This window comes from Strix aluco, chromosome Z (genome assembly GCF_031877795.1).
Source record: "Strix aluco isolate bStrAlu1 chromosome Z, bStrAlu1.hap1, whole genome shotgun sequence".
Classification (NCBI taxonomy): Eukaryota; Metazoa; Chordata; class Aves; order Strigiformes; family Strigidae; genus Strix; species Strix aluco.
In genome coordinates, this window is record NC_133971.1 from 1,075,333 (window position 1) to 1,652,048 (window position 576,716).

The 576,716-nt window shown below is 39.9% G+C and overlaps 6 protein-coding genes across 33 annotated transcripts in view; 3 read left to right on the top strand and 3 right to left on the bottom strand.

The window, feature by feature from the left end:
* Window positions 1-989: 989 nt before the first annotated feature.
* On the bottom strand, window positions 990-30,224 carry ARSK (arylsulfatase family member K). 8 transcript variants are annotated; one of them, XM_074811521.1, is made up of 11 exons: window positions 29,947-30,012; window positions 28,155-29,020; window positions 23,937-24,066; window positions 21,788-21,947; window positions 14,987-15,269; window positions 11,349-11,520; window positions 9,615-9,839; window positions 6,444-6,668; window positions 6,093-6,359; window positions 3,338-3,429; window positions 990-2,572 (listed from the first exon to the last, which is right to left on the bottom strand). In XM_074811521.1, the coding sequence occupies exons 3-11, from the start codon at window positions 24,004-24,006 to the stop codon at window positions 2,534-2,536; spliced, it is 1,533 nt and encodes a 510-aa protein (XP_074667622.1). In that variant the 5' UTR covers window positions 24,007-24,066; window positions 28,155-29,020; window positions 29,947-30,012; the 3' UTR covers window positions 990-2,533. The 8 variants fall into 8 exon arrangements, 7 of the variants coding, with proteins under 7 accessions (XP_074667622.1, XP_074667621.1, XP_074667617.1 ...); XM_074811520.1 differs by having other exon boundaries at window positions 28,155-29,043; window positions 29,947-30,008; XM_074811516.1 differs by lacking the exon at window positions 28,155-29,020 and having other exon boundaries at window positions 29,947-30,224.
* Window positions 30,225-30,280: 56 nt separating this feature from the next.
* SKIC3 (SKI3 subunit of superkiller complex) lies at window positions 30,281-76,406 on the top strand. 10 transcript variants are annotated; one of them, XM_074811500.1, is made up of 42 exons: window positions 30,316-30,356; window positions 30,576-30,686; window positions 31,614-31,711; window positions 32,203-32,346; window positions 33,400-33,491; window positions 34,159-34,234; window positions 35,376-35,516; window positions 38,311-38,409; window positions 38,501-38,609; window positions 40,444-40,584; window positions 42,254-42,355; window positions 45,206-45,339; window positions 45,992-46,078; window positions 46,168-46,271; window positions 46,384-46,510; window positions 47,683-47,862; window positions 48,665-48,789; window positions 49,237-49,490; window positions 49,753-49,855; window positions 50,657-50,833; window positions 51,753-51,897; window positions 52,064-52,142; window positions 52,261-52,322; window positions 52,446-52,502; window positions 53,570-53,638; window positions 54,028-54,102; window positions 54,726-54,867; window positions 56,010-56,103; window positions 56,662-56,739; window positions 58,039-58,163; window positions 59,021-59,144; window positions 61,428-61,646; window positions 62,439-62,511; window positions 63,241-63,294; window positions 63,407-63,518; window positions 64,643-64,771; window positions 65,391-65,512; window positions 67,309-67,467; window positions 70,190-70,342; window positions 72,091-72,221; window positions 73,912-74,035; window positions 75,562-76,406. In XM_074811500.1, exons 3-42 carry the CDS (start codon window positions 31,622-31,624, stop codon window positions 75,637-75,639), a joined length of 4,689 nt encoding a protein of 1,562 aa, XP_074667601.1. In that variant the 5' UTR covers window positions 30,316-30,356; window positions 30,576-30,686; window positions 31,614-31,621; the 3' UTR covers window positions 75,640-76,406. The 10 variants fall into 10 exon arrangements, with proteins under 10 accessions (XP_074667603.1, XP_074667605.1, XP_074667601.1 ...); XM_074811502.1 differs by lacking the exon at window positions 30,576-30,686 and having other exon boundaries at window positions 30,281-30,356; XM_074811504.1 differs by lacking the exon at window positions 30,576-30,686 and having other exon boundaries at window positions 30,312-30,356; window positions 31,617-31,711.
* Window positions 76,407-79,499: 3,093 nt separating this feature from the next.
* On the bottom strand, window positions 79,500-103,487 carry FAM81B (family with sequence similarity 81 member B). The gene is made up of 9 exons (XM_074813146.1): window positions 103,471-103,487; window positions 103,095-103,148; window positions 102,643-102,886; window positions 99,428-99,546; window positions 93,859-93,988; window positions 90,275-90,381; window positions 86,147-86,282; window positions 82,976-83,171; window positions 79,500-80,016 (listed from the first exon to the last, which is right to left on the bottom strand). Exons 1-9 carry the CDS (start codon window positions 103,485-103,487, stop codon window positions 79,910-79,912), a joined length of 1,110 nt encoding a protein of 369 aa, XP_074669247.1. The 3' UTR covers window positions 79,500-79,909.
* A 37,191-nt stretch (window positions 103,488-140,678) lies between these two features.
* MCTP1 (multiple C2 and transmembrane domain containing 1) lies at window positions 140,679-419,413 on the top strand. Of its 8 annotated transcripts, XR_012621495.1 has the most exons (23): window positions 140,679-141,352; window positions 141,695-141,739; window positions 245,848-245,962; window positions 265,957-266,099; window positions 267,350-267,429; window positions 267,986-268,094; window positions 274,812-274,850; window positions 288,334-288,504; window positions 290,107-290,237; window positions 301,832-302,018; window positions 307,013-307,106; window positions 319,011-319,113; window positions 321,215-321,317; window positions 321,707-321,808; window positions 322,154-322,228; window positions 324,073-324,192; window positions 364,992-365,111; window positions 380,607-380,660; window positions 409,530-409,639; window positions 412,555-412,664; window positions 416,152-416,249; window positions 417,365-418,111; window positions 418,936-419,413. XR_012621495.1 is itself a non-coding variant. In XM_074811508.1 (22 exons), the coding sequence occupies exons 1-22, from the start codon at window positions 140,786-140,788 to the stop codon at window positions 417,434-417,436; spliced, it is 2,748 nt and encodes a 915-aa protein (XP_074667609.1). In that variant the 5' UTR covers window positions 140,679-140,785; the 3' UTR covers window positions 417,437-419,413. The 8 variants fall into 8 exon arrangements, 7 of the variants coding, with proteins under 7 accessions (XP_074667609.1, XP_074667611.1, XP_074667612.1 ...); XM_074811508.1 differs by having other exon boundaries at window positions 417,365-419,413; XM_074811514.1 differs by lacking the exon at window positions 141,695-141,739 and adding an exon at window positions 159,457-159,549 and having other exon boundaries at window positions 141,329-141,352; window positions 417,365-419,413.
* Window positions 419,414-437,844: 18,431 nt separating this feature from the next.
* SLF1 (SMC5/6 complex localization factor 1) lies at window positions 437,845-475,629 on the bottom strand. 2 transcript variants are annotated; one of them, XM_074813016.1, is made up of 18 exons: window positions 475,440-475,629; window positions 474,972-475,085; window positions 474,756-474,834; window positions 472,130-472,373; window positions 469,768-469,930; window positions 465,729-465,860; window positions 464,254-464,307; window positions 460,315-460,473; window positions 459,564-459,730; window positions 458,059-458,196; window positions 456,221-456,386; window positions 449,173-449,320; window positions 446,793-446,938; window positions 444,647-444,816; window positions 444,018-444,148; window positions 441,904-441,996; window positions 441,332-441,514; window positions 437,845-438,837 (listed from the first exon to the last, which is right to left on the bottom strand). In XM_074813016.1, exons 1-18 carry the CDS (start codon window positions 475,548-475,550, stop codon window positions 438,356-438,358), a joined length of 2,880 nt encoding a protein of 959 aa, XP_074669117.1. In that variant the 5' UTR covers window positions 475,551-475,629; the 3' UTR covers window positions 437,845-438,355. The 2 variants fall into 2 exon arrangements, with proteins under 2 accessions (XP_074669117.1, XP_074669118.1); XM_074813017.1 differs by lacking the exons at window positions 474,756-474,834; window positions 475,440-475,629 and having other exon boundaries at window positions 474,972-475,039.
* A 32-nt stretch (window positions 475,630-475,661) lies between these two features.
* KIAA0825 (KIAA0825 ortholog) overlaps window positions 475,662-576,716 on the top strand; it is a 249,099-nt gene continuing 148,044 nt past the window's right edge. The window contains exons 1-13 of one of the 4 annotated variants that reach the window (XM_074812970.1): window positions 475,664-475,744; window positions 476,165-476,255; window positions 486,074-486,167; window positions 510,029-510,167; window positions 521,335-521,503; window positions 527,023-527,692; window positions 549,108-549,278; window positions 559,674-559,768; window positions 561,543-561,770; window positions 562,774-563,039; window positions 564,284-564,434; window positions 569,556-569,746; window positions 572,548-572,730. In XM_074812970.1, coding sequence (XP_074669071.1) covers window positions 510,037-510,167; window positions 521,335-521,503; window positions 527,023-527,692; window positions 549,108-549,278; window positions 559,674-559,768; window positions 561,543-561,770; window positions 562,774-563,039; window positions 564,284-564,434; window positions 569,556-569,746; window positions 572,548-572,730 — 2,255 coding nt within the window. In that variant the 5' untranslated portion in view covers window positions 475,664-475,744; window positions 476,165-476,255; window positions 486,074-486,167; window positions 510,029-510,036. Of the gene's footprint in view, window positions 475,745-476,161; window positions 476,256-486,073; window positions 486,168-510,028; window positions 510,168-521,334; window positions 521,504-527,022; window positions 527,693-549,107; window positions 549,279-559,673; window positions 559,769-561,542; window positions 561,771-562,773; window positions 563,040-564,283; window positions 564,435-569,555; window positions 569,747-572,547; window positions 572,731-576,716 lie in introns of all 4 variants that reach the window. The other 3 variants (XM_074812969.1, XM_074812971.1, XM_074812972.1) reach the window with 3 other exon arrangements.

The following is a 576,716-nucleotide window of genomic DNA, read 5'->3' on the forward strand; positions in this document are numbered from 1 at the left end:
CCCACGACAGAATCCTGAGCTACCAACAGGCCACCAGAGCGGCACCTACCAATGCAGGTACAAACATTTCAATCAAAAAAGAGAAAAGGCTGTTTCCCCCGAAACACACACTCTTTAAGCTGATTTTCTACTAGATTTTTTCCAAATGTTTTCTTCAGAGTTTGGCTGCTTTGATGTTTTCTGAGTCACTCCACACCGCGCTGGATGGAGGCATCTGTGCAGCCAGGTGCTATCTGGTGAGAGCGACGAGGGATTTGGGAGCTGCAAAAGGATTTGTTTTCCAGCTGGAAATACAGCTGGGTTTATATGTTGCAGTATCACGGCAGTTTCCTGCTCTAACTCCTTTTCCTCCCTTTGGGGACAGGGAAAAATATCACAAAACACCAGGCATGGGCCCAACGTGCCCCAGAGACAGGGGTGTCGGGGTGGGGAGCTGTCGGGGGGGCTGCCCCGGGTGCCACCAGCTCCTGTGGGGAGACCAGAGTAAGCAGCAACATGATTCCCCCCCCAGCCCCTCGCCCCCCAGATTCCCCCACTCCTCCCCTGTTTGCCCTGGCTGTCCTGCAGAGGATGCTCTGCTGCAGGGATTGGTCCTGGGGGTGCAGGGGATGAGGACCACTGCGGGGAAATGCCGCCAGTGGCAGGGGGCACAGCCCAAGCCCGTAGCAGGTGACAGCGAGCCCCTATATTGTGGCTCTGGGGAGAGCCACGCCGCCACCATGGGGGGAGCTCGGGGTCCCAAGCGTCGGTGGCGATGGAGGAGGATCCCCCTTCCCCGGTGGCTTCAACCTCTCCGCCTCCGTCCCTCAACCCTTATGCCTGCCTCCTCCTCCTCTGCCACGCTGGCACCCCTGGCACCCCCAGAATCCCAGGCACCCCCGTCCCACCTGTCCTGAGGCTGGCCACGCATCCTGAGGAGGGGAAACGGGAGGGGACTGAGCTGCCCATGGTCTTTTACCTTCTATCAACTTGGAGTATATCTTTTTAAAAAAAAAAAAAAAGAAAAATTTTTTTGGGGTGTGTTTCTGTGTCAAACACATGGCCAGGAGGGCAAAAGCTGCAAGGTGGCTGTTGCAATGCAGAGTGCCTGAACATCGTTTCCCTTCAGAGCCCAACTATGTCCTTACAAAGATGAGTATTTTGGTCGTATTTTATGGATTTCGTGATACCTCATTCAGAAATAAAATCAGTCAGTCCAAGAAATTACTCTTCCTTTTTTTTTTTTTTTTTTGTCATTGCTGTTATTGTTTGAATTCACTAGGAAAGTATGGATGCCACTGTTTAATTTCAGGTGGGCTAGCGTACTTCTTGCGTTAATGAATTATTAGTTAATTAATTAGCTGTGCAGACGGAGCAGGGGGCTGTAACAGCATGCTGCAATGGGATGTATGTGTATAAGATGCACCCCTGCTTGTGGCAAAAGCCTTCTAAAAATTGTTCTATTTATTCCTGCCTGGCACGTTCCAAGCAGGGAAGGACACCGCTGCGAGGCTGCACCCCTTCCAGTTAGCTCTGGTTGTAGTCACAAGATTTCCATTACACCCACACCGCCAGCTATTTTTTGTCACGTCAACATCCCAAATTAAGCCGATCCCACGTTTTTCTGCGACGTGAGCGCTCTATTTCTGTAGGGCTGGGCAGGAACCACGTGCAGTTCACAGCAGGTAGCAGAGGCGTGTCGGTACCCTGCGAAAGGGATTGAAGCAGAGCAGGTAGCGGCAAGGGCTCTGTGCCGGCGGACGGGAGCGGGGTTTGATGCGTTCACAGGACGTGATGGATTCCCTGTCCAAAAGTCTGAAAGAGTCTGAAAGGCTGAACACAAACCAAAAAGCATCTTTTCTCGGCGTCTGCTCTGGTCCGTGGGCATCACATCTCATATCAAAGCTCTCTTGGTGTGCCCGGTGAAGGCACCAGATGCTGACAGGCAGCCGTAGCCTCTCCGCCTCAACAATCTTCCCCCCAAAAAATTGACTTTTCTCAGAAGGGGACGCTACTCCGAAACCAGTGACCTCGTGCGATGTTTTTACAGAACCCCATTCCAAGAATTCGCAGCTACTCGTAATTACTGCTGCTAAGGGTCGTTGTAAAGGTGGGTAAAGCTGAAACTGCTGTGTAAATGGGACTGAACTCTGTTCAGTATGAAATAAACAGTGGTGGAGCCTAAATCCCCACCCAGCACGCAGAAAGGGGCTGTAAAGAGCATCCAGGGGGCATTTGTTCCTGCCCCCTCATCTACTGCAGGTTCACACATACCTTGGCAATTCTTGACAAGTATTTTTGACTTTTAATAAATTCCAGTGACAGAGTTTAGACCACTCGACAGGCTGTTTTAAAGTGTAACCACTTAAGAGTTCTTCTCTTTTTATCTTCCAAGCAGCTCAGAAAAACAGCCCTGTCTGAAAAACAGACAGTTTTTTTTTTCCACTCTCAGCGGCCGCATTTGCTGTGCTCTCACATTCACAGCTGAGGACTTGTCAACATTTCTCTGATGGCTGAAACATATCTAGTATGATTCACAAGTCCCTTCTTTATATTAATTTCCTCCAGATTCTCTCATCTCTTTACGCCATTCCTAAAAGACAAAGCCACAGAGCAGAGACAATCACCTGAGGATTCGCTAGTGTTAAGAATAAAATAATTGCCTCTTGTGGCTTACACACAACACTCCTTTAAATCACCCTCGAATGTCACTCACTTCCTTCGCCACCACATCATGCTGTTGATTCATACTCTGCTTCTGGTTCTGTAAAACCTCCAGCTGTGCAGGGCTTTTTTCTTTTCCCCCCCAGCAAAAGTGCAGCCCACACAGCTGGCTGTTCACCGTTTTAGTATCCTCCCCTTTCCCTTTTGTTTTGACCTTTAACTAATCCATGATGAATTTTGCCTGATTGATTTAAAATAATTTCTCCAGCTAATCAAGAAAACTTGGAGTTTTAGCCTATCCACAGAAGAGCCAATAGCTCTCCCAGGGTGCATTTTCTCATGTTTAATAAGAGTGCCTACTCTTGCATTCAAAGTACTTACCAAAAAAGTACCAAACAGTACTACATCCAATTCTTGCAGAATTTATTTGATCAGCCTTCCTGCTTTTCAATTTTCGGTATCTATTAGAGTATGATTTTAGCCAGCTGTAAACCTAACTAACAGGAATTTTAGCTAGATTCAATTTCCATAGCTTGCTTAAAATAAGATCAAATAGGCCATTTCCCAGGTGTATTCAAAGTCTGGATTTCCCCACTGGTTTTTTCCTTACTGACTAGGCTAGTTATCCTGACAAAGGCAGCAGATGATTATTTCAATGTGATTTGTCGGCAAATTCACAGTGGCAGTCTCTTACCTCTCCAGTGACCCCTAGGACCTTGTATTTACAAAAATAGCTCCCATTTTTGTTCATCAGGACAGTGGTACCTCTCCTGCCTTTGCAGGCACCTGAAGATAGGAAGAAAGGTTCAGAAGCTGATCAAGCCAATGCCCTTGGTAGTCCCAGATAAATCCCAAGAGGGTGGGTTGACCTGGCTGCATCTAATCAATACGCTCGAACCTGCTGACATTCCGGCCCACCCCCCCTTTTCCCTTTTGCTCCCCAACGTCTCTTCAGAGTTAATGCTGCCTAACTTGTGCAGCATGTCTGAACAACAGATTTGTTTTCCCCTGTTAGCCGGCCAACCTTGGACGTTGCAAACCTCATTTGATTCATGTTACAATAATGCAGATGCATTAGCATAACGAACACAGAGTAACTGAATATCACCACATCCTTAATGCATGGTTTGGACTTAAATTAGCTCAGTTCTGTACCAACACAGGTAGATTGTTCACTGCAAATGGAGGCAGGAAGGGGGCATGAGGGAGCTTTTGCCTTCTAACTCTTCAGAACAAAGGTTCACACGCAAATAATAAATAACTTGCAAAAGTCCAAGTTCTGCTTTTAACAAAGAAGTCACTGCTTTCTTTTTAAATAAGCATTTTAAGATGATCAGACACAAAAAGAAGCACTAGACTAGACATACTGACTTAGGATCTGATCACAGCCTGCTACTGGGTGGCTCACACGCCACAAAACCCCCTTGCAAGGGAGCATCCCTGCCTCCTGACACTGCTGCTCCACCTTGTGAGCTGGCACATTCCTGGGCTCTCCTGCATCATCTGGAAACCTGCCCCGGACAGCCTGTCATACAAGAACTTGTTGCAAGGAATTACGGTGAGAAGTTTGTTTCTCCAATTTGTTTTTCCATTTCACGGAGTGGCACAAACTGCACTTTTGTAAGCCCAACACTTCAGAAGTACATCCTAAAAGCTCCCCCCTTTAAAGAAAGAACTGTCCACAGAACTGACAAAATACAATTTTCCTTAGTGATTTCTTTAAATATTTTCCAGTAATTTCTTTAAACATTTGGTCCTTAAAAAAAAAAAAAGCACACACACAAAACACATACAGTTCACAGTAATTTTATTTCATTGTTTTTACTGTATTTTACTGTATTTTAATGGACTGCATTCTGTCCAGACCTCTGGAAAGTGATCAATTTGTTTATTCTTTTCCCTCCTGAACACGCCTTCATATGGATATATTTATTTTTTCTACTTATGTAGCCAGTTTACATTACACTTCTAAGACATGTTTTTTGTTTAAATAATTTAATCAGTGTCTGAACTCATTTTAGGAAGAATGATAATGGCATGCGCTACAGTGCTTGAAGGTTTTTTTAACTATTAATTTGTTCCTTGCCTAGCAGTAAGTAGTACAAGGTTAGCCTTAATGTTCTGTGAACAAAAAGATATAAACCAGCTAAAGCATTCATAAATATAAACCTAATTCTAGAGTGGCAAATTGGTTACGAAATGCATGAGTGCTTAGCCATCAGAAAATACACGTATTTTCCATGTTTAGTTTTACTAGCTTACTGCTGAGTATTTCATTACAGATTCCAGAAAGCATTTAGGTACAAAGTATAATATCATCCTGATTTGTTATATAGCAGCAACAATTGTGATCAAGAATAAGCAAACATTAGTGCTGCTACAATTATGTTTTTTCTTAAGCAGAAGAATCACTAGCTAAATCTTACCTTCTTCCAAACCTGCTTTGTTTTTTTGTCACATCCCTGGAAAAATGTGAAATAGTACTTTTACATTAACCTCTTCTGCAAGCTTCAATTGCATCTCCTCTGTGTACCCCACAGGTTTCAGTTCTCCACTTGCTGATGCACGTTAAAACATTTACCTGCAGAATCTAACTGCACAATGAAGATTTATTCAAGCAGTTTTCATCTTATGCTATGCAAATCACACTACCACTTTTCAGAAAACTGCTCTACTCACAGTTGGGTCAGAGGGGTTTATTTAGGTTTTGTTTGTTTGGTTTTTTTTTTTCATTTCCAATAGTGACCAGAGACCAGATTCCTCTTCACTTGCACACATGTTCAATTAGTAGCCTATCCAGATTATTAAATTTTAAAGAGCACAGAGTGGTAAGTACCAGTTCCAAAAGCAAAATTAGAAGGCAGATCTTGAAAAGATGGTGAGTCAATCATGTATAAAACAGGAATGCTGAATAAACTACATCTACGTTCGGGCCAATACTAGTTGTTAACTTATTGATTATATTTTAACCACTATAGCTTCTCCAAGGTGAATGTTTATTTATTGTGGACTTACAATCCATCTTGATGGAAAGTTGGCTGCAGCACATTCCCCTGTAATTGGTATCCCACTACAGTAAATTTTGTAATCCTTGCTTTATTCTGTCCTTGGAAATGGAAATTCCTGTTGAGCGCTAACGCTAATACTCTGCATTTTTGCCACCAGCTAAATATTCTGTACATGCAATTAGTACTTACGTACTATCCTTCCTATGTGTAATTAAGTGTTACAGAATTGTAACATGTAAAAATCTAGATTTGTTGTGCTGGGTAGTTATATAAAATGCTTCTGGCTTTCTAACACAAAGCGGTCATTGTTTGGGCATCTTTGGTTTCAGTAGCTTATATAAGACAATAATTCTAACACTTGAAATACAGCATAATATTACAAATGCAGAAAGTTTTCATATTCTCAGTCATATTACATCTAGGTTGTTTTTATTTACTTACTTTGACTAAGCCACTTGTCAATTGCATCCTCGTATTTTTTTGGTTCCTTTAACCAGTCTTGATGCCACCTAAGGTTGGCAATTACATTTGAGTAATTCTGACCCAAACTTTGTTTCCAGCTGATAAACTGTCTCTTGTTATACTCCTGAACAGATGAAGAAACCTTTGGGTAGTTTACTACAGAGTGGAGTGTTTTGTCCAAGGAATGCACAACTACTGGGAATTTCATGGCAACATTTATTAGCTCATCTGGATCGGCAGAAAGGTCTGGAACAAACAAAAAGTCAGTTAAGGGCCAGTTTGCATTTAAGCAACTTATTGAGCAGTTAGGCCATAAACGTTGTAGCATACCGAACAGCTGTGGAAGCACTGAACGGCCATCGGAGTACGTGATGTATTTCCATTTGCCCATTCGCAGCATGTAGGTGGAAGAATTCACATTGCAGCCGTGGAACTCGCTCAGCACCCACGAGGGACGAGGCCCTCTGGGTGACGCTTCGTTTTCAGCCTTCCCACGCAGCAGCGGTATAAGAGAATATCCACTGAGGTTCTGTGGGACAGGAATCCTTGCTATATCTAAGCAAAGATAGACAAAGTCAAAATGCTACTGCAGTCACTGTGATTAAAAAAGCTGAATGTAGTGCTACAGGTGTCTGAACGTAAATTCTATTTCAGTAATAAAACACGCATTCCTAAATATTCTCCTTGTAGAACACAGGAACCTCCAAAAAAACCTTAAGGAACCAAGGTCAGCTGGCCACCATCTTGATTAAAAAGAGTATCATCTATGATAACATTTTAACAGATGTTAAAACTGATCACAAGAGCCTCCAGTGATGGGTGGTGGGTTTTTATCTTTTTTAATCATGTTCTTATGCCCTTCCCTTCTGCTCTGACTATGTCAGGCAAGAGAAAGAGACTGTCATAGCATGAAAGGACCCTAAAAGCTTTATGTCCAACGAGGTCTAACCATTCATTTCTTTGATAATAGTGGTGCTAAGATCCTGTCCAGCATTACTGATCGGCAAATAACAAAACACTTTATGAAAGGTGGCCATTACAGTTATTAACTGTAACTGATGGGGAAACTGAGGAACAGAGCCTCTTGCTTCTCTGGTAGGGCTGGAGATAAAAGATGGTGTCAGAGGTGGTATCAACACACACGTGGAAAACACCAGGTGACTCTATAGCCTAGTAGACGGCCCCTAGAAGATGCTGTAACTAGAATAAGCTCCACAGTATCAACCTACACCACAAGTGTCTCTAGCTCGCCAAAATCAGGTCAATATTAAGAGGCTGCAAAGACCTCTCAGAGACATTCTGAGAAACAGAGCTGAGAATCCCAAGGATGTTACCTAAGCGTGTCCTAAAAACAGGGTATGACAGCACTGCTGGTTTTAATCACCCTACTGAACACAGAATATATTCATGCAAAATTCAACATTTCAGAGTATCCTGGTAGTATTTTATCTTCTGTTCTATGCCAAGTGGTGATACTCAGTGCATAGAAATCGTCCATATGTGACTTTTTCCTTCATCAGCACGTATCTTCCTTTTTCTCCTCTGTTTCTACAGCATATATACCTGTCATTAATCTGCAGTTCTTCCTCTGGTAAATAAAAAGGCCATCATTTGACTGAGCACTAGGAAGACCTGCAACATGTAAAACCAGCAGCTTCCAGCGTGTGGGCTAAAAACTGGAACAAATACATACTACGTTTAAACAAATGAAAAAGGGGATGTAGACCTTCCTCTTCTGTCATCCTAAACCAGTAATGCTATTAGTTGCAGTAACGGCAGTCTCCACACGCAAAGAAAGTTCCAGGCTGGTACCTTCAGCAGCCCCTGCTTTTCCAACAGAGATCCGAAGGTACTTCCACACAGACCAACAAAGCCAGCGCTGTCTGGAGGAAAGGTTATGCTACACCCTGTTAAAAAATGACTTCTGGCTGAGTTATCCTTATCCCACAGATTCTGCTGGAATCAAAACATCTGTACCACACTTGCTATAGCGTGCACCTAATCTCAAAGTCAGTAAAGAAGGAAGTATTGAGCAAAGGACTTGAGTGGTGCCGTCAGAGAGATTATTGCACTGAGAGAACGCAAAGCAAAGGGGTTACATTTATCATGAAAAAAGGCTTGAAATCTGTATCCTCACTAGTCAGCAGTATCATGCAGCCTGAAGAGATAATAGATGACAGAGATGATCCTTCGTGTTCTCACATTCATCCTGACATACGTGCCTCTTTTGACATTCAGATTGCAGGAAAGGGGAACTGCCAGAACAGAAGAAAAGGACTTATAAAGACAAAGGTTCTGGGAATTAAAAAAAAAAGGAGGAAAAGAACAAGGAAGGATGTTAAATCCCCTGACCATTTATGTGATCTGGGGAAAAGGCACAAAGAAGAAAAAAAAGAGATTTTTCAACTCTTTACATGCGATACCACAACTTACATAAGAACCGTATCTAATACAGAGTACTTATTATATATAAAAGATTTGATATTAGAATTTGGAAGAGAAAGCTACTCAGATTATATCCTACTTTCAGCTGGATAATTGGTTCAGAAGTTTTGAGAAGAGACAGGCAGATAAATACTGTCTGTTCTGTTTTTAGAAAGTCAACTTAAAACAACAGAGAAAAGGATGTTTCCCTGGCTTTTACTGCTAAAAGTACAATTTTATCTACTGCCCTGCATTCTCTCAGGCAATTGCTGTGTATGAAAGGCACTTCTTAAAGACCAAGCCTTGCATACTGCCTTGAAAAGAACATTTTTCTCAGCAGTAGCCTAAAAAATCCCAGATAAAGCCTCGAATGGTGACTTCACCTTACGCTTAGTTCCACTGAGATTCATCTCTTGCATGTTTTATCACAGATAACTGTTCAAAATTCACTCTTAAAAGTAATTTCCATCTGTGTGTCAGCAATTTGATGTCAGTACTTTTTGTCTGATTCTCTGCCCCATAATGAGTGTTTCCATACCCCAGAAGGTAGGAATGGCTATCCATTACCGTATCTCATTATGCCCAGATCAATTGTACATTTCCTATACAAAGTCTTTATCACATTTCTTCCACGTGACACTTCATTCCTTTGATAAGCTACTGCACCTGCCATCCTTTCAGGTTTAATCTCATCTCTGGATGCATTTACACTGTAATTTCTGTAGTGAACTGTTAGGTATGAAGGCTAGCAAGGATTAGTCACATCTAAAATGCATCTGATTGGTTTTTAGCACCTTTTTTCTTTATAACAAATAATCCTACATATAATCATTCACTGTAATTGTGTTGATGACAGTAACAGTAATAAGGAACATCATCAGCTCCTTTATTTCATATTTATGTCCATTTTCTGCATTTTATGTTAGGTCCATACGCATGCTCCACAGATAAACTGCTATCTCCTGCTGCTCACTACATTGTCTCACAATGTGGACACCTAATTCTCACTGTAATAGAAATGCATAATAATAATAGTAACTGGGAAAAAAGATTTTCATTTGAAATGACTTAACTCACCAAGCATAGTAGGGTATATATCCACAAGAGATACCACGTTTGGTATTTGCTGCTGTTCTTTTACACCTGGGCCCATAACCAAAAGAGGAACATGGGAACTTCCTTCATACATGCTCATTTTATAGAACTGCCGGTGTTCCATAGCAAGTTCTCCATGATCTGCTGTGAATACAACGACTGTTCTTTTAAGAAGCCCAGTATCTCTCAGAGCTGAAATAATCTCACCTGCAACAAGAAAATGATACTGAAAAGGATACCTTCAAAATATTCCTTCCAACTTCCATACCTGCAAAGCAGCATGCAAACCCCGAGGAATCCTAGTCGGAAGATTGGAAACTCCTCTCTCTGCCCCAGAAGGCAGAGCCCAAAGCACTCAGCCCAGAAGAACGTACAGTCGTCAACGAGTTGCAGGGGTCTGGCTCCCAGTGAAGAGTGGAGGGCATTGGCCAACAACCGTAAAAATTTCAAAAGGCAAGGAGGCACGACAGGACAAGTGGCATTTCTGCTATCATCACTTTAATTAATTTCCAGCATAACTAATAAAAGTTATTTCAACAGCAGTAAAACAGATCAGCAGAAGCCCTGACACTAGATTTAGGGTGAAGGACTCTTGACGATATCCACCTTACACACAATCAGTGGAAGTTCCTCCTTCCTGTGCCCGCATCCCCACAGGAGTCCCCTGCACATACATTTGCGCAGCGAAGACAGGGCCAAGATCAGTGAAGTTGGTGATTAAACAAAGCACGTACACATCTTTAATGTTAAAACATTAAAACGATTCTTGCTTAGATAGTTAAAAACTGAAACTGTTACCAAATTAAACCGCAGTGCGGTTACTCTAGTAGAAGATGTCCCTGGCTGAGGCAGGGGGGTTGGAACTAGATGATCCTCAAGGCTCCCTCCCACCCAAACCGTTCTGTGATTCGATGGTAATTTCACACTTTGCAATACCTTCGTTCCCTAAAACTGTCAGGCTCCTGTTGATCTCTTTTCTTCCATAAAATGTGGAAGAGTAATTCTGTGTCTTTTAAAATACTTTTATCATTCTAATATTGCTAAAAAGATTAGCTTATTAATGAATTTCATATTAGAATGCAAGGAAATTCTTGTCCTTTCATGGTCACTTCTCAAATTAAGAAATAAAATAAACAGACCAACTTGCATTATCATTTTTATCTATGTAGATCTTACAGCAAACTAGGAAGAATTCTGAATGCCTAATTAATTCTTTTTTTTCTTCTTAACTTTCAATAATATGCTGCTAAGGAAGACTTCAAAGGTGACCTTATTGTTTAGTCTACGCATAACAGCTGCCATCCACTCTATGCATTTGAAATCAATTTCTAAGGAAATTGCTTATGCCCTAAAATTTATCTTTCCTTCCAGCTCTGCTTTGCTGGTCTGTCCCCTTCACAATTGTTTCCATTGTTTCAGTTAGCACTTAATCAGAGTATTTAGTTCCTCTTGTACAACGTTTTGCTGCAGTTAATGGGCTTTTACAGGGTCTCTGACTGGTGGTTGTGACTAATTTTCAGAGCACTCTGAATTCACCTTGCAGTAGCCTTAAAAGCTACCCAGTTATTTATCATATAGACAGATTAAGCAACATCTATGGGACTTACTCCCAGATCTGAATTGTGGGGTTTTTCTTCCCCAGAAGACCAGCCCTATCAGCATTTACTTAAAAAAATCCAAACAAGAAAACCCACTGTAAAATGAAACATCACCTACCCAGCATGGCATCTGTCTCTGCACACATAGCATAATAAAATGCTCTAATATTTCTCACTTCTTGCTCTGTAAATTCTCCTGTGCAATTCTTGGTGTAAGAGGAGTAATAGTCTACTGGATGCATCTCTGAAAGAGAAGACCACTTGGGTATTTTAATAGCTTCGTAAGTTACCTAAAAATAAGAGGAAATTAACATTACTTTAGCAACTGAATTAAACAATTCATTTAAAAAAACAGATTCAATTTAAAACTTTTGAGCATTAATTCACAGTTCTCAATTTGTGGTCCAGGAAACACCGGCTGCTTATCTGTTACATGGTGCTGCTACCTCCTCCATACTTCCCCTCAGCTTCCACAGGTACCAAGTCATTTTAAGAGAGAGCTGTAAAAACCAGCTAGAAACTAGGGCTAGGAATACGTGCTTTACCAGCTGATGTCTTTTTTAAAGAGCAGTACTGCAGAAAAACCTTCTAGAATTGCACTCTAGAGTTAAGTACAGCAGTATTGGTATAGTGTCTCATTAACTACAGGATAACTATAAACTGTATGTATCAAAAAGATCGGGTGTTATGTGAGCCTACAGAACATGGAAATTCACTTAGTCTGAGGAGGTCTCCAGGATAGCAGATGACAAGTCTTGACATCTTGTTAAAGAGAATTCACTACATTAGTCCAATTTTCTAATATTTTTCTATTTGTTTCTGCAGATTTCAATCCGTTTAGTTATAAAGAAGTGTAAGATCAGTCTGAAACTAAAAAGCAGGAGCCAATCAGTTACAAATAATACTGGATTTTATATTGAAACTGGAATGCCCAGAGACATTGTGTGCTACAGGACCAGCTTTAGAGCCTCTCAGTTTGCCATACACATTTAGCCTAGCAGACAGACTTGTAAGCGCTCACTTAAGTGCTGCATTTAACAGAGTTAATTACTTCTATATTGTAGACTTAAAGCACAAATTACCACAAAGTAGGGAAGATGTAATCTCAGTATGGAAAAGTTAAGTTTATTAAATAGTAAAACCACACCTGCTGCTCTCATTTACCTCTGAAAATCTTTGCTAACAAACAGAGCTGAGGCCTAGATTATGGCACAGTAACTCCGTTACCTGTGTAGCACCTTCCCAGGGCTGCAGCCGCAGCTCCACTCCTGGGCTGGCCCCAAACACGGGCAGCACTGGTTCCTGATAAAATAACGGAGACACTTAACTGTCCAAGGGGCTCCAAGCAGCACAAGACTGAAGTCGTCCCCAGAAGCATTACATCCCTCTTTGCTGCTGTAGCAATTTAAGTATCAATCCCTGCTGAACACAACTGGGTTTTGCCCCAAGGTGCAGCATGGATAACTGAGAGCTGTCTGGGGAGCTACTAACATAGTGTCTGTCCCTCCAGCATACAGTGTATCTCTGACCACCAGTGCTGCTACAGCCACGTGTTCCAATACCCACAAAGTTCCACCTCCCACAAGAGTCAATATTCCCTCTTGAGTTATCTACTGGATGTATTAATTCACAGAATCACAGAATTGTTTGGGTTGGAAAAGACCTTTAAGATCATTGAGTCCAACCATTAACCCCACTGCCAAGCCCACCACTAAACCCTGTCCCTAAGCACCAAGTCTACACATTTTTTAAACACCCCCAGGGCTGGTGACTCCACCACTTCCCTGGGCAGCCTGTTCCAATGCTTGACAACCCTTTTGGGGAAGAAATTGTTTCTAATATCCAGTCTAAACCTCCCCTGGTGCAACTTTAGGCCATTTCCTCTCATCCTATCACTTGTTTCTTGGTAAAAGAGACCAACGCCTAAACAGTTGGTAAGACAGCAAGAGTTACAGTACCCACAGGGATAAAACCCAGCTTTGTAATAGCCAAACAGACATACCAAAATCTAAGTTTCCTCAGGCCCTATAGAAAATAGGCTGTGAGAAGAAATCATGGAAGACAAAATAATAGCAGACAACTGCTTCAGTCATTTTCCTATTGCTGAAGGTCCTTGGCTACATAAAGTCACATTCTGGACTCCTCAATGGTATTTATGAGTTGCTTAATGGGAGCAAAAAGTGTCCTTCTCCATCCACAACTTGTCAGAAGACTGAACCCTTTTCTTCAGGACTACAACGTAGATATAAGGATTCACAAAGTCATAATCCCTCCATCAGTCTGTTGTAATTCACAGCTAGGAAAGAAGCCACATGCCCTGAAAAAGCCCCAGCTTGTGCAAAATACAGGGAACCATCTGCTTAGCCACACAGGGTTTCATAAACATACCGTGTTGATACTCCGTTTTGTGTTAGCTCCCCAGTGAACAGATCACTGAACTCAAGTTCTTCATCTATGCACTCAAACCTCCTCATGAGATTGATCCCTGACATTTTCAAAGACTGCTTCTTCCATGGCCAAAACACAGATACATTCCAGAATAATCAAGCAATGGTCACGGAATGGTAATGTGTGGGTCACATAACTGAGTATGTATCTGTAGTGTGGAAAGGACCTCAGCAAACTATGGAGTTTAAGAACTCTAACTGGATTAAGGATGACAAAAATTTGTCACGAGATGTTAATAACTCTGTCTGTGACTTGAAAAAAGGTAGCCCCACTTCCCAAGACATGTCTAACCTAGCAATCAGCACCTAGAAAGTCTTCCTTAATATCCAAACTAGATCTTGCTTTTTGCAAATGAAGGTTTTTTTCCCCATGCTCTTCCTCTCCCCACAAACTTCTCACTATTCCCAGAACAACACACAATCCTCACTATTACAAAGAAATTCACATCTCTCAACCTCTATTTGTATATCCTTTATTCTGTGTCTTTGTATTTTTGTTGCACCCAGGCAAAGAGATTTTACAGTGCGCCACTAGAAAAGGCCAAATGAGTTATATAAATTGTGTATGGGTTTTTCTGAAGTAAGCATGAAGTGTTTTCAAACCTAATTCTCAGTTCTTCAGCTGCAAAGAATCTTCATGCCTTTATGCAGTGAAAGCTGTTGTAACCCATTTATATTTTTATGACACCTGGAGACCACACAAGACAGAGAAAAAGACAGAGAAAACAGATTTACTCCTTCTTTGGAATGGAGTGCTACCTGTTAGCTTTCCACATACAGACATAATGGGACTTTTCTGCACTCTAAAAACATTGAAAAGCTACAATAGCACAGAAAGTAGGTAACAGAAAAGAGAGATTTCTGCTGTGTCTTGCTACTTCACATTCTAGGTTCATATTGTAAGAAAAGTCAATCTCTCACTATAAACCTCGGACAGAATGATTACATATAGCATCATTTATAACATACAGAATGTCATAAACAGTGAGCTTCAGACCATTGCTGAAAAAAATTATAGCTAAGTATAGCAAGGATTTCATTCTCCATTTAATGCTTCTAGCCACTACACACCAAATTTCTTTACTGATTCGGTGACTACTGCTAACAAACCCTTTCCTACAATAGAGAAAAATTCTTCACTTCTATTTGCTTAGCCTTGAACCAGAAATCTAACATCTCATCCAAGTGCTTACTGTGTACTGAAATATCAAAACTAGGTCTGAGTTGAAAAATCACGTGAGGAATAAAATGCTGTTCATAGTAAGTACAGTTATAAATAAATTTATATTTACATTTCATCTTCACATACCTTTTCAAGCCAATAGGGAGATGTTAAAAATGTAGAGGATCCAAAATTTTCTCCCGCATAGGGTGATGGATATGGGTGTGGTAAATTTAGTCCCAAGTAAAGAACAAACGGTTCAGTAAAGTTAATGGCTTCTTCCTTTATCCAATTCACAGCTTTATCAGTATTCCGCCAATCTGCTTCCATCACTCGCACATGCTTCCTATCACCAGTAAGATTTACCATGGGTCTCCCTTCTTGCCGGAGCAGGAAGTCAACATCCCTAGTCCAGGCTTCCACACGGTTACTGAAAATATATACACAAGACACTTACTCAGTGGAAAATGTGTTCTTTGGTTTTCCTCCAAGTCAAAAGAGTTAAGAATTCCTGAAGAACTTACCCTATACTTGTAGCTGCAATCTATTTGTAATTTCTACATAAAGGAGAATTGTTATTCCATTGATCTATTCTGCATCTATTTTACACTCAAAGCTTTAGCCATTTTTTTCTGCTTCTGAGTCTTCTTTCTTATTTATTATAACTTCATATCAGAACGGTTCTTCTCACATCTACAAAATAATATTCAGCAACAGCATCTCTATCTTGTTGACCCTGCTCCCCATTCTGCCATGGATTCACATACTATTTATCTGGTAAACAGGGCCTTAAGATTTTTGTTATTTGAAAAAGCCATGTGGGAAATTACTTTCCTGGAGAGGCTGCCTTTAGAAGCAACGTTCTAGTTTTGGATTGTACTATTACAGCATTTTTAAATACTATCACTTACAACAAAAATCTGTAAGAGTGATTTATCCTGTACAATTCCTTTTGATACAGTTGAGAAATGCGACCAAGAAAAAGGAATAACAGAGGAGAAAGGTGTAGGGAAAGCAAGAACAGGAAAAAAAAAAAAAGGACAACACTTTAATGATAAAATATTTTGGGAACAGATCTTCTAATATCATGACAATTGTTGCCTCTCTAAAGCCCTTAGAAATCTGAGCCGCAGATGTCCTTGTTTCTTTCCCAGACTGAATGGCACCACAAGTGCCATAAACAAGGGTTAAGAGTAAACAGCCCATTTAAGAGCTTGTCTAATCTTCATTTTGTTCATGGCAATTTCAATATAATGAAAGAAATGATAAAAGAAAATACTTAACTGCTCAAGGTTTGATCACATACTTTCATCAAAACACAGCACTATTGTTGTTTAAAGAGCATCTAACCAGTTGAGTCCCCACAGGAATTTTACCACAGCACTTTTAACCTCCAGAAAAACTATTCAGAATTATCTGTAACAACTTGGTTTATTGTTTTAACTCCTTGTTTAGGCTAACACTTTTAAGGTAGACAGTCTTAAACAAATGACTTGGAACAAACAAAGGCAGCTAGATGGCCTATAGATAAAGCACATTTCACAAACATAAAAATGAAAATTGTGACTATTGTCTTAATACTGACTTGTATAGAAAAAAAATATTATGTAGGCCATAGGCCAGTCTGACTAATCAATCAGATTGAGGTTAGGATCAACCCCCCAAAACTCAACAACCTCCAACCCAATCCCACTTCAGACCCTTTCCACATTCTGGAGCAACAAAGGAGATGTTTAGACACATCCAGGAGGAAAGCTAATCCCCAGGCAGAAAAAGAGAAACGTGCCAAAATAAGAATCTTCAAAAAGCCAGGTGGAGAGTTGAAAAAGGGGGCAATACTAGATTCAAATCTTCAATTTAAAAGGAAAGAGCAAAGGCTCAAGAGACAATTATTTAAAAGCTTCAGAAATGAATTCCACTTTTCAAATGAAGGGTGATCGTATCTCCTTTGCTAGCAGACAGTACTCCAGTGACTCTAATGAACATACAGCCGAAAAAAAGCCGATAAATAAAGGATGGGAATACGACAACACAACATCAAAGATAAAGCTTAGGGAACTACCATTATTATTAACCCAGGTGAAAGTAATGACATGATAGACAGTGACTACATCTATTTTAAATTTTAAGTGAAGATGGCCACCAACATTCAAAAGGACACATGCAGTCTTTTTGACAGGAAGCAGAGGCTTCACATGTTCAACATACCAGAGGCTGAAGATACAGCTCTTCCTCTGTCAGTATTTCTTTGTATGCACTTCCTAGAAGCCCTCTTCCTCAAGTTTCATTAATTCACAGCCATGAATAATTATCTGATGAGTAAGTCACATTCAAATGGATACTTAGTATACTTTACTGTGCACTTGTATTTTTAAGATACCTAAAACTATGTAGTCAGGGAGATGATTTGTGTTAGCAGTGCACTATTTGCAATAGGTTAGGACACAGCAGGGTCAATTTATGTCACATAACTTAAACATTGCAGCAGAAAAGTTAACAATTCTTTTTTTATTAGGTGAATGTGGTATTGGGGGCAGTGATGGTTCTGTGGTTTAAAGAAACAACATGTGCTTAAGAAAAGTTCCTGAAGACAAAACTGCCCGCTGAATCCTGTGCTAGCTGAGATGCTCTAGCTCCCTTTGCTAGTCTCCTTTATAACAAGAAATTAAAAGCAGACCGTTTTAATTCTCTCCACGATGAACAGAAACTTTTGTTATAACTCTTTTACACTATTTATAGATTACTTAATTGGCTACTGAGGGTTTTTTAACATCTACACAGATGCCATGCTAGGAATGAGATCTACGTTTTTCTCTGACTGAGGAACTGTATGTGCAGTTTTCATTTTTTGAATTAAAAACTGTGTAAACTGCCATTTTCAAATTTTTCTTGTGTAGGCATAGAAAGGCTGACTAACCATGTGTTTATTTTCGTTTATTCTCAACCCCTACCCATGATTATTCAAATCTCAATAAGGGCTTGATCCAGTTAAGCACAGATCTCAAACTCTCACTAAAGAGAAAGTTAGGAAAAAACGTATCAAAAATTTGCACCAGGTGAAAATATAGAATAAAGGCCTAGGACAAAAGAAAATTAAAAACTGCAACACCACAGACTTTGCAGTATTTTTCTGCTACCTTTGAAGTGCCTAAGACTTCAGCTTCATAGGACCAAGAACTGTGCAAACATGATGTAATTACATGGTTACATCGTAATTTCTGTTCATGTGACTTCAACCCTGTCACTAAAGTAGATGAAACTATACATGGCAGAATGAGAAAAAACAGAGTACACGATTGTAACTGCACTGATATTGGTGTCGCCACAGTTTTGCAAAACCCTGCGTTATCTTAATTTATTTCTCATCTGTGGAGACCTGTAACAAAAATATTTAGAATGGTATCAGCAGAACCATTCGAACGGGAGGGTACCAGACACAGTAAGTATAAGAGCAAGGTTAAAGCCACGGCATGCGTCGATAGCCAAGAGCATGAGAGACATCAGTAAAATGGGTCAGCATGAAGAAGGGGCTCTCAGTGCTAAGATCACCGCAGAGACGACTTGTCAGCAGCATCTTGATAGCAGGATGGTAACCAGGTCATTGTGCACTCTGTGCACCATTCCAACAGAAAAACAGAACACAGTAAGATAGCCACAATAAGTAAACAAAAAGGCTATTTGCCTAATATTCCCGAAGACTGAAGTAAGCAAGATTTCAAGGCAAAGCATCACATATTAGCAACTTTTCACTCCTAAAGAGTGTAAAATACCTGTGCAAAATGCCATTTCATCGTTGCCAATCAACAGAAAAATAGGAAAGACCTCATCAGAGACATCCCTTGCCTTATCACCTGCCAGCAATCCTGTTCAGACTACCTGAACATGAAACTTAGTATTTGTGAGTATGCTTGTGGGTACGAGGTTGTGAGTCAGCAGAGTTTATCAACAAAAGTTAAGCAACATAAAAATTATGTACCTCTTCCATATAGTCTGGCATGAAGGTTTTCTTTGCATTAACTCCTACACAATAAAATTCATTTGAGAAGTAAGCACTATCTGTTCAGCTTTGCACTCCCCATGTGAAGGCCTTTCTACTGAAGCCAGAATTCACCTATGGTCTTCAGCTCCGGCAAGACTTCTGGAATCCAGACATTTATACGCAACCAACCTTTTTTTCAGTGCCACCTTTGTGTTCCAGTTACCATGTGAACAGCCAGTAACATGGGGAACTACTTAGAGCTGCTCTTCTTTAAACCCAGAGTGACTTTAGATTAGAAATAAACAGATTTCAACGTTATAAAACATTTCTTCTATCTCAGTGAAGGGCAGAGTGAGTGCATACTTCATACTATCTAGACAACACAGAATTTTCTCTGCACAAAAGCGATTCAGAAGAAAATTGTAAGGTCTGCATAATAATGCAGAGAGTAATTTTAATTTACTGAAAATCTCTTCAAGAAATGCTTAAGAATGATGCACCCACAGAATTGTTCCTGTCTTGCTTAATTACACAGAACAAAATCTGACCCTTTGCTTTCTCAAAGAATGGTCTGTTACTGGCATTTTACAGTACGCTGTTAAGACTAGGCTCTTTTGAAAAAATATGAGCACCTGAGGCAGTCACAACAAATCATCTCTGCACTACAATAATATAAACATCTGTAAACATTCATTTAATATTCAGTTGCTTCTTGCCAGAGAGGAAATTTTCCAAGCATTCATATAAACAAGCATAAAGAAGGAGAATAATGCTATAGCTGATGACTTTTTAGTACACCATACATTTGTCTCTTACTGGAAAAAAAAATAGTTTTAAGAATGATACAGAATAACGTAGACTTCAGAGAAAAAGAAAATCCAAAGCAAAAGACCATAGGTTGAACACCCACCTGTCAGATGCAAAGTTACTAAGAGCTGCAGAGACAAGAGAGAAGCATCAGTAGTGCACAAATATGTACACTGCCTGGTAAAGTAAGTAAACATGACGTTCTTGCTCTAAGTCTGTATCTGAATCACCTTTTATATACAGTGTAGAACTGGTACATTGAAAAAGGGAAAAAAAAGCTTTATTTTCTTTCTTGACAGCCTTAAACTGGAGAGGAAATCATTACTTTGGCCAGATTCTGAAGTGGATACCATTTATAAAGTATTTTGTAGATGAAAAGCAGTGTGTACATGCAAGATACTATTAACTACTAGTGTGACCTTTCAACTTGTGACTGCTCCTTTTAGTGAGGGAAGTGAGGACATTTTAAGTAACTCTAACACCTTTAATATCAAGTAAAAAGCTACTCTTTATTATTATTTCAACAACAGACATCATTACTAATCGGGAAGAGAGTGCATCGTCATAAAAACTATGCAGAAGGAAGACATGATATATTGTCCCAACTGTCCAGACATACCATGTTCATTATTTTTTGAACACAATGCAGTAAGTTTCTAAAGGTTTAACTGTTTTTCATAAATAGCAGTAATTCTAGTAACTTTTTTTTTTAAAGAAAGCTTTACAGCATAGGAAGTTAGGAAGTTCATTGGGTTTGCATGGCAAGGGTTTGGTAGCGGCGGGGCTACAGGGGTGGCTTCTGTGAGAAGCTCCTGGAAGCTTCCCCATGTCCCGCAGAGCCAACGCCAGCCCGCGCCAAGACGGACCCACCGCTGGCCAAGGCCCAGCCCATCAGCCACGGTGGCAGCGCCTCTGGGTAACGGGTCTGAGAAGGGGGAAAACTGAGCAGCAGCAGCAGGCGCAGAGAGGAGTGAGAAGAGGCGAGAGAAACCCCTGTGCAGACACCAGGGGCACGGAGGAAGGAGGGGGAGGAGGTGCGGCAGGCGCCCCAGCAGAGACTCCCCTGCAGCCCGTGGGGAAGACCACGGTGAGGCAGCTGTGCCCTGCACCCAGGGAGGCCCACGCCGGAGCAGGGGATGTGCCCAAGGAGGCTGTGACCCCGTGGGAAGCCCGCGCTGGAGCAGGGTCCTGGCAGGAGCTGTGGCCCCACAGAGGACCCACACTGGAGTTCATGGAGCTGCAGCCCGTGGGAAGGACTCACGGGGGAGAAGTTGGTGCAGAACTGTCTGCTGTGGGAGGGAGCCCACGCTGGAGCAGGGGAGGAGTGTGAGGAGTCCTCCCCTGAGGAGGAAGGAGCGGCAGAGGCAACGGGTGAGGAACTGACCACAACCCCCATCCCCATCCCCCTGCGCCGCTGGGGCAGAGCAGGGAGAGGAATCGGGAGCAAAGCTGAGCCCGGGAAGAAGGGAGGGGTGGGGGGAGGCATTTTAAAACTTGGGTTTATTTCTCATTACCCTACTCTGATTTGATTGGTGGTAAATTAAACTCATTTCCCCAAGTCGAGTCTGGTTCGCCTGTGATGGTAATTGGTGAGTGATCCCTCCCTGTCCTTATCTCGACCCACGAGCCTTTCGTTGTCTTTTCTCTCCCCTGTCCAGCGGAGGAGGGGACTGATAGAGCAGCTTTGGTGGGACCTGCTGTCCAGCCAGGGTCAACCCACCACAATAGCACAAGCCTGTCAAAACATACAGCCTTCAAAAAAACCCAAACACCTCATGTTTTGTGATGGTAGATTTAATATTCAAGTACTATCAAATATGTTCTTTGTTCCACTTTTCCTATGCCACTAGTATAACGAAGCCAGGAAACCTCAAGGCAAGGCAAAAAACAGTTTATGAATATCAGTCAGGGAACAGTACGAATGATAAAAATAACCTTCACTCATCTTGGGCAAAACCACAGTCTTGATATTCACCTTTCAGCTACAGGTAAAAGCCAATGTGCGTCTGCACAGCATATGTTTGCTTCTACATAAAGTTGCAGGACAGACCCCTGCTAGGCTCCTAACCCCATTTCTTTTAGATTAAAGCTACTACCATTTCAGATACAGAAGCCACTTGCCAGACCATCACATTTCATAGCAGGAGAATCTATCCGATTACCTTACTGAATGATGTCCAGAAGTATAGTCCAACTTCCCATACTTCTGTGTGTGGTAGCCATGCCTCTCCATGAGATCCATCCATGTTACATAATCTGGATCTAGACCTTTGAAGTTATTCCAAGATTCTGTTAAATGAGTGAAAAGACCACTCCACATAGCTGGGAAAAAAAAATAAAAAAAATGTTTTTTGACAAGTGGTACTTCCTATCTAAATACACTTGAGAAAGGATCAATCTTCTCATTATTTTAGAGGTAAAAAGTCCAGACTGTGATCCAGTAGAGCAGGGAATATAAAGTATTACTCTTCCAAATCCTATTTTCATCATCAATATGAATAACAACATTTACTAAAATAATCCCCAGAATGGCAGAAGAAGGTCCCATCTTTCCAGGTGCTACATAATCATTAAATCAAGGTTTTCTGTAGATCAGGAAATACTTTTATTGATCACAGAAAGAAAATGCCATGGTAGTACAGATCCTTATGAAACAGTCACATATTTACATGTGTTCCAGAGTTATTACCTCCCATTATTTCAGTTAGGTTTTAATGTGAATTTAAATTTAAGTATGTTTGTAGATGGAATTAGAGTATACTATTTTTATAAAAACCTATGTCCTCAATTTTATCCTTTTTAGGTAATGTCCTTCACTACCAGCTGTAGAAACAAAGCAAAAGTATTAAAGAGGCCAAGAACAAATGCAACCAAGAGTTGCCGAAGAACCATAAGGAAAGTTTTGATTAGCAAATTCCTGTGTTTCTTTGCAGCTTGTCGAGAATCATTCACTCTTCCCACACTAACTTAGAGTCAAAAGGAGTCCTAACAGTAAACTAAGCTGTCCTATAAGCAATGGAAATACCCTGTAAGCACAGTGTGTCAACCCCAACCCAATACCATGGTAATACTCCTCCTCTCCCTACCCCGAAGTCCCCCTTCCTACCATCTCTTCTAGTCCCACCCCTGACACCCCCACCACAGGTGCAGCCTCAGTTCCTTGCAGGTCTCCAAGCCACTGGCTAAACAAGAGGTGTCTTGCCGGTTCAGAGCTACACTTGTGACGACTGACCAGCCGCCACGATGACGTTAATGGAACACCTAAAATGCTAAACAGAATTTGACAAATTGTTGAATCATCATGCAGCTCTTCCTCACTGGGAGGACTAGCTGCTACTTTCACAAAGCTTCTTAAAATTAAGTAACCTAACACAACGTTATTGTTCTCAGCAACAAAGCCTGGCTGAAAGACTCAAAAAATCAAGAAAAAGGAAACAAGTTCATGTAATCTCATTCACTGAAAATGTGACCTTGAGAAATAGAAAAGGGGACCAAGTTATCAATAAATGGAATACTAAACACTAACACTAAATTTGGCAGCCTGTGCCTGCTGCAGTCAGGACAGGTTGCTTCTTCCAACATATGCTTGAAAGAAAGGGGGATCTCCCTTTCAGTTCTAGATGAATTTCATTTATGTCACCTCTGGGAGGTCTTTGCAACAGTTGAAAGGGCTAGAAATGTTTTAAGATGTAACCTTTGATTCAAGAACATAGCTTTCTTATAACTTCCCAGCAAATTCTGCAAGTGTGATGATTGCCAAAAGTAAAGAAAAATACTGAAGTATTGAATTACAGCTACTGAAGGGCACACTATGTATTTAACAGTGTTTGGAATAAATGTCATTGGAAGGCAATGCTAACAGCCACTGATTTATTCATCTGTTATTATTTAATACTTTTTCCTGAGAACAGGAAAGATTTATTAACTTTGTATTGGGAAAGCAGAGTAGTTCAGAATGCAGCTTCAGCACTGCAGCAGACAATCTGATGATTTCTCTAGAAATCCTGAAGATTTTTTAAAAACACTGAAGCTTCAGTGGAGTTTGCAAAAGATTTGGGAGGTCATACATGGCTGGAAAAAGGAGAACCAAAAAAAACAAAAAAGAAGGAAGAAGCATGAGAAACAGAAAAGAGAAACAAGAGAAACAGCTCAAACATGAGAATAGTGTATAAATTCATAAACTAAAAAAATTGGGTCTGGTTGAAAAACAAAACAAATCCCTCAGAATTAGATCCTTTGAAATGTCCTACCATTACTACATATTTAAATTGACACATGCAGATATTTATCTGATGTTTTTCTTGGGCCTACCTGCACGGGAAGGACAACAAATTGGAGAATTGGTGTAGGCATTGAGAAAGACAGTGCCATGTCTTTTCATAAAATTTATGAAAGGCAAATCCACAGTCTGATTTCCTGGATAAAATGTCAAGCGCCCATCCTGCAATGAGAGAAAAAAACAGTATACAGACAACACTAACCTAAACTATTGGTGGCATTAGTTCATAGATCTGTTACCTTGAACTTGTATTACTCAAATGTTGCCAATTTTACTCAGGTATGGAAAATAAAGTGTTGAGCAGCTTTAATTAGATCAATATAAAATGGATTACTTATGAAAAAGTGTAATGTAAAAGATAACTGGATTTCTTCGTAGTAAAATTACTTCCTTTCTATCTCTATACATATTCTAAGCTCCAATTCTTGCAGGAGCAGGGTCCTACCGTGATGCACCCATGGGTATAGTGAAAGATGACAAGGAGTCAGTCTGAATTCTGATGCAGATGTGTGCGTTGTACATATTTCTGTGAAGACAGAACTGATCCCTCATCCTTCTCCTCTTTTTAAGGGTTTATCCACACCACATCTCTGTGAACTTATTTTAAACTATGGACTGGAAAAGTCATCAGCAAGCTGATGGAAGGCTGAAACACCATCTGTAATGGTTTCCTTTTGATACTTAATTGATCCTTCATTTTACCTGTTTCCTGAGCTAGAGTTTTTAACCAGTAACTTTAAAAAGACCCCAAATTTTGAATCGGTACTTTTACTGTACAAAATTTCGATGGCGTGAAACCAGGTTTCATGTTGACTGCCCTGTTTCAGGTCACTGTCTTTTCCTGTCACTCATATGTCTTTCCCTGCTTCAGAAAGATGTTCTCAGCTCAGCCCCAGTCTTACGGGTCAGCTTTTTGGGTGAAGAAACTGTTGACACTTTTAATAGATCTCCCAATCAGAGACATTACTCAGATGCTACTCTGAGTAGCTGTCCTCTAGGTCTGTGACAGAAGCACAAACACCTGAAAGCATGGGTATGCTTACAAGCTCTGTTTTGCACAGCATGTAGTTTGCAAGAGCATTTAAGCAGGCAGACCAGAAGGCCAGGAGAGTACACCAAACTCCAGTTACAAATTTCACCAGCTGATGGCTCATTTGTTCCAAAGACAATGTACAAATTACCACATCAGCCTCTGCACAATAAATGCTAGCATGTAAATTCTTACCTCCAATCCATATAGGGGCAGCAGACCATCCCACCAAGTCAATTTAAATTATTTTTATTAAGTGAGAATAGATCCCTTATGAGAAACCACAGCAAAACAGCTGGTATGTGATTGCTTGTAGCCCTGCAGTAACTTCCTTGTATCCACACGCAGCCTACCAGCACCAGCAGCCTACAAAAAATGCTCTCCACGCCATACACTGAACAAGCCTAATTTGGCACAAGGGGTTCTTGGTGTCTGCTGAAGCTAACAGTCATCATTAGACATTAAGTACAAAATCGCACTGTGGCTTTCACTGTAATCTTTTTGTTAGGTGAAAAATTTTGAAAACCATTATTTAGTGAGATATTACTTCTTCAACAGAAAAAACTCAACTGAGTGACCACTTTGCTCCCGCTGAATCAAACCCAAAAATCAGCAGATATGACCAACAGGGAATCATGGAGTTCCTTTCTCTTAATACTGAATAGGTAGTTTTATTCAACTAATAAAAACTCCATGATTTCTTCAAATAGAGGCCTTTGATCATCTACTTCAAAACGTAAAGAACATGTACAGTCTCAGGGGATGCAGGACCAAGGCCTCACCTTCTGTGAAATTTCACCTTTAAATAATGGTACATTTGAAACAGGTACAAACACGTCTCAGGCATCTGAGTCACGGTGAAAACTCCAAAGGATAACAGAAGATGATATTAGCTTAGAAAAAAGCAGGAAGGTGGATGCATGAGCTCTGAGAGGAGGTAGCCTCCACAGGTTTTTATTAAGAAAATGACTTTTTGTTATTCTAAAGACTGTATTAGTTTTGAAAGGAGCTGTTTGAAACAAACATTGTACCTAACATAATATTCTCCTATATGAAACACTAGGCAAGCTTACAGGGAAAGAACAGTTTCTTTCTGTCTTCAGCTTTTCAAGAACACAGATCAGACAAAGACTTCCTATCAATTTCATACTGTGCTGTTTCCGCACATTAACAGATATGTTTCTTTTTTCACTTTAGTTGAATTTTCTGGAATAATTTGAGAGAGGACAAAAAAAACCCAACTCCAGACATAAGTGAGAGCAAACCTGAAGAATACAGTCTGTGTTACTACTGCTTCCATTACACATGATTCCCTGGGGGCAGGCACTAATTGTCCAAGTGAGAATTTACAAAGAATACTGCACATAATCAGATTGCACAGGGTTTCAGAAAGAACCCAGAAAACAGAGTTAAGCACAGCATAATTGTGCTCCACAGCAGGAAATAATTCTTACAAATTACTGAAATATTTTAAGATCACAATTATTTGGTCACTGTTTAAAATATTTTAACCTTACAGCATGAGCACTTCATTACCTCACTAGCCACCCAGCCACTGTTAGTATACTAAGTCCACAACCAGAGACTAATGTAATTTTCTTTACTCTTGAGTTCAACCCAGCAACTGCACGCAGAAGAAAACAATTTCATTTGTTTTCTGGCAGAAAATGTTATTGGATAACATGGCATCGTAGAGAGAATCACTCCCTTTGGCACCTGTAGAGCTAAGTGTGGCATCTCAGTACCAGAATGCAGTGAACGACTGCACAGTAAACGGGGCCACTGGAGATCAGAATGGGATAAAAGACTGATCACCTAATTTTGTACACTGCTACAAATGTCAACTACAATAACCATTCAATAGGACAAACTGGAAATAAAGCTGCAATCTGCAAAATGAACTTCAACTTCGGGCTGAAAGTGCTCTTTAGAAAGTACAGACTGATGTGTCATTCTGTCAACAACATATTCACAAGTTTCGCCAACAAAGGTATTGTTTGTCTGAACAGCTGGAGACAAGAGTTCGTTCTTTCGATACCGGACAGACAGGTGACACGTCTATCCCGGGAAAGAGTAAGCTGCTTTAACAGGCTGGGAAGGTGAAAGCTCTACAGCTATTTCTGGAAATCCACTCTCCAAGAACTGTGCAGGACTTGCAGGTTTTGAAGCACCCGAGGCAATACAATTATTCTGAGTTACAAAAGCAAGCAACTTGCCGCACTGCAAGCAAAGCCTGTCATCACTCAATTAACCTCAAGTAGCAGTGTAGGAGCTGAACTGCCTACCAGCACGTTCCACCACCAAGCCCTGTGCGGAACACAGCGCTTGGTGTGACACCGCAGCAGAAAGCTGGGCAAGAGGTCACTGCTCTGGAGACCACACACAGTCCAGCATCACTGAGAATAACATTTCTGTCAGGCTTGACAAAAGAGGTGTGAGTCTTTCACAGACAGCGTCACCCATAACAAAGGCAGGCACATTTTCTAATGAAAGCCCACACCTTTTAAGAGCCTGCAGGACTTAAGCTTTGTTTTCTTCCAGAAAAACTGTGGTTTCAACAGTACCCAACTCTTCCTGTTCTTTACCAGCTATGTAATCAAAAGGGTTCACCTATTTCTGCCTTCAAATCCATCTCATAAAAAACTTATGCAACAGCACAATTCTTTTAACATACTCTTCTTCACAGTCAGTACAGAAATACGGTACTTTTCAGAAACAGCACCTTGTTCTTAACTGGTTTTGTAAGAACATCACAAACACGTGGGGTTTTGTCTTTATTTTTGTAAGGGTTACCTCACTAATCCCTGTAAGACAGTCATGAGAAACCTCCTGTTTACAGGACGTACAGAAGCCTTACTAAGATTTGTCTGCAGCTTCTGCTAGCATCTGGAGACAAACCGGCCATTGACAAAGTCCCAGAACCTAAACTATTACAAATTGGGCATTTTAACTGGTAAATAATAGTTTTAGTAAAAGCTGAAAATTTGGAGAAAAATTCTCATCTCCAAAAACCACACATTACATTGGAATGTTGAGATAATATTCTCAAAATAAAATTAACAAAGAATAGAGTCAGAGGAGCTATTGCTTTATTTTTGAAATCACAGCAAACACAGGTTTTATGAAAGGGTTTGAAGAGGGTAATACGTGTTTACCAAACACTTAAGAAGAATTCATCCCAAGACTGACAGGCAGCTCACAAGAAGTCAAGCACTCTTACCTGTGCAGTCAAGGATGGAATTCTGAGATGACTGGGAGCCAAGTGTTGATTTCTCAACAGAAAATGAGAAGTGGTGAGATGTGAAAGTCCTTGGAAGTAACACCATGGAGCTTAAGCTTGATTTAACAGGAAGGAGAGCTCAGATGAGGCAGACAAACCAAGGTCTTCCCTTTCTTCTGAGCAAAACCTTCACAAAAGAGGGACCTGGGGGTGTTGATTGACAGCCGGCTGAACATGAGCCAGCAGTGTGCCCAGGTGGCCAAGAAGGCCAATGGCATCCTGGCTTGTATCAGCACTAGCGTGGCCAGCAGGGACAGGGAAGTGATCTTACCCCTGTACTCAGCACTGGTGAGGCCGACCCTCGATGAGTGGGTTCAGTTTTGGGCCCCTCACTCCAAAAAGGCCATTGAATGACTCAAGCGTGTCCAGAGAAGGGCAACGGAGCTGGTGCAGGGTCTGGAGCACAGGTGTGATGGGGAGCGGCTGAGGGAACTGGGGGGGTTTAGTCTGGAGAAGAGGAGGCTGAGGGGAGACCTCATCGCCCTCTACAACTACCTGAAAGGAGGGTGCAGAGAGCTGAGGGTACTTTAATCAAGTAATGAGCAATAAGACAAGAGGTAATGGCCTCAAGTTGCACCAGGGAAGGTTTAGTCTAGATATTAGGAACCATTTCTTTCCAGAAGGGGTTGTTAGGCATTGGAATGGGCTGCCCAGGGAGGTGGTGGAGTCCCCATCCCTGGAGGTGTTCAAGAGTCGGGTCGACATACCGCTGAGGGATCTGGTGTAGTTGGAAACTGTCAGTGCTGGGTTAACGGTTGGACTAGATGATCTTCAAGGTCCTTTCCAACCTAGGTGATTCTGTGATTCTGTGAAAAGCATTTCCATTATGCTGGGTGGGTAGATAAAAGCATGGCGAGAAAAGGGTGAAAAATGTGCTGTCTTTAGTTGTAAGCAAGGAAATATACTTTGTGAATGAAAAAAAAATAATCTTTTCTACATGTCTGGACATTAAATTTATCAATAAACCACTGCAATAAAGCTACTAGAAATTTATAAAAACATACCTACTGGTTCTTTTATCCTTTTAGATATTCATCTGATGAGTTTATTGTAGTATTTGTTATACCTAATAAAAGTCTGAGTAAGTCAATATATGATGCCAAACAGCTTAACTCAAGTCATTTCATCTGTGATTACAGAAATTCTCCATCCCATCTGCTGTGGAGACCTAACATTTTTAGAATTTACAACGGCAAGAATAACTGGGCTTAGTGACCTCTCTTTCCTTTTCGCTTTTCAAGCCAACATAAAAGCGTTCATTTTACACATCAGGTCTGTTCCACTAATTGCTGCCTCGCTGCCCTCCACCGCCAGTTGCGGTGAGAAGCTGTATGAACCACAGCTGACCGCGGGAACCACCTATGCATAAGTTTCTGACTATTGTAACACACCGGATGAAAACACGCAGCAGACTCCTGGGAAGAAAGCCGAGTTTGGTTCAGAATACAAGTTACCTACTGTCTCAGCGACACGGGAGGCCTGCCCTCATTTTCCCAAGCAAGCCCTCCACCCTGTGGAGGTGGTGGAGAATAAAAACCAGCCCTATTTGCGCAGGCCTGTGGCTGTAGCCGGGGCAAAGCCACGGACAGCCCTCGCTGCCACATCCTCGGAGGTGCCAGTCAGGCCAGGACCGGCGAAATGCCCCCACCGAGACAGCCCCCACCGCTCTCCCGCCCTCCCTCACCCCGTGCGGCGGCCCGGCCCCGCTCCGCCACCCCGCCCGGACACTCACCAAGGAGTCGCAGGTCACCAGCACCACGCTGGGCCGGGGCTGGCCCCCGGGGGCGGCGGGCCGCGGCCTCGCCCCTACCCAGGGCGCGGCGGCCATGAGGAGCAGCGCCAGCCCGGCCCACTTCAGCGGCCCGCCGCCCCGCATCGCCCCGGCGCCGTGACCCTCCTCCTCCCCTCTGCGGGAGGGAGAGAGGGGAAGCGGCAGCACCGACAGCCGATCTGGCCGCCCGCGGAGCCCCGGCCGCGGCTGCGGGGCCGCCCGCTGCTCTCAGCACCGCGGACTACAGCCGGCGGGAGGCGGGAACTACATCTCCCACAGTGCCCCACACAAGATGGCGGCGGCGCGGGCGGTGTCGCCGCGTTGACGTGAGACTGCGCATGCGCGGCGGCCCGAGATGGCGGCGGCCTGAGGTGAGGCTGAGGTACCGGGGGGTGCTCGGGGGTGATGGCGGCCCGGTCCCGCCCGGCCCGGCCCGTCCTTCCCCCGGCCTGCGGCGGGCCCAGCGGTCGCACTCGGAAAGTGCTGGGTTGTTTTTCCGCGCCAGCACCGGGCCCGGCCCGGCCCGGCCTGGGCGCCCTTCGCTGTGAGCGCCCGGTTATGCGCTGACGTGGTGTCCCTGTTCTGTGTAGGTGGAAATGGAGCTCAGGCTCGGAAATGTCAGTGTGGGGTTATGTTTGTCATGATCGAGGTGTCTGGGCCCTCTTAGAAAGCGAATTTATCTCCAGGAGTTGTTGAGCAGTGTAAGTTCGGCAGATTCCTTCTTTTTTTTAGGCTCTGAGGGAATCTTTGAAATCCGCTCTCTTCCTTTGTCCTTTCCTTACTAATTTATCTCTACGCTCTTCACCCATTTTTTATCTTTTGCTTTTCAGCTGCTAAAAGGCTTTTTTGTTCTTCGGTTTGTCACTTGTTCAGTGCCCGCACCAGCAGTTATATTTCTCAGCCTCATCCCGTTTAGGCAGTTTCCACTACGGTGTTTCTGAAGTTCATTTGAGGCAAAGCTCTTACCATATGCGTCAAAATAGTGCATGATTATGTCTATGTCGGACTTGAAAAGCGTGAATGCCTCTTAGATACGTTCCTAAGTGCATGGTTTTTGCTACCAGCTGTAGTCAGAAGCAGGGTCTGCTGTAAGTGTGGGTGAAGGGAGAGGAAGCTTGTGGAGCACACCTGAACATAAGTGACGGGCTGGTGACTGTAGAGAGCTGTCTGTGTACAGCAGACTGCTGTAGATAGCACACAAGAAAAACTCTGAGCCTTAGGAACCCCTTGAGCACATGTCCAGTGCCTCTTAAGCACAGTCCACTGCTTAGGAATTCCTCTTTTGAAAGAAACTCTATGCTGGTTGTCTTTCTAGAAGTCTAACTGTGGTGAATGTCATATAACACCTCTCCTATTTAAACTTATCTTAAACCTTAACCAAATTTTTTTTCTGGCGTAGCCTCTTTGTATCATTCAGCTATTTGAAATATTGACTTAACCCTGTGTTGGAGCTAAGTGTAAGTAACTACTTTTAAACATATTATTTGGTTTTAGTGCTGTATGCATTTTGACATATTGCATTACATTTCTGTGTTTAAAATGCTCTCTATGCAATTACAGCAGGATATAAACATTTGAGTTCAGTTTGGTTTTTTTATAAGAACTGATGATATGTCCTTCTTACTTAGTAGCCACAATGTCAAATAAGGAGGTAAAAACAGCATTGAAGAGTGCTAGAGATGCAATACGAAATAAAGAATATAAGGAAGCCTTAAAACATTGCAAGGTAATTAATTTTTTACTTGGAATGTAATATTTTTTGCACATTTTGTTTGCTGTTCCCACACCCCTACAGCTGGACAGTAATGCAGAGTGTGGAGTACCTTATTGACATAATAGTTGAGACTGATTTTCAAATTTAACTTCATTGATCATTCATGTTAGTTGCCCACAGATAAACTTTTATTCCCTTCTTTTTGCATTTGCTTATATGTGGTGATAAGAATATTAAGCCTAGAATGATAAAAGTCCATTCCTAATCCAGACGTCGATGGGAGTGCCTTAATTGCTGAGCTTCAGATATGGTTACTGGCAGAACAGTTCAGATATGAAGTATTCTCTGGCATGGAAAGCTGAAGTTATTAATCTTAGCCTTTTCCTAAGCATTACTTAACTTCTATATAGAATAATTCACCAAACTGTAATGATAAAACTCAGTACGTGGATCTATAAGATGCTTTTCATTCATCAATGTCACTTAAAATTGTGTATTTCTAGGCAGTGTTGAAGCAAGAAAAAAATAACTACAATGCTTGGGTATTTATTGGCCTGGCAGCTGCTGAGTTAGAGCAGCCTGATCAGTCCAAAGGAGCTTATAAGAAAGCTATTGAACTTGAACCAAACCAGTTACTGGCATGGCAGGTATGTGAATGTCCAGATTCACTTTTTCTTTTCCTGAAAAATGTCACTATGGAGTTAAATATAGGGACAAGGCAGAGTTGAGACCTGTATCGTGTTTTTGTGAGGCCCTTAGTTCTGCAGAAGCTTCAGAGTAGCTGAGGTTTGTATTGTTTGTGTGTCCAAAGTAAAGCAATGGGTGGCTGCATATGTATGGCAAGGTGAAATTTAGTTTCAGTATATTTAAATTTGTATTTTTGTGAAGACTAGATAGCAGTGAAACATGCAAGGGAGAATGTGAATTGAAACAGATACAGTAAATTCGTCCATGCTTAGGAATTTCCATGCTTGTAGCTCAAGAAACATTTGACAACGCTTCTCTCTTAGGAGAGAAAATGTTTTATCTAGTAATTTATTTTTTCGGCACCGGGTGGGTTGTTACTGAATTTTGTTGTTACTTAAAAATGATAGTATTCATGTAAAATAGCTGTGTGCTGGGTGGTGTGTGCATGACAACCTGTAACAGTATATAGTTACAACATACGTTATTTGGAGACTTGTGAAGCATAAAGTTGAATATGAAGTCTGTCTCTGATCCCAACAATCGATGTTTTTCTAAGGTAGTAAGGTTCTTAGGATTGTCAGTATAAATACCTTTTTAAAGTATAACTGTTGGTGCCTGATTTCAAGGTATATTGAAATTTCCAGTTTTGCAATCAGATTCTGGCTTTCTGTTACTATACAAGACAACATGATACTTGGGTATAAATCTTCTATCATATTACTTAGTGTGCTTTGTGTATTGTCTTACACAGACAAAATTATGTAATACAAGTTTCAAATAGTTGTTGGTATTAGCTAAAAAAGTGAGGAAAGCTTTTAATTTAGAATAAGTATATTCAGAAGGCTGTAGAGAAGAGTCAATGTAGATTCTGTTCAGAGATTGCTACGTTAACACTTGACCTCATTGAAGACAATGGAATAATTTTTGTAGGCAGAACTTGCATGTTCTCATAACCATAACTGTTGACATCAAATCTTACTTATTTTATCTTTTGTTGTTGTTGTTGTTTAAAGGGATTAGCAAATTTATATGAGAAATCCAACCAAACAGATGTCAAAGGAGACTTGGCAGATGTTTACCAAAAGCTCTTGGAACTCTATGAAAGGTAAAGGATACCGAATACTGTAATTCAGTCTAAGATTTCTAGTTCAGTGAATGACATTGATGATACACAGGGTAAGCTTTTATTTTTTTAAAGCCTTGTCACATCAGTGGGTCAGCACTTGTTACTAAGATTTTCTGTACCTGTCTAAGATTTCTTGATCCTGTCCAGACCCTTTTGATAGGGCAAAACCTCTTGGAATAATTATACTTGAGGTCAGTAGTTCAGAGGATTCTGTGTTGTCCTGTGTCCTCTGTCTCATCTCACTGCCTTGAAGCTTTTAGCGCTGATAGTTCATTGTCTGCATTGATAAGTAGGCTTATTTTTCTCTGCCTTAAGGTCACCGAATACACATCATCCAATTCATACAGGTACAGTTCTAAACAAATCTTAACTCTCAGCTGTCACTGTAGCTGACTGGAGTGTTTGTTTTGTTTTCTTAATTTGAAGATCTTTCAGAAAGAAAAGTACAGTTACTTAAAGTAATTTTTTTTTTTCACTCTGTTACAGCAGCAATGAATAAAACTTTTAGAGTGATCTGCAGTATTTATTCTAAGTATTTGTTTGGCAACTGAACCTACTAAAAATTATCTGTCAGAATTTGAAAAACATTATACTATTTTATGGAAAACTTAGCTCGTTTCTGTGGTATTTTCTTCCTCCTTTCTAGTGGTGACAAGCAGAAATGGTTTGATGTATGTAACAAGCTCGTGGAACTATATCATCAAGAAAAGAAATATTTAGAGGTAGGTTGAGTGCTTTACTTTCTCTCTTCTAACCAGAAATTTCCATTTGATCAGAACTAACTACTTTTCGTCAAGGAATCTGCAATTTTTGGGGGGCTGCAGACCACTTAAGATCTCCTTGTGGACCACAACCAGGAAGAACTGGTTTTAACTATATTCCTTTCTTTTCCACCGTGTAAGGCTCGGATGCAATCCATTAAACTGACAGAACTGGACAAAGAATATTAGTATATGGGCTGAAAGGGTGGAACAGCATTCTTCAGGCCACGCAAAGCTGCTCCAGGGCAGCCCAAGCTGCAGCCCACCCAGCACTCCCAAAGCGTGTCAGCATGGCCCTTGCAGAAACACTCGTGGCTCCTATCAGTTTACCACGAGGTGGAGCTGTCAAATCCCTGAATGGTTCAACAATAACATGGCCTGTAGTCTCTGCAGTAAGGTTACAGGATACATATTTTTGCAGTTCTGCTGCTCATTCTTCCTTTACTCATTAGAAAGGTTTCTTTCTTACAAGTCTTACTCCATGTCATCTTCTCCCCTTTCCTCCAGCAATGGAAAATGAAAAATTTTATATATCACTTAGCTTCAGGCTCAAGACTATTCATTATCTCCAAAGCCTCTTTGTATACCAGTTTCTGAAACTAAATTCAATGCTAATTTTTCAGCACACAAAGGCAGACTTGCTCTATGTGCAACAGAAAACCACAAGTTAGGATTCAGAGTCCTATTTTCTCTTTTTCAGTTAGTTCTATTGATTTTTTCACACTGGAATCTCAACATGGACTGCTGCTGTTGTCTTTCTGTTCATAGTGCTGTAAATCCAACAAGGTTTCAATTTTTACTTCAGAGTTTATCAGAGGGCTGTTTAGGTCGATTTTTACTGTTAATTTCCTCCAGGAACCAGAGGCAGAATTCATACTTTGCCACCCTTTTTTACTGTACCTTGGAAGGTGGACAGGTCCCACACCATGTTCTGGGACTTGTTATTGCTTTAATCAGAAAGCAGGTAAATATGGGTCGTTACTGTAAACATTGCTCTGTTGTGTAGCCAAGTTTGGTAGAGTTGAACAGTAACTGGAAAGCTTGTAGCAGACCTCCAGCTCTTTAAAGAGTGACAGCATGGCTCATTTGTTCCTCTTGACAGGTGGCTGAAACATGGCAGAAACTAATACAGAAGAAACAGGAGGAAGGTGCAGAAAAGGCCGAACTTCACCAGCTTTGGAAGAAGATGACCCAGTTACTGAAAGACAGTACACAGAACCAGGATAATAAGACTGAGCAGTCGGTAATGTTTCTCACTCCTCATCTAGAGACGTGTATTTGTACAGTGCAGCTAGACTTCAAGTGAAGCCTTAAAAGCCATGCAAATCTTGTGACTATTTGTCTCATTTATGTTCAGTGGTACTAAACTTCTCAGGAAAAGGTGGGTGATTTTACCTTCCAACAAAAACAGGGCGCAGGGTGGAATAAGACACCTACATAAGCAGTAGTGCTGGAACTCCTTCATTAAGTTCTGCAGGAGGCCGAGTTTTCACTGTAGCACAGTGATGCATTGTTCTGCATCTGCATGTTATGAGAAGCATCACTCTTAAGCTTTGACAGTGTGGTGGGTTGACCCTGGCTGGACAGCAGGTCCCACCAAAGCTGCTCTATCAGTCCCCTCCTCCGCTGGACAGGGGAGAGAAAATACAACGAAAGGCTCGTGGGTCGAGATAAGGACAGGGAGGGATCACTCACCAATTACCATCACAGGCGAACCAGACTCGACTTGGGGAAATGAGTTTAATTTACCACCAATCAAATCAGAGTAGGGTAATGAGAAATAAACCCAAGTTTTAAAATGCCTCCCCCCACCCCTCCCTTCTTCCCGGGCTCAGCTTTGCTCCCGATTCCTCTCCCTGCTCTGCCCCAGCACGCAGGGGGATGGGGATGGGGGTTGTGGTCAGTTCCTCACCCGTTGCCTCTGCCGCTCCTTCCTCCTCAGGGGAGGACTCCTCACACTCCTCCCCTGCTCCAGCGTGGGCTCCCTCCCACAGCAGACAGTTCTGCACCAACTTCTCCCCCGTGAGTCCTTCCCACGGGCTGCAGCTCCATGAACTCCAGTGTGGGTCCTCTGTGGGGCCACAGCTCCTGCCAGGACCCTGCTCCAGCGCGGGCTTCCCACGGGGTCACAGCCTCCTTGGGCACATCCCCTGCTCCGGCGTGGGCCTCCCTGGGTGCAGGGCACAGCTGCCTCACCGTGGTCTTCCCCACGGGCTGCAGGGGAGTCTCTGCTGGGGCGCCTGCCGCACCTCCTCCCCCTCCTTCCTCCGTGCCCCTGGTGTCTGCACAGGGGTTTCTCTCGCCTCTTCTCACTCCTCTCTGCGCCTGCTGCTGCTGCTCAGTTTTCCCCCTTCTCAGACCCGTTACCCAGAGGCGCTGCCACCGTGGCTGATGGGCTGGGCCTTGGCCAGCGGTGGGTCTGTCTCGGCGCGGGCTGGCGTTGGCTCTGCGGGACATGGGGAAGCTTCCAGGAGCTTCTCACAGAAGCCACCCCTGTAGCCCCGCCGCTACCAAACCCTTGCCACGCAAACCCAGTAGAGGTGCTCCTCAAAACAAAAAGCTTCGCCTTTCCTCCAGGGTGTGCTGTTTTTCTATTTCTCTGTACCTAGTACTTATCTTAGGTAGCAATGTTTTGGTTCAAATTTTATTTTCTCCTGTAAATTTTAAGCTTTCACCTCTTAGGAGAGTGTCAGAACTAATCGGAGCAAACAGAATGAACATGAATTGTACTGATCCTGTGTCCTCTATGGCCAAAGTTAATTTTGTTTTATCTGATTTATCTGTTCCTGCAAGATTAACCTCCTTCAGGAGGAAGGGTGGAAATTTCTCTTCACCAGTGTGGTTGATAGCACTGCTCCAGAAAGATAGAAAATATAAATTGAAATAATTTCAGACAGCAGAAAGTTCAGTATGGGTTTCTTTTTGAGCAGGCAAATGCTTTAACTTATGAGCTATCATAGAAAAGAGGTGCTGCAGGCAGCACTGCTTTCTTTTCTGAGGACAGGAAGTCTAAAAAAAGAAGTTGCCTAAACATCAGGAATGGGTTTGACATGCAAATCTACAGTTCGCTTTACTGCAGTTTTGAGTAAAGCACCTGAACCTGGAAGGATGTGGCATTGAAGGCAACATCCTATTCAGTATTTCACTTGTGACAAGCTGTGGGAAATTTTTGTTTAGCGTGGTAGCCTGCACTCTGTGGTGCCTGTATTCTCCAATATATAAGGAGTCACGAAATAAAAGACTATTTTCTAGGCTAGGGCAGGGTGGAGGGCTGACAGCTAACCATAAAGGATAGTATCCTGGGTTTTGTGGTACCATCTTCGATTTGGGATTAGGTATGAAGAATCTATGTTCTTACAGATTTTTGCCTTCCTTGTACCCATCTTACGTTATGAAACAGAGTATTACTGCATCACCTCGAGACAATTAACTCACCTTGGATCCTATTTGAGTACTACTACATGATAAGGAACTTGCTTTGTGACTTTCTCTGTTCACAGTACTAGTGTAAACTTAATGAGTAGGATGCAGATAATAACGTGTAACTATCTGCTTAACTGTGGAAGGGCTGGAAGACGTGTCCTGTGAGGAGGGGCTGAGAGCTCTGGGTTTGTCTCGTTTGGAGAAGAGGAGGCTGAGGGGCAACCTCATGGCTCTGCGGCAGCCTGAGGAGGGGACGTGGGGAGGGAGGTACCAAGCTCTGTCTGGGATCCAACAACAGGACGCACAGGAATGATTCAAAGCTGCACCAGGGGAGGTTCAGACTGAATGTTAGGAAGCATTTCTTGTACCAAAAAGGTGGCCAAACCCTGGAACAGGCTTCCTGGAGAGGAGGTCGATGCCCCAGGCCTGTCAGTGTTTAGGAGGCATTTGGTCACAGCCCTTAAAAACATGCTTGAACTCTTGGTCAGCCCTGAAGTGCTCAGGCAGTTGGACTAGATGATCCTTGTAGGTCCTTCCCAACTGAATTACTCTATTCTATGAAGATAATGTTCTTCTAGAGTCATTGTGGCACTCCTAATTATTTCTTATTTCAGCTTTTGACTGCTTTTGAACATGCGGTGAACTCTGCTGAGACTGTTCCCAGTGAAGACCATCAAAATCTTTACAAGGAGTTTATTCAGTGCTTGTCAAAAGTAAGGTTATGTTAACCTTCATCAATGAATTGATGTAATATTCTGTATCTGATAATTCACACAAATAAACATTTATTTTTTTCCTTCCAAGTTTCCTCATGAAGCAGCTAGGTTGGAAAAGGCCTGTAACGATATGATGGCTTTGTATCCTACTGTGAGTTATCCTTTAGAAGTACTTTGCTTGCACTTTGTTCAGTCAGGTGAGTAGGATGGATTTAGACATTTTTGGGGCTTAAATTATTTCTTTCATGGTTAGTTTTGTGACAATCTTTTTACAAATTTTCACCCTTCACAACCCAATACAAGTGCACTCTTTACTTTTATATTTCTGCCTGTCTGGAAATGAAAAGCGTTTGATCCTATGATTTGCTGTTTCCTAGCTCTTGTAACTAAGCGGTGACTGTAAATTGCCAAAAAAACTTCTGCGAGTTAAGTCCAGCTCTGGCAGTATACAAAGTCGCCAAGAAAGATGCCTTACAAAACTCAAAGCAGCCTCTGTGGATAAATGAGGGTTAACTTCTTAAGCTTAGAAGAGGGAATGGAGAACGTTAACCAGTGCCCCAGGGCTGAGGATGGGCTACCCTTAGGTTATCCTTGACACAGAAGATCTCTCTTGGTGAATAAAACAAACGTTTGTGAAGCTTTGTTGAAAAGAATGCCTGGTGAATAGGGAGTAAAGAGATCTGTTTAGATATTTGTTCTAAGTAGAAAAGGAGAATCTCTGAGGAAAAAAAAATACCATGGTGTGTTCAATAATGCGGGGATCTGAAAGTAAACAATTGATATTTTCAGTAGTTCCCTAAACAACGTTGCAATAGTGTTGGACATTTTCTCAGCATTTTCAAAGATAACTACTAAATTTTGGTCTTTCATTTTATTCTTTAAGGCATTGGAAGTTGATTTATTCTTGTTAAAACCAGGAATTAATTTCTTTCTAAAATCTGGAAAAAAAACCCCTCTGGTTTATATAGAGAGAAATAACTCTCAGCTTAGGTAGAAGAAAGCCTTTTCCAGCCTTGAAGGTAGGCTTCATGGAATAATACAGCAACACAAAATGAGAAAATTTTTCACTTTGATCTGAAAGGGTGAAGGCAAATGAGGCCCAGACTCTCATTTCACATGAGAATGCTTTACAGTTTGGAGAAACATGCAGAAACCAATTTCCAAAGGAAAAGGACCATCTGGTTGGCACAGTTCTCGTATAGCAATGCTCTGACAACATCTCACCATCCCACAGCCATCTTGGGGTGGGGAGGATGATGCTCAGGTTTTAGTAAGGCTGTTTATTTCTGAGTCATTCCAACCATGTCATAGTCCTTCATGACCCAAACCTGTGGGCTAGTAACTCCTGTGGGCATTATTAGTCGCCTTTACCAAATGCAAAATCAAAGGTAACCTATATGTCAGATGAGTCCATAATTTTTTAAAGAAAATAGTAGTTCAAAGACTGTTGCTGCAAGTCACAACAGGTGCTTTAAGCAAGGACTGCAAAGTCTGCAATCGCAACTAAACACAGGCATAATAAGTTAGTGGCACCAGTTAAAATTAAGCGAAGGCATTAAATTACGTGATTTCAGAAAAAGACTGTTTTAGCAAACTCATCACAGCAAAATTGTAGCTACAAGGCCTACTCTGGAAGGAAATTTTGATGTATTTGGGGCAGATTTTGACATGGGGACATTCAGCTGGGTTCACATGAAAAGCATATGAAGGAACTAGTTTTTATTAATAAAGGAAGTATGCCTGTAGTAATTTAACACAACTGGTTAAAAATTCAGGTTTCAGACCTGAATTTTTTCAGTTTATTTTGTTAATTTTGTTTGGTGGTAGTGGGTATTTAGATTATTGCTTGCTTTTTGGGTTTGGTTTTGGGGGTGGAGGGTGATAAGTACATAGTACCTTTGGAAAAAAGTTTAGTTAATAAATTCATTACATTGAGCTCAAAGGTTAAGGGTCATATTTATGGAGATAAGTTATGCTGTTGCATTTTTTAAAATCTGAAACTCTATAAAATATTTATTTTTCTGAAACCAGGTACTTTGTCAGAAGAGGCCCTGCACTGTTTTTCTAGGCTTTTAGAGATGGATGCAAGTAGTGGCCCAGGCATCATTGGTTTTGGTATAAAATGCTTCCAAGAAAAGAAATACAAGGAGGCTGTTAAGAGTCTTACTGAAGGTAAATGTGTAATACGAGGTGTAAGTACTCTATAACTTGAACACCAGCTAGTTTATGCTGGGTATTTCGGGAATCTTACACTTGAACAGTACTTTGCTAGTTCTAAGACCAGCTAGATTTAAAAACTCTCTCTGGGCATGGAAATTTTTTTAAATACAGCTTTAACATCTCTGAAGTTTGTCATTGCTGTTATAGTCAGCTCTGTAGTGTTTTAGAGTGATCAACTTTAAACTTTTCTTTTAAATCTGACTGTTACTGGGGAGATACCTAGACAAGGCAGTAAATACCACAATAGCAATTGATGAAGGAATATGAAATTTATAAAATAAAATATAATGCAGCTCCTCTAATCTAGTCACTACATTTCTATACCTGAACAAAGATGACTTCCCTTTAGTTACATCACTTTAAGACCTCTTTAACCCTCATGTTGGGTGAACGTTTGTATTGGGTATCCAAAGAGAAATATTGGAGGACTCTCTTCTTTTTTACAGTAGCCAGATTTGTTGAAGAGTTGGTTTACTAATCTGTAATTACCTTGCTTGTATTGAAATAGCAAAGCACTTTGTAAGCGGTTTGTAAGTATACTAGTGGGAAAATAGGACTCTTCACTCTCATGGTGCTGGCCATGAAAGATTCAAAACAACTTGTTGACAAAGGTGGGTAAATAAGCATTTGGGATCTAAGTGATCAGGAGTCAGTCAGGCTATGCTGAAATATGCTGCATCCTTTCACCTGGGTTTAGAATAAGATTGCTTCTGAAACAGGATTTTGGAATATTGTACAGTATTCTACAGTCGCTTACACACAGTGAAATAACATGTCTTGCCTAAAATCTGAAATAAAAATTTCAGGTGCCTAAGAGGAAAAAGCCTTCCACAAAAAGCAAATGTTCTGACTTAAATGCCACTGGGTGTTTTGACAAAACATACAACCAGTTTTTGACAAAAGATACATCTCCCAAATGAGTTAGTTTATTTATTTTTACTTTTATGTGTAATACTCTGCTCATGAAGAGGAGAATGAGAAGGGCAAGGTTCTTGCTATGATGTGTAAATGTATAAAGCTTGGAAATAATTTCTTTTCCAGTTTGCATTTTAGGCACTGAAACTTCAAGGCATTATTTAGTAGTTATATATATATCTCAGAAGACTCAAATTCAGTTTTGTTACTGAATCTTGAATTAAGGCAGGTTTATCAGGAAGTTTTGGTGGAACACTCTTGCCATAATTTTTTGCTGTCTTGAAGTTCCATAGACCTTTTCTGGTTTCTAAGAAGAACTTCATAAAGCCGTCTACAGGCTGCTGATGTTAATGTCTGATCAAAGTGAAGAACCTTTTTCTTTTTGAAACAAAAGTGCACCTTAAGCTAGCGTTGTATATTTCCTTGCTTTTCGCCCCCTTTTTCTCCCTATATATCTAATGTGATATGCAAAATGAAGCCCAAGAAGCTTACGTGCTTCTTAGTCTTTGCCATACGGCATGGAGACCTGTATGTTTAAAACAGTTTAAAGTAAGACTCGAAGAAAAAATTAACTGTAGATCTTATTATCGGATTGATAATATGTTTTTCGTGGCATTATATGGCAATACCACATCCACCAGCTACAGTTTTTTTGCAGCCCTAAGCAATGCTTTTCAGTGCCTTTTTTAAACTCCTTTTTTATTAGGTTTGAAGAAGACTAGCCAGTGTCCAGCAGCATGGCATTATTTGGCAGAGGCACAGAGGAAAATTCACAGATACAGGGATGCTGTCCTGTCCTGCAATCAAGGTAACTGCCCACTAATTGAAAGAGCAACTGCAAGGTTACACCACTTTATGTAGTCCAGCCAGTGTGGCCTTTGCATGGTAGGTCTGAGTTAGCAGCAGTCGTAGTCCTTTGCTTTTTGCAGTCTTAAGTCTTGTGTGGTTCTCTTGGTTTATGACAGCTGAAAAGCACCTTGTGCTGCTTAGTTTCAGGAAAAGAGAACCAGAAAGCTGTCTGATGGTTAATATTTAGAAGATTTGCATGTTCTGATGTGCTTCTTCAGCTGGTAGTTGACCAACCTCCACCAAACAGCAGATAATTGCCTGAAACCATGGGGGTAGGTGTCACAAATTTTTAGTCTGGTAGACTTCATATTTACAAGGTTTTAATCAAGTTAATGTAAAATGCATAAATGTTGCATATTATGACTGCATGTTAAGAAACCTTACTATGAGTGTAACTCTTCATCCGTGTTAGCTGGGAATGAGGGCAGTTTTATGACCTAGTGATGCGTATCTAATCCGAATAGAGCCATTATCTGATGGTGATAAATGAAGAGGCAGCCAAAGTGGACTTTTCTGACAGGGTCAAAGGCAATGAAAAAGTTTTCAAGAGATGAAAGTATGCAGACATGGCTAAACAGTCATGGGAAATTATTAAAAGCAGGGGGAAGTACTTGGCAGTGAGGGAGATTGAGAAGGCAAATTTGAGTGGAGGAAATGTGAAAACAGACCAATGCAGGTAAAAAGAAATTTATTGCAGAAAGAATGAAAATAAGATGATTCTTTTCCCATCTCTGTTCAGTGTGGAAGAGCTCACCATGACTTCTACACCATGACCCTTCTTTTCAAGGGGATTCATCAAACAACTTCTGTGTGATTATGGCTTTAATAGAAGTGGCTATAAAATTAAACAAGAAAAAATAGCATTAAGGAACTAAGAGAGACCGATCTAGGAATTGACTGAGGAACATAAAGATGAAATTGCTGAAGTACTAAGTGGTTTTTGTAACTGTTTGTTTAAACAGTCTTGGTACCCAAATGCTTGAAGGTAGATAGCATGACCCTAACCTTTAAAAAGGGTTCTAGGAAAGATCAGGGAAACCTCTGGCAAGGCTGGTATGTTTAGTGGTTAAATTGGTTAAAACTGAAAGAACAGAGTTAGGGAATTCATGTAGAAAAGTTATTCTGGGGGATAGACAGCACGGCTTTTGTGAAGATTTATTTTTTGAAACTCCTTGAAAGAGTTTACAAGCACATGGATAAGGGAAATGTGATACGGTCTACTCTGATTTCCAAGTGGTAATTTATAAGATCCCTTACAACTGTTAAGGAAACTAAGCAGCCTTGGGTTAAGAAGTAGAGTTGTAGCATCAAGTGTTTTTTGTCAGTTTTAAATAAGTTAAAAGCTAGAGCACAGTGTAGTAATAATGTCTATTTTCAGGCTGGAAGGAGGTGTCCTTGACATTTCCACGGGTACCTGCATTGTTCATCTGCTTCTTAGTCCTTTGTGAGTGCTGAGTAATAAGGTTATAAAGTTTGCTGCTATTCAGAGCAGACTGAAAAACTAAAGGGAGATTACCGGAATGGATTACTAGGTGTTAAAATAACGGAAAAAATTCCAGTCTTCAATGCAAAATCATGCAGTTCTGGGAAGAAGTGTTCTCACAAAGCTATCCTACAGTCATCTTGAAGTAGAGAGCAGAAAGGTCCTCATTTTGTATGAAAAAATAGGACTGTTTCTTTCCTCTGCTGTGCTTTACCAGGCAAGTCAAATTTTAGGAATTACAGGGCAGGGAATGGTTAGTGAACAGAGCACCAACATGCAGTTGCCTAAAGAACATTACCAGCATGGTGAAATCTGTGTGCAGTTTTGTACCCATCCATCCCTTCTCAAAAAGAAAATAATAGCAGAAGTTAATAAACTAGTAATAAGGATGATAAATGTGTGGAAAATGCAGCATATGAAAACAAATAAATATCCTGTTAAGTCCTTTCCCAGCCCGTAGTAGAGATGATTTTTGAAATCTGTGAAGTTGCAAGTGATGTAGAAGGTAAAGAAAAGTGTTTTGTTTTCCTGTGCAAGGTCTAGTTAGTACCAAATGAAACTAAAAGCTGGCAGGCTCTGAAAAAACAAATTAGGTTTTGTTTCTCAGTGCAAGGTGTGAGTTAAGCTGTTGTGCCTTGCCAGAAGATGCTGTTGATGCACAAAATTTCCTTGAGTGCAAAGAATGTGTGGGAAGTGGGAGAGAATTCTGGGGAAGCATTGCTTTGTGCTTGGCCCATCTTACTGGCTGTATCAAGTGAGACAAAAGTTCATCATAGGTGAAAATATATATAGTTAATTGAGTTATTCAGAAAGTTCTTGCCTTTGGAGAACGCTGAGGCTCAGCAGAGATGCCCTCATTCTCTGAGGTGAGATTGTACTGTGTACTGGAGAAGTAATCAATACTGGGTAGAAGGGTACAGAGTTACCTTTCCACAGGCACAGAGTTAAATCCCTGGTTTCAGTAATATTTTTTCCTTTAAACACTGAAGTGTCAAACAACTTGTTTATTGAAAGGTCATTGTTTCTTCAGAACACAGATTGGAAAAATGTAGCATTCCATTTATAAGGCCAGCATCTAGAAAGCAATCTGTCTCTCACGTGTCTGAGAGGACCCTTCTGAAATTGATTTATCTTTGAAACTTGAACGTTTTACAGAACAGTTTCTTCAACATGGGGGAGAGCAGTCATAAAACTTGTTCTGCTAAGTGGTGCTCTGTTAAACTGAAAAATTGTAATTAACAAGATTTAAAAAATACTGGGAATGGTGGTGCTCTTTGTAGGTCCTTTTTCTGTTTTTACTTGATGAAATTTGTAACTTGTCAACAGCTCTTGAGGCTCTTGGAATACCTGAGGGTCCTAGTCTTCGGTGGAAGAACCTTATCCTTCAGTTGAAAGCAGAGGCTTTGATTAAAATTGCTGATGCTGATGCTGCGGAAGAAGCCATTAAAGCACTTGAGCAGGTATTTTCATTGACTAAAATGTGGGGTTTTTTTAATTTTAAAAAGTGCTCTCATCTTTCTGTACTAAAAACTCAAGCTGTATTTCTCCCCGTGCTTCCTTTGTATGTTCTCTGTGGTTTAGACAACTCATACCAACTATGGTGTAATCCAAACACTCCTTCCTTCTCTGTTGTTTTAGGCTTTGCTCCAGCTTTTTTTCACTCACAATTCTAATTTTGGAAGCTGTCACTTTTGACCTTGTCTGGTCTTGCTCAGTGCTGCCAGGTTCTTGCTAGTTCTATGGCTGTTGTTCGTTTTAATTTGAATTGTTATAATCCTACTCCCCATGTCCTTCATTCACTTGTCATTAGTCATGAACAAGGGCATATTACTTTTAAGATCAAATGGTTAAGGTTGAAGCAGAAGTTGCTTCCCCTCTTTTTTTGTCTCACAGTTTCATTCTTCACTGTTTAGACTTCTGTACCTTTGTCCTTGTTCTCTGCAATCTTCTACCTGTTCTCCATCAAAATTACTCTGTCTAAGGCTTCCCAAGGGTATTCTATCTAAATGTTTTATTGTCTTTATCTTCATGCTGTCTCCCTGCTTTTGACACCTTTGATTTCTTCATCTGGGGAGAGAATAACTTGGTTGTGTCTATTACTTTGTTTTCTAGATTGTGGATGCAAGCAGCGATCCAGTGGTTTTAGCTATCAGAGGTCAGGCTTATCTAATCAAAGGTTTAATGGATCAAGCCTCAGAGGTTAGTGCTGTATTGTCATTCCTGTAAACTAAGGAGAATTCTTGGTTTCATAGAGGAAATGCCTAGGGAAGAATGACATCCTTTTGCAGATTTCGCAGGAGCTTCTGTTGTCCCATCCTGATCTGGCTCAGTCCCATGCTCTAGAGGGTTTCATCCATTATTTCCAAAAGAACTATGAACAGGCAGAAAGAAGGTAGATTTATTTTTTTCTTTCCTTTAACAGGGAAATGTTGGGGGAGAATAGAATATAGTGGTTTGCAGCTTTTGAGAATTTGTCTGATCTGACCTCTGTTCCTTTTGTTTAGTTTTCTGAATGCTATTGAAAGAAGGGCTGAAACTGCAGAGTATCATCAGTACCTGGGGCTCACATACTGGTTCATGAGTGATGAGACAAAAAAAGACAAAGGAAAAGCAGTCGCTCAGTTCTTGAAGGTAAAGGCTGGTTTAACTGTTCATGTAGAATTAGTGTTTTTCTATATCAGAAACAAATATGGAAAATACACTGACTGGAATGACAGACTTGAATATTCTGCTCTGCTTGTTACCATTCACAAGCCTCCATAGCCTGTAAACCAACTTCAGCTGTGAAAAAAAGACATTGCAGGGAGCTGTGCAGTTACCTGGAATCTCCCTGCTTTTGTTTTCCACTTTTCACCTAATTCTCGAGGCCTTTCATTTAGCCAGACAGAGTGGTGGCCTCTAGATGAGCTGCCTAGATCTGTGAAGGCATTTTGAAATGGGGAGGGCAAAATTCAGATTGAGGGGGGGAAAAAAAGGCGAGGAAGGAAAAAAAATGAGAATGGAATTAGAGTTTCAATGTCTGTCCAAGGAAGTAAGTCTGCAAAACCCTACAATTTATATACTCTTCCTGATCTTTGGGTTTTTGAGGGCTGTGGCTTTTTCTCTGAACATAGGTAAGAATGTGAATCCAAAAGATTTAGTCAGACATCTTGACTGGGAACCTGGAAGTATGTAAAATAAGACTCCAGACATTGTAAACTCACCATATAACTTCATGATAGGTGTTGGCAGCTCAAATCATCGCCCGCTGTTTGCACTACAGATACAGCAGAGTATACTGGAGAATGTGGTTGGCGTGACCAATACTTTTGGTTCTAAACCATTCTATGTGAGCGCTTTTTTTTAATTATTATTGTCAAAGCTGTTTTCTGCTGCTTAAGGGCTGTGGGTTTCTTAAGTATAAATAAATCTGCCAATTGTTTCTAAAAAGGACCTTAAACTTTAGAAAAGAATGGAGTTAATTGTGATGTAATGTGGTAAGAGTATGAGCATAATGGTTGAAATCGAGTAAAACGTGAAAATGATGGGATGTAGTAAAGGACTGTTTTCTCCTAACAAGTTAGCTGTGCTAGTACTTCATGTGCAAAATGCTTTGTGCCATGACGTTTGTAGCAGATTCTGCAAATATTTAAAGCTCAAGTAATCTCTGCAATCTTAAAATAAAGTTTGACTACTCAGATGTATCACAGAAGGAGCTTAAATAAGTTGGTAAGCAGAGACTGAAGAAGTAGTTACCACTGGACCTGTCCTTTAGTATAATCCTTCAAAATGCTGTCTTACATTGTGTTCATATTTCCTTATAGGCTGCAAAATTGGACAGCTACTTGGGAAGTGTCTTTCGTTATTTAGGTAACTACTACCGAGACATTGCTGGAGACAAAAGTAGAGCTTGTGGTTGCTATAAAAAGGCTTTTGAACTGGATGGAACTGATGAAGAATCTGGAACAGCAGCTGTAGACTTAAGCGTGGAACTTGGAGACACGGTATTGTACATTCAGGGCTTTGGATTACTGCTGTTTTGTGTTTTTGTTAATCCTGCTCTTTAAGGAATCACTTCAGGTGATTCTCTCTGTGGTTGAGAATAACATCTGAAAACAGATGTTCTGTCATTGCTGAGGAGTTTTCATATTTTCAATTTTATGCTCTAATTCCACATTAAATCTCTGGGGAGAAGGGAAGGTGTACCAAGCATAACATTGTAGCCATCCCGTGTGTGATTTAGATGAAGGATTTTTTCAGTAGGGAGCACGTTAGAAAGTTAATTTTCTTTTCATATTTCACTTGCGTCACTTCTTTTCTCCATCCTCCACCTTGCTCCTTTCAGGAAAAGTATACAGTTTTAAGATATTTTAAAAATATTTATTATATAGCATTTAGTAAGAAGTTCTTAGCCTATGCTGTTACAGAGCAAATGTAGCCCATGCTTTGACAGACTCCACTGAAACATCTGGAAAGTCTGTCTGAAGTATCTGACTTGCTGCAAATACTCTTATCCTTCTCTAGTTTTAAAAAAAATAGTCTCTGCAAAACTGCAGGAAGCTACTGTCTATTTGCAAAGACAGGTGCGTAAGAAATAATCACATCTTTAGATGTGATAATTTCCTCCTCTAGTCTGCCACTCAGCCTGCCAGCTTTAAAAAGCCCCTGTAACATTTCTTCATTACAGTAATTAACAGATTAGACACTTTAATGGTTTGCTGGATTAGGAGTATTTGTTTTTAACAAGAACTTTGTTCTTTGCACATACATCTGTTTACTAACCTGGCATTTTTGGTGTGTTGTCAGGACACTGCTCTGTCAATCCTGAATGAGGTAACTGGAAAAGCGAGTGTTGGTACAGCAAAATGGGCCTGGCTTCACCGTGGACTTTACTACCTGAGAACTGGTCAGCCGTCGCAAGCAGTGGCTGAGTAAGAGAGCTCGTGGTTGGTTTAAGCCGTTTTCTATAAACCCCAATAAAACAGTCTTTTATCTTAGCGAGTTTTGAAAATAAGTTTGCTGATGATAGAATGGCTTGTACTAAACAATGGGAAATGGGTCTGAGCAAGCTGTGCCTCTCTTCGGTTCCAGAATTAGCACAATGTAGTCTTTTTTCAGCATAGCAGTGTTCTGTACTAACAAGCCTGGTGACAGGCTTGTCATAGACAAGCACGGTATAGCACTGAATAATGAGCCAAGATGAGGTACAATGTCTCAACTTGTATAATGTGCTCTGAAGATGAAAACACTACTATGCTGTCTTTAAAAGTTCCTCATCACTGTGTGTTTGTGTCCTGAGGATATATAATGCGAGGAAATAATTTATGTTAACTTGTATCACTTGTTGTTTAAATAAATTTACATCTTGATACCTACAGTTTGCAGGCAGCTCTCAGGGCTGATCCAAAGGATTCCAACTGCTGGGAGTCTCTAGGGGAGGCTTACTTGAGCAGAGGTAGCTACTCCACAGCTCTGAAATCCTTCAGGAAAGCGAGCGAGCTGAACCCAGAGCTTGTGTACAGCATTTACAAAGCTGCAGCAGTTGAGCAGATTCTAGGCAAATACGACAATGCTATAGCTACCTACCAACAAATCTTAAAGAAGGCAGAAGATTATGTGCCTGCACTGAAAGGTAATATGTCTGAATTTGAAAGCATTAATTAACCCTTTCTCCCTCTACATACTGCAGTTCGCACTTGATAGGATAGGTTAAAAGCAAAGTCTCTGCCGTAAGCACTGTGGGTCTTTGGATTTTGGCGTAACTTGCTCAGGGTATAAATCTTTGTAACAAGCAGAACACTGAGCAGGCTTCCACCCTCCCACCCCACCTCCTTTCTCAAGCATATCCTAAAAGGATGTCTTTTCACGGAGGGTATTTTCTCTTTTATTTTCAGGACTTGGTGAGTGCCATCTCATGCTGGCAAGATCAGCCCTTGATAACTATCTCGATAGGAAGGCTGTGGATTACATAGAGCAGGCTCTTGAATTTTTTGCAAGGTAAGTACTAAATTTTTGCTTATTTAATTTCCACTGGGATTGTGAGTTGACAGGTAGAAGAATAAGAGTTAAGGGTTTGAGGATTTTCAGTTAAACTAAATCAAATGGACTATGCTTCTAATTAGGAATATGAATGTACTTACTCAATATAGTTTAAATAATACATGCTGGCTGCTTAAATGAATGCTAGTTAGAGTTTTGTTTTTTCTGTTTAAACATACAGTCTCATTTGCTTATAACACAAGTGTGAAATGACACACAGTTCTCTCTGGCAGTCCTCCTGTATATGTGGGGCTGGCAGGAGGAGATTTCTACAAAAAATGGTGGCTGAGAGGAAATTGCTCCTTCCTTCCCTCAATCTTTTTGTTTTGCGTTTCATACAAAATTCTTTAGTGTCCTAAATTAAACCTTGGGGTAGCTGCTGTTACAGGAGAAGGTCCATCAGGTTTCTACAGATGAGTCATGACTTGTAATATAACACGATGGGGCTCTGAAGTGCAAGAGTGGGTGTAGTCAGCTGACATTTTGATAGATAATGGCTAATTTTCAGAACTGACTCTTAGTCCCAGTACAGTTGGGATACATTGGCATTTTGTAGTTTCTCTTTTTTTAGTTCTTTTGACCTTTTAGACCTATAGATTGCATAGGAAGAAAACTGAATCAGAAAAAGAAGTCAAACAGCTCATTGATTAATTACGTTTGAGCTTCTGCCACTCCTTGAAGTGGTGAACTTTCTTTCAGAAAAGCATATTGAAGTGTCTGAATGGGTGTTGTGCAGGTTTTCTATATCATTAATTACAGGGCAACAAAGCACCGTCCTGATGTATCTTGCCTCTGGAAACTGTTGGGAGATACCTGTACCAGCGTGCATGTTATTTCACCAACCAAAGTGAATGTTCAAGTTCTAGGATTTCTTATGGGTAAAAATGCAGGCAAACAGATGCTGAAGAAAAGTGAGATGCTCAGACTGGGAGAAAGGTAATAATTTTTTATTATCAAGAGCTTCTGTGCAGCTTGAGACTCTAGTCTTAAGTATTCTAGACTGTTTGATTTCTAGAAAATTTAAGACATGCTGATCTGTCAACACCTGCATATTGAGCAAAGATTAACGAGGTGATAAGTAGAGTCTCGTGCTTCTTCCAAATGACACTGCTCATTTCAGGAGACGTTTTGTGGATTGCAACAGTGACTGCCAACACTTCTTCTAGCACCTGCTCTTCTCCCTGTGTCTATCCCCAGAGCACGGCTACATCCCACCTGTCATCCAACAAATTGTGCCTCTTTAAACCAAGTGGTTGCTAACTAATCCTTCCAGGACTGCTGAAGTCAAGGATAATACTTTAAGCTTTCTGTCTGTACTTCTTTCTTATAAAAATGTCATTAATTCTTGCCCTAGGTATGGGGACTAGAGTATGTTGGAAGATGGTATTCCTTGTTTCTAGCCCTGGAAGCTCATGATGGCAGAAAACACTTGTAGTATTTCTGTAGCCTCTTCTGTGACTCCCTCTGAGCTCTGTGCAGTTGGGTGTGTAAGGCAGGAAATGCAACTGCTTAGTAAATCTCAACTGTGTTATGTGACATCAAATGCTTCCTGGGGGAAGCCTGATTAACTGTAAAAATGACTGATGTTTGGTTTAAGTGAAAGCTTTGATTTAACGCACATCTGTGGCTTCACAAGTGGTGGGCACTACAGACTGCCTTTCGACCAGGATAGATTCTGCAAAGATAACTTAATGAAAATTGGTTAGTTGTTGTTTGCTTTCTGTTCTTTGGGGTTTTTTGTATTTATGCATGTTTGCTTGGTTTAGGTTTTTAAGCACTCTTTTGAATGTTTTTTTCTGCTTTCTGCTCTTCATCGAGGCTCAGAATAATGCTTCTGTGATTCATGTTTCTGTAGGTGTTACGGCACAGCTTTAAAATTGATGCCTTTGCCTAGCATATGGTGTGATCTTGGAATAAATTATTATCGACAAGCAGAACACCTCACAGCAGCGGGCACTGACGTGAATGAGACCAATGAACTGCTAGCAAAGTCTTTACAGGTATTGCCTGGTTTTCCTGTTACATTCTTTAAAATTTAAATTGGTGTTGGTTCTTGTCTGCATGCTCTCTGTCCTAAATAAAGACTGCATGTCTGAATAAGTAAGTGCATAAGGTCTTAATTTTTGCTTTTCTAGTGATTATAATCCACACTTGATTTTCTTCCAGTGTCTCAAAAAAGCCGTGAGGCTTGACAGCAAAAATCATCTTTATTGGAATGCACTTGGTGTGGTTGCTTCCTGTAGTGGTAAGTCTTCAGCGAAAGCCCTAGCTCCATAATATCCTAAATTAGAAGGCAACTTGACTAATGGTGTTTATGAAATTCAGTTAGATCTAGCTCTCCTTTTTTCTCTTTCCCCCACCAGCTATTGGGAATTATGCTCTTGCTCAACATTCGTTCATCAAATCTGTTCAAGCTGAGCAAATCGTAAGTGCTGTAGGCAGCTGCCATCTGTTTCAAGTGGGCATTTAAAACTTTTTTCCCCTGATCCAGTGTTATTTTTGAATATAGTAATAGTACATTGGTTTTAACTTTATTTGTTCTGTCTAGAACGTTGTTGCCTGGACCAACTTGGGGGTTTTGTATCTGGCAACTGGAAACATTGAGGTAACTCTCTTTCCCATCCTCAAATGTAGTTTCCCTTTTTTTTTTTTTTTTTTTAAAGGGAGTGTATAGGGGCAGGAGTGTGCATAAAACACTGAAAACCGTCCCTCTCAGATTCAAGAAATTTACTTCCTTTGAGTGAAATAAAATTGGCACCTGTACCTTACTTGAGGCACACAAATTAATTAAATATTTGTTCTGGAGGGGATAAGTGAACTTTTTCTGAATTCGTGAGGTTGCTTTCCAACCGGCTGGATGGAATGAAAAGTATTTGGAAGGACTGAGAAGTAGTTAGTCAAACTAATGCACACTGGGTTTGACCAAGAACTCTTTTAATTGTAAGTCACAAACTAAACTTTGAGTTTGCGTTTCCCATAGCTACTTTCTACTCGTTTACTGTAATTCTGTGTAACCTTCAGTTTCTCTGGAGAAGAATTAGAGTACATCTTAAGCAAAGTCCAGAGTTCTCATGCAGCTAAAACTACATCCTATCCTATTTCTGGTCAGAATTATAGAAATTTTGTTTTATAATGGAAATGTGATGGTCAGAATTATTTTTAATAAAAATAACTTGCTACTGCTTAGTGCTAGGACTACTAACACTAGGACTTGTTCACCTTATGCTGTGTTGAGGGAGGGACTTTAAGCACAAGCAGTCTATAGGGAAAAGATGGTAATCAGTTTTACCATGCTGAAAATGTGTTTGTTTAACTGTTTGCATGAAGGAAAAGGAAATTTCCAAGACTGGATCCTTCAGGAGTAGAATTTTAAAATAATAATTCTTCTAAGAGGTAATCTAGCTGCTGAACTGTTTTAAGAAGGAAATATATTTGTAAAGGAGGGGAACTTAGGTCTTGTAAAGTGTTGGGCTTTTTTAAATAAGACTGAACTGGTTTATTTCTCTGGGCAATGCATTCTTCTCTGTGTCACAGTAGATATTTTTAGTAGTGACCTAGTTTTGGCCATGAAATCTCTTCCAATACTACTGCATGTCAATACCTGTTTATACTCAAAAGTGTTCTGTTACCACGCCAGACAGTACAACAGTGCTGTTATCTTTGGTTCTACAGCCAGCTCATGAAGCCTTCAAGATAGCCCAGTCTCTGGAGCCTTCTTACCTACTGTGTTGGATTGGGCAGGTAAGATGACGAAAAATCATAATACTGTGCACCAAAACCAGTTGTTAGTCCAAGAGAGGACTTGGACTCCATCCTAATAATTGTCACTTAAGCATGTTCCTGAAAATTAAATGTTATAAGTTATGCTAACACACACAACATCTTTGTCCTGAAGAATGTAAAGTGGCAGCAGAAGACCTTAAGTTTCAAGTACAAGCAGAAACTGCTTGTGCTCCCTTTAATTGTGTTCATTTTATTCTTAAAACTGATGTTTCTTGGAGAGTTATGAGGAAAAGAAAGTGTCTTCATGTTAAACACCTAAGATGTGCGTGAAGTAACATGAGCTGAGTTTCTTGTCTGTGTCAAAATTTTTAAAGTTCTTGACCACAGCAATTCTTGCTTCTCTGCAGGCACTTATTGCGGAGACAGTAGGCAGCTATGATACTATGGATCTCTTCAGGCACACAACTGAACTCAGTATGCATGTAAGTATAACGGTTTTATTGCCCTGAAGTTTCCGTGTATCTAAGATGTCTGCTTAGGTGATGTAATTTCTAAGAAAAATAGAAACGTCTTGAATGATGAAACAGTTATGGTCACGTTCCAGATGAGATTGTCTGACTTCCATGTTGTTCCTGGCCTGTGCTGGCACTGAATAACAGGCAGCTATTTTATTAAATATGTTAGTCCCAATGGTCCAAGGAATTGGTTCCGTAAGTCATGGAAAAACATTCTTGAGTTCCACAGAATTGGACAGAGATCAAAGGCATAAATTATAACTATTCCAGGAGAGAGCCAGGATATTGCCGGTACCCTGACTTCTAAGAAAGTGGAGGGCTTTACATTCTCTTACAGCTTTTTTTTGTCTGTCATCTCTTCAGTGGTGCAGCAAGTGATATGTTAATGTAAGGATTCTCTTTGCCCAAAGGACAAGTTAAAACTATTTGGAGTCATTCAGTTTGGTGTTTTCTCCCCAACACTGATGCAGTTTTTTAGCTAAGACTCTGCCTTAAAACACTGAATTGTTATTAAAATCTTTGATTAATTCACTGTTGCTTTGAGCAGGTTTAATGACTCCTATTTTGGGGTTTTTTGTTTGTTTCTTGAGAATGAGGGAGCAAAAGGCTATGCCCACTGGGTGTGTTCAACGCTGCAGGATAAAAGCAACAGAAACACTGAACTATATCTGTACAACATTGTTCAGATGAATGCTATTCCAGCAGCCCAGGTGGTCTTGAGCAAATACACAGGTAGGTAATCTAAATACCTCACTAACCTGTCAAGCCTAGCAGCTGCATTCAGAATGAACAGATTCATCTGCACTCATTCTGGCAAAGAGTGATCTGGCTGGGTTGGGGAGAGGATTTTGAACTGTGAAGTATCTAAAACAGGGTCAGTGGGCCACTGATTTTTGTTACCATACAAAGGTGAAGTAGATGTGAGTTCTGTCTGCCTGCTTATTCCAGCAGATTTTGTTTCAAAGACTGATCAAAATAAGGACCAGACCTTGTCATGCTTGTCACAGGGTGTTTGCTGTCGGGCTTCCTCTTAGCGTGTCTGTATGCATGGGTGCTGATAGACGCTTGCTCCTCTGGCCCTGTGCCCTGATGCTGGGCAGAAACCTGCTCCTGGGTGCTGCCTGACTCCATAACCTCCAGCGTATGAGTGTGTTAACCTTCAGTAGGAGACAGACCATGTTTTTGGGCATGGTTCCAAGCCAGCATGGCCACCCTGTTGGGGTAGAGTCTAGCCTGGAAGGTAGATAGAGCAAACGTGGATTTTCTTTAATCGTCATTTATTACTGTAAATAAATCATTTGAGTAATCTGCTGCTGATTTTTGAGAGCTACAAAATAAGGTGCAAGCACTTAAAATGAGATAAATGTGAGACTGTATTTCTTTATCAGTGCAGTCTTTGTTCTTAAATGGACTGCAGGAGAGGCCTAGATGATCCTTCCTAGTTTGGGAAAAAAGGTTAGGAGTCTGAGATGAGGTGACAGCTGACAAATCTGTGCCTTAGCTACTAATAAGCATTTCAGAGTTGTCATATTAAAAACAAACCCTAGGATTCTACTAGCATTTTACTAGAGCTGAATAGTTTCTCATTTCATTACAAAAAAAACCCCAAACCACTGTGTGCTTTATTATTTTTAAATTTTTATATTAAATTTTTAACCATTTTTGAGCTAACCTGATGTCATGTTGTGTTGTATCTCCTCTATATTTGCCTGCAGCTTCTTCAGATTATTCCAGTGAGCAATTGACAGAAGTGCTTGGCAAAGTGTTTTGTATATATGCATACACTGTAGCATCAGTGAGGCAGTGTTTTTGTAATGCTTTCTCACAGCTCTTTCTGATCATGTTCTCCTGTATTGTCAATTCTGATTTTCTAGAAAGAAATCCAGACGATGCGTCTGCTTTCACAATGCTTGGTTATTTGAATGAGTATCTGCATCTAAAAAGGCAGGCAGCAGATGCCTATGAGAGGTAAACTATCAACCCTTGGAAAATTCACTGGTAGAAGCTTGACCTCTTTTTCCCATGCAGCAGCTAGAAAACTCTTTTCCTTTAGTAAACCTCACTTTGTCAGTTCAACAGTACATTTCAACTAAGTGTATTGTAAGGGGGGGTGTGGGGATGTTCTTGTATCAAATTTGGAAATGCAGAACACAGAACTAGAGAAGTAAAGGCATTCCAAAGCTTGCCTGGACTTTTAGCTAATCCACTGTGTGGGATTTAAGTGAAATTTGGAGGGTTGATAAGCCTGGTTTTAGTTTTGGTTTCTACCCCATTCTAATTAATGGAGGTGGTTGGGCTTTGGTTTTGGTTTTTTCTCCTCTGTTCAAATAGTAGAGGAAGGGGCAAAGGAAACCTGTTTGAACATGTTTCCTGATGCATTAAAACTGTAAAATAGGCTCTGTTTGTGCTTAATTAGCATAGAAAAGCTTCTGCATAAAATATTTGTCCATTCTGCTCTGAGAACTGTTGTCAAAACATGCATGTTATATTCAGATGGTAATTATTCTTAATTGCGGTTATTTTCAGGGCTGCTTCATTGCTGAAAAACTCTGAGGATACTGAGAAATACAATACAGCAATGCAAAACTATGGCAGGTCACTGTGGTAAGTGTTCGTCGACGTTTTCCCAGCCCCTGATTTCAGCTGTGGATTTAGTGAATGCAGCGGCGCAAAACATGGTTGAGGCTGAAAGGTGGAAGGTCGTTGCTAAAAATAATCTATTAAACATCATTCTTAACTGTAGACAAGTTTGACAGAACTTGGTATGTGCTCCAGAAATGAGGAGTATATTTTAAAAAAACAAGTAATCAAATTGCAAGGAGTTGCTATATGTCTTCACAGTTTATAACATGTCAGTGATTCCCTTATCCTTGGCTTGATACTTAAGTGCCTTAACATAGTCTACACAATGTGGCTGTTTTATGGTCTCCGGAATAAATCAGGTTTTTTACGATCTCCACACTTGTAGTAGGCTTAGTCTGAGTAAAACAGCTGCTTCAAGGTTTATCTGGTCTCTTCTGCCTCTCTTTGAACTTGTATTAACTTGTACAACCTGAAGCCTGTGAAGTTGGGTTGTTGTGTATGTGTCTGTGATCTTTCTGATGACCCTCTCCTCTACAGTCCTACTCACAATTGTAAGTTCCCTTCACACTTCCCTTCTGCTCCTGAAGGAATGCAGGACACAGTTCTTAACAGCCGAAGACTTTCAAACTTCTGTTTGATATGAGACAGCTCAAGCTCTGCTCATTAGATGTTTGTCAGCTCTCTAGAGAAACTTGGTATATTCTTAAGTTTCTGTACATGACACTGGAACTTCTAGGCCATGATAATGTGATAATTCATTCTTTAATGCCAGGGAAGAATTTAGAATCAACGCTACAGTTTCTGGTAGTCTCACATCCAAGCTGTATGCGTGGTGATTCCTGTGTGCAACTTACACAAGAGCAAAGCTCCAGTAACTAATAACTAGTTTTAATAAACACAGTCCTGTATAATTTCTTCCACAGCAGTCTTGTTAACAGTGCTGCACCTCTGTCTGTACGTGCATTTGCCTGTCTGTGTGCTTGCATATGTGGATTTGCTTTTTTCATGCTTCTCCTTTGCCATCTTCTGCCACTCCGTTGTGTTGACCATGAAGTGACATCCTTACATAGAGCTGTCATGCAGATGGAGAGGACTTTTTTGTATCAATTATTCTTCATGCAACAGATAGTGGGATGGAGTAACTGCTGTAACAGAAGGAGGGTGGGGAATATTGCACATCCTTGTCCTAATCTTGCTCTTTCCAGGTGTCCACTTACAACTGCCATGGAAAAGAGGATACTGGTCTGCAAGCATAGCTTGTCTGAATCATAGCAGCTCTTGGTACATCCTTCTCACCAGTGACTGATTTTGTTTTCACAGTGCCCTTGGTCAGTGTGATAAGGCCATCGAGGTTTACACATCCATACCCCTAACTGAGTTTGATGGCATTGTGGGGGTAGCGTTAGCCTACTTCAAGAAAGGACTCCTACAAGAAAGTATCAAAGGTAAGCGTCTGATGAATGCCAAGCCTTGTGAGACGCTTCTCTTGAGATGAATCTTACCGAAATCTGTTTGTCTGGCCAACATAGCTGTAGTTCAGTTTATTTTACTCTTTCAGTCCTAATGCATAAGTACAAATTCCCCAACTATTTTAATTATTAGGCTGTTCAGCAGGGTGCTAGAACTCTTGAAGTGTACAGAGAGAAGCTACATTTCTTCAAGTCTTTCATTCTTGTCCATTAAGCTGTTGTGCTGTTATCTTCCCTTCTTCGCAAATGCAATGACTTTCCTGGAAAAATCAGTTCTGGGTAGGAGATTAATGTCTTATTCAAACCGCTTTAGCTTTAGTGCTAGAAGTAAGTGCTGTATTGTCATGTTCTGTGCTGCTAGGATGTGAGACTTCACAAAAAGGTACACTGAATTGTCAGTGTAGAAGTGTAAGCACTCGCAAAGGAGTAGCCAGCTCAGCATTTTAAATAACTTTTAGTTTTTAATTGGGATGATGTGTGCCCATCTGAAGTACTATTTCATAAATAAGCTCTCACCAGGGAGCATTTAAACTGTTCTTTCAGGCTTTTTCTGGATATCCCAACACTGCTTTGCAGTTCTGTTTTCACTTCCTACATATTAAACAACTCCCAGGCTCTGAACAGCCCTGTGAATCTGGCATTTCCCAACATACAGTTACTTCCAAAGTCTTAGTCAACTTTTGTCTTCTGCTTATGATTTGAGGTGTGAAAATATAGTGAACCCGAAACCAAAGTGCCCCTCTGTGTGTGTTCTAATACGGCGTCTTTCTAGAGGCTTTATAAACATGCATTTTTTTTCTCCTACTTAATTCCATGTCTTGAATTTTTACCAGCATATGAAAAAGCCTTGTCTGTTGCTGAGTCTGAACAAGATAAAGCACATATCCTGACTGCCTTGGCAATAATAGAGTATAAACAGAACAAACTTGATGCTGCAAAGGCACTGCTGTTTAAATGGTGAGTGGAGGGAATAATTATCAGTGTGTGATGTTTTAGTACTGCTGAATCCTCAGATTTACTTTTTGGGGGGATCTCAGGTGGATATTTTCTTTTTGTGTTGCAGAGTAGAAACAGGAGGGGATGTGGAGTTCTTTTAAGCTTATTGATGTGATATATCTGTTTTGTTTTATGGCCTGTGCCATCTTCCATAATCTTAAAGCAGTGTGGAACAGAAGCGTTAGTGAGCTGAGCAGGTTGGATGTCTGATATCCTTGAATGGTAGTTTTAATATGTTTGTCTTTTAAGATAATATTAGTCTGTAGCTGTCCTCAGCACTAAGCAGTATTTTTGTTCTTTAGGTGTAAGAAATCTAGATGCCTAACAAAAACAGTTTCAGTTTAAATAGTCAGAAATCTCCAGAACAATTGTGTTCCAAGCTTCATAGACAAGGGCAATCTTGTAGCTTCCCCATGAAAAGAAACAGGTCTGTATCAGTTGTTCTCTTAAGTCATGAATGTCTGTTTTTTTTCAGAGCTGTGGAGGCTAAAAGCCTGTGCATCATTGTTAGTCTCCTGGTAGCTACGGATTACGAGCTAACATCTCAGCTCTCAGGATCAACTCTCTGTCAGTAGAGAACTCCAGCAGTGGCTGTACAGTCTCTGTCTGGCCAGCAGACTCCTGAAGTTACTGAAATAGTGAAGGTCCATGACCTAGTACACTCTAAATCCTGAGTAACTGATGACTAACTAGATAGGAACCTGGTATTTCCCACATCCTATTAATCCCTGAAGAATTCTCTTTTTGTCGTAAACATCAACAATGAGAGTTTTCTAGATGACTATTTGTTTCTGTTCAAAGAAAAAAGAGAGTAAGTGATTTAGGAAAGTAATGCTACAGTGAATATGTCTAGATCTGAATTGGAAGCACAGTGCTGCAAAGGTACACAGTGGATTTTAGTAATAAAAACAAACCCAGTGCATTCTAGTCCAACAGACAGATGTCTTGATTGGCTGGAATCCATGCTAGATGGCTTAAAGGGCCTGAGCAGGACCTTGGACAAGCAGTTGCCTTTCTTTGTTTCTCATGGTCAGCTTGCGACAGAGAATTTTTAGCTATGAGTATGTCTTTATAGTTTATATGGTAGAATCCCACTTCCTGCTTGTCGAAGGGCAGCACCTTTGGACCAGGTAACATAGTGCTGGCTGTGCAAGTTTATATTTAACAGCTCTTAGCAATTTTTCTTGCTAGGGACTGAAAACAAAACATAGAATCAAAAGTTTACATTCTTGTCTTTTGTTTGAAGGCAAAAGTAATCATTAGAAGCTTGATTAGGAGCCTGTAGTCACCTGATAAGTGAAAGTAAGCAGCACTTCATTCTGTAGTTATGTTCAGGACATTACAGTGAAGTAACTCCAAATTACTGTTGCCATGCACTGTTTTGTTATTTGTCTCCATTCAGTCCGTATTGCAATTTATTGAATTACCTTTATTGTAAGAACACCTTCCATTAGCACATCATTTAAGGTCTTTGATTTTTGGTTGGTTGTACTGAGCTCACTGTTTGTTTTCAGCAGAGTTAAAGATCAGGGCATTAACTTGAATTAAGAGTTCCACCTATACTAGAAAAATTTGCTGAAAAATAAAAGTTAACTATATAGTAGGTCTCCAGTAAAGCTTGGAATACTATTGACGTGAGGTTAAACTGCCTCTTGTAATAAAATTAATGGAACAGTGCAGCTGATAGTGGTACTAAAATGAATAGATGGTGGAAAGCCTGTTCAAATTACCGTATGTCAGAACAAATTTTCATGTAAACAAGGCGTAATTTCTCAGAACATCCCTGTTCTCAGAAAGAGCAGTTCTGTGCAGCAGGCTCATTTCTAGTTTTTTTTCTTCCTGGATTTCTGTTGCAAAGCTGCACACTAAAACTCTGGTTTGATACTAGTTAGAAGTACCAATGTCTTCAAGAAAAGAAAATAGTTGTCACTGTTACATGTTGTTTTTTACCATTTCTTTTATGGCTGCTGCAGAAGGATAGAGGTCAGAGTCTTGCCAAGCAGTTACAAGTTATAAGCCTGTTCTGAAATGGCACATAACCACAGCTGTTTTCCATATCCTGACACCTCAAGGATACTTAACTAGCTTGATCCACGATTCCACAGTGAGAGGCTGTTAATTCTGTGTGCCATACGTGATGCATTGAAGCGAGAGGGCTCAGAAGTAGCAAGTACTCTAATGTGAACAGTAGGTTTAATTTTGTGCTCCAAAATCATGTCTTCTTCCCTCCCTCTGATTCGACAGCTCATTAAAGGAACCTAGTACAGAAAGTCTGACAGCTTTGTGCACGCTAGGACTGGTAAAGCAGGATGCCACACTTGCAACAGCAGCCTTAAAAGAATTACTGAAGCATGAAAAAGGGGATGATAGGATTTATGAGAGGTGCCTTCTTGCATCTGCTGTTTATGCATTGCAAGGTAGAAATGCGGGGGTCCAGAGAGAAGTCTCCAGAGCAATACACAGGTATGTATTTTGTCTGTCTTTAGATTGCCTTGCAAACATATTGCTTTGATTACACTGACTAGTAAGCAAACGTCTGTTCACTTGCAGCATTCTTCTGAAAAAAAAACAAAAAGTAAAAATTGTTTTTCAAACATGAAGTCCTTGTTTAAGGTTGTAGCATCAGCTGACAGAAGCTTGCTTTCTGATTTATGGGATCAAATGGCAGAAGTTTCATGGCTTGTTTGGGGTTTTCTGGGATTTGTTTTGGTGGCTTCTTTGCTAGTTAGATCAGTTCATTGTTCTGTGAAAACATTTTTCATCATATGCAGCAGAACCTTCAACCTAAAAAGTCTCTAGGACTTTTGTTTAACAGCCTCTGAAGCTGTTCATTCCATTAGCTACATCTCTGTGTTTAAATGTGTTTTGATTAGCATTCTAGAAAGGGGGAACTTTAATCAGTGCCTTTAAGCAAGACACACCTCATAGTGTCTCCAGGTGTTATTGGAATTTTTTTTTCTCCAACTGAATTGAAATTCCTTGTTCTTCACACTGTGAGGACAAGACCTGTAGTCCTAAAGTTTCTTTTCTTCCCATGAATATTGATATGCCTATTGTACATTTTATATTCAGCAATAAAAAACTTCAATATTGTTTGTTTTAAATTACTCCCCATGTCAATTTTCAACCACGATGGGTTGTTTTCTTAATAGAAAAAGATCCATTGGGGATTTATAGCAACTGCCTACCGAGTCGGTAGGTAGGCCCAGTTCATATTTAAACCAGAAAGTCATAACATCCTTGTTCTTTTCCCAGTAACCCTGATAATCCTGCCCTCTGGTCTCTTCTGTCTCGACTGGTTCCACTCTATGCATCACAAAAGGCAAAAGTAAGTGCACTGTTGTAATACATATGTGCTGTTTACATCCTGAGTAGTCCGTGTTGTTTCTTAAATAAAAAAACCCTCACCCTTCACTACGTGAGTGTTCATTAGTTAAAATGAAAACTTCAGGCTTACGTAGACAAGCCCATCCAGAGCAACACATGGGTACATACTGAAGTTTCATATCCACTATGTGCATCTTTCATGGGGTAGCAATTCCTCATCTCTTGATATAATCCTACAGGAAAAAATCTGCTAGAATTATTCCAACAAGAAAAGGCTGTACTGTGTATAATTTTTTGTTTGGTTTTATACACGTGTGTGTATATATAGATATTAGGATTTAAGTAGGTTGAATTTGGTTAATCTAGCCAATTTCGTTTTTTGCATTAGCCAGTATTTCCTTATCACTTTTATGCTTATTATTAGCTCTTCTCCAAATAAATACTCTTTGTCTTAATTTCTGTCAATTTTGTAAGTAGAAATAGCACCTGAAAAAAAAACCCTTTCTATATGGGGCGAAAATTAGAAACACAACGTATGGAAAGCTCAAATCTGAATATCTTTTCCTAATTCTTTATAAAGAGATTGTGCTGTAGGCAAGGAAGAGATCGCATTGTGCAAACTTTGTATTTCTGATTAACAAAGATAAAAAGATCTTGGCATTACGTTTTGTATGAAATCTATTAAATCAGTCATATAACGAAACCAGTTTATTTTTTTTTAATCTTGCAGGGGGGAGCTGTGGCAGGAAACGTTGCACATGCACTTGATGTAAACCACGGAAAGGTTTGGCTTTCTTAAAGTGCAGACTTTATAATTTCATAACCAATCCTAAAATTAATTCCATGTGATCACTTCATAACATAGTATTAAGTCACTTTTATGTTCTGTTTTATAGGAAGTCCTGTTGAATATTGCAGTTAATCAGTTGGCAGCAGGATGTCACATGTTAGAAGATGAGAAAAACAATCCTCTGAAAAATATTCAGAAGGCAATCCGCCTCTGTCCAGGTTACTCGTGTTCTCAAACAAACCAGTGATTTTTTTTTTTACCCATCAGAAACAAAATTACTGTGCTAACAAAATCCCCTACTTTTCTTTGGTTGTTTTGTTATTTTGGGTTATCCATGGATGTTTTGGGGAGAATGCTTAGAGCTGAAATTTTAAGTATCGTTCCAAGTTTGGACATGGGGAATTAAACCAGACAAGAAGAAAAAAATTACTGTGTTTTAAGGCTTGTTCTGAAAACGTGGGCAATTAGTTAATCTGTTAATCCCTCATCAGGTGAAGAGATAAGTATTATTTAATATCTTAAGCAAAAAAGAAAAACACATCTTCCCTCAGAGTCAGTATGGTATGCCAAGAGGAGAGATTTATTCATCTAGCTTGAGAAATTGGGTTGGAAACGTGCTGTTTACAGTATGCTGGTGATGAACTGCAGGCAACTGTTCTGTCACTAAACAGTGATCTTCATTAAATGTATGAAGCACAGATCTAGTGGCATTTTCGAGTGCTAATTTGCACTTGATAGTGAAATACCGAAACTGTTTCTTCCGCAGTAATTTTGCTCTGATGCATTAGTGTGGCTGCAAGTTAAAAATTTCAATTAACGTTCCTACAGGTATACACAAGACTATGACTGCTATTCAAAAGCAGTGTACTTTACGTTTTCTTTGTTAGATCTTCAAGCTTTGTTTCATTTTGCTGGCAAAATTCATTATCTTTGGGATGAAATGGTTGAAGTCTTTAACTAAGCTCTGTCCAGCCGTGGTTGCTCTTCACAGGGCTAGGTCAGATTGAAGCTGACACTGGAGTTAGCTGGTACCAGAAGTAGGCACCTGTGGCCATAACTGTCATGCTAGTGGTCAGACTATATTGTCTGGCTTTAGAAACAGCATCTTTGTCTTACAGTTTGCAGATCGTACTAGTTAGAGGCAAATAGTTATCAGCTGCCTTGGGCTGAGCTGATGTAAGGGTCTGAGTGAATTCTTTGCCTTCTTCTTGCTATCTCTTACTTACAGTGTGTGGTTCCATTGATGGCTATGTTTTTATGCTTAATCTGGTAAAGACCATTCTGAATGAACTACCAGCATGTTTAGAATGGGCACGAATTGCCTTTAACCATTCTTTTCTAGATAATCCTGCTGCCTGGGCAGTGCTAATGGCAGCCTGTCATGCTGAAAACACTGTTGTCTGTCTCAACGACACTCAGCCGAAGCGAACAGATCTAGAGATGACACTTGTATCTACAGTTTCAGCCAAAAGTAAGCTATAGTTTTCCAGTTTAAAAAAGTAAAATAAAATTGAAATGCTCTAAGATTGCAGTACTCTTCTGAATTTCAGAAACTTGCAAATAAGCTGAGAATTGCTCAGTAGTTGTTTGAGTTGCAGTTGTATTTTATCACATAAAAATGCTACATCCTAGCGTGCAGCTAGGGTTAATTACTCAATCACAGCTTGCGTTCCCCTCCAAAGCCTTGAATGCTTTTTAAAAATAATATTCTGAACTCTGATGCCTACCTGGATGGATGTATTTCAGCACAGGAACACTGCTTACAAGGAAAGGCTGAGGTACTCAAGTTCTGTAGCTTTTGGAGTAGAGGGATGACCTCAGCCTCAGTCTTGCTCAACATCCATAGAGTTTTGAAAACTGGAATTAAAATTCCATTGATTTTTTTTCAACCCATTAACTCAAGTGGTGTATTCTTTTTTCCCCTCTTCTTGCTTTTAATTTTACTATCTCTTAATGTTCCTATTAATGAAGGAAGCCATGTCAGGTGAATGCGCCTAAAAGTTCTCCTTTACCAGGTCTAGAGCATGTGACATGGTGTGGCACTGCAGCATACACAGTAATCTGGTTAAGTGTTTTATCTGTTTTTGCAGCTGGAGAAAACAACCTTCCACATAATTATGTCCAGACTCTTGAAGACTGGTGTCTATGTCAAGCTATTACCAGTCTAGAGGAGAGTGGTAAACTCTCGGAAGCTGAAGCTCTTTGTACCAAGGTATGATGGCAACATATTGGCAGATTGTGGTAGAATTGTATAGAAATCCTGATTTGTCTGCATTTTACAAGAAGGTGGTCTTTGAATTAGCAACTGTCTGTTCCATCAGAGCTACAAGGTGTAATAGGTGTTGGCATTTTCTCCCCTCCCTGAGATATTCTGTTTGCAACACCACAGCTGTGTTAGTAGTTGAAACAAGCAGTGTATGACACGACAAAGCTAAGTCTGCCCTTCCTGCCGCATTCATTAACACAGCATGAAGCAAAACATTACAGAAATTCAAGGCAAGAAATCCCAGTGGGAAACTTGCAGGGGACTTCAGTGTCTTCTGCTCTGTTGTGGTAGTATTCCGTTTCAGAGCCACAAGTGGCTGCTACAGGTTTAATTATTAAGAAGAAAAGTCTTGAGGCAACACATCTGGGGAAGGGGGCTAGGGTGTTAACAAGCATGAACTGTGTGTTTCATGTGTTCATGAACAGAAGACTTGGCAAAACATAAGCAAAAAAACAACTGGCCTCAGCAGTACACATCCCTGAATTTCATTAAGGAAAACTACCTAATCCCATGCAGATGTGCTTCATGTTTATGGCATTTCTGTATTAATGGGGAAGGGAGTTTAAAAAAACCAAACCAAATCTGAAACACACACATTCAGTGAAGGTGCTGCTTTTTAAGGGGGAGGTACTTTCTTGCCTCTTTGCTTGGTGAGAAGTTTTCCTTTTCTGGCCAGCGTGTCTACTGACCTGTCTCACATTAACACAGATCGGAGATTTCTAGACATACGAGGTGGTATCTGGGCACGGAGGAAGATTATGGTGGGTTTGGGGGGTTTTTTTGTTAAATAGCTTGGGGAGAGGACAGTCAGTGCCTGCAATTTGTGAAGAAACAAGAGTAACACACTCTGACAGTTTTGATCCACAAGATTCTCATAGAGCAATATAAGCAGGGTTGGTGAGCCAGGCACCGCACTCATTCAGTTTGAGACAGGCAACATGATTCCACACTTGTTAATGAGGGGAAATTGCAGGAAATTCTAGCAGCTTCTATTGTGTTTCAGAAACTCTCTGCTGTCTGTGTATTCTTCACAAAGCAACAGCTTGTTAAGGACTCAAAGGCAACGTATTTTGTTTTTTAAAAAAAAATGGGTGAAAAGTACGGGTGGTTTGAGTTATAATTCTTGGAAGTATTGTGATTTGAACAGGTAAAATAAGATGTAATGTGACTGCAGAAGCTTCACACGCTTCACCTGAGAAGGATAAAGCAGCAGATGGCTAGTTTTCTGTCTGCATTTTTGCATGAGTTTGTTCCGAAAAATATCAATATCTGCTGTTATTGAACAAGAAGTGTCTGGTAAAGTCTTTCTGTTCCAGTGAGAATAAACCACCTTAGCTAGGAGAACTGAAATTACTTGGAACATACGCAAGATCACTTGCAGCCATGGGACAGGTTTTTGCATCTATTAGCCCAAAACTTGTAATGATTGTGAAACCAAAGGAGATCCAGAGGTCTGCTACTTACCTATCTATCTTTCAGAAACCTCTAAGGGTTGGACATGTACAAGATTTAGAATAGACTTCAAATGTATTTGGAGGACATAAAAAATGTTATCTGTTTTCATGTGTCAGTTCCTGGAATGCTCCTTTGTGCAAAGTAGGAGGAAGATGCCATGCTGCGAGCATCCTGAGAATGCTTTCAGTGCTGTTCTTTGTAAAGAGTGAAATGGAAAAATGAAAGCATCTTCTGATATTTGGAAATGGTAATTCTGGTATCACGCTGGGCCTTCTTTTTGGTTTTAGGGTTTAAAAAGCCGCCCTGAGCACCCAGCTCTGTTTTTGCTTTTGAGACAAGTTCAGTGTAAGCAGCTGTTGCAGTCTCACAAAGAACTTCCAGACAACATCCTGGAGGAGCTTCACAAGACAGTCATGACCAGTTCAACTTCAGTCGCAGCCTGGCAAGTAAGTGTGGATCCTCTCCCTGACTTTCATGTGCCGTGCTCAGTGGAGTATGTGCTGTAGGTGGGTGACAGTTTGTTTCACTGATTGCTTTTATTTTTTCACTGACAGAACCAGAGACAGAAAAAACAGCTTATATGCAGTTCGTTATAAAGTTGTACCATTACGTTAACTTTAGTAGTTGAAATAATATGGACTGTTAGTAAGAGCAAGCAGACATGGAGGCTGGAGAGTTAAAAAGTTGAGATAAATCCCTGGCATTTGTGCCTTTAGAGGCCTGTGACTTGACGTGTGAGCAGAAACCAGTGAAATATTTCATAACCCATAAGAATAGGTGGAAGTAAGTGGCTTCCTAAAATAGTAATATACAGTTCCTCATTCAGGGTCTGAAAACCTGAATTTCTCCATAATCTCCGAACGTCAGGTGTCACCGTTCTTTTGAGTAAGTTGAGTCTGCAGGGAAGATAAATCACTCCCAGTAACAGTGTTCACTCACTCCCTTCCATGGCATCACGAGAGATCACTTTTAGTTAATACAAAAGTGCTATAAACTCACTTCTTACGCTCCTTCCATGAGACAATCTGAGAAGTCTGTCTCACACATGCCAAAAGAGCTTTCTGGTGATGCAGCGTATTTATTCATTTATTTCATAACCGTTGCTGTTAGTTACAGTCACTCTTTACCAATGTTAACAGCACATTGTTTAGAAAAATTCTGTGAGCTTTTAGTCCTTTATGTAGTTGCAGGATTTATGGCGCTCCCTCCGCCTGTCCAACAGATAAAGCCCTGTTTGTGGTAAGACTCACTAAACGAGATTTCAGTCTTAGAAAATCAGTACAAGACTGGTGCAGAGATCATTATCTCACTTGTTACAAAGCTGCAGATCCTCTTCCCTTCTGGAACATATGAGTATCATTTGTGGAAATGTGCTTTTTTTGACGCATTTTTCTTTGGCTTGTGAGACTTCATCTTTCTGAACTGCAGAACTCATTCAGGTGGGATATGCAAAATATGGGGGCATGCAAGACATGATTGTATCTTCTGTTTTAGTAATATATTTTGAAAATGGAATTAGGGCTTATATACATCCTTCAGGCATGCCCTGCATAGCCAAGTGTCTTGCTTATGAGCAGGGGGAAGAAGTGAACTGAAAGCATATGTGGTTTGGGGAGGGGGAAAGGGTTGGTTTGTATTGGTTTTTTAATCCAGGTCACAGATAAGATACCTCTGAGAAAGGCTTTTCAGTCTTTAATTAAAAAAGATATTTCTCAGGGCTTGGATAGCGTTCTGAAAAAGCCTGGCTCTGCTGCATCTGTTCCTAATAGATAGATCTATGCTTTTATGTTTTCTGGCTCTGGACTTCTTGAGTCAGATAAATGTTTTGTCTTACGCAGAAGTGTCCATCGTGATGCTTACAGTTTTACAAAGTTGGAGGGGCCATTAACTTTGCTTTTTGCTTAAGTTTTTGGCTTTTCTGTAAATGGTTGTTTTGCAGGGTTTGGGAGTGCTGCTGAACTACTGATTTGATGGCTGTTCTACTTGTTGTGCTGTGGCTTACCAGGAAAATAGAGAAAAGCTGATCTGCCATTGTGCAAAAGAGCTGCCATTGTGCCTTTGCATGGGGGTTCTCTTCTCCTTCACGTCTTCAGTGCTAGATATCTTCAGCTGCAAAGAGCTGAGGCCAAGGAAGGATTTTTTTTTCCTGCACAGGAACGGATGTTTTACTTTAGCAAGCAGTCCTGCAGCTTGGTGCCAAGGATGCACAATCTCATTAGTGCTAATAAATACTTTCTGGTGTGTCTCCTCTTAATGATAAATATCTTATACGCATCAGATGGGATTAAGAATTTTATCCCCTTCTAGCACCAGGCAGTCTATAGCTAGGAAAAGTATAAAGACCTTTGCTTAAAAGCAAGGGAATTGGTTTTTTTCATAAGAAGTTGCTTTGTTTGCTTGGTGATCCAGCAAAGAATATTTCTAAATGTGGCTTATGCATCTTGATACATGTCGGGAATTTGCAAGCTTGTGGCTACATCTGCTTCAAAAAATGTGACATGACTACAGAATTGGAGAGGGAGGAGTTAGAATCCTTTTCCTTCTTTTCATGAGCAAGTCCGGGACATCTTGTGCTGGCAGAGCAGGCAGCAGGAGTGTGAAACTCTGCAGAGATCCCAGTGTCCTCTGCCTTAGCCCCATCCAGCTCCTCCAGCATGACCCTGCTGGGTCAGAAACTGTGTAGCCCAGCCCATCATCTGAGCTCAGGCTCACACCGAAGTCTGTCATGTTCCTGGCATTACTCAGATGGGCTGGAAAAACCTTTGTTCCAGAGGGAAAATCACCTTTTCATCTCTACAGAACTTTTAGAGACAAATGAGGCACCACACAGTGCCCTTCTCATCTGAAGGATGACTTCCACAGAGCCAGTTGTGCTGTTTGTTCATCTGTGAGCAGTGCCCACATGAAGACAGCCATCAAACAGTTGTTGATGGGTGCTCAGGGGAACTTATATCGCTATGTTGCTGCAGTGAGGTGTACTGCCAGCTCTGCAGCAGGCTACATTTTCCCACAGGGCAGTGCGCAGCATGTTTTTGGAATGAGGGCTGGGTGGGTGGTGGTGTTTTAGCTAATACTGTGGTACTCCCATAAATTGAACTACATGATCTTACCGAATGGATGTGTGTTTTGGTGGCTCCATAACTGATTGTGCTGGATGTTTATTTTCAGTGGCTGGCAAAAGTGTATCAGTCTCAAAGAATGATGATTGGAGCAGAGATGTGTTACAGGAAGAGTCTGCAGTTGGCGTCACAGCAGGGCAGCTGGAATGGGAAGTTTTCCAGTCTGCTCAGGCTAGCTATGCTCGCACTGGAGATCTGCATGGTAGGATAATCAAAATTACATAACTGCATGATTTAACGGGAGTTCATGGGAGGTAGGGCTTCTGCAGTCTTTAAATGAAGCCCCTGTTTAAATGACTTTGCATTTTTTGAATAGAGAATAAAACGAGACTGCAAGGGGCAGTGTGCTGTTTTTAGCATATCTCTTTGTAAGAGAGATTGCTGTGAAATAATCACATAAAACCACTGTGTCCATAAAGAGGCTAGCTTGTTCAATAAGGCTTATTTCTCTAAAAGCAGATTCAGTTTGATCATCCAAGTTGACATACCCTTCAAGTCTCTATGCTCTTGTTCAGACAATGGTCTTAATAATCATTTTTCCCGGAGACTTCAGTCAAGTTTCAAGTAACTTTATGCTGTATGGTCATTTCTAGATATGGTGCCTTGCCTTGAAGTGTAAAGACAATGTAAGGGAAGTGTACTTTCTGGCATAAAGAAAATTACTCCTTGCACCGAGGGGCCAGGTGAACCGAACTCAAATCCTTGGCGAGTGTCTGTTCTCTTTAAGCATTGTCACTTTAGAAGCTTGAAGTGCACTGCCAGACTTCCTTAAAGCCTGGTGCAAAAGGTGGATACTGCTGTGATCTTGGCTAATGCTTTTTCACATATTTTAACAGATGATCAAGCTAACAACCTTAATCAAAGTCAGGCAAAGGAACCCCATCTGTCCTGAGTGATTATATAAGAAAGGGCAGTTAGTTTTACCAAGGATAAAGCCCCAAAGCTGTTGCTCCTGGTGGGAAAAGAAAATCCCCCTCAGTGCAGAGAAGTTTCTTTCTCACAAGCCATATGCTTCAAAAGGCAGAAGACAAGTGGCAGGATTTTTGCTCCCATGATTTTTCTGTCCATTTTCTAGTGTTCCACTCCCTGTTCCCTTTAGCTCCTAAATGTCCCCACAGGTCACAAGTTATTCTCTAACTTAATTAATACAACTTCTTCAAAGGCTGACTTGAATTGCCTGAGAATGTACCAGACTTTGTCTAAAAATGTAGTTAGTACAAATTTTATTATCTCATCTCTACTTTTTGCATGAGCAGAGCAGCTGATGGTGGATTTCTGTTTGGCCTCCCTAATCTGCACTGGCTTAATGAAATGTGAAAAAGTCTGGTGAAAACCCTGCTCAGATCCAAGAAAGCTCTATGTTTGAGAATTGCTTGTCTCCTAATTATCTGTCCAAGTGAAAATTTAGGCTCCCCTTCAAGTGCAGTAATTTGAATGCTATCTGGACACAATGGGGATAATAAGATTTTTCTTAAGCCAAAAGATACAGGGATTTGCTCAGTAGTTGGTCTATTAGGTAATTACCATCTTGGAGTTGTTTCTTACTTCTGGTAAAATATGATGTCACTTCTGGGGATAAATTCTACATTCTAGAATAGTTTTGAATATGGGACGAGAATTTGCAAGCTGAAGAGCAAACAAAGGTTTGTGATAAAATAAGCATTACTAAAACATGTATGGAAAAACTAAAAGGATTCTTTGCATAAATGAGCAAGTGGAATGCTGGCAAGAATGTTTAGAATATTTAACATGACTTTTCCAGGCTCTTCTAACCACTGTTGATTTTTTTTTTTTTTTAAAGAAATCTCTTTCTAACCTGCCAAATACTTGATATAACTCAGAACAGCTTGAATTAAACCTGCTCTCTGGAGAGCTGCAAACAAAAACTGATTTAAACTACACACTACAATAAAACCCTTCTTTTTTTTTTTTTTTCTTCGTTCATTATAGGCTAATGTCTCAAATGAGCACTGGCCATCCTTGGTTCAGGAGGCAACAACTGAAGCGTTGAAACTTTCTTTTTGCCCCCTGGCAGCTCTCCTACAAGCGCTGCTCCAGTATAATCGCAAAATGGGAGCAAGGTATGCACGATCTGTTAACCTGAAATGGAACACGCTGTGTAAAAGTACAGGGGGTCATTTGCCCCAGATCTAACACCAAAAACTAAAAGAAAATTGAAAACGGGAATTAATTCTTGAAGTAGTATGGCAGTTAAAAGGGAGAGGGGGGAAGGGGTTAGCGTGGGGAGCAGGAAGCAGCAGAGTCTTCCTACCTTTCTCAAAAAAAGGTATATGACCTTCCTACCAAGGCAAAAATAGCTGTAAGACAACTTTCATTTTAATAGCGTGTTACCTAAATAAATTAATCGGGAAGACTATACATGCTCAAAGATCTTCTTAAATAGCACAGTGGAAACAGATATCACTACCCTATCTACTGCTGGGATTCATTTTGATCCTAAACTGGGCTCAAGTCAAAGTTGGTTCATACCTGAACTACCAGGTGCTCATTGTGGCTTTTTGAGGAAGGGGAGGAAGATTTGGGGGATGGGGGCTTGGAAGCCTCCTACTTTGTGAGTTTGGTTATTAAGTCTAGTTCGTCTTCTGTGGTGTTTTTGCTTAAACTGTGGAAAATTGGAATATTCTTGATGTTTTTGTTCAATAATTTCACCTGATTTTATAGGTAATTCTAACAAACTGGCTTACTTTCTCAGTGGGCCTTAAAGAAGGTGACAGGCGGCCTAATGTGATCGTGATGGTTGTAGGTTATAACAAAATTGGGCTGAAAACTTACTTAATCAATTAAAATTGGTCTTAACTACAATTTCAGATGTTAACTTACGTGAACAGTAAGGTTTATCACAGGATCTAATTCATCTGCCTAGGTGTTTCAAAATCCTGAAAGGAGAAACTAGTCTCAAGTACAAACAGCTAACAAAAAACAGATGTAACTTCTCAACAGCCTGTTAAATCACAATGTACTGGACAGTTATATTAGTTATAAAGGACAGAATTCTTGAAACAAGAGCCAAAGCTGATGGAGCGCCAGTGAATTAATGTGACATCCCTAAACTTAATTGCCAGTTTCTACCAGATTTCTAATGACATGGGGAATTTGAAAATGTCTTGGTTAGGTATAAGCTGGCAGTGTTGAAAGGTGGTATCGGCCAAATAGAATTTCAGACTTTGTGTAGTACTTTATTTCAATTTTCTTCTCTTCAGCAATTTCACATCTTGCCTCTGTGTTTGCAGGAACTGCAGTACCTTTTGTGAGCACCTGAATTAAATATACTGGCGTATAATATTAAATTCTATTGGGATTATTAAGATTTGTTGCAGTACCTGTGGCTCTCTGTCTTCCAAAAGATTTATTTCATAGCTCTTAAACAGGAGAATACCTGCTGCACTTGTTCAGCAGATCACATACTGACATTGGAGATTGAGCTGAGTTCACAGGTAGCATGATGTTTGTCGTGTTTTTGCAGCAGTCATAAAATCTACTATGTTGATCTAATTTGGGTTACTTGCTAGTTAAAGCACTAACTTGAGTGTAATGGAGTAAGCATAACAATGGTGGTGGTATTCCGTAGCATTTTACATAGGTAAGAAAGGAGTGTCCAGCTCTGCTCCCTCCCTTTCCTGGGTGGTGTGGAAATAAGGACTTTCCCTTAATTTACTCCTGATCACTGTTGCTTGCTCTGGGACACAGGCACGTTACATGCAACCTAGTCAGTCACACTTGATTTGGATTATGTTTTGGTTGTGCTTCCAGGGAGACTCGTCGGATGTTGGAAAGAGTGGTTTATCAACCGGGGAATCCAGAAACCATAGTGTCAGTGGCACGCTGGTACCTCCTGCAACATCTGTATGCCAAAGATGATTATGAATTAATAGATGTAAGAGTCTGGTTTATACAGAAATTCAATCTATTTACAGTGATTATCGTGCTTGCAACTTGGAAGTGGGGTAGAGGGAGGCTGGGGAGGTGCTGGCTCGCCTGCTCATGAGGCTGCAATGTTTAAGGATTCTCTACTGACAAAACGTACCTCAGTTTTTGAAATTTCGTTTGTTTGACAGTCTTCCATTCCTCCATGCAATACTAATGAAAAACAAACAGCAAAATCTCTCTCTAATCCAAACTGGCAAGAATTCTACTAGTGACTCTTAAGTAGACATGAGGACCATTTTATCAGAAGTTTACCGGAACTTATTGATGCACTAAAAATGTGTAATTTCCCCTAGCCTTTCTGGAACACTGTGGTATCCTTGACCCAGAAGATCTCAACAGTGGAGTGCTGTGCTCTCTGTACTTAAGACTTCTATTGTGTCTATAATGGTGTGTTATTTTCAGTACAGAGTCAATGACACATTAGTTTCTGACAGTACTTCACCAATGGATTTGGTCAAACTCACCAATCCACACAGCTCTCATGGGTTGCAAAGCGGGATGGTTCAGTTTGGCTTGTAATTGGAATCACCTTGCTACTCAAACTCTGACCACACTCCCAAAAACCTCCTCACTGCTGCCACCTGCACGATGAGCTCTTGTGCCCTGGTTAACAGCTGTTCCCTGGGGAAACTTTGAATCCGTAACAAAGTACGTTTGGAGGTACAGCCCATCAGGTAGGCTCAGTGTTGATAAAAGTCCATGCACAGACACACAGGTTCATAAAAACACTAGAATTAATGAGTTTGGATGATCCTGGTATGATCTCATTGCACTTGCTTATGCAAAGTCATTTGTACTTCCTACCAATGAGTACAATAATAATAATGGCTAAAGATTTGCTTGATACTGCTTAGTGGTTTTCCTTTTTAATATGTATTATGTGATTAGATTACAAGAGAAGTGCCAGAAGCTTATGAACATCTGTGAGCATTAGGCTGTCGTGGGAGCTTTTTTAACTAGTGGAAAAGCTGCTAATGCGAGCTGTGGAGAATAAATCAAGGAAGGGTAAATTTAAATGGGGGAGGAAAAAAGATAACTTGGCAGTTTTGCTTAACTGGCTGGAGAGAATGTTCCTGTTTGGCAAATTTAGATTGATACTAATGTACTAGCAGGAGGCAAGTGTGTGTCGGCAGGGAGATAGGTCTCGTCTAGCTCTGCTTGTTTCTCTGCCAGCAGGTAACTTACTTGTCAGACTTGGTCTCAGCCTCAAGTAACAAATGATGCTGTAGCAGTGCGTTGCAAGCAACTACAGGTTTAGCAAGCCACTACAGGGTGGGGGTCTTAAGTGCCTGATACTTTAAGCAAGCTGATGTGTAATGTTGAATATTGCCTATCTGGGCTTATGGGTTACTCAATCTTTTAGGGAAACTGTAGCAGGAAGTAAAATGCTTTACAGATTGACAGTAAAATGCTAACAATAAAATTATGAAAATCTCAGTTTTTCACTGTTTGTTTTCCTCTTTTTCTCTGCAGGTACTTATAGAAAATGCCAAAGCTAATGGAGATGTTAGAGCTCTGCAACTAAATGAGACATTGTCATCAAGTGCCTAGAATGGACTATCCCAAGTGAAACATCTTCCATTCATGCAAATTAATCAGTCCATCTCTAGGAACATACGTGGTTTGGGCTTTGTTTGTTTGTGTCTGGTTTTGATTTTTTATTGCATCAGCTGGAACTTTGTCTTTAGTTTTATTTCTCTTGAACAAAAGCAGGTTATATGGGTTCCACCATAAAAATACGCTTTATATGAAAGGAAAACCCTGAATTTTGCTTTTGTTTTCTTCCTCACTGAAACTTCAGCGCTATTCGCAATGGAAAGTACTTTGTATTTTCCTCTTGGCCACATACGGAAGTACAATATTAACTGCGCTGGCCATGATGCAAGGTTTTCTTGGCACAGAATCTTACTGGCTAACTAGCACCAATCTCTTGTTCTCTCCCAGATACTGTAAAACAGTCAGAGATTTAAAATGCTTTTATTCTTCTGATACGCTTTGTTGTGGAGTTGAGACCCAAATCCACTTGGAACTTCATGTGTGGTGTCAGTTTATACTTTTTAAATTTATTTTTTTTTTAGCTGATCTTCCTTACAGCAGTGTATCCTCTTGACTGCAGGCTTCAGTAAACATTCCCATCAAGAAAAGCTTGTGATCATCAGGGACGGGGTCGTATTTATAAATGTGTATAACAGGCTCTATTTATGTCTTGGTAGTTCTGCTGCTGACTGCTTAATTGGATGAATCATGACAGTGGTTTTAAAGGCGTGATGTTATTTTGCTTTTATGTACATGAAAATAAAAAAAAGAAAGAAAAAGCAGTGATTCTAATCTGTTAGTGTTACTGTTAGGGTTTTCAAGCTGTTGACAAGAGTCACAATAGCTCTGTTTCCTGGTTTAAAGTTTCTTAAAATTACTGTCTGTCCACCAAAGTCTTAGGACAGCTGGTACGACCCTGTATTAGAGAGGAGAAAGGGCCCTTCCAGGCCGTGCAGCGGGGCTGCGTCGAGTGTACGCTTTGGTTTCAGAACCGGTTGGTTTTGGGCTTAAAGAAAGCAGGTTGCTGAGCTGGGGTGTGTGGGGTGTGTGTGCCACCAGCCACGCGCGGGGATCTCTGGAGTGCGGCCGAGAGCCACGAGCGCACCACTGTCGTTTAAAGAGGAAAACTGAGCTCAGTAGGCTGGGGTTTCTACTCTGTGGCAGTGCGTGGAAACCTCTCTGAATGGCAAGAATCCCTCCTTGTCTCCCACACTTTCGTTCTCCCACCCACCTCAATGCAAAATACCTTCCTTAAAAAGACTTTTTTTTTTTTTTTGGTAAATTTAGATCGATTGTGGTTCCCTTCACAGCCTGCTGTCACGTCGTCTTGAACTATCAGATATTAAAAAGGGAGCATTGCAAAAGCCAGACTCGTGACTCTCAAGACTCACTGTAACTTTTTTTTAGCTTGCTGCTATTAAAAGCCTGGAAAAGTTCTTGCAGCCTATAGTTCATATCCTTGGCGTATGGTCTTGATATTTGCGCCTCCTACTCTCGCGGTGGGAGAGCCATCGTCACCAGCCTGGCGTTAGTCTGTGCTTTGTTCAGCACTAAACCTGAACTGCTTTCTAACACCTCGGAGAGCAGACACATAACAGGCCAGAGAAACCAGCTAAGGAACCATCAATGGTGAATATTCCCTATTAGGAAAAAAAAAACAGTAGAGTGCTTTTTGTCTTCAGAAGACCATGAAGTTACTTTTCCTGTGATCAGTGATGAACTCCTGGAACAAGATAATTACACAGCCCGAAGTTGTGTTACGTGCCCTGTAGGAAGAAAACCCAACACATATTTCTGCCACCTACTCAGTGAAAAGCACTCGGGGAACATGAGCTTAAACTTCTGTAAAACCCAACAATATGAGGTAAAAATCTTGCCCTCCTCATTTTTTGACAGTGTATAGCCTCTACAAAATTAGCACTTTGTAGAAGGTCTGCTCTAACACTGAAAACACTTGTAAATTCATGCAGGTTGAGACAGCCCTATATTTTATATTCTTGTAGAGCTCAGCTTTAGAATGCAAAGTACTGTGCGAAGGCACATAAACATCACTGAGTTGGGGCATGGAGAGTTGTTGATGGATTTCACTGCCTGGGAAGTCGTGCGTTCGGCTGCTGTGGCCGTAAAGGGGAGAAAATAACATTCCCCAACTGTAATTTGTTTTATGATGTTGGCTTACGCTGAAGGCAGAGTGGAATGAGATCTAATTAATTTCAGGGTAGAACTTTTTGCCACTTCAGCTTTGAAGGATTTTATGTGCTTCTTACATTTCCAGTTGTACAACTGTGAGTCAGTGGCTAGCTTCTGAGAATTTTATTTATTTATTTGGGTCATACATGTTCATCTCCTTCTCTCTGTTTTCCAAGAACTGCTGGGTTAGATTTCTACTCGACTTCTGAGCTTCTCTCAGAACGGTATCACAAAGTACAGGGGGTAACTGCGTTAATTTTGATAGTCTTCCTAACCTTGGAGTTTAAGAAAAACACAGATCTATTACTTCTCTCTCCCCAGTGCTTTTGTTCAATACCTTTTGTATTTAAAAAAAATATTTTTTTAAAATTCATAGATACAAAAACCCTCGAGAACTGTTATAATATGCCACAAATGCACCTTTGCAAGGAAAAGTACATCCCTAATCCCTCAGCCCAGCTGAATATCATCCTGACTGTATAGACTTTAGCTTTCCTTCTCTCCCAGTTAATTTTCTTCTTACTTATTTAACTGAACTGCTGGCAGTTAAATAACTTTCAAATTTGGTGTTCTCAGGGGAGAGAGGGATCATTTTGAGTTTGGTCACAGTGTGGAGCGATAGTACCAAGGTAGCTCCTTCATGCAGTGAAGTCACTCAAACAATAGCAACATTCCAAATATGTATTCGTGCGTGATCCGAATTTATCATTAGGCCCTCAGACCCTTCTGCCATAAAATTGGTGCTTGGATAAAGCAACGTTTGTCTGTGCTGTATGGCCCTGTGAGCATACGATGAGACCAAAATGCAGATTCAGAGCAGCTGAGAAACTGCTGGACGTTGTCGGGGTTTCAGTGTTGCTGGTTCCCTGCTGCTTGTAGGAAACGTCTGTGACTTCGGTGGCTGTTCTTTGTCTTTGACAAGCTGTGAGTGTTTTCTAGGACTTTTTACTTCCTGGAGAAAGTTTAAATGTACCAAAGTTTCTGCCTGCAGGAGCAACATGATTAATTGCCGAAGTGGCATTCCATCAGTTGGGTTCTGGCCATCACGCTGTGCAGGTCTGGCTTCTCAGAGAAGCCACCTGAAATCCATGGCTCTGAGAAATCTGCTTTTCTGTAGAGCAAAAAGCACAACAGAATTGTGATACGGATTATCGGAGGAGGATTATCTGAGCCCTTTATGAATTTTCTTCTCTGGGCAATGGATGGTATTAGGCTTTCTGGAAACAAATGTACTGTAGAAATTCAGGTTTCTATTGCAGTTACATTGGGAGCTCCTTTTTTGGCCTCCCTGCCAAAGAACTCACATTAGCTCCTGTTGGGAAATTATACTGAAATGTTTCTTTTGCCCTGATCCCAGAGTTTTTCTGCTTATTTCCAGATTGTTTTTCTTGTATTTTGAAGGAAAAAAGCAACACTATGTCAGTGACATTTCTGAGCGTTCTACTGCAAACCACCTCTTTTATTCAGTCAAACAGAAATGAGAAATAAATCTTCTTGATAATGCATCTGCTAATAATTAACTTGCATTTTGTCACCTGTACCCAGTTTATTAGTTACTTTTAATAACCCAGTGATTTATTATAATAGGTGCAAATCATGCATCGGTAGATGTTGTGATACCAGTTTTCATAATGCTGTTACTACCCACACCTTGTGTGCACCTGGAGGAATTTATTAAATCTGATTTCAGTAGTCAGGCCAATCTAAAACCAATTTAGCTTATGCCAGGGCTGGGCTAACCACACTTAATAACCGAGTACTTGTTTTGTTAAAGTCCTTTAAATACTATGAATACTCTTGTATGAAATCTTGTAAAATTGTAAATCAATCCTTAAAGCTTAACTTTTCTTCTACAGTGAAGTACTCTGTTGTAAAATTGGTGTGAAAATGACTGTTGGTGTTACAGAGTTGTTGGTTTTGTCGCTGCACAATATCATAACTAGCAACAACATCCTGCGGGGACAGGGGAAAACAAAATCAGTTGTGTCCAAAGTCAGTGTCCAGTCTTCAACTCAGTGCTGCTTCTCACTGGAGGGAGCACCTGCAAGAGTGGGCAAGGCTTGCTCCTGGTGTTCAGTCTTCTGGGAGGTCACTTTCATTGTATCTTTTTCATGTCTTTCTGAATTTTCTTTTTTTCAAGTTTCAGCCTTGTGTTCTGTATTTGTTTGAGCAGCTCCAGAGACTCGCGAATGGTTCGAAATCCTGGTAGAGGAATAGAAACAATTAATTAGTGGTTGCTTTCAATACATTAAGATTCTTCTTTTTCTTTGCAAAAGTTTCTGACCCACGTTTAATACAGACCACATTAAATCCAATCTATTTCATCATTTTATTGAATACCATGGATGTGTGCAGCTGGGGGTGCAAGCTCCTTGCTGTAGGAATCGTATTTTCCAATACGTTGGGCAACACCAAGCGTGACTACACGTAGCCATAAGCTGCGATTGACATCAGATTTGTGGTGTGGAGCAAAGAAAATACCATGTCCTTAAAACCAAGAGTATTGTTAGCCTTAAAGCGTATTGCTTTTTCATTGAGCATTGGGGGTTTGGTTTGGTTGGGGGTTTTTTTACGTCCGCAGTCCTCACTTTGAATCAAAGACTCTGTGCAAGGTTTGTGCCGTGGATCTCCCAGAGTTGTAGCAGCTCTAAGTAAGAATTACGCTTCACCCGAGATGGAGGCGGTTTTGTTGTGCTCTTCTGGGAGAACGAGAGTCAGCTTCACCAGTGAAGCATCTCTGTGTCTGTGTACAGGTGCATAAAAGGAAAGACGGGAGCATGCAGACACGCTTTTTTTCCAGAAGAGAGCTACAGAGCACGTGATGCACCTTTTTTGGACCATTGTGCAGTCAAATACTGTCAATAAAGACTGGAAAAGTAGAATTTCAAACTGCTGTTACCTACCTGTTTCCAGATTGAAATTACTTTCAAATTACAATGTAGTAGTTCTTTACATTTGTCCAGCATGTCACATAGACTTACTAGCAAGGATTAAAATTAATTCTCTTCCTCTTTTTCTTTCTTAAAGTGCTTATTGTAACATGGCAGCTGATGACATGTTTTTGAACAGTGGTTTAATATGGGTTAATTTTGTCACTGCTAAATCTAGATAGTTCAACCAAATCGCTGCATGGTGCTTAGAATTTTATAAATTCCAGACATGTCTCTGACTCCCAAGATGCCAATCTGTGCTGAAGCACAACCAGCTGCTGAGACGGTCTAGAGGCTGCCTCTGTGCCCTTCATGCTGCTCCGCACCTCTTCGGTGGCCTCTTTTCCCCCTTTTTGGGGGGTTGGCCCCTGCCAGAGGGCTGCCCTGGGAAGGAGCGATCCTTGGCCTTGCGTTTGTACATGAGCGTAGCCAAAGTTTAGTTTAAACAGATCTCTTCTGTCGTTAATCTCTGTAGGCAGGACCTTGAGGTTAAGAACGCTCCCCTTTCAGCCGCAGAAACTTTTATTCTGAAATTTCTTAGCTACAGCTTGCTTTGAGACGCAGTCTTGAGCTCACTCCGATGGTCTCCAATGGTAGACAGCCAAGCCTTCTGTGTCAAGCTGCACACAAACCTGACCTAATTTAGAGCTTGGTTTGCTGCGGCCTTGCAGCAAGGCTCGTAGGTGGGCTGCAGCTGATGAAGGAATTGGAGCTGAAGCAAAGCGCTGGGGTCCTCGATCCCAGACAGCTTGGAAGATGAGAACCAGACGCTTGAGTTTCAAGTGAGAACATGTAAGATGTGAAGCCCTTGTGTAATGATTTTCAGCCATCTGTTCCCTTGGAGAGCGGGCTGAGTGCGTTTTTTGGATAACCTGATGCCTCCACTCTACTTCCATGATCTGCTGCAAGTGGAGGGAGTCGCAATAGATGAGGGAATGGCCTCAAGCTGTGCCAGGGCAGGGTCAGACTGGCTCTTAGGAAGGATTTCTTTGCAGAAGGGGTTGTTGGGCGTTGGAATGGGCTGCCCAGGGCAGGGGGGGAGTCCCCATCCCTGGAGGGGTTGAAGAGTCGGGTTGACCCAGCGCTGAGGGATCTGGTGGAGTTGGGAACGGTCAGGGGGAGGTTCATGGTTGGACTGGAGGAGCTTCAAGGGCTTTTCCAACCCAGATGATTCTGGGATTCTGTGAGGTTTGAGTGTCACAGGACAGGTTACAATGGGCACAATCTTCCTCGTGGAGGCCGTGTGCATAGTGCCAGGTGAAAGCCTTTCTAATTGCTGCTGAAAGCTGAACAGCCAGAATCATCTCAGACTGGTGAAGCCGTTCCTGCTCTGTGCGATACACCAGTGGGACTGTCCCCGCGGGAAGCAGCTGCCACGTTATCTAACCGCCCCCCCCTTCGCTTGCGCGATGCTGTGGCGGGGAGCTGTAACTCATCCAGATGCCTCTTTCTCCAGCTGCCCTTGGTTGAGAATGGGAAGTAAACGATGGAAATGATACAAAACCATCAAACACGGCTTCAGCAACAGGCTCCGTGCAAAAGGGAATGACTGGTGCCTCCTGACGAAGGGTGGGGGCCTTGTTAACAGGAGAAATGGGTGCTCTAAAAAATCTGGAAAACAGGTTGTGAAATTGCCTTTTAAATGATCTTACCTTGAGACTCTGAGGAAGGGAAAGCAACTGTGGTGGTTTAGCCCCTGCCGGGGTCTGAGACCACGCGGCCGCTGCCCCTCCCCCACAAAGGGAGTGAAATACAAAGCCCCGGGACTGAAATAAGGAAAGGTTTAATACAACAGTGCAATAGCAACACAACCAACAACAACAATAACAGTAATAGTGATAGCAATGAACAGAGCAAAATAGCTACCAAGTACAGCAGTGAGAAGCACGATGTACAAAACCACGAGTGCACCGCGCTCCGTGCCAGGAAAATGTGACCTGCCAGGATGTGACATCCCATGGTATCTGAATAACCCGGCTAGAGCTGCCCCCCACTGCTGGGGAAACTTAACCCTATCCTGGTTAAACCAGGACAGCAACCTGTGTGCAAATGTCGTGCTGGCTGTTTGCAAAGACAAGCGGGTTAGCCCACACGCCTTTCTATACAGGGTTCAGGAGACAGAAACAGTCATTTTAATGTCTTTCTGTCTTTACTGGAAAGTTTTTTCCTGGAACAGGAAGTGACTGTAGAAATTTATTTTAAAAACAAATTGCATGAAAGCCCATCCTCACCTGATCTGTACTCGTTCTGGATTTCCTCAAGCTCCTTCCAGATCTGTCTTTCAAATCTGGTGATTCTTGCACGCAGGTTTTTTTCACCACTTTTCATCTGGTTCAACTGCTTTTCATATTTCTGGGGTTCATCCATTTGTTCTAACTTTAGTGACAGAAGTAGGAGCTTTTCTTCTACCCTTTTTTCTGCTCTTTCCTTTAAATACACAACACAGGGTTATAGTAAGACACTTTACATATGCCCACATTAACCACCTCCTGCCAACCACCCCTTCGGTCGGTCCTGCCTCCTGATCCTGCACGGGACAGCACTGAATAAATGCAGGTGAGGTCTGGTACCCTGGAGGATGTGTCAATCCTCTCTTCCCCAATGACCAAATAAACTGCGAAATTGGGGCTGGGCCAGGACAAAGGTACTTTATTAATTATTATTTGATTTATTTATTCATTTAAATCCAGTGATTTGTCTGTGGCGGGGAGCTGTAACTCATCCAGATGTCTCTTTCTCCAGCTGCCCTTGATTGAGAATGGGAAGTAAACGATGGAAATGATACAAAACCATCAAACACAGCTTCAGCAACAGGCTCCGTGCAAAAGGGAATGACTGGTGCCTCCTGACGAAGGGTGGGGGCCTTGTTAACAGAAGAAATGGGTGCTCACATTTTGCAGTGTGAGACAGGGGACTCAGACAACCCGTTTCAGGTTGCGTTCATGCAGCCGTCTCAAGCCCAAGCTTTCTGACCCAAGGGGTGCAACACCATAGTGTAAACCCAGCTCAGCTGCTGGCATGACTAAAGAGGCTGAGCCCTGTAAGAGCTGCCTAACTGAGGGGTGGCAAGCAGTCCTCCCTCTTTTGAGCTCACCACAGCTTCCCTTCCTCAGAGGTGGGCTCAAACCTGCGCCGCACAGCTGCCCACCCATTCCTTGGTCTTCAAGTTGCACCAGGTCCTCTGGTCAAAATCTGGTCAATATGGTCAAAATCCTCCGCCCTTCTCTCGCCCTCGCTGCCCAGGGGAGTCCTGTGGGCCCGAGGCGATGGCTCTGCCTCCCGAGGAAGGTGTTTGCAAACCCGCAGAGCTGTCTGAACCTAAACGGAGCTCGGCGCAGTGGTGGAACACACGCTGAGTCTACAAACATCGGAGGGGTCACCTCCGGGAAAGGAGGGGTTGAAGCTTGTCTCCAACCGCTTTTCTCCCATGTTCGTGCTGAGGTTTCCTTCAGCTCCCAGGGATTGAGCTCTGCTTCCACTGAGGTGACATCCAGAGAACCACCACGTGTATGCGTGCACAGAGAAACAAACGCGTTCCTTATTCAACCTATTTAAGAGTGGCTTTGGAAGCTTTACCTCCTGTTAACTGTTAAGAAATAGATGAAAATCTCTTTTAATGGTTACTCATAGATAAATTATATCATAGAAATAAGAAATCAATGGTCATTGTGATTCTGAATAAGAATCTAGAATAAGAATAAGAATAAGAATAAGAATAAGAATAAGAATAAGAATAAGAATAAGAATAAGGACTAGAAATTAGTAAACTGTTGTGAGGCTGCAGGTGTTCAGCTGCTCTGAAGTCATACAACCACGCTGTGCTGCTCATTCGTCCCGTGTACAGCCCTCAGCATGACTGGCCAAAACCCAGCCTAGGTAATCCCTGGGTAAAGACGGGTGGATTGAAACCTTTAGTTTAGGTATGTTTAAGCTGATTATAATATTTTAACTGATAGAGACATAAGAAATGGGTGATAATTAAAGCATCTGGTTTTAATGGTTCTTAAAGGTTGTAAGATGAACTTCTCAGAAATTAGAAATGTTAAATGGAACATCGAGGAAAGGTTGCGGGAGATGGATGAAGAAAGAGGCTGTTTGAAGCTGGATGACTTGATGGCCCTGAAATGGACCAACAGACCCTGTGATCAGGAGCAGAGCCAAAGACGAGAATGAAAAGGACTTGCCGACTGAGGGAAATTTATGGACATTTTTGATCACTGAAGTAGTAGAGAATTGAAACATCAAGGGAAACTGAGGTAGACTTTGTATGATGTGGTGGTTTAGAATCCTGATATAAGAAGAAGCAGGGACTGGTGCAAGTTGCCAATCACTGAGGTGGGGGCCCAACTCTGAGTTGTGTGTGTGATAATAAAGGCAAACCCAGAGTGAAGCTCATTCTGTTACATGATACTTTTATTTGTCTTTATCATTAACGCTGTATTTTTTGGTACAGCAGTCTCCCTTGGGGGAGAGTGACCACATATATTGGTGTGTTTTCTGCAAAATAGTCACAAAAACTATTAGCAGAGGAAGGGGATCCCAGTGGTGGCTTTGAGGCAAGAAATATTTTTAATATTTTCCTGGCTGCACTAAGTGTTGGTCGCATTGAGTACAAGAGTTGGAGATTAAAGCTCAGGAGTGTTTTAGTTCCAGGCATCATCTGAAACTGGTCTTTGATGAGCAGCCTTCACCCTGGCGCTAAGACATGGTGGTCGTGTTTCGATGGCTTTTGAACTCTGAAGTGGAATGAACCGCGCACAGTAAAGGAGGAGAAGCTTTAAAAGCTGTGAAGGAATTAATTAAAAGGCCTCGTTCCTGTGCCAAGCACTAACTGCTGCTGCGGAACCGAAACACACCTTGTTTCAATGTACTGACCGCAGGACGGTGAGGGTTTGTATTTCAAACCAGGCGGAGTCTGCACAGATGATCACTTCCCTTTCTGAGCCCGTCCCTGAGTGAAGCTGGGTGCTGCTCCATGGTGGCACCGGTGCTCGCTGGAGGACTGGAAAACGCCACTGTCAGGTACATTGGGGTTACACGGATGTGAAGCGGAGCCATAATCCGGGGAGGTTTTATTTCCTAGAGTATTTGGGATCGTCATCCTCAGAAACAGAAATCACCTGGATGAGGCTCGAGCCCTGACCTCGCTGTTGGCCCTGTTTGAGCGAGAGGTTGAACCTTGTGACTTCCCGATACCCCTTCCAACATAAATTTATCTACGATTCCATGATTTCCGTAACTCATCATTTCGCCGGTCGTCCTGACACACCTGGTTTTGTGTTAGGTCTCGCTTTTTGCGTGTGTGATTTGTTACCTACTGGGATCGAGGTGGCAGGAGCTTCTCGCTCCCAGTCCTGGGACGGCTGGAGGCTGCCCCAGCGCCCCGTCCTGGACAGTCTTACCAGCCTCTCCTTCACCCAGTCAAGCAGCTGATGCCTGCGTTGGGCTTGATCTTCTTCAGACCGGGTCAGCTGCGCTTCCGTCCACTTCCGATGAGTCTGCATCTGATCCCTGAAGTCACTTAGAATACCTGTCAGCCTAAAATCATGATTATTTTTTTAGTAACAAGACTAAGGCTTAGTCAGTGTTATGGAGGAGTCTTGAGTCACTTGAGCAAATTGCTTAAATTACTCCAGATCTCCTCAATAACTTCCTAACAAGCCCTAAGCTCAATTATTTTATTAATCCTTACCTTGAAGGTTGTACCTACATGCCACAATGTTATTTCTGTAGTGTGGTCTGCTTTAGGAAAATATCTGAGGGCTGAAAAATGTTAATTTCCCATTTGCATTAACTCTATTCAAAGTAGGTGAGGAAACCACACTACCCCACTGAACACTGACTGCATTGCTGGGCACTGGGGAGAGCAGCAAAATCACTTGTGGTCTAAAGATGAAGTTCATAAGAATAAAAAATGTTTATAACTAAACCAAACAGAGAATGTGGAGTTGGCTTTGAGGCAGAAGCTGGCTAGAAATGTAAAAGCCCACCCAAAGGGAACGCAGCAGGCAGCTCCCTGAGGAGAGTGGGGAACAAACGCTGCTCCCATCAAATCTGCAAAATGTCAAGTTAAAGGAAACCACACAGTTTAGATTTTGCTTTTCTTATGCTGCAGCATGTAACTGACAGCATGAACCACGACGAGATGTGAACTTAGGTCCAAGTTGTAGTCGTATATATAAATTTTCATGCTTATGCATACGACCTGACTGTAGGAGTGTCACGAAGGATTTTAATGTAATGGTATTAATTTCTAAGACATTTCTGTGCACAAACAATGATCGCTTGAAATTTGCTTGGGCCTCAGTTAGGATACAAACCGGGTAAGGAGCAGGATTTTACAACTAGACTTCATGCTTCTGGCACTTCTAGTATTTAATATCACTTTTCAAAAGGGTGTTTGAGTTAAAGAGGTTTTTATACTGAGTGATTGATAACAGCTCTGTATCAGCCTAATGAAGTGATAATTACCATCAGCACTCGCTGTAAATGTGGTAAAAAAAAATTAATGGTAGCAAGATCTCTCTAAGTGATGTGTTATTGCAGTTTGCTATAGTGTCTTTTCAAGACCGACATAATCAGCCTGTTAGGTCAGTTTATCACTATTTCTCATTTCAGCAGTTCTAAGATCTGATTTTTCAGGAGTAAAATCTTGTAGCATTGAGTTTGCCATTTCCAGTCCTACCGAGCGCACAGAGTTTGCTTCCTGGAGCACTAATCTTTGTTCCTGGGAAAGGCAAACGCTCGCGCGATAGCCCGCTGACGACAGCAGTGTCCACCTGAGCACGGGGAGGGGAGGTGTAAAGAGCTTTTCTCAGACCCAACAGCGAGCCGTCTGGCTGGACTAACAGGAATTGCTGTCCAGACCCTACTCTGGAAGGTCTGCCCTAAGGTCGCTGCTCATGACTGCAGGATCTTCATCCCTGAGGATGAGTGAACGGGCCGGTCGTTACGGGAGTTGTAGCTCTGCAATGACAGGACTGGTGCCTCTTCAGACAGATCTTTCACGTGGTTATTTTCATATATATATATGTAAAATCAGGAGATTTTGGTCTGTCAGGCACAAAACAAAGCTGCCATGACATTGTTTGTGTTAAGATTGCTGAACAAATTTGGGGAATATGTCTCAATGGGTGAAGGTGAATTAACCATGGATGACAGAAGTGATGGTCAGCTCTGCGGAAAAGGCTCAAAACCAAACATCGTGCAGCTGGCATTTGACTTTGCTTCCATTTCTCTGAGGTTGGCAAAGGGGGAAGAAGGAAATATTTAAACCTAAAAATTAATTACCTGAGACTGAGTTTAGGCAACTCAGAAAAGATTTGGCAAAGTCTGCCTTGGGGAGAAGGGGGCAAACTACACAAATAATTGATTTTATAGAAAGTTATTTAACAAATACTGGAAGTGATTGCTATGAACCACACTAGTTACGTGAGGTTACATGGCCTGTGTAGTTCAGACCAAATGATCACAACGGGATTTTTGGGATGCAAATCCTGCAAATCGCAGCCAGGGTGTGGCTCTGCTGAGGGGGATAAAGGTGGCTGGGGCCTATCTTGAGGGACACACTTGACAGTGACATGATGATGATTAATAATATGATTATTTTATAATTTTTTAAATTTTATATTATAACATCATCAATGATTTAATAATAGAACAGCACCGTGTTTTATTTTATTTCTTTGATTAGCATCCCTCCTGCATGGAGCTTACAAAAGTATATCTACCAGGAGTGAGGCTCCAGAGGCAGACGATTTGCCATAGTCTCAGCCCAGCAAAGCCCTGAAATATTAATAAGGGGATACTTGTAGATATTTAATAAGGGCATACTCCAGTAGTGCTACGATAAATTTTCACATGTGAAAATAGATCTATTGGCAATTGAATTGACTTTGTGGCATTGAGTGCAGCTATTCCAACCTAACTGACCCTGAGAGATAAGTGTCCACTCCCCTGCCAAGGGCCAAATTCCTGAACAAGGGACAACTCCCATGAAATCCATAAATATGTTTAAAATTCATCTGGCTTTCAGTAACAATATCAGTTTTGACTTTTACAATACAACTGCCAGCCCACAGTCAAAGACAACTGGGTCCCAGACAGCTACATGTCAACTGAAGAGGTAACTCTGGGCTTTAAAGCTGATTTAAACATGCCAAATTTTATGTGGAAGCTCCAGTCTGTTCCAGAAGTTAAATTTTACTTCAGCTCTATAAAAAGAATACATAAATTTGGTAGGCTTTTAAAGGAGATATATAAAAGGAGACAGACATTCCCCCAAGGGCATGCTATTTTAATTAAATTTTCTATTAACTGGAATAAAATCTCAACATTTAGTAAATAAGTCTTTTTGATTTTACATTAAATAAACAATGCCAGCACATCTCAGTGTCTTGAAAGCCGCCTCTTTCCAAGCTTCCTATTTCTGATGACAATTTCAGCAAGCTCTCCTTAACTTTTGAGAAACTCACCATTTACTTCAATTAAGTTTTCCAATGTCTTTCTTTTCTGGCATTGTTCCATTTTTCCTTCCCTCTTATTTTAGTTTCATTTCTTGTCCCTTTCACATCATCTTGGTCACCACTGCTCTCTGTCTTCATCTTCCTTCTTCCCTTTTCCTGATTTTAATTCATTGCCCACTTTAGCTGTTTTTTCCCCATTCACCCAAATTTCTTTTACTGTTGTCCTGATAAGAACTTTCTTCTGTTTAAAAGTTCTAACTTGTTTTTACTTCTGAATACAATTCAGGTAAAATTTAATTAAAATAAATCTTTACTCAAATGCTTCACTATTTTAAGAAGTGGAACTATTGCCTTTGAAATATCATTACTGCAGGATTATTATAATTACATTTTCAATTATTTGTGCTGGCTCTGCTGTTCAATGCTGGGGTGTTTTATATTGTTTTGGATACAGATGCCAGATACTTTTGTTCACTGCGTCCTTCCCTGGAGCTCCCTCCTCTCTAAAACCCATCAAGATTAAAATGGTGCCCTAAAAATACTTCTGCAGATAGAACGGGAAAAATATACAGGTAAGTAAGAAGGAAATAAATCACAAACCAGTGGGCACATGAGGCTGTGCAGCTACACCAGCCTTGTGCCCACCTTTCTTCATCAGCATCACCCCTGCCCCGGGGCGCTGTCTCAGAAATGGACAGACGGTGCAAATGCACAAAGAAAATGTCTTGTTCTGTCATTAGGCAAGTCACAAATTAGCCCCAATTATAATGGTAAATAGCGTCTTTGTATTTGCTGCCTTTCTTTTAAGTATGGGAAGTTAATTGGTTTCATACCTTTCTTCTTACAGGGTGGCATTTAGTGCCTCATTTTAACAATTAACGTGCAAGACAATATACTTTCATTACGTATTTTTATTATTTTATGGCATAGATCTTCATTAACCTTCTCTTAGTGTTTTGAATGGATGTTAATTAACAGGTTTGTTTTGCTGTTTCATGGCAACCTGTTCATCACGCTGAAGCATTCCATGTGAATTATCATAATGAAAAACCCTCCATCACCTACTTGAAATCCAGAAGTTGCAATTCGTGATGTTGATCTCCCTGGACCGCCTTTAAATTCGAGCTTTGATCAGAGTTGGAAGCCTCTATCTTGCCTAATAGCTGCATGACCTAGTGAGAATTCAACAGAGAAAGCCTTTATGAGCCAGACTGTGAGCACTCACATTTAAATATGCATTGTGATTGCAATTGTGGAAAAAGAACTGCTAACATCAAGGTACAGCTGCACAAAAATGAACTTTTCTCACAAATAGTTTCATTCAGTTGACTGAAAACTTGAAACCCTTGAAAGCATGTGTGTGTTGGCTGCCCAACACCTAATGGCATCCCAAGAAGAGCAAAAAGAGGAGAGGCTCTCCTGCAGTAACAGATGCTCTGGTGGCTACGGCATGAAGCTGGAACCTGGTGGACCCCGTTCAAAGCATCTGCCCCCTTGCCATGTCCAGGCGGGGGTGTGCATCCCCGCGCTCTCTAGGCTGCGGGGTATCCCAGGTACCTGATGCCCTTCTGTGCTGCTTTGGTTGGAGATGCCTCCTCCACGGGACCATTCGTTGTTGGGGTGAGGAGAAGAGAAACTGCTTCACCAACCTGGCCCACAGGCTGAGGGACCTCAACTGGGATGCAGAGGACAGGGTGGACTGGCGAGGTGAAGCCAAGCAGCCCACATCTTGCAGGGACGGACATGGGCAAGCTCTCCCTTGGCAGTGGTGGCCTCTCCATGTTGGGCCCCACAGGCAGGAAAAGCTGGAACCATCCCTTCTAAGAGGGATGCAAGTTCAGCCCATGGAAGATCCAGCAAGCCAAGGGCACTGAGCTGCTCATCCATCGTCTGCACACGTCTGACTTTGCACAATTGGTGTGAAAATGTGATGCCGAGGGGTCCCCACGCATCGGTGACACAGTGCGGTGGAGTGGTTTGGAAACACTATGGGTGCTCCAGCAGCTGCATCCACTAGTTCAAGAGAAGTTGGATGTCCATGTGCCTCTGAAAGATGGAAGGTGAGCGTCTCAGGAGACTGGAAGCCACCAGAAACCCATTTCTCACTCAATCTCATCCACCATAACCCTGTGCAACCTGGGTTACGTTGCCTGCTGCTGCAAGTAGACACTTCATCTTGAAGGGCAGTCTGATGAGAGGGATGAGGGATCCAGCCTGCCTACTCCCAGTTAATTAAAAAATTAAAGGGGATGGAAAATCCCCAGTTTTCTTCACAGATTTCACACCAAACTAGCACAAAAATTCCCGGTGAGGAGATGCCACCACTTGCTTGGTAGCCGTGGCATGTCAATGACAAAAAGATGCCGCCGAAGACTCATTATGTTGGCTTGGTACTTTCTTCCTTTACAGCAGCAGATGACTCCTTTTCAGAAATCATTTCCTTTCTTCTCTCCTACAATCATGTGAGAACAACATCTTCTCTTTTCAGCTGAGGAAGTTTCTTCTGCATCCTGCTCCATGTCTTCCCTGACTTTAATGGTTGGACTCGGTTGGTCTTTTCCAACCTCGATGATTCTGTGATTCTGTGATAGATGATTCTGTGACTTACTTTTACATGATTTTGTGTACTGTTTCTTGCAACTCTGACACACACACCTGCTCCCTTCCCTGTTTCCAGGTGAAGAAAAACATTTTTCATAGGTATGCAAGGAGACAGATGTCCAAAGAGTGTCTTTTAACAGAATTCCAAGTAAGAAATCATTGTTTAAGTAATTTGAATAATTTTTCCTTGCGGAAGAGGACCTTGGGTAGCCAAGGTACACAATGGCTGGCACTGTGCCTTGTGCAGCAGTCAAAATACACCAATGAGATTATATTCGATACCAGAGTGCATGAGAAATTGAATGTCCCACATCTGCTCCATCCTGGCAGGTACGGGAGACGTCTAGTTTGGAGCAGGAGCAGAGAGCTGTCATGCTGCAGGTTGAGAGAGATGTATTTTCCAGTACAACTCGATTCTTGTAAAATATTACTGCTAATGCTCCTGATCCTGCTAGAGACTCCAAAAATGCTGATGAACTTAGTGAACCTCTCACAAGGAAAGGCCAGCTATAAGAAATGATAGGCACTGACAGGTCTTATCCCCTGTTGACTTACCCACCCCGTGGAGAAAAAAACCACTCTCACACAAAACACTGTTTTCCAAAACTTTTTCAGTGTTACACTTTCAAAAGCTTTTGAAATACTGCTGAAATTAATATGGAATTAGATATATGCTATTAGATGTCTCCCTGCCACCGCCTTAAATCTAAAGAAAAAACAGCAGACTTAGACGGCCTTTTTTAGATCCAGAATGCCTGCAACTGAAATTACCAGATGCATTTGAATATTAATCATAGTGAGAATAAGTAATAGGTCATTTATGATCTGAGGATCCCCAAATCCTTGAATATTTTTATTATCTGTTTTTATTACCTTACATCTATTATAAATGCCACTGCCAGACGGAGATCAACGATGGGTGGTGTCCCTGGGGTGTGTACTGGGACCAGTATTGTTTCATGTTTTCGTCAGGGACACAGTGGGGTTGAGGCACCCTCAGCAAGATTGCAGATGACACCGAGCTGTGTGGTGCGGGGACACGCTGAGGGAAGGGATGTGCCATCCAGAGGGACCTGGACAGGCTGGAGAGGGGGGACGTGCAAACCTCATGGAGTTCAACAAGGCCAAGGGCAAGGTCCTGCCCGTGGGTCGGGGCAATCCCCAGCACAAACCCAGGCTGGGCGAGGAGTGGCTGGAGAGCAGCCCCCAGGAGAAGGACTTGGGGGGGTTGGGGGGTGGAAAACTGCCTGTGAGCCAGCAACGTGCGCTGGCAGCCCAGAAAGCCACCCGTGTGCTGGGCTGCACCCAGAGCAGTGTGGGCAGCAGGGCGAGGGGGGGATTCTCCCCCTCTGCTCCGCTCTGGGAGACCCCCCTGCAGTGCTGGGTCCAGCTCTGGGGGCACCAACAGCAGAAGGACACGGACCTGCTCGAGCGGGGCCAGAGGAGGCCACGAAGATGCTCGGGGGGCTGGAGCACCCCCCTGTGAGGACAGGCTGAGAGAGTTGGGGGGTTCAGCTGGAGAAGAGAAGGCTCCGGGGAGACCTTAGAGCGGCCTCCCAGGACTGAAAGGGGCTACAGGAAAGGGGGGGAGGGACTCTTGATCGGGGGTGTGGGGATAGGATGAGGGGAAATGGGTTTAAACTGACAGAGGGGAGATTTAGATGAGATCCAAGAAGGAAACCCTGCCCTGTGAGGGTGGTGAGGCCCTGGCACAGGTTGCCCAGAGAAGCTGTGGCTGCCCCCTCCCTGGAAGGGTTCAAGGCCAGGTTGGACGGGGCTTTGGGCAACCTGGGCTAGTGGAAGGTGGCCCTGCTCAGGGCAGGGGGGTTGGAACTAGATGACCTTTAAAGGTCCCTTCCAACTGAAAATTTTCTATGATTCTATGATTCCACAGTATCATGGAAAACTTATATTTTTAATTGAAAATCCTGACATATTGTATAAATACTGTGACAGTCTTTAATATCAGTCAGCAATTAGAAGAAGCTATATCTATATATGCAGAGTCACGACTCACCAGGTATTTCACCGCATGCTTCTCTACTCACCTTCTTCTCAAAATCAACAGCACAGTTTTTGAGGGCAGAGTGAAGGCCATAAACCTCTTTATCAGTCTTCTGGGCCTCACGCCTGATGACGCTGATGTCTGCCGCCAGCTTCGCAACGCTCGCCTCACATCTGGGGTCAAACCAGGGACAGGAGAGCCTCTGCGGGGGGTGCTGGAGGCTGGTGCGAGGCAGACACTGGCCTCCAAGAGCTGCCACCAGACCAAGTCCGGCCCCCCGGGACCACCCTGGCGAGGGGCAAAATAGGCAGAGACACCCCGTTGCAACAGCCCTGGTCTCCAGTCTGCCTCCAGACTATTGAAGTGCTGTTGGAAGTGATGGGGAAGCGGGAGGCAGGCAGAGGCGGGTGCAAGGGAGGAGCTGCAGGAGCTGTCCAGAGCTCACCCCGCCAGAACAAGTCCCCGGCCTAATTTCCCACTGTCCAATCTCAATAAATTAAATTAAATCTGAAGTGTAAATCAAGAGGCTAATGTGAACTCCAAGCACCCCCAGGTTTTGGATGCCTACCAGGAGAGGTGGCACGCCACTGCCACAACCACCCCGGCCTGCAGCCTCCACCGGCCAGACCCAGATGTTGGGGAAGATCACTTTTAGAGAAAAAAAACCAAACAACTTGCTATTTTGGAAAGAGCATTTGTCAGTTGCTGTTTGAACTCTTTCAGTTGCATTCACCAAAACATCTCATAGCATTTAAAATGGACAAATGAATGATTTGAGAGTGGCGGCATTAATTGAATAGCCCAGGAATTGAGTAACAATCAAGCAGATATCCTTCCCAGGTAGAATGAAGGAATGCTTCAGCCCCTGTCTTTCGTGTGTATATATACATATACACACACACACGTTGTGTATGCATAGTATATATGTACTGAAATATATATATATAAAAATATATTACATTTTTTAACATGCGCAAGCAGCTTTTCTTCAGTGTATATGTAAATATACATAAAACATGTAAATATACCTAAAACAGTGTATATGTAAATATACATACTTAACACAAACAAGGAGACACAGAATTCCCCTTCTGCACCCCTTCCTCGCGCTGTTCCCCCCAAGAATTACTGCCTGCCCCAGTGTAGGTAGTACTCAAAGCAAGAGTGTGGGAAGAAATACCTTAAGGCCACAATTTAATATAAATAACAGAATAGAAGTTGAGTGAGGAAAACAGCTAAGTTTTAAAATGCCAGAGAAATTATCCTTCAAAGAACCACCACTGAATAAAGCCAGTGTTGTTGACAGATAAAGGATCTAAAGGGAAATTTTGACATTTTAAATAGACCAGCTTTTTGTCATCTCCTGATGATGCTTAGATATTGTGATACACCTACAGAGCGTGTAGATCAAGGAAATGGGAAAAAAAAGTTACTGCAGATAACAAAGACTTTTTACAAAGGCCAGAACTTTGAGCAAAAGAAACCATTGATTTGGAAAACAAGTACAAAATAGCTGCGAAAGTGAACATGGATCTGGAGAGGGAGGGCAACAATGGCAAGGCTCTGCAAGAAGTGCAGAGTGCGAGAAAGAGAGGATTCATGGAGGAAGACACCACTTCAGTTACAAGAGGAAGGAACCTGGATATTCTATACAGAGAATACTTAAAAATAGAGGATTTACGGTAGGATCCAAGACCTCGGCTTGCAGCGTGGGATTAGTGCAACCACACCTGTGTTACTGTGTAACCGGAGGGGTCAGAGCCCTGCCCAGGGATCTGCAGATGTGTCGAGCTTTGCAAAGACCCCCAGCACCGCCGATGTGCCTTGAGTCTCTGGGCCTGCTCGGAGCTGACTTTCCCTACATGTCTGATGGGGAGCGGCTGAGGGAACTGGGGGGGTTTAGTCTGGAGAAGAGGAGGCTGAGGGGAGACCTCATGGCCCTCTACAACTCCCTGAAAGGAGGGTGCAGAGAGGGGGGAGGAGTCTCTTGAGCCAAGGAACCAGCAACAGGACAAGAGGGAATGGCCTCAAGCTGCGCCAGGGCAGGGTCAGACTGGCTCTTAGGAAGGATTTCTTTGCAGAAGGGGTTGTTGGGCGTTGGAATGGGCTGCCCAGGGCAGGGGGGGAGTCCCCATCCCTGGAGGGGTTGAAGAGTCTGGTTGACCCAGCGCTGAGGGATCTGGTGGAGTTGGGAACGGTCAGGGTGAGGTTCATGGTTGGACTGGAGGAACTTCAAGGGCTTTTCCAACAGAGATGATTCTGGGATTCTGTAACTGTTATGTGCAAAGCAGCTAAATGCATTATTGCCGTTTGGCAGATTAGGTCTGGAAAAGAATGGGGATGGTCGGCACTGGCTGCAATCTCTCTCTAATTTGATACGTCACGTAGGAAACATTCCGCAGCTTGCCGTGAGGTCGTGGTGTTCCAGTCACACAAGAGAGACGCCAGGGAGTGCGCAGGCACCAGTGTGGATGGACTGGGAACGGTACAGAAAGTGTGCTCCTATGAGATTTGCATATAAATCAGAAAGTTTGAAGGAATAAAAGACTCTGATGTTCATATCAAAGCACTTAATTAGAGACAGGAATATAGCTACCTGCTATACGTTCAAGGAGCTTTATCCTCCAAAGTCAGGGAAGGAACAGTGTATATTGGACTGCTGTACTTACCAAAGTATGGCATTTTACAAAGGGTCGAGTAACTTCCCGGGTACACACCAGGGATTTTGATTGTCTAGTACTATGTTGGACTTTCTTCTCTGAGCAATAAAAATGCTCATGAGAAAAGTAAGTACAATGCAACCATCTGTGTAAAATGCATTGTTTATTCATTTGTGCATTCATTTATTCTTTTGTTGGTGAGGCTGAAGAGAATGAATTAATATTTATCAGAAGTGTGGCTTTTTTACAGTTGATTACCTAATTCTTATTACTGTAATACACATTCCCATGTCTAAAGGAATTCATATTAAGAGTTAGAATGCAAATAAAATATATAGTGAATTCAATGGGCATGCCACTATAGCTGAGATGCTGAAGGCTCTTTTTATTAAAGCTCACCACTGCTTGACACGTAAATGTTTACACGGTGTATTAATGTAGTCAGAAGGTCCAAGAATTAATGGACAATTACCTCAGTAATTGCAAGAGGTCTGTCTATTTTGCAAGGAAAGATAGAGTAAAAGAATAGACACAATTTGAATTACAAGAACTAATCCACATTAATTCTTTTACACGGCAGAATACAGGAGGATGAATCATCCACTGTGAGAAAGAGCAGTGGCTCCATTTAAGGTTCATTCCATCCCAGATAGTCTTGGATGAACCTTAGGCCGCAAATCAAGGGGAAAACTGTCATTGCAAGTTTGCATTTGGAAGATTTCTATTAATTGAATAAAGGTAAATGATATGAGCACATGAATTTGTCTCCAGCCATTCTGAGGTCTCCTTAATATACATAGAAATTTTAAATCCTGAAACTGAAAAATCAAAGAAACACAAAAAACCAAAATATTATTTGTCCCCGTAACGGCAGTCCTCTGTCTGTCAGTTCTGGCTCACTCCTCAGCCACAGCGCTGGGGGCAGGTAGGCAGTCAAGGCTTGGCACTTCCAGAGCAGAACTTCAGCAGCAAGAAAAACAAGGAAGTGCTGATGATTCATGATTCTATATGCTTGAGCTTAACGGTGATCACTCACCTAAAACCGCATTATGATATCGCTGTTGAAATGCCACTAAAATGCCAGCGCTGGCTCTGCAATACCAGTGTGTTTGGATGAAGCTAGAAAAACCTGCTGTTTTCCTTTTTCTCTCCTTAAAAGTGAATGGGGTCTAAGGACCCCAGCATCATAAGGTGATGACTTTGGTCCCCTGATAGTTTTTTATGTGCAATTGCAGACATGTTTTTTGGGATCCTCCCTTCTACCCGTGGGAAGGACCAACCAGCACGCCCGAAAAATGGGCAAGGAAGGAGGAGGAGGAGGGACCCCATAAAACGTGTTGCTGTGGACCTCCACAAGTGCTTGACCTCTTGCTTCTTCCAGTTGTTTCTTTTTTTCTTTATGCAAGCAGAAGTGGACTGGTCATTTTTTTCCCCTCAATTTCCCTGTTTTCCCTGAGTGCTTTTTCTTTCCTCTGCTGCAGGCGAACGCTCAAGCCCAGAAGATGGGAGCAAGCCCCGGTGCAGCTGATGAAGGGAAGCATCACGCCTATGAAAATGCTGGGAGAAGAGGAGCGAGACATGTCACCCCTCAAATGTTATGGCTTCACTAAAAGCGTATCGTCTAGAGAGTCTGCCGACCTGAATTGGAAAACATCAGGAGGCTCTTGCAGGATCACCTCCTACTTGGTTCCAATGCTAATCAGCCAAGGTTTAAAAAAAACCATCTTTTTCCTGCCAACTTTGAAAGTGTTGGCTTCAGCTTCTCATTTTGGATTCTTGGGTCTCTCTGTGCTAGTCTGGAGTCCTTCGGTACCCTATGGTTTTTTTTCCTTTCTCTCCCGGTGGTTATACATCTCTGGTTTTATTTTTTTCTGTAAACTATATATAGATGTATATTTCTCTCAGCCAGAAATTTTCCTCATCCCACCATCACATTCCTGTCTCTTCTTTACACCACAGCAAGTTTTTCCTTTCAAAAAGAGGGCTCTGGGCTCGGTACAATATTCTGGTATCCATCTCTGTGACATACGTAGAGCTAAAATAACCTCCCTATTTACTGGTCCTCTGCTTCTCTTGTCCAAGACCATACTGCTGGCATTTCTGATGTTGTGTCATTGTAAGAGCTCATGGTAAGTTATTTACCTGCCACATTCCCCAAACTTTTCAGGGGACACTCAGTAGTGGAACAGCCTCTTTCTGGGTTTACAAAATACATTTTTTCTCAATCAGCCCACGCTGCCAGTAGTCCTGGCTATTCCCTATCACCACCTTGTCCTCACTTGATCAATTTTTGTGTTATTCCCAAATGTCAATAACAGTATTTTATACGAAAAACAAATGACTGGCCTCTGGAGGGAAAAAAATCACATTAGAAACACGCCAGTACAGGGACATTTGTTCCTTAATGACCACTGTTCCTGATATATCAGTTCAGACAGTTCTTAATTCATGTGCTCTCTCAATATTACACGGCAAGTTCAACTTAGTCATTCTTCTAACCATAATATGTTGTGTTACAAAGTGCCCCACGGAAGTCCACCTGTGTTGTGTGCCAGCAATTATTTGTAGCGATGAAAACTTAACATCTTATCCAAGGAAGAAATCAAGTTTGCTCAACAAGACCTACTTTCCAAGGGAGGAAGGGAAGATTTTATTGAAACAAGAGTAGAGTTTCAGTAGGAGGAAATAACTACTTCAGCTGAAGTCTAGCCAGACTGGAGAAGAAAAAGTTCTCTAAAATGTTAAGTAAGTATGTGATGAAGAATGAGACAGGAAAATACAGTTATTTTTCCCTGGCTTGATAATTTTTCTAACATGGAGAGTGTGAAGCACGGATCTGGCACTAAAATGGAAATACAAAATGAGTGCAAAGTACATCCATGCCCACTCCTACTCTGCTCTGCACAAATTGACTAGCAGAGATCAAAATGAGGGTCATGACACATTCCTTACCTTGTCACTCTTCCACGCAGGTCTCCAAGACCCTGGATGTATTTATGGTCCAGGCTTTGAACAGCAAAATTAGTTTCCACTGCGGCACCATCCCTTGTTCTTATTTGCCTCTCCAAAACCTGCGAATTCAAGACCATTAACGCCATTTCCATTTTCTACTTTGTTCTTTTATCATTTCAAAATAGGGCTCAAAGCACCATTTATGACAGCAGGTCTAAAAGCTTGCTTTTCTTTCTTAGAGAAAGTACCTGTGTTTTCCTTTCAAAAAATCTATATCTGCATAAATAATATGCTTGTTTTTCCCTTTAAAAATGTTCTTTAAGTTGAAAAGTCTAGCACACAAAAATTGGGAAATGCAAAAACTGGGACAGTAATTTCATGCTCTCCCGCAAACATCCGCACTATGTCTTGTTTTACCCTTATTGTTCAGTACCTGGCCTGATATCTGAGTTATTGCACAGTATTAAAAGTCTGATAAAGGTGGAAGGAGTAACCGCCCAGCAGGCTCCTCTGAAGTGGCTCATCCTGATGGTATCTGAGTGTGTCACAAGCATCAATTTTAGGAAGCCTTCGTGCCCTTTTACAGATAAGGAGTGGAGAGGAGGGAATGGTTTCTAAAATCTCCCAAATTTACTTCTCCCATTGAAAGGAGAGGCCTGGGGCTGATATTTCAGTGTAATTCAGCATCACACACCACTTCTCCAGGTCAAAGTACAGCTTTTACCCTTTTTAATGCAAATACCCTGCTTGTGCAAAATAGAGTGGCTTTTGTTGGCTTTGCATTTGAAATGTTCCCCACTGAGTGAATTTTAAAAAATAATAATAATATAGGAAAGGACAACTATTAGGGAAAACTTCAACCGTAAATGCTTAAAGTTTGGCAAAGTTGTTGCAGATGGGTTTGCCCATCCCGCGGCCTCTTCCCCTGCAGCCGTGTCCCTGCAAACAGAGCCAGGGGAAATATTTCCCAGCCGGCTGCTCAGAGGGAAGGTGCCGTGGCACATGCAAACACCCCTCACGCTGAGTCCCCGTGCTGCACCACTGTCCCCCTTCGCCAGCAGAAGGAGACACTTCAGCATCCATCAGAAGTGGGGCACAAACGAGCAGAGAAAGCTGTAACAACTCTGGAGTAAAATGTTCATTCAAATCTGTCATTTGTGCCGTTATTCCTGAATAATCCTGGTTGCCCGGCATGCAGAGTGTGGATAACAGAAATACTGAGGGTAGCGGGCATTCCCAATTTTTGTTCTACGTCGGAATATAATGTTCTCAAAGGGTTGAATGTGCTGCAGAGCTCAAGGTATTTCTGGCAGCGTGTTTGGCGAGGGGAGCCTGGTGCCACGAGTCTGTGAGGCAGGACGGGACCATCGCTCCCTCGCTGGCAGAAGCAGCGCGAAACGCTGGTTCATTTGGATGGAAAGCAGCAGCCTGATCTTTACAGAGGGAAATTGATGCTCTCCTTCTCCAGCTTGTTCCCGGGGCTTCTGGCAGCGCTCCCGTCCCAGCGCTCACCACCCCGGGGCAAGAGTCAGACATGTGGTTCCAACTGACCGTCACCCCTTTGCCCCGGTGACACCCCTCGGCTGAGACACCGTCACCTCACGGGTGTTATCGGGGGTGTTGTCAGGCTCATCCCCCCTCTGCCTCTAAGTTTTTAGTTTTGATGCTTTTCTCCTGAAATTTTCAGTCCTCTCCTGGGATGGCTTTGTCAAGGGCCTGGTCATTTTCCACCTGACACTAACGGGTTTGACGTCCCTACGGGGCGTTTTTCTGGCTCTGGCAGAGGGCTGTGTTTGCTCAGGCTCCGCTTCACTCCTGGTGGCAACAGCATGCCAGCATTTGCCCAAAGCAGCCTTTTTTGAAGGATATTCTTCCAGCTTTGGGGAAGGTTTGGAGTATGAGTGAGTCACTCTTCCTGACAGATCCTTTTTTTTTTTTTTTTTTTTTCCCCAAATGCTTGAGAAATCGACATTGCTCAACCACTCTCAATTGCTGCGTGCCAGGAGCAACCTCCGAACTTCCACTAATCATGTAGCAGCTTTGATTGACATGTCTCATTGTCCTGTTTTCTGTGCTGTCGGTGCTCTACCCTTATCAAACCCTCACAACCAAAATACACAAAGCAAACACCCACCTGAGATTAGGACTTAGAGAAGAGTAATTTACAACCAAGGGACAAGATTAGATTTAGGTTCTGATACCATCTTTGGTGTTTTTCTATCAAAACAGCCCTGTACATATTTCATGTGGATAGGGTTAGAGGAATTGCACAATCTAAAATAACTAAGTGGTTTTATGGCATCGCTTATCACCATAGCATGAAAATCTTGAAACTAAAATCAGTACGAAATGAACACAGACCCCAGTTTCAATTCAGATTAATTTCAGCTGAGCCATGATTACATACTTCTTAAGATGAATCTGCAGAAGATCAAATATTTCCTCAAGCACATGAAAAACAAAGTGTATTGTGAATTCAGCGGCATTTGTAAGACATTTAACACTTCAAAGGACAAAGCAAATCTCTGGAGAAGTCTATTTCAGGATATTTTTGTATTTTACATCTTTGCCCAAAAAAGGTTTTGGTAAGTTTCACATATAAATTTGACAATTAACAGCAAATTATCAACAGTATTTAGCCAGAAAAAGGGCATCCCATGCATTTCCAGCACAGAACCATCAGTCAGTTTAAATAAAATGTGAACCTGAACCTTCACGCTGGTCTGCACTGAGCTTTGTGAAGAGTTTCAGCAATATTTGATTATTTTTTGCATGCAGAAGTTTATATAAAGTAGTAGAACATCTGCATCAGGAAAACTAAGAAGTAAACCCAAACTTGAGTCTTGATGTTATACGTTAGATGAAAATACGAAAAACCAGCTTGTTCCTATTTCCCTTGAACCCAACCTCTGTCACTCTGACTAAACTGAAAGCAAATAGAACTTGAACCTTTGAATTAAAACACCACCAGACTTCATTAATCTGTTTTTTATCTCATTTTACTCTTCTTTTTTTTACTTTACTGTCCCTAGTCACATCCCTTCTGTTTTCACAAGCAACTGCAAGTGCAACTATACAAGAAAAATCAGAATTTAACTAAAACACAGCGGTCATGCTGAGTACTTTTCTGCTTCTGAAGCCAATATTAGTGCTGAATGGAGCACGGGGTAGAGCTGCCCCACTGAGGCAGGGAAACGCTTCTCGGTGTGTATTACCTCAATGTCCTGGCTGAGCTTTTTCACGATGCTCGTGATGGTCTGGATGTGGTTTTCCAGCAGCTGCCGGGCAGCAGTCTCTCCATGCTGACAACCTCTGCTTCCCTGGAGGTAGGAGACGATGTCGTCTTTGACCTGGAAAGCCTGATGGAGGAGGAAAGCCGTGGTCCTCTCCTGGCTGGATAAGCGCTCTTCCAGCAGGCGAGCCCTGTCTCCAGGGCGAGGAGGAGGGGAAGGGTCTCTCCTGTGAACACCAAAAACATCTGTGTGACCCCGGCCGTGGCACGTGAGCCAAGGATGCAAGTGTCGGTGGTCTCCTGTCCTCACTGGGACCAGTCTCAGCCCCAGCTGTCCAGATTGGCTGTTGTACTGGGGGCTTTGACGTTCCCGTGCATCACTTACACATCCCTGCGATACCACTGGTCATAACAGCCTCTCCACACAGGGCTAACGTTTGGGTACTGGCCCTTTTAATGGTCTTGGAACTGTAAATGACATTTTTGCAGCTATTAGGCAAAACCCATGCAGCTTAAGCACCTGGGCTTATTTTCAGAGGCCTTGAGGTACTTCCACAGCACGTTATCATTGCAATCCTCATTTTAAGCTCTTCCTATTTCTTTTTAAATAAAGGCCAAAATGAACACGCCCAGTGACCACCTTCAAAAGCACCCCAGTGCGTATGGTGATGCCCTTCAGAGCATCCCCAGGAGCACACCCTGGCTGAGGGAGAGCTCACGCCAATTACAGCAACGCTTGTGTTTGGTTTTCCTTTGTATTATTTACGCCTACCCACTGGAAAGAAGTCTGAAGTCCTAATGGTTTTCTTACAGCCAGCCTGTCCCCATCCGCCTGCTGAAAGCCAGGGGAACGCGCCAGGGGCTCAAATACTCTCAGTGAAACTGCGTATAAATATAGAAGAGAGGAAGGATGTTGCAAGGATCTGAAACTGGCAGGTACAGAATGAAGCTCAATTTAGACAGGCACAATCTGGCGTTTGAGGGAAACTAGAGTCACCGTTTACTTTTTTGTAAAAAGCCAGAGAGAAATTTAATAACTACAGAACTTTGGGTTTGCATGCTATCCAGAAAATGAAGTTTGATTTATGTCTTAGTTTAACCTGAATGGCATATTTTTTATGCTCCCAGTGCTATATGAAGTACCCTTTCATCACGCAGTTTAGCTAAACCCTGTAGCTTAATGATGAAGAAAAATAACCAGTTAGTCATTTGGGAAAGAAGTCATACACGTTTTCTCCTGATCTCTGCTTTTAGACTGCTATAAATAAAAGTTCTGATGTAAAAATAATTTTTTAAAAAGAGAGGCGAAGAGAAGAGAGTTCAGCTACCCTACTCAATCAGTACACAAAATGCAAAGATGACAGTTTAATGACTGAAGTGTGCCTAAGGATACTCTGCAGCAAGTTTTACAGCCATATGGGCTGAAATGATGTTTTGCAGCTGGCTTATGTCTGTGTGTAGCAGGAGCTGCTTTACATTTGTCTGCACAATTAAGGTTTTAAAATAAACACAACCTTTGGCAGCCATGAAGTAGCAACAAGATCTGAACACTTAATTTCAATCTCTTGGTAAAAACTCTAAATATCAAAGTGACCAGCTGAGGCTGTGTGAGCTGTCTTCTTCTTGTGACAGCAGAGTTGAAAATGAAGCATGTCCACAATCTGTTTTTTTCCCCTTCAGCTCTCAAAAGCATCTTGTTTCTTACAAAACATCTTTCTTAAAAAACACATAAGTAAGAAGATAATGTTTTAGGGGAAAATGGTTGTATGAGAGTTTAAGTCCAGTGAAGTTCTCTGGAGCACAGCTTATCCTCCACAGTCAATCTCAAGACTTAGGCTCCAGGTCTGGTTATGTCAGCCTGACAAGTTACACAATCTTGTCCATGTCTGACTTGTCCACAGCCGTGATTGTAGACCGTAGTGCACATGGAGTAGGACACCTTAACTCCAGCACTCTCAGGTAAGCCAGACAGAAGCTTTAGCTCTTCACAATTTTTGTGCACCACGGCTCCGCTGCTGCACAGCGATGAAGAGCAATGGCTCAGTTTGAGCCTGAGCCCTGCTAAGGACTTATAGAGAACTTAAATGTCTGATCTCTGGAGCTTTATTCCGCTTAACCGCTCTGCCTTTTCACCCGCCTTGCAGCCAGTTTCCTCCTGAGGAGTCCCAGGGAATTCCCTTCATGGGTAGCCGAGCCAGTCAGTGACTCCTGTGACCAGAAGAGACGCCTGTTGCTCTCATGTCCCTCTCTCCTGCTCTTTCCTCTGCTCCTTTTCTCCACTCCCAGTCACTCGGTCCCATTTTTGCATCCAGATCAGCACAGGAAGGAGACCTGAGGAGGCAGCGAAGGCAAAAAAAATACACAAAAAAACTGGAAACCAGCAGTGACTCATCAGGCTAACGAGAAGTTTTGCTGTCACGATTACTGTCTCAAGCCCCTTGTGAAGGGTTGGGGCCTGCAGGATGGCTGTCACAGGCAGCATCCAAACCTGGGGGACTTCTGAGCCTTTTCATGTCACCGGCCTGGAAGCCCCCGCCGGCCGGCCAGACCCCGAGCAAGCTGCCGTCAGCCCAGGGTGCGTCCCTAAATGTGAATGTCTGGGAGCACGGGAGATGGCTACCTCGTGTCAGCTTCCATAAACATCTTCCTCCTCGTTACAAGGCTGGGACTACCATCACCCTCTACCCTCTGTCACTTTGTGTCAGTTTGAAGGCTCATATGCATAATCAGGGTGATAAAACACCCTCAATCCTCTGTCAGCACTGGGAGATTTACCAGAGACTTAGATCCATCATTTACAGAAATTAATTTCTGCCATGAACCTTGTTGGCCTTCTAATTTAATGAAAATTTTAGGTTTTGTTTGGCTTTAGGAGAACTGATGTGGATTTAGAAGGTCCAAGCCACTTTGATTTATTAATGACCTCCTTCAAAAGAGCTGAGTATGTGCAATAAGCTAACCCTGCAATCTACTGCTCTAAATACATCAATTACTACTATCAGTCATTATTAACCGCTGAGTGGAGAAGCCAAGGAGGTTTTCAGATTCCAAGGACTTCATACCCTAGCAGTACTTTACACCAGTTTCTCCTCCCATGTCAGAATGTTTTCTGCAGGCAGAGCCGTCGCCTGTGGCTCAGGGCCAATGCGGATGAGATCCTCTGGTCTCCAGCTGAAACAATAAAGCTTAAATGCTTAAATATCCAGGTATCACCAGCAGAGATACTGATAGAAAATTAAGGAAGCTGACTGAATAAAAGCTCCCTAGTCTTGGATAAGCTGCAGCAGGCCAAGGTTTAGAGAGCCAGGAGGAACTGGCTGTATCAGGAGACATCCCAACCCTGAGCTCAGGTGCTCGTGGGGTGTTGAAGAGAAAGCATGTCAAGCAATTGGAAGAAGAAAAAGAAGTGGGGAAGCAAGATTAGTTGTGTCAGGTCTACAATCTGAAGGCTGAGGCTAGCAGAGATGACAGGAGCTGGATGGAGGTGGGGAGAGGAGAGCGAAGAGGTAGGTGAAGGCAGTGCGGGCCATACTGCTCTCACTTTATCAGGCAGGAGAAAAATGAACGTGCCTCTGTGTGACAGCCCCAACCTCACTCCTCCCCATGACAAGTGTCACTGGAGAGGTGCAGAGGCATCTGCAGGCTCCAGTGCAGCTGACTGGCACAGTCACATCCCTCTTTTGGAAATTTCTTCAGGAGAGGCAAAACCAGGGCTTGCCACAGGCTGCTGGAGACCACGCTCTAACTGCTTGCACTGGGCAGAGCCCCGTTCAAAACAGTCTGTGAACAGACCACGGTTCTACAGCCCCTCGCCAAAATAATCCCTCTTCGTTTCCCTGTTTCCTGTGACCTTTCCCATCTCTTTAGTTCCCTGCGGTGCCCAAGACCTTCCCTCCCTCCGTCCCTCCCAGTAACGAAGCCTGAAAGTCTTTTCCACCACGCTAGAGGCATCACACCTGGGGTAGCTGCAAGCTGTGTTCGTGTTTTTCTGTGCTGCTGGACAGAGGACCAAACAAAACAAAATAAAGATCAAATAAATGACCCTCCCTTCACACTGAAGATCAGCCCTGACATTTCTCTGCAGCTCTACAGGAACACTGAGTCTCTCTAAACATGCAGGAAAATCAAAACTTTGAGCACTAAGCTTCCATCAGATCTGTTTGAAATGTCCCAGGAATTAAAAAATTGTTAAAAGCAACTTCACTTCTCATGAAAAGCAGACAAACAGCAATGCAGGGATACTTGCAGTTAATTACTGCACATAGGGAGAAAAAAGATTCAACTGGGGCAAATACTTCTGGATGCTGTATTTCCTGTATTTTCTTTGTTTATGTTTGTTACTACAGAGAGTGGTTTAGTCAAAAAAAAAGGAGGGGCATATGGCTCCTAGAAAATAACTTAATTGTTCTGCCATTTAGACTATCAGCATTTCCTAACAGACTTTTCTGGTAGTACAGCTGCAGTTTCATCTTTGGGAAACCAGGTTTAAGTCCGTGGCCTGCAGGGTTAAAGAGACTGTGAGAAAATATCAAGAAAAATCAGAGTAGGAACGTTTATAAATGTGACATCAAGGGCAGTTAATCAATTTGCCATTACTTAAAATTCTTCCTTCAGTTCTATGGGAAAAAAAAAAAAAAAAGAGTAATTTACCACCATGGCACTTCATGGTCGTGAGCAATCAACATGCGCCTTCAACTCACATGGACCTTGAATGTTCTCCATAGATGCAAATCCATCCTCATTTCTCTGCTTATTCAGCTGAGAGGGAGCAAGGATACAGCTCAAGGAGAATCTGGACTTTTTCTGGTCAAGCTGCTGACAGGGACGTAGGAGAAAATACATCTGGCCTAAGCACAGACTATGTATTTCGTGCATTGTTCCTCCTGACACAGGGACTTTCTCACCAGCGTGTCCCACCCTGACCACCCACCTCCACCATTCCCGCGCGGTGTTAATGTCAAAAATGAGTCCCTGCAGTGCACGATGCTACTGATCGAAGGACAGGACTGAGAAAGCAGAGATGTTCCTCAGAGCTGAAAAATAGCTCCTGTCCAACCCAAGATGTTGCACGACTGAATTAATTCATATATGGCATAAATAATTTATTTTTTGTTTGGCTTCTGGAAATCCATACCCAGGAAGAATTTTTATAACCGCCGCCAAGCAGTTTGACAGCGACTGCACATCCTGAATATTTTTACCTGCTGGGGGTAGAGCAGTCTGCACTTTGGAGGTAGGTCACTCTGCCCTTCCTGCAGTGCCACAGTCACCCTTTCTTCCCCATTATAACCCAGCTGCCAAATTTTTCCATCTCTCCTGAGAACTGGGGTCTGTGCCTGCTGTGCAAAAGCTCTGTTAAAATATACCAAGGCCAGTTTTAAGAACTGTTCTGAAACACGCAGTAAATCTGGCCACACAGAATGTTTTCACTGAAGCTATTTTAACACAGATCTCGAAAAAGCCTTCCAAACCTTGCAGAAATTTACTGCGCTACAGTATAAATTACGTGCAGCTGCTGTTGCAATGCAGTGATCACTATTTACCTCCTGGCTCAGTTACTCTAAACATTTCCCATACTTCAGCATGGGAAAAAAGCTCTCTACAAAATCTCAAAGCTGGCGCTGCATTATCTCGCATCTTTTTTCCTTAGTTGAAGCAATTATCCACGGCACCTTCCGTGCTTGCAGCGGCTCCAGAGTCCAGAGGGAAGAAGCCCGGTGAGCTGTGGGACTTGACTGCTCTGAGACAGCTCACCTTGAAGAGTCGTTGAAGTTGATAGCTGAGAGCATCATGCTTTGGCCAATAAAATGAACAAACAGAAGTGCCAACGTTTTAAGAAGAGTTCTTATTAGCTTGTTCTCCCAGCTAGTGAAATTAGCAGGTCAGATGTTTGAGACAGGGGCTTGAGACAGTGTTATTGCCCAAGCAGAAGCATCACGATGCCAAGCAGAGCAAGGAGTTGTGAGTCTGTAACTGCATCGTTGCAGGGCGGGAGCTCCAGCAGTGCCTGGCACGAGCTGCAGGTGGGACTCGGGCTTGTGCTCACCCCAGTGACGTGATTTCACCTTCCTCCGTCACTGTGGCACTTGGAGCAGACGTGGAAGTGCAGCATCTCTGCCGTGTGAGCGTGGACACGAGCGGCCCGTGAGGAGGGGGATGGAGAGGCCAACTGCGACGTCAACAGCCATGAGGATGGCTCCAGCACCTCCAGCATCTCCATGTGCAGAGATACAAGCCTGTCTGGCAGCTCAGCGTTCAGAAAGCTCGTGATCTTCACTGACTGTCTGTGAAACACGCCTGGGCTACTGGTAAGTTGTTGGTGGGTGACAAGGAGAAGCCAGTAGCTTCCCGTGTCCCCCAGCTCTCCCAACAGCAGGGGAAGCCAATCCTTGCCCAGAGGCAAAGGTGATGGAAGTGATGATCTTATTTCAGAAAAATACCTCCAGCCGGTTCTGGCCGTGAGCAGAGCAGAGCCTGGGGTGGGTCAGGATGGGGTGCTGGGAAAGGGCAGTGCAGGGACCAGTTCACCATGGGGACTGGAACCCGCCCTATGGGCGAGGGAACCGCAGCAGTGCGGGAGAGCTGCTGCCATGTGACCAGCACGTGGAGCTCCAGGAGGACCTCAAAGGTCCTGAGAAAGTACATGAACGGACAGCAGATGTTCGTAATACCTCACCATGAACCACTCAGCTCATGATAACAGCCTTCCTCCCTGTTGTAGACAGGATGTCACAGAAATCTTCTACACGGAGCAGCGCAATTCATAACCAAGGTTACCCTGGGAAGGACTGTAGCTTGGGAATCAACGAATACTGCGAGGTGGTGAGTTGAATTTATTTACATTGTTCTCAAAGTAACCTCCTGAATAAGATGATTGGGGATGTGACTCATGTCTTGGTATTTAACTAATACGGATGTAAATGGTGATGTATGTCCAAGAACACTGAACATAAGGTCCTGTTTCTAAAATTATTATCCCTTGTAGCTATGAACAAGCCAAGGAAAAATTCATCAAGTAGTTTATTTTTAATTTATTTAATATTAATGTATTTTTAATATATTTTTAATTTCTTATATATAAATGCCGTGAATTATTATCTGATTTTTATTTTAGGTATTACAGAGCACTTACCCCATTTCTAACACTAATCAAATAAATCATTATGAAGGCTTTTGCACAAAGAGAAACGAGACTATAAAATAAGCACAAAATTGCATACCTCTCTTAAATAACCTACACACAACAAAGATGCATACAATTCCTCATAAAACAAAAAGTACAGCAAAGTAACATGAAATGCAGTGCGATAAGTGCAGCACAATGTGACTGCGGTTTCGGTAGCGCACCCGGCTGCCCCGATCTAGTACTGAGGGATCTGGTGGAGTTGGGAACGTCCAGTGCGAGGTTAATGGTTGGACTGGAGGATCTTCAAGGGCTTTTCCAACCTCGATGATTCTGTGATCTCTTTTTATCTCATGGGGGTCTAACGCTGATGGGTGGGTTGGGCCAGCAGCAGAGCAAAGGTCTGAGCTCCTCCATCCCACCCCCAATACCACCATGATCCCAGGACACCCTGGAGGAACAAGGGTGGGGATTTGGGGGTCGTTTAGCTGTTTTTCCATGCTGTTTCTCAAGAAGCATCAGAGCAGTCTGGGACACAGGAGAAAAGGCAGTGGGCAAAGGGTGGGTGACCCGGACCAGAGGTGAGCAGAAAATATTTGACGAGCTTAACTCCAGGCATGTTCCTTGCTAAAAACCAATAACAAATGTTCTGCAGCACAACCACAATAACGATTTGTCAGTGTTGCCTAATTACTTCTGTCATGAATTAAATAATCCTGGTGCTCCTGTTAGCAATTCCTTGATAACATCTGTTGAACAAGAGGTTTCTAAGAAACGATAACGATCTAAGGAGTTCAGCAAACGGCTTTCTCAGCCCTCTGCTGTGCTCAGAGCTGTCTCCTGAATTTTTATTTAAACCAGGCTGAAACAAGAGCTGTCTCTTCCCATACTAAATAAAACCCAGACAAGCTGGGATGCCTTGCAGAGCCGAGTTTAGAGTTGTTGAGTATACCGAGCACAGCGAGTATTGTTGAGTAGACCATTTAACAGCAGGAAAAACTAACATCAGTGAGAACTTTCTGGGAAAATGGCTCACTATCGGTGATCTCTGCTGTTAAACTGAAAGCCATGCTCCAGGGGCAGTGGGCTGCTGCTTGGTGGGGTTTGAACATGGGCTTCAGGCTGGGAGGATTCGTTTTTTTCTTCTTGGAGGAGCTCTTGGTTTAACTCTTAACTTGCTTACTTCAGCTTTCCTCGGTTTTAAAACTGTGTGGACTTTTAAGTCTGGCTGGACTTCCCCTATAACACGTTTCATCAAGCAATCTTGTGGTGGCTGAACACAGGAGACAACCTTCAACAACTGATTTCAACCTACGTTTTGACATAGGATCAAATCTCCAGAACTGGAGGCAAAACCTGATGGTTTATTGCCTGCCCACCACACATAAAATTTTAACATTAATGATATAATTCCCCTCACATTTTTATCACCACAACAAATTGGTGGCACTGTAATTGTCTAAAAGCAGAGATACCAAATACATGCAGATACTTTTAAAATATTTTGAGATAAGTCAGTCTGCAATGTTGTGCAGAACATGGCTTCATTGAGTATGAAATTGTGTAATGGCAGGTATTTTCCCCTTTTTCCTGGACCAGTTTCAGTCCCTATTTATGAAGTCAAAGGTAGAAATATAATTAGTGCTTGCATGCAGTTTGAGTGTTTGGCTCTGTTAGTCTGGGGCTGCATATCTCTGCCTGTGCTTGAGGAGGATGCTGTCTGCAAAGGTTTTTCTTAGGAAGTATTTCTTTGCAGAAGGGGCTGTTGGGTGTTGGAATGGGCTGCCCAGGGCAGGGGGGGAGTCCCCATCCCTGGAGGGGTTGAAGAGTCGGGTTGACCCAGCACTGAGGGATCTGGTGGAGTTGGGAACGGTCAGTGTGAGGTTCATGGTTGGACTGGAGGAGCTTCAAGGTCCTTTCCAACCTAGATAATTCTGTGATTATCTGTTCTAAGAAATCCAACTGCAGGCCTTATTTGCTGTGTCACTTAATCACATTTGCAAAACATCACCCCACCACCTTGCATCAGCTTGCAGAAAGGTTTGTCTTCAGCCCTCCACCCTGGCACCTCCCAGGGCTTTCCTTGAGGAGCATCCCTTGAGATGCTCTGGAGGTGGAGTCTTCCTTAATCTGGCTGTGGGCATGCTCAGAAGATACATGTGTGCTCAGAGGAGTCAGCAGACCTTTAAAAAGCCTCTCAAAATGAGCCTGGAAATGAGGATTACCTAAAAGGCCCGGCAAAGGAAAGGTTCAGAAGAGTTCTGTGTTTTTGAACACTTTGTGTCTGGACGTGGGCGTTTACGTGCACAGGGTGCCAGGAGGTGTTCGTGCCACAGACCTGGGCTACGAGATCCTCCAGACCTCTGCCCGTGGCTGCCAGGAGCACAAAGCTCACCCTCCGTCCCGCGCTGCAGGAGGCTGCGTTGGACAGTTCTAGGTGGGCTTTCAGCGCACCCTCAGGGTCTTACAGACACTTCCGAGAGCAGGACAGGGTCTGTGTCAAGCTGGACTTCCTCTCCTACGCTTTCAGCAACACCACCAGGCTCAGGAGGTTGGGGAAACACGTCTGATTTCCCAGGGAAAAGTCTGATTTCAGATCCGGGAGGAACGACTTTTGCTTTTGTCTGGCTGAATCCTCCCCAGGCGGAGGATGCCAATGCGGGTGGCCGTGTGGTGAGGACATGGGGCAGCTTTCCAGGCTGTACCTGTGGTGCAAACAAGCAGCGAGGCCCTCAGTTCCCGGGGATGCCAACCCCACAGAAACGTTCGTTTTCAAAGAACAGCAGCAAAAGGTTTTATTAGATAGCGCAAACGTGGCAAAATGTGTTGGCTGGCATCAAAGGCACATCAAAGAGGAGAATATCCAGGCTGGTAAAGCTGGCAAATAATCACAGTTTAAAATCACATGCACCAGGAAGAAATTCTGTTTTCAGTGATTCAGAAACAACTTTCTCAAAACCAGTACATTTGCAACAGTGTTGTCAAAAACAACACTTTTGGTCCATAAATGTCTACAGTGGTTTCAATGGTGTAAAAACTTACACAGATGTTTAATAAGAGTTAGACTGGATAATAAACATTCTCCTAACACTGCTAGTGAGAAATCTGAGTAAATAACCATAACATACTTCTGTCTGTACTGCATTGCTTGCACTGCATCGTGAATTAGGAATGCATAAATTAAGATTAATAACATACATGGTTATGACTCTGTATGAAAAACAGTGGTAAAGGGTTTCTGGAATTCAAATGTCTGAGCTGGTGCTACATACGTAATACCAGCTTAGACAACAGCAGTTTCATATATAAGCTTCTTAACAAAAGTTTTTGAAAGTATAGAAAATAACAGAGCTGCAGACTGGGACTTGTTGTATAAATACCACCCTAGTGCCAGAACAGCCCCAAATTGTCCCCTTTGACAGGAGCAACTGAAATCCTCAGGGAAGTCATAAACTGTCAGCTTTACCCTGAAGCTGAGAGATTCCTCTCCCTTGGTCTTTTGAAACTTCAGCTAATCCTAATCCCGGACAGCTGGCTCTCCAAAAGCAAGTGCCAGGGCAGCAAAGGTTGTGTCTGAACGGCACCAGCTCCGCTCCCGCCGCAGCCAGCAGCCGCTTCGTAGGTTTGCTGAGCAGACCAGAAAAACAGCAAGCAAACCACAGACACGCCTGCTGCTAACCCCCCCAAAGTCCTGTCCCCTGGGAGTAGGCAAAAGGCTTTAAATTAAGAGTAAGATCTGAAAGGTGCACAAAACTTGCCTCCTTAGCATGTTGCAGAAGAAGCAGGCAGGCGGAGGGGCCACCGGGTCCCTGGTCAATGGGGACTGCTGCTGCCAAGAGGTTTGTGTTTGCTCTTGTCTCCAGGAAACCCCAGTGCCTGCTCCGAGGAGGAAGCGTGCTGAGGATTAGTAGCTGCGTTTCTCTTGCATAACCCATCTAAATTGCCGTGCTGGAGTCACGATCTCTTGTCCTCATCCAAGAAAGGGTGGTGGGGCTGAGGAGCTGCTGCTCCCCCAGCCCGGCAGGAGAGGAGCCGTGGTGGGGTTCTCTGGGTGACAAACCCCCAGCACTGACTGCTCCATGGTGGGGGCTTGGCCCCATCTCTGGAGGTGTGTGGGTCCCTCCACCTCCAGCTGAGAAGAGCCCTTCAGCTCCACCTTCAACACCCCCCCAGGAAAGCCTTGGCACAGCAGGTTGCCCTTCAAGGGAAATACGTGATCACAGGTGAATAAATCACAAGTGATTTGCAGATAATTTCCCCACAAGTTGCACAAGACCTCGCAGGAACCTCTTCTGAAGGCTTGTCATTACTGTTCGCCCAGTAGTTGTGGTGTCAAAGGGGTGAGAGCTGAATTGGCAGAAACACCCAATGTCATTCTTCATTTCCACGTGGTCTGGAGAAATGTAAACCTGTAGCCAGCATAAATGAGACGAACATCCAAGAAATGGTAAATGCTGCTGTTTCCATGCAAGGTCTTGCACGCAGGGCAGCCGGTGGTAAGATGCAAGGACCAGGCTGCACGTATGTGGTGCACGTCACCATCAGCATCTGGAGGTACAGAGAGGGATCAGACCCAAGCAGCCCGCAGTGTGAGTGATCTGAGAATCACGTTTGACAGCCCTCTCCTTATCAGTGAAATCTCCCAGCTTCTTGCTTGTGTTATGCAGTGTGGATGTGCAGGGGACCACAGAGATGATCACGTCAAGATGCAAAACACGAAATGGCAGTGCCTTCCCTTTTATTGATGCTTCTGCAAATAGAAAACGAGTGGTTTTCTACAAGTATATGTCAGAAGCAAGAGTTGAATATGTAAGAAAACTAAAAGGCCCTTTAGGAAGTATCACTGAACCCAGGCAATATTTTAGCTTGAGAAAGTGGCCTACAAATCAGTTTAAATCCTTCTGTGGCACTGTGGAGGTAAAGCACCATATAGTGACCGCTGGACGGCTCCCCCTGGGCAGCCAGAACACTCCACGGCCAAACATTGGGGCACCCCTTCTCAGCTCTGCTCCCGTCAAAACGACCTGCGAAACCATCCTAGGTCAGCCTTTGGAAGTTCAGCTGCACTGGGTTCTGGAAGAGGTGAGAGTCCTGTCTTGTAGCACCCATTTTGAGAAAGATGGTGTGAAAATCAGCCTCCTGGCTGAAATAAATCCACCTTCTGACGCAGCCGGGGGTGACACACCCCCAGGCAGTATCACAGCACTTGTCTCCAAGGACAGTCGGTGTTTTGCCATTAGTTTGGGTAGAGGAACCAAGTCCAAAATCCACCCTAACTGACTGCTTCAAATTTACCTGTGTGCCCTATCTGCTCCCCAGGGATCTCCTTTCCTCTCTCCAAAATAACATTCTAGGGTGACCAGAAGAGGAACTCCATATACATGTTGCTGAGGAAAGGGAACATCCTAGAAGTAAGGGTACTGCCTAATTTACCAATCAAACTGAAGGTTAGCTACTGTTAGAAACTCAGATCCACTAAGCATCGAAGATTGCAAGGAAAGTCTGTGAATAAACAAATTAAAAAAATAATTAATCACCAATATAAAAAAATAAATATATGTTTTCAGCAAGGAGTTAAAATTATTTATGTATGATTTCGGGTTGACCCAGCGCTGAGGGATCTGGCGGAGTTGGGAACGGTCAGTGTGAGGTTCATGGTTGGACTGGAGGATCTTCAAGTGCTTTTCCAACCTCAATGATTCTGTGATTCTGTGACTTTCCAAGATATATTTCAAGACTCTCTGAAGGTTTAACCTACTTCTCAGATAGAAGGTACAAATAGAAGGAAATATATATGCTCCTTATATATGTAAATATTCCTTTATGCTCATTACATGTATATATATCTATCTTTCTTTCACAGTACCAATGCTCTGAAGAGGCATAACAAATAACGGTCCGCAGTGGGATGTTAAGGTTGAGACAAGAAAGGCCCTGAGAGCAATCATCTTAAAAATGAAGAGTCAGATCAGAAGTTTTTCATGGGGGGTCAGAGGCTCACATTTCATTTCTTTCTTTGACTCTTGGAAAAGGAGGAAGTGGTTTTTTGGGTATTTTTGTTCCTGTTTCTCTAACCATGGAGTAAATCTGAGCTGTGTTCCCAGCCCTGACAACTATATTTTGGTGGCCAACACAACCCAATAAGAAGTGCTAAATAGAGAACCTGAAATCTAGCCAAAAGCTAGTATTTTGCTTGTTGAGGGGAATCTATAGAGAAGACAGAATAACTGAAAATTGTTATTAAATGTGGCAATTGTATAAAAAGTGTAATTATTGTATTCAGAATTTTTGTCAGGGTATGACATTGAGAAGTACGAGGTAAACCACACACGTTTGAGCTTTCTCAAGTATGTCCTCAACTTGCTGCTCTTTTAACGGATCCCACTGGCTTGGAACAACATTTGCAACAAACCAGAGAGAAGTGATGACTGGGAAATCCTGACTGCCTGAGCATAAGAAAAGCTCAAAGTAAATTACTATAATAATAAATTATCTTATTTGTAGTGCTGGTCTCTCTTTCATGCTAACAATTGTTATTGCTCGAATTGAGTGGTGCAAATTCTTTTCCTGAATGGAAAAATTAAGAAAAAATGAATCACACTTAGGTATTAAACTGAAAATTCTTAAGTTCCACTGGAAAACTTGTATTTTCCAATATAAAGCATTATCACTCTTAAAGTACTTCTAAGCAGCTGCAGTAAGAGTTTAAAGATATCATTTTTGTTACTTATTAAAATATGTTGATACTGATATACTGTCTTTTCAAAAAGAGGAAAAATCCAGACTTGTACCGCACTGGATAAAGGTTTGGGGTTTTTTTATAGCCCCTCCCAAGAGGAGCAGGAATATACCCTTAACAAGTATTGCGATGGACTTACTTTAAATTCATTTTCAATGGAAAATATTTCAATGCTGTAGTGTCATCTGTCAACATCGGGATATTAGAGTAAATATTATTGAAATAAGATAGAACAGTCTATCTTAAAGCAGGTAGGGTAGAAGGCAACAGGGTAGAGTCACTGTTTTCTTAAGTTTGTGACTGAAACACCTGTTTTTTGGTCACCAGGTTGTCAGAGCAGCTGGGCTGGGTGGGCAGGTCCCTGTGACCCCCGCAGACTAGCGCTGACCTTTAAAAGACATAACGAGAGGTGCCTCTTTGCCCAGCAAGTGCCACCACCTCTGGGGCTGGCGCGGTAACGCGGGTTGTGTTGCAGTCCTCCCCGGCGCCTTCAAAATCTTCTGCAGGTCTTGCCCCAACCCGTTGTTGCACCTCAAGGTGTTCCTGCTCATGTCTTTTCCGGCGGTGGGAAGGAGCAGAAGGACATGTAGAAATTCGCTGCTACTAGTTTCAGCAGTGTTACACATCCCTGAAGCCAGAGGATGGGTGTCAGAGGGCCTGGTGTGGGCTTGGGTTTGTTGTTGCCCCAGGAGGAGCACCAGTGACGGGCTCCTGGCATCCACCGCCGCCCGAGGAGACCTTCTGCCGCGTTCTCCCCAAACGACAGCACGGTGACGAGTGGCGTTCACGGTGCCTGTGACAAGCTGTGTTTTCAGGCAGATGGGCTCCCACGTCTCTTGTACCTCGGAAAGCTCTCCGGGGACCTGGCAGAGCTGCCGGGTAGCCATGTGTTTCCGAAGGCAGCCCCTGCACGGCGGGCTATGTTTAGCGTGGGGAGGAACAGATGGGCTGTTCGCACGGCGCGCGTGCAGGCTGGATTCCCTCGGTGTGAAAATAATGCCTATCTCGTCTAGACGGGGTTTAAATGGAGGCAGGGAGGATTCTTGTGGAAGAGGTGCCTGGATCTTCCCGTGCCAGGTTTTTCACTGATGGTGCACTTCTAACAGGAAGGTAGGCTGCTCCGAAATCAGATTTCTTGGAAGTTTTCCATTTACTGCAACATTTCTCAGTCATATCATTGTGTTCTGCGTAGACAGTGCTACCTGCTCTCGTGTGTGGCACCCTGTGTTTCTACCTTTGTTTCTACTCTTTCCAGTTATTTGGACTTCTTTTGGTATTCTATTCTTCAGTAATTTTATCTATGCAGATTAGTGCAATTCTTTCACTGTAGATAGTTCAATAAGCCACAAACTCACTAAGAGCAAAAATAAAAATCCAAACTTTTGATACACGTCTCAGTAGTGACCCATATAAATTTATCAGCTAAACCCTTTCCATGTTACTTTAAGACAGCTTTTGTTTATGAAGTTGGAAGATTTGAGAAGCAAAATGAGGAGTGGGGTCCTGTTTGTGTAAAAAAATCCAAAGCTCAGGAAAGCACACTGTGATTCAACCACTTAAATACAGTATGGCTAGCTCAGAGGTGGGCCACAGTTTTGTGACATAAACCAGAGAACACCATGCAAGGAAAAAACCCACAAAAGATAATGAAACCTGATGGCTGGTTCCATCTCATGACCTTTTGAGTACAGCTGTGCACAGAGGTGGTGGCTGCTGGGTGGGAGCTCCATTGAGGAGAAACCCTTGGGAGGAAAGATCAGAGAGAATCACTCGTATGGGAATCACCAACATGCAGCTGTAGTCACAGAAGGCTGGGGTGCGAGCTAAAAAGCTTACAGATACTTACTTTTCCTTTTTTCTTTTTTTTTTCGGGGCGGGGGGGGGGGGTGTAACATGCATCTGAATAGCACCAGGATTTGGTTTCAGATGGGAGCAGGCCATTAGTGCAGACCTGCTCTGTGAACTTGGACTTGGTGGTTGGGTTTTCACATTCCAAATGTAATTAAAATTATTGCAGTTTTTAGTTCAGTGTAAAATCTGGCAATTCTAGCTTCTGTAAGCAAGAGTCATGACATTCTCTTATAACTGAACATGCCAAGCTACAAAGATATACGTAGCAAGAATATGAAAATGGAGGGTGTCGGTGAAGCAAAGATGATACTGCAACAGATTGTATGTGTGTGTGTGTACACATGCAAACAGTATAAAATGCAAAATTTTGGAGCGTTAAGCACTTGACAATTCAGGTCACTTTATGTTAAAACATGTAGAAGACAAAGGTAGCATGATATTACCACTATTCCCATGCATCAGACCACTAGGTCTAGAGTGATGTGCTGCTTTACCCTTTTTTATTTGCTGAATGACTAGACAGTTATTCCAATTAGATTTTATGGCTTCCTATCTGAAGGTTATTAGCTCCACATAAGTAGGAAATGTTGTTTCAATTATTTTAGCTGGACATATGGTCATAATATTTTTAGTGATGAGCACAACAGAAGTATTTATTAAATTCAGTGAATCAAATCAAGTACACTAGCATACCTAACACAGCACAATAATTAAATAAATACCACTATAAGAGAATCTGGCAAGAATATAACTGCTTTATGCCATGATTGAATTAAGTAGAGACTTATACTGCTCATGAAACATAGTAAAGCCCAAGTATAGCTATGCACAGGATATTGCAATGAGCCATTCAGATTCTGCTAATGCTTTTTTTATAGTTAGGAATAACATGCACTTTGTAAACAAATTAAGGAACTTGCCTTCATAACTTTTTATTGTCACCTGACTCTTCTGAAGGGGATAATTTCCTGAGGTCAGTTACATGTTACCCTTGGAGAAAGTTCATTATATATTTACATTAACACAAAGATACACCTGCAAAACACAGAACTTCCCTGGGGCTGTGGTCTTTTGCAGACATAATTAATACAGCCGACTCCATTTCTCTCAGTATGTTTATTCTCCTCTTAACTTTCTGTCACCGTGAAGGTCTTGTAAATTCTCCTTCAAAGTGAGAAACATTAGCCAGACTTATTTCTCAATAGGATGAGAGGGGAGTAAATTTTTAAATTTTTGTAGAAACATGAAATTGCTAGGGATTTAAGCCTCTACCTATTTTTAGTCTTTTTATCCTAATGATAGGATATTTATTAAAGGACATAACATTGAGTAATGAGCATAGCAATTTTAGGGATTAATCTAGAAAAAGAGCAAAGATATTTAAGGGCATGTGTCAAGGTGTTCGAGCACCCACAGTCATTATTACCCTCTGGTCATCAGTGTTGAGTCTGCAGTAGACGGGCAGGAAAGTAACTTCTGCGCTATGTGTTCTCAGAAGAAAAATCTCCTCTGAGCATCATCCAAGACAAAAAGATTGAGAAAAAAATTTATTTTGTAGAAAGAGCAATAAATGTGCTCCCAATTATTATTTCTTGTTTCACTTTAGCTTGGATTCTTTCTAAGTACGCTCTTTCAGCAGCATAGCCTGCTGTTTCTGGTTTTATTACAGAAATGAGTGCACTTTACGAGCTTTGTGTATCACTGAAAAAAAAAAAAAAGATGATGAAAGCTGCTTAATATTAGCAGCTCTAATGCTGATGAAATAGAAAAAAATATGGCTGCCAACCTCAGTTAATCCTAAAAGGAGAACAACTATTGCAGCTATTACTGGGATTACATACATGCAGTGGGGAGGACACATTTGCTACCACGCTGTAAAAAAACTCACAGTAGATGAATCCCCATATTGTCAGCAAAAGTGCTCCGTCATGAATATATTGAGCTATTGTAAGATGTAATATTGTAAGATGTAATAAAGGTGTAATTTCACATTAGTGACATAGCAACATAGGTTGTTAAACAGATTGTTCTAAATACAAAAAGTATTTGGATATTCTGTTTTATAGTTGCTAGTCTTGTGCGATTGATCCTGTGGTATATTTTTATCAATGCTTGATCAGTCTCTGTATGAGTGTGATATTAACACTGGACATATCAACCCAAAACTTTAAAGTTTGACCAGGTAACTAAAACATGTAACAGGAAAGGCTGAGCAGCTCTAAAATAGGCCACCCTCCCCATAATCTCCGCTCTCATTCAAAATCATTTATTGTTCCAGTTGATGCTCAGGAGTGGAAAATGCTTTATGTAACGAAGCTCAGTGCAGTGAGTTTAAGTCCCTTTCAAAAACCCAATTTATTTATCACCCTTCTGACCCTTGCTGGTCCTCACGGCAGGCAGCTGTAGGGGAGAGCAGGGTGGGACCAGACAGGTCATCACCAGCCACTGCAGGTAACAAGTGGCTCCGGCTTCCAGACCTGCTCGTGTGTGTATGAAGACATCTCTCCCTTGAGATGTTGTCTCTGTGCTTTAACTCAAATATTATGTTGCTTCCTTAGGCAGCTGATTGTTTTTATCCCTAGTATTTTTTGTCAGAATGGTCTTGCAATTATTTTAGAAGTCGCAGTGCTTGCAGTGGTTGCGGCAGGGTCAGTTTTAGTGTGATCCCCTCTGCTGGTCAACACTTAACTTCTATTTCAGTATTATCTCTCTGAGAGGTTCAGTGAAAGCATGAGACAGCCTGTATAAACTCTAATGCAGAATGACTCTCTTGACAGCCATGGAGAAGAACAATTAAAGTAATTTAAAGCTTGGAGCAATACAAATATAAAATCATCTTCACAGAAGGAGCGGACATGTAGTCATGTTCCTCTGAATGTCTTGAGACTCACAAAAAACGTCAACATGAATGAGCCTTTTTTGGTTAGTGGAGAAAGCAGGAGCTGGCTCAGAGAAATGTACCTTGTAATGTAATTGAAGGAAGCAATTTGGCATGCAGCTGATGGTAGAAATTAAATCTATTTGGTTCAAATATTTTTCAGTCAAAAAATATAGAACATTTTGTTGCCAATAGAGTAAACCAAATTTGATGGAAACTGGCACAGAGTCCAGGATGAAAAAAAGCGCAAAGAAAGATAAACATAGGGGAGCCTGGGAGCATTGCCTAGACACCACCAACACGAAACTAGTGAAAGCTGCCAAAGAAAAGAGGAGCTTGCCCATTGCCATCATGCTGGATGAAGGTAGAAGAAAGTAGACCTCTCAAATCCTGTGCTGTTCCAGAAAAATAAAATACCAGAGTTAGATATGGGTATCAAAAATATTAACCTTCCTCACAACTCAAAAAGAGGAGACACCTCCAAGTGTATTGATTTCATGTTGTTCTTCCATTTATAGTTCAGGGGTTTTTGGCTGAACATTGTGATGCCTAGCAAGAATTGTGCAATGTTACCCAGAGGAAGAAAAAGCTGCTATAAAAATCATATAAAGTTTTGCCGCACTTCTAAATACTGCTTCAGAAGAACTTGTCTTTTTAAATTGATTTTTGTTGAAATTGATGAAACATGCTGTAAATATAAATTAGTCTTTTTCTTATACAAAAAAGTATACTGAAGTGTGTATAACACACCGCGTAATGAAGGTAATGTTATTTAGCTCTTCTAACGACGTGGCATTTCTATTACATTGCTTTGAACATTTAAGTCCCCGTCCATGACAGATCATCAGCTTATGAAGACAAGAAGGGTGTCGGTATTATGTAGTTAATTCAGATGGAGGTGTTTATTACTAATCCTCTCTCATGTTTGCTAAGCATTACTAAGTAAACATCTCACCAATACATTTTCCCTTAAATCTAGGATATTTAATCTGCTTACCGCATGTCAAACAACTTTTCAGTCAAACCATCACTCCAGAAGAAATTGATGGCTGATTCCTCCAGACTTGTGGAGGCCACTGGTCTGGTGCCCCGTTCCATCCGTCTCCTTCAGGTCACACAGGACATGACCAAGGGCAGTCAGCAGCCTCCTGTGTCGCCAAGGAATAACAGACAGATTCCCATTCCCATCCCTACGCAGCGCTAGGGTAGCCGGGGTCACCTTAATTCTCAGTGCAAAGTACAACAGAGAAGGCTGTGTTATTTTTTCCTACCTGACAGTGACTTTCCAAAGCTGTGATGACAGTAAACACGGAGAACTACTTTAAAAAACCATTTGAGCATTGATGTATTCCAGGCACGAAATGACTCATAAACTTCTTTATTGTTTTAACACCTCTTTATCATTTATTCAATATTCCATATGGGAAATTTGTAAAGGACTGGATTTGTCTTTTTTATGGCTTCTTTGTGCTGTCCCAAACCACTTGGTGTCAGGCAGTGGCCCACACATTTGCGCAGGTACTGGTTGTGGTTTTCTTCCTATTCTTAACGAGACAGCGAGCGCTGTTGTGCATATTCACTAAGGAAAACAGGTCCTGCATTAAAATGCCATTTATCATATTATTAATTCAGATGAATGCTTGAGGATGTCTAAGAAGGTTTCATCAGCTGCAGCAAGGGAGGAGGCACAGAAAAACTCACTAGAAATTCCTCCAGAATATTGCTACTTTCATTGTCCTCCAGCTTGGCTTAACCCTGAAGTGCAGGCTGACCTGAATTCAGCGAAGAGAAATGTCATTTTGACTTAGTCCAAACAGGCATCATCCTGCCTTGCTGCCCACACACGGGCGGGCTGCGCAGCCCGGAGACCTCGGCGGATGGCAGGTTATGTAGGTCTCCGCGAGGAAGCGGCATTTGTAAACAATCCCCGGTGAATTCTAATTACAGGAGCTGCAAAGCGGCGGTAGTGATGGATGTGGGCCGCGGGCCGTCTCAGCATGTGACAGCCCGCTTTCATTAAATAAGCAAAACCCGCAGCCTTGTCCACGCATGTTATTGCTGATCTCGGAGTGCCACGGGGCTGTTTCAGGTGGGAAAGGTGTGGGTTCCTGTTGCAGAATTACTTTTGTAGCAGTGAATTTACTAATATACGGAATACTCTTTTCTCACAGTGTTACGCACTCATATTTCTGATAAAAGTGTAGTCCTTTTCCCAATAGACACAGCCATCAAGTTTTGGACAAAATAATTGTTGGCAGTATTTTGTGATTACTCATTGTTTTCCACCTGACTGTGAAAGACTGAATTAATTAAGCCTCTCAATATCCCTATGAAGTAAGTGTTACATTAATTAAAACATGCACGGCCCCGGAAAGCCTACTGCACATCTAAGAATTCATATTGTAACAGGACAAAATACAGGTCAGCTTTCTGTACGTTAATGAGACCAAATGAGAAATGGATCTGCACGCCAGCTGATTAAAGCACTCAAAGTCAAAGGCAGATAAATGCTTTTTATGGGCTCTATTCCACCCCGTCATTTTCCATTGGAAATCCATACCAATAACAAGACACTAGAAAGAGCAAGCTACTGTTAACCTCAGAATATAAGGGAAGAATATGTACTTTTATACCCATCTAGGGTTCTTTTTTCGGAAACTAATTGATCAAGCCTTTCTTAATTTAAAAATAAAAATGATGCATGTCACAGGGAGCATGAATTTTACAAGATGTTTTATTCTCTGTGTTGAAAATCATGACTGTCTCAGAGACAAGTGGCTTAATTAGCTCTGGAGGCTAGCAAATGAGGGTCATGACAGACTAGGCGTACTTCAGCATCCCACTCCTTGCGATCAGTGATAAAGAACATTACCTTTATTAATTCATACTGCATTCTTTCCTAAACAGTTTTCAGGCCAGCTGAACAATTTGCCAAGGGATATTTTTCAGAGAGGAAAGATGCTGGTCTACAGCATCTTCCATCTTAGATGTTTTGGGTCAGTAGTATTATCTCCGGGTAGTATTACCAGTAACACAAATCATTGGAGATGGAGGATGCTATATCCTTAAAGCCCTTTAAAGTACAGTGTTAATATACATCCAACACATATTGCAGCACAAGGAAAGAAAAACCAAACAAAAAGGGGTGTTCTTGTGTCGTGAAGTTCTACCTGGGCTTACTGAAGACACTGTAACTGCTCAATAGAGGAGGTATTTTTTGGGCATATGTAGGTTTTCTTCACAAACACTGAATTTAGAAGCATCATTGCTCTCCTGTGAAGGCTGCCGCAGGAGGTGGGGACCTGTACAGCACCCTGACGCAGGCCTGCACCAGACCTTTGGAAGGAGGGATACACTGCTTTGATGCAGGGGTGTGGAAATGCAGGTGACATTTAATTGGGGTGTCCTCGCTGGCACTCCTGGGCCGCAGGTGACCCCGGTGTCCCACAGCACCTCATTAGGGACCTGGGGACCCCAGCACCTCTCCCACAGACATGCAGGGCTCCCAGGATTTCGGATGTGCAGCACAGCTTCATAAACCCTCATGGGAGAGCTTTGCAGCTGGGGCTCCCTGGTGTAAGTGCATTTCCAAGTTTTTCTAAAATTCTTCTGGATGAATTTCCTGTATGGGCCAGCGTATAGTTAAATGTCTCAAGGTCAAATGATCGGACATTCATATATAGCTCTGCACGTCACTACATAAACAGTGCACACTCACTCACCCTTCAGGAGTGCAAAATCTACAAAAATGAACATTGCAGTAGTCACCTGTGATCCTCGCTCGTATTTATTTGTACAGGTATTTTAAATACAGTCAAATGTTTCTTAATCAATTTGTTTCATAGACTCTAGTCTCCACTTCAGGAATGCATCGAAGGATTTCCAGCAATATTCAATCATCCATTAGCCCTTTTGATTTATTTGAAAATGTTCACATTAATTTCATTAGGCAAAAAATAATTTTTCTATCCATAATTAACTCTTTGACCAGCTGTTGTCACTGGTTCTTTGAGAAAACTACATTAAAAGCGCTCATTATAAAAGAGAAATCCTTAAACCTAATTGCTTATTTCCCACCAGTGACTGGGTTTTCTCATGGATGCTTTCAAGGACAAAGAAAAAATAACCAAGAAAAAAAATCACAGCTGTCACAAGTAAGAAACAAATGAATTTTTTTTTTTTTTTAAATCTCTTTAAATATCTGTGTAGTGCAAGCAAGCAGGGAAATGTGCAAGTGTTGCTTAGATGGATTTTACTTTTTTACTTTTTATCACAATATTCCCTAAAGTGTTCTGACACTTTAAACTTCTTAAATCTGCCACTCAGAGTTAAAATGTGGTATGACAGACTGTAGGACTGAATCTGACAGAATTTGTGATTTCACTTCAAATGAAAAGGCAAAGACAACTCTGAAAAAGCAAACAAGTCAAAAGAAGAGTGAATGAGAGAGATGAAATAACACCCAAAAAGGAATAAACAGAAAAAGGCAGAGAGTAATCACAGCGCTTGAAAGGATTAGTGGGAGTGAAATGATGGAAAAGGTATGTGGGCAGTGAGAGCACTTACAATGTGGATTAGAACTTACCGTCACAAGAGGAATTTGGGTACCCGGGGATGGAGGCAGCTTGCTCAGCTCCCGTATTCTGGGATGCTGTTGGAAGACCACATCGTGCTGTAAGACAGAGCTAAAGCTCAACACCAGGATGTGCCCTTGAACGCTTGTTACACCCCACATCTGCCCACGGTGGCCCACAGGAAGGACACCACGTGCTTACCGTGCTGCTCCACGGGGAACACATCCCTTCGGGGCATTTTATCATCCTGCAACCACTCGACCTATAAAAACGGAGAGGGAAGCACCGTATTAACCCTGAAAGACCAAATTCTTCCTGTGCAAACTGCAAGGTGTGGAAAATCCTTCGAGTAAAATGCTAATTTCTTGTTTCCTTACAAAGGTCATAAAAGGATGGGCACTAAGGAAGCCTCTTGCAGCGCAACCAAAATCAGCTGGTCCCAGAAGAGAGGATCCGCGCTCGTTTCCTAAACGGCAGCTACTTTGGCATTTTATATAATCACAAAGTCCTGCCATAAGTAGCCTGTACAATTAGGGATGTCCCTTCCCAGGGAAAGGTGTGGGACAGGCCTCTCACGCAACACAGCTGTCAGACAACCGTTCTGCTCCTCAGTTCTCTTCAAAACTGGTCCTTGCTCAGCAGAAAACATGGCACAAAGTGGGGGAAACACAGGTGAACCCTTCTGCGGTCTGGGGTTCCTCTGACTAAGTATAAATATACACACATATATGGGTATAGTTCCACATATGTAATGGGAAAAAACATGCGCCTTTATATAAATAATATACAAATAATATACCATTTATCATATTCAAGAGGTAGTTCTTTTCTTTAAAATAAAGGTTAATTTTTTTCACTTGCAAATATCCCCCTTACAGGTTACATCAACTCATACCACTACACCAGGCAGACCACCTTGCACAGATACTCTTTTTTCTTTCTAACTCCTTGTTTTCAGGTACTCTACTTTTTCTAAATTTCTGCTTTTCCAACTGAAGTTCTCTGATCATAACTTTCTAGACAAAAGGGATTTCTTAAAATATTTGATCAAAATAAGAACGCTGTTCTGCAAAGCAGCAGGCGAGAGCTGGGAATACTTACTCTGCTGCTGAATAGCTGGTAGATTTTCTTCTAATAGCTTTACAAGAAAATGACTTTTATATTCTGCAGAAAATTAGTTTACCTGAATTGAATTATGAGGCAGCTGCCAGATTAGCGGGACAGCTCCTCTCTTCTTCTTTGACCACCCCCATGACTTCAGCATTGTCTCCCCAGGACCAGGTAAATAAGTGAAATGCTCTGGCATCTCCTCATGACCTTCTAGTGAACACACTATAAACCTGAAAACCAAATTATTGCTCGTTTGCAGTACTGCCTGGCTGAATTTCATGCAGCAGAAACTTCAGCAGTATGAGAGTTCTTTTTGCATCTTCTCTACTTTTGCTGAAAACAGATTATAACAAAACATAGGGAAAAATCAGATTTATGATATTTTTTTTCATTTGCAGTGCGTCGGCTACACAGAGATACACAGAGATACCACACTGGCTCCCAACGACAGCATAAATTCTGAAATGCTGAAGTTCTAAAGTAGGAAATAGATTTGGGTTTGTGTGTGCTGTTGTTTAAATACTTAAAATTGATAAGGAAAATGTCAGACAGAGCTACCTCTATTAATTCCATCACCTTGTAAAAACATCAAATCACTTTTCATAAAGGAACCATGAGTTACTGCAACTGTGACGTGCCCCAGTCACACACCCACGATGCATCAGCCCTGCTCTGCGAAGCTTCACAATTCAACAGATGGAAATGGGCCAGAAACTTTCAGCAACACAACTTTCAGTGCTGCGTTCTGAAGCTTTATAGTATTCCCTAGTGTACAAAGTTGTTCAGCCAGAAGTTAAAAGGCTTTCAGCTTCATTTTCAGACAGAGTCTGTTTCACATCTATTCACTGATATAAAAATCCTGCTTTCTTAATTGCATGTGTGACAAACCTATAGTAATTACAACAGTTATTTAACCGTAAAGGCAGTTACTTTGGTTCTGTCTTTTATTGGTGCCCCTTTGTACAAGACAAAAAGTTAGCCCCGTGTGACAACGAGCCGTCTGCGACCAGTAACGTGTACAAAGAAGGGTAAGCTGTAGTTCTAATGACACATCAAGGAAAACAGGTGCTGATTATTAGTAGGTACACCTATTCTTGATTGTATAAGGCAAAATTCTGCATTAACAGCCGCATCTTAGAATTTGCTTGCAGTTAACTGCATGTTATGAAACAAGCTCAAATGCAAATGTACCTACCCTGGACCCAATGTGCAAAATGAAGCACACATTTTGCACATTAGATGAGTTGGATTTCACAAAGGTGTGATCTCAATTGCTTGTAGGCCACTTCCAGGACAACAATCAGCTTCCTGAAAAATGTTCCTTGATGGGGAAACCCCAGGAGTCATGGCTAATCTCAGTAATAAGAGTTTGAGAATAATATATTCAGATTACAATATCTCACGTGAGCAGGGGAAATTAATTCGGTAGTGGTATGAGATTGCTACAGATTGAAAGGACTAGTGTTAGAATCAAGCTGCTGAAAAAATTATTTCCCTTGTCATATGGACACTCATTCTTTACAACATATACAGTGTAGAAAAGGTACTAAACACAAAACCATTTTAACATTCAGAGAGGTTAAATGCTTACAGCACAAATTTCAGGTGAACTGTATGCGTAATCATCTCCAGCTGATAAACAGATAGCTAACAGGATTAATAAGGGGTTAGAAAGTCTCCCAGTTTCTGTGAGAATTCCTCCTCAAATGGATGGGAACTAAAAAAAAAAAAAAAAGGTTATATTCGCATTGCCCAAATGGTAGCAGTTCCATTGCTCAATAGCAGCTTAATTTTTCAGAGCTCTCAGACTTGTAATTTTTGGGTTCAGTTCTCAATGTGGCTTGCAGTTTGGGCATTTACACATGCAAATAATTGCACATGCAGTTAAAGTGTGTGCAAATACAAGCTGGTAGACATCCAGCCCGAGATTTTCAATGCTCAGTTCGAAATATAAAAAATAATAAAACGTGTCTGTTCCATACATTTCTTTAGGAGTTTGCATGTGCAAGCAGGTAATTAGATAACAAGTTACTACTGCTTGCATCTGTCATTTTAAGAGTCCAAATGCAAAAGAGTACCCAGAAAATATGACATTGCACTCACAGCTCTGAAAATCTGTCTGTCGATGAACATTAAATCCGCCATCTGGCTTCTGCGCTGGAGATGCCTTTGCAAACCCTCAAAAATCAGTTTTGTTTGGGCTTGTGCAGGATCTTGTGCACCAGATGGCACTTTTATTGAACTTGGCTCTCAATTAGCTGGCCACAAATTATTATGCCTTTTATCAATGTTGTAAAAATGTTCATCATTTAAGGTAACTCTAGCTTACCCTTGAGGTTTGTTACTCCCTCTTGATATGCAGAAGTTCTTCTCTCTCTGTCATGCAACTCAAATAAATGCATTTATGAACTCCAAAAAAGTTGATGTCAGAAAATATATGGTAAAGCAAATGAACAAATCAAGCCCATAAACACTGTGTTTGTTATGAGCTTCATATTGAAGTTATTTATGAAAAAAAATGGAAATAAGGTCAGAATTGTATTAGGCAATATTATATACAAGGGAAACTCCTATTATTTTTTAAGTGTCTTTGTCCATTGAAAGCATACTGAAAGTGTAGTGAGCTGTTTTAAAGTATTTGGTCTAAACTAGAGATGGGGAATACAGATATCACCTGAAGGAAAAATCTAGCAATGTAAGTTGGAAAATAGAGTTGGTCCAGCAGGACCATAAAATCTTTGCTTTCCAGGAGTGTAGGTAATCGCAGGGACCATTTCCATGTTTTTGTTGTCTATTGCAGTTTATCAGACACAACACCTGCATTTCACATTGGCCATTTTACGTTGGCTACAGATGCAGGCACTAGTAGTCAGGTATTTAATTCCCTATTTGCATGTGTGCGTTCTGTCAGGATAATATGGATCTTTAATCAATCAAAGCAGCATGGACATAGGGTTGTATTTTTGAGACTGTCCTCACTGCATTACATGTACATCAGAAGTTTTACTTTTGTCTGCTGCTGTATGTTTTATGTCCCCAATGAGTGTGGTGGATGTAGGCTTGGTCCAACAAAACCAGATTAATTTTATCAGGTGAAATATCTACTGTTCAGGAATGGGTAAGCCTGTGGAACACAGTACTAAATATATCCAGAAACACATGTCACATATATGACAGAAACTAGTTTTTTTGCATCCTCTTCCTCGTAGATACAAGCAAGAGCTTTTAAAAGAGTAACTTATGTAGGGCTCAAAGCAAGCCCATTGCATTTTAAAGAACCACCAGTCTAGTCCATAAATATCCAGTGTGTGTACATATATATTTCCCCATGTGTAACACGGCCTGTGTGTGTAAGCTGTACTCATGCCTCTTCTCCCACCCAGATGTGAGGGGGTATTAGCAGTCAGAGGTTGCTTCATCTGCCGCTCCCAGAGACACCGCGGCACACTGGGCAAAAGCAATGCCAGTGTTAGCTACCTGTGACTGCAGTTACTCTTCCTATAGAAGCTTTAGTGTTTTAGACACACCTTAATTTTACATTACCTTTTCCTAGAAATTCACCCCACAAATTATCCGATATCCTCCTTCTTCCCCTGTCCTTTTTAATTTATTAACATCTTACCACAGACTGTGTTACTTTCTAGTCTTATTGCTCTCCACTTCTTTTTCATTGGATTCTGCCTCATGAGCACTGAATTTTCAATCTCTTGTTTCATTTTGTAATTCTCCTCTGCAGTCATGGAAGACTAATGGCTTCTGAATCTGAGCTACGGTTTTGAATCCCATCTGACTGAACCTCAAATTTAAGCAAAATACATTTGCCTAATTTGCCTGCGTGTTGTAGTAGGATTTTTTTTGAAGATCTTTTATTTTAAAAAAACCCAAACCACAAATCACTTCCTGAGATTATTCTCTGTCATCCCCATGTTAATTCGGAAAATGTGCCTTTTTTTTTCCTTCTGTAAAATGCTCCTGAGGGAACAATGTCCAGAGACACTTTGTGGAGAACGGCCGACGCTGAATAAAGCCACTGTGATGACGATGGGCTGTCTCCAACCTTGTTTCAAATAGTGATAAAACAGCCTTTAGATTAAAATGGTTCTTTTATTATTGATTTCTGAAGGCTAGCTTTGACATACTGAAAATCATGAAGTTCCGCAACTCCCATAATTCCCCAATAATCAAGTTCATCAAGTTGTGGTTTTCTTTCAGACAGCTCTAATAGTCATCTAAATGTACAGTATAGATGTGGAGTTGACTACATACATTGCCCTGAATGTTGTGTTCACCTCTGCAATCACTGGTAACACTGGGGCTATATTAGATTTTTGTGAGAAGTCTGAGAAAGAAATACTTCATAAGTGAAATATCTATGTTTATCTGCTATCTCATTTTCAGTAAAAAAAAGAAAATATTTTTCTTCTACTCTGCTAAGAGCAGCACAATGCTGTAATGTTTCAGACAAGTAAGACAGACTCTTTTTCTAAGCTTTACATACATTACTAGTGTATTAGAACAAAATATAGTTGTGGCTTACACAAAAACGCATTAAGGAAACGTGACGAAAACCTCCCTTATTTCCAGACTCAGTCATTTAATGAGTCAGTAAATGTTCTCCTTTCTCAGATCAAATGCCATCCACATGGAGACAGAGAAACATAAATTATAGGGAAACTTCAGCATAAGATCTAACGTTAAAAAGCTGACTTAAATGCCAGCAGACAAAGAGAAAATATCCAAAATACCAACAGAATGATCAAGGTCCACAGCAGATAAATAGTTAAAAAAATCGTACCAAAGTCACTTTAAAGCAACCCAGACCGTAAGGCGGTTGCGTACCAATTACTTCTCATGAAAAAAAATGAATATTTAGCACTCAAAGTTACTAGTTATGATCTTAAAACCAGCATTGCAGTTTTACTAAATGCATGAGCTTCTCTGGGATTGTATTGGAATATGTATTCAGGTTTAATTGCAGTTCTGTTACTAAAAGAAAAGCGGGCATCTTGCAGACGCCTATTCACAATGTTTTTTTCCGATTTACCTTCTCCAAACTACAACTGTAGGAAACACCTAACAGCAAGCCGTAGTGACTAACTATTGGATTCCCAGCAGGCAATCACGCACGAACGTGTCGGAGCAGGAGCAGATGACGCACAAGAGGTGTAGTCTGACCAGACAGGAGAAGAAGCACCTTCTTGTCTTACCACCGCACGTTGCTGGAGGTTTGTCCATCTGCTGCTCGGTGCTGCCTGAACTTCTGACGGGTGCTTCTCACTCAGATAAATTCTGCACTGGGGTTTTTTCACCTCTGAAGGTCCTGTAGCGGCTGAGGAAGCAGCTTCACTGGCCTCCAAATCTGCTTTGTATCTCGGCATGGTCCTAGCGAAGCCCTTGCTAGACCTGAAGGACACATGGATGAGGGCTCATGGTGGGAGGAGGGAGTGGAAGTGCTTTAAATTTGGATTAATGCTGTCACAAGGGAGATGGATTATGGCTGCAGACCAAAGAGGAGCAGCAGACAGCCTTGTCGTTTATCCAGCATCCAGGTGATCAGCAGCTCTGAAAGATGCAAAGGACAGGGGGAGCAGAAAAGCGACAAGGTAAACCCAGGAAACTGCACCTGAACAGAGGCTCTGTAGGTGATGGGCAATACGAGAGTGGCACCAGTAACTTCTGACAAGGTGGTTGTTGTTTGGGGAGCCAGAACAAGATAAAAATAAAAGAAAAATTAAAAAAAGAAAAAAAAAAAAGAGACACTCACAGCAGTGAATACTCAGCTGAATAAAGTAGCAATGATGGCTACAGAGATGGGTCCTAGTACTGAGGACGACTTTGGAGATAAAAAGTGAGATAGAACGATAATAATAGCTGTGGAGCATCAGAGACAAATATTAGAACTTCAGAGCTGTGTTGAAAACATTATTACTCTAGGACTGCTATGAGGGGCCAAGAGCAAATCGTCCTCACTGAGGCTTGAAACACAGGTTAGCAAAGCCTGGAAGGTAGCAGTCCAATAAAACTGCAGTTGAAAGGATACATCAGAACAAAAACTTTATTAGAGTACATTCAATTAGAGCAGAGTTACACAGTTATAGAAACGTCTTTTGATTCTCAGTGCTGCCAGAAAATCGAAAAAGGTAAGTATGGAGACAGCCAAATTGAAAAAAATAAGCACAGAGACAGCCAAGTGTTGTTTTATTTGAGTAACTCGATAGGCAGTTATAAGAAAAAGTCTGAATTTAGAGACAACCAAGACACTAAAACTCTCAATCAAAATTAAGAACCAAGGCAATTTTTAACTTCATACCAGATAGCTTTCTATGTCCCTAGTCATGAAAGCACCTTAAAAAATACGACCCAGAGGAAAAATCAGGCAGCTGTATACAACCAGATTTATAGTTTGTACAAGCAGTGTTAACATAGCTACTAAACTCCTGCTCCAAGGAATTCAAAACGTGACAACAGCAGTAGAAAGGCAGACAAGAGTTTTCCTAGAACAAAACTTTTGCAAAGGAAGGGGAAAAAAGTTATGCAGAATACCAGTTGCTGTGTTAGAAGACCCTGGGTAGCCTCAAGGAGATAGTGAAGTCTTTTAGGAAAAAAGCAGCAAGTATTTTGGGAAACGCAGAGCAGATGGATAGATAAACAAGGAAGGTCCAGGGCTAGTCTACTGTCGGATTGTAGTATGTTCAGACTGAAATGCAGTAAAGAGAGGTATTTGAGGTCAAACAACAGGGACAAACGGACATGGTACAGAATTCACTAAAATAACTTACGAAGGCTACACAAGATGTGGGTTTAGGATTGACGCAATTGTATGTCAAACCGATAGTCCAAAAGTCCAGCAGTCGAGAAGTGTTGCTTGTTACAGAAAATGCACTACTTGGCTGGTCTTATATAAAGTGTAGCAGAAGACCAAGCAAAAAGCTCCAAAGACTGAAAAGTGAAGTATTTACATTCTGTGCCCAAAATCACTATGGTCTATGGAAGGATTTATTCTGGAAAAGACAGTCTGTACAATACATAGATGTAAGTCATATGTTCAAAACCAGGAAGAGCAATGAGTTTATACAGATCGTTTCCTTTATTAATAATACTTCCAGAATAGAAGTCAACCAAAGAAGATATTTGTATGAGAAATTATAATTAAAAGAGCTTGACATTTTGGTGATTGAAATAACAGAGAAAGACAGTATGATTCAGATTTTATATAGATATTTATACTCATATGTAAGCTCCAAATGATCCTCCAATGATCTTTTTCCTTTCCCGCTCCCTCTAATGCCGGTGCTATGATGGAGGAGGAAGTGGAGGATACCATCTGAGTCCTCCGCAATCTCTTGTTTCAACTGGAATCAAAATTGCTCATTGTGTCACAGGACCCCCCTGCCATTTGCGAATGAGGAGGCAGTTCTAAATGTGAGTAACATTGATGTGAAAAAAAATCATAATGTTTATATCTTCTTGGGATCTTAAGAGCTTCAAAAACAAGATGACTTTTGGGAGAGGAGATGATTTTAAGCAGAGATGACCCATAAGTAAGTAGAAGTTTAAGAGAGAAAAAAAAATATTACTCTCTCTAAATTTGTTCAATGGTAGTTGAAATAGGTGAAGTGTATTGACTGTAAAGATCAGTAAATGTTCCGAGTATTGCAGTATTTGGAACTCTCATTTATGACGCACGTAGCCAGTTCCCCATATAACCATACAGGGTCAACAGGAGACACCCGAAAAAACACACAGGAATGGAAGAAAGAGCTCACCACGGTGATGCTTCAACAGAGACGTGAAAGCTATCAAGGACTGCTGCCAGAAAGATTCACTCTGAACATCCGAGATGTTTAACATCCAGACGAACCTACAGAGATGCTTTTCTGACTAAAGGGTAAAAATACAGAACAGTGACAAAGAGTAAAACTGTTATAAGAAGATTTAAGAGGCACTGTGTTAAGGTGGCTAAGGAACCAGGCAGGGTCTGAAGGATGAGATGCTTAGCAACAGAAATGCTATAATAAGATGAATATGGAGAGTATCTGCAGTTTTAAAACATATTTTTTATTTCTTTTTTTTTCCTAATGCTAAAATAAATTGTATTCTGGTTCTAAGAAGACTCAGTAGCTACTAGTAGTGTGTGCAAAGGAAAGAAATAAAGAAGTCTGAACTTAATACCTGGAGAGACACAGGAGTTATGGAGATGCAGGCCCCAGCCTAAGAGAGAATATTTCCCTGAAAGCTAGGCAAAGGCCTAAAAGCAACCCACTTGGAAAAAGTTTTCAGAGGGACTGAAAGGGGAAGGAGCTACAGCTGGCCCAGTAACCCTGACAGATACTGAAGGAAACACCAGAACCTGTCCTAAGGAAAATGTTAAAGAGCAGTGGAAGCATTTTAAGGTTTGCTCACTGATCTAACAGATCATGAACTTGGAATTTTGTAATGATGTAAAACTGCTTGGGTCAATTGGCCAGCTAAAAGTCAATATGACTATTAGTAGTGAAACATAAGCACTGATGGGGTTTACAACACAAGAATAAAAAAAACAAGGTTGAAGTTGAGACGAATCACAGAACAGAAAAGAGCATTTGATGGACATATTTTGTTGCACAAAAATACTTGTCATGATAGCAAATAAAGATTAGACTAGTAGGAGAGTCTAAAATAGTTAATACTATCAATTTGTGAGGACCCTACAGCCCTTTAAGGATATATATTTTTCCTACAGATATTTGTTCATATTATAAAACCAGCACAGACACAATATAAAACTGGCAGAGGGTGGTTTGAAATGTTGTATCAAACGTAGACTTGCTTGTCAATGTTTGTACCTATCAACTGGGGAAATACCAAAGATGTCAGACAAGTTTAGAATAAAATCGAAGCTTTATAACATTTCAAAATTAATACTGCAGTTTAGCACTAACATTATTGCAATTTAGTACTAATGTTAATGATGAAAAAGTGAGCCGGAATCCATTTAAAGAAAAAGAGCTGTATATTCAGTGGTGCAGAGCTGAAGGGGAAAAACGCCTGCTAACACCAAGGGAGTGCCCTGCCTTGATGCTCGCTCCTCTCGTAGGGGTAGGGTGCTTCCACCCAGCTGTGAGAAGGTCCTGCTGGATCTCCCAGCATTGCATGCAGACCAGTTTACGGTCTGGCGATGTGTTTTGGAGTGCTGCACGTGGCTTATGACACGTCGATGCTGTGACTTTGCACTGAGCTGCTTTTCCTCCCCTTTAGTCTCAGGAGCTGCATTAGACCTTCCCGCACACGTTGTTATGGAGGAACTGTGTCAGGCGTCAACACCAGCGATTCAACAAATAGCGAAGGAACATTAGCAGAAGGCTAGCAATATGGTTAAAATATTAGAGACAAAGATGCACATGAAATGAAGGGAAACCAATCTCCAGTAAACTGACTCGAGTTCTGCTAACAGTGCATCCTATCATCTTCATGGTACTTTGCTAATATATAAAGCGGGCTATCTCACTTCATTTTGAAGCCCGCAGTATCCTAGATTAATGGCTGAATCTGTATTGTCATTGCTACACCCAAATAACTCAATAGCTGGTTAAAAATACTCAAAACTGCACTAAGGCGATGAAGCATTTTGCAGAGCTAAGCTGCGACTGGCTTTGTGAGATGCCATGTTTTGTCAAATTAGAAGAGCCATATGTGGTAGGAGCATAATTATCTGTATAAAATCCACGAAGAAATGTACTCATTACTGTGTACTTGTGGGTGAAGAGAGGACTTGTAGTACTGCCTATAGCTAAGGTTGCCTGAAGCTTCAAATCACGTGAAATGGCTTCAATACTTTTAAAATTTCAAATCTCTCAGTTGTTCTGGCTACAATGCCCTACACTGGATTTCTGTCTTGTGCTGAATCCCGACTAGAAAGTTTTAGGTAAAAATATTTTAGCCATGGACAAGAAGAGTTAAAGAACACATGGTTGTCTGCATAATACAGAACTTCTTACAACAAGTTAGGGAGAAGTTGCCTGAGGTATCACTTATTGTGCCAAGACCTGAAATTCATCAGTGGGTTGCCTATGTCCCACTGTTACTGTAGGGGAAAAAACAAACAAAAAACAATATTCAAGGCTGTGCTTAAAAATTGCATTATAGACAAGAACTTTGCCATTTGAAACATAACTCAGATGAAGAAAGGAGACACAAATTCATAATAACTCAGACTGAAGAGACATTGAGGAAGAATAAGACAAACCGACAGCTGTGAACATGTGCAAATGGTGTTAAAATATGGTTCCAGGCTGAGAAGACCAAAATCATGTTCAGTTTTTTCAGCCTAAGGCCATCTTCAAACAGGTATTGCTCCCATAATTGTGTGGTATCTATTTCAAAAAATGTCCATCTTTGCTGTATTTTAGACTCTGAATGATAGGAGAAGGGAGGGTGTTTCAAAAGGAGGAGATAACTAAAAAATTCAGTATATTTCCAAATATAAACACATATAGATAATGCCCTAAATGTCAGAAGCTGCAAAGTAACATTGTTTTTCAAGAAACAAGCAAAACCAAACCAAGAGATTTTTATTTGATTCTAAATTACTGGAGGAATTTGGGGCTTTGAGTCACTCTGCAAGCCTGTTGGAAAACAATTTTTTTAAAAAGCACAGTGCTAAGCACTGATTGGTACATTTGTTTTATCAGTTTAAATTAAACTAATTAGAGTAATGACATATATAGGTAGATCAAATACAGTGTTGAGGAGACTGATAATCACTTTCCTCAGAAAACGTTCTTCCTTTTTGACATGTATAATTGATATGTTTGAAATAAAAAAATTCTCTACTATGAATCTCCTTGGTTTCGTGTTTGAAACACCAGATCATTCTTTTTTGTTTTTTTTTTTTTTGGTGTGGTTTTTATATTGTTTTGTTTTAGCTTACAAAACATTGAAGCTCGGCAAGGTCCTGGCCATGGGTTGGGTAATTCCAAGCACAACCTTGGGCTAGTGGAAGGTGTCCCTGTCCCTGCCCGTGGCAGGGGGGTGGGATTGAGTGGGCTTGGAGGTCATTCCAACCCAAAGCAGTCTGTGACACTCTGATCCTTTCTTTTATTTCTAAGGCTAATAAAGGCTTATTTGTACATTTTGAAAAGTGTCATTCCCACCTCTGCAGGTGTTACACCCCTATTCTTGTTAAATGTTGAGATTTCCATTTGAATGTTGCTTGAAGTCTTGCTGCAATCTTTCTGCCAGGTTCAGCTTCAACTTTAATAAATGAACATAGCTCAGAGAATTCAATGTGCAGAATGACTCATTTTATTATAAAACTGTTTATGGCTAACTGATTTGAATTAATTCTAGAAAAATCCCTCTCTGCCTGTTACAGTGCAGCCATGTATCAACACAGGGGTCATAAAAACGCAGCACAAGCTGCAAGATGGAAACCCCCATCCTGCTGTGCTGCGGCCTGTCCACTCCTCTAGACGATGAGCTTCCACGTGGTACTGCACTGCAAGATCAGCTGCTGGAGTGAATATATCCATACAAATACGACATTTCTGGTTGGTTTTTGTTTTTGTTACAGGAAAGTGTGATCACTGCTGAAAATAACTGTCATTTAAAGATAGTAGTTCGGCATTTTGTCAAATGAGGAGTTCTTCTGAACACCATGTTGGATTCTTCCTGCACCTATTGGCTTTGTGAAGAGAGTATTCACTTTTCCGTAACTTTAATAGAAATTACTCTTTCTCTGAAAAGGTGCTTTAGAGCTGCTTCAACTGTAATGTGAAAATAAAAACACAAGGCAGATGGATATATTGAAATACTTCTCCAGACAGCCTTTGTCACTCTCCCCAGTCTAGATGAAGAACCAGCTTCCTCCTTTCTTTTACTCCGATTCCTGCTCATTGAGTAGATCCATTACTTACAATAAAGCAAACCTTTTAAAAAGCTTCCATTTCAGCACATTTCTTCAATTTAGAGATGTCATCTCAGAAATTGAGACACCTAAGCCTCCTCCAGGCCTTGATCCACCTGAGCTTTCCTGTCTGATGCTTTTGCTTTTAGGTACTTAGAAGCTGATTATTTGTATTGACTTCAAGAGATCAAGTAGGTTGACTTATCAGTGATTTTCTATCCTCTTTTTTTTTTTTTTTTTTTAAACTTTTTGGACTATGTTCAGCTTTTTCTGGTCCTGCAATGTCACTTATCTGACAGGACTTCTCAAAAATAATCTCCAGTGGTTCAGAGGTTATTTTGGCTACTTTCTCAAATATTGCAGACGGAATTCCCAAGGCCCTGGTGATTTGAAAGCATCCACTTTATCTCAGTACTTTTAATTTGTATTCTTCATGTTCTGTTCAGCAAAAAATCGTGTTGTCAAACACCTGGTTGCAAACTTTCTGGGGACAGCTGAATCAGAATATGGGTGGCCAAATCCTGGATGGTGTGAAGAAGTGACTTTTGAAATGAAACCCAAAAGTACACGGGGTAAAGGTATGGCTTACTCTATGCAAGAAATATTTATTTTGCTTCAGGAATGTGGAAACCTGTCCTGAAATCGCTCTGCTACTATTATTTTCATTTAAAAAGAAACTTTAGATAGTATTAAGCATCCAAAAGTGTGGTGACGGGCGCACTAGTACAGTGTGCTATGGTGAGAAAACAATGTAATTATTCACAATTTTTTTCTTTTTTGAGACAAAAACATGAGCTGACTTCTCTCCCACCTACTTGAAGGAACCTGCCCGGCCAGGTCACGCACGTTGCACCCACAGCTGCCAAAGGACAGACCCGCCCACAGATACCCCGGTGTCCTCTACTCCTGCGTGACCAAACCCACGGACCTGACACCCCCCCAAGGTCACCCCGCGCCGGGGTGGAACCTCACATCCCCACCTTCACCCAAAAAGTCGGGGTGGGGGGTGTGTGTGTGTGTGTGTGTCTGGGTTCCAGGGTACCTGCAGTATCACAGTGCTGACCCCCCCAACCCCCTGCCCCACAGCAGCAGGCAGCTGACTGTAAAAATGCAAACAAACAAAATAATAACAAAAAAATTAAAAACGTAAATAAAAAATAAAAAATAATTTAAAAATAAAAAGCAAACACATAATAATAAAAAATAAAAATTTAAATGTTTTAAAAATAAAAATCAATAAAAATTAAATACCAAAAAAGAAATTAAATAAATAAAACGAATAAAAAAATCTTTAAAATTTGAATAAAACGAATAAAAAATCAATAATATAAATAAATCGAATTAAAAATTAAAAATATAAATAAAACAAATAAAAAATTAAAAAATAAATTAAAAAGTAAGTAAAAAGTAAAGAAAAAATAAATATAAAAATTAATAGACAAAAATAAATGAAAATGCAAGCAAATAAATAAATAAATAAATAAATATAATAAGGGGGGTGTGGGCAGGATGAGCCCGCTCCCGCTGTCTCCTTGCATCGCCGCACGTACAGACAGACGCGAGGCGCTCCGCGACCCTCCGTGAAGTTTTTCCGCCGGGGCTCCGCGCCCCTGCGCAGCCCGGCTCCGCGCAGCCCGCCCCCACCGCGGCCACCGAGGAGGAGGAGGAGGAGGAGGAGGAGGAGGAGGAGGAGAGGAAGAGGGGTGGGGGGTCACGGCGCCAAACTTTCCGCCTGACGGGGGTCGGGGCGGGGGCTTCGCCCTCCCTTAAGTTCTCGGTCGCGGCTCCAGCCGCGGGCGCCCGCGGCCGCGCCGGGCGGGGAAGGGAAGGGGCGGAAGAGGGGGGGGGGTGGCGGCGCGGCGGAGCCCCGCGTTCGTCCCCGGCCCGCCCCGCTCCGCTCCGGAGTGAAGGCGCCGGTCTCGGGCGGTCTGTGCTGCTGCTCCCGCCGCAGGAGGAGGAGGAGGAGGATGGAGCCGGGTAAGGAGCCCCGAGCGGCGGAGAAGCCCGGCGAGGCCGAGCCGGCCGTGTCCTTCCAGGCCCGGCTGTGGAAGAACCTGCAGCTGGGGGGCAAGGGCCGGAGCGGCGGCGGCGGCGGGCGGGCGGCAGCCGAGCGTCGCAGTGCGGAGCCCCCCGTCCCGGCGGGCGGCGGCAAGGGGGACCTGCCCGCGGGCGCCAAGTGGAGCGGCTTCAAGCGCCGGCGGCAAGCGCTGGACCGCGTCTTCTCGTCCTCCCAGCCCAACCTCTGCTGCTCGGCCGCCGAGGAGCCCGGCGCCGAGCCCGGCTCCGCCCTGCGCCGCCTGAGGGAACACCTGCTCCCCCCGGGCAAGGGGCCGCCCGGCCGCCGCGACGAGCCGCCGGCCGGCGATGAGGGGCCCAAGGGCGGGAAGGAGGGGGGGCGGCGGCCCGGGGCGCACCTGTCCCACCAGAAGAGCTCCTCGCTGCCCAGCACCGCCTGCCTGGAGCAGCTGCTGCAGGGATCGCCCGCCGCCGCCCGCAGGAAGGAGCAGCGGCCGGAGGACGGCGGCGGCGGCGCGGTGAGTGCCGGACCCCGCGCCCCGGGTTGTGGCGGCGGCGGCGGCCCCTCGGCGTGAGGCGGCGGGGGGGGGGGGGCGGGAAGGTGTTCCCCGGGGAGGCGGGAAAGCGGGCGGTGAGGGGAGGAGGCGGGAAAGCGGGCGGCGGGGCTCATCCCTTCCCCTCAGGGATCTACCGACCCGCCTGTCGCCGGCGTGTCGTGACAGAGTTGGGGGGGGGGGGGGGCGTGACAGGAGCGACGTCCCTCAGACCTCCCTTGGGCAAGGCAGACGGAGAAATGGTGTCCCCAAGGCTGAAGTCGGGGCGTCGCACCCGTCCCCTCAGTGTCCCCCGTTTCCCCACAGCTGCCGCTTTCTGTCCTTGACGCTCCCAGCGCGGCTTTCCCTCAGGTAACCACTTTTTCCTCGCCTGCTTACCCCAGTTTTGAATTATTACTTAATTTCTGCAGGACGCCCAAACGACGGCCGCCAGTACAAATTTAACAGGCGGTAGATAAATTAGTTGGCAGAACATACCAGGCACCGTCGCACGCAGCCGTCGGTTCAGGCTGATGAAACAGTCCTTCCCTCGTCGTTGGGGGAAGCTGGTGTACAAAGCCGTATCTCATCCGACTGTCAGTTTTGAAATTAAGTGGTGAAGCTCATGTTGATAGGGGCTGCCGAGTCTTGGAATAAATTTCCAGCGAGAAAAGTGCAAAACATATGAGTCATTCTGGAGTTTGTGTAATTCTAAGCTGTCAGCCACTTTTTGCGGGGATAGTTGACTAACGCATATTATTTTATTTGTCTTCTGTCATAATTAGGGAGAAGGGAGTAACTGAAGTGAAAGGCATGCTCGGTTTGGTGTCAAAAAAAACCTGTATGAATATAATTTGGCTTCTGTCAGGGCTACAGGACCCGCAGTGGAGGTTCTGCGATGACCTGCAAGCATCCCTTGAGGTCAGCGGGACATTCACGTTCCTCTGCGGAGCTCAGCTTCTCATCTTTACAAGCCTGGGACCTAGACCTGGCTTTGTCTTGAGTCCCGGGGGGTTGTTTTGGTGAGAAGCACCCTGCTGACTTGGAGCTGCTGTGGTTATCCCTTGTATAAATCATGTTTGTAAATGTTTTGGTCATGGCTGCTTGGTGTGGGGTTATTTTGAGAGATGTTTGTGAAGTGGGCATTTCCCTTCAGTAGTCAGTCCCTTTCTCCCCCCACCCCTGGCTCACAGAAATGTATTTTAAGTAAAATGTGCACAAAAATGCACATTTTAAGTATTATTGTTCAGGACTACAGGATATTCTTCATTTTAAAGACTGCTACATCTAGCAGTTGATACATATGAAAATGTGGGGTTTTTTTCAGTGCTGTTCTGCTGTTGTGTTCAGCAAAGAAAGGGCACATTTATTTACAAAACATGTCAATTGTTATTTAGTCATGAGGGCACTACTTTTTTTTTTTTTTTTGAACAAGGTACAGTCATAACATTTGGAAAGAATACTGCTAATCAAAACAAAGTGGTACCCAAGCTTTCTAACACTTGTCTTTAATTAGCAGGATTATGGCCAATTCCTCCAAGCAGTTTCTAGTACTAACTTGGGCTGTGCCTGTGTACCAAACCTGCTGGTTTTGATTGTAAATAAAGCTTGTTATGTCCCTTGCATGTTGACAGAGTTTGCGGAGCTGCTGATCATGGTGTTTGTTTTGGAGGGGTGATTTGAAATGTTGTTCTGCTGTTCCTCTGCTCTTCTCCTCTCTAGAGTTATATTCTCACTCAGATTATTAAATCTAATTCACCAGTTTTGTTGAGCTGTTGGGGAAATGAGTCTTGGACTCTAAAGCACTGTTGGACTGTTTTCTGTTGAGACTGTTACTCATCAGTGGTCTGTGGCAGAGCAAGTACCTTCCCCCATTAGCGACTGGAGTTTCTAATTCAAGATATTTCAGGAGTCAAGTCTTGTACGTGCACATGCTGTACCCCCAGGTCAGTAAGGTCCCTGCCTCACTTCAGTAATGGCATTTATGCCCCTGTGAGGATTTGGGATTAGAAGTCTGGGAACATGAGTTTGGAATAACTTACATTTTTCAAATCCAAGTTTTACTTACAGCAGTAGTGTCTGGATTTTTATTGCCCAGCAGCCTTACATGTCCAAAAAAAAAAAATTCAAGCATCTAACAGAATCACAAAAATATGATTAAATTATCTAGAAGTAAAACAATACTAGAATTACAATGTGCTTTAATATGTGTTTAAAATTTGGTCGAAATACAGTAGCAAATGCTACCGCCTCTTTTGGATCAAGACTTTTTTAGCAAACGTGGACACAAAAAGACCTACTAGATATTGCAAGGGAGATGGTGGGGAAAAATAAAATCCCATGAGAAGACAAATTTCTTGTGCTCTTGAGCTGAAATAAGACAGTTGTCATCAAGGAAAAGGAGCACAAGTTAGCGTGGTAGATGGGAAGACTGAGAGCGTAAGTTGCTGTACTCTGTGTAGATTTAACCTTGGAAGGTACTTTTGGGCGTAGTCAAATCATTTAAAGTAATTTGAACTAATTAAAATGTGGTATGGCGATACAGCGTTGGACATGGATGATCTACCAGAGGCCTGGTTTTCTCGGCGCTGAATAAAGCTTCTCTTGTAGCGAATAGGATTAGTGTCTTGGTTCTAGTAAAGGTGCACAATTAGGAGTGGAGTCTTAGGCAAAGAATGATCATTACATGTGAGCACTAAATACCGACCTAGTTCTCCCCCCGAAGACTGAATGCTTCTCAGAGCTGTCCTTAAATAGTTTTGGGGAGAGAAGGTCACCGTAATTACTGTGTTTGTCAGCAGGAAACTTAGGTTCCTTTTAAAGGGTAGCCAAAGTGCAAACATTGTTTATTAGGACAAAGAAATTAACAAATACGGAATTAAACATCAGCCTCCTTTCAGCTTCCAAAGGCTCTATGGCAGGTTTGCTTGGCCAACCCTTTCCTAACCCTAGACATGGCATCTGGTCGCCTTCCTGTAGCCAAGAGCTGAAGGATGTGCCACAGCCTTGAGGGAGTGAGCCGAAGGGGGTAGAAGCCTCTTGGAGTGTTTCATGGGCAGGGGATGACAACAGCCTTCCAGGGGTTCTGCTGCTCCACAGGACTTCAGTGTCTGAGCATGCTGCTGTACCCCAAGGCAGCGCAGCAAGGGTTTTTCCACTTGCCCCTTAAAATTGGCATCTCCCTGCCAGCAGGAGCTTGGATTTATTCAGCAGTGCCTGTGCCAGCAGGGCCTTTCTGCTGAACGGGAGGTGTATTTTTGCGTGGAAAGCTTCATGCCACTTGCAGTTTGACATAATCAGGCAGTGAAAACTAGGAGGCTGGAAATACCACCATTACTTAAGATCAGAATCACAGACTGGTTTGGGTTGGGAGGGACCTTAAAGATCATCTAGTCCCAATCCCCTTGCCACAGGCAGGGACACCTTCCACTAGCCCAGGTTGCCCAAAGCCCCGTCCAACCTGGCCTTGAACCCTTCCAGGGAGGGGGCAGCCACAGCTTCTCTGGGCAACCTGTGCCAGGGCCTCACCACCCTCACAGAGAAGAATTTCTTCCTGATATCTCATCTAAATCTATCACTCTCCACTTGGACATGGAGCCACTGACTGCAACTCCTTGGGTGCGACCACCCAGCCAGTTCGTGATCCCCTGAGGGGTCCATCCATCAAACCCACCTCTCTCAATTTAGAGACGAGGATGTCATGTGGGACAGTGTCGGATGCTTTGCACAAGTCCAGGCAGATGACGTCAGTGGCTCTTCCCTTACCCACCGGTGCTGTAACCCCGTTGTAGAAGGTCACCAAATCCATCAGGCACGATTTGCCATCAGTGAAGCCACGTTGGCTGTCACCAATCTCATCCTTATTGTCCATATGCCCCAGCAGAGTTTCCCAGAGGATGCACTCCATACTCTTTATCAGTCACAGAGGTGAGACTGACTGGTCTGTGGTTTATTTCTAGGGTTCTCTTTATTTCACTTTTTAAAATAGGAGGCTATGTTGCTCCTTTTCCAGTCAGTAGGAACTTCACTGGCAAGTGTTTTATCATCTTAATCGGAGAACATGGGTGTGGGCATACATCATCTTGAATCAACAGTGGATGCGGGGAGTGCTTGAGGAGAGGGTTGCTGACTGAAGGAGTGTCCAGGCTGCAGTCCAGCTGCTGCAGCGATGAGAACTCCTGCGGGCACATTTCCCCATTGGGTTTTCTTGGAAGATAATGATTTCGTAGCAACGAACTTTGTGACTTTAAGTACGTCAGAGGTTGATCCATTAAGCTGAAAGAGTGGACAGGTTCTGAACTGCTTTCCTCCCCATCTGCCTCCAGTTCTGTGGTCATGGGGGTAAACTGGAGATGTGGGAGAGCTCTGGGATTATTGCAGGGGGAGGAGGGTGAAAGGCTGGGGCTGCCACTCAACCTCTAGATGCATAGCCATAGGAGACAAAGCTTCATGAGTTTTGCTGTGTGCAGAACTATTTGCTTAATTAATAAGCATCCTTCAGACCTACGTTTGTGGGTCTTCAGGGTCAGAGTAACAGTGGGTAACAGTGGTCTAGATTATATAACACAACGTGATGCAAGAGGGAGATGAGATGATCAGAAAAAATGGAGATATGTACCCAGAGATAGGGTCTCTCACATTCTCTTTCATGTAGGAGAGTGAGCTGTGTGGCATGGGAGAGGATCTGCAGAAAAAGGGGGGGTTTAGTGAGCTGGGCTGTATGAAGAGAGGTTGCAGGTTCAGGACAAGGAGCATGGTGTTGTGCTGAGATGTCTGGGAAGGAGAAAGGGGGGAGCAGGGGTGAAATAGGAGCAGAAGCAGAGCTGTGAGGAAGCCTGAAGAGAAGGGAGGGTAATTTTGAATTTGGTGTGGAGAGAATGCAGAGCCAATGAAAACCTGACCGGCATACTGTGCATGGTTTTTGCCTACACCAGAATAAATCTATATCTGGCTTAGAGCCGCTGCAGTCAGTGAAGTTACACAAGGGAGAAATTTGGCTTGTTTGTTCTAATTGGCATATGTCACAGGTCACGTTTCAGTAATTGATCCAACCAGAGAAGGCAGAAGAACAAAACAGACAAAAGAAAAGTCAGACAGCGTCAGTGAAAAGCTACACAGCTAATGTCACCCAAGAGAATCTTAATTGCTACTTCAGATTTCTAAGGAAACTGCACTGGGAAGGGTGAAGGTGGTGAGGAAAATTGAACACTTCTGTCAAGGATTACCTTTTTCTCAGGTAATGACAGTAGAAAACGAGAGGAGTTGGAGAGAGCTAATTTGTTCATGTATTTGGAGCATGATTTGAGGGCAGCAGTGTTCTGAGAATAAGAGGGCAAAATTTTAGAGAACAGGAGAAAGCTTGCTATTGGGGATCTGGCCACTGACACATAGGGAGTAAGCAGATGAGTAAATGTTTAGGCTGGGTCAGAAGAGCCTGGAGCTTGTTAATAGAAATTACATAGAAACAGAAATAGCAAGCAGAAGTACAAAGCTGTTGCTAACGTTCATTTCTTTTTAAGAAAGCTGTTGCAGTCTCTAAAAGGCTGTTTGTTTCTCCAAGAGTTTAATTAGACATCTGATCTTATCAGGGGATGTTGTGCATTGCCCTTTTTGGTCATTGTATTAATTTCTGATAGAGGGCTTATCTTTCAGCAGCTTGAAATGCATTATGTTTCTTGTGCTCTGTCAGCCTCTGACCAGTCTGTCAGCTTACAGTATGTTAATACAGTGTGTGCCTATCACTAACATGAACATCAAGAGATGGCACAACAGAATTGTATTTAATTATATCTTGAATAACCTCGGCTTAATTAACTGAAGAATCTCTCCAGAGTTTTCAAAGTGAGCCGCATAATTTTTCAGAATTGGCCAGTTCACGTTTATCCTCATGTGAAATAGTTGGATATTTTAAAGTGAACTAGTAGCAGCTGTTGATTTACTGTTTATCCATGACCTCATTTAAGCTTTACTTTCTCTATTTTTTTTTTCCTGCCTTTACTGCTTGTTTGGAAAGGTGTTCATAGTAAAAATAATTGTATTGAAAATATTAAGTGGTTGGTGGATAGGAATTGCAACAACCCTTACACTGAAGCAACAAAAAAATGCTTATTGTCTACCGAGTGACTGTGCTGTGATCAACTTTCAGTGCAGGGATTCTATCTGGGTTTCAAGTGACTGTGTTAAAACTCTGTTAGTTCAGTGTACTTCATGTGTGTATGTCGTAACCTACTGAATTGTGTTGAACTTTATAACTGTAAAAAGATAAACACCTAAGCATGGTTACGGCATTAAACTTTTTTCCAAGAAATGCTGAAAAATGTTCTTTCTCTCTTGTTGAAACGTTGGATGCAGAAAATTATTAGGCATACCAATAAGACTTACCATCAGTTGCAAAGAGAAGTACTTTTTAGTGTTCAAAAAAATAATGACTAAAACAGTTTTAAAACTGCCAGTATGTCATCCAGCACCCAGCTCTGTAGGTTGTTCTAATTTAACTGTTTTGTCTTGTGATGTGTTGCTAACATATTAACAGACCCAAGTGTCATCTTTTTTTTTCCCTCTTGGATGAATTGCTGTTTTTTGGCACAATGACTGAGAAGTCTGCATTGATTTGGAGACTGAGTTTGGCTTTTCCTTTCTAATCTTGCTATCGATCCTAGATCTCAGATAATGTAAGTGTTACCTTCTGGGGAAATTTAAGAAGGTAACTATCATGTAACCCCTGGAGCTGTCAAGTTTAAAAAAGAAATGTTTTCCCCTTTGTTTGTAAAAGAAGGCAGAATTCCACCAAACTTTATCTGTGGTAGACATAATTTATCAAAACTGCACATCAGATCACCCTTAGTTCAGTATGGTGTTTTGTATTATGTAGAGTTTGTGTTCACTTGGGGAAATAGCAGTGGACGTTCCCTGTATTTCTGTATTGGTGACCTGATGACAAACCATAGCAAGCGCGCAGACTTGTGATTATTGAAGTCCTGTGGGGTAGCTGCTCCATACCTTGCCGCCAAACCAGGGCTTTCCTGTTTCAAAGACACAGAGCTATGATAGAGCATCACTGTCAAAAAATCTAGCTTTGAAAGTCTCAAACTCTGCGTGTGAGAAGTGGGATCTGGGGATGAAGCTGTTGCAGTGCTGGGATATTTGTCAGTAAAACCACCCTGTTACTCTTGTTTCATGTGAATGTTTTTTGTGAAGAGAAAGACTTATGTCTCAGCAAGTCAAGTAATTCATAAGGACAGTGAGCAGTCTATAACTCCTTTGCTCTGCGTAGATGTTGCTGATATACTTTTCCATGTAGTCATGTGATGAAATAAAATTTGTATTTTCAAATTCTTAAAAATTCCCAAGTGCTTAATTCCTGTTAACAGTGATTAACATGGAACAGTGCAAGAGAGGCTAAAGATTTTCTTGAAGGGCAGTATCTAACACTGTGCTGAAAGATACACGGCGAAGTAACGTTGAAAGGACTTTTGTTCTTTTTTGTATTTCCTTCTGTATTTGTAGGCTCTACCTACCACTACAGGATAACAGCGCTGTAAGGTAAATAGATAATTTTTGTCTCTGTAGCCATACATCCAGCTCTGCCTCATTTGTGCTTTTCTGTAGCTTTTCTGTGCTCTTCTGTCAAGTGGAGTTGACATCATTTTGTGTTTCTCTGAGAAGAGGTTCAGCAGTAAGCCATGAACAAAGCATATGATATTCTCCCTACAAAAAAATTACTTGATTTTCCAGGTGGGCAAATCCAGTAATTTGACTTGGAGTTTGGCTGTGGCCCAGTGACAGGGCATATTGTGGGAAGGGCTGTGAGATGCTTGTGTCCTTGTTGGTTTGAAGGGTTGGGTTTAGATTTGCATTTTAGTTTGAGAAAATGGGAGAGGCAGTAGCACTGTGCTCCATACCATGTTTGAGCATTGCATCAGTATTTCAGAGTATTGTCCGTTAAATCCTGTTGCTTCTAGAGCAATGTGATCTTTTCAGGTTGTTTTTAAAGAAAAGACTATGCATAATGTTTGTGTTAAAGTTTCCCCGGGGGGAGTAATGATTTGGGGACCAATTGGTGTTGCTCTGTCACCACATTTTTCTGTGGATGGTCATATGAGTTTCTAGTCATTAGCACTGATAGCAGTCTGGTAATTACTTGGCATTTTATCCTTACAAATGAGGGTTTATGTTCAGAGCACACTTTTTCCCATTAAATCCCGTTCTTGCTCTGATGCGTTTGAGATTTAGCATCACTGATGCTTAAAATAAAACTTCTGGCTGTTGTTGGATATGACGTCGTGTTCATGTTTTACATGTTCCCACTTCCTTCAGCAGGGAAAGCCTTTGACTGCTAAGCTGGCTAGCAGGTGCTATAACTAGGTACCAAGTGGTGCCCACTGAATCCTTCATCAGTTAATTCATTTTTCTGTGTGGACCCGTGTCTTATACCCCAGAAGATGTGGCTTAAGACTGCAGGAAAGTTGGAGATGGTGTGTAAACACCACCACAGGAGGATCCTGTCCCAGTGTTCCATGTTCCTAGTGAAGTTTTTCTGGCTTGGAGATGTGGGTTAAAAGAGCACATTGACAGGTTGTTTGGGAACTCTAAACACAATGCAAGTCCTGTTTGACGGTCACAAATGGGGGGCAGAAGATGGAATTCTTGACTTTATTATTCTTTGGGATTATGTAGTTCAAGGCTGAACATTTTTTGTTTCCCACTAAGTGGAAAAATTCTGGGATAGATGACTGATGTTTCAACTACCTCTTGGCAAAGGGATTTTCATGAACTTACTCTTCTTCTGCCCCCCCCCCCCCCCCCCCCCCCTTCTGCTTTACTGAGCTAAATGTTATTTTCTTACTGACCTTTTGTAGATAAATAGTTCACATCTCCAGAACTGCTGCTTTTTTTTCTTTTCCCTTTTTTATTTTTTTCCCCCTCCCCTGAGCAATGTAGTAGAGCAAAAATCTGGTTTGAATTACCGACATGCTATTCTGACAGTACGTCTTTTCTCAGGTGAGATGTATGCCGTGAATGTTGGACCATGATGAGGCCGGGTAGTGGCACAGCAGAAACACATCTAGAGCTTTTGCTGTCAGTAGGAAGGGAACTTCAATTCCTGGGAGAGATTTTGTTGAGCTGTCAAAATGTTACAAGTATCAGCAGCACTTTCTCTGAACTGTCTCTTCATTTTGATACTGGGAAGTGCGAACCTCTGAGAGCAGAATTTATTCCTTCCTTCCTTCAGCCTGTATTCTGTCGTTCTTGGCTGTCCATTCATTTAATTCTTTTTATAAATTCTTTTTTAGATCAAACCCTATTTTTCCCACATCTGTATTAACTCCTTCATACTAAGATTACGAGTTGCTGCAAAAAGTCCAGAGGCAACAACCGTGCATAATTCTAAATGAAATACGGTATTTCAAACTGTGCTCTAATCTGTCTAAATTTAACTGTTTACAGCTTTGTAATTTTTTTCTACGTTCTCTCTGCTTGTTTGAAAGGGGAGGGAGGAAGTAAATTTATTTCCAGAAAAACAAAGCCAGTTTAGTCAATTGTTTAACTACTCTTTTAACTTCTGGCACTGTTAAGATGCTCTATAAAATTCAGTATCAGAACAGTTTTTGAAACGCTGCAGTGTTCAAACTTTTGCTGTCTTCACTCCATCCTATTCTGGGGAAGTTCTGCAACTGTTTCTCAAGAAAATCATATTCAAGAATGACTCATGAAATGTGATATCAGGCAGATTAGATGGGGTTTTTTTTTGGAGAAAGGCTCAGTGCTATTTACATCAGGAAGTTGGATTTAGTCAGCACGCCAGGCGTGCTATGGGTAGGATGCTGTTTGGTTTTGATGTATCTGATCTGGTGGCGTCCAGTTTACTGTCTCTGCTGTGCCGTGATCGGGTGATCATGTTAGGCAAAGATGAATAATCCTTTGAAGGCTTGCAGACATTTGATGAGGAAGATAAAAGGGTCTTTGTGCAGTATCTCCAATTAAGCCATTTAGTACCTTGCGGTTAATGAATATCCTGATTGGTTTCTCACCTTGTGTGAGCTGTTGTTTCATATCTCTCATGTAAGGGATGCACGTGCTGGTGAGACACTTGTTTGCTGCTTCTGATGTGTTATTAAATCAGCAGCTAGAGTGCCCTGTAGCTAATAATAAATATTTTATGGCATTTTTTAGACAAATGCCAAAATCTCCTGTGTTGTGCCAGAGCGATGGGAACCCAGAGACTGTTGCCTCTAGTTGAGGTGGCTTAATGCTGCAGTTCATTGTAAGAGACAGAGAGCTACAGCTAGTGCTTTTGTTGGTAGATGTGATCCAAGTTCTCTTTCCAAGCCTTTTCTACCCAGTTCTGGAGCCTAGAACAAAGCACACAGCAGAGGTCACTGGCTGAAATGTATCTTCAGTCTGTGCTGGCTGTCTATGTGATGGCAGACCCAATGCGTGGGGAAGAAGTTGAGACTTTTTCCAGAAACTCATTCTTGTCCATTTTGGACAAGACTTTATTTTCAGCTGTGGCGAAGCTCCTGCGCTCTGTCCAGAAAATGTAACTATCTTCCAGGAACTCTTAGATTCTTTTTTTTTTTTTTTTTTTAATCTCCAAAGCTAGAAAATTCTACCTATTCATTTAAGCATTGGCTCAAAAAATCTAGGTGATTCTATCTGGCAAATGGCTCTAAATTCTTGGAGAGAGGGTACAAAACTCTTCCCACCAGAAAAAAGCAAATGCTGACTTCCTACTATTGTATTTCTTGGATGAGGAATGATTATCAAATGAAACTTCATGCGCAGCAGAGACACAGTCTGAAGTTCTAGGACACTTGATGAAAAGTAGAAAGAATTATTGAACACTGTTAGTTGAAGGTAAGAAATGGAGCTTCCACCTTTCATTTTAAGGACATCCTCACTCTTGCAATTAAAGGCTTATTGCCCTCTTTGACACAGACTTTTTATATTCTGTTACAGTCTTAAAAATTCCATTTTAAGTGAAGATTATTGACATTAGTTGGGTGTTTTGATGTTCTGCATTACTGTAGTCAGTACTAATATGAAAACTGTTTCATGCCACAAGAACTCGCTTTTGCAGTTTGGTTTTCTACTACCTTTTTATGAAAATAACAGTAATACCATGTGGGAATCAGCTGGAGTTCAGGAAATGTGAAGGAATAAATGCATATTCATAATGTAACCCTTGCGTGATGCATAATAATCCCTCTCTGAGTTACAAGAACAGGGAATTTTAATCTTTATCATGTTTATAAGATTTATATCTAAGATTCAGCTAATAAATGTAGTTTAATATGCAGTGTAACATTGTCTCATACAATTTATGTGTTAAGATTTATGTTACAGTATTTTATGTTAGTGTGGAATACAATAGAAATAGTCTAATTATTGTGTTGAGGATCTGCATTTCTGAAATAGTCTACAGAATGAAGGGGTTTTCCTTTAAAGGTGAATCTACATAGTTGGGGGTGGCTTGGGAGGTTTGTTTCTGGTTTTTTGTTGTTTTCCTCCCCCCGGCTGCAGCAGTCAGATGCTGTGATTGCCTGGCTTTCAGCCTAGAACCATATGGTGGATGGCTGTGTGGTTCTGTGTGGGGAAGACACACTGGGTGTGAGGCTGTAGCGGTATTTGGGCATGTGGCGTGTTGTGTCTAGGATTCCAGATGCTGTGTTAGGTGTAAGTGGCTTAGGTTTGATTTGGTATGCTGAAAATAGGTTCCTCAGCTTTAGAAAGTTTATCAGTCATCTAATCTGGAATTTCTGTATTTCTCCTATAGAGGTAGTGTTTCTTAGTTACCTAATGCAGAAGAACTGAGCAACTTCCCTGTTTGCAGAGACCTCCTTATCTTGACCAAGACTAGAAAAATGAAATAGGAATCATCCTAGAAATTCTGATGTGATAGAAAAAGGTATGCTTGGGGTATCATGAATTATACCTCTTTCTGCTTTTCCCAGTAGACCCTTTTTAGCATTATGTCACCAACTATGTCAACATGCAAGGTGGTGCCTTATTTTTGTCCCCAGATTCTTGCATCTTTTGTTTTCTAATTTTCTTTAAAACTTGGGAATTTTGAGAAAATTCCATTCCTTTCCCGTGAGTATAAAGTGCTAGAAAAAATCATCTCTGAAATAATAAATACACACAAATGGAGCTTTTCAAGGACATTTGGGTTTCCCCTGTCCCCTCTGAAGGTGGTACCTTGAAGGACAGCATGCATCTCAAGCCTTGTTAAATGATTTCGTATGTTTAGAAGCCAAATATTAACTGCAGCTCTACAGTTTTCTGCTCGTTCTGCCAGTGTTCTGTCGTGCTGCTCCTCCAGACAGACCTTAACCCCAGGCCTATTTGTAGCAACATTTTGAATAATACAAGCTGTAGTTAGTCATGTATTGCCAGAAGCCTCTATGAGTCGTGGAACTGCAGGCTAATATTGAATTTACTTGACCTTTCTAGCTTGTGTTTTTAACTATGCATATCTTGGTGTTGAAGACCGGCCATGCTGTAGATAAGCCATTTACTAACAAAAACAAAACCCTGAAGAAGCATGCTTTATGATTGTTACTGCTTGGTTCTGCTTACCCTTTTGTTTTGCTGTAACGGTGATCACAAATGACAAGGCTCAGGCGGGGGTGCATTTTAATATTTAGAAAAGAAACACCAGCACCACTTGTTAAGGGTTTATTGGCCAGTTACTATATTACATGATCTGTACTCAAATAACAGCTTTTGTCAAAATTCTGGTGTCAGTTGCTTTGGTTATAGAAGGAGAAGCAGCTGCTTATAGTACATGAGAATATTGATGTTTTTACAAGTGATTTGAAAATATCTAGAAGAAAAGGAAGAACCTTTATTCGTCGTTCCATTGGATGGGACGTGTCCGGGAGCAGGCATGGACAGCAGTACAGGTGCAGCAGTCCAGCTCTCGCCAAGAGGACGTACTGTGCACAGTAGTGTGTTTTGTTCACTTTTGGTGTAGTAAGGGATACAAAAGAGGAAATGGTGCTGACGTGACTTAACTGCACTTAAGTATGGATTGTAGTCTTTCTAGGCACAGAGATCTTTATGTACTTATTTCCTTGACAAATGCATGGGAGAATCCAGACCACAGTTTTGAGAGTTACTGTTTGGAGAGGTCGTGGCACCGAGGAGAAGTGGGTCGTAGACAGCGCACAAAACATTTTGGAATGGAGTAGTTACCCAAGACAGAGCTACTCAGAATCTTTGCAAGTCCCTGTCTAAGGAAAAGGGTGTCAGTCAGTTGCTTGCTCTGTCACTCAGTCCTTTTTTAGCAAAGAAGAATGACTTCGTTCTGCTGATTTATTCTGATATGATTGATGTGATGTGTGTTACTTTTGTTGCTGTTGAGATAGCTGATGAGAGCAATGGAGGGAAAAAGAGATGGGGTAGTAAAAGTGGGATTATAAGTACCATTCTTGGGATGCAAGGGGAGATGGCCAGTCATGGACAGGTGCTTTGCTCTGTAAGACTGCTGTCAGCTGTTGCTGGGGAATTTATTTTAGCAAAACAGGTTTGATTTGGTTTCAGAGTTAGGTGAGAACAGCGTGCATGTGTGTGCATGCATGCGTGGAAGAGGGAGGGAAGTAGGTGAAGGGGAAGGGGAAACACACAGGGAAGATGAGCAGAAACTTTGGTATTACACAGAAGTCCCTTCTGCTCCACTCTCTTACTGCCATGTTTCTTCATTGGTGCGATAATTTCTGTACTAATTTCTGGTTTATGTGCTAATAGCAGAGGCAAAATAAAGTCACGAGAGACTTACCGAGTGAATTCCAGCAGCCCTTCTGGTAACTTGTTTTCTGGTCTCTTAATTCAAAGTTCTGGGTAGAACGGGGGTCCTTCACTGCCCCAGCTGTTACCGTCATCAGTGTTTAATCCTGCTTTATAATGGGTCTGTTCTGGACCTTTTATTTCAAATTTTGTCATCACTTTAATAGTATTGCAATGATAATGTGGTACTTTAAAGCATCAGTAGCTCTTCAGTCTTTCTTATTTGTGTAACACTCTTATTAACAGTTAGCGTTACAGGTTATGGGTTTCCATATGTGCCCTGCAATTTAGTTGCTTGGTAAGGCAGATCTGTAGGTCTCAATTATTAAAACAGTCCAGACTTCTGCTGCACACGGCAGTGATGACAGACGGCATAGTGATGCCAGATTGCAGAAGGGTTGCACTAGTGTGTCACTGTCACATTATTTGGGTACAGCCTTCAGAAGCTACTGGTCTGTTCCCTTTCGCTGCCCAGAATCCACAGGCAGGTTGTCCTTTGGACAGCACTTGGGAAGGGAGACAGGAAAGGTTTTCTTTCACTGCAACTTTCTAGGGCATCCTGGCAGAGGTAGTCATCATTTGTTTTTCATGAATTCGTCAGGGAATGGAGTGGTTTTCGGCTATATATAGTGCATGATAAAGTCAATATTTCAGCACTTTGAGGTTTGGCAGAAAAAAGGATTGACATCTTTTATTGACTAAATTTGTTAGGAGCAGGGCAGATCTACAACCCATGAGTTTATTTTTAAAATATGGAAAGGTTTGTTACCATGTTGCTGAAATCTTTGTTGTTGGGCATAAGATTGAGGTGTTAGAGACTTACAGAGTAAAACTCTTTGACATTATCCTTATTCCCAGTACTAGAAATGAAAATTGGGATTTGAGAGGGCAGCAGTGTGAACATGCTTTTTTTTTTTTTTTAACAAATCTTGTTGAAAAGTGAGTTATGATCACTACCTATAAAAACTTAAATTTTTATATATTGTTTTCTGTCTGAAGTATTTGATGTCTAGGGAAAAGCTTACCTGTCTCGTGAAAAGTGTACAAAATATTTAATTTATCCTGTGCTATATATGCTTATATTGTGTACACTCCTTGTAACCTGGTGATATCCTTGTTTAAAAGAAGCAATAGCTATTTCAGGGCTAGAGTATGAATTTTCACAAAATCCAGGATTGCTACTTAATTCTTACTAGCCAGGTGTATGTATTCTGGTTAATGTGTTGCTCATTGTCCAGGTTATTGGATGTGAATTATTCGTTATGCCATATAATTTAATGGAAATAATTGTTTCTGTCTTCACTGCACTTCATAGGTGGGAACCTCTAGTTGTATTTCATAGTTTATCTTCAAATTTTCAAAAATTCCCTGGGGTCCAGGGACAGGACACGCAGGAATGGTTCAAAGCTGCACCAGGGCAGGTTCAGACTGGACATGAGGGAGCATTTCTTAACCGAGAGAGTGGTCAAACGCTGCAGCAGGCTTCCTGGAGAGGGGGTTGATGCCCCAAGCCTGCCAGTATTTAAGAGGCGTGTGGATAATGTGCTTAATAAAGTGCTTGAACTCTTGGTCAGCCCTGAAGTGCTCAGGCAGTTGGACTAGATGATCCTTGTAGGTCCCTCCCAACTGAAGTACTCCTCTACTCCTCTCCCCTCTACTCCTCTCCCCTCTACTCCTCTCCCGTCTTTAAAAAGTGGGAAAAATTGCTGGTGACAGTAACAAGCAAAATAGGTCTGTTCAACAAAATTAGGGGCTTCTGGTGTTCACTGTATTTGTTCATCAGAAACAGAAGCATTTTAACAAGTTTCTCCTCTTAGCCTGTCAGAGGAACTGCTTTCCTGTATAGAGCTAAATGTCAGCCAGGTTGTGATTTGCAATCCACTGTGTTTTAGTTTGCTTAGGCAAACAGAAAACCAATGTCATTTCTCCTGTTCAGGAATCTACTGTTGTAACCCATAGGAGAAGAATAAACTAGCATTATTTATTTATTTAATATTGCAAAGGGCCAACATGCTGTAAGTAACACATTTTATTTGTGCTGCTTGATTGCTTATAATGGCAAAATGCCTTGAGGCCTAAAATACATTAAAGTGTTGTTTTTTTTAAAATGACACTGTGGCTTCCACAAAAATAATTGGGCAAAGTTACAGACATCAGTTTTTCTCCAGCGTGGAAGTCACGCATCAGTTCACGAGCAGTGTCTAGATGAAGTGATTACAAAAAATAAAAGACAAGTTTATTACAGGACTAGCCATTACAGCAATAAGCAGGAAGAGAAGTCTTGTGGGCTGCTTTGTGGCCGATGTCTAATACTGTTTTCTGCAGTGCAGCTGCTGTTACTGTAAAGAGTGGCCAGTGAGACTGCTCTCCGAACACCTCAGAACTAGATTCTGCATCGCCTCAATCGTTGGTGCCCAGATATAATGTCTGTTTAGAATTGGCAGATGTTAAAAAACAGACAGAAAATAAGCCCTATCTCTCTTCCCACCTTTGCTCAATCCCAACAGCTTTCCCCATTTTTGTAGGTTTGGCTTTTATAGTACTTTATAGCAACAGGGGGCAAGAAATTTTTTTGCAATGCCAAATGATTGTATTATGATTCATCTGTTCTGTTTCTTTATACGTAAAATGTTTCTGTTTTAGAGGGTGACTTCTCTTCACAAGAATGTTAAATTTATCTTCGTTGTATGGATAGCAGTTTTAAAATAGACATGCATTTTGTTCTGTGCTGATCTAGCAGTATTTTTCTTAAATATCTTCTGATACTTTCCAGTGAGATCCTCTGAGGATCCTCCATGTCCTTAAAATGCCAAGAGATAAAAATTAGGCATGTAATAACCTGGCCAAGAAATAAGCTACTCACCAAGTCAAGCAGCTTTCCGGCTCACAGAAGAGTTTTCCAGTACAATTGCTCTCAAAACATGAAAGATACTTGCTGAATGACCTAGTAATGGCAGCGTGAGATTCATGTGCTCTGCTTGTACGTACGAGGTTGAGCTGCAGTTTGGGAGAAATCTTCGTGCGTCCTGAAGTATATAATTTGAATGGTGATAATGTACCTGTTTTGTCAAAAATAACCAGTCATGGATTTTCTTACTGGTTCATTTAGGGGAGAGAAGTTTTCTGATAATTCATATTTGTTTCTTAGCAGATCAATAAATCCAATTAAAAAGCTTTTATCAGAAGTACACCAAGTTTTTATTTTAAACTTCAAACTGAAGTAATCAATTTTTATGTTATTACATAGGGATGGTAAGGCACAAACATGTAGGGAAATGGAAGTGTTTGTCCACAGAAGTTTAAGGTGAGATGTAATCTCATGAAATGTGAGAGCAGTCACAAGCTAACAGCAGAGGAGGACAGTGAGACAGTTAAAAGCAGAAGAATAAACAGCCATCAGCTACTCTGTTCAGTAATTGCTGTATCTAAGGAAGCTACTTAGAAACGGACATATGTGATATCTTATGTAATACGGTGATTAATTTCTTTCCTTGCCTGTCAGGGAAATATGATATATGGAAAATATGTCAGACTTTTCCTTCAGGATGGGAAAGATACTGCTAAAATAATGATGGACTTTTTGATAAAGTAAGGAAGACTAGATTTTAATTTGGATGAAAGCTGGCTTTCCTCCCCAAGGTGCTTGTTTTCCAAAACTGGACCATATGAAAGGGCGCTTCAGCCAGTGGAGTGCTGGATCTGTCGCTGGGCTTGGAATATATTCATTCATTGCACTTTCCCATCTGCTTGCAGGTTCTGGGTGCCTTCTGTAGGATCCATTTTGTGCCAGCAGGGTGAGTTAACCGACCTGAGCTGCTGGAAAATGAATCCGTTTCACTGAGTAGTCACAAAATTACTTGATCTAATGCATGGGAAGAAAATGCCTCCTGGGAGGGATCCCAGATGACCGTAGTCTGATGGTTAGGGCATTTAGGTGGGTGTTAGCCAATGTTACTAAATTCCAGCTCCAAATTCAGCAGAACAAGATGCATTTGAACTTGTCTCAGCTACATTGTGAGATTGTTCTACAATGGGATATTGGGTTTAGAGTATGTTACCTCTTTACGTTCATTTTCTCTCATGTTCTGAAGGGTAAGCATACACTAAGCATTCCTCCCTTACGGTTTTGCCCAGGGTGCCTGGCTGAGAAGATATTTTTTTTTTCTGTGAAGTACTGAGAGGGCTCGGAGAAGGGCAGGGCTTCATAGCAGCTCTGTGGTGTCGAATATCTGAAACCTGGATATCTGGACGGCTTTGCTGGTGGAAATCAAAATGCAGACTTCATGTGTATCTACGTTTAGGTGGCACTTGACCAGGGATGCTGACGGACTTGATGTCAGCGTTGGATAAGAATTGCTTCAAGTTCAGCTGTGTCTCATGAAATTCCTTCAGTGGTAAATTTTAAGACAGGACCTTGAGCCAAAAGTTTGTCAGGAATATAATTTGACAAATAGGAGAATGTTTTGTTTGGTTCAGTTGAGAATATTGCATAAGGACTTGTGACATAAAGAGAAAGCATAGGTACAAACATGAGTAGCATCAAAACCCAGAATCTCTAACACTTCAAGCATAACAAAAGCCTAAGTGCCTGCAGAGACTCGGGAGATACACAGGTCACATTTGGTTTACAACTGCCTCCCTCACCCAGACCTTTTGCATAGGCAACATCATCTTTAGATTGTGTCAAGAATTTGAACAACCCTGTTCTACAAAAGACTTTCAAAAATTTGCTATCTGCAATCTTTCATCAACCATTTCTCACCTGTTTTGGCCTACTGCAGACTCGTAAGATAGCAAAAAAAAAAAAAAGAAAAAATTTGGCATCACATTTCTGACCCAATCCTGACAGGATATATTTTTGTAGTTTGTAGTGTTGTGTGCACTGTATTTAATATCATATCACTTCTAAATAACTGTAGGTTTTTCTGTGCTGCTCTACTGTCTGACATTTTTAGTACTATCGTTTGTTGTGCAGGCCATGCTCTGCTAAAACAGAGGAGTTGATATAGTTAATCACATATATTTTTCGTCAAAGGAGAACTTGGGAGGTTTGAAGGGGAAGGTTCGGTATTTTTATGTGTAGAATGCTATGGGTTGTTTGTAAAAATGGAACAATGCAGCCTTTCTCTCCCCTGTGATCTAGCAGCAGCTTGGCAGCACATGTGTGCAGGTAATACACAGAGTTTATTCCAGAGCCTTTCCACCCAAGAGCTTGCCACGCCTGTGATAACCTGGGAACCCTGTTGCCCCTGAGCTCTAACACTGTGTTGTTCAGTCTCAGTGATTCTCTTTCCTTGCCCCCTCTTCCCCACCCACACATCCTAAGTTTTGTTTGCATTGTGTGGGATTTATCTTCATTTGCTTTACTTTCTGAGTTTTATTACTTCAGGTTTGGGTTAGCTGAATGAAAATATGGTGAGTGGTTTAAATGTACGCTTCTATTTAAGGTCATACTTGCTTAATATACATGATGAACATTTGTACTCTTTTGCCCCCCTCCCTTCTTATTTTTTCCCCAATAGAAGTAAAAAGCTGCATTGACAGTGAAATGTTCAGCCTCTGGTCCTAGATTGAGACATGGAAATTGTGGTCTTCCTATTTCAGAGTGGTCCTGTCCTGTGGTGCTGCTGTGCACTTGGAGATTTACTGCAGGCCATCTCCTCCTGGTCTGCAGCTGCAGACAGACTGATTTACACTGAGTTCTGTCTGTCTGCTTTTCTTCTGTTCTTTCTTCCTCATGTGGTTGATCTAGGCAGAGAAGAAACACAGATGAAACGGAGCAATATCATTTTAGCAGGCAATTGAAGAAAAGCTAATTAGCACTTTAATTGTTTTGAATTTTAAGTGGCTTCTGCTTATGCACTATGGGTTGAAGAACTCCCTTCTACGCCTGACCTGATTACATTAATTACTCTTCTTGGTGTAGACCGTTTCTATTACTTGGAATTAATTTTTGTATAAGGTTAGATCCTCAGCTGGTGTTAGTGGGTGTACTTCTGTGATACACAAGGCAGAGGAACACTTTATACCTGCTCACAGTTTGGGCCGGGTTTGGTGTAGTTAAGTCATGCTCTAGGGATACAGGCACTATACCAAGGGTAAGACATTTAGTTCTACCAGTCAGGAACTGCCACCTGAGGAGTCCCTTCATAGCAGGCATTCAAACCCTTTAAACATAGCTCCGTTTGACTCCAGAGTTCTCCAGAGGCAGGTGAGTCTGTATTGTGCTCATCTGGAAGTGCTGCAGTTGGAGAGAGCCCCTGCAAGGTTTCCCTCTGAAGTGAGGCACCAAAAAAACCTGGTGGGTCTGTGTTTTAAGTGCCCTGAAGAGCTTGTTTTGAACACTTAGGCACTGCCCAGCAGTGAGACTGGGATCCCTGCAAGAAACTTGGGGAAGCTGTCGTCTACATCATGTGGTGGAAAAGAATGTGGTTGTGTCTGCCTCTCAGCCCATTGTATTATAACAGGTAAAACCTGTCAGCTAGGAGTTGGGAGACCTTGGTTCAGGCCTTTCTATACAGAAAATGCTGAAATTCTCATCTCCTGCGAAGCTAGAGTCTTTCCTAGACAGTCATTTTATGTGCATGTTGTTAATGGTATGCTACTGTAAAGGAAAAAATTAAAGATGCAGGCATCCATCACCTAAGAACATTGATGCTAATACTGCTTTAATTGTTTTTGGCGCAGGGTTGTTGTTTTGGGCATTTGGGGGTTTTTTTGTGTCTTATTTTTTTTTCTGTAAAGAGTACTTAATGTGAAATGAAGCAAGAATTGGCTTAGGGAAGAGGTCTTGGTTCACCTTTTTGTGCAAGATGATACTGAAATTTTTAGTAGCCTGCAGGAGGAAAGAAAATAGAGGCTGTGCTGAAGGAAAAGCTTGGTTGTAGGAAACAGCTGTCTTACCATTTCAATACCAGTTTTCAAGACGTGGGAGATAATCTTTGTTTCTTTTGCATGTTAAGTTCTATGTATTAAAAAAAAGAAAATACATTTTTATTTGATTTATGACCACTGAAGTGCTCTGTTAGGAATTCGTGCATACATGTGACATCAGATGCATGCATAGCCAATTAATAGAGTTATCACCTACTTAATAATAGGTTTTTTCATGTGTGTTTATTCCTGTGTTAATGCTAGAGACTTGCACACTTCATTTACTCAAAATACCTTTGTTCAGAAGGAAAAAAGTTACATAAACACATTCAACTTTCAATGTTGTCATCACTTTCAAAACGAAGAAATGAAAATTGAGGCCTAATTTACCTGTTTGCCACGTAAACGTAGGTACATCTTGATAACTGTCCTTATGTATTTGATTAGGATGTTATAGCTGGAATGGTTAAATATTTTTTTCCTGTGTGTGCACATTATCTAAAAGTAGACAATTTAAGTGACAAACCTTGTACAATTTAATAATCTTTGCCATCAAATGAAGGTTGTCTGTCATGGATGAGTAGTTTTCTTTTCTAAAGCATTTTGCTGAAGGCAGCCTGTTTGTCATTTTAATGTGTTTCAGCTTGGTGTTTGTAAAAGGTGGATGTCTGCAATAAACATTTCATTTTTTTCCTCCACTTCTGCGTGGAGAGCTAGTCCTTTGGAGGAGGCTTTTTTTCCCTTTTAGTATCTAGCTTCTCAAATTTTTATGTCTTTTTGTATTGTATTTTATTGGAGAGAACATATTGCTGTCTCCTTGTTTAGACTGTCAGATTGCCTCTCTTACCTGTGTCGTGATTAACAACCTTATGGCAATTTCAGTTGCTTGCATATAAAAGACAATATTGGTGACATTTGTATTTATCTCTGTTTTAATATGATTTAGCACTGGAAGCTAGGAGAAAAACACCCCAACGTACCTCCCCCAACCCCCCAGCAATACGTGACAAGCCAGCTGCTGACTGACAAACTGTAAAAGACTTCCGAATTACCATTGATTTATTTTTAAAGTCCATCTCTTCCTCCTCCTGGAGAAACTTGGGAGTCACCTTTCTTTTCATCTGTGGGATTATATGCTGTTGCTAGCCTTTCATGGCCCTTTTATATCCTGATAACGTGTCCACTAGGTGATAGGGGCAGGTGTTTGTGCTGCTTTGCACCATTTTGAAAATGTTAGAGCAGCACTGAGCAGCTTGACGGGCCTCTTCTCTGGGTGACATGTTCATGTATGTTCTACCTGCCCCAAAACCTGCTTTTTGTGTAGCTATGTCAGGTGTTCTGGGAATACTTTTCAGTATAATTAGCAAATAGTGAGTCCTGATTTAAAAAAATAAAATAACTAGCAGTGTAGCGTTATCTCAGTAAATCTGCCTTTGCACCGTAGTGGAAGCTGAGACGAGGAGGCAAACTTGGGGCCCGTTGGCCACTGCCCTTTGTGTTCTAACCGATTGGTGACTTCTAGTGTCTATTTTCCCTTCCATGCTGGAGCTAGTTCCTTTCTCTGGAGTTACCGGCTGTAGAAGTGCACGCGCTTACGCTCAGACAAACACGGCTCCTTTTTTTGCAACTTTTTTTTTTTTCAGTGTGAGTGCAAGAAGTCCTCTCGTTGCCTCCGTCCTCGCCGGTGAATTGATCCTGCTGGCGCTGAGGTCCAGTTTCAGGATGTCTGGTGGTGGGCTTGTCTGAGAGCCAAAGCTGGAGGAGAAGATTGATTCCAGGAGATCTCCATCTGCCTGCAGATTTCTCTAGTGGCAGTTCCGCATCCTTGGCAGCCAAAATTTGGCCTGAAGGAGCACCCCTTATGTTGGTTGTTACTATTTAATTTTAATGGGGCAAAAAGATCATTCTGTTCTGTGTAACAATATTTATTGCTGTTAATAATGCAGTAGACGGAGCCAGATTTAATTTTGGTCTGAAGTTTTTTTTATAGGATTGGGGGGGAACTGCAAGCACTTGGTATGCAAAACATTAAAAAACAATTAACAATTCCATGCTGCAATTTTTTTTTAGAAAAAAGTACACAGCTTAATTTTGAAGAGGAGTTTCACCTGGAGATGTGATGGTAGGTAGCCTTGGAAATTTGGAATAAAGCTAACATTTTTGGTCTTGGAGTACAGTTAAGTGAGACTTCTGAGAATATGGAGGAGTGATAAATAGGGACAGACCAAAGCTACTATATATTGAGAAACAGAAGGTACATAGATTAAGACTTTTTTTATCCAATGGCCTATGCGGATTTGTTCTGAAGGCTGTACGTTTCATCGCAATCAATTCAAAATCATTGCATTTTTAGGTCAGAGCTGAACTGCAGTTAGATTAATCTCCCTAATTTATTCCTTTGTGAACGTTCATTACAAAGCTTTAGGAAAAAGGCTTTGGCTGGTAAGGAAGAGCTGAACTAAAAATATCAGAGAAACAGTTAAATCTCTTGTAGATAACTTGCACTAGATAGCAGTTGTCTTATTTTTTTTCCCCAATTTCATAGTTATTTAAGCATCATGAATTTCATGTAACTGTATTGTACCACCAGTTACAATGTTCTTTTGTTCATCAGAATTTCAGAATCTCAGGTTTTGAAGGAACTCTGCTTTCACTTGCATGAACATTTTTCCACCCAAATGTGCATGGGTTCCTTAGCTAGTTTTTAGGGTGTCACTGCTGTTACTGAAGTGACGTGTTGTGGTGAATGATTTCTTCTCTCTTCCCTATTTTATTATGACTTAAACAGTCTATTTTTTAAAAAAAATACAACCCACACCTTTTTTTTTTAACTTAAAATGTCACTTGATACGTTATGCAAAATTAATTGCAAACGGAAACGAGGTAAGTTGCGTGCTGGAGTTGCTGAGGTACTGAAGCTCTTGTCTACCTATATATGTTGTTGGTTGTTTAGTGGATAACTACTTAAGTAAGCATAGCAACCTCAAAGTATGTATATTTTTGATACATTTTCTTGTTTGCATTCTATATTATTATAGTACTAATTAATGAATATGGTAATAATATATCAGAATATAGAGTTTGGTGTCATAGGTTTTCTATTTTTGACTGAAGAGTGATCAGATACTTAAGAGTATCAGGTGAATGTTGTAAATAATAAATACTAAGTATCATGGAGTTTTTACACATTCGTTTAAGATAGCATTACACAGCAAATGCAGTGGTAATGGATTGCAGCAGACCAAATGAAAAACAACGAAAACCTTTTTTTGTTGTTTTTTAGAAGAAGTTTTATTTTTAAATAGCTTTATTTCTTGGGGAAAGTATTTTCAGACTGCCTACCCCATTCACCCTCACAGGCGCAGTGGCTCCTTTTCAGTACTGTGAAGCCAATAACTGTTTTTACCTTGGACCAAGGATATGTGTGTACCAAAAAGCCATAAATATACCTCAAAAGAAAAGTGTTTTTTTTTATGTATCACACCAAGCATATGCATGCAATATCAGAGTGTTTAAAAAAGCATATAAAAATTACGTGACAGTATATGTACTCTATTCCCGGTGACACTGTGATACCTGTTCAGACGTGCAACACTTTTTAAATAGGGGTGGTTTGTTTAAGTTTTTACGTCCATGTTTTAACATTTCAGTAGAAGACCTGATTTTGAGAAGTGTTCAGCAGCTTGTATTACAAATGGAGCTGATGAGGGCTCTGAATTTCAAAAAATCAAGCTGCTTGTTTAAGCTCTGAAATACAGACATGTCTGACTTAGGCATTCATTTGAAAAACACCAGATCTTGTGTATAATTTGTACTCATTGTTAGGCAGTACTTCTGCCTAAAAAGAAAAGTATTCTTAGAAAATTCTGTAGCTAATCCAAAAGATGTTTTTTCCTGCTTCGGAAATTTAACCCAGAAATAAATTTGCAGCCCTTGGTGCTAGCAGGGGTTGCAGAGGGATTTTTATTTTTTCTTTTTTTCCTTTAATACAGCTAACTGTTTAGTGAAAAGGCAAAGCAGTAATGGATAGAAAAATGGGGAATTATCTCAGGAGTTTGGTTCATATACTTCATATAATCATAAGCTTTAATCAGTTGCTATCAATGTTTGCATCCTGTATTTGAAGGAAGATTATGTTATGAGGAAAACTAGCTTTAGAGTGGCTGCTCCAATTCATGTGTTGAAACTGCAGCATAGAATAAGAAGGCAAAAGCTTGTGGCAGGAGGGTGACATGCAGAATATAACGTTTTTTGTTGTGACATCTATGACATTGTTTTGTACCTGTAGCTGCTGGTTTGTCATGACACCAGTAAGCATGGCACTCTGTGAAATATCACTTAAAATGCCCTTTGTTAGAGCCAACACTCTTAAGAAAAAAGGTAGTGTAAGTAATTTTGCATCCCTTCAGGTGCTGGGAACCCTGACTTGTATAGCACTGAATGGGCCTGCTGCCAGGGTGGGATCCTTTCTGTGGAAAAATCACATGGCATTTTGGTCTTTTGAGCCCTTAAAGAATTTTCTTGTAGGAAAACAACTCTATTCATCCTTTCTGTTACCCAAGAAAAAGGATGTTCTCACAAGAACCCATTGCTGCGCTGTCAAAGACAAGGCCAGGCAGGTGTTGTAGTCACTGGTGTGAGGTGGGAGCTGCCTGCAGGTAACCCTGCTGCTATCAGCTGGCCACGCTTGCCATGTGGCAAATGAGCTCTGGTGTGCAGCTCTGGCTCCTGGAGGTGCAGTGGTCTTCTGGACAGGGTTACCACGACGTGGAGTGCCACGCACGATGGTGATGTGCTCTGACATAGCTGTTCCCTTGGCATCACCTTGGGACTGTCACACCCATCTGAAAAAAGAAGGTGGCAGGGGGTGGATACTCCTCGATGTTGTCAGCTTTCCTTTTCACTTTAGTAGATATGTTGAAGATTAAACTTTTAGAGCAATATTATGCTTAGGTCAAGAAAGATGTTCTTCATCTACATTAAAGCCAAAGGCATCCCTCATCAGCAGAACAAGTAGGGAGCCACCTTTGAGTAAGGACATCCCAGAGCAATTAGACCCTGAAGAGGGTACAGTGCCAGCTGGGCAAGCAAACTCAAGGCCCATGTCTCCTTTGCTGAACTACCCTCATCATGATACCAGACATCACGCCTGTAGGTCAAGAAGACCCTTGCCTGGGTGAAGACCCTTCCCCTGAGCATGCACAGTAGTAGTAGAAGTGTTGTGTCAGCAACATTTGTATGTAAATTACTAACCAATCATCCTAGAGAGAATGGACTTGGTAAATTACTAACTCTGCAAGTTTTGTGTATAAATATAGAGCGAAAAATCCTGTTGGTGTGCTTCATTTGTGGGAAGCCACTGAGCACCTAGACCTGCACAACCCTAAAATAAACGAGCAATGTCTGTCCTGAGTGTGCGATAACTGCACACCGGGTAATGAATCTGCTTTTCGGACAACAGATACACTTCAGTGGAAGTGTTTCACTGCTGCAGAGGTGCTGAATTTTTTTTTTTTTTTTTTTTGGTAAAAGTCTCCTTCAACAGCTGAAAGAGTAACGCTGTAGCAGCGAGGGGAGGGCTGGGTCTCTTTCCCCACTCAGTGCATCCCAAGCTGCTTCCTCCTCTTTCTGCAGCTTCCATTTAAATTCTGTCTAGGAGAGGTCTCTCTCTTCCCGTATGTGAGTGACCACCAGGATCCAGCCAGGGCTTAGGGGAGAGAAGTGTGAGGAAAATCCATCTGGCCTTTCCCCTTGTCCCCCGATGCTCTTCTGCCGTACCTATGTCGGTGTGTGGAGCAGGCCAGAGGGCTGTTTCATAATGGAAAAAGAGAAGTACCATTTACAGTCTTTGAGTTCCTGCTTTGCACGGTCTTGTGTGGCTGTTTGAAGGCTTGACATGCTTTTTAAGCATTTTCTTTTGTTTACCACAGTGGGGCCAAAGGATATCCTTCCTGCTCGGCGGTCAGCAATACCTTGAAGCACTGACACCCCTAACACGGGACGTGTTCATCTGGACCAGCTCTAATATTGCACGGGAAGTTTTGAAAAAGTTCTCGTGAGGAGGTAGGAGGATGTGAATGTGGAAGAGGAAAGGGCAGAGGAAGAAAGAGCCAAAAGGAATTTGTTGTGTGTCTCTTCCCTCTAGACTTTTAGGTATGTCCTCAGCTCTGCTCCCCTTCCCAGGGACACGCACCTACAACAGAGCTTCTCAGTATGTGACCAGAAATTGATTTTTAGAAGAAAAGAGTTGGTACAGGCATTCCTGTAGGACAGCAGGATAGATTTTTACATGGCTTTAGCAGCATAGAATACTGAATTGTACTTATGACACTTCTAAGTCATTATCTCATTTTTGAGGAATCCATATCCTGATTTAAAAAAAGTACCTCTGTTAATCTGGACTTCTGGCTGTGACTGTCAGTTACTTAAAGTCTTTAAAATTCAAGTCCTGCTGTTTTACAGTACTGTGATGGGATCAGGCTGCTAGGATGATTCGTGCTAGTTCATGGTCATCTCCCTGCACGTGAGGAATTCCTGGGTGCAGAAGGCCCGAGGCACTGTCAGCCGCTAAGTCTGTAGCACAAGAGATGTTTGCAGAGGAAAAAAAGGTGCACAGGCAGCTGTGTATGCTGGCAAACCCTGCTTTCCTCAGTGCTCTTCTTGTCCCAGAAATCAGGCTGCAACTTGATCTGAGGAGTGCTTGGAGCAGCAGCGTGGCTGGTGTGGCTAGCCCTGAGCCAGCGTGGTATAAAGTTATCGATCTCCGTGTCCTTTGTCTGACAGATCCTGCAGCACATTCAGCTCACCAGTCTGGAGAATCTGGTCTTAAAATTCGCTCTATATTTAAAAGTTGTTCTCGCACTCCCCACAGAATACGTAAACTCCCGCTGTTTATGTGTCCGTGGACTAGCTGCTTTGTATGGGTGTGCAAAGTAATTGTTCAAGGTGTATTGTGGAGCACAGTCACCATGTTAGTGGTGCTGAGAGGTGTCAGGTTTCTTACTGTTACACAAATGGAGCATTCCTCTTAAATGTTTTTTACATGTTTGTCACTAAAACTGAGTAAGTTGCTGGGAGAAGTCATACCAAGAGAATTACCTAGAAATACATGGAGCAAAGGTGCTATCCTGCTACAGGATGGATTTAGACGTCGAGTTACCACTGCAGGCACCATGAGTGCTCTTAGAACTGATTTGGGGTGGAAAAAGGTAATCATGCATTGATCTAGAACTGCAGTGTTGTACTGCCGTCCTTGAGTGTTCGGGAATGACTCATGCTTTGAGTTACAAGCTTAGAAACTGAAAGAGTGAACTAACGTTTTATTTTCGATGCATTCTGAGGCTTCCTTTTGACTTTCAGGAAACATTCATTTCTCCTGAACCTTCAGACTTAAGAGCGCAATGGTTATTAAAAAAAAAAAAAATTTAAAAAAAAAAAGAATACCTTTTTTTATCTAAAGGTTTAGTATTTCACTGTGATGTATTGATTCTAGGAGCTCTGAAGAAAACCTCAGAATATCAGGAGACCTGTGATAAAAACCGAGGCATCTTTAGCACCGAACAACCCTGTGGTGCATATGATCCTGTGTGGTACAATAGAGGAAATTCCACAGTAAACTCTGTGAGTGAATGTGAGTAGACAGACTGAAGGTATTTTAGTGTCTTCTCTGAGGATACTAATGAAAATCTTATGAGTGAGATGTAGAAAGCATTTAGTGGAATGAAAAATAAAAGCAAAACACAGATCAGGGTGGACTTACTGATGCGTTTTTGCCACTTTTCATGCTAGAAAGCTTTTTCTCATCTAGTATAACCTTAAATGGGAGCAGTCTCAGCTGTGTCTTTGTTTGTAAAAGAGGTAATAATGTCCTAAGGATGCAGATACAAAGTCCTCATGCAGCTGCTGAAGTTTTCTGTGCCACCAGCTACTGTACGTTGCTGGTGGGGGAGTTCTGGCTTCCCAGCTGTCCGTAGGGCTCCGCACCCAGAAGCTGGAGTGGTTCAGGCAGCCCAGATCCTTCATTCATTTCCAACTCTTAACCTGGAGACATTGCCAGGGCTCCACTCCTCACACTCTGATCCCTGGGCCGTGGAGGGGGACAGAAGGGAATTCCAGCTTTCTGAAGGGGGGAAAAAAGGGTTTTAAACCACACATGTGTTAGAGGATTTCCTCAGCTAAGCAGGAGGAGAGCGAGCGTGAGGGATTGCTGGTAGAAACCCTGTTTATAGGAAATCTCAAAAGTATTTGTAAGTAGTTTCAAAATTTTCCTTCTGCACAGTGGCCTCACATGCTTAAGCACATGAGCACTTTCTTTAAAGTCCAGTTAAAGTGCTGGTTCATAAGGACCCAGTTAGAGTGCTGGCTTGAGGTTCATACAATCCTTCAAACTGATAGTGGCAATATGTCAAAGGTGAACAGCCACTTTTTCTGTCTCTTAGGTGATTTCTGAACACAAAGCTACAGATGCTGCAGATTAACTGCTTAAGTTAAATATTTGTAATCATTAACTAAACTAACATTAACGAATGATTAGATTGTACAATGGTATTAAACTGTTGCGTGTGATCATGTTAAAGATATGTTAAAGCCAGTTAGGTTCTGATTTTTTTTTAGCTCTTGAGGTTTTTGGTTTATTGTCTTACTTTTTTTTTCTTAACAAGGTGTTAGCGGTTTGTTGGTTTATCTTGGTTGATTTATCTTAAAGCATGAAATGACTTTGTTAAGAAGGAGACAGGAAGGAAACAAAACTAGAACTATTCAGGTTAAAGTGATTTATGGGGAAAAATGAAACAAAAGTTCAATAAAACTTATAAATAACACAAATATCACAGTGCAGCCATGCATAATAAGAATGTGAGCTGCTAGGAGTCATGAAACTGTAGAGGGATAGATTTATATATGCAAGCACAGCATTTACCAAAAAATATATGCTGCTGTTTATCATATGGCCTGTGTTTTATCTGTGTGCTTGCTGGGTTCCCTGCATACGCACTGAGCTGTGCAGATAATGCAAGTGAGTATGTGGGCATGTATACATATGTGGGCATGTATACATACCATGTATGATGCTTCAGGCCATTGCACACTTTGTACAGGGTCTACACATAACACTGTAAATGGAAGACATGTAGTTGGTAGGTGCTCGTAGACCAGAATAGTGGGCATCACAGAAGTAAGACAGTACAAATTTCTGGTCTTAAGCTTGTTTTCAGCTTTAGAATGATTTTTAATAGTTTTAAAAAAACCTGATACAATACAAATTCTGCCCTTCTTTAGACCTGTACGGCTATCCATGGCTTGGAGCCTTGTGGGATGTTAGTAGGAAAACTCTTGAGTCAAGTGTTTTTCAGGTAAGATACTGTTAATTTATAAAGAATGTACAACAATCCCTTCTGCCCTTCCATTTTCCTGGACACAGTATGAGGAAAAAAAGAAAAAAAAAGAGACAATCTCCTTACCTATAATTTCAGACTAGCTCTGCTAGCCATTACTCTTCCCAAATCTTTACTGGCCGTCACCTTGGCTTTCTGCCTCTAGACTGCTTCTGCCATACACACATACAGCTACATCCAAATCGGCTCCTAGCTGCTGTGTTTGTGTTCAGTTTAGTCATGTGGCACTTGTCAAGAGTCCCTAGGGTTGTACTTTTCACAGCTTTGGCTAATAAATATCAAAATTCCCTTTCATTTAACCACATCGAGTGTTGCTATTGAATTTTCAGCTTCCCCAGGGCTCGTGGCTGCCCACGGATCGCAGTCAGCCACAAGCCTTGTTGAGGCCTTGCATCGTTCAGCATGACAGTGCCATATGCTTGCAAGTGCAGGCAACACTCAACGAAGCAAGTACCCTAAAGAAAAAAAAAGCCTACCTCCATATTTTGGAAAATCACCGTTATGCTGTTAGAAAACTGGGGAATGAGTACAGGCAGCTGCAGCAGTGAGGTTACTAGAGCGTATTTTATTTTGCATTTGCAGTGGGCTGAGGGTGTTTTCATCGGTCAGTTAATATAGGTCAGCAAAGAGACAGTTATTAAACCACAATCAGTCAAAAATATTTAAGGGACTTGTATGTACATCAGTGAGAAGGGAGAGGAGGTAGAACTGCTGAGCAAGACAACTTTACCTATTCAGTCTGAGGAGGGTGAAAGAATTGCTGTTGAGGGAGCAGAACGCGTGGAGTCAGAGAAAGACCAGCAGCTCCGGCGTGCAGTCAGTTCCTCCTGCTTCAGTGGAGCTTGCAAAATGTCCTTTGCTGCCCTTTCCTGGTGATCGGGAGTGGTGGAAGCAGAGGATAGACTCTCTATCTCAAATAACATCCAAGCAAAATGCTACTTCTGTTCATTTGTTTTTACTGGTGTCTGCATAAATACCACGTTTGCAGCGACGAGTATTAATAGAGGGACCAGAGATTAACTTGTTTTAATAGAGAAGCTGAGCTCGAGAACAGGTCAGGCGTGAATGAAAGGGAGCTGGTCAGGTTAGTGGCTGATACAAACTCCTTTTCAGTGTCCCCTTAACCTCGTTCTTTTCTTCCTTCTCACTCCTGACTGTTGCTCAGAAACTTCATACAGTGAAAGTAACTGAATAATTTAGATTTTAAAAACTTTATAAATCACTTCATAGACTATGGTGCATGTTTAGGCCAAGGACTGAATGAAAGAAATGTTGTTGGTTGTATTGATCAGCTGTGGAGTTGAAGATTTCCAGGCTATCTTAAGGCTTCAGAGTGGCAAGTTTGTTGGTTTTTTTGAGGTTGGCTGCAGCTGTCACTTTATTTTCAGATACTAGGAGCCTTCATTGAATTTTTGTCAGCTTTATCTTCTTGCTGAATATAAGAAGAGTTCCAAAAAGATTCAAGTGTACTGCAAATCAAAGCAGTAGAACAGAAAACCTATATTTCTCTACCTACTTCTTCTGGTCTCTTTTGCCTAGCGTTTGAAGATGCATCTTTTGATGCTTTGGAGGCATATTTCACCTAGTATGTTCTAGGGAGTCTGAGAAAAGGATGTATGGTTTAATCTTCTACCTGTCTCTTTAGTGCCTGTGATACAAGGTTGTTTTGCATTTTTTTGTGCAGACTAATTTTGAACCGCAAAGAGGTTGCAGGGAAGGAATGTTATTTTTGAAAAATAAAAATAAACCTTTTAATCAGACTTAACAGTGTAACATTGTTATAACTATCTCTAGCACCAGATACTGGACCTCCTTTATCTACTGAGTCAAAATGTTTGTGTTATTTTGTTCCTTTAAAGGTTAAGATGGTTTGCATGTCTTCAGACGTTAACAGATCTTTCACATGGTGGAAAAAGGAAAATAATGCCATGTTTCTTATTGTAGTTGATAACAGCTGGCCACAAACAATTTTTTGTATGTAGTGTAATTGAAACTAGCAAAATAGATATCTCAGTGAGCCAGGTCAGATGGACATGTTGATGAGGTCGTGCTGCTCTTTCTGGATTTGAGCTGTTTGTTCAGCACAATACGGCTGTGTTTTTCCCAGGGGTTTTGAGCAACATTATCTGATTTGTAAATTACGAGGTATTTTCACTTCAGGATCGCTAGTTACACATCAAGGGGGTACATTTTCCAGTTACTTTATAGGATGTATATATTTTTTTTATGTATACCTTGCTTATGTCTACAGAATATATATATATATATATATAAAACACAGATTGCCATGGGACCAGCTGTAGTTAGTTGCTTTCTGTAAATGCTGCTGCACTATTTCCAGCACCAAAAAATAATTGTGATACTTTACAAAGTGACAGTTGACTCTGGCTGCTGTATAGTAAGGTGGAGAGCTTGGAAGACATCTGTATTGTATCCATGAATATGACTCATTTGCCAAACTGCTCTGGTGTCGTGGGTGGTATAAATTCAAGGGGTTAACTCTTGCTTCAATCTGTCCATCTAGGGAAAGGAGCAGTGACATAAATGGTTGGGTCTTGCACTATTCTTTAACTGTAGACATAATAAGGTGTTAATTGGTCAAAATATGTTTTCTGCCTTAAAAATGAAGCTGGATATTTGAAGCAGCAAAGGATGAAATGGTGAGATTTAGTTCTGTTGAAAATTACTGATCTAGGTGTGCACCATGCAGTTTTTGCAGATAAGGCCCAGAGGCTGTTGTGGTGTGGTAAGATAAGTAGGGACATAATGTTTTCCTGTACAGTGAAGCAATCATTTACTCTGATACATGCTCATGTCTGGGGAAAAACAATAAAAAAATAGTCCTGCCTTGAAAAGTACTAATGGACTTGTTCATGGTGGATATAGCTATACTGTCTCCTACTCTCGAGTTGCTGTAGTCCTGCCAAAGTACTTCAGATCTCTATACTAGGCTCTGCACATCCTGAGGAAAGTATGGGCATGTCCTAAGAAAGGAGAAACTGGAAGATAGCTTAAGTCATGAGTGCAGACCTTCTTCATTACTTTAATCAGAACCTCTAAGTTCTGTGTTGCTTTGGATAAACAAGAAATGAAAAGATTGGGTTTTATCAGTGCAGGTGGAGGAATGGGTCAGTTGAGTACTGAGGCAATATGGGTGGTCCTGAAGTAGGCAGAAGGAAAAGGGGTGAAATTTGGAGAACCTCCCCTGTGAGTGACTAGCCATGGGACTGTTGGTGAGATCCCTGAGAACTACTTACAGCAGAAACCAGATAAAAGAAACGGGGTGCGTGCTGCAGTCTGGCTACTGCAAATCTTTGGTTGAAGTAGAAAAATTACCTTTCAAACTACCTTCGTAGAATAGCATTTAATGTAGCCTTTTAATCCCTGACAAAGGCTTATTTGTTTCAGATACTAGTTTTGTATTTCCTCAACGTGCTTTCCAAGTGTAGAGTATGTTTCTGGGGGGCAGCCGAGAGCGGCAAAGCACACTGCATGAAATATTCTATTTTTTTGTAAGTCTTACTGTAAGAACAAAAATTCTTACAATTAAGGAGCTTAACTTCAATGGCAAGCAGCTGTTAATGCTGTTATCTTTGCATACCCTCGGAAAAAGGTGCATACAGTTGTCAAACATGGGCAGCATACCAGAGGCAAGTGAGCATGAGCTGACATGGAGGATAAAAATTGTTTTTCAAAGTGGACTTGTCCTTTTTCTGGTAACCATGTACACTGATTTAAATTAGCATTTCCTCGTGGACTGCACCAGACTTGCTAAATTCTAGGCTTTACATATGTCACCAATGTCACCCCTTGCCCATCTAGACTGGAAAACTTCCCAGAGGATGCTTTGTTAAAAAAAAAAAAAAAACAGAAAATACCCTTGTGAACCCCTCTGGCTTTGACAAACTGCAGTTTGAAATTATCCCACCTGTTGCTAGTAGGCATAGCATGGCAAACCTGTATTGTCTGGAATTTTGGGTAATTCAGGCATTTCTGGTTGTAGATGAATTCTTCCTGTTCTTTTCGTTACACCAATTGCAAAATTACGGCAACTACATTTTTAGGTAAATACATATTAAGCGAGGGAGGTGGCAAAAGTAGTGATTTTTTTTTTAAGTTTTTTAACAAACTGAGGCTATTGGGAAAAGTCAGAAATAGGTCTGCATGGCACAAACCAGAAAGAAGCAACTTCCTCAACCACAAAATCGAAAACTACTGCCAGTGTAGGGATGAATCAGCATAAGAAAGCTCCAGATACTACTTAAGAAATTAAGGCGGAAAGATACCTACAAAGCAGAAGCGATTTTTGTCCATCTCCCAGCAGACGGAAGATGGGAGCACCGACGGAGCCGTCCCTTGATGGCTTCTGGAGTTCTGTGATCTTTCTTCATACCTTGTGGGTCACACACAGGTGCGGAGTGCTGTGACAAACTGCAAATGAGCAAGATGGGAACTGGAACAGGACTTTGATTTTTTCTTTTGCAAGGATACTTTTGCTTTCCTCTTCAGAAAACGAGGCAGTGTTTAGTAAAATATTTGCTTATTATCCATTAAAATATGCTACTGGACTATTGCTGAGTTTTAGCACAGGACGCTTGGCTTGTGGCTGTGATGATCTCTAACCCTCTAAACTTGAGTTTGCTATTTAGGTGAGGCAAGGTATGTGCATTAGATGCTCAAGTTCTGGTGTTAGTCATGTCTCCTGACCTTCTGTCTCATAAAGTGTAAGATAAAGATCGACACACTTTATCGAGGCATTATTAAAGGACAGACAGCTTAATTAACGCTGTAAAGAAGTCGTCAGTGGAGGGATTATGCAAAACTGATGTGAGAGAAGAAGCCACCGTACCAACTTCTGTTGATTGTATTTTCAAATTTCACATAAAACTTTTGAGAGGCTGAGATTTTTAACAATTGCAAATTTTTATCTTTTAAAGCTCTCATTTAAGCATTAATCAGGATTTTTAGTGGATCATAATTTAATGTTTAGTGAATTCTCTGAATAGCTATTCTAGATACCCGTTTCCTTAAAACCTTGGTTTTTCTTACAAACTTTGAAGACCAAGTAGGTCTAAATTGATGTTTACAGTTTCAGGGATGTTTTCACATACTTTTTGTTTGATGAATATCCTTTATCAGGAGCAAAGAGTGGAGGAAGAGTAGGAAAGAGGTGAAGAGGCAGAGCAATCTGGTAGTGTGAAGCTCCAAGAAGGAGCAGGGTAGTAGTGGAAGGTATTCGCTTTTCTGTTTGCCAAGTAATGCAGTCTTTCTAGGTGATTGTTGGGGTGCCAGAGAGAGTGCTGTGTTCCTGGTCTTTATAGGGTCTCTCTGGGAACGTGCTCTTTTAGCGTTGGCTTCCCCCTGCCTTGTTTTTTCCCCCGAGGATGAAGCCCATAATCATACACAGGGGCATTGGTTTTATCATCTTGCAATCCTTCTAGCAAGAGAACTTGAACTCTGGTGCAAGGTCTAGCCTCCTTGGAGGTATGCAGAGAGCAGAATTTTCATGGCGACCTTTTCTAAACAAACCAATGTTTATTAGTGTCCTGATCCAGTGTCGGGGAGGGTTTTGATATGATCACAAGAGCGAGATTAAGACACAAATGAGGTCAAATGCTGTATACCCAAACCAGGTTTTTATTATTAAAAAAGTGAAGAGGGGTAGCGATAGGACAGAATGAAAGGAAAAGACAGAAATAAAGTAAGGATGCAGGATAAGGCTGCAAGAATAGTCACCACCATGGATCCAGCGGCGTCCTGTTGGTCCTCAGTCTTCAGTTCTTCGATGGTGGATGCATACTGAGCAACATTTTCTGCTGCCTTTTTAAGTTCATCGTATCTGCTGATGAGCATATCTGCCCACCTTTATTTTTTTTTTCTCTGGTTCCGCAAGTTTTGTTGCATCTGGCTTCAGGGCAGGAAGGTTTGCCTCTTAATGCATGGATGGGGTCTGGCCTACACAATAGAGCCACAAATGGCTACAGGATGGGGCCAGCTCAGCACACCTCTGCCCCTTTGAGGCTTGTCTAAAGAGTCCGGACAATGCAGCTGCAAAGAAGTGGGGGGGTGCATCCTTCAATACACTCCCACTTCTCTGGGCGACATCCCCCAGACCAATTCACAGGCCGCAGCAACTTCTCTTGGAGGTTTGCACAGACACAAGCAAGCTTTGAGGCAGTCATAGGACATTTCAGTCTCTCAAAATTAGTCAACTTGAATGCAGCACTGTTCTTGAGCTGCAGCATTGAAGAAGAACTTTCGTCTGTGCTGGCAGCATTACCTGCCTCTCTGGCAGGCACAACCAAGATTTTGTCTGTCTCGGTATACATGGAGCAGCCGAATGCTCATCCAGACACAGGTTTTATGGCTTAAGTCTGATTGCATGTTCTTTCTTCGAGCAGCTGATAAAAAGTAATGTTTAGGCAGCTATATAATTAGTTCAGACCCAGTTAGTGTCAGCTAGGACTTGATATGGCTGGGAGTTACCCATTGATTTTTTTGTTTTCTGTCCTAGGGAAGGGATTTTAACTCTTCTATCACACATTGGATCTGTGTGTGGATAAACTGAGTGATAGATACATTTCATAACTGTAATTTAGGAATTTCCACATTCAACATGGGTATGTGTCAGCGTTTGCCTACTGTAGAGCCCCACCGGGACACTGAAGACTACATTTACCATTAATAACATTTGTTTTCTTCATGTATGGAAACCTACGGGTAGTATGATTTAGTACAGTATCTTAGGTGATGGTCTTGGTTGCAGAGAGTCTCAAGGTTGAATGATCATGCTGATTTGTGGAAAAAGACTCTACAGCTCGAAATAGAGTTCTAAAGCAGGTATGTTTTACTCCGGCCGGGGTGCAAGGGGATTTCTCCGCAAAACTTGCACACCAACAGCACATTTTACCAAAAACTTATAGAGTGTGGATATACATATTAATTGTTACATAACACAAACATACATATGCACGAGGAAGTCTGGGTTAGTTCTAGAGGCTGGTGTCAGCAGTTTATGTTCTCTTTGCACCTGCGCATTCCCTCCTGGGGGGCATCTTCGGGGTCTTTGGGAGGAAGGCTCGTAGTCTTTCTCACCTTGTTTTTTTCCCCAGAGCATGCGCAGATTCTCTTAGCCAATTTCTTGAACAACAAAAATGTTTTTCAGCTGGTTTACTCATCATTTAAGGGAACCAATGAAACTTCTACCATCCGTATATGGCTATCTTTACTCATTACCGAGGCCCAACTAGTTAGAGCATACCTGTTCCTCAAGGACAAAACCACAATATTTTGCTGAACACTACAGTTCTTGGTAGATTTTCACAGTAAACTGTGTTGTTTTGATGGATGCAGTAGTCCTTGGTAAAATTCCACAGAACAGTCTGGGCAAGCAGGATTGTTTGCAATATTAAAAAATACTATAAGTAATACTATAACTTGCTATAAGTAGGTAAATAAGTTGCTAAGCGGTTTTCTGTAAGTAAATAAGTCTTAAATCAAGTAATCATTTCTCTGTATCAATGCAGTCTGACTTTAGAATTCATTTGCCATGCTGCTGTGCTCCAAGGAAAGCATGAGGTGTTACTGTCTAGGGAGAATATTCCCCCCCTGCCCCCTTCCTAAAGAACACCAAGTGGGGATCGTGTTTGTATTCTGGTGGGTGCCGTAGTGGTTGCCCAGAGAAGGCTGCTAGTCCGAGGAGCTGAATCCAAGGCAGGAGCTGCTGGAAAAGCCTTATAGGCCCTGGACTCGGGGGGCCCCATGGAGGGAGCTCGTGAGGTCTGGGAGCAGAGCCAGGAGGTGTTCATGTAACTCTCTTCTGAACTTGGGGTAGGGAGCTGAATTCCAGTTCCTGACATATTAAAAAAAAAAAAAATTGTCTCTGACAAAAGTGGGTTAAAAAATCTCCTCTTGTCAGTCAGGGTATGAATTATTTCCTTGCCATGAATATGGGGGTCTTCACCTTCAGCTGTGGACATGCTGAGCACTGACTGATTTGCAACCCTCCCCCCGCTGTCTTGTAGTAAACCCCTGTGCTGATTTGAACTATGAATTTTTTGGAGTGGCATAAAATCAAACTGTGGCAAAAATAGTAATTGAATGCAAGGTTTCAGAAAAATAGTAATTAATATCTTCATGTTTAATCATTTAAGTACCATTTATGTAAAATCATATATGGGTTATATACTATATATGGGTTATAAACTCATATGTGGGTATATGTATATGTTTATATATAAACCTGTATATATGGGGGAAATTTGGTACGTGAGATATATCATGATGACAAGGTACAAACTGCATTAGACTTAGTAAATGGGGCAGTTCAGACTGAAGATTCATCTAAATCAAATGGAATAATATTGTAAAATCTTGAATTGAAACTGCTATTAAGGGTTTTAATTGTGTTACAATGCATGAAATATTTGGCTTTTCAAATGCAAAGGCAAAATGAGTTTTAGTGACTTAGAATCCGATGCATATAAGATACTGTTATACGGATAATTTGACGTGAAGGAGTTTCTTTATCATTAGGATAATAAATCCTATCATGTATCAATTTAGCACAATTAGAATGTATCAAGTAAAAGGCAAAAATTTTTAGTATTTGTAATCAAAATTTGGGATAATTATTTTGATAAAATATTTGGCATGTATGTTCAAGTTAAGTAAAGATAATGCTGGAACTCAGTTTTCATGCCAGCATTGGATTAAAGCAATGGAATATTGTATCCCAAATTTACTGTGTGTCATATACACACTATACAACCAATCAGTGAATAGGGGGGAGTATGGTAGTGGTGGGGGGAGATGCTGGAGTGGTCCTTGGAAGCTGTTCTTACAGCTGACATCTTGGTACCTGCTTCTGGCCTTAATTTAGGCAACAAAATTGGGTAACTCTTCTGGTTTTCAAGGTACAAACTCCCTATAATATTTTCATGTGATCATTTAGCAAGACAAAGCCAACAGAAATAAAGAGCTTTGATCTTTAATAAATAATTAGTTTATTCTGGTAAATCCTACTACCAGTCTCCATTAGTTTTGGACTCAGAAATTTCTGAACGGGAGCGGGGGAGAGGGGCAGGTGTTCCAATTTCGTCACCTTTTTTTGATGTGCTAATGCAACACCAGGAGTTCCTTTTCTCTCCGAAAGCTTTAAGTAGACAAGATTTAGTAAGCAACAGCACTAAACTACAGAGGAAATCCTGGCAATGGGGGAGGCTGAGGTTTCTGAACAAAGAAAGTGCAGAGAAAGGGGAGCAGGGAAGGCAAAAGCAGTATTGATATAAACTTTGGTAATGTCGAGGCAGAGACTGATGTGTGCAGCTTTAGGAGAGTTCCTGCTGTGTCCTGAAGGATTTAAAGGAGATAGCTAAAAAAGAAGAAAAAATCCAAATAAAAGCAAAAAGAATTAAAAATAACGCTTATAGCTTCACTTTCACCTGCACTATGCTTGAGCAAGAAGCAGAAATCTAGAGGATTTACTTCACCAGTGAATAGCAAATAGTGTCCTCTAGTTCTGGAAAATCAATAAAATCGAAGATCAGAAAATTCCGTCATACCTTCTGGTACTATGCATTATTAAATTTTTGGAAGAAATAGAAAAAAGGAGAACTCATGTACTTGAAGATAAATGCCTAAAAATAAGTATGTGGTATGCTAATGTCTTGTGAGCCCAAGAAGAAAAATTATTTTAAAAAGCGCAGAGAGTGTGGTTTTTTTTTTCTCCTTCAAGCATTTTCTTATGTGTTAGGAAGCAAAGTTTTTACTGCTTTATTTTGCAGAATTATTTAGATTTGAAAACACCAGCAAACACATTTATTCGTAGATATTATTATTATATTATGGTTATTATTATAATGGATATTATTATAAAGCAAGAACTGCAGTTAAAAACAAATAAATAGATTGGAACACATTAAAACCAAGAAGCAGGAAATGATAGACACAGGAGGAAAAAAGTCTGTGCCCTAAACCTTGGGGTTTTAAAACTGTGTTTTTAAAAAAGCGACATTTCTGAACATCTCCCTCCTGACTTCAGATTATAAAATATCTTCCAAGAGATGGGAGATATTTTGCACATTTTTGTACAGGTACATAAGGGCAAAGAATTCCAAACATGACTCTGCTTTTGTTGTTAAAATAAATTTCAAACTCCTTTGGAATTTTGATGTGTAAAATAATGTTTTCATGCTACTAACTAATCTGCTACTTACTAATGACCCTTCATTAGAAGGGTGAACTCAAACACCTTTCATGGTTTTTGCTTTTTGTTTATTTGGTTTTTCAGATCAACATGTAGAAAAACAACAGGAAGGAAAATAACCTAGCTTTAAAACAAATGTAAGGGCATTTTCTTTGAATTCTTCCATTAATGCTCAAAAAAGACTGCCCCCCAAAAACCAAACAGGAGCAGGGATTCAAAAGATCCCCGGGTACTTGAAGTCATTTGGGACCCTGAAGACTGGAACGTTAACCTGAGTAATATAAACAGACATTCTTCAGGTTGGGAGTACTTGTTAAATTTCCAGCACTGCTTTTATCTGCCTGAATTCCTGTTTGTATCAGCTCAGATCTGTGTGAGCTGAGTCCTTATTTGTTCGTGTTTTTAACTTATTAGTGTCAGGTAAGTGCTGGAAAATGTCTGTGATTCCTGTTTCTGAAGCCACGACATACCTTATTTGTTCAATTTCCCCTGAACAGCTCATTCAGAAGAGGTGGCAATAGATCCCCGTTCAGCACACTGTTTGCCACCAAAGCATACCTAAAAGTGCTTTAGTGATACATGTGTAGAGCTCAGAACCATCCCTCGGTGGAAGATGTGTGGCTCTTCACCTGCTAGTGGCCATGTGTGCACATTTGCTGATAGAGCACAGGGCAAGGTGGAATTCTGTGTCAGAAAATCAGAATTATATTTGGCAGAGTTCATTACTGTCTGCACCTTCGCGTTTTGAGTGAACTGTTCTAGAAATAAAGAAATCCGCATCAGCCCAGCACTGCAGTTATGGTTTTGCTGTTTTGCCAGCTGGAAGAAGTGGAAATACAACCTGACAACCATGTGTCTGTTTATGAAGAACTTTTTCAGCGATCTAATTTCTGTGTTAGCATTTTTTTACAATATTTTTTTGTAAAGTATTTTTCAGAAAAAAAAAATACACCCGCGGGAGGGAAGTTGTGCAGGGAGTTTTTCACTCCATTGTCTGACTGGACTGCACTGTGTCTAAACTCCATCTCCTAGGTGGGCTCTTTTGCTCACTTGCCAAGTTTAGCTTATTTGAAGGTCACAGCTGCCGTGGAGCAGCCAGAACCTAGCAAGAAGTCAGATATCTGAGCGGAGCATGAACAGCAGAGCTTGAACCTGCTCTGCTCTCAAGACAAACACCGCTTGCGTGGTGCTGGGAGTATATTGCTGAATTTTAATTCCATAGGCTGGAGTTAATCTTAGTTTTTCTTCCCTAAGAGATAAGTGAATGTATTTACCCCGGCTACAGATCTGAACGAGGTGGGAAGCAGCGCGTGAAGGGAGCGGCAGTGTTATGAACATGCACGAGTAACATGCACGCTTCCAGAAAGGTTTGCTGGGCCTTACAGAGATGTACGAAGAAAAGAGCCTTGCCAACAGCAGTAAGTGGTTTAAATAGTAAATAACTGTATGATCTGCTTCTGATGAGAGCCTGTGTGAACTTTTCTGTCAGAATATTCCTGTTCATATGTTCGTAGGAACTAACAATAATTTAATAATTGCTTCTCTGTTTGGTGTTTAATGATATTTTAACTTTTTTTTTTTCTCAATCTTTTTCTCCTACACTTTCCCTGTGCTCTGTGATAAAGGTTTTTTGTTTGTGTAGATTCCAGTAGCGTTAACAGGTAGTGGGTTTCTGTGGGAAGGGTGCTAATCCACCTGCTGGGAAACCTGGCTGCTGCCACTCACTCCCTTAAACTGTTTCACCAAGACCTGTCTTTCTGCTTGTTTCTATGATAATAGCATGCCTTACTCATCAATATCCTAGTGCTAAAGATGAGTTAATTATTAACCATCAGTTTTTCTAGCAAGTATTGTGGTTTAACGGTAATGCTCTCTGCTTGTGTTAACCAGCACAAGTTACTGCTGCAGGTTCTCGAGGCAGTTTGTTCAGCTGGGGCTAAGTTTGGCTCCGCAGCTGAGCTACCCAGCTAGCCCGAGTTAAATCTCAGCCAGCTGCTGCCACTGCAAGGTGCATCACGCTGAAAACTGGTGGCATTTCAGCCAAGATTAGGGATCTTGATTCCGCTTTTGGAAAACTGTGAACTTGTTTAAATAATAATAAATGCTGAACTTTTCAGTGTACCAGCATCCAAAACGAAGTGCAGTACAAATTTCCTTCATTAGGTGGACTACAGTCTCAAAATATTTTTTTAAATGAGGCAAGCCCTGCACTGTAGAAGTTTAATTTATGACTTTGAGCTCAGTCTAGTAAAATGCTTTATTTAACAGTTACATAATTTTAAGCACATAAGGGAAGAGTTGCATGGATCTGGTGCCAAATGACAGTAGGCCCTTGTTGTTTCTTCACCCCGAGAGGTATTTTTGATCCTGCTCATTTTTTACTCAAACTCAGTAAGTGTATTCAGAATCTCTGTTGAATAGATAAATAATGAAAATAGTGAATTGCACTGAATTATAGTAATTCTGTTGTGGTCATTCCCTGGAAGCAAACATTATTCTGCCTATGCTGCTTCAGAGGAATTTTGGTTCTGTATTTTTAAAGTTAATTTAAAAGTAGTTTATATTAAACATAATGTCTAGTTAGTAACCTTCAACAAATGCACATTGCTTTTCAAAAAATGCATGTGTAGCACATATTTTCAGATTTATGTGTAACTACTGAGACATTTCCAGCTTTATGTATGACAGCTAGGACATTTATATTTCTTTTAAGGATAATGCAGTGGGGGGGATGAAAGCCTTTGAAATAATTCTTCAGCAGATGTTATCTATGAAAGGAATTTCCCAAAATGAACGCTAATATTCAGTTCCAGGAAGGAAGAGGTATATGATCTCTTAAAATTCAAGAATATCACAAAAAATGTGTATATGCATGTTTGTGTTACTAATTTCTGTATAATCTGATTTATCACATAATCAGTTTCTGAAAGCAGATCTGTTCCAGATCCTGGTCGTTTATGTTTATATTATTGTTCTTGTAGTGTGCAAAATGTGTAGTCAAGATGTTATTTCTCTTTTCAAGTATATTCATTATCTGAGGTGACAAATGGAGTATGTGCTGTAACAGTTATTTCACCTGCCCATATTTACAGTCTTTTAAAATGTTGAGAGTTCTGTCAAATAGTTGGGAACAAGTAGAGCAAACATTTCTCCGAGTTCTAAGAATAAGGCAAAAAAGTCTGTTAGAAAAGGAATGTTCTTTGCTAACAGTGATCCTCCAGTTTCTGTATCTCTCAAATTTAACCTCGGAGACTTTTTGCACAAGTCACAGGTTACCGGTATCTCCCAATGCAGCATCCCTCTGTCTTCCATCCCCGGTGTTTGTGGCGGTTGCAATACCCCGCAGTTTGCAGGGGGGTGCGCCAGTTCCATTGCCTTTTGCTTGGGTTGGATTATTAAGAAGTGTTCTTTTAAGTCTTTGTTGCAGTGAAGGAGGCGTTAAATGTGTTCACCCACGGGTTTGTATTGGGGGCGACTGTCTCCTGTGATGCAACTAATCGGGGGAGATCAGTACTCAACGGGAATGCAGGCTTTAACTAATGAGTTGCCAGAGGGCAACGGAAAGAAATGTCTGAGCGTGGAGCACTTCCTCAGAAGCAGGAGTACTTCTGTACCATATAAACTTGGCAGCTAGTAACTTAATGTGCTTAAGTTTAGATTATTCCACTGAGAGATTTCTGGCCCTTCCAGATGTGGTTTTTTTTGGAAATAATTAAACGAGTATACATGTTCATTCGTATGCAGGGGTATGCACATGCATAAAGTAGCTTCATTTGAGTACATAAGTGCTACAACACAAGAAACTTGCTGTTTCACTGCACTTCGGTTACATGGCATTGGGAAGAGCCTACTCTAAATCTGTGTCTCTTCTTGGTGGTGATTTCATGTTTTTATTAGTTATTTCCTGTGCCGCTGTCAAACTGAAGCTGCATTTCTTTTGTGCAACCAGCAATGGAAATGGTTTATTGCAGAACCAAGGAGGAAGAGCATATGCCTCCCGTGACACAGGAGAGCAGTGAGACATCCCACCAGTCTTCTCCACTCTACCCAAAGGAGTTTGCTGATGCTGTTGTATAATTTAGGTAGCTGTGTTTTGCCAATGTGCTGTGTTTATTTAGCCCTGGCGCTGTAAGGGGATTACCTCAGAGCAGCAGGACAGACTTCTGGGAAATAGCTCTCCTGTCTGGGATGGAGTGCTCTGCTCACCAAGAACATTTTAATGTATCTTAAGTGTGGTGGAGTAGGTGCAAGAAGTCCATGGTCCTAAAATATAAATTAGTATGTTAAATATATACAGTTGCGTTGCATTTTAGTGGTAAAAAAGCATCTCATTGTGCAAATGGAGAAACTCATTCACTTGCTGCCTTTCCGAATGAGGGAGAATTAGGACTGACCCAATCCAGAGGCTCTGTGGAGAGTGATGCTCCTGATGCTGTGGATAGGAGGTAAAAGGTTGCTTCTTCCCTGTATCCCTGAGCAGCTGGTCCTGTACGTGAAGGCAGAGGACTCTAGCAGCAGCCTCCTTAAGTTAAACAAGGGACAGGGAGAAGAGCTCAGCTTGCTGCCTATCAGAAACTGGATCTGATGGGGAGAAACTATGTTAAATAGGCAGGTTTTAAACCAGGTCTTGCTTTATAGTCAAAAATCAAAACTCTTTCAGCATTTCTAGTCTAGGGAGGGAACTCAGAGGTAGATGCCATGTATTTTCCCAGTTAGCAAGTACCTCACTTCTATGGGCAAGACACAACACTAGTGATGGAGAGTTCTTCAGCCACTGCTTTACTTTCCTCTCCTGTAGGACATAAAGCCTGTTGGAGGGAGATGGAGATCTGCTGGAGCAGTGATACCCATGAATAAACTCTGTCATTGTTTCAGTTGTATTTAGCTGTATCGTTATATAATTGTTCTGAAAGAAACTCTAATGTGTTATGTAAGTTATGATTCTTCATCCTAATTATCTGTTTAATTAAACTTACTAGAAGGCTTTCAGAGAAAATAGTTCTTTAAGAGTGATTACAAATAGCTCTTTTATATTGCCTGTCACTCGAAGATTAATATTAGTAAAGTGAAGTATGACTTACTTTTCAAAGGAGAAAAGTTGTATTATCGCTGTATTTCTAGAAAATATTTCAAATGTGCTTTTTGGGTAACCATAGAGGACTAAACCAACAGCCTATTCCTTGAGGAACATAATACTAATATGACTCACTGAACCACAGATGTTAATCCTTCAGAAGAGTATGCTACTGACACTGGAATTTTAATCTGACCCTTCTTCCATTATTTCCATCCTCTGTTTCTAGCAAATGAACAGTTGGGATTTTTTTTTTTTCTTTTGTTGCGTTTTAAGGTTTGGGGTTTTTTTATGGTGGTTTCAGTGGTAATTTATAAGTGAATGACAATGCTTTTACTGGTAATGTGTAGGGTTTCAGAATTGTCATACTGTAGCAGTCCTTTAATAAGCATCAGTAATTAATTCTTACTGTTGTAAACATCTGTGCCTTTCAATGCCAACAGTGAGCAGATGACTGAAATTGTTCCCTGAGTGCCTACTGAAATCTTAAGTGACTGCAAGGCTGTGTGTGCTTTACCACCAGTGCCAGCTAGCCGGATGCGATACGGGGTTTATTCTATGAAGATAAGTTGTTTGATGCTGTCTGAAATTAAAAGCAGAACTGTGGTCATGGGTTTTCAACTTCCGCTGCTATAGTTGCTGACTTTTTCTTCTTTGTTCCTTATTTTTTATAAAAAATTGAAATTGCTATAAGAACATCTGAAACAAGATAGAAATCTGTCTGCAAAGTGATTTTTGAAGTAATAAGTCTGGTTAGTGTACTAGATAAATTCATACTCTTCATGAAAATGTAGATGATCTCGTGAGCTGTTTAAAAGTACCTGAGGGATGAATATAGGAAAATAACTTCATCTTTAAAATTTGCTTGCAGATTTTCGATTTCTTCTATGCTTATACATCTTTGGTTTGCACAGACTCTAACAGAACAAGCAGATTGCTTTCTTTCGTGGAATATTTTACTGGCAAGCACAATTAAGCAACTATTTGAAGCACTAGCTGACATTTTAGGTTTGTATAGATGCCTTGCTTTGCCTTACATTTGTATAGGAAATTCATCATAACCAGAATTACTAGGTAGTGAATGAGAACTAGTCTGACCACTTATTGCGTGTGTCACTGCTGCGGACTCTCTCTGATGGTTTTTGGTCAGCTCTTTGAATTCCTTTTCTGGTTGGATTATGTTAAGTGTTTTATTGCTACGTCTGGTGTCATGTGGATGGCACGGAGACTGGATACTGTATTTTTTGAGCAAGATTTGTATTGGTAGCATCCAGCCGCAGCTTCTCATTGTTAGATGAAAGGACTTTCCCTCAAGTCTTGCATTCTCTCTCATTTTCTTTGGGCCATGGAGTTTTGCCATGCTGCCCTGTACCCTGACACCAGTTTTCCAACAAGTGGTCCTCCATGTATGCTGCAGTTATCACGGCTTATTGAATGTCTTTGGAGAGGGTGTGGCTGAAGCCAAGGTGAAACGGGGTTAATCTCAGAAACTTCCAGGTTTTGACAACTGCAGATTTTTACAAGATGTTTGGGAGGTGTGTGTTCATGTAGGTTTGACCTCATCTTTTCAGAAGGGACACTGAGATTTGTCAATATTTCAATCTTAATATAGTGTTTCTAGCTTCCTTTTTTACTTCTTCATGTTATTTGTAGGGGAGGGGGCATATTTTTAATATTATTACTGTTAGATATTTTTAAAAATATGATTGGATATTAAAAATATCCAAATCTGTGCATGTGATACCCATTCACATTTCACGCACCCTTTGGGTAGTTGTAGGCTACTGACCTTTGCCTTTATAGAGGGAGCTGTGAACTGAATCAGTCAGCATCTTCATCATGAGGTCTAAATAAGTCTTTCTTCTAGTCACTGATGAATTATGAAAACAAAACCCCTTTGACAGGGCAATTGTGTGTAAAGAATTGCAATAGGTTTGTCTTTCAATGTGCCAAGATGTGCTCAACATGTTATGCTGGAGTTCATAATTTTATATTGGTGGCCTCTTAATATTTTCTGCTGGGACTATAAGAATATATTCTCATTAGAGAATGTAACTAATGTAAGGTTTGTCAGTTAATGTAGCATGTTACAACTTTTTTTTTTTGTCCAGGAGCAGAAACTGGTCTTAACTACATGTGTTCAAGTAACTGCTGAAACACCAAAAAATATCGAATGTTAAAGAACAATCTGTATGAGAAATAATGTTGACAAAGGCAAAATGTTGACTTGCAGTTCTCTTGGCGTGTATTATTCAAGTGAGTGTGAAACTTGGTGGCTTTGTGTTATAAATCTGCTCTGTTTAAGTACAGTATGTGGTTGCAGCTGGAGCAGAAGTCCGTGAAGGGTGCTGTGAGCCCCCGTAGTGAGATGGCATGAAGAGGGGCTGCAGTGGGCACGCAGATGGGAGGAGGAGGTGCACGGGAGAGCCCTGTTACCTTGATGTGGATGTTAGTGAGCCTATGCTGAGGGCAGGGGTGGGAAATTTGAGGCGTAAACTTCGCCTTTTCCTTTCATGCCAGTGACAGCATTACAGGGAGCTGATCTAATGCTGCACAATTATATCTAAAAATTTTTACTGCATGGTATCATTAAAACTCACGTTAAAAATAGTCATGCACAAAAAATAGTCATTTTCTAGCCTCACTGAACAGAAATATTTCTGCTGAGGTTTTTCAGGGCATTCCATCCAGTGCTTTCCAACACTTTATTTCATGATCTAGAAGTAAATACATCCGTTGTTAATAAAATTGGCAGGCAACACATTGCAAAAAGGCATAGCTGACAGCTTGAGTGACTTCATAAACTAGCCTCATTTAAACAAAGATCAGTTTTTAAATACAGGCAACGTTGGTATTTGCCTATCCACCGAGCGATGAGAAATGCAGACCTCATCTCTGTAAGAGTGGAATAGTATCCTAGAAAGGAGAAATTACAAAAGGGAATTAGGAGTCATAGTTAGCAAGCAATTCAGCAAGAGAACCTAGTGTAACATTGCAGCAAAATGATCTGTAGTGACCTCGAGATTTATAAAACTGAAAATCCTGTGATACCTGTGAGTAAGCAGAGGCTGAGAGGGACAGAGTATTGCATGCAGTGTCTGCATTTTCAGGAGTATGTTGAAAAACAAGGTTGTCTTGGTTTGTCATAAATACAATTTGCAAGCTGAAGAAAATGCTGACCGGAGAAAACCTTAGAGTTCAATATGCTCAGTTTACCTAAGGGAAGGTGGAGAATGATGATAATCCAGGAGTACCTCAGCAGAGCAAAAAGGGTCGCCTCAGTAGTTTTTTCCCTGCAAGGTTGCTAGTGGGGAGAGTAGGGGAAGGGGAGAGACAGTATCTTGTTTCTGCAACATTACAGGAATGTAGGCACGTCAGTCAAGCACCTTTGGTTCTTGTTATGTAAAAAGGCATACCTATCTTATTTTCATTAGGATGATTACCCTTGTGAGCAAGCTGTCGAGGTGTGTAGCAGCCTTGCTACCTCTTTACACCTCAGGAGGATCTGTTTTGTCCAAGCAATGTGATGGACAGTGGCAGGCCAGTGTATTTCAGTGTGCTGCAGAGCAGTCACTGTGTGTGATTTTGTAGTCCTGTGAAGTCTTAAGTTCTGAAATGCGTGGGTCAGTGGAAACTTGTACAGGTTTTTCCGATTTTTTTTTTTTCCTAAGTGTTGTTCCATGGAACTTACTGAATCAGCCCACGCTTGCTTGCTCTGTTTTTCATAATGCGTATATTCAATTGTATGTTAAACCTGATCAAGTCTAAAGAGCATTCTACAGAAGGCATAGGATATCCCTAAATAGGTTTGAGCATTCTTATAAAAAAGCTGTATTATTTCTACATTGTACTTTCCCTGGCATTTCTAAAAATGACTTTTAAGTAGCAGGGATATACTTGCATTGCTCAGTGATCTTGGCATGGCATGTCTGACAGGTCTGTACCTTACATAAATGAGCAGATAGCATTTAATCCTGCAATTTATATACCCAAGTCAAAAGAACTTTAGAGCACAAGAACTCTTTCTGCACTGTAAACAGAATAGTTGTTTACAGCAATGGTAAGTCATTCTGTATTTGTGTGTTTAAGAGCTTGGACTATGAAATACATTCCTTGCTTTTTTCTTTTTTTCTTTTTTTTTTTTTTTATGTGTCCCAAGCTGTAAGTTGCTGAGGGCCTAGTCAGAGAGGCACTGAGCTCCCACAAGGACTGACATGAGTGGAGTGTTGTGGGTTTCTGCCTATGTTCAAAATCTCTCAGAGCTGATTTCCCGCACACATAAATGTGTGTGTTTACAATTTGTGTTCATAAATTCCTGTTACAAAGGCAAGCTGAACTGGGGGGGAAAACATCCCTTTGGTCAGGATTTAATTACAAATGATGATGGGGTTAAAGCATTATCTTTGCAAAACAAAGGAATGTGGAAAGATAGTAATTTGAAACAGCATATGTGATGCTGAAAAGAAGCTATCACACTTTATAGAAAATGTAACTAATTGAGATACAGTACACCTGAGATTAGTAGAAGTAGGGCAGAAATACTGAAGTGAAGGCCTGGGAGGTACTTCTGGATGCAATCCTTTGAATATGGTTTATAACCGTGTCATCTTGTCACATTTGAGAACTAAGAGACTACCTAAGAAACGAGGTACGCCGTCTCTTTCCTGTTTCTTCTCTTGTTCTATGTATTAAATTGTATTAAATTGTAATTAGTTGTATTCAGTTGTAGGCCAAAATAATTCACACCTCACAGTGTTGTTCTTTCTTTCTGCGGGGCAGGGGCTATTTATTTTCTTTAAATCTCTGCTTTTCTTCTTACAATAATACATAGTTACACAATGATACATACTTACACTCTCATTCAAGCTCTTACATCATAAGAAGCAAATCAGCAACTAGTCAGTCATTAACCCTCTCTCTCTCTCACCAGACAGTTCCATACTCCTTAGCACAGCCTGGCAGGTTCTTATCTCTCTTCCAAGGCCTGTTTCTCCTCAAAGCCTTTCTCCTTGTCTGGGCCTACACAGAGCTGACTTATCTTTCTTCCAAGGCCTGTTTCTCTTCAAAGCCTTGCTGCTTCTCCGGGCCTGTGCAGAGCAGAGCTGGCGCTTCTCCTAGCCAGCACAGCACTGGCCAGCACTTCTCCAAGCCTGCGCAGCACAGAGCTCTCCTGAGCAGAGCTCTCCTGAGCAGAGCTCAGCAGCTGATGTCGACTTGGCTCTTAAATTATTGAATCTCCCACAGCTGCGCAGAGCTGACACTCCCACAGTCCTAGAACCGTACTCCTTGGGTAATGGGACACTTTCTTCAGTTTCCCAGCCCGGATTTGTTCATGATCATTGGCAGTGTTACACCTTGCTTAAATGGCTGCTCCTTTGCCTGCATGATCTGTATACAGACCACCATATATATGGCTGAGTGTTCATGATTTTGGTTTTTTTTTTAAACAACTTCCGCCGTCCCCCCGCCCCACTAAATAAATGTTTTGATAGTGGATAGCTTATTACAGGTTCTTACTTCTACATGTTTCCATGTATTGACATAATGCTTAGGAGCAACAGTTACATAGTGCTGGGCTCTGCGCAAACAGTAATACTGTGGTTTCCCCTCTGCGTATATAGCAACATCTTTTGTTTGTTTGTTTTTTTTTAAACCATCTGTTAGTTGCATTGAAGATTTCTAAGATTTTATTTAATGAATTATAAACAAAAACCTGGCAACTATACCTAAGGAGCTTTACCAGTTTTTCTTAGCTTGAGAGTGCCAGTCAGTGCCACCCTGGTGTTTGAGTGATGACTGGAGCACGAAAACACCACAAATGCCCAGTTCCCACTTAGTGCTCCTTCAGGCAGAGGGAACTGTGCAGGTGGAGGTAATTCTACCCGCTGTTGCTACCAGTTTTCATTTTATTTTGCCATTCAATCCCATGGGTTCAAATGAGTCAGCAAAGTCGAACTGATAGGCATGTCGAGATTGGGGGAATAATCCTTTTAAATAGTAAACAGCTATTTAGTAAACAGCAGAGCCATTCTCTACTATTATTACTTACTGGAACTGTCCCCCCAAAAAGCACCTGGAAAGATACTACTTGCTGAAGCATTTGCTTCGGTGATAGGTGATTTTAAATTAATATGGTTTTAAATTAATTAAGTGGTTTTAAATTAATATCCTGCATCCTGGATCTCTTAGATCATATAACGAGTTTTACTGCATGTATTGTACTTTATGCAGTTTATTTGAGTTGAATGCATAAATTTGTGCTCAGTTTATGGCTAGTGGCCAGATACATTTAGAAGGATACACAGTTGATAGTTGCTTGGGCAGAAAAACGTTCAAATAAGGTTAGGTATTTGTTGGAAGATAAACAGTTAATAACAGGAACAGGTAAAAGCAAAATAAAGATATGCCAGAAAGCTCAGTCTTCAGTCTTGAAAGGTGTGGTTTGTCATCTTTCACTGTACAGTGTCCCCTCTAGGCCTGGCATTTTTGTAAGCACTGGAATTTCTTCTGGCTTGCAGAAGTCATGCTTTTGCAGGTGATGGAGAATAATTCATCAGCACAAATGAGTTTATTATGGATAACACAATTCCTTGAAAATTATCTCTTATCAGCAGCTCCCTACTATGTGCCCCCACCCATGCATAGAGCGTAAAAGACTTTTGGGATTTGTTCAGCTTCCCTCAGGAGTGGCTTCATTCACCAGCAGATGTATTTGCAGGGACTGTCGCAGGAACCAGTTTAGAATCTGTCTGTGGACTGGCCATCGTCAGATCTCCTCCAGCATCTGCCACCTGTAAACTTTGATCTCCTTGTTTCATACAGTTCCTTTGATACCCTGAATATCGGAGGATCTCACTGGCATTGTCATGATTGCTTCTGCCTGGGTAAGGCAATATGAACAGTTTTCTGCTGATTTGTTCCACAGAGGATTTTGCAATGTCTCAACACAAAAAGCTGTCTGTCCTACATTTTCTTTCTGCTTGGTAAGAAAGATTCCAGCTCTCAGTTATGCCCTCACAGTTTCATACACACATGAAACCTATAATTGCCTAAAATTTTCTTCTGATTTGTTGTTTTCTTTTGTGTCCTTCCTGCTGAAATGTAAGCAAATCTTACAGCCTTTTCATTGTTTGACCCATCTTAGACATTGAGGATTAAATTATATCACAAATTCTGAGCATCAGAGATACATCTGTTATTTAAATGCTCAATCACAGTTCTCTGTGTACTCTACCTTTGTGTTACAGTAAATTTTTTTGCGTTTACTGGGCAGTAGCTGTTTCGGTATATAATTAAGTTTATACCTCTGGAGCAAATGAATTGAAAATAGCAGCCCCTTCTGTCCAGAGCTACTGATTAAACAGTTATGATAACTGGTTTTAGATCACTTTTAGTATGTGTGTCAAGCTCACATTAAATCATCTTTAAAATGTATATATATGTAATGCACTTTGAATTGTCTATTCATAAACAAATGCATCACGTATATATTCAAAATGAGTGGTTCATAAAAATTTTAGCAGAGAGGTAATGCACTCCTGCGCATTTAAAATTATATTTAAAAATTCACATTCTCTCAGGAATTAGGTTAACTGAATATTTGATAAGGACTCCCCAAACTCATATGGCAGACTCTTGTTCATCTCCAGCTCCTTTCAGAGACAATGCAGACTGGAAGTCTAGCTTCTAAGAGCAAATGCATTAATTTTTAATATGTTACAGTTTTAAATACATGAAAGTAGAGACTTGGAAAGGGTTTGAAAATGAAGACCCTGAAACGTCTGATAAAATTCAGTGGTTGAAAAAGCAAAAAAATAAAAAACCAAACCTGTAGGAGATTGGACTTGGGACAGTTTTTCTCCCTGTGTATAGAAATAAGTAAGCTTGGATGGCTTCAAAGTTCGCCTCTGTCTGATGCATCTCACTTACTGCATCTTAGCATTTTGCCTCTAATCAATTTTGTTCTTACTCTGTGTTTGGGAATAATCAGTTGCCAGGTTTTGTTATTTTTTCATCTTCATGTGAAAAGTTCTGAGGTGTTCGTGTGGATTTCTGCATTCCCGGCAATGTTTTAAAAACTGACAGATCTACTGAATGCTTCCTGCCCTTTTGTTACGTCAAGGATGTTACTGTATTTCATCAGTGGAAGGGTATGAATGTAAAAGGAAACGCAAATGGTTTGGAGAGCATATTAAAGAATTTTTCTGTGCTATGTCCATCGTGATGTAAGCGTGAGAATATATTTGGCTGCCCTGCCTTTTTAGTCTTTTCTAGACGTTATATTTTGGCTTAATTACGTGTGAGTATGACTTATGATTTAATATCAGGGATTGCAAGCTAGCTAGCAAGTTCAGTAGTATCCTCCCAAGAAGAGCCTGCCTGCCCAGGCCAATAGTCCACCCTTGTGCCTTTCCCTGTTATTTGGAGTGCAGAGAAGCCACAGATGAGTGTTGGTGACAGTGCTCTGATGCACTGTGGGAAGGAGTTTGGATGTGATAAGGTGAAGGTGATGAGAGACCTTAACCAGGACTGGACATTGCTTCCAAGAGTTCTTGAATTGTTATTGTGGTCAGTCCTCAAAACACCTCGTCAGGAAACTTACATTTGAGAATGCTGGAAAACTAATGATTTATTGGGCCACTTGCCTAGTGAATCACTGGGAATATAGTATGAATGTAGCTCTATTAATATGGAGGTCAAAAATGTGTACAATTTCTATTAGAATAGTATGCATTAACGTTCAAGTGTTCTCAGTAGAGTAAAAAAAAGGAGCTGTACTTGTAACTCTACCAACAAACTCAGATAATAATAGAAATATTAAGAGTGTGTAATTACAGTGAAAGTGTTGTTAGCTGGCAGAGACATTCAGGAGTAAGCTCCTAAAGCTTAGTACTCCCACAGAGTATGATTTTTTTAAATTTGAGGGGTTTTTTTCAGAATTTCCCAGTGCTATTTTAGGCTTGTTTTCTGGTCAGAAGTTCACAGAAAGCAAAGTTAATACACCGTTTAACAGGTGCAGAGAGTAGGGGGTACTAAAGAGTAACCTTTTTAAGTTCTGAAGTGTAGAAATGAACCCCACTGAAGAGGCTGTTTCATCAAACGGCCCCAAAAAACTCTTTCAAAGGTATGTTTTCTATTCGGCAACAAACTTATGTTGCAGCAGATTACACCTTTCCAAACTCCGGTTGGGGGTAAGAATGTAATTAGCTGAGAGGCAGGAGAGCAGCAATTACTGACAGTAATCCTCCATAAAAGTGCTGGGAATAGGAGAACCAGCAGGGCACATTATGAATGTTAAAAATATACATGGGCTTCTCGAGACCACTAAAATAAGACGTTTCAGGGTTTAATGTGTTAGTCTTGGGATTACTAGAAGTTCAAAGCTATGAGATGGGTAATTCTCCAGTGTATCTGTTGTGTGTCTTCATCACCAAAGGAGACAGTCAAGAATGTGGTTTTGAGCTCTGGTTTTACTTCATTAGGCAAACCCTCACACTAATTTCTCATGTTACGTTATTTTTGTAGAGTGCATGATTTTTACACCACTGTGAGTTATTGTTCTCAAAAGTTTTATTGTAAGAGCTACTAAATATTTTTGGGAGAGTGTCCTTAAGTTACTATTATTACAAAATAAGTGCATTTTTAAAATTTTTTTTTTTAAAGATAACTCAAGACTTTCAGCTGCAATTGTTCCCTGACATATATTATTACTTATTGTTATCTCAAAAGTGTTGTAAAGTTACAGTAGAGCAAAGTGATCATTTTACTGTATCTTTTGTTATATTAAAGATTTTAAATAAGGTAGTTAGGACCAAGCTTTTTCTAACAGTTTTGATTCTTAAAAGAAGTAGTTTCTGTTTCCATTTCTGTCGGTTGCTGTTTGCTGTAATTGGGGAAAAATTTTCAGCATCTGAGACTTCTCAATCATGAGTTTAAAATGAGAGTGCTGTACTTTCATCATCAGTTGTTGGTTACCTGCTCCCTAGAAAAGCAGAGTTTTCTCAAATGAAGAAGCTAATGAGGGAAGGAAGAAAGAATAAAATGTTGTACAGTTGCCTGATTCAAGTTGGGTGGGAGTGTTGTTCTGCTTGAGGGTGGGAAGGCTCTGCAGAGGGGTCTGGACAGGCCGGGTCGATGGGTCAAGGCCAATTTAAGAAGTTCAGCAATTCCCAGTGCAGGGTCCTGTGCTCGGGTCGCAACCCCACACAATGCTACGGGCTTGGGGAAGAGTGATGGAAAAGGACGGAAAAGGACCCCCAAAAAGGGGTGCTGGTCAACAACTAACAGAATATGAGCCGGTGGTGTGCCCAGGTGGCCAAGAAGGCCAACAGCATCCTGGCTTGTGTCAGAAATACTGTGGCCAGCAGGACTAGGACAGGGATCGTCCCCCCTCTCCCGGCACTGGTGAGGCCGCACCTCGAATACTGGGTTCAGTTTTGGGCCCCTCCCTCCAAGACAGACATTGAGGTGCTGGAGCGTGTCCAGAGAAGGGCAACGGAGCTGGTGCAGGGTCTGGAGCACAGGTCTGATGGGGAGCGGCTGAGGGAACTGGGGGGGTTTAGTCTGGAGAAGAGGAGGCTGAGGGGAGACCTCATGGCCCTCTACAACTCCCTGAAAGGAGGGTGCAGAGAGCTGGAGGTGAGTCTCTTGAGCCAAGGAACAAGTGACAGGATGAGAGGAAACGGCCTCAAGTTGCCCCAGGGGAGGTTTAGATGGGATATTAGGAAAAACGTCTTCACCAAAAGGGTTGTCAAGCTCTGGAACAGGCTGCCCAGGGGAGTGGTGGAGTCACCAGCCCTGGGGGTGTTTAAAAGCGCGTAGGGACAGGGTTTAGTGGTGGGCTTGGCAGTGGGGTTAATGGTTGGACTCAATGATCTCAAGGGTCTTTTCCAGCCTAAACGATTCAATGATTCTGTATTTGGTCTACTTGGTCCAAACATGTAAATCTGGTGTTTTTAATTAGCTCGCTTATTAAATTGATGGCTTGAAGTTCCCTTTGAGATGGGAGTTAAAGCTTCAGGTTCCTCAAACATAGAAATGAAATATTTAAGTCAGAATCTCTGGCTGCTCAGGTGAATAACTTTATCTGAGAAGATGCTACAGGGAGAAAGGGAGGCCCCTTCCCCTCCAACTGCAGAGAGCCAGGTCATCAACTTGAAGAGACTTCTGGAGCCTTAGACCCTGGGTCATGGCAGGTGCTCTCATGCACTGCAGGATGAGGTGCTTAAATACATAAGAAGGAGTAAGCAATTGCCCTCCCTCACCAGCACTGGCTATGAAACCGTCTTAACTTGGCTTTCAGTTTATGTGAAATCTCAGTCAGAGGTGCTTAAATTTCTCCTATATTGTGGAACTGAGAACGAGTTTGGGGTTGTGCATTCCACAGACAGCTAGAGAACAACAGACTGTAGTGAATCAGAATTAATTTTGTTTTCTTTTTTTTATGGTTCCCTTCATGCAGATTCTCCTCCCTGTTCATTCAAATACTTCTTTCCAATTGTCTTTCTTGTCTTCAATGATTGTGGCTTCTATTTAGGTTCATGTGCTGCTTTGAAGCACAACAAATATTTGTAAGGGTTTTTTTGGGGGACAGGAAAAACATACTGTTAGTGTATGTAGTTAGTGGATCTAAGATCCTAAAATTAGCATAGGCTACTCACAGTCAGTCTGCTTCCAGTTGGGCTTTGGGAGTGAATAATTAGAGCGAGAGAAATCTGTGAGCATCTTTGGAGCAGAGCCTTGCTGCGGGATGGAGTTGGCTCTCCAGCTGTTGTTCCTGTGCACAGGAGGCTCCAATCCAATCACTGTCTGTGGCCCTGGTGTGCCGAAATCTGGCTGTAATCATTTTAGCTGCAGAGTGATGCTGCATGCTTCTTGGCTTACTGCGTCCTTACCTCAAAATAATCCATAGGTTGGAGCAGGGCTGACTGTCGTGTGCATCGCTTGAAGCACAGCAGTTTGCATCCTGTGCTGGAGACAGTTTAGGTAGCATTGCTGGCCTCGATGCAGTGTTTCATAATTGAAAGGTAGGAAACATATTTTAGCTTAAATATCAGTTCTAGTCACTTCATTGTCAGATAATGAACTTCCAGAGCAGCTAATCTAATGTGGGGTAGAGGCTGTGTTTTAATAATGGTGATGTTGCTTTTGGTATAATGGGAAGCACTCAGAAGACTTCTAGCTTTACCTTATGGTTTTTCACAGAATATTAGCACTAGTTTTGCTAATGGGCTTTACTGGTCCCCTAGGAATTAAGACATTTTATAGATGAGCTAAAGTGTATAAATGTATCAAAAATCTTTATTTTCAGAGACTGTAGTCTTTCATTACGTGTAAAACCCTCTGATCAAAGGGAAATCAAGATGGAGTGAATGTTACTGCTTTTCTGAATTTTTATGTATTAATGTAGGGGAAGTATTTGGAGAAGATTTGAAGGTGGATTAACTGGAAGTTCTCGTGCAGGCATACAGGAACTTACCTTGTAAGGCAACTTTCATTCTGTGCAGAGTGGCATTCAGCTGCAACACCTGGAAGAAATTTTTCACTTTTGCTAAATTATTGCTAACACCATGTAGGGAGGGCATTCAGTGTAGTGCATCACTGATGCCCGGCTGTCCCCAGACAACCGATGGGTGGGTGTATTCCCACCCCGGGAGCAGTAGTCACAGAAGTACCATATAAATGGGGAGCAAACTGTTTTTCTGGTGGGTCAGTGAGGCAGCAGCTTTGCCTGAGATTTGTTAAAGAGCTCTTATAAGGAAAGCTAACAGGGTGTGATTAGAAATTCAGAACCAGTTTCTGAGAAGAGTTCATTTTAAGGGAGACCAAGAACTGGGTTAACAGATAAATTTTAGGTTTGGCCAAGAGTCTGCTGTGTATTGAAAATGACTATGTGCTTTCTTGGACTGCTTGGTTCTCACGGTGTGAGTGTAAGGACTTAATAATTACTGAGTGAAAGTCTAGTCCAAGATATAGGGGAAAAAGAAAGAATTATGACAATCTTCTTTTCAGGTGCTAGTTGACTTAACATGGCAGTTACAAAATCTACACATTCCATGAAAGAAACTTCTGGAAGTTACTGAGAACTAGTGAGGAGCTGAGGTTTGCTAAGAAAAAAGAAAGCTTGCTCAGAATATGAGAAGTATAACAAGCTGTGTTTCTGGAGAAGGTGGGGTTTTTTGATGACTTTGGGGATTTAAAGTAATTTCAAACAGTTTTATTTTTTACTGTCTGAAATCTGGTAACTTCTGTACTACGAAGTTTTATTATTCATCTCACCTTCAACTGAGGTCAAATTGTTATCCAAAAAGCTCAGCTGTCATTAAAAAGAAAAAAAAAAGGGAAGAAAGGGGGCAAGTGACCATACTGCTAAAAGTCTGTAAATAAAATGTACGTTATTTGAGGTTTGCTTCAGCCTACTTAATAGTTTTGTGGGCAGACCTGGTTTTTGCAATTACCAGTTACTGTAGCTGTTTCTGGTACCAGTGTGCATATGTCATCAAGAGATTGTTGTAGAATTTAGGAATTTCCTAAGCAGGAATGGGACCTGCCTTAAATAGAAGTGTATGAACAGAGGTGGAAAAAGCACACTTGTCTACCTAAGATGAAACTTGGGTCTTAAGTACAGAGAAGACCCAAGAGCAGTTCGGGAAATGAAATTTCACTTTGTGAAAAAAGCCTAGCATAAGTTTGTTTACTCTGGGATTTTTCTTGCTGCTAATATTTTGAAGTACTTTGTTCTAACAGCATTAAACTTTTCATGTGCTCGAATCCCTTTTTTCCAAAACAAAGTTTGCTTCAGCAGCACATCAGTAGCTGCCTTGGGGTCCACAGCAGCTCAGGAAACTGGACATGAAGCTTCACATCACTGGCCCCGCAGCCTGTCTGTCTTGCCTGGTTTCTTCTGCCTGAAAGTTGGAGGCATGTTTCTGGCATGTTTCTGTTCTACTCATTCAATTTTTTCCAATAGGAAATCTGTTCTGCAAGAAATTTTACTTTTTCCTCCCTCCCCAGACTTTTGCAGTCCTCAGTACCATGGCCAAGAGCTCCAAACAAGCCTTTCATTTCTGTAGGTTGTTTTGTATCCATCTGGGTTGTTGACTGATTTCTTTGTCCCTCCTTTGTTTTGCTGGATTTTTTAGAGGTGTGTGTCTCCGTTTTTGTTGCATAGTTGCATGATCGGTTGCCCATCCTTTTTCAGAATCTTCTGCCAGACTCTCAGCTCACGTTTGAGAGAGGAATATGAAAGGAACATGAAATGCACTATTGCTACCAGGAAGAGGTTAGGACAACTGAGCTTTTGGATGTTCCTACCCACTTTTGCAAGACTGGAAGATCCAATCTTTCTGAAGTATTCCTCTAGAAAGTATTAAATTATAGTCCTTGGTTACTCACTATTTTATGTAAGAAAGTAGTAATACAGTCTAAAGAAGGTTTTCAGGACATGGGGTGAAAATTGGTGGAGACACAGAGGGCACGGATGGAGGAACAGGAAGAAAAGTGTTAACTTTGTAGGAGAGCAGTTGCCCTCTCTTGAAGTCATCATGTGCTAGCAGTAAATCGTTACTCACCTGTAGGGGGAGGAGGGACCATCCCAAACCTCCCTTTAAAACAAGCAAAATATCAAGCTGCTTCTGTGTTCATGTTTAAGCAGCCTCTAGGTAGTGAGGAGAGCCTGAATGTGGCTTTGGATTTATTTTTTTCTGTAATGGTACCTATTCTGTGAGTGTTAGTCCCTTGGGTGGACTACCGTGTTCCTCTCCATCCCCTGCACAGAGACACCAGTGCACGGGAAAACATTCATCCCCAGAGAGACAATCACAACCTTTTCCATTTTGATCAGACTTTGTGATATAGTTAAAATGAGAAATTGAGTCAAGGTTCAGACCTGTTTACCTGGCATGGAGAAAGTTGGCTAGCCTACTTACAAAAAGTGAAATAAAAGTTGTGGCAGCTGAGGCTTTTGTGAGGCAATGAGTGCCGTTGTTGAGCAACCAGTTTCGAAGGCAGTCACACTTCTGACTTCCCAGAGTTTCTCTCCTGTATGACCCTCCATTTCTTTTCTCCCTACATGGGGCAGTTGTTTCAGAAGTAATAGGCTGCTTGAATAATGGCAGTTTACCAGAATCCATATGCTCAAACCCCCGAGATTTGGCAGGTGCTCAACATAAGTAGAGTATCTGAGCACCCCACACAGATTTTCTTCAGCAAATAGTATTGTCTGTTACATACTCTTTATTTATTTTACTTAGTTATTGATTACTTTCTGGAAAAGTATTCTTTTCAGACATTCATCTGCTGTTGTTGGTTGGCAATCACTATTCTATCTTGCAGCCTTTTTGAGTCTTGCTGTTGAGGAGAGGAGCGTGGCTGAAGACTCCAGATTCTTTCTGGCCACACAGATCAAATAAGTGTGATTTATGCCAGAATGACCTCATTTGTGGAAAGCAAAGTAACAGAGTACTGTGCTTATATGTAACTTTTGATAGCACAGGTTTTTGCAGCATTTTCTAAGAGCTGTCAAACATTACTGTATAATAATGAGACTGCAGTGTTATTGGCGTTCTTGCTGTTTCGCCATTACTGTCTGATTTAATTTATTACTTATTTTGTGTGGTAATTGGAATGCAATACACTATAAGCATCAACTATTATTTGTAACAATGAAAACCTACTTGTTCAAAATGAAACATTTTATGACCACATACTAGAAGTATCAGTTTTAATAAGTCAATTAGTTTTTTATTTTTTAGCTACATTTTATATATACTTCTAGTAAAATACTTATATATCAGAAGTATTTTGTTAGTAATTGTGCATGAAGATGACAATGTGATAAAATATGGCACGTTATGCAACTGTTAGTTTTTATAATATTTAAGAAAGTAAAGCATATTAATAATTTCAGTCAAGCATTCAAAAATGAGTTATGAGTTATGCTATCTTTAGATACAAGATCATGTGCTTTTTATTTTTTGCTTCTTGTGGTATCATGCCACACTTACTAAAGACACAATGAGTAGATTGAGATGAGCTGGGGGTGCTGTGATTGATGCTTTTCTGTACATCCTTTCCTATATTGCTGAAAAAATGGAGATAGGGAAGCAAATGAGAAAAGGAGGTCAGGAGGAGAGCGATGGACAAGGTTAAAGTAGTTAAATGCTGACATGGAGAATATATTACTTTGTTGCAGAGTTTCTAGAAGGTGTTGGGCTTTTTTAACATGTGCTGAACTCCGAGTGCCTGGACTCTGATTTGCACCAGTGTCACAGGGTTCAATAAAATAATGTGGCAAAAAAATAGTTACTGATTGCCTATTGGATAGTACTCATCAGGAGGTAAATTTGAAAGAATACATTTGAACAAGCATTTTATTTTGGCCCTTGTTTGCCTTTGAGAGATTAAGATACCGTAGAAGTGTGTGTAGGTACCACATTATTTTGGCAGGAATATCTAGCAGTACACATTTACCTGCTACTCGTTTTTTCTAGCATAATGCCTTCACCTAACTTTCCTGTTGGAAATTTTTTTTTTATACGTTAGTATTCTACAATGAGTAATGTAATTTTTTTATGCTCTTGGCTATGCTAGACTATTAAGTTTTATTGCAGATACAGATAACTGAATGTCATTCTCTTTACTAGTGCACCCAGTGGCATGGAGTAAAAAAGTTCTTACTACCAATTCAAAGGCTTATTTCTTTAAAACAGGAGACCTTGCTTTCATGGCAAATTGGGGAAAGTGTTTACATCTCAGTTGTGTTGCATTTTATTTGGTAAAGCACCAAGCTGTTAGCAGATGCTTTGCCATGGCTAAAGAATGTCACAAAGTAGATGAAGAGGTGCAGAAGACTCATAAAGGCAGCTGTAGAAATCTAGTTTAAAGAATCATGTTCCAGTACTGTTACACAGATCCATGGTAGTTGTTTATGGCATGATCCCAGCAGATTTGGACTCTGCAGTCTACTTTATCAAAAGGACCCAGTGGTCTCCACAGTTAGCTGACTACTGAATACTGTCCAGCTCAACCCTTTGTTTCTGCTTTCCCAGGCAAAATATCAAATGTCCTGTTATAACTCTGAATTATTGTAATTGACAAAGTCTTTCCTGCATTATTCTCCTGTTCTGTAACATTAAACTTCTAGGTTTCTTAGAAGCTGACTTTTTTTTTTCAGTATATCTGGGTTCTACATTCCTCTGCATAATTTAGATTGTGAGTATTAAATTATGGTTTAAATGAATAATTTACCTATTATATGAATTTGAAGCATTATGGTCATAAGTATAGCTCTCTTCTTGTAGCATAAATATATTTAGTTGGTACACCCATCTTCTAGGCAAACCTGTAGCAATTCAGACAGTGCATTATATGCTTCTCTTCCATAATTTCTGGGATTTTTTTTTTTCCAAAAGATTTCAGTTGTCTCCAAAACTACTTAGAAGGAGACCTGTGTTGCAGTTTTGCTAGTGTTTCTGTTTTCTCATATGTTAAAGCACAATGCTGCATCTTCTAATGCCAAGAAGTGTGCTTCTTTAAGTAAAATTATTCGTTTGCCTGGGGTGATGTTTGCAGTATCAAACCAGGGTATGTGTCTATCCTTTTATGTTAAACAGGAAAATTACCAAACATAGACAAAATGTTCCCTATAAAAAAAAAGGGAGGGGGAGAAATTGCATCTGTTGCCATTTTCTATGTGTAAGATCAAAGAGAATATTCAAGTGAATAATGTGGAACATAAATGTGGTCCCTAAATTGGCCTGGATGGTAATTGAACATATTAGACTATAAACAAGAAAGTTGTATATAACATAAACTGGTCTCAGTATTTAGTCACTGACAAATTTGGTGCTTAAACAGCTGCAGATGAATTACTTGGTTGTACATGGAAGCATATGGAGCCTCCGAAACTTGAATATGAAATTAGCACTTTTAAGATCTAGCATGTTTTCAAAAAGACGTGAAATAATTCAACATCAAAACCAGCAACTTGCTACTGAGTGATCGAATAAAAGGCGGCCTAGTATCTTGCTAGGAATTTCAAGTGGGTGGGGCGGGGGGAGCGGAGATTCATTTATTTTGGCAAAGATACTCATCACATGGGAAAACTATAAAGTGAGGTGGAGGTAGATGCACTGTGTGTGTTCTGGGGGGGTTCTGGCAATCTTGCTCAATCTTTCGATGGTGTTCAGGGCCACCCACTTCCCCGGTGATGAAGCTCAGCCTGCGGAGTCTGCGCGGGCTTGATACAGCAGACAGCCTGGGGGGAATGTGCTCTGCTTTTTTCACCGAGTAATGTCAGGGGGTGGGTTTGGGTGACTGCCCCTCTTTCCTGGAGGGCGGCTCAAAGTCGGCTGTGTCACCTTTTTTCTCCTTTATCTGTACAGAAAAGCCAGGAGCTCTCTGGTTGTGGCTGAGGGGCGGCGCTTTCAGAGGCAGTGATCCAGTGGGTCAGGCCGAGCCTTGGTCGAGCTGTATTAATCTGAAAGGGCCATATCTATGATTCGTTTTCTCCTGATATCATTGTTCACGTCAGTTAGGAAGTGAATTGAGTTTAGAGTAGAATAAAGCAAAAGTAAGTAGAACAAGTGAGATGCACAAGTTGGATGTGCTCATTGTGAAGGAGTCAATCAGAGAGAGCATTGTTATGTAGGATTTATTCATACCTACCTGACAAATAAAATGTGATCTTAATCCCTTTTCTAGAACAGAGCATCCATCCAGAATGGAGGATACTCTGCTTTTGAAGTGATTAAACTGTTTAACAGTGAGAACGGAATGATGAGAAAGCATGTCTGTAGTTGTCCCATGAGCTGTTCCTCTCTTTTGCTAAAACTTTGTGCTGCTTGAGACGAGTTACCCCTCCTCCCCCTGCCAGTTCCATCATTTTCCAGATCATGCTAAACAGCAGAACGATATTAATGCACATGCTTCTGCAAACACTATTTTTCTGCTATGGTTATATTTTTGCTTTTAGATAATGTGTAATTTAGGGAATATTATATTTCTCTGCCAAATTATGGCAGAGGTGCTGCAGAGCAGCACGGCAAAGCAGCATTGCATATGTTACTTGAGGGATTTGGCTACTCTGCCCGTTGAGACTAGTCTCCTGTCTCATCTCTTTTATGCCCTCTAAATGGTTAAAAAAATATACATCTATTTACATGTTTTTCATAGGAATCTATTCTGGAGAAAAGGTCTAAAAAGCTACACTCAAAGCTACATTCTAAACTATTTCTTAAATACTTTTAATTGGTTTATTAGGAAATATTCTAGAACAGATTTCCTGTCAGGGAGCCCTTCTCCTTTTTTTAAAGTAAAATCTTTCTCATATTTATATTCCTCACCTTTCGAGTTATATTTACTACAAATATTGCTATAAATTTCATTTTACTACAAATTACTGAGACTAGTCATCATGGCTTGACCCTGAATTTTCTGAAAAAGCTCAGAATGCAAGTACACTCCCAAGCCCAGTTCATTTGGTGTGGAAGGTTGGTCATGAAGCACATGTCCTGCTTCTTTACCAGGTGTACTGCCCAGCTACGGCTCTGCCTCTTTCTCCTCATTACTGCCAGTTTGGGAACAGGGTAGAGCAAACTGAGTTTGTGTTTCCTCTCCTGGAGGATACACATGAAGTGTAGGGTTCAGGTGAGGATTCCTGCCACAGCACGTTATACCTCTCCTCACATCATCTTCCATAATGTTCTAAACCACTCAGAACCTCGGTCTTTCAGAGAATATCTTTATTTTACTGTATCACGCAGGGGACCTGCTTGATTGCGTACTCTTAATCCAAGGCTTGATTGCAAGCTCAGCCGTCTTTGTCCGTGAGAAATAAATGAGAAAAACAGACCTCAATGTGATGAGTTTGAGAATTTAGATAGTCTTGTGTTAATTATCCATCTTTATATTAGGTGTATTTTTGTGCATGTTTTGTACTACACTGTTTGAGGTTGTGTCCTGTGATAAAGCCAGGTGGACAGTAATAAATAACTCCAGGCAGAGCATCCATACTGAAAGCCAGTGGCTTTTCTGAGATCTTTCACTTAGTGTTAATGAAAGAAATGGATCTAACACAATAAAGGATTTTTTTTTCATTTCCTTTTTTCTATTTTAACAAAAAGTTTATTAGACAATTAATTGTGTTGTATGGCTGCTGCTGAGGAGGACTCTGTTAGATGTTCCTAGGGAACATCATCTTGAAGGCACCTATGGAAATACAATGGGAAGGAAAGATGTGAAACTGAGAGCAGACTTCCCTGAGGTCAGGGAATATCCATGACTCCTTTTTACTTCCCTCTGTCTTTATGGGTCAGTCTTGAAAATCTCAGCAAGGTTTTTAGTTTAATCAGAACCAGATGACATGAAGAGTACATAATTAAGATGGAGGGGATTGAGGGAGCTCATATGGAAACTGAGGTAAAGAGCAATTCTGTTTGAAGGGAAAGGAATCAGGGAGGCAGCTAATATTCAGGTTTGAACATGCTTACAGTTGAGGTTGTGTTTTGTATGGTTGGATGTGTCTGTTTTCTGGTGGAAAATGAAGACACAAAACTAAAGCAAGAAAGCTTCTGGACTGTCTTGGGGAGTAGGAAGGTGCAAAAAGGTGATGAGGAGTTTGGGTAATGGGCCAGGAGATAATCGATGAAAAGCTTGACCAGGAGAGGAGTAAAGGCGATGGTGACTACCACAAGGGTTGATGTATTCAGTGTCCCTTTGAGACTGACACCTTGCTAAATAAGCCATTTTTGGGGGCTTACTTTTCTTAGGAGCAACTCAAAAATCTCTTCTCTCTGAGCAGTTCCTGAACTACTAACAAGAAACCGAGGAACTGACAAGCTGATGCTTGCTTCTGAGAGATGAGAACAGATACAAATGTCCTCTAAATTAGTGGGGTTTTGTTTTGCTCTGTGTGTGTGTTTGGGACAAGTTGTTTTTTGTTTGTTTGTTTAGTCTTTCTCAGTCAGTGATCTTCCAAAGGAAGCTTTAATTGAGATTTCCATTGGATAAATGGTCCTGAATGTGCCTCCTGTGTTGGTGGTTCATTGCATTTTTGAGGGTTTTGCATCACACCAGTGGAAGAATTAATAGGATGTTCAAAGACAGCAAATGGTGGTTTTGAGTTAATAGGAGAAAGCTGTTGATTAGAAGACTGACTTTTCTGAACAAAAATGTCTTCTTAAGGCATGTAAGATTACTTATTTACAGAATATTGAAGATGCACATAATTCACTAGTTATGATAATTTCACAAATGTAATAGTGCTGTGGGTTTTCCCTATCCACAGTGTTGCACTTGCTGGTTTTATGTTCTCTTTCGAGGTGGTGAATCTGTGTTGAGTTAGTATAAAGGTTACACATACTAAGTTTTGGAGAGAGTGACAGAATGAGAAGAAATTAATTAGGTTCCCTTACACATCACTTTCTGTTTGAAAGGTAACTTACACTTCCTGAGGTCAGCCTTTTAAAAAAACAAAGTAAGATAAAGCAACCATCAAAAATATTTGAGATGAAAGGTGTAGCTGAATCCATAAAGGTAATGAAGGACCTTTCAATGTGATCTTTCTGAACACACAGATAATACTGTACACAGGGGCTCAAAAATCAGTTCAAGCCAAAATAAAATTTTTAAAGTCTCCTAAGAAGAACAGCACACACAATCCATCTCCATGGCCTCATCCCTGCTGGTGGGAGAGGGTAGAATTTCCTCTCCAGTTGAAACTCCAAACTCATCTGTTCTCTGCGTGTATCTAGAGGTGTTCAGCTGAAAACAAAGTTTAGCTCTGGGCTGTCAGTTACATTTCCAGATGCATCTGTGTGTCTGACTTGGCAGTGTTGCTTCCATTTGCTGCCCTCCTCTTTGCCTGTGATGGAACAGCTTTCCTTTTGGCCTTATTCTTGCACTCCACTGTACCCTGGGGAGTCCTGAAGCAAGAGTTCTCGATCCCAAGGACTCTGTGTAGGTGTGCTGAAACTTCTGCTTGAATCCATGCAATCCAGAATTGTGACCATTGCCATTTAAATATTTATGAAAGAAACATTTAAAGTTTCATTTTAATGTATAATCCTGACAATACCAGTGCTGAAATAAAAACAGATGTGTTTGGTGAGTTATAAGCCAGATATTGAAAAACTTGAGTGTCCTTTTATTGCTGTGCTGTTAGTATTCTTTATCTTCATCAACTTGAACTTGTCTCTCTGTATGATTCAGTTTTTATTCTAACTTGTCCTGTTATGCTGAGTACAAACTGTGCCAGATTGTCAGTTTTATAAGTGAATCCCTAATGAATATAAAACTGTACCTACTCTACCGTGTGAATTTGATGGATTAGCAGTATAATTTACAAGGTAAGCTTATTTCTGAAGAAATGATACAGGTTCCTATACACAGTAAATGAGCTATGGAGACTTCATGTTTTCATTACAAGTGTAATTCAATTTGTACTTCTGGAATAATCAGCAGTGAATATAAGATTTTTCTGACAGTCTTGTTTAAATAATGCTTTCTGCCTTAAAACTTAACTAATTCACTTCTTACAGTCTAATAAAATCTGAATTCTTAACAGGAGAGTAAACCAAGAAAGCATCCTTTAGAAAAACTTTTTAAAATTTTTTTAAAATTCTTACAACATGCCACTATGACCTTTCTATGTGTAAGTGCTGATCTGGTAGTTGTTGAAGTTGGCTGGAAAGGTATGGGCAATGAAGACAGGGAAGAAAATTGCTCACTGTCATTTTCCATTACTACTACTTCAAATAAAGGCTAAGATCTAATTGCCTAGTTTTGAAGTTTCTTTAGCCACCCATGTCTTTCCAAAGGCAAAAAGCTCTCTGTCCTGTACTGTTCTCTCAATCAAGAGTCACACTAGAGGAAAACCATTAATTTAAGAACCATACACTTCAAAGGTTTATTTGTTGTTTTAAATGGAGCTGTGATCTCAGCACAGTTTACAGAGCTGTAAAGTTAGTCCACATAAAAATACAATAATAATATCGCATTCTGAAATTAGCGATGACATTATTTTAATTTCTGAATTATGAGTATTCTAGTTGTTGGTTCATGCTCTTGACTGGTTCAAACTCCCACAGTGGTTTTTAATCTCACTAATTATTTTTTCATCAAATTAATTTATGGTGCCTAATTCAGATTTTAGGATCACTCTTACTTGTCGTACCGAGACTAAGTGCCAGAGAACGTATGTTGCCATTGTCACTAAAAGTCCATTTAGTTCAATGATCTGATTTTTTTTTTTTTTTTGAATTGAGCCTCCTGTATGAGGGCTATTGAACGTCATTCTCACATGAGGAATTTATATTTTTAGTGGCAGCTAATTAAGAGATGTGAAGAGCTGAGCCTTGATGCTTCAGTGAGTAATTACCTCCTCTTGATACTTACGTTATTTTAAATTTGGCTTATAAAAAGAGTAATTTGTGGCTTTCAGCAGAAGTGTGGCCGTCCCTGGAGACGGGAGCTGCTCAGCCGTGAGGAGCTGAGAGCCGCTGCATTAGCTGCTGCTGGTGGTGACACCGTGGGCACCAAGGCACTCGGGCGGGTATTTTTGGACTGGCTTTTGTCAGGAGCACAGCTGATCTCCTTGTCGGGGCTTGGTCCCTGCTCCCCCCCTCCCCAGGGTCTCGATGCTGACACAGCTGGCTTTCTGCCACCCAGGGATTACTGCTCGCAGGGGATTCTCCGCTGGCAGGGCTTTCACGTTTCCAGTTGCTTTGTGCTGCTGGAGCACTGTGAAGCGAGTAGGCCAGAGCACGAGAACAAGGACCTAAGGATTTACTGGTGTCAGATGTTAAGATTTGACTGGAAAGTTACTGTGGAACTCTGACCTTACCCTTTGCTGTGCTCAGCTAGAGGCAGAGGTAAAGAAACTATTTCTGACATCTGCCATCCACATAGTTCCCCTTTTGGCCATTTATTTAAGCAGTGTGCGTGCGTTTGTCCTATTTGTAAAGTATGGACAATTTCTGGGTTAAGTTGCAGTTTAATATAATTTTAATAATAATACATTTATGTTTCTGTAATCTAGTAAATATATGCATGAAAGAGAGTAATTCTAAAGAAACTCATTACCGTCTAGCTTTTGTGTAGCACTTTCTAATAGATAGGCTGTTAAGGTACAGTTTAGAAGCAAACAGCTCTTTAGGACTTAAAACATTACTACTTTATTTCACTCAGTGCTTATTTGCCTGCATTAGTGTGTTCTGCTTGCTCCCTGCTATTTCATTGGTAATTGATGCACTTTTCTGTACCCAGGCACAGTTTCTTTTACAGTCTGCTTTTGTGGAATGCAGGTTTTAAGTATCAAATACTTATTTTTCTGTTGTCAAAAATTAATCATAAAGATTATGAAATGCTGGGTGAATTACTTCTGGATAACAGAAACAATGCTGTGACTGGAAAAGAATAGATAGTTGAGGAAAAACTGTACTTGAGAGGATTTAATAATGTTGTAGGACTGAAAGTACTTGAGTTTCATTGAACATAACTGTGAATGGCAATAACGTGAACACTTTGAAGATGATTGCTCCAAAACACTTTAATAAAATGCTCAAGTAATTTGTACTGGAGGCTACTTTCTGTAGACATCTGTGACTCTTAAGAACGGTACTGTATTGGAACATTTAAAAACAATGTCTGCAGGGCGGGGGGGCTGGAAGAATCTCGTGTCAGTGTTATTCACTGCCCTTCAGTGGCTGGCAGCAAAATCGAAGCAGTGTGAAGTTCATTCTTCTTCCGAGAGAGAGGTGTGGCAAGCTGGAAGCAGTGTGCTAGGTACTTATTTAAATGTGAATAATGCTACCATTTTGTAATTTACAGCGTGCTTTTACTTTATATTTAGTAAGAGGCCTCAGGCACCAAAGCAGTGATTGAGGTTTGTAGTGTGGCAAGGGAAAACTCTCTCCTTTCCTCTCTCCAGAACAAAAATTCCTATTTGTAGGGTGAAAGAGTGCATCACATAGCTAGTGTCACTTGCCAGAGGCCTGTGGCAGAGAGTGCAGCTGGTCGTTTTGGCAGCAGTGATGAGTAGGCAGCCAGTGTAGTTTGAAAGTTGTTGCAGACTTCAGTGAAATAGTTAAATGTTATTGTTTGTGTTTCAGTGAAACAGAACCAGTGTCCTTGCAGGACTCTGGCGTGGCTTCTTATGGCATGGTCTTCTATTGACCTTTCTGGACTTGACATGTAGTCAGTTTTCCTTGTAGAAAACCACAGTAACTGGAATTTTGTGGTATATTAGGTCATCTGCGTGCATGTTTTGGCATTATTTGTTAAACTGGCACTAAAGCTGCAAATAATATTTGAGCACTCTAGGTGTCTTGGCCAATAGCTCAATGCGTAGCCTTCCTGGAACATCAAAGATCAGGACATTGACTCCAAAGTCGGTCCTCAGATGAGTGGAGGAAGTACAGTGTAGGTACAATGTGTGGGTGCAGCAAAGCAGTAATTGTGAATTCTGATGATCTCTCCTCATGGTTTTTCATAGAGACTTAAAATAACTGCATTAAATGCAGTGTGGGTAGAAAGAGAAGCATAGTAATGATTTAATAGTTGCTTCATGAGAAGATTTTCTACTGTTTAGCAAGTTTGAAGAGTATTCTCTGTAGTGGGTACTGACAGGCACATATGAGTTAGCATTTGCTATCCGGTACAAGAAACCCTCATAATGTGTTTCACTGAGATTTTAGTCATGATTTCTTAATATATATAATAGATAGGAAAATTACAGAGAAAATTAATGGAATTTGTGGAAAACTATTGGAAACAGAACCCATTTTTTTTGTTCCCCGGAACATTTTGAATGTTAGACACTGCTTGGTCATTTACTGTACTCTACACTCTTCTAAAATAATGGACTGATTTAAAGACAAATTCTGCTTCGCATTTTTTTCTGTATTTAAGATTGTTTGCAGACTCTTCTACAGGAAAAAAGATTATTTAAAGCAATTATGAAAATCAGTATCATTCCCTTACAGTTAATTTCTTGTTTTTACCTGCTGGTTGGATTCAAGAATGCCCTGCAAAAGAATGCTTTTTCTTCAGTCTCATTCCATAAACTTCTCTAAAACTCAGGGTAGAAAGAAAACAGGAAAATAGCATGAAAGAATTGAGGAGCTGCAGATTAGAAGTATTAAGATTGTTACTGTTCATTCTTACAGATAGAAAATTGGCTAGAAGACTGCCGGCCAAGATCTGAGATATTCAAAATGGTCTGAACTAAGCATGATGAAGGTGAGGCTTCAGAAGCTTACAGAGTCTTACGAGGTGGTATTATAGAGCTGAGAGTATAAGACAGAGATGTAAGTGAATTAACATTTGACAGGATAAAAAAATTAACCAAGCACAGAAATACAGTCTTCTCGTTATGTTTGATTCTACCATTTGGAGATAGAGTTGGAACATGTTGGGATATAGCTTCCTAGAAAATCTCTTGTTTTAGGCAAGATTTAATGGAAGAAATGAACAGATCCACTGTGGTGATAGAGTAGTTGATTTGTTGGGCATCAAGGTCAAGGACTGTGTGGTACCACTCACTGAGTACAGTAGTAGGTGAATTATCTGTATATGTAGATATGCACTTATGAATTCATATGCATAAATTAAATTTACACTTTGGTTTGTCTCAGAAGAGATTTTTAAGACTACTGTCATAAACTTTTGATATATAACTTTATCGTTTTATTTGCACATTCTTACCTGTTCTGATACAATGATCTTGTGAAATCTTGATGTGCAATTACATACTTTTGGCATTCAGCTTTCTCATTCTTAATTTTAACAACATGAAGAAAAGACCCCTGAATAACAACTTGCAAAGTTTAACAGCCATTGTGCATCCTTTTTTATGCTCCAGACTTTGAAATATATTTGAGTGTTGTTTGACTGACAAAACATTCTGGTGATTTAAAAGTTATATGGCAATAGCATTTCAGTGATTCACTTTGCTTTTAATAGCTACACTTTTACTGTAGGAATGAGATCTAGCGGCTTAGTAGAAGGCAGTCCTCCTCTGATACATCTGATTTCTTTCTTTTTCACTTGAGATGTCTGTTTTCAGAGAAATTATTCTGAATTTTCTAATACATAGGAGAAAAGAACTAGACTTCTTAAAGGAGGGAATAGAAATAAGCTTTAGGAATGTGAAAGCAAAAATTTTTACAGTATTTCCCAAACTCTGTGGCACATTTTATCGTAAGTATGAAAAGTATCATAAAAGTTTAGATAGTTGTGTTATATGACATATTTTCTTGCCAGACATCTGAGACTCTTGGATAGCACTCCAAAATAGTCATCTCAGTGATAGATTTGGTAATGACTTTTATTCCCTAAGAGGAAGTCAGTGCAGTGTAATAAATTAAGATTTCGCTAATGCATAATAGCGGTGAGGGATATTCACTTCTAATTGCTGAGATAACTACTGTTTCTTAGCACTCTGCAGAACGGAATCCATGCAGACTATTTCTAGGCTATAATCTCTCATTTCCTATGAGATTTAGTCAAGTAGGCCCTTTCCTCCACACACAGGCTGTGGCATCTGCTCGCGTGTAACTTTGCAGAGCTGGGCGTTTGCTTAAAGGGGATAGCAAGCATCTGCAGCATACCAAGATGACTGCATCCATGTAACCCCAGCGTTTTATGAAGCAAATGAGTCTCTGTTCATGTGTTAGCTGCTTTCATCCATACAAAATGGAGTTGTGGAGTAATTCAGTGTGCTTTATTTAAGTTGTCTACTGTGTGTACTCTCTCCATCTGTGAGGCAAACTGTCGAATCCATGTTAAGCTTCTGTTACTGTAAATCTAAGGAACAAGGATTAATTTTCCAAATTTTCTTTTTCTCTGCTTAGAAATTTTACCATTTTTAATCCAAATGAAAGAATGCACAGGTGTTACTGAGATAGGTACTAATGTTTTAGGCCCAAAGCTTGTGTTGTTTGGAATGCACATAATAATAGCAAACCAAGAGAAATATGTCAACTTTGTTGGAAACGTCACAATATATGTAAGTGTGTGCACACACATAAGTATGTATTTGTTTGAAATGAGAAATCTTAAGAAAGTATTACTGTCAAAATAAAAGTGCATGGTATAATTACTCCGAAGAAATACTTGGTGCTTTTGTTTTTCTGTGCATGATACTATCTCAATATTTATATTTGAAGATGAATTCCAAATCCAATCCTTGGCTGATAAACTAAGTAACAGACACTAGCCTACCTTTTTTTTAGGTGAGTCTGTGTGCTGTGAGCATGGTACGAGATGGAACTAAAATGTTTCACTTCAAATTCTCCTGTTATTGATAGTTAATTATATTCCAGACAAAAGAAGAGACAACAAAAGCAATTTGTTGAGTAGCATTTGGGAAGGCAGTGTATGTCTTGCCTGTTACCACTGTAATCTAAGACTGCTGTTTCATATAACAAGCTCCTGTGAATTTTCTGGATTTTGGCAGTACCTTGCCCTGCCTCTCCCATACTTTAAGTGGCCTTAATACAGACAACTCAGATTGCTTCTGGGAGGCTTGTTCGCCTTTCAGGACTATTTTGGTCAGGGAGTGATGCAAACCTGTTGGTTGATTGTCACTGGGAACAGATGCATCACTTAAACTGTACTTCTGAAGAGTATTATATATACAATCTCTCTCTGCTTAGTCACTTAGGATATAAAAGTCTTACCACTTCAATGAAAAGTATAGCAGTTCATGAACATTGTGAAACATGTATTAAAAGTTTTGATGGATAGTGCAAAATTTCAGTTTGCTAGTATGAAAGAGTGCTGATTTCTGGATGTTCAGATTAAAAAAAAAACAACCTAGTACAAAAGTTTACAACCATTCTGCATTTGTACTGTTATTTTGAAGGTTCGGTCAAGTTACATAGGCATTTTGCAAATATATAAAATACAGGAACTTTTCTGCCAAACTGGGTGATAATGGATGTTATGGATTACTTCCCCCCACCCCCCCTTTAACGCAGGATGACAGCCTGAAAGAAGTGGAGCAGTAATTAGTAAAAGAAAGTGAAGGTATAACAAGCAAATTAAAAATCAAAAGAGCTGAGGCTGAGGAGTTGGGCATTAGGTAGAACATCTAAGTGACTTTGAAAGCCTTCCTTGGTAAATGTTGGTGACTCTGAAAGTTGTTCACCAAGGAGGAAGTCAGGAATGATGGATTGTCAGTGTAACAACTAATTTCCTTCAGATAGAGGACATCCTGAAAGGGAATATGTTGTCGTTGGTAAATGACTAAAAGATGTTTGCAGTACATGGACTTTTTTCTGGTCTATATCTCTTCATTTGGTAGAAGAAACGCACTCGCTTGGAGGAGCAGGTTGTTGGGTGGTTTTTTTGATCTCTCTACTGTGTCTTGGCTATCACCCAACTGTCTATTAGTTCTTGATTCTTCATTTTCTGTCACTTCCTGTCAGACATTTCATAAAGGATCAGTGCCAACCTTCTTATTTGCATCCTGTGAAAACTTTGAAATAGAACACAGTGGTTTTGGGTTTACAGGTTTCCAGAGATTATGTTCAGTCTGTGGTGAAGAGATTGACAGTGCCCTTTTGTGGTTTGCTCCTTTTGGAAACTTGATAGAGTTGATCAGTGCTTTGTTTCTGATGAGACCTTGGGAAAAGTTTAGACTTGGCAGCTCTTCTCATTCCCTTCTTGTTTCCCTTGCCTTGGAGAAGGAGAAAGCATCTCCAGCAAGATTGTAATCAGGCTTCCCCCGTCTTTCTGAGACAGCAAGTATGACTCAGTACATGGTTTTCATGGTGTGGTTACTGAAAATACAGGGTAAAGCCAATGATTTGCATTTGATTACAGCAGTTAACCAGTTAGGAAGTAATGGGTGGAGGTCACTGTGTGCTGTCTGGTCACAGGTGCCATCTTAAGGTGTGTTCTGCACGTATACAACACCGAAACCTTCTTGCTGTGTCTGGGGTAAAGTCCAGCTGGGTGGTTAGCCAAAGCTGAGTGAGCTTGACCTTGGAGAGGAGACAACAGGCCTGAGAACAGCTAATTGTGCCTCACTCTACCCTGCAGTTCAGGTGGTGGCTGTGGCCCCTGGCAGTGCTGTAGCGTTGAAGCTTGATACTTCATGGCTCTGTTGTGTAATCCTGGTAGGACCCAGGCCCTGCCTACGACCTAAACATTGAAGAGGCATAAAGGATTGATAAGAGGGGAGCATCCTGCCCCAGAAGGCACCAAAAACTGGATGATTGCCCCAGAAGCATGAAGACAGCAAAATTCTGTGGAAACTGGGGGAGAAGTAAAGGTGGGAGGGAGAGACCATGATCACCAATTCAATTCAAGACCGAAAAAACTTGCCCCCCGACACCTGCAAGGAGCATGTGTGCTAATTTACACAGCGAGAGAGGCTAATTTAAATCTAACTAACCAATAGCAGGTGGGATGGTAATTACAGACCAAGGACTGTAAACTTAGATAGGTTTTTACTAATCACATAATAGGATAAATAGGGTGTAGTTCCATTGTGCAGCGTGCCAGCTTTGTGGAATTACCCCCTAGCACCCATCTTTGCGCAACTATAGAATAAAGCTGGTACCTCAGCTCTGGGTGTGAGATTGGCTCTTGCACACTGGGTAACCAACCTTGTTTGAGGGACAACAGTGCTAGCCCTGAATCAGGAGGAGAGGCAGCTCCTGGAAGGAGCAACCAACAAAAAGTATCATGGCACTACCAAGTGTAATAGTATTAAAACTTAAAGGCACAGAGTCACTGAGGCTTGAGAAAACAATGGGCAGGGAGAGGAAAGAAGTGTCTTTTTTTTTTTGTCTTTTTTTTTCTTTTTTCTCCTTGCTGTTGTGGGGCTGCTCCTGATCAGACTTGTCTGCAGGACTTCTGTCACAGTGGACACACGAAGCCCTAGAACAGAAAACTTCCCATTTTATTCACAAGGTCGCTGTCATGACTACTGCTATATTAGTAACTTGTAGCTTGCAGCTTATTATTTTATTCTGTATTGTAAGAACTGGATAATCCATTGTTGTATTGCTGTGTAATTCATACTTGTGGCAAAACTCCTCCTGTAAGGTCAGACACGGCTCCATTAGGTAATGCTTTACTGGGAAACTGACTTGGTTACATAAACATGTCAGAAAGTTTCCCAGTAAAGCATTACCTAATGGAGCCGTGTCTGACCTTGCACATAAACGTATCAAAAAGACCGTGCCGAGGGGCGTTTGAAAAGTGTTGTTTGCTTCTGTACTGTCACAAACTAGTGCCCTGACATGGGGGATTGTTTGCCATTATGATCCTCATAGACAAGCTCTGAGCTACTTGGATTTGATTACTGCAGGGTTCTTCTGGTTGCCCTTCCTACATTATATGAGTTAAGGTCACATGTTTGCCTTTTTCTTCGGCTTTTTCGGTGATTTTATCTATGTTCTCAAATGTCTTAAAAGTCAGTAATAGAATATATTCACTGTAGATGATAGTCCTTTTTTGCACACGGGGTGGGCTCAAAACTGTTTTTGTTCTGCAGAATGTGACCCGAGACATGAAGCTGGGCTTCTCTTAGAAAGAGTTTGTGTCTTGTGGGCTGTAGAAGAGTTTTTCCTAGACGGGAAGTGCTCTCTCGGTTCCAGCTTTACTGCAGGTCTATGCCAAGCTGTCCTGTGAAGTGTAGAAGAGCTGGACTGTCAGCTTCTTAGGTTTATTTGGATCCCTTGCTCAAACTCTTAATCGCTTCATTTTGCCCTAATGAAAGGTTGGAGCTAGTCATTAAGACCGCTTATTGTCATCGTTGTCACCAATCCATCAAGACACTGTCTTCTCTTTCCTGCCTATCACCACAACGTTGGAATAAACTCAGCTTTCCCATCCAAGAAAATACTCAGCGTTATTTGGAATATAGACAAAATATCTCCTCCTCGATTGTTCTTTTCACTCTCGCTAATGGCTGTATCGAGATGCCGAGGATTGTGTGGTACTTAGGAAGCGTTTAGACAGCTGTTGCCTGCTTATATTGTCTGCAAGGTACATATATTGGTTTTGAATCCCTTGCTTGCAGTTGAAAGCAATAAAACAGATTGTAGACAACTCATTTTGGTGTTTTGATAGTTTTTATAAGGTATTTTTCTTAGGTAATGTGTCCTTCTGATGTGAGGCTTAAGTGACAAAATGCTGAGAGATGTGACAGCTTGTGCATTGAGCGGGGAGTGTTCAAACTGTGCTTTTCAGTAGTGATTTACTGCTGTATACCTGCACTACCATCGTCATTTTTTTTCCAAAAATATTTGTACTGCAAGAAGAATGTGCAGAGGTGGCTAATGCTTTAACTTTGTTTTTTTTAAATGGAATACTTTACAAGTACTGTCACTGCAGTTTTACCCAGATACAATCAATAGAAGCTCAAGACTATTAGTGTGCTTTTTCTTGTATATCTCAGCAGTTACTGGTCACACTGAAACAGATGATTTTTGTATGGCTGGCCAGTATAAGCTGTAGTTAAAACAAGGATTTGGGTATGATCTGTGAACATCCTACCTGTGGTTGCCTTGCGTTACTTCTCCATCACCTTGGGCTGCTGATAGTGATTGTAATTTTCACATTTGTGTAATAGTTGAAGTATGTTTATGTTTTGTGTTCAGATATTTGGACTAACTCTTTACAGAAATGGATTTTTATGTGAATAGAAAGAGGACAGGGAAGATTAATTTGATTTTTAAATGCTAGAAAAATGCTAGGAAAGCAAATGTGTCTCTTATGCCTTAAGGAATAGAGAAATGGCAGTGGTGCTCTGGGTTTGGTCCAGTTAACATTAGTGGAGCATTAATCACTGACTATTACTGTGAGTTGTCATGGTTTGTACAAAATACTGGTAGTTGCAGTATGTGTTTACTGTAAGATTTATTTATGAAAAACCTAGTTAAAATCATCATTTGAGGAGTACATTCCTATTTTTATCAAGTTCTCTTTAATGAAAGATACAGCGTATGTTAGTGGCTTCGGCTGAAGAGGTCGCACTTCTCTGAAGCGTTTCTAGCACCTCATGGTTTCTTACACAGTTCTAGTTCTATTTTCTTCGTTAAAAAAATTGCTATTCTCTCACATCTCTTAAGTGTCAGGTTTCATGTGGGGGCAACTGATTTCTGTGACAATGCCAAATGCAATTCTGAAGTACCTAATTCAGTCGCATTCTTGAATTACCTACCCTTGGTCACACCGCGTTATTCATAATTCTCACTCTTTCCCGTTGTGCCAAGTTAAATGGAATCCATCTCGTTCTGTACAGATCAGGCTTAAAATCGGGGAGGGAAAGAATAGTGCAAGGGAGAAAGCATGATCCTGTTACTCATTGACAGAGTGGCGTGCCTTCCAGAAGGTAATCTTCCAGTCTCCTCTCCCAGGATGGAAATTTGAAGTAAGTTGGAGGAGACAGATGCAAGCAGGGAGGAAGGGGAGGGCTGTGGGCGACTGTTTTCCTCCCCCTGCGCAGCTTTGTCTGCAGGGGCTGGGACCTGCAGTCCTCTTGGCTGGTCCTTGGGGCAGTACCTGTGGGCAAGAGCTGTGGGAGTGGAGTCCCTTGCACGGGCCCTGCGGGTGGGCTGGGGTCTCTCTTCTCTTGGGCGATGGTGTTGGGAAAGGCAGGCCTTGCCATGGCCTCCTGCGCTTTTCAAACGACTCGGTGAAGGCCAAAGGCTCGGGTGAGTTCTGACAGTGCCAGGTGAAGCGGGTAGGGGAGGAGCGGGGTTTGGGTTGCAGAGTGCAGTTTTCAGGGCAAGTGAGGAGGTCTGTGCTTCCATTGAGCTTCAGGAGGACAGCAGCAGGTAGCAGCTGGGAGCAGGCACCCTCCAGGGTACGTGGCAAATAAACCGGGCCAGTAAACCTGCAGTGCACTTTAGTCTGTGCAGCCTGCACACTGAAGGAAATTCCTACGTGCTGTAGAGAACTGAGGCCTTATTTTGATCTAGTACTCATTGCTGATCTTAGTGAGAATCCTGCTGTATTTGGTCTGTTTCTTAAGCAAAATCTTGCATTTGCAAGTGTAAGTACAAGCTTGCCATGTGACCACAAGACAAACTGCCTGTGCTGGCCCTTTGAGATCTTCTAAGCCTTGTTTGCTAAATTAGTGGACTAATTAGAGCATGAGGACAGATGAAAACTGGGCATGAGGTAGAAATGTTTTCTTTCTAAATGAAACCTAAGTTCTGTTGAAGAAAAGATGCAAATACATGCACTTCCATGTTCTAAAGACTTTTGTAAATGATTACTAGTGTGATAAGCTTTGGAATTATTTAAGCAAAAAGCTATCTCTGAGTTTCTTCATGAGATGAAGTGTTTGTACAAATTGTATGCCTTCCTACCTACAAAGAACAAATTAAAATTCAGTCCTAAAATGTAGCCTGTTAAAATGATGCTTTCCCAAAGTGTCTTCCTTCACTAGAGGAGATCAAGAGGGTTCGCGCTCTGTTCTCCTCCAGGGAAGTCTGCAGTGTCCCAGTGAATAAAACATGCTGTACTCTGCAGTGACTGTGCTTTGAAAAACACTGAAGCAACTATTTGATGTAATGCTGTCACCGACAGTCCATGGTGAATACTTGTATTTACAAAGATTTGGGAAGGTTTGGGAAGAAGCCGGGGGAAGTGTCATAAATGCATTTTTATATGGGTAGAAAAAGGAGATGCTCTTCAGGTTTCCACACTGGGAAATGGCCATGGTTGCAAATCAAAGCTTTGCTCAGTCTGTTCAATTATTGAAACCTCTTGTGTCCAGTCTTTCCCCAGAGCTCATGATAAATTCTGCTCTCTGATTGTTTGGAAGAAATCATTATGGAAATGAAGAAAAAGCCATACAGACAGTCATAGAGAAACTCTTTGAAAATAAAAAGCATGCTAGCTACTAAAATGAGAAAATGCCCATTCCCTTCTTCAAGAATAAGACAGCACAGAAAATACATTTTTGTGCTGGATTATTTTTATATTTTTGCACTTCATACTGTCCAGGAGGAATTATCTAAAAATTCACTGAAATGTGATAATGGAAAGAAGGTTAAGCATAGTGATACCGGAGCTTTGTAACAACAATTAAACAGTACACATGGATGTCAGAAGTCAGTGACGCGTTCAAATGTTTCTGAGAATACTTACAGCAAATTCCAGAAGTGTCTGGCCTGACACCAGCAAGCACAGTCCAGAGTTGCACACTTAGGCTGCCTGTGTAACACAGACGGCTGCAGCGAGGCCTCTGGTACTAATCTATTAGTATTAACATTTCATTATTAATGTTTTCTTGATGAGAAACTTAACATCCTGCACCTCCTTAAGCTGAAGAGCTGAATGTCAGGGAGGTGCCCTTGGAAGTCACAGACCAGCACTGCTTCTAAAAGTGGGCATCTGTGCTCTCTGTTCAAAAAAGAGACACAATGAAAAAATACCACATCCAGAGGAAGAGTCTCAGCTGTCTCCTTCCTTACCTCTACAGTGCTATTTATAATGGCCTTCCTTGTCAAAATTGCACACAAATTACACACAAAATTGCACGTTAATACAAAAGTTAAAATCTGGTGTTGGATTGATTTGGAGGAAATATCTTTATGAATTTTGTATTACTTCTAACAGTTTTTATGTCCCTTTCTGTTTAGTGGCTTGTCCCAGCTTTCATCCTCTTTACTGTGGTTATTCTAAAAGGAAAGTCCTGAAGGTTAACTGGAGCACTTTGATGGTGGTCATGTCTTTGATGTACTGAAGAAGACTGCTTTATACTAAAGGGCAAAGTATAACCCTGTTTATAAAGTCAGGGGATGTGTAGGGGCATCTTAGGTGAATGAGATGTTTGTGCTGCCTGAGGTGTCAGTTCTGGAAAGATAATTCTCCTAAGTTTATAGGCAGTGTAATTGATAGACGTAGTGTATTCTACAAGGTGACCTACACAAGTCTAAAAAGCTACTCAAAACCCCCTACTTTTAGTTGCTTTAGCAAGACTTCAGGCCATTTTAGTTCAGCACAGACCTCTTTTTTTTTTTTTTTTCCTGTTCCTGTATGGTTTTTTTATAGCAGAAGTGCCCCATGTCATGGCACTCCCTGGGCCCTCTTCCTTCTCTCTTAATTGGGGATTCTGTTATAACTAAATATCTGTCATAACAGATGTTCAGTTAACATCTGAACTGTACCCTCAGCCATAATATTTGTTAAAAAAACTGTTTTTAAACAGTGGAAAAGAAAGACCTGTGCAGACACAGAAACTGCCCTTAGTGCCGTGAAGGGCACTGTCCATTTTTAGTGGTTAAAATAAAGAGGTGTGAGCCCAGTCTCAGATCTCAAGAGCCTGCTTATACCAAGTTCATCTCTTTAGCAGTTACGTTGCACCAGGGCTACAGATCTAAACCGAGGTGGTTCTGTTCTTCATAGAGCTTTTTCTTAAATTCCATTAGCATTTAGTCAGATGGTAGCTCCCTTACGTAACTGTAAGTGGATAGTCTCTCATTTACATGAATGACTGCTTATTTCAAAATCCTTAATGGTTTTTCAAATTAGGTAAAATGCAAGAACTTGTAGAAGATTCTTTTTCATGTCATCTTTAATGGGTACTTAGTAAAGAAAGCCTTTGGCTATTAGAAAGAAGAAATCATCAGCAGAATTGCAAGTGTGTGCGTTTATATTTTAAATGTGTTTGCATCCCCTGGTTCTCTACACACACATGAGCCCATTCTTCATGAATCAGATACTGGAAGTTGCAGTTGGGTTACAAAGTGCTGATGCATTTCAAACTCGCGAGTTTTAAATGAAGAATCAATGCTATCCAAGATTGTGTTTATAGACCTAGAATTTCTACTAAGAAGGTAATCTCTCATTTGGGGAAATATAATGACATCAATAAATTCTAAGTGAGTGCTTGCATAAGAGTTTGTTCTTTACCTGGAGTTCCTTTTCCACAAGCACTTCAGCAGCTCTTTATTGTGTGATGTCTGGGTGGTTTTTTACTCAGCTGAGCTGAGAGATATGTTTTACAGGTGACAGGAGCAGAACAAGAAATTTCAACTAAAGTATGTACCTCTTAATATGGAAGGAGTAAGGATTTAACCTGCGTTTGTGGTGGTGGTGTGTGTTAGCTGTGGTTTCCACTTAGTTTACTAAGGGCAAACTGACTTTTTGGGCAAAACCCTGTGACTTGTGCTACCAAGTCAAAACCTATGGGTCTGACTGTCAAATCCACCTGCAAAAAGTTAGACAGCTCTTGAATTAGGGGAAGAAAACTCTAATTTCCATACAATTGGTGAAATAAGTGTTAAGATCTGTGGTAGCTTTGCCTGTCATGCTGCTATCAAAATAGATTTCTTCCCCCAAGAATTCTCATGATTTGAAAGATATTAGGGTAGGCAAAAGAAATCCAAGAAGAGATCTACTGGAAGAAAGTTGCAAGAAAAATGTCAAGTATGTTGTGTTAGAAGTGTTCTAAGCCAGAGGGCAGGAAAAAAAAATGGGATGTGTATTCTGCCAGAAATGCTGCCAGATCTTTTAGCTGATAAGAATTGCCTTATTGCATTTGTGTGAAGGTGTGAAAAGAGATACTAACCCGGTTCGCATGGGGACTGTGATAGAGACTTAAGAGTGTGCTTATGGGAGAATATAAAAAAATGTAAGAGAGGTCCAGAATTAGCTCCTACCATTTACATGTTACTGTAGAGCTTCACAGATCATCAAAGAGCAGTGTAGAAAAATAACAGTTTAAGGTCCCAGGGCCATTTATATGTGTGTTGGCAAGGAGCTGCTCATCCGTGCCCAACTCTGAGCTCCTGGTTTTTGAACCAGGTTATTCATGGCTGGCCAGGGATTTCTGCACTGTGTGTAGGCACACCTGAGCAGATTGGTACAGCAAGGCAGTAGTGTAACCAAAATCCCCTGAAGTTGTATTCAGTTGTCTCACAGACATGAATCAAAGCTGGTTTTGTAATGAGGCTCTAGAATGGGTTTCAATATATGTAATCCTGAAGGAATATTTTCAGGAATTGGTATAAATACTATAGACATTATTTTCCATTACACATGAGCAATGAAGCTAAATTTCGGTCCGCTTAGGCTGTCTGTGCTTTGTCAGCTCACCAACAAGGATATGATGGGAGATGGTGCCAAAAGCCTTGTTAATGTGGAGATGAACTCTGCCCGCTGCCCTCCCTTCACCCAGCGAGCCGGTCTCATCGTAGCCAGCTTGGCTTTGGTGATCTCATTAAGAACTGACCAGCTTTGGTGTATCTGGCAAGCAAATACACTTTTTTTTTTTCAGGTGAGGAAAGCACAAGTGAGTGCCACTAGGTCCTGTGGGGTAGTAGGTGAGCAGAGCTGCTGTATTCCTGTGGAATTCCTAAAACCTCTCAGTGTTTATATACCACAGAGGATATAAACTGGATTGGTAATGTAAAATGCGGAAAAACAAGTCACCCCCCTCTCTGGATTTCTGGTTGGTTTTCATTTTTATTCGTCCACTCTTCTCTATACAAGCATATCACCATATAATCTATTTGATTTTTAAAGATTTCCTGTCAGCTTGGCTGTTGCATAGGCTGCTGACTCTTCGCAGGTGAGCGGGCTTGCTGCAGAAGTTCGGCGAAGACGCGGTCCCCGCACAGGACAGGGTGCAGGCGTCAGTGCCCATTTGCAGCAGCTGTTCCAGGCCTTCTAGAACTCTCGTTGGTCTAAATATTGTGTATTTGTGTTTTCCTCTCTTAAATATTGATTTAACAGCCTCTCTGATATCCCCGCCTCAGGCTGTTCTTTTGTGAACAACATATTGTGTGAAGCATTTTTACTCTCTGTTGGCTAGTAGCGTGAAAGTGTAAGTGATGGGATGGATACCTGGTAACTCCGTTCTAGTGGGCTATTAGGTAGGCAGTGTCCTCCCTGGGAGATTCATAGGTGATCGTTTGTATCTGTTCCAGACTTGCTGCTCACTATCTCTAGAGAAATCCCCTCTACCGGGGTTTGTTGTGACATTCTTGGAAGGACAGTCGTGGTCGTTTTGTCTGAAATTTTTTCCCTCATTTGTATCAAGGGCCTCTTCACCCTCATCACCCTTCTGTAGAACAGTTAGGCATGAGAAGCCTGATCTTCTCATCCTGGAAGATGCTCTCTCATGGCTGCTATTTGGAGGAGTGTGCTCACAGTGGGCAGAACTAGAGCAATCCTTTCCAAGGCTTCCACATGTACAAGAAGTAGCTGGTTTTAGTTTTCTAAACTTTTTCAGCAACTCCTTAGTGGTCTGTAGGGGGAAGGCCGGAGGTCTGTAAAGGCCAATACACTCAGTAAAATCATTACTTGTTTTTTGGTATTTTTTTCACGTTTCAGTAGGAAACTCAGTATCTTAGTAAAGTGTATTTGATTCCATCTGCAGAAATAATTCATGTGGGCAGATGTAATTAATAAGAAATTCAGATGAAGAATGCTGTCACTAGGCAGAGAAAAACAAGAGGCATTAGTCAAGGTATAGGCAAATAGGCATTAGCAGTTTAACTCATGTAAATTATTCACTCTGGCTGCGTCATTTGGTACCATTATTTAGTTAACTGTTGTCACTAATGGTTATGGTTGCAGCTCTGTCTCTTGGTTATAAAACTGAGGCCCCACAGAGCAAATGAAGGAAGGAGCAATGGCCTGGTGGCATTCTCCCTGCCCGAGGCCATGCAGCCTGAAACACAGGGCAGCTCAAGTGCTGCTAAATGTACCTCTGGTTACAAGATTGGGCATTCACCAGCAGCGAAAGTATCCGCATTCTGTGAAATTAAGAAAAAAGTACTGTCACATTAAACAAAATACTTGAGTTGAAAGATACAGTACTTGTCAGTTTAATATTGAATGCAGTATGCTTGTATCCTTCTAATCAGATGTCGTTGCAGTGTTAGAATTACTCTCTTTTCATGAACTGATGATTGTATTCCCCTTATCGTACCAATACTAACAAGAGCCATCTCATTAATTCCGAATTAATTTAGAATGCTAAATCAGGAAGTAACGTTACAAACTCTTGTAGGTAGTATTTTCCTTTTGAACCGTGCATCAAACTCTGGGAAACTGGATGCTGCTCACGAAGCTGTAAAGTTTTCTGAAGAAAAATAACACAACTGTTGTCTAAGTGGAACAGCTGAAGTAAGTTGTTCCACTCTTTCAGGTCAATGTACAATGCGTTACTCAAATGACTAGATTAGGGCGTAGTTAATCACAGTTTATTTTTTCTTAATATGACTAAAGAACCTTTTCAGATGATTGTTTCAAAAGCTAAGTCATCTAACTGAAATGTGCACGTGGATTCTGGAAAAAGTGTTTTTATTATGTGTGTTTATTGGCATATGAGCTTCATCAGAAAATCCACATTTTAAACAAACTTTACTCAGTGTTGCAGGTCTACTGTCTGCTGTTCAGTTTCTCATATCAGAGAGCTGTGAGAGCTCTTTTGCCTTCCAAATAACTGATTTTCCCATCCATTGTAACAGGGTTTCAAAAACGGAATTTGCAGAGCATTTGTTAGTGGAACAATACATCATCACGTGCCTTTAGAAACTAAGGAGGGAGGCACATTCTGAAACTGAAAAAAAGACCAAAAAAATACTTTCTCCCAGCGTTGTGGGAGAGGCACACTGTTGTGTGTATGCTGTAGTGTGATGTGCTCAGTATCCCAGCTCTTCACCCAAGCGTCCGTTTGAGCACTCTGGATGGCATTTCAGCCCGTGCTCGTTTCGTTTCCCCCTTCACTGGGATGGAAGAGAGGCCTCTGTGACTCTGGGGGAAATCCTCGGCGTCAGGACCCGGACAGGTGGCTGCTGGGACTGGCCGGATGATGGAGAGTTCAGGAGGCATCGGTCGAGAAGGGGATGCCTTCCCGAGTGTGCCTGACTGATCTCCATCTCCCTGTTTTATCCACAAGTCGAAGGGGCTCGCTGAGCTGGGTCCCCATCAGCAGCATCCCCGTTTCAGCATGTCGTTGTGGTCTCAAGTAGAAAAGTGCTTGCTTTTACCATCATGAAAAGCGATGGCTGTTTTACCATCTTTCAAGCGACTTCTGCAAAGAGCTTTTCCCAGATGGATTTTGACCATATATAAGAACCTGTCTTTTAGTATTTATTAGTTTGGAGCAGATGAGGTTTACTGCTTTGAAGGCAGGCAGCAGTGATAGATGACATTGCTTTAAAAAACGTACGCCTTACAATTTCTTCTTTCTGTAGTGTTTTGTCCTCCATTGCTTTTCCTCTGTGGAAAACACGTGAGGTTCTTTGGAAATTGCTGTTAAATGAGAACAGCAACATATGTGCTACTTAAAAATGAATTCATTGTTCTCCAGAGCTGCAGTCAGGGAGATAACAAATGTTACTATTCCTTTCGTGGACCCTCTCACAGCAATATCTTGAGTTCTTTGCTGTTCCTCTGCGAAGTAAGGGAGAATTATTACGCTTCTTCCAGTGGTCGAAAATGAGGCATAGAGGGATTAAATGATATGAGCAAGGGCAGATGCTTGTATCTGAAGCCACAAATTCTACACAGATTCTTATTTGAATAACAAAATCATCACTCCTTAACATTTTTTTTAAAAAAAACCTTGCTGGTTTAGGGAAAGTGTATCTTGTAGTAGAGAAAGGAGATGTTTTACTCCTTATTAACCTGTTCTCCTAAGTTACTTCTGGGTGCTGGTAGTGAGGAGAGATTTGCCAATGTGCAAGTTGTTGGCATGGAGATTTGGGTAGCGTCGTATGTGTGATCACATGTGTGTCATGTGTATGTCACATACCTGATCTTTCTTCGTGCCGTGGGGGTGATGACTGCTTGAGGTTTCTTCTGCACCCATTTCCTATGATTTCTGTTATTTCAGTGTATCACATCTCACCCAGGTCTATCAGAACCTGTAGTCATGGTCTTAGGTGAGTGATTCTGATATGTACTTTTTTTTTCTTTAGGGGTGATCTCTTCTTTTTCCTGAAGTGAATGCCAAAAGCATATTTAACTCCACCATTTTGAAGTGAAGAATGAAGTTCAAATTAAGAAAGAGGTGGAACATTCTGACCAAGTCCAGTGTGCAAGCTGGCTGCTATGTGATATAAGTAATTCCACCAAACTTCGGCTTTGTAGCAGCATGCTGTTGAGGGAAGAATCTGGAATTCTTAATGGTGTTTCATTACAGCCATTAATGACATATAGTAAATCAGCTATTTCAGTGTTTCAAATACGACTTACTGAGAAAAGTGGTTTACCCACTTGGCTGCAGCCTGCTGTCTGCTTTCTGATTACCCATAAAGTTTAAAAGTAGTATTTCAGAATCACACCACTGGATTTAAATCTAGACTTACATATTCCTGGGTGAACTGCAACACTCTGAGAGGGGGTCCCAAGCATCCGGGAACATCCTTGTGGAATGGAGAGGTCTGGGAGGAGAGAACCCACCTTTCCAAATGGTGCTTGTTTCTCACTGCCAGTGGAAACCAAACCCCAGAAAACTGAAAACCCATAGATCAGAAGCAGTCTGATACTGACCTCAGAATGCACAGCACAGGTAGAGATTTTATGGAGAGCTGTTTCTCTTTCTGTATTCAGGATTCAAGCTAAATTAAAGCAAGATTTTCTTCTTGCTTATGTAAGAATAAAGAAATAAATTGTCATAAAGGTACATAAGACTGGACAGGCTCTAATGCCAAACAACGATACGTGTCCAGTTGTGGGATACTTGTACTTCTTCATTTATAACTGAATGCATATTGAAATTCAGTTGGATAAAATCTACATCTATATTGCTTCCTTCTTATCTCAATTCCTTCTTTTTCAGCCTCTGATAGTTCTATAATGGCCAAGAAGGAATTTTTCTGAAATTTTATGATTAATATCAGGTGGTATGTGAATACTCAATACTTAAATCAGCTCAATACTCAACTCAATACTTAAAATATCTTCAGAATTAATATACTAGGATAGAAAGTATCCTAGGATAGAAAGTATGAGTTCTCTTTCATTTTCATGGAATACTTATGTATGCATTTATTAAAACAAACATATTAAATTTAGTATTTCTCTGCTCAAGGTATTATTTGAAAAAAAGTTAGTGTAGGCATGATCTATAATTCAGCATTTGCCAGCTGAGCTTTAATATTTGTTTCATACCAATATTTAGTAAATAAACCACAGAACCCTTCAGTTTACACCATCATCTGCAGTGGGGGGGAGGGGGGAGGAAGCAGCTTTCAGTGTTTAAAGATGTGGAGATAGTTGAGTCATTTCCTCCAAATATGTGTTGAAACATATTCAGATATCAAGACTTATCTTGCTTTCGTTCTGAGCTGCAGTTCACAGCAGTAGTCAAATGATACTTGCACAGAGCTGTTGCTACCAGCTGGAGGTGAGCAGTATTACCGAGCAGTTGTCAGCTCGGAAGGCTAATTCAGATTTTCAAGTATCTTTGTGAAGCAGGAGATGTTTATCTCACTCCTGTAATACTATTTTAGATAGGTGAAAGCTGGAGGAACTTCTCAATTTGGACCTGGTAAGGTAGGAATTTAGTTTTTTTATAAGGTCGGACATGCTCTGATACAGCGTTACATGCATCCTGCTTTAAAATGTAGGTAATTTAGAACTCTGTCTTGAAGATAATTAAGTGTTTGCTTTTGATGGAAACTGCATGCCCTAAGTTGATAATACAGGACGAGGAAAGCTGTTTCTTCAGTTTAGAGTATACAAAATCACACAGAGAGAAGCATCACTCACAGGTAGACTGATGTCTGCACTAGTTTAGAATTCAAGAGATTTTCTGAAATTTCACTGTTGTTATTCTTTTGCTGAATCCTCCATGTTAACAGAAGAATATGCCTATTATTTACAGGTTTGGTAGTTTGAAGACTGTCATTCTTCCTTTTAAATTGCTCTCGGATATCTGTCTTCTGCTGAGTAGTTTGTGGATTTTTATGGATTTTGTGTCTGTAACACACTGTCATCCCTTAATGGCAACTGAATGTATCTAAATACCCAGGCAGCACATAGTCAAGTAAATCTAGCTGACTGTAAAATTGGAATCTTATTTTTAAAATGTTTTTGCCATTTGTGTTTAACAGACCAGTGTTATCTTCATAACGTTGGTCTTTTGAACTATTAGTACAAGCACTAAGGAAGTTCCTCTTAGAAGCAGTTTAGTGTTTTACTGATAGCAACACCATCGCTGTATTTGCTTTAAAATTAATTCAGAATAGTTCAAATGCCATGTTCTGATAGTTGTATTTCCCAAAATTTAAAATATAACTTTGTCATATAATTTAAATATAAAACTTCTTCTGAATAACTCAGGTTACATAAAGTGTGTGTATATTTACGTATATGATTTGTTATGATTAATAACATGGAAAATGGTTAGGACTGTTTCAGTATGGTTTTCTGCTGTGAAAATGTAGAGTGTATTTTTAAATACGACACCAGATGATTTTTTTTTTTTAGAGAATGATGAATATGGCATATATGTTGGCTTCAGGTATTTATCTCATTTTGAAATGGAGACAGCTAATTGTTCGCAGATCATCTTTGATATGGATGTGACACCTGTCTCTAGTTCCCAGCTGAGTTATCCTTCATGTGCCATGTTTGACATAACTTGCAGTGTAATTCTGCACTCTTCAGGCAAGTGAGAGGATTTTTGTGTGTGATACTGCAAGTTTCTTTAGCAATGATAGAAATGCTAGCTGCCAGAAATTAGGATAGTGCTGCCTCTGCGTGAGACTTGGTCTTTGGAAAAAATAGAAAAATGAAAATGCAGATGTGATTTTAATGCTTCACAATTTGATAGTTTTAGGAATGTAAGGTTTATCTTGAACAGAAAAAAGTATGTGATTTTTGTATTTTCAGTGTATTTTCATCCCCTTACAGACTACTTTTATTTCCCCATTTACTTTGTGCATGCCTCATGTGTTCACAAGGGCAAGTGTGTGTACTTGCAAAAATGTGCTCATACGGCCCATGGAACTTCCCATAATCTTCTTAAACCCAAAATGGCCCAGGAGTGCTCATTCTTTTTGCTTGTCCTGGGAACAGAACAATTCTGCACAGACAGAAGTCGGATCTAATTCATTTCACGATGATTTTCATTTATTCTGCTTAAAGAAGCAAATTTTTGAAAAATATTATTCTCTTGGGATTTTTGAGAGTGCAGGTAAATGCACCCTCAAGTTCATGCTGGAAGCAACTTCATGTTTATATAGTCACACACAGTATGTCTTGGATTTCTTTCAGAAAAATGGATTTCTTTACAGAAAAAGCCTGGAATGTTCAGGGGGAAGGTTTAAGTTACAACCTGTGTGAGCACTCCAGCATAAATGCAGGGCATATGTATAGGCTCGCCTTGAAGTGTTCAGGGTTTGTGCGTGTCTCTGTCTTGGACATACTCTGCTCTTAGGGGGTGGAGGGTGGTGGTTCTGGATGCCAGCTGCAGCACTGCCGTACCGGTGCAACCAGAGGTGGAAGGCAAAACAGCACTTGAGGAAAGGCAGCTGAGGTCAGCATATACTTTATTACGACATTTCAAAGCAGTGGAGAATCACGGAATGGCCGAGGTTTGCAGGGACCTCTGGAGATACCCAGTTGAACCTCTTGCTCAGAGCAGGGTCATCTCAAGCAGGTTGTGCAGGACCACGTCAGAGCAGGTTTTGAGTATCTCCAGGGACACTCTCCAGGCAACCTGCACCAGTCTTTGACCACTCATACAGGAAAAAGAGTTTTTTTCCTCATGTTTAAAACGAAATATCCTATATTTCGGTGTAATACCATTGCCTCCTCTGTTACGGGGCACCACTGAGAAGAGCCTGGCTGCTGTATGTCACCCTCTTGGATAGGAAACTCTTCTTCTCCAGGTGGAGCAGGCCCAGCTCTCTCAGCCTCCCCTCATACAGCAGATGCTTCAATCCCTTCGTTGTCTTTGTGACATGTCATTGGACTTGTGGCAGTGTGTCTGCGTCTGTCTTGTACCCGGCAGCCTCAGCACTCCAGGTACAGCCTCACCTGTGCTGAGCAGAAGGGGAAGAAGTGTTGAGTGACCTCCTAAAATTGAAAATAAGCTCCTGAAAAAGGAGGAGGAGTCATGAAAAGCTCCCCTTAATTAGCTTTTTCTAGGCTTTTATTTTACACTCAAACCAGTTTTTAAGGTGTTAGTCTCTAATCAATTAATCAAGGCCCTTTAACACATTTAGTATATTTTTAAAATTACCTTTCATTCAGAGACAATCATTTTGTAAACAGTTGTGGGAAATTCTGGTAACTAAAGACTGAGGTCAGTAAATAGCTTCACATTCCTGTGGGATAAGAGAGCCTGTTGCTAATTTTTTTCACAAGATGAATAATCTGATATTAAAATTTGCTCTAGAAAAATTTTGCATACTAGTTGATATTTAGTAATTAATGAAGAGTGGTATCCTCCTTTATAATATTAGCTCCAGAACTAAGAGTAGACCTTTCTCCCTTGTGACTCGGGGTTTTCCTTATAAGCAATTTTTGTTCAATTTCCCTCAAAAATTGAATAAGGGAACAAGATAGGGAATGTGATTAGTGAGAAGGATGCTGCAACAAATTTCAGGAGATTTAACCAAATTGCCTTGAGTTTCAAAGTAATTCCCATTCTGTTTAACAATCCTCCTTGAAGAGATTAATCCAGGTGGACGAACCACTGAGATGAACATATAGGTAGGGCAAATGAAGTCTGTCAGTCATGGTGCAAAGAAGGCATCATGCTTATGTTCGAGACAGCTCTAATTATCTGGGAATATCCATGGGATTTCTAGCAAGCTGTCTGCTTGTGGAGGAAAATCAATTCTTACTCTACTGCATTTGGGCATGTGCCAGTCCACTTGGACTGAAGAACTTCCTAGTCGGCAGCCATGAATGAGGCCAACCTGGAGCTACCACATCCAACACTGATGCTTTAGGAGAAGGAGTCACTCCCGGGGCAAGCTGGGTCCTTCTCCAACTGCAGCTTGAGCCAGAGCACTTCATTTCTCCAAGTCCCTGACCTCACTCAGCCTTAAAATTGGTAGTTAAGTCAGTCTGGGATGAGACTTCAGCAGAGGCTACTGGTCTGATTGATTTTATGGCAGACGTCTGGGGTGTGGAGAAGAGGTGTCTGTCATTTCAGCTTCCCCTGGGCCCTCCACCAGGCTTTGTCCTGTGCTCCCCACAGTGCCGGCGGTGTCTGGGCAGGGACTGTGCTAATGCAGCTGTAAGATGGAGCCCTGCAATGGTCCTACGTTCTTCCAGGAAGGATGAATAATCTCACAGTATTTGTGTGCTTCACAAGGATGGGGAAAGTATAGGTGGTGTGGTGAGCAGACACTCAGAGGAAGGATGCATTCACCTGTCACCAGTGCTGATACTGGTTCTTCTGAGCTGGGTGCTCAGGATGCCTTGGGGGGGTCAGAGTATTTTGCTTCCAGAATGTTCTCAATTACTGTGCAGATACTCCTGTTTTACTCAAAAATTCTAAAACAAATTAATCTTTCAAGAGTTGTGTGTGATGATTTTTGTGATAACGGCATCAAGGAAGGGACCAAAAATTTTTTCATAGTGTAAATTCATGAGAGAAGGTGAGCAGTTGACTCTTGAAAGATGACATTCAGCTATTTTTGTCATCCCCGTTCTAGGAAGAGTTTCTTAAAGTGAGAGTTGATTAATATGATAATGGTTCATATATGCTTCGTTGTTACTGGTGTCATTTAGGAATAGTTTCCAGCACCTGCAAGATTTTGGGGCATCATTGTAAGAATAGACTATATTTACAATTATTAATGAATCAGAGCTGTATCTCCTTACGAGTTGAGAAGGGGAACATCTTTCTGACAAGTCAATTCCTGAACTGTGAGCTGCCCCCGTAAAAAGCACAAGGGCTAAACCACCTAATAACTCAGTTTTCCTCATCTGCCCCTGGATGACACAGCAGTGATAACAGACCGTGCTGTCTAATTGGACAATATCGTAGGATCTTCAGTAACCGATAGAGGAGGATAGCAACACTGCCTCATACACCCACAAAGAAGCTGCTCCAGGGCTGTGGGCTGTCCGTGCTTTTCAATAAATGAAGTTCTCTTAGATTGTGTTTCACCGAAAAACTGTTGGACGACTGGAAGAGAACTTGCATCAACCTGAAGAAGAGGCGGCTTGTCAAGCAGCCTGGGAGGGAGCAGCAGCTCCTGGTGGTGTTAATACAGACTCTAGAAAAACAGCAGCCACCGGTGCCCGGGAGGGCTGACAGACAACCCCGGGTTAACGTGCCTCCAGGAATTCTGAAAGGTTAGGCATCGGTTCCCTGCCAGAAACTCAGGGGTTGTAATACACAGCTTAATAAACATTTTCAATCTTTTCTAGACAAAGAACCTATCACTGAAAATTACCAGAAGAAAGATGTAGTACAACTTTCGAGGGAAATTGCTCTACATTTGCTACTGTTTCACCTGAACAGCTTCTTCATGGCTTCACCAGTCAGCAGACAGGTATTCTGTCGGAAAGCCGCCTGCATTTTGTTTCATTTCCTCTGTCCCTTGATTAGTCATTTATGACCGTAGGGGTTCATTCTGAAGCTGGGACCTGTCTTGTCACTCTCAGATATCTCCCAGAGACGCACTGAGTAATGCCCACAGGGAAAGACTTTCCCATTTTATCTGGCACTTGGTGATACCATCCATGTAGCAGACATGTGTGCTGCCAGAGACTTGTGCCTGGTAGTGAATACTGCTGCTCGTAAAGTCTTCATTTTGACTGAGGAAATCAGTATGACTCCGTGGGTGGGCCTTGGCTGTCGTGTTTGCAGAGATATTTTTCCTCCTTTGATATTTGATAAATCAATTCAAGATTCAGGTGGGTTCTTGAGGGGATTGGTATGGTCCAGTCCCCATTTTCACAGAGTTTCAGGACCTTTCCAAGAAATTCTGAGCAAATTCCTTTCTCACTTTTTTTGCTTTAAAGCAGTCAATGATTAAGCTAAAATGTGAACATTTTGTCAGGTCTCTGGAAGATAGGTGTGATTTTCTGCGTTGTGTATAGATCAGGCAACAGTGAGTTTTGCCATTAGAGGACTGGGTCTCCTCCAGTTCTCCAACCCAAAAGCATCACTGGTACATTTCCTTGCAGACTATATTCCACCCCACAGCAGATTTCTCTCCTGGGAACTGTGTGTTGTATATCAGGATTGGGTTAAGGAACAGTAGACCTGCAGTGGCACTTCCGAGCTGGTTACAGCTTTTTCTCATCTCATCATCACCTTTGTATACACCCTGGAACTTGTGGCTTCTGCCATCCCAACCTACTTCTTGGGGCCACAGAATTACAGTACCAACTGGCTGCCATCACTGGGGCCTCCACGATGTTCTTGAAAGGCCTGAGCAGTAAATCCCTGCTTGCAGTTGTGAAAATGTTCACCTCAGTGAAGAGCTGCAGTCTTGTGTCGTGAGACCACAGTCTCATGTTTCATCATCAGTCGTCATTCATAGTGTGGAGTTCTGCGTTGTTGGTCATCAGTAACACAAAAATTAGCTACGACATGCTTGGCTACTGCAGCTTCTATTTCTGGAAAGCATCCATTTCTTTGCTGTGCTTCAACATTTTTTGCATCGGTCAAGACAAGCGGAGAGTATCTAAAAGTATCACGGAACAGTTCCAGGCTTTCCCAAAGACGGGAAGAAAACCCAGTGACTTCAATAATGTCTTCTTTCAGACTGTTCAACCTAATAGTATTACACATCTTTTCAATATAAAATACCTACTTTTTGGCATGTTCAGAATGTTGAATTACTCCTTCACTGGCATCTTGCAGGTCAGGCTGAGGTTCTCATCCTCCAGGATGCTCACATAGGGACATTCAGGTATCTGTTGGATAAATGACTGCAGAAAATGTGTCTGTGGTCATTACTTTGCATCTCATTCTTGTATCAAAGGTTATGCAGTAATGTCTCTGTTGAATTAAGGAGCTTGCATGAACAATATAATAGCTGTAAGGCTGTGGGGTTCTTTAAGAAATAAAATAATGTGCATAAACACCAACACCCATCTCTTACATCTTTATAGGCTTTCCCAGGGAAGAACAAAAATTGCATGGTTAGCACTTGACTGTCCTCATTGCAAGTTGGGTTTTTTTCTAGTAGATTCTTCTTTGCCATTATTTGTTGCACTACTTGTACTGTATTTTGATTTAACTCTTTCTTGACATACCAGTTTAACTGTTGTTGGTAGGAAGCCTTTCTGTGACCAGTTGGTATAAAGACTGTTAAAAATCATGCAAGAAAATGCCTTTAAAGAAACAAGGACAGTTAGACACTCTTAGTCTTGCTTAGAGACTATGAAACCTTCAGTAGAATCTTGTTGTCTGTTTGAGTATAGACTTCACCTGAATACAGGTTGACATGAATTTAGTTTCCAGGTTTTGGAAGCTTTTTCTTCAGACCAAACCAAAGTGATCTTGATAACTGCTGCCTGCAGATCTCTTTGCCCCATTCAGCTGAAGTCCCTGGCGAGTAATTATGTTTATGATACTGTATTGAAACCTCGTGTGGCTGTCTTCAGTACGGTTACTAGCTTCCATACAGCAAGGAAAGATACTTCTGGAAAGGTACTTCCAGTGCATTTCAGTAGTAGTGGTTTAACTGGAGAAGTTTTGGACTGGGAACATGTCAAAAACAGTTCCTCCTAGTTTATATCTTGCTTCTGAAAAGCAAGGTATTTCTGGATGCCAGAAAATAAAGTTTTTTCTTACGCATTCATAGAGATAACCTCAAGTAACAATACGCAGTCAGAAATAAATTTTTCTGTTAACATAGCCTTCTTGCTTACATAAATAAGCATGTGAATTTTGCAGGCTGTAAAGGCAAAGCAATTTAGGTAATGTATTTAGAAAATGTTTTCCTCCAATACACATGAAGCTTCTGTTTATACCGGGTGTTGCAACCATGTTGTGTGTCAAGATTTTTTGGTCATTGTTTTCTGAAATGGTAGTTCACAATGTCGATTTTTGTGCAAATAAAAACATAAGAAGAGCTCAGAGCTGTGGAGGGATAGAGGGTTAGTAGTCCGCTGTCGTCGGTGGTGTTCAGGTACACACGCTTGCAGGGTTAGGGCTACTTTTGTTGAATGCTTTGTGTAGTTTGTTGCTGAACAGCCAAAAGTGTGACTTAGAAATGTGGGTATATTTTGTAGAAAATAGTTTTGTTTTGTTTTATTTTAGACATAGTAGAATGTTTCCTTATCCTGTGTTACAGAGGATTTTTTGAAGAGAAAGCAATAGGAGTACCCTACCGGTTGTGTTGATCTACTGTTTTAATTAGATATGTCAGATCAGAAGTGCACTGATATCTAGCATACCTACTTAATTTATTCCTGATCTCCCCTGTAACGTTATTCAGAAGGCAATTATACACAACGCATCCTTCCCTTCATCTTCAGCAACCAGCTTCTCCTGAAAAGGCACCTGCAGAGATTAGGGAAGTTTTTGTCTTCCTGTGAAGAACCGTACAACCGCTGGTGAGGACACAGGGGTTTCTCTACACCAGCCTCCACCAGAAAGGTGGAGAAGAACCTACTCTGGGTGTGCTATTTCCTTCTTTAAAGAAGAAACATTGTCAGAAAAAAGGTGTTAAAAGAAGTGGTTCCAGAGCAAACCAATAAGTTGGAGCAAATCTCAGTTCAGAGAGTAAAATCTAAGTGTCAGACCAGCTGAATTGTTCACAAAAAGATGTTTAGCTAAAAGCAGTAGCTACACAGGACTGCTGGGCAAAAATAGGTAATTTTAAAGACAGTGAACATTTCTGTACTTATAATTTTGATCAAATTCACAACTCAGTAGCTGAAATACCACATACAGTAGTTTTACATCTTCTGCAAAAGAATTGCTCATCAATGGGAGGTTAAAAAGCTCTGAATTTATCAAAGCAGTACCAGACAATGGGAAACAAAGTGGTAAAATGTATTTGGACTTTGAAAAAAACTGTTACACAACCTGTTACAAAGAGGTTGAGGCAATATATTTTTGAGGATGAAAAGAGGAATAAGAGTTGAAAAACGTAGCACAAAATTATCTACCTGTACTCATATATGAAAACAAAGACGTTCTTCAGTCCTTGAAAAGCTTACAGTCTAAATCCCTGTGCTTACAATTTGTTGTATGTCGTTGAACTACCGTGTCTGTAAGAAACACTGATAACCCCAGAAGGATTTGGCATGGTTACAGCAGCTGCTTTTCAGAGAAGAGACCAGACGAGAGCTTTTAATTTGTGATATAACAAGGGAGGATAATAATAACATGGGGGTAGGGTGGGGAAGCCAGGATGGAGTGTAGCAAAACTGGGAAGGAAGCTGTGGTTGCTTTATTCAAGAATAAATTTATAATTTTGGTGGAGAATTGGTTATTTGTTTTTGTTTTCTGTTTGCTTTACTAATCTTAGTTTCTATAAATGCTGCTGCAGAGGTAAAATTTTATAGTAGATTTGAATGAATAAGTGGCAGTAAACTGAGTTTTCCATCCCAAAACCAGGATATGGAGACAGATGGAAAGAGGAAAAACTTGGTGGAATCTCTTCTGATTGCTTTGCCAATATCAGTATTTGTTTGGTTTCCTTTGCTGCCAGACGGGGTTAGTGCTTCAACTGAAAAAAGTGATTTGAAGTGTACTTCTGAATACCAAAACTTTCAAAATGTTAACATGCTTACATCTTTTATTATTATCTCTGCATCTATTCATTATGTTTTCATACGGAAAGGTAGCAAGCTATTAACAGTAATCAGTTTGGTACTGAAAATGAGCATTTGCTTTTGGTTGCTTTCAAATAAAGAGCAACAATTAGTAGAGGTGTCACCAAAAATATTCCCATTCTTCTGCAGGTGTAAATGGTCCTTATTGCTGTTTGATTCCTAACGGTTTTCTTCAATAAGCAGATTAAATAGCTTTTTCAGCCACAGCCGAAAAGCTCAGGAAAGAGGCTGAATCTTTCATGCACTCATGACTCATATTTAGCCACGGTGTATTTCCTGACAATGTAAACTAGACGGTCATATTCAGAGCATATCAACATACATACAAATGTGTGTGTATGTATGTGATTAATGATAACTTTAAAAATGTCTTTACTCTGCAGAAATAATCTTGAATTCATGGTTCTTTGTAACAGAGACATTTCAGACTAGCATACATGCACTGTTGCCATTACGTGATAAAGAGCACATGCGCAAAATCCGACTTTTAGTTCATCAGTACATTTCATCCAAATCAAAATCTTCACAATAACAGTTGAGGCTTTTCACATTTGTTATAAATACCCATATTTTGTCTATGGGAAACATCTGTTGTATGACAAGCTTTAGCAAAGTAGCCAGTCCCATCCAAAGCACAGGCATCATTAATCAAAAAGCACATTATTAGTGCACATAAAATGCTACTAATAATTCCTGCACATTTCTAATAATATTTAAAATCCCAGAATGTTCTTTTATATTGCTACTGACATGGATTCACATTATACTCCTGCCTTTTTATGTAGGGAATAAGGAAAACAGACTGAATGAGATGAAGTGAGCTGTGTAACTGTTTTTACCCAGAAGTTTCTCAGTTCTTCCTGACTTGCCATCAACCAGAACACTGGCATACAGAGTGTTGTTTAGGGACACGATCATCATAACTCTTTGGTTAGAAAAGTAAATACTTTCAGTGAAATTAAAAATGGCTTGTCACTTGACTTTATTGTCGTAACTTTGAAGCACAGTCAGTTCCCATTAGTTGTAGTGACAAGAAGTTGACAGCCGCTTGGATATTCAGAATTTCTGAATTTCTTGCAAGCAGGTGTTTGCAAAGCATGAAGCTTTGACAAATGAAAATGATCTGAAGAAATCAGTTTGAGCCAGGCAGTAATTAGAGTGGAAAATTCTGCTTATGCAACATTGAAGACACAGTTACATTACTTCAAAGTTTTTGATTATGTTTTCCTGTTTGAAAGCTGGTAATATTTCATGCCATGCTGTGAACTCTTGACTGCTGATGTTTTGCTGCTTTCTCCTTGCAGGACACTTTGATTTAATTTCATCTGGGTTATGCAGCTGTGAAAGGAATGCCAGTTTATTTCACTGTCCCATTTCCTGACGCTGACCCCAGCACGTGGACGGCCAGTGCAGCCAGATCTCCAGCTCCCCTTGTCCCTCCTTTTATACAACTCCCGTGACCTCTTCCTTTTCCTTTATCTGCCAAAGGAAGTGTTAATGCTCATGCCTTTGTTTTATGCTGGGAAAAATAAGTGATTTTGCTTATCTTATTAGTGTGTTCTGGTAGAATATTGAAATGGAACAGCAAATCAAGAGAGCTGTAACCTATTGCTTAAATGACTCAGATAAGAATATTACTTCAATCTAGTTCATATGCATTTCCAAAATACACTTTTGAGCATAGGAGAATGTTAGGGGTTTTTTTTTAGCTGTATTGCTAAAAATTCTTTTTTTTTATTTTGGAGAGGGGGAGTGTGTTGCAGGTGTAGATTTTTTTTTTTTTTTTTTAACTGCGGAATATTTTCAGGTTTGGCATTGAACAAACTATATCAAATTTTAGGGCCTGTTCGTCTGAAGTGGTATTTGTTTTCTGCAGCAGACAGTTCCTTAAATTTCTTACATCCCCCAAATTAGCACAAAGTCATGCTAGTGTATGGTATATAAATTGTAGGAGAGCAGCAAAGCCATTGATTTCTTGGGTTGGTTTAGCTGATTAATTGGAGAAATATTAAGAGCTCTGGAAGGAGAATGTCAGTGTTCATGGTGACATAAAAGGGTGATAGATAGTTTTCAGTGGCAAAAATGGTAGTAATCTTCAGAGTCTCAGTCTGGGAGAGAGTTAATGAGTTAGCCTGAAATTTTGTGTTGTGGTTTTTAAGAAGATAGCACAAATGATGTTATTGATTCTCATCTCTTAGCCATAAATCTCTAGTCTGTCTTCAAAAGATTTACCCCTGATTTCAGTAAATCCTACTGACCAGCTAGTTCAGCTATAAAAAATAGTTTCTTCATCTAGTCATTAAGCTGCTAAATCTGGAAAACACAGTGAAGTGTCTCATGATGTGAGCAACAGAGGTGGAAGTACTTGCCTAACTTTTCATGTCAGTGTATTGCAAAGGGTTTAGTGGTGAGGAGCTTCATGACATAGCTGCAGCCAGTGCTTCCAGCTGCTCTAGAAAATTTTTTTGGAAAAACAATTCATTTTTTTCTTTATATGCCTCAGAAATGTGAATTTTTTTAAAAAAGCAAAGCCAGGGATTACCATTTTGACAATAGTTTGGGCTTTGTGTCAGTTCGGGTAGCAGAAACTCCTTATGGATACTAGTCACAGGCATCAGAAAACTAATTTTTTGTGGTGCTAAGATGCACAGACTCTTGTCATTGGTTTTTAAGTGGCCTGTAACGTGACAGTGGCACAAGGCCTGGGCAAGGGCATGTTCTCCCTCAGCTCCCCTCGGTCTTGTATGTCTCCAGAGTGGCAGATGTCTCAGTAAACATCTGAACCCCAGAGCTTCTCTAAAAGCAGGCAAACATATTTCACACTTTAGACTAACAGCTCAGCTCCATAAATGTGCTTAATACGCACTCATGTAGTACTGCTGTCTTTGATTTTTGGTCTTAAAATACAGTGCTGAGTGTTTTCCAGAGAGAAGTTGTCCATCCTGCTGTACTCCTGTTGGTAGTTGTTCTAAGAGAGGATCCCGTGTCCATCCGGGGCCTGCCTTGTGTACCCCTCTAATGCAGAAGGGTTCAGCTGGCTCACAGCTGATAAATAACCCAGCTGAGTTACGGTTGTTGCAGCCGAACTGAAAAATGATTTTATTTCTGCTTTCTGGCTTTGTTGAAAACAGTCTTCTTTCAGATTTCAGATGAGTCTGTGTAATAATGAGATAGTTCTTGGAAAAAGAGAGTCTTAAAGGAGGAGTGCCACTTGTAGAGGGCATCAAAAGCACGGCCAGTGCGAGTTCAGCTGGACAAAATGATGCATTTTCTGGGCACGTTTGAGCATCCCTGACATGCCGTGAGTCAGAAGTGAGTTGCAGCTGCAGATTGGTTTAAGGGCGGGCTGTTGAAGAACTTCTCCCGGATGTCTCAGTGAAAGTGAAAGCAGCTCCTGTTGTTGCTGTCGCTGCTGGGTAAGAGAACAGCCCAGGAGGGTTTGGTATCTGTTAAACAAACAGCAGAGTGCAACCGAGGGCGGGTACGGTCATCAGGACCTCTGTCCTGACCTCTGCACATGGCCTGTTTTTAAGATAATCAGTGTTCTTTAACCTCTCTGTAGAATTCGCTGCATTCAAAGCTTCAGTGTTTGTGCCAGATAATAAATTTCCCTTAAAACAGATTAATTTCAGTTTTATGGGAAATTATAAAGTCCAAGAATTTAGTCACAGTTTAGCTAAAAAGAATATTGTAAAGATTGGTACTAAAAATTAAAGGAATTAATTCAGGCATTGCCTTCCCACAGACGATTTTGCATATCTGAAAATACGGTTAATTGCCTTTATGGTCTTTGTCTGGAATCTCAACACTTTTGTTAAAGATTTAATAGAATTAATTTCAAGACCTTCCATACATTTTAGACAATAAAAGTGAAGGCATGCCCTTGCTTTGTCAGGCTTGGCATGATCATCCTGCAGCAGTCAGTAAAAAAGAACCTTGTGGTTCGACAGCTTCTAATTGTGATTATTTTTCTTTTTTCTAGCCACAGAGAACTTGTTTTCTTGACATTATTAGTTGCAGTCTAGGCATTCATAAAATTTCATTTTGGAACTGTTCCATGGTTAGGGCAATTGTAGGCTTTCATGAATGCTCTCAGGTTTCTAGTCTACATGTTTATAACTACTACAGACCACACAAAGGTGGTTCTTTATTTTTTGCTAGTTGCCATTTTAACTTTTGAACTTGTTAACCAAAAAAGGTGATTGAAAAATGATTAATTGATAGTTACATTTATTATGGCAACCTCGAGTTTTAATTGCATACTTCAAATGCTGCTGTTCTGATGCAGAAATACTGGTTTGACTTACTAACGCTTAGGGATAGTTAACATCTGTTTGCTTTTTATTTCACTTTTGTAACTGTTTCTGTCCTGTAGGCTTGTTACGTTGCTCACCTAAGCCTGTCTAGCCTCCTTGAGCAGCTCTCTGGAAAACTAATGTAAAGGTTAAAAAGAAAGTGAAGTTTCACTGCAAGAAAAAAGGGAGGAAAAACATTGAAAAGGAGATGAGAAAGGGACAGGAAGGGAGGAACGTGGCAGTGTTTAAACCAAGGAATTTTAATGCAGAGCTTAGGAATTTAATCAGAGAAAAGGGAGAGGAAGAATCAGGGAGGAGGTTATAAACATTGAGAGACATCCCAGTTCTTCTGTGCCTGCAAGCTCTTGTAGAAGGGCAAGAAAGGGGAAGGAGGGTTTCGGTGTTTACTGTTTACTTCAGAACACAATTCTTTTGCAATTCCCTGATGAATGCTGGGGCCTAGGATGAGGCTGAGGATCGGGCCAGGATCAAATTTTAGCCATGTGTCTGACTGGGACTAGATACTAAGCACTGCAGGGGTGGGGTGGAAAATCAGTATTGTCAATCTTGTATCCTTCTGCAGTCAGTGCATTAAAAATAAAGAAAAAAAAGAGATGGTGAGTGAGGCGTTAGTCATTTAAAAGAACGTGGTGGGTGCCTTTTGCAAGAGTCTTGCAAAGTCTTTTGATAGTTTCAGGCATGCCTCAGCAGTTAATTTACATGAACAAAATTAGAAGATAAATGTTGAGAGATTTCACCAATGACATCCCCTGCCAAAGCTCATCTAACCATTTTCTCCGAAGTGCACTAGTTTTGATCAGTTTCATTGCTGTGGAAGTGGTGAGCCTGTCGGTGTGCAGGTTTGGCCAGCTTTGTGCATGTTGCAGCAGAGGTTAATGTGCTGGGGCTCAGAGTTGTGACTCTGGAATAAGGAGGAAAAACCGTATGTTAAAATGCCTTTATTTTGTGTCTTCCTTCGTGCTTTAGATTTATTACAGCCTTAAAAAGAAAAGGGGGGGTAGTAGGAAGAGAAACAACAAAAGTTGCTTGTTGAAGTGGTATAGCACTTAGTACAGATGTGGCCTCAAAGATGTTTCTATCATACTGCTTTTTTCTTTTTCCTTGCAGAGGACCCCTAATTGCCTAATAAAATATTAATAGCACTGGTCTTAATAGATTTAGCTTCTAGCAAGAGGATGTGTAACCACTGTGCTCAGTGTGTATAATATATGAAGCTTCTGTATGTACTGTGGAGGTATAATCGATACAGTTGTTCTAGTCTTAAAATTAAATGTGTGTTCCAAGCATGCACTGTAATTAGATGCTACTTACAGAGAGGTGTGTTAAAAACTATTTTTGCAAAAGCTTATAGATACTAATAAATATATTTTCTCTCATTTGTCATTTGGGATGGAAATGTGGTTACTATTCATGCAGTCCAGAGAGTTCCTTGCTTATTATTTTTTTAATTTTTTATGATACAGTTTATACAAATAACTACTCTTAAGAATCTTATTTTTGCCCTGGCATACCAGCAGACTAAGAAGACATGTATTACAAATGAAGAGCTGCAGCTGCATTTAATGTCTTTATGATTCCACCCCGCTCCCTGGCCCTACATTCCCTGTAACTCCATGGAAAAAACTATGAGTCTTGCAAAGTACTGGAGTACCTGACAAAATTGTAACTCCCGTATGGTTATTCAATGCCTAGATTATCACTGCTGAATAAATGCACAGGGTTTGAGGGTACTGGTAATGACTAGTCCAAATAGCACTATGAGGTCCAACTCTGTTTTTTCTTACTTATTCTGCTCCAGTGGGCCAGGAGTGTATGTGGATGTAGTTAAAAATGGAAGTTGCCATAATAAATAGTTACCAAAGAATTATTTTTCAACCACCTTTTAAAAATAATAAATTTAACCTTTGAGATGTCAACCAGTTATTTATTTTTTTTTTTAAAAAAAAGATGCTCATGAATTGTCATACTGATGACAGGAGTGGGTTCTTTGGTGTTGGTGTATTAGCTCTGAGCTGGGGCAGCGGAATACAGCCTTGTCTTCTTTCAACAGGATGATGATACGAAAGAAAAATATACCTTACGTGAAGCTTTTAGTAACATTAGCTATTGCTTTTTTTTTTTTTTTCCCCCTCCAGAGAACAAATTTGGTTGGAACAAGTAATGCAGATTTTCCCTCTGGGGATCCCGGAATGTACCAGTTGGACGTCACTCTAAGAAGAGGACAGAATTTAGCAGCACGGGACCGTGGAGGTAAGAGGGCTGGTAAACACTGCCTTAATGTTTGGGAAGTTACATGTCCTTTGGGTAAATTTGTATGAGGGTGTTAAAGTTACAGTTAAGGTTTGAATTTTAAATGTGTTAGTTAAACTCTGCTTAAAACTACATATGTAGATGTTCTTTAACTCAAAAGCATGAAGTGAAAGGAGTTAGGGCCAGCTAAACCCACACAGGAAGAGAAATAAGATTTAGCTAATATTGGTTTAATTCTGCTAGCTAATTTCCTCCCCTTTTTGACTGTTTCAAACTAAGAAAGCTGTGATAGATGTACTTTAACCATGTAGGTTTGTGCTGTCTTTCTTGCACAAGTGCTGTCTTGCCGCTGATTTTGTTCATTGACTGCTTAACTGATAAATACTGGAGCTGTGTTTAAAGATAAAAACAGTAAAACCCCTTTATTAGATGTGTCCAGGTTTTACCCACTGGCCAAGCTGCTGATCACATTTTACAGTCTGCTCTGAGACTTGTCCTGCACACGCAGTTCAGGCACAGAAAGGATTCCTGGAAGGTATTTTGACCCACAGGAACACAGCAGGCTGACTCAGTGACTCTGTACATGCAACTGCAGCTCATGTTTAAAATAAGTCAGTAATCCACTTCCTGAACAGCAATGTGAGCACAATAAATCTGACTAACAGCGTATTTTGGATTTGCCATAATATATTCCTTGTGAGAGTGAAAAAAGCCATAGTAAAAATTTAACTGCAAAAATGGTATTGCACAGGACCTTTCCATGCTTACCTGATAAAGTTACCTGACTGATTTCAGATCTCAAATATGGTAGCAGAAACCTAGAAGGCTGTTTAAATTGGTGGGAAATCACTCCCCTGGTATTTATGTCACTGAAACTGAAATTTTAATACATTCACTGTTGCAAGAATAAACTTTTATGTATATTCTTCCTCTAGATATATTGATATTCTACCAAGCTTTGCCTGTCATTCATTAAAAATACACAGTCAAATGTTTTTGTTCCATGAGCTAGAGACACTTGCCCAGTTTTTGAATAATGTGTTGTAATTCAGTCATATCTGTCATTCATATTATTTATAAATGAACAAAACTGTGAATATAAATGTGATTTTTCTTTTTTAATCAAGGAAAACACCTGTAATTTTTTTCCCCCCGTGATACAGGAGTCTATGTCTAGAGTAAACAAAGGGTAGGAGAACCACCTCCTGAGGTGGAATCCCGGGGTCTGAAATGAATACTAGGTGCTGTATAAAATGTCAAGTGCTTTAAAAGATCAGTTTGGAGAGCTGCTGCTGGAGCAGCAAGGGAACCTCCTCAAGCTACCTGGGGGTTGTCGCAGCAAGCGTGGTGTTTCCCCAGTACTCACTAGTCCTAGAGCCCCAGCACTAGGGTCGCAGTTCAGAGTTGTCACCCACCCTGTTTCAGAGCCTGTAATTCACTTTGGAAGGTGTATGCTTATTGTTCTTCAGAAGTCTGAGCAAGTACTGGTTTTTCTTTTGAAAAGATGCTGGAGAAGAAGGTAGTTGTTGGGCTCTAGTTTCACAGAGTCATCTTGTAGTTTGAAATCCTACCAAAAAAAGCGAGACGCCTGGGTTACTTTCTGCTCCCTTTCTGAGTTTTTCTCCTGTCCTTGAAAAAGCTCAGCTCTCCCATCTTGAGCAAGCAAGGGGATGTTTTACCAAGCCACTGCAAGGTTGTCAGGAAGGAGGATGTGCGTTGCATCTCAGTGAAGTGTAGAAGATCCTTCAGACCAGGGGGGAGCTACAGATGTGCTCCATCCTGCACTGACCAGGTTTTAGATCTCAGCTGGGTCTGGGCTTCCAGGACTGAGCTTTTGTTTCTTAAGGGCAAAATACAGAAACAGCACCTTGTACTGGACCCATCCACTTGTGACAGAATGTCCTGCCTGCCATCCACTGTGTTTCTGCTTGATTTCCTTTTGTCTTGGAGCTCCTCAGAGTGAGATTTCAGGAGCATCTGCACAATTTGAACTGAGGGGACTTTACAGGCATTAGGCAGGCGCTTAGTGGCTTTAGACGGCTGCTGAATGGGAAGTGCACAGAAAAGAGCTTGATTTGGGAAGTCAGTTTTGTCATAAATCCTCTCGAGTGTAAGTTTCTCTTTTATTTATTGTTTAAAGTATCCCTGTGGTAGTCCTAGTGATGTTTCACTAAGAAACTGGGCTTGTAAAACCAAATTCTTACTGGAGGTTTATCTGGGTCCAAGAGGAGATTCAGTGAGTTCGTGGAAGAAAAATCCACAAAGGACATTGAAATGCACAGAAAACACATCTAACTCTGAAGGTCTTTGGAATATATACCCAAATGCTAAATAGAGCTACTAAGACAGATGTGTTAGATGTTAAAAACAGAGCTTGGAAGATTTATCTCAGGACTCTCTCAGAGGAGTCTTATAGTATAAGTCTGTAACAGCACATAACACCCCATTCCTCCAGAACTTTTTCCAGATCTTCTGCTTAAAGCCTGACAATTGAATTTTCTCCAAGTACTGTGAATTTCACTCTAAAAGAGTACTTGAACTACATGGCAGAAAATAATTTCGTTTTAATTTTAGCTTTTTGTTCTTTAATTTTTGAACTGCAGTTTCACATATCTTTTTAGAAACCTGGTGCTGAACATATTGCAGTCTTGGAATTCAAAGTTGAATTCTCATGTCGTGAATGTTCTGCACACTTTGTCTTCCCCACATTTATAGAAAGAGACACCACAACATTCTCAGAAGAAAAGGGGAAAGATTGAAGCTATATTTGTGTGGCTAGCAGTGCCGAGATTAATCATGGCTATTAGTTGATTAATAGCCCCATTGATAGTCACAGCAAAAGGTGAACAGAACATCCTTCATGAGAGGACCAACTTCTTGATGTTGACTTCTCAAATGATTGAAAATAATCCTTTGTTATAACAGCAATATTGAGGCAGAAGGAAATCTAACTATTCATTTTAACCCCTCATCTTCACAAGAAATCCTGTCTTCAGTCTGATCCAGCTTTCCTTCCAAGTGCCACAGAGCTCTTGTGCCATTACTCCATCTCAGTTCTGTGATGAGACATTTTACGTTTTTGCTTCTGGCAAAATCCCATAGTGACCACAAACGTGGTCTATAACATGTGCTTTACTTAGGCCCATCCTAAAGTAAACCATATACTTAGAGTTAAAAATTTGTTTTCTGAGACTTTTTCCCATAAGACTGGGAATAACTGTGTGATGTTAGACTTGATAAATCGATAATATTAACAAGTTAACCATATCACCAAATCTTTATATTTTCCTTTTCAGTTTTGATTTCTCATTTGCTTTTTGTCATATAGTGTTTATGTAATGTCACATATATTTTTGAGAGTTTTTTCTGGAGTTAAAATTTTTAGGTTAAAAAGACCCCTTTGATTTTTGCTGGTCTCTGACTTCTTGCATGTGGAGTTTATGTGGCTACTTCATATGGGTAACATGCCTCTATAGATGTTTTACAATATCTTAAATACTGATTTTAAACACACAAACAAATGGGAGGTCCCATTGGACTGGAGGGTGACAAATGTGACACCCATCTACAAGAAAGGCAGAAAGGACAATCCCGGAAACTATGGACCTGTTAGTCTGACCTCGGTGCCAGGGAAGGTCATGGAGCAGGTCATCTTGGGTGCCATTAAAAGTCATATAATGGACAACCAGGGGATCAGGCCTAGTCAGCATGGGTTTATGAAAGGCAGGTCCTGCCTGACAAACCTGATCTCCTTCTACAACATGGTGACCTGCTTATTGGATGAGGGAAAGGCTGTGGATGTAGTTTACCTTGACTTTAGCAAGGCCTTTGACACCGTTTCCCACAGCATTCTCCTGGCAAAACTGGCTGCTCGAGGCTTGGATGGGCACACGCTTTGCTGGGTAAAAAACTGGCTGATGGCTGGGCCCCAAGAGTTGTGGTGAACAGAGTTAAATCCAGTTGGAGGCTGGTCACGAGTGGTGTCCCCCAGGGCTCGGTTTTGGGGCCACTCCTGTTTAACATCTTTATTGATGATCCAGATGAGGGGATCGAGTGCACCCTCAGTAAGTTTGCAGATGACACCGAGTTGGGTGGGAGTGTTGATCTGCTCGAGGGTAGGGAGGCTCTGCAGAGAGACCTGGACAGGCTGGAGCGATGGGCTGAGGCCAACTGGAGGAGTTTCAATAAGGCCAAATGCTGGGTGCTGCACTTGGGCCACAACAACCCCCAGCAGCGCTACAGGCTTGGGGAGGAGTGGCTGGAGAGCTGCCAGTCAGAGAGGGACCTGGGGGTGTGGATTGACAGCCAGCTGAACATGAGCCAGCAGTGTGCCCAGGTGGCCAAGAAGGCCAATGGCATCCTGGCTTGTATCAGCACTAGCGTGGCCAGCAGGGACAGGGAAGTGATCTTACCCCTGTACTCGGCACTGGTGAGGCCACACCTCGATGAGTGGGTTCAGTTTTGGGCCCCTCACTCCAAAAAGGCCATTGAATGACTCGAGCGTGTCCAGAGAAGGGCAACGGAGCTGGTGCAGGGTCTGGAGCACAGGTCTGATGGGGAGCGGCTGAGGGAACTGGGGGGGTTTAGTCTGGAGAAGAGGAGGCTGAGGGGAGACCTCATGGCCCTCTACAACTCCCTGAAAGGAGGGTGCAGAGAGGGGGGAGGAGTCTCTTGAGCCAAGGACCCAGCGGCAGGCCAAGAGGGAATGGCCTCAAGCTGCGCCAGGGCAGGGTCAGACTGGCTCTTAGGAAGGATTTCTTTGCAGAAGGGGTTGTTGGGCGTTGGAATGGGCTGCCCAGGGCAGGGGGGGAGTCCCCATCCCCGGAGGGGTTGAAGAGTCGGGTTGACCCAGCGCTGAGGGATCTGGTGGAGTTGGGAACGGTCAGTGTGAGGTTAATGCTTAGACTGGAGGAACTTCAAGGTCTTTTCCAACCTAGACAATTCTGTGATTCTGTGAAACAAAAAAGCTTTGTGGTTGATAATTTTTGCTTTAGAAGAGACTCATTTTGAGATGCAAACTGAAATGCTATAGCACAATTACTAAAAAGGGGTATTACATCTTAGTCACTGGTTTTCTACAATTCTCTCTAGTCAAAAGAAAGATACCAAAATACTCTTTTACGTGTTTCATGTATGTTTTCCTCACAGTGTTTTCTTACTTCACTGAAGCCTAGAATCCACTCCCTTTCATGTTTTTTGAGAAATGTAAAATGCTGGTTTCCTGCTCCACTTTAGACAAAGCTGGGAAATAAGTGGCACAGGTTAATCTCAAGGACTTTCTGTCATGTCAAAAAAAAAAAAAAAGGCTAGATACATGATGAATTTAATCCCTACTAGCTTTAAATTATTATATATTTTTTTTAACAAAATGCATGAAGATTGACCCTATCTTGCCACACAGTGCAAGGAAAGTACTTCTTTGAGCAGAAGTGAAACATTCACTGGATTTTTCATGATGATCAGCAGTAGTGTGTTTTCCATGTGAAATCTTAACAGGAAGGATTCCTAAAAACAAATGTTTATCATCGTCTAAGACATTGACCTCTAAATGGATGATATCGCCAGATCTCTGTGTCTCTGCAGGAGACAGTTCGTAATGCTGCCTGAGACTAGAGAATCTGTCTTCATAGAAACAGCTGAGGGGTTGGTCCTGAAGTGTCTGACTCTGGTGCTGAAGCCTGCACCCAAAGATGGCAAGAAGTAAGCCAGAAATAGTGTGCAATTAGTACCCTCATGCAGTGCAAAGACTGCATTTCAATTTGATAAATTCACTGTTTCCGATATGAAATATTTATATCAGGAAGAAACTAGCTGCTTAAATTGAGAATAATTGGGGGAGATGACTGTCAAGACTGGGAGAATCTGAAGAACTGTAATAGTGCAAGAACATACACTTTGCATTTTATCTGGTGAATAACTCTGTATACATCTACATTTTCAGGATCTAGAAGGAAAGTAAGTGCCAATGGGATAACAAGTAAAGTGAGATGATTAAGTAACCCTTTAAGATACTCCTCATTTGGTGCAATGACACAGTATTGAAAGCAAACCTGTGTATAAGGCAATGCATTTAAAATTATTGAAAAAACTTTTAATTTAAGCCTAACAACAGAGCATGTTATTTATGTTTGAATTGTGGGTTTCACTGATGTCAAATACTGAAATTCAGTCTTTAACTTGATTAAAATACAGTGTAGCTTTGTAGATTGAGAAACTCTTCATCTTTATGATTCAGGTAGACCAGATTATGGATTAAATTTTGCTTATTGTGAAATACTGCTGAGTCCGTCACACAGTTGTGAATGACAGGAGAGGTTTCTGTTTCCTGGAGAGGTGAGATGAGAGGATTATTGGTGTAAATCAGTGGTGTAGTGATCCCACCATCTTCCGAATGTGGCAAATAGTCACAAGGCAATAACCAAAGAAATGCTATTAATGCTATAACAGTATCCAGATGCCCGGTTATTTTTAAAAGACCTTTTGGATCAGTATTTTCATGCCACTACTTGTGAGCGTTCGTCAGAGTAGCTCTTCAATTATATTTCTATTTTAATGTATAGTTAGGTATGGATTTGAATTCTTTAATACAAAGGAAATCAGATATCATTAGTTTCTGGGTGCAAATCAAAGGGTTTATATTTAGTTTAAATTAGAATGGGCAAGAATGTTAGTTTATATGAAGCTGTTTCAGAAGGGTTATACTAAGTTTTATCTGAGTCAAAAATACACTTAATTTTTAAGAACTCCTGGGGATGTGAATGTCTGGAAGAACTAATTTTTAAATGCTCAGCCTCCTTATTACAGAAATAGTGAGGATAAGATGCTGAAACAAGAAATGACAGCTTGGCATGCTTGTTACTCTGCAATTCATATAAATATATGTAGATAAGTGTGCCAGCATTCATAGTGTGTAAAAACATTTACAGGATGTTTTATTTAAAGGTACATGCTCGTTAGGTAGGCACCATTTTTTGTCTGTATTGAGTAGAGATGCCTGAGATTCGGTAAAGGCCTACTGGAGTTTTGTCTCTTTTTTTTGTCTGCAGAGAGAGGTCAGCTTTGGTTAAAGCAACTTTGCGACTTTTTGCGACTCTGGATTTCATTCTGGTAGTCAACAGGTTCAGGTCAGCATTGCCCAGTGTCGGAGGTGGACCGGGAGGATGCTTTTCAGTTTCCCTCCTGCTCTGCCTCATCCTCGCTGCCCGTGTCCCGCTCTCCGCAGCAGCGCGGAGGTTTCCCTTCCCCTCACAGCCTGACCCTTGCAGCCGGGCAGCTCAGGTGGTATTTTCTGCTCACGGGAAGGTAGCCACATCTCACGCAGGGTCCTGGCGGCCACGTCGGCTGGAGGATGGGCTCGATCGGGTGCTTTGGCTCCTCCTGCTCTCAGTGTGATGCGGTGCCTGCTCTCCCTGCCCGGGTCCTCGCTGTGCCTGCACCTCTCCATCCATCAAACAGCTTCCATGAGCTCCACACTCAGGTTCTTCTGTTCCCATCACAGCCAGGAGCTCTTACGCACTCTAGGAAGTCCTCACCTGTTGATGGTGCCCTTGAAAACTCCAGAGGCAACAGCTTTTTCCCTTTGCACAGGAGGCTGAAAAAAAGTCCATCATTTGCACCCTACTCTTGTTCTGCCATACATTTCAGTAAGCATCTGACCTGTCATGTTTCTCTTAACACACAGTGGCCCTTGGTTTTTCTTCTCATTTCTTCCTCCCAAGAGGAAGGAAACACCTGAGGAACCTGCCTGCAGCCTTCTAAGAGGGTGGTTAAATGCCCTTTCCTAAGCTTTTAAGGATAGGAAGTTGGACTGTCCTAGGTAAATTGTGGGATTATTGAATAATTTGAGAACACAGTTTAGCAGCTGTTCCTTGGCGCTTTACAAGAAAGATTTCTACAAGGGATCCAAACTAAACTCAGTCCTGAAACCTCTGTGGACAGCTGCTGTGAATTTCCCCATGGCAAGGTCTGGCAGAAGCTGCCTGCGAGTGCTGGCTCTGTGCCACCCTCAGCACAAACTGGCAAGTACGGGCATTTTTCAAACACTGCTGTCAGTAAGCTCATACACTTCACCAGCTTCCTCACAACCCTGCTATTTAGGCATCCAAATAAAAGATTTTTTTTTTTTGAGCTGCAGCATGCTTTCAGCCAGGATCTACATCTGTGCGTAGCAGCCTATTTAATTTAGTGAAAAACAATAATAAAAAACCCGCAACAATAGTAATTCCCCAAATGGAGATTTATTTATGAGAATTATGGAGCGTATGCAGAAACGTTTATTGATATGACCAAGTGGATATTGAAAAAATACAATTAGGAAATGCAAAAATAGCTTTCTAGTTTTTCCAACGTTTTTTGATTAGTTGCTTTTAGGCACTCAAAATCGAAACTGTCAGTTCGCAGTACACTGGGAGAATTCATACGCAGCAAAGATGGCAGTTGTACTGAGGTGGACTGTGGGCTAAATAGGTTTACTGTAGGCTTAGAAGTCACAAGTCATATTAAACAGCAGGTTTCTTGAGCATTTTATGTACACTGCAGATTTTATGAATACTTAATTTATTTCTGCTCTGTTGAAGTTGGTAATAGAATCTCTATCAGTTTGAGTGGGCCGGAATTTCCTCTCCTGTAACAGTTGCCTGTGTGAAACGGCATGTACAATATATTAGCATCCTATAAAAATGCAATAGGAAGAAAAAAATAAAATAATCCTTACCTTCTTGAGAGCAATGCTGTTGATAGGTTTCTCAATTTTCTAGAAGAGGCCAGTTGAGGGGTTGAGTTTTACAATTCAAAACAGAAACTAGAGGAACTCTCCAGCAAGCGCTCATAAATAGCTGCTCAGAGGTGATCTTTGGGGCATTATTTTGTGTTTTGGTTACAGGTCAATTCAGAAGAATAGGGGTGGAGAATATGAAGGAATGCTAATGAAACATGAAGTACACATACGAAGTATAACATAGACTGTCAGTAAGAAACAATGCACCTGGGCACAGTGCTGTACCTTGAGAGAATAAAACCCCACTGAGGCCCTGGCACAGAGAAGCTGTGGCTGCCCCCTCCCTGGAAGGGTTCAATGCCAGGTTGGACGGGGCTTTGGGCAACCTGGGCTAGTGGAAGGTGTCTCTGCCCCTGCAGGGGGGTTGGAACTAGGTGATCTTTAAGGTCCCTCCCAACCCAAACCAGTCTGTGGTTCTATGATATAACTTCAAGTATAATACAACTTGAAATTTAGAGTCCAGCTCCCCGAAAATGTTTTCTCCAGGGTATGAAGTCAGGGATGTTTTTTTCCACCTGTTTTAAGACATCACTGGTCTTGTATGCCCGTTCAGCTGGTCTCATGATGCAGTATGAGAAAGAGGAAAATTGATGTTCAGATTTGTTTGTAAAACTTTTCTGGCAGTGAATCATTAGATGACACTGCTGCAATCACATTGTTGCCACTCTTGTTAATTTTACCAGTAGAGAATGCTTTTGGATTAGCTCATCAATATAGAAAAATTATTAAAAGCGGTTTTTAGAACAGAGTCGTTCTGGTTTTAGCTGATTACTTAGTAAATGCTGTTGTAATTAAAGGCAAAAGTGGGAAAAAGAAGGCAAAACTTTTCAGAATTACCTACTGCAGAAGAGTGAATGAGACAAAAATCCTTCTCTCCTATAACCTAACCATGTCTTCCTTCTGTAGCTTTTCCTGCCTGTGCTCCTGTTTTAACCCTTTAATACTATCTAAAGCAGTATTTTGAACTATAGTATGTGTGGAGATCAGCGAGCCATACAAAGATCTTCTGTTGTCACAGTCTGTCACCTAGGTACACTTTTGTGAATAGCATTTCTAGATGCAAAATGTTCCTTCTCTTTTTGTTGCATTCAGGAAGACATTTTTAAAATAAAAGAATGTGGTCCATTAATCCCAGCTTCTGCAGTCTTTCTGGACTGATTTCTCCATCGATACCCGTGCTAAATGTTTAGGAAATAAACCGAGGCAAGATGCTAAGCAGGGTGGTTATTTTTCATTGTTGCAAAAATCAGTTTGACTGGGAGTATTCGCTCATCTTCATATCAGGAGTAAGAAATTAGCTGATTTTCAGTCAGAATACTGTGTCTTGACTCCTGATGATGTTTGCCTTCTCTATTGATTTCCAGCTGACTTGCTACGGTCATATTCTTGGTAGCTCTCACTATGATAAGAAATCAGACTTTTGCTAATAGGAGAGGTTAATGGTTCTACTGTAAATACTACTTTTCTGATTGCTGTCATTGATACTGTTATTTTCATATAACACAGAGTTTGGAGAACAAATGTTGCTGTGTAAGTTAAGCTATAATGAAAAGACAGCAATCATGGGAAGTGAACCTTCTGGCTAAGAGCAGTAAAAGTGTGTCATTAAGACCTGGCAGAAAAATTAGATGAGTGAAAACCTTGCATTCCTGAGGCAGTTTCCATCTCTGCTGTGTCATCATCTTTGAGGTCTTGTGACTGCAGAAATTCAGCATTCGTTCTCCTGTCTAAAAATGATTTCAGCATTGACTGTGCTCAGAATTTTACTTCAACCCAGGAAAACCAAACTGCTGTGTTTCTCTGTAATACTGGACTGCACAGATGCTCAGATTTATGAAAAAGACTTGCTGCATTTTTTTTTGAAATTATATAAAGCTTGGTGTGAGCTACATGGCGTGAGATTGAGAAGGAACAAGAGCTGGGTTTAGGTGAGGGCAGCCTTATTGACAACCACAAATTCCTGTTGGAGGCCAAAAAGTTTCCTACTAATGCAGCAGGAGGTGCAAGGTGGGTTTCCTGTTGTGTTACCATTATTCCAGTCCCTTAGGGCTTATCAAAGTGGGAGTCACCCTAATTCCCTGTTGATTGACCAATGCACTTTGTCCAAAGCACCCATGACATGGCTTTGCACTTGGACAACTTTGGATATTGTCATAGTCCAGAGGCATGATTTGGAACTTTCTTCTCCCAAACTTAAATTTGTAGCTGTGTTTGCATTTTTATTAATTCCAAAAAGGATAAGAATAATCTAAATTTGTTGGTGGATTTTAGTAATAACACTAGGGATCAAGTTTTTTTGGCTATATGTTTTTAGTCTTTGGGCTTTTTTGCCATCACTTACAAATGGCTGTCTCTGGTTTGAGTACTGAGAATAAAGCATGTTTCTTCTTTTTGTCTGTCATAATAAATGCACCAGAGAATTGCTTATTCCTCAAATACATTTATTTAGTAATGAATCTCAACTTATTCCCCTTTCTTTCAGTTTCATTCCCATGATTCTTATTCTTTAAGTGTTGTAGGAACATGTTTATCATTCCCTTGAATTTCACATGTCAATGTATTGTGTAGCTAAATGTTTTTTTCCATTCCTAGACATGTGGAGCATAGTGCTAACACTGCAGATTACAAAATGTGCTTGTTTACCACTGGTATTTGTAGAGGTCAAGCTTTTTTTCCTTTCTTAGTAGCTTTTGTTCTCAAAGTAGAGATGAATTTTCATAAGAGGGTGAAAAAGCGTTCCTGGATACATCTCTGGGTGGTTGTATGAATGTAGGTGATCACGGAATAAGTCCTCCCAAGTTGTAAACATCTCACTGCAGCTTTGAATCATCTTATTCCTCTAGCTAGGAAGTAATGGAGGTAAAGCAAGAGGACCTAAAATAATGTAGAAAAAGACAGTTTATTAGACTCTCAAGTCACCTCTAGTTCATAATGCCTAAATGCATCCTATGTTAGTGAAATGGTCTGGTTTCAGTACTCTGCAAATGCAGATTCCCATGTCAGAAGTTGAGTGATGTCCCCAAGTAGACTATTGCAGTGGGGATTTATGCCAAGATTAAAAAGATTCTTCCAGTCAGGTGACCTGTTGGCCAGGGAAGACGACGTCGCCCTTCAGTGGCCTCTGCTGCTCCAGTAGCCCAGACCCCTGTGAAGCCTTTTATTGGTAACGCAGGAAAACTGACAGAGGATTGGTAGCAGCAGCTTGGCTTGGGACTTCCAGACCATCATCCTCTGATGATTCAGATGGAGGACTCTGGTCTGTTAATTCAGTTCGAAGGCATCAAACACCTCTGTGTCTGATCGTTAAAGGAGAACAGAAGGTCCTACTTTCTTGGCATAATTCTACTATGTCCAGTTCTTTTCCAGATGACTATGCAAATAAATACCAACATTAAGGTTTTATAGCTAAATCAAAATATTATTTTAAGGCAAGATTCACATAGCAAGTTTCTGTGAATGTTTCTCCATAGCGTAGGTTTTCCTTCATGTGACTTTTAGCTGGGATTGCATATGCAGTATCAGCTTCAACCAAGATATTAAATATACAGTGTACCTTTTTTTGTTGTGCCAAACATATGCAGACTGCATGCTGCTAAGCCTTCTATTTTTGCTTTACCTTGCATTTTTATTTTACATTTTAAGATTCTGATTTTATTTCGGTTTGCATTTAATGTGGAGTAAATCATTATCCCTGGGGAATGGAGAAAAACCTCCACATTTTACTGGAGAGGAAGATCACTGAGTGCACTGTTACATTGACAGGGGCAACTCACATGTTTGTCGATTGCAACTATATACACCAGAAGATTATTTCTGTTAAAAGTGGAAGGTACAATGTATAGGACCAACAGTGAGCTGTGCTTTTTAGACAAAGCAAATCAGAGCTCTCTTTGTCCCAGAAGAGCTGAAACCTCTGATTGATTTCGCAGAAGCTGGCTGTCTTGAAAAACAAATGGTCATGCTTTAAACAATTTCAGGAAGATTTTAAACAATTTCAGGAAGATTATAATTTCAGCCCTGAGGTTTTAGGGGCAGAGCAAACAGTGTTTCCTTTGATTAAGGGTTGTAATTCTGTTTATATTAAAGCATATTAACTAGAATAATAATTTGAGTTGCAAGGAAAACACTTCCGTAGCATGCTTAAAGCCTGTTTAAACGAATCTCGCTTCAGCCATGCTTAAAGTGAAACATAAATGTTTTCTTGTAATTAGGCTGACCACTGCACTTTTGCTTTTTGTCTGTTCAGTCCTGTGCCAGTATGTTTTTTTCATCCTTTCTATTTCACAAGCCTAATTAATATTTGCTTAGCTGAGTATTTGCTAAAATAAGCAAAGATAGTTATCTTGGGCTACATTGAAAGATAATACTAAAGCTGACTTTTACTGTGACAGGGATGACTGTTCAAAAGAAGGATAAAAAGCTGTGATTGTTATAACCGGTATTTTTTTAATGGGCACTGAATAATTAACATTTTGTATTCCCTGTTGACTTTTGAGCGGAAGGACTCTGCATTTTGTAGCATCCATGTGCTCACTGTGAATTTCTTATTGGCATCTTCATTCTTAAGATTCTAGTTTTCCAGAAGTGCTTTGTATCATTTAAACTAATTAGTGTCCTTTTTAGGTTATTTGGGTGGATAATTCTTTGCTGAGAAGAGAGGACAGAAAGTAGGATTATTTATGGAAAACCGTAGTTTTTAGCGTCATAGTGTTGTGGTGTTTAGGGGGTTGCTGAAGACCGATGAGAAGATAGGCTTAGCAGCTCTTGTACAAGACAAGTAATTACTTGTAATTAGTATTTCTGTTCATTAAATTAATAGAAACCAATTTGTGGTGAGTAGTCTCCCTACTTTTCAGAATAAAAGATTGGACAGAGCGGATATATTCTTCTATGTTTCTTTTTATGAGATGCTTCATATTGCAGCTTGGAAGTATAAAATATGTAAAATTCTGTGAACTGGTATAAGTTTTGCTTGACACACTCAGCTGACACATACTTGGGAACTCCCCTCCCTGCTTTTTCTTCTACTTTCGTTGTAATGAAGAAAGTAACTGGAGACTGAGAAACTTTATTAAGAGAGAAGTGAGTGTGGATGAAGTGAGAGAGAAGGTGAAAGAGCTGGACGTCAGTGAAAGAGCTCTTCATGCAGTGAATCCAGAACAAATATTTGTATGAATAATTAAGCTTCTCAGAAATTATGACATCGAAGTTATTGCGGATCTCTGCACATCTCTAGTGGCGTGCTTTCTTTTCAAGTAATTGTGGATCAAATGAAACATTTCCAAGACTGAAAGTAAAATGGAGGAATAATAGAAAGCTGTGACAGAGCTTTAGTTATAGTTCTAAGCATGCAAGAATTAAGAATGTGCTTTTACCTTATTTTTGCTTCTAGAAATGTGTATGTTGCCTGATTACTTGCGGTGATGAAAACTTCTGTTCCCCCATATTTATTGGGTGTTTACTGCTTTTTAGACTGTGCTTATCCCTGCAGTATTCCTCCTATGTCCTGTACAGCAGCAGATCCTATTTAATTACTGTGATTTCCAGTTAATCCTATTTGAAGCTTCTATTTTTTCAAACCACTAGGCCGAAATTGGTCTAAGCATGTTATTTATTGTGTGTGTATGGTGAATCCAAAGGAGACTCGTGATTTACATTAGGAACTGGACTGGCTGCAACCCCTGTAACATTACAGCTTAGCCTCAGTACCTCAGGTAAAAAAAAAAAAAGAACATTTTGTGTCTGAGTGGTCCACTTTGCAGCAGTGATAACTACCCACAGGGAAGACCTTCATGAATTGGTTGGTTTGCTCTTTTCCCAAAGACTGAAGCTGTAGGGAGAGGAAAAGAAGAGAGTTTCTCTCTGATTTGCTCTGTTTTCCTTTCTGAAATCTTTTTCTCAACAGGCTGAAAACCAGGTGTTCCCCAGGGGAAAGTTAGTTTTTTGAAGTTTTTTTAAAAAATGAAAGTAGAGTTTGAATTGCAGAGTGATGAGGGTCTGAGCTATGCAGAAGCTTTTATGGCATGGTCACTTTTTCAGAATGGAGTTGCATGTGGCTTTCTGTTCTGTTTCAAAAGTTAAACTGTGAGTGAATAGCAGTGGTGGAAAAAGGAATGCATTTAATTGTGCTATAGTTAAACAGTTTTAATTAAAGCAGTTAATTAGCTTGTGTAATAAATGTACTTGGTAACTCACCATTCTTCTAAAATGTAATTTCTTTTTTCTTGCTATATGAAGTACAAAAACTTATCTACCTGAAGTGACAGCTGAAAGTGCTGTTTTTCGGTCCTGTTCATCTCTATTATATTGGGGTTTTTATAGCCTGTATTCCCTCTTTCTAGTGTGTGATTTTAAAATTTGCCTTAAGGATTTCAGTGTGGTTACCACCTGCTATAGGTAGAACTTCAGCTGAGGTTTTTTTAGACATGATGATAGTTTGACTTTGTTCACACTGAGTGAGGATACTGTAGAGGAGTAGGGAAACTTTTGCCTCATCCTTTCTGTCTCGTTAGCACCAGTTACGGGGGAGCAGTCTCAAGCTCATTCCTCCAGTTACATTCACCCCTGTGTTCACTGTGGAATTTTGTTCAGTTAGCAGTTCATCACATTCTATTAAATATGATTTCATTAAGGAAAAAAAGGCTGTAACAAGTGGCCTAATAATGTTGAAAAGCCTGTTACAAAGCCTCAGGAACCAATTAAGTAAATGTATAGAATTTACTGGAATGAATGTGCTTTCTGTCCAGTACATCTTTGATTATTATTCTGGCCAAATTTGCTGTACTTCCACTCTATCACACAGCTCTGGTTCCTTCCAAAAAAGCAGTTTAGTATTCCTTTAACATCTTTACTATTTCTCCAGCAAAATATTTTTAATATTCTCTCATGTCTGCTTACGAGATGTAATCTATGTCCTAAACTTGGAAAGCAAAATCCATTTTAGGAGATGTCTGCACAGAGGGAGAGAAGCATCAGACCCGGGTGCTAAGGCTAGAGCTGGGCCCGCAGGGCTGGGGGGAGCGGTGGCTTGGCAGGCCCAGGTGACAGCGGCTGAGATGATGGATAGTTTCTCTCCTGGACTTTGGCAGCATCCTTAGGTGTCTGTTAGGCCGATGTTTCCTAGGAAAAGAGAGGCTGCCACCCTGTGCCAAGAGTCCTTATTGCCTTTACACAGGCAGTGGTGGTGCTTCAGCAAGAGAGCGGTGTCTCACGCTTCATTTTTTTGAGAGAAGGTTTTAAGCTCCTGAGTTGGAGGCTCAGGATGATGTTCTTAGCTGCTACAGATAAGACAAACGTTTGTGCAATTAGGCCTTAGTGTGTCGGGTTCATTTGAATGGTTTGGTAAGCAGGAAACCAATGAAAAGTCTTGAGTCTTGAGTAACAACAATCCGTGACATAACATGTTCTGGTGGGCTCAGTCTGAGTCTTTGGTTTTTTTCTGGTTTTGTTTAATGAACTTCTAATGGCTGTTAACAGTAAGGTCCCAAGTAAAGTGAAATTTTTTTCTCTTTAAAAGAGAAAAAAATATGTGAATTGAATTGTTGATGTTGATTAAAATTCTGTATTAGTATATTATTACTAAAATATTTTAAATATATTAAAATAGCGTAAATATATTAATAGCGTAATACTAATACGAGTGAACAATTAATGAATTAAAATTATATAATACATGTGAAAATTGTTGTTATTATATATTAAATTTGGGACCTTGTGGCAGAGCACTGCTGGAGGTGGCTTGATGCAGTTCAGCAGAACTGAGAGAGGACAAAGTTTTGGTCTCTGTTCTGCTCCTCCGGAATGATTTTTTGGCTGATTAGATTGGGTTTTGTTTAATCTTGCCTTTCTTTTACATGCAGTTTTGAAAATTTGATGGTTTCTTCAAGGAATGGGCAAGGTCTGTGAAGGGCATGGAGCTTTTGACTAAGTGGACCTAATGAATTCTCAGCTTTAAAGCAGAGATGCGTCTCCTTAGTGGTTCTCAGAATTCATAGCACAGAGATGCAAACCTTGAGGTTTTTCAATGTGTTGTAAGTGGAACTAACATCTGAGCCAGCCTGAAACTAAATTTACACATAAATATGAATTAATATTAAATTATTTGACATCTCGATCCTAAACTATTCATTGCGTATGTGTCTCACAACAGTATTTTACATCCATTTCAAATTTCAAAAGAGTTTTTGAGATCTGTGAAGTCTGCACAATAAAAGTTAGTGCTTAAAGGCCAGCTATCTGCACCTCAAGCCAGTCATGAGGAGAATCAGTGGGAGAATTACGGCTTGTGGGGGAGTTATGGCTTGTATTACTGTTGCTGATTTGTTGGTGTCCATGTTCAAAGCGTCCTTCAGATTTCACGGAATTAATTCAAATGTCTGATCTTTGCTTTAAAAAGCATCACCACTACTTGTATAACCGAGAAACAAGTTACTTGTGCTAGACTAAACGTTTTTACACCACTGAAATTCTGCCCCAGTAATTGCAGAAGGGAATAACCGCAGCCGTGTCATGTGTGAGATCCCAGTTTTCCACCGCTGTAGTTTTTTTGAACGAGATATGTAATTTTAGGTAAGGAGTACTGACATCTTGTGGCTGCATGAAATAGTGCAAAGAGCTCTGGTCGTACCAGCCTTTCTGTTTAGAAGAGCGTGTTGTGATGTTAATAAAAGGTAACGACTGCATTTCCCTGGATGTAAACAGAAACCTCTAGAATATGCCCATCCTGTGAAAAGTGTTAAAAGTGTAAAAAAAAAAAAAAGGTCTGTCTTATAATTTTGCTGTTGCTCATGAAGATGCAATTATTATTTGTGCTAGAATTATTGTTTATTTTAGGATAGTCTTGAAATAATTAGATACTAAGGCTCAGAAATAGCTGAGAGAGAAGCAGAAATATGAATCCCATCACATGACAATGGAATCTTACCAACTAGCATATTAAGAAAGGTATTAGTTTGAATTTTCTATGCAGTTGTTTTCTGTTTTAAGACTGAACTCTATTTTTTGTAATCAAAACATGCGGGAAAAGACGAGTAGTCACAGAATCACAGCTAATGCGGCAAAGAAGACATGCTTCTGCTAAGGTTTCAAATATGTGTTAATAGGTCACTAGTTTCTTCATGACTAGCACAGCTACTCCATAACTGGATCTCCTGTGGCTAGAGCAGGGCCCGGGGAACTCAGGTGGCCAGATTTTTCCTTAAACTGGCATCCTCTTCTAACCACTTTGCTCTATGCTTTGTCTCTCTGGTTGGAGCACAGGAAAAATACGTACATTCACCTAACAGAGCTTTTATAGGAACTAATTAATTAAGGATTGTAAAGTACTTTGATATAGCGACATGGTATATTTGCTGGAGTAGAATGGAACATATGGGATTTATTATAAAAAGTCACAGTCTCCATCCCTGTGGGATGACAGCTGATCTACCACAAACACTTCCTTCCAAATTACAGTATTTTGCCAATTACAACTCCTGAGTTACAGAATCCCAGAATCATCTGGGTTGGAAAAGCCCTTGAAGCTCCTCCAGTCCAACCATGAACCTCACCCTGACCGTTCCCAACTCCACCAGATCCCTCAGCGCTGGGTCAGCCCGACTCTTCAACCCCTCCAGGGATGGGGACTCCCCCCCTGCCCTGGGCAGCCCATTCCAACACCTAAAGTCCTCCTTCAGTCCATCATGGAGGTGGTTGTTTCTACAAGGACTGTCTCAGGCACAACTTCTGTGTCTTGCAGCTGGGCCTTGGAGCCTTCCTCAGCCGGACCAGTTCCCAAATCCATTTGCTGGCCAGTTCCTGAAGTGCAGGTGCTGGCACAGGGGAATGGGCAGTGGTGGGGCAGCCACCAGCCCCGCAGTTGCTCCTTCCAGCCACGCCAACGGCTTGCTCCAGCTTCGGCGTTCATCAGGGGCTGCCTCGTGCTGCTCAGCCGCTGGTCTCTGTGGGGGGACTGCTGGAATCATGTGGAAGAGGCACTTGGCCCCTTCTGCCCTGTCCTTCCCCCGAGTTTGCTCTGTTTCCCACATGTCAGCTCTAGTCGACAGACTGGGTGTTGAGGTCAACTTGTGGCTTGTGTTGTTGCAGTGTGGTAACGGCAGCGTAGCACATCTCGCTGTGAAACCTTGCGGCAGGGGAAAGTGATTTTATTTTAAACCAGAACCGATTTTAGTCATTTGCTTTCACGCTCTCACACCCACGTACTCACATTCACAACCACAGATGTGTTGTCTGGGTCACACACGAGGGGAAGGCCACCAGCTGACAGGTCCTTCTCACATCACCAGGACTCCGGCCATTCGAGGAACCACGTCTGTGCTGGGTTTGGATGTGCCATTTTGTACCTTCTGGTTGCTGGCAGGGATTTATCTCTCTTTGTGGGCCATGAGGTTTTTGCTGGCTGTCCTTTGTCTCCCCACATGGGTGTCCTGGGAAGAGGACACAGTTGTGCTCCTGAACAGTTGCTAATCTCTTTGCCCCCAACACGTGCCGCCCCAAGAGTCCTCCTTCCACCAGTTGTGCCTTCTGACACTCCCACACCCACGTCCCCTCCACTCTCCACTGGTGCCACGTTGAGCATTTCTCCTCCAGTTCCCCCCAGCATTGTCTTTCTGGTCATAGTTAATTGTTATTCGGTTGTATCAGGGGGCTTAAAGCTGTGCGCTCCCACAGGTAGGTGGTTGCTGCTGGAGGTACATGAAGGTTGTGGACTGGCTTTAGAGTTGATTTTGCTCATTGTGAGTGTTGTAGGAAGTGTGTCTTTGTGGAAGGGGGAAGCCTGGACACAACAAAGTCAATGAGGAGTTATGGAGACCTTGGAGAGGCATAAGATAATTCGATTAATATTGTATGGAAACAATTTTAGCTTTATAATCTAATTTTTGTGATTGCATTAAGATAAAATCCTAGTCCTAATAAGGACATAATTCTGTTAACTCAAAACTACGCTGCAGTAGCCAGTATTTCATGTATGACTTTGAGTATAGGTTGCAAACAACAGAAGGTGACGCAAGCACCCATTTGATGTTATCACAGTGAGTTACCTGAGTAATGACACTGTGGAAAATAATAAATTGTGACAATAAAAAGGTCTTTCCTTGGCTGCTGTTTTCAATTTGACTATCAGTCGGAATTATATTTAGTTCTGTTTAAGGTAATTTAGTCTGCATTCCCTTAAAGTATTAAAAGGACATAATTAACAATATATACATGTCTTTAACAGGAACCAGTGATCCGTACGTCAAGTTCAAACTTGGAGGAAAAGAAGTATTTAGAAGTAAAACAATACACAAGAACCTCAATCCTGTGTGGGAAGAAAAAGCTTGTATTCTTATAGATAACCCAAGAGAACCATTGTATATAAAGGTGAGACACTGTTTTACTTATGTCTGTCAAAGTACAACGGAAGAGTTATTGAAAGGATTTATATTGTGTCATTTTTGTATACTGAAAAATTTATTGTGCAGTAGTGCATTACTAAAGACTGTTTAGAGGTGAAAATGATTTACATTACATCTGTATAATGATGATGTAATTTTTTTTTTTTAAAAAAAAGGTAAATACAGGCATTTTTGTTTATTTCAGGCCGTAATTGTTTTATACTTCTTTAGTGTGATCTTACAAGAAGGACAGAAAAAGTAAACTCTGTTTCATGATGATGGCATCCCTTTTATTTATGGAAATACCATTGCATAATTCTGATATGCAGCATAATCTATCTCATTAATAGCAATTGCTTGCTGAGGTTAATCTGAAAATTTATCAAGAGGTCTGCCCAATTCTCTTAGGTTTGGATTTTTTCTATTTGCACCTGAACACAGTGGGTTTGCTTATATGCGCTTTTTTTTTTTTTTTTTTTTACATTTTAACTCTCCTTAGTATATCACAGGTGAGGATGATTTTGTTATAACAGAGGCATCACTTATTCCAAAATAACAGATAGCTTGAGTTTAAATCAAAGAGAGGCCAGCCATGCCCAGAGTAATTAGCAGCAGTGCCACTAGCGCTTCTTAGATATCCATCTTGTGGATCGTTGTTTTATAGGCACAGAATGGAAAAGTGCTTTTCTGGCCCCAGTAGTTTATGGTGATCTATATCCAAAAGTTTTCCTTAATTGTGTAAAACAAAGTAGATAAAAATAAAGTTCCAAAAATGGCTTTGGAAAAACTGTAGTTTAGAGTTCTAATTAGAACATACATAGGTCAAAAATACTTCAAGAAAGTACAGAAACTGAAGTCTTACCTATATAATCCAAATGTTACAAATCAATGATCCTGCTTAACTTTAGTTACTCTTTTGGTCTTCCTTCCTTTAGTGCCTAAGTTTATAAAAATGCTTCTTTTGTTTTTAGAAAGTTGATGTGGTTCACATATGTATGCGGTCTGGAAGTGGTATGCCCTCATACCTGTACATGATGCGTTCTGATTTTAACATGAGCAGCTTTAAACTTGATTTTGTGGCCAGAAAGTTGCAGGTTTGGTAGTCCTGGTTTGACACGTGAGAAACACAGGGCTTAAATCTGGAAAAGGAATTTCAAGAACTAGTCACAAAGCAAGAAAACATCCAAAAAAATGTTTCCACTACTGAAAAATGCATTTATCTCTTGTGCATCTTAGGTCTTTGACTATGACTTTGGACTTCAGGATGACTTCATTGGTTCGGCATTTCTGGATCTCACTTCACTGGAATTAAACAGGTATGGCACAAACAAGCCTACGGAGTAATTCTGTATGGTTATCTGCTGATATCCTGTTTGTGGAATTGCAAATAGAACATTGTACTGGAAAATAATTATATGAACCTACACCACATAAAACTAGCCAAGGAAAAAACACTTATGTTTAGGGTATTACTGTAATATGAACGTTAATAATATGTTAACTGATTGTGCACAACATTTTCTACAGCGTCTATGGAGAGGTTAGTTTTATAACCACTTCAATATTGTTTTTATATCATTTTCATTCACAGCATTACCACCTACTGTCTGACTTTTTCTGGTTTTTTTAATCCATTAATGTTACAGATCAGATTTAATTACTTCAGTATGTGCGAGTACTTGACATGGAGTACCAGTATTTAGTATTTATGAGTGTTTAGACTGCAATACTTAAAAGTAGAAATAAGGTAAATTTGTGACACATTTTCAAGTAGTTTCATATAAATGGAGATGCCTTTAACTCTCATGATTCAGAAATTTCATTATCTGAGAGCCTGACATCAAAATAAATGCATATATTTTTGTCTCCTAGGCAAACAGATGTTACCTTGAGTCTGAAGGATCCTCGTTACCCCGACCATGATCTGGGAAGTATATTGTTGTCAGTTCTGTTGGCTCCTAGAGAAGAACAGCGAGAAGTGGTAATTTTAAATATTTTAATACATGTCACCACTCTTGTGATTGTCCTGTGGTTGGATGACTTAAAGCACAAGAGTAAACTATACATTCTGAGATTAATTGGATTTTTCAATTCTTCAAATAACGCTGAACAGGATTTCTGGTATAGTAGCACATGCTTCATCTGACTTGGATCCTCCCTGAGATGAGGGATCAAGAGGGAACATAAATGTTCAGCAGCTTCAGATACAGTCAGTTGCAGGTGAATGGTGCTGATTAATATGGAAAGATACCAGTAAACCACTGGTGAAGAATTTGGGACCTAGTGCTACCATCTCTAGATAAGAACATTTGAATCCTATTCCACACTGAAAATAAAGAAACTTGAGGAAAGGTAGTATTTCTGCTTTTTGGCATCTAATGTTGAAGTATTATTTGATGTTTTTCAATTTCATTACTAGATTTCAATTACAGAATTGTGTGGTTTTCTAGGTTTATTGTAATTCCTTCATCAATCTTAGTTTTCTGAGCTGCTTAGCTGTAAGTGAAAAGAGTTTCCAGTTTTATAGATCCTGTTAGTTGTGACAAATTCTGTCTCTGGTTGGATGTATTTATCAGCTTTTTGTCAGTTGACTTTTGACTTGAGCAGCAGTCGTACGACTATGGCAGAAATACAAGAGATGACACCTCACTCAGAGGTTGTAGAATATCGTGGATTCCTTTGGCTTCAGAGAGGCAAAGAAAAAAGTATTAATCTGATGAAATTTTCCATGGGTATAGTCAACTATGTCATTTTTGTAAGAGCACAGATGTCTCTGTATGCTGCAGTGTGACGCATCATCCTGTTGCACACCTGAGGAATATTGTCAGGTTGTAATATTGTTCTTTTTTCACTCTTCTCCTAGCTATTATTAAATAGCCTTGTAAGTCAGTTGTTGGTGTTTGGCATTTAGTGTGACAGGTATAGAGTTTTGAAAATTGGTTTCTCATCTCTTAATTTTCTTCATGATGTTCTGTTAGAACTTAACAAAAATAATGGAATATGGTAGTAAAGTGGAGGAGGTTTATTTAAACAGTGTATTTTTCTTTCTTTTACCAATATGTTTGTCCAGACAACTCAGAACACTGTCCTGCAAGTTTGCACCGCAAAAATGTTCATCACTTAAATTGAAAAATATATTTAAATTTTTTTTGTGTGTGTGTGTATTTGGGTAAGACCAACATTTCTGAGTCAGCTGGTAATAGCCCTGTTTTTCCAAGTGTCTTTGGCATTATCCTGTCATAATCCTAGATCATGCAGCACAGAAATACTATATTTTTATGTGGGAAAACGTCATGTGGACAGCACATTAGTTTCCTTTTTTCACCATGCAGATAGGACAGCTAGCCCGCTGCACAGTGTTACCAGCTACTGTACAAAGAGCACTCCAGAAAACCACAGGTGGGAAGGTGAAAATATGACACTACAGTGTAACATCTTTTTCATACGGGTATTTGTGAATTAGCAACTGAACATCCAAAGTAATGGGAGTGCCATAGAGTTGCTGGATAGCAAAGTGTTTCCATATCCAGCTGACTGGTTGTAGTAGGGGGAAGAATTGGTTTTGTGCTGTTATGAATTTCGTGATTAGCTTTCTATTTAGAAAGCTAAACCTTTTAGTTTAGCTCAAGTGACTGATTTTTCTTCCCATTCAAACTGTTAACATGGGACTTAATTCTGAAAATGCCCAAGATTTGGATTAAGCTTTTGATTCCTAATCTGAATTTATTAGAAAACAGCCTTCTCAGGATACGGTTCTGACAAAGTTGCAGTAAAATCAGAGAATTTGTGTCACAATGAAGGGAAGACGACCTACAACATTAATACTGAATTGCTGTATGTTAATGTGTTAGGAGTTTAATAATTCAAGGCACAATTATCTTTTATTCAGTTGCCACATGTACTTATTTATATATTTATTAGATTTTATTTACTCTCTAAGGAGTAGATATATTACAAAATGTATCACTCCAATTAAACTGTCATCCTTGGTTATTTTTAAAAGGTCGTGTAGTAATGAGGATAATTTTTATTGAATTTAATATGGTTGAGATCAATAAATTTTCAAATGTTATGTTAGAGGATCAAGGCTAATTCGTGTCCACTCTGGAAATGTGCACTGCATAAAGTAGTAATTAAAGCAACTCCTACATTCCCAGTCTGCGTAGCGTGCTGTTCAAATGGTTGTTGCTTCCCTTCTACTTGGATGTCTCTATATAGGTAATAATTCAAATAGTATAGTTGAAATACGTAGATAAAAACCTGTGAGCACTTTCAAATATGCTTTAATGACTGCTGCATAGGAGACATAGAAACACTGTTTCTTCATGTCATGTGCATTTTTTTCCTAAGCCATTACAAATTTATTTAGATCCTGTTGGTTTGATATCCCCACATAGCCTACATTTCAAAAATGTATTTTCTTCTGAATAAGTTTTCATTTGTTCAGGTGATAACTCTAAATTGCTTGCACATGTTGTCACATGTAAGTGGTGTAAAATGGTTAATTCGTCAAGCTGAAGAAGTCAGAAGTTAACTGCTAGCACTTAAATTTCATGTTCCCTAAGTCCATGTATTTAAAATGAGAGTGTTCATTAAGACGACTGGGGAAATAAAAAAAGAAATAGCTTCAAGAAAGGAAGTATTAGCTTTCCCGTGGCCATAGAAGCAGCATTGAGTCCAATCCTGTATTTTGGGCAGCTCTGTAGCCAACATCCAAACCCAACCTGGTTGAACAAGACTTGCTGTTTGTGACGTGTCGTTCAGTAACTTTTTGAGGTGGATTAGGCTTTCGAAGGACATGCCTTCACTGCCTGAACCGGAGTGACTGGGAGTGGTTTGGAGGTCATGCATTGAAGCGCAGATCAGGGGAAAGTCTTCTGAGGATGCATTTGTGTAGCTAGAGGACAGGTCTTGTAGCAAAGCATTTTATTGGCACATCAGAATAATGTAGCTATATATTACAGGAAGATGCATCCTGTCACACTGCATAAGAAATACTGACACTGGTCGAGGATCAGATACTCCAGTTGGGAGTTTGAAGTTAAAGCTTTTGGTACAGAAGTGGGTGCCTTGTATATTGCCTGCTGTCTGTGAGAGAGGAATTACAAATGATTTAAAAAACAAGCAGTCAGTTTGACAAGAGTAATAGCTGGTTATCTTTTTGGGTGGAACTACCTTTTGTGAAGCCTTGAGGTGTGCAAAGAGATGAGAGAGAGATTTGGTACATGCAGGAGCATTCTCTTCCTTATTTTTCTGAAAGAAATTCTGATGAAATACAGATTTTCTGTGTGCTGACTGATGAGGTGTTGTTTAGAAGGTCCCGTTTCCTAGGAGCAGAACAGATTACATCTTTGGATTCAGATATCAATTAAGAATATTAACATATCCATATGTTTGTATAACTGTATGTAAAATTATATTACAGACTAGGACAGGGGAGTATTTATCTTTGAGTCCTGGTGGATTGTGAAAAACAGTGCTTAAGTAATTTACAATTTGTGTTTTTCCAGTAGAAGAATATTGGACATGGTTTCAATTAAAGGACTTTCAGTATACTAGTTTCATAAATAAGAACACTATTTGATTTTTGTGGTATGTTTTATTGGAAGAAAATGCAGAAGTAGCCTGCATTTATCACTGAATATTAATGTAAGAGTAAGGGCAGGTGAACATATCAAAACTTCTAGGAAATCTTGTACATAATTATCTTTGCCTTTTGCAACCTAGTGCTTGTTCTAAAGGCATAAAAATGTGAACTTTTGAGATAATAGTCTTGTAATATTCAAACTACGTACATGAATAGAAGTCCTATTCTTTTGAGTTTTGACAAATGAAGGCAATCTGATTTGTTCTGATTTTTGAACAGTCATAAATCGTGAAGCAGAATTGATGAATGAATTATTCTTTTACAACGGTAAAAATAAGAATTTCATTAGTATTCGTGAAAAGTATACTCTATTCCCAGCCTAACGCAGTTAAGTTGCAGTAGCACTAGTTCCAATAATTCATTTGCATTTGTTCTGTGCTGTTAATAATATTTGTTCTTTACATTAATGCGGCATTTTTAATTAGTTTGCTTTGAGAGAACAGATAGCTTAGATAAGCAGTGTAAACTAAGAAGACGTGAAATAAAGGAGTATGGGGAAAGCATGTATGTATAAAAATGTTAAAACCTGTGAGCTCTAAAAAATAATTTTCCGCTCTTTTAAACAATAATGTGTTTATGATGTACTTTCTGTATTTTTCATCAATTTCTCCTTCTGATGACCAGTTTAAAAGAAGTCAGCACTAGCAATGACTTGATTTTTTGACTTAGACGTGCTCCAATTAAGCTTGTTTTGTTTCTTTTAATTGCGACAGTATTCTGTTCATATTTTCCCTTGGATACATGTAGTGCTGTGCATGCCTGTGTGCCGTTTGAGTTGCATGCATGCCAATTAAAGATGTGTACGTGATGTCTGCAGGTTCTGTGCTTGGTGGTGCAATCGTGGGTGCTGCAGCGCATGTGAGTTTTTCTGGCTCTTTCTCCAGCAGAGTTCAGTGCACAGATTTCGTCCCTGGAGCACTTGCAGTGCGACTCTGAGTCCATCACAGCTGCATGTCTCACGTGTCTTCTCCACAACAGTTGTTTCCAACCATGGTCTTAGGCACAGCTCTCCGCTGCAGGACATGAGAAAGTTGATGAGAACTGTTGCCTGGGGCCAGCAGAGATTGGGGACTACTGTTCCACCACTGCCAGTGGCCTGAGTAGCAGAGAAAATGGAAAAAAGGAAACATAGGAGTGCTACTTGGAAGTTGCTCTTTAATGAGAATAAAATTCACAGCATTCTTTCTTCCTTAAATAATTTATCCTAAATGATCCTTAATATTTTTTTGCTACATATGAAAATATTAACAACATTAATATGCTGTCAATTCGCTTGCTGTCTTAGATCTTGCAATGCAATATTTATTTTTTTTTTAATTTGCCAGAGGGATAACAGCATCACAGAAAAAAGAAAAGAATGACAGAGATGGACTCAGCACATGGAATATTTTCAGATTAAAAAGTTCCATGTAGATCATCCACCCTCACCTGCCTGGTGCTACATATTTGTTTTATTGGCTTCTGAGGATGGGTACGATGGCTCCAGCTTACCCTGCTGCAGCTGGTGATGATGCTGATGCGCTCAGCGAGCATGGTCATACTTTTCTGTAGCTACTGCTCAAACCCCACTCCTCAGAGCTGATATAATATCGGATGTGTAGTTAGTTCAGCTGCTGGGCCATGTTCTCCTCCTTGCTCACAGCCTGGTCCAAAGCCTGGTGAAGCTGAGTTTCTGCTCTGACTTGTAGCTGTGTCAGGTTCAGCAGCGATGAGGAAGGGAGGAGCAGTGCTATGCTGGACAGGACCCAGGAACTCAGAGGTTGTCTCCAGGGCCTGCTGTGGGCCTCAGGCTGCTTAATTCTTACGTGCCTCTCCTGTAAAAATGAGTTCACTGGCTTTCTCCAGCTTTATAAAACACTTAGTATATTTTCCAAAGCCACAGTGCTACAGTTATCGTTAATTTACAGCAGAGCCTAATTGTCTATAGCAACTTAAAAATTTTCCTCAGCATCTAGTTGTTTTTCTTGTCTCAAAAAGCTGTGCCTACTTGAAGAAATTCTAGATATTTCAAAAGTACAAACCCCACGCATTTTCTCCCATTTTTTCCCCATGTAATACTTTTTATTTCTTAGCAGGGAAAATGTTTGCATTTCAAAATCTATTTCCATTATCTGAAAAAGAAAGCGTTTTTGCAGTAGTTAATAAAAAATAAAAGTTGTTTGTTTTTCATTACAAAGTTTCAATAGAAATTACTGGCCTGTGATTTATTCTTGCTCGGTGTCAACAACAGGCTGCTAAATGTTATTGAATTCTATAAATTAATTTCTCTGTGTTTCCACAGAACTGCTTTAAGCAACAGTTGTGTTCACAGATAAATTGTCCACATACATCTTGACCAGTTTGTCTCTTTTATTTAATGATTAAGAATCTGTGCCTGTGGACACTGGACACGTTGCCTCCTGGCATGTCAGAGCATTGTCTCTAGCAGTGCCAAGGTTTTACAGATTATTTAGGTAATGGGATGGGGCTACTGCATTTTGGTTTTTTTAAAGAGTCAAGGTGTGAATTTTTTTCTATCCCATGTATATAATTACCAAACCAAAGAGCTATTTTTGCTGCTGTGAAACTAATTAGCAGTGGTAAACATAAGGATTTTGTAATAGATGCATGTTGTCCAAGGAGCCTTATGCAGGATTTTTCTTATGTGGCTACACCTGTGAGCTAAACAGTAGTGTTCTGAAAAATTAGGGTACATTAATATTAAAAAAACTATAATTCAAGTATCAGTCAAAATTGAAGCCACTATCAGTAATGGCACATTAATTTTTTTCATTTGCTTACCTAATTTTTTCTTTCTTCTTTATTTTTTTAAACGATTTCACATAATGCATTGTCTCCAGAAATTCATATCACCCCGAAAAGTATGCCTGGGTGTGAACAGTGCTGCTAGTTGTCTGGATTTATTTCAGTCTTGTGTAGCTGTCGCTGGAGTGTCGTGCTGCTGCTTCAGTTGTAGTGGTGGTTAAATGTGGATTGTCCCGTTGGAGACAGTTGGCCTCCTTTTCTGTATTGCAGAGAAAAGGTAATTAAAATGCTCTATTTTATTTTCAGACAATGCTAATGAGGAAGAGTTGGAAAAGATCAAGTAAGGTAACTTTTAGCATGTGGTCTTCTGGCTTTTTTTTTTTTAAGAAGAACTATGATGTTTTACCAAACATGCCATCTAGGTCTGGAAACTTATTCTCCTTCAAGTTGTGTTTTAATGACATTGTTTTGTGTTTCATCAAATCAGAATCATGAAACAGTTGAGCTTTGAATGTAATCATTAAATCTCTCAACTTTGTTACAGCATTTTAGCCTATCTTGAAATCATCCAGTAACTCCCTGTAAGTGGCAAACATGTCCCAACTCTTCCTCTAAATCCTTTCTTATGTATAAACAATTTCCTTAAAGCTTACTTGTTAACGTTAGTGAAGGATTCATGCCAAAGGGTGGCTTTCATTTTCCTGTTACTCTTCTTATGAATTAGAGTTTTTGTGTGGAAGTTTTCACAGTGATGCTTCTCAAAAACAAATTTCCCTGACTGCTGGTGGTGCACAGATGACAGGGGTAGCCAGGCCTTCCAAGAGCAGAGTCCTTAAGGAATCATTCTCGGTCCCCACTTTGTACAGCTCTTCATATGCCTCTTCAGGCAGGTTTGGTGTCTGGCTTTTCTCCTCTTTGGAGTCATGCGAGTGATAACAAAGGAGCAGTTTATGCTCTTTTCTACTAGACTGGCAGTTTGACTGTAGTGGAATACAATCCATTCTTACCTTTTTCCTCTATGTGTCTCCAAAAGAATAATGTGTATAGTTTCTCAGTAGTTTTCTGGCCACTCTTCCCTAATGGTGCTGTGCTGCTTTCAAGTTTTAAGCCTTCTTATTATTTGCATAATTAAAAATAGAATTAAAATTTCTCAAAGTCTTGAGCTGCTGTGCTAGATCTGGGTTTTTTTGAGATATTATCATGTAAAGGTGTTAAAATCAGAAAAATTAAATAGCTGTGTGGGCTGATTTCACTTGTTTTGTAAAGCCATTTACTTCACTAGCAAATCGATGCACAAATTTAGGTAGAAGGTTATTAATAAACTGTATATAGTGCTCGCTGACAAATATTTGCACAGTATTTTTAACCTTTAAAAAAAGAGAGCAGGGTTCATAATTCTTGGGTTAGGGGTGGGATTTTCACACAGTCTGCTTCTGTGATACAGGACAGTACTCGATCTCTGTTTCCTTTTTGAAACCTGTGAAGCAAAGATACTTGGTGAAGTGGTGATATGTGGTATTTTGATTCTCATATGGTTCGTGTAACTTTTCCTGAAATATCCAAGATGCTCAAACTTCTGAAGAGTTAGTGAAGAGCTGTGAGGATGGTGAAGGGCAGAGATGCTTTGCATCACGTAAGTGATGCGTTAACTCCTGGTGTGCTGAATGTGTTGGATGACAGTTTGTACAACTCGTTTATTAAGAACTTTCCCATATTTCAAATTTCAAACTGACAGAACTGTGAGCTGCAGTAATCCTGAGCAAATGTCACAACATGATAGTTGGAAATTCATCAGAGCTATTCAAGTGAATTATTTATCCATGTTCTCCTTTGTTACGCTCATTTGATAACATTTCATTCAGTAGTTGCCATTTTTGCAAAGGGTCGTATCAGAAGATTTGGCAAATAGCGAATGTATGAATTTAAATATTGCATTTTTCTACATCTATCTCTGCTGAAGTAATAATTTTACCTAGAGCTGTAATACACATACATCATCTTACAGGCAGTGTTGTGTGTGTGATTTATATACAGAAGTATCTCAGTCAAACTTCAGGAGCTCGTTTGCCTTCTGGGGCTGTTCCAGAATTCCAAATTCTTGGTGTGCTGTCAGGAAAAAAAAATTTAAAAATCTTTTATTTACAAAGAATTCCTTCAAAAAAACTGCTGTTCTCAGGGGTGCAGGATGATCAATATTAAATAAGACATCATTTGCAGATTTAAAAAAATGTATAGAAATAAGTGCTTAATGCTATTAGATAATAGAGAAGTGCCCTGTTTGAGATCCTTCTTCTTCAGGAGATCCTTCTTGTCCTGAGAGCTGAGAAAAAACAGTTTATTAACACTTTTTTAGAGGTATTGTTATAAAATTTTCTTAAACCTACTTTTTTAGCTCTTTAGAGTCTTTACAATGGCACTTCTAGTAAATAAATTTGATTTTACAGATTATGACAGTATATTTTACTTTTTTATGTACTTGAAGCTTACCTTTTCTGTAGCATACGTAGCTTGAAGTTATCCTTGGGCATGGGTAGCAGCAGTGAAAAGAACAGTAACTAATCTCTATTACATTATTATGGTATTCATGTGCTTGCAAATGGTTACTTTGGCCAAATTCTGGGTCTCTGCTTCAAATACTGCTCCCCCTATGCACCCTAAATGTGAAGTTAAGGTCTCATGAAATACCCAGGTCAATGAAGCTGTGCATTGTATTTATTTGGTGTGTAAACCAGTCTTTTCAAACTCACTAGTCTTGTAAATGTTTGTTAGTGGCGTTGCAAAAATGCAACACCGCTTTTGCTTTTGTTGTTACTTTTTTTTCTTCTGTTGCGGTTGTTTTTTGGTGGGTTTTTTTACTTTTCCCTGTCATGTTTGCTTTATACCAGACATACTCTTCATCAAAATTCATGGGAGCTAGATCACTCCCCGTGCTGTCTAGGTCAGAGGGAATGCTTGTCTTTCACTGAATCTAGCAAAAATTGCATTCAAACAATTTTGAAGTCAGAGCATTTATGTCCTTGTGCTGTGAAAAGAAAAGGCAAACTTCCTGTCTTCAGTGACAGGAAACTCCCGGTGGGGTATTTAAAAAAAAAAAAACAAAGCTGCTTATTTAAAAAAAAACCCAAACCTTTTGCTGGGAAGTTACAATTTGCATTTGATTTCAAGTTGATTGTTTTATTTTGTCCACCACAAGCTTGGTGTTGCACTAAAGCAAACTGGTGGCCAGTGACTGTGACTTTGCAGGTGGGCTGTTGGCTGCATGGCTGAGAAGAGGAGGCAGCTCCATTTCTGCCACCACATCTGTACCACGATACACCTCCAGTACAAGTGGAAGTGGATTATTCAAAGTTTCATGCACTTTATGATCCAGGTGTTTGATCACTAAACTCACCGTGCCCATCCCTCGGTTTCTGTGGTTTAGGGTTCAGTTTGTTAGATATTCTGTGGGTTAGCAGAGAAGTGCTACAGCAGAAAGACAGTGCTTGTAGGATCTGAATAGTCAGCCGTTCTTTAACCAAATAGAGAAACTTTGTTTCATTTTTCTTTTTAAAAAACTGCTGGAAAAACTTTGACCTGTGCAAAATGGCTTTTCCCTCTGTGTATGGATCTGATCTGTTCTGCTTCCGTGGTTCTCCACCTCCACGGCAGTTTTTCCTTAGGGCAGATTTTCCTTTTTGCATTAATTCCTCTGCTGAAGATGCAGACTTTCCTGATGGCTCTCATTCTTTGGGTTAAGGGAAACAAACTTCCTGCTTCTTTTTTGCCTTCTAAACTGTCTGGATACCAGATCTAATTTGCTAGAACAGTTGTTGCGGTCTAGGTATAAAAGGAGCACCAAAAATCCCAAACTTGCACGAGAGGTAATTTATTACTAATAGTCAACACCACCTCTGACAGTGAGACGAATGGTGCTGATTGCTGAAGTGATTTCCATTACAGAATCCTGGAGGTGCAAGCTATCCGTGTGATGGGAAATAAAACATTGCTATCTCCAGAAAGAGCCAGTGCAGACTCATTGGGAAGGGTCGTTTTCTCCTTTTTCCTCTGGCTACAAAACCAAAAAATCAGTTCTGACTTCTTACTTACTAATCCTCCACAGCAGAGAGGCTTCATCAGTTGCTGAGGAAAAGGTATGGGAAGGGACCCTATTAAAATGTTGGCAGCATAAAACTGAGTTAGAAACACACATACTGCTCTTTCTTCTCATCATGGTTTTAATGTTCAGTGCAGTGCATCAAAAATAATAGTTAAAAAAAAAAAAGCTTAGCATTTTCTTTACTGTTATGAAGCCTAAAGCTGATAACAGAGGAAAGAAGAGACTGTTTAAATGCGTTTTTTTCTCATGTAAAAATGATGTTCTCGTTAATTAACATCCTCATTTTTCTCTTAGCTTCTAATGGTGAAATTTTGTGACTTTTGCCATGCCTTTACTACCAAGATTTTTAAAAGATAAAATCTTACTGCTTCTAGCACTTTTTATTGTGAAGTGGTGTTTAACTATAGAATCAAAAGCATAAATACTAACTTGGGGTCAGTGAAACTGCAATTGCAATTCAGCACTGACAGATGTGTTTTCCAGCCCAAATCAAAACTTTCTCTTGATGGTAGCTGGAAATGGGGAAGGGGAAGATCCTACGTGCTGTTTTTTAAAGAAAACCCCACAGCTTGCACTTTTTTTAGAGTTGTCAAGTAATCCTGCCTGCATTTGACAGTTAATTGTTTGCATCATCTTAGGCAGAAGGCTTTCTTTAGACAGTCTTCCTCAAAGAGCGTTTCATTTTATATAGAGCAGGCAGATATTTCTGTGAAGAATCCGAAGATACCCATAAATACTTTATGAAAGATCATGTGTTCCCTCTGCTGCTGTACAATTTGCTGTATGGTTACAGGAGGTTAATTCAGAAAAGGGTAAGGGATTAATTCAGAAAAGGGTAAGGGATTGTGGCTTTAGGTGTTGCTATTTACTTACAGGGCAATGCACACACAGCTTGCTTTGAAAGTTTCATCCTTGCTGTGCTGAGTGAGAGAAATGGAAGCAAAAAAACAGGAGACAGGGGACTTCAGAAGATAACAAGAATGTCTCTGGAAGATGAGGGCAGTGCAAGGCAAGTAGTGCTGCTGGGCAGGCTGAACCTCACTTGCCAGAAGTTCACGTGTCTGGGATAGTTAAAAATCTACCTGTGTGCAGGGTAGGTGTGAAAAAGACAGAAAATAGGATTAACAGCCTGAAAAGTTGTCTTCCTACCTTAAAGTGGGAACAATGACAGCTAAACTGTGTTTGACAGGTGTTTGTTTAATCTGTCCTTAAAAATCTGCAGTGATGGATATTCTACAACCTCCCCAGAGAGGCGGTTCCAGTGCTTAACTATCATTTCCATTCAAGGCTGTTTTTTTCCCTGGTGTCTAACGGTATCTCCCATGGTGCAAATTAAGCTCATCTCTTCCCACAGCACAGATGGATATGTTTGATCACAGTGATTTGGGCACAATTTATATACACATTTTAGAGTGAGTCTGAAAAAAGCCTTTGAAAAATATGTATGTGTGTTTATATATACTTAATGCACAGGGAAGTTTTGGGTGCTGGAATATTAATAATTAAGAGGGTGTAAGAGGAAACAAAATAGTGGCATTTGGAATGAAGCTTTATTTGCTGGGTGTTCACTCACAGATAGTGGCAGAGCGTGGACGAAGCCTCTTTGTAGGGACGGGGACTGCACTAGCACTTGCAGATACTTCATTTGTCTCCCGGCTTCTGCTGTAACATAGAGGGACATGACACGACGTGGATTTACTGGCCATTCCCAGAGAAAAGAAATGTGTCAGATAAATGTATTTTGCTTTCATCTGAGAATCTTCATAAGCTTCATGGTGCTCTCCTGCAGGACAACAAAGCAGACCATGTAAGGTGAGAGCACTGAGGTCTGATATCTGCTGGAAAGTTCTGGTGGTTTATGTAGGGCACATACAGTGTGCTACTCAAGTAAGCAAAATACCCATTTTTAACACAGTCACTGAGAGGAAGGTGCAACACCTGAGTCTTCTTGTCCTAGCTTTCAGGGTGGAAAACATTGGGAAATGAAGGTTGGTTTGATCAGTTGTCAAGGACTTCCCTTTCTGCTTACTCAGTTTATGAGACAGGAGTATGAGAGTGATGAAGCTCTGCCTGGATATTAATTTAGGCCTTCCAGACTGAAGATGCGAAGGTGTCAGTGTAATTTTTGCCTTGTAGGCAACAGTTGTCCTCCCTGGTTGTGAACTTGGATCTTAACCCTGGTGTAGCTCCTGTGTTCGCTAGACTGATGAGTTAGTGATCCTAGAGATACTCATAATGAGGCTGGGTAACTGAAAGCCATAATACTGGCTGACCAAGCTGTTTATATTCCTTGGGTTTTTTTAAAAGTTCTGATGAAATTGTCATGTTCCCACATAGAGGTTTGATTTTCTCTGAACAGCACTTCCTGACATTTATTTGAAAATTTTTTGACCAGCTTAGCTAGAGGATGAGTGGGGTGCTATCCCATATAAAGAGTTTACTTCAGCAAATCTTACATTCCCGGAGAACTAATTAATACACTCACTGCCTCTATGCACAATTTGTATGCAAAGAAGTAAGATTAGCTTGTGATTTCCTATGTAACTACAACTGTTTAAGCAAAGGTATTTTAATGAAGACAGTACCTTTTAGCCAAAGCATACTGAGAGAGAACTCTGTCAGAAATGTTCATTTCACTGAAAATTGTTTTCATCTGAATAAGGGTCTACTCTTGCCCTTTTCATATCTGTGGGAGAGTTGCCATTAAATTGAGTTCAAACATGATCAGACCCCATGTTAAACTTGCCACATTAATGGCACATTAAAAAAACATCAGAAGAACCTTTTGAGTGCTTTAATTTAAGGACAAACAGAGGAATGAGTGTTTTGGCATCTTAGGCAAATATAGTAGAGGAAAAAGATATTCAATAATTATCTGCCGAGCCCTATCAAGTCACAGTATTCCTGTAAAATCTGGAGGAAAAGATCAGATGTCACCTTCTCTTCTCTTACACCTTCTCTTCTGTTTCATATTATCAAAGATAGTTTTAGATCTGGGAATACTAGAATGCACTAAAATGTAATAATACTCTTAATTTATACTATTAATATGTGATGAGCTGTTTCAGTATGACTTTGATCAATTGGAGCCAAAGGTCTGTGCTTCCCAGAAATGAAGATAAATTAGTCTGGGTCGCAACAGGTTGTTATGTATAAACTGAGTAAAAATATCATCCCAAAGCAGTAACTGAGAAGCTACTTCTGATTACGTACAACTGGTTATAAAAGAGTGTGTTTACTGCCTAAAGGAAGTGAATTAAAGTGATTTTTTTGCATTTAGATAACTATTTTTGCTTTAATTCCACTTCAGAAATTTTTGCATATACCTTTAAAAGGAAAAATCCAGTTCATGGACATTTTAAACAAAAACGAATTGCAAAATGTAAGGCTTTCAGCTCCTAACTGCTGACTATTTTTTAAATTTATTTTTGAAGCTTTTCTAAAACTACATGTGTTTTAGTTACACAAACTAAAGTGCCAAAAGCTGTGGCCTTATTAACTGATGCTTTTATGCCCAAAGTATTTAGTTTGGGTGACTCCTGATTTGCCCTTTCCTAATATCAAAAGCCTTATGAAGCATTTTTTGCTGTTTTAAAATTGAAACAAATGCTTTTCCTCTGCAATAAGATGCGTCTTGAGTAGAGAATTGGAAATAGCAAGTCATGGTCTAAGGATTGCAAAGACTAGCAGAAGCATAGAGTTGTGTAATGTTTTTTAATTGAAGGTATTTGCAATCCATTCAATCTTGCAACCAAAACTCTGCGGAGTTTCAGAATAAAAGGTGGGATTATTGGGTTTGGGTTTTTAAGAAGAATTTTTAAGATTGAGAAAATACTTGCTTTTGTAAGCCATGAGGTTCTAGGTGTCAGTTTATCAGCTGTAAATAGTGCTTGATGGAAAGCTACTAAATAATGAAATAGGAATGAAAAACGTCAGAATAGATACACCTGTCTGTTAGACATCTGGTTATAAAAATTATGCAAATATTTGGTGAGGCTTATATTTGCATTACGTGCATGTGAGTGATAACAGCTGATACCATTCACAATCAAAACAGCAGAGTAGCATTTCGTTGTGGGGTTTTCTGGTTTCGTGCCCGCAATTCCAAAAGCACGGGGGGTTTCCATCAAGCGTTGGTGGCCGCTATCGTTCTGTGTGTCACGTTCACGTGGGTGTTAGGACCGTGGTGACACTGGTCATCCCAGGCAGGAACACGGCCATCAGGAGACCCGCTGACTTTCACTTTCTGCAACCACAGTTTCCTAGAGGAGTTGTTGGCAGGAAGACGAGGGAGAAGGTTAGGATTGTATTGACACAGCCTCTCTGGCATCTCCTGCTGCCACACTGTTGTCTTGTATAAATATTGCCACCCTTTTCCAGAAAAAACAAGTCATGGTGAGTGCTCAATAGAGTCACAGCCTTCATCATATTACACCTGAGCTGGCTCCAGCCAGGGCACTGAAGTAGAATGCACAACTATTGGGTTTAGCAAACCACAAAAGTGCATGAAATGCTGCAAAAGTGTCAGCTCTCATTGCAAATATTGTAGTGTCACCACCAGATTGCTACTACAGTGACAATATCGTGGTGTTAAAGCAAACGTCCTAAACCAGATTTAACATGGCAGTTGTATTGAAAACACACAGGGTATAGGGCAGTGTAAATTTCTCCACTACAGAAATTTAAATTAGCTTCACCCAGAATTTAAATATCCTAAAGTGTAAAATAGAGTTGATAGAATCTTAAGGTAAATGTTCTTTCATATTGCAGTAATTATCAGTGGTAGTTCCTTTACAAAACTTGCTTAGTCACAGTGAGCAAACATTAAAAAGGAATCACCATGATCCCATCGAAGGCGTTTTTGAAGCTCAGTGCCTACACATTGATGTCTTCTGCAAGGTGTGACACATCGTGTAGTTCCTAATAGAGGAACAAAGTGTTGTGAATGCATGTGACTTTGTATTTTTGTTGTGTGGCCAAGGGATGTAGAACTAGCAGCTGTATCTGTTGACATCCTCAGTCTTTATTTTAAATGTTTTATCCAAGCCGTGCAAGCATGCTAGAAACTGGGTGAGAAGAATTCTGTTTACTTGGGTTTTCAGCAGTCATTTACAACACTGGCTTTGATTCACTCCACTGTATTTGTACATCTCTCCTCTGTTCAGCAAGGGAGTGGGGTATCATTCTTTCCTACATTATTTCATTATTTTCTTTACTGGTACTTTATTTAAAGTTTCCAAGCCAAAGTAATTCTTTGGGTAGAGATGCCTCTTCAGGACATATAGCTGCATTATTTATTTGGTTTTTCAAACTTTTTTTTTTTTTTTTGACATAAGTTTGTTATAGGCACACTGTTCTATTTCTGTCTGTTGTTCAACTATTCTTGAACAGTAAATTTAGTGCTCAAGGACACAGAGAAGGAGCGTGTCCTAGTGGTGTGTGTAACAAGGAGATTTAGTAAAAGCAGGGTCTGTTCGCATGGGCGCAAGCACATGCAGTGAGAGGGATGGTGCTTTGCAGGGCATGAGGGCTGAGCAGTAAAGAGTTGAGGTCAGGCTGGGAGAGGACAGATGAATTTCTCCAACTCATTGTGGGCTAGAGTTTCAAAGTCACCAAAGAGAAATACTTACAGAATTTTTCAAAAGTACTTACTAAAGGCATCTCTTCTTTTGAAGAAAGTAACAGTAAAGTTGTGGCAATGAATACACCCATCAAGAACATGGTCTTGATGAACCTGGGAACAACGCCCAGCTTCTGGCTTAGGGTAGTTGGTTTCCCACCCAGTAACGTTCCCCAGTAGTACGTGACCATACGGAGAACAGTAGGCCGTGTTGTAAGATCATTGTTCAGCTCTGACATATTTGGCTAACTATATTAATCATATCTAATAGAGGATACAGTTCTCTGTCAGGAGATTTTCTGCTGTTGGCATCCCTAGCCCTCCCACTACCCCACGTTTAGACAGAATAGATGGAACACAAATAACAGCTAATTTTATCATGTAACAAAATGTTGGGTTTGCGTGCTGTTTATAGTAGAAGCATTAAAGCAGCGTGTGGATTTGAAAAGATGTGAGTTTTTATTTCACAGGCAGCTTTGAGTATCCTTTGATGTGAAAGAATCCGTTTCAGAAATCTAATTTTAATTTCCTTTTGGGAGAAGAGAGAAAGCTTCACAATATGCAGTCTGCAAGTTCTTCCCCCCCACACACCTTTTTTTTTTTTTTTGTTTATTTAGAACATGTCAGGTGGGAATCTCCATGCCCACATATAAATGCACAGGATGTGAATAATAATCCCACGTTAATGGCAGTTGGTTATGGCCTGAGATTCTGACCTTGCTTCTTTCCAAACTGTGGCATTATATAGACAGTACGGCCAGTTTCAGATGGAAATATTACAAAATATATAACTTCCCACCTATTCCTGGAAAATTAAAAAGCTGTGCAGTTTCTTCATGTTTTTTTTCTGTTTGTGGCAGAAGAGTGAAGCCAGGGTACAATCCACATTAACTGCTTTCTGAGGGAAATAAATTATCTAAGAATTATTCTTGAGAAATATTCCTTCATAGGAGAAATTTGGAAAGATCTGTGCTCATTTCTTCAGTTCACGGTTTCCCTTCTGACTTTGTAACTAACCCACTGTGGGCTGGATTACAGAAGGTTGCTTAGATACCTAAAAATGTACCTAGAAATGATGTACCTGTCTCACATTGTGAAATTAAGTTCATAAGGGGAGAACTCTAAAATGTGAAATCAGTCTTGTTTTCCCATTTTTTCATCTATTAGCTTTTTGCCAAATTTGAGTTGAAATCTAAACATACGTATTTATTTTACTTCCTACAAGAAAGACTCTATGAAATGAGAGATTATGTCAGTATCTGTAATTTCTGAGGGTAAGGAGGACTTTGACTGGGAGGAAAGCATGTTTTAGATGTCTGTTCAGATGCTGTTCAATCTCGTTTGGAAACAAGAGAGATGCCACTCTGCTCTTGCTGAGGAGGCCACATAGCCCGTGTCTTCCCTGTCCAGGAAGTCTCAGCAGCTTTACCTCCAGTGAGCTGGACACCAACTCTTTCACGATGTCTCCCTTTTACTGTTCCATGGAACTGCGTGTTACCAATAAAGACGGGGAGAAAAGAGCATCGCTGTGGTCCAAATTCCCCACCTTGAGGAGGAAACAGCCATGACCAGCCCACACCGGCTGCTTTTCTTCCAGCAAACTGAGGTGTAGACTCTGCAGCTTCATTTGTCGGTCAACATGCTGCTGGGCTCTGCAAGGCTCTTTGCGTGTCCTAGATGGAAAAAATGACCCAAAAGGGCTTTCTCCTGCCAGATGTCAGTGCTTGTTCTTGGGGTTTCTTCCTGGCTATTGTAAACTCCTGTCTGACCCATCTGCCATTCTACGCTCTTGGTTGTTTAGATCTTGCCTTGCCACCTCGTATGTAAATTAACCTGGTTGATGAAACTCCCCACTGGTCATAAAAAATCAGTGTGTTTTATGTGTTGGCAGCTGCTCTAATGCAGAAAATTATTTTAAGAGCTGTTGAAAGTATGGAATTCAGATCAAGTGTACTCTCTAAATGATCCGCTGTCTCATTTCTGATTAGTGAAGTAGAGAGCTGTGCAGTTGTGCTTAAGCTTTACTTTAAGATAGTTGTAAATGCAAACTTGTGCTTATTTTCCATGGTAGTATCCTGGAAATCATTTGCATTCCCACTCAGCTCTTAAAAAACCCCAACAACTGTATATTCTTTGCCAAAGTAAGTCTCAACTAACCATTGCTTCTATCCTAGTATGAAATATCTTCCTAAACATGCTTTGTCTCTTCTTTCAGTATCTCTCATCATCTGATGTTGAGGGCAGAGTCAGTTTTGGTTATTTCCTATTCAGTCTTTCTTTTGTTCTAAACCTTCTAAGAAACTGGAACAAGAAAAGAAAAATCTACCGCTTCTTCACAAGACAATTCTCTGGCAATGTTGCCTGTATGCCACCAACAAAGGAGTATTTGTGCCGAGAAAAAAATTATGAAGTTTAATAATGTTCCCGTGTTGTAAATGAAGTCTCTTCTGGCAACTGAGTTTCCCACTTGTGCCCTAATTTTTGTGGAGTTTCTTCTATCCGGTGTCCCACTGCTGCTTCGTGTCACAGGTTAAATTAAAGGTTATTCCCCAGCTCCTTGTTTGCCTTTGGAGGAACAGTAAGTTTGTGAGAAGTTCCTGCACAGTCAAATCCCTTGTTTCAGGAAGAGAAATCTTCAATATATATAGTGACATATTTTGGGAGTAACAGTTCCACTTGGAGTGAATATCCATTAGAAAACACAAATATGTGCCAATGTGATACCTGAAGTGCTGCTAAAACCATGTTGTTCAGATTTGCTCCCACCCCAGTGGCCCCAGTCCTCTGGAGTCTGGAGGGTGCAGATAATATTCCACTGTACTTTCTGTCGTCTTCTCTGGGTAGTAAAGTAAAACTCCTTCCCTGAGCACTTGCATAGCTGTAACCATCCAGCTGTGTTTACCCTCCACTAGTCTCAAGCCAAATTTGCACTGAAATCCTCGTAACAGAGGTACTGCAGGTACGCAGGTGATGAAGCCAACCATGCAACCCTTCACGTACGGAGGGTTGCTGAGCCCATAAAGCTTTTGTTGCTCAAACTACGTTGCATAATAAAGAAAATGCATATATTTGATATATTTACAGCTGGGCATACATGCAGACTTGCTTCTTTTGATTCCTAGGAAGAGTAATTGGTGAGTTTAAATATTGTTTAGCTATCCAGTGTTCTGATTTTAGATAAGGTAACCTTGAACGAATACAATTTCTGAATAAAAGGGAGTGCCATGGGCAACTTTGCTGCTCAGATGCACCCAAGACAGGTTTGCCTACCTCGGGAGTACAAAGGGATTTCCCACTTCTGGTACCTTGTACCCCCCATAGCTCAGAGCAAGGTGGAGCTGATCTGAAGTTCCTGGAGTTTACAAGCCCCCGTTCTACCACCCCTTCACGGGATCCACTGATGAATGCTGTGGCCATCTGGTCTGTGAGGGTGCGTGTGAATTTTCTTTGAGCCCCCAGAGTCAGCAGCTGAGGGTTCACAGTCCACGAGTTTCTGCACAATTTGGATCAGGGGCTCTGCAACGTCCCGTTTTGAAGCTCTTGCCCTAATGTGTTGGTATTTAATTCAGTTTTCCTTGCTGTTTCTGAGAATACCACATCATTTTAGAGGGTGAGGTAGTTGTCATGTGCACGGGAGTTTATTGACTTATTTTTCCTTGGTCCATGCTTCTCATGGTGGGTTTATATTATTTTAATGGAAGTTTCATTTTCTTGCTGTTTTTTATGTTCATTTTAGTCTTTGTTCAGGTTCATTCAATCATATGCTACTAATAGAAGAGACTGTAACATTTATTTGTGATGTTGATAGTTCTATCAGCAGGGAGAGAAGTGAAGCAGGAAAAAACACTTTTTTTCTGAACACTTCCTTCAGTAGCATTTGTTCTGCTTGCTTCTGCAAGAGCAGCGTATGACATTACCTGTCCATTTGTCACTGTTTTGTTTCTCTCCAAGTAATTCTTTGTGATATAGTTTACATATGTACCGTCAAATAACTTCAAAAAGGTTTAAGGTGGTTGTTTTACCTTCCTAGTTAACATGAAATTGAACATTAACGTGCAGGGGAAATTTTTGGAATCGTTTTAACTAAAGCTTATGTTTTTATTTCCCTAAAGTTTCAGACGCAGAGCTTACGTCTCTCAGATCTGCACAGAAAATCTCAGCTGTGGAGAGGGATAGTTAGTGTTACCTTAATAGAAGGTCGTGAATTGAAGGCGATGGATGCAAACGGTCTAAGCGATCCTTATGTGAAGTTCCGGCTGGGGCATCAGAAGTACAAGAGCAAGGTAATTTTAGCCGTGACCTAAAAATGTGTGCAATGTTTTGTTCTTGTTTGTGGGTTTTTTTTTTGGCTTGCTCTATTTAAATTGTGGTGGAGATTTATTGTATTAATTAGCTGTCAGAGCACCTGGAGTTTTGTTTAGATGTTTTATTTCATTATGAACAGAAATAATACTAGATGGGGAAAAATGTAGCACTGAAAAACATGAGGTGGCTGGTAGGCACGCCCAGTTTTCCATACAGGCTGTGTTGGCTTTTATTTCCTGTTAGGAGTCACTTCTGGCAGGGGAGAGATGTGGAGTGATTCTGACAAGTAGGTGCCCCCTTGGTGCCTTTCTGGCCTGATGCTCGTCGCCTCTTGGATCTCTGCACGGTCTTATCCTCAAACCATGTCATACTTCTATCTTCACTTTCCTCATTGTGTCCTTACAGCAAGTGTCACGGAAGTTTTGCATATGTATGAGCTTAACGGGTGGAGAGGATTGATCAGAGAGAAAATGATTGTGGAGGCTTGCTTGGCTTTCTTGCTATCGTTTTTTATATCCCTGCTCCCTGTTGCTTTGAAAATTGCTGTTTGTGGAAGACGCTGGGACTGGGGATGACGCACACACGTGACCTTCCCCTCTCCACAGCCATGACAGCCCACGTGGTTTTCACAGCCAGACAAAGGGCAGAGTGAGGGAGGGGCCAGGAGCGTTTAGGTGCCACATTTGCAGACCTCTGAGCCCGCCTTAGGGCCTCTTAATCTGAAATTAGAAGAAATCAAATTTCATGCTTTTGTGACATAAAAATTTTCATAGCATTTCTGGGTTTTAATCGTCTTTGATTTTTTTTCATTTTTTCAAGCCAGTGGAACTGGTGGATGTAGAAAGTAGCAATTGCTTCATAAGGAAGGTACTAGACAGTTTCCATTCTTGCTTGGGATAGATGTGACTACTGCGACTACTGCTTTTGCATTATGGTAGAAAAATCTGCAAGTGTTCTGTTCCACAGAGCGTGGTCAGAAGTACATGGACTGAAAGCCATTGAAGTTACTTCTTTTGTCAGAAAGTAACTGGACTGAAAATGATTGAGAAAGCTACTTTCATCTGAGTTGCAAAGGAAAGGAAGTAAAATACAGTTCTGAAAAAAAGAGAGTATTATTCCATAAAAAGTAAACCGTAGTATCATCTTTCTCCCAGTGTTACTGCAGCTGGGGAAAGAGGACATGATAAAATTTTAAATACTTGCAGTCACCATCTACTTGTCATTGCAGGTGCTTTGTTTTCCTTTAGGCTCAGGCACCTAACTTTGCAGCTAACTGTCACTTAAGAGAGGGCATAATTATTCTACAGGAAAATGGATCCATTCCCAGGATAAATCCTTTGTTCAGGAGGCTTTTGAAGGTGACAAGTTGCAGGATTTTGGAGGTTTCTGTTGTGTCAGAGAGGCATGAGAGAACTGGGCAGTAGTTTTTTCTAATTACTATTTTTTAATTCTCTCTGCTTAAGATACTCATACCACAAATAGAAAAAACTTCCTGAACAGACTATAAAGATCAAATTTACAATGCAAGAAAGCATATGCCTGCACAATGCAATATGACTTTCTGTTTGCTCTTCTTTCAGATTGTGCCAAAAACTTTGAATCCTCAGTGGAGGGAGCAGTTTGACTTTCATCTCTATGAAGAACGAGGTGGAATTATTGATATTACCGTGTGGGACAAAGATGTTGGCAAAAAGGATGATTTTATTGGCAGGTTTGTGCAATTACAGCCTTCTTGTTCCCTGGGGATGAGAGCAGATGATTAAAATGAACCTTGCTGTTGAAACTATTTCTTATGACCATTTGTTCTTGCTTTTCTTTTTTTTTTTAAGATGGGGGAGAATTTTTTGACAGAGTACAGTTTGCTGCGTTGACGTAATTCTTTACTTTGGTGCAAAATAATTTCTATTGACCAGCAGGTGGCAGCTTTTGTCAATTCATAGACTTCAGTTTTCCCAAAATAAAAATCCCATGTTTAGAGCAGTAATCAAGATGCAGGAGGTTCCGTACGACAACATCTGACTTGGAGGAGAAATAAGTCTTGAGACTTGTAATAGGCCAAATAAGACCAAAATTATGTGCTTATTTTTTAATCTGTTTGGTAAATGAAATGCGAGTCTTGAAAAGACATCTTCTGGGGCAAAGAAGTAAGATTATTCACCCGATTTTTTTTCAGGAAAAGTGAATCTTTGGGATCTGTCTTCGAGTTCGATAAGTGGTATAAGTTTGTGTGGTTATGCTCCATTTTACTGTATAGGAAGAAGAAAGATGCTAATGGTTTTTAACAATGCCATTAACTGTAAGCTAATAGGGGAAAAAACTGTCTTGTGCTCCTAGATACTAGAAAGTAGGTGCTATTTGGAAAGCTCAGATGCTTGTTTACATCATACTTTAATTGATATCCATGCAGTCATAACAATAGTAATTATTATTAATCCTATATATTTTGATTGTTTGTTAGAATACTGGTTGCTTTCACTAGGACGTTGACACTATTAACTAGTAGGATTACTTTTTTTTTGGTAGTTAAAATCAGGAATGGAAAACCCACAGACCAAGCCATGTACTTTTGTTGTTGATGTGGTTATGTTTGTACTGACCTTTTCCTCCCTCTCGTTCCGTTTAAGGTAATGGCTTTCTTTATCAAATTAGATCAGTCGGATAATATTCTGTGTTTATTTCCTACCATAAATTGTGGGAACTCAGAATACATACAGAGTCTGTGGCAAGCAAACAGCTTTAATATCGACAAAACCACTTTTCAAAAGTATACACAGTAGGATTTTATTTTATATGATGAAACCCGATGGATGGGGTGATATGCTTCTATTTGAAGTTTACACTGTGTTTTTTTCCCTTGCTTGATTTCAGTTGGCGCATATGGTAACAATAACTATTTTTCTGAAGGAACATACTCATTTAGTCCTATGTCAACACGTGATGTACCTTGGGAAATTATTCCTTTTTTCTGATTAACCTTGTTATCCAAAAAACAGTGAGATTCAGAGTTTTCACATGCGATTTTTGAGAACACGGTCATCAAAGCAACACTCATGTTGTTACTGTTACCAGTAATTATACTTTTTTTTTTTAAGAGCATTGCTCCAAGGCACTTGAAGCCTAAATAAGAATGTGATAGAAAAATCAGGGAAGGAAAATTTGTAACTTCAAACACGTGACCTGCTTAGGTAACTTTTCAAATACCCACAAAAGTTGTATGTCCTAACTGTGCATCTCTTTCTTTTAGTAACTGCATGCTCTTATGCAAGTAACAAATGATTTCTACATCTTATTTAGGCCCAAAAAATTCCATAGCAAGAAGAGTTCTTGAAGCCTTTAGCATTTTTCAGTGGGAGAACCTTGTTTCATTTTGTTTTCTATCGTTTTCTTAAACAGATGTAATTCTTGTACATACCAAAAAAGATACTTCCTGGACAAAGCTAATCTGTAGTGCTTCTGCAGTACACAACTGATTTTAACAAAATCAGTGGTATTTTTCCCAAAATCTTGCTGCTCTTGATTTTTGTGACCTCTCTCCTGTCGGTGTATGTATAATCCCTTTTCAGTTTGTCCTTTCAGACACTCTCTCATTTCACCTTCTGTTGGTACCTTATCTCTGGATAATGCAACCTGCAAACAAATTCCTCTCCATGAAGATTTCCATGAAAAACGTTGTCATTTGTCAAGCTCAATCTGAATACAAAAATAGGTCTTAATATTCCCCCTCCCTGATACTCTTTTCCAGTCACTGTGGATAAAAATCATTGACATCTGACAGCTCCACTTTACATTGACCTCTTTTCCCCAGTTTCTCCTTTCGGGGCTGCCTCTAAAAGCTGGAAGTACTTTGGTACAGACAATACTCTGTATGTGTGTGTGAGTTATGCTAAATGTATATTAATTTTGTAAAGCACAACTGAGTCGTGCTGCATGACTAAGGCTCTGTGGCTCTCAAGGCACACGTAATAAATTGCATATTTTGATTCAGGTTCCAGGAAAAGTGATAATGAGGATGTGGGAGGGAAACAAAAGACTTCCTGGTAGTATTCTAGCATTGCTCAGTGATGGAGAGTAATCCCTTTCATCTCACTGTGATCTTCCCACTTTCTTGAACAATGTGCAAGCAGCAGCTGTTACATTATATAGGAATATTTTTATTAAATGCAAGTGAAAATAATTATTTTGTGAAGATGTCCTGCCTGGCCAAAGCTTGGTTAGGGAGCAGCCATGCTTGACTGAGGAGATCCCACTCATTGAGGGAAACAGAAGACCAAATTGAGAAAACGGAAGGAAAAAGGTTGTTTAAGGAGCAGTTCTCACTTCTCAGCCACAGTTTTGTTTTTTTGCGTCCTCCGCATTCATCTGCTCGCAGACCACGCGTGAAGGTCAGCAGAATTTCCCATGCAAAATAGACATTATCGGGCTGCTTTTCCAGGGGATCCCTTTCAAGAGTGCCATCCCTAAAACTGGTTCAGCAGTTCCAAACTGAGGTGGCTGCAGGAGAAGAGGGTTGCCAGGTGGAAGGCTGAAGGGACAAACTCCAGGTTCCTCCTGGAAGACACCACGGGAAGTCCCCTTGAGTTGAAACATTCTTACTGTGCTAAGCTCTGTAACTTGAAAATTTTATTCCAAAGCAGAATGTCGTAACTTCTCATGGAATGATACTCTTGTCTCAGCTGCGCTTCAATGAAATAAAAGAAGTGGGAAATCAGGAACGTAGACTTCTGTGTTCCCTGTGCCTGTTGTCGTGCTCATTAGGCTGGAACGTGGTAAGGGCTGGGCTGAAGCTGGGGGGGACAAGGCAGTGATGGCACGTGTGCTCAGACTGCAAGGGCTTGGGCTTGCAATCCTGTTTTGAGGGCAGGAAGATGAGGGAAAGATGTTTGAGAAGACTGAAGACTCGGAAGTGAGATTCTGTCTTTGGGGTGGCATGAGAGGAGGAGGATGGAAGCAGGAGGGGTGGCTTGCAAGGGGGAGGAAGGTACTAAGAGGGTGAGAGTGACAGCATGGCATCCTAATTCAGAGAAGGAGAAAAGATACGTCTGTCGCAGAACAAGCGTGAAGCTCCATCTTCTTCTTGGTGCCAGGGCACATTCAGCGTGGCGGGTCCTGAAATGAGATGCTGACTGATTGATTTCCATTCTTAACTTTGATCATTATGTGTTTATAAAATTCATTTGAGTTTCAGTTGTGTGCATTCTCCATGAGAGTTTAAAGGAGGTAGCACTGTGTGAATTTCCATCTTAGAATACCCTAAAAAACCAAAATCCTAGAACCATTTCAGTGCTTATTTTGGGATTTCAAAAGCCCGGAAAAAGACCTCCAACAATAGCTTTGAGGAAAATATATTTCCGATGATATACTGATTTGTAGGGGGAAACACTGGGCTCGACTAGAACTGAGTTTCATCATGCAGGAGTTTAAACTGGCATTCTTCTGAATATCATTTTTTAAAAAAATCAACATTCCAGGACCAAAGACATGGGACCTAGAAGTTCTTTTTTTGGAAAGCAGCAGCAGTTAAACCCACAGGGGCAGCCTTCTTGTGTTCAAATAAGCTTGTGGACTTGCATGAGCAGTATTAGTCATTACTTCATCTGATAAGTAGAAATACATATGTATGTGTGTATATTGTTCACATTTAGTATTCACATGTTTTTGCTATGAGTAAATCATTTCCCTTCCGTATTGAGTCAATATACTCCTGTGATTAAAAACATATACTGCAGTAAGTTTATGTAGGTAATACTAAGATGAAAATGAAGGTGAAATTATTTTAATCTTCATGTAATTATTTAACTTTCTTATCATCTGCGTTTTTGAAGGCGATCCTGACTGTCACCTTTACAATAATCAGCTAATAAATCCTCATGATTGTTACACCTTTATGCATAGCAGTAATCTGAACAAATTGGCTGCTGACAGCTGCAATAAATTGCCAAGAATGAGTGCTGTCAGAGAACAAGTTGTTTCTGTGAACATACAGGATAAGTAAATCCCATGTCATGCAGTTTTATTCAGCTGAAGTTATTTGCAATCCAGTACGGCAGGATTTATAGCATTATTTATTGGTATGAAAAATGCGTGTTTATCTTTAAAATGACATTGACTCATATTTTGTGCCAGGAAATTACTGTTGACTTCATCTATATCTATTTTCATCAGTATTTATAGATGCTTCTGTCTTTTTTCCCATCTGATGCAAATTAAGAACAAAAGACCTTGTCTATAGTATATTCATTAAAGCTATGTATTTTTATCTGTAGAAAACTGAAACGTCCCATAACATCTCTGAATACTGTCATGGAAATTCAGATCGGTTTTGTGTGCGTGTGTGTATGGGAACGCACCACATAATGGATCTTATGAAATAAGAAAGTTAAAATACTGAAAATCAAGTATTTATGTTTTCAACACCTAATCTGCTATGTCTTGTCTGTTTAGTTTTTTCATAGTAATGAAGCCGTAGAGGGTGTTTTTGGGTGCACATAAATACAAGCCATGTGCGACTTATGCTGCTGCATTATTAATCTGAAGGCACAGGGGTACGCTACTCAAAGTTCTAAACTGAACTGGGATTTTTAGATAAAATATTTATGTCTGTCTCGGTTTCATTTTTTTCCACTGAAATTTATGTAATTTCACTAGGAGAGACTGAATGTTATCAGAGAGAACTGAGTGGTGCTGTAAAGCTGTGTATGAGTACTCCAAGATGCATATAAAGTTGAGTGAGGACACTAAATATGCTACTGCTAACGTTTCTTCCCAGACTTTTTCAAGAGATGTTGTGGAGGCTGTGATTTATATTAAAATACTGGCAATTTTCTTTTTTAAATATTGTTGCACAAGAAAGAGGTTTGAGCAGTAGGAGTGAAAGTCTGTGTTAATGTTGAAATTGATGAATCTTGAAGTTCTCTGAATTTTGCAAAACTCTGTAGAGACAAAATGGGTTCCTCTGGAATTGTAAATAGTCCTTTATTACGCTGGTCTTTCAACTATTTTTTTAACGTCGTGCTTTGAAATTTTCTGCATGTTGAAGTCACTTCGGAAGGATATATAATTTTCAAAGTTTAAACATAATGGTCAATATGCTATTGTAATTTGAGTTTTGAACTGTGTGCGCATGGGAATTACACAGCAATTCTGTGCAAACACAGACAAGCACACAACCAGCAGCCTGTGTGTATAGTAGTTTGTTGATTATACATGATGACTAAAGTTAAATTATTGCAGATCCATTTCTCTATGTAAAATGAAGGTTTTGCCCGAAGCACTAGCATCTAAAAATGCTCCTGGCAGGCCTGCCCTTGACAAATCCTGAGATGTGCTGAGCCATTTCCATTTCTGATTGTTGTCAAAGGGAGTTAGATGTAAATACTGCATCCCTAAATTTGGCCTTCATGTATTCCACACCTTATTTATTAGTATCTCTGCCCATTTTAACTTCTTCTATTAACGCAGAGGCACTGCTGTTCTGCCAGAAAGACAAAAAAGATTCAGTTTTGGCTGACAAATCGTCAGTAACTTTCTCTTACCAGTTATTTTATTATTTACAACTTTTACTGACGGTTGTTATTGTCACGTACTGTTGCAAAATTGATAGTATTCCCCGGTGTGTTGTGAAATACAGAATGCTGCACACTAGCTGGATTATGGATCCTTCTGACTCCCACATTTGGAAATGTACTCCACAGCATGAAGTAAGAGTGGCAAGAGAAGAGGAAGGGAGAAGGAAAAGTGGAATGGCTGCCTAGATGGGAGGAGCATGACAGTAAAAAAGTGTAAGAAAGTGGTGAGGGGTGTAGGTGGGGGTTTGTGAGGATTTCTGGAAGGCACAGGTTGCAGCTGTGTGAAAGCTCTTGCTGAGTTGCTTAGAGCAAGTGGTGAGGGGAGAACCGTGTAGGAAGGCATGATGTCCACCAAAGCAACAGACTGATGTTGCAGGGGAGAGTGTTAATTTTGCCACGAAGAAGTTGCACGATGAGACTACTAGCAGCACACGTCTGTAGTGTTGGCTGTGCCACAGGGACGACATAGGAAATACTGCGCCCTAAAACATCTCCAAGTATGTTTTTTCCCGTTTACGCAATTTTGAAAGTAAATCTGTAGTTCCATTGTCAGGAGCTATGCTTGGTAAAACATTCATCGGTCATTTCAAAATCCATCAGCAGGACTCCAGCACGGACTGCGTTTCTTTTAGCAAGCAGTAAACACTTCTCCCTGTTCAGGTATTGCCCAACGACAGGTGAGATTGTCCTTTTATTTCATGTGGCTCTCACATTTCCGTTTCCCAGACTGACTTACCCCAAGCCTCAGGGCTCTTCCCTGCTTGCCTGGCACCTGGCAGCTCCATTTCCCGGGTCCTGCTGAGCTCTGCAGCGCACTCCCAGCTTCACGGGGATCCTCTCCTGCTTCCCAAGCTCGCCACCGCACTCCCCCTCAGTCAATGTCCTACTTAGCTGAGTTACAGTCTCCAGCTCCTTTGGGAGCTTTCCTGGTTTTCAGTCTATCACCTCTATCCACCACCTATCACAGGCATCGTGTGGGATCTGCCATTTTATTTTCTTTCTCATTATCTTTGCACTTAAAAATGCCGCACTCTCGTTCTTCCAAGAACTTTATGTTACTGCCGTCCTGTCTTCCTGAGCCGTGTCATTTTCTGTCAGTGCTTTGCAGAATTTCCCCTCACCGTTTGTTTCTTGGTTTTACTGGAACATTGTACTCCGCTGATAAAGGATACGGAGTCTCACAAATTGTAGCAGTTCATGCCTCGCTGCTTCTGATGTGTGTCCAGCTCAGTTCTAATTGCAGAATCGCACAGTTTCCTCTCCTTGGCATCCTTTGGAGCAGCATAGACCTGGATCACAGTGGAGTTAAAAGGCTGTCTTCCTGAACAAGTCATGATGATAATTAAGTTGCCTGGGTTGTAGCCAAGTGGTGCTTTTCTGTCCCTATCACTTAGGATTGTGCCAATTCCTCTTTTATGCTTTATTTTGTCATGTGAGAAAATGATCTCGCTATCTGCTGTCTCTCCCTTGCCTGGCCACCTGGCTTTTAAGAGGCCTTCTATGTCATGTCGTTACCTTTGTAATTCATTCATTAGCAAGGATATTTCACCAGGGTGCCAACGCGGTCTTACATTCCGGGTTCTGTTAGAACTAGAGAGGGGAGGTGATTTTTACCTCTTAGACATGCTGATAATAAAATACTACATATAGTTCTGGCTTCCACACTTCAAAAAGGATGCAGGAGAATTTCACTGGATCAGAAAAGTTACAAAAAGTCATTTGAGGGCTGTAGGAGATGTGTTCCAAGGAAATGTATAGGGAGCTGAAGGTGTTTAGCATATCAAAAGGAAGATCAAGAAGAGATATGATTATGGTATATGAGTACCTTCACTAGAAGAAAATACGGAGCACTAAAGGCTTTTTCAACCAAGTAAAGAAAGGCATAAAAAGAACCAAAGGCCAGATATATTCAAATTAAAAATAAATCAGAAATGTGTTTCTAACAGTTTGGGCAATTAACACACCGAACACAGTTTCAGAGAAGTGGTGGATCACCCTTGAATCTTCCTCCACAGGAGCTGTACCCTCTTTCTGCAGCGACTTACCTGTGACGTTTCAGTGCAGGAGCTTGAGGCACTGGCGTGGTTTTTCTCCCTCCTGATCTCTCAAGGCCTGGCAATCCAGATGCACCTGGGGCCTGGCCGTGTTCGAGCGCGGAGTGGTCTGGGGGGACACGCATCCCTGACTCTTCCCCAGGAGCCAGCTGGCACGGGGGGTCATTCCCTTGCCCCTGCCCACCACTTTTAATGCTGGCGTTGAAGGGACTGTACAGCGTGGAGCAGCACAGTAATGCAAAATACTCAAACTGCCCCAAAAACTAAAATTCCTGAGATGTGATTTACAGCCATGCTTGAGAATGTGTCTGTGGAGTTAATGGCTGTTTTTGCCATAATTCTTCAGGCCGGTCTCTTCACAGGTGGAGAACTTTTTCTTCCAGCAGCAGCATGTAAATAGCAATTCTGTAAGAAACTTGAGTTGTCCAAAATTACTATTATCTCCTGCTTTCAGTGTGACAGCTGCCAGCCATATGCTACTTACGGCCTCCTCCAAATGTCTGTAATTTTTCATGGTCCTCAATTTGAGAATGCAAGACAAAAATTTCTGCCTCCACAGTGCTCATTCTGCACCACTTTCTGGTAACATTCAGGTTCACCTTCATCCTCAAAGCATCTTTGTTCTCCATGGAAACAGTTGTAGGTGACAAATGTCTTTTAAGAGAACATCTTAACAGATGTAAAAGTCAGCATTGCTAAAGCTTTAAAGCTTGGAATACTTGTATATACTCTGTAAAGGGGCATTGTCAACCTGAACTTTCCAAAGCTATTTATCTTTAGAAGTATTTTGTTAACTTCAGTGCTTGTAAGGAAATCTAATCCAAAAAGGAGTTTTGTGGGTTTCCTACTGATGTCTGTAAAGGTTATTCTAGGATAGGGTTAGTGCTTAGGTAATGCCTTAATAAAACCAGACTTCCTTCCCTATTTAGGTCCCTGGTGAGGGCAAATGAGATCTAACAAAAAACGTTTAATTTTTTTTTTTGCAGGAGGATTTGGCGTGAGAGCAAACAAAGTTAATTTTTTTTTCTTCCTGAAAAACTCAACTATTAATGGAAAAAAATTGCAGTTTTTCTTACAGTGTCTGTAAACTCGAAGGTCTCACCTTTTGGGCTGACACGCAGGTGCCACTGGCACACTCGCCTGGTGCTGACTGCTCCCCGAGCCTCGGCACCTTCGCGTTCGAGACGCGCGAGAATTGGAAATGTGCCTTCCCTGACCATGTGCTCTTCACCTCCATCTCCATAACGCGCCAGGTGGCACTTCTGGGTGGTATAACCCTAGGTTTTGATCAAATTATCGGAGGGCCCTTCAGAGGATAGTTGTCCTGTTAAGGCTTTTACTGGAAAAAGCTTCCAGATCGCTCCCTACCCTTTGTAGGATTTTAGGAAATAACAAGCTCACAGGGTGCTCACGGAGATCCATCAAGCAGACAATAGAGACATATTTCTCTGGTAATCTGTTCTAGATGTGGTGCTATTAGGAATATTTTATAGCTCTAGGAAGGGTGTGCCAGTAAAATCCAATTGTCGGTTGCTCCTTTTAGCCTAAATAAAAAATAGCATGGGCTGTTAATGTTGCAAAAGTGCCATAACTTCAAGAATTGGAGAACCTGGAGCTTGTAGCTCTGATGTAAACCCTGTCGTTTTACAGCCATTGTAGTTTTTTGATGCATGTAGGGGTTTTTTTTGTTCTGGTGGGGGTAGGTTTTGTTGCCTATTTTTATGTGAGGGGGGTGGATTATCTCTGCATTACTTGTATCATAATGACTTTCTGATTCTTCCACTGAGAAGAGGGTTTAGATGGGTTCTTTCAGTGATGATTGGTTAGAGTCAACAATACTGTTGCAGAGATGTATTTTTGAGGGGCATCTGTTTTGAAATAAACTATCAAAGCATATTTAATACCAGGAGCATCTCAACCTACTCCAGCTTTGATGCTTGATTACAATATTTGTTAAGAAGTGCTTTATACTCCTCACTGCAGCTTAAATAAAAATTTGACAGCCTATGTACATGGATGAAACTTGTATTGACCATCAGCCTGCACTGACAACAACAGCAGTCTTCCCTTACTGTTGCAAATTTCATTTCTCACTTCTTATCGTCCAAAGAGTTCAAAATAAAAGGTAAACATTACCTCAGAATGTTATGTCAGTTGAAATTTTTTTCATTGAAAAATAACAGAACCTTATTACTGTATGAGCTTTGCAGCAGTTTAATTTTGACAGCTACACAACAGTGAACGTTTAAAAAAAAAAAAGGAAATTTTCCTGTAGCAAATCTAATCTGCCTGTGATAGCGCCCATTTTAAGAGGCCACATTTATTCTCATAATTGTCTATTTCCTGTCTTTAAATGCCTATTTATTCATGTCTGCCACCTTTTTCCCAGTTTATTGGCCCTGTGGTCACCACATTATCTTTCTCTTCAAAATCAACTGACATTTTATGAAACGAGTTTGCTAGATGTTTAGTTTAGTGAGAGTGGCATATAGAACATGTGCTTGTCACATTAAATAATCGCTGTTAAAAGTATTCAGTGGCTTAACTATGTATAGAATATATTCATTTACTTTATTTCAATATTGTTATTGGTTTTGTTTAGAGTAGTGAATTGGCAAAACGTTACTGGGGGATGCTGTAAGTAGAAGTATTCCAAACAGTGCTTTTTCACAGAAATTCCAGTGCAGGGTAGGCTGGCATTGCGTTTGACGCAGGCGTTGAATTTCTAGACATGCTCAGAGTTGCAGTCTAGGAGAGTCGAAACTTGTGAATTATACAAATTAAAGTATTAAAACTTCTGTGCACAGACTTATTACTAACCCTAAGGTATTCTTGTTCTAATTAGGAGCTTATGGTCAGCTCTTTGTTAGGAGTGGTACCGGTTTTCCTTCCATGCTCTACCCTTTATTTTTAAAGGCGTTGCAGAGCTGTTTCTGCTGGCTGGCATGTGTGGAGCCATTTGTCATTAGCTCGGTGTATGGTACAGCCAGGGTTATTCAGAAAGGGATCAAGCAGGGTGGATTGGCTTCAGCCACTCTGCGCAGTTATAAGCACTCCCTGCTCATTACAACGTGAGACATCTTATTATATCGGGGGTTGTGGCATCAAATTTTATCCTGGATGCCTGCATGAAGCTTTGACCCTGAGCCACACACAGCTTACTGCAAGAGAGCTGAGCCTTTTGGGTGGTGCTCAAGTCGTATTTTTCTCTGCTCAGTCGTGTTAACTCCATCACAATTAAGTCCACACAGATTATTTTTTTCTTGAGAGAGAGAGAGGGGGGGATTTTTGCCGTTGTTAGATGGATGGTCTCAAAAACGTTCACATCAAAGCTTGCATTTTGTGTTTATACAAGAGGCATAATTAAAAAGTACAATTTGCATCTGAAGCTGGATTTTTAAAATTCTCTTTGACTGCGTTCGAGTAGGACATACTAGCTAACCTTGTTTCTAGCATCTGTATGTTCTTTTTAATATTTATTGTTCACATGCATAACAGGTTGTAGCTTTTTTTTAAAAAAAAAGTGAAGCAAGTGGCATGGGTTGAAGCTGAAGAGAAATCCTTCCAGGAGCTGGGAGGGAATTTCTACTGATTTGGTTTTTTTATCCACCTGAATGCAAGTAAGCTGGTGTGCTCTAGTTTGATGTGAAGAAAACCACATGCTGATGGAGAATGTTTGTTTCTAGGTGCCAGGTTGACCTGTCAACCCTGAGTAGAGAACAAACCCACAAGTTGGAGATGCCGCTGGAGGAGGGAGAGGGGTACCTGGTGCTGCTGGTCGCTCTCACGGCCTCCGCCGCGGTCACTATCTCTGACCTCTCCGTCAACTCCCTGGAGGACCAGAAGGAGCGAGAGGAGATACTGAAGAGATATGTATGGAGTTCTTCTCTTTTGCCCTTTGTTTGCAAAATGTTTGCTTATACGAATGATAGCTATTGGGGGAAAAAATCTAAATATATCCCTCATATCCTTATCACACTCAGCCAATGACATTTATTTAAACTAGTTAAATATTATTGCAGCTGGTAGAGGTAACATCAAGAAGGCTACAAATCCTCTTTATACAATAAGGTATTTCTTGCATAGTAATTCAGCTATTTGATATGATCATGTGACATAAAGAAGTTAATTTTACTGCCTTGCAGATAACTTCTATCAGCACAAAATAACTGAGGGGTCACTCGGTGACTGTACAGTTTCTTGTGACTGTTCATGCCAAATGGTTTGAGGTGCCAATAGTTTTTGGCTGGTTTTTTGAGCATAGACTAAAAGGCAAGAAAACTGTTTTTTTGTCTGCACATTAGAGGGTGGAGCAGTATTTTGTATCATCAAAATAATAGGTGTAAACGATATTTTCATTTCAAAATATTCTGAAGCAAATTATTTTCATTTCCCAGCATCCTCACGTTACACAGACTCTGTGTAGTTTTATCAAAGCAACAGAGAGGGGAGCTCTTACTCCAGCATTTGCTAATACCTAAATCACTAAAAGTAACTGTCTCACTACACACGGAGAAAGAAAAAAAAAAAGCTATTTCCACTTAAAATTACAAAGCTTTTATTGTACAATGCTGCCAGGTGTTTAGAAAGGCTTCTCTAGACACTCAGCCATTAAACCAAGCTCTGACTAACAAAGAGCCGCTTAATTTTTTTTTAGATTTTAAAATATTCCTATTCCATGACTGACATCCTTTCAATAACTGAATTTAATAAAGATGTACCTTATCAGGCTGTGCAGATAACATGAAGTGCTAGTACTAATGCTGTACAATATTCTTCAAACAGATTAGCAGGATGTGCGCTTCAGCAAATTTATTCTGGCTATCTCCACTGAATCAGCTGTCTGCTAATGCTTGTACAACTCATACACCAATAGTGTTATCATAAACACAGTTTAATAGAGGTGACTTAGTGAGGCTAAACATAATATTCCTAAACCAACTGAGAGCTAAGGTATTGCGCACCATCTTTGAAAAATAATTACAATTAAGAGAGTTACTGCACATTATGGAATCCACCAAGACAGCCCGTGGTTGTCAGAATAGATCTTTATAAATATAATAAATTTCTGATGGATACGTTTTTGAGGTGGCATGCTTCTTGCTACCAAGTGCATCAGTACCGTATTTCTGTGGATTATTGTGTGTGATGATACGGCAGTCAAGTGATACTGATGGTTTTGATAATTTAGTAGCAGTACAGAAACATGCTACGACTGTGTATTATTAATTGGTTTTCCTAAATTCTCAATATTTTGTCCCCAGTGTAAAGCATAATTATGTGGTGTAAGATTGATCTATTTATTTCCATTTTTTGCATATTCATGAATATGTGTCCTTTCTTACATTTACGTGACTGTATGCATTTGGAAACATTTATATTTTTGGAAGACGTTCATATTGCAGAGGCATGAATTTCTCATTATGTGTTTTTTGAAAACTGTAACATCGATACACCTTTTTGATAAATTTTACTGTTTTCATTAAAATGACCAGTGGACAGCAGAAGAAAGAAATGACAAGGGTTAACGAAATTCAAATAGTTTCTTTTCACTGACGTTTGATTTGTCTTTGGTATTCATATCTCTACTTCAGAACCGATACAAAGGAAGAATATGCAATTAGCAAGATGCACTGTTCCCCACCGAGTGGCTGTATTTTGGGGTTTATTTTTTGTCCTCTCGCAAAATCCAGCTTCCATTTGAGAAATGTATTTTGCACCCTTTCTGCAGCCAAAAACAGTTAATGAGCTGACCTTGCCATCAGATCAAATAGCCTTGGAAAATGACTCTATTACTGTCATTTAACCATTTGTAGCTGAACATCAGAGCCTTACAAATTAAACAGGCATTACTGTTTGAACCATTATTTTACCACAATTGTCTGAAAAGATTAATTCCTTTTGGGGTGAGGAGGGGGGCGCATTAATGGGTACAGACCAAGAGAGATTGTATGACCTTTTCAGAACGGGTGTGCTGAACCCGCGGTCCCCCTTGTCACAGTTTAAAAACCAGAGGAGCTAGTTTAGAGAAGAAGTTGTTAGCATTCCATTTTTATTATGACATTTCACAGTCATCCGATTTAATGTCCCTTGACCAGATTGTCCACCGTGAGACGATGGGCTTGAAATGTTATTTAGAGCATTGATAAAAGGTGAGCAGTTCTAAGATGACAGCGAGTCATAAGGCTGGTGGTGTGACATTAATTTTCTCCATAACAGAGATGGAATAAGACGTCATGGTGACAAGCTGTCAATCAGTACTGGCCCCTCAGTGTATCTCGATGCCATAGGATGGGGTATTGCTTCTCCCATAATAGAGCTGAACTGAGATGCTCTCCCTGACAGCTGCTGCAGCCATACAGAAAATATATTATACAGCCTTTCATTAAAAAAATAAAGAGGACTCATCTCCAGAGCATTTCAATCTTTTCCCATCTATTGAGGGCTGAAAAGATTCACAGCAAATCACGGATTCCTCTGCTATGGAAATTTCAGGCTTCAGAAACCATGCGGGTTTTGAGGCCTTCAACAATAATCATAAATAAGAAGACAGAATTTCATCTGATAAATCATTACTTAAAGTTATGTATTTAAAGTAATGTATTAAAGTCATTTGCGTCTCCCAGAGTCTCTGCCCTGGCGTTGTACACATTTTCAGCAGTCTCCACAGTCACGATGTGCAGTAAATGAATCTAAGCCAGCCGACTTGCTGGAACTAAAACTTCAAAAATAATTATAGTGCAGGATGCTAACAGAGGTAGCAAAGTGAAATACAGCACTGGTGCCTTTTCGCAGAATGAGCTCACCAGGATGAAGTTAGGAAAAGGGGGCTGGACGGCACTGCAGGGAGGGAGGCAGTCGCTTGGCTTGATCTATGTTTGGTTTTTGCTTTGTTTTCTTTTTGCAGCTCGTTGTTCGTTTTGGTCATGGGGAAACTTGGGTAAAATGTGGACACATTTTTGTAAATCCTTTCACTTTCATGATGGTATTAGAGCAGAATTATCTGTTGTGGTACCAGTTCCGATAAGAAGCTTCCAAACCTTGATCGTTATTGTAATAAATGAGGGATGGTGCCAACATGCTTTTGAATTATAGCAGTGCTATACACCATCTCTGCCACCCTCGGCTTCTAAGCACATAAGCAGGGGGTTGAGCGTGTGCTGATTAAAGTTGGCCATCAGTATTTTTAAGCAGTCCCTCTGGTGATTAACAGCTTAAAAATTAAAAAAAAAATAAATATTAACCGTTATCCTGTGATAACATGCATGCGTGTGTTCCTATGTATGTAGCGTGTGGGGTACCACACTTAACTGGATCCCTCAGTTCAGTGTACCAAGGTCAGACCTTCACTGCAAACAGTAAATGGTCAGTTGGGACTTGTGAAATTCATATCAAGAGTGTGGTTTAACTGTTAGAATTGTCTTTATTAATAAAGAGACAGGGCTGCACATTATATGTCTAACATTTTAATGGATAGGTTATCTATGCATAAATGTACTGTAGTTTTTGCAAGCTGACATTTAATATTTCACTTAAGCAGCACCTGTGGTTTTCAGATCAGTGATGCTATTTATTCTGGTTTTCCATAACAGTCGATTTTGCCTTCATAATAAATTAAAGAATTGTTGACTTGGTGTTTTACCTGATGTTTGCGTTTTCTAGAAATCTGGACGTTATCATAAACAGTGGAAAAGGTTTCACCTGCACTACATTAAAATTTTAGAAAAGGCCACAGGCATTAAATGTATTAGCCCAGAATTTAAAATACTTCAAAACAAAGGTATGTGCTAGTATTTATGCACAAGACTTGCAAAAACAACCAAAAATTAGGCCACTATATATATGACTTAAAACAGGTTTGAAAATCTAATTCTAGTCTCCTCTTTCCGAGTTGCTCCTCTGGGTTATCTAAAAACTGAATGATAATTCCATGTTTCTTATTAATTGATTGCAGATTCAAAAGTTGCATTCAACATTCCATCATTTGAAATTCTGTAACTTTTAAATTACAATCAAAGTTAGAGCTTTAGAATTGTAGCATATCACACCTAACTGGTATAATACTCCAAGTTTGTTGCTTCTGGTTATTTGAAGAAAGAGCAGCAACAGAACACACTTTCCAAGCAGCTTTCTAAAACTATGTTGGATGAGTGCGAGTTTTAGTCTATTCTTTAATTTTTTCTTTCTTTTTTAAATATATGTAGATATTGCAGAAATTTATGTCAAAAAAAGTGATGATTTATACTAAGAGCTTTCTGCCATGGAACTGAAAACATCTTTTAATTAATTTTAAAAATTTTTTGCATGTGATTATTATGAAAATTGTTGTTATAATCCTCTTTTGGTTGTTGTTGCTCATGTTATTTGCAAGCTTATATATGCATGTATGCTAGAGGCAAGCTTGCATATAATGGTCAACCACAACAAAAATAATATTGGCCCTAAGACACTTTTCAAAATACTACTGGAGCCACCAAAGGGAAAATGTGGACATAGATCTCACAAAAGTATTCAGGAAGAGAAAGTGTTTTATTATGTGTATTAATTTTCTTAAATTGCTATAATTTATTGTTAATTGTTAATTTAGTTGTTCATGTACTATTAGGGGATTATCAATTCAGTAGAATTAGTGTTATATTTAATCATTCGTATTCTAATTTTTCCTTTGCATTTTTCATTGGTATGTTGCAAAATACTGAAAGAAACACTGACAACTGTGCATTCTTCAGAAAATAATATTTAAAAGCGTGAGTGCGTTAGACAGAATTACACTAACTTATATCAGGGCTAGGGAGGAGACTATTAATAATGCTTTTGGTTTGTCTTTTTTGCAATCCAGAATTCTTTTTCTTTTTATTATTTTTTAGAGTCCAATGATGATGTTCCATGACATGAAGGATGTGGGATTTCTTCAGGTGAAGGTCATCAGGGCAGAAGCTTTGATGGCAGCTGATGTCACAGGCAAGGATTTATTTAGTTTTTGTGACAGTAAATACCACAGTAAGACCAGGCCTTTTTAGAAGTGAAAAAAAAATGTTTAAAACAGAAGTTTATCTGAAGATTATTGTCTGTTTGCACAGTCTCACCTTCTGCTCATTAAGGAAGAAATCCACAGACAAACAAACAAAACTTTTGTTAAGGCAGCAAGTCATTCTAATGCTAGCAGAGCCCTACACGGGTTATTTCTCAGAGGGGTGAAATACACATTTTTCTCCATCAGAGCTCCTGGAGAAAATACATAGAAAAGACTTCTTTTTCTAGTAGGTAAAATTATACAAAATAATCCAAATTAAAGCTGAATTCCAGAGAACAAGGCAAATGGAAGTAGTAACTTTAAAGTTGTTGCCAAAATAACCTCTTAATATCTGCCAGATATTTAGCAAGGCTGCTGTTGGTTTCAGACATTTCAAATAAATACAGTTTCCTGTAACTACTGCTTATCTGTTTGAGAAATAAGAAAATGTTCTTTTATTTTCTATTTTATGTGATATAAGCCGAATGGATAATTTAACCTTTTGCTTTTCAAAATAAAGAAGTATTTCAGCCATAGTGACCATATTTCCCCAGAAATGTCCAAGTTACCTCCTGTAAGTACAATCACCTTCACACTGCACAAGCTGAGTGGAGCAAAATGAGCTGCTTCTGTGTCAGAAAATAGCCACCTCTGCTTTAAAAAAAAAAAAATAAAGGGGGAAAAAAAGGAAACGATACTGATCTGGCTGATTTCACTGCAATTTGGACATAAATGTTCTGTTACAGGAGCAGATGTAGATATATAGCAATATGCTCACTTTTTATTAGTTTTTTATAAATTAGCTAGCATGAGTACCAGTATTTGTTTGTTTTTTTCTCAGAAAAGGTAACAGAACAAGCATTTTATTGCTGAAACTGATCATCCAGTTTGTGGCACGCAAAATAACTGATTCTATTTTTGGGTAGGTTGGAGAAATGCTTCTAAGGATTCCTCGCTCGGCTTTGACCTTATAATCCAATGTGGTCTGAACAGAGAGAGAGATTAAGTTATTCAGGGGCAAATGGGATAATTCAGTCCCTGACCTCGTTCAGTCTTCGGCTTTTCTAGATCAACATGTCATTTGTGCTGGTTGAACAAATTTTTTGGAAATACATTTGATTCAATTAAAGATGTTACAGAGCTACCAAAAATTTTCGGACATTGCATTTAGAATGATGGTCAGGAGGACGGGGAAGAACACTCAGTACCCTCCTGTGTCCCACATACTCTGTTCATTAGCAAGAAAAGACATTTATACGGCAGATATGCTCTGTAAGGTGGCTGTGCATTCCAGACATTACCAAAATCATTGTATATTTTGGAGAAAAATACCTGGTATTTTGAAAAGGGGACAAAGGGTTCTTGTTAACTACTGTAGTCATTTACAGCTATTTTTAGTAACTTGTGGGTATGTACAGATCATTCATTTCAGATTAAACTTTGAATAGTAATATTTAGAAATAACTCAAAGTGGTTATTTGGTGTTTGTCAACAAATCATGTTTGCAAAAATTGTATAAAACATGACCCTCCACCTTTATTCCACTGAGCAATACTTATTAGTCAGTGTGGAGAGCGCTGTCATCAGTGGCATAACTTATGTGACTAAGGATTGCTTGTGTTAGTAAAAGCTAAGGACTAGTTTGCTCTTCTTACTATATTGTTCTTTCAGAGTTAATCTTTTGCCCTCCCTGGAGTCTGAAAACTAGCTGAAACACCTGTATAGTACCTGTGTGGTTTTCTCTGTTTCCTGTCTGCTGAACGTATCCCATTTCCCTTTCAGGAATCTTTTCATGTGAAGTAATAAATCAAGATTTATTAGTTTGGGCTGAATGGATTTTAAAAATCCTTAATATTCCATCATTAAGCATAAGCATAGACGGAAAAAGATTTCTGTAATCTTTTAAGTAGTCATCAATCTTACTACAGTTGCAAGGATTTTTTTTTCCTTTCAAAATGTGAAATTTTTCTTTTGTTACCATACATTCATTGAGCAGCATTGTAATACTGTATTAACTCTGTGTGAATAAAGAGCAATTGAGACTCCCGTTGAATGAATGAGTAAAAAGCACAAATTACTTTTTAATGAAACCCTCAATTCTTCTCCTTTCCACAGAAAGCCCATAGCCTGAATGCTACTACAGTAGGTCACTTCAGTTAAGCCCCTAATAAACTGTTGATAGTTGAGGGCATTTTTTTCTCCAGTTTCAATAGCCCAGTGTTGGACAGTGCACTTCAAATCGTTAAGGTTAGTACAGGTTTTTTTAAAAAAAGAGGGAGATTAAGGTGGTGGTTCAGACCTCAGTTTACAACCCCCCCACCTAGACATGCATTCAACAGGATGCCAGGGTGGGCTGAAATTTTGGAGAAGTGGTGGACAGGGGAGCAAACCAGTTTGAAAACAGGGCGCTGCTGGAATGTGCCGTAACTGGGTTTTAAAAATACCCCAGAAAAGAACAAAGTGAGGCTTCTCCCTCAGCCTGCTTGCAAGGAAGTCTGGGAAAGGGAGAGCTGCTGAGGGGTTGAGAGATTCCCCGCTGGTGCTTGAAAGCTCACCGTGATTTCGGGGAGAGCTGAAAAATAGGGCGTGTTCCAGGACCTGGGCCTTTGAGAGAATTGCCAGGTCTATGGGGATGTTTCCCCAGGAAAAACAGCATCTTTCCACGGTCAAAACACAATTTTAGGGCTTCCACCAATGCAAAGTTATGTTCTGTTGGAAATTCTGGTCACAGCAAATAGCCCTTCCTGGAAAATATGTATTTTTTAATTTTTTTTTTTTTGAAACTATAATCTAACAGATGGAAAGACATTGAGTGTGGTGTTTACTTTTTCCTTCTCTTCCTAAAAAGAAAGTTTCGTTTAAATCTTCCATTGTGTTTTAGCTATTCAGTGCACGGCCACTTTCTCCCTAAATCCTCAGCTAAAAGAAGTTATATTTTCCCCATTCCCCGCATCTTTGCTGGCTTGTGGTGCCTCTGGAGGACAAGCAGACCTTCTCCAGGGTTGGGTTGCTTGCAGAGCCCTGGCACAGCAGTGTGTGTGCCTCCAGGGACATCCTTTTACGTGAAGAAATATTCTGATGGTGCAAGAAAACGTAAAGTGTAACGGGCTCATCGTGCTGGTTGGCCTCTGAAATTCATACATGCTCTGCTCGCCTAACCCGTGTGAGTTTTGGGAAGCCGCAGGCCCTTTGCTGTGACATAATGCCGGTTTGATCGGGGAAGCTGCTCCTTCTGCAGCAAAGGTGGGCAGGTGTAGGTGGGTCGTGCTGGAAGGCTGCTGGCTTCCAGGCATGCTTGCATCTCCTTTACCGGGGCAGATGCATTCCTCCTTTCCCTTGTACTACGAAATAAAACTCAAAACCTCTGCCTTATTACTGACAAGGAGCAGGCAGGGTGGGAAAAGATGTGCCACAGGTTTGAGCAACTCCAGCAAAAGTCCTGTTATTTTAAGGAATAATAGTTAGCAACTCAGATTCATTAGCCGAGCAAAATCCAAGCTCTGTGTGACGGCCTGCCTAGAAAACAGTTTGTTTTGCTGTCTTTGGGCTTTAATTAAGACGTGTTCAATTCTAGCCCCCTGGCTCCCCTCTCCCCCTGCCCCCACCCGGCTTGCTGTGTCACAGACCGGCGATCAGACGCTTTCAGATGGTCCAGCCCATGACTTTGACCTTCTGCGCGGTCCGGCGTTCCCTGGGGAACCGTTCAGCTCATGAGGTCTGATTTCACACTTCCAGGATGCCTCGGCTCTCTTAACAATGACAGGGAGACAAAGCCCTTTAGAGCGGGCCGCATGGGGACTTGTTTAAATTGGAAACTAGAGAGGAGTCAAGGAACAAGGTTACAGGCTACAGAATAGTGCTTTTAATAAAGAGCTCACAGCTCTGGTTCAGCTCAAAGAGGGCTACCTCTGTACAATTAATTGAGACATTTATCTGGAGCATCTTAGGCCTCTACTTTCTCACAGAATTATGTGATAAATATCAGCTAAGAGGCAAATGAGATGTGCATGAAATGAATTTTTAACACTTTGATTACTGTGTCTCCAGTCTTCATTAGAAGTAAATTTATTTGTATTTCTGACCTCATTATTAATCAATTGTCTGCAGGTTTTTTTGGGTGCCGTGATTTCAGAACCTGGTGTATCAGACAGATTTTACTAAAGAGCTGGGTGATATTTAGGTTTACAGTCAAAAGCTTTTCAGGCTTCTCCTCCTGTGAAGAACAGAAACTAAGCATAGAAAATGAGGCAGAATTTTTTTCTTCTTCTTCTTTTTCAGTTTTATGTCTGGAATTCAGCCTCTCTTCTAAGAAAATTCCATGTTAAAATTTTGATTAAAGTACTTGAAAGTAGGATGAAGATACCAAGGTGGCTAAATGTGCAGAATGTAAATGAGTTTTCTAAAATCTGTTCTACTAAAATGTCCTAATACCACATGTGCAAAAATAGTCTTTGAAATTGTTCTTCAAATGCTAGGAATTGTCAGAGTGATGTACACAAATGTTAAATTCACAAAGGTATGGAAGCCCATGCATGTAAAATTGAAAGAATAAATTCAGAGGCCCTTTGGAAATATGGTTCCAAAAGTAATTTTCTCTGTCAGTTAGCACAACCAGATTTCAATATACACTTGAATTATCTTCACAAAGTACAGAAATCTACTAGATGGGCGGTATTCTGTGGTAGATAAAATCTCACCTGGTCCTATCGTATAGGTCTCCTGAAGACATCAGTCCAATATCATATACTGCAAAACTACTTTTTTTAAAGACGGTAGCAATTTTAGGATAAGAGTGACAAAATTAAAAGGCATTTCTGGTTGAGAATAGCATCTAGAATTAAATATACAGTGAAAGGATAACTTCATGCTTTCCTCTGTAAATACTCCGTGGCAGTGACTGTGGCACTGCACTGCATCGCCAGGCAAGATATCTCACACCTTCATGATATCACTCCATCGCAACATGTTTGCAGCAGCACTGTTAAGGAGGAATTATCATTTCCATTTTAAAGATGGAAAACTAAGAAAGGTTAACTGACTCAGCTAGGGCCGACAGAGCAAGTCCTTGTCAAAGTTGGCATTTGGCTTGGGTCCTGTACTTAATCCATTCGATAAGGCGGCTTCTCATGCTATTGAGCCATTCCTCCTCCTGGCCAAAGGTCAGACTGGCTGCTCTGTTGCAAGCAGCTGGCTGGCAGGGAGCTTGGAACAACATTAGTGACATTAGCGTCTGCATGAGTGGCACTGCCCCCCAGAGTCATGAACTGGCTGTCTTGTCTTCCCAAAAAATAAAGGCCTTTTTTGGCTGTGGGGACTTAGATCTGTAATGGACAGGCATGGCCAGCAGTGGGGGAGAACCATAATAGCCTATGAAATATTCAAACAATATTTCAGCTTTCATAACGACGTTAAACTTGGTTGAACTTTGTGAGGTTGTGGTTTGTGAACTTGACTTTTGAAAGTAGAAATGGAATTGAAATCTTACAAAATTTTTGAACCATCTAAATCAATTTTAGTAGTCCGTGATTCCAGTTCAGTTCTGATAATGTAATTTAAACAATGCAAAAATTCATCTAATACTTAGTTCAGAATAAAGTTTGCTTAAAGAATAGTTCAGAATAAAGATTTGCTTAAAACCAGTTCATGGTCTAGCCAGCACTGGAGGTGACTTTCTATCAGTTTATACAACTTTACGGACTGATCAGTGGCAGGTGATCTGTATTTAGCCTGCCACATGGCTCCTTTTGTTGAGAAAACTGTTGAAGAAACAAAACCAGGAAATTATTTGTGTCTCTGGATGTACACTGAAGCAATACATGCTTTCTACAGCCATGGTAGAAGTATCTCCAGAGGGCTTCTCAGGAGGTAGCCCTGTGCTATCTGCTGACCCTTGCAAGTTAATCCTTACCAAGTACAGTAAGTTTTTCAGAGGACAGGGAGGTCTGCCGTATGCTTCTTGGCTTGCATCTACTCTGAAAAGCAATTGCATCAGTGGTAGTTCCTTGTAAGAGTCCATGGCAGTCCTGATTAAGAAAGAAAAACGTTCTGCAGTGACCGATGGTCTTTCAGATTTCTTACTTTCTTGCCTACAAGCTGGATTTTCAAAGACTGGAAACAGAAAACCGTGATGTTTATGACTGTACACAGGTGTTTTTCTCTCTCTAAAACAGTGAATCATCTTACTGCATAAAATACGATGTTCTCAAATGTTTGTTTAATAGAGTCCTTTTGTACAGTATTAACCAAATAATATGCAGATGACATGCAGTTTTCTGGAGACAAACGCATGTATTTAGTAGTTTTATAATAAAAGAACATCACAGTTTAACTTGTACAAAACAAGCCAAGCAAGAAATTTAAATTAAGCTCTGATAGCTTTTCATCAAGGAAAACTCTGCTTTGTGTACAAGTGGAGCCAGAAAGTGAGTGCAAAAGCGCAATTATGTTGAATTGAAGTCCCTGTTTGGAAGAATTGCTGTGTTCCAAAATGAATTTTTGCTGGGAAAATAATCCTACTAAGAACCAAAAATTTTTATTGGACAGCCTCCCCTTCAGGGACCATTGAAAGACATATCTGTTTAACTTGCCCAGAAATATGAATTACATTGTGTTGCAGTTTGACAGCTCTAATATTCAGGTAAAGTTCATATTTGTACAAAAAAAAGATACTCGCATCTGAATTGGTCACGTGTCATTCAGTCTCTTGTGAAAAAGCAGTACTTGCGGAGTTGAATTTGGGATGGCGCCCAACATTTTGTTGGTTTCGCTGCCCACTAGACGGGGCAGAGTCCAGCTCACCTCCAGCCCAGAGGATGGGCTGCGGTGGCATGTGTCTGAGACTGGTCCACCAGCCCTAGAACATCCGTTCACGAGGGTTCACAAGCCACCCGACATCGCTGGTGCTTGCCAAGGAGTCCCAGCGTGGCGAGCCAGCTCATCTGCAAATGTGGAAGTCCTGTGGCCTTTGAACTGGTGGAAAGGTCCTTCCCCAAACTTTTCCAAGTGAAAAACACAACAAGACTGTTGGGTGATGTGGTGCTGTAGCTACTTGAGAAGATTCAGGAGCTAAAATTGTGCGGATGTTGAGGTTTTGATGTTTTGATTTTCTAAATATTTTGAGACGCAATTAAAAACTGTCACTATTTAGGTCTCTCTTCTATGATGAAAAAGTGTATTTTATATACTTGCAGGAGAAAAAAATTACTGAAGTAGCCAACCTTCTGAGATCCAGATAACAAATCTGAGCTCCCAGTTGACTTCATTTCTCTTGTGAAGGACTTCCTGGGCTGTGGGGGACTTTGAGTTTTGAAGCGAATAACAGATAAGACCTTACTAGTTCCCTGTTAGCCTCTTTTGCAGCCTAACCACTGTTGTAGAGTTGGGCTGGTTTCAGCTGATGGCTGTGCAGTTTATCCAGGGGCATGCAGTAGTTCTGAGAATTAAGGTAACAAGTGAAAGACTAATGGTTTAATTTATGTGTGTGCAGCGTGCAACATGAGGGACACGGTGCTGATTGAAGTAAAATACTTAGATCTAAGTAAAGTAATCTCAGTCTGGGCTCTGGTCTTGGCAGCTGTCTAAAGTTTAAATGCAGTACAGCATAGCACAAACAAGGATATCTGTCAAACTAGATGCAGTGTGTGGCATGATGAATAAAATGGGAAGCTTCAAAAGATATGTAGTTCTTTAATTTTTTTCATTGATAACTTACATTACAAAGTAGAATTCCTTCTAGGGGACATTCTCAAATAGTCCAGGTCTGTAGTGGCTAAAGGGGGGAGAAAGGTGAGGGAGGTACATCAAAAGAGAAGCTGCTTTCCCTTCCAGGTTATTATGAGTATTATGTAAATTAGCTCTTTATTTCTGTCATTTCAGGAGCCTTTAGGACTGTACAAGTAGAGTCCAAAAAGCATGAGATGTTACAGCAACAGAATGGATTCATGAGATTCGTTTTACTTATTGAGGTTTACTGCAGGTCTGATTTCAGTCAGCTGGAAGGTGTACTTCACTTTTTTTGACTACCTAGTTGTATCACGAATTCCTTCAAAGAGTCCTAGGTGTAACAGGGGTCAGTCCCGCTGAGGTCATGGGATTACTCAAAACCGTGAGTGCTGGTTTCGGTGTGCTGGGAGTATGCTCTTAAGTGCCTTAAGCAGGTGGTGGTCGTTTTACCCTGGCAGAGCACTGAGCACACATTTTGGGCTGCATTCAGAAGTTTGTGGATGTCCTGATCAGTAGATTTCGGTACCTCTGAAGTCACTGGAACAGCAGCTGGAGGCCTACAAAAGGCACAGAGCAGGGAGGATCCTCAGTAGACACAGGGATTTGGGCAGAATTTCTTGACGCGTGACAGCTGATATATAGGGATATTTGACAGTGGTGGTTCAGCCTGTAGTGAAAGGCGTGCTTGAGATGACAACATAATTTAGAGTGATGTAATTGAGCTTAGGCAGCACAAGTCTAATCGGAGGTCTTTAAGTGTACTTTTAGAACAGCTAGATGGACAGCACATACTTTTCTGAGCATGTGTGGTTCTGTTATATAAAAATGAGGAAAACCATTTATCTATCTTTTGTTTGAAATTGCCAGTTGCATTAACTAGACAGAGGTCATCTGAGGCTGCCTTGCTTAAGAGGATGTGTTGTGCTGAAGGTACTGCTTTTGAATAATATAGTGTAAATTCTCAAATTTCCTTGGTCCTTCTAGAGACCAAGGAGACCTAAGGCCGACATCTTTTAACATTTCCGTGCTCTCTTAAGGCTTTCTTTGGGAAAGATCCCATTATTTTGAACACTCTTGCAATGCAGCAGGTTGCCGTGGCTGTCAGTGAGAGTTAAGATTGCAGTTATTCTTTCTAATAACGAGAACTTGAAAGATGACAGATGGATATGAGTTTCACCAAGTACTTGTGCACTGATCTGGCTTTGTCTTTCTGGATCATGTTCACTTATTTGGGTTGGTATCCAAATAACGTTTGCACATACCATATGTTTAGTACGTCAGCAAAGAGTGTTGCCTTTCAGATACCCAGCTTGGTTACGAGTGTTTCAGCATATGGAAGAAGTGCCCATGGGCGATGGTGAAGGGCTTTGCATATGGGAACTGCGTAGCCTACTCATATGGTAGAAACGGTGTTCCTTAGTAGAGATCTTCATAGCTGGGAAACTTCTACTTGTCATCCTTGATATTTGGGCTCTCCCTGGTACCATTTCACAATATTTCCTTTTGTCATATTTGGTCTTGAACTGTTTTCAACTTACAGAGGAGAGGAGAGATGAAATGTTGAGTGTGAGAGGGGGATTTTTTTTTATTTCTGAAAACTGTCTTTGGTTTGATCAAGGACCTCTGTGATTGATGTTACATATTATTTAGCTTTCTTAAGTGGATTGATATCCTTATAAATCTATAAGGAGAGTCACTGAAAAAGTGCATGTCAACAAATGCAGAAAATAAATGAATGTAGTAAATACTTTCTCTTTGTTTACAGGAGGTGGCCTTTAGACACTGCAGTGCATTTTCCTGCGTCTGTATACGATTAATAAGCACAAATCACATTGTACCGTCATATGCAAATATGATTGATGATACTTTAAAAAGGGAGATAAATTAGTATCGTCTAGCTCACCTGCTGTGTCAGTTCTGCCTTGTTTTAACTATCTTCTGGGCCTTTCTTTTTCAAATACTGAAACCCAAAGAACCTAAATAAATATGTTTAAGTTTCCTACCACCTTTTAGGCTGGTGAAGTAGGAAGACATTGAGATGTGTGATATATCCATCTCTGCTGACTAATGAATTAATAATTTTTCAAGCTTAATGAGAAAGATTCAGTGGTGTATTGTTTACTAGAGGAGGTAAACTTCAACTATAACTGTAATTCACAATGTGTTTAAAACAATTATTCTTTATCATTAAAGTTAATAATATGCACATTAACCTCTGATGTAGTCTGAATCAATACTGCAGTTTGGGAGATGTGACCCCTAGACAGCTTTGTCTAAATATTGATTTCATTGTCATTTGTATAAGGTATGAAACAAATTACATGCCTCCCTAATATCATTAATGTAGCCCTATTGAGCTACTCAATTTATGGCCTCTTACAATGCATGACAAAGCATTACAGAATTATTGAAGACATTGTGAAATACAATTGCTTAGTGTGCTGGATTTGATTGTGGAAGGCCAATGCCAACACTCAATAACTTTCAAGCACTTTGCTGTCCAAAGAAAGTCCAGGGACGAGAACAAGCCACTCTCCAGTATGCAACTCAGTTGTTAATTTCCATCAGACAAAGTTCCCTTGGGTTCTGGGAGCAGCAATTTATTCTACAGCTTTCTACTTACGTATTTGTAGCCTTACATGAAGATACTCCATACACCTGTATTCTGTGCCGAAGGCAAATGTTGTTCTCTTCAATTACTGCAGGAAATCAAAAGAGGTAGGAGGGATGGCATCCCTCTGTCACGGCCAGCATTAATAGTGGTTGTCATTAATGTCGTAATTTGAAATATGAGTTAAATAATTTACTCCACACTGCGATTTCTTCCCTTTATTGCCTCTTTATTGCAAGTCTCTTCTCACCCTGCCCCTCATGTTTGCGTTACTGCTCCTTCCACCATAGCTCTTCCTCAGATCTTCCTCACAACACCTTCTTACCCTTCCAGGAAATTTCAGGGTTGCCCTGAAACCCTGGAGATATCAATTTTCCCTCCTTTCACTTCCTGCCTCTTTGGAGAGCTCTTTTTTTACTCAAACAAACTATTGTTAAGCATGAGATTCAGATGTCTGCTTTCCTTCTTCTCCTTTCCATGTGCAAATCTTGGCCTCATGGATATCCAAGAAAAAGTTTATGATAAGTTTCATATGTTTCCCCTAAACTTTCAGTCGGGATGATTTTTCTGGCTCTTTGCTTGGTGTCTGAGCACTGCTCACCTGCAGCCATTGGCTATAAACTGCTTATTTCACATTCAGGGTCACACACACACACACACACACACACATATTTCCTTTCCTCATTCTTTAGCTTAAAAAAAAAAAATCAGCTTCCATATCCAGTCTAGGATACCGTTTCCATTATCTACATATTACATTTTCAAAGCAGCATCTTCATACTTCCTCCTGTGGTGGCTTTCACGCTGAGGGACCTTCGTGTAAATATATGCAAAGCTACTTCATTGTGATTTAATGTATACAAAAATCTCAACCACGTTTGAGCTTCTGCTGTGCTGAGACTACAGCCCATCATTCCAGCTGATATCGTCTCATTGTTTAATTGTACTTGCCCATTTTCTCTGGTGTTAGGCTTTTATCTGACACTGTCTTTAAGGCTTTTTGATTTTGGGGAGAGAATTGGTACAGCGTGAAACATGTAGGGCATAGTAATCTTTGGATAAGTATCATAGGTGCTATGTTATTACAAATAATATGGAATAATACATTTCCTACATATCAAAATGCTCTAATTATGTTATCATTACAGTCAGTGCAGGATTGGCACCATTAAAGTAAAGTTCTCTTAGCTGTCTCAGAAGGGTGCTTGGCACCTTTTATGAACATGCTGTTTTTTCATCAGAAGAGTCTGTATGGTGATTTTTTTCTTTTTTTTTTTTTTTTTAAAGACAAAAAAGATGTTCTTTTAGGATTATGGAGATGAACAGCCTGTTATGATCATCTTGAATATAATGCAGACCATAGGACTTCCCTGAATTAATTCCTGAGAGAATTACAATGCAGTTTAGGGGGGGAAAAAAAAAAAAAAAAAAAAAAAAAAAAGAAACTAATTTTGATTTAAACCTTGCTCACGGTGTGTTTTCTTAGTTCATAAGTTTTGTTCCAAATTTTCTCTTACAGGTAAAAGTGACCCATTTTGTGTAGTTGAACTGAACAATGACAGACTGCTGACGCATACCGTCTACAAGAACCTCAACCCAGAATGGAACAAGATCTTCACATTGTAGGTGTTTGGATTTTGTGAGTGTGTGTGTGTGGGGTTGGGGATTTTTTTGAGGGGAGGAGTGTTTTGAAGGGGATGTACGTGTGAATCAAAGATATCTACGGCTGATTCTGAAGAAGGGTAGTGATGACATACTGACATTTCTAAACCGAACAGCTTTAATACTTTTCTGAGGATTAAAGACATGAAAAAAATCAGAGAAGGGGTACCATTTTAAAGGTAAAAAACCAAGGTCTGTTTCTTGGAAACCAGGTATGAGTAATGCTAAGCACTCCAGACTCCTGCCAACTTCCGTGAGAGTTTCAAGAGCCAAATCTGTCGCACTGGATTTGTCCCTGAAGTTTTGGGTGGAAAAAAGGATATTGTGATTATGACCTTCATTAAAATGTGGTGGTTAACTTCAGTAAACATTGGATAATTGTATAAAGGAAGGAATTTTAAATGCAGTCACACTTCTCTGAATTATGATCAGATACTTTCCACTTGTTCTTCCCATTATACCAGATGCAGATCCCACAATACCATCTAATATACTACTACAATGCTGCTATTGGGTAAAACACAGTCTTAAACATAAAGTTTTTTGGGAATTGATATGGTTGGGTTTTTTCATCCTTTTGTTATTTTGAAGACAGTAAAAGGCTGTGACAAAACAGAAAAAAGTCTTCCACGAACAAAATGTTCCTGTTATTTTTCTTGCTCAGTTGCCTTCTTTTTCTCGCTGGTTCTATCTGACTGCAGTGTGACACCAATGAGTAGAAAACTGAGCAGTTGCAGGTTTCTCTGCTGCTGAAATCAGCTAGCAATCCACTGCAAAACCAGTTAGCTTTGTGCACACTTACTTCACTTTATCGTAAATGAAAATGCTATACTTTGCCCTTGATCTCAAAACTCAGTCTAATTTTAATTTTCTTTTTTTTCCCTTCCGAATTTGTCATTCATATATTTGGCATCCGTAGCTTTTCTTGCCCTGCAGTGAGCTCTCAGGAGTGAACTCGGAACAAAAGAAAATTTCTCACAGCAGTTCTACTTCTCATTAGCTTATTAACGTAGTTCTCATTTATGTATCTGCAAAGGTACTCTAAATTCTTCATTAATTTATTTTTAATTATCTACAAATAGAGCCAATAACTAATCAACCTCTACTGCTCGACAGTGTTCTCTGCATAAGAAATTGCCTGTTTTTATAGAGGACAAAAGACTAATCAGGAATCAAATAGAAAAACTCAAAAGGCCTTCAAGGAGAGTTTTCACCTCTCTTCTATGTATGTTTTCATTGACTATTTTATTTATGCTCAGATTTGATAATTAATTTTGGTCCAGCAATCCAGTTTTGTCTATAGGCATATATTTTACTGAAGTTAAACTGCTCTGCATGAATTCATATTTCCTGGATCAGCCATTTGATCAAGGATAAGTTCTCTCAAACAATTCTGGTTTTTTTCTCTGAATAAGCGATGTGAATTTTTCACTTGAGAGTTCACAATGTACAGTGACATTTGTTGTGCAAGGTGGTGGAGTGTTTAATAGCTCACAGGCAAAAAACAGTAGTAGCTGAAAAATGCATCGTTTTGTATTGTTTGTTCTGAATTTGTTGTCGTGACTGTTGTGTATTTGTAATTAAGCAAGGGTTTCAGAATTAAAGAGCTTGTTCTCAGTGCGAGGACTCGTGGAGCTCGTAATTATTTTCGTTTACAAACCTGCAGATTTCACAGCATTTGCAGTAGGAATGGCTGCAAGGATAGCAGCGTTTAAGGGGTAGTGTTTAACGGCTCTCAGTCCTGCTGCTGGCGGCTGTAAATCCCCCAGCGCTGGCTCTCCTCGCAGCTCTGGCGGCGCAAACCCCAGGTAGGAGATTTAAAGCAACATCCTTCGGAAAACTTCTGCTGGGAAAGCCTCGCAGAGAGAGCCAGTGATCGCCACAGCCCCGAGGAAGCCTTTCGGTTGTAGGGAGGGACACCTCCTTTACTTAAGTTCTGTTCTCTGCCATGGCTTGGAAAAACAGACGGGTATCTGGTTTTGCTAACCTTTCAGGCTTTTGTCCTTGGTACCCGCCGGTGTAGGTGACTCCTGTCTTCTGTGTGTGCTTCTCCCTTTGTAGCAATATTAAAGACATCCACTCGGTGCTTGAAGTGACAGTTTATGACGAAGACCGCGATCGGAGCGCTGACTTTCTAGGCAAAGTTGCTATACCGTTGCTGTCTGTAAGTTTCATTCACCTGACGTACCGCTCTGAATTTTTCCTGCTGAAGGGGGGGGAGGGGGGGGGCGGGGGGGGGGGGGGGGGAAGGAAAAAAGAAAAAAAAAAAGAAAAAAAAAAAAAGATTTGCAGCTCTGTGTCTGTCATTTCTCAACCAAGGTCTGTAATAAGAACACTAAAATTTTAACATACTCAATTCACGGCCATGTTGAATCCCATGATAGTTAATTTTTCCTGACAGACTCGGTCCTGGTAATGAACAGGTACTTGTCAGACTTGCCACAGTTGTTTTGGGTTCTCTGTCAGTTTCAGCAGCTGGGGGTCAGGGGTCACCGGGGGGGTGTATTCAGTGGAGACCACGAGACAGACGGCTGTCATGTCCTTTTCCTGCAGATTCAAAATGGTGAACAGAAAGCCTACGTCTTGAAAAACAAGCAGCTGACAGGGCCAACAAAGGGGGTCATCTATCTTGAAATAGATGTGATTTTTAATGCTGTAAGTCTTAACTTTGGCTTTTTTGTACTGCTAAAGACTTCAGTTTCATGAAGGCTTTTGTTCCTGATTTGTAGAGAATTTCTGTCATTCCTCATTTTCTCTAAACCTTGATGTATACTACAGAATACTCTTCTGCCACTGCCTGGCACACCCACTCTTTTTGTTGCTGCTGCTGCTGCTATTGCTGCTAATGTAAAGAGCAGCAACTCATGCCTCTGTGTACGTTTATGTGTCGCGGGCTTGGCAGCCATGACTTTGAAACTTCGTAATTTTTGCCAATTGAAGCATGTGTTATTAGTAAGGAGCGAGTAAGCCTGAAATATTGACACACATTTTAATGCACAGGTGAAAGCCAGCATACGAACCTTAATGCCCAAAGAACAGAAGTACATTGAAGAGGAAGACAGACTGTCTAAACAGGTAAAGAGTAAGGAAACACTAATCCTTTCCAAAAGCCTTAATATCAAGTGTGCACATCCAAATATCTGGTATCCTACTGCTGAGGGTAAAGAATAACATTTTCATTACCTGTTTACAAAAGAATATGATAGGTCGGAAAAGGCAGAAACAAAATACATGGGTTTATTGTGTCTCCTCTATAAATTGAAGCTTAATTTCCATGAAATACGTGAATAAGAACACAGTTGAAACCATCAGGTTCCACACATATCAGATTATAGCACAGGTGCATGTAAACTAAGTCTTGCATAAATTTTTGCTGTTAACCTTGACCCAAAAGATCTCCATTTGTTGCAGGGTAGAGAGTCTTTCAGCATTCTTTTAGCCAAATTTTAAATAGGTTAGTTGAGTGAGGTTTGAATCAAAGGTGAAAACAGACTAAAACTCCACGTTACTTTTGAGAGTCCTGTGGGTAGGAAATGTCTGAACCTTTTTTCTTTTCTTTTTTTTTTTTTTTTTTTCTGGATATTTTTGCCACTCAACAGTTTTAATGTGTTGCTAAAAAATATTTAAACACACATCCTATCTTTTTCCCCACCTGAACTACTTTTGATTCAGTTTTTCGTGTTCCACAAATGATGTATTTTATATATGGAGTGAACTAGGCTTTAGGTTGGACTGTGGGAACAAGGTATTTGTTGTTTGCAGTGAAAAAGCAAAGGTCTCAAAACTGGTTTTTATTTTGGTGAAAGCTTATAGACCTGTGCATAATCTAAATTACCTGCCGGATGAATTTTATATCAGTGATATGATGTATTTCACTAAAAAGGTTTTCAAGAGGCAAAATATTTCTTTCTTTACTGTTGTGAGTAATGCAGTTACTAAAACTGCATTTTGCACTACTATTCCCGCAAAGGAGCAGCAAGGCCTTTTATTCAAGGTTCATTCTTCTCCCCGCTTTCGTAACAGGAAATGGCATTGTGCTTTTTGCAGATGACAGGGGGAGTAGACTTTAGATACCCACTTTGGGTTATTTTTTTTTTAAATTAGCTCGCATGGGATACCCCACCACAATACCACTTAGGGCAGGGAGGAAAAGGGAATCTTTATGTCTGACTGATGCGGTTGCATTTTAAAACATCCACATTTTCCGAGAGTGAATGTGTCTTACCTACCTAGTGTTTTCTATGTACTCAATACACAGATTGAATCATTCACTGATTTATCCACCATTTTTTTTGTCAAGTGTATTGCCGTTTTAGAGGATTTAAGGGTTATCCTGAATCAAAGCCCAGCACTGTTACGTCTCACCTCTGTATAGTTTGAATTTATGCAGTTAAAGTTACTTTGGTAAATACTTAAAAACGTGGTCAAAATACATCACAGCAGACAAATTTGTCACAAATGAGGGAAAAATGGAATGTAAAGGGGGCAGGTGGTCTTAACTAGATTAGAGCAGTAATTTTGCATGGTTTCCACTTAGTATCCTACCGCATCTTTTTATTAAGAAAGGCCAAAATTTATTAAGTACTGGATAACGGGGAAAGTCTTGCCCACTTAATAAAACTGAAATCTTAATAACAAAATCATTCGTGAAGTTTTGCAAGTGGCTTTTTAAAGTTGACCGACAATTTGTGTACCATTTAGAATTAAACTCAACAAATATCAGTTGAGACAACTAACAAATTCTCTCTTTTCCAAGTCTCTCAAATTTCAAACTATATTTCTCAATTTGTGTGCTAGAGACCTCCACGTGTTATTTTCTCAGTCGTCACTGAAATGAAGAATGACAATATTGTAGGTGTGAGCCTCTTCTGAAGCTTTTGGGGTTTTGAAACATTTTCATTCTTTCATCTTTTTAACAGCTACTGTTAAGAAACTTTATCCGGATGAAGCGTTGTATCATGGTGCTCATAAATGCCGCCTGCTACATTAGCAGTTGCTTTGACTGGGATTCTCCCCCAAGAAGTCTCGCTGCTTTTTTGGTATGATCTTCTTTATATTATTGTTAGTCACCCTGGTGTATTTGTGTTCTAGGCTGAAAGATAATACGGTGTTGATGGGGGGGGGGGGGGGGGTGGTGTCTGACATTTTTTTTATTTAAAACTTTTCATTATGAAGATACCATAAGTCATGTTTATTCATTTAAAAAAAAAAAAAAAACACCAAACAATTAAGTTTAAAATGTCACACAAACAAGTTAGAAAGTTTTTTTTTCCTATAATTTTCTAGTTGTACGAATAACATAAGCGAGTGATACAACTCAAAATACAGTCAGTGAACTATGGATCTATCTTGAGCTTCTCACACATTACTTCTGTTAAATTTTGTTTGGCTCCCTTGTATATTGCATATTTATTCTGAAATTTGTTTTGAATATTTCATGAATGCTTTTACATACCATGAATATAAAATCAATGCTATTTTCTCCTCTACATATCAATATATGTTACGCCTGTAACTTTTTTAGACAAAGCTCTGAATCCAGAGTTTCTTCCTTACTAAGATTTAGTGTTCTTGGTTAAGAAAAACCAAACCAAAACCAAACCAGAATAAAACCAACTTTAAAATCATTAATGCAAACAAACTAGTACCTTTTAGACATCAAGTTCTGGTCATAGTTCACTTTTTAGTGAATTCATTTTTAGTGATTTAAATGAAACTGCTATTTCTCCATAAACATTAGCTTCATTAATATTAACCTTTATTTTCCTCTTAAATTTTGAAAATTCCAAGCATAATTGTAGATTATATTGTGTTTCCCAGATGAATATCTTTTTATTTTCAAAATCATATGAACTACAAACACGACCAGAGTCCCTGTTTGTTTTTTGCCTGAGGGAGTCCCACTAGGAGTAAAAATTTATGCATGGACACACTTTCTGGAACATCTAAATTTATTAAGTTGGCTGAAATACTGAAGTTACGAGCCTCTCCACCATGAATATGAGCAGGGAATGTTTTCAGTCTTTCTTTGAATAATTATAGAGGGAGTCTGCTGACTGTACTCCTAGCTTGGGCGCCTAAAGCTCAGGTGCCTCATATCTGGAGTCATCAAACCAGGCATTGGAGCTGGCTGCATGGTAGCAGTGAAATGGGGTACTTTGTTGTGTCACTAAATCATGCTGTTTTGCAGGAAGTTTCTTTTGGCAGGGCTCAATTTGTACTAAGTGACTTGTTAAACCGCACTGTATCCTGTCAAAGGATGGCAGCAAGCTGTCGGTCCTTGCTTGCAATGTTCATCAAGAGTATAAGAGATACACGTGTTGTTCAAACTCTCAGGGTTTTTATACTTTTACTGACATCTGTAGTAACGACACTATGTGCAAAAATCTGAATATACTTGCTACTGTTTAATTTAGAAAGACGGTCTGTTAGTATTTCAGGTTAAAATGATCAGTTTCATAGGAAAACTCATGTTTCTATGTAAAACCGAAATGTTCATGTTGCTACTACTGCTCCAGTTAGTAAATACTCATCTGTCCAAATCTGATTGTAATACGGATCTGAAACACCCAACGTGTCATTGGTGGAAGAAGGGAGATAGAAAGACAGCTTACTCTTTGGGGTGAATGAAATTATTTCTTCCTCATGGTGCACTGCTGTGGCCATGGAAGAAGTTGTGTTGCTGTGAAAATGTAATTGTTTCTGATCATAGAAGAAATTCAGTGTCATAAGAAGTAGTTGGAAATACATAAAAACCAGAATTTGAGCAGGGAGGTCTGTAGTGAGTATATGTCGTTATTGTAGTTACAGTGTATTGCAGTAGAAACATGTTCCTGATTCTATTCATATATATATTTATATGTATCAAAAGACTGCTTTTCTTAGTCTGTTTTTAGTATTTGTTTTGCTGAGTGGTGGTTGTGGTAGTTATGGACACGTGAGGTCTGCATCAGTGCAGTGACTTGACAGATGTGTTCCTGCTCTGCCTCCAAAGTGCATCCTGTGCTTTTCAACCTGATGTTAGTCTGGCCAAGGATCAAATCATCCCTCTCTTGGGAAAAACATTTATAAGTTTTTGTTAGCCAAGTCAAAGCTATATGAACTTCTATCATGAGCGTAAGTTTTGGATTAGGTGGTTTCTGGAGTTTCATAGCTGTCAGAGGCCCTTGAAAAGTCTTGAGAGTGATTCACTTGCACGTGTAATGCTGAATTATGCTTGCACTGAGGTTACACTGGAATTTAATGGATTCTATAAAAAAGCTGTACTTATATGTATCATTTTCATCTCTTCACTAGTATACAAATCGTATCTTCTCTTGAAGTTGTCTCCCGGAGGTTGGAGAATGTCACAGTGAAATGTCAGTGCCAGAAGGGAGATGAGAAATAGGCCATTCTGGAGGTTTCCAGCTCTGTAGGCAGACTAATAAATAACGTACAAGAAGTAAACTTTTAAACTAACCATTTCTTCCTTCCTGTTGGATTTGAAGATGTACTGTGATGGATAACGTCCTGATACAGATTTACAGCCATTTCACACAAGTCACAGATGTGAGGGTTGGTTTTGCAGATCTCCCCCTGCCCCAGGTTCTTGGCGTTAGAGTTGCACGTGCCCTTTTCTTGTACCTCACCCCATGTCTTTGCTTTCTGATGGGGCCACAGTTTCAGAAGACCACAAGTGAAGAAATTCTGACAGACTAGCCCAGTTTTCGTAAATGCGGTAAGTTAGTTGTAATTAATGTGAAGGAAAGAAGGACTACTCTTGGAAACCCACAGATAAATTGATTAATATGGTGACTCGATAACAAGCTACAGTTGTCTGCTTGATGCTCTTTGCACACTGAAGTGTTCACTGCAGCTCTTTTCAAAGTCGTTCTTTTTGGAGAGTCACCATATTAGCCGCCGAGACTAAAGTGTTCGTTGAAGGGGCTTCCTGATTATTTGTACTCCAGAACTTAACTGTCTCAAACCTTCACATTATTTGGGACATTTTAGGAAAGGAAATGCTTTATTGAAGGTTTAGGATGGTTCTTTCTCAAATCTGTCCAAAGGTACCAGCAACATGACCAGTGTTGCCCATGCTGTACCTAGTACAGAAACCTAAAAGTTAAGTTTTCAGTGTTCTTAATTACGCATTTCCTCAACTAAACAGTATTTTACCTGTTCCTGTTGAACTTTGTAAGCTCATCGCCTTCACTGGGGATTTTGTGTGAATGGCTTAAGGTTTTGACTTCCAATATTTTTTTTTTTTTTCTGTGCCTCAGTAATTCACGGCAGAAGAATAACTGCGCAGACATAGTTTTTTATATTTTTATGCTGTTATAACAGTGATGTATTATTAGCTGTTATTTTTCATATATTCGAAGGTCTTTGTAAATAGCTCATGAAACATAGGTTGATCTGGCTAGAAGGTGACTTTGGATTTTAACCATCAGAAGTTTCAATCCTCTCTCCTTCTTTTTCACATTTATTTCCTGTTAAATAAAGGAAATGTATAGCAACAATGTTAAATTAACGTTTCAGTTCCAGAACAGCTCTATTATATCCCATATAAGCCCTGTTATATCTAGAGGCTGATCGGGAATGTGTTATGTGCTTGTGTTTATGCTTCTTAAGCACCTAAATGCAATGGAAAATAATAGAATACGTAGAGAGAGCCTTTGCTGTAAATTCACATGATTTTCTGTATTTAAAACAGACCTTTGAATTATTTAGCAGTTCGTTTTTATATATTTTTTAATTCAATAATTAATATGGTATGTTTCAGGCAGAACTTTATTAGAGTATGCAAAAGGGGATGGTTTTTCTTCAGATTAATCTACTGTGGGCACTGAAATGTCTTTTAAATTGGGCCTAATTTCCATCAGCTTCTTGACCAGACATTTGTGTTCTTGCAGATGTCAGTAGGTGCAACGTAGGGGGAAAAAAGTGTACACTCTTTTTTTCCAATACTGTCATTTCTCACTGTAATGAGCACAAAAATAATTGGACAACCGAGCTATCAGTAAAAGGACACACTTCAACGTGAGTCAATGAATTATTTTACGGGACAAACTTTAATCTTTAAATGTGATTGTAGATAATTTGTGCTACCATCTGTCCATTTGGAATTCTTTTAGCCTTTTCAGTCGTTATACAGTAAGTGCTGCTGTGTTTAACATTAACATTTGATATTTTACACATTTAATTTCTGTACTGCTACGTGGTCCTTGGGGAGCTTTGCTCTAGTGCTACATGAGAGAGACAAAGTATTGATCAGTTAACATTTCAGCTACATTTATGTATGTCGCAAAATTAATGAAAATGCCAGACAAAAATGTCAGAGTGCACAAAAAGGTAGAATTTAAATTTGGTAGTTTAATGAAAAGTTTAAGATGTGCATTATCAAAAATGTCCCCTTGCCTTTAAAGTACAATTCATAACTGAGTAACTAAAGGGAACCACATATTTTACTTAGAGGTACATTGAACATGAAATATGAGGGAATATATAATCTTCAAAGTGTTTGGTATCCCAAAATGGCCTCAGTAAAGCACTGTAATTGCCTGCTTGAACATTTAACTGTTACTCATAAAATAAACTTGTTTCCCTTCTCATTTGGAAGCAGAGTACCCTCACCCAATCACGCATACTTTTTGCTGTGTCCTCAAATTAAAGCTTTCTATGAACATGTTCTCCTATTCCTGTTGTTATTCCTCTGGATCCTTCTATATGTGTGTACGCCTCCTCATAGAAAATACTTTTCTTTCTTAGGCTCTGAAATATTGATAAAACGACCCACCCTGCATCCAAGTCATTTGTCAGGTCTAACTCACCTTCGCTTTGTCTTCTAACGTTACACAATTCATGTGTGAAAATGACATAATACCGTCCCTAGCCTTTGATTAAGCGTTAGTTCTCTTGCACATACACCATTTAGTTGTGGTGGTGTCATGCTAATTCATTGAAACTGAGAAGGAAACAGGAGGAAAAGGAGCTGGTCCCTCGCAGGAAGTGAGACAGTAAAGTAATTTTGTCAACTTGCTTAGCTTTTCCCTATTAAGAAGGGAAATTATTGCTACTGTGTATTTCAGGAGCAGCTTTCACTCAAAGCTGAAGGACAGAAATTGTGTTTTGGGAGGGACCTGATATGGTTCCATCAAGAGTGGGAATGCACTTGTGTTAGTTATTAAATATTTTCCTTTTTTTCTCACACTGTAATTGTAAGAGAATCAGAATTTTGCAGATATATTTAAGAGCGTGTAGATTTTGCCATTGTTGATGCCAATAATGAGGATATAACGTACAAATACCTTCAAATTGTTTTTTGCTAAACCTGGGTGAAGTGGAGCGTCAGATTGTCGTTGCCACCTGTTGTCTAGAATTTGAAAGTGGAAGAAATTGGTGCTGCTAAGGTAGCTGCAAAAACTTCTTACATCCTAAAAAAGCCTTTCCAAAAATTCCTGTTGCTGTCAAAGCTGCCTGATCTCAAAAGAGATTTTCAGAGGTAAAGTGACATGGCAGTGGCAAGGCCAGGTACAAGATTCATTTCTGATGCAGGTTGCACACATGTGCAAGAGTCTTTCAGCTTTTTGTCAGCTGTATCTTCACCAGCAGGAAAGAGCATACAGTAGACTGCTTTGCTGTGCTTTTGTTTCTTTTAGAAGTAAAGCAGACCCAAAAAAAAAAAAAAAAAGTGATCTAAATCCTGTTTCCTCTTTCCTGATTTTCTATAGAACAGCAGAACTAATATGAGACTGCTGCAAAAATACAGTGGGATTTGAGCTTCTGCAATGCTTTACTGTGTGCCAGATTTTAGAAAGTGAGATGGGAAAGAAAAAAAATGTAGCGGATCCTGGTGCGTATGACCACTGAGATCCATTAACCATTCATACCTAAAGAACATACCAGCACCACCAGTGATTAAAAAACCCCTCTGTACTTAACTATAGCAATTCAGTAATGATGCTGGTGTGGAAATAGCTGGTGTCATCAATCCACTTCTTGTGTCTGACACGTGTGTTTGCAAATCTGATACGAGGAAGGACTGGGCAATATTTATATACTTAAAAATTTCTTCTAGTGTTTTGTTTTTAAAAAATCACTTTCATTTTACTTTCTTTATGGAGTGAATGCCTACTTGCTAAATCAGTTTAGCAGCGGGATTCATTGCCCAAGTGCAGACTTGGTGCTATTTTCAGTAATCTGGAGCATCCTGTGTGCCGCCCAGCTGCAGTTCCAGGAGGGCACGTGTCTGTCTTCAGCCCTGTGTCACTTCTGCCACCACCATCAGGTGACTGGGGAACCCACCCCAAGGTGTCTCAAATGGCACCGGCTCTACCGTTAGGCACTTTAATTGCTCCTTTAGGTGTTTATTTTACCTGCTTATCTGGTTTAGGTACTTACCTAGACTCCATTCTGAGTTCGTCATCATCTTAAAGTGTTCAATCTGAAAAATGCCTATGCAGTGTGGGAAAATACTTTCCTTATTTTATGATTTCTCAAACAGGAAATACACAGCAGAACAGAGCATGGCAATCTCAAGTCTTGGACTTGTCCCTTCACTGCCAGACCATTCTTCCCACTTATTTTCCCCCTACTTAGAACACTGACAACTAACTTTGCAGTGAGAGTATTTGATTAGCAAAGCTTTTAGAATGCTGTTACAGCTTGATACACCAAAAGATCTGTTGCACAAAAACATAGCTGATCAAAAATTATAGAAATCAGCAACAACTATTAATCACTGTCCAGTATTTAGTGTTGCCTAAAAAGTTCTAAAAGCAAGCTTAGGTTTCCCCTTAAGGCAGTGATGTGGGTAGAAATGGAGGCAGCCCGTTGGTGTGAGTTTCAGTCTTGCTCTGCGGTACTTTTCCCGTAGCACAAGTCACGTTCAAGGTGATCCCCAGGTACCTGGTGTTGCTGGAAGAGTTGCAGGGGGGTTGCGTTGGACCCAGCGTGGCATTGCATCATGTATTCTTAATTTCACTTTCCTCTTGAGTGCACAAAACTCTCCTAAATAAAAAACTTGGCACTTGAAAGATTTCAGATAGCGTTGATATTAAATTTGGATAATTATTTAGTAATGGTTTTCTAAGGAGAAAGTAGCTGTGTACACTATCATCACTGAGTTCCCCGAGTTGGTATTTCACAGTCATTGCAGGAAATCTTGGCCATTTAAACTTTCATTACTTAAATAGTGCACATGGGTGGATTGTAAAATATCTTACTTTTTCATCATCTTTCAGTTATGAGTCATATGAGAACTAACACATTATAAAATCATGTTACAAAGAGTGTTTTACTCCCTTTTTATTTTAGCAGTGGTAGGTATTATAATGGTTTGCTTTGAAGTGGAAGGACTATGGGACACACTGATTTTACTGAGCCGTTCAATAGTTAAAATATTATAATGTAATATTTGGCAAAAAGTCCCAGTATAGTAAAGAAAGAAGCAATAACCAGGTAGTTGCATACTAGTGAGAAAAGCCCAAGTAAGAAAAATCAAACAGAGAAACAGTGTTTCAAAGATTTTGAACATAAGATGTGCAAAAGGCTTAAAAAGGACAGCCTGTTTGGATGGAAGCTAACAGTTTCTTCCTAATGGTCCTTCAGGAATCATCAGTGCCTTTATCCCTGTAGAGTAGTCGCATGTTTAGTAGGTGTGTAGCTGGTAGGTGATACTGTAAGCATCTGTGCCTGGGTGGAAGAATTAAGAAAAAACAAGCGATTTTCAATACGCTGGATTTTACTGGAATGAAAACAATTAAGGTACCTTCAAATATGCATCATGAAAATATTTGTGCAGCTTATATTGTTTAACGTGCAGTTTTATAATTTCAGTTTTGATTGCAGAATGTGAAATCTAGACTGTTAATATAAAAAATTCTTAGACTGTATTTTGTTTCTACTAGTGCTGCACATGTTGTATGACTAACAGTAATTGGTTTTATTGCTGTTGTAAGTAAAGCCTCAAAGTAAAAACCACCCCTAAGTAACCATTGCAGAAGTTACATGGGGAGTTTTGTTCTTTCTTCCTAAAGTGGGACTGTCTGCCACATGCAGCTTTACCCTATGTTTTTGGCAAAAGAGAGATGCTGCATGCTTCCCATTCCAAAAACGGGTGGTTTGGACCAGAGGGAGTTTGAAAGTTTGCATCCCACTTGGATATAACTGGTGAGTGGTGAAGACGATATCCAAACCCAGCAGAACTGGCGGGGAGAATGAATGGTTAGTCTGTTCCCCTCAGGACAGTTGGATATCAAAGTGGAAAACGTCTGTGTCGTTCTGCTGTCCCCTTTCTTGTGGCCCCTCTGCCTTCCTCCTCAGTGTGAGGTGGACTTTCCATGCAGGAAGCTTTAATTTCACCTAAACTCCATTCAGGTTTGTGTCAGAAAGTCCTGTGAAGGAACTGGGCGTTTGCAACCAAACTAGGAAAGCTGCTTATTTTCACAGTTAGGGAAGCTTCCTTGTGGCAGGGTGTGAAGAAGCAGTAGCACTAGAAGTTGTCTGTTGCTCGGGGTAATGTGTCTCTTTGTGTACTGAGTGGACCACCTTAATTTCAAGGGGACAAATCACTGAAGAGTGATGTTACAGAAGAACACTTAAGTTTGCAAGTGGTGGATTTTTTTTGTTTCTCTTCTAAATTAGGCACGAGTTACACAGCACGTTATTAATGTAATCTTTATTGTATAGTTTAGTCAGGGTAAACATTGTTTCCATCCAGGTTGTTTTCCATACCTGAAGAACTAGGATTAAATCCATTCTTTCAGAAAAATGATGCTTCCCTGAACTACCTTTCCAGGTGCTTTTCACCCTTCCCTCCTGGGTGTTGGCCCGAGGCAGCGGCTGCAGATCTCGGTGACAAGGCTGCATCCAGCAGATTACTGTCTAGGCAGAATATTTGCTTAAATTTCTTAATTAAAAGCCAAAGTGATGGTTGCAAAGTTGTGAAGAAAATCCTCATGTGGCCTTAGCCATGTTATTGGTAAGGGTTGAGTGCTTGCAATGGCCTATCTCACACAGTAACTTTTTGTACGGGTCACAGTAATATAAAAAGGAGCAAAAATTGCCTTGAAGATCCTTTTAGTTAAGTATTAATACAAGAAACAATGTTGTCTAGATAGTTTTTTAATACATGAAACACTCAGAGTGTGGGCAGAATATTAAATTTTTACCAAGTGTCATGCGTAAGTGATTTAGTTTCTGCAAGAAAGGAGAATTTCAGTTCAGATTTCAGTTCACCTTGAAGTAAAAAGCCTGTAACCCTTATAGCAACTTGTTTGATAGAAACGGATTTTCTCTTTTTTTTTACTTTATTTAATTCTCAAAAGAAAAATAATAAGTGTTTATAGCCCCAAATACCTTCATTACTTTACAGTGAACAAGGAGACGTAATTTAAAAGCATAATTGATTTTGGTTTCACTGGTAGATTTTATTTATTCCAGAATAAGTATTAACACTTATCCAGTAGAGATAACTAAAGTTGTGACCAGAGTTATTCCTGAAGTGAAAAAAAATTAATAACTGTAAGCCAAATGGCTGCAGCTGATCCCGAATAGACTTGCAACTGCATGGCAGGTCGGAGTTTGTGCATTTCCATGAATAACATCTGCACAATTACTGTAGCTCTGAAGTTACAAGATACCAACCGCTTCCCAGAGAGACAAGTACTCTAAGAAGAACCCACTGATCTGCAGAAGCAATAAACTGGCATAATTCAGTCTTGTTTATTTGAGATTGACCACTGCTCTCACAGCTATTGTTAGCACTGAAGAGTTATCTGTTAAAACTGGTATTATGCAATTGGAACTTCTTGGGCAATTAGCGTGCAGCACCGACTGAATAGGAGACACGATTTTCTCTCCACAGTCGTATAGTAGCTGTGATTAGACGTGCCTGTGTTCCAGTCCTAATTGACTGGCCTCCGTCACTAGACACTGATCGTTAATGAACAGAGACAGACACTTCCTAACCCCATTAAAAAATAAAAAGATAGTGAAGAAATGTGCTCAAAAATTAATAAAATTAATTCTGTTTTGATATACTAAATACATATTTTGCATTCATCGCTACAGGAAGTGACACTGTGTACTTGGGAAAACTATGATTAAAAAAAAAAAATCCAGCCACTGTGAATACATATCTGTGATTCTCTGCGCTCGTCTTCTCTAAATCATAACTTGAGGGGTAAGCATGTTAAGCTGAAGGTAAATCTCTAATAGTAGCCCTGGCAGGACTAATGCACAATTTTCTGCTGTTTCGTTATATTTCTCCTCAGTCTTTAAGTATACGAGTGCGTGGTGTCTGTGTAGCTTGAGATGCTCCTTTCTGGAGTATTCTCATCTTAATAAAGTCAGCTTGTATGATATTTCTGTTCTCGCTCCATCTCTCCTGAGGTCTGTCTCTTTCTGGTGCTCATTTATAAGGAAGAGGAAAAATCTCTTCCTTACCTCAGACCAGAAGGCACAGGTGTACATGTCTGAAACTCTATTTTCCAGTGACAAATACCTCCATTTTCCAGGAAAAGCGTATTTTTAATAATTAAAATCAGCTAATTCCTTTGAAGATGGGTGATCAGTACTGTAAGGGACACTGTTAATGATTATTTAAGCCCGTTTTCCTGAAAGAGTATTTTTTGCTTGATATACAATTTTTTTTTTGCTGTTTTCCCTTAAAGAATCTCTAGTACCAGTAGATACTGTATCCCTGTAATGTGACTGAAAAATTTAAAAGTAGGTATTTTTAATATTTGCTGCCATCTTAATTATTACTTGCTTAAAGCACCACTGTTAGCAGAGGGATTATGAGTTAATAAAAATGTCATAGTATTAGTATATAAAACACAATATAATTTTCCCAAGATAATGATTAACAGCGTAAGGCCACATTAACAACACTTAATGCTTATTCCCTAAATGTGCTTCATTTTCATCTTTTAGGATAGTATCACAATATTGTAGGAAGTAAACATGGAAACATTTTGGAGTGATTTGTTTTAAAGAAGAGGTAACTAATCTAATATCTTTTTTGAGCTTTGTTTCTGTATTATGTCACTGTCTTCATGGCATTACAGCCTCACATCAATCTGAATGGTGTTTTTAACACTGGATGTTAATATTCCCTAGTGCAACTCCAGTGAAACACATTAAAAAGTTATTTATTCATCACAGTCTATTAGCTAGAACGTTTGGAAAATAACTTTAGTGTGCTGGTAGGTCATTATTATGTAAGTATTCCTTTCACATACAGGGATCACTTTGGGTGTGGGTTGTGGTTTTTTAACCTTTTGAGACATTTTTGCTTTGTTCCTAGGCTGCTTCAGGTTTTTATTAGTTACCTTGGTTCCATCGGTACGAGCGAGATACAACCCTATGAATTATTGATCCGCTCGGGCACGCTGCTTCGCGTGTCGGGAGCGGAGGAGCCCGTCGGCCGGCGAGATGGGTGGTGGGTGGCGGCGGAGTTACCTACCACAGCCCGGGCAGACGCCCTCCCGCCTCCCCGCCCAGCACCTGCAAGCTGAGCCGCCTCCCATTCAGCGCCGCAAGAACGGCTCCATTGTCGCGGGGAGAAACGGTTGTTTCTGAGAGAAAATTATTCCAGTCCTACTTCTGAATGAAAGACAAGGCTGTTATTACTCGAGGGATATTAGGCCTCACTGCTTTTTTGAGAAAACAAATTTGCTGTAACTTTATCTGTAATTTAGTCCTGCACGGGTGCAAATAGAGTCTACATTGTATGGAATAGGAGGCAGAAGTAAGGGTTTGTTAAAGCCCATAAAAAGGGTTGGGTAACCATTATATTTCCGAGAGCGGCCTTATCAGAGTCATAGGTTAAAAAAAAAAAAAAAATTCATTACGGCCTTACCATTAACCGTTTGTTTTGAATTTGCCTTAAAAGTAGAGTTGAAGAAGTAAGGTTTCTGTCTGTATGGAGAAGATGGCAAAATTACAAGTTTCCCAAAAGTGAATGTCCGTATTTTGCCTTGACCAACAGCCTACCCAGTGAACGGTTATGGTAAAGGCTACTCAGATCTTTTTCTGCAAGGTTTATTTTTTTTCCATTCTCACAGTAAATGTAGCAGGGCTTTGCTGTTCTCAGGTTTCACTTTCTTGAAGAATATGATGTCAAAATGCTTAAATAACATTTCCCTTTTGTTGATTGTCAGCATTTGATAGGAAGAAGCAATATTAATTGTTTAAAACCTTTGTCCTGAACACACAGGAAAACTTAGCCCTTGCAAATGGTGCTGTTGAAGCTGGTCCAAATCAGTCAAGTGTTTCATTCCATCAAAGTTCAGTTTTACGACGGTGTGCTTGTTCACTGCCTTACAACCTGATTAGGTAGCTAATGTGCAAACTACTTTCTTCATATTCTTTTTCTTTTTTTTCCAATAGAATGTTTTTTGTTTTTTTTTTTTTTAATAGGAAAAAATCCAATCCGGTTGTAGGAGTTTGATCTTGCTGATTAGCAAAGTTAAAGTTAAGAACTTAATGTGGTTTCTAATCATCTGGCAGCTGTCATTAGTGAGTGACAATGTAGTTAATCCCCCCCGACACACAACCCTGCTCCTCCATTCTCCCAAAAGCAGAGGCAGCCACCTCCAGCACACTCCCAGCTGAAGCTGGGAGCAGCGAGTGCGTATCTGACCCCGGGATCTGAACCTGGGAATCTCGGGTTAGTATGCTTCATTGCCTCTGGATCACTGCGCTCACCCTTCTGCTCCTTTACTTACAATGTCTAATACGCCTAATTTAAATTAAATTATTTTAATTAAATCATTCAACTGTTTCTCACAGCGCACGATAGCTAAGAACTGTATCTGGCGGTGTTTTAAATCAGGTGTCTCCACTTGATCAGACCAAAGTTAGTGAGCCGGAGAGGACTGTGGATTCTGGCGAGGCAGAGCAAAAGGTCCATGTGGAAAGGCAGTCACAGATTAAACTAGAACTGAGAGACACAGCAGTTATTTTTATAAACATCGGTAGCGTTCCTGCTGGTACGCTTCCATCAGCGTTGTGCCACAAGCACAGTCTGCAGGGGAGGCAAAAGGCTGAGCAGGGAGTTCGTGATTTCTGGATGGAAATAGAGCTCGTCTCGGTTTATCTCCAGATTTGAGCAATCCTGTCATTTGCCAGTCAGCGAGCGTAATGAATTCTCTGCTGCATCACCGGCCAGGGTTTTTCATAGGTAACCCCTCAACAGCTGACGACACCGCACTGTGGTACTCTGAGGCTGCTATTTATTTTGTTTTCTGCAGGCATCCACTCTTTCTTACATTTCTTCTATTAAAAACCTGAAATAATCCCCTCCCCCAAGTTGTAGAGAGCAAAGTTAAACCCAAAACCCTGAAGAATTCTAATGCAGGAGGAGTGCTTTAAAACAGGGTGTCTGTGCTCTAAAATGTGGTTATAGACTAATTAAATTCTGTTGTCTGCCTGGCAGTGACAAATATGGCACTTCATGAGACCACTTTAAGATCCGGGTGGTGGAACCGACACCCCCACCCACCTCTAAAGTACAGGACTATCCACTTGCTCTGTGATGGATCTGGTCTCCGCTGACTTTTGATTTTTAGAACTGATAGTTGAATGTAAAATATAAATTGGTTAAAAAATGACAGATTATTTCTGGGGGCATTTTCAGTGTTCACCTTTATGATAGTTGTATTTTTTTAAGTTAATGCAGTTTAAAAATCATTTTAAGTTTCCCAACACGAAGGAAAGAAATGGGATATTGGATTCGCAAACAAAAGCTTTATTGGTTTATGACAAGTAATCCATCTTTTTGCATTAGTGTTGCATTCTACCCCAGATTGTTTTTCATAATTGATAATTTGTGAGTCATATATTTGTTATCTATTCTTTTATGGGTTTCTAAATAGTGAATGATGTCAAAGGTCATCAAGCTTTCATAAAGGAAATGTTTTTTATTTTATTTTTTAAGTTTTGATTGGTGTTCTGAAGAACTTCGTGATCATTTCAGGGAAAAGTACAAAGAAAAAAAGTGATAGCGGTTTTCCTGGTAGGAACTTCATGCAACATAGCGTCGCAGCAATTCAAAGAACAAATGAATGTTTGGACACACATGAAGTACTATAGCAGGATAAAAATGTTTAACTAGAATTATTTTACATCAGAAGTCAGTTACAATTTATGTAATAGTCGTTAAGTTTTAAAAGTTGGAAATGCATGTATTGCATATGCATGCAGAAAAATTAAGAATTATGTTTGCATGTGACTGATTCATTTTGATTTTTTTTTCTTATCAGAAATATTTTTGCAGTAATCAACAAGCCATTGTTTTCCTTCTACCATAAAACAAGGGAGGGGCTGTAGACATGTGCCATCCCCACTTCTTGTAAGAATTTAATATCAGTTACAGGTTAAGAAAATCTAGCAGGGGAAGAAAACCTGTTTTTGTATCTAAAATATTAGAAGGGACCAAATAAGGTTATATGTTGATACGTTAGTTTGTCACAGGCAAAAAATTAATAAAAAGTTGTGGGCATATGATCTAAAATTTAGTTAGTCTAATGAGAAACCTAGTAGGAACTTTTCCCTTTACTAATGTTTCTCTAGCAACCCATGAACATTACCATTAACTGTGCTCACAGAGCACTTTCTGATGCAATTAAAAATTGGATGAACTGTATAAAATATGAATAAGTTCAATCAGTGGGAAAGTGGGAAAGGCAACTTAAAATAATTTACAGACAACTATATAGGAGGCATAAAGTATTTTAAAATTCATTAAATATTAATTTCAGAGCAAAGTTGTTATGAATATACTGTTACAGCTTGTGTGGTTCTCTCTTCAACATTCATTTAAATGTCCTCTGAACACTTTAATTATAGTGAGACACTTCTATTAAAAAATGATTCAGGATTATTTCTTAATTAAAATAGAATTGAGCTCATTTAATTGTGATATATTTTATATATTTATTATATGTGTGTAGAATGTCATTAAAATAATGTAAACAATTTTTTTTCCCAATTTCTAAAAATAGGAAAAAGAATAGCTGATAGGTTTTGGTAAAACTATTCTTGAAATTTCATCTGAAAATCATGAATAATTGAATATTTTGCAAAATAATTTGAATCCCAAGTCAGTAACAATGTTAGCAGGATCAATATATTTTGTCCATAAGAGATATTTTAGTTGCCTAAGAATAAAGCAAAAGTTGTGTATCATTGCTGAATACTTTTTATTTCATTAAAGCATTGTAGCATACATCAATACTGTTGATTCTTCTCTGAGATTTTATTTTAAACAAAGCTTATGTTGGGGTTTTTTTCCTTTCTAATAATGTTTATAGCCAAGCTAGAATTAATTGCTAATTTATCCAAACTATTTCAGAAAAGTGCTTTAATCTAGATGCTCTGTTGAACTGAGATGTAAAATAAAACGTTTCTTCAGCTCATCAGATTATTAATTTTGATTGTCATAATTATTTGATGCAAATAAAAATACATCTTGACATTTGCTCCCTAAAAGGTATTCAGAATTCAGACAAATGGACACAAAAAAGACCCGTTTTAACATTCCCTCTTTCACAGCATTGCAGTGATTTTAAAATGGATCTAATTGTACTTGTGACAGGGTGATGTCCTTTTATCACTGTGGATTTAGAAATACAGCCTTCAAATACAGAAGTGCTGAATTCTGTTTCTGGAAAGAAAAATACTCTCAGCTATTAGTGTTATGTAATATAAAATGCATTTAATAATCTTTTTTTTTCTGTCTTTATGCTACTTGTGAAACTGTTCTCCTCTTAAAAAAAAAAAAAGGAAGGAAGGATGTCAGAATTTTTTTTGAAAGCCAGAATGTACTACTTTTGAAGTGCATGGCTTGGCTGAATCTTAGCCGATCATAAATTGCAGAGGATGCTGCTGCTCCTGCTGCTACTACCGTTACCATTATCTGCTGGTTGTGCACTGCAGTGGTGTCTGCAGGGTAGTGGGCACGCCATAGGGACCCTTGTTCTGAAAAGTTAACAAACTGAGCCTCTGCAGTTAAATTCGTGTCATTAAGTTCAATTCAAATCAGTAGGGCTGTCCCCAGGAGTAAATTTACACATATGCGTAAGTATTTGCCTTGTCTGACCTGCTTGGGGAAGAGACGACTGTAAAAGACATAGGGAAAAAAAAGCATGCACTTAGATTAATGGAGCTTCCCAAGCATCTCTTCGTAATCTCAGAAATATTGGAAATACTGTTGTATTTAGGCTGTTGTCACTAATTCTCAATACGGTTGCACTGTATTGAATGAAGCGTTGGTTATACAAGAGACACAGGACAGAAATATATTTAATATGGTGACAAATACTTCCTGCCTGGCAACTTAATGTATTTACAAGACCAAGCACTAATTGTAATCTTTGAATGTGATCTTTCAATATTAATGGCCAAAATTACGCGTCAACAAAAATACATCTGAAATATGTGTCAGAAGAGTGTGGAGGTTATTTAAATTTTGTTGATTGAAAAAGAAAGTTAGCCTATTTTTCGTGATATTGGAAATGTTTTAAATAGAGAAAAATAGAAAAATATAAGCATCATTGGAAGGTTTAAGATTAAATTGGGTTAACCAAAAATCTTTGGGATTAGGGATTTTTAAAAATGTCAGTAAAACATATGTCCTTTAGCCTGAAGTTAAGAAGGATTTAGTTTAGTGCTAATGCTAGTTCTGTGCTATTTCCCCATAAAGATAGGGTATTTTTTCCTAATCTTCCCTGGATGTCATTCTCCACTCAAGCCTGTAGGTAGCACCCTTGCATCACGCAAAAAATCACTGCCTTTCCTGAGACACAATTACTATTTAGGTCGGGAAGTCTTTACTTGTGCAGACCTCTAAATGTAGCTAGTACTATTTGCATAATTTCCAGACTTTGATGACAATCTGTGATCTTAAAACAGTAGCCTAAAGATTACGCATTAAGTTGTTTGGCCTTCTGACTCACTTCTCTCTTAAGACGTGTCCTTTTTGTCTGTGGGATGGGCCGAGGAAGGCACCACAGATCGCTCTCATGAGGAACCTCACAAGTGCAGCGTTCTCTCGTAATTATTTGTTTTAACATACTGTCCATCAGGTATTAGTGCATGAGCATAGTTCTACGTTTCCGTCTCACATTTTCTTCTAGCTGGTCGGTAAGGTAAACTCTACAGTTGTAAGCAAACTCCGTTCATCCTCCTCACCGTGGGCTTGATCCATCACTTACTCAAGCCAGCAGCTGTCCCTGGAGTTGGCGGTGAGCACGTTTCGCCGAAGCCACTGCACAGCAGGACCCGGCCATGCCGGGAGAGCGCCAACCCTGCTGTCAGCGCTGGGGAGGTGACCCGTTACCCCTGCTGCTACTTCTTGCTTTTTCAACTTAAAAAAATATGCAATGGCAAAAAATGGAATATAGGCGTTATTTTTAAATCCAGGGCTGTTCAGATAGAAAATTGTTCTGCAAATTATCTTAGAGTTTAACTTTCCTTTTTTTTCTTTTTTTTTTTTGCCTCAGTATATGCTTCATAATACCACTGCTTCCATTTCCAGAACCCAGCAATAACATACCATCTCTTAAAATGACAGTTTATTTTTGTTCAGAGTTGCTCTTATGTCACGTAATGCAGAATGTCCCTAAGCTTATTGTTTTTTTCCTAAGAGGTCATACCAAAGAAGATCTGGTTATCACCCTTACCCATGATCACGGTATGCTGAATAAAACTATTGACATTTACTCTATTTTACTAAGATTGTATTTCATTTTACTGAGAGTCAGTAGGCAGGGTTTAACAAAAAAAAAAAAAAGTCATACAAAGCTCTTGTTAATGTACAAGTTAATGATTTTGTCTGTGTGCTGGACTGGGATATTTGAGAAGGGAACACTGAACGTCTGAGAGAGCCTCCCATGAACAAACTGGTTTTTAATCGTATTGTCTGAATGCTTGGTTGTGTATTAGAAGCAGCAAAGTGCGATGCAGGTGGGAGGGAACTAACCTTTGACTCACTGTAGCAGCAGAAAAAGATCAGGACTATCAGCATGGGAGTTTCCAGCCTTTCCCTTTCTTGTTAGAATAGAAGGCATTTTTGTCGTGGAGGAGGGAGGCACAGATTGAGTTCCCACACACACCGAGCCACTCTTTGTCTGTTGTGTGGTTGGTTTTTTTTTTTTTTTTTTTTGTAAAATGCAAACCTCCTCATCTTTCAAATTGTTACAGGAACCCAAGCATTAAAAAAACTGAGAAGAGAGTGGGTTTTTATTGGTTGTTTTGCCTGGGCAAGTGCCGTATGGTTAACAAGAAAAGCTGACTTGTTTTTGAAGGCCCTGCTTCAATTTGTCGTGTTGGTGGCCAAGTTAGAAAGGCATCTGCTGCTCATAGCAAATGCTCATATCGTAACTTGTTAGACAAGGGAGTAATTTTCCAGTGTGGGGGTCCCCGAGGGAAGCAGGACACCTAGGAAGAGGACCCCATCGTGACTGACTTCTGCCAAAGAGAAGCATATACTCATATAGACAGGAGAAGGAAAAAAAAAAATAGTGTGAGGGAAGGAAACATCTCCATCTATACATTTAAAAAAAAAATCTTGTTTTAATAGCGTTATTTTTTTAAATCCCCTTTTACGTCCTCACAGCAATGCACATCTTCATGTCAGGTACTTTATATGCAGGTCATACACGGGTATCAATTTGTGTAGCGAGGAAAAACTAACCGTCTACAGGCAAGGCTGGTAGGTTTTCTTCTGTGTAGTGTGTTCTCTATATTTCTGTTCTCAGTGTGTGAAAAAAATAAGGTTACAGAAAACATGACAGGAAACCATTTAACTGCTTGTCTGGAGGATATGCTATAAGTTATCTTTTTTAACTTTTCGTAGTTAGCAGTAGGTAGAAATCTGTTGGGGTCTGTGGCAGGAAGATTACAGAGAAATACACTTAGGTGCCTCTATGGTAGATTCCTCTAAACTTAAAAGAAAATCTCAAGTGAGGGTATAAAACAATACTTCATTATAAACTTATGCTAAAACTGCTGTAGTGCAATTTTAGTTTTTTCTACCCTGTTTTCTCTTTCTGCTTTTTTAAAGTGAACTAATTATTTTTTAAGAATTATTCAGAATATGAGCACTACATAGCTCTCACTGTGCATGGGGTATTACAGTGGTGTAAAACTTGCATTTCACAGATAATTGTGAACAATATCTTAAGAAAAATAGGCATTTTTAATGTTTGAAGTCATTTAAAATTTACCTGGTAATCTATTTTAAGATGTTCTGTCCTATGATGACATTCAAGCAATTAGATCAAACTCTTTTTCAGTAAAGGGCAGGCTCAGTCCATGTGAATGTGTTTACCTGAAATATTCCTTCTCCTGGGGAAGAATATCTGCTATTATCAGGAAGGTCCACTGAGCGAAGAACCAGCGATTTGTCACTGTCAAGACACAAGATCAAATTTTCAAAGGAAAAAACTGGAATGCAATCACAAGCTTTCACAAAGCAGACACTGAGTATTGTGGTCCTACTTTTAATGTATTTTTCTTTTTGAAATCTGACACGGATAAACATTATTGAAATAGTGTTTTAGGGGATTACTGGTATTACTTTGTTGCATGATGTGAAAAACCCACGGCCAGATTCTGTTCTCATTAGGCTGTTTCTGCATCAGGATTTTAACTGTATTGGATTCTCCACTTGCTTACACCCTTTTTTGATCAAGATTTTGTGGCTGAGACTGGTTTGTTGGGGCAGGCTGCCAGTGATGTCACTCTTTTTGGGGAGAAAGGGTGACATACTTTAGAAATGGCACGTCCATACAGTTCGGGTTGGGGCTGAGGGGATCCAGAAGCCGCTGCTTTCTGGATTTCTGACATGGGGAAGGCTGTTGCGGGGTCTCTGCCGCCATGTGAATTTCTGCCATTTGCGTGGTGTTGTCCTGGCTAGGAAAGGGGTTTTCATTTTCTAGTGTTGGGTTGCTGTTCCCTCAGGTTGTAGTGTAGTGGAATAAAGATCCGAGAGAATAGAACGGAAGAGGCTTACGGGCAGTTCTTTGTGATCTGAAATCTTTGATCTTAATGTGGTGCTATTTTAGGGTGGGATGTAAACGCAGCTCTGTTTTTGACTTTCTGCTCTCTGAAATAGCTGGACCCTTTCAGGTTATTTGTGCCTTCATAAAAGAAAGGTCACCAGATTTTTTCACCCATCTGTATCGAGACATCTATTAACTAAGAGCCCCTACTGTAAAATATTCAGCTGTTTAAAAAACAACAAACAGGGTTGTTTGGAAATCTCATGGTTCTTAAAAGTTACTATAAATTAATCCATGAAAGACCTTTCTTGCACCGTTACTATCCAGTTTCTCCTTGATCCATGGTGTTTGTGCAGAAGTCACTATGCATCTTGGGACTGCCAAGAAGCAATCCCACCAAAGAATTCTTAAAACTATTTTTCTTGCTGAGTGAATTCTTCATAATCAAATCAAGAAACCTTGTGTTCCTGTTTTTAAAATCTTTTGCTAGTTACTTACTGAACTCCTTACTAACCTGAAGTCTGAAGAAAACCAATCAACAGTACTACCGTGTTATAACTTGTCCTTCTGCTCACAATCATTTTACTCTGAAATGAAATGTATTCATTTCTGCCATCAATCAATGAGTTTGCCACCCAACTTTTCCATTTGTACCAGTAAAACATCTACCTGCAGGTGCAGAAATAACCCCACCCTTTAGGTAACTTAAGGATAATCATGGTTAATGATGCTGTAATTAGCAGAACAGACTTTCCAAAATTGCTTTTCATAGTTCTAAACCTTTGCTTCTCTTTATATACGTATTATGTGAAACATCCTCCTGTTAATTCTCTTTTACTGGGAAGATCAAATCGCCCTCCAGTAAAAAGTTAAGTTTAGTTTTTCCTCCTACTGGGATAAAAAATAATGGTTCCCCTTCATCCTGGTTACCCATAACAGACTGCTTTTCTCCCCGCACTGTTAGTTGTAACTGGCCAAATGACAAAACATCATTTGTTTTGTTGCCCATACTTTTTTCTCAGATTCTTTATGATCAAGGAACAGCTTTTCTGACCAGAGGAAAATGTCAGTAGCTGTTAGGAACTACATAAAGAAGGAGATGAAGTGAAAGACAGCTGGCGGTGAAACCAAGCGACTGTCTAGTGAGGGTCCCAAGTAGGAGAACAGTAGATCAAAGCTTGGTCCCTGCCTGACATTGCACAATCAACTCTGGCTCAAATTCTGGTGGACTAAATTTGTTGGACTAAAGCATAACGGATCAGCTTTCCCACTGGTTGCTGTTAGACCTTCAGAGGCACTCTGCAAATTTTTATTTTAACATATTTGTCCATGAAATGGGCAGTGGGATCGCGGCACACTCACCAAGATCCCACCGACACCGAACTCTGTGGTGCAGGGACACGCTGAGGGAAGGGATGTGCCATCCAGAGGGACCTGGACAGGCTGGAGAGGGGGGACGTGCAAACCTCATGGAGTTCAACAAGGCCAAGGGCAAGGTCCTGCCCGTGGGTGGGGGCAATCCCCAGCACAAACCCAGGCTGGGCGAGGAGTGGCTGGAGAGCAGCCCCCAGGAGAAGGACTTGGGGGGGTTGGGGGGTGGAAAACTGCCTGTGAGCCAGCAACGTGCGCTGGCAGCCCAGAAAGCCACCCGTGTGCTGGGCTGCACCCAGAGCAGTGTGGGCAGCAGGGCGAGGGGGGGATTCTCCCCCTCTGCTCCGCTCTGGGAGACCCCCCTGCAGTGCTGGGTCCAGCTCTGGGGGCACCAACAGCAGAAGGACACGGACCTGCTCGAGCGGGGCCAGAGGAGGCCACGAAGATGCTCGGGGGGCTGGAGCACCCCCCTGTGAGGACAGGCTGAGAGAGGTGGGGGGGTTCAGCCTGGAGAAGAGAAGGCTCCAGGGAGACTTTAGAGCGGCCTCCCAGGACTGGAAGGGGCTACAGGAAAGGGGGGAAGGGACTCTTGATCGGGGGTGTGGGGATAGGATGAGGGGAAATGGGTTTAAACTGACAGAGGGGAGATTTAGATGAGATCCAAGAAGGAAACCCTGCCCTGTGAGGGTGGTGAGGCCCTGGCACAGGTTGCCCAGAGAAGCTGTGATTCTATGAAACAGAACACATTCACCCTGCTGTCCTAAAAGATGCCTGCTTGCTGCAGTAACAGTTTCGGAAGACAGGGCCAGTGCAGCGGGGCATACACATTGCCCAGGCACTGCCCGTACATTAACTCCCTTCCCTCAGTCGGGTATTAGCTGGGTGCTGCTTGTTCACAACCATCTGGAAATGATCCTTTTTCTGAAGCAGAAGTGTCAAGGCTGAGGCCCTGCACCCTTGGTGGCTCTTAGGGACAGAGCTTCACAACTTTTGCTGGTGAATTATGATAGAGATCTTATCATTTATCCAGTGCTTTCCAAAAGTTACAGCTCTGGTTGTATATTTTAATTCTTCATCTTACTGAACTCTGAAATATGACATTTTGGATGGAGGGAATTTATAGAACCACAGACTGGTTTGGGTTGGGAGGGACCTTAAAGATCATCCAGTCCCACCCCCTGCCCTGGGCAGGGACACCTTCCACTAGCCCAGGTTGCCCAAAGCCCCGTCCAACCTGGCCTTGAACCCTTCCAGGGAGGGGGCAGCCACAGCTTCTCTGGGCAACCTGTGCCAGGGCCTCACCACCCTCACAGGGAACAATTTCTGCCTTAGATCTCACCTAAATCTATCACTCTCTCAGTTTAAACCTGTTTCCCCTCATCCTATCCCTCCCCCCCCGCCCCCCCCGATCAAGAGTCCCTCCCCCCTTTCCTGTAGCCCCTTTAAGTACTGGAAAATTTATTTTCCGTTTCAGCGTCGCATATCTATGTTGGAAGATATCCTTTTTAATTGAGGAGGATTGGCAGCATTTAGATTTGTTTCATGTTCTCATGCAGTTGGTAGTCTTGTTCCCCTCTATCTTTACTCTCACATCTGTGGGGGTCTCGAGCCTGAAGTCAAGCCCAAACTCCTTGTCCATGCCGCGGGCACGACGTCAGTCTGGGTGTCGGGCCCTGAGTGCTCAGCCGCTGAGCCAAGCAGAGGTGCCCAGGGACGTGGCTGTCGCTGGCTCAGACTGAAGCCGTGCTCTGTCACCGAACCTCCCCGAGCGATGTGATCTGCAGCAGTCAAGTCCAGCTGAGCACAACCCAAAAGTGCTACAGATGGCACCTCAGTTTTCCTTGGATGCTTCCATGACCTCTCCTTATTACCGAGGTTTACACTCCTGCTTCAAACCTTTTATGGGTGTGGGAGCAATCTTCTTATTTTCTTTCAGTCATATCTATTTTATTTACTCTTCAGTAGTATGTGTGAACTGTCCATGAAATAACTAAATTAGCAGGCCAGTGCAGAAGTACACGAGATCCTTGGAATAATTTCAATTACTATTTAAGAGTAGTAAAGATGCTTAATAAGATACATAGCTGTGAACATTTGGAGATGTGCTTTCACGTCCTACTTCTGATATGACATGCTATTTTCTTCGTGTGTGTGTGTGTGTGTTAAGAAAGTAGAAGTTAGGAAATGGCATCACGCTTTCTCTCATAACAAGAAAAATTGAAAGGAAAAGAGGATTGGGTTGGGGAAAAAGAGAAGGAGAGGAAAGAGAAATACTTCATTTTCTCATGCTAGGTGGTTTCAAGTCAAGTTGTTTTCACATATTGGTTATACAATCCTCTATAAAAAAATCACATGCAGTGTAACATCTGTCTGGTTTCTACCTGAATTTTAAGTTACACTAATTTCTACCTCAGCAGCCAGTATTGTTGTTAAAAGACACACTCCGTTAACGCAGGTTTACCTATAAAGTAAAAAAAATAATCCTGATTGTAACTTGGAACAGAGGGTGTTAGTATTGTCTTTGTCAAAAGCAGCATTAAAATCGAGAAGGGGACCGTACCTTTTGGACCTTTATTATAAAAGGAGTAGTAACGTCCTTACGTTGTCTTGTTACTCACTAGAAAGCTCAGCCATCAAGAGAATCTGAGCCTGTTTATTTCACAGCCACTTTAATTTTACCTTTTTTTTTCCTCTCTGTCTGAACGTTTAAAAAGACCTTTTCTTTCCAAGTCTATTTAAGCAATGCAAGACCTAAATCAATCCTAAGTGGCAACCACTTCTCACAGTGTTGTGTGTGGCTGTGTGTTAATTAGCTGAAATAGATTATCCCCTGGTGTGTGGCATAGTGTTTGTGGTAACTTTTAGTGTGCATAGTTTGCAGTGAATTTCATGTTTATTTTCATGTACTGAGGCAAATTCTCAGTATGTCTTCAAATTATCTCCTTGGGGGTGTTTTTTCCTGAGCTAATCCTGACAGACTCTCCCTGCCAGATATGCCCATCATCAAGAACAGGAGAACACTACACATGCAGGAACCTCTGTGCTTGGGGCTGTATGCAAATTTAATGCCCAGCTCATTTCTGTTTCTCTTACATGGATGACAGACATTTTAACAATAACTTTCACATTTCCCTATGGAAATCCCATTGTATTACTGTATGTATATGAGCGCATACATGCATTTACTTTGTGTACGTGCTTGAATATGATATCGGGAACACCTATACTTGTAAATTTGTTTTATGCCCTTTTTGTGTATTTACATATAGATAAAATGTATGTGAGAAAGCTTGTGTCAAGAATGCAGTCATCAAACAGCTCTTTATCAGAGATGTAGCTAGATCCCGGGGAGACTTATCAGATACTAAAAAATAGATAGGGTGGAAAATGTGATAAACAAGAAATTGACACTGAAAATAATTCTACAGCATTTGGTGGTTTCATGCCTTCATATGGTAGCGAGAAGCAAGAGCATAGGAAATAAGCTTTTGTTTTCTGATGTTTGAAGCAGGCACAGTCAGAGCAAATGATATTCCAGCAATTGCAAATAGAGCTTTCTCCAGATATGTCACAATCTTCGTGACTGAAATGAATTCTCCCTGGTGCTAGAGGTTTTGGAAGAGCTGGGAGAAGCTGAAGGACTACTAACTTATTTTTTTTCTGCTCTTTAAAGGCAGTAGCTGCAATGTGAGCACTTGGACACCAACATTTGTGTACAGGCGCTGCAGTAAAAAGTGACTTGACTGTCAGGGGTGCAGCACAGCGCACCCACGGTCCCTCCCCTCCTCCTCTGTGTGTGATTTTCTGTGCACATTTTTCTGTGCCTCTTGCTGAAAGGAATTGCAAGAGGAAGGGATTGCATCCTTGTCCCAGACTGGAGGTGGGACACGTACCTGTTCCTCGATCTCTGTGAAACCAACGTTCAGTTGTGCTGGTTTCTGTGTTTAAATTTAGGTAGTGCAAAAGTCGCTCTTCAGAAGAACTTTGAAACAGAGATTCCAGAAATATGGAGAGAGGTTTTACAGAGATTTCAAGAGAGGGAATTCGTACAGGCAGTAAATACTACTTTTTATGAGAATCTTTGAATTCCTGGTCTGCCTGTATGCCAAAGTTGAGTTTTAATAACCCTTTTCTTCTTCTTCTCAATTAGTTCTCATGCACGTTGCATTTTGGGGCTTAAAAAGCCATCATTATTCCATACTATCTTTCACTCTAGTGTACCATTAGAAAACTTGTTCTGCCTTTTTTTTTTCTGCTTGAGGTGGGAATGACAATTTCATGGTGGTAGTGTTCAGAAGAAAAACAACAAAAAACACCCACCTACTAAAGTATTTGAAGATTGCCATCACAGCTCAAGAAGTTCTGTAAAATAATAGTAATATATTCAAGTATAAAAATACACTGTAGAAGTAATTCAACCAATTGTCTTTATTCTTGGAAACGAAATTGTTATTCTTATGGAGAGATATAGCTAAACCTATGTGTAGATGTGGTTGCAAAATATATAGAGATATATATAAAAAAATCTGGTTTTCTCTACCTTCTGACACTACCTGCTCTGAAGTTATATTAAGGAAAATTAAAGTATCTCATAATTGAGGTTCATTCAGCGTAAGATGTTATACCTCATCAATTTTAATGTTATTTCACAAATAATGAATACTGTGTAGTAGTACTGAATAGTATGTAATAAAGTGACAGGAATGAAAGAAGTGATATAATTATCTGGTGGGGTTTTGACACTGCCTTTATTTTTGTAACTGCATGGGTTGATTAGTTTTAAAACATAAGGAGTACATACAACTTTCCAAAACGTCTGTTGCTTCAGCATGTTTTTACACTTATTGGTGTTACTTCTCATTTTTACTTCATTATTATGCCCTCCTTTGTTTCAAATTGTGTTTCATCTGTTGCTTTCTTTATCTTTTATTGTGCTATATAATAACTTGCTACACCACTAGTTCTCAGACTGTGATTTGTAGTCGCCTTCCATAGCAAGTGCTTCCCAGTTATAAATCCATATTAAGCAGCATGTGTTTAAAAGTTTGATGGTAAGGATGTCTGGAAGAAAATGTGATAACTTAAAATGGCCTATCATTTCAAAAGCTTGAGAAGCAGTGCTCTAGGCAGTACAGACTCACGGAGGTATAGCCATGTCTTGAGTGATTGGAAGGCAAGGTGAATAACTCACAGCATGCTGTCTCATCCTTACATAGCCTGCTTCACAGCTGGGACGTGTCTTTGTCCCTCTAACGCAGAAATAAAAGAAGTTATGCAGATTTCTTGGGGTGTGGGGGGAGGCCTTGGAGAACATGGCGGTGACTCCTATGGCGCTTTCTTGCGGCTGCTGCAGGTTAAGGGTTTTACACTCTGTTGTTACAGGCCACAGTGGGATTGTGTCGTGGGACTTCACCACGTTATTTAATTTTTTTCCACCTATGTAGCGGTCAGCACGCATCATGGCAATTTGTCTCCTCGAAGCTGTGCTGCTCGTTAACGTGCATGGAGAAGCACTGGTGGAAGATTTCAGGTAGAAAAGCTATACAAGCCAGCTTGGAAGGATGGGAAGAATTCTGTGACGCTTTCACAAGATTTGTGTTTTATTAAAGAAAATGCTTTCTACATTGTTTCTGTACCTTACTGACAACTCTTTAGTGTTAAATTATTCACATTCCCTCAATATAGAAAACTTCATTGCAGTGGGCCTGGATATATAATGTATTGGATGATATATATATAAATATTTAAAGAATTATGTTAAAAGTGTTCTGGACAGTAATTGAATAGAGTTTTAAGAAACTCATGTAGTTTACAGACAATTTTACACATGCGATGCAGGATGGAAGGGCATCCAGCCAGATTTTCACTGAGGTTTGTTGCCTGTAGCACGATACAAAGCCTGTAATATTCAGAGAACATGGTAAAATACCGATTGTTTGTCACTGAATTCAGAATTTTATCTGTCTTTACCCATGTCTGTAAAGTCTTCTTGATGTTTTCTACAGGGTTCCATAATTAACTACTGACTAGTTAACTGTAGATGCAGCATCAAAACAAAAATCACATGACTTTTTACTGCTGTCTTATGCACTCTGAAGCCCTGTAGGAAAAGCAAAGATACTCTAATAAAGCAAAAGGAATAAGACCAAAAGAAAATTTTCCAGCCCTGTCTGTAAAATTTGAGTTGTTTTCTTTTCAGTAAACGTTACGTATCACATTTTCACCCAGGTGGAACAAGTACAAAGTAGTAGACAGCTTTTCTACTTCATCTCATTTCTTAACTGTGCAAAGATGTAAATTATCAAACGAGGTGCTGAGCAGTAAAACCTCATCCCAACAATGATATTACTAAGTGATGTGTGTGGCCCAAAGGACCTATGTAAAAGGTGTAAAAATGGAATTTAAAAATGTGTGGAGGAAGGATTACGGTGCTATGTAAATATATCGTTGTATCTCTGTGTGCATACATATAAAATTATGTACGCACATAGTGTATATTTATCTCTTTATTTGGAGGTCATTCATTTCTGTTTCTAGTTGGTGTGAGTTGTTTTTGGTGCCGTGACAGGTGTCTTCCAGCTGTGGTGATTTCCACCTCACCACTATTTCAAAAAAAAAAAGGAACTGTGGAATCAGACACCAGTATGTCTTTACTAGTTAAATTCCAGTAAGGTTTTTCAAAGACCCAAGAAGTTTCATGCTTTTAAGATGTGAAGAGAGACTCTGCGAAGGGACTCTTGATAGTTTGTTCTATTTTGGACGAACTGTGCAGCTGTGAAACCCTTAATGAGGAAGACAGGTTTTGTGATTATCTCAGATCTCCGTAGAGACTTCTTCCAATAACTCAGATCCTGTTCTGGTTATACACGCAAATTCCTTCTTTCTGTCTGATATTTATTATAGGTTATTTCAGCAGTGCTGCCTGCGGTTAAGATCTGTCTGTAATCTCCTCAGTTGCCTTTGACTTTGTCAGTCTTGGAATTCTGGGGTTGAAAGTTTTCATTGAGCCAGCGTCTTAATGTAGCTTATTTGTTTCTGACGTACAAAAGTTTTACGCTCATGTTAAAATATTTGCAACCATTTTGAGGCTGTATTCCTATATTTTTAAACTTACCAGGACTTCCTCAAAAGGGGTCCGTTTCTGATGTCAGTGTTTTGCCCATTGTTTTCCACCTGCAGACTGACACGTGTTGGCCAGGTCTTGAAAACTGTGTGTTGTGAGAGGCATGTTGAACATGTCCATCCTCTCGTGTACACGCCTTCCCCCTGCTACCAGCCACCACACTCCATCCTGAAGCATCGAGAGCTGCAAATTGTCCCCCAGAGCAAGGGCTGGGGAAGGCCACATGCAGGAATCGAGAACTAGAAAATCCCCTGTTTTCTTTCTCCTCTCCAGGCAAGGAATAGGGATCCTGATTTGAAATTAGGGCTTTTTGTGGCGTAAAGGAGGGAGGGAACAGAAAGACAAGGAGGGATGGGAAAGGGGACAAGGTAGGGTTCTGCTGAGCGTTGTTACAATCTGGGAAGAGAGGCAAGAACAGGAGGAGAAAGAGAGGAGAGTGCAATTGGTGAGGTGAGACCCATCAGCGAGGGGCGCGCCAGTTCCCTTCCTCCAGGAGTTAAAGACAGAATAGGTAGAAGAAAGGAAAATATGTCAGTCACGGCTGGTCAGAGGTCTGGTGAGGGTGAGCAGTGGAACATACCTGCTGGAATACAAGTGATAGGCCAAGAGGGAATGGCCTCAAGCTGCGCCAGGGCAGGGTCAGACTGGCTCTTAGGAAGGATTTCTTTGCAGAAGGGGCTGTTGGGCGTTGGAATGGGCTGCCCAGGGCAGGGGGGGAGTCCCCATCCCTGGAGGGGTTGAAGAGTCGGGTTGACCCAGCGCTGAGGGATCTGGTGGAGTTGGGAACGGTCAGGGGGAGGTTCATGGTTGGACTGGAGGAGCTTCAAAGGCTTTTCCAACAGAGATGATTCTATGAATACACTTCCCTAGAGAACAGGTACTTGAATTTGTGAGTTGTGCAAATAGCTTTGATGAGCATCAGCAAAACATGTAGCTGGCCTTCAGGTGCTGCTGTGAAGACAGCGGCCAAGCGCTGGAGTTATGCAGAGCACTGCCTCGAGTGGTAAACGCTGAGCTGCAGCTCTGACGAGCCCAGGGCTGCCCACAAACCTTCTGTGTGATGGGTCAATTCCACAGGACCTTACAGGATTTTTAAAATCCCAACTGAAACTACCCCTGCCTTCCTCATCCCGATGTCAGCAAAAGCTTAGGTCAAGCACTGGGGCGTTAGGGAAGGAGGAGTGATGCTGGGAGGAAGGTCTGCTCAAACCTCAAGTCTGGTCTCCTGCATATTAAAAATATAAGGTCAGTAATTATACCATACATACTTCAGCTGCTTCAACCATGAAAATCACAAGATCTAGTCTCCATCTTGGGTTTTCAAGGTCATTATTATTTTGGCTTGCTAACAACACAGAAGTGAGTAGGGACGTGAGGTTTTTCACAAGTGTGTAAATCAACTAAGCATTAGTGATTTTGTGTTTGGGAAAGAAAGCGTGCTCCTTTCGCTCTAAGGTCAACTCCTTGTTGTGTTTGGAAGAGCCTTTATAATTAATAAATGCATTAGAACTTCTGTAAAATCGCAGAAGGTCCTTCAGAATGGGAGGTTGTAGGCAACTTAATGGAGAGCTTCTGTAATACCATATTCATCTGTTTTTGTTTGACTGAAAGATTCTGAGACTTGAATAGGCTGCTAAGGTACAGAAACCATGTGTTTATAATTCCAAGTCTGGAGTTCTGCTCACTTAAATTTGTGAAATGTCTAATTCCAGTTGGGTCCTTTCAAGGAGAATACTTCTCTCCCTGGTATGTGTAGCACATTTAAACACACACACACACCAAAAAAAAAAAAAAAAATCTGTCCTTGCTTTGACACCACTGCTCTCGTTGCTACCTTATTTTGCAAAAAAAAGTCGAGAATGTAGCAATGGCTATTAAGAATGATGATACACTGTTCTGTAGATAGCAATAAAATACTCTGCATTCCCCTATTCACCTTTTAAGGATGTGCTTTGAAATGAGCATCTATAAAATGTACTGTTCTTCGCTGGTTAGTAAACGTTATTGATGATGCCGCTGGCTCAATAAATGGTTTTTTAGAGCTGTGGAACATTTCTATGTTAAAGTGCGGCTAAACATGTTGGACTGGCAGACGTCTAAATAAATGAAGTGTAATGTTGCTGAAACAATGAACTACTGAAAGGTGAGGTAGATTCTATGAAACATCATATATTTAGAGTGCACAACCGCACTAACTGCAAGCTACTACAGCAAGGAGAGAGATGACTGTAGAAAGGGAGACAGACTGGGTTGCAGCATTTGTTGGCTGGAAAAAAGTAACTATAAAAACAATAGGGAAGTTGCCAGGGCACACCTCTCTGTGCTAAATATGATTTAATGTAGTTTGTGGAAATACAAATATAATTAAATTTATTACAGAGAAACAATTGGAAGGGCATGTTTGTTTTTAATAGCATGAAAATATACTTTTCCCTGCAGAAGCATTACCTCAACAAAAGCAGCAGGAAACAGTTTTCCACTTAGGATCATAAGAAAGAAAATCTTGTTTTGTTGAATTTGTTTGTCTTGACAAATTACATTAGAGATTATAGATTAAAAAAATTATTTCTCAATATATCTGGCAACAATGAACCTTAAAAATCAGATTTAAAATCTCAAAAAATTTTGTAGGCTGTTTATTTGCGTGGTATGCTTTTTCTTTGTTTTGGGTGGGTTGTGCCCTGTCTAGCTTACTGGTGTCCACAGAGCTTCCCGTTACTGCCATGAAATTCTGAATGCTGCCCACCTTTACCTCTCTTTCAGCCTTCACCTCACTTCTGGTTTTCCAGCGCCTTACATGACCGGTTACTTAACGTCTAGGTGGAATGTAAGGGTTTTTTTCTGTAGTTTCTTATCAAAAAGAATTCAGTTTTGTTTTGCAAGTCTACCTTTGACATTCTTTTTCTTCATGCAGTACCTCTGATTTCTCCAAGATGCCAGTTTTGTGCTTGCCCTCGTTAAACGGGGCAGTTTTTGCAAGACTGAAAGTGCATCAACCACCGTTAGGTGTGACTAGCATACTTCTTAACCAGGTATCTGACTCCAGTTCTTGTACAACTCCCGATGGTTCAGGGTGATGTTCTTGCAGGAAGCACTGTGTGATTCTCATGCCACTCCTAAAATGCACCTGAATGGAGCTTTGCAGACCAGAGAAGTTTAGCAAAGCACGAAGAAGTAAACTCAGCCAAAGACTGAGTGGTAGTAACTATCTTAGTTTGTTTTAAATTATTTTTATTTATTCATTCCGAACTGATTCTACCGAATTGTAAAGGGATTGTTAATAGACATCTTTCCACTCCTTTGTGCTGCATTTTACAATAAAAAGAGTCAAACTGAAAATGTACATGATACCTTACATTTCATGAACTGTATTCTAACTACTGTCGTATTTATCTCATTGAAATATTTTGAGTTCATGCAGTTTATGCTAATAGCAGAAGTCGTTGATTTATTTATAGTGCAATTTTTTAACTTTTACCTAGAAGGATGTGAACATGCTTTAGCTTTCTGGGGATCTACTCTAGTTGACTAGAGAAAACTGCCAGCTAGAAGTGAACATGGAGAGTTTTATTTTGCATTTTGTTTAAGGAAAGCATTGCAGAATATAATTATAGCTATCCTACCAGGGAACTAAAAATACATGGCTGTCTCAGTGGCCTCCGCGCAGGGACGGTCGTATAACTACAGAATTCGGGTTGTTCAAACACCTGGAGCTGCCTTGCTCTCCTGCCTAAACTAGTATTCTCTGCTGACTTCTCATTTCTACAACCTACAGTCTTACTCTGCACAAGAAAGTTTAGAGGCTTGGTAAATGCTGAAGAAAAATAGATACCTAGCATGCTACATGTAGATATCTCTGGCATCTAAATAACTTTAAACAGATCATTTGGGGTGGAAGGGGGGAATACTACATGATGCCCGTAGGGAAAGAATAAAGAACTGTAAAGAAACAAGAAGTAGGTCATATCAGCTCTGGATTAATATTAGAGTTGCAGATGGAAACAGACACACATTGCTAGAGATGCTACACATAACTCTGTAAGTTTTCAGAACTGAAGTTTGGGTCGAGATCAGTGAAAGAGAAGATTAGAAAATTACAAGGCAGACTGGAAGATGAAGCTACAAAGTGGTAGGGTAGCTGAAATGTATTATTACTCATTAAAATTTATTTACAAATAAGTATATTTAAAGGTAGAAAAACATTTTCTTACATCATGTGAACAACTTGCAGGTTAGGCCATATGTACTTAAGGAAATCTGGTCAGTGAAAGACAAGTCCTAGGCTTTTATTTATGTGTTGTTTTACAGTTATACCCAACCTGTACTCCAGACATCATAGAACAGCAAAATTAAACACATCAGTCACACGTATGAAAATCAGCCTGGAGAGCTCACTCAGGTTGACTGATGGTCTTGAAAAGTGAAAGTAAGGCAACATTAGACCAAGTTAGTTGATATCAAGTGATAGCTGATGGTAAGTGGCACCTTCTAAAATCACTCCTAATATGTAAAGAAGATTTTAAAGAAAACACTAGGGAAATGTAAATATCTGCATGTGTTAGTGTTCTAATGAATTCCTGTTCTCATCATTTTGAAAAGCAGTGGCCCTGCCTCTTGGTGATTCTTCTGTCATCCTATTCCTTGGTGCCTCTATCTCTTCTTCCAAAAAAACCCCAAAAGCAACCTAAAGCATATCAGAATATTTTTAAGAACAGACTGAAAACAGAAGCAGCAGAAAGATTGCTCGATTCAACCTTAATTTCAGCTCTGAGTGAAGGGACAGGCTCAGCAGGGATTTCTGTGTGTGCACTGTTGACAGCTCCTGGACATCAGAGAAACCAAAGTGTTGATGCAACTATCTCCGAATAGTTGTGGAAACAAAATCATAGGATTTAGCCCTGAGTAAAAGTTTAAGCCAGAGTACAACCAATATGATAAGGGCTGTACAGTTCCAGTCTGTGAAATGAATGAGCCTTCCAAACAGCTTGTGGAAGTGTCTCTGCTCCTCCGTGAAAGACAATATTTCTGTTTGTTCCAGACATGTGGGTGGTTATCAAACCAAAAATCAGCATTCTTTGCATTTTATCGCTGGAAATCACAGACTGCCCATATACCTTTAACCACATGGTTTTAGTCTTCATTCATACAGTTTAAATTTTATTGCTGTCCCTTCTACTTCCGACAGACAGTTGGCAAAGTGTAGGTTTTCCTACAACCAAAGGACTGAAATTTTTCAATGGCTAGACTTCCTAATATCCTAACGGTCCATTTATTTTGGTGGTGGTTATTTGTGAATTAATAGTGAGGAGGGCTTGTTTAGTTTTCCTGTAGTACCACTAAGGATGAGCACAGTTGAAACATTTGTGAGGTTTATGTAGTTCACATTCAGCTTTCTAGCGTAAGTGACTTATTTTTCTTGGGAAATGTCTGCAAGTCTTTTATTTTCTGGTATTTGGGTAATGGTGACTATTTCTACCCCGTTAAAACCTTTATACTGTTTTCTTAAAATGCTGAATGATTTCGTTCGTCTGTAGAAATGGGCAGAGGATAAGGGAGCAAGTTAAGAAAAAGTTAATCTGATGCAGTATGGGATGTAAATGAAAACACAGCATTTGGAACAACTTCCATGCAGATGTCGGGGGAGTCTGTCTGTTTTTTGGACTGCAGTGGACGTACAGTGAAGCTGTTCTCAGGAAGCTGAAGAAGATGCCCAATATTTTTTCCCTATACCCAGCTTAATAACTTTTGACGGACAATTTAATTTTACAATCTTCAGGAATTTGTGAGGAACAGGAGGCAGGTTCAAAGCCCATCAGCTCCTGCTCAGTATCTCAAGCTGTAAGAAAGGAAGGGGGCAATCCATTACACATAAATAGCTGTAGTTATCCAGCATGATCCATGTTGTGATTTTACACTTCTCACAAAGTCAACACTTTAGATTTTTCTTCTGAAGTGACACATACATTTACACTTTCAACAGTCCCACCCTCATAGCAGTGCAATTGTAACAGGAAAAATCTGCCAGATTCCAAATTTTTGTGTAAAAGGAACATAAACATAGATTTGTGACATAGATCTGTGTGTGCAAAGAAAAAAATAATTACGTGAAATGTACTTCTTAGAAATATCTTTCCGCAGTATGACACTTCCAATAGAAATGACAAATGCAGTTCTGTAAGAGTTAGCCAATTTTTAAGAAATTTTAAAATTGGGAAGGATGGGATTGATTTCCAGGATGGGCAGAGGTATGTGCAAGGGGTAGAGGCCCAAGGTGCATCTTTTTAAAAAACCCAGGGTAAAGTTGGACCCTTTGAGTTGCAGAATGGCTTGAATCTTACAGCTGGTGACTACCCCTCTCAGCAGAACCGTGCTAAAAAGAATAAGTCAGCCTAAGAGTTATGTATTAAACCAAAGGAAAATCAAGCTGGAGACAGGCATTAAAAGCACTTTTTTACTTGGAAAATAATTAATGTGTAGAACAGTCTTCTAGGTAATGTCGCTGAAACAGAGACATGGGTCATTCAGTGAACAGTTGGGTATTGTTCAGAAAATGTGGTATTAAAACGGGACGAAGGTTCGATGAACCTAATAGCCCCGTTCTCAGACATGCCTTTGATCTAATGTATCCCAGTTGGGTGTTTGTTACTTGATGCCAGGTGCTACTGTTCTTAGGAAAATACAATTAATTTCTCTTAGTTTGTCTGCATTTTAGCAGTCTGAGAGAACAAATCCATCATGAAGTGCCCTGAGAATGGCAAGAGGCCACCGTGTGTATGGGGATGGCCTCAATGAACCATATTTTGCCTAATTTTAGCCTGGATACTAACTACACAGCTGTAGTAATGCAGCTCAGAAACTCTGAAGGGAAAAAAATTACCCAAGAGATTCTACATTCTGTAAATATTTGGGGGGGTGGGGTGTCATTTTTATTTCCACCTAACTTTTGCTACATGAAACTGGTGACAGCGATTGAATTTTATCCCCGTGATTCATGTGCTGTTTAAAATGGCACCACATTCATGCTCTGAGGTTCATGTTCTTGGCATTGTTGACATTCTCGAAGCAAACTCATAACACTCCTGGAAAATTATGTAAAGCATCAGTTAAAAGTTGCAAGGAAAAATGTAAACAAAAATTAAATGAAAATTTTCAAGCTTCTAACTAGAACGTTTTATTGGTGCTGACGATCTTGTGAAGACTCAGGTAGCTCACATTATGATGTGATTGGACAGCGGTACCATGGTGAAGGCAGTTCAGATGAAATAACTAGATGTAGATGTGCTTCAAAAACAAGCTGGGTGGGTTGAAGCACATCAAGTGAGTCACATCTAATTGTCTGACTTGTTTCTTTAATAACTAGTGGTACAGCATGCTCAGACGAAAGAAGTGAGATGAAATAGAACCGTGGGTTTGTTGTACAGATTATCAACATGGAAAATCCATAAGCAGAAATGTCCTACCTAGTAAGAAATTGATTTTTTTTTTTTCTGAGAGTTCTTCTAGATATGGGACCCACGTGCTCTAACAAGAACTACCATAGGCCTTTCAATACACCAAAACCCTCATCAAGACTGTGTTTAAACTAATACTTCATCCAGTCTGTTTATATCTTATTATTTATCATGGAAGTATCTCAATTTTCTTTTTCTATGTGAAATAAACAGAATGAGAGTAGAAACCTAAATTGCAGTGAACTGGATTGTTCTAATTCCAGCAAAGAGAGAGAAGATGCAGGAAATCCTGTAAGTTTGTTTCTGAGTTACAGGGAAAGTTCTTAGAGGATCAAAAATACTAATTATTCAGCATTTCTCAGACTACCACGACCTCACGCATTTAAAAAAGAGAACCAGCACTAACCCAAGGTTGCACTGGAAGCCTGTCAGAATAACGCAGGCAGGAATGACATGATTTTTTTTTTTTTTTTAATACATTCTGTGCTTTTGCTATTTTCAAGTTGACTTTTGCCTATTTAAAGAAACGGAGTAACAGATAATGTGTTTTAGACTCAAGTCTTTCAGACTGCACCTTCTCCTGGCACTCAGGTAATTGGAACTGAAATTGCAAAAGTGCTGGAATATAACTGTTGGAGGATGCTTTAGAATACGTTCAAAAGACACATTTCTTCCAGACTTACCTGAACACGGGCACTGGATTTGAAACGGATTCCCTAAAGTGTTTACATTAATGCTAGTGTGCTTGAGATCTGATGCAGCTAAAAGAAATACTTCCTCTTTAATTTTTTTAATAGAAGTGTCACAGAAGATGAGAGGAGCCATGATTGCCAGAGGTAAATGACTAATTTTGTGGTGGGAGAAGGTACAACAAAAAGTATTTTCAAGTGTTTTGTAGTGTAAACACCATGCAGGACTTCACTGGAGCCTTAAAAACTGCAGTACTTAGGAGACAGTCAGTACGACACAGGTATGTGGGTTATCTTTCATTCTTTCTATTCTTTGGAGAATATATCCAAGGGACAAAATCTCGGGAAATACAATTGTCCTTTTAAGCTTGAAGGGTAAACGGGTGATTTTGTGATTAGAGCGCCATGTTTGGAGCTGCAACACCAGCTCTGATTGTGCCAAAACGCCAACCTTTGCCTTTCCAGGGCAGTCAGGAGCTGGGTAACGCACATAACACAAGGATATGGGTAATATGTAAAGGAATCTGTACAGTTCTCCTTTGAAAATGATCAGAGAAAGCCACAGCTCATGGCTCTGGGTGTCCCAAAGGCCGCGCTGGAGGGTGTGGGTCAGCGTCTCCTGCGCGGGGTGCGCCTTCTCGTACGTGGTCTTCACTGCTGGCAGTCCAAATGGAAGCGAGAGGAAAAATAAAAAGAGCTGGGAAACGCAGGGGTTAATGCTGTGGAGTCTGTGGGTGCAACCAGGGTTCTGTTAAAAATTAAATGAAATTGGGTGGAGGTAGATAAAAGGAAATCTGAAATAATTGTTCTGTAGAATATGGCCTTTCCACATAGGCAGAAATCTTTCTCTTCACTTCTGTCTGAAGAGAGAGTCAAATAGAGAATCTCATCTCTTAATTAGAAAGAAAAATACTCATCAAACACATCTCATCACTGGAAAGCTAATGATCCACAGCTGCTAGTCTGAAAGGGCAGGCTTTTTTTCTGAACAGTAGGAAGTGTTAATCATTTTGGATGAGATTTCTTTTTAAAATATACTGTAGTTTGCAAAAGAATAGGATATTCAATATTCTAACTTAAATTATTTTTTGAAGTGTTGTACACCAGGGATAGTGCCGTGTGTCTCCCTGAATGATCATTTAATGCATGTGTCTCTCACTAAGAGTATCAACTGATGTGATGTTGTAAATGGCCAGTTCATGCCTGTGACTCTGAAAATCTTGATCTCATGGGGGAGAAGAAGAAAAGTCCTCCCTTATATTCTTCTGTGTAGGAAATGGCAGCTATATTAAACTGTAACCTTTGAGACTCCCACTCCTCCCTTAAAATAGTTGGCTTGTTTCAGTAGTGATGAGAATCCTTTTTTTAGACAGCGTTAGAGCCATTATTTCCTTGGAAGAGATCGTACCAGATACAGTCCATGTTCAACTGGATGCTTTATAGGCATGGGCAAGTCCCAGAACTGCCCTTTTATACTTGTTCCTTAGCTTTTCTGGATTTTTTTTTCCCCCTAAACGTGTTTAATAGATGGATATGTAGGTTTTCCTCCCCTTCATGCATGAAGTGAAGTGAAGGTTTCTACATACCACGTTCCTCCTTCGCTCTCCCCGCAGCTATCCAGCCCTTTATCCCTAAGAACTGAGTCCCTGGATTTTCTTGCTGTTCTGCCCCAGATTTTGGGTTTGCTCATGTTTACTTAAAAATTTTGTCTGACAGTGGGAACCTGCTTGTTTTCTCCCATGTGCGTTTCACAAGTGCATTTCTCTTCTGGGGGTGCCGTTCCACTTGCAGTGCGGTCGCTGTGCTGCTCTCACACAGCACACACCTCCTTTGTGTTGCAAATACAGAGTCCGTGTTTTCCTAGTGCCTGGCTGAGACAGGTGCCTGAAAGGAGGAACTGGTTAAAATTCAGCCAGACTAGATGGAAATTAAGGTGGCAGGTCAGCAAAATCACCTACAGGAGACGGCGGGTGTAATATCCACATTTGTGAAAGGTATGTCCATACAAGTCATAAAGAGGTGGTATCTTAATTATAATATTTTACTGGCCTACGGAGTACAGTGCTGTAAGGAATTAACACTCCTAAGGATCATTTGCCACTTAAAAACTTCAAGTAAGGAGTGTTTGGATGAGAACTCACTGATGTTTTAGAGTACAGGGTACATGATGACCGTGTTCCTCAGTCTCCACTCAGGTCTCTATCTCCTGAGACTGTCTAGGTTGCTGGCTTCTTTTCTCTGGAGCCAGGGGTTGTTTGGATATTACTTGATTTTCTTTCCATCTTTCCATCAAAGTTTAGATGCAACCATAAGAAAGACTGTATGCATTTCCATTTCTCAGCAAGTAATCTCTAGTATTCACTTTTCTGATACTTGGGTGCTGTTTGCTGACTTCCAGAGCTCCCTTCAGCCTGTATCCATTGACTCAGGGCATTTCTAGGGTTAGAGGGTGCAAAGATTATTTGCTTTTCTTTTGAGATGTGAATTCTGTTGTAAGTTGGCTGTATCAAGTTTACCGCATCAAATCCCCATAGATCTTGCTCTTGGAAGGGTAGTTAGCAAGCTCACAGAAAAACTCTCAAATTCCACGAGCTGTTGTTTGCTTCTTATTCATTACCATTTCTAACAGATTTCCTTTTAAACTAAACAACCTAAAAAAGGCAGTTTTCTTTCAAATGAAATACTAACTGTTAGAAGTGCCAATATCCTCTTATGGATGTCACACACACTGCTTTTTCAGTTCTTTCAGTATTTATCATGTTTGTTTTGCAGTCTCGCAGGACTTCCATATACATAGCATTCAGTGGTAGAAAGTAGCAGGGTGAGGTAAGTTAGCTGATCTTGAGAGGGGAGATCACTTAAAATACAGATTTCTTTCTTTTATGCGGGAGCTTGTATTTGATAAGACCATTTTGTTCTAACTCTAAAGAAAAACCCAGCAGAAGACTGTTAAAATCCCCATTTTACTCTTACTTGGCTTTATATAGATCTTGGTGACTGATTTGGGAAAATAAGCTCCTTTTTAGTTTACCTGGGAACTGGCATTGCTTTAGGTTTTCTAGTTCTGTGCTACAACACCTTCATTCATTTTAGTAGGTATTAAAATTACAAGTATTCAGAATCTTAACTATTTGGATGAAAAAGGCTTAGAGAGATTTCTGGGTGTATATCCAGCTGTGGTACATAGTGTGATTTCCTATAATACTTTCACGTTTGGTTTTTGTTGTATTAGAAGAAAACAAACCCAAGTTATGGCTAGAGCTGGCTAAAATAAAGGAGGTTTTGTTCACAGGGAAAACTGGATGTAAAAATGGTTTTAGTTTGACCCCATCTAGGTCCAAATATTTTTAGTTCCTTCCTGCAAACCAATAATTTCGTACCAGCACCAGCAGGGAATGGTGTCTAGCTGGACGTGTCTCTGCCAGACAGCTACAGGCTCTGACAAATGCTCGGGAGTTCCAGGCTTCAAAAAAGTCAGTTCTGCCCCATTTGCTGGGTCTGACCAAGCTGAGGGTACAGTCCAGCAGACGGACCGGGGCGCACGTCGCCGGGAGACGTAACCAGACACGCTTCTGCCAGCCCCCCGCCGTGGAGCACTCGAGGTGTTCTGAGGAAACACCTCAACAAAACAGTTCTCAAAGGGGTGGGCTTAGGTGGCTTCTCAGCATTCCTTTTAATCCCATTTTCTACGGTTCCATGGTCGGTACTGTTCTATCATGCTTTCACTAAAATAGTTGTATGGTTTTGCCCTTTAGTGTGATTTTCTGCTAGTTTTCTGTGCAAAAGATTTTTTCAGTTTAGTTGCGAAGTTTACTGCTTCTGCTTGTTTGTGTGACATTACTGACCAAGTTGTTTCTTCTAAACAGCAAATTAATTTCTATGGAAATAACTAACCTTTTCTTTCTTATACTGTGGTCTTAATTTTACACCATTTTGTCCACATAAGCATTATTTTACAAGAGAACAATTCGTATTCCTCTCAGACTACACTACGTCAATTTTTCTTTTGCAAAAATTAAGGTACAAACCAATGGAAAATATACCAGTGTTTCATGCAGGTAGGTGGCTAGTCAGCAAAGTGGTTAAACAACTTTCCTGATGAAGGAGAGGTGGGTTTCTTTAGAATTGTTTTGATTTATTGGTTTTAACTGTGCACAAGAGTTTAATGTAATGCTGATTTGAATCACTTTTTTTCCCTGCTCTGTCTTCTAGCTTTTTCTTTTTGTGGTCTGGAACTTTGAGCTCTACATGATACCACTGGCTTTGTTGTTGCTGCTGGCATGGAACTACTTCTTGATCGTATCAGGGAAAGATAACAGGCAACATGATACAGTAAGTCTTCTCTACTTCAAGCACATACATGTCCCTTTCTTTTTTTAACTAGATAAAAGTTTGTAACTGAGTTTAAATATGACATCTTTTTGAAAATGTCTCAGTTCACAATGCTCGATGGACAGTTTTCCAACCTGCAATTTCATTTTTCTCCAGCTGTCCAATAAATGTGTCTGGTTTTGGTGAAAATGTCATGTAAAAATACAGTAGAACATGTACTATCCTCAGAATCTGGTTTGTGTGGGAGCCGAGATGAGAGGCTTATTGGTCAGGCGAAGGCAAATTCTTTGAAAACGGTTTTGTGTGGCTAAGTCCTTATGTTGCAGTTTTTATTTCACATATTGAAGTTAAAGGTTAAAAATATTCCAATTTGTTAACAGTTTCAGAATGTATCACATTTTATTGGATTTCACAGTTTATCATTAATATGTTACCATTCATTGAGCTTAATATAAGCCTTTTCTTATTTTCTTCTCATTTAATGCCATCATTTAATTAAATGCATGTAGTTGGGATATAAAGTAGGAAACATTTGCTAATAACTGACATTTATTAATAATAAAAGCATGGTTCAGATTTTCAGAAGCACATATCAAAAGTTGAAGTTGTATTCTAGCTGTGCAAATTTCCTAGCATCCAGGCAGCTTAAGGATTTTGCATGTATTTTATTGCTGAGCCTGATTAATTTGATATTTGTATCAGTATTGGTATCCCAAAAGCAGTGTGCTGTCTAGGCCATTACGATCAGGGTGGATAACTGAATGGGTAGAAAAGAACCAAAAACGGGTTAGATAATGGGTCTGAGAGGATAGTGGTTAATGGAGGTAGCAAAGAAGTGGAAGAGCACCCTGCACAAGGACCTGTCCTATTTAACATCTCTATCAGTGACCTGTAGAAGGTGACAGAGTGCACTCCCATTGTGGTTTTGGGTGACACCAGGCATGTGGGACCGGCTGGTACCCCGGGTCTAACAGTCAGACCTAGGGAGGCTGGAGAAATGACCCAACAGGAACCTCATGAAATTCAAGGAAAAATGTGAAGTCTTGCTCTTGGGGAGGGATAACCCCTTGCAATGATACAGGCTGGGGATTGGTTGGGAAGTCTGAACTGGGCCTGGGTGGCTTGGAAAACATGATCCAGCAGTGTATCCCAGCAGGAAGGAGGGCCTCCAGCACCCCGGGCTGCGTTAACGGGAGCGCAGCCGCTGGACCGAGGGAAGCGATCATCCCCTCCGCTCAGCACTTGTTGGGCTACATCTAGAATAGTGTCCAGTGTTGGGCACCCCAGTTCAAGAAAGACATTGATTAACTCAAGTGAGTCCAGTGGAGGGCTACCAAGATGGTAAGGGGGGCTTGAGCACTTGCCCTGTAAGGAGAAACTGAGGGAAGTGGGCTCAAAAGAGCCTGGAGAAGGCTTCAGGTGAGGTGAAGGGCAGCCCTCCCCTACCTAGAAGGAGGTTATCAGGAAAATGGAACTGACTCTTCAGAGTGACGTGTGGTGCAAGCGACAACAGGCATAATTTGAAGCAACAGAGGTTCAGACTGGAGAACTGTTCCTGCCACGAGGACTGTTAAGCTGTGGAAGAGGTAGCCCAGGAAAGTTGTGCAGTTGCTGTTGGAAGTTTTCAGGAGCCAACTGGATAAAGTCCTGAGCCACCTGGTCTGACCTCACAGCTGACCCTGCTTTGGCCAGGAGGCTGGAGGTCCCTTCCAGCCTGAATGATCCCGTGACACTAATGTCCAGCAACTGCAAGAATTAGTCACCAGAGGAACTGATCCAGCACTGATCCTGGCACTGGTATTACCTGTCTACATCACTAAGACCAGTATGCTTCCAAAGGTCATCTGAAATTAAGGGTGGGGATGACAGAGGTATTCCCTAATCCCAAAGGTTGTTACATTTATGGAAAAAGCCTAAGATCAAAATTTAAAAGATGCATTACTTAAATCACAGCCCTTAGTCTCCAGCTGCCTGAAATGCTCAAAGCTTCTCAACCTGAAGATTTTATGAGTAGCTGAAATCCCTTGTGAAAGGAGAGATTGCACTTGTGAGCTGCAATGCACTTCATTTCTCTCTGAAATACCACCTGCCTGTGAAGATTAATTGGGTCGTGTAACTTTTCTAAGAAAATAATGAAGCTATTGATGGACTCTCTGTTGAGGACACCAACTTCTGCTCTAAAAACGTTCCTCTTGGTGAGACTGCTTCAGACCAAGCTATACATCTTGTATGAGCCAGTCCTGTTCTTCCCAAATATTTGATATCTGTGCCATTAATGACTATTTTTTGTTTAGGTTTATCACAAGTAAGCTGGGACCTCATTTTTAATGAATTGAGCTTGGTTATCATCATGGTGAGCATCTGTCTTCTATGAAGTGATCTGCAGATTTATTGGATGCCTTTCTAATTAACTCACAAATCTTCAGTAATATCACAAGTCCTTAGCTCAGGTCATTAGCACAGTATCATTAGATTAGGAGTCATTTAAATATTTCTGTTTTTCTATGCAGAGTGTAAATATTAACTAAATTAATTAAGCGGTGTTTCCTAGTGGCTAGAGAATGCTTCAGGATTCACATGATCTGGCTTCTGTTCCCAGGTCTTGAGAGGCTCCTTGTGTGCCTTGGTGAAATTACTGACTACTTATTTTAGGAATATCATCTAGTTTTAGAAGTGACTTTAAAATCCTCAAGCTAATGACAAGACCTAAAGTTAAATGTATTTGTTAACTTTTCTTACTCAATTAACAGTAGATTAGTGTAGCCAGAAATTGTATGTACTTCATGCTTGTTTAATGTCAGTGGAAAATACTTGAATTTGGGACCTTCAGAAGTAGCTGTGTAGTTTCCATTGTAGTATCTCCACCAGAAAACAATTATCAACTGTCTCATCAATTCAGGCATTAGGGACTGCACTCTTCTGCCGGTCAATGAGATAGTGGTCACTGAGTTTCTGTCCAGAAAGGGCAGATGAGCCAGACTTAATTCATCCTGGTTTGACCGTCTCTATAGACAAGGTATCATTTGCTGTGTCCTCTTGGGCATCACTTTCTTCGAAGTAATTTGGAACTTATTTTCTTGTGGAATAATTCACCTGCCAAACAACCTGGGTTACTCTGTCATAACGTGAGCCTGCGCTGCTTGTTTGAGTGTGAGTCTGATAATTTTGGCGTTTACTCTGACTCCTAATAAGTTGCATGTGCAAGTCCTTTCTTGAGTTAAAAGTGCAATGAGGCTGGGGCAAGGGGGAGCCCCGTGTGTATTTACTAATAGGAGATAAGTATTGGAAAGTCCAACAGAGGGGTGAAGTGGTGTGTTAGGCATTACTGCTTCCATGGGTTCAGCTGGACATTCTTTGTGGGATTGATCTTCACTGTGGTTTTAGTCAAACACTGGCACAAACGTCAGAGAGGCATTGGATTCCCCATCTTTTATACATTTAGATCAAGGTGAGTTGTATGCTCTCCTGAAATACAAATTCTTGCATTATATGTTGGTGTAAGCGGATGTGGATAGACGTAGATTCAGTGGACAGTTCTCTAAATGAATCTGTGAGAATTCAGGAGTGATCTAAAATGAATGAACTTCTGGCATTGAGTCATGTGGCAGGTATAAAAAATCGCAGAATAAATACTTCCTTCCAGCATTAAGCAAGGAAAAAAAATCACTAAAATGGCATTCTTAATGCCTTCCTCTGAATTTTGCAGTAACATTTTTGCCTGAAGCTTACCCAGCTGCTTTATCCAAAGATCCTTGCACTTCCTTTTAATCGTTCTCCTAAATATCAGACCTCACAAAATAATTTATTTTTAGCACAACTGCCATTCTGATCTTAAACCATCGCCACCTAAACACAGGAGACTAGAGCTGAGTGGATCTTATGGCTTTTATTTCTTTTTCCCCTGCCTTTTTTCCAGCATCTTTTTGACATCCTCTGAGGGAGAGGAGCTGTATCAACCGCTGCCACTTTTCTGTCCCCGCTGCTCCTTGTCACCCGCACTGGACCTGTGCGGGGGGGAGCAGCATGGAAGTGCTGCCCCTATACATTGCCAGCCCTGTGCCTGTGGCAGGTACAGGGTAGCAGAGCATGACGTGGATACAGAGCATTTGGGATACTCGGGGAGAACAAGGATAGAGGGACAGCAAAGGACTGGCTTATTTCAGAGCGGCCTTGACTCTCTGGGAACCCCAAATCACATCTTACAATAGATGGACGAACAGAAAAGTTCATCCCACACAGCTGTAATTGAAAGACTTCCAGATATATCCAAACTAACAGAAAGTAGGCTGGGGTTTAAAGCTTCTTTTCAGTCTTTTTAAGAAACTACTTAATATTTTGATGTTTTTAAATGTGTTGTACAAAAAAACCCCTCACCTTTATAGCTTGGAGAAAACAGCAGCACTGCTGTCTGGGGTCTTTTTTTCACTTCTATTTCTAAGCAAAAGTCACAGTTATTAGAACTGCATGAAGTTAGAGGAAAAAAATGTCTTTTATTTTTTTCCTGCTTTTCTACTTCAGGCTGTGTTCTGACTGCCTGCTGGAGCTGCCTAACTTAAGGAATGGTCAGATAATCCCTCAAAGTGATTAAAAATGTTCCCACTCTCCAGCTGCTCTTGTCCCCTTCCCTGAGATGAAACAGTTGATTGTGTGGTTGGAGTGCGTCATATTGTGAATGAAGCCTGGTTTGCATAGTTATAAAATTATTTTTTTTCCCCCTGTGTGTGTAAGCCTGACTGCCACACTTAGGACAAACTGTGACAGTCTCTCAGCTGTTGGGCCATAACACTTAACTGCTGCAACAGGAGCGTTGGATCTCCTCTGGTGACACTACAAGTTCTTATTCTTCCTTGACTATGTAGGTAGCAGACAGGGAGCCCAGGTCGTCTTCTCCTTGATCCTGCCATCGAGGAGGAAAGGCTGGAAGAGGAGTGGACAGATCTGGCAGGTCAGCAGCTGTTACTGATGACAGGGACTTGGTTTTTGCAGCTGTGGGATCCTCCTTGAGGATTGAGGACTGCTAGGAAGAGGCAAGATCCACCTCATCAAGTTGGGCAAAATCTTCTTTCCCAGAAGGCTGGCCAACCTGATGAGGGGAGAATTAAACTAGAAATGATGGGGCAGAGACGTGATAATGACCCACAATCGAGTGAGGAAGTGATGGTCTGAGTTGGCAAGCAAAGGACACACGGTGAAGTGGACAGGAGAGGCCTCAAAGCCAACCAAACAGCACAGAGGAGGCACACAGATGAGGCAATGACGCTCTGAAAGAGGCTCTCACACCCTTTCTGAGAACCCAGTGTGCTAGAAGGTCTCTCCCTGAAGTGCCTAATCATTAGTGTGCACCGTGTTGGAACCAGCAGGAGTTAAGAGGTCCACGTGCAGCTACGTGCGTGCACCATCATGGAGACGTGGTGGGATTGCTCTCGTGAGCATTGTGCAAGGGATGCATGCTGGCTCTTTAGCCAGGACAGGCCAGGAGGGTGAGGCGGGGGAGTTGCACTTCAGCCCAGCAAAGGGAAATGCTGAAGGGATCTGAGCATCTGGCACGCAAGGAGAGGCTGAGCAAGCTCAGCTGCTCTGCGTGGAGATGAGACTCAGAGGGCATCTTGAAAATGTGCATAAATACCTGAAGGAAGCAGAAGAAGAGAGAGACAGGCACGCCTCAGCAGTGCCCAGTGACAGGACAGCACCAATGGGCACAAACCAAAATCTGCAAAGTTCTGAACACAAGAAAGCACTTTTACTGTGAGTATGGTCACACCCAAGACCAGGTTGCCCAGAGAGGTTGAGGAGTCCCCATCCATGGAGGTAGTTAAGACCTTACTGGACTTGGTCCTGGGCAACCTGCTCAGAGGTGACTTGCTTGAGTTGGGTTGGGTTGGGTTGGACTGGATGATCTCTGCTTGAGTAGGAGGGCTGATGTCAGCCAGCCTCTGCCACTCTGTGATTCTCTGACTGAAGATACTCATCTTTCTCTCCTTTTTGTCTATTAGGCTTTTTCCCAAGCAATTTAAAATTTGAAGAACAATGCACATGCCTGGAGTTACCTATGAATGTTCTTCTGCCATATATACCCCTATGGAGAAGAGGTTTAATCACTTCAGTTCACATCCTGCATTTATAGTTAATACTTAGAGCCTTTAAGGAAATATTAAATAGCTAATTTCCTCTTGAAATTTCAAGTTGCCCATGTCATTGCATAGAAAGTGACGGTGAGCAGCTGGGAGTTAATGTGCCGTACACAAATTCTTATGAATCTGTAGAATAGAATATATACACATATTATTAATCTTGTAAGAGTGATATAAAATGGCACAATACATCTTTTAATTTCACTGGAGATTTTTTGCGAAATAGGCTTTGATGACTTAGTTTCTAGAGTATATGTTGTATTAAAAGTTAGAGCTGGACACGTTTAGGATGAATTTTGAGAATAGAAGAAAAATCACCTTTCATTTTGAGATTTTAACCAGTTTCTGTGGGTACTCTTTATATAGTCCCCAATATGATATGTATACTCAGATTTCTTATTTACGTGTCTTCTGGAAATTGCCACATCAAGAAAAACAAAAGAAAGAATGGGAAGAAGAATGCTTATGAGTATATGATCTTTATACGATCATCTATTATGAGATGATTTTTTAAGGTCCCTTCCAACCCAAACTGTTCTGTGATTCTATGATATTCATCTGGATTCTTTATTTCCTCTGAGGGTGCTAAGCACGATGAGCTTGAGTTGGTTGTGCAACCCCATCTCGAAGAGCTTTTCTAGGTAGAGTCCAATCACTTTCTTCTGGGAGCAAGCAACCATGTCTGTCAGAGCTTTTGGTGAATTTGTTGCTGTTCCTTTTTGGGACAGAGGGTGCCACTTTGCTCTACATTCAATACAGAAACCAACCCCACCAGGAAGGTGCCTGACTTTAACCTCCTGTTTTCCTGCAAATTGAAAACTGATTTTTCAGCAAATAAAGTAGTAACTTGATTTTTCTGTTTCTTCATATCATGGTATTATAACGTGGAAGCATGAATCCATGAAGTTCTTAGTCTGAAAGGGTTTCGAAGGGTTTCGTCTGCAGGTGAATACAGGACAAACACCAAGTGTTTTGGATCCATTGTCTGTGTGGTATTGAGGGGTTTTGTGCTTGAAGTCCAGAAGTCCTTTTCTGCCAGGGAATTAGTGGTGATTTCTAGCTGAGGAATAAATTCTTGCTATGAATTTATGGCAAAAATAAATATCATGGTCCCTGTATTCTGGCTAGGCAGTGTCTGGAATATGTCCTTTGCAGCAGATGATACAAAAAGGACGTTGTTCTGACTCCACTTTCCTGGGAAGTTTTGCCTCCGGTATGATAGCAACAGCAGCAGCCACAAAACCCCCAAAGCATGAGGGCTGGTGGGAGAATACAGAGTTAGGCGTAGAGCAATGTGTGTGAAAAAACAGTCTGAATTATGGCACCTCTAATAGTGAGGAAAATACGGCTGTTTTTATAGAATGACTTTCATCAGCGCATCGCTCCAAACAGTGCAAGTCCATGGAATTTTCTTGGAGCCTGCCTTACTTCTGCCAAATTAATCAGAACCACACGCTCCCTCTCGCTTTGTTGTCATCAGTAAAGTTGGAAAGGCTTCTGCAAACAGGTCGTTGTCCGCCTGTGCGTTCAGTGCAGGTGCTACCAGACCACAAAAGACCGCCAGCAACACATGCCCGAATGTTAACTACTCTGCTGAGAACCACTGCTGTCTTCACGCAGCTGCTTGTTCTTTCTATACAATCCATATAGTCAGGGAGGAAAAATACATTATACTATGGGACGGAGGGGGTTTTTTAATAAATCAGAAAAGAAACATGAAAATGTCAGCTTAATCAAGCATTTAAATTTTATTAATCAAGTCTAATTTTTATGAGTGCAAATAATCGCTGAAGCTGGACAAATTTGCTCTAGATTGCATCAGAAACATAATTTTAATATTTAATGGCCTGCTGAATTTAAATGGAGAATTATCTTTATGAAACATGCTCTTCATAATTTGCCATTAAATGAGAAATGAACAAATCAACATAAATCTTACATAAAGGTTATTTAACTAAATGTTGGTACTATAAATATTTTAAATGCATTATGCACTAATTTAACACTCACACACTACACTATATAAAGATATAAGTTGGGCAGAAAGTATCTCTCTCCTGCAGCATAATAGAATCTAATCCTGTGAGCGGCTCTCTGGGCTACAGTTAGGAGACTGTCCGTGCTGCAGTTATAATCCCAGCGTCAAAAGTTTACATACAGTATCAGAGCGTGTAGTAACCCCTTGCTAAAACTTTACGCGGCTGTTCTCATCCCAGTAGCTGTATAAAAGCCAAATGCACTACAGAATTATAATATTTTGGCTGGTTTTGGTCACCTGAAGACAAAACACCAACACCAAAACCCCACCCTAGATACCTCTGGCATTTAAAAAAAAAAAAAAAAAAGGATTTTTTTTCTATCATAAACCAATTGATTTTTTAATTTAAATTTTGCCACATTTTTTCAAATATAGTCTTCCAATATTGTGGACATCTAAAATAAAATTGAAGTTCACTGCACATAGAGGCCTTTTTTCTATGAGACTGTTTTAATGATTTTTTTTTTCATTTCCATCAAGATTTACATGGCAACAAGATTCACTTGACAGGTTGTAGTGGCTATTATAAATAATCAATATTATATAAACTAACATCAATTCAGTTTCTAGTAAAAATTCCCACAGTTATGTAAGATTTTTATTTATCTTTGGTTTGGTTTTCTTTTGCTTTTTTAGCACATTTTAATTCAGCCTAGACTTTAATGACTTTGGGGTCGTACTGCAGTTTTAATGTATTTACCAAAATGTATCGATACACTGAAAAAAACCCCAAACTGAAATTACAATAACATGTGTATTTTGTATATTATCTCCTCAAATACATAACACAGCTTTTTTTCTACCAAAAAGCTTGTTAGCTCCAAATTTGAGTGTAATAGACTGTGTCACACCCACGAGCTTAAAATTATTTGGATAAATGCCGTTTTATGAGAAGCATGTCTGGTCCTACTAGAATCTGTAAACTATTTGAAGAGAAGTAATAGTAACAGTGAAAAGCAGTATTTAGCCTTTGTGTTGTTAATAAGAGAGTGTATCATGAGGCTTTGCCCAAGAATTCTAGCTCACAAAATTTTGTGAAGGTGTTATTTAAATAGTCCTGCCCAGTTAACTTGCCGTGGATATTTAGCTAAGCAAATAATGTGGGTTTTTTTTGTTCTGCTGAGCTAAAAATGAAGCATTCTAAGAGATCTGACATTTCGAGTGTACGCTACATGTTGAAGCCTTTAGATGGAGACATACTTCAAATAAACACCTAATATTCAGTTCACAGTGCATTGTGTAAATACAAGAAAGAGCTAAAATAAATGAGAACCAAATATTGAAAGAAATATAGAGAAAAAGGCCTACTACTTGTGCCATTTTTATGATAAAAATGACTTAGTCCTAACTACATTGGCAACTGAATATTGAGGGCATATAAAGCTGACAACAGGAAAAAGGTTACATGTTCCTGTATAATAAACTGTATTTACTGCCCATGCATATTGCCAAGAAATCTATTACACTGCAAATAAAAATTCTGTTGTTGACATTACAGAACTACATGTAATCAGTAGCATGCATCAAAAGGCATCTGATAGCCATATTAAAGTCTCATTTCCTATTAAGAATCAGACTAAATTACAACATGAGCGCTTCCCAGAATAAGCTAACAAAATGCATTCTGTAAGAAGAAATAATTGTATTTGAGTGTCTCTGTAAAAATCAGGAAGTACTTTAGCAGTAAAGTACTAATGCTTTTCTTTTTAGTCTGCTGTCTTCTGTGCTGCAATATATTCAACCTTACTGGCAAGCTTATCACACTAATTATTATTACATCTAGTGGTTCAGTTATCTTGATGATTACTGCAGATGAAATACCCCAAGGTCAAAACATTAATAGTATAAATCAGGATCGGTTGTATTGCAGATATACTACACTCTTAAATCAGAATCTGTTAATTTGATTTTTATTTTCCTTATAAATGTGGTATAAAAAAGCAGGACATTTTAATTAAGCTATATCTCCTGTAAAGTTTGTCCTCGGCAATTCCATGAAAGAAGCAGACGTCATGTTGTGAAAATGAGCACAGAACTGCTGCTGGATCAGGCTTATTGACGATGGACATCTTTGCTTCAGTTTGAAGTACCTGGAAATGACCTGAGAGCGCCCAAGTGGCTTTATGCATCCCTCTCAACCCGTACACATTGCACACTTCTATACTACATTTACACGCTAACGCTGATTTGAGTGGCACGAAAGCATGCGGTACTGCTTATGTCCGAACGGTACGAATTACCATGAAATCCAGACAGTCCTGAACAGTACCATCCTGACCACATTCATCGCACATCTAAAATGTCCTTAATTTGGAACCAAATCTCATTCTCTCCTTCATTTTGTCTTATGAATGTTAATACCTATATGTGAGAATACAAATGTCTGTGGATACTCTGACACCGCAACATGTGATACAGTGTAAAAAGTATTTTCTTCTGTTTTTCATTTGAGACCACCTTCGTTTGAAGGACTACATCAAGTAAGATATAAGCAAATCTAGAGAAGTGCTAATGGGGGGGCGGGCGCGTTGCTTCACATTAAAGAAAAATATTAAGGTAACAGTCATCAGGGTTACCTGCAGAGGTAGTGGCTCTCCTTTTATTTCTTCTTTATTTTGCATATTAGTGCAGAGCAGACACCTGGTGTTGTTAACATGTAAAGACATCAAAGTGTCTTCTGTGCAGGTGTTTCTGTGGGATCAGCCGAAGAACTTAGAACAGAAGACCATTCATGGGGTGACTTGCAGTTTGCACTTTTTGTATGAGAAACGGCAGGCTGATACTAAGAGAGAAGGACTTTTCATTAAATGTGGTGTTAAGTTCCAGCGTGTCATTTTTCCACGGAGTCTTTAGTTTCAGGAGGTATTTAAAAGTTCTCTACAGCCGTGGGTTTTCGATTCAACGTGCTTGTATCCAGCCTTGCTTTGCAGGTGTTGAGGTTAGAAGTCAAAACGAATTATTTTTCTCAGAATCTTACCCAGTCTGTTAGTCAATAGACCATCTTTAGAGTAAATGCAAGTTGTGCTTAATTGTTGGCTTCCTCAGCAGACTGCGCTCCAGCCCACCAGTGCTGGGGTTTTCTTCGGCGTGCAAACGTGGTGCTTGTCCTTCCTTCTGGCAACCTGGTGCTGCTGCGACAGAACAGACACTCCTCCAGGCTCCTGTGGGTTGTGAATCGTACAGTATTTATCGACTGAGTTCCTCAAAGAGGGTGGGGATGGATCCAGAACAATACGTAGGAATTAGGCCGCATGCTCCTTCTGATTAATCAGCTTCTAACAGGGCTGTTTTGCACAGAAGGGATCTCACTTTTAACATTTAAACATCATTTGCTTACTGTTTGGCCGTGAAGCAGCTGACGTGCTGTAGTTGAGGCCGTCTACGTGTGTTTTTTAAAATGTCATCTGTATTAGTATTATATTCAAGGGACAGTACCAAGAAACAGGTTCTTTCAAGACCTTCTACCAGTATGCGGCATATAAGTCTGTGACAAGTGACATTACAGAAGGTCATGTCACTTTTAACTGCTTGCATTAGATCTTTCTGATTTCCCCAGTGCCCTTCCTTTGTTTGATTAATACTACTTGATTTCAAGCAAGGTATTGGAAGGCATAATTTAGAGTGAGTATTCTAGGGGCAATCTAAGATTTTTGCCATAGAACTTTTAATAAAATAACTCTAATGTTTCATTTTATCTTCATATGCTTTTTCCTGTCCTCCCTCTCCCTCCTCTCCCTCCTTCCCTGTCTCCTCCCCCCCCCATCACGCCTCCCCCAGGTACAATGCTTGACATAAAGATCCGAGTAACTACTGTGTTCCTTCAAACCAGAGCAGCACATGTGCACTTTATTTGAGCAGCAACAAGGCAGAATCAAAGGAGAAAAAATTCCATTGTGGATTTTCTTTTTCCTGCAGTATTCTTACGACAATGTTAAACTGAAATCTGTTGCTCAGATCCACTGTACCTCTCTTGGACAGCCTTGCTTTGTTCTGCAGAAATAGGTTGTACTTCAGTATAAGGCTTTTGTAAGGCTTCAGCCTACCGACTCTTTGTGTATCATACGGTTATGAGGAATCTACTTTCGTTGTTTTAATTTGTGTCCAAGGAATGAAAACACTTCTATTGGGTGGTTTAATAAATTGTATTATTGTGTCTGTATTGTCTGAATGTTCATGTTTGTTTTTTTCTTTTAAGTCTTCCTTTTGAATTTCAAGAGAAGGGAAAGCATGGGCTATGTTCCATATACTTTAAAAAATCATTTATGCATCTTGAGCATAGGAACACTTCTACTGCATTTTATTTTGCTACAATAATTGAATTCTGTTTTCCTTTCCAGACGATTCAGTACTCCGAAGCTCAATGTAATTGATGATATGACTAACCTAGAACAAGAACATAGACTGATAGTGGCTTTTGAATTAAAAAATGGAATTGAGGAGCTGGAAATCTGGGCTCAGTCCTGGGCTTCAGGCAATTTCAAAGGACTTTTTATGTCCTTTGAAAAGTTAACATTTTGCCACTCTATAGGAGCTTGTAAAGTAGTTTGAGATCATTAGATGGGGAAGAAAAAAAAAAAGTGAGTTTGAGGTATTATTATCCAGATAATTTAGAATGGGTATTGTCATGCAAGTGATTTCAGTGAGGTGCCATCATTTGCAACAATTTTAGAGGTTTCTAATTCAACTAATTGTCTCCATGCTAACTTTAGCGCTAATGTGAGATAGGCATTCTGCTGTTCAATCCTGTCAAGACAAGGAATTTCTGGATGTACATAAAAGAGATCTTTAAGTGTCTGGGGAATATTAACGTTGGAAAGTAAGAGACCTAGTGAGTTTAGTCAGCTCCAGGCGTAGGCAGTATCTGAGTCAACAGATTCAGGTTTATACCTTGGGCTTTAGTCACCTAATGATGTAATTACAGACTTTTTTGCATGTGGTAAAACTGATTTAAGAGGGTTTCCATCTCGCTGCAGCCCTTAACAGCTTGTTTTCGTCCTCTCTTCTCAGTTCACCATTTTCTTGGTTGAGCTGATGCTAGCATTTCTGGAGCTGCGGGGCAAACTGGGTCGCTGAAACCATCTGCATTAAAAGTTTTAGGGTGGGTTTTTTTGACAAACTCAATCCGTCCAGTGACGTAGTCTACAGCTCAGCTCCCCAAATGCTTGGAACAGCCCAGGGAGGGTGACAGTGAGCTACCAGGAGAGGAGGGGAGCAAGGAGGTGATGCGGGTGCGTGGGAAACTGAAAATCTGGAAGGGGACAGGACCTCTCAGACACCTCCAAGTGGGATGCATAAAACTGTGTACTGAGCCAAGCAGGAGCTGACAAGCATTTCAGCAACATGCTCTCGACATTTCCCTCTCTCCGTGAGGAGAGGTTTGACCATCCCAAACTCTGGGCACTGTCTCTGATCCCCTGTCTTTAAGAAATTGAGCAGAGCTGGCCTAAAAGGGAAACAGAGGAGAAACTGGTGAGGGAGGCTTCGTCAAAGAGAGTGGATAGAGCACAGCCTTGATTCAGCCTGAGGGGACTCACATCTGACCAGGTCAGAGGCTGCAGGAGATTGGGTCAGTCAGGCTCTTCCTGCTAAAATCGTTCTTCTGGGAGGAGAGAATTTGAGAGTAATGGTTCCTTTGCTCAGGTTATGCTTCTTCCTTCTGCTTCGGGACATGCTCACTCTTTACTGTTTCTTTGTGCTGCTCGTTTTCCTTCTGATTCTAAGCTCCGGGATGGAGCAGCCAGTAGACAAAATTGGAGGCTCTTTCCCCTCCAAAGACCCAGGTGTTTTGGGTCCAGTCTCAAACAAGGATGAGCGGCTGAAACTGCAGATGTTTTGGACCATGTCATTGACTTGGTGTATGCAGAGCACTCTACTAGGTGTGATTGTTGACTCACCCTGTGTGGTGTGTGCGTTTTGTGTGGGCCCATGGAACGTGATTAACTGCGATCTTCTTGATGGTTGAACTAACTCAGAGAAAGGCATCTGATACACACGCTTCTCATTTTTAAGTTCTTCTTTCCTGATTTGGCTCTTGGATAGTGGTAAAGTCCCTTTAGTTCTTGGACATCGATTTGGACTTGAGCGTGTCCTTGCAGCTGTCTTTGGGGGGGTGATTGTGAACTTACAATTTCGATGTGTTGTCTTAAATGACAAGTACACTAAAACTGTTTGTAGCTTCACCTGTATAACAAAGGAAACTATCGTCGTTGGTAGCAAGTCTGTAAAATAGGCCAAAATATTAATATTTCATATCAATGAGTTTTTCCTTCTCTTGCCTTTTTTAGGCATATTTTATAATACATAGTATATACTTTTTGCATATGACACTCGGCTAGGTGGATCTTTGCTGACCTTCATTGTGGCTGTTCTTATATCCTAATAAGTACTTACATATAAATAATGATATAAAGAGTCACATAATTTTCTGCTCATAAGGAGGCACAACTTTATTCCAGTTCCACCAGCAGAGAATTTTCCCCACAGGGTAGGCTGAAGACTTGATCACAGTGTTATGAGAGAGGGTTTTGTGAGTTCTGCGTCTGAATCTGCCACTGACCATCTTCAGAAAGTCATTTAATCTCTCTGTAAACTAGATTTAATAGTGGTTCATTTCATGCTCGCAGTGTGATTAATAATTACTAATATTTTTTAGAATGAATCGAATGCATGTGTGTGTTTTGTAGTGTTAGACTGAAAAGACTGTTTAAATGGAAAAATACGTAGTTGCAGGCATGTGGCAACTGCAGCTAGCAATGGACGTGCATAAAGTTAGATGCACAGGTTGTATGAAATCACTATTAAGAAACACAGTGCTAATGCTGATAGAGCATATGGTATATATTATTGTTGTAGATCATAAGGGGATAGGCTAGTATGATTTTATTCCCAGCTTTGTATTCTTCAGAAATCTCTTGGTGAATGCTGTAAATGCTATTAAAAATGTTGCACATTTTTGTGGGTTACAGTAAATTTAAAGCAAGCATTTGTATGTGCTGCATAGGCACTGGTGGAACTGACAAAGGATTCCTTTAGTTAAAACAATCGTATATTGAATTTTGAACTACCTTTTAAATACTTAAATTGTCAAGCAAGCATTTTGTACAGGAAGGATTTTCAGTATATAATTCCCTAATGTAGGTCGATTAAAGCTATAACGCTTTCCTAAATTTGAATCTCTAGATCAAGTGTTTTTTCCTAGTTGTACATTTTCCTTCTGTGCATTTATCTCAAATGTTAATAAAGTTTTCATCTACAGAAGGTTTAGAATTGACAGAACAAAACTCTTCCTTTTTAAATCATGACAACTACTACTGTTTCTGTCTGCAGGTAGTGGAGGACATGCTAGAGGACGAGGAAGAAGAGGATGACAGAGATGACAAGGTAATTATCTTTCCTAGCACTTGGGTATCTGGGGATGGGAGAATTTAGACATGACACTGTTTTTACAGACAGTTAAAAAAGGAGTTGAAGTGTTTTAGTCCAGAAAATTGGACAGAGCTGTTTATCATCCTAACAATGCTACAGTGAGTTGCAGGAAAGGATAGAGGACTATAAATCCTGCCTTTTTTTTTTTTTTTCTTGGTCCAGAGCTGGGTCAAATATTTTTTCTGCCAGGAACAAAAATAATTCAGCCTGTCTGAAACTTGATAGCTCTTGTGAAGATAACTGCAGTGACAACTGTTTTTGAAGGACAAAAATTTGTCCTGTCTTGAGTATTACAAATAGGGCTGCACTTTAGGGGAAAAATGGTGTAGAAATAGCAACTCCATACTGGTCAAAGATGGGATATTGACATCTATAATTTTCAACGAATTACTTGATAGAAGAGCGGCTGAAATGTTTTGCACTCTGTATGACATTTAAATAATCACAATTCTCATAGACGTCCACTTGATTTGAAGTTGGCATTGTGGCCCGGCAAGCCGGGAAACTGTTGCAGATTGTTCAGCTATTTGAGCAAACGCCGTTCGGTTTGGAGGCTGCTGGTTGGGTTGAGAATTGCAACCACAGTAAATAACAGCTCATTTCCACATCTTATTGAGCCAAGCTATGGGACTGCTTGGATTGGTTGTCCCCCAGGGAGAGGGAAAAACCAGAGAAAAGAAATTAGAATGACCTTGCACCACTGAAGCGGTGGCTAGCGCTGGCGGGACAGCTTTCTGGTGAGGCGAGTGCAGTGAAGACAGCCCCGTTGTTGCTGGCATTTTCATACCAGGAAGGTGATATTTGTGGAAGAAAAGAAAAGGCAAAAAAACCCCAGATAATTTTACAAGAACTCTGAATTAAAATACAGATGATTTTGACCTTCACAGATGTTCCCCCCACTTCTGTTGTAGTAAAGCAATGAATTTTTTTTTTTTTTTTTTTTTCCGAGAGGAGAAAAACAGTGTATCTTAATTTATGCCCTTGACCTTTGTTTCTAGTTGAGATGTACAGTTATATACCACTGTAAGAATTCATATGCTGGCAGCAGCATTTGAAATGTCAGAAAATTCACCGTGATTAGTTAATCCCCTGAATGATTATTTTTCTGTTAGCTAACACCTAAGATCTGAGAGATGATAAAAAAAAAAGTATTTTCCTCATTCCATTGCCAGCTCAAACATTTTACAATTGACAGAAAGTTATTATGTGAAATTCTTCTATACATCACTTAAATCGTTAGCTACATCATTTCAGAATCAGCAAACACTGTAGTAACAAAACCTTCTTTTACAAAACACGTATGTGATGGTTTTTAACACTAAATGATATGAGCATACACTTCTGGCAATAAAATATATGATTTATTGCAAAGGTCAGTCATGTAGCTGTGGAGAGCTTGTATTTTAACTCAACATGCTGGCTTTGAATCATCATTTCTTTTCTGATAAACACTGATCTGACATCCATTTGAGGCCATTTTCTCCTGTTTCTTCCTGCTTTATTATTAGAGCTGGTGCAAAAGTATCATCCCAGTAGTGTCTGTATTCCTGGATATTTTAATCACTGTGATTAGTGCACAAAGAATAGTGCTTGACTGCTTGTAGTTTAAGCCAGCCTGTGTAGTTACTGCTCAGTGGTTTTTGGAAATTGCTAAACAAACTCCTTTAAAAGGGAAGATGAGGACGGGGGTCAACCCCCCCCCCCCCCCACTCCCCAATTCTCTGGCGATTAGCAGATGCCGGGCAAAACATGCCCAATTAGAATTATCACTCTGGGTTTTGATGTTGTGATCTAATATTCAGCTTTCTCAAATTGACACCAGAGTTCAAACATTTTTCTAGATCTGGTTACCAAGGTTGAATAAAAGTGAGTACTGACATTACCGTCTGCATTCAGTGAGCCCTTTTTATTGAATATTTAAGAGCTGTCTTTCTAAACAGAAGGTGTTTAGGTTGATTTTTATAAATTCAGAGCTGTCTTCATTATTGCAAACATTTTGAGTTCTCATGATTGAATATGCTGCTTGAATGGAAAAGAAAATTACACTTTTTAAAATAGGCTTGTATGGACTACCATGTGTACTCAGTACTCTTCGCAGTGGCCATTATTTTGCACTGGGCTAAGCTGTAAAATACAAGCACATAGTTAGGACTGAGTTGTTTGTTGTTAGAAGCTGGTAGGGTGTTTTTTTCCTTTCTGGTGCATTAGACATGCTCTGTTAACTGCTGCTGTTCCTCATACATCTTTTTGTCAAAATGGAAGGGTGCAGTTTTGTATTATTTTATTTCATATATGTGTTTTCTTAAAGCTGTGTGCAAAGTGAAGTTTTGTGAGCAAACAAATGCACGTTCTGTAATACCAGCTGGTAGTGGCCTCTGGCTTTTATTATTTCTTTGTTTTTTCATACGGTATAATAGAAAAGTCAGGTAAATGGCTCTTCTTATGCGATAAAAGTAAAAAGATTAATAAATGTGCCAAAGCCTCACTTTAATTGAAACTGAAGCATATGTTGCAAGTATGTAAAATATGTCCCAGATGTTTGACCATGGCCAGTGTCTTTGCTTTCCCTGATTACCACAAGGCAGCTATTAGTCCTGTAACCTTTGGACTTAACGGTAAATGGGGTATTACATGGCACAGAACTGGAGCACCTGTTTTCCATTCAGTAAAGACCCCTGGCAGGCTTTACCTAAGCCTATCCATATGTTTTCACTTAGCAGATTGTTGGGCGATTATGAAAAGTGTCTTTCTTTAGAGCCAGCTTAGATATTAGTCACTTGCTCGCAGTGAAAGGGCAGCTCTTTGGCTACTTGATGAGGTCCATGTGGGCACACACTGATGTAGGTTACGGGACGTGTGATGGAGGGACGTTGCTCGACATCCCTGAATTGCAGAGTTAGAGGAGTCATAAACTGAGGATGATGAATGCTCAAATGTATGTAATTAGTTAAAGTAATGCGTTTTATTAATAGTGGTGTGTAATACTGAAAGGAGTTTGACAAGGTAGATTTGCACTTACCGTGTTACTTAGTCTATTCTGATGTTCTGGATGTTAGTAACTTTTTTTTCACCCTCTGCTGCAATTAAGGTAGACAGGATTGTCAATTTAAGGTCATAGAATTTTTTTTTTACTGGAGAATATTAACTTTGTCTTCAATCTTCAGTTGCAGTATGACTAAGAAACTAAAATGGCAAGTGTACTTCTTCTTGTATCAGTTACAAAGTGGTGCTTAGCAGTGGAACACTTTCTAATTTTGTTTCTTTGTCATATGTATTTAGGAACTGAAAAAGGTGTTGTAGTTTGTTTGGCTCAGGCATTTGTCCTTAGTTTAATACTGGTTTTTCCAAGAAATAGCACTGGATTCTGCATTCCATATGTTCTGTACCACTTGCTAAACCAATGCCAACCACAGATCTACAGTTTAATCTGATTTCTCTCTCCTCTCTCTTTTTTTTTTTTTTTTTTTGGCTCCCTTCCAAACACTGGCTTACACAGTATCTTAGAAAATAAGGGTCAGTTAAATTACATGAAGTCAAGTTATCAACAAGCTATCAAAAGGATTTTAACACAGTTATGTTATAATAATGTAGCAGTCAATATGCATAATCTATGTGTATAAAATTTTAGTTTGTCATTTAAGAAGTTCAGGTATGCTTTCCACATAGCTTTATTCTTTGAACAAGCTCCAGATAAGATTTCAGATAATCACAAAGAATTTCAGCTCAGCATTTTGCGGGAAGCCCTCAGCATGTCACAGAATCAGGCCAGTAAGCAATGCTACTGTTGCAGATTTAAATGGAGGAAGATGCACGGTATGAGGACTATTTTATTTTACCTTTTTATTAACAGTAACAACGTTTTATTAATACAAAATATTCAAATCATTTGCACCTTCGGCTACTCTCTCTCTAGGTTTTCGTACCTTGAAAAATTCTTTGCAGTTCTCAGTCAATGTTATTATGTTTCAAGATAACTAGAAGCTTTTATATTGAAAGATAGTTGAGTCAAATTAAAGTATGTTTTAAAGCTTTTAATCATCCCTGCTGAGAGGTACCAACTTTGTTTTCAAGCCAAGACACGTTTGTAACCTGTCTCAGAAGCATGCCCTGCATTTTTACCAAGAGTAGATCATGAGGAGGAGGAAAGATAACTCCGATGTAGCTATATTTTTATATTCTATAAAAGAGAAGATTGTAATCTATCGTCGTGGCAGTTATTTCCTATAAAATAAATGGTAGAAAGACAATAAAGAAATAGGGGGTGAGTGAAGAGAAAATTCCAGAACAAATAAATCCATAGGTTCACCTATAGCTTGATTCCACCATTAAATTGTACGTGAACGTAGCGCCTAACTGTAAATAAAAAACCAACAACAGCTTCCAGTGAAAACTGTAGCTTCATATGAAACTGCTGTCCCCTAAAAGCTTAGCTAGACTATGTGTACTTACCAAACAAGCCTACAGCAGGGCACTCTAGAGTACATAGCTGCCAAAGTCAACCTCCTCAGTGCAGTTTGGTTTCAGCTCAGTTTGGTTATTCGTATGGAGATGGTGATAAGAGGCATGTGGTTTTTATCAAAATGGTACGTGATAGGAGGGGGATGATGGTGTAGACTGCTTCAACCCATACACTGGGACATCAGCTGATGCTGTTTCTGATCACTGGATCACCCCGAAGTCACCGCCATGGAGTTGCTTTTGCCTGGATGTACCTTGGGTCACGTGGAGCCTTCGAGAGGAGCTTCCACAAAGAGCAGTTTTCAGCCTGCCCTGTGCTGGGGCATCGGATGGGCTTCATGATCAAAGCGTGCGCCTTTGAAAACAGGTGACTTGGACAGCCTTCTGAGAGGCTTAGTTTTAGCGAGATCAGGCTTCTTCATCCCAGTGCAGCTCTGAAATACTGTCAAAATTAGTGGAGTAACATGAGTATTAGTGAGATCAGAATCTGAGATTTATACCTGAAGTTTGGCACTCGAGGAGATGTGTGTGTGAGAGAGTCCCTGGGGGACCGTGGGTCTATAAACTGTTGAATGAATTACGCTCATCCATGTACGTGGGTTTTTTCACCTGTGACTAATATAGTGTGGGTAATGTTCCTCATTTATTAAGTAATCCAAGTATAATTCAATAAATTATTAAATCAAATGAAGAATATGTCTTAATTATGTTAGCTGTTTCAGAATGTGACATAATTTTGCCCTACATTTTTCCTCTACCCTTAATATTATTTCTTAATATAACTAAGCAGATTGAAATTCTTTGAGGCCAAGCAAAGGTTTGTTTTCACCTAGCTCCTCAAAAAGTAACTTTATGAAATGGGCTGTAGTAAAAATGTCTGTATGGCCTTCTCTGTGACTCAGGGGAGGGAGATGATGAGTCCTGAAGGAAACGACCAAAAGCTTTTACTGCTGGGTTCTCTTTGAAGCCTTCCTATGTGTGCAGGTTGGTTTAGTCCTTAGCTTCAAAGGCGTCCATCCATTTTGTGGCTTCAAAAGTGGTGAGAATGGACCATTCCTCATTCTCTAACAGAACTTTTTAACGAAGTTTCAAAAGGAATCATGAGATCTGGGTTCTGTTTAAGCTGCTGCCATGAACCACTTGAGACTCTAAGCAAGCCATGTAGTCATGAGTAATTATATATAAAATACATGAGTATTTGCCAGCTGCCTGAATAGTTCTTCAGGTTTATTCATCGCTCCCCATCTTAGCCTTCCAAAAAACAGCCCCAAACACCTGTTCTAGAGAGATGCCCTTTGAACTTGTTCTACAGCAAAATGTAGAGTCCATACTACAGAATGGGTCTTTGTCTAACAGCTTTGGAAGCCTGGTAGAAGAAATGTGGTGGTTGAGGTGTGCTAGCATGAGGATGAGTGCTGCGTGGACCCCGTCCCTGGTGGCAGACGTGTGGCTGACACAGTGTACGTGAAGCAACCTGCACTGAGCAACCTGGTCTAGTTGAAGGTGTCCCTGCTCATTGCAGGGGGGTTGGACTAAGTGACCTTGACAGGTCCCTTCCAACCCAAACCATTCTATGATTCGATGAATGAGAATGAAGAGATGATGCTGTGGGAGAAGATGATGCCCAGCAACGTGGCTCTCTGCAGAATGAATGGCACGTTTTCAGATGAGGTTTGGTCTGGGTTGTCAGTTGAGGGTTTTGAGATGAGGTTTGAGGCTGAAGCTCACAGCACAGCACAACTGAAAATCCACCTCTTAAGCTTTGACTTTACTAAGATGCTTGTAAGAAAATTCACAATCTCAACTACAAAAATTTGCTGTGATAGTTGATCAGGCATTGCTGTGCTTTATGGAGGAAGGTACAGGAATGTGGGAAAATAAATTGCAAGTTTTTGCAAACAATATGCACGTATTTTGTGTGAAGTTCAAAGTATCTGTGTGCCAGTAGAAAATTTTATATTACTTACTTAATGTTGATATGTGGATCACTGATGAAGCTGCTGGGCAGATCATCCAGGCAAAATATTATCCTGACAAAATGAAAGAGGCACCCCCCACCCCAAAGAATTGAAGTGCAGAGCTGCTCCCAGAGCAGTGTGGTGTGGAATTACAAAGTTGGCCTTGTGCAGCAGCATCCTCAAGGACACAGCGCAGTGTGGTAGAGAGCAGAGTTTGCCCCTACTCAGGTTTCATATGCTGGCAGAGAAAGAGGTAAAATTGGCCTAAATAAAGCTTGTGGACAAATAGTGCATATAACTAGCTTCATTCTACTTCCTTTTCATTTCATAGATATGAATTTTATGTATTTACTAATAACTACTAGAAGAGCTCCAAAGGTGTGGCAGTTTACCAGGGCAGTTTGTCCTCTAAATAAATTACTGTGATACCTGTTTCAGAAAGCTTTAAATACCCTTCCATTCAGAAACAGCAACTGCTTCCACCCATCGCAGCAGAGGTTTGTGGACATACAGCTCCTAACTATCAGATACCTGTAGATCCCTACAGACTTTCCAAGAGGAGTTTTGTTTCCAGGCATCTTCCCCTCTACTGCCCTGGAGTATACATGCCTTTTGGGGACAAAAAAAAAAAAAAAAAGCAGCATATTAGAGTACTGATAAATCAGATGACATCATCTCTGCCAAAAAAAGCTTTGCCCAGTCCTCCATCCTGCATCATCTCCTCCCACTTTCTGTTGGAATAGAGGTTAAAGCAGCCCTTAGCTTCTTGGGTTTGGTGTCTGTTGGCATCAGGTGTGCGCCTCATTGAAATGTGCTTATTTTCCTGTGCTCACAATCCAGTCTTAGAAATGATTCTTTAATCACAGGAACTTTCCATTAAAAAAGTTCTGTCGATTTGAAAGCATAAATGCAGGGAAGAATATATTGGTTCTCAGTGTGGAAAAAGTATGTATTTTTGTTGATACCTACTCTCCTGATAGCAGAGACTTGAAAATAACCAGGGAGACAGGTGACTGCTATGTGGAGGATGAGGCTTTCCTGATTCCTGTGAAACTCTCTCTCTGTTTGGACAGTTTATGCAGCTCGGTGGGAGGTCTGGCCAGGGGAAGAGGTATCGCTCTGCCAACCTTCAGTAGAAATTTGCTGAAGCCAAGCAGCTGATTTGTGAATTCCTCACAGAGCATCCTTACAGTGGGGCAGGGACCTGCCACAGCTGCTCCTGCCTGGTGTGGGCTCATGAGAGGTCGAGCACTGGGGCCAAGTGCTGGGGAAGGCAGTGGTTTTTCTGTGGATTTACTGACTTTTCTGTTGAGTTGCACACCAAGGGTACAGATGTCCACCCATGAGCCTTGTGGGAGCAGCTCTGAGTTGGGGAGCCTGCGGGAGCAAGAGCTGGAACCGGCAGAAAGAGATGGGGGGAAAAAAAAAAAAAAAAAAAAAAAAACCCCATAGAGGCAACTATGGGTGCTTGGCAGGCAGGGATGTGGGGAAGGAGATCTACAGTAGATCTATGTATATCTCCTGCCAAGATCTGCAGCAGGAGATGTCAAGAGTCAGGGAGAGGCCACGAAGCCCGGGGTGGAGGTGTGCTGGGGGAACAGGCGTGGGCTGAGCATCCATGTGGGAATGTGCAGAGCTTTCCTTAAATCTCACTTCCCTTAAATCTCACATACGTTAATTTTGGAGCAGTTGGGTTCGCCATCTCAGTAGTGCTTTGAATGTAGTCTTTGGTGTACAATTCAGATATAGACTCGAAAATTAGAATTTATGGCATATGGAAAAGCAATAAAAGGTTGGTTTAGCACTCTGGCTTAGTATTAAATGTGACTTAAGGACTGGGGTGGTATCTGTGTTATCTGCATGATCAGCAAATGCATGTTTGACTGGTTTGGGAGCAGACGAGGTAATACGATAGGTTAACATACAGCTGTAGCAGTCTGATAATGCAGTGTTTTTATTGATTGTCTAACTCAGTAACTACACCGGGTATTAGGTTTGCTTGTCACAGTGCTTAGTGCCTGGGGTAGTTGAGCAAGTTACTTTTCCACTGAGTTGACCCCAAAGTCCCAGAGTCTTTCAATCAAACTCCTCAGATTTCATACACTGGCAATTCCTTTCCTTTTCTAATGGGCTATATTAAAGAAAATGTGTCACCTTTTGCACCATGTAATACTAAATCAGATCAGAATTCATGCACAATTATGTCAGTGGAAATCTAATATTACAGACCTGCTTATCTCAAGATAGCACATGGAAAAATAAACTTGCACAACTGACAGATTTACTTGATTCTACAGATAAGTTATTTGTAAGTAATTGAGCTGAGGAATGTATACGGATTATTTTCCTACATCTCAAAAAACATATAAGAAAAACGGCTAATAAATATTTAAGTATTGTTTCTTTCTTCCTTCTCTTTCTCCTATTTCCTTTCCCTCTTTATCTTTTGCTGGCCTGCTCAAGTGCTAAAGTAACAAAGTCCAGGATGGGAAAAACAGATTTTATGTTAGCAAACTGTTTTTGTTCCGAAGGCTAACAAGTTTAGAAAAACAAAATGGACACCACTCATTTATGTAATGTCACAGATATCTAATGGCATCTAGGTAACACAGAGCTCTGAGAGAAAGGCCTTCTATCGAAAAAGTATTGCTTTCTGTTTTTCTTTAGCAGTGTGAAAAAGTCAGAACACCGTTTCTAATCTGAAGCTTTCTTGCAATCAGAAATAGTAATTTAAGATCGATTGCTCAGCAGATGTGCTTTTTAGTATTTTACACAAAAGAACGGTGCAATTCCTCCTGCCTTCAGCATATACGGCAGTGCGTTGTTATCCCTTTAACGTATGGTATTAACTATAATTTAAAATTAAGTATGGAAGAGCTGTTTGTTGGCCTTTAATTACTGTTTGATTAAAATTTTAAATACCAATATGAAAAGAGCAGATAGAAATCCTTCAGAATACCTTTTCTGCTGCTGAGTAGGAGGCTAATTTGTGGTTGGGTTTGTGTTGTGTTATTTTTTTAATTTGGGGGGGATTTGAAATTTGTGTGTATGTTTTTGTGCACCAAAGCATCTTCTTGTCTATTCCGTGCAGTCCCAGGGCTACTTTCCTTCCCACTCTCAAAAAACAAATGCTGCCTGAATATTTTAGATCAATACATAGCATATAGTGAAAATCAAGAAACAGTTTACTCAGCTATTTTTCTGAAGTATAATACACACCCCTGCATTTTGATAGAGGAATGGTTTGCATAGTAATAGTTGTGGTTTCTGGACAGTCTATAAAAAATTAAGATTTTATAGTCTGTTCAGGGAATGCTTGAAGCTGCATTATCAGAAATTACATTATATAATGTTATAGGCCAAGAGCCAGTTTGTTACTAAATATTTTTTTCCAACAGCTCTTACGCTGTGTAATCCTTTTCACCCGTCTTCCTCAGGATATATTGATTTAGAAGAAAATGTGTTCCAACACTGTGATATTAAAAAAAAAAAAAAAAAGCTTTATGCTGAATTTTGAAGTCTTAATGCATAAATACGGAAATGTCATTTCCTGAAAGTGCTGAAGCTTTTTTTCCCCAATGAAATGTTGTCTGTTTATTTGATAATGGACTAAAAGTGTTCAGATGACAGCTACATATAGTCCTTTTGTTGGTTTGCTTTTGCAAATCAATGCCTGCAAACTAAGGAGAGGAGCTGCAGTGGCTCACCAACAGTTGTTTGCAAGCAAGACTAAAGGTGCTTTTCAAAATAATCTAATCAAGAATGTGGTTCGCATTGTGCTCGTGCACAACCCACGAAGCAGAGGCCACCCTAAGGTGTGAAATGCCAGTCTTTGGGAGACACCCTGTTTCAGGAGACTGCAACTCTGTCCCGCTGTGTTCAGAGACCATGGGACACTCGTGTCCTTCACACTGGCTGCCTTTGAGTAGAAAACACAACGTTTTGGACCAGGATGGTGTTTTCCAGTCAGACTTCAGTCCCTGCTCATTCGTGGGCCATAGCCCCAAAAAGCCCCAAACAAAAGCCAGCAGGTTCAAGAGCAGCACTTCACACTGTGGAAGCTCCCCCCAGAAAATTTCCCAAGAAACTCTTTTTCTAGTAATGCAGCGACTCTGAGTCTACAGATCTAGTCAAAAAACATCACAACCCCTTCTTGGGAGCCTGCTGGAAGACTAATATAGGGAAAGTTCAACATGTTTTACATCTCCACATGACCGTTTTGATGAGGAGCTCAGGTGTCACCACAGATAAGACATGTTTGAAGAAATGCCATTTGCTTTTAAAAGCAGGTCAGCATTAAAATGCAAGGAAAAGTAGAACTTTATACAAGATTTGATGAAGTATGTAGAACACAGACAGACTTTTTTTTTCAGATGACCAAATCAGAGTAGTTATAAAAGATAGAAAGTAATTATTGAACCCTAGAGATTGAATCAAATATATTGGTTTTTTAAGTCATTTTTTTCCTGCCAATACACTGTTTATTATTGTCAGAACACTGGAGGAAACTTCCCTTGCTGATGATTTTTTTTTCATTTTCTGTGGCTTGGGGATCAAATAATTGATTTCCCACCAATCCCCAAATCCTCAGATTTTTGCTCCACACTTCATATTTTGCTGCCAACTGCTGAGGTCCTTAACTAGTACACTGAAATATCTGTTTTCTTGAACATTTGTTGGGGAAAAGAAACAGTTTCAGTATTGTACTTCCAGGTCATTCACAAGTATTACTGGAAGAACCTCAAGCACACAGGAATGTTTTACAGACTTTTCTTCTTTATTCTCATTTTAATACTGAGATGTTCTAATGTGTGATTTCACATTCTTAAGATTCAGCAGTCTATCTTTGTGTTTTGAACTGGAGAAGGGTCTTTTCTCCTTCTTTTAAACATTTCTCCTCCTATCTGTTTCCTCTGTGTTGGCGAAGCACAGTGCCAGAGCCCTGGGGGAGTGAGTCTGTGAATGGTGTCATTTGTCACAATTATTAATAGTTCTAGGAAATTACCGTTTGATAAGGAGCAGCACAGTGGAGTAACTCTGAGCAAATACAGGGAGGGTGAGTCAGGGGAAAAGGTACTGAGAAGGCAGAGGGGAGAAGAGAAGGAAAATGGCTGGATGCTTGTGTTTCACTGCGGTAGGTGGGGACAATGGATGAGGAATTCACCAGGACAGCGTCTGCAGAGCTCCGTAGTTGCAGAGCGTTTCCAATGTAGAGATATAATTTGTGCAAGTTATGTCTCTAAGATAAGCACACAGCAACTTGGAACTTCTGGCCAAGTTAATACAATCCAGTACACAAGGGGTTTTGGGTTTTTTTGCCCCACAAAATACATTGAAGTTCAGAAACCCTTTGGGTTCACAGATCCTTTGGGTGGAAAGGACGGCCAGAAGCATCCAGTCTCTCTAGTTTCAAAACAGATTGCTTGAAGATCCAAGGTTAAAACAAAATTGTATTGAAAATAGGTTAAAAGAATTTGACCAAACTGGACTACAAAGTCATTTAAGGCTTTTTAGGGAAAGAGGTAGGGATAGCAAAAAGGGGCCAAATGCATCCACTGAAAGGCATCAGGGCAATAGGATGGGATTTCTGCTTTAGCAATGAAAAAGAAAACGCCAAGGAAACAATGAATCCCCACTGCATGAGAAGGGAGATAAAATTAATTGTTTAAAAGCTACCTGATTTTGGACATCCTTTAAAAATGTTTTCAGCAACAGAAAACAGGCAAAAATGCCATTTGTAAAGAAAACACGCTACATTTCTAAAGACTGCTTTGGGGAATACTTGGAAGTGATGCTTAGACTGTTACGGAAATTATCTAATAATCTTACTGCTGACATATTGCTCAAAAGTCATGGCAAAATACAAAAGTGCTGGAAGATATAAATGTGTTATACTTCCATTTTTAAAACTGAAGAGGAGATCAACCCTAACAATTACTATTGTTTTAATCGGTTGCTCCTGTAAATGATAGAACATTGAAGACAAAAGTGGCCAAACATGTGGGTTTATTCCCATATTGAGACAGCGGAGCTCAGAGGACTTCATGGCGAACCCTTGGGACCACTGACACCACCTATTCTGTGTGTGCTGCCCATTGTAAAATGCACTTTCATATCTGAAAGCCATAAACTATTTGCAAATCATGAGGCTTACTGCACATATTTACAATCCCAGTCACCACTATTGGAATTGTGATATAAATCTATGCTTCTGTTTCAAAGACTGCGATGATTATTGTTGATCAAAATGGTCCCCAAAAATCAGTATCAGGACTTGTACACCCAGGATGGTTTCTGTATCTCCTGTCAGCTTCCCAGAAAGGTGAGGAGGGTTGGAGGAATTACTTTTCACAATCTGAACGTGAAAAACATTCAGAAAATATAATACTACCTTTTAACAAGACACTTTAAAATAAAGTGGTCTGCAGTCAGTGGGATCCTACCTCATGTTCTTATTTCAATATTCCTTTTTTTTTTTTTTTTTTTTTCCCCCATTTTGAATAAGGTCATTTACAAGGACAAGGTCTGTAATGGCTTCCAGGGAGTCAGAAGGGATATATTTCCTCAAGCATGAAACTAAATAGCAGAAATATTGTTACAATTATGCTCTAGTAAAATTCTGCTCTGCTTTCTCCATCATTTATCTAGAGAGGGGTTAATCAAGGATGGGGAGCACTCCAACAGTGCTCTACTACCTCAGCACAAGCAGTGTTGTTCTTTCCCTTCCGAGACATCTGTACCTCCAGACACTATATATTTCTTCTGAGCACTACCAATATCTTTATTGAGAGTTGTATCCTAACAAAGCATGTCAGGACAGAAGGCAGAAGCATAGTCAGAGCCCTGGCATGAGTTTTAAAGTATAATGTACTACACAGGTTAGTCGCTGTTAGAGCTTTGAAAAGTTTTCATGCGTAGGAAATCTTTATTGTCTTCTTTCTCCCTCTTCTTTTCCATGTATAATTCTTCCTACTCTTATGCTCTTAGGAGAAGATTGTAACTCTGATTAGATATGCTAAATTACCTCCACCATATAATTTGCAGCGTTCAGTTATTGCTGTTGTTTTACAGGTTTAGATGTCTATTTGAACCACTTTAATGGTGGCTGAGTTTTTAAAAATGTTTATTGAAAGTAACATTTTTAGTAACAGTAAGGAAAATTGAACGTGGTGTGGATGAGATTAAAACATATTGCTTCTTAATAATATTTCAGGTGAATAATTTGGATCTTTCTTTTAATAATATACATCCTTTCTAATTAAGATACTTCTGTTTTAGTCCATAATATTAGACAAGGTAGGGAGAGGAGAGCTCAGTCCAACTCTGTCACTGGAATCAGCCAAGAGGATTTATGCCACATATATGGAATATAAAAGAGTTGGAAACAAATGACCACGTAGAAGGGTGTAATAAATAATAACCTCTTGCCATTGAGCAGATCTCGACCTTTCTGACGATGGGACTGCATGTAATGACACAGTGCTGTACATAGCGGTGCCCCCGTACTTGAAAGGGTCTTTTAGGCACTCACAAAACACAACTAAGGACACAACATGGCAACAACTGAGGAGGGTAAATGGAGCCTCTCCATGAAATATAAAAAATAATGATGATTACCAGCCGTGAAGAATGTGTCTAGCTTTTTATACTACTTTTCTGAGAAGTGGTGCCCATTTTATTTCGCAGAATCCCAGAATCATCTGGGTTGGAAAAGCCCTTGAAGTCCTCCAGTCCAACCATGAACCTCACACTGACTGTTCACAACCCCACCAGATCCCTCAGCGCTGGGTCAACCCGACTCTTCAACCCCTCCAGGGATGGGGACTCCCCCCCTGCCCTGGGCAGCCCATTCCAACGCCCAACAGCCCCTTCTGCAAAGAAATCCTTCCTAAGAGCCAGTCTGACCCTGCCCTGGCGCAGCTTGAGGCCATTCCCTCTTGGCCTGTTTATTTTAACTGGGCTTGCTTTGTTACCCTGCATGCTCAGAGGTGATGGAGGACTTCGTATTTAATGCTCTTTTAGTGTCTTCACCCATCTCCTCTGGTGCAACTGATTGTTTTTCTGCCCCCTGCTTCAAGGTAGACTCATCCTCTAGGGGTGCTGGGACCCACTAGGCTCTGCTCTGGCAGGTCTCCCCTCCCCTTCTGGGGGCAAAAAACAACAAAAGTCTTAATAGTGATGGCCATTAATTATTAATATTAATAATATTATCACTTATTAATGTTAATACCGCTACTAATAAAGACCTTGAGTCATGTCCCTGCAGCGGGGAGCAATCTCAAGCACAAGCCTGGGCAGGCACCCGGTCAGGCTGCACTGTCTCCAGTTGCCGTGGGATCTTCCTGACATCCCCTCTGCATCGCCATAATGCAGCTGGGTGGTTTTCTCCCAGGTGCTTCCAGCTACTGGAGGGAAACGCTTTGCACACCATGCACTTCCACGCTCCCCTGGTTTTGAGTAAGCCTTGTTAGTGAATTCCCTGTCTTGCTCTCCCCTGTAGTGCTGTATCAATATTTTCCACTGCATACATTAATATTTTCAACTGCACAGGGATCAAAACCACTAAAGTCGATAGAAAGAGAATGAGATTTCGGGGCCATGCAGGAGCTGTGTGTCCCAGAGTCCGTGGGAGAGGAAGGCTCAATACTGCAGGAGGAGGAAGAAATTCCTACAAAGTTTTGAGGCACTGATGGTGGCAGCTGATTTCTAAGCTCTTCTATCGTATCAATAAAAAGTAAACAAACTCAAAGAAAAACACTGTTGTACTTTGTAAAGCGAGGTTCTCGGGTGATTTTCAGTTTGAGGTAGGGCTGAAGGTATTTAGATTTCCCCTCCTCCCCGAGAATGCTGGAGATCTTCTTACATGTTTGTTTTCGTACGTGCTGTTGTACAGCCATGTAATAAAGATGAGTCTATTTCAAAGCGTGGATTGGCAGAGTTCTACAGAAGGAAACATGAAATAGCTGTTAGGACATAAGTGTTGGTGTAAGTGACTGATGTTACAACCATGGGCTTGCCATGCATCCTCTTAGCCCCAGTCTCCATAACCAGAAAAAACACAGTAAAATTAAGCATTTATTCATCTGGAGTGGGAATGGTTAGCCAAAAGTAGAATTTTCAAGTTTTTTTCCTTTTAGAAGAAAACAGTGCTGTAGCTGGAAACCACTTAATGTGACCCTGTTTGTTCAGAAAGTTTATTGGAAGTTTATTCTCACTGTAGGGCTGAGGTGAAAAAACAGGAGACTTTTTTTTTTTCTTTTTTGCTTTATGCATATCTCTGCAATCCTTTTCAGCAAGCAGTGGACTGTACTTCTCAGTACTTTCTTCCCAGTCTACAATATCAGCAGTTCCGTGGTAGGGGATTGGAACTAGGTCATCTTTAAGGTCCCTCCCAACCCAAACCATTCTGTGATTCGGTGATTCTGTCTGTTGATTTCTTGTTCTCCTGCTACTGCTCTGACACATTTTAACAAAGATACAAATATCTTGAATAATTAACAGGAAAGGTTTCAGCTCATGTATGTATTGTATACGCTTAATTTTCATAGTAACTTCTGCACTCTGTTCTGGCTCAAACTCTTCTTCTTTGAATTCCACAAGAGATTTTAACTGTGTCATATTTTTGTCTGAAATGATGGATAGTTCCTCTACCCACTGTTTTGATAATTTCACAGGAAAATGTTGGGGTGTGTGCTGAATTCTGCTGTTAGTTTTATAAGCTCTTCATGTTAGTGCTGTTTTGGCAGCGAGTTCCAACAGTGAGTTTAGCATTGTATTGAGAAAAGAATTTACTTTTATCAGTTTTACCTCTGCTGCCTTTCAAGTTCATGGAACATTTCTCTCCAGCACTTATGAGAGTAATTAAGAGTCCCAATTTACTTTCTCTAAACCATTCATTATTTTGAATACCTTGATTATGTTCATTCATCTTCTCTGTAAATTAAAATGTCCTAGTACTTTCTGTTGCTTATTGTCTTATTTTTCCTTGTACAGTTTTCATTATTTCAGCAGCTCATGTCTGCATTTTTCTGGATCTGCTTTTTTATTTTTATTTTTTAACTTGAATTCAATACATCAGCTGGAATTACCTCATCAGGTTGTACAACGGTGGTAGGTAAAGTTAAGCCACTGGTGTTAGTCATTCGTCTAACCTTGTTATATTCCTCAGAAATTTGACATCACCTCCTTTAAGTAATTCTGTCACCAGTAAACTTGGCATCTCAACCTTCCTTCTTTTTTGATCTAGATGAATAAATATATTAAAACAACAACTTTAGTAACAAATTTTACAATAGTTTACTATTAATCTTTGAAATATATCTGCTCTTTTATCTCTCTCCTCACGCAGTTATTTTAACATCCTTTTTCTTTTAGGAAGAAACTAAAAAAATTATTTTAAGCACAATCTAAATTATCATTTGCTTTACCAGTATTGGTTTGACTGGTTTTAGATTCTAGAAAGTTCCAAGAAATTTGTCATAAATCATTTTTAAAGTTCTGTGTATGGTACTAGGAACTTTTAAAAACAAGCTACCTGAGGGCCTTGGATTCAAGCCCTACTCCTAATTCCTTGCATATGTATTCATTATGGAACAGCTTGGGGAGGTTTCCACGTGGTCTGTGACAGAGAATCTGCTTCAAATCAAGCGTTGGTAAAAGAAGTTGTAGAAAGAATCAATGGAATGAACAATAACAAGTTATCAGGACTGGATGGCATTTGCCCAGAAGCTCTGAAGGAACCTGAGGGGAAATAACAGTTGAACCACTAACAGTGGTGTGGGTGCTTCAAGCTTAGGTAGGTCCGAGATGAGAGTGGACAAAACCCCCATTGAGCATGATTAGGACAAAGAGCTATCCTTTTGCACTGGAAGCTTCTGAACCACAGCTTGCTGAAAGCTTGAGAAATATTCTAGAAAGTCGAAGTATCTGTTTGACCTCTGGTTGTTCATTTCTGTGGCTATCTGCTCTTGACCACTCTGCTTTGTACAGGCGTGCGTCCATCCGATGCTTCCATTTGTTTAACAGCACTCTGGGTATTTCTAAACACCACACACGTCTGGCCCTTAACAAAAAGCTGTTTTAATCCAGTACAGTTGCTTATTGCAGTCTCTTTGCTAACTGTTGTGCCACAAAGTCTAAATACCTCAAGTGTTTGTGTGCCTAATCTCAAACTGTCAGGCTAGAACAGCGCAGCTCTTCTTGTAGAGGAATGGCACCTGCTCTCTTCTGTGTTTTCTTTGGAAAAAGGTTGAATACGGTACAACCTCCCAGCCAGTTGTTTCAATGATGATAAAAATTTCACAACCCTTCTCCCTGTTTACTTAGCATCGCTGTGCCCTAGATATGACAATGTGTGCAGATCCAGGAGAAATAATGAAATCTATGGAAAGCAGGCATACAGGAGAAAAAAGACATTTTTACGATGGCAGCTTTATTCCCTGCTGTTGTTGGACTGCAAATGGGTACCGAGTTTGCAACCAAGGCTGAAAAGCGTTTAAACTTTATTTACTAGACAATAAATAATACAAAGGCTGTTCGCTGAAAGTTGAAGAAGAGAGCTGTTGTGGAATTCCTGCACTCTGGCTGGTGGTTGTTGCTTTTCTGAGTGTCACTAAAATAAGCAATGAGTTTGAAGTTTTGGAAGAAACAAGCTTTTGGGTTTTGGCGTTTTTTTTAATATGGAGGCCTAATTTGTCTTCTCTGCTGAAAAGGCCTATGAGAATAAAATAGGTTATTCTAAACAGACTGCACCTTGTTAGAGATCACGCACCACACAATTAGGTGGCAGTGGTGGAGTTGGAGGAACAGGAGGTGGCATCCGCGAGAGCTGGTGCCGGCAAACCTTTGAAGCTGATGTCATCCTACATTTGTGAAAATGTCAGGAAAGGACTGGGGATTTAGGAAGGGAGAGGTGCTCTCCAATTCTCTTTACAATTTCCTGTTTTCTTTCCTGAAAATAACTCCGTGTTCAAAAGGGTCCACTTCCACGAGGGGTGCGTCATGGGTTGAATGCCAACTCGTTCTGCAGCTTTTCAAGCTAAATGCTGTTGGGTGCCCCTTTTGCTCACTCTAGAGTCAGCCTCATTCATTCGTTTGCTTAATGCCCAACATCCACTGAATTGTTAAACAGCAGCGATTTGTTAGTTTGCTGTCAGGCTCATTATTCCCTGCAGGTTTCCCAGCCCTCCTCCTCCAGCATTTGTATATCTGGATCTTGGTGCTTTAATGTTTTTAAATAGGCAGTGTGCAAGTTAGGAGATGATGAGGAAAAAAGTAAAGTGGGAAAAATGCATGCCACATGGTGACTGGTTAAAGTACTTTATCTGTTTCTTTAGGAAAGCAGATAAATTCCACTGAACGCCTATTTTTCATCTTCTGTAAATTAGGTGTCTCCAATGGTTTTCTTCTTCTTTGGTTGCAGGATTTAGTGTAAATAGTATCATCTGTGATCCAGTATACTTCCTATGTCATGAGTGTTCAGCAGTCAAGTTAATATTGCCTGAAGAACGACAAATTTTTGTGTTTCCTGCCATTTATTTTTTCAGCTGTCATTCCAACATTACTGTAATCATCTGGATTTTGTATTAAATTTTAGACAACACTTTGCTTTCCTTTTTCCTTCTAAAGCATATCCGTTCATTATCAGTTCAACTAAGCAGGTTTCATTGTTCATTTCTCAAAGGTAAATTCACCTCAGGTGGCTGAAGACAAGCTGGTAGCTTTTACTACAACGTATTTTATTGTAAAGCAACAGATATATACATACAGTACACAGTCAAAGCTTTTGCTTTACCTACAAATATTTGTTTTTCTGAAAAAAACAAATAGGCATTTGTGCAAATATTTGCCTTTGAGCTACTCTTTTTCATTCTGTTATTGCAGGCTGCAGTACATTACCAGAAGGTGAGCACCTCTTGCAAAGTTTTCAGAGTATCATTTACTGTGGTCCAGCATAAATATGTGCTTTTTCCCTCTGAGACATTAGCATGCTGAGGCATATTTAAAATGAATGTAGAACAGACTGTTGTAGTGGTTAGACATTAAAATAACATTGTTACAAATTACCCTTCATTGTGATTTTGCATATTCATGGGCCCACCCCATCTTCAGTAGTCGGCTCAACTTTAGATCCTTTCCAAATTTCAGTACTTCCTAATAAACAAGGTGGAGGGGAGGGGGCGTGGGTTCCCCATTTCAGTGAAATATGGAGAAACTGGGCAATGAAGCCTTTTCAGGCTTTTCTCTGGATTTTCTCCAAAGGGACCCCAGAATTCTTGGTTCAGTCATCACTTCTTACCCCCAGAATATTTACAGGGTTATTTTCTAGGTGCTGCTCTTTTCTTCCTTTTTACATTGTTTTGCCTCAAATGCCAAATGATTTTTCTACACGATGTAATTTTTCAAAAGCACAGCTTGAACGTTTATCCAGGGGAATTATGTTAAAAATGAGTTATTTTGAAAAGCTTGCTTTCTTTCTTCAATTTATTAATATTTGATAGCTTGAATAATTGCAGCTGCTGTTTGAAATGTGTATTTATATGTGCATTGTCTTTGGAGTGTTACTTAATCTTTCCTGATCTAGACGTGGTAGAGTTTCTTCTGAGCTGAAGTAGCAGAGCTAGTGACAAGATCAAGGTATTGTGCTTTCTGGTTTTGAGTGTTCATGGTTCTTTTGACCATCATCTTCTTCACCAGTTCAGAATTCAATCCCAAACTGCCTCCAAGATTATCTTCTTTAAACATACAACTCATACAAAGAATGTCACCCAGATCTCACATACTATTTTCATCTTAATTGCTCTAGGTTCAAGTTTGGAATTAAATATTTCAGATAACTTACACTTGCTGGCTTAGCGGAGCATAAGGCCTATTGTTTTTCTTTTCCAGATCACGTTCCTTAAGCGAGGAGTTTTGTCTAATCATTGAGCACTTGACAGCAATCGAGTGTTTCAGATTTTAGGGCTTGGTCTTCAACCGCTGAAACCATCTGGGCTCTGCTGACCTCAGGATATGGTGGCAGCATGCAGCCACTGAGAATCTGGCCTGTTGTTTTCAAGTCTCTGTGAACAGTTGCTCTTTACAAATAGTGTCCCCAGGAAAATGGTTTTTGTTTGCCTTTTTTTTCATAGCAACTTGCCATTGAGTTAAATCACTGGAATCCAAAGCAGCCAGAAAGTTTGGATTGGTTGTTCCAGAAGAGCACTGTTGGGGCAGCAGATACCAATGGTAAAGGCATTTCTATAGGGGTCTGTGCTCAGTGGTCTGCTTGACCAGTCCCAGGTAATTTAGTTCTAACACTGTGTATGCTGGTTTGGGTAAGGAAATTCAGGGGAAGAAATCCCTTTTGATTTTTGTGAACCAAAAAGATCAGCAATCCAAAGGACGATCACCTGAATTTTAAAATACGGAATTATTTTTGTATGTGCTTGATCTAAACATACTGTTAATAGTGGTGAGTGTTAGAGAGAAATGTCAGAGCAATAGCCTTGCTTAAAAAGAGGCTGGATATTTTAACCTGATAGCCAAAGGAGGAAGATTCCTGTCACCAACCTTTAGTGATGTGCATTTTTGGTGTCTAACCCAGGTTAGCAGTACAGGAGGGGGCTATAGGAAGACCCCATTCCTCCTCCTGAGGAGGGAGAACGCTTCTAGACAATAGTTCTTACTAACTCTAAAATAGAAATCTAAGGCTGGAGTGCTGAATCAGCTTTTTAGATCAGTATTTGACTCCTTTTGGGCGCTCTTGTGGTGGCAGTTCATATCGTGGTGGTGAGAACTTTGAGGTTACCCTCCGTAGCCCTGCACTGGAGGTGCAGGTCTTCTGGCAGCAGAAGCAGTTACAGCTGCTCTCTCTCGGGCTTGCCAGGTCCAGACGATAACTTAGTGTGAAATCATTATCTGTGTGTGTTTAGGTTTACATAAGTTTGTTTAGACTTACATAAGAAATATAAGATCATAACATCCTGTCCACACAGGACTGGGAAACTTCCAGAGACAGTAAAGTAAATCTAAATGCAAGCCTTGGTGCAGAGGCAGTGTCCTAGCCTGGTATGGAGATGATCTTGAATAGTCAGTCTTTATCCTCTGCCCAAAAGCATGTTTATCATTATCATAATCTATACAAGGAGAAAATGAAAATTATGTTCTACCTACACTAAAACATCGAATTAACTTTTGCATCTGCTACGTTCAAGCCAATGTCTTTCAGAGCTGCACCCGAGATTTTAAATGACTGTAACTCTAGCAGAAGTCCTTGATCTTTCTTTCGTATTGACAGCTATATAGACATTTATTGAAAGCTAAATGTTGAGGCTACTTTAAACTTTCAACAGAGCACTGTTCTTTAAACAGAACACTATTACTTTGATGAGGCTCTTGTTGGTAACAAGTGGACAACAAAAACCTGTGGGTAAGATTTAGATAAGCATCTCAAAAATTCAGGTGTTTCTCTAACGGTAATCTTTCAGCATTCCCTTTCTGGTTTCTCTCTGTTTCTCTCACCCCCACGTGAATGCAGAATTTTTATACTAGCTGGTATGACTTGTTTTCACCCCACCATCCTTCCAGGCTCTTGCACAGCAGGGCTGTTCTTATTTAAAATAACTCTTTCCAGAACTAGCAGACTCTTTCCTTACCTTTTTAAAACTATTACAGCTTTCAGATTTAACTTTTAAATTTGTCATCTCCCACAGTTGCATCACAGAACTTGAAGAGTTGCATTAACAAACACACTGTTAATTGAAGTTTTGCATTCAGCGTAGATAGAGGGTAAACACTGTTAGAACCACTGGAATTTACAAATCCAACTATAAAGTCATGGCCAAAGTTTGCTCATTAGTAGAACCTCAGGACTATATTCTAGCGAAATTAACTATTGGAAACAACCTCAGGGTAATATCACCAAGATTTCTGGGTTAGCCTCTGTCCAATGACATTGATGTGACGGGATACAAGAGGAATATTAATGAGATCACGGTCAAGGTCCAGTAGATTTCTGTCTTCCGTAAAGTAAGAAACTCTCTCTTCTGTTGTTTAAATATAGTAGAACAGGGTGAAGGGGAGAAGAAGAGGAAGCCAAGAGAAAAATTTTAGGTTTTTCAGATTTTAATATAATGCAGATGCACCTGGTGGATTCTCATCACCCCAGTGCTTAACCCCACAATGCCTTAATTCTTTAAGTTTCCTTCCAAGATAATGTCAGGATAGGCACAGCATTATTTGGCATTGTTGACTTTTTGCCCCTGAATTTATCACCATGAACAGAGAAGCTTCCACCCTTTTCAAGTAATACGTTTGCTGAGAATATTTATGCAATGAACACCTCATAAAGGTCTAGCATTAGCCAAAAAGGTATCGTGCAGAGGAAAATTTAAGTCTTTTTTTCCCCCCACTAGATGGCCCTTCAATGAAATAGCGTGATACTCCATTAACTGGCTCTATCGCGTTCATGTTTGTGTGTCTTACCTGGAGTGTTATCTTTGCAGTATTAAAATGTGCGGTGAAGGAGAGATCAGGAGGGAATAGATTTAAAGAGCACTGGGCAATACTGCAAAATGTAGTAGGGAGAAAGAAATAAAAAGCATTGGCAAAAAATTCTCCGTTTAGTAAGAATTTACATAAGAATTGCCATTAAAGTGTTATTTCTCTACTTTGTAGAAAGCTTGCAGTATCATCTTTTTCCCTAGAATTATTACTGTAGCTCTTGACTTTTTTTTTTTTTTTTTCCTGATTTTATATTTATGTTCTAGCACTGCAGCAGTTCATTACACAGGAAAGTCTAATTTGTTATATAGGTGGTAGTGCCAAAAAGTCACAGAAGGTTCAAAATGATTTTTATCAACTCTCAGTGTATGTTTGAGGAAGAACAGATTGTTGTAATATTCATGCTCACAGGCATGGTGTCTTCATAAACAGTGAATCTTCAGTGTTTTCGTCCGCGTGTTTATGTGGTTTCTATTGTGCCTACTTTCTGCTGTTTTAAATATGGAATGCTTACTAGGCAATAACATTTTATTGCTTCTTTCTTTAATAATTGTGACCACAAATACCATTTCTCTCTGTGAAACCCTGCTCTTTTAATAATTATGTGGTTTTCTCCATATTTTAAAATCCTCGGTCTCCATTTGGGCATGAGCAATTATTCTCAGACCCACTCTCCAGGCACACATAAAGACCCATGTCAGCAGGTAGTCTTTAGAGACGACATATTGAGCATTTGTAAACCACTGATTGTGTCTTAAAAATGTGGTCGCTGAAGATGTGGTGCCAGGTAATTTGGGCAAAAGTGAAGCCCATGGTTTGAAGGCTCAGTTCTGGTTATCTACGTAACCCTGGGATTCGATGTCTGGTGTGGAAGGAAGCCGGCTCCCACTGTTACTTTTCAGGATGGTACTAGTACCATCCAGGCCTTCTCTGTTGCTGATGCTGAGGGGAGAACATACGCTGGTACCTGTCTGCCTGGCACGCCGCCAGACACTATTTAAAATAGCTGAAAGTCTGAAGATTTGTGAGCTGTCTTACTGGAAGGATGGCAACTTCTAAATCATTAAGGTCCCACTGAAAGGTTTTCATGTCCCCAAGAGTCTTCCTGTACTTTTTCAATTTAAGAAGTGGCAAGACCAGATGGTTATGGTACTCCACAAGTGGCAGCCTTCAAGAGGGAAGAGCAGTTAAAACAACCTGACCCTCTCAGTTCATTATAGATATAATGGAGGAGGCCAGCTTCAGGTCACCCCATGCACCTTTCCAGGTCCTGTAGACCATTCAACTCATGATCAGGCTTCCACAGCCAGCTTTAAGATAACAATATCATTATGGTTGTCTGACCTCTTTCCATTTCCCTGAGAACATGATAAAATAATGACTTGCCCGTGTATCCATCACCAGATCTGAAGCCTTTTGATAGGGGTTCGGAAGACCTGGAGGAGATCAAATGACTCCAGAGCTGGAATAGTGTTGGCTTACTATCTCCTTCTTAGTGACCTTCCCAGAAAGCAGAGGTTAGAGTCTGGGAGGTAATTGCTGAGGCCATTAATCCTCAGTGACAGGTTTTTGAGCAGTGGCCAGACTGTAGGACAGCATTCAACAGCCGGCGTCTGCACGCCCTCCCTGGGAGTTACTAACGAATACTGCCACTAAAGGGCTAATGCATTTCCTACCGACACTTCTGGGTCTACCTCGTTAGTCTCCACAGGGAGGTCTACCAGGACGTTGAGTGTGGCTTAGACTCACGCCGGGGGACGACACGGGGCCTGTGTATGGGCTCTGTTTTGGAGACCAGTTACTAGTTGAAATAATCTGCAGTGCTTCCTCATGGAAGCAGTATTCTTCTAGTCAAGTAATAGAGGTTTAGTGGTTTGTTACTAAAGGTCAAGGGGTGATCGGAGGGATTCCTCACCCATAGCCGCGGGGCTGTGCTTTTACGGGCGCAGGTAGCCCAGCGTGACACAAGCGAAGGAGACTGGCCAAGTGACAGGACAGTTTGCAGCACACCGGGCGAACGCTCTTGCTCTCGGTGGTGGCTTCGTACCCTCTCTCTACCTACCACAAGTTAGTCTGGCTTTGTCTCAGTCGCTTTGCTTCAGACAGAGGTGCACTATCCTACCAGCCTGGGCAACAAGGGGTGTTTTCGGAAGCTCCACCTGGAGCCTCCGTCTTTCCCAGACAACATCTCCTAAAAATTTTGAAATTTACTTCTATTCCTGAAACTCTCCTATGACTTTGTTTTTATGATCTGTGCCTTTCTCTCCAACTTAGCAGCTATTAATAGCACCATAAAATGTTCAGAGTTATTATTCTGTGTACTAAAAATGTCTCCTTCCAATTAAAGCTCTTATTTTTGCTGGCTTAATTCCATTAAATTTATCAAAGTTTACTTTTGAGTCTGTCTTATTTATTTCTCCTCCTTCCCCTGTCTTTGGAAACGTTTGTTTTGTAAAGGCAGTGTAACTTGGAGAAGAGCGAGGTTTGGAGTTAGGGATATAATCCGTTCCTAAATCACCCTATTTTATCATGGGATTGGAAGTATAGTCTACTGCCTAAAGAGACTCACACAACTTAGGTTGTGTTCAGGATTTCGTGTGAATTAGCTCCACACAGTCTAGAGCGAGTAATTTACTTTGTTTTGCTTTGGTTTCACCAAATGTAAAATATGATTATGGCTGAAAATCAGTGTACAAGAGTTAAGTATTATTATTGGCCAAGCAGTGTATCAATCTGTAATCTACAATTTCCTGTGAAGGAGGAGGACGTGGTCTCAGTCTTTGGGTTCATTCCCTTTTGTAAATTCAAGTCAGACTATCAACATCAATTTGACTTTCCTTTCACAGTTTATGCTTAAAGCCATCCCCTAGCAAACATCTTGCTTTTCAGATACCTTAAGCCTACTGCAAACAAACAAATCATGGAAATTAAATAGTAATAAAGCTGTTGTTAGCTTTGTATAATAAATTTTATCAACTATTTAAATGGCAATTATTTCCAGAAACTTGGCAATTGTAGCCATACAAATGATGAAATTGATTCCAGTCACAGCCCATCTTTCTTTGGAAAGGAAATACCAGTAGTGTTTGAAAAATGGATTATTAAGAACCTTGGTTTGCTCAAGGTGGCTCATATGTTGTATTTGCTAACACAGCATCTCGCTGGAAGAAAAAAAAGTGCCGCTTTTCCCTAGCCCAGATTATTTTCTCCACAAATCTTTGGGGCAGGAAATAAAAAACAGCTAATAGTTGTGGGGCATGTGGAATTAGTTTAAGCAAAGCCGAACCCTGATCCTTCTGACAGCCTCCTCTTTCCTGTGCTGTTTTGTCTATTTCTGCCTCGGAGTATGTCAACAAATTTTCTTTAAGCTCAGAAGGTGCAGGGGGGTGGAAATAGTGATTCTTTCTCTGTCTCTTTCTGTCTTTGGGGGTTTTGTGAGGTTTTTAAAGGAATGATTTAAAACAGATGTATTTTCAAAAAAAGGTACAAGTTTGTCTTGTAAAATATTTGTAAAGAAAAACAGCCTCAGGACCTCTGAATACAACCCTGGTTGGGTTCTGGAGATGTCACAAAGGGTACTGGTTTGCTTACAGTGACATAATTCTTTTCTCACACGAGTTAATTATAAATCAAGGCAACTTTACAGAGAGGACAGAACCTGTTAAATGAAACTGAAGAGGCAAAGTGTATACGTATTTGAAAAACAGAAAGATACCTGTGTTTTCTCTATGGCTTATTGTTCACTTCTGTATGAGAAAACAGATTATTTTTGCATTTCTCCAGTACTGGATGTGTTTTAGATGAAGGAATAGAGCAATCTTTCCTGATGACAAGTGAAACGCGCTGGATATACGCTGCACCTCCTCAGAAGTTGTATACCTGAGGACAACAATGCTCTCATTGCCAAAGCTTTGAGAATATAACAAATATTAAGGAAATAACTTCACAAATGACTCGGTGTTGCTGTGCAGCACTGGATGTGGTTGATATCAGTGGCTGCAGTTATGGTCTTCCTCAAAACTCCAAAATATTTCTTTGTGATACAAATAATTATTAATCTTAACTGAGAACATAAGCTCTCATAACATTGCCTGAGAAACTGGTGGTTTTGCTGTCTCTGAAGTGTTTGGGTTTTCAAATTACACTCAGACACAGAGTTTTGCCATCTCTCTGTCTGTCTGTCTCTCTCATGAGTCTTTGTTTTTAGACAGTCTGTGTTCTGTAGCTAAATACTTTCAACATCTTCACGAGAAAACTTGACAAGATAGTTGCAGCACCAGTGTCACGGAAGTAGCTTCAGATGATTAAATGTTAAATTATGTTTTCCTCATTCAGTCCGGTTTATTAAGACAGCAAAAATGACAACAAAATAAGTGAACCAATATACTATCTACTAATTAAGCATCAGAAGAAAAGAAAAATTAAATGCATCATACGCTAATTTCTTAGGTGCAGGACTTGAGTGTGAGTTACAGACTGTTGTATTGTGTGGTTTGTGATAACAAAATTGTTATTGTTAATTGAACATTGAACAACTTTTTTAATCAAATATTTTTCTGAAATGTTTTTCTGAAATGTTTTTCTGAAATGTTTTTCTTTCCATTTCTTATTTTGAGGAAACACTAATCGCATTCAAACTAGAGCAATGCAGCATCAATCCATTGGAGATGTTGAACATAAACTTTTGACTTACGTGTAGCCTGGGAAAAAAAGAAGAGAAATTGTCATTTTTTCTCCATGGTGGTGCTTCGTTTTAATCCCATCTAACACAGCATTTTTTTGAGAAGGCGGTGCATGGATTTGATGCTCAGCCTGTCTGGGTTTAGAGGTAGAAAGCTTTCAGGGAAAAAAACCCAGGTGGTCAGAGCGGGAGGAGGCCCAGTTGAGGAATGGTGCATGGAGTGCATCGATGTACCCAGGCAGCACCTTTCTGGGTTCTTTGAGGAGGCAAAGTCTGCTTGAGTTGGCAGAAAGAAGGACAACATTCACTGATGGCAAATCTGTCAAAGACCCCAGAAAACGTCGTATTGAGGGTGGTTTCTACTTTTGAGGGACAAATGGCCACTGTTTTTGAAAAAACACTGGGGGGCACAAAAAATCTTTATAAATTTAACAAAAATGAAATTATGGTTAGACTTTTACATTACTATAAATTGATGCGTATGTGAATAAAAGTCTAATAGTGTCTAGAAACCTGGGTAAGTAAGGAGGAAATTAAATTACTTCCTACAATGACACCTCCCTTGCATCTTTCATTTTCTCCGTGGCTGGCATTTTATGTGCTTTTAGAGCCACGGGCTGCACTGATCATATTGTAAAGGCAGTCAGAGTTACATCTCCCATGTATTTCATGCATAGCAGCACTTAAATATTAGTAAGGAAAAACAAGAGGGAGGGCGTGCTCACCATCCCAGCAGAAGGGTAGAACAGATGATGATGGGGGGCACAGGTACGTCTGACAGCTTAAACACGTATTGGAGCCAGAGGGGATCATCCCTGTGGGAGCTGAGGTGGTTCTGGTTCCTCGCTCAGTGCCTCCCACAAGGAATGTTTATCTTCATGGTGGGCAAGAACCAGCATTTTGACAAACCGCCCTTATTCCACCTTTTGACTCTTACGGCTTGAAAGAGTGCACAACGTAGGCGGTTGGCACTTTCAGTACGTTTATAAAGCAGAGGCATGGCTTATAGAAATATATATTTAGAAACAAATGACAAACAAGTCGGTGTGGTGCTCAGCATATATACTGAAACATACTTGTCAATACACCCTGCTTCAACGACAAGAAAACAGTTTCCCAGGTTTTACCAGTTACTTTTGGATGACTCTGTAACACGTGCACTTTTGCAACTTAACTGATGGATACGTGGTCCTTCTCCTACAGTCAGAGATTCTTTTATTCAACTCCTCTTATTCTTTTCTTTAGGAGAGTGAAAAAAAAGGATTTATGAATAGACTTTATGCCATCCAGGAGGTGTGTGTCACTGTCCAGAATATTCTTGACGAAGTGGCTTCCTTTGGAGAAAGGATCAAGAAGTAAGTGCTGACACAGGTGCCGGATTGCTCTCCAATACTGTTCATGTTTTTCCCAAGCTGAGGTACAAAGCATTAGACCTGTATTCTTTTTTTTTTTTTTTTGGGGGGGGGACTCCAGTTTTGGATACTCCACTGGTGAAACTCATCTATATTTACTTTGCTTTGTGAAGGCCTTCAGTTAATGAAAATCCTGTCCTACTAATTTTGGAATTTAGAAATATATTAACTGGGGAAAACAATCAGAACTAAGGATTTGAAGTAAAACAGAATCTTCTCATGAGTCCTAACAGTAGTTATTTAAAGTAATAATAAAAATGCAGCAGTTATTTAAAAGTAATAATAAAAATGCAGTAATAATAATAATAAAAAAATGCAGCTTTGATAAAGGAAATAGGCAGAGCTGAATAGCGGTTTCAGATTTTAAGGTTGTACATTATGTTCAGTTCCTGGAAGTGTTGTATTTATGTGAGTTAGCAAAACTTTTCTGTCTAGAGTATTTGTAATTTGTAACACCTAATACATGATATATAAGAATTGCCAACAAATTTAGGCCTTAAGCAAGAGAGGTTCTGAGATTTACTGCAGGAAGTTTGGTGTATTTTTGGCATGGTCAGTGAACAGCAGTGTAAGTTTTATTATTTGAGACCAGGCAGGTTCCAGAAAGACGTCTCCCAGCCGTCAGCTGCGAAGCGGCACGGGACTGACTTGGCTTTCCGCCTCTTGGAAGCCGGGAGCATCCCACCCTCGGAGGATGAGGAGTTGGGAGCAGTGCCTTCCAGCTGCGGGCGCAGCGCCAGGCCGAGGGGTGACCTGGGAGAGCTGGAAAACCTTCACGGGAGGCTTTGCTATAAAGCCCTGCACCTTCCAGGAGAGCTAAAGCCGCGTGCTCCCTGTCCCACGCCTGACCGAGGAGCCCACCGTAGCCTGTGCAAGGCGTACGGCCCCAAAATGACTTCTGGAAGTGAATTTTAGGGAATTGATGCACTGCGTGGAGGTCATCCTGCAGGAGACAGGAGGATCATCTCTCGTGCTGTTCTTTTTTTTGGTTCTTTTTTCAAATCTATCAGCAATGGCAAGTGTGTCAGAATCAGGATGAAGAGGAGGTTGGCGTTTACACGTTTAAGAGCGAAGTCCCTAATGGGAAAGCCTGGGAAACATTCCCGTGGGGACACTTCCAGGCAGGCCACGTGCACGACAGCAGAGGCAGGCGCAGGCACATGATATCACACGAGTTTTCCAGACAAGCGAAATGAGCCTTTCCCTGAGAGAAGTCTTTTATCAAAAGGCTGTTCGTGGAAGTTGTCTTGATGATTAAGTTTTTCTAATTGTGCATTTTGGAAGTGGGGTTTGTTCTATTATACACCAGATGAAAGCAACAGAATTTTCTAAACCGAGTGAGACCGCATCTTCCTATAAATCTTTGTAATTTGTTCCGAAAACTATAATGGGAAACCTGTACTGAATGCTGCGCTAACACAGCACATAAGGAGGTTTGCTAAAGTGAGGAGCCAGTGTTCCCACACATGGCGTGTCTGTGATCCATTGCACAAAGCCGAGTCACAGGAACACGAGCAGACCCTCAACCTTCTGTTCATCCCAAATGCGTACAGAAGAGGGGAAAAGAGCAGGTGTCCCCTGAGGAGAAAGAGAGTGATCCTACACCAAGTGACACTAACATAATGTTCACTCTGGAGACATGTCAAAATTGCCAGGGAGAAAAGAAGACAAATAAACACAGGAAGCCAGAGCTCATTATGAAAAATATGGCTAGCAATTCAGATAATTGCAATTATTCAGCCAAAGAAGCCAAAATAATGTAATCACACTGATTGGGGATGTAGCTGGTGGTAATACTTTAAAGAGTATCATCAGGCTATTTAGAGCCAAAGCCACATTTTCCTTCTGGATAAATGTCATGCAACACCTTTGACATGGTGGTGCCTTCATGGAACAGTCCCGTTGAGCCAAGCTCCCTTTAACCAGCGTTCCCGTGGCACACACATATATATGTATATGTCTAGATTGGCCGTCTGGCCTTTCTCTCTTCCCTGCACACAGCGGTTGGAGAGCCACAGCACGGCTGTTTCAAGACTCGTTAGCGTTCACTTCCTCTTGGCCCACACCTCAACCTCTGGCGACCAGTTTTTTATCACAGCGAAGAGTTTGGGACCCTTAATGAGGACGTTTTAATCTGGGGCTTTTTTGGAAAGGAAAACCTGAACTCTGATGGGATCCCAGAAGTTGTCTTCCTTTATCCATAAAGAAATAATCTTTATTTTGTTTTATTTTGTCTGTAATGAAAAGTTTTTCTTTGCTTTTCCTGCAATTTTATCTTATGCCACTCCCTCCTTTTTTTCTCCTCCCATCCTTTATCTCCCTTTTTTTTTTTTCCACCCAAAGAGTTTTTATTTCCTTCCTTCCTTCATCCAGTGCTGTTGCATTATCCCTGTCTTCAGGACCAACTGTTCTGCCCCCTTCTTTTCCCTAACCCTCTCCTTCTTAGGTGCATGGATGAGTTTCCCGCTTTGCACACCCACACACTTGCCTTTTGCTGAACGTACCCCTGAGACAGAAGGGCACCTGGCCGGGGAGAGCACGTGTATGTCAGGCACAGGGGACAGTCCCTGCTCGGCCTTTAACTCCTTGTGCTGTCCTTACGGTAGAGCAGGGCGGAGATAAAAACCTTAGCAGTTCTCTTCTAGCTATTACAAGCTGCCTCTACCCTGGAATTGAAGAAGGGAGCCTGGGTTGCCTGTCTGAGTACATTTGGGGACTAAGGAACACATTCAGTTGTAGTTTCAGCTTGTTCTCACCGCTGGAAGCTGTCACTTCCCACCCTGTCCTGCCCATTATTTGTTCTTCTACTGGCTCTGTCGGGTGACCACAGTTCTGACTTCTGTTAATTTTTCTTCTAGTACATTCAACTGGACTGTCCCATTCCTGAGCTGGCTGGCAATCGTTGCCCTCTCTGTGTTCACCATCATCCTCTATTTCATTCCACTGAGATACATTGTCCTTGTCTGGGGTAAGTAAAGCCTTCTCTAACTGTGCCACTTAGAAAAAACTGGTTTTTAAGGGATGACTTACAATGTCAGTACTTTTCTGTATTTATGGTCATGAAGCTGGTCCATGATGGAAACAGACAGGTTAGTTAAAAATCACAACTGCGTAAAGATTTAGGCCCACCTGCAAAATGCATTTTTCTTGGCTGGCATTCTAGACTTCATCATACTATAAACATGTAGCCATGAAGATTCTTCATATATCAAAGTGTAGCTTTGTCTAGATATTACTCTGATTTATTTTCACCACTTATACACAAACAGAGGCATTTCAATCTATATAGTGCATTTAGCACAATATGCCTTTTTTACTGCAGTACTTTATCTTGTGGAAGCGTATGTAAACACAGCAACAAGAAACCTGTTTAAAGGGTCACCTTTAGTTGGACAGAAAGGTATATGTGGTATTTGTCTGGTTGATAATGAACAGAAACTGGGGGGCAGGCAGGGGGTTGGAATTGTGATTGATCCAAGCTCTCACTACTTGTCCTTATATTTATTCTTTATACTGATTTTAAACAGCTACTGTTACCACATCTGTTGTAAATAATGCTCCAAGTTTTCATCCGTACATTTTTTATACATCTTATACCACCAACAGCTGTACCCTTATTCAGACTTGTGAAGAGCACTGTCTCAATTAAATCTACGGCTAGATTTTCTTTCTGAAGAAAATGACAATCTTGCCTTTGTAAAAACCCCTGAACTCAAGAGACAATGTAAAATCATTGAACTGACTCCAAAGAGTGTATTTGTTATATATCAGTCGGTATTAGTAATATTCTTACAGACTCTTCACAAATAATTGTAGCAGAATGCACAAAATGGAGAAGAACCAATAAGTAGGATTTGAACAAAAGTATTTCTATGGAACTGAAAGAAGCAAGCGTGCAGGCTTTCTCTCTTTTCCTGTCTTGGAAGTTCACTTACTCCCCACATACCCTATATCACTTGGGTGCAACCCAGACTCTTAGTCAGTTCCCAGGATTTCATTCTTCTAGCACACACACAGACATGATGGTAGGCCTCTTGTTACTGAAGGTCGAAGTACTTGGTCTGTGTCCTTTTTCTGTCATTTTTCAGACAGATCTGGCATCTTGTACACTTGCTTTCAGACATCCCCTGGATTTCGTACAAGCATGTGAGACTGTGATACTCCTCCAAGACCCACAAAACCCTACAGTCAGCACTGCTGTTTGAAAAGGCCCTGACACGTACCCCTGCGATGCCCTGGGAGGGGTCACACTCCCCCAGAAATGTCTCTGTTTCAGGGGAGGCAGAGCCTCACCCCCCAAACTGGAGTCCATGCCTCCCAAACCAAGGGTGGGCAGCATAAGCACAAATTATTGTAAATGCAGCTTGCCCTCTTTCCCTCCATCTCTGCCCTCCCTGCCCCCAGGTTACCCAGCCTGTCTAGATATGACTTCAAGCAACTTTGTTCGCCAGAGGTTTCAGCTCCACGTTTTTCTCCTGCATTTCAGTTTAGGTGGCTCCTTACTCAGCACGTGTATGGGGATCCCTTCTGGAGGGACCTGTTTCTCTTGGGCCGTGGGGGAGGCCAGGCAGGTCCTGCAGCTGCAGCAGCCCCCACCTCCTCGGGTGTCACAGAGCCACACTGCGCTGCGTGTTGCTTTCAGCAGCCATCCCTTCAAAAAACGCACTATTCCAAACAGATGCCCGTTTTCTCTATTATTGTGTGTTTCCAGCCTCCCCGGTCTATACACATTTCTTCATCCCATTTGTCCATGCTATTGTCTGACTGTTGTCCATGATGCTCTGTAGAGCATCCGCCCGTTTCATTCAGGAAAGCAGAGGTTTTTCAATTAAAATTCCACCATGTTATGGCTGTACAGCTGTCTTTTCTTCTGTGCTTCCATAGAGACTGCATCTTTCAGCCTGCCCTGGCAAGAAACTCTCAGTTTTTCCCCTCCTGGCCATGTTTCTTCCCGTGGAGGCTACTGGTCCTTGAGCATGGGCTGCATTAGGCAAGGTGGAGCAGGAACCACCTCTGCATCCCAATCCCAGTCACTAAATTGCAGAGTCCTGGTAACAGCTGCAGCTGTTTATGTGGAAAAGAGTATAAAGAAAATTATTTTAATCAGAAAATTGTCAAGCTTTTGGAAAAGACCTCATCCCCTAGTTGTATTTTGCTTCCCCTGTAGTGTCCCATCTCATCTGTTCAGCACTTGTCTTGAGCCTTGCCCATGATTTATTCATGCACTTACTTTCACGGCGTGACTGGTACTTTTCTTTATCAGATGTGACAAGGTGAGACCGTATCAACCCCTGAATCCACCCGTGGGTGGTCCAGTGGCCACGTGCAGTGGACGGTGGCATGGGCCTTGAATTTCTCAGTCACTTGCTGATGCAAAGGATCTTATTAAACGCGGGTGTTGGAATCTCAGATACCCTTTCTCAGTGCTCAGGGTTCAATCACCCGATAAAGGGATGGCAGCATCTCCTGTGGCACCGAGGATTCATACAGTGGGAGGCCGTGGGTGTTATCGAGGTGGCAGCTCACGTGCTCTCTCATGGAGGTTTATGTCCTTGCTAAAGCTTTCTGAAAGGCCCGGGCACCAAAGTCTTCGTGGAAGATAAACTGTATTATCTTATCTCTGATACAGCCTGGATGAATTACACGGAGCAGCACATTTTTAATGCTGTCCCAACTTTCTCCCGCTCACATGAGAGTCTGTGCAGTTTGTACCGCTCCTGTCCGGGTTTCAGATGTGTTCCCAGAGCCCACAAATGAGGTTCTCGTGTGAAAAGTGTGTGAATCTGACCCGGGATGTAACGATGAGAAAATGAGTCCAGTTGAAAAGCCTGCTTTCTGCTCAGTTCGGGGAGGATTTTCTTGGTGTTTCTGAACACTAATTGTCAGCAGGCGGTGTAAGATTGTGATGTCTAAGGGAGACTTCACATCCCTTCTCTGCACTGCCATCAGCTCGTCTCAACCTGTCATTCCCGGGCAGAGGTTTGTGTAAACTCATCCTAAAGCCTTCACATCGTGCAGACTTCACTGCTTGCCGTACGCTTCATCATCCTTAGCATTCTGAAGATTTTCCTTGTGTCTAACATGAATCTTCTGTCCTGCAATTAAGCCCATTACTGCTCATCCCCCCCACAACAGAAACAGAGTACGCTTTATTCCTCTCTTTTATGCAACCTGCACATAATAACCACAGTTTCTGTCACTTTCAGAAAAAAACACTATTGGAGGAATTTGAAAATGTCCCCAGAGCTTTGGGATTTTGAAGCAGAGGGAACCACGGCAGCAGATTCTGACTTCTAGAGCCTGAGTTTACAGTTCACTCATTCATTCCTTCAGTGCTAATGTCAGACTTCAAAATGGATCCTAAAATCTTTTTTAGAACTTTGCCAAAAATACATATTTAAAAAAAAAACCAAACAACCACTATGATAATAACATTTGAACTTTGACTTCTGCAGGCATCAATAAATTTACAAAGAAGCTTCGAAGTCCGTATGCAATTGATAACAACGAGCTACTTGACTTTCTGTCCAGAGTCCCTTCAGACGTGCAAGTGGTGTGTATACTTTTTAAAGTGTCCTTATGGTAGTTAATGTGATGCGTGGCGTCATGACTTTCTGGGGTTTTTTAAACAAGTTTGAAAGCAGTTATTTTGATTCAATATTATATTCTTTGGCACAAAGACACTGCAAACTCCAGCTGAGGATAGTCTGTGAAACTGGAGGAGGCTGCTAGACCTTTTCACCAGTGAGACAGTAGCTGCTACCTTGCTTATGCCTTAGGAGCAATCAGTAAAAACACCAGTATTTGGGAGATGGTGGCAGGTGCTGGCGTTTGTATTAATGAGCCTCCAGTGCCGTGTGATCCTGACTGGGGTAAGGTGCTGTGTAGGAGAAGCTGGAGCTGTTGGGACTTGCAGAGAGGGAGCAGGGAGGTCACACGATGAAAGGAGCTGCACCAACACAGAGTCGGGGCAGGCGGCTTTGCCCCGTGCCTCGGGGCAGCTCTGAGAGCGCTGCAGCCTCGCCTGTCCCGAGGTGAAGGCTCCTGCTGCCACCACAGCTCAACCGTGCTCCTGAACTCCTTTAAAAATAAGCTGGTTATAAATTACAAGCTTTTGTAATGCAGTACACAATCTCTTGAGAAGGTGCAAGCATTAAGATAGATAATGCCAGGCACATAAATCACCTCCGGTATCACAAAGATTATACACTTCCCATATTTCCAGGTAACGGTTTCAGTTCACAGCTGGTATAAAAAGGAGGTATGGGTGCACATACCCGCTCTGAATCTGATCCCCTCTGTGGCAGGGCTTTGAAAATAAACATGTTTTTAAGAAACCATTACAAAGAAAATTCATCCAATTCATTAAAGAGGATACTCTTTATTCTCTTTCAGAGCTCATGGAGAAAACAAAAATGTAGCCTTAAAGTTTACGTCAGCACAAGGTGTAACTTCCTGGCAGGATTTTCCTGATGCTGTTTTTCCTTCTGCCTCTAGACCTGTCTTTCTGTTGTTGTTGAATCACAGCTGCAGATGCCACGTAGTTTGCAGGGGGATCATTTTCTTATTCTTTCTGGTTTTTTTCCTTGGAAAACAAAAATGGAAATCTTTTCTTTTTCTAGCAAGCACCACCTGACTGGTTTCTTTCTGAACGTTGTGTTTAAACAGGTGCAGTACCATGAACTGAAACAAGATTCCAGCCACAGCCCGAGCAAGAGGAAGAAAAACAATCCTGGCTAGCCAGCTTCATGTGTTGAGGAGACCAGCATCTGCTGGGGCAAGATAAAAGAAAAAGCCTACAGCCTAAGCAGCATTTCCTTTCTCTAAGCTTTTTACTTATTTTGCCTTTTTATCTAACGCAGAGATTTTGTAAATACTGTAAAAAGGCATTTCTCATTGAAGATGTATTTCACACTGTAAAGACACATTTGACGAAGGTTTCAAGTAGGGTTTTTGTCGTCTGAAAGCCTTGTTAGAAACAGCGTAAGACGTTAAAGGAATCAATCTAAAATGGCTACTTGATGGTCAGAGATACCTGAAATACTCAAATCATGCCGACTAAATCTACAAAAGGTGTAAATTCAAATCTGACACAAAAATTCAGTCAGATTTTATTTGTGAGCGTTAATATTTTTATCCAGTAAGTCACCATTACGATTTTCTATGTTTTATACATTTCAAGAAAAATACAACATTGTGGAGCCTACTGCACTTAAGTTTTAGCAGATTTTTTTGAGCTCCAGACCCTGATGTTAACTCCTGGTGCAATGTTTTCCTGTGCAGTAGGGCTGCTTATAAGATAATGAGAAACACCAAGTGCAAATCTCTTTCTGGAGCTCCCAAAAGAAGTTCCTGCCGTTTTTATCATTCCATTATAAGACCTAAAAATCTCTGTCTCTCTCAAAATACTGCCAGGTTTGTAACTGATTGCCTATCTGATTTTTCTATATGTACCAGTAATCTTCATTTGTACTACATAGTTTAGTGAATGAAGTTCATAGTTCTGCTGTAATGGAAATACTATCAAACTAACTCCATATTGCTTTGGGTGTCATGCTATGAACACCTTTTGTGCACATAACTATTTTAATATGGAAATCTCGCAGAAGATGTTTCAAGGTCATATTAATACGCTTTATGATATAACACATTACCTGTTACCAATGTGAAATATAGTGTAGAGGAAAAAATGCAGTTGTGGTAAAACCGATATACTGGTTTTATTTCCTTAGCTAATAATGTAGTCAGTTCTTCTGATACGATTGTGCCCTACTGCATGGAAACTGCATTATTTTATAAATACATGGAACACAGGCGGAGAAACGTTTACATTTCAAATGTCTTAGTGGCCACTGCATAACGAGTACTTGGGGATATATTCTGATAGCTGCATGTAGACTTCCATGCTCAGCTCCCCGCGTAGTGAGCAGAGATTTCATTCCTAAGGGACTACCTGTGCACAGCTCTTAGTCATAGCTCCCAGTGACGTTCAAGGGGATTTCTGCCCGGGGGAGAACGGCAGGACTGCGTCCTCGAGGGGAGGCGTTCCTCTCGTCCTCTCTGGGTTACCTCTCATTGGTTGCAATTGCTGATAAAGTTATATTGCACTACTCTAACAATACTTTTTGAAAAGACTATTTAGAAATACTTTGCAAGCAGATGTATATATATTTGTCTAAAGAATTATATGTTATCTGCATTGCTCATGAAAGATCATCCTGGGTTTGTTTATTTTACAGATAACGTTGATAGCCGGTTTCTGGTGTGACGGTTATTTTGATCTTTCTGTTTGTGTGTTTGAAAGAATGCCAACCAAATGACTGTTCTGCGGAAAGTCCTGGACCTAAATATGCTCTTGTTACATCACGACTTTAAAAGAATTGCTTTGCGAAGCTTGTGTGACCACCTTTCCACTGTATGCTGCCTGAAGAGCAACATACTATTGATGAAGTCAGAATCACTGATGAGCCTATTTTGTTTAAAAAAAGCCAAATTTTCGACTTGACAGTGTGAGAATGTTTGTTGCCAGTTGTCAGTTTTGCAGAGTTCTTTGATACACTGCAAGCCTTGTACCTTCCTAATGTTGCCCATCGGTCTGCGTGCGATTTCCTCTTGTGGTTTTTTTCTGTACTCAATTTCGAATGTCTACTTTGGTGGTGATGTCTGAGTTAGTTATACACATTTACAGCATTAAACACAGTTTTAAGCATCTCTCTACTAGGTATGAGGAAGCCTCTTTCTTTGAAGTCCTATGCGATCATTCTCCCGTGAGCGGTGTGAAGGGCGCACGAATGAAAACACCGTATTTCTGTGTGCAGGATTTCAGTATTTTAAGCCCCAAAACATACAAGCGGAGGGGGCAGGGGGGAGAGAAACATCTGTTGAAAATCGGTGAACTACTTTTAATGTCTCAATTACTCAGAATTGATCTCACTGAAAATAAAACGCTCAGAGGCAAGGCTAAGAATGCATGCTGATTAAGTATGATTCTCCTGCCACAACAGGACATTTTAAAATCCCATTTTAAAATAATTTGTCAGTGAACCCATTTTCACTATTTGCAGTTTGTCTACTCTGCTTTGTGTGGGAGGCCTCTGTAGAGAATCTGTCCTGCCTTATGTCGTAAATATTTCAACGTATCTTTCATTTCCAGATTGCTTCTGAAGTCAGTTTCTAACCTCCTAGATTGGCCGGGTTTTATTCCTAAGCAACTTGTCTGTTCATAAAGAGTCACAAAAGAATAATGCATCTCATGATCGTGAAACTCTTTCTGCTCTCAGAAAATAAAATTTAACAACTTTATTTGGGTGCAGTGACAATGAGTAACTGACTTAATTGGGGTCCGCACTTAAAGTAGGTGTCACAGCACTCAGGATCCATCGGGGCGAATTGTCTGAGAGGTTCTGGTTACATTTCTGCTGATAACTCACAGTACAGAGCTTGCTTGCCCTGCTTTTATAGTTGTTTCTTTTTGTAGTAAGAAACAACTGAGTTTTTTTCATAATCGCAACGAGCTTTAACTTGAAGAGCTACTGTACTTAATATTTTAAATCCAAGCGGAATAAAACCCATTTTTTCTATTGCAATTAAACCAGTGGAATAATGGGAAAGTAATGAATACTGACTGTCTACTGATGTGGGCCTTGAGGAGCGTTGGCTCTACCAAGAAGAGGCAGAGCTGATGGACCTGACAGCAACCGTGACACTGAAGTATTTCATTCTAGGGTAGCCCAAGAGCCCAAAATGAAGGAGAGGAAGGAAAAGTCACTTCTCCCATCAGCACTAGATCACTCACCCACCACACAACATGTAATAAAACCTTTGCAGCTCCCTGGCCAGCAGACAGGGATCCCAACCTCACGGGGGAAGCTTCTGCCCATTCCTCCTTTCCTTCCTTGGCTGCAGGAGTCTTGCCGACAGCCAGACACAAACTTCTTTCCATTTCTGAGCCTGCTTCTCTTTTGAGGGCAAACTTTTCCCTCCCAGCTGGGCTAATTTCCAGATTGCTGTGCAGCTGCTTCTATTAAAGACATCTCATCCCCCACCTCCCCCCTCCCAAAACCAGGATTGCGAATTTTCAATAAATACCTCCTCCTCCTCCAGATTTTTCTGAAATCTTGCAAAAGTGAAAACCCAAAACTTTTTACTTTGAACACAGTTGCAATTATAGCTGTTTCTCAGTGTGTGGAACACTGGATTTCCATTGCTTTCTGTCTAATGAAGGTACAGCATGAAAGGAGTGTAGCTTCTGACTCTCAGAGGGGAAATTGAACTGCTCCCAGATGAAATGCAAACTTTAGACATCAGCCTAGAAGAATGCCAAGGCTTTAGCAAAGCATACTGTTCTCTACTCTTTCACTTACAAAACTAAGTGAAATGCAGCTGGTTGAGAGGGTCGTGCAATGGGTGAATCAGTTAAGGGTGAAGCAGAAGGAATGAGGACGAGGAGCAGCCTGGAGAAATGTGTTTTGACCCAGGAGATATTCACACGGGCTCACCTCGAGGCGGTGCCCTCCCTCTGCACTTGGTAGAGAAAGAAAAGATCCTTCATACCAGAAGACTGATGCAGCTGCCCTAAACCACCTTGAGCTCTCCATATTTCTCCATATTGCAAATGCAGCAGCCTGCTTCAATTGGTGGGACTTGGCCTTTGTTGCAAACAGTACACCGCTTCCCTTAAGAGCAGCCACTCTCTTGGGAAAGGGAAATAGAAGTTATGCAGCACAGCAGCGGCCAGCCATAGAATCACAAGATGGTTTGGGTAGGAAGGACCTTAAAGCCCACCCAATCCCACCCCCCTGCCCTGGGCAGAGACACCTTCCACTAGCCCAGGTTGCCCAAAGCCCCGTCCAACCTGGCCTTGAACCCTTCCAGGGAGGGGGCAGCCACAGCTTCTCTGGGCAACCTGTGCCAGGGCCTCACCCCCCTCACAGGGAACAATTTCTGCCTCAGATCTCATCTAAATCTCCTCTCTTTCTGTTTAAAACCATGCCCCCTCATCCTATCCCCACACCCCTGATGACGAGTCCCTCCCCCCTTTCCTGTAGCCCCTTTCAGTCCTGGGAGGCCGCTCCAAGGTCTCCCCGGAGCCTTCTCTTCTCCAGCTGAACCCCCCAACTCTCTCAGCCTGTCCTCACAGGGGGGTGCTCCAGCCCCCCGAGCATCTTCGTGGCCTCCTCTGGCCCCGCTCGAGCAGGTCCGTGTCCTTCTGCTGTTGGTGCCCCCAGAGCTGGACCCAGCACTGCAGGGGGGTCTCCCAGAGCGGAGCAGAGGGGGAGAATCCCCCCCTCGCCCTGCTGCCCACACTGCTCTGGGTGCAGCCCAGCACACGGGTGGCTTTCTGGGCTGCCAGCGCACGTTGCTGGCTCACAGGCAGTTTTCCACCCCCCAACCCCCCCAAGTCCTTCTCCTGGGGGCTGCTCTCCAGCCACTCCTCGCCCAGCCTGGGTTTGTGCTGGGGATTGCCCCGACCCACGGGCAGGACCTTGCCCTTGGCCTTGTTGAACTCCATGAGGTTTGCACGTCCCCCCTCTCCAGCCTGTCCAGGTCCCTCTGGATGGCACATCCCTTCCCCCAGCGTGTCCCCGCACCACACAGCTCGGTGTCATCAAGACCCCATGGAAGATGTGAGAAAGTGTGGGTCAGATCATCAGATCAGGTCAGATACTTCTTGCTGCAAGAGGCTTTAGAAGTTTCCTGCTTCTTTGATAACATAGCAATCAATCAAGAGAAGTGTTGCTTCTCACAAACTAAGGATTTTAGATCTTAATTTAAAAAAAAAAAATCCATAAGCTATCATTGTGCAAAAAAATGAAGTAAATCTTAAACTATCTATTGTCCTTCCGGATAATCTCTTTTTTCTCTGTAAGAATTTAATGCTCAAATCGAGTCAGATTTAGCCATACTGTGAACAGGATAAATTTCCCATCAATGAATGATTGGAATGTCCAACTTAAATTTCTGAAAGTTTGAAATTGTGTTCTTTTACCAAAGGGGACAAAAAGAGTATAACCATGTTGTTTTCTCCTCATCAGCCTTAGTACTGGATTAAATTTAAATGTCAAAAACTTTTTTATGATTCAGGTTGCACAATATAGAAGCCTGAAACCCTTAGTTATGAGTCATACGGTAATAAATATTTTCCTATTTTAATATAATCAAAAGAAACTCAAAACTGCTTTTCTCACTCAACTTTTACTTAAATTACAGCAGGTGATTAAAGGAAAGCCTAAAACATTGATAATTTATATATCTTTTAATTAAAGAATGCTGATTAGTATTTTCTGGAGTAGTTTAATAAGTCAGTATTGCCTGACCTGCTTTACCCTGACATGAAGACACATTCCTAAAAGTTTACTTTTTGCATAGTTGCACATGGCCTTTTTTTAGGTATGTCACAGTAAAACCTTAAGTCTTTTAGGTGGGCAGCTGGTGAAGAGAGATCCCCAGTCAAAAGCAGCAAAGAAAAGTCAAACACATTGAATAACTATGCAAAATCGTGGTCAGATTTGTAGGGAGTGTTAAGCACTGAGCAGCTGCACGGAAGAGAACAAGAGCTGCGACTCAGGATCTTCCCATCTTTAATTAGTGCACAACCTTGTACCAGAACTTTAAAAAGAAAATATCAAATATCTTGTCATATCACGCCATTCCTAGACATTACTGGAAGAAAGGAGGAAAGGGGTTTAACTTGTAGCGTTGTGAGTCTCACGCTGGGGGAACGCTTCCCAGCAGAACTTACTCAGGTGACACAGACCCGTTTTAATCAGGCCTGCTCTGAGCCTCTACCTCCATCTCACTGAAAAGTAACTGAAAAAAGGATTGGTTTTTTGCTGAGCTGGGTGCTGGGAAGTCTCTTTTCTGGCGGTGTTTTCACCACATTATAGGACCGGCCATGAATCACTTGCAAAAATTTGCATCTCAGAAACCACCCTGCTTGGTGCACATCTATCCTTCAGTTATGACATAAAGGAAAATTTTTTGCTGCCTCCTGAACAAATATGGTAAGAAAAATGAAAAATATTTTCCTTCCCCGCAGGGTTGCTAGCCCTGGGACACATAACAAGCTCGACAAGCAGTTGTACTCGTATCGGGAGGAGCTGTTGCTCACGGGCACAAGATAATGGCTTGATCAGAAGAAATGGGCCTGGAGACTAAAGCAATTCCTTCCCTCAGCTACATTTCTATTCCTCGGGCTGAGGGTCCCTGAACACATCTGTTGGGGAAGGGGGAGGAGAAATGGGGAAGGGTCTGGATTGTTTAAATAGAAGGTTTACTCATAGATTGGTTAACTATCAAATACAGCTTCAGCTCCTGAAGGATTTGTTTTTAAAGACTGGGATTTATTTAAAGGACAAAAGTATTTCTGCACTATGTTGCTAGAATTAAACATCTTCTTAGAAGAAAGTTCAGTCACTGCAGTTCGCTGAGTCAGTGTACAATTTTGGGAAGACTGGGTCGCATTTTGGAAAAAATGATGGGGAAGAATTACAGTGGGTTATGAGGCTGGAACCAGCCTGTTTGCATTTCCCCTTCACGTATAGACACAACCTTTCCCCTGGCATCCTGACGGAGACCCACAGCTCAAAACCACAGTTACATCCACATTTCCAGGTACCGTCCCATCTCCTATCTCTTCCCAACTTCAGACACTGCTGATGACACCCCATGGAGTTGGTCCTACACTTGCCGCTGTGAAGAGTTGCTCTTCCCTTTTTTCGACCATGGCCTGCAGTCTCTAGCTGACCAAACTCAGGGCTACTGGACTGTATCTCTGCTCCTTCGTTTCCTGGTCGCAGCTGATAATAGCAATTAAACCTTACCGGGAAATCTCACTGTTTGCCATGTCATGTTGTTCTGCTGCTTCTCTCTCTTAGTTTGTGGTGTTTTGTTTTGTTTTTTTTTTTTTTCTGGTAGGTTTCTTTTCCTCATCCACAATTTCTCTTTGGCTTATTCCTCTTCTTATAGACCTAACCCCATGGCAATATGGTCACAAAGCTTCAGCTGCTGGTTTTCTGCCAGCGCTTCAGCTTTTCCTTCCCTACATCCCAAATCTCTGAAGTTCAATCTTTGTTTGCTTTCTCATCACTCTGTTGAGCAGAGTTGTTCCTGTCTCTCATCAGTGCTGCTTCTCTAGGGCCTGCAGTGACTCCCACCTCAACCACACTCCTCTTGGTACTCCATATCCAGGCTTTGTTAACTCCCCACTCCCTGGTTGTGACATATTTTGGAATTGTTCCCCATGAAAGTGCAGAAAAGAAGAATAATGGAAATGAAAATCTAAGTTTAAAGGAAGGAAATCTCTTCTGGAAGTCGTGTAACAGTTTCTGCAATATACGTGCATCTTGCTGTTGGTTCCTTGCTTCTGAAATATCTGAGCTTAGAGTTTTGCTCTGCTCCAGTTAGATTTGGACCTCTGTGTGACTTGCATCAAAACATAACGGGCATTTTATTGTGGGGGGAAAAAAAAAAAAAAAGCAATACCAAAGCAGAAAACCTGTAGTTTACAAAGGGGAGTTATGGTTAAAACTGGTAATTGCAGCAAGCATTGGTTGGTTGGGCTGGAGGAGGACTGCTCTAACGTATTATCCATCATGGAAAAGGGGTTTTCACTGTGCAGTTTGCAGTTCTTTGTGGAGTCCTATGATTCATAATTGCTATGAATTTTGCAGTTTGGCTTCCTTCTCTACAGGGTAATGTGGAGGCTGCACTTTGACCAGACAGTTTCAGAAAAAATAGTGGCATTTTAAAAAGATGCATTTTTGAAGTAGTTGACACCTACCCTTGATGTCGACACTGTCAAATGCCAGGAAGTTTAAAGCCAGGGTTTCTGTTTAACTCTGGGGTTAGGTTGTGATGAAGCAAAGGGAGAGGTGCAGAGAGGATCCGGCGTCACGCAATGAGTTTGCACCCGCCTGTCAGTGGCAGGAAATTGTCCTCCCGTACGATGGAGGACACAGAGATTTGTGCACTTGACGTGTGCTGACACTGCACGCGGCCGACAGACACCCAGACGAGACCATCAGGGTTGTAACAGGGGAGGCATGAGATGTGCTGTGACCTTTCTGTGAAGAGCTTCAGAGAGCATCTGCCCTGCTGCCCCGTCTCTAATGGGTGCATTAGTTCATCGCTTTTGTGAGCACTAATTTAAACGACCAATTTACAATAGGAACATGGTAACGGTGCAAGCGAAAGGAGGAGCTTTCATTTAATTTTGAGTTTTTTGGGTTTGCTACATCTTCACCTGAATGTTAAACCCTCTTTCTGCTTTCAATACGCAGCTGAGGAAACGTGACAGAGCACTGCAGCTATTTGAGAAGTTCTGAGCTTTTCGAAGCACCATTTCCTACACTGATACTTGAGTTTATTTGCACAGATCCCCACAGAGTGCACATCCAGTGCTGACGCTGAACAGTGGCCGTTCCCACATCACACCTCCATACGACAAGGAAAGGCCATGCATCTCAAATTTTCTCACTGAGTAACATTCAGTGATGACAAACACATGAAAATTCTGATGTTATTTCCAAATAATGTGTTTTAAAAATAATTTATCAGTCCCTACATTCAGCCATGAAATGCAGTTGAAAGTTTGTCTTTTAATTTCAATTCTGTTCAGCCCACTACCAGAGTCAGAGGTTTAGCCATGGAATGAAGAAATACATGCATCAACCACGCGTAGACTGCACAGAATAGACTCTGCTATTAAATGAGGAAATAAATTTTCAATCTTAACCCAGAATCAGTCTACTTAAGCCAGAGGATGCAGATAAACTTAAGAGGTGGACAAGGAGTAGTGTAAGGCCTGTGGCATGGTCCCACACAACATCCCTGTTGCTGAACTGGAGAGATATGGGTTTGATGGATGTGCTATGTGATGGATGAGGAATTGTCTGGATGACCACGTCCAAAGAGCTGCAGTCAACAGCTCAATGTCCAAATGGAGATCAGTAACAAGTGGTGTCCTTCAGAGGTCCATCCTGGGACCAATATTATTTAGTATCTTCATCAATGACATAGTGAGATTGAGTGCCCTCTCGGCAGATTTGTGGATGACACCGAGCTGTGTGGTGCGGGGACACGCTGAGGGAAGGGATGTGCCATCCAGAGGGACCTGGACAGGCTGGAGAGGGGGAACGTGCAAACCTCATGGAGTTCAACAAGGCCAAGGGCAAGGTCCTGCCCGTGGGTCGGGGCAATCCCCAGCACAAACCCAGGCTGGGCGAGGAGTGGCTGGAGAGCAGCCCCCAGGAGAAGGACTTGGGGGGGTTGGGGGGTGGAAAACTGCCTGTGAGCCAGCAACGTGCGCTGGCAGCCCAGAAAGCCACCCGTGTGCTGGGCTGCACCCAGAGCAGTGTGGGCAGCAGGGCGAGGGGGGGATTCTCCCCCTCTGCTCCGCTCTGGGAGACCCCCCTGCAGTGCTGGGTCCAGCTCTGGGGGCACCAACAGCAGAAGGACACGGACCTGCTCGAGCGGGGCCAGAGGAGGCCACGAAGATGCTCGGGGGGCTGGAGCACCCCCCTGTGAGGACAGGCTGAGAGAGTTGGGGGGTTCAGCTGGAGAAGAGAAGGCTCCGGGGAGACCTTAGAGCGGCCTCCCAGGACTGAAAGGGGCTACAGGAAAGGGGGGAGGGACTCGTCATCAGGGGTGTGGGGATAGGATGAGGAGAAACAGCTTTAAACTGAAAGAGAGGAGATTTAGATGAGATCTGAGGCAGAAATTGTTCCCTGTGAGGGTGGTGAGGCCCTGGCACAGGTTGCCCAGAGAAGCTATGGCTGCCCCCTCCCTGGAAGGGTTCAAGGCCAGGTTGGACGGGGCTTTGGGCAACCTGGGCTAGTGGAAGGTGGCCCTGCCTGGGGCAGGGGGGTGGGACTGGATGGGCTTTAAGGTTCCTCCCAACCCAAACCAGTCTGTGATTGATGACTGATCTTGGCACAGCTGGCAGAGGCAGCCTGTTTCCTGGTTGGTACTTCACATAAAACCACGAATAACTTGCATTTAACAGGCAGATGCACAGTGAGTGGCATTGCAAGATTTCTGCAGAAAACATCTTTGAGAACAAACATCTTTTGACTGACAGGAGGAGAAGAGGAGAAGTCTTAAAAACTTGCAAGGTTTAGGTTCAGAGCAGATCTGAGAGCATCCTACCACCCAACCCCACCACTGAAATATTAACATGAGGTCAGGCAGAAGAGCAGGTGACATCAAAGCTTCCATACTTTGCCGTTATCGAAGGAAACTTGGATGGGAAAGGCAGCATGGATGGGTGGCAGCTCTTCTAAAATGAAGACCATGTTTCCATATGGGCTGGTAAAATACCTTCAGTTTCTCATTAACTGTAAAAGTTTTTTGGGCTCATCTTCCCACATCAGAAAAAAGTCTGACTCTGCCAGCAGAGGCAGGAGGCAGCAGGTGAGAGGGGTGTTTGTTAAGGCCATGAACACTCCACCCAAGCTGACCTCTACCTTGCAGCCGTGATGGTGACAACCACAACTCGGGCAACATGAAGCCAACCCTGTGTGCAGCACCTGAATGAAAGCACAGTGGGCATGGCACTTGTCTGAGATGGAAGAGAGACCTCAGTTTTACTTTCTGTTTAGTCTGAGTGGACTCAAACCCACACTGCATATTTCCTCAGAGGATGATGCCATAGACATGAGGCTATTCAGATGGGGGCGTGAGGGGACCTAATTACAATTAATTGAGTATTGATCGTCTTGCAGCTGCAGCTTGGTGCAGAAGAGGATCCAGGACAGGCTGTACAAGACACAACGGAGGCAGGAGATGACCTGCAGCCTCAAGGGTGATGCTTCCAGTGGGTAACAGAAAAACTGGTAAATATTTATGCAATTTTCATGTAGATATGCAGAAACAAGAGGGTTTATGTGCTCCCCTGTGGAAGAAAATAAACAGATGTCTCCTACCCTTGAGAAGATGCTCTGGCCTGTAGATGTTTCTGGGGCAGGATACAGTTTTGAAAGATAAGCATAATCCTTGTTCTGCTTTGTAGGGACCTCCCGCCCCCTGTGTCGCTCCACAGAAGCCTAGAGGGGACCTGAAATTTTTGCCTTGGATCTGGCACTTGTTAGCAACTCGATGCGTTCTTAATCTGTTATTGACAGGCCTTTAATTCAGGATGCTGCACGGGGTAAGAAAAACAAAATTTGTGATTAAATCTATGAAGGGGAAATATTTGAAATGTCAGCCTGCTTGCCTATTTGTAGTCTGTCATGTGAAGCAGGAGTTTTCCTATCACAGAATCATCAAGGTTGGAAAAGACCCTGAAGATCATCCCCTTGGGCAGCCCACAACAGCCCCCCCCAGTAGACTGTTGTTGCAGAGATGGTGAGTGGTCACTGCAGGCAAACGAGGCACCACCACGTCAAAGATTTTTGTCTTAAACTTGTGGCACAATACGTATTTGAAAGGATTTTTTTCTGGATTTGTGGAAAAACCAAACCAAAACCAAACAACCCCCCACCTGGACTTTAGTTTAATCACGGCGGTGAAGTCCCTATAAATATAGCTATGCTAGAGCCTTTGATAACTGTACGCATCATTTAATCTTATCATTTCCCTCCGTGCTTTTTTGTGTGGAGTTTGCAAAGGCCCATCGGGGAACAGGTAATTCTTCGTGTTCTGTGAACACTCCTGAAATCAGAAGAGCTTGATATAGAGAAGATACGTTATCATCAGTCCACATGGTATCCATATGAAGTTCAATCTTCAGTAGTTCAAGAGCCGTTACAGATAACACGTCCCCCGCACACGGAGGGTGTGCTTTGAACTGGTGAAAGTGGTGACTGGTTGACCACCTCAAACTGCCAGATCGTATTTGTTCTCACAGCGGGCATGCACGTATATATTGGGGTAGATAGCATAACGTAATTAAAAAAAATCGGAGTTGGAGCATTATTGAGAAGTAGAAAATGTCAAATTTTACGAATAAATGGGTAAGGCAAACAAGCTGAACTATGGACACTGCAATTCCATGATTTTGTAATCAGATCTCTTCAGATTAGTTCAATTTTTATTTTTTTTCTTTTACTTAGCTTTGCCTTCCCTAAATTTTCTAAAGCACCGTTGGTTACAGATGAGCTGGTGCATAGATAGTTACTTATCTTGGCAAAACAACTACTACTTTTAAATACAAGAGCAAGGTGATTTAGGTGCACTGGTAGTTAAACAGGAGTGAGATCTGCTTTACATGACTCTCCTGAAAAACAGTGACATTTACCAAATGTATATACGCTCATTTAGGTAAGACAAGAATTAGATTAATTAGACTTCAGCTGTGTGCAAGTGACAAGCCACAATAGGTAAACTTCCCTGTGTCAGCACTCTTTAACAATTTGTATAAGCTGACTGTTCACTCTTCCACTGTTTTATTTTCACTTCTCCTACATTCAAGATTAATGACAATTTTCCAGCATCAATAAGATAGCTCTCCTGAAAGATTAATGAAACTTGCGTTGAAAGAACCCTGAAGCTGGATCTCAATTTCTTAACAGGACCTGAGTGCAGTATTTTTGCACTGCTCTTTCTTCTTCCTTTCCTTCCTTCCCTCTCCAGACAGCAGTCTCTTTGAATGTGTGCTGTAAGAGTAATTTCTGATGTTGTTAAAAACCAACAAAATAGTCTAGTTTTCCTTTTTTTTAATGTATATTGTCATCAGCTTCAGGTGGATAGACGTATTGTTTCTTAATATTTCTAATTATTTTTGGAGCAATTTAATCATGGTCACCAAACACCTGGTTCACAGATGCCTGTGTAGATAGTGTTACCGGAGCTCTGCACCTTTACTGTTTCAGCTCTTCTTCACAGTGTTCCCTGCCTGCCAGCAAGACAAAGTCTGCTAAATAGTCCTCAGCTCATCCTTTTTTTTTTTTTTTTAAAAAAAAGGCATTTTGCACCTACTCAACTGCCTAAAATATGCTGCTGTAATAGTATCTACTGATATCCTGACTTAAAGCAAACTTCTTAGACAAACAGAATGCATTTTATTTTTTTCACAGAGATTACAAGTTTGGTTGGTAAATTAGGTGTATGTTCACTATTTTTATCTGAATATGAGAGCAGAGATTAATATTTTGCAAAGTGTAATTTTTAGAGCTGTTTTACCAAAGAAGCATCGTTTCATATCCTGGTAAATACGATGATAAATTTATGAACTTGTAAGGATGTTTGTATGTCAGAGTTTGATGATTGTAATTATTTAATGTGCATTTAACAGATTAAAAAAGGAGTTATCAGACAGATTTTAAACAGTATGCATTTGGGAATAATCACTGAGATTGAAATGTTTCTCATGGTGTTCCTCTGGGACTGGCACTCAGACCGGCATGCTTCACCAGCAGAGTAAATATACAGACAATCGTATTTACATTTGCACGTGGCACAGGAGGTGGTGAAATGACCACTCACACAGATTGGTCTGACTCAGTCACTAAATTGGAGCCCTGTTAAGAAGAGAAGTGTCTTAATGCAGCCAGTGCGAGTCAAATGTAAGACCACACGATGAAGGCCGGACTTACCTGGCAATAAATAGGAGATGGATTTCTCTAATTTTCTGGGCAGTCTTGACCCCATGGCGTGGTGCTAAGGCAAAGAGGCTCAGTGTGGCCCTTGAATGTGTAGGCAAAGGGGCAGTCTGCCACAGAATCGTGGAATCATTTAGGTTGGAAGGGACCATTAAGAGTCCAACCATTAACTCAACACCCCTAAACCCTGTCCCTAAGAGCCACTTTTAAACACCCCCAGGGCTGGTGACTCCACCACTCCCCTGGGCAGCCTGTTCCAGAGCTTGACAACCCTTTTGGTGAAGACATTTTTCCTAATATCCCATCTAAACCTCCCCTGGGGCAACTTGAGGCCATTCCCTCTTGTCCTATCGCTTGTTCCTTGGTTCAAGAGACTCCTCCCCCCTCTCTGCACCCTCCTTTCAGGGAGTTGCAGAGGGCGATGAGGTCTCCCCTCAGCCTCCTCTTCTCCAGACTAAACCCCCCCAGTTCCCTCAGCCGCTCCCCATCAGACCTGTGCTCCAGACCCTGCACCAGCTCCATTGCCCTTCTCTGGACACGCTCCAGCACCTCAATGTCTGTCTTGGAGTGAGGGGCGCAAAACTGAACCCAGTATTCGAGGTGCGGCCTCACCAGTGCCGAGAGTGGGGGGACGAGGCAGGGTTTGATACTAACGCTGCGCAGAGCACGTGTGACGCTGCCCTTCTGCAATGCAGCAACGTGGCATCAGTCAGGATTGTAAATGGTGCAGGAAAGAGCTTCAGGACTGCTTAGGTAGTTTAAAGGGAGCTCAGGCCCTGAGGTTTGAAACTCCTCTCTGGTATAACAGTAAATGGTTATTGAAGCCATAAGAATATTTAAGTTTTATAGGCCAACCTTTGCTCCTAAACAAAAATAAAACAGATCAACAGCAAAACTCCCGAGCCCAGACTCCTAGCAGACTGGCAGGAGGGATTTGTTTCCCAACGAGTGCGACCATTTCGACACTCTGCAAAACATCTTACAAATACCACCAAGACTTTTTCACGTGAACTGGTGTTTCATACGGCAGTAGTGTGAAAAAAAGAATACGTGTCAGAGAAAATATACCAGTGAAATTTGGCTTAATGCAACTTTTGGGGAACTTTTGAAGCTTGACCAGCATCTTTGCATTCCTGACGGCGTATCCTGGTGTGCTCCACCTTCTATTTTGCTGCTACCTGCTATCGTGCTGCTGACCAGCTGAAGGTGAAGGACAGCAAAGAACATTTTAAAGGCCCTGGAGAAATAGGATTGACTGAAGATGAAGATGTACCTTTGTGCCTGCAAAGCATGTTGGCATGTGAACCGTGGGCACAGAGAGAAAAAGGGGGGGTGGGGGGTGGTTCCCTGATTTTGTTTGTTCTTTCAACTAAGCCAGTAAGTGGGAAATACCACACATACCAAGAGGAATTTTAAAAAGCAGGCAGTTTAATCACTTAATAGATCTCGCTTTATTGCAATCATGGTTTAACAGGAGAGTTTTGCCATTCTGAAGGAGAACAGGTACCATCTAATAAATTAGGTGAAGCACATTAATTTTATGTTAAATACAACTGAGATATACTTAAGATTTCTTTAAGGATATAGAGTTTGCAAACTTGAGTATATATAAAACTGAATATGTATAAAACTGAACTCTGTTAGGAGCATAACTGGGAAATAACAGGAAAATTTTCCGTATCTGATCCTTAAACTGAGAACATTAGAGAGAACAAAATTGTGTCACCATATAATTAAAGACTGACAATGCACACAGACAATATTTAAGTTGGGGCTACATGTGGAATATTAATTCAGACATTTGCTAACTTTTGAATGCTTCATTTTGCAATGTTAATAATGTTCATTTAGCATATGTTATCTACGTTTCTTTACAGTATCTTGGAAGGATGTACTTGAAATTAGTTTAAATAGGTAAGTAGGACTTATAGTGCTTTTTTTCCTGTCTAAATGACATAATAGAAAATAATTGTGGGGATGTCTTGGATATATAAACAGAATCACTCTCTTTATTAGACCAAAATAACTCTTTTCCTGCTTTCATTTCAGTCACTAATGTATTATATTAAGAGAGATATGAATATTCCAAAGCATTTGCTTTTCCAGATCCACCGCAATTCTTTTTCCTGTGATTCTCCAAGTCCCAATTATTTCAAATTCCCACTTACGATCAAATTTATGACTAAAGAAAATTGCCAACTTAAATGTGTGGTTTGCATTCTTTATAAAGTATGTGCGTAGCATTTCTTTCATCACGTCCTGCAACAGGGAATACTGATGTTTGTTAGTCCATTTCATATATGACAAAGGTTTTTTCGGTGTTGCTTTCTTACTAGAGAAAAATAAAAACTGCACAAACAGAAGCAAATCCAATAGGTGCTGACCCTTCATTCTACTCGAGCGGACTGCTCTGCATGCATGTGTAAAAATAATAATAGGTCATTAATAAACACTGAACATTTGTAATGAGGGTCTGGTTCCACGACCAACTCAGTCTGAGCGTCTTCAGTGGATTGCTGTGAGATCATCTATCTCAGCTGCAGAAAGGCTAAATGGAAGTTTTAATGTGCTACAAGCCAGCTGCATCAGTGTAACTTATTCCCTCTAGTCAAGCAACATCAATTTCAGAAGCAGCTATTACCCACACCCTTTCTTTTAGGGTTCTTTTTTTTAATATTATAAATTGCTACTGCAGAAGAATTGGAATTGGAAACGTTGCTAATTAGTACCTTCCTTCTGAAGGCTAAGATATTAAATTGCTCCTGATCTATTACTAAATTTGTTAGAAAAAAAATCAGGTATCCTCATTTTAAAGCAGCGCTCTCTTCCCTTCCTGTGGCAGGTGTGTGTGTCTCCCCCCCCCCAATGAAAATCAGGCTTCTTGGCTGCTGAAGTGTAGCTGCTCCTGATGGCCTTTGCTCTCGGGGCCTCGTGCAGTTGGGGCCTTTGCCCAATGGGAGCCGCTACTGAACACAGGTCAGATTGGGCCGGGGTATAAATGGAGTCCCCTGGGGGAGCTATGCTGAGCTTGTCCCCTATAGCATCATGCTGTGGTTGAGGACTCTGCCCTTGGGTTGGGACATCGCCCAAGGAAACTCCTCGAGGTGACTTGGGTCGGGACGCTGCTCTGAGAGCTCCTGGAGGTTGAGAGCCCTCATTGTCAGGTGAGTGAGAGAGCGTTTTGTGTTGTCCTTAAACCCTGGGGAGTGGGGCTTTGTTCTGCGTTTTGGGTTGCCGTTAAACCCTAGGAAGTTGTTCTGTTCTCCTCTCACAGACATTTGAACCTGTAATTTGTGGAGGGCTAGTTAATTGTGTTGACAATAAATTTTTAATTTTTGGTGGTTGTTTATCTGAGACCCTCTGTAACAAATTGGTGTAGTTGGCAGGATGTCGATAGAGGAGTTATTACAGAAGTCTAGTTGCGTCCCTTCTCCCCCAAATGTACAGTGGGCGAAGGAGAAGTGGTTTGATCTGGTAGAAGTTGTGAGAAAGTTGGAACAAAGCCGGGGAAGTTGGTGGAGTGGTGGAAGTGAAGGACAAATGTGTGCATTTTAGGTGCCTGCTTGATTCAGGCGCAGGATTATTTTGTAGAAGTGGAGAAAGAGAACTTAGAGGAGTGGTTGGAAACGTATTGTTTGAAGACATTTGTTAGGCTGCCCAGGGAGGGGGTGGAGTCACCACCCCTGGGTGTGTTTAAGGGCCGTTTGGATGAGCTGTTGGGGGATGTGGTGTAGGGGAGAACTTTGTAGAGTCGGGCTGAGGGTTGGACTCGATGATCCCAAGGGGCTTTTCCAACCTGAATGATTCTGTGATTCTGTGACAGAATTGTTACAAGAAAGAGAGAGAAGGTGGCTATTAGAAAAAATTGAAATTATGTTGGATCCCAGCCCCCTTAGAGCTCTTATTAGAGGGCTCCTGGGTGCCTTAAAGATCCATGTCCAGTCCCTCAGAGAAAGGGTGCAAAGAGCTATTGAATGCGACCAGCGAACCCCCCCCCCCCCTCGTGTGCAGGTGTTACTGTGGGCAAAAGTGTGAGAGATGGGCTGGAGTGACCCGAGGGTGGGGGGTGAAGATGGAAGCGGGAGGGTTTGGCCAGTCAGTCAGAAACTGCCTGCTGAGCAGCCTTCTGGTGGAGAGTTTAAACTGCCCCGGGATAAGTGAAGTTGGTTCGATGATTTGGGCAGGAATGCTCTTTGGTGGAAGGCGTGGGCACTGGGGGTACCCCGGGCAATATCACATGGGCAATCTACTGGTAACATCTCGACGTTGGTGCAGTTGCTGAAGGGCAGAAATAGAGGACAAAGGAAAAATATTTGGGTTTGATGTTTTGGCAGGGAAACAGTGGTGTTTACCAGATGGCAGAGTGCGGAGTTTTGGAGTTAGGGGGACAGAAGTTCACTGTGTGTCTCAGTATCCATTGCCAACTGCTGCCAAACAGGGTATTTTTGAGGTGATTGATGATATTGAAAAAAGATTATAAATCCTAGCATTCCCCTTACAATTATGCGGTGTGGCCAGTCCACAAACCACACAAAAGGTGGCAATTAACCTCGATGATGGGCGGCTGAATGCCCATCGCGGCCCTTTGTCAGCTGCGGGGCCTGGCGCGGCCCTGCAGGACCGGCCTGTGAGCTCCAGGACGGGCTCTTGGTGGTTCCTGTGCAGGAAGCAAACAGAGATGGCTTTGCTCCCCCGGGGGAAGCCGCCATTTCCATTTGCACCTCTTGTCCAGGATAGCGGCACTCACGGACAGGTGCTTGCCGTGCACTGGCTCAAAAGCTCGCTAAAACCACGCCCAGAGAAGGGGTTAAGAGCTGTAGAGTCCCCCCTCCTGTGGGAGTCAGGCAGCGAGGAAGCGCTGTGTGCAATTAGATCATTCTTGCCACCCACGGCAGATAGAGAAGGAAACACCCAAATCAGTTTAATCAGGTAACAGGAGCCACTGTACTGCTGGGGTGGTCCAGGAGTGGGCACACAAGGAATACAGGGGGTTTGCACACCCCATCCTATCCTCAGGCTAATGGGAAGCCTTAGGGAAAGGTGGAAAAACTCACCGTATTAGTGCCCGATGGATAATTACTGATTTTTAACTTGATGCGTGGGCTCTGATCCCAGGCCTAGTTCTGTTTTTTGTTAGGATCTTCGAAGACCAGATGACTTTGGCACCCTGATTGGCCATGGGGATGGTGATTCCTACAGACAATCCAGACTTGGATGAATCTTGTGAAATGGGCAGCACTCGGAAGAATGTGATTGAACTTGGTGCTCTTGTGTTAATGTCACTTTAGTTCAAAAAATGAAGAAAGTGGCAAGAGACTTGAGACAATTGTTGCTGTATTAAGTATTAATTAGTTAATTGGACATGTTTGAATCTTCCTTGTTAGAATGGTTAATCAGCTTTCTTCAATTTTGATTGTAATACATTACATGGTTAGGTATCTTTAAGATTTGATTGTATAACAATCCAAGAATGACAACCCACAACGAGTATGGAGACTCACCAGGACCGCACTCCCTTTTAACCTTGGAGGCAAGAGGTGACTGCACGACCATTTCAAGGAAACCAGCCGAATCATGGCTGTAGTCACGGGGTGGAAGGGGAAGGGATAAACTTCCCTTAGAAGTGTCTCTCACATTCCCAGACCCAAGCCTGGAATGAATTTGGAGCTGGACCTCTACAAAGGCGCAAGGCAGGAAGCGTAGTTGTCGCTGTGTAAGTGCACAACAAGGGCTCTCCAAAACGCCTGAGTAACAATTCTGCATCCCCGACCCCACGCAGCACAACAATGTAGTTTGGCTGCCTCACGAGCCCCGATACCTCTAAAGAACAGCCCGGGATTTTCTCTTTTTCTTAATTAATTAAAAGGACCATCTGATAGAATATATAGCACACAATTCTAAATTAGGTTAGAGGATTAGTTTAGAGGATTTATCATGTGTAGTTTGCATGTATTCACAGAATAGAGAACAAAATTCTCACGTTAAATGGGGTGTAATTTTTAAGGAGATCCATACTTAGTGTCAGAATCTGATGCCCAGTACATACTTAAACTGTCTTGTCTAATCCTTTGTGAATTCCCCTGCCAACATAACTAGATTTGTGCCACTGCTTCCACCCACATCTTTAGTTGAGGGACTCCCAGGAGTGTTACCAGATCATTTTACACACCACCGGCATAACGGATTTATCAAACCACCGCAAGCCAACACGAGTCAGAGCAGAGCCAAGGACACTGTAAGGGGTGGATTTGGCCCTTCGCAGCAGCATCCCTGTCCCGGGAATCGTCTGAAGCTCCAGTCAGTGGCACCCACTGGAGCTCTGCAAACCACCCGTGTATCTGGGCCGGTCTCCTCGAGGCGGGCACTGCACACGCAGACGCGACCACGAGCACCGCGGTGCTGAGGTGGGAGAAGAAGGTTTTTCACGTGCCTTTGTGTGACCGTTGCTATCAAACTAACAAAGACGTGGGACATGCTGGTAGACTGATTCTGTAAATATAGTCTGTAATCTATCTATATTCTGGTTTGAGTTTTACAAAATGTAATTAATTTACACAATATAATTTTAATTTTTACAGGACAAGGATAAATAAGAAAAATTAGAAAGAATTTGCTTTTCCATATGTTTTTGTTTAATGACAGATATTTATACTATCAGCTTTATGAAAGGATATTTACATATGTGGGCATAAGCCCTTCTCTAGGAAAAACTGCTTGCTGTACTGTTTTACTTTTGGGTCACTACCTCTGGAAACCAGAAAGAGAACTATGGTGTAAAACAGGTAGCAAAGATTTCCAGGACAGAAAACACAAAGTTTAACTTAGTGTAGATGACACAGCACCCTCCTGAGGTGGTCAGAGGCTTCCAGATCTGTCAGACATCTAGAAGGCATTGGTATTGGAAAAATTTTAGCTAAAAAATGCACAGAATCAATGTATCTGACTTCAGGTTCTAGTAGAGGGAAGTATCAACAACATGGCAGATATTAACATGAGGGCTTGTGTAGGGCTGTGAAATTTGTACTCTTTGGTCACTGGAAAAAAAGTTATCCCAATACCGAGGGTTAACAGTCAAGATTCAAACAATGCAGCTTGTTTGGAAGGTAACTGTTACAAAGATTTAAGTAAAGAGCTGATATGCCTCTACCATAGTTTTCAGAGTTGCTAATAAAGCCTTCATCTGTTCTCCAGGGAAAAAACCTATGTTTGCAGATATTTCTGGAAGAAACTGTGGTAGCTTTTGAAAAGTTTCAAGCTCTCTAAAATATGTACCTACTAACCAATCTGCAGAAAATGCATTTTTCATCTTACAGTTATCACGTGCCATTACTGAAAGTACATTTGAACAAGCTACTTCTCTGAGAGTTAAAGTAAAGGGTGAAGACAGATTGTAAACTGAACAAAAATTCAGCAGCATCTTATTAAATAAAATCAACCACAGTTCTCCCTGCTGACGGCAAAAATCTTCTCTGCGTTCACAGAAGCTTTCAATGCTCTCTTCCAGATGAACAATGTTCAAAAGTTCTTGCTTTACTGGTACAGACTCAACATAATCCAGTGGCGATTTTCCATGGGAGTCCCTCTGCTGTAGAAGGACTGGTCCTGCAGGGAAAATATAAACATTAATAATAACAGCACATTAAATTTGGCAGCCAAACAAGATTTTGGTTTGTTTTTTGCCAGAAGCTAGATGTCTGTTTAAGTTCCTTTTTGTACTAAGTTATGTTGATGTAACTGATGAGTTACACATTTGCAGTGCAATCTAGAACATGCAGACAGACCCTTTATAAGTTCCTTTATGATACTGTCTTAATTTTCTTCCCAGTTTTCCTAGGTTGAAAGCCAATTATTATATAGACATGGGAAAGTAATTCAAATATTGCCTATCCTAAAATTTCAAGTGACAATACAAAGAGTATGTAAAAATGTAATGTTATTACTGCTGTAAAATTCTACTATGTATTTTATAGACCAGGTTCTTTACCAACACTGACTCCAGATTAAAGGCACATTACTACGATGGTCTTTATTTTACTTTTCTGGATGGTGTGTCAAACCTGGTCCCAGGCTATGTGGCAAGGTGAACTACTGAGGCAGGAATCCTAGTCTCCCCCAACAGCTGAGTTTCAAAATTTGATCTTAACAGGCTTCTGAAACGCAAAAAGTAACTAATAAATAGGTTTAAAGTAAGTAAATGGGACACGTTTTACCGGTTCAGATGATACTACATTCTCTTGGTATTTCCCATTTATTAGTACAATGGAGCTATTAATATTTAAACAGTTTACAGGCACCTTGATAAGTTTAAGAACTGCCACAACAGTAAGAAAAAATGAAGGCAGTTAACACACTGCAGGTGGTGTTTTGAATGCATCAGGAATCTTCTTACGTAAATTTGGGTTAGAATGCTGAAGTAATGATGCCATTTTAACTTGAATACATTTTCAGAGATATATTTTAATTACAAAAGGTAATTCACCACATTACATATCCATACTAGAGGTTTTCACTTTGCTGTGATTAAAGCTGTATTGCTTTACTCCATCACTGATTATGCAATATAATTAAATTTTGCAAGCTGAAGGTTTTCTAGAGAAAGAAAAGTGAAAAAAGTTTTTGCAGAGATGTGTTGGAAATTATTGAGCTGAGTAAATCCACACTGAATGGGTAACATGCTTTCTACCACAGTCTTGTCAGCTGTTTGACAGGCCAAAACCCAGAGTGTGACAAAGGCAAAGAGAAGGGTACGCGCAGCCTTATAGTTGCCAGAAAACCTTGATGAATGCAAGTGCAAGTAGAGCTCTTCCCCTAGGACAAGAGGATCATCCACTACCTATTCTTCACAATAGCCCAGGAAAAATGCACATCTGTCAGCGCGATGCCATTTCCAATTGAGGAGCTGGGCTTACTACGATATTGGCTATTGCATCACTTAGACCGATTGAACTGAGCCCAGGTATTGGCTTGGCATGTCAGATACACGGCTCGGGAGATATATAAAACACCTGGGAGCCTCAGAACCGAAGCTCAGCAAACACTGAGGTAGGACTGCAGAGAAACGTATTGATTGCGAGCCGGTGCCTGCACAACAGGCACAGAAATAGCCTTTAGGGGGCAGGAGAAGACTGTAAATACAGAGGGTCCTATGCCAAGAATGAAATAAAATTTTGTTTCTCTACCTTAATTAAGTAATAGGCCATCTAAATACAGTGCACTCTTCTGCCTCGTGGCTACACGCAGAATGAAAATTTTATTGAAAAAATCTGGACTCGGCATATAACGCGCAGAAATTAAACTGACACAGTAGGTCAGTGGTAAGGATATCGAAAATACTCATTTTAGCAAATGAATTAAAAGAAGGAAGAGTTGATATCCAAGACCATTCTTTGCAGTTGCTTTTAAAAAAACACGCTAAGTTAATTACATTGATACCGTATATTTCAAGACAAGATACAAGTTCCCTGTCACTGAACAAAAAATATTGTTCAAAACATTTATCATGTGTCTGCCTAAGGGGCGATGTATCTTTTTTTAGAAACTAAGGCATCCCTCCCACTATTATCCTTAAACAGCAGTTATCGCGATTACAATATAGATTCCTTTCTTAAACTAATTACCAAGCTAATTGTGTTCTTCAAAGACCATCACATTAATTTTCATAAATGCTGAACAAATTTATGTTGAAATACATGATTATATAGAGATTTACTGATCTATTTTTGCATCATGGTAAAAATAGATCCAAACAAAAGTAAATCCTTAGCTTTGCTTGGTGACTAGGTAATCTTTATCTTCATTAATGAGTTTGGAGAATATAGTTACAATGCATATGGTGTAAAATGCAGAATAAAAACATTACCATATTGGAAAAAAATGTGAAAATCCTGGTTAATTTCATATTCAGCTGATCAAGATAAGTGTGAAAACAGTATTATTTTTATTGTGACCAAAACAGCTTGGCTTAAAAATGTTTTAAAATAAATATTTCAAAATAACATTGTATTTTAAGCAACCATTAAGAAAAACACCACGAACTTCATATGGGCTCGGAACAGTGGATAATTTCCCTAAACCAGTTTAGCATAAATGCACTCACCCCCACGCTGAAGTAGCAGCTTGCCAATTTCTACATGTCCATTTGACAGTGCATCATGCAAAGGAGTCGCCCCGTCCACTTGAGTGAGCAGGTCTACCTCTGGACAACGTTGCAAAATTTCACGGACACACACTGTGCTGCCATGGTTACAGGCTTCATGCAAAGGCGTCCAGCCATCATAGTCTGAATTATAAATCAAGGGAAGTTTTAAAACAGCAGAAGTAGTACTAAAACGTTAATAATGTAATTCGTCAGACAGCAAAACACTTTATTTTTTAGTACTCGTCAAGGCACAGCGGCAGCTTCTGATTTCAAAACAAGAAATTCTATTCTAAAAACATGTGAAAAAAACTAAATAGCATTTTAAAAAATCCATAGAAAACCTGATGTTAAAACACACTTTAGTTACAAATTAACCTTTCCTCAATGTTTGCTATAAAGTCCTCATTTTGTGTTGTTTAAAATTACACGGTTTTCATAGCATAAATACAGACTTTATTGCCAAACAGGTATTAATACAGTTCTTTATCTGGCTTAAATTCTTAGTTCTGTAGAGAAAATGAGTAACTTACCTTTAGCATTAACGTCTGTTCCAGGGATAGAGAGAAGCTGAATCAATCTCTCCACTTTGTTACTTATGCAAGCTTTATGCAGGGCTGTCTCTCCTACCATAAAAAATTAATAGATTACACTAGACTAGGCAAGATAGCAACTAAAGAAAATAATCAAAGTGCCTGGAACTAGGAGACCTGGCTATATGCCAGAAAATTCAATAATGAGTAAGATTTTCCTTTATCCTGTTTAACCATCTTTTAAGAAAATTCAAAAAAACCCACAGAGCTTCTGTTCCACCAGAGATCCAGCAATGAAATTGTATTGCAAACGGTTTAACACAGGAATTATCTCCCCCCAGTTCAAGGTTTAAAGCTTCAATCACACTATAAAAGCACCAAGTGATCACAGAACACCAAAAATACTGGGTTTTGAAGCAATAAAACTTTAGAGTGCAGTTGCCCTCCCTTAAATTTATTCATGAACCTACGTTAAAATGTATGGTTCTTTTTACACAGCATTTATAGCTTAATTCAAATGAATGTTTCTGGCTAGGCACGAGTGCCTCTACACACTCAACTATAATTCAGAACTTCAAATCCGTTAACAGATGGTTTGCTGTTTCTCAATAGGCTGTCTGACTTGGCTACAGTAGCAAGGGAGGGGGAAAGAGAAATAAATGAAGGGGTCAATAATAATAATAATAATAATAATAATAATAATAATAATAATAATAATAATAAATAATAATAATAATACAACAACAGTAAAAGAAAATCTTCTGGAAACAAAAAATCCCAAGCCTTAGTATCGTGTAAAGCTGAAGTAAGTGTGAAAAATTGAACAGCAAGCAACTGAGAACTGCTGCTTATACGTAAAGACACCATTAGTTTCTGCATGATAGAAACTTCAGACCCATTCTAAACACGGGTTTGCTTTCACTAAATGATTAGGTTTGAACAAGAGCCAGAGGAAAATCCTGATGCCAGGTGAAAGATGATGCAACAAACATCTTAGAAATGAAAAATATCTCAGGCTAAATCTCTCAGCCTTTGCGATAAGATTTACATGGTATATTTTGTTATATTAATACCTTCACTATGTAAATCTGTCAGCTCCATACTCATTCTTTCAACAGAAGATACTACTTACAATTTTGGCAGGGGAAGAATAGAAAAAAAGCAATTTTTTTCTCCCCCTAGTCCTTCAGCTCACTTTCCTTTGTAGAAGTCAGCATGTAATAATTCACATCAATTTTACTTGCAAAAGCAATAAAGAGAAAGGGAACCAATTTTAAAAATGCATGGTCTGGCTCTGTTACTGAAGCTCTCTTAAATCCCAAAAGACGGTGAGGTTTTTTTTGTCCTTCAGTGTTTGTGATACAATTCTGGTTTTAATTTTTTGAACAATCCCAGCTTGCTTTTGCCGTTTTTTCTAAGCTTTCTCCGGGGTGTCATGTTAATATAGTTGTGTTTTAAGTGATGTAGGTAAATTTCTGATGATGAAGATGACAAAAAGTAGTTCCAGCAAGTAACTCTGTTCAGGTAAAGGCTCATGTAAAGTACGATTTATTAAATTTGTGTAATAAGTAGGAACTGAATGAATTACTGAAGTGCTGTTTTATTCCTTAGGTACTTGGGTTCCAGTATAGCTAAGACAAAAGCCAAATGCCTTTCATAGTCTGGGCTGAATGCCTGGAAGAAAACAGTCCATATGCTTAACACAGCTATGTAACATAGCATACTCCTCAGTCTTTGTTCACAAAATGTCTAGGACTGAAAGAGATGAAGACTGAATTATACTTTCAAATCAGAAGACGTTGATCCTACCAAGCACAGGTTGAGGTGGATTAGCAAAGTAAGGCAGGCAAGACTGGAATGAGCTCACACAAGCTGTACACTGTATTTAATATCTGGGAGGGGGAGGGGAATGAAGAAGGCAGCTTTATTCCACCATATATACAATTCTTCCTTTTAAATAGACATTGGGAAAAAGAAACACAAACCATAAGAAAATAATTCTTGGGCATAAGCCATCATTTTAGTTCAGCATTCATCAGGACAAGATTTTTAAACCTGACACTGTCGATTCTAACCATATAGAGTTCTTAACATAAATTAGATACATAGAATACCTTTAATGTTTCTCCTGCAAAAATGTACATCTTCAGGCAAAAGGTAGCAGTTCTCTTTGCCACATGCAGCCTCAACTTTTGGTTTTGGTCTAAGCTTCATGAATGAAGAGTGCTTATTAAAGCTTAAGTCACTGAAAAGAGAGCAAAGGTGACACATCTGAAATCACTATTTCATATTTTAAGATAATGAATATGTACTTAACGCTTTTAAATGTGTATATACAGCATACTTAGATCTATCCATTTCAGAGTTATTTCTGAAATGTCTTAATTACATAATTTCTATGTCATTTAATTATAACTGTATTTAAAACAGTAATAAAATTAAATTACCCACAATTAAACTTTCTTTAAAGGTAATTCTATGAACGGTTCAACACTTCTATGTACCCTTTAAATCTAACACTGGGAAAATATAACTACATCAGTCTGCATATACACTGAGAGGGAGGATGGGGAGAAAGGGGGAACCCCAGCCCAGAGGTGTTACAGGTTTACAATGGAGCTTTCTGTCAGTTGCAGTAATTTGTAGACAACAAAACGGGTCATATAAAGTTCAAGAAATGTGTTGGGTCAGAAGCTGTCCCCCAAAGCAGAATAAAACTGGTGATGTTATAGGTATTACTCACGGTAGATCAGGCAGCACTTTGACTTGGTTCTGCTTATTGCCATTTAGCATCTGTAATGTCCTTTGAGACTCGGGACACGGCCATTGCCCTATTTTCTTTGCCATTGCTTTGTCTATCTTTCTTGTCTCATGCATCCCTACCTCTCGCAAAGCAGATGAATAGGAACAGACCTGTTGCAAAAGGAACATTTTCAATGACTTTGTATACAGTAAATTAAAATGCAGTCATTTTCTTCTGTTGCACTTCATGCAAAGCAGTCATCCACCACCCCCTGCTCGCTGTATCTAAGTTTTTAAAAATATGATCCTTAAATGACTGCATATATAGATTGTTTAAAGTTGTCTTCTGCAATCTTTTTTTATGTTCTTGTAATTCACTCTTTATGCTGGCCTCAGAGGTGAGTGGATTGTGTCTGAGCCAGAAAGTGGGAGATTCTAGATCTTTCTCTTGGGTTTTTGGTAGCTGGGAAAATTTTGATCGCTTTAGCTGGACATAAGACTGAAGTAAAGCTAATTGATTCTCAGGTACTTAATTAAAGTATTTACAAGCTTCCTGCTCCAACCCAGGGAGCAATTTGGTAAATACTCACTCCTTCATCTCTTCTAAGATGATGTGTTGGATTAAGCCTTTGAGCCTTGCGAAGGCAATAAGCTAGTTATCTCTTAGGTGCTCTCTCATTATTAGGGTGGCTTTGGATGTTGTAGATATTTTGGTTTCTTTTGAGTAATACAGACCTTCTAACCCACCTATACTGCTCATTTTAAAAAGTCATATAAGTTTCTGCAGTTTGGCAGAAGTATAGGCAAAAGCCCAGTGAGGGGACTCATTCAATGGTTACACGATGATTATATCTGAAGTAAGATATTGAAGAAGGCTGTGAGTATCTAGCAGATCACTGAAGATTCTGCAGGCAACGTGCAACGGGTGAGGGACACCTTACTTGCAACCTCCACTGTACATGTACCACCAGAGAGTAGGAGATCACTATTTGAACCCATAGAAGAGCCTAGCTGATAAGATGCTGCATGAAAAGAGCAGGCAAAATTGGATGATAGTTAATATTTATTGTACGGAACGAGAAAGGAGGCATAGTAATGCTAAGGAAAGCCACAAAAAGCACATGAACTTGTTTCAAGCACTACCAAAATTTACATTTAAGTAGTTGCAGAGAGTGATCAGTAGTCATGGCAATACTAAAAATAGCAATTGCTGCTGCATATGTGTTGGCAACATACATTAAATATTAGATATATAGTTGGTTTACTTTTAAAATTCTGACAGTCTTTTGTTCGAGCTCTGTTTAAACACAATGTATTAATAAACAATGATCTCTGTTCACAACAAACTCCTGTAAAATTCAGGAAAACTTATGTATGGAAAATGTATAAAGGTGTAAATTTGTTTTCCTTCAACTCTACCTGCAGAATTTTAGGACATACAGAACAGTTATGGATTCTATATTCTATATTCTGTCTAGTCGTTGGTGTTAAGGTTACTGAAATGAGGCTCTAAGCTAGGGCACGTCATTACTGTGAGATCTCCCTGATTTGCCTGCATCCTGCCAGCAGCCGTGGTTTTGAGAATTTCTTTCACAGCTTTCATCATCTATTTCCTCACCAACTATCACAAATTGTGATCTGAAGGCAGGAAAAGATTTGCAAGTAGGGGAAAGTTTTTAAGAGGAGAAATTCACAGGAATACAGTGTGGTCCAGAATCATAAAATCTTGTATATAACAAATGCTTGGGGGCAGTAGAATAATAGACTGTCACCTTTTCAAAAAAAACTGAAGGAAAAGATAACCCAGGAAAACCACATTATATTTGGCATTTTCCTTAATTACAAATGTAACATTGCAATAAAGTATTTACATCAGAGATCATTTCAAAAAGCTTAAATTGTGACTTTTCATGTCAACTGCATGTAAACAGATTAATCAGGTGCTAAAAATTCTCTGGCAAGAAAAATCTTACCATTGGTCTGAACCCAGATCTTGGGCAAAGAGAAACTTAAATGCAGTAGAGTCTATCTACAGGTGGAAGTCAACAGATGCAACAAGCATGACCTCAGACCACAAAAATAAAGATCTTTTCCAAGACTTTCGTTAATGCAATTACTTTGTGATAGGTTATTAAGGAGTTACTTACTATCTTCTGAAGAGAAAGAGGTTCTGTAGAAATAGTTATATTCCTCTGTAAACACATTTTTTTAAAAACTGCTTCTGCGACAAACATTTGAAGCCAGGGGGATGGTATGGAACAAACGAACATTTTTAATTCATCTATAGAAAAAGCTGGACAAAAGCAAAGGGGGGGGGGAAGAACTTTAAAATAAGAATATCCAAACCTGTACATCTAGAGTTATCTAGAAGATAGCTCTTCCAGACTTTTTTTTTCTGCTGTTGCAGAAAAATTCTCCATGAGAATTACTAAAAACAATCACATTAAAAAAGATTTTATCCATCATCTGACAATAGGACCAGCTTCTAGGAAAATGGTCAAAAGATTTTAAAACTCAAAGCACCACTTTTTATGTGAAACTTTTTTTTAAAAACACTCTAAATACAGTCTTAGGAAAGTTACACCTTGATTTTGGGAATGAAATTATTTATTTGGCAAGTTATGCAAGTGATCATCCTTAAAATTTGTAATTGACAAAATACAAGCACAATTCAGATAAAATGTATAAATATGTGAAGAAATCTGCAAGTAATGCAGGGTGACTTCAAATTCTACATTAAGTGACTGTAAACAAATTTCAACCCCACTCAGATGTACCAAACAGTTCATACTGTTTAAAAAAACAAACAACAGACAGTGGCAGAACAATATAGATCTGTATCTATCTCTATATATATCAGGGATATGTCTGGCCCAGCTTTTTTTTGGAAAAGGAGACAGGATGACTGATTCTTCTTAGGGTGATTATTTGTATTTTGATTCTAGTAAAATAATTTTGTCAAAATAGCAACTGAAACAGGTGGAAAGCAAGGTCTGCCATGAGGAAAAAAGTCTTTACCGTGTTGAGGGAATATTCTGTTCTGCTAAGAAGTGCTTATACATTAACTGATCTGTAGAATCACGCAAAGCATAAACACAGTTTTGAGAGTACAGATGTTTTCTGCTCTAAGAGAGACAGAATTTAGAACAACTCTGCAGCAGTTTTTTGGGCCTTAAGTGCTGTGGAATGAACCAAGCAGCAGTGATCACCAATAGGTCAAAGAATCTTTACTCTTTATAACCAGACTGTGAATGCTGTTCTCCTGAATGCTCTCCATGGAGGAGAGCACAGAATGTGTAATTTTCCATTTGTGTACAGGAAAGTAAGTCTTATAGAAATATATATCCAAGATTCTCTCTATTATATGAAAGCTAGAAACTCTTTTGGAGAGGTGGCAATCGTAGTAGATGCTAAAAGCTCCATTGATTTAAATACTATAAAGTTCCAACTGATTTGGCCTTCAAAGATCTAAGGCAGGTTGTAACAGTTTTGAAGATTTGCTTTCTGTTAAGACTGGAGTGGAACCATTTGTCTAGAGACTAAGATTTTAGTGTAGTTTTTTTCAGGATAGTTCTTTTCAAGTGTCCAGGTAGAAGAGGGCAGATACACTTTAAATGAAGCCTATGTACACGAATCTCTAGAGAAAATGGTGACTGAAACCACGATATCCATACAGGTGTACACCTGAGTTACAGTTTTCCCACTGTTTCCTAATAGAGGAAAAAAGAAAAAAAAAAAAAAAAAAGAGCAGCTTTGGTGAGAATTCAGTTTGAGAATGAAATTAAAAACATTCAGTAGTTTTCTTGAGAACATTTTTTTGGCCTTTTCAGTTCCTCATCCCCTAGTTGCTAAAACGACCAATACCTCAACGACATTCCATGCTAAATGCTAAGTTGTGACATTTCTCTTATCTAGTATATTTAATAAACAGGAACAATAGTGGTTCACGGGACAAATTGGAATTTCCCCCCACCCCCAAAATAAAGTCCATTAAGTCTAAGGATTTGGAATGAGACACTGAAATATTTCATTTGAAATCTGTATGGGTCACAGAGTTCAGCATAGCTTTTGGACTTATGGCTGAAGTGTTTTTAGCAAACAAGATCAAGTTTGTGGAGTGAAAAATTTCACCTGAGAATTGGCCTGAGCTAAGGTGTCTCCAGTTGCCTCTCTGAAGTTATGGTTACTATGACATGCCTAAAGCTTGTCCTAAACTGACAGGAGAGCTTCCAAGATTTTTTTTTTTCTTCTTCACACTGTGTAGCCTTGCTTTTGCACTAACACTTCTTGAGATTTATTTAGAGGGATTTTAATAAGAAGGCCTGTTCTATTTGGTCTTTGCTTGGGATGGACAGACAGACAGACTCATACACCCAACAGGAGTTTCCTGCACGCATACACATCACACTGTAAGACTGCACAGCTGCAACAGAAGGTAAAATACAACTTGAAAGCAAACTGAGGGGTTTGGGTTAGGACTTCAGTGTACCTGCTTACAAGACTCTGAGAGGCCTTTCAAACACTCACCATCGCATGAAATGGCAAGGTGCTGTGCCAAATCATCGGCTATTTGATGAAACGTGTTTCTGTTCATAAGCAAACTTGAGATGATCCAATATTCCACTACTGTTCCAAGAATTGCGTTTAACAGACCAGTTACTTCACATCTGAAAGCCTAAATAGAAATAAGAGTATCTGTAGACCTGTACTGTACATCAAATTGACACTGATAATGTACCAGTAATAACACTAGAGAACTTCAGATAAAAGCCCACTCTGTTGCCACATCACTTCTTCACTGGCTTTTCTTTTTCTGCTCAAAAGCTAACTGTTGCAGCCAGGTCAACAAAATTAATATGCCATTAATGTCACCATCAATTAAGATTTGGCATTGGAGAAATCCAAGGTTTTTTAAAACATCCTGTCTAAAACAACATGCAAGATGGGATCAAAGCTTGCAAGTACGAAGCGTGATTTTTTTTTAAATTAGGTTTTGTTTAACTGTAAGATTTCAAGTATTGCATTTATACTAGTTAACCTTGTGTTTAATTTGACAATTATAGGGACCTTATTCTCCCTGCTCTATTAGGATTCTCTTTTCCTAAAGATTTCATCATGACTTTAAAGCTCCTTTTGTGACTAACCGCGTGTCTGTGCCAAAAGGGAAAAGGATGCAAGGTGTTAGTTCTCTGCACAGTGGCAGCCAGTTTCTGGGATCAGGAAACTTTCTTCTGCTCCCCAAAATTCCAAAGAGACTAGCAGTTGCAAATTTAGGAGCATACTTATGGGTATTACCCTAACTTTTTTCTCCCCAAACCTGCACAAAATGGTCATGTGTAGATAAAAAAAGCCAAGCGTATTTTCTTCAGGAGGCATCAAATATTCTATGCAACGATTCTGAAATAAGTTAATCCTCTGACCACATGTACAACCACGGAAAGTTCAGTATTTGTATGACAGTTTTCAAAGTGCAAACTGGAAGACTATGTGCACCACAGTAGGAACAGATGAAAATCACATGCCCAAAGACACCTACCTAAGGCTGTACCTGAGTATCACTATTGTTACACTAGAGCACCAGGCAATATACTGCATCCTAGTGAAAGGGAATGAGTAATTCACACTGGACATTTTTGGATAAAAGGGAAATTGAACTGAATATGTATATTCACCCAGCAGAATAATGGGTGAATGATTTAATTCCATCAATAGCTTGTTACAGGAAATAATTTACACAAATGCAGCAAAGCAGCACAATTTTAACAGAGGTAAGTGACAGGACCAAGGACATATAGATGTAATCTGAGGTAGATACAGACGCAAAGCACAAGTATTTAGTCTTTTTCTTGTTTCTAAATCACATGCTTATATTACTTCATCTATGACATTTTTTCAAGGAAAGGGGTGGGGAGCAAAAACTGACCTTGAGGCAGCAGATTGAAATAATAACTGTTAATCCTGCAAGTATTAATGATGTTTTGCAGTCAAAGCTGCATATTAAATGTGGCTGAAACACTGGATGCAACTCCATTTGCTCAGCTATCTCTGCACACTGACAAAGATAAACCAGATACTGCCAACTGGTATAGGCTTGGTTGAGGTTTTGGTAAAACAACAGTAGTACAAACCAAGAGCTTCTCCTTCATATTTTGAAATAAGTGGCTCGATGCTACAAATGAGGGGGAAATGCTCTAATTTGCTGAAAGTATCTGTTCTAAAAATATTTAAATATTAACATCTGTGCTGGGTTTGGGTGTGTGATGGGGTTTTTGGTAGCAGGAGAGGGGGCTACAGTGGTGGCCCCTGCAAGAAGCTTCTCAAAACTCCCCTGGCTCCAAGTCGGAGCCACCTCTGGCCAAGGCCAAGCCAATTAGCAACAGTGGCTGCGCCTCTGTGATAACATATTTCAGAAGGGGAACCTGGGAGGAGGAGTTGGGAATTGTAGGGAGGACAGCTATGCAAACACAGAGGTTAAGGGAAGAAAGGAGGAGGAGGGGGTGATGCGCTGGAGCAGAGACTCCCCTCAGCCCGTGCCCCTGCTCCCAGGGAGGTCACCGGTGGGGCAGATGCTGACCTGCAGCCCGCGGAGGAGCCCACGCTGGAGCAGGGGCTGTGCCCAGAGAAGGCCGGGACTCTGAGGGGGAGAAGCCCCCAATGTTGTTGTTCAGCGCTGGGAGGACTGCAATGCGTGGGACTTGTGCTGGAGAAGTTCGTGGAGACCTGTCTGCTGTGGGAGGGAGCCCACGTTGGAGCAGGGGAGGAGTGTGAGGAGTCCTCCCCTGAGGAGGAAGGGGCGGCAGAGGCAACGGGTGAGGAACTGACCACAACCCCCATCCCCATCCCCCTGCGTGCTGGGGCAGAGCAGGGAGAGAAATCAGGAGCAAAGCTGAGCCTGGGAAGAAAGGATGGGGGGGGGAAGTGTTTTTAAGATGTGGTAAGGCTTCACACTGTCCTACTCTATTTGTTAAGTGGTGGTGGTATTTGAATTACAGAATCCCAGAATCACCTCAGTTGGAAAAGACCTTGAAGATCCTCCAGTCCAACCATGAACCTTACACTGACCATTCTCAACTCCACCAGATCCCTCAGCGCTGGGTCAATCCAACCTTTAAATTTAATTGATGTTCTTTTCCTTCCACTAACAAGTCTGGTTTTTGCCTGTGACCATAACGGGTGAGTCACCCCTCCCTGTCCTTATCTGAATTCCCGAGCCTTCTGTTATTTTCTCCTTCCTATTCCTGAGGGGGAAGGAACGAGCAAGCTGCAGCTTGATGCTCAGTTGCCCTCTGTGCTCAAACCACTACAACATCTTAATAATATTTTCATTTTCAACCACAAAACAAGCATAGTAATGAAAACACATGCAATCTTAAAAAGGAAAAAGAAGCAAGCATTTCCATTAAACAGGGGAAATGCTACCATGTGTGACAGCACCAAGGCATTTTCTTGTTCCCACTCTGCCCCCCAGCGACTGGGCTGGGGGTGGGCAAGAACTTGGGAAGGTTCACAGCCAGGACGGCTGACCCCAACTGATCCAAGGGATATTCTGTGCCATGTAAATGTTGTGCTCAACAATAAAAGCTGGGGAAAGGAGAAGGAAGGGGGACATTCAGCGTTTCGGCGTGACGTGACGTTGGCTACGTGTGACGGAGCCCTGCTTTCCAGGAAGGGGCTGGACATCTGCCTGCTGATGGGAAGTGCTGGATGAATTCCTTGTTTTGCTTTGCTTCACTTACTAAACTGACACTGCCTCGACCCGTGAGTTTTCACGTTTTTGCCCTTTCAATTCTCTCCCTCATCCTGCTGTGGGGTGGGTGAGCGAGCGGCTGGGTGGGGACTTACCTGCCAGCTCGGGTCAACCCACTACACCACACACAGCAAATTAAGCAAGATCTGGTTAAACCTTTTTTCAAAACTCTGTTCCTTATTCTTATTGTTGAGAATCAAAGCTATCTCACCGAGAAGAGCGCTGAAGTGGGAAGAGGCTGTTGACTGTGTTAGCATACAAAGGTCACATCAGTACAACTGATGTCTGCCAGCTTAGCAAATGCAATTCCTACATTGCTGTTCCATTTAAAGCTTTGCCAAGTCAAGTACAGTGCTACAGTGACAGAAGTTTCACAGTGCGCTTTAGTACACATAAAAGTTCTTATAGAAAAGCTTTTAAGTCATCAGAAAATTTATTTTAACTTTTTCACTTTGAATTACAGAGTTATTTTAGAGTTGTTCTTTAGAGTTCTTTTTCATGTGATGTAAATGTTTTTGGGGTTATGCAGTACTCCAACAGTGCCTAAAACATACTTCCAAGAAAGCTACTGGAAGTGACAGATAGACCAGAAAGACATTCAGTTCTACAAATTGACACCACACAAATTTATACCAGATAATGAAACCTGAAACATGGAAGAAAACAAATTAGAAATATGCAAGGTGATGCAACTAAAAATGCATCTGAGTGCAACAAAATGCAACTAAGAAAGCCTGACAAAGGAGTGAAAAAGGCAATGTTAGACAGCTTTTTTAAAAAAACCCACCAGTAGTATCAGGGATGAAAAGCATTTCTGATACCATTTGTGACATCGTGAAAAGCCATGCAACAGCTCAACGCTACTCAAACTGTTACAAGCAATATACACGTTCCTTTGTAAATTCTAAAAATTAATTAACAGCTTTGATTCGAGGAACGTTGACCAGGAGTTTCTGCATCAAACCTATTTAGATAATAAATAATAAATGTTATTTATATTAAAATTACATTCAGTACTGAAGATTTCAAGTGAATTAAAAACTCCAGTGTTCTTTGGCAGTGCATTTTTAACTACAAGGATAGTGTATCAGTTTTATTCCACCAAGCTGTCCCAGCAGATTGACACAACGATGAGTGAGGGCATCCAATTTCCTGTCACTAATTTTATTCTGGTACTTTTAAGATAAATTCTATCTTAACACAGGAAAGCAAATGCACTCATATATGTAACTTGAGTCTTTATAGCACTTCATTCTTTCTTTTTAATAGGCCTGAAAAGTGAAACGCATTCAGAGTATGTAAACCAAGGAAACCAGTAACTCAGAATTCCAGCACGAATTTTCTCACCTAGAATAGTGCAACTGTTTCTGGATTGCTCTTTTTACATACAGACACGCAGAGACATGTATAAAAAAACCCGTAATTTTGTAATAAACCAGCACTAGAAGAGAGGAAACACATACAGACATTTTTTTCTCCACTTTAGTCCTGATTTGTTGCAATCTCTTTGAATCACCAAAAAGATAATCTGATTCTAAAAAGTAAAAAAATAAAGAATAATTGCCCACTTTTACCACTTAGAAAAGAATGTGTCAGATATGCCAAAAAAAACCCCTTAATTAAATTATTCACCTGTTTTTATTTACAGGTAATAGCACTAGAGGATTGCCTGGAATTTTAGTATATCACAACTGGCATGTTTGTTTCTTCCCACAAGCTAATATGCTTGTGTAAGCTCGGAAACATGGTCACCCCTTTACACTGTGGTATAAAACATTTAATTTCTGTGCTCATGCAGATAGTTATATCCAATCATTCCTTTTTTTTTTTCCGGAATGGCCTTATGTGTTTCTCGCCAATGTGTTGCCTCTTAAGCAAACAGCTTTTAAAAAACAAAACAGGTAAGAATGACTCACACCCTTAAATTGAAGACAGGAAGGAAAATTTTGCACCCAATATGCTACATTTAATGACATGGAAATACTGTGGTTTTATCTATGCATCTCTAAAGTAGCAGAAAAAGGAGAAAAGAAAACACAGTTCTGCCCACATAGCTGGGGAGGATCTGATCCTTTGGCTTTCTGAATGACCTTTTCAGCTGTGTAATGGAATTTGAAATGGAGTCTCTGAATATATGGAAAAATCAGTATATCAAGTTTTAGTATAACAAAATTAAGAGTGCAGAAAGGCGTAATGACAAGTTTTGAATGTAAAACTATGGTATTTTGTTTTAGAGTTTATTTTTGCCAAAAAATGCAAAGGTAAAGAAAATGTAATATATAAATATGAAGTTAAAGAATAGGGCTGTAAGAAGGAACATACAACACTACGGATATTATGAGGTAACAAGCTGCTTTTTAAGGCTAGAATTCATATCTGCAGGGATATTGTACATTACAATGCATAAGATCAAAGTGGGAAAGCAAGAGGCATCTGGGTTTTGTGCTGAAAGTACGATTCTTATATACATTTATACAAAGAAAACAGAATCTAAACAAGAGGTAGGCTTCTATGTTTTATGTTATGTTTTTTTTCTTTCTTTTAAGTTTATTTTTCATATATGTACTACACTCTATCTGACACGAGTGATTATTCCGCTTATGCAAAGAATGGTTTATGAAAAAGGTATGGCTTACAGTGCTGGAACTTGTCAAAAGAAGGCATAGTAGAAAAAAGAAAATGGTGCCTACCCTTAACTGCAGATCCAACACCAGGAAACATATGAAAGCAGTCTCATTTTCCAAAGAAACAGAATGGCCACTGACACCAACTGAATGCAAGCCTGCTTGGTGCTCAGTACTTTTGAAAAGGTAGGTTGTTTAAATATAAATATGGGTATAGAAGCCTAATTTTAGGCACTTTTTTAATATCTTGACCAAGGATAAAAGGCAGCACTGTTTCAGAATGTCTTGCTTTGATAGCCCTCAAAAAAGGTAGGAGGTCTGGCTAGGTAAGATGAGTGAAGCTCTCATTATGTTTAATCTTTCTGCTTTCTTAACATAATGAAGAACTACCAGGTATTATATTGAAAGTGCTTTTTTCTCTGGAATACTTGATTTTCTATTGTTGTTCTGTTATTGTATTGAAAAAGTGAATGAAGTACCTATTTATTCTGTGCTTTCACAATAATTTAAAAGAGAACGCAGAGACAGCAGTAAGTTTGTATTTTATGTGAGAATCTAGAAGTCAAAGATGTTTTACAAGGCCTCTAGCTTCTGAAAAGAAAGAGGTGGTATAGAGGACACTCAGTATCTTTCAGGTCAATGTCCTGCTGGTCAGCAGGTCACAGAACAGCAATTAAGTTGCCTTCAATTTCATTTTTATGAAAAGACCTAGGGAAGATACCAAATGAAACTAAAGGACTTGGGAAGAAAACTGGGGCATTTATTAAAATAAAATAACGCATATCTGTAGAAAACAGAAAAAAAACTATTAGTTTTGTTAGCTTTCTCCTTCCAACATTTCCTGAATACAATCACTGTGAAATCAGATAATCACCTCTTTCGTTACACCTTATTGTTTGACAGGATGTGTTAAGCTGGTGTCCCTAATGACTACAGTAATACCTGCTGGTAAGGGCATGTGAACATCTGAATGTAGCCAACAAGCTACTCATGACTCGTTTCTTCTCTGCAGATCAATATGAGAATCTTATGGATCAATTCATTTCCTTTAGTGGAGCAAAAACCAGCATGCTTCACAACAAAAGGCAGCTATAACAAGCAGCTGTGATACTTACATATAATTCCTCACAAAGGAATGAACAAAGGCGCGCCTTTAAAAAATATGTCGGTCTTCATTATTTTAAAGTATAAAATTCATACTCACATCATTTTCTCTGTCCAATTCTCTATGGGAAAGTATGACCCAATCTGCTAGAATATTTATGTGTTTGGTAAAAAGCACTGAGCTTTCGCTTTCCAGCCAAAAGGTCTTCAGAAGAACTGTCTGTGGCATGACTTGCTGATGCTGTGAATTGGTCCCATCAACCAAACTGTAAAAAAAGAAAGTGAAAAAACCTAAATCTTTATGCCACTTTGATTACTATAGTTACCAGACAGAAACCTTGTCTTCTGTCAAAACACACACAGGTTTGGCAATTTTTAAGTATGGAAAGATCAGACACAATTTCTGATGAATAATAAGTAAAATAATGATGACTATTACAGTCAGACTGAAGGAATTCTAATATTGTGTTAATATTACATAAAGTAAAGGCTGCCTTTATGTATGGGGTTTGCATGGCAAGGGCTTGGTAGTGGCGGGGCTACAGGGGTGGCTTCTGTGAGAAGCTCCTGGAAGCTTCCCCATGTCCCGCAGAGCCAACGCCAGCTGGCGCCAAGATGGACCCACCGCTGGCCAAGGCCCAGCCCATCAGCCACGGTGGCAGCGCCTCTGGGTAACGGGTCTGAGAAGGGGGAAAACTGAGCAGCAGCAGCAGGCGCAGAGAGGAGTGAGAAGAGGCGAGAGAAACCCCTGTGCAGACACCAGGGGCACGGAGGAAGGAGGGGGAGGAGGTGCGGCAGGCGCCCCAGCAGAGACTCCCCTGCAGCCCGTGGGGAAGACCACGGTGAGGCAGCTGTGCCCTGCACCCAGGGAGGCCCACGCCGGAGCAGGGGATGTGCCCAAGGAGGCTGTGACCCCGTGGGAAGCCCGCGCTGGAGCAGGGTCCTGGCAGGAGCTGTGGCCCCACAGAGGACCCACACTGGAGTTCATGGAGCTGCAGCCCGTGGGAAGGACTCACGGGGGAGAAGTTGGTGCAGAACTGTCTGCTGTGGGAGGGAGCCCACGCTGGAGCAGGGGAGGAGTGTGAGGAGTCCTCCCCTGAGGAGGAAGGAGCAGCAGAGGCAACGGGTGAGGAACTGACCACAACCCCCATCCCCATCCCCCTGCGTGCTGGGGCAGAGCAGGGAGAGGAATCGGGAGCAAAGCTGAGCCCGGGAAGAAGGGAGGGGTGGGGGGAGGCATTTTAAAACTTGGGTTTATTTCTCATTACCCTACTCTGATTTGATTGGTGGTAAATTAAACTCATTTCCCCAAGTCGAGTCTGGTTTGCCTGTGATGGTAATTGGTGAGTGATCCCTCCCTGTCCTTATCTCGACCCACGAGCCTTTCGTTGTCTTTTCTCTCCCCTGTCCAGCGGAGGAGGGGACTGATAGAGCAGCTTTGGTGGGACCTGCTGTCCAGCCAGGGTCAACCCACCACACTTAACTATATAAAGGCAGAGCAAAACCAAGACTTTTTTTATACTTCATAAACTAAGGAAAGATAGTTGTCTCCCTAGCAAAAGACAGGTTAATTGCTTTTAAAAACAAAATCAGTATGTTCAAAATGCTGTTTGTCCACCTTAAAGAATGGATACTGAAGCATTGCAAAGCTAAAAATACAGCTTTATGAGTAAAATGAGCTTACTGAAACTTGTCGAGTAGTGAAATATTAGGCTGAGAAAAGTTGAGACCTTAAAACACAATTAGAAAAAAAGGTATACAAAGTAAAATAAACAAACTCAGAATTGAGAAATATAAAAGGAAATGCTAAACTGCCATCTCTGTAAAACGGTATCTTATTAGGGACATACAACAATCAGGATACAACCTGCTGTAGATAGAGAAATGTGTGTGAAACTGTAAAGAAGTAATAAGAAAGTATTATTCTATAAAACCCACCTTTTTGTCAGAAACTGTACTTCAGCTTTTACTAAATCAAAGAAAAACTTCAATAATGTTTTGTGAGCTATCCTCTGTTCATCTCCTTTCCCTGAAACTGGGACTTCATGACAAATGGCTTTGCAATAAAGGCAAGACCTGAAAAATAAACACCGAAAAATCCATTTGTATGACAGAAATCATAGTCTGATCTATTGGCAAAAAAGTCAGCTTTGACTTTTGACAGTTTTGACAAGGAAATACCTTGCTCTCCAGAAATATTCATCATTTAAAAGCCTAACTTTCTGGGTTTAAAGCTGTATTTTCAAAAAAAACTTAACACATTTGTGACTGGGGCTTTGTTTCTAATATTTTGTATTATAGTGTAAACTAAACAACTGTATTTAATTTTTCTGTCTCTACTTGAGGTACTGTACAGTTACTGAATTTAACAGAACTTCTTTAAAATCCTTTAATTACAAGATGGTCTTGTAATATTTTATAGACATTGCAACATCCTACATACCTTAGTTCAGGTAACGTTCACACAGTACTTGACAGGACTACAGTTGTGATCAAGACTAATGATTGTCTAACGTGATGGAGATAATTTTGAAGTAAAGTGTGAACACATTTCTTTGGCTAGAACTTTTGAGTACTGGAAACACCAGGTATACAACTGCTGGGCAGTCACATTCTGCCATTTAGTAGGAACTAAAAGATAAAATACTCTATCTAAAAGATAAAGTACCTTCCATTCCATGCGACGTGTTCCTTATAAAAACTATTAAATGTCCAATTACAGTGATTCAAGTACAGTGATGCAGTGCCCTTCAAGACTATAGACATGCTACAATCATACACATTCATATATGTGTGATCACAGTTGTATCAAATTACTTAAATGTTAGTTAAGATTTTATGACAGCCATAAGAAGAGGTACAGTTTCTCTTCCAAATGAACAGAAGAACTAATTTCTATTGATATAAATTACAAAAAATGAGTTCTCAAGCTAAAGCACAGACTAACTACCCAAACAGTTCCAATGTACTGAGTCTTGTATTTGTAGATGTACAGGATATAATCAGACTTCCTGAACAAGATGATAAAGTTTATGACTAAAATCAAAACACAACATGTTTGGTAAGACAAGACTGGAATTTGTTTTGTTACTGCAGATATATACGTGTCTGTGTGTGTATATACATACACACCAGCACAGCAGTAATACATAGATTATTATAAATTGTGGAAAGCTTAAAAAATAAAGTAAATAAATTTTTAAAAAGGAAGGAGGACAAGAAAATGTACGTTTTTTTCCTTTCAAAAACCCCTCTGCCTGTGAGCTAACTTACTGAAACATAAAGTGAACGGTCCAAATTTCAATTACAATTCTAGACCTTCACATACACTTGACTTGTTCTGGTGAAAATGTAACTTTAATACAATAGAATTCCAACCCCCATCCTTGAGTTTGAAGTAACACAACAAGTATTGCATCCAACATCTCATCATACTTTCTTACCTTATAAGCACCTGTATGAAGGACCATGTGCCTTCCTTACAGACAGGACACTGAAGAAGATCCAAATAATACTTCAACATAGACGGGGACTTCCAAGGAGGATCATGGTGGAGAATAAGGTACAAAATGTGATGAAGTTTAGCATAAAATACTGCACTGGTCTGTCCCTGTAATAAAATGAGAAAATAATATTGGCTCCATACTGGCCAAAGATCCATAATGACTAAGAGTTTATGTATTTTCTTTATTTCTTATAATCCCAAGTGACCAAATTTAATCAGTGAAGTAACATGCAATTTAATGCATAACTGCAAGCAGCAAAATTCAGAGTTTACAAAAAAAAAAAGGAAGGAAATAAAGAGAGCTTACTCTAGTGTGATATTCCAGCTGAATGCACCACTGCTTAGAACAAACCCTCCTCTCAACTGAGCTCTCTACCTGTGGCCTACTAGGTTAAAAAACAAAGTCATACAAGCACTGTTCTAAGAGCAACAAAAAAGAATTCTTGGCCAATTCTTCCACAAAATTTAGAGCATTACACTCATACGGCTTGTAAAGAAATAATAATTTTTAAAAAAGCTTAAGTATTAAATTCTTCCCTTTATAACACAAACACATGAATTCAAAGTGAAGGGTGAATACATCACTCAAAAACACTAAGTGCAATGTCAGAAGCAAAGATTGTAATACTTCAATTTCTTGCTTTAACATTTATAATACTTCGGCCTTACTTCAGCCTTCTATCTCTCACCGATAGAGCATATTCTAGAAGAGAATGAAGCAGTCCCACGGGAGGTGTAGCATACTTCTGAGCAGCAGCAAGTTCTGTGATTACATCAGGAAATAAACACCCTTCCACTAATCCTTCAAGTATATACCATGTGTTTCTGGACCGGCCAGTACGTTTAACCTAGGAATGAGATATCTTTGTAAGTAAAAGAACAGCTTAATAAAAAAATCCCTACAAGACCTATCAGGAAATCTCTAAATAAAATGTCGGTAATATAATAAAACAGGGAGAAGATTATAGATTAAACCAGAAATATCACTTATTGCCTGATCCAATAAGCTGCTGTCATCTAGAAAGGCCTTCACTCTCACTAAACTGGGCTTTCACTGAAAAGATAGCAGGTTTCAGAATGTGCTTCTCTTCTCAGATCTGAATACATCTACCCTTTTAAAAAACAAATTACAGTTCACACACTCAATAACTTGTCTATAATTTATTCTGGAAAGGTACGCAAAGGAGTGTTAATATTTCCAAAAGCTCAGAGTACATCCCACAATACATGGCTGGAGCAGTAAGATAATTAGTACCACTGAACAGCTAAAGAAATTAGAGGAAAATGTAAAATCATGAAATACATCATTTATGAGTACACATTATAAAACCATAAACCATGTAACTGTTTTATCTCCCTAGTTCTCCTATTCCCATATAGCATGTCAGAGCAGCAGCTAATGCTACAGATAGCACAGGTATCGATCCCAGTGGATTTCAAAGCTCTGAAGATCTTCTTAATGGCACAGGGCTTCCTTCTTATTCTCTGCCACTCACGACAGCAAAACACTTAACTCTGCAAGCTTTCAGAGGACCCAGAAGGATCTAATGGCTTTCATGAAATGCTGTATCTGCCCTGCAATTTCCCTGTTATTGTCTGTACTCTCAGCTTTCCAAACCTTTATTTCCACAGATTAATGATACGAAAGAGGAGGTATTGAAGATCTCAGCTACACTGCTATTTACATCTTTCCTCTAGCCCAGGTTCAAGCCAAAGGTAAGATGCACAAACCAGTTACCACCATATTGCTGACTGAAGCACAGGTAACTTCTGTTTTGAAATCCAGCTATTTTGTTTGATCACACAGCCTGAGGCTCTAGTAAATTCAAAGAAACTGGGATAGGGAGTCACAACTGAAAGAGGCAGAGTCGGTAAGATCACGGATTGGACTGCTGAGAATTAAACAGTTACATAAATTTATTGTTGCTTTAGTCCCTGACAAGAGGCCTTTATGGCCTCTGCCAAAAAACATGGCTCCTAATGTACATTAGATAAAGATACTCAAGACATCCTATCATTTGTTTTAAAATTGGTTTAAAATTTAGATTAACATAGACTTTGAGGCCAGTCGTGGTTTTGAGGTCTATGGAGTGCACTGCTATTAGTGAGACAGTTTCCAAAAATGTTTCGGTAATAAAAAAAAAAACATTAGCAGCTCAGGTCAAACCTGAAAAAGCTTCTGAAAGACGTTATAGTTAATCACAGCCGAAGTCTCAGTGAATGAGCTCTACCTCAGCATTAGATATTTAGTTTCTCTGCAAATGTTTCACTTCTCGGATTCCTAATGTGTGCCGTTGTTACATTAGCAATAAATAAAGCGGCTCATCTAGACAATTTTCTTTTAATCAAGTCTTTGTGCATCTGGCGTTTGCAACTCACATTTATTTCAATTTTCTCATTCATATATGCACTATTAAAATCTTCACATTATTTCCTTCGGAAATAATGGTTGCATTCATACTTTTGTAATGTTAATTATATGCAAACAGCACATCTAAAGAGCAATCATAAACTGTTTAATGGCAGTCAAAGAACAACTTTGCTGTCGCCTGGATTTAAGATGTGTGAAGATGACTGAGTACATTGTGAATGTACAAGCATGTTACTACCCGCCCTCATCTGGTGATCCTACCAGCATCCATCTTTTTATACTGTAATTGAAACTTGTACCTCTTGAAAATTCTGGTACTAGGAGAAACAGCAACATTGACACATTATTAGGAAATACACTGAAACAAAGCTGCTTTGGGAGAGTGTGAGGCCTTTTGCATTACATCCAAGATAAGGCGGAACTGGAGAACTGGTTTTCAGCTGATTTCTAAAGGGTAAGGAAGAATGATATAAACTGAGCTGACAAACTTTTTTCAGTACCAGGAGATATCTATTCTAGGGCCTTAACATTCAGGAAGCTGTACAAAGCTGCACTGGCCTGCATTCTGGCTGATGAGGAGCTAGCAGTTTCTTGTGAAGCACTGCTGGTACAATCATTGAAACTTTGAGCAGAAACAAACAAAAACGCAAGGTCTACAAACAATGTGTTGTGTTTTATATAGTGTAAAGTGGAAGAGAAGCTGACAAAAGAGAAGTAAATATCTTAGAGGAGATGATAGATAACAGAACACTTAGCTGAGTTAAGCCTTGCTAGCAGAAGCAAACTGAGATGACTGAATATAGTATGTATTATCTGTTAATTTAGTTTGTAGGTTTTCTTTTACTTCAATAGCATTATTGGAAATGTTTATTGGAGCTATTTTTAAAAAGTCATAAATACACTGCCTATGAAGTCCCATATCAGATGCTAGCAATGGATATTACACAAAGCAATAAAACACAGTGGCAGGTCATGCATAAGTATTAGAGTTAGGCTTAAAATTTCCAAACAAAAAATTATATTAACAGTACAGAATAACCACTTCAGTTTACATGTGTTAAGAAAACTGCAGGTTTTTTCCCATAAATTCAATAAACTAAACATTAACATTAAATTTCAATGCAAATCTGTTCAGTAACAGAAATGCACGCAGCATTTTTCCCATTAGTGGTAGTGTTGGACGATGACAAAGGTATTTTAGTGCTCATGTTTTAAAAATATTTTTCTGCTCCCTTCCTTGTTGTGTCAACAGAAAGAAATCAGATAAAAAGAGATTTCTGTGAAGCCTGAAGCTCATTTTGTCAGACTGGGACTTCATTGATATATCAAGTAACTATTTATGTAGTACGGCTCGTGAAGATAACAAATCTTCCGTTACTGAGAAATACAGGAAGCTAATGGATATTCTTTAAGTGTTTCCCATTTTAACTTTTAAATAACACAAGTTACCATATAAAGTACAGTAGCTCAGAGTTACTATGTATAATGCCTTTTAAGTACTAAGAGGTAATGTTTCAACATTATTTAACGATTTATTTTTAGTATTACAGATAGAAAAGGGAAAATTTTGAAAGTATTTATTTACTTCAGATATCACAAAGGCTTAATAAAAACCACTACTGACCTGTACCTGATTTATGGTATACATTTGGCTTAATGGAAAGAAAAATGAGAAATTAACTAAACAGTACAAAAAAAGCAATTAAGTCAAAATAATTATGGAAACAGGACTGGAAAACATAATGTATTGTACTTGCAATCTGTGCCTCAGTAGACTCCCAAACCCGCATGATTATGTCTAAAGCTTATGCTGTAAGAACAACTGTTTCTTTCCACAGTGAGACAACCTTTAGCTAAAGTCTGTCCCTACCAGCAAAACCAGGTGAGCACTGCAAACATTGTGTATACTTTATTGCTACTGCATAAATACAGTGCTTCAATAGTTTAAGATGCTCTAAATCACATCAGGGTATCTTTGCTTCTTCTCTTCTAACATTAACAGGTAAAGTTCTCTTTACCAGCAGGATTAAAGAGTTTCTTTGTAATAAAGGGGACAGTACTGAAAGCATTGTAAGAACGAACAAAATTCAGCAATATCCCAATGATGCTCTATAACTCTCAATAATTTATTAGAGTTCTAGATAACAAATATTTTAAAATGTTTCTTCAATAGCTAATTTCACTATGAAAGAACGTTTGCCTAACTTCATCATCAAATTCCATATATGCAACATACCCTCTTTGTGAGAATCCTTACCTCTGGATTGCATTTGTTCAGCTCGTCTTTTTGAGCAAACCTGTGCTTAATAGCCTGTAAAACAGGATAAAGTTAACCTGCACACTGGATACCGATAAACATATTAAATAAATACTGTCTAAAACCCCCCAAATGGGTTAAACACAGTTCAAGCAAAACATTCAACACAGAAATCTATTGATATTTATCTTTTTAATATTTGGATGGCAAAATTATGAAATAGAGGATTAGTGACCTAAAAGGAAAACAGTATGGCCAAATGTTCTCTCCATTTTTCCTGGTATTCTCTGCTTCTTGTTTATGTGGCTGCTATGTAAGTACAGTTTTACTAGATTTTGTCCACTTAGCCACATTAAAAAATATTAAGTGTTTTCAGTTTTTCTATGGCAAAATGCAAACTCTGGATTCCTCTTGCAAGTTACCTGTAATGTGAAGATACAGCGGTAGGTGCAAAAACGTATTACTATTATTGCTAGATTTAGTTATGGCCTAGTGTTACAATCTTACTAACACGAGTTACCAGAAAAGTCTTTTAGGAGAGATTGTCTTTAGGATTATGATTACTCCATCTGCATATAACTAGGTAATAGTTTGAGGGAAAGATAACCTGATATTAAGTGCACTTGTTGTGTGTAGCATACATGAAAAGTCAACAACACATTTATTTTTTAAAGGTCTGGAGGGTAAAGTCTTGATAAATAGTCACTGATAGAAGATGTAGCATTTAAAGTGTACAGACGTGTCTTCTATTAATCATTTGTTTAAACATTGTGTACATTGAGGACTTAAAAATTCTAATTCTTTTGTTACTAAGAACTTATATTAATACACACAGAGGACCTGATTTTGCAGTTATGAAATCATACAGTGATTCATGTAAGCAAGCTCCTACAAAAATGCTTACACACCATCATCTGCATCACTGTAACTGACGGAGATAATATATCCTAACTCAAAATAGTCAGGTTTTTTAGATATATTTTTTTTTAATTACTAACGTATCAGGATTAGATATGTGACAACACTAAAACAAAGGAGTGTGTTTAGCTCTATTTTTTAGTTAAAATAAAGAACATTCATATCAATCAAAAAATACTTGCTCTAGGATATGGTTAGTTTTAAAAATGTGTTAGTGTAGTTCACCTAGATAACAGGAAAGTCATAGAAAGATTGTAATCCAAAGACATTTTGTGGAACAGTATTAGCTACTATTTATCTCATATATTATACCAAGATTTCAAGTACTCCACCATGTCTTCCACACACTCATGCCTACCAATTACCACTAATAAATGATATTTTAACTAATAGTAGATGTAGTAAATATGGGATCATTAAACACTGCAGGTTAAAAAGCATTATTACTGCCTCAAAAGATGTTAAAATATCTACTTTATTTGCTCAGTACTATAAAGAAAGATAAATTTAACAATACACATTTTACGCTAAGAAAGCATTAACCGATTGTTACTTACCGCAGTAAAATACATATGTTTTATAAGAGCATTCTTCATTTCAGCAAGCTGCATGTTAGACATGGTTGGGTCTGTTTCTTGTGCAGGCAGGGAAGGATTCATTTGGATATCTTCGGTATTTTGTATCTCCTCCTGTGCAGAGCAAAAAAATACCACTTTTCCTAGTTCTAAAGCTAACGCTCTTAAACCAGCTTTTACGTGCTAAGTCTTTCTATACATTCTGTTGTAAACCTCGAGTGCATGTGCACGCTTATGTAATTGTTCAAGGGTCTACACGATGTGCCAGATCAACAGCGGGTGGTTTGGAAACAAACCACTGACGTTGTAAGAAACTATAGCATAGGAATTATCAGTGCAAGCTTCCCCGTAATTATTCTTCCTAACTGACTTTAACTCTGACCTAATCCCTGTGGCTGAAACAAGAGCTGTGTTTCCACAATGGATTCTCTCTTTGGACTTTTCAAAAACTAAAAACAAAGCCCACACCTTTTCAATTAGTCAAAAACGTAGTAAGATTTTTTTAAGACACTCTGTCATCAATTTGACTATGACCATGCATTCATTTTATAAAGGCCATTTCAGTGAAATCTTTTCAGTTCTTGGCTATAAGCCTGAACTAAACTAATAATTTAAAATTTAAAAGGTTTTTTTTAAAAATAATTTATTCTCTAAGTCCACCTATCGTCTCCAGCTATTTCTTCAGCACAGGGAATGAGGAAGTATTTCTCAAACTGGTTACCAACTCATTCTGAAAAGACTCGCAGCAAAGCCACAAGATAATTTTTGTTAGTAAAAAATAACTACAAAAAATAAAAGTTATTTCAGGATATGAGAACAACACATTTCTGTAAGAGTTTCAAAGTAAGCTTTTCATCAAAGATACAGAGACTAAGAATAAACCACCATCTTCGTTCTAGGCAGACACACATGTAACTACAAAACCAGCCTCTTCCTGCAGTGTGATGACATAAGAACATAGATACAGGTGAAGTGTTCCCCTTGGTCACAGTACTGACAGGAATTTTTTATTGGGAGCAGATGTGGAAGGCTTGGGGTAGCTTGCCATCTAATTCAAACACCTAAATCTGACGGGTGAATCAAGCATGGGAAATACGGGAAATAAGAGTAGGAAAAAAAACAGCAGTGATGCAATAATAAGATGCAAGCCACGAACAGTTTATACTTTTAAGTTTTCAAGATAAAATTTCAAACTCTACACATGTTTCATCCTGTCTGCAGATTTTCCCTTAAATGTATAATTCAAACCCAAAGTATTTGGCATGCACCTGACTATATTTCTAAACAAATCCTGAGTTTGTTGCACACTACAGAAGAGAGTTAAGCAATTTTGGTAACTTGAAAAGAGCTCTAAATAGGTTTTGATGAGCCAGGGGTAACTGAACTCTGATGCATTAACTAGTCCTCACTTCTCATGGCACTTTCTGAACGTTAGTTTCAACATGCTTATAAAAATAACTTATATTCATACAATTTATAGTACCATATTGGCAAAATTTTATGAATTCCAGCATGTATCCAACAAAGCATTTAAAGTGACTGTTTAAATTTGAGACTAGCTCCCTAAATTTATGCATGTGCTTTAATATCTTGAACCAATAAATTTGACACCTTGTAGGATCAAATCATTAATGACAGTCCCACAGAGTATTTTAACACTAGAGTTATGAGGTTGAGATTATAAGAACAGATACTGAAATATAAAGATGAAGTAAAGACGGTTCAGAAAAAAATCACAGCTAGAATAGTCTGAACATCACTGCAGTTCCACTGAAAAAAATAATACTGTTTTGCCGAATTCAGCATCTGGATGTATACGTGGGTGTCTAAGGGAGGAAGTGGAATCTTTATTTTTTGCTAGAAGTGGCAGTCAAATAACAGGACTACAAATTTACAAAGTTGGAACGTTCTAATGAATTATGTGCCAAGTACTTCTGGGAGGGAGAGAAAAGAGCATGTCCATAGGATTCTTTGATAAAGCCTAATACATCTAGACAAGTGCTGTGATTTGACTGCCTATGTTTTACTCTTCTCCTTTTAAGAGACTAGGAGTCTTGGCAGTTTTCCGAGTTCTTTAGATGCATTTAAATAGAAAGCTAATGCTCTCTTGGCCTCTGAGGTGAATTACTTTAATGAAATCTAAGAAAAAAACAAGATACGTGCAAGTTAATGGACTGGTTAAGATGGAAACTTGTTATCACACCTGGGAGGAATTCAGGGAGCATAGCAAGAAACACTGTATTCTCATAGAGATCAATAAAAGGTGAGGTAGCCATAAAAACTTGACACTCATCCTCTAATAAATGTAAATGTCTATCTTAGCTGAAAGGTGTAATAAGAGAACAGTTTTCCTGAACAAGTTTCATGAAGAGAATAAGCACTAGACTGAGATCCCATGTTGATGTGAGTTTTGTTCAGGGTGTAAACCTCAAGACCTTTCAACCCTCTCCTCACCCTTTTGTAAGAGCCTTACTGGTCATTAAAACAGGAAGAGCAAAGCACATGCTTTGGTCTCAAGAATCCAAAGGATTTTCATGTGAAGCAGTACTAGTAACACAGTTTTAGCTCCTACTTGCTTGCAAAGGTAGTATTTCAATTAGCAGTTGACTAAAATCATCCCACAGTCTGAGGAACTACCAGACTAAAAGAATATTCTGAGGCCTGTTGGTATCAAAGACATTCTTAACAAGTCCTTTTGCCGTGCCTAAAGGAGTCCTATTCTCATAGAGTTACTGGTTGCTTATAGAATTTTATCTACAAGTACGGAATGATCTTTCTACAGTAACGGAGAGTTAAACGTACACTCAGATAGCAGTTCATACAACTATTCTAGGAAATTTTATTCTTGCAGCACCAAGCTCAGTGCACTGACTGAAAAGGGAATACAGGTGACCAGCTTACATCGGATTCCTAGCACAGAAATAGTCTAAGTGAATTTCGTCTGCCTAGCGTACCATTCCCTTACAAAATTCACACTGTAACCACCAGTTCTTCCCAGCCATGAAGGACGGCCAGCAAACCGACTTTGAGTTAAGAATCTGAATTTTAACAAAACGATCTACAGATTATTTTACCATAGTCTATTTATGATGTTACAAAAATAAGGTAGAATTGAGGTCAGTTGACACAAGAAGTTATTACATTGATCCTGAAGCATAAATATACCATTACAACACTGCCAAACCCAGTAAAAAATGCATATATTCACATACATAGGTAGACAGATAAGATACGTACATACACATGTTCGAAATCCTTACCAAAATAAAGAGAATATAAATGAAAAATAATATTTTTTTTTCTTGGTATTTTGTGAATAACTGTTTAGCTGATGGTCACCTGCACTGGAACTTCCTTCTGAAGTCTAATTAATTGTTCCAGTAATAGCAGCACAAAGCAGGAGCCAAGGAAAAACATGAAGAGGAAGAAGAAATAATGTATGCTTCCTTGGTGTTATTTCTTCTGGTCTGAAACAAAACACCACTTTTGGAAAGACGATTTTTCTATTACGGAATCAGACTGGTTGAAGTTGGAAGAGATCTCTGAAGATCACCTGGTCCAAACCCCTAGCCCAAGAAGGGTCACTCGAGCCAGTTGCTCAGGACCATGCCCAGGTGGCTTTTGAACATCACCAAGGATGGTATCTCCACAGCCTCTTTGGGCAACGTCTTCCAGTGCTCCACCACCCTCACAGTAGAAAAGTGTTTCCTGACTTTCAGACAGAACCTTCTGTGCTTCAGTTTGAGCCCACAGCCTCTTGTCCTGTCACAGTGCACCACTGACAACAGCCTGGCTCTGTCGTCTTTGCACCCTCCCTTCACGTATTTATATAATTCATGAGCCTTCTCTTCTCTTGGATAAACAGTCCAACAGAAAGTTGTGTTACCTTTAATCAAATTACAAAACATTCAGGCCGATCATATTCCCCTCTATTATTAATTTACAGCAATCAGTAACCTTGACATCAATTGCTAACAATGACAATGCAAAACTAATCTTAGATGCTTTTTAATTTACTTACCTGAAAAAGATAATCTCCTAGATATTGCAAAGGGTAGCATCGAGCTTCAGAGCCACATTTTTTGTTTCGCGTAGGAAGAGTTTTATTATTGATGAATATATGAGTTATACCGCACCCTTCATTTCGAGAGGAACATATGGTTGCCTTTCCAGCTTGAAGAACTCTAAATAAACATATTTGGAAAGATGTATTTACTGCATTATATTAATACCGCCTAAAGCTACATTATCATTCACAAACTACAAGCATACAAATGCAATAGAATAAGGGTTCTAGATGCAGGGCACACCCAACCTTCATTAGAAAGATAAAAGGGCGCTTAACCGCCTTCAGAAAAGGAAAGAACCCACTTAACAAGGCATCTTTCTCTTCACAATTTAACACTATTAATTAAAATCAATGTACACCACCTACTTATCTGATAGAATGTTTTACCCATGCACTTTTTCAAAGATCAAATCTGGTGACAGCAGCTATAATTTACTGCATTATGTCCCCCACAATGATGATGGTCTTTCAGATAAGTTTTGCAATACATTAATTGTTTACCAAAAATGGAACACTGCTTTTCTGAACCGTAACATGATATTTTCATAATGCAAATACACTTTCTTACTTTATTTTGGAGTAATTTACAGCATTCGGTGCTGCCCAATATCATACACAGAAAGCAGATTTGTTTGTCTTTGGGACACCATTACACATAAGAGTTTCCCCAGGGGCAATTTCTGGAGTTGTACTGCTGCAACTATTCCTATCTTTTAGAAAAGACACCGGTGGAAGAAGTAAGGTCTCTTGACATGCTAGATATATGTTTTATTTTTTACAGACCAGGTAAAATTTTCCAAAATTTTTTACATTAAAAACAAAAATGATGCTGTTCTCAGACACCCATCCGACAGCTAGGCACCGAAGGAATGAAAAGCATAAAAGGGGGAAAAAGGCAGTGTTGTAAATACTAGATAAAAATCAATCTTTCCCCAAAGCCTTTATGACTGAAAACAATACCTGCTGGAGACAAAACACATCTCCCTTGCAGTGTTTTCTGACTGAGTAGAAGGATCCTGATGCTGGTGTATGGGAAACAGCCTGGAAGAAAAGATTCCTTCCACAAAGCTGCCTGTTCACCTGTACTGCTGATGCAGTTCCTGTTAAAGGTTATTTCTATCGCTAAAAGAGTTGTGCAAGACAGCATTTCCATAGGGTTATCATGAAGATCTGCATAAGCAGTTTTTATGGAAAAAGAAACAGCATTTTTCACAAGTGTAGCAGGATGAGCGCATCTTTCTGCAAGACAGCACATAGTAAACTCTTCCGCTCAGCCAAGAAAACAGCATACTTAGAATGTCTTCAGCTGGCAAAGTCAGAAGATGGTAACTTCAAGTTACACCTCACTGTCTTCACGAAGCGCAGACAGACAGGCAGGCATTCTGCGATGCAGCAGGCAGCCCTGTACCGTCACCAACCACACAAACTGCGCTCCCCTTCCTGCCTGTGCATCTGTGGCATGCCCAGACCGAGGGCTCCCCACTAACTGGGATTCAGCAGAGGAGGGTATGCCAGTATCTGCTCCTGCAACGAATGTAGAGCTCTAAACAGCACCAGGGGATGTTTGTTTCTACTGTATCAGAAGTAAACATCACTTAATATGCTCTGTTTGCAATTCAGAGCAGTATTTAATCCATGGAATCCAAATATGTAGGAAGAGTACCAGGAAAAAAAAACAACAACCAAACAGTCCCAGAATTCTTGCACTTCAGTTATTTTCCTCTTCTCTGCTTTTCCTTTACCCTTTCCCTTCTGAACTGTCTGTATTCACAACATATCAGAAACATCTACTAAAATACAAATGAGGTCTTCAGAACTGCAAGAAGTTGTGATGTGGCACAAAAACCCAATCAGGTCAGTCACAGCATGGCCCACATCTGTAAGACACAGTTGACAGCTGGCTCAGGTCACCCACCCAAGTGAAATAACATATCCTGTTCCAGCTACTATCTGAATGTAACACTCACACAAAATAAATGATTACTCATAGAAAACAGAAGCCTATGTAAGCCTCAAGAAGAAAGTTTCTGTAAGCAGTTTACTTAAGATGCAAACACAGGTGAATGCGTGTTATTTTTGACACTATACTAGAAGAAAGCAAGAAAAGCAGTGATGTTAAAGATACAAAGTAATTTTATTATAAAAAGTCTGGAAGCATACTGTTGAAAACAAGTCAGAATTTGAAGAGCTGGAGATTGTTATGGACCAAATTAACTGGTTTTTTGTTCTGGGGTTTTTCTTGTTATGGACCAAAATCGTGTTCAACCATACAATAAGTGTTCCATTGTTTAAGCTTTAAGACATATCCTCCTACCTTCTAATACACTCCATTCGTTTACCACCTTCCGTAACAGGGAGGACAACTTTCCATCTGTGGAAGGCCCCTGGAGCCCTAGAGCGTGTCAGTTCTTCGCGCCATCTTTTAGGTGCAGATTGCATTTGAGGTGAATAATCGGTGTCTTTTTCAATTTCATATCCCCATTCGTACGTTGTTTCATCAAGCCATCTGCCACTTTCGGCACTATTAATTATGTACTCCTTAGTTAGTATCCACTTTCCTAAAAAGCAAATGAACTGTCAACCACAAAAGATTTTTTTTGCACAGACAAATGGCAATCAACTGAAGATCTAATATAAAATTAACTTCAACCTTTCTTGTGCAAATAAAAGCTGGAATTATAAGTACCATTTTAAAAACTTCTTCCTACTACAAGAGTTCTCCTCTTCACACTTTAGAATCAGAGATCTCACAATGCCACTGAAAACGATCGTTTTGTTTTCTTTTAATGATGAAGTACCTTTTTACCCTTCCTAGATAAAATACTTATCCATCTCCTCAAAAATCTGCAAACGGAATTTTTCAGCTTCCCAGATTTTGTTCTTATGACTTTCACAGAACATTGCTTAACCCTTTATTTTTAATACCATTTGACACTTTCACAAATGTCCTAAAACACAGTAAAACAAAGAAATATTTTGCCACCAATGATTAAAAAAGAGGAACGAAGGTTTTAGCATGTAAGCGGTTTCTTTTATATATTCTTAATATTACTTGCACTGCGAGTGTAGCGAATACCAATATTAGGGGGATACAGTTTTAGACTTTTGTCTTTCCCCTTTCTTCTTTTCACATCCTTTTCTCTCATCCCTTGGCTCCACCTCCTCCGCCTCTCCCCTTTCATCTTCCGCATGTATGCTTTTGATACTGTATGTAATGATCTTCCCCTTTTTCTCTGTCTCTCTCTTCTTACAGGTTCGGGTCAAGAGCCGTGGTTAGTACCCTGCTCCCGTATTGAAACACTACTTACAGAAGATACTGTAAGAGAAATTGAGTCGAATTGTGTGAACCTAATTGGTTTCACAGAACAGCAGGGTTGACTGGCAAAATGTCTCAGTGCAGGAGCACAGATGGTACTTCTACATAACCTAGCATAGGTACCAGTAGACTTATGACTGGAAAAGGTATGCTGCGCACAACCTGTATGTTAAAATCACTTTCATTTCAAAGTTTCCATCTCAAAACTTCTGTCAGCTAGGAAGTCCATGAAGACTGGCATCCCTGTTAGCATTTCTCTTCACCTCTAGGGAGTTCTAAATGGGTTTAAACATGATCTTTTACACTTACTCGGGAAAAACTGCAGTAGGCGTGAACGCACTCTCTCTGCCACCAAGGGCAAGAGCAATGATTATGCAAAAATAGCACCTCTTCTGGGATTAAAAAGTACTAGATGGCATTGGGGAAGATTTGCAAGTATAGAAACATGACAGAGTTTTGCACTGCCATGTGGACGCTACATGTATCGTTTCCACTCAGTTCAAGAAAACATCTCCAGACGTTTTGAATTCTGAGAACTAAGGAAACATTAACTCAACAGTTTATAACAGTTAAAATGAAGTGCTATGCCACAAATCTATCTGCATTTTAATATTGCTTCCCTCAAGGAAACTTTTGGTCTATTTCCGTTTTGATTAGAGAGCGATCAGAATTTTACATTACTACAAGGAATCACCCTTATACATATACATATATATATACACACACACACACAAGTCCCTACACTCTAGCGGCGATAGATGACTGAAAATGCCTACTAATATGGTATGTAAGTACAAATATAAAATCAAGAAAATTAAATGTATCTTTAAATACAAATCTACATTCAGTTATTTCTGTTATCTCTTAAATTTAAGGTTATCCATCCTAAAAATTGCTTTAACACTTTGGTATAATTCAATATAAGGAAAATAAAGATCTCATTTAAGCAGATAATAGATCAGTACTGTGAAATCTCATAAGCCCACAAGATTTTCTAAACTCATCATAAAATCCTTCCAGGTAATGTCTATTAAAAAAAAAATCCTAAAATACAGAATTCTCATTCTGAAAGCATCTTAGCTGCTTATGTTGGGATTTCAGCACCAGGCCTCAGGTAACAAAAATAAGCAATGGGGAAGAGCAGGGGCTTGTATCAGAATGGCAAAAATCTGGAATTTTCTCTTGCTGCATAAACAGAAGCTTACAGTGACCTTTACCAGTGGATGTTGCATGTGAATTTCACGTCAAAAATCCATGCTGACCATGGTGTCCATACTCTCTCTGCTCCCTTTCCAAGTGATCCATTTTTAATCATCAATACCATTTGTGTATGACTTCATGATCTAACTAGTACAAAACAAAGCTTCCTGTTTGGGAATGGGTGCAGATTAAAAAAAGGAAGATGGCAGAAATATAATTTAGGAAAAAATCCAAACCAAAATGAAGTAAACCAGAACTTGAACATAATACTATGTTAAAAATCAAGGTTAATAGAACAAGAAGAATGAGGGTTCGTAAGCCAGTTCATTCACAAAATGAAACCTGGTAATTAGAAACCTTTCAAGGGTCCTTTGCAGTCCTATGTTATGATCCTATGACATTTGACAGCAAATCTTTCACTCACCTGCAGCACAAGCAGCTAAGAACTTTTCACTCTTGCACAGCTTTTTTGCTATAAGATGCGTAGTATAATTTCTGTATTTCTAATAAAACAAAAACAAAACAACCCATTTGTACCACCGGAAACAGTTTAACCTTCTTGGCTATTTATACACAACTACTGCACAGTTCTTTCTCGCACTTTTTAGTTATGCTCTACCCATCAGGTAGTGAACAATACCTTACTATCTAAAAAAACACAGTTCAGTTTGGACAGGTGCTGGATAAGTGCCTTCTTCTCTTGTTTTTTAAATCCAGTGAACTGGATCATCCGTCGCCGGCCGCCACTTGCCATCTGTTAAAGGAGAAACAAACGAAAAGGAGACGTTAACAGTCAAAATACAGGCCACGAAACGTTCCTTGCATGGCGTTACTAGTATTCCCCAACTGTTTTCGTTGAAAACAAAAAACAAACAAACAAACAAACAAAAACAAAAACAAAAAAAAAAAGAAAACACACCGCGAGGCAGCTGCGGCTGCCTGCCAGGGTTAGGACACCTGAAAGGCGGCAACGGGGTATCAGAGACGCTCAAACCCCGGCCTAAAACCGCCCGAGCCCCCGCCCCGGGGCCGCCCCCCCGCCGCTGCTGAAGCCGCTACCCCGCTGCCGGGACCCCCCTCCGCGCCCCGTGAGGGAAAAGCCGCCCACCCTGAGGCGAGGCCCCGCGGGAAGGGCCCTCGGAGGGGCGGCGGGCAGGCCGCCGGCCGCGGGCAGGAGCTGCGGGGAGCCGGTCCGCTCGCGCCCGCGTATACGTGCCATGGCGGCGGGCGGGCGGGCGAGCTGGGCGGGCGGGCCAGCGCTCGCCCCTGGGTCCGGCCCGCTCGGCGCGCTCGACTCCCGCCGCCTTCCCGCCTCCCCCCCGCCCCGCCCCCGGATGTGGCGGCGCGGCCGTTCCGGGCCGTTGTCACTGACGCTCCGCGGTCGCCGGGGCTGTCGGCGCGGAGCCCGGCCGGGTAAGTGTCCCCGGCGGGGCTGCCCTTCCCCTCCGCTCCCCTCTCCTCCCCGTGCGGCCGGGCCTCGGCGCCGAGGAGCGTCCCCCCCCTCTCCGGGGCTTCCCTGCGGCCGCCTCCGCCGCTCGGCCGGGCGTTGCGCAGCTCCGAGGCCGCCCGGAGGCCGAGGGGGATGGTGGACGCACAACCCTCCCCGCCCCGCTCCCCACCTCCCGGCGGCGGGAGGGCTGAGGCGGCCCCGGCTTCGCGCCTCAGCGAAGGGCGGGAAGGGGAAAGTCTTCCCTCAGGCCGAGAGGAGCCGGGCTCCCCCGAAATGGCGGGAGGCGGGGGGAAGGCCGGGGGCGTGTGGCGGATGAGGGAGCCGGGAAACACGTCGGCGCCGCCTCAGAGCCTCTGAAAATCACCGTTTCTGTTGCTCAGCAGAGTTAAAAAGAGTGGAAGGCGCTCTGGTAGGGGTGTGTGCTGGAAGACGGAAGAGACCTCGCTGAGTAGAGGAAGCTGACTGAGGAACCAGGTGGAGTTGGATGTGGGTGCAGGTTGGAGCGTCTCCCCTCTGGAACAGGCTGTCTGTGAGAGTCAGGAGAGTGGCCAGGGATTTCTGGTCCTCATTACCCTTTTCTCTGTATCTCAGAGAAACTTATAAAGTACCCTTGTGCCACATGAAGGCTGATCCTCAGGGAAGATGACCAGGCACTGCCGCAGCCAGATAATCAAGCCACATGCTGCGGTGAAGGGATTCCCGCCCTGCTGATCAAGTTCGTACTGACTCTTCGTTATGAAAGTCAGTGTTTGATTTGTTTTTAAAAATCGCAAAGCAACGTGAAAAGGTCAAAACCGTATTCAGATTGTACCTCAAGCACTCAATTTAGCGTTTAGAATTGTCGAAATGCCAAGATTGTGATTGTTTGTGAAACTTTTATTTTGGTCCCTTGTGTATTCGAGAGATGACTTTTGACTTGATTCCTGGTGTCATGTAATGCACTGAATCAATAGTGCACAAGAGATCTGTTAGTGCTTCATCATTAATAAAATTAGCTTTGTAGAACACTTTCTTTTTTATTCCTTTTTTATACACTTGGAGAGTAGAAGGCACACATCATGATTCAAGCAAAAGGCAGACGATTGAATTGCCTCCTTAGAGAACTGAATGCTACTCTCTCCCCTTCCATAAAATTCTTCTGTGATAGTGGACAAGTCACTCTTTACTCATTGAGGTAGTTGCTTCATATTTAAGTCCTGTAAACTGAGAGATGTACGGCAAAACTTTCACACGTGCTGCGTATTTTTCACTGCAGCTTAGATCAGTGGAAGCCATGCTTTGAACATGCCAGTGCTACAAAACACAGGTATTTGTGTGGGAAGAAAACCAAAACCACCTAGCTTCAGACATCTAAAACTTAACAGCACGTTGGACACTTGGCTTTAAATATGAGTTTCCCAAATATCAGAATAGAAAAATGGTTCTGCAGGGCCTTAGATGGGTCTTGTGTTGCTGTTAAAAAACATTCTGGGGCCCTTAATGCTTATTGAAGTTTTTCCCATCTTCTTTTTCCTTAGCATTGCCACTATATTTGTGCATGCAGGCATGAAGAAGTAACCATTAACACCCTCTTATTAGTTTTTGGTGTAAGTGGCACTGAAAAATCTTTAAACATCAACTTGAATATCCAGAGTTGAATGGCTGTGTTTATTGCTTGCATTTCCTGATTGACAATGAAGATTAGTTGCATTTCCTATTTTGTACCTGTTGCACCTTTACACCTTCGCTCTTGAGTTGTCCGCACTGTAAAGGTATTCATTTTAATTCTTGTAACTGAAGTGCAGAAAATAAAAAACCTGTGTTTGTTTTATAAATATAATCTAAAGTTTAGAGCACACTTAATCTATTGTCCCTTGAATATTTTTGTTATTTGATAGTCAAAATTTATTTTCTTTAAAAACTAGGAACACAGTTAATATAAATAAATAATTGCGGGTTTATTTACTCTGAAATAAATAATGTTTGGGCTAATATTTTTTTAAGGTTAACAATTTAATTCTTATTAGCTACTACTAACTACTAACCATTACTTAACTAATAGCAGTTTTATGCCACAGGGCTCTTAACAGGCTGGAGAAGTCTTCAGCATACAGTACCATAAATTTCAGCACATGATACTGTAAACTAGCTGCTAGTGAAAAGTTGCGTACTTACGTGATGACCATTTGTTACATTTGAGAGTTAAATATTTTCTAGGTTTTATTATTTTTTTTTATTGTCTCTGGCACATAAAATATGTGGAATCAAAGTGAACGAGACCTCAAACATTTCAGGCCTATTTCACTTTAAAATACATTGCTACTGAAGTGTAGCTTTAAGGAACTAAGAACACGTTTTACCTTCGTTTTAGCGATGTCTGATAAGTTTGGATTTCACTTATCCTCTCCCTCTATTATTTTTTCTTCTTTTCCATCCTTGTTGTGATCATATTACAGTAGCTCAATATCTCTTAATTCATTATGTTTTTTCTTATTTACAAGAGTTAATATTAGGTCTCATAGGTCTAGGGAGCAGTCTTTTTAACTGGTGTATTTTTCAATACCTCTGGATTTCTTTGTTCCTGTAATATTTGTCAAATATATGGTTCAGTTGCTCACTATTATCAACTGTATTTAAGCTGTTTGGGTTTTAGATGGATATCCACTTTCACACTTTCTCTTCTACAGTACATGTGACATCTTTGTTAAAATTTGGAAGTGATTTTCAGTGCTACAGAAACGGTATTTCACTTACAAAATTTCTAATTACATTTTACGGACTATCAAGAATGGCTGTACAGCTCCTATGCCCTCAGTTCTTTAAGAAGCCAAGATCAGAGGAATAAGTATTCCTTTTACTCTTTCACAAAAAGAGTTTACTTACAGTGTTTCAGGTGCCCATCTCTTTCAGACTTCTGTAACTGCTTCTTTCTTAATTTTATTCCCTAGAGAGATAAAGAGACATTTCTTTTTCATTCCACTGTTCTAGCTTTCTACCTTAACACTTCTTGTTTCCTTTGTGATCTACACATAATTCTATTACCAGCCTGTCTTTTGCCTTGAAATGTCAATTCGTACATTTTCCCATAGATACCTATTTTACTTCACATAATATGTGCAGTTTTCTTTCTCCAGGCCTCACTGGCGATGTGATTACTGTTGAACCTTGTCCTTAATTCTCACAGACTCTTTCTGCAAGCCTTCACCACTTTACCCTTAACTTTGCAGCTTAGGGTTTGTGGGGTTTTTTCCATGTTTTTTGTCCCTCACTAGCCTTTTGACTTCCTGTGTTGAAAATTATATGTAATTTCTTGCAGTAATTGTGATAGTGATACAACCATACATAAACACCTTTTCCACTGTGAAATATGATCTGACAGATTTTTTTTATCTAGTGGAAGATATTTTGTGTTACATGCCTAAAATATTTTCCATCATGCAAAGGCATTTGTCAGTTGACTGATTAACAATTTCGGAGGTTAAAAAAATCATTCGTTAGAGCTTTTTTTCTCCTGTTGCCTCAACATAACTTGTGTATACTTGTTTAAGCAGCATCCTTTGACAAAACAAAAATCACAATGCAATAGCCAAATTTTGGTCAAACATTTAGTAATCACAGCTTTGTAAAAAAACCCAGAAGCTACACTGGAAAGTTAGTCATAAAAACTAAAACAGTATGAAATGTCTCCACACTGCCTTCGTGTGGAGAAAAATCTAACTTTGTGCCCTGTTTTAAGTCCATTTTGTAAGTCTGTCTCTGGTACAAAGCACCGACTCTGGCTTTGTCAAAACAGTGAAGGTATTTAAATTTTCTTTTATAGTGGTAAGGGATTACAAGAATTAGAAATAATGTAAACATAATATAAATCCACAGAAGCTAGAATAGCTTCTTAATAATAATTGTTCTTCTGTAAACATACCTGTACTTTCTTTCATGAGCTGATGAACAGAGGAGTAGCAGAACAAGCACTGTGAAAATTGGTGTTTTTCTTTAAGCCTTACTGATTTTGTAAACTCTCAGTTATAACTTTGTAGTTATAAACATCTTTATGGTCTTTTCAGGAGGTATCATTTCTGTTTCTTTTGTGTAACCATTTTTCTGACAAAGAACAGTTCTTTTTCTGATTATTGTAAGCTCAGCCTATCTTCCTACCTCCTTGCATTCATCTGCCCTTCTGCCAACTCACGTTCCGTTCACCTGTGTCAGCGAATCAGTGTTGAGGGACAAGTGTGGAGAGCACACAACACCTTCAGTAACTCTGTTCAGTGGCTCTCCTATGAATGGTGCCAAGCTATTTACTTTGTGTGTATTCGCTCATTAGTGACTTAGTGAGCTGCACTTCATTAGTGCATTGTCAGGTGCTCATCACTTGGAATAACGGTTGGTTTGTTTGTTTGTTTCTTCTTTTAAAATATAGGTAGTGGAATGGTTTCCTTTTGCATTTAATACTTCCCTACCATGTAAAGTTCAAGTTTCTTGTCTTTGCCTGACATGACTTAGTCCCTGGCCACTTGGACCTTCTTTCTTAATCATATTACTGTTCTCCTGCCTTGACCTAAATCTGCTATACCTGCCTGGAATACTTAATTGACCTAATCCCCCCACTGACCTTCTAGTATTTTCTCCTACATGGGAGATCCATTCTGATGTGAGCAGCAAATTTTCCTTCATCAAAGTCTTTTCACCTTTTTTATTGTTTTTGAGAATCCACACAGGCTCATCCAGATTGTGTTTGTTGATTTATGTTTTTTTCGGGGGATGTGTTTTTAAATGCAGTTTCTTTGTCTTTTATGTATTATTCTTTCCTAAGTAACTGTAGGCCAAACAGTGAAAGTGTGTAATGGTTGCAGAAATTATAAATTTTTCTTAATACTGTATGTTGTTAAATAGCAATGTGTACACTCAGAATATTCCAGAATGGGTTCTTCTCTGCAATAACCCCTCTCTCTCTCAGTTTTATTTCTTAGTAGGCAGCTGCCAACAGCATGATTGATGCCCCACAATGCAGATAAACATGAACCCTGGCTCACAAACATTAAAAAAATCAAGTTACACGTGATGTAACCAGTGGGTTAACATGTTGCGTGCACTCTTTTCACCTTCTTTGCTGTTTGCTGTGCTTGAGCTCAGTACAGAGGGTAGGCAAAAGGTGTAGATGATTGTGGGTGGAAGACAAAACCAAAATACTGAAAAGAAGTTAGGAGAAAGTATGGCATAACTGCGGTTCCTTGTAACTGTGTAGTTGTCCCCTAAGTTACAGTGAAACCCCTGTCATCAGCAAATCTTGCAGATAACTTGTATTTTTGCAACTTTGATTCTCATCCATCCCTAAGAATTCCAGTTCGCTGCCTGAAGGCAACTTGCCCTGGGATATTTAGTGTCTCGTGAAGACTGTAGTAGAAGCATTCAGTACTAAAATAATGTGTTCATTGGTGTGGGGTTTTTTTATCAGAAATCACTGTCTGCTAGACTCAAAAAGCAGATGGCATTTACCAGAGAATAAATCTGAAATTAACTGTCAGAGTAATAGCAAACGGTAGATTGTATTAATGTAGTAACTAACCTCTTGCTGTAAGAAAGTGGGTTTCTCTTCGGATAGGCTTTGAGGTCTGTTTCAGGGCAAAATAAGGTGAACACCCACAATCCTTATTCTTCTCACCGAGTCTTGTGAAGAGTTCATTCGGATGAACCAGAAATTTTGCTTAATGACTGATCATTTCCCATCACACTGGTAGACTTGGGAGTTAATAGAAGTGGAGTTTTGTTGTTGCGAAGATCACTGTGTAATTCTACTTGGCTTTTGTGTGCCCAGATACAAAAGTCATTCACCCATCCAGAGGTACCACTCTGTGCTATGAGGGAGATGTTCTCTCAAGGAAGGAGGCATCAGTGTTCTTTCGTGATCTGTAGAGAAGTGGTGAGGTCCTCCAAATACCTTCGTGAAAATAACCTAAGGATTGCAGAAAAAGCAGCGAGACCTTTTGCAGAAGGGGTGCTTTGGCAGTCCCTTATGTGCAGAAGCATAAAAGACTTCCTTTGAAGCAACTGACATCGATAAGGTCTCTCCCCCTTTTCTTCCACTTTCTCAGTGAAGCAATGACATTTATTAGTGTAGAAGGGTTTTGCTGTCAGCGGTGTCTCCCATCTGGAGTGCCAGTATTGACAGAAGGGCTGTGTGGTTAGCTACATTATTGCTCATAAAGATCATCAGTATGGGCTGAAGTAAGAACAGGACTGAAATCCCTGGCTGGGAACAGAGCATCTTTTTGGGAAATGCTGGGGGGCACGAAAGCTTCCTTTGGGGAGGCATTATGGGCTCTTCTGTATCAGCACAAACTCTCTAAGGATGCCATCTCTGTTTCTCTCATTTTCCTGCCTCCCCACTCCCAGCAGCATCCTCAAGGATTTATTAGGCAGACCAGAGTAGAATTTAGGTACCCAAGGTCCTACTTCCCTGTTGTTTTAGAGGTAAACAAAAGCCTTTTGCACAGCATCTAAGAAATTATTTTACAAGAAGAGTTGCTCATACCAGCAGTCAATAGGATATGGACCTTCTCAAGTAATAAGAATGTTATAACTGGAATGATTTAGAATTCAGCTCACTAAGGGATTCTGGAGATGGGTGGCCTTTGAGATGTGTCTCCTCGAGTGAAGATAGCACTGTACTCTTGTCTGTCTGCAGCTAACTCTTCCCACGTTTTGGTGGTGGAAGGCTTAAACAAAGATGACTGTTCCATTCGGGATTGTAAAGACAGGATTGCAGGAGAGGGAACAAAACGAAAAAAGACCAGGATGAGGATTAATGGGGAGACTAATTAGGGGAATTGCATGTGTAGCATATTGGACATACATGATGTAAATCTTCTGAGGTGCATGGTAGATGCTGATTGAAATGTAGTAAATTAATCTGTCAGGTTTTAGTTTAAACATTTACAGTTGCTTGCAGGAACTGATTTGCTGCCATTCATGAAGGCATAAAATAGGCCTTGGTGAATTAGAGGTGTTTCTGTATTTGCATTACTCATATGCCAATTTTTTCCGAGCAAAATTTCCACCTCTTAAATTTTCAGGGTAAGTTTTATATTGGAATGACCTTCTCTCTGTGAGAGACAATATAGAATTAATCTGAAACATTGCATCTGGTTAAAAATGTGTATGTGTACATGTTTCTGTGCAGAAATATATAGCATGGTATTATGTGCTATACATGGACTTTTCTTGAACAAGGTAAATTCTTTGCTAATCCAGCTAATTCATTGCAAAATATTTGTACAGAGTATTGACAGATTGAAGTATGATTATGCATTCTATACAAAAATTTCTGTGTTTTTTAAAAATGAATAGATTTATATCATGTTATAAGGAATTAAAAGGAAAATTGTTACAGAAAGAATCCTTGATTAGTAATATTTGATTTTTTTTTCCAGTTTCCCTGTATACAGTATAGTTTAGAATTTTTCTGGATATGTGATTAGTGGAAATTAAGCATAACTTGTGTTATATTTAGTCCTCAAAAGCATTCTTTTTCACTTTATTTTGTAATCGATTCAGTGGTGCTCCTGCACTGTGATTTGGGTTTTAAAGACCACAGTGTTAGAAGGACCATTATTCCTGGGCTGAGGAGAAAAATTTACATGTTCTCACAGGCTGTGATATTCTAAGATGAATTTTGATCAGTGTTTGACTAGTTAAATATGTTTTATCTGTTGGAAGGCTGCTCAAGTAATTCACCACTCTGATGGGCCGTGCTTCAAATACCAGCTTAACTTTATTTATGGACCCTTCTATAGCCTTTAGTTCCTGTACCAATATTAGTCTTTACCTAAAAGTCTTAGTAATATAGTTAGCAAGTCTTCCTTTTATAACTAAATATGTCAGCTAGCTGTCAGCTCTGTGATGTGCCTGATCTTCTCTCTTGCAGAATTCAATTCAATATCAAACCCAAGTCATCTGAATAGCAATGCAAAATGCTGCCAGAATGTTACTCTGTTGTACTTTGTAATTTCCTCTTCATTTTTAAATTTTATGCTTGATAAAGCTGAAACTCTTACACACTGTTGCTTAATTTTCTTTCCCATTAGTTGATATAGGTGAAATAATCAGTGTGAATGTTTCTGCTTACAATTTCAGTTTTAGCAAATATGCTACTTATTTAACTTGTCCAAACATGTTGAAGGTATTGAATTTTAAGGCAAAAACATTCACAGTCTGTAAAGGGAGCACTGACAAGTTCAGTCAAAAGGGAAAAGAAGAATAATTTATAAAAGGAACCGTAGATAATGATGCCAGCCAGTTGTTTTAAAGTGCATCTACCTCACCTTTAATGAATTAGATTTGTCAACAGCATATGTTTTATGCACTACTTCTAATGAAGTGGCATACCAGCACTACAGTGTACTTTGAGGTTTATTCCATCAAAGCTTTTTGCTGTCGTAAAGTAGACCTTTTTAAATAATAGATACTAAAAACTACATTTAAATAACATTAAGGTTGTGACACAAACACCAAATGACAAACTTCAGGCAATTCAAAGTTAGGGCTGACAACTTGTCATTAACTTGCATTGTTGCTTTTTAAAAAAGAAGCACAATTGCATGATTTAAGGATTGAATGTCAGACTAACTTTAAATTTCTTGGCTTTTGCGGGCTGGAGTTACAACCTTACTGTCATTTTTGATACAGTTTTTTGCATAGCCTCTGTTTTCAGAAAAGTAATAAAACAGTGGAAAAAGTACAGGCTTTGTTCTTAATTTCAAACACAGATGTGAAAGTATTGGTCAAAGAACAGGGGCTATCCCATTGTCAACTTACATACGGTTCTTTTAAGCTTCCTTTGCTCTTGTCTTTGCGAAACTTCTACAAAACTTCTGAGTTAACAGGAATTTTAGTCCTGGGATACTGTAGCTAACACCGTGGAAAGTGCTAAGAGTTCCCAATCCTTTTCCACATAAAGAACCACTTTCTTTTTAATAAACAATACTGAATAAAACAGGAGTTTTAATACATATTTTGTAAAAAATATTTCTAATTACTTGAAATATTGTGGAACAAAAGCAGGTGAACAGGATACTTCCTATTATTTCTTACATATGATTTCCCATTTTGTTGCTGTTAAACAAAATGGAACTTTATTCAGGTATGTTAGCATGAATGTGTAAACACGATCCTTTCGATTCCTCGGCAGAGATGATTTCTCAAGGTCTGTAAGTCTAATGCAGGCAATCTATCATTTTCATCATAGTTTTGGCAATTTAATCTAGCATCAACTGGCACTGCTGCCAAGTGGCCAGGCCACTCGCTGCAGTCACCCACCCCGTGCCGCCATCAGTGCTTATACAGCTGCCTGGTAAAGGGGAATAAAACGTGCTCGCACTGGGTAGGTGCCTGGTGCAGAAGGCTGGTAGGATGTTTTTGCTGAGCTAGTTTGCAGCTACCTGATTTGATCCATTATGTGTCCAGAGCCACTACAGGATATAGCAGTCAATCTTTAGTTCTTTTAATACAGTCACAGAATTATAGAATCACAGACTGGTTTGGGTTGGAAGAGACCTTTAAAGCCCATCCAGTCCCACCCCCCTGCCCTGAGCAGGGCCACCTTCCACTAGCCGAGGTTGCCCAAAGCCCCGTCCAACCTGGCCTTGAACCCATCCAGGGAGGGGGCAGCCACAGCTTCTCTGGGCAACCTGTGCCAGGGCCTCACCACCCTCACAGGGAACAATTTCTGCCTTAGATCTAATATAAATCCTCCCTCTCTCAGTTTAAAACCCTTGCCCCTTGTCCTGTCACTACAGGTCCTGGTAAAAAAGTCTTTCTCCATCTTTTCTTACAAGCCACCTTTATATATGGAATCTTCATCTCAAACTTCCACCTCTTCTGTTTTCTAAGCTGCTTGTTCTACAAGTGGGTGACCACAAGGTAGATTACTGTCAGTGAAACTACTGAGCTATGTGGACCTTGCCTAAGCATTTCTTATAGGTGCCTTATGCTATTTGGAGAGATTCTGTGGCCTTCTATTTCCCATCCTTTACATATCTTTTCTCCATTGCTCTTATATCTTTGAAAGAATGAAATGAAGTGTTATGTAACACCATGGTTTGTATAGTAAGTATCAAGAGAAATGGAGGCTCCTAAAGTTAAATTTTTTTTTAACATTTTGAACTTGGGCTTTATTTACCAGTAGGAATTAAAAAGCATGCTGTCTTACTGTATGAGCAATTTTATATAATACTTAAACAATTAGGATTTTTATCTGTGAAAATGTTGATTCTTCAAATACTACCTATGAGTAATTTTAATACCTTCTTTTTACATAGGACCACGGATGAACTATTAACTGAATGTTATGCATAGTCCCTTAAAACTGAAAACAAGAAGATTTCAGTTATAGAGAGAACATATTGACAGAAGGTATGGGTTTATATAAATTGTACATTGATATGTTCTGAAGTTGACTTGCTATAAACTATAAATGCCTTAAAAAGTTCTAACGGGGTGGTTAGGGGAGACCTGTGAAGTTTATAGGAAAGTGCTTATTGGTACTAGTCAAAGACATATATGAATTTTTATTGATTGTAGAAAATGTAGGAGATTTCATTTCAAGAGTTTATGAAGTTCTAAGTAAGCTTTGTTCATATTAACCATTTTATAAATTCTTACCTCCTTACAACAGGTATAAAAAATGACTAGCTGTTTTAACTATTAAGAAATGGATAGGTATGAACTTTGGGTTAGTGTAATTTTTAAGAAGTCTGAATAGGGTATCTCTTTGTAGTAAGGACTTAAACGTTTACTGTAGAAGCTAATTGAGACCACTGGTTTTGAAATGCGTACTGTACTTTGCAGCGTTTGCTTAGGTGCAACAGTCCCTGATATTTATTACATTTGGAGCAGAATACAGTCTGTTCTGTAATACACAGAAAACTCTAATAAGCTCTACTTGACCCTGTGAAGAAAGGGTCAGAAAATGTGGCCTATCACTCAAGTTGTGTGAAACTCTTTTCTCAGTACAATCAATCGATTTCTCTCCACTCTTTTTATTATATTGCCATTAGTGCATCATAGTACAAAAATATAACTTGTAAAAACTTGTAATCATTCCAGGAAGAAGTGGTTTAGGGAGCTATGTTATCCAGTAGGACATATAAAGAAGTGGATTATTTGAAATATGAATAGTAGGCTTTACAGTGTTTTTAATTCTTACCATGGCATTTGCCTGGGAGCATGTGAGTTATGTCAGGTAATGCAGATATAGGGGGTGGTGAGGGATACAGCCTACTTGGCTCTTCTCCTTAATGAACTGATCCCTGGTGCACACTGTCTTAGAAAAAAAAAAATGGAAAAATCATTCCAGTCTGCCTTGATATTAAAAATCAAATTATTTGTTCAATGCCATTTCATGATACACACTTGCAAAGCAGTAGACTTTTGATTCTCTTATTTGGAACAAACTTAAAGTTTCTGAATAATGTTCAGCTCCAAAGATTAACACAAGGCAGGATATTGTAATGCCATTTATTACCAGCTGATCTAGGAAAAATATGTCGTTTCAATAAATGCTCCCTTCCTTTTCTATCCCTGAACTCTTTCTTCATTATTCAGAATACATAACATTAACTACTTTCCTCACTGCATGTTTTGTTTGTGCTTGTAACATCCTCCACACTGTTTTCCTGGTGGTGTGAGGGAATCTTGGGTTGGGACCACCTGCTGTTGGCTGGGTCACAACAAGCATAGTTTATTTTACAGATTAATAGAATAGAGTTGAAGCTCCAAGGTTCACCGTAGAACTCATATAAAAATAGATTTGAACACATCTCATGCTTCTTGAAGGATATTCTGCTAGAGTTGTTACTATACTCAGTTTTAGGCAGTTAAATTAAAAAATATATAGATTGATCCTTAAAAATGTAATTGTAATATAAGTTTCCAGCTTGAATCTTACATGACATATTAATTTTTAACTTTAGAAAAGTTGTAAAATGCTATAAAATTGATAAAAGGAAAAAGAAATTTGCAAAAATGTTAATGTGACCCTAGAAAAAAGTTTTTACTCTTTTTTTTAGTCTGTGGTGTCCCCCTCTCTTTCTCTGTAGAAACTTGAAATGTAGTCTTCCTTAAATAAAAATAATCAGATCTTTAATTTTCGGTTCGGTTTTGTTCTGCAGGAAAAGATTTATTTCATATGATAGGCAAGTAGTGCACATTGTTTACACTGTAGTTCCACTTCTTGGCTGGTTGCACAACTCATTTGAGCCTTGTAATTATGCAAGAAATAACACAGTGCATGGTGTTCACTTGTAAGATATTTATGAACACTTGCCCTCTTAATCATGAAACCAAAGGCTAAGTGCTTTCTGCACTAGAGAATTTAATATAATATCTTTACAGTAGTTGTTTAAGATGATAGGGAGGAAGAGTATCTTTCTGCATCACAAATCAGCTGATTGTCTTTCCTTTTTGCACAGTAATTTATGGCCTGGTCTGGTTCCAAAGAAAGATCTATTTTCCCCTGTGTGAATGCATTTTGTTATGATTCCCTCTCCCACCTTTTAACACCATTGCCTCTATCATATTTTGAAATAGTATTCTTGACACAGCATCTTCCCAGAAGAGATGGTAAAATGTATTAGAACTCTCCATGAGTTTTCTTGAATCGTACCCACATGGCATTTCCATGGCATATACAGACATAACAGTATAGAGGTAAACGAACTTCACCATGAAGTACGAGATGTTTCTTTTATGAGCTGACAGCTGCAGGATGCTCAGCTGCCCTCTGATAAGGACCTTCAGGCTGGAGTGTGAGAGTGTAATTGAACACATCCCTGAGAAGATGGAAGTTCCTTTCACTATAACTATTCCTTTATTTCCCTTTCTTTCTTCTTCAGCAGCAATGGAAAGGTATTGTGGGTAAATATTCTTTAAAAGTGCCATGTGGTTATGCATTGGTTTTTGCTTTTGTAGCATCATAGTTGTGCTGACTTGTACTTCCTGCCAAGAAATAAAGATGTAGCATCTGATAATGTACATTATCAAGTGAGACAAAACTGGATCGAAATGTAGAGGATGCTCTGGGAAGATAAAGGCTACTTCTGAGCAACTAGTTGAAAAAATCATTTATATATGGCTTATGAATTAGTAAGAAGCTCCTGTCTTAAAAAAATAAATAAATCTAACTTCCCTGGTAGTTACAGAACTGCAAAGCAGTTAGACACAAGTTTTAGTTTTGTAGAATCATTTTGATGACCGTTTAGTAGATGTGGTGTAGACATAGTTTCATATCAATCAGTATATTTGTACTTTAATATACCGTTCTACAGACGTCTTTCCTCCTTCCTTTGTGTTTGGTAGTGCTTAAACCCTAAATGATATATAATCCTTGCTTTTTTAATGCATAAAGCTCGCTGGTGTCAGTTATGAGTTCTGCTCTGGGTTCAGACTGATAGTTAACTAGAAGTCAAGACTAAGCACTTCACTTAAAGAGGCTTAAATCAATGTCCTTTTAATTAAAACTGAGAATACCATTCGTCTGTGTGTTAGTCATACAATTTTTTTTTTCTCCTTTAAGTGGCCTTTTGAACAGATCCTTTTTTCAGAATAAAAGAACATACGGATCCAACCTGATGTGGACCAGTGGTAGAATCAATATACTGCTGAGTATCAAAATTGTGCTTTGGCTAGCAGTGCTCAAGGAGAAAGATACAGTAAGCTGTTAAAACTCTTACTCTTCGTTAGGATGGAAGGCAAAGTAAAAAGGCAAGCAGGAGGATGTCTGGCCATGAAGATGAGTTATCACGGAGAGCCAGTTGCCAGCCCAAACTTTTAAAAGAAAAAAAAAGATGCTGCTGTGTTACTAGGAAGCATAATTCTCTTGCTGTGAAACTCTAAATACCATCTAGGCATGTACCTCTGCATTTCGTAGTGATTTTATGGATTCCTCAAAGATAGGCTTTTATTGTTTTGGTGTGTGCTGACTAGTTACCAAAGAATCTTTTAAAACAGCTTTGATTAGTCTTAAATTCGCCTGTGCATGGGACAGGCAATCTGAGGTATTTAAACAAATACTTCACATGAGGCTTCTGATGGGAAGCATCTCAGTTATTCTGTTTTCTTTTTGCGTAGCTAGTAACACTTCAAAACCTGATTGCAACTTTAAATAAGTCAAAACACTAAGAAGCAATAGACTTCCAGATGATTAGAGAGACTGGTGTGTCTATGTGAAGAAAATATTTTCTATAAAAATGTATTATGCTTTGATTAATCCACATAAACTTCAAAAAGAATGCTAATTATACAATACTGTGCCCCATCAGAGAAATCAATTACTTTTAAACTGATATATGTGAAGCAGCGAGTTGTGTTATCAAGCTTACTTTGAAGACAAGCCAACAGAGAGGAAAATGATTACAGATGATATCCTTTTGCGGAAGCTTATTTGCCTTGAACATATTTCCTGTTGTCAAATGCTAACCTTTCTTAGACGGTTGCTGATGTAGTTGAATATAAAGTTGTCTTCCTTGAAATTCTGATTTATATTACATGTTAGCAACAACCATTTGGTCAATCTTAGAAATGTAAAATGATCTTGAAACAGATCCTATGGGATCTACTAAATTGAAATTATTTGTATAATCTTTTTCTTAATTCAGTTAGTTTATGACATGCGGTTGTCACCTTTTGCAAGCAATTTTTTCTTTGGCTTGAAAGTGCTGGCTTCTTTAAACACAATTACAGTTGTTGGTTTGCTAATCCTGTGAGTCAATCTACACTAAACAAGAAGCTTATCTCAAACCCTTGGCAGCTTCAGTGAAAATTAAAAAGCATGCTTTACTGTAGAGATTGTCAAGAGTGGAAATAATATTTGTCCAGTCGGACAGCTTGCTTTTGTACTCACTAAATGAAAGTTGAGATTCTGTCTCTTCCTTGAAAGCTTCTGTGTCAAGAAGGTAATTTGGACTGTTTGTGGTTTGACAGGGATTATTAAAATCAGATGAAGTGAAGGGAAGGAAGTGTGAGAAAGCAAAATTGACAGTGACACTCTCTATTATTTGCAGCTTGGATCATGATGACTATGTTGATATGATAGATTCTAAATGTTAGGTTCACTGTTGGGATATGTTAAGCAGCAAATACAGTAAAATGCAGTTATAGATGATTTTCCTGACTTAACACAAAGCCATCCGGCATTTATTTTCATTGGGAAATTTGAGAGGGGGAGTGTAGCAGAAAATGAAAGACTAGAGGGGCAAATGGAAGGAAAAAAGGAGTGGTTCAGAAATAATTTAATTTTCTCCTTTGTGATTTGATTTAAGCAGCAACTGTCTATCCATTTTTCTGAGTTCGTACAGCCTGCTAGTGTACTTCGGAGGGAATAAAACTGAGGATTAAGAATTGATGGAACAGGTCATAAAATTTCTTTTTCCAATGATGTGAATTTTGGTAGGAATTTTTTAGCATTAATAGTTTTGCATAAAGTGAGCCCAAGTCATAAAGACTGCTGTTTCACATCAATTTTTCATTACTTGCATCTTGCATGTTATTTTTAAATAGTGATCTTTTCTGCCACTTTGAGATAAATAATTGAAAAACTTAAATTATTGCAATATTCATATAACTGAATTTTTAATTGCTGAAGATACATTAGCTGCACACTGTATGCATCTTTTGGTGTCTAGTGAATATGCAATGTATTATTTAATCTTAATCCTTTGTTTTATCTCTTGGTTATATAGGTAAACTTTCAATTTTTGAATAGACAAGTTAGTGCAGAAGTAAGACATCTGATTAGTCAAATTTGAAGGTTGCTCTCATTTCTACGTGGTTTCCGTTTCTGTTTTCCAGTATGGGAACTTTGCGAAAAATTCTATTTTGGGGCAATTTTCAGTGTAGTCTTAGGATTTTATAGGAAATTAGAGAACTGAAAGGAAAACAGGTGACACATGAAAGCCTTTGCTGTTATTTAGCATAGCCATAGCTTCATATCTTTCAAACAACATCATGCAACGTTTGAACAGTTAAGCCATGCTATATAGCAAGTCCCGTCTCTCATCTTCACCTATCTTTATAGCAGAGTGAAGCGTATTAGCATCCAGAGTGATTCATCTCCCAGAACAAAAGGGGTAAGGGAGCAGAATGACTGAGGGAAAAGAGGTTACACAGAGTTGTTCACAGACTTGCAAAATAAGGACTGTGGTGGGAGAAGAGGGTGGTGTTGAAAACAGGGTGGGGACACTGGTAGAGGAGGTGCTCCCGTAATGGAGCACACAGAACTCGTGATGCGAGAGGAGGGTGCCAGACCCTGATGTGGGCTGGAGTGGGTAATGTGAAACACAGATAACTGCCCTGAAATGAGAAAGGACTGAAAATGTGTGTGTGGGACAATGTTAGAGGGAGGTAACAGACACAGCAGTGAGCTACTCCTGTGCAAGAAAAGCACAGTTGCAGAAGCATGTACTTGTGCTATCAAAAAGTTAGATTAGCATTGACAGTTTTCTGTCTTGGTGGAAATAGTACCTACCAGCCTGAGGTCCTGCCTCAGCTGTGGTTGATGCTAGGCGTAGTAATAGACATTTCTCAATCAGAAGAGCTCACAATATGAATAGGACAAAGGAAGGGGGAAGGAGAAAATAGTATTCCTATTTTAATCAAATTTAAAGAATAGGAGTAGGTGATTTACCCAACTTCTGCTCTGTAGTGTAGTAGAACTAGGAATTGAACTCTACTCACAAGCGTGTGACCCTTGCAACTGAATATAAATCTGTGTATATTTGTCATTTAAGGAGTTAGAGATTGCTGTGTTGGTAGTGTATAGAAGACAGATAAATCAGGCCAGTTTTGCACTTTGAAGAAATACTTAACTGTTTTGACGTTAATGAACAATACGCATAGTTCTTAGCTGTTACCAGTTATTCTCACACAAGATTAAAATAGTCCTTAACATGCTTTCCTAAACTGTGAGTAAACAGTACCACAAAGCTGATGCAGCACAGTTACCATTGATGGTTTGGGTCCGTGATGGTCTTTGTTACTGAAGCAGCCAGCCTTGAGCTCTTAATGAGGGAAAGCATGAACCCAATAAGCAACTTCCCTCAAAATTTTTTACTTTGTATTTTAGGCTTCTTACCATCCTCCTCAAAGCGATCGGGAGGATCTCATTTGCTCTCAACATAATTGATTTTATTTTTTAGGGTCAGGACTTGTTCTGGTTTTGCCAGGCATCTTTTCTGTTTATTCTGCAGGATTCTTCTCGTTCCAACAGACCTATTTCCTGCTTTATTTGTATACTTTAATCTTGCATATATTCCTGTTTGTACATGTTTTCTTAAGCCCCTTTTTTGCACCCATACCACAAGTTTCTGTTTCCTCCTTTGCAGTTGTGTGCTTCTGTTTAGGTGAGTTACAAAATGCTCACACGTTTTCACAGGTTATGCTGTTCGTAGTGTTACAATGCCATGGGATGCTCATGCACTGTCAGCAGTTACACTGTTGTAGTGACCTTGCATCTCTTTTCAGTGCAAGGAAATATTAATTATGTTGTACTTGAAATGGTGGAGGTGGGTTTGCTGTGCCTAGAAGCGTGGGTTCAACAGCGGGCTGCAGTTGTGAGATGGCATTCTGAGGTTAATACCGAATGGGAGGTGCCAGTGTACACTTGAGCCACAGCAGTTCATCACCTGACAAAAAGCAATAATGAAGAAGTTGGAGACAAGTGGGGCTACCCAGAGAGAGGGAGAAGCAAGCTAGCTATCAGCCATTTCATGACGAAGCATTTACTGGTTCTTAGAGATACAGATACCTCCTCCAGCTACTGATAGGACGTAATTCATTGTAAAGAGCATTGTGTTATAACTGTGTATTATTTAGCCTATTGTTAACTATTAATCGTGCTACAAAAGTGTACAAGTGGAAGACAGTCACCTTGAAGGAAATTGGAAGGATTTTCCTTTTTTCCCCCTAATAAATGAATTTCATCTGGGGACAAACAGTGACAAATATCAACTATGTATCTTCATATTTACTTCTGTATGTCTGTGTCATCGTTGTGTGGTGGCATTCTTTAAATGCGTTGTGTGCACAAGTACTTTCAAGTGCAGAAATAAAAAAATAACACAAATTCCAGAATACTTAATTAGAGGAATATTTAAAATTCAGTTTACCATTTGTGTGGACTTACTCTACATTAGTTAGGTTTGGGGCAGAGCTGCCCTTCCTGAATGTGCAGATTTTACTCTCTTATTCAGCCAAATGCTCATAATTTTGAAAATATCCCTGTTGTGTTGGAATCCATATCTGTCTCCTGGTGTCTAGTATTCATCAAAGGGGAGGTTAGTTGGATCAGGCTACATTTTCTAATGGCTGTCTGTGGAATTAGTCTGAAGAGCAAGGATAGAGAAATAATAAACCCGAGCATTTCAGTATTTACAGTGTTTTCAAGAACAAAAGGTAGGATGTTTGTTTAGAGATTCAGAACAGCACAAATCAGAGGAGATGCTCCTGGCAAAAGTGAACATGAATTATTTTGCGTAGTTCCAGAGTTAATTTCAGATTCCTCATTGCTTGTTCATGCTAGTGCATAATGGTTGTACTGAGTTATTCTTAATATAAACAACACAAATGCATTTCACAATTTATACAGTGTAGTATTTTTACTGCAAGTGTGATACATGTGCTTACATTTTGGCATAGGTTAGTCTATGAAGATGTAATTTAACATTTCAGTTCCTACTGAAATGTGTAGTTCAATTATCAGCTGAGACACATTTCCCTGTATAATTCATTTTTAGTGCAGGGCTTTCTGTCGTGGCAAAGGTGTGTCTTTTTAAATATTTGTTTTTTTTAAAGAAATAATCATAATGTAGTGTTGGTATTTGTGATTAGCAGAAGTTCACTTTCCATCCCCTCCTCACGCAGAGGGTTATTCAGCCAAATGTAAGGGAAGGGGCCTGGCATCTTTTCCTAAAGACATCTCCTAAAAAATGGAGATAAAGGTCTCCAGAGGCTTTTGGTGGGCCTCTACAGAGACTGTGGTCAGCTGAATCTAGCACACACAGTGATAAAACACATTTCTGTCAGTGTTTTGTGTAAAGAACTGATTTGTTTTGATAGTATGTGGTGGCTGTTGTTTCCAGAACCACTGGAGCTAGAAACTAATGCTATATTTTCGTAAAGTAACATGTTAATCTCCTGCCTGTTTGTGATAGCAGCTGTTAAAAGCTTATTGAAATAGAAAAGTAGTGTGAGCAGAAAACATTTTTTAAAGCAAGGGCATTATACTGAATGAGCATTTTCAGTATTTTTAAAACATCTTGGTAGGCTGTCAAAGTGAAATAAATTTCCACATTTCTGAAGCCACATAAATGAAATTTGGCTTAAATGATGTTGTGTTAAACATCAGCATTTTGTATTTTTCTGTACTAAATGTTACTGTCCCATCATAATTATTTTTACACTGTAGAGGATCTGCTTCTTATTAGTATAGCAGGGACTCCTATATCTGTCACAAGGGTTTTGAGAAAATTCTGAAACCTCTTAATAGTTTTGAACTGAGATTCTTTGAAACACTGAGAAGCTCTAAAAATTACTATCTGAAAGAAGGGATTCCTATGTTGATTTACTAAATTATGTTAATCTGCAGTAGTATGAATAACATCCAAATTTGCTAATTACATCTTTTTGACCAGTTACCCAAGAGAGAATTACAGTTATTTTCTGGCACCTATTCTGGTGTCCGTTATAATGATGCAAGCATGATGACTAACTTGCATTTTAAGAAGGGGTCAGGAGTAGCAGCCTGAAACTGTGGGTGATTTGAGTTAGATCTGAGAAATAAATGTCTAAAAATTGAGTCAAAATCAACAGTAGAATTTGTGAGAAAGATGACAGTGAGTATGTGGTATTAATAAATAAGAGTTTCTTCAAAAGAGGGTAGAGTTTATTGTCAGTAAATGGACTAAACTTTGAAGGAGGAAGTCCTTTGGACCATAACCCAGAGGAGGCCTCAGTTTTCTTCTTTTCCTTGTTTATACCAATTGTGCGGGTTCTTACCACATTTCATGGTATATTTTGGAAAATACCTGAATAGTTTGATCTGCAAATACTTTCTGTTTATCAAATCTTACATTTTATGTTGATTACAGTTAAAAGCTGCACTTTAAATAGTAAAATGTAAGCCTAACACAAAAAATAATCTGTGTTGAATTAATATTTGGGGCTGGAAGGCTAAGTTTAAATGGACAAGGAGCTTGAGTTTCCACATAAGTAATGTAAGTATTAGTAAAGTTTGTCAAGAGGCGTCTTTTCTACTTCTATTTATTTGTAGCTAGACTTCTCTTTTTCCATGTCCTTGAGGGTATTCCGTTTCAGAAAGTGACCTATGACACAGCTTTCCGAAGCTGAAATAGGCCTGCAGATTGAAAAGCTGTGGGCCACAAACTTCTTTGTGATCTAGGAAGCCCAGATAAGTTAAACGTGGAATCATATTGTCTTCCTTCTTTAAACAGTGATTCTAGTTAAGTTTGATGGAGTAGAAGAGTATATGATTGTCTGTCAAAAATCTTGAGATTCAGTCATACAGCAGCTATTCCAAGGTAGAAATACTAGCTGGATGTTTTGAGAGCTCACAAATTTCCCATTCAGAACCACTTAGGCATCTTTTTTGCCACCCTCCTTTTTGATAGTTACTATCTATTTTTTCCCAACATATGGCAAACTAGGAGATTAAGAATAGGTGTATTCTTTCTGCCTTTGTTGTGCTACTTCAGCAAAGCCGGGAGACTTACTGCTTATACGTTCTCAAACAGAAATAGACTTTTCATAAATATGTGTCAAAATAAGAAACAGAAAATTTGCTCACATAGGCTCAGAAATATTTAGGACAATTTTTCTATTTTTTTTTACTGAAGACCAAAGTTTTACAAAAATCCAGTAGTGGCTTGAATGGAATTCACGGGTTTGTTAAGAACTCCCCCTCCTGTATTTTCTTCTAGTCAGCTGTTTGAATTTATCTGGCTAGAACATGAACATAACACAAATATCTTATCTAAAATAATCTAAAAAACAATCAGTGCTGCAAAAATTTATTTCTTCAGATCTTTACCTTACAGAGTTTAAGAAAGTGTAAGTGTGCAAGTGTAAGAAAGCATAAGTGTGTAATTGTGTAAATTTAAGAAAGTATGTATTTATGAACTATCAATAAGTTTGATCACGTAATCATCATTCTAGCAACTGTGTAATAGCTCGTTAAAGTTATTGTTTATCTAATTTTTCTTTATTCTTACATCTTCCCTAATAAGTACTGTACCCAGATTACGTCTGAATGGACTTTCAGTATTCAGGAGTCCAGCACAGAAACATCTGACCTTAGTTTCTCATTATGAGCTATTTATAACACCCACACTTTAGATCTTTCATGCCATGGCAACCGGAGTGTGTTGTCCTACTTATCTATACTTTGGCTAACACACAAGCCGAGGGAATAGTGTTTTGTGGTAGGTGAGAATAAAACGCTAGGCAAGAAAACTGGGCTTTTGAGGATTTGCTTGCCCATTTAGCCTGCTGTATTCAATAGAGTTGCAGCTGGATGTGAGGAACACAGCCAGTGAAAAACATGGTGTAATTTAAAAGACTCCATAACCCTGGGGAATGCCAACAACTGGTGTAATTGGATAGTTCTGTCAGTGCAGCAGCATTTGGTTATGAAGAGAGAAAGCAATGACATTTTATTTATAAAATGTTTATTTAAAAAAAAAAGCTTATAAATATTTATAAAATGTTTATTTGCAAAATGTATATGACTTACTGCATTAACTTTTATTTATAGAAGTGCACTATTTTTTATGTAATATAGTTTTAAAGAAAAATTGCCTTACCTAAAGAACTACTCAGTGCCTCACTTTTATCTTTTTTGAAAAAAAAGTGAATGCTAAAAAATTGGTAGTCAAATATTATTTCTTAAGAGATAAAAAAGTTGAATATTTAAAATAATTTGATGTGCAAAGTATTAGATAAAACATTCACAGTATAATCAATAATGCATCCAATATAATTGAATGTGACAAAATACAGCCTTTTTAGTATGATTTTAAAGTAGGCTTTAAGAATTCTGTTAAAGGGGAAAAAAGTGAAAGCAACAGGAACAAATCAGAAGGATATACAACTCCCTTTCCCTTTTCCTCCCTTGTACTCATTTTCCCTTTCCCATCTTGCATACTGCTTAATTACAGAGATCTTGGAAAACTTATTTTGAAGAATGTATCTAAGTTAAGGTGTAAACAATGTTTTCAATAACCATCTTTCACAGTAAAAATGAAAGAAATATTGTTCTGTTTTGGTAATTAAAAGCTATCTATTCATTAGTTAAGCCAAAAAATAATACTATCTAAAAATATCTTTTATATTCTTCTTAAGATCTTATTTGTATGCCAAGTATTAGTAAGTCATCTGGCAATATTTAGAAATGTAACATGATTATGTTTCATTTTAAGCACACAGAAAATGAGTAACAACCTTTGTCACAGGATGACATTTTTATTTTGATAATTTATCCAACGTTGCACAGGAATTTCTATAAGGAAGAACACATAGGCCTTAACCAGATCATCCTTTTCATTTGTTTGTGTTACTTATCCTGTATCTTCCAACTTCAGTGATGACTAAGGTAGAAGTCCTTGAGTGAACAGTTTTTATTAAGCAACCCAGATTTGTTTTTTGATTGTCAGCTGAAAGAGGTAGAATTCTTGTGGGAGAGACCTGCAGGGCAGTATTTTGCAAACAGTCTAGCAGAAGGCAATATCCCTTGCAGTTATGCCCTCCTATTTCTCATACTTTATGTATTAATATTGAGGCCACTGTGCACCTGGCATTGCTTCAGTTCCTCTCAGTTATGTCAAATCAAATGATGCTGTTCTCAGCTACATCATAGTAGAGAGTCTCATGTCTTCTGCAGTGTTGGCACTTAATTTTCTCATTATTTTCAGGAAGAATCCACACATATCTTCATATCATTTTCTTGACTTTTTGTGGTTTTTTCCTTCCTCTGCACCTGTGTTTCTGAATAACTTCTTAAGCAACATGAGGCAGCAATATGCAAATAAATGGTTTGAGAACTCACTCAGAAATACAGACGTAGAAGGTGACATGGTTCTGAGATTCAGTGGAGCAGCATCTTTCTGACTAGTGCATTGTGTGCCGCTCACTTAGGTTCTCATTCTGAGTGCCTGATGAAGCCGTACCTCTGGATTTCTTTATAAATCTGTGTCCCGAAATCCTGCCTTGAGACTCTGCTCTGGCAGGGTCCACATCCTTTCTGACAGCAGACCATTCTGAGTGCAGTAGCTGACATTTTCAAGAGGTTTGATGTCAGGAAATACCTTCCATGGTTGTTTCCGAACACTGTCTTGAGGGTGCTGAGGCCTCCCCAACTCCACTGATCATTCATGTTTCGTTCTAGTACAGTTTGTTCACACAGAACTCGCAGCTCAGGTTACTGGTGTGTCTGAGTAAGTTGAAGGACCACAGATAGTCTCTCATTGTTTTCCTTGAGAAAAAAGAGGAGAGAAGTCAAGCAGACCTCCTGGATGTGGCAGAGGTTAGTCATCAGTACTTAAAACCACTTCACACATACTTGTTTAGTATAAATAGTGCCAAAGAGTCTCAGAGTATCCATCAAGTTGCCTTTTCTGCTTCTGCCTATGAGAGGTATTTCCTACTTAAAACATTCCAGGTGTGATTCATCTCTCAAACAGCAGGCATCCTATGAGGGGTTCAGTGGTCCCAGGACAATCCATTCATTTTCCTGCAGTTCGACAATAGGAGACCTTTTAGAGATGTGTCCTCATTTTTGATGAGGTGTTTTCCAGGTGCCTTATCTAGATGTCCCTGCAGTCCCTAGCTAGGAGATGCCTTTCCCGTAAGTCACATTTTGCTCATGTCTCATTCACACTTCCATCCAGTTCCTTTTTGCAAAAAGTCTTTGGAGACTTACTTTATCTCCCTGCTTCCCAAGACCTCCAGGTAGAGCAAATCAGAATAAGGATTATCTACACGGAAGGTACAGGCTGTTATCACTGAATGCCGACATCAGGATGCAGCTGTGTGTCTCACAGTGATCCCTCCAGGAGGATCGATGCTTGTCATATGTCTTTGTGAAGTACCGACCTCATCCTGTCCCTGGCATTTAAGGATCTAGGGTCATCACTTTCCCTATTTTCCAGCATCACAGCGTGACTGCATCTTTAATTAAGAACACCTAATGTTTTAAGGCTTTGTCTCTTACACTGAATTACAAATTTTGGGTAAGTTCAGCAGTGTCAATTACAGAGATTTTCTTTTCCATTTGTGCACCTATTTTCCTGAAACTTACTATAACTTAATTATCCCTGAGTCTTCTACCCCTTTGCAAAACTTGGCTGAAATTGGGAAGAGGGTGGGCCTGGGACAGCGTGGAGGAAGACGGATACATGGACAACAGTTACATAAGCCCCATTTTCTTTGGAAAGTAGAGTGAGAAGTAGGAACACAAGGAGTTGAAGTAGAGGAATGGAAGGTGAGAAGGTAATTAATATAGAATATATAAATAAATATATATGCATTTTTATATATATAATATATATTTATTATACTATATAAAATATATATTATATATAAAATATATAAAATAAAAAATAATATAATGGAAAGGAGTTTTGTATAAAAAAAGAGGGGGAACTAACTTTTTTTTAACCTACATTCCACATATTTTTGCTTTCAAGAAGAAAAGAATATAGACACTGAGGAGGAAGATGTTATTATAGGCGGTATGTCACTGTTGTCACTTAGGCTGTGGTGAAAAGCCTTCTTCAGAAAGGAAGTGATACAGATGTCTTTAAGGTTATTTAGTCTTACTTTGCTGTCCTCTTACAGTCTGTACATAACCAAATATTCTCAGCCAAAATACTTTGTCACTTCCGGGCTTTATCATGTATTTGCTGGTATACTTTGGATAAGAGTGGTGAATGTTTCTTACGATTTCAGAGATGGAAATTGCTTCCTTAAGATAAGTCTGATTTGATCAATGGGCTGCTTTGAAGGTTTGGGTGAGGGACTAAGCAGCTTGATGTTTCCGTTGCATACTCCCGGATGTGGAGTATGGGGGAAGCAAGCAGATGCTTTTTATTCAAACAAGACCTTGTCTTGCAAGTTTGAAAATACCTAACATGTTCTAGATTGTGTGTACTCCAGTAGATATACTCCACTGTACATGGTAAAAGGAAGTAGAGTGTCATTACATAATTATGGGCGTTTTTCAAGGAGAGAGAAACAGAAGCTTAGGAGTGCTTTTGAAGTTGAAAACTATAGGTGAATAAGAAACAGTATATGACTGAATCACCCTGTAGTATCTTAATGATGTATTAATCATTAGGCAGTATGGCATGAAACTTTACAAGTTGAGTTATGCTAGGAAAAAACAATTTAAACTTCTGATTTTAGAAATGAAAGATTTAAAAAAAAAAAAGAAGAAGGAAATTTAATGGACATTTACAGTTGTCTGTAAAATGTTTCATATGACCCTGTGTAGAATTTCGTAAGAAGCTTTAATAATAGTTTTTGGGAGGGGAAAAAAAAATCCATGACATTTATACTACTAAACAAGCCTTTAGGACTGTGACTATAAACTTGGACCCACTTAAGAGACATCTCTATGGAGAGTTTCTGTATTTCATTTTTATAAAATTGACATTTTTCAAACTCTCAGCTTTAAATTGCGAAGTAATGGAAGAAAATAGAATGTGTGGGAGTGAAGGGACTGAAATGCAGCCTACCTTTTAAAAGCTGTGGTCACAGACTTTTTTTGTAACTCTTTTAAAATATAATACTTTCATTGGAACGCAGTTTCCTGTTAAAATTCTGACAAATCTGTATCTGATCTACTGAACTGTAAGACCTCAAAGGTCTTGAAAATTTCTTTCCTTTAAATGTCAATGTCCTCGAAGAGTATTGTGTCAAGATGGAGGATTTTTCCAATAAACAAGAAGAAAAAAGGCTTTTATGGTCTAGATAGAAGTAGCTAGTATGTATTTGTAAATTTTTTAGTTGAAGATGGTGTATGTTAGGTTCTTTACCAGTGTGTTACAAGATTAGTTCCTTCAGTACAGTCCTTATAAATCTGTGCAGTTTTAGACATTAATGACAAGCAAGATAGGAAGGCTGTAGCAGGTGTTTTTGAGAGCATAGTTCTGAGAGGGATTTGGGGGTTTATAAAATATTGCCTCTTCTTTCTGAGTTGGTAAGTGACAGAAAATGAGAAAACTCACATATTATCCCTAAATAGCATCTCTTATTGCCACAACTGGAAAGACAATTCTTCAGTAGATGCACCGTTAGTCTCACACGTAGGAGATATCCTGTATTCTCGTCTTTCAGGAAAAAACACAACACCATGCAATCTTTCTGGGGAAAGTAATTATTGGTCTTGGACATTTTCTTATACTACTATGAAAAATTTACTCAATACTTACGATCCTCAGCTGTAGCTGTAGAAAATAAATCAAATATTATACTATTTTGAAATTATTCTAGTTATTGTATATTTTCCTGGCAAATACTGTTAGTCAAAAAAAAAAAGGATGATAAAACATACAGTTGGTATTTCTAACTAGGCTTCTAAGAATCTCTTGTTTATGCATTAGTGATACTTTAGTCTACTGATCGGTAATTATTTTTGTAATTGCAAAGTATTTTTAAAAATCCATCATTCATAAAGCATATTGATTTGACAATGAGATTGATTGATGTAGTCTTAATTGAGGAAAATGGCAGAAGAGGATTTTATGCTGTGTTTGTGTGTATGGCAGAAAAGTCAGTTACTGAATTTTTCTTCTATAAGGCCTTAAACTACATCTAAAGAAGACAACATTGCACCAGGTTTATCTATTTTTTTAACTTGTTAAATATAATAGAACTACAAAAAAGTATTATGTGAGAAGAGGCATCTTGAATCCTTCCTTTATCTCTACTAAAGAAGGCCAGAAAAGGATACTAAAAAGGAAAAAAGCACACTTGTATACGAACAGTTGTTGTCACACTTTACGGTTTTTGTAACTGTAAGACTAATAAGAAAGTGGGGAAAGCCACTGACTTTTCAGAGGTAGGATGCTTAATGTTTGTGGACTTCTTGTCTAAGAATGGCTTGTTTATAAATATCGAATCTTGGGTGTTGTACACTGTGGGGTTCCAGCTATGGGGTAGCTAGCTGAGAGACAAAGATGGTGTAGGACTGTTTCACTCAAGACCTACTAAGAAAATGGCCGTTTCTTCTCTTCCAAAGATTATGAAATCACATTACGCTTTATTCCTTTCTTCTGACATAACTCCTCAGGAGTTTCCTTGCAACTCCAGATTGCCTGTTCCTCTTTTGAAGTCACTGCCTTTGACCAATAGTGTTTGATTAAGTTTATGTAAATGAGAATTTTTTCCTTGTCTTTGAACATCTCCTACCAGTCCCAAGTAGCAGGAAATCTAAAAAAGCAGTGCTGATTCCTTTGCTTTATATTCTCAACATTTCACGTTGTGTGACTCAAAGAATGGGGGAGAGGCAGTAGGGAGAACTTGTGGATCTTAGTTTTAAATTCTTGCATGTACATATGCCTATAAAACAGGACTAAGCCACACAGTTTGAAAAAACCACAGATATTAAAAATAATAGCATATGCTATTTGTCAGAAACGTGCATTTTCACAGTCCTTTTTCAAGGCTGTAGACAGTGTCAGTGATTCAATGGCTGATATAGCTGCCTTAGATCCGAGCACTGCGGTTCTGATATTACAGCTTTAGATAGAAGGCACAGCTTTCTGTTTCATCGACAGTGAGCACTGTGTTTCTTCAGTCCCGCTGTGGGTTGTATCTTATTCTCACTCTCTCATTTGCTGTCTCTTATAATGGCAGAATTTGGGAGAAAAACTGTATTCAATACAGTTACAAATTTAATTATAGAAACTTAAAATCTCTCTTTGAAAGATATAAAGGAAAATGCGTTATGCGTATGGTGAATAATAACTGATGAATATAAAACTAACATTTAAATATAAGTTTATGACAACAGCAAATGTGGAAAGTCTGCAGGGCGAACATTACAAGATGTTTTTAATAAAACTTGTTTCAAAGTTATTTGTGTCATTCAAAATATCTCGTAAATACAACCCTCATGAAGACTATTTTTCGTGTGCATTAAATGTTTGTTTTTACTGGAATGATATGGTATTCTTTTTGTAAAAGCTGTGTATGCTTCAGCAAAGTATGGGAAATAGGTGAATATGAAACGTAAATTGGAAAATTTAAATAGAAAATTTACATAGAAAATTTTCAATACCTGCCTATTAGCAGAACCAAAAATGGGTTATGTTCTTTTATAGACAGAATTTTTAATTTCCTCCTTTTCTTTTACCAGACTTTATTTTAAACAGTGGTACAATTTTTATCACAGAAAATTGGGTAAGAACCTTTTATTGTGTCAGAGTAGAGCTCAAGAAATTATAATTTTTAAATGTATTTCTTGTGTAAGCTCTATGTGGTTTCCAAAAAAACTTTAAATATTCAGACGATGTGGAGTCCAGAACAGTAGGAATTTCGTGTTGAATAGTATTATCTCAGGCCATTGCCATCACTGTTGCTGCCTGCTGTGCGATTGCAGATGACATCTTCTGTGCTGTAAAGCGGCTGGGAACAGTTGTGCAACTAAAGATAGATAAAGGAAATCATTGTTAAGATGATGGTTTGAAAGTGTAAGCTGAGTGATGAAAAATCTTGTCAATTCTCTCATCCCCTTTTAGTTTTGCAAGGATGCTAGGGCAATAAAGAGATATCTCCTGTAAGATAAGCAGTATCAGAAAAAAAGCTTCAATGATTTGGCTAGCTCTCTGTACATATAGTGCTGCAGTTTGAAATATCCCTGTTTTCAAATCACGGGTACATTGACATCCTCTTTTTAAAGTAGTGCTAATGGTAACAATTTTCTTTTATTGTCCTGGATATGGGTGGAATGAGAGCTCTAGGGGTAAAACTCATATAATGTTAAAGTAAGTTTTCAAATATTTAGATTGGCTGTAAAGTAACAGTCCAGAAAATTTGATTGCCACGGTGCTTGGATTGCACTTAGACAGGGCATTTTGTGCTGAAGTGTGGAATATTATATGTGGAAAAAATGTTGCTAAATGAATAAATGTATTAGGTAATAGTTTCTAAATATTTTATATGTACAGATTATTGTTTAAATTCAAAATATAAATAGTTATGTAAAAGTTGTTTTGAAATATACTGAAGGTAATATTTGAAGTATTTGGAAATAAGTGTCTCATTACACAAGAACTAAAATAGTACATTGGCATTAACTGAATGAAATTAATGACAGGTCATGTGTTCTTTAACTCTTGAATGACTTTTTAAAGACTGAATCGTGGAGTTGTAAAATAATGAGATTTGGTTTATACAAATCCTCATTTAGAAATCAGTGATTTGAACAAAACAGTGTCAGTCTGACATTTTTTTATCCACTAAAGAGGTTTGTTTACACATGTATGCTGGTTGTGGTTAACAACAGAAATTATGATACAACCAAAACATTTTTTCTGTAATAAATCAGGAAGCTAAATTACCATAATGAAATTGAAGAGGGTTTTTTTTTGTTTTATTCTTCAGCTTTAGACACAAAGTTGGTATTTAATTCTCTACCTTTGTCAAACCATTTATGTTAAAATTATTTAGGGTTCATTTAATTAAGATGTGAATTGGTAATTTTCAGTCTTATGGAATAAATCTGTTGTATATTGCCTTAGACGCTGGCCTTAACAGGTTAGAAATACTGGGAATTAAGACCACCTACCAAAGTATACATCATTTACTTAATGTGACACCCCATAAATTGTTGGTTACATTAAATATCTGCCAGTGCTTAAGTAGTAGATTCTGTTTAGGTTAGATAGCTTCTTTAGATTATTTCATACACAGTAGCATGTGTATAAAAGCTTATCTGTGGATTTTATTGAAACCTTGATGGTTTGTTTTGTCTTTTTTCTGAAAACGTACTTTGTAATTTGCTCAAGTAGGTGCTATAGTGGTCGAAGACAGATCTGAATTGTAGGAAAGGGTATGCTGTCTAAGGCTTCCTAGCTTACCTAGAGTTTGCATAAATGTATACAGGGCATTTGAAAACCCAAGAAAGTTTAAAGTTTCGTTGGAAGTTTAACAAAGTGTGATCAACCATTTTGAGAAACCGTGTCTAACTTTACACTTACTGCTTTAGATCTGCTATGATTTTCTTGGAACACATACAGACTATAATTTTTTTTCAAAGGGCCTAACAGCTTATCTGATTAATATTCCATTAGACTTAGGCAATTGGTTCAGAGGAAACTCCAGGTGAATTGAAGCTTAAAACTATTTAGATATTTTTTTTTGCCCCCACTGGGTGTTCTGTGTAACTATAATATAAAATTTGCCTGACATTCTCCATGGTTGATGCTGTCCTGTGATATCTGAAACCCACTGAAGTCAAAACAAGGATCTTAACTGGCTGAAGTGCCGTAGGGAAATAACGGAGTAACAGTACTGAGTATTTAGCAATAAATAAGTCTGTCAACGTTTACAAAGTTTCTAAAAATGCTAGAATTGATTTGTATGCTATAAACATGACCCAGTAATGTTTTACCCAGTGTAATGAAGGACTCATAATTTATATTTAAAAAGAATAGTGTTTATGTCAAAAAGTGAGAGATGTCTGTTAGATGCATACCTACAGATAGACTATGAATCGTTAAATAGTTAATAGTTAATATGTATATATTTATATATACAGATGTACATGTGTGAATTCAACAAAAGTGCTCATACAAAAATCTGTTCAAATTTTAGGTCCACACAATTTTTATGAACAGTATGTCTGAGAACAAATGCTTATTATAGTTAAATATAAACATTACAAATTAGTCTTAGAAATCCCATGGAATTTCCCATGTATGTTTGTAATGGAAGGTTTTCACAATGATGTTTATTAAATTGTTTTATCAGAATGAAAAAATTTCCAATTTGAACTAAATGTCATTTTATATCAGACTTCTATGAGAAGATTGCTTCCTTTTGATTGACATTGAAAAAGAAAACACTAAAAAGGAAAAAATAAAAAGTGCTCTTTGGTGGTAAACACTACATGAATTGAAAAAGCAAGAAGTATCTGTTGTATCAACTTGAATGTTCTATAATGTTTTTTCAAATAGGACTGATTGTTTTTGACAAAAATTGATTCTCAGCGTTAGGCTTCTTAGAATTGGGGAATTGTTACAGTGAAGATAAATTGTGTTGATACTGTGGGTTAAAATGAGAGACCTGAAAAAATTTTCTTTTTAAGCTATGCTGTACATAGGTTAAGTTTCTCGAGTAGCTACCAAAAAGATTGACAGCTACATCATTTTAATAGTGATGAATGGTCATCCAGCATGTTTTGAAAAGAACTATACCTGATACAGATAGGGACACACTGAGTTGGATCTGAAGCAGGTTCTCGAAGACCATTTGTGTCAAAACTAACAATATTTCACTGTAATAGTAAATAGAAATAGGATGGAATGATACTCTTTATGCAGCATAATAACGAGTGTTAAATTGATCTCCTTTGTAGAAGAACGGGGTTATTACCGTCTAAAATACTTTGGAAGTAGAGTTCAAAACAGAGTTCTTCCCCCTTACTATTACAAATAATAAAATTTTTAAAAATGGATTTATTATCTCCACAAAATTTGGGTTTTTTGCCGTCAGAGGAGGACTGTGCCATACAGGCTATCAGGAAGCAGCAATGACTGGTTGCTCTTTGAGGGCCAGAAGAGAAGGCGCATAACCCAAATGGCAGTGGAGGGACCTTGCTGGCCGAGGCGTGGGGTGATGGTCTAGTCCAGCTCATCAGGCACTTAAAGCCTATTAGTGTGCTCAGGGCCCTGACACTGGTAGAATTTCTGCTCATTTTGTATTAATTTATATCTTGATGTAATTATTTTTTTTACTTCTGAAACATTTTTGTATTTTGCTTCTTCATATGGTAGTCTTGTGTTAGAAGGATTCTTAGATTTTCATAAGAAGAAATTACTATTGACCATCTAAACAATATTTGAAAACTGAATAATCAAATGTTGCTTTTCTCCCATAAACCAAGACTGAAAGGAATAATTACCTTGTTTTGACAAGTAAATTGAAGAAGTATGACATGGAAGTCTTACAAGAATGCATACATGAAAACTAGGCTGTCATGTTTACAAGGTGATTTTTTTCATATGATGAATTTTTCAAACGTGGTCTGTAAACTATACTGATATTTTTCTGAGGAACACAAGCTTCTTTTGGCTATCCTGTAAGGAAAAGAGTTAGGAATAAACATAAATATAAAATTTTGATTGTGCAGCTATTTTATGAAAACTCTGAATCATTCCAAGCTGTTACTATTTTTGTGTTACATGTATCTATTATACAGTACATTTTACACCAAACATTGCAAGCGTAGTTGAATAAAAGATGGGTTTGAGTTATAGGTATTGAATGGAGTTAGCATCACATTCTTTATAAACTCTGAGATATTTCAGAAGAGAAAAGGGAACGGATTTGCGTGACCATGTCTGAATATAAGTATTCTCATACATGTGTGAACAACTGTATTTTCAGTATCCCTTTAATTTCAGTTCTGTAAAGCACTGTTTAATGTTTTTACATTGGTTGCAGAACCATCCTAAGCTGGCCTACTGTTTTTTTGCCAGAGCAACTGACAAGTATTTCAGTATTTGAGAGAGTGCGTTTTAATTTCTATTTTAATTACAGTGTCTTTAATTGCAGTAACATCTGTTAAGATACTTTGAATCTTACATTCAAAGACTGATCTTCCCTCGATGTAATGTGTGATGTATTTGGTTTACATCCAGACTTTTTAACCAGAAGGGTGACTTCAGTTTCAGCTACATTCCAAAAACTGAAAGTCTTTCAGTTGTTATTTGCAAGGGGGTATTCCGTAGCTTCTGAGAATTTAAGAAAATTATATATCCATAAAATATTACGTAGTATTGTGCTGTTAAATCAGATGTGTGAGATAGGAGGCTTTAAAGGACCTTCACATTTGTTCTAAATTTGTTTTGAAAGAGCAAAATCAGAATCAGTAGTGTCTGAAGAAATGCACAGTTCTGCTACTTGTAGGTCTACGCTCAAAAACCTATCATCTTGACCTTGCATCTTAATCTGATGTTCTTTTGGAACATGTCTTGTAGACTGTTCACTTAAAAAAACTCAATCTATTTTTCTAGTAGTGCCTCTAGGTAAATTTCCAACCAACACTTTTATTGCTTCATAAAAGAATATTGCTTGTAAGAAAAACAGTGTATTTATTAATTCATTATATTTTGTTGCCCAAACATTGTGAGCAACTGAATAGTTATGTTTGTTCCTCATGTTGCTACTGCAATGTGAATAGTATTATTAAATACTAAATACTGGACATGAAATATATTGGTTATTAAGAAGTTTCCGCTTTTTACATAATTTTTTATTTAACTTCAGTAGCAAGCCATCACTGGTTGTAAAATCAACTTCATTATTTCTCAAAAAAGAGGATACAGAAAAAACAGAAAATGGCAAAAAATAACTCTGCTACTTCTTTGCTTCTGATATAGCGACTCCTGGGATTTAGTGTCTTAGTTTGAGTAGGCCAGTGGATTTGACCTGTGTTTTGGCAAAGTATTTGTTGAGTGAAATATGTATATAGCAAGATGACACTTGTTTTCTGGTAGATTGTAGTGTTTTGGTCTGGATTTTTATGTTCTAATTATTTGTAGTGATGTGCTTAATTTCCAGAAAGCAGTTACTCCTTGGACAGAAATTATAAGCGCACTGAAAATAAATTTACTCTGTAATGTATTTATTTTTATAGTTTCCAGTTATAATAGTGAGAATGTTCTTTCTATATCTTAAAAAAAAAAAAATTTAAGAAATCTGCTACTCTGATTAAGGTAAAAGAATTGATTTTTTTTTTTTCTTTTAAAAAGCAAGATATTATGAAATTTATCTCTGCTTTTCTTTTATAGGTGTCCTTCTCTGTAGCACCCTGCTCAGAAGCATGCAGAAGGTTTACTATTCAACACTGATTTTATAATTCCCTACATAAATGCTTTCCTTATTGATTTAAATATTTCCAAGGAACAAAATGTGGTGTTTTGGTACTTCTAATCTGAATTCTTTCATTATTTAACCACTTTCCTGTGTCTATTTTACAGATCTGGAAATGGAATGGGGAGGAGAGTATTCTCTTGATTCTTCCAATTTAGACTGTTTGCTGAATGTCGTTCCTGGGGAATTGGAGTTCCAACAAATCCTTAGTGATCTTGATGAAAAAATAAAGAAGAATTCTTCTAGGTAAAGAGTATTTTATTTGTATCCAAAATAGTAGCCAAAGTCATTACATTTAGGAAGAAATAATGGCTTTTCTCTTTTTCCTTTTCTAGTTGTAGGTTAAAATTCTGATAATTATTTCAGTAGTAATTTTGCCTTAACCACTTGAACATTTAACAAATTTTTAATGCCATATAATTTTTGTGCTACCCTCTTTCTCTGTATGGTATTTTTAACAGTTGAATCATCTTAATCTTAGGAATTATTGCAGTAGGTGTGATAGTGGAGGAAGAAAATGTGTATTCCCAGGACAGTTGTATTTCCTACAGCTGAGATAGAATTTTTATTCACTAAAAGAGCTACAGAATTTTACAAAAATGCAAAATTTGAACTGTGTTCTTTAAGCATTTTTGATGGAGGTAGAAAAAGCAAGTAAGTTAATATATGTAATCTTTTTTATATAAGCCATTATTTTACCTATTTGAGTTAAAACTGTTATGCTGCAATAGATGATTTTGTGACTGGAATTTGTTTTGTAATATATTTCATTGTCCACTTCTTTGTAACATACCGGTTTCCAAAAATCAATGCTATAGAAACAGTGGAGTACTGAAAGAGTTCTTTGTTGATGAAGATTTTCTGCATGACTACAAAAAAATCGGCTCGAGGTTTTGTGCTTTATTTTAAAAGTGGTGGCAGTGTTTTGTGGCTGAACTCTTTAGTACCTGTAAAATATTTTGCTCGGTGAAAGATGCTCGTAAGCAGATAAACCAATCTCCCCTTTAAAGATTTGGTATTACATTTTGAAAATGCTTGCCTTTGGATAACAGTGCATGTAATAGAGTCGTATGATTTCCAAGGATGCCCTTCATGTCATCTGTTTTAAGATTGTGTAATTTTAATGAAGCCCATATTTGTGAGAGGTTTTTGCCTGCTGCCAAACAGCTTCTTGAAGAACGTGGATGAACCGTTGCTGTATCTCACTGAAAACTGATCGAGGTCATCTCTGAATTATTGTTATATTGCTTATGCCAGGCTGAGAGATTTTTCAGACTTTTTATTTATATTACTCTTATCTCACATTTTGAACATTTTATTTTTAAAACTTAGTGTTTACAGATGTAGTTGCGATAGTAATAATCCTGGGGTAGAAATGATAGTGAGGATCTTGGAAATACGCTGTTGTGGACCCCTGCATAGTGCAGTTTCATAGTACAATTTTCCAGCTGTTGACATCAGTGAAATGTAAGTATTTACTTAGAGTTTACTTGATGTCATAACACAGTTACAGGTACTGAAGTTTTGAGTTGCTATGGTCTTGTATATCTGGGAAAAAACAGCATCAGCATTTTTGGCAGATGTGTTGTCACCTCCTCAGCTACCAAATCAAAGTGATTTTGTCATAATTATGCAGAGCCAGCCTGAGAGTTGGAAAGGTTATTATCAAGATGAGTCTTTGGAATGCATGCTTTACTACTATCTTATGCTTTACTACTATCTGTGTGGAATGTATGCTGCTGGTTGAGAAAACTTCTGGCTGTGGGAAAGCAGGCCAGCTGTTCGTTCCTTTTAATAGTATTTTATATCAGTTAACGTTTTGTGTTACATTTTACATTAACATCATCACAGTGGAACTATTTGTCATTTTTAAGAAGGCTGATTGTCCCTGTCTTAGGTATATAGCCCTACAAATTAGAAGGGCCTTTCACTGTAAGTTTTGTAAGATCCAAACAGTATTTTGTCCAAGGAGAGAAGGAAATTTTTTTAGGGTGTGGTACACAGCAATGCATGTCAGGAAAAGCTTTGTATTTCTGCTGAATTGACACTTAAGCTAGTTTCTAAACTAATTTTCACAAGGAAAATCAGAAAGTAGCCCTGTAGTTACCAGGTGATATTTTGCTCCTGTAATATGTCAGTTTCAGAAATGGAGAGGAGTTTAAAAGAAGATGGACAGCAGCTGATGTGACTTTTAAATTAAAAAGAGTCCTTTTATTGCTAATATATTAGAGGTAGCATGGAATGAAATCATTTTCAAGTTACCATTGATCTTTGTAAGTGGTATGATAAGAGCAGCTCTATGCGCTATGGTGATACAATTGGAATACAATCCATTTTTCATCAGATAGATTTATGATTTTATTATACCACAGAGAATAAACATAATAGTATACAGCATATATATATTTTTAAAAATAAAACATTGTGTAAAAAATTATGATCCAAAAGTGTGTAAATCACTTGAATGCTCATTTATTGCCTTCCAACTGAATAGCTTTTATAAAATTGTGTGACACGACAAATCAGATATGCTTTCCAGCACTTGAATTACCTTCAGTATTTTTGTATTGTACCAATTCTATTTGGTGCTATAGCAAAAAAAAGAAAAAAAAAAGAAAGGCCATCTGTGCGAAATTGTTTTATTTGTAAGTTTTAAGGGAGTAAGTGGTTCATTCATTCACTATTATATAACAGAGCTCTTATTACACTTGAATGTTAACTTTATTTTCACAGCAGTTTATAGAAGCAGGTGAATATGAACTCTCAGAACTATTGTCATTGCTGGCCAGTTTCTTGTGCAGTGATAGTCTCAGGTTATTCTAAAGCATGAAGTTGTATTCATAATTTCATCAGGATGGCCATTTGTCTTCAGTCTTTCCCCTCACATTTGCTTTAACTTTTACGGTTTATCAAAACTGCGTCTTGGGATTTTTTTTCCTAATTGGAGGATTAAGAATTAATAAGAATTAATTTTTGAACAATGCACAGGGCTGAACTTTCAGCTGGTATTTAATACTTCTAAGCAGAAAATAAGGTACAGAGCTTTAAACCAAGCTTATAGTGCATAACTTGAAAGTGATTGTAAGCATGAAATCTCTTCAGCAGTTGATTTTTTTGTGACTTCAGTTCTTTCTTTACTGAGTCATTGGCTCCGTTTTAGTGATGGTAAAGTGATGATAGATCCTATGAGGCTGTAGACAGTGTGAGATATTCTAGGTCTTCTTCAGTAGAACAATTACTCAGAATTCAATAAAATTATTTACTAATAATTGTATCTCCACAATGCACTGGAGACTATATCTTTGTGAGGCTTTTTGCAAAGGCTTGATTTGACTTCAATCTGATAAACTTCAACCTGACCCTCTGTCTAATTAACAGTAATTCAGTCATCTGGGATTTTGATGCAGGTCTTTTTTGAAGGGCTCCAGTGATGTCAATACTAGTAAGTGCTTATAGAGTTCCATCTTGTCCCATAACTGTTCAATATAAATTGTAATCAGATCCTTAACTTGTGAATAATAGGACTATCTGGAAAACACCTCAATAACGATGTTAGTATGACATTTTCCAGCTGTTGATCACAACTTTGCTGATTTGCATGGAAATGCTTCCCACTATCAATACCTCACATCAAAGGGATGGAGGAGTTTCAAACAGGATATTAAGTGCTGCTGTCTCATTCCATTTTCCTGTATCAGAATTGGAGTGTGCAAGGGCTCCTGTGACTGAGATGTGCTGCGAGAGTTATCATGCTCTTATTTTGAAGAAAATCTTGTCTTATTCCTCTCTGGAATTTTCAGGAATCAGCTACACCTCACTTTCCTGTTATTCAAGAGAATTAGCAAAATCTTGTCATCTCCATCCAAAATCCCAGTAACGGTTGAGTATTTGAGAGAATTTCAAACTAGGGCTAATAATAGAGGACCACAATCAATAATTTTATTGGTTTTACTTGGACCTAATACTCACCACAGCTCTCAAAAAGAATCTGACTCTTCTGTGTGAATATAAACTGCTTGCTGTACAAATGCATACGGTAGTATTTAGTTGAGAATTTAGTACCTATAGAGATATTAAAATAATGTTACTAAAATCTTTGTCAAAATAGTATTTGTCTACCCACTGCCCTGGACTAATTGCTAGCAATAACTAATTAAACTGAGAAAGGAATGTAATTTTATTCCTATTCAGCCTGTGTTGTCTTTGTGCATGATCACTGAGTTTGGAATAGTTCTTATCACTTTGCTAGCTGGACAGCACATGTTTTCTCAGAGACTGGCTATTTTAGTAGATACACAGTTTCTTTACTCCAATATATGGTGACTATAATTGTGTCAGTATCTTAGGTAGTTAGCTGTCACATCCATCTACAGAAGCTGTAATCAGATGTTTGAGTGCACTGTGAAATATCCGAATTCATTTCATATGAGACTACATGCGACAATTTTTTTTTTTTAGCCGTCATTTATCAGTATCGTGTTTTGGTCAATGGAGTTGAAAGACTCCTATGTTTCACTGCCAGTCTTCTGAAATAACATCAAGGCAAAACTTATATCCTGTGCACTGAAATATCTCAACTCTTTAAAACAAATTGGAACTTAAGGGTAGGCAGTAGTTCAGTTAGAACTGATGGTTCTCATATGCTCAAGCTATTGAGTAAGTTTCTCTTGCTGAGGTGTAGCAAAGTCATCACCATTCGATTCCTTCCTGGTTTCAGTGGTATAGTTACTTTACAGTTTCAGTGGATATGTTTTGTAAGTAGCTAAATTAAAGATAAGAAGAAGCTCACAAAGTCCCTCAAGCAGGTGCTGCATCTTTGTTTTACATCTTAAGGTTCAAGATTGCAATAAGAAGAATTTGAGGAAGTGAATTTTCTTCAGGGCTTTTAGCTTTACAATAAGTTCATAACTTTCAGACTCATTTTTTAAAGAATTGCTGGTTTTAAAAACAAATATCAAGACATATTTGTCTTAACATTGTTTTTCTAAAGAGGTAAAGCTTTTGTAGTCAGTCTTTCCATCTGTTTTGTATTGCTGCTTACAACATAACGTTTAACTTAATTCTTACTGGTCTTATTTTATTTTCAGTAGAGCTTAGGTACAAAACACGAATAAGAGAATGATACAGTCAAACTATGAAAAAAGAATGTTAACACGCACAAATAGGTGATAAAAACCCTTGCATTATTAGCAGTAGCACCTTTGCTTTCTGATTTTCTCCTCTGCTGTTGAGGTCACCAGTGTAAAGAACATAAAATATGAAAAGGAATTTTGTCTGTTTATGCAGTTGGTTTAATGAGAGTAAGAAAATGGACATGCCAGAAGGAATAAGCTGATGGTCAGCTAGACTAGAATGGAACAGCATAAACATTATAGACCTGGAACTATAATAATCTCTTTTTTTTCCAAATTTTAGAAATCCTAAGAGATACATTGTATCGTGAGTGTTACTGTAAGTTATCATAAGATTTGCAGAAACATGCAAGGTGATAAATCACAATTTTTGGTAAAACCTCTTGTTTCTGTTCAAGATAAGGTTATCAAAACATTCTTTTCATGAGTATGGTTTTCTCAATTGGATTGTATCTAGCAGTTTAAAAGTACTAGAAAATAAGTTATTTATTTTTTTGGTTGAATTGCTGTTTATTAACACACAGTAGTGCAGAGGCATCAGCAATGACCTCATGAAATTGTCTGTAGGTCATGGGAAATTTTGTTAACATTTCCTTTTTAACAGGTGCGCTTTCATGAAATAAAACAAAATGTTTGTTTCATCATGGGAGAAAGTGTAACAGTAAAAGTGCTTGTGGGAATTATACTGGTAAAAGTCTTTCTCAAAGATTTCTTACTACTCGGAAGTGTGCAGCAGGTCCTCAGAGACACAGGTTTCCAAATTATATGACTGATTTTGCACAAAATGCTCTGTATCTTTAGCAGTCAAGCTTTTTAATAACGTGATAATAATGAAGTAGTATTATGTTAGTGCGTCTATCTTGAAAAAACAGTGGAAACAATTATTTCATTAATTTTAAAACAAACTGTCCTTAGTAAAAGACATGTAAACTGATTCTAAAAACAGATCTCCATGAATATGAGGATCTTAAGCATAAGTAACATGAGATTTAAAGATAATTTCACTTTATAGCTTAGCAGTTTAATTTAACCAATCTCATTGTCATTTTATGGCTGTTCCATATGCTACATGAAATAAATTGAAACAGTGATTGTTAGAAATTGAAAGGAGTTAGAAGATCATCCTTCAACTTACGCATGGTATTCTTAGGCAATGGAAAATGATATATGGAGACAGCAACCCTCATTTTGATACTGTGCTTTTCAAAATAGTGTTGTATCAGTATGACAGCGCTTACACGATCAGTTCTGTTATGGTACTGGGTTGTTACTGTTTGTCCATTGATGCAGCCACTTAAAAAGCAGTCTCTCCACATGATTAGGTTATTCCTAAAAACTGTCATTAACTTAATAAATAAAAGCACATAGGAGATTTCAAATTTAGACCATCTCTACAGTGGGAATACTTACCAAATGGCATCAACATGCTACTCCAGAAAAGCACTCCAGTGTGGACATAGATGACATAACAGAAATTTGCTTAGGTTGGGGAAAATTTGCTTGGGGAAAAAAAAAAAAAACAAACAAAAGCCAGAAAACCAACCCTCACCTGTAAAAAGGAGACGCTGTTTCGGTGAAATAATTTTCACTGGCATAATGATATACCGGTAGTACTAACCACAAGCACTGATGTGCTCACAAAGGCTTGAGATACTCCTTGTGTGGGACTACAGGGTTTTTCTTTGAAAAATCAGTAAATTTTACAAAAATATCCATATAGGTGTAACTATCAGATTCCTTTGCTACAGAAAAACATTAGTTTTTTTCTTTGAGCTTTTATATTCCATTCCTTGTTTAGTAGTTTGGTAACTATATTTTTCTGTTTATGTCTTCATGGTTCCATGGGTGCAAAGAAAGGTGGAGTCATCTGTGGAAGAAAAATAATTTGAGGGCTGTTAAATACTAGACCACTATCTGATTTAAGTCCTTGTGTCACAAACTGGTAGAAACAATGAAAACATTCAAAGAAATCTTAACAAATTTTTCATCTTGGCTGTTTTTACTCTTCTTTGTCATTTCCTGATGACCACTGTCAGAGGCCTGGAGACCTTCCATCTGACCAGGAAAAGCTGTTCTAGTGCAGTTCCAGCAGGCTAATACCTGATAGAAGAATTGAGCACCTTCTGGTTAGGTTCAGCAATGTCTCAGCATTGGTACCTGAGCACCGAAAAACGAGTTGTATGCCTCACTGCATCATTAAGGTTTAGTGTTTCAGAGGATGTTTCAAAAAACATACATACAGAGCACAGAACCATTTAACAATAGTAAACAGGAAAAAAGCATTAAGTACTGAACTGTCTTGATTTCCCTGTTGTACTCCAGATCTTGTATTCCTGGTTTAAATAGGGTTGCACACAGACATGGTTGTATTTTTCCATTGACTGCAAATGATTTTAAGACAATTTACGCTCCCATTGTACATGTATAGTGACAGTTGACATCATCTGGGTCGATGCCTCAATTTGTTCATAAAAAGGAGCTTATTTACTGCACTGAAATTAGTAAAATATATTTGCAGGTATACCTTAATGAAAAATGATTATTTGTGGGGAAAAAAATTAATTTAGCACTTTATATCGCTTTTTGTGTTGTACTTCTAAGAATAAAATTCATCAAATACATTTAGCGTATTTTTCACAACAAGATTATATATTTTGTTTACAGTTTTTAAAATCTCAGCAAATTTCATTTCTAAAAAAGGAAATCAAAGTCTCATTCTTCCTACACTGGTATGAAATATAAAGTTTTAAATACTAGCCTACACAGTGAGAATAGTTTTAATATTACTTGGCAGAAGTCTTTTATTTGAAATCATTGCTCTCTAAAGCCAGATAATACACATTAATATTTTTTTTCAGAGGTAAGCAAATTCTAAATATTTAATTTCATGATGTAATTCATGTAAGGGAATAAGTGCCTATAATTAACCATGTCATTGTAATAGTAAGTGTTGACAAAAATCTTTAAAGAAATAGCAGTGTTTTTGAGACCATGTTTACCTACAGTATGCTGCAAGTAAACAGGATGAAAATATTTTTATTCAATCAAAACTGGTTTTAGTCCTAATTCAATGTTTACTTTATTGGGCTAAAAGGATTAAATAAAATGAACAGACTTATCATGATTTGTACCTACAGGGGAGGTCACTGAAATGTATCCTAATCCCCTTATCAGTGTTGGGACAAATTACAAAATATCTCGTCTTGAGAAGGCTGTAGCATATTCATAGCTTGTAGTTTATTGGCTTGCACACAGATCATATGTCAAAGATGAGTGTAAAAACTGGTTTGTAATTGAAGCAGATTGGCACAGAGTAACAACAGTAGTCCCTCGTACAATGCACAATGCTGTAATCTGTTGGCTGTGTTTGAATGAGACACATCAGCACACCACAATAAAAGCCTCTGATAGTGTCCCAGGAGTCAAGGTGTATGAACAAGGCATTTCGTTTCGTAGTCCTGAGAACAGGTTTCACAAGTTAAAAAGATACATGCCAATCTTTTGTCGGGTTTAGAACTGGCATTCGTGGCTGGGCTATCCCGTCTGGAACCCGAGGGGCCACAGGCAGAGGGCGATTGTTTTTCGTGGAGCTCCTTTGTGCTCGTGATAGGATCCTTTGATGATGGGAAGATACTTGTTTCACTGCACTTCATTTTGAGCTCAGTCATGCTCAGGGAAGTCTTAAGAATTTTGCATCGGTTTCGTGGAAGTGTTCTGCAGGCCAGCCATGTATTCTTAAGTTTTAAAAGTTTTTATATATTTTAGCATTAGTTGTAGTTACTCAATTTCTGAAGATAATACAGCTGCTGAATGTGGTGACTTCATTTTGATAGAGTAGATACACTTTGAATGGTTTACCTCATGTCTTTTAAGCATAAAACAAATATACCCATAATTCTTAATGAATACAATTAAATATAGGAAAATAAACTGTTCAAAATTACCTATGTATTTTGATGAAACTTTTTTAAGAAGTTCTATAGTCACAGTTTCGGAAACAATTTATGTGGTTTTTTTCTGACATTCAAAATACTACATTTTCTCTGCACTTACATTCCTGTGATCGTACTTGCATTCTGTAATTGTAGTTGATGCAGTTTTCATATTCAGCTTGTTATTATTTAGTACCATATCTTCAAGAAACAAAAGGCACAAAGCGAAACCTATCATAGATGATATGTCTTGATGGCATTCTCAGAAAAAATATACTTCTCTCTTTTGTGCTTGTTGTAGGTAACTTAAAAATAAAAGCAAAATTCAGACTACCGTTTATCTCTGAACTCAATTCAGTGTGATCATTTGCTTATTTTTTTCCACTGTTTTTTTAAATGTCAATTCAAGCTAACAGACTTAGTTCCCAAAGGTGTGGATGACACTGATTTACTTTATTGCTGTTGATCAGAATGAGACAGCTCGTAGGAATTTAAGGTACATTCATAACATCTGTAAAAGAGTAAAATGCAAATCACTCAATAAAGGAGAAGATCCAGTACAAAATCAAATAAATACTTCTTCCATGTCCTGAAGACTACTGCAGGCAGAATTAAATGACAAAGTACAGTCAGTGGGTGACATGCAGAATGGCTTTTCATCACTGATTTCCTGTTGCAAATTGTTACGGGTTAGTAGTGCTTAAGATTTTTTTAAAAAACTCACATTTGAAGCAGTTTATATATTTAATAGAAATATTTACCTCCCAAAAGATGATATTTCCTGGAAAATTAATCTTTCCATACAGAGGAGTTATGCAGAAAAAAAATTAAAAACTTTATTCAAGGTTACTAATAAAGAAAATAATTTCCCTTGGTTATTTTTTGTAAAACTGAAGGCCTTTAGTTTGATATTTTTGTCACAGCTTGTAATACAATGAAAGATTTGGTTGTTTTCCGGTTTCTTTTCTTCCCTCTGCTCTTGTTCTCCTTTTCTCCTCTTTCTGTCCTCTTTTCTAATCTTCTTCTCTTGTCTTCTTTTGGCAAAACTAGTCAAGTTTGACAATGTTAGAGAGCAGTTAAAGAAAAAACAGGCGTACTTCATCTCTGTAAAATAGAGAGGCAAGTGGCAGTATAATAGGCAAGTTTGTTGTTTGGTTGATGTCATGAAAATAGAAAGTAATATGATCAAAAGTATCTGACACTGAAATACCTGTAAAGAGCTGAGTCTCATCTAATCCCGTAACTCTACAAAAATAGAAAGAACTATATTTTAATTTGTGTTAAACCTTGCATGCCTTGCAAGCTGTAAGAACGTAAATGGAATGACTAATATACTCCAAAATAAAATTGAAATAACAGTGGGAATCACTTTGCACTTCAATAAACCAAAACTGGCATCAGTCTTATTGTTGGCTCTGTTTGTATTAAACCTAGATCTGCCTAGATTTAGTCAATACTATTTTTCTAACTGAAACCATATAAAATATTAAGTATTGCTTTTTAAAAAAAGATAGTTCTGAAATACTGAAAACGTGTTTTTGTAGGAAATGATAGAGTTGATTGTTCCTGGATTTTTTTTAATTTGTTTTGTTTTGTTTTGATGTAAGTGTCCACACAAATAGAAATAAAATAATTTCGGTTATTCAGTTGTTCTTGTGATTTTTGCAGCTGAAATTCTGTAATAACCACACCAGCCACACCTGATTTCATAAACAGGGTTATGATTCTAGATGAATGTTAAGGAGTGGATCAGCTTCTTGAAAACAAACTCTGTTTTCTTTCAAGTATTCTAATGACAAAAACAAGAAAGAAAAGATCTGCTTTCTCAGCACAACTGACTCTCAGATTCTTTTCAGCATTTTCTGTGATGTCAGTGGGTCTTCAAGAAGTCGTTAATATATGTTATGTATTATAAAAAAACTGCTGATTGCTAAAGGAGCAAAATGACACATTCACCTTTGAATATGGTGGTTGATTCAGTTTATATTCTCTGCTTTAGCTAATTAAGCACCAAGGACCAGATCTTAGGTTGGATGATGTCTTATTCACTAACTACTTTATTAAAAAGTACAAGATTATTTGAGAATTGAGGCAGTACTTATTCTTGCTGAGGATGAGTCTGGCCTGAAGGAAATTTATTTTAGCTCTAGCTCGACTATATTTAAATGTTAATCCTGCAAATTCAGGCCTCATTTTGTGAGAGTAATTTAATCTATGAAGAAGAAGGACTGGTGTTACATTAATTTGAAGCAGTTTTTCTTTTTGAAATATGGAATATATAAAATGTTTTTATCTCCAAGTCATGACAAAAAATCCTGTGGTTTTTGTTTTTTTTTTTTTTTTTTTTAGCATAGAACAGTGTCTTAAGGACCTGCGATCAGAAGTAAATGAAATATGTACCGATGAAATACTACAAAGCACAACTGACTGCCTTCAGTGGCTAAACAACTGTGGTTTTAGTTCTGTCAGACCTTATTCTACACACCATGGAGAGCTGATGAAGTTCCTTAGGACCCTGGTAAAAATTGTTTACTAAAGATTTTAATGTTTGGGAAAGTTGGTTATATGATGGGGATGGAGGGTGTTGAGGTTAATTAGTTTTATCATTTCAGTCTTCACTGTGGTGAGGATAGTTCAGAAATTTTACTAGAAGGCTTAGTACCATTTTTATGTCTGCAGCAGGGGGTTGTTTCCTTTTGATCATGCCTTAGATAGACAAACTTGGGACAAAATCTTTTCACTGATACTACCACATGTTCAGCACTGCTAGGACTGTTTTATAAACACATGTTGGTAAAACACATCTGAAGTTACTGTCTACACCAAGGCTGTTAGTGCTTGTTCTTCACTTGTATCAGTATGAATTTAACTCCTCTAATACAGGTTATTGTCCTTTATGCATTATTTAAACACTAACTTCTGTGTGAGCTGAGACAGGCAGGATGCAGGAACAACCACAAAACCACGGATGAAATGCAAAGAGTAAATTTGTTTTCATTACCTCATGATCTGGGGGTTCTCCACAGCAGGGCCTGGGCAGAGGCACACAAGCAGGGATGCAGGCACTGTGGAGCTCGGGCCTTGCTAGCCAGAAAGAGAAGAAAGAAAAGATCTGGAACCTGCTGATTTCACCTGTATATATCAGGGGTTTTCGCAGGCAGTTTTCGCAGGACAGTAATCTCAAGGATATTTGATAAAGTGCCTCTGAGTCTCTTACTATGTTATCTATGTTATCTAAATGCAGACATTCTACCTGTCAAGCACACAAAGCTAAACAACAATTAGTATGATATATGTGTTTTTTGACACCCCAGCTGCAAGTCACTTGAGCGTGTTTACAATCCTCCTCGCCAATCTTTCGTTGTATTCCCACAACTTCCCATCTGCTTTTTCTAATTAGAAATGTGGGAGCTACACCCATTGTCCTAGCAAGTTGTACAACTAGACGTAACCAGAAATCAAATTTCACTTCAATGAAAAATTCCATCATTTTAGAAGGCATTTTTATGCAAACTTTTTATTAAAAGTTAACCTTAGAATATATGTATGGCAATGGAAGTCTGGAAAATTGAATTGGCTAGATAAGTGAAGGATGATACCTCAGTAAATAACAGCCTGCAAGATTATATATAAACTATGTAAACGTGTGTTTAAATGATGTATGTCAAACCAAATAACAGTATCCAGTGGATTGTTCTTTGACACTTCCATGTCATGGCTTAGTGATAGGACATGAACACCTTTAGGCTAGGCTGTATGGGCAGAGGAAAACTGCTGTGGAGAAGTAGAGTATTTTCTCCTTTGGGACAGTCTCCTGGCTAGAGCTCAAGATTCATCAGGTTGTGTCTCAGCTTTTAACTCTTAACACAGGTTGTTGATCTTTCAGTCACCCTTGAATACACTGGATATTAAACTGTGTCAAATGAGGAAGTAATCTCCAGGAATGCTAGGTCTTTAATGTTCATGTGGTGAAGAAGTGATATTGTCCCCTTCTAACACAAGCGATCAGTATGAACGTTGCTGTTAATAATCACCCTACACAAGGGTGTCAGAGACTGCTACATGTCATATTTGATACAGAAAAATGAGAGAATCCCAGAAAATGCCAACTTATGAAGTCGTTATTCCTTAGTTCTGTTACATCCTTACTTAACCCCCTTCAGAAGAGGGCATGGCCATGAGGACTTACTGGCGTCCATTCCCTGCTTTCTTCCTTCTCCAAGGTCTAGTCAAGCCATATACCTGAACACCAGGTGGCGGCATTTGTTTGGGAAACACCAAAATGTCCCCATCTCTGGAATACTTCGGCTGTATCTTACACAGAATGTGCTTCCCAGCTCTTCACTTCCCAGGAGAGTACTGGCTGCGTGGCGGTCTGGCTGTGGGATGTAGCATCCCGTTAGGCCTTGGGAATGGCTCTGTGGCAGGCTGCTAAACAGACAGCAAAGTGTGAGAAGCCTTAATGTCAGTTCTGCACAGCTTATCAGGAAAACATCTGTGGAGCTCAGGAACTGGGACATCGCAGTTTCCAGGCTCATGGCTTCTTAGATAATCCTGCCTGCTCTGTAGATGAAAAGTGTGTATGTATTAGCATAGACAATCCATCTGCAAGAAGTTGTACTCGCAATAATCTTTAGCTCCATAAACAGCTCTGCAGTAAACTATTTTCAATAATACTCAGCATTAATGCAGTTATTACAGTCTGACCTTCCTTAAATGTGTATCCCCATCCATTGAACTAATTACTCAGTTGACTTGATTTCTCACTTGCGAGCTTTTAATTACGTATCATACAATAAATCTTTAATAACAGTAACCTTCCTCTATTTCAGGACAATATCCCTATTCGTTGTTATCACGATGCGTGTTTATTTTGGTAGGGATTTTGTTTATCTTTTAAGCTTCTGGAACAGTTAAGAAATAGTGCGAAGTTCTGTATGTGCTTTGGCTGAGATGCTATGTTTAGGTTTATTGTTAGTGTAGAATTTGTGGACTCATGGAAATGCTGAGAGGTTCCCCATGAAGCCTGAAGATGTTAATTATGTGAAATTTTGTCATTCGGTGTACTGTTTTGTCACTCTAAATATTTAAGATCTGAATATATACATGAACACATCTTCATTACATTCTGTTCCTGCTAAACTAATGACAAAATCTTTTTTTAACAATATCTTTATCGTATTGGGTTTGTTCATAGTAGGTAGCAGTCCAGTTGGTAGACCACAAATGTTTTCCTGTATATTACTGTCACTAACTTTCTGTGCTCATAAGAGAACTTTTCATGTTTCTCTAAAACCTTTGGATACTAATTTGGATCTTTTTCTCTTGAATAGTTTTGGCATGATCTTTTGAAGTATTTTTACAGATTAATTTTCAAATAGAAAAGCGTATGTCAATATAGGCAGTGTTCAAAGAGACTTGATGACACTGTGTTTTCAGAGCTTCAAAGTTCACTTCAGGGGCTCTTTTTCTGAGTAACACAAATTCTGAGATGGCATCTGCAAGCTACCTCTTTAATGCTTTAGTTTAAGTTGCAAAGGGCTTGAAACAATACTTAGATTCTTACTGGCTTTCATGAATAAAAATGTTTCTGCTTAACCTTAAAAAACATCAGTAGGGATTTGCTTGGAAGACAGTTTGGTTTCATCATCCAAAGGCATCAGTTGCATTCACTGTTTTGACAGCTTCTCTTGTTTTGTTCATTTCAGAATTTAATATTTGAGCATGATTCATAAAAAAAAAAAATTAACCTTTAAACTCCAGAAGTCTACCTGTGGAGGCTCAGCTCTTCAACACAGCGGTTAGTGATCAGGGTTTCAGTTTACACACTAAGACACATTCTCTTTGGAGACACAAAACTTTGCAGATTATTTCAGTAGGTAATAAAAGATCAGATCAGCCTTATGTATATGCATATTGATATGTATGATTTAAGATTTTAACTAGTTATACATATTTCTATCACACGCACATGCTTTTATAGTGTGATATTTGACTGATAATTTCCTTTATTATTCTGTCATCGACATGTGATTCCTGCTTCTAAGTAAAAAAATTCATAGGAAGCATTCTGAAATAGAGATGTAAAATGGAAGGAAAATAGCTAGTCTGTTATTTTAAGACTTTCCTTTATGGGAGGCAATCATGCTCTCTCTCTTTTGTTCAGAATTAGCTACTGTGGTGCAAGTCTTTTATTTTTTGTTTTTCATCATGGAGCACTCCAGAGTAAAGGGCAATAGGAAGGTTAAGCTCTTTTCTACCATAAGAGTGCAACAGTTTTGAATCATCCAGAACAAAGAATAGAAGTTCTGATATTGAAAATTGTTGTGACTCAAAAGAATGGGGAGGGGGGGAACCCCACTGAAGTTTTTGTTCTAAATTTTGTCTTTTTTATATTTTTATAGGTTATCTGCTGATAAAAGCTTGCTACAGTAGAATAATTGAACATTTTGTGTTGGAAATTATTATATTTAAGCAATACCATACTCAAATTTGATTTATTTCTCTCTCTTTCAAAATGGAAAAAGAGATAAAGCCAGTAATTTCCTCAGGTACTTTAGGTTAAATAAATCAGTAGTTCTGAAGGTGGAAGGTTTCTGACAGTTTCTTTACCAGCCTGGCTTTATAGGCTGGAGTGTAGTGGGGAGACCCAGGTAAAGGTCACGAGTGGAAAGAACTACCCTTAGTGATTTGCCACAACGCTTTTCTGTGTTGGAAAGAAGTGATAGGAGGTGGGGGGAGCAAGTGAGAGGGCTTCTAGATCCTGATTCAGCTAAGGCTTGCCTACTTGGTGCCTGAAACCCAGAAAATCAAGAATACCACCAATTTCAGTTTTCTCGTGACTGTGGTGGGGAAATCTGTAGTCAGCTCTAGTGCAGCTCAGGGATTGAGAGCAGGACTTTACAAATACAAAGTTGATGGGCCTAGGACTGCAGCCAAAGCCGACCTGCAGTAGGAAGGATGTTGAGGATGTGGGAAATGGGTTTATACCAGACAAGTTGGGTTTTTTTCTGAGAGAGGAAGGAGATTTTGGTGTCAAGTGACCATGGGAGTTTGGCATTGTCTTCTACTCATGTATTGGACATGCCTTTTTCATGCAAATGATTCATCTCACACATATTAAGGAAAGCTGCAGAGTACTGTTTAAATTTGTGTCATTCTGGGCCGAGTAGAAAGCACTGAGCTGTGGCAAGAGGAGCTGCTACTTTCTGCATGGCCTCTTGAACCTGAAGCAGGTCTAAGGTCAGAGATCCTGTCCGTGGACCAAGAGGGAGCTCTTCAGGCCCGGATGAAGTAGGAACAGCACATGCATCCGTGTGGTTTCACCTCCTTTATTAACTGGCTTCCTCCTTCTTCTCCAACCCTTGTCGCTGAGATGTATTTAGAGGCTGCTATATTGTTAATGTATCTGCTTTTTGGTTTGACAGGATACACAGCTGCTGCTTCTTCTGCCCAGTGTGATTTAAGCCTGTTCAATTCTTAGAAAGTTTTCAATTTTCTTTAAGGGGTCCTGGGAAGATTGTTTTATCCTTACAATGGCTTTTTTATGGTTGTCTGTGGAGCCAGAACATAGGAAGCAACAATGTTTCATTTCATAAATTCCTGTCTTGGTTTTATGAGCAAAACCTGTCATTATCTGTGTAAATCTTGAGTAATTTTTCATACCATTTTCTTTCAAAGATGTATGTGTGGACCACAACAAGCAGGCTGCCAAGGCTTACCTAGTGAGCTTTTCAAAGCCTTCCTTTGAATTGTGGGTTAGAACTGATTGAGAAAAAAGTTTGAGGATGTAAGAAGGACAGGAAGAGGAATGTGAGTTATTGGAGTAGGTAGACAAGGAGATGGATTGGCTCATAAATCCATGGGAAAAGAGGCTTTGCTCTTTCTGTTAGTTATATAGCAGTTTCTTTGAGTCTCTTATTTGCTGGTAAGATAATTAGCATTGGAAACATTTGGTACTTTAGCATGAAGCTGTTCATTTTATGAACCAATATTAACAAAACATTTCTAAAATACTGTCTGATTTACCTTTGTTAGCAAAGCTTGCTGAAGAATGAGCAAAATCAAGAAGAAATGATACTTCACTTCCTTCTGGATCTCGCTAGTCAGTGTGGTGTCTCATTTCCCTGTACTCCAAGCGGGACGTCTTTTGAGTTAACGTCTTCCCTTCATGCCATTGAGGATGACTCAACTATGGATGTGAAATCGCTCTGGGATGATGTGAGATTGCATCTTCGACGCTTTTTAGTAAATAGACTGCAGAGTCAAGAAGAAACAAATACTAATGCTTTACAACAGCAAGTGGAGTTTAAAACTCAGTGCATACAGCAACTTTTTTTTCTTTATCCTGAATCAGAAGTTTTAACGAAATATCAAAGTATGCAGAATAAACTTGTTAGCAATCTTCTACAGAACTGTATTTTGTCTAGTTGTGGCGAAACAAATTTTGATAAGGTGGTTCATGGTTACCAAAGTTCTGTACCCACATTGTGCTCAATGATAAAAGAAGATTTGTATGTACTAAGTGGAACTATTGATCCTTCTTCATCATTGAAGTTTATTAATGAAACTTACCTGGACACCATCACTGAAGAAATGACAGTCCTTCTTGAAAGACTTTGTGAGCTGCAGTTCAAAGAAAATGCTCTACATATGGTTAAGGCAAACAAGATTTCAAAGAAGCACAGAGGAACAGTTCATGCTGTGGGTTAGTAGCTTTATTTTATGTTCATTTTTGTTAGATATTATTTTAATTATACTACCTTTTTTTTTTCAGTATACTTGATTATTTCCTATGAAGAGAGAGGCCTGAGATTGTTAATTACAGCTTTATGTTTTAACCATGTTACTGCAGTTGAATTATAGACTCTCAGAATTGTGATGAAAAAGATTTATAGTAAGGGAGAGTATCTTATGCTTATGTGTATAGAAATCCCATCATAATTCACTGGACAACATTGTCATGTCGTAGTCTTTTTTAAGTCTAATTTATTCCAAATGCTGAAATTACAATAGAATAGGAACTGTTTAATCCAGATTTAAAAACCCACAAACTCTTCAGTCTTTTACCCCACTTCTTCGAATTGTCAGAAGTGTAAAGGAGATTATAGGAAAGTCCATACAATAATGTGACCATGATATAGACACAGATTCATACATCAGAGCTGACCCAGAAGATTACTTATCAGATTCTAATTCAAAAAACAAACAAACAAACAAAACATTTTGGTTTCCTAGTCTTGTGAAAGTACGGTAAGTTAGTTAATACTACCTAGTCATTTCTTTTTGTTCTAAGGAATTTAAGTCAGGAAAGGCATTTGTTATTGAGGTGGTATTTTCTGCGCTTTCTTTTTACAGTTGGTGAGTCTGACATACTGATTTCCAAAGGGAGGAATCAGAGCTTTAGGAAAAAATCATACAGAATGGAAACGTTCATAACATAATTGCATGATTGTATGTAATTGCTTTTTCAGTGCAGAGTTTTGAGCACTCCTCTGTGCAAGAGCTGTTTGTTTAAAACATAGCCTTCCGTAGAGGTGAAAAGTAGTTTGCAGACAGAAAATATTAAAAGTTTAGAATCATAAAAAATACAGAAACAGAAGATGGATCTTTGGGTTGTACAACTTACACAAAGGATGAGTGAGTTGATGATTTGCCAGGTCTACAGAGATGAAAATTATACTCTTGTGAGTTTTAAAATCAATACACATGTTAATGTAAGTCAACTAGAAATTCCACTGGAAGAAATGCAGAAATAATTTTTCAACAGGAGCTGAAATATGGAGGAATATGTGGAACATAGGAAAGATAAGGTAAGGGAAAAGGCACACAGACAAATAATGTGAGAGTATGAGAAGTTCAACATAAAGCTGATATATTAGTGGGATGGAGTGTTTGTGGGGAACAAGAAGTAATGTCAGAGTAATGTTGACTTATGAAATGACAAGAAATGTATCTGAGTTACATAGTGAGATGGGAGTCAGTGAAAGGATTCACTGACTAAAGATGACTGGTAGGGAACTGGAAAATTGTAACTTAATTTTCCTTTCAGTCTCAAAATAGCACACAAAGATGGGGAAGTTCAGTCAACTCCGTTTTACATCTAAGACATGGAGATTAAAGTGACCATAAGGGTGACGCTCTAAAAACCCCACACATTAACTGCTCCGATATTAGAAGAAGGAAGAGAATAATCCTTCAATCTATTAAGATAGTAATTCCTCTGCTTAAATTTTCTTTGCCACAATATGTGTCTTTAGATATTTTCGTGCCAGCACATCTATCAGGACAGCTTTGCAGTGCACAGTTCTATTGTATATTCTAAAGAACGGAGGAAGTTGAAAATATGCAAAGTAAGTATTGGGATCTGCTTGCAACTCCTAAAACATTTACTGCAATTAATTTTTGCAAAAAAACCCCAAACTCTGTATTTCATGAATCCCACAGAAGACTTATTTTTATTCAAAATATATTAAAGGTTAGATTTGCAGGCACAGCAGCTGTCCCCTTAGCACTCATAAAATGTGTTTAGAAGTGGTGCTTGTTAATCTCATTTAATCCTCAGAATTACTTTCTTCACAGTGGCTGTCATGCTCATGTCTTCATCTCTTCACTGTATAGTACTTCATATTATTTTACTTCAAGAGGTTGGTATGGGAGGCAAGCATTGATTTGCAGAATCAGACTGTTCTAGATGATCTGTGGTTTTAGACTGCAGGCAGCCAAACAATAAAGTGACAACGGTGAAGTCAGCAGGTTAAAGCAAAATAGGGGGTCAGCATTTTGAAGTTACATAGGATTTTTTTTTCATTTTGCGGACACTTCATAGCCTATTATTTGGTATTATTAATCAACTCAAGCAAAATTTATACTTGTATCGTTACCAAAACCATTATTATTGAATAGTTTATTGTATGTGAGCTCATATGTAAAGAGTCTTTTCTGGAAAGAGACCTCTGTCTTCTAAATATTTGAATATACCACATTTGTACCACACTCAGTCAGAAAAAGGCACTTTTCCTTTGAAATTAAAGTGTTCACAAAGCAGTTCACGCTGAAATAACTACTCTGGAAAAAATTCTACAGAATAGCTATTTTGGGAGGTTTATAATGGTAGGCAAGTTCTTAGTGTCAAGTGGCTTTTCCTGCTTGGAACTTTTATTAAATTCTGATACCTTTGCTGCCCTCCCACAATTGAGAGTGGAAGTCTGTATTTATACATAGCTTAAGTTAAAAGACAGCTTTAATTAGTAGCCTTGACAGTGATACCCAGTTTGCTGAGTATCAAAAAAACCCATGCTGGAGTACAGAGGGAAGGGGAGAAGAAGAAGGAGATTTTTTTTTTCTTAGCTGAAAGACAGTTATACCAATGTGTTTCTTATTTTTTGATGTGTGTTGCCTCTGCCCTCCGGGAACCACCAAACCAGCACCAAACCAGCACGTTTCATAACAGCAAAATAATTTAATCTAGGGCATTCAATTGGGATTGTTATTCCAGAGGTGAAAAAAAGTGTTTGTGTTTACTTAGTCCACCCTCAGGGAAATCTGGGTTTTGGTTTGCTTGCTTGTTTGTTGGTTCTGTTTGGTTGGTTGGTTTTGTTACTTTTATTTTGTAAGAGCTGCTGTAATCGATCCTACTAGATAGGAGAGGAGAAAATCACAGAAAATAATGAAACAATGCTAGAACCTCAGAAAACTTTACATAGATGACCTACTTCTGTCAGGAAAATATAGGTACTCTATAACAAGCTTTAACAGAGTTATAAATCTTTAAAATATTTCATATGTAACAATCTATTTGTGAAGTAAGGAATTAACATTTTTGTTTTCGTACTGTATTAGAACAGTTATTTGTCAAATACTGTAATGAAATTGTATCCGTTTATCGGGATTGAGGATGAGCATGGTTTGAGAGAGAAGCTGGCAAAATGGTGTGTGAAAAGAGGCAAATTCTTTGGAACTTGGCATCTTTGATTGCCAGCTCTAGTGGAGGCAGGTGGTTTTATGTTATAACTTGATCCAGACAGCTGGTTTTCAGTTTATCTCTTACGATTTTTTGCTTCGATTTCCAGTGTGATATTTCTCAGAAATTATTTGCAGTAAGTCTATTAAATGTGGATTGTACCTATACCTTTTGAACCTTTTTTCCTTTGTTTACTAAAATGTTAAGCTAGTTTAATCGGGCATTACTAGTCTATCTTAATCCTTCATCTCTTTTAGATGAAGAAACAGCTACTCTTATAAGTGATAAGACATCAGCCAAAGAAACTTAAAAGCCCTGAAATTATACACATTTTATGTATCAGTGAAAGGTTTTCTTTGGTTTTATTGATATAATTTTATATAGAGAGAGCAAGAGTGTAAAGACATGTGTAGACTAATTGGCCTATTTTTTAATTTCCTATGGTTAAAACTAAATAGAGATTAGAGCTTTGAGTTTTGGTTTTTCTGACATATTCAAATTCATTGGCTTAATACTTTCATTTAGTCACAGACTTGCCAGAGACCCTTAAATAGGTTCTCAAATCTAATGGCATTTGCCAATAAAATATATTTTTAGTATATTTATATAATTAATAACTTTAAAAATCTTAAATGAAATTTCTTTTTAAAATCTGAGGCAATAGACAGTGTGTTCATCAAAATCAGTAGTTAATTATTTTTAGGAAAATATTATTGCAGAGTGAATGTAAACTGAAGTGATGCAGATTTGACCAAGTACATTTTTAGCTACAAAGTAATTAAATCACCTTCACTGATGTATTTTAATATTAATATTTCACACTTTTACCCCAGTATACCATCCTCTTACTTACATGTCCAGAAGGCTTCGTTTCTCTTTTCTTTCTTCAGAATATGACCAACTTCCATTCTATTCTAAAGATATATTCAAATGCAAACTGAGATTTAAATTATGATACTTTTAATTTATTATCTTTAAATATTCATGGGTTCCTAAGGAAGATATTGTGTTCATGGAACACCTAATGTGAATATGGCATATATCTAAAGTTGAATAGAAGGACTTAGTATTTAGAGGAGCTGCATTTGTGCAGCGGAGTTGAGGGCAAGAAGAGAAACAAGCTTTGGAGTAACTTGTTGAAATGAAGGTAACTTTTGAACATTAAATGAAAGTACTTGGTAAGGAAAATCTATTTTGAGGTCGTATTCCCACCAATTTGCTGTCCAGCTAACTTGAAATACAAGTTTTGGTTTTTGCACATTTGACTTAAATTTGATTTCTCCTCTACATTCATGTGCACATGGCTTTATTTCCCCTAGTTTATAATTTCCTCCCTTTGAAATAAAGAACCTTAGTTTCGGACTGCTTTTATCCTTCCATTTAATTTAAATTCAGTCAGTTTGTGATCTCTTGAGCCACGATTATTGCCTGCAACCAATCTTCTATGATCTTCATCTTATCTATCAAAAATATGCTTAAAATAGCATTGATACCTGCTGGTTTAGTGACTGCGTGATGAAAAAAACAGTTATTCATGTCTGGGAATAATTAGGACTCAATAACTTTAGTATAATTTATTCTCCCATTTATACCTGGAAATTAAAGAATTCCAGGCTTGGTTTCATGTAATTAATATTTATGTCTTTGCACCTTTTTTTAAGCTTTCTGTCCAGATTGCAATGTGTAGCAGATAATTTGCAATATTTATGTTGTAGTTACAATTGCTCTTCCATTATGTTTTTTTATCTGTAGTCCATTGTTGAAATCTGGCTTTTTAGAAGTATTGGGAAGAAGGGAGAAAGTGTCTCAGTCACTTGTCTTACTACTAGAAAGCCCTGGAAAGTCCTGTTACGTCTTTCTGAAGTGCTGGTAAGGCACGTTAGTGTAAAGTAGCCCATATGGATTACAGATTATAATATCCAGTATCACTTCCTGCCTCAGCAGTTCATTATATTGCCCAGATCCTTGCATTAATACAAGCAAGTTTTCAGTTAGATCGATAATGTGTTGCTAAGGGCCAAATGTTTTAGAAATATAAAATTTTAAAACTTAATTATGGATGTTTATTGAAAGTTTGTTTTTTCATTAATGTAAGCTTTGAAATACTTCAAGACCTACATGTCTGTTGTAATGACTTTCAGACATTATAAAGACACAAATAAAGGAATGAGAACAGAAACTTGAACTTCACCCTCCTTGCTTCCTTACACGTCCTTCTTCTCTTTTTTCTTACTCCGGCAGGCCCAGAATAACCTGCTCTTCCCTTCTGATGGACGTGCTGGTTTTGTTTCTGTTCCTGCACGACAGCACTAGCTGATGTGCTTCCATTATATTTCTTCCTGCTTGGCATCTCCTTCTCTCTTCTATTTCTGCTCGCTCTGTCTCTCTGCAGAGCGCCTGGTAACAGCGTTTATAAGAACAGGGCTTTAGGGGCCTGTGAAAGACAAGGAATAGAGCAGTTGTTGGAAAGAGTGGTACCTGTATGCAAATGGGCTTTGCAGCAAATGGCTGCTTTGAGCTGCTCTGCACATGGTTATGCACAGCACAATCTTCTTCATATCTGACACGGGTGGAACCAAAAATCCTACAGTTTCCGTCCGTGAAAGATGAGGAAGTAACATGTATCGGGTAAAACTATAGCAGTTCTCTCGTATGCATATATAACCTGCACAGAAATCATGAGGACATCAGCGAAAATGACGTGGGTGCTACATATGGGTTGAGTAAAAATGCAGATGTCATTAGATTTTTTTACTTTATAAATACCAGAGATTCCTAATTTTGTATTATGAGCCAATCAATATGGAGATTTTCTATAGGTTTAATTGTCACCTATTTAAAATAGCAGAGCAAACAGTCTTGGTGGGAATTTATAATAGGAGGTTAAAACTGAAAACCAGTGGACATACAGATATGATGCAGATTTCTGCAGTTGTCTTTGTTCCTTTGGAAGCCTATAAAATTTTGACAGCCAAAACAAGATCCTATTACTCAGGGGAAACAAAATAAATGTCTTTGCGTTTAATATAGGAAATAATGTGTTTCATAGCCTCTTTGTCACATATTATTTATTTCTTATCCTTGCAAGTATTGTATTTGATTTCTACTGCACAATTATATTAAATGGAAATATGAGTAGTACTGAGGAGAAAATAAAACCATCTGTTCGAACATACAGAGTTGAAGTTTTAATAAAAAAGAGGAACTCTTTTAAAGGCCATATGAACATAATACCCTAGGACCACAAATGTGTTTCTAGTGGGAGAATGACATTTTCGTAAAGATTACAAAAGCATTAAGCTTGTTACTTTTTAAGCTTATAGTAGGGGGTAAGATAACGGTATCTAAGTTACTGAAATGTCAATTGAACTGACAGAATTTCAAAGCTGGTAGCATGCCCGAACACCTTCCTTCTTTTTAGAGCAGTTGCTTGAAATTATTAAGACCATATATGAAGACGGGCAGTGAAATCTCATTATTGACTCTTTGTCATATTGAAAAGATCCCTATTCCAGAATTTTATTATCATGTTGTTTATTTAATAAGATATGTAAACACTAACTTTGCTTTTCAAATCATTTATATATTTTTAAACATTAAATTCTTGATGCTCTTTTGGGTTATATTTTTTTAGACTGCTGTGTCTTAATGAAGTTCTTCCACTTCATCTTTTCCAACAGGAACTCAAATCTGTTTTCTGAATTCTGTAGAGGTTGAAAGGGGCATAGTTCCTTTTTTTCACTTTAAAAATGTCCACAATTAGCAAACACCAACTAATTATCTTCCTTTTGCTCTCTGAGCACACCTGCATGTTATTCCTCAGCATGAAGAGAGCGTTTAACTCGCTATGCCCTCTAATTATTGCATTCTCCTCTCAAGTTTAAAAGATGAAAGTGATTTACTCTCCAGTCTGATACTTTGTGAGTGGTCAGAGGTCAATTTGAGATTTATGTACTGTAGTATTCTGTTTAATAATAAAAAGTGACAAAATCTGAGAGAGAATTACTAAGCTAGGGTCTCTTTGACTTCAGAGTATAGGCCTGTGTGAAGAAAAGTGTGTAGAACTATGGCAGATAAGAGAAGACTTCAAAAATGTCTTTTAAAGAGGTTTCTACAGTTTTGATTGAAAAGAAAGTTCTTACAGGAGTCTTTTGAATATATGCATCTACCATCATATAATCACAAGTTAATTAGATGGTCCTGACTGTGATTTTTGTCAAGACAGAGAACTTCTGTCACAAAATGTGTATTCAGAGAGCAAATTTAACTTTAAAAAGGCAGAATTATTTTAGTCACAATATTTTGTTTTGCAAAAAATTACATGTGTTTAAATTGGGGGTGTGTCACATCCGCAAGATGGATGTTACATGCTAAATTAGACATGAGTCTCCCATTCACTGTGCTGTAGGCTTAGAGATTTTCAGAAGCCCTCCATCTTCAATGAAGGGGCTGCTGTATCTACTGTTTTTGAAAAAATAAAGCTTTCAGTCATTTTGTAACACCTTTCACTACATTTGCCAGATATAGCAAGGTGGTGAAGATACTCCTGTCTGTCTGACCTAGAGAGAATGATGGTGGTTATAACCCAGTCCAACTTAGTTAGAAATTTAGCAGCTAGTGCTCTGGAGATTTTTAGTACCCCTGAACGTTGTGGACTGTCTGGAATTAGATCAGTTACTTTTCTCAGACTTTCAAGAAGAGCTTCGTTTTCCTCAGTAGCTTCATGTAATGATCAGCCTCTGGCTAAGATCCAAATCTTTGTATTTAGGTACAAGGGACAGTGCACTGATTTGCTGTTCATGTGCTAGGAAAGTCCAGCACATACAGTTACATTGCTGTAACACAGCAATTACGTGTTCTGTAACAGAGTACTATCAGCTCATCTATACAGTGGTGTTTTAAGAGCGTAGTCTCATCTCAGTGAGTAGGAACCTATATGTGGACATCTATGCTGATGTATGATTAATCCTTCATTTGTATTCTAGCCTTTCTACAAAATATTTGTTAAAACGTTATGAATTTCCAAACTTATTTCTCTAGAAGTTCTGAAATGATAGTGTCTGCCTTTTTTTTTCTGTATGCCTAGGCTTCTGGTTTTTATATTCCTTGTAAAAGTAATCATGAGAACTTTGTGGTGACTTTGCCTAACTAGGGTTTTGAAATATAAAGAGATACGAAGCAGAACTATGAGTATTGACTCCAGCTTTGTAAGTAATTTTTTGAGTGTTTTCTCTTATTAGAACAAAAGCTGTCACTGTTATATCTTGGAAATTCCAAGGAGTAAGAGAAGCAAAAGTGACAGAGGCACTTTAATCTATTATTTAGGGAAATACATAATATCATGCGTAGACTGCACAAAGGAATGATGAACACTTGATAGAAATTCCTGATTGGTTGAAAGTTCCTAACAATCTAATTTTAATAGAGTGGGTCTGGTGTAATGAACCAATCTGTGAGACACCCAACCATTCCACTGTGAATGTAAATGCAGAGGGTAGAAATGAAGCTAGCAGACATTTTTGTATTTGCAGACATTAAAGAAATTGAAATCAGATTAAAATAAATATGTTAATTACCATGTTTTCAAATATAAATTACAATTTTATTTTATCAGCCAAGTGTTTTAAAATGGTCTCCAGGGAAATATATGTAAGTCCTATCAAAGTTAGAATTCATGAGAAAGTTTGACAGACCTGGCAGTACTTAATTTCTTTTTTAGAAAAGACTGAAGAAGATCAACTTCTTAGAGTTTTTCAAGGACTCCTCTGTTTCAGAATAGGTGCTATCTCCAGTTTGCTACAGGCTTCCTCAGTTTTTATGCTTTCTTCAAACACTCTGGTGTTTTCTGTGCATGTGTGTGAAGACTTCAGGGAATGCGATGACTCCCTCAGCCCACAGTGTAGGCCAGAAAATTCAAAAAACGTGTGTGGAACCAGTGTCTGTCATTGGTAAGGCCGGAATATGGTTTCAGTTCTACTGAGAAATACTACAAAGAGTAGCATTTTGTCACAGGATAATTCTTGCTGTTTTCTAAAGAGGACTGTTTGCTTATAGTCACTACTTCAGAGAAATTGTCAATTATAGAATAGCACCTAAAAAAAAAATCCCATAAATGCTATAAACAACTGCAGATATATTCTATCTACAAGTTTTACGACCATTTTAATTAAAGGGAAGTTTCAAGAATGTCTGCTATTTCATTGTTATGATAATTATCAGAAAATTATTGGATACCAGCTGCTAAGTTCCTTAAATGGACTCATCATTAATTAGTTTTAATTCAGAGACTAATTAATTTGTTTACATTTTAATTCTTTAAAACGTCATTGTCTACCAGCAATTGCAGTGTATAATCAGAATGTCTTTGTAATTTATTAGAGAATACATTTTTTTTTTTTTTAAATTAAGGAGCAGGTTGAGTCTCTGGTTTCAGAGCAAGCTGAGATAGGTATCTGGTATAAAGTAGTTTTATTAAAGATGATTACAGGGCACCTCATCCTCAGAGCGCTTGGGGAAGTCTCTGTAATTTTTTTAACAGAGTTGTAAAGTAGCTGTATGCTGTCAAGGAGTCAGATTGGTGAGATGATCTCCTCAGGATTACTACATAAATTTGGTGTCAGAGCCTGATCAGATGTTCTTGCTCTCCAGCCTGTGTTTCCAGCACTGGTCTATCCTTTCATCAGTTGGTCGGTGAATATGATTTCAAGTAAAGATTTAATTTTGACAGACATAGACACTCAGTGTCAACAAGGAACTTAAGCATTTGGTAGCGAACATCCAGCAACCTGATATGGAATCAACCTTCATGATGAGGTGAAAACTGATCTCATTTAATTGTGAAGACATTATGGAGCAGATTTGATTAAAATTTCATGTATAGTGAAACTGTTTCAAAAGATTAGTGTAGGCTTCACTGAGGTTGTTTAATAGCTGGCAGTGACATATCTCTTTCTATGACAGACATGCTCTCTTGATTAAATATATGCAAATTTATACATGCTTACCATGTTTATACATAAGTTGAGATCCCTTACTTCACTGCATTTTTTTGACACGTGCACAGTATGGATGTATAGTATAAGCACTTACAAAAGTCACAAGTTAATGGTGATGTCTAATAAGAAAATGTTTGCTATCTTTAGATCCGTGACCATTTTTTTTTAAAAAGGGACAAAAATAAGCCAACGTGTAGTCTGTTTGCGTAAGCTGCTTTATCAGATTCTCCTGGCATTCCTGGGTTTCACTGGAACTAACAGGGAGCTGCAAAGCAAGACAGGTGTTTAAAAAACCCTAAACACTCGGGTAACAGTTTGCATCCATGTGGTTTCCTTTGCTGCATTGATAGTTCTTTATGGGTCTGTCACTTTCAATCAGCGGAGAGCACGTGTGATCAGTATATCTGATAAACTTGTCAATGCCTTTTTAAAGCAGGATTCCCCAACCTATTCTATTCAACTCTCCTCCCCCCTTCCCTTTTTCATCATTTCAAGTAAAATCTTGATAAGACAGAGATATGTCACAGGCAGCTGTGTATAGCTAGCTCAGGCTACAACTAATTTGTGCAGGAAAAAATTAAATCAGGAGGTAAATTATTTCATGATTGCTCATTCCCAACAGAGTTGGGCATCATTCTGAAGAAAATATCAAATAATTGGTTTCAGGCCATGTCAGACACATGCAATTCCCTTCACTAATGGCTACGTGAGGTAGCACTAGGCCTCAGGGGTCACCAAAGAACTGAAAATAGCTTAGTGCCAGGCACAGCAATAGAGAGACAGAGCACATAGGAAATGAAGTGGCAATAAGTGCAATCTATAGGGGGAATGTGCTTCACTTGGAGTTTAATATATTGGCTTAGAATCTGGCAGTAAGCCACACAACAATTGTTTACCTTTTTGTCAGCATCTGCATCTGTTCTGTTTTGTAAACGGCACTTAACTTTCAGTCAGTAAATGCTGGAATCAATAACAACTGTTAAGGGATTTCCTTTCTTTTTTTCATATTCCATAACAAATGCACGCTACAAACAATGTTTGCCTTAGATTAACAAGGAACAGACATTAACAGGGTCAAAGGGATTTGGTTAGGAACATTTTATAGCTTCTTGGGTTTGCAGTAATTGTATCTGTGTGATTTGAATGTATCTTGTAACCTATCCAAATTAAACTGTTAAAAAAATGCTAGCATGCAGTAATGAAGATGATTTTTTATAATTATCTTAAGTACTGTGTATAGAAAACTGCTGGCACTGTTTGCAATAATTTAGTTCTGTAATATTGTGTATTACATCTGCTATGCAGAAATATTAAGTTGCCTCTTACAGTATGAGGAAATTAGTGATTATATCCAGCAATACTAATTATTTAAACCTAGCAGTTACATTAAAAAACATACACCAACATGCAGTTTGAGAAAACCGTGAGCAGATGTCCGTAAAAATTGAATATATCATTACTAAATGCAAGTGAAAGAATAATACAGTTTATATACAAGCTCTGTTTAGGAGATAGTGTGCAGATGAATGCTGTCATAAATGCAAGATTGTTATAATAGTTATAGCATCACTTAAAAGTTAATATCGCTGAGAGCTGAGGAACACATTATTGTTAATGGAATTTATGTATGTAACTCCCTGTGCACTGCTTTGAAAATTTACCCCTCGAAATATCCCTAAACACAGTGACTATCAGCAGCTGAGTTTCTGTTGCTTTATTAGTCTATTTCTTTTCAGATTTTAACAAAATGTTGGTTTCATTTATGAAGAGGCTTTATTATTTGTACACAGGTTGTAGTTAGGTTTTAAGTTTGGTATTACACTTTTTTGATTTTCTTCCTCACAGCTTTATTGGTTGAAGTCCCTGACATCGCTTTCCTGTGTCCCTTGTAGAACAATATTGTAGATCTATCTTATATGAAATTAAGCCTTATAAATGGGGGCAGGGGAATGATATTTAATGTATTGGGAAGGTATTTTATAGTAAAATTGATTAAAAGGGTTTTAAACCCTTGGTTCCTGCTGAGGGAGAAATCCCCACTGTAATCACTGAAGAAGACAGTCATCAGGTTGCTTTCCAAGGATTCCTCCGTGAGTCTCAGAAGCCGTTTAGCCATGTGGCTCTGTACGCTGAGTCGTACGGCTAATTAATCTGAGAGCAACGCTGTCATAGTGTAGCTATTCTTGAACATCCACAGCCAGCTCACCTATGATGCAGGGATTTCTGCACCACACTTTACTGTGTCACATCACTGGATGAGTTGAAATGATCAGAATTAGCCATTCAGTTTTTTGAAGCGTGAATGCCAACATTGTTTAAAACAGATAAGATGCCACGCTGATTAAAAAAAAAAAAAAAGAAAAGAAAAAACCACAAAAGTTACGTTAAAGTTATGGGATTCATTCATATGCATGTTTTCTTATGCCTTCTAAGATTTTAAATGCTTCCAGGCTATAACCAAGGAAATTGGAAACACTTTATTTAATAGTTTCAAGAGCTACAGCTTTGAGGAAAGTACCACTTTTGAAACTTGCCATAAAATCACAAGTTAGCAGGTGTACACAGGTCATTTAGATCTAGCACAGCCTTATTTCTCATGCTGCTCCATTTTTAGAGATGAGGGCAAATCTTTTCAAGTGGTAAGATAAAGGCAGATATCTTGCTACTGAGTTTAGGTATTTAGGAGAACCTCGGGTGTAATGATCAAATGGTTTATTGAATGTGTGTCTTTCACTCTATGTTGTTTGAAAAATGTTCTCATTAACTTATTAGCTGGCTTAGAATTCATATGGGCACTTTTCAGCTTTATCACTGGTGAAGTGAAATTCTTAATACCATCTTTTTTTATTCCTAAAAGTTCCCAAGTGCAGAATTTTTTGCAGAAAAGATCTTTATATACAAATATGTAAGAGAAGACTGAGATTCAGTGTTCAAGACATTGCAGCCACACTGAATTTAACCTTGACGTTTGGATGACACACTGATTTTTTGTTAGAGTTGATATTGAGTAGAATTAGCTCTACAATGTGTTTGATTTATCTTACTAGAAGATGAGTTATTAGTTTAACTGTTAGTATTGCAAAGTTGTCCCTGATCTCACTAGTAATCCCTGTGTGCCTCTTTTTACAGTATTGATACTATATGTTTCACTGGACTATATCTATATACATATATTTTTTAGTTGTTGATGTAGAAGAAAGCAGAACAGACTTCAAGAAGGGCAAGAAGGTGATAAAAAATGTAGAACAGCTTCCATATAAGGAGAAATAAACAAGTTACAATTCTGCAGTTTGAAAACAATATTAAGATGGTAGGATATGATGGATGTCTATAAAATGAAGGGAGGCATTATAAAAATAAACAGGTATTAGTAGTTGACTGATTCTTAAAACTAATTGCCATCAGGTGAAGCTAGAAGGTGAAATATTCAAGCAAATAAAATTATATATTTGTTAACCCAGGGTGTAGGTAGAGGAACTTCTTTCCACAAAATGTTATCGATGATAAAAGTTTAGGTGGGGTGAAAGTGTAACTGGAGAAATTGATGAAATAAAAACCCACTACAGATTATTAATGTATGCCACATCTGTCTGTGGGAGCTGCCCAGCTTCAAGCTGTCAAGAGCTGGGTAAGCTCTGAAGAAAAAAATTGCACATGGTTTTCTCGTTATATTTTTATTTAGTCTTCCTCTTTTGGTCACTGTCCAAGCCCAGGATACTGAGGTAAAAGACTCTGTAGCTGAACCCAGTGCAGCTACCCTTACAGTACTATGCTCTTATGTTTGTGACACATAGAGACTTTAATTTCCTAGCCACCCCTATTTGAGGTGCTTGTAATTTTTCAAATTAGATATATTTTGCACTAACATTTCTTATAATCAGTCTAAATGAAAACCGTTTTTTATTACTCTCTATTCTCAGAATATTATATTAAAAATTTCAGTAAAATTACCATTTACTTCTTTGTAGTGTTGTGTTCCAAGAAAAGTGTTGTCATGCATTTTTATTGTTTGTTGGTGGAAGGAGTGGTTTGCCAGCTAGTTAGGTTAAAATTGTTTTCAGTCTAGCATTTCAAGCCTAAGATACGAGTATAAAAATAATTTAAGGCAGCATGCTTCTCTGCAGTTTGGAAGTTCTGAAGCCTTAGAATGCTATGAAAAGTCTAAATGGTCATCTGAATTTGTGTGTGTAACTTCATCTGCACAAAACAAATTCCATTTTTGCTGTTTTCTAGTCAATACTTTTCGCAAGTGTATCACTAAATTATGATGAGAGTGCTTGCGTTTGTAGGGTGTGTTTGCACTATGTGCTCATCTCGAATTATCAGTATCTGAATCTAAATATTTACTGTTAGCTAAATGTCACCATTTATACAATGAAACAGCAAAAACCTATATATGTTACTGATTCTTGACTGTTTCAGCAGAGGTTTGTTTCTGAATGTTCCCTATCCTCTTTCTATCTAGGTTCTTTCATAATCTTTTCTGTATAGCTCCTCCAATTGCAGGAGGATTTTCCAGTCTGAGGAAGGAGGGAGAAAAGCAAGAAATTGTGGGATGACCATTGCAAGAATTTCAGGTTTTGAGTGACTCAACAAGTTAGCATAGGGGAAGAGCATAACCTGGGTTACAGTGGATCTTCTGTTCTAAATTACGCAACAGCTGAGTAAACTCGTTTGGGTTTAGAACATTCGAAAATGCAACTGAAGAGTTTTTCCGTATGGATGGTAGAACTGTTTTGGCCTAAATTTACATAAGAACCTGGATTAACTGTATGTTGAAGAGTGTAAGACCCATGGATTTTATGTTAAGATGTTAACGCACTTTTGTGAGAATTTTGAGAACTAAATTAGTATTTAGGTAGCATAATAGGCAAGGATGGAACAGAAGCTTAGATTGTTTTGAAAGGCTGTATAAAAAAAAGTAGATAAATCTTGATGTGTGCTTTATTATTGATGTATGTTTATCACAACACTATCTTAATTCGGAGGATGTGGGACTTGGAGCGTTCCACTTGTTTTGGGTAGTTTTACATTTTTTACTACCGGGCCTTCCCCTCTCCCTAATGAACTACTTTTATTACCTGTGTTTTTGGCATTGATGCCTTCTCTCAGGGCCTCTTCGTATATAAGTAGTATTTGCAATGGCCATATTTCATCCTTAGACTTGCCAGCATTTGAGCCTTTCCTGCTGCTTTGGAAAGGACTGTACGTTTGCTGCTTTTTGGTGTCGTGAGGCTTGGATGAGATCTGAACCGGAACTTCAGTTCTGGTAGGGTCCGTCTCCAACCCCTAGTTTAGCAGGATGGTTGATCAGCTAGGTCAGAGTCTTCATTCCTACCTCCTGAAGACTAATAGTATTCTTCTCTCCAGATGCAACCAGCCAAATGGTCTCTGGTAAGATGGACTGCTTCATTCTTCGATAAGTGTGTCGTGTCCTTCAGGTCTTAGGAAAATTTCTTCAGCTTCCATCCATTCTGCTGAAGTGAAAGGCCAAACTTGCAGATCAGTGCTCCCAGTTTCTCTGATGCTGTATGACTGCATCAGCGGCCTTGGTGCCAGCATAGACTGGCAAACCTTGCCCAGTTTGATAGACATTCAATATTAGTTTTACTTGGGGCTTCTTCTATAAGCAAATCTCTCTAAGAGTCACCTTGTCTGGGATGGCAGACTCCTGCTGCCTGACATTTGATGGTTGAGGTGTTAAATCAGCATGCCAGAGGAAATGAAGTATTCTTTAAGCCCCCCTTTGCCTTTATGTGATAGCAAGTCAAGAGTACAGATTTTCTAAGGGTAGGGATGTTAAGAGGATGAAAGTTTTAAGCTTATTCCTTTGATTCCTTCCAGTTTTGTGTAGTGAACCATCAAGATTTATTTACTTGCTACAAATAAATGCATTGCAGGTTCAAATTAATTCAAGTCAATTTTTTTGTCTTTTCCACCTCATCTCCTCCTAACTCCCAGAAAGAACCACAGTCTAGATAGCACAAGCCTAAAGTACTTTCTCTTCTTTCCTCTTAGCAAAATAATTATGCTGTCCTTGGTGAAGCAGAAAGACAGTTTTCCAGAATTACCTGTTCTTCTGTGGTTTTAGTCTGAAAACTGAAGCTCCTTAAGGACTGTGCAGCAAAGCCCTGAGTGCACTAATGGGCCTCCTCTGGGACCTCCACCACAGCTGAGGCCTGGGTCCTCAGTTCCTGCCTGAGCTGCATCACAAGTGTCCTGATGCCCATCTCCACCTGAGCATGTCCGTGACTGGCCGTGGATCCCATTGAGTCAGACTTCCTGGCTTAAGTTTGAACCATCCTTATCACCATGGTCCTACCTAATGATCACTGAACAGTGTCTGACTCTTGGTTACCCTCACCAGACCTGATCCCTACTCTAATTAACTTCCTGGCTCGGCCTCAGATTTACATCATCAACATGAACTTGGCTGATGAGCTGGATTCTTGGCTGAAACCTGACTATCATCTCTGGGTCTGCCATGCGTGCCTTGCTTAGGGACTGTGGAACGGGGCCCTGGCTGGCAAGGAACGTGTCCTGATGGCCTTATCATCATGCTCTACTCTCTGTCCCTCAGGGAGCAGCCAGCCTTTGGTGGTCCCTGACACTGTGCTTGGCTGGGATCTTTTTTGTTGTGCCTAAAGGTAGCTCATCATACTGGCTTAAGATTTGTCTGCTGGCAGATCAGCCTCCAGAGCAGTTCAGGAGTCATCTGTATACTCAGTGACTTTGTACAGCGGCATTTTTGCGATTCTTGTTCTGCACAGAAGGAAGCCTGAAGCTATGTTCTGGAGCTCAGAACCTTTTCTTACTCCTCTGTGTTTGTTTAGGTCCAGACCTCACCTCTGTTTAGAGCAATATTTGCAAAATCAGCTGATTAGCACATTGACAATGGCTGTATAATCCACTTTGCCTCTCTGTAGCCACTGTATCAGCCTTTCTGTCCCATTTCAGAAATTATTCTCACTACGTGGTTGTTTAACAGGAAGTCGACATGTCCTTTTGTTAGGAGACACTACAGAGGTCTGGTTGATGTATCCCTGTAGCTAAAGATTCTGCTGCAGCTATCTCATTTTACAAGGACTACAGGAATTAAACTCAAGCTTGCAGAAAAATGCAAGTTCAGAGGAATGATAGTAGCAGACTGCAGGCGGTTCAGGAAGGAAGTTGGTTTGCATCGTGTAACTTGCTGTGTGCTTCCTTCTGTTCTGCGATTAGACTGGAATGCCATGGCTGACTGATTTGTGGTTGGCTGAGATCAGCTTCATGTGCTTCCAGACACCCTGTGTGTGGTCCTCTGTGGATTGGGTAGGGTGACATCAACAGCTTTAGACCATTTTCATCGCAGAGGAGTGTCTCTCTTGCCATATGATGTCACCTGGGTAAATGAGTTATGTTAGTTCTCTGACCTGACGTCGTAAATCATGATCCATTCAGTAATTCCACTCCATTCAGAGTAATTATACACTGCTCAGTGAGGAGGGGTGATTTTCCTTCAGACAGGTTCATGACACTGCGATTTGGTTGAACGTGTGTTGCAGTGAATCCTCATGTCTGTTTCACATCTGTATGGAGGTCTGTACTCTTCATGACAATCTTCTACAAGATTTACAAACCTGTTTCCACATTTTCTGTATGTCATCGCATTGGCTGCTTAACTGTTTGCTGTTACACGGTTCTTTTCCAATGTTTCTGTCCTGTGGTTGTCCAGTCACATCAGTGTCTGAGGAGAAATGCCTTTTCATTCCCCTCTGCTAAAAAATGTCCCATGATGTGCTCATTCAAGCAGCCTGGTCAGTACTCTTCAAAGTTGAATGCTGCCATCAGTATTTTGAAACCTAACAGTCTGGGATGTATATCAGATCTTTCAGTCAAGCTTTGGGTACTCAGGTGTGTGCACACTACTTGGTCATCAGGCACTAAGTAAATGAATTGTCATTTCTGAGAGATAATAAAACTATGGGCATGGAAACGACCATATGTGAAAGGAAGATAACTTCTGGTGGTTTCCCCCATCCAGTTCTTCAGAACTACTGTGGAGGAACTAAGTGGAGTTGAGGTTCAAGCTAACTGCTTCCAAAAGTTGGACTGTCCAATAACATGTTTTTGTTATCCAAGCCCGCAAGAAATAGCACCAGTCTTACATAACAATTAGTCTGTGTCTGTGTTTCTGGTGTACTTAAGCTTCTGCAGCTGTAGAGAGTGCTCCCTTTAGTAAGACCCACGGTTTCTGCGTAGGTACAATGAGGTGGAGCAGTGCCTTGCAGCAGTAGTTCTGGACAGCTCAGGTGTGTAGTTCAAAGATTACTGCCCTGAATCAAGAGCCCCAAAACTGTTGGCTGTGGAGAATAGCACATAACCGTATGTGAGCTGTGCGGGTCAGCATTTGAGAGGCATTACTGGACCAGCGGTTGTCCTTTCAAATACCTATTGCATTGTTACCATCAGTTTTGGTTGATAGCCAGGTTCATGATACATCAGCATGATTTGTGACTTTACCTATTCATGGTGTTGTAACAAAAAGCTTGTGTAAATGGTGCATGCATCTTTGTCACATCCTGACCTTTGGTATACTTCCATGTCAAATGTAAGTCACGTTACATTTTCTTTATCACAACAAAGCCTAACAGAGGGCAAAAGAAAATTTAAGAACGGTTTGCCCACAGTATGTGGAGCTCTCTACAAGTACCATATAGGTATTTTGGTTTTGGTTGGTTGGTTTTCTCCTTCCAGAGAAGTCTTAAGGTCTGGGTTGTGTGATGCATCCCATCTTCAGCATTCTCTGCCTTACAGCTGTAGTGCAAGGTGATTGTTTAGCCTTCTTTCCCTGGTGTCAGCAATTCTAGGAGAATAATATTTATTACATGGTGGCCCCATCTTTCCTTTTTGTTTTCTGATGCCTTTATCTTGACCATCTTCTGGTCACAGAGGTTTGCACACCACTTTATGCTGATGTGGATCACTGTGTTCTCACTGCCCATAGATTTCTGATACGTTTCAAATCTGACTGATTGAAGGGGTTTCAACCTCATCATTCAGGCCTTCATGAGTGCACTTAAACCACTGTTCTCACCTCCTTCATTCTTGTCTGTGAGGGTTAGCTGCTTATCAGATGATGGCACATATATTTGTGCCTTTTTATGAAAGTCAGAATTTCCTCTGTGCTCTCCTCTGTTCTTCATTTTGTATCAAAGTTTTATGTCAGCCATGAAGTTAACTCAATATTCTTCACTACCTTCAAGCATCTAGAAGTTTGTCTATATTTCACAACTTAAAATCTGCAGGGCTTTTCTAGACGTCTGTAGAACATATGTAGTATTAAATAGTAAGCTTTTGCTCTGATTATGTAAGTGTTCATTTGCAATAATATGCTTTGTCATATATTAAAGTGTTCTCTCAACTTCCTAATGGCATGAAAAAGAGGGATCAGCTTCCAGCTTCCAGCTGAAATATGCTTTGAATGGTCAGTGAAAGTAAAAATTAAAGTTTTGACTTCTGAGTTTGGTAATATATTCTAAAATTAATATTACTGTGGTATACCTTGGTTTCTAGGTGCACTTCCTTTTGGTCTAATGAGGACAATACCACTTGGGGCAATCAAATAATTGGAAGGTTTCTTTGTTCCTCAAGAGAGGGGGCAGGAGCATCACAGGGTTTTCAAATTATAGGAGACAGAACTAACGTTCCATTGATTTTTATGGTGTGATTTGTGGTTCTTACATCTTGGATCTGTTATTTCTGGCTGTCTGCAGACTCGGGCAGTCATTTCACATCAGCTAAACTCAGTTTATATTATCTAGTTTTCAGATAAAGGAGAAAAATTCTCTGAATAACAGAATGGATTTTTTTTGAAGTTTAAGACTTCAAATTGGAAATCCAGTGGTACAGATATTATTTACTTGTTATTCAGAGAGGAAAGGCACTTAACAGGCAATTATGCATAAAGCTTTCTTTTGCCATTCTTAGAAATGCAAGGGACTAGCATGAATACATCTGTTTGGAACTTTGAGGAAATTCAGATGTGGATGCAGAACTCACAGTTCAATCTCTAATGCTGCAAAACTGGAATAGCAAATTAGGGAATTTGTATTCAGAGCTCAACTCTGCTACTTAGATCTATGTCTATTTAAAAGTGATTTGTGAATACCTAAAAAAAATATTTAGGAACTTTGAGGAAAAAGGGAGGTACTCAGTACTTCAAAATTGCAAAGGTAAGAGAGATTTGACACATAAAAGTACATTTCAATCAATTTCTATTTGTTTTCGTCTTTCAGAGCTTCCCTTTCAAACTACTCTGGCTCGCACTCTGACACTTTCTACATAAACTGTTCTGCTGATGTTACATCTGCAACAGAACTGCATAGGAACATGGTATCAACTCACCACAATTTGCATAGAAGTGCAAATTTGTTACATTTAAAGAAGTTATAAAATTAAAATACTTAAAACCATGTGGTTTGATAATACTGAATTGGAAACAGCTCGCAGTCTTTTATAGTCTGACTGTGCTCAAATCTGAGTTCCCTGGTTGATGTGACATGATTATATGTTATGATTACAAGCGTTAACCTTTCAAAATAAAATGTTCGGTTTCTTCTTTTAAATACCAAATGCTTATAGGTATAATACTTGCTGATATTTGTTCACTGACAGTCTCACTTGTTTTCAAACCCCACATATTTAAAGTTGTGGAGTGTTAGATTGATGTTTCTTTTCACTCAAATGTCATATTCATCAACTGTATTGTGCTAGCAGATTGTTAAACAGACAAGGTGACTTGCAGAGTGACAGTGTAGTGATGTGATGTCCCAAACCATTAAAATACAGTAATGACGTGTTTTTTTCCTTTTGTTCAATCAGTTTTTGCAACACAGTGGTTTTCCTGTAAAACACAGGTGAGAAGGTTTCTGAGTAGATCTGTTGCTTGGAAGAAATCCTAGATAATGAATAACAAAACCTGGAATTGAGTTGTAACTTCCCAGATAGTTAAGGAATGCCAAAGACTAAGGAAGAAGTAATGTAACAGTATTTTATAATGAGAAAAAGATACATTATGCTATGACAAAAATGAAATTGATATATTACACTTTCTTGCATAATCAGTTTTGCAATATCATTTTTTAAGCTATAGTAAAAGGTGGTTTGTGATTTCACTTGAACAGCCTCCCAACAACGCCACAAAAAAGGAAGGAACTTCTGCTTAACATTGTATCAACTCAAATGTCTTTCTCAACTTATCAAAATCTTTTTATTAATGGAAGAAAAAATTGAAGAGCTCTCCACAGAAATTCTGTTGGTGCCTTCGCTTACGGAGAAGAGCAAGAATGTTCAAGGTAATGAACGCTTTTCCTTATTTATTGATTCTACTTTGTGCAAAAGGATAATTTATATAATTTTGAAGATCAATTACCAAATTTGTGTCATCATGTTTTATCAATAAGAGTATTACCGTATCCACTGAAAGTCTTTTTGCAATATGCAGATTTACATTTGAGCACAATGGCTTGTGAAAAGAACTGATGGTTGCGTGTAAAGATGTGATGTGCTGTAGTTATTGATGGAGAATCATAATGAAAAAGTATCAAACACCGTAACATAATATCTCCTATTGAATTATCTATAAAATCCTGTGTTTCACAGAGGACAAAACAATACATGAAATCTGAACTCTTTGAAAGTGTGGCAGTTTCTGAACTTGTCCTTGGAATCTTCCTTTCAAGCAGTAAACTGCTTCACGATCAAGCCTCAAGTTTGCATTTGCTTAGATTCCAAGCTCACTCTCTTTTTCATCTAATTGCATTCGTGTCATATCAGGAGAACCTGAAGTCCTGAAAATTCAGGTGAATAACACCTTCCAAGTCACCATACGCTCATAAATGTTCTTCTGCTCTGCTACTTCTGCCAGTAGAGAGACTCCGGGTCACCAGAGAGCAAGTGGTTTCAAGAGCTTTGATTATATTGCAGGAAAAGATCAGACTAGAAATGAGGCCAGGCTGCTTAGGGAGAGGGGATAGGTGGAGTCAAATATTCGATATCTCTCTAGTCAAGCTGCAGGCTGAGAAGAAAGGTGTTTTGGGAATGTGGTCTCGGAGTATGAAATTGATAAAAAATAAAAAAAAGATTAAATAAGAAGAGTTCTGAGGCACACATTTTGTTGATGGATTCTTCATCTGAAATACTGACACTCTGAAATAAAGAAATACAGGTTAACCTGTGTATTTTTAGAACATACATCAAAGCTCAAATACAACTTACTTTCAAGTTCCATTTTTTCTATTGGTTTCAATGTACTTCTGCCTCCTTTAATCTCTCAGTTTTACTAATTGTCAAGAAATGTTGAGCTATTATACAGCATGTTTTACGTTTTATGGCCTTGATCCTACAAAGCAGTGTTAGAGTAAACTTCTCATAGGGGTAATGTGGAGGTTAGGATATACGTTCAGTAAGAGTAGTTTTAGGTGTTCTTTTGATTCGTATATCCTGTGATAAAATGTAAAAAACCTGAAAAACTTTTGAATGGGAAATTTCTTTGACATGTTTAACTAACTACACCCTTAAGACATGTGATCTCCAATAATTCAGAGCACTTAATGATTTCAACATTCATGAGAAATATTTTCCAGGAAGTGTATTTAGGACTTTATCCTGCAGGCATTTCTCCAAGCTTAATTACATTCAGAAGTGTTCCTCAACAGTGTGTTAAGCCTTCTTCTTTGAGGAATACTCTTTTAGAGTAATCATGTCTATAGCAAGTCATTTCTTAAACAGTACCTCTACTTACTCGAATCTGAATGGGAAATATTGCTAGATCTTGTTGTAGGAGGCAGTCTTCTGGGTAGAAGGCCTGTTCTAAAGAAAACATAAAGTTACTTTTCCTGTGAAATACAGGTGAAGATAAGTCTTTTACAGATGATGTTAGTGAAGCCATCAGACGTACCTTTGTTTTTAGTGTGGCTGTTCTGATCAGGTGGTTTTATTCACAAAACTTTGCTCAGTTATATCAGTTTCTGGATAATATGTGAAAAGAAGACATGGCCAGAGAAATTTTTTTTTTAAAAGTCTGACTAGAAGAAGGATTTATTGGTGTTATTTTCACTTCACGTTGTCAGAAATCTCAGTTGTAGTGATGAAGTGAAAGATGATTTGATATGGGAGAATGAGAGCTATGTTCCCAGTAGTTCCAGGTTCTGTTAAGTACCAAAAGGGATTTAAGATTTTTTCTGTTAATGTCCTATATTGGGCTGATAATCTTATTTTTTTCTACTGATGAATGCTCAGTTTTGATAAGACGGATTGATCAGAATTCTTGCTTTATTTTTATCAAAACACATTATAAGATGTGACTAGAAAATATAATGGCCACCTTCTGTACTTATTTAGGAGCCTTCTTACTAGAAATCTTGTTTAATTTAACAGAATCTGGAGTGCAGGTCTGCCCAAAGCAACTTTAAATTAACTCAGGTACCAGTATCAGGTTTACAGTGCAGCACAGGCTGCAGAACCAGCCTAAGAAGCAGAGCAAATTAGCCCAGATTGAACCGCGTGCTGCTGTTGCCAGACAGTTACCCGTACTCTCTCTCACTGGTTTAAAGCTAGGTTGGGTGTATCCCAACTACCCTGCAGTCACTGCAGTGTAGGCATATCTGAAGTACCAGTCCTCTGCAAGTAGTCCTGCTGGTAAATTAAGGGAAGCTGGCCAATTCATAAAAGATAGGCTAATATCCAAGTGAGCTAAAGTTTCCCTAGGCATCACATAGATTGGAACCTTGCACTTGCTTCCTTTTCTTTTTGGTTGCTTTTAGTATTCACGGGAGCCTTTTTATCTATGTAACTCACGCAGAGATGCAACAAAAATAATGTTTTTTCATGTGCTTGTGTCAAGTGTTGCGTTTATGTGTATAGCTGTTTCAATGGCAGTTTTAGTTGATTTTTGTTCAGCATATCCCATAGTACTTCAGTCTTGATATATAGAACATGTGTAAAGTTCCATCAGAAACAAAGTAGTTCTTTGGATGGTTCCTCTTTTTAAATTTTTTTTTTGTCCCAAAGATGGCATCTGAGTTTTATCTAAACCAGACGGTTTCTTGGCCCTCATTTTTCCCTAAACCCAGCGATGACAAAGAGCAATGGCTGCATAAATTGGATGTAAGAAGAACACTTAGGGTTTATCACAGAAGAATCAAAGATTTCATATCTTCTGACAGATTGTTTGTACTCTTAGGGGGTCTTAAGAGGGGTCAAATGGCTTCTAAGAGTTCCTTAGCTAGATGGTTAAGGGATTGTATTAGGGAGGCGTATGTAGTTAAGGGTAAAGAGGCTCCCAGGGTTTGTAAAGCTCATTACACTAGGACTATAGCTGCTTCTTGGGCGGAGAGGTCGAAGGCTTCCACATTGGAAATTTGCAAGGTGGCCACCTGGGCTTCTCTTCATACTTTTTCATTGCATTATCGCTTGGATGTAGTCTCTTCTGCGGATTCTGCTTTTGGTAGGAGGTTGCTTGTGAACCAAAAAAAGAACAGTGAAGAAAAGAAAGACATGTAGTTCACAGTTCTAGCTGGCAACAAGACAAGTTTCTTTGCAGTGTGCACAATGGAATCCTATGAAGACCAATTTAGGCGGTTGAAAATAGATGTTAGAGGGAAGTACTGCCTACCAGTGTTCTCTGATGGTAACCCCATGGCAGACAATAGCACCAAAGGAAACAGTGAACCAGAGTGAACTCTGTAGGGAGATGGATGTAGAGAGTTTTTTTAGGTGATACGGATAGTTCTCTGAGTTCAGTTTGAGAGTTCTGTATCTGGCATCTTCTGGAATACATTCAGAATCCTCATTTTCCCAAATTGTTTTACATAGACTGAAAAAAAATTCTATGAAATCCATTTTCCACTCTAACTTCTTTTTACTATTCTCCATCCAGTTTTTGCCTGATTTTATTTTTTGACTTCCCTTTACCAGGCCTAACTACCGATGAGCACTATGTAAATGCCAAGTTTTGTGCTTTATTTCAGATTATATTTGCATTATCTAAGTACAAATTAAAAGAAGGTATTATAAATACGCATTTTATCTACTACCAGTGTAGTGTTCAAGTTTTCTCTTAAATCAAAATAAAGGAGAAAATAGTGAAAATTTCTCAGACAAATAAATGATGATGTGGGTTTGTTCCATCCCCAAACTTTAGTGTGGCTTCTGGACAAGACTGCTACTCTACCTTTCTGGGGAAAAGTATCTGTATTTTTCTAACATTTATGGAACAGTTATTCTCAGTGTTGCATAACCTCACTTCATTCCGCTATAAGCAGTAGGTTTCAGAAAATTAAAGTAGTAACCACCTCCTGTTTTTTCTTGGCTAGACATTTAACCCTTTCTTCTGCAGGTATCTTGTCATGCCTACTGTGATGAGATAGTCTACTTCTCTATTTATAGTCAGTTGAAATTCCTGAGATGTTCTGACATACCTAGTGCGTGCAGCATCACAGGGGTTGTTCTCTTTGAAGGAATCTGGAACATCCAGCTGCTGTCAAGGGTTAAGCAGGAGATTTTGGTTTAGAATCCTGCCAAATTGCATTCTCTTCCCATCTTTAAGGTAGTTTTCTCTTCTCTCTGGCTTTTCAGAAGCCTCTTGTTGAGACTTTTAAAAAATCAAAAACATCTAACGTACTTTCATCTGTCTCTCACTTTTTTTTTCCCATTCCAGTGAGAAAGGTGAACTTTGGACAGATCACATAATGAGTACCAAGAAAAGCCTTTTCCATCGGAGCTCTTTGAAAACACTGTGGGCAAAGTTGTCAAGCCCTTAGGTTTACAAGCTTTTCCTCAGGGGACTGGGAAGATTTGCAAAGGTCTTTCCTTCACAGCATAAGAGGAAATCTTTTACTCTATATCCATTTCTGGAAAGTGTAATAAAAGGAGGGTAGAATCAAATTTATGAAGTGCATCCTCTTAACAGACTTTGAAATTGTAAAGATTCGGGAAGGGAAGGTGTGCTTTTTGCTTTGGTCTCAAAGCAAGATGTTCAAGTAGCTACTTTGAGAAATACATAGCTTCAGCAGATCAATCCAAAGTGAAGATGGAATTTACAGTAGGAGGGAATTTGATTTCAGATGTACGTTTTCTGTATTTCTGTTATTACAGTTTGTTCGGTATAGTACAACAGATAAAAAGTACATTATTGAAGACAGAAATCAGGAGCTTTTTAATCTACACCTAGTCAAATATTTTTTGTTTCTTTTGCTTATTTATATTTGTGGGAAAGTGGTATTTCCCATTTCTGCAAGATGTATTATTTTCAGTACATTTTCAATAACAGTTCCAGCTGAGCCAGCTGAATCCAACTAGCGAAGCCACTTTGATGGAACTGTTATTACCTCATCCACAGTTAGTGAGCTGTCATACAACAGGGTTCCTTGACGCTTTGCTATTCCATGCTGCATGCAAGATGATGTCACATTGACTATTCTTATGACCCTAAATGCTATGAAAAAAATAGGAAAGCTGTAGAATTCTGTAGAAAAAATAATTTAATAGAACTTCTTATGAGGAAGAAGAAGAATTATGTTAACAATGCAAGAGGTCATCGCTGTCATCATTACAACAGAAAAATACTGAAAGAGAAAGCATTAAGTACGTTGAGGACACAGGGAACATAGGCAAAAAGATTAGCTTTAGAGAAGAGAAATCCCAAACAAATTTTAATGCACGTAAGGAAAGTTGGCTGAAGAGTTTTGATTTTAAGTGAAGCTCTTGATAGAATCTTGTTTTGAATATTAACTATCAAAATGGCTCTATCTGCCTGGCTGGTAAACTGAAGGAAATACACAAAGAATGAGCAGTCTATCAAGTTTGTAGAACATGAGTTTCAAGAAAGATGTAGCAAGGATTTGTGATTAATCAAACCTTCCCTGCTAATCAAGAGTGGTGGAGGTGGAGAATATGATCTGGAAAGGGAGCAAGTATGAAAAACTGAGCAGTTTTCATTCGGCCTCCATCTTCTTTCATGACATTTGCTTCTTTCTGCTCTCTTTCTACAAATTCTCTCCTCTAAGCAGCCGTGTGAGGAGGATTGCATGTATTTCTGTCTATCTGTGCAAATGGAGTTGGAGATTTTAATTTTGGAGGAGTCAAAGAATTTGTGTAGAAAACTATGGCTGCCTAGGTAGGGATGTTTCCTCTGCCCCATTGCCTGCCTTCCCGTCTGCAATGGCAAACCAATTTGGGCTGAGTAGCTTCACTACAGCAGCTGTACCAGTCTCTTGAATAAAGCTGCACTTTTATTTCCCAGGGGAGTTTGCTGATGGGGGCAAGACAGTCAGAAGACAAGTGAAGAAGAAGCAGGACAGGAAGGGGGTAATTTGATACGTGTCTCTGTGGAAACAATGTTTGAGAGGAAGGTTGGGGTAGCATCTGAAGTGCAGAGGCTTTTGGAGGCTGTGGCTGGTGTGCAATGATAATGAAAAGCTTGAAGGGAGCCCTTGCTTGCTCGAGGTTAAATTGAATAAGATTAAGGCCAACTTCACCTAGATGAGATCCGAGAAACGCAAAAATTTGGGAAACCAAAGGAACTCAGTAAAAGATAGGACGCTTGACCTTGGGGCTTCTTTGGGAAGACCAGAAGACGTTTTATATGTGCGTGAGCCTGCGTGCACGTAGATAGATGTATATGAATAGGAAGTGGGGAGATTGAGTGGAATCGGTTCATTTAAAAATGAAGGAACGTTTAAAATAACTGATGCTGGCGGAAGCATCGTTTGGCTCTGGTCCTGCAGACACAAATCTACCATCAGCTAGATACCTGTTTACCTCAGGTGTGAATTCTTAACAAGTAAGGCAGCAATTGCACGAATACAAAAGGATTTTAGGTTAAATGTTAAAGGTTTTCTTTAACGTCTTGATATAAAAAATTGTAAATAGCTGATCTAAGAAGTGACAATAGGAGAATGTGAATATATAGGTACTCAGTTGTACTTATAGTTAGAATCAGATGGTCTATCTATAAAAAAGGAGAATTGCAAGGACAACCAAGGCAAATTTAAGGCAGAAAACACAGAATAGAAAAGAGGGAAAATATCCAGTTGGTTAGGTTTTGGTTTTTCATTCTGGAGTAATTTTTAAGGAAAACTGTAGGAAACTTCATCATAAAATACATTAAAACATACTGAAAAAAAGCAGTAAGTTTATGGTGCTGTCTGTAACATATGTTGAATGATCAGGGAGCTAGATGACCTGGTTAGTCTCCTCTGGTTTTATATTCTACCATTTTATCTTTCATTCTTCCCAGCTCAAATCTGGTTTTCCCAATGTCTTTTGAAAATGCAAACAAAAACAGTGCTTGGGGGGAAAGAACACAAAAACCTTGAAGCTTTAGAATGCTGTGTAGATGTCTGAAAAGCAGATTGTTCGTTTTCAGAAGGTGAATTGTTTAGGGGGAAGATGAAATCCACTCTGAGTAAAGGAAATCCTGTGTATGTGCAAATACATGTGCAAATTTCACAGAAAGATAAAAGTTCTTTAATCCTTGGCCGTGTGTACTATCAGCAGCTTCAGGTGACTGAAGACGCATAAGTTTACACTTATAAGATAATCTTTCACAATGCTTGACAGCACCCAGTCATTTAAAACTTCTTGGTTTTAGTTTCACATGAGCTACATTACATTAGGAATACCTGCACCTTTGTTGTTTACCAGCTTTATGCTAGGAGATGGATTTTAAAAATACCATATCGTTTGGTTTTGTTCTCATATTCCTCTTGAAACACAGACTCACAGAATCACAGAATGGTTGAGGTTGGAGGGACCTTTGGAGGTCATCAGGTCCAACCAGCCCTGCTCAAGCAGGGCCATGTACAGCCAGTTGCCCAGTACCATGTCCAGACAGCTTTTGAGTATCTCCAAGGCTGGAGACTCCCTAGTCTCTCTGGACAACCTGTGCCTGTGCTCGGTCACCCTCACAGTAATAAAAGTGTTTCCTGATGTTCAGAGGGAACCTCCTGTGTTTCTGTCTGTTGCCTCTGGTCCTGCCACTGGGCACCACTGAGAAGAGCCTGGCTCTGTCCTCTGTGCACACTCCCTTCAGGTATTTATATACGTTAATGGGATACCCCCCTGAGCCTTCTCTTCTCCAGGATAAACAGACCTAGAACTCTCAGCCTTTCCTCGTAGGAGAGATCTTCCAGTCCCTTCATCTTCATGGCCCTTTGTTAGACACTGTCTTTTATGTCCATGTTTCTCTTGTTCTGGGGAGCCCAGAACTGGACACAGGACTCCAGGTGTGGCCTCACCAGTGCTGAGCAGAGAGGAAGACTCACCTCCCTTCACCTGCTGGCAGTGCTTTATCTAATGCAGCCCAGGGCACCATCAGCCTTCTTTGCAGCAAGGGCACATCGCTGGCTCATGTTCAACTCTGTCCACCTGCACCCCCAGGTCTTTTTCTGCCAAGCTGCTTTCCAGCTGGGTGGCCCCCAGCATATACTGGTACCTGGGGTTGTTTCTCCTCAGGTGCAGGACTTTGCACTTCCCCTTGTTGAACTTCATGAGGTTTTTGTGTGTCCATTTCTCCAGCCTGCTGGACAGCAGCATGACACTGGTGTATCAGCCACTCCTCCAGTTTGGTGTCAGCTGCAAACCTGCTGAGGGTACAGTCTGCCCCCTCATCCAGACCATTAATGAAGATGTTAAATAGGACTGTACCTAATATTGACCCCTGACGTAGATCACTAGTCGCGGGCCTCCAGCTAGGCTTTGTGCCACTGATCACCACACTCTGGGCCGGGCTGTTCAGCGAGTTTTCAACCCACCTCACTGCTTATCCAGCCCCATACATCGAGAGTTTGTCTACAGTTTCTCCCATAACAGGACCTTATGGGAGACAGTGTCAAAGTCCTTACTGAAGTCCACTAGACAATATCCACTGCTCTCCCCTCATCTACCAGGCTAGTCATTTCTTCATAGACATTTGTCAAGTTAGTCAAGGATGACTTCCCCTTGGTGAAGACATGCTGCTTACTCCTGATGAAATTTTTGTTCATAATGTGCCTGGAAATGGTTTCCCGGGTTACCTGCTCCATCATCTTCCCAGGGATTGAGATGAGGTTGACTGGCCTGTGATTCTCCAAGTCCTCCTTCTTGCCCTTCTTGAAGATAGGAGTGACGTTTGCTTTCCTCCACTCTTTGGACTCTTCTACCAGTTGCCATGATTGACCAAAGACAATCTAGAGTGACCTTGCAATGTCATCTGCCAGCTCCCTCAGCACTTGTGGGTGCATCCCATCAGGGCCCATGGATTTATATATGTCCAGTTTGCTTAAGTATTCCCAGACGTGATCCTCTTCCACCAAGGATACGTCTTCCTTGCTCCAAACTTACTCCCTGATCTCTGGGACCTGGGATTCCTGAAGGCTGGTCTTGCAAGTAGAGACTGAGGCAAAGAAGGCATTCAGTACCTCAGCCTTTTCCATGTCTGTGTAACCAGGTTGCCCATCTTGTTGAGCAGTGGGCCCACATTTTCCCTGGTCTTCCATTTGTCACCTGTGCACTTATAGAAGCCCTTTTCATTGTCTTTGACATCCCTGGCCAGATGTAGTTTCATTTGGGCTTTAGCTGTCCTAACTTTGTCCCTGGATGCTCAGACACTGTTTCTGTGTTCCCTCTGGGTTACCTGTCCTTGCTTCCACCCTTTGTATGTTTCATTTTGTGTTTGAGTTTGACTAGGAGCAACTTGTTCATCCATGCAGGCCTCCTCGCCTTATTTTTCCAACTCTCTTGAGCTTGGAGGAGGTGATCCTTGATTATTAACTAGCTTTCTTGGGCCCAATTTCCATCAAGAAAGAAGTCCCATCCATGGGACTCTTCCAAGCAGATCTTTGAAGAGGCCAAAGTCTGCTCTCCTGAAGTCCAGGGTTGTGAGCTTGCTTTTCACACTCTTCCCTGCCCTCGGTATCCTGAACTCCACCTCATGGTCACTGTAGCCAAGGCTGCCTTTGACCTTCACATGCCCAACAAGCCCCTGCTTTTTGGTGAGTATGAGATCCAGCATAGCACCTCCTCCTCATTTGCTCCTCTATCACTTGGTGGAGGAAGTTATCATCAGTGCATTCCAGGAACCTCCTGGATTGCTTGAAATGCTGATGAAAGTGATACCTACCCCAGATATTGGTTTGTCCTTGTCAAAACTGGGGCAATATTCCCATTACTCCAAGATTTATGAGTGAGCTTTGTACCAGCCCTTCTTAAGGAGCTTCGCTTGTTCTTGTTCCTGTCGCCATTATTTTGCTTATAATAACTGTACTAATTAACTGTCTTTTTATTTTTATCATATTGGCGTTTTCAAATAAGTAAAAACTATAAAAATACATTAGTGTGCAATTCATATAATTTATTGAACAAAGAATAGAAATTAATTTCTACACAGCTGTTGTAACGTTATCTGTTCTCCCTAGGAATAGGTGACTGCACAATCAGTATAAAAATGAATTAATGACAAAAGAAACTATATTTTACACATTATAGGTGCGTTTGTATAAAATATGAATACAATGGGATGTGGATTTCATCATGTTATATAAAAGGAGCTGTGTATAACCTGAATTTGACTTTATCATAACATTAGTATTCCCCTACATCTTGTTGAGGGTTTTTTTATGCTACATATTGATATATCAGAAGGTGTTGCAGGCTGCTGACTTTTCTACAGAATTAATCTTAACTTTGATCCCTTTTATCATACTGTGCAGGAGTTCTGAAGAAAGCTAGTGGGGAGCTTTTAATAGGAGAAACTAGAGCAAATGAAACCAGTGTGCTTCCTGAACAGTTACTTCAGGTAGAAGAGGTGAGTATGAAAAGAGTCTTACACTTTGTAGGGGATTTTCTTTTGTCTGTGGCTCTAGTGTGGTCTGTCACCATGTTCATTATAAACACCTATTGCCTTAGTTTCGTTATTTAACCACTGCAATTAATTTTAGGTGCAAAGTCTCGGTTAAGATCGAATAAAGTCTTAATGGCATTCATGAAGAAGTGTTGTTCTTTGAGATTTAATAACGGAATGGATTTAACATCAGAAGTATAAGATACTTCATAACCAAACAGTAAAAAAATGTTAAAGTGTGATCGCTTTCTTCATTATTAAATATATTCTCAAATACAACAGAATCTTAAAAAAAATCTATCAGGTTCTTAGCATTTCATCATAATGATGCTTCCTATAGGGATAAGTACTCACATGATGTCTGGTTTCTTTGATGCCAACTACTGTGTAGTAAGCACTATGCTTTGTAGAAAGTACGTACAAAATTAAGTTTTAGTCTGGCTTCCATTTACTACTAAACAAATTTTTATTGTTGAGTTTATGGGACCTAAATGCTCTAACAAGTCTGATATTTTGTGGTAGTGGAATTTAATTTCCTAATGGCTCAATTTTAATGCTGAAATGACTTTTCATTTGTCAATGAAAAGCACAAAAATGTGCTTTGAATCAGTTTGTGAGACTCATGTTCCTATATCTTGCAGATTACAAAGAACAATATTTTGAGAAGATTGAGCTTTACTTGACCCAAGATCAAAAAAAATAAAACAAAAAAAGAGGGAGTGCAAGTATGGGTGCCTGGGGGGGTGTCTCTGTGTGCACTGGAGTTGAGTGTTGGGAGTTGGGGAAAGGGAAAGGAAGGAGGAGGCAACTTCTAAACTGGAGTAAGCTGGAAGGGCTTCACTTCGTAGGGCTTCAATGTCTTCCCATTTAGTGTTGTAGCTGCAACTTGTCAGGAATGCTTCTTTTCTTTTCTCCTACTATGCCCTCATGGTGGGGATCTTTACTATACATCTCACGTCATTAACGTATTTCTCTTACAGTGGGGCAATTCTCAGTTGGCCACTTCTGGTAAGGTTTAAGTCTGCTGTGTGTCATATGAGCAAAGCAAAGCAAGATTAGTGGAAAAGTAATGATGTCCTACTGTGTCTTCTTCTCGCAACTGTTACGCTTCAGATAACTTCAGAAGTCTCTGTTTATAGAAAGCAGGGAACCTACTATGTAAACCATAGTAAAAGCCAGCATTAGCTAAAAAGTGGAAATCTCTATTTAAACATTTTAATCTTTGCTAAATCCAGCTCTAGAGAAGTGAAATCCAGTGTGTCTGTGTTAAAACCAGTTTCTCTGACTATTTTCCATTAATATTCATGGTTAGTAGCTTCCAGTTGTGACCTTGCAGTGAAAATTATTACAGGATATCCATTGCTGGATTACTTGCTATACTATTGAAAATGATTATAAGTGTATTTGATTTTGTTAAATAGATTCCATTAAAGATTATAAATAATGTAAAGATGAAGCGTGGCTTTTTAAAAGCAGCCTTGTTTAAACAGGGTTTTTTATAAATCTATTTCTTAAAAATTTGATAACAAATTTAATAGTTATGCATTTCATTTTTGTTGAGTGTATATACTGCTTTTAATATGATTTCAAGGCTAGCAGACTGCATTTTAAGTTATTAAAATGAATTTCAAAAGATGATGGTGTCCTTGTATTTAATTATGGATGTTTGTATAAGTTTCAGACAACAATAACACTCAGTAATGAATTTGGATTGATTTAGTATAAATATGTATTTCAGCCTATTTTACTGAATTTTGGCTGGAGAAATGCGTTTGAAGACCTGTCTGCTTCTGTGGCTCACTGTATAACAATAGCAATCGAGGATTTTTCAACTAAAATTCTTCAACGTGAGCAGAAAGAAGAGTTTTCAGCTGCAGGCTATGCAATGAGTCTTGTAAACAACCAGCAAATGAGGGAGTCCTGCGGAGCAGTCCAACAGGAGGAGCAACCAAAACGAATTGCTAAGGCAGGTATCAAAAGATCTGAAGTTTGAGGGGAGACAGAATGCCAAGGCTGTTTGCCATCTACACTTTGAAGTACTTACAGTACCATTAATATTCTATATCTTATATAAATGGAATTAAGAATAAAGTGAGAGGCATTACATTATGAGGCTGAACACAGCTTTATACAATAGCCCATAGTCTCTACTTGAAAGAATTAACTTTTAAACTTTGCTGGCATTATTTTTTTCATCCAAAAAGTTCTGAAACATTCTGATTAGTATCTGCTCTGTTACCAAGTGGTTCGATGGGAAAATGCTGAAAGCTTTGAAGCATAGCTATAAAGGGATTTCCTGTATTCCTATCCTTAGACATGCCATTTAACTAATCAGCATAACCAATAATATGGCCAAATTAGAGTTCTTTGATTTGGCTGAAAGGTCATTTATGATGATTAATTAAATTGCTTTTCTAAGGGAATATGTGTTTGAAAGTTTTTTTATTTAGTAAGCTTTGCAACTGTTCTAGCAAATTTAGAATGCTGTTAAGGTTTGCTTAAAATAACACACAGGCTTTTGGGAGATAATTTTAGTGAGATCAATATATGAATTTCTAAGAGATGACAAGTTTGTTTTCAAATTCAGTATTAAGAAATGTATTTGTATATTTTTCAAAATACATTAGTTTGGAAAATTATCTTTGTTTACAAGGAATTAACCTTATGCTTTGAACGTACATGTAATGAAATCATAAACAAAATGAAGGAATTACTAGCATAAGACAGTTTTAATATTTTTTCCACAATATATATTATGCAGCTTTAAAGCAAGAAGGAATGAAATAATAATTCACTTACTGTAGATAAATGTTTCTCCCCTGTATAACAGAATGAAATGTTTGTAAAGCCGATTTAATATATTTATGTTTTATGCCAATTTCATTATTCAATAATCTGACCCTAGTGTGTATAAATTAAACAGTGCTGTCAGAATACAAATAACTTGATGCCACGTTTATTTCTCTCAGTTTTGTTCTGACATCATGGAAGAACTTGACACATTGCTTCCATTGGCTCTGGCATGCAGAGATGATTCTCTTCAGGAAATTAGAGCAAACTTTGTAGAGGCCTGCAGCAAAGTGGCAACAGCTGTCCTGGCAAGACTAGAGGAGAAAAGCAAAGACGTTCCCTCCAAGGCTCCCCTGCAAGACTTGTATGCTGTCCTTTCCACAGCGATATATGTCTTTCAGCATTTTACAATGTATAGCAATTTAATGAAAGAAACGAGCAAAAAGTGAGTCCCTTCTACTTATAATGGTTTAATTCAAACATAAATAATATAGGACTTCATTCCATTTTGGTGATACAACATGGTGGTAGTTTTCCAAATTGCATCATATTTTTTAGCACATGCACTGCGTGTACTATTTATGGAAAAACCTGAATCAAAGCTATTGATAATCTAAAGCAGCCATTACAAAACAAATTATTTATGTTTAAGATCTGCATTTGATTCACAGATCAATATTTTTTATTTATTAAGCTTGAGTAAATAGGATTGTCCAGTGAACTGAATGTACTCTGCTCTCATATAAATAGAGGGCTAAGGCGTTAATTTCCTTTTCTGACCTTTGCAACAGCTGAATTTTCATAAAATTTGATTTAGCACATAGCAGTCTTAGAGGACAGTATAAATACACATTTCTGCACTTTTTCCTTACACTGTCTGTGTTCAGAAATGTGAACAAATACATCCAATGTAGTTTTAGAATTTATTTTTCATTGCATGCAGAATAAAAATTAGAGAAGATATGAAGTAGTAGTGTAAAGTCTAAGACAGTGTTTGACCTGGGGGGCAATATAGCTACATTTGCTGTGCTTTTAGGAGATATTGACTTAAGATACTAGGAGTCTCTTTATTGGTCCATGTGTTTCTGACCATATGTAATTTAAAAGCAGAAACTCCTTTTGGGAGGGACACCTGAACTAGTGCAATTTTCAAGGAGTCTATGATTTCTAAGGGATCGTATGCACTGTTGAGCTACTTTTCCTCTGATGTTTTACTCTCTCCTGCATGAAGTGTATCTTTGTGAATGGGAAGTCTGAGCCAAAATACTGCTCAGTAATTCTACTTATGTGTATTATGAAAGAGTTTTAGTACATACCTACCAAAAATAATCTCTGGACTCTGTGTTTATGGGTTTTTTTTGTCACACTCAGTGCTGATGCAATTATGCTTCAACCCAGAATCTCCTAACTGAATGACAAATGTACGTTTGTCTCAGAAAATAGGATGAAGTAATATATTTCTTAGTGACTTGGTTAAATGAGAATTTATAGATGAGCAGATATATTTAAAGAACTTGTGAAACAAAAACCAGATATTTTTCAAAAGTGAATGCTAGGTTCAGACTCCAGGACCGAGAGGAAATGAATGATTGATACCTAATAATCAAAACCATTTGCAGTACTGGGGATTGTTACCTCCTACTGCACAGCCTTTCAATCTTTGCCTCTTTGATCCTTCTCTCTGAACAGACCCCTGTTCCTAGTGCCTGTCCAACAATATCAGGAATTCATCAACGTTCTCCAGTTTCAAGTTACGAACTACTGCGTCAGAGTTTGTGCTACAAGCATTTTACAGGATGCTGAGAGCCACCACTGGGATGACTACAAAGCTTTTTATGAGGTGTGAGGTTAAGTTTACTGTGCCTCCCTTTTACAAAATGTGTTTTACTGGTTGCCAGCTCTCTGACTAATTAGAAGCATAAGATCAACATTATTTTTACATAAAGATTATTGGAATTTACTATTTTGAAATATCTATGATTGCAGGCAAATGTCTCTGTACAAATGATGTAGGAAAACGTAGTCGTTTAAGGATGAGATAAATCATTACCAAGGAGTGTTTGTGTCATTTGCTTAATAAAATATTGTGTGTCAAGTTCAAGACATTTATGCAGAACTCAGTAAAGAAGACACTGTCGTTTTAACTCTTCTTCTTATAGAAAGTGTGACGTATGAAAATGAAAGACAGCTATTTTTATCCTGGAAATTTTAAATCTGATTCTTTGGTTTTTATTTTCAGTGGGTTCCTCTTTTTACCTTTTCTGAGTGAAGGATGTAACAAAGAAAGATGGTCAGTATAGTTACCTTCAGCATTCAACAATATATTTCTAAAATAACTAGTGCTGTTTCACCTGCATTTTGAATGCACGTGCCTGCTCTTAAATTATAATCCTAATGATTCTGTGAAAAAACGCTAAAGATCAAGTGAATTACTAGAGTTTATTGAGGGTTTTTCTTCGTCGCAGTTAAATGCAGACATAGACTGACATATACTGTTTGAAGTTATTTTCACTTAATTTCAGGATGAAGTCAAAGTATTACATGATTTTTATCAATAATAATGGAGATCTGGAGACAAAGTCTTGCCCTTATATCATTTGCTGTGTGAGATAATTAGGCTGGTTTTGTTAAGCATTTTCTAGAATTTTTACATGAGAGAAAACTCTGTGTGATACATGTATTCTGTGGATGTAATATAAAAAGCTGCTGAGTCAGTGACAGAGATCTGTACTGGACAGGTGTTGCAGACCTTAATATGAGGAATCTATCAAAATGCCCATACTTCAAAGACAAGTAAATAAGCATTTTACTTTTGTTTGAATGTGAGCCCAGATGTCCTGGGTTGATAAGAAGATAAGAAATTTAGTGGCTTTTGGCAACTGATAAATCATGATGTGATCTTCACTGTCTGTAGTCCATATGGTGTCATGTCCTGTTTATTAGTGACCCAATAACTACTCACCGTGGAGGAAACCTAGTTGTCAGAAATAGGTGTCTCAAGAAGAAAGGGTATGGATTGGCTAAACCATTTTATCGTCCGATCAGAACTGATATGTGTAGGAAGGGATGAAGAAATCTGGTATCGCAGCTCTGTACACTTGCAGGACTTGAGGTGGGAAGTATGTAATTTTACATCATCACTCTGCTCTTTTTACTGGGCCATGGGCCGTGGTGCAAGCACGGACCACGATCTGCTCCGAGTGCCTTCAGGAGGCACGATGCTGAGCAGTTCCTACTTCCATTGAGCTCTTGTAGGCATCCCAAATGGAAGAGGTTGGCTTAAGACCTTGTTACAGAGGCAACATCCTGCTGGAACTCCTGGCAGTGAGAGGTGGCTCCTGAGGTCTAAGCTCAGCAGGAACTGTGAGGCTCTGCCTCTTAAGTCATGCAGATCCTGCTGAGCTCAGCCAACAAGGGTAACTTGGAGCCAGGCACCAGAAGATCTTGCCTGTCATGAAGAGCAGGCTCTGGTATGAGCTCCTCCTCTCTCAATGGGAACACGTTCCTGGGCTTGTGTGAGTCAGTGGCACACAGGTCAGGCTGTTTTCAGTGGGATCTGCTGCTGTAAACATCATCATCATCTTGCTTCTTTAAGGGGAAGCAGCACTTGGCTCTCTGCTTCTGCTTGTCTCTTGAACCTACTGTAGGTCAGGACCCTCACTGCCCTTTCCCCTTTGTCCCCCAGTTTTGAGTACTACAGGCAGCTATGAAAGATTCCGTCCTCATCTGTAAATCCTGAATGCAATTTCATAAAGGAAAAGAATACATTCCCTTGTCCTCCCACAAAATAAGCAAAATGTTGCCTGTGCTTTGGTTCTGTGTGCATCAGTAGGGGAGAAGGAAGAGGAAGAAACCTTTCTTTCCTCATTCTTGTATCACATGCTTAATTACAAACTAAATGGTGGTCCTGCACTTCAGGGCTGGCATGAAGTTACTCTCTTCTTTTTCCCCAATAATATAGGACATTCAAGTGGTATTAGGAAGAATATGCGATAGCCTTCCTTTCCATTTGACATTAATGACATATTCACTAATAACACTGCTCAACTTGATGTGTAAGTCATCCAGAAAGAAGACAAAACTGCTGAAAGACAAAGGGGAAGGAGAAAGGAGCAGGGGAGAGTGTCTGTCTTTGATTACACTGAGCTGCAGTTTCCGTATCAATTTATGTGTTTGTTTGTACAATGGTAACATCTGAGGAGAACAAGATTGGTAGCAAATGGTTATTACACTCTAGAAAAGAATTTTCTACATTGTAAATATAAGAATAATGTATTTTTAAATATTTTTGGACTTTCATAACCAATTTCAGTACCTGCTCACCCATCCTCCGTGACGTGCACCTAATCCAATAGTGGTGACTGGAATTAAAAGAAAAGCCAGAAGAGCAATTGTGATTAGGGGGTAAACACAGAGAATGAGTGATAATCACCGTGAGATCACAGAAAGTTTTGAATGTCTTTTAGGAAAGATAAGCAGAGATTCTGTGAGATGCAAGTAGCAAATTTGTGGTAATGCAAGATCTGAGCTGAGCTCCAAGAGTGCAGTTCCTGTTCAGCACTGAGTGTAAGCCGCCCGGGTTGAGGATCTCGCCAGTGGAGATCCTGCTCCGAACACCCACCGTGCCGCGGGGCCAGCTCTCCAGATTACGTTTTTGAATGGCACTTTTAGTGTAGCAGACATCTGCTGTAGCTTTGGGAACTTATGTTTTCTAATAGTCAAAGAATAAAGAATTGTCTGTTCAAAGATAATATTGAGTGGCTTATGTAATAAAGCGCAGCTGCTTGTTTCCTGATATATAAGCTAAATAAAAGCTCACATCTGTTTGTATTATATGAAGCCTGCAAAAATAGCAGATGTTTACCAGTAGAATTGTCTAGAAATGGCAACAAATAGAAAAACAGGTTAGAAAAGGGAACGAATCTCATTTAAATCTTCAGTGAAACTGTTGCTTCTACAGTGGAGGCATAATGTCAGCAACTGGGTATTATTCAATTTACTGATTTAAATTAAATAAAGCAGAGAAAATGAAGAGATTTGTTTTTATAGTTACAGAGTTAAAAAGTAAAACTCACCAACATTCACTTACTTAAAAAAGCAAATACCTTATAATAGATAGTCAATTTAGAATTATATTTCTGGTTGTTAAGTCTGCATGGTTTTTGAAAATTTTTTATTTTATTTTTGTAAATTAAAGATATGACCAAAATAAATTAGCTTCCATTAGGCATTCAAACTAATTATTTTTTTAAGTGGTATGTTTATTCTGTAAAAGTTGAAATGTTTTTGGCACGAAAGGGAAATGTTAGTAAAATGTCTGTAAGGTAGGGTTGCGGGTTTATTTCTGGATAGGTTCTGCTGGAATGTACCTCAAGAGTAGTCATGGTAATATATCTCAGAATCCCAGAACTTACAAACTTACAGAAATGTATTAACATTTGACTTATGCACAGTTATGCAGTTATGAGTTATGAAGTAATCTTGTACTTTCTTATGATGATGTTTCAGTATAGCATGCAATAATATTGCGATTTTATTTCATATAAGAAAAATAGGAAATTTTTTTAATATGTCCATTATTTTATTATATCCAATTTTGGTCAGTGTAAGACAATCCTATTTTACCTGTGTGGAAACACTTGTTAAGTATGTGATTGTTCAAAATACCAGAGTGATTGGTTTTGGTTTGCCTGTGGAAATATGCTTAAAACAGTAATAAAATGTCCAAGGTTGTATGAATGAAGAAAATTAGTCATATAATTTTCTTTTGAAACTTACCTGTGTTACATTTTTCTCATCTGAATTAGTGAAACTTGGAAAATGGGACGTTAATGATTTTTTTTTCTAAATTATATTTTAGAGATGCCTACGCCAATCATAAATTTAATGACTAGAGCAATGGTCACAAGTTTGGCACTTCTGTTCTTTGTCATAATTTACCCCTTTTTAATGTTAAATATACTTCAAATATTATGACAGAGAAATACCGCATAATGACAACTTCCAATAATCTGCTAATGTGGTGTGTTTAAAAAGAAGCCGGATTATTTTGGCTTATTATTATTATTAGATAATGCCTGTCAAACTCTTACAGTGTTTTAAAATATCAACAAATTCTTAAAATATTTCTCAACACCATTGGAATGTGAGAAGTGATGATTCAAGTCTTTGTTCTGATACAGCTTCCTCATAATGCTATGTTCTGGGTAGGTATTAGCTGAAAAATTTGAATGTGAGTTGAACTCTTTACTTCTTAGAGATATTATAGATTAACCACTGTGATTCTGACTCATCTGTATTTATCTGTGTCTCACTGGGGTAGTTCTGTATAGACAATGAAATATTAATACCAGTGCTGATTCCTTCCTAGAAAATATTTATTTTCAATGAGTTACCATTCTAAGATGAAAAAAGAAATCGTAGTAAAAAATTCTGGACATCTCTTATTATGAATTCAATTGTTCAGTTGTTTCTTTTTTTCTGCTCTTACTGCTTATCCATTATATATGACCAAAGTTTCATAATCATGGTTATATGTGGCAGTTATGAATCTGGGGAAATGCATGTGCTTAAGTAATTGAAATAATTTTTTTCTTCTGAGGACAAAAGAAACTGTTGTATTAAATTCGTCTGGGTATTCTGTTGAGTACAGAATACTGTATATGTTTTTAAACTGGACTTACAACACTATGGGTTGCAATAATAGGTTAATTAGGGGTATAAAAGGTCAAATGCTGTGGTTTGATTTTGTGGCAGAACTCTAGTTTTGTAACTGAAACTGAACATGTGTTTCCTTCCTAATAAAGATGTTTCACATCTTGTCAAGGACCATTTTTTGGTCATCATGTGCCTGAAACTCTTCAGCTATTTCCTTTCAGATTGAATTAATTAGACTTAGAGGAACTAAATTGACATTTTGGAAGGTGTGTTTTTATTATTTAATGTGTGGTGGTTTTGCTAGGGGGAAAGATGCTCATTCTCCGTCCAGATGTGGCATTACTTCTGCTGTGCCCTTCATCATGATCTGTGGACTGTTCTACCACCCAAGACAGCCCAGGAGATTCTTACAGATGTGCTAGAGCAGTCTTTGGCTCTGCTGTGCTCCAGATATTGTCAGGCCTGCCCCAGTTACAAGAGAACACCACAAATCAGGTAATGGTTGTATATTTAATGCACACTTCTAATGAATAAAATAAGTAGATCTTAGTTTTCTGTTGCGCGCTACTTTGACCTCAAATTTAAATGTTAATGAACACAGCAGAGGGGGTAGGCACGATTTATGTATTTTGGTGTTCATTTTAATTGAGTATATTTTGTATATTTAAGTGTATTTGGTAGTCATACACTAAACCGGGCAGAATCAAAGACCTCTTTTGAACTCTTGCTGAAATTGTGCTATAAACTGCCCGATGGGGTTGAAAGCCTCGTGACGAACAGTGCATTGAGGAGTCATGGCACAACCAAAAATGTGGGCAGAATTGGCAGCATCAGGATTAGAAAGCAAGACATCGATTTATGAAGAAAACTCCACGTGTTGCAGTAGAATTTGGGTTTTCATAGGGTGTTTCAAGTGAAAGAGCTGTGAGGTCACATCAAAGGGTTTGCCAGAATGAAGCCAGTGGTGCAAAAGGAGAGATGAGGAAGAGGCTATTGCTTCTCCTGTCATTTTAGGAAATCTGAAGCTGGAAGTTCTTCTTGGGATTCTTATGTTTTGCCAAAGAAGGTCTCTTTAAGAAGTGCTAAAGCAGGTTGTCTCCAGGTGGAAGCTTCTACCTCTGTCCTTTCTATCCAATGTCTTGTTTTACTGAAGAAATTGGTGTATTTCTCATTCTCTCCATTTGCTATATATCTTTCCTATATCAATATGCTCCTCTTTTTAGATTTTGAAAGTGATATAGTTCATGGTGGCCATGCGAGTTAAAAACCTAAGAGCTTGTCATTTGTAGGAGGTGAGTCACTCAGCAGAGATATGTTCTGTGTGAGCTAAGAGTTACATGCTGTCATCAGAATTTTTATTATGAAAAGGAGCAATGTTGTGGAAGCTTAAGTAACTTGTACAAGTTCACATTCTTGGAATAGGTGGGGAAACACCGAAGTTTTATTCTATGTATCAGAATACCTGTTTGTATGCTCTATTCCTGCACTAATTTACCTGATTAAGCCCTTCTATATCTTTAGGTACAGAGAGGTTTCCTGGAAACCTTCCTGGAAATTTCCTAGGGAAAAAAATACCCTGAAATATGAAGAATATGTATTGATACAGTATTTCTTAAATGTAGTCAATTCTATATAAATTTTCTTCAAATACTGAATAAGAAAGAACTTCTTACATTGTCATTTTGTAGAGAAGCTATTTTATTTAATAAGGTGATTCTTAAGTTTGTCACTAAGTGAATTGAATTATCCAGTTATGGACAAATGAAAAAAAAAATTTAAATTAATATAATTCAATATATTTTTATCACAGAGGTTTTACTTTTTTTTATAATACTCTACATTTGGAGGTGGGGTGTCTTTTCTCCCAATGATTCTTGAAATGTTACCAATCTGATCTGTAATAGACAAATGTCTGTTCATGTGTGTTTGACTAGGTTTTCCAAAAATAAGAAGAGCCTTAAAAATGCAGCTGATCACATATGCATCCATTGGCTTTTAGGTACTGAGGTACTTTATTCAGTCCAACTTCATGCCCGCCGTATATTTTGTGTTATACATCTGTTTCCTGTCTGTTGTATGTCAGCATAGTCTTGTGAGATTGTGTTGTGGTTCGGGTTCTTGCTATTGTTTAATCCAATGACCCATGATGCTCTGCCGGCCAATAGCAACAGGCAACAGATGACTGACTCAGAAATGTTCCACTTCATAGTATGTTGCCTGGCAGTTGAAAGTTTTGCAAATTGAAGATTTAGTTTGCTTGTCATTACTTTTCTGCTGCAGCGGGATTTGAAAATACAGTGTACATTCTAATTATACTTTATCATAAAGAATCATCATAGAATCACAGACTGGTTTAGGTTGAAAGGGACCTTAAAGATCATCCAGCTCCAACCCCTCTGCCACGGGCAGATTCACCTTCCACTAGCCCAGGTTGCCCAAAGCCCCGTCCAACCTGGCCTTGAACCCTTCCAGGGAGGGGGCAGCCACAGCTTCTCTGGGCAACCTGTGCCAGGGCCTCACCACCCTCACAGAGAAGAATTTCTTCCTGATATCTCATCTAAATCTATCACTCTCCACTTGGACATGGAGCCACTGACTGCAACTCCTTGGGTGCGACCACCCAGCCAGTTCGTGATCCCCTGAGGGGTCCATCCATCAAACCCACCTCTCTCAATTTAGAGACGAGGATGTCATGTGGGACAGTGTCGGATGCTTTGCACAAGTCCAGGCAGATGACGTCAGTGGCTCTTCCCTTACCCACCGGTGCTGTAACCCCATTGTAGAAGGTCACCAAATCCATCAGGCACGATTTGCCATCAGTGAAGCCACGTTGGCTGTCACCAGTCTCATCCTTATTGTCCACATGCCCCAGCAGAGTTTCCAAGAGGATGTACTCCATACTCTTACCAGTCACAGAGGTGAGACTGGCTGGCCTGTAGTTCCCTGGGTCTTCATTTTCCTTTTTAAAAATGAAAGAAGAGAACTAAATTTAATTTTATTTAGTTGTAGTTTACAAGGTAAGTTGTTCCTGTCTAGTGGCATTGTCCTTTGGAACAGGAAATTTCCATATTTGTTAAGTCTTGACTAGTTTCAGTAACAACTTTTCTGTGGAATCACTGAATTTTTACAGTGTAGTGGATTCAGAATTCCTACACCATTGATAGAAGATGAAATTTGAAGTCCGTGCTGTGATTTAGGTGTTTTATGTTGTCAGAGGAAAGGTCTCTTTAGCTGAAATTTACCACTATCTTGATGTCCTAAGTAATGTTATTTTCACTTTTTTTTTTCCCCTACAGAATTGATATTGCATCAATTTTGTTGTCCACTGAAGATATGCTCTGGTCAGTTTGCAGCTCTGTACAAGAGTTTCTGAATCCACATGAAGACAGAGATCTCAAGATCTATAAAATACACAGCCACTGCAATAGTCTGCTCTCTGTGTTGGCTGTTTTAACTTCACCACTGAAGAATTTGTATGAGTGAGTATGAAAGAAACATTCAATTTGAGATTAAATTGGTTCTTGAGCTTACATGGTTAGACCTACAAGCTGAATAATTGTGTTGAAATACAAATGCAATGCATAGTGCTGACACATTTTGATAACCTTTGACCGTTTCTCAATTTGGTCTTGAACTTATCTTTATGCTCTTACCTAAAGCCCAATTATATCTGTCGGGATTTTACTAGCTTTGGATCAAACTGCTATACTGCACATTTTTTGCCTGGTGATAACATAGACTATAGTGAATGAATGCCTGGTTTGATTTCCTCTGTGACACAAACACAAAAATTTCATTGATAATTACTGTCCCAAATTTGCTATTTACTGTTCAGTTAGGACACATTTTGTTAGAAATACATTCTTATTGGTCTAAAAACATTTACTACTATGGTACCAAGGCCTTTGGTAAGATTTTCAAGGACTTAGTCACCCATACAATTTGAAAAATTTTGTCTTCTTACTAGTTCAGATTTATCTACCTTCAGCTTCCAGGTAAATTAGAATGTTCTGCTGTCATCCTATAATAATTCTATAAATACTGGAACTTAAAGATAATTTACTGAAATCATCATCTAGTGACATGTTCAGTATGTTTCAACAAGTATTAAATAGTTTAAAAGAGAGAGTATAGAGTGCCCATCTTTATAAAATTATGTCTTCACAAGTCACAACTGTAAACAAAAGGACACGTTACTTGCACTGAAGTTGGGTCTGAGTCTTTCATTGCTTTTTCATTGTCATGGTTTAACCCCAGCTGGCAGCCAGGCCCCACCCAGCCGCTCCCTCACTGCTCCTGGTGGGACGTGGGAGAGAATCAAAAGAGTAAAAGTGAGAAAGCTCGTGGGTTGAGATAAAGACAGTTTAATAAGTAAAGCAAAAGCTGTGCACAAAAGCAAAGCAAACCAAGGAATTCACTCCCTGCTTCCCATGGGCAGGCAGGTGCTCGCCCATCCCCAGGCCAGCCGGGCCCCATCACACGTAACGGTGACTCGGGAAGACGAACGCCGTCACTCCGAACGTCCCCCCTTCCTTCTTCTTCCCCAGCTCTGTCTGCTGAGCGTGAGGCCATATGGTGTGGAATATCCCTGGGGCAGCTCTCCCGGCTGTGTCCCCCCCCAACTCCTTGTGCACCCCCGGCCACTCGCGGGGGGGCTGAAGGGCAGAAAAGGCCTTGGCTCTGCGTGAGCACTGCTCAGCAGTAACGAAACCACCCCTTGTCATCAGCACTGTTTCCAGCACAAATCCAAAACACAGCCCCACACCAGCTACTGTGAAGAAAATTAACTGTACCCCAGCCAAAACCAGCACATTCATGCTTAAAAATTCTGCTGTAAATTTGGTGTAAGAAACAGTACAAAATGAGATCACAAATTCAAAAAACAACAGTGAAAACCAAAACTAAAAAAGTCAAATCCTTTCCAACTGACTTTTATTTTATTATTCTAAATGAGAAAATTCTAGGTAATACTAGCAGTACAAAGAAGAGGGTGGAGACCTCCTGCATTTAAACTTCTTTAATGACATATTTTTTGTCATGTGTGGGCTCATTTTAATGTTTGTGGGCTCTGAGGAACATGCAAAAGTGGATTGTAACTGGATGTTTGATCTTATACAACGCAGGGTCACGAAAAAATAGCAATGAAGAAGGTGACTCATGAACAGATTAGGTAGTCCTGCTGTGCCAATATTAAAGGAGGCCGAAATGGACATTGTAGTAGCTGTAACTGCTTCTACTGTCAATTTTGACATTTCACCTTTCCTTCATGAAAGCCGTTAGAATGATGGACTAAAATAAATATATAGTATAGTCTGTTCCTTTTAGCTATTCCTCCACTAATCCATGTTGTTCACAGATTTATCTGTACCTGCAATGATTAAAAAAGTGATCTAACTTGAGAACTCACTGAGTTTCAGAACAAAGTGCCAATGGAGAGAGTGAGGCAGCGCCTTTTGTATTTTATGTGTAATTCTACAGATGAACAACTTGGTCATCTAGGTTTCATATTTAGACATATAAATTTCAGTGTCCTAATTTGCTTTTCTAGAGATCCAAAATTCGACATGCACAGGATGTAGCAGCTCATTTAATTTACTACAAAGTACTCTGCAAATCATAACCAAAATCTGACAGCTTTGTTTAAGAATACAAAAAATGTCACATTTTGTTATATAGTTACAAAAATAATATTAACACTAAAAAACATTGTTAAGAGATGATGCATGTTTTTGTGTAAGTAAAAAGGGATATTTTTTATGAACTGCATGTTCAGAATTTTTATTTTCCAACCTGTGAGATTCCATTATCAAAACAGTTCTTTTATATTGTATGTTTCATTACAGCAAATATTTGTCAGGTAGCCTAACCCAGTGTCCAGAATACAAAGAAAAAACAGATTTACCAAGTTAGCTTCTTGGAACAACTATATCCAGTCAGAAACACTTTCATATACTGAATTTTATGTTGAATTTCTAGGTCCATTATTCACTGAGTTGTGCATAGTTCATCACGTTAAGAATCTATCAATAACATATTTAGAAGTTATGCATGATTTTAAAGGAATACTAATCCTTCATCAGTTCTCTTTACAATTACAGCTGTATAATCAAAATTTCCATCTGTTATCTTGGCTTTATATCTTTCAAAACTTTGGTAAAATTAACTGGAAGTGAAAAAAAGATTTTTCTTTTAAATCTATCATGCTCTCTTCTGGTACTAGAAGATTTCCCTGAAGGGGCTAGGTTTAAATTAATCTTTAGACTGCTCAGGAAAGTTTTGTGTAATCATAAAACCAGTGATGACAGAACATTGTTTTCCAGGAGTTGTCTAATAATAGGACTGGCTCGTTTCCAACTTACTAGAGATGCTGTATTAACTATTGCTTCCAGGGAATTAAAATTATTCAAGATTCTTTATTATGTTGTTGAAATGCAACAGAATAGTAGGGGTGCTGAAAAATTTATAATATCCTTAACTTGAAATAAAGTGATTCTGGCATATGCTTTCTCCTTCCTAATTTTGTGATCAAATGTTGTGCATTCTGCTATCACTTAGAGTTTCTTTTCTGTATGACAAGGCTACTTAGACCCAGTCCTAAATTCACCTATGAATCTTGGGTCATCAGTTTTCAATACTCACTCATTTTTCTGTGCTTCACTTCCCTCCACCCTTGTCTGGCCTTCCTGAAGTAACTTTAGAATAACAGAAATGTTGGTTGGAATGGACTGGAGGTCACCTATTTCAACCTCTTGCTCAAAGCAGGACAATCACCAAGAGGAGTCATACATGACTGTGTTAGCTGACTCATGTAAACCTCCAGGAACGGAGATTTTACACCCTTTCCGGGAAACCTCTTCTACAGCTGCACTGCCTTAGTGCAAAGTATTGCCTAATACCTAGTGTGAACCTTCAAAGCTGCTGGCTATGTCCTGCGGTATCACAGCAGCCCCAGCTGAGCAAAGTTTGTCCATGTTGTCTTTGTCGTTACTCCTTGGGTAGTTGTAGCCTGCCATTAGATGACTTGACCCTTCAGCCACCTCTTCACCAGAGTAAAAGAGCCTGGATCCCTCAATCTCTTGTCATAGACGATGCAGTCTAGTCCTTTCCAGTTTCCTCACATCCTCCTTGAGTTGTAGGCCCAACGCCTGGACAAAATATTCTAGGTAAGGCTTAACTGTTGCCAAGTAGGTGAAGTGGATCGCTATCTTTAGTCTGCTTGCCATACTCCTCCTAATGCAGCCCAGTGTGTGGTTTGTGTTGTTTCTTGTGAGAATGCACTGTTGCCTCGTATTCAACACCCTGCTGGCCATAAACCCCAGGCTTGGGGTCAGACAGACAGTTCCCAGCCTAATTTATCATAATTCTGTTGCTGGAGCAAAAAGTTGCACTTTACTTCAGTGAACTTTGTGAGTTCCTGTTGGCCCAGTCATCCATGACTTGGCACTCCACTCTTTGTTGTATTAAC

Excerpts from the sequence above, each read along its gene's own strand:
- SLF1 (XM_074813016.1), bottom strand. The coding sequence starts at position 475,550 with ATGGCACGTATACGCGGGCGCGAGCGGACCGGCTCCCCGCAGCTCCTG. Across the intron at positions 475,086-475,439 it reads CCGCGGGGCCTCGCCTCAGG|ATGGCAAGTGGCGGCCGGCG; the intron begins GTGGGCGGCTTT and ends CTCCTTTAACAG. Across the intron at positions 444,149-444,646 it reads AAAGTGCTGCCTGATCTACC|TGACTTAAGCTTTAATAAGC; the intron begins GTGAGTAATACC and ends CTCTCTTTTCAG.
- ARSK (XM_074811516.1), bottom strand. The coding sequence starts at position 30,090 with ATGCGGGGCGGCGGGCCGCTGAAGTGGGCCGGGCTGGCGCTGCTCCTC. Across the intron at positions 24,067-29,946 it reads TGGTGACCTGCGACTCCTTG|GATGGGCGCTTGACATTTTA; the intron begins GTGAGTGTCCGG and ends CTCTCATTGCAG. Across the intron at positions 9,840-11,348 it reads AGAGACAGATGCCATGCTGG|GTGAGATTATTTCAGCTCTG; the intron begins GTAGGTGATGTT and ends TTCTTGTTGCAG.
- SKIC3 (XM_074811498.1), top strand. The coding sequence starts at position 31,592 with ATGATATGTCCTTCTTACTTAGTAGCCACAATGTCAAATAAGGAGGTA. Across the intron at positions 52,323-52,445 it reads CTGTTCAAGCTGAGCAAATC|AACGTTGTTGCCTGGACCAA; the intron begins GTAAGTGCTGTA and ends TGTTCTGTCTAG. Across the intron at positions 74,036-75,561 it reads ATGATTATGAATTAATAGAT|GTACTTATAGAAAATGCCAA; the intron begins GTAAGAGTCTGG and ends TTTTCTCTGCAG.
- MCTP1 (XM_074811508.1), top strand. The coding sequence starts at position 140,786 with ATGGAGCCGGGTAAGGAGCCCCGAGCGGCGGAGAAGCCCGGCGAGGCC. Across the intron at positions 322,229-324,072 it reads AAGACAGACTGTCTAAACAG|CTACTGTTAAGAAACTTTAT; the intron begins GTAAAGAGTAAG and ends TCTTTTTAACAG. Across the intron at positions 409,640-412,554 it reads TTTGGAGAAAGGATCAAGAA|TACATTCAACTGGACTGTCC; the intron begins GTAAGTGCTGAC and ends TTTTTCTTCTAG.
- FAM81B (XM_074813146.1), bottom strand. Across the intron at positions 93,989-99,427 it reads CTGCGTGGAAGAGTGACAAG|ATGTGAGGCGAGCGTTGCGA; the intron begins GTAAGGAATGTG and ends GTTTGACCCCAG. Across the intron at positions 80,017-82,975 it reads CCAGAACGAGTACAGATCAG|GATTTCGAACCATTCGCGAG; the intron begins GTGAGGATGGGC and ends TTCCTCTACCAG.